This window comes from Lissotriton vulgaris, chromosome 1_1, assembly GCF_964263255.1.
Source record: "Lissotriton vulgaris chromosome 1_1, aLisVul1.2, whole genome shotgun sequence".
In the NCBI taxonomy this organism is placed as follows: Eukaryota; Metazoa; Chordata; class Amphibia; order Caudata; family Salamandridae; genus Lissotriton; species Lissotriton vulgaris.
The window spans coordinates 313,398,122-313,974,837 of NC_141685.1; the positions used below are offsets into that span (position 1 = coordinate 313,398,122).

The following is a 576,716-nucleotide window of genomic DNA, read 5'->3' on the forward strand; positions in this document are numbered from 1 at the left end:
TCATGCACTCTGTTCTGTGCTCTGTCGTTTCACAGCTAAGTCTGAGCTATAAAATACCATGTGCATAAATACCTGTAGTAACAGTGGTTGAAAACAAAATACAACATTTTTAAAGGTCTGCCAAGGTCAGGCTAGACAGCAGATGGTACTCTCTCAAGTTCCAGTTCTGGTGCCAGCCTAGCATGGCATGGCATTTTACCAGGTCCTCATACGTGATGCACTCTGTTTTTTTTAACCCTCGCACTTTGCACCAGCCCACCCCAGCACTCACCTTTTGCTACTTGAGCACCATTCCAATGTTCAAGTACCTGGGCTGCAGCACGTGACATCTTGTCGCAGCAAGGCTTGATTGTGTAATGTGCCTTCTCTATGATACTTCTTCCATTGAACAGTACCACAAGTGGTTAATGGCAGACTCAGCCCAGTGTAGCAGCAGTGCATGATCTGGAGGTAAGTGTGATCATGTCATGTATTTTATTATGCACCTGAGGTCTTGCCTGTTAAAGAAAGGGCTTCCAAGATTTCAGATTGCTAATGTGTGACATTTCTCTGTTTGCGGACTACTGAGCTTAGGCGTGACATTTCGATGCTTTATGTGTAGCACTTTTAGTAACAAAATACTGAGCAGAACAATAATGTTATGATCTTGTAATGAGATAAATATCAGAAATAACTCCCTTTGTGATCTATAATTGTCCAGAAACTACCTTAAAGCTGCAACACTGCTGCAGAGCTTCTACGTGGTCCATAACTTTTTCTTTTTCTAACATGCCAGGGAGACATGGGGCAGCTATGGTGCCTACATTGCATTTGATGAAGCATTTCAGACAGGGCTGGACAGTAAACAACATTAGCACCCCCTTCAAAAACACAAGTGCTGCAGCTGTTATTGAATTCCTTTTGCAGTTGGCGCACTCAGGAGTATATGGGCAGCCTGGCTCAGCCCTTCAGACTTCCTCTGGGGTCACAATTCTATAATCACTTCCCAGTCTACTCACAGTGCCAGAGTCAGATCCAATTAATGTAAGGTAGATTTGTAGAGTGCTACTTGTCACCCATCAAAATATTCAGGTGTTGAGTAGGTGAGTGTGGGCGTGTAGTGAGGCTGGTCCTGAATACAGGCAGTCTCGACGGTCCCGCAAGAAAAATAATTGAATAGCCAGATCTTCAGCTTCTTGCACAATTTAAGAATCGAGAGAAAGTCCCTGATGTTTTGGAGGGAGGTCGTTCCAGGATTTGGCAGCTTCGGAGGAGAATGATCGACCTCCCATTCTGCTTCCCTGGATCCGGTGTGCGCTCGAGTGACTAATGCTAACCAAAGTTGTCTGGCTGGTTGGTGGAAGTGAAGTTGGTGATTGAGGTATGCAGTCCCAAGTTGTGTAGTGACTTGAATTTATGTGTGAGAAGACCATATGGTAGGATAAGGAGAGAAGAATGCAAAGGTAGAGGAGCTCTCACCGAGACATCTCCCATTTCATCTAGATACTCAAATACCCCAATATTTAACAAACAAATCTACCCTTCACCAGTTAACCAAGGGACCAGCATAACATAATTTTTGACTTGTGACGCTTCAGTCTCTTACAGCTTACCATTAATATCTAGTGACTCTTCAGAGACCCAGCAAAATGTCAGCACAAAATGGCATTTGATTTTCCAGTGGGGTCTGAGGACTGGGTCGAACAGGATGTTTGCTAACACAATTCTTCACGAGATTTCTCCCTTTGACTCTCCGATGCATCTCCCATGCACACACATGCAAGAGGCCTGACATTTGCACCTCATTATTATAAATAATGGTTGCAAGACGTACTGTGGTTTGGAATGCAGTTTTATTTGTGTTTTATTTTTAGAACACGTAATAGTGCAAAAAACTGGGGTATAACTCAAAATGATTGCCCCCTCCCTTGCAGAATGTGATGAGGGGCCACTGAGTCTACCATATCTCACAGATATTCATTGGCATTGGGCTTAAAGTGCCTCTCGAAGTTTGCACCCCCCCATACCCCTGCACCGCAGGGGGTGCATGGGCCTGCCTGCGTTTCTCCCCATGAAAGCAGAACCTATCATGAACAGCAATGCATGCTGATACCTGCCTCTGCATATTCTGTACGTGGAGAAGTGTGGCTCAATGGGTAGAGCGGCAGACCTTGATGCAGAGCGCTGGCCAGGGACCAGGGTTCGATTCCCGCCTCGGCGGGATCGGGCTTAAATTCCTCTGACCGGATATTCTCGCCTCAGTGCCGAATCTAAGCATGGGCCCCACGCTGCAACTCTGGGCAATAGCTTGCTTAGTCTCCACAACGGCCCCCGATACACAAAGGATGCCTGGTTTCACCATGGGATGCCCAGGAGTGGACACCTCACAAGGAAAAGCCAGGAGGGGTTCCCTTGTGGTAGGAGTACAAGCGCTGGGATGCTTACGGGTTACTGTTCGCGCTATACAAATACAACACATTTACATTTACATTTACATTACCTTGGGACGTCACAGTGAGGATTGAGACCTGCATTGGCCTCACTCCTAGCTGTCCTTGGACTGGGACAGAGGATAACTGAGCACCGCGTGACCCGTGTCATCTAGCTGCAGTGTCTCTGGCTGGCGAATTCAGGGGCATATTACCAAGAATAAGCGATAATTATCGCTAAGCTTGGTTAGCGGCTATAATTTTATCGCCGTGCTTCGCCTATTTTTATCGCTTAGAAACCTTGCTATTATCAAGGTTTATCTCCTAAGCGATAAAAATCAGCCAAAATGCATGAATATCGCTGAAAGGTCAGCGATATTTATGCATTTCTGAGCTAATGCTCTTAGCCATGTTATCCACCTACCACTGGATAACATGGCTAAGAACTGCTCTGGGCAGGCGTTAGCTTTTGGAGATATTCGCGCTTAGCGCGAATATTTCCAAAAGTAGGTAATAGGAGATAGGGATGTTAGCGGCTGGAAACAGTCGCTAACATTTAGGCATGCCCACTTTGCATGTCATTAGCGATAATTATCGCTGACATGCAAAGTGGGCCCCAATATGATCGCTATCTCCTACTAGCTGTCGCTAACTGGTGTTCGCGACAGCTAGGTAATAGAGTGACAAAATTATCGCCGCTTTAGTGGGAAAAATTCCAGCTAAAGCGGCGATAAGGCCCTTGGTAATATGCCCCTCAGAGTTTACTGGCATCAAGCGAAGCACGGCTGCCACGTGGTCCAAATTTAGGACCCCGCCAGTCAGTTTCTGGTAATTAACTAACTGGGTATTGCATTCTGATACTTGCAATCTCGTTTTTGATATTTTATGCATGGGCTCATGATGCAAAGCAGCCAGGGCGGGATGTCACATATTACCGGACTTGGCATCTGTGGATGTCCGTCTTGGCAAGTAGATATCAAATCTACATTGCAGGCGAGTTGCCTACAGACCCTGCTACCTCTACTGTGTCAATCACAGTTGTCCAGTTCCTCATTCAGCCAGTCCATCACTGATAAAACATTCTCTGTGCTACTGTTCAATTAGGCCACACCTTTTAGTGTGTTGGGGATGGCTTTTCAAATCCGAAGAAACCTTCATACTCTGTTGTATATATTTTTTTTGCAGTTTCTTCAACATACTTTTATCCCAACGTGCACAGAAGGACAAAGCAATTAATCTCAGTTTTCAAATACAATTTTTTCATTCATAGCCAAAAGTCATATTATGTGGAAATGTATTTTTTTACTTATTCATGCATTTAGAATCACTTTATTTACAAATACATAACCCGAACTATCCTGGTTAAAGACATTTCGACGCAGATTCACAAAGGTTTAGTATCAGGTTAACGCTAACCTGACGTTATACCTACTTGGCGAGTAGCAAACTAAAGGAAAGTGGTATCAGCATTGGTTTGCGTGGCTAAACGCTGCTTTGCAATACTTTGCGTTACATGGGTGCCAGAGACATTTCCCATACAACCACCCATGCTTTTTGACGCTAAACCCTATCTACTAACATGAGTAGACACGGTTTAGCGCCAAAAATTAACGTAGCTGGAAAACAGGCGTTAATAGGAGAAATGTTTTAATTTCTCCTTTCTTTTCCTACTTTGCATGCGTGCTGCACTGTGCCGCACACATATAAATTAGGAAAAGGTTTTAAACGTGTCTAGCCATAGCATTTTCCACAGGAAGGGTACAAAACCTATGGTACGCACCCAAGCACTATGGCGCTACGGTGAGTGCCTGGTGCATAGCAGCTGAAATCAGCCCCAGCGCTAGGGAAAGGGGAGGAGAGAGCATACCTTGTGATTATTGCGCTCTCCTGCTCTTTCGCTGTCACTCAACGCAGCACAGCCTCTTTGAGTGCTGCGCTGCGTTGCGTGACACCTTTTAGAATCTGGGCCGCTGTCTAAAATTTGAAACAATAATCCAATACAATGCATGCAAACATACGTAATTAGCAATGATTGTAACTAAAGAGCTAGCAAAGCTTTTGCAAATGCTGCATTTTTAAATGTAGTACTTAATATGCAGGGGTCCTTGTTGCTCCTTAGGGGAAAAGGGCAGATTCTGAATTATGTGGAACAGCTTCATCCTCTACACCTGTCTACTGCATAGGTAAGGAGTCTGTGTCTGTAACTGAGAGGCTATACTCTTTAACCTCATCACTGCGGCGTGAATTTCGCCGCAGTGCTGAACACTCCGATCGCGGGCGTGGTCATGACGGCTCCCGGCCGTCATCAGCACACGCCCACCGTGACTCATGACGGCCGAGTTATCAATTCTGTTAATCCTGCCTGACCGCATGCAGGAGAATGAGAAATCTGTGGCTATAACCCCTAAATGCAAAGATCTAAACTAGTATATGATACCTGAAAAGCCTATTAGACATTCCACCATCTTACAGTGCCTTTTCTGTACACACAATAGTCCTTTTTCAGTGTCCTTGATCAGTATAAAAGACCGGAGAACTAAGACCCGCCCATAACTAGGGGCAGAGTCAGCACTAGGCACGAAATCCGCGCCGCATGGGTAAGAATGGCGTTTTCCTGTGTTCCCTCAGTGATCAGGTAAGAACGCCTTTGCTACTAACCATAGACGCTCCATTGTCTCCCACCTAGTAAAAATCCAGAAGCGACTCCCGGTCCCTGTTGATGCCAATAACTGAACTTACAAGGTAAAACACTGGTGTGTGCATGTGTATCCACTGTATACCGCTTATATAGCATTTTTAGAACAGTCACAATTATTTGATGTCGAATGTGGTTATAGAACCGCTACCATGTGTATCAAACCTTAACATGGTAACGATCTAGAGATCCGATCCCCAGAAATATCAACAATCAGTTATCACATGAAGACTTATGTATGACCACCGTCCTTAAGACATTGATCAATTAGCAGCCACAAGGCTGTATACCACTCCCTCCTCAGACCGCTGTCTCTCCAATATTCTCCTTTTACCCGATTACCTTTACAAACAGGGTTAATCTTTGTTAACATTAATAATGCTTGATAATGTGTGCACTAGTATGCCATACCTCACATGCATACCAACTGACACAATCTCCTTGTTGGTTTCTTCTTCTTTTTACAGCTTGGAAATTCCAAATAATCACTTTTCGTAACACACACCAATAGTGTGCGTTTTTTCTTTATGTATGTTTGTTTTTGTTTCTGTCCTGACGAAAGCTCCCCTGACCCTGGTGGGCCCCGAGAGCTGAAACATGTCGACACTCCTTTATAATGATATGGTAGCCCAATAACTCAACTACCTACATATCACAATGGTTCTTAATGATAGTGACTAGTCCTTTTTTTGATATTAAATTGTACAGTCCTGACTAAGTCATTATTTTTTAAAATACTTTTTCACCCTCCTTTTTTATTTCTGGACACTTCTGTAAATACCAGAAGTAGCCTCTGGTGAGGCAGGCATCCTGCACGTTAATCGTTGACCCAATGACTATGCCAGGACTCCTGATGGGGCGGAAAAAAGATATACCGCTACGATAATTCCAGGAAGTCTATGAGGGTTCTCGATAAAAAACTATTGGTTTTTTGCAGAAACTAGTGTCCATTCTCTTTTTGATTATTAGGCCGAGTTATCCACACTACCATAATGTGGCCGAATTACACTGGTTTTGACAGAATGGTCACAATTTAAAACTTTGACGCAATTTGCCCTTGTAAGGGCAGCAGGACACGAAGGAAGTGGAATATTTTGCTGGTTAACAGTTTAAAAGTGGATTGGTCATCAGAATACTGATGTGATAAAGATTTAACACACTGAAATGTCATGTGGATATAACACATTGTCAGCTGATGGGTATATAACAAACTGACATATAACAGGGATATACCATATTAACTTGATACTAATATAACACACTAACATGTGATGTGAAATATCACATTGACGTGGTAGGGATATAGCACATTTACATTTGATACATTATAATATGCTTACATACCACGGGGACTTGACACATCGACATGTGATGGAGATATAACACATTGTCATGCTTTGTGGACTTAACATGCTGACACGGGATGAGGATATGCCATATTGACATTTGATTGGTATATAACACGCTAACATATTAGGTATATAATGTATATAACACGCTAACATATTAGGTATATAATGCACGTACATATCCAGGTCTACTGGAATTATGGGATTGTGCGGAGATTTTTGCATCATTATAGATTTGCCACATAATCCATCATCTGCCGAATAATCTGCGATTTTAACCCCAAAAATATTTTGGAGCTCAAATGGTTAAAAAAGTTCTAAAAACTGCAGTGTCACATGTTGCGGTGCAGTGGAAGGCCCTTTGCAAAGCTAGACTGGTGGTCTTTCTGTTGCCTATTGGTATATTTGGGTTTTAAACTGTACTAAGAAGGTGCAACCAAAGCCAAGACAGTGTTACCAAGTTTAAAAATGGCGATATAATGAAGTAATACTATTACAAAATGTGCCGAATTATGCTGCATAATTTGCCTTTCCTTGCCGCATAAATCACTCTTTCCTACCATATAATTTGGTTGTTTTCTGCTGCATAATTCCAGTAGATCTGCACATTTTAAACAAACTTGATATAGCAAGTTGACATTTGATGTTAATATAATACCCTAACTTGCATTGCCGATTTAGGAGAGTACTAAATCAAGTTAATGATTCAAAATTAGCTCTGGTTTAGTGTCTTCTGAATTACAAATCTCACACACCCTAACTATTATAGCAATGCTTAATTTGAGCCATCGGTTTCCGGTGCTCAGCCCCAGCACTTAATTGTCAACACTGGTACATATGACTGTCTGCCACATGGTGGTGCGGTTTGTTTTATTTAGAGATGGGAGCAGCAAAACAATTGTATTGTATTGTATTGTATTGTAATTGCATTTATATAGCGCTTACTACCCCTGACGAGGCGTCGAAGTGCTTTTTCGGCGGGTAGCACGCTACTCCGGGACCCACAGAGAAGTTAGTGTTGAATTAGTATAGTGAAACATGCAAGTACATTTTAAGTGGTGGATAGGTTAATCAGTTATTTGGATTTGGAATGATAGCAGAAGGATAGAGTAGGACAAAGGTTTGTATTTATTTATCGCTCGCTTGTTGACGCATGCTATTCAGGGAGCCTATAGAGGATTAGTGGTGAATTAATATGGTGAAATATGAGGTAATTTCAGTGGTGGATATTAGTCTGTTACTTGGAATGAGAAGGATAGCGGATGGGTAAAAGGGGAAGAAAGATTTGCATTCATATAGCACTTGTTACCCCTGATGGGCGTTGAAGCGCTTTTCTGGCGAGTAGCACGCCACTCCGGAACCCATAAAGGGTTAGTGTTGAAAATTAGTATGGTATAAATATGAAGTAATTTGAGTAGTAGATATGTTATTCAGTTATTTGGGCAGTATATTAGTATAGTTGAATATGGAATATGGAATTTGAGAAGTGAAACATGTTAGTCTGTTAATTTTTATTGAAAAAGAATAGTGGAGGGATAAAAGAGTGAAGGATTTTTTTTTTAAAGTCTTAGCAGTAGGAAGAAGCTTTTGGATGAGTAAAAAGGAGTTTTGGAGGGAAGGGGTCAGAGGGGAGAGTTTGTAAAAAGAGGTGTCAGATGATGCAAGGAGGTGTAGAGCAGGAGAGAGTCTAGAAAAGGTTATTTTGGCGATCATAGTAGTGGTGTGGGGTTTGGGCTAAATGAGAGAGTGGATGTAGATGATATGTTGATAGATCTATAGGATGAGAGATAGGGTGTTGCATTAGAAGGAGTAGTAGAAAGAAGTTTGAGAGGAGTCAGAAGGTTGGGGTAGAAGATATGAGTGAGGTATAGGCTGAGAAATAGGCTAGTGCATTGGAAATGCTAAATTAGAAGAAAGAGATAAGTATATAGATCCATAAGTACATTAAAAGTATATAGATATATAAAAAAGTAAGTATATTTAGATTAAATATATTGATAGAGGCACAGGATGAAAGATAGGGTAGTGCATTGGATATGCTTTTTCAGGAGAAAAGTAACAGACACACAGATCCAAGTACATGGAAGGTACATAGATGTACAATGGAAGTATGTACATGTAGACCAAAAATGATTTTTATTTATTGATGATGATGATTATTATTTTTTTTTCCTTCTCTTAACAACATAATTGTTTTACATGTTTTATAAAGTAATACACAAAGATAGGTTCATATCTATAGTGAAAACAAATGCTTATATACAGAGGGATATGCTGTAAATTTCTATTTCCGTATGGTGCTTATGTGGGGAAGAGCCAGATCTTGAGTTGTTTTCTGAAGACAAGGTGGTTGTCGGTGGATCTTATGTTGGGGGGTAAAGAGTTCCATAATTTGGCTGCTTGAACAGAGAAGGATGTGCCACCCATTGTTTTTTTCTTGTATGGTGGGATTTTGAGGCGAGATGCTCCTTTAGAGCGCAGGTTCCTTTGTTGAATGTGTTTGGTGATTTTATTCCTGATGAAGAGTGGTCCTATTCCATGTATTGCTTTGTGGGTAATACAAAGCAGCTTGAACGTGGATCTTCTGGCAACCGGTAACCAATGCAGGGCTTTCAAGGCAGGGGAGATGTGGTCTTGTGGTTTGATATGCAAGAGTAGTCTGGCAGCCGAGTTCTGAATCCGTTGTAGTCTTTTCATGGTCGCTAAAGGTGATCCGTGGTAGAGGCTATTGGCGTAATCAAGTTTGGATAGAACAAGGGAGATGGTACCTTGGACCTTGTGTGGAAATCCCAAATGAGGGAAAATTCGTCTCAGCGTTTTTATAGTAGCAAAGCTTGATCTTGCTAGTTTATTTACTTGGACATTCATCGATAGCTTGGAGTCCATGGTCATTCCGAGGTTTCTTACTTCCTTCGATACTTTAGGCAGTGATCCCAGTTCATCTGGCCATACGGCAAGCAGGTTGTAATTTTTCCAATCGCCACACGTGAGTATTTCAGTTTTTGAAGCATTCAATTTGAGATGGCTCCAAGTCATCCACTGATCCACGGCTCTGAGACAGCTGAAAATTGGTGATTTTCCAATGTCTTTGGGGCATTCCAGTTGAAGGAGTATTTGCGTGTCATCTGCATAGTTGTAGCACGTGAGGTGAAATTTATTGATCAGTATTGGTAAAGACTTCATGTAGATGTTGAAAAGCATGGGCGAGATGATAGAACCTTGAGGGACCCCTGCTTTTGTGGCGTACGGTTTGGACGAGAAAGGTGGGGTGTGGATGACATTAGACATTTGTAAAGCTTTGGGGACTGGAATAGTCAGAATTATCAAACTTGTAGGAATGTGATGATTAGTAGGTGTATTTTTACTGTAATTGGCAGCTCTGACTTCAGAAATGGATGGTGCAAGAGGACGAGACCTCCTAACAAGAGCCCTTGCACCTATTTTGTTTTACAAATTAAGCACCAGGTGAAAGGAAACATCTTTCACATAATATTCACTGTAAAATCTAGAACTTCATTTTGCTCATGTGCGTCACATGCTCAACCTCTTTCATAAATCGAAGGCACAGTTCATCCTGCCAGGTGAGAGCCACACACTGCACAGCCACAGGGAGTCCAACACCTCCTGTTGCAGCCTGCAGAGGAAATAAAAACACGAGAATCATTTTCCAGTACACAACTGTGATATATCACCGAATTAACAAATAGATGTGCCATGACGTGAGAAAGAACCTCTTAAGGAATTTGAAGGCCATGGTCCAAAAGTATTTTGAGGGCCCCTGTTTGGAACAGCTTTGATTTTATTATCCAATTTCAACTCTTTCATGCCCTCTTTGGCTAGGTAACAGACACTCCACAGACACACTGGTCCAACTTCTAAATGTGTCTTTTCATCTAATAATCCGTGATAATGACGTGTGTGTTCTCAATATTATAATGCAGCAGCAGTTTATAAAAATTATTGACCAGCTGACAAATCTCACATGCGAAGTCCTATTTTAATCTAAAAAAATTATGGATATTGCATGGTGTTCAAAAACATAAACACAACATTTCATGGTAAAATGTCTTAAAGGAAAATGGTATTTAAAACAATCTGTTTAAGAATTGTTCAAAGTAATTAGGGCAATATTCTGCTGAACAGTGCTGGCTTTATTAGCGGAATGGACCACTAAAAGGCTGGGGACCCGCTCCAGCGCCCACTTTGCCCATGCCTTAAAACATCTCTGGAAAGAACTAGTCAAGCACGTAACAGTGGTCACAGAGGCAAACTCCAGTGGACAACAAGGTCACAGATCATGATTAAATTCAACAAGTGCTTTAAACAACATACTGATAGTGTAGATTGTCGATACTATTGGTATTAATAATACATTTTTATTTGTTAAATGAGAAGTGTTGCACAGAATGTGGTGAAGGGGTTTAAACATGGTGCATAATGAGAACATGAAATATTGATGATGACTGTAGTAACAGTCTGACTACAAATGAAAATTATTTGTTATCATTTAATTGTTATCTTCAATGTGCCTATCTGAGCGGCATTGAAATATTTAAAACATTGGTAAATAAATACAGTATTTCAGTATGAATATCTCTCTGGTTGATTGGGCAAAAGAGGTAGATTTATACCATCCCCAGTCTGTTTAACAGGGTACAGCGATTCTCAAAATCAATCTTTATTCTAGAAATTCTAGAAATCCATAAAAGATCATACATATATAAATAAAAGCAACACCATTGTATTAGTCATATATAAACATCCTGGGGCTTATTTACAAGCCCATTGCGCCGCTGGTGCCCCACTTTTTCCCATGTTAAAGTGGCGCACCGGCAGCTCAAGGGGCTTGTAAATAAGCCCCCCTACTTTTAACTGCACCACTTAAAAAACAAAGTCCCGGATAACAGATAAAATCATTATTAAATAATTGTAGAAACCTCAAGGCTGGACGTATTTGACTAACATTTCTACCATTTTAAAGTTAAAAGTGGATAATAAAATCTCTCCTATGTTTCTGATACAGTTCACAAAACATAACAAAAGGCAAAGTGTTTTACGAGGACCCATGATTACTGCCACAATGCCCTTGGTTTGTGTCCTTGTTCCAACTTTTTGGGACCGCGAACAACAAGTGAAGCATATTTAACCTAAATCTTGTAAACAGAACACGAAGGTTGCTATTAATTACAGAGGTAAACTAAGGCTCCATAAAAGAGTCAGTTTTCAAAACACATGCCAGCAAACTGAGGCTTTTCATACTTTCTGGCTTTCCTTATCAGCTTGATGCCGTATCAAAAAAAATATTTTAAACGATGCCGGGCCAACTTTTTCCATTGCATGAGAATTGCCGAACAAATCACGCCACCCCAATAATGCAAAAAGAGTTTTTATGTATCTCAACCATGGTATTCCATGTGCTGTATCTATCAATCAATCAGGGAATTGTAAAAATACTTCTCACCTGAGAGGGTCTTAAGGTGCTGGAGGGAGGGGGGGAGGGGTGAGCAGCACTGTACACCCAAAAAGCTAGGTTTTGAGTGGCTTTCTGAAGATGTTCAGGGAAGGGGCGTTTCTGATGTCGATCGGGAGCTCGTTCCAGGTCTTGGTCGCGATGTAGGACAAGGCTCTTCCTCTTGTTCTGGCTCTGCCTATGCGTGGAATTTCAGCGAGGGCGAGGTTGGTGGATCGGAGGTTTCTTTTTGGGTACATGGAAGGAGATTCTCATTGAGGTATGAAAGGTCAGTGTTGTAGAGGCATTTGAAGGCATGGGTAAGTATCTTCAAAGTGACTCTCTTCTAGACGGGGAGCCAGTCGAGGTCTGTATGTGTTGGGTGATATGTTTGTGTCGTGTGATGCAGAGGACGAGCCTGGCTGCAGAGTTCTGTATTGTCTGGAGCTTGTTGAGTAGAGACTTGTTGATCCCGACGTAGAGGACGCTTCCTTAGTCCAGTCTGCTGGTTATGAGTGGGTGGGTGACAGTCTTCCTTGATTCAGGGGGGATCCATTTGAAAGTCTTGCGGAGGATGCAGAGGGTGTTGAAACAGCTGCAGGTGATGGCGTTGACCTGTCCGTTCAAGGAGAGGGAGGAGTCGAGTACGATGCTGAGGTTTCGAGCATGGTCTGTAGGGTTCGAGGCGCTGCTGAGGGAGGCGGGCCACCAGGTGTTGTTCCAAGCTGATGGGGAGGTTCCAAGGATAATGACTTATCTTCTCCGAGTTGAGCTTGAGGCAGCTTTTTCTCATCCAGGATGCAACGTCCTGCATTTCTTCCTGAAAGTTGAGTCTGGTGGTGGTGGGGTCTTGGTGAGGGAGAGGATGAGCTGGGTGTCATCTGCGTAGGATACTATGCTGAGGCCATGCTGTCTGCCGATGGTGGTGAGGGGGGCCATGTAGATGTTAAAGAGGGTTGGGCTGAGCGATGATCCTTGGGGTTCTTCGCAGTTGATTTCTGTGGGTTTGGAAAGGAAGGGTGGCAATCTGATTCTTTGGGTTCTGCCGGTGAGGAAAGAGCGGATTCAGTTGAGGGAGGTTCCTTGAATGCCGGCATCGTAGAGTTTGGCGGCAAGTGAGGGGTGGGAGACAGTGTTGAATCCTGCTGAGAGGTTGAGCAGGATCAGGTCAGCTGTGTGTCCTTGGTCGAGGAGGGAGTGGATGCCGTCTGTAACGGCGTGTAGGGCTGTCTCACTGCTGTGGTTGCTATGGAATCTAGAAGGGAGAGACAATTCGGAAAAATCTCCTAATTCAATTTGGTTTCTGGATAGATAACTTATGCCCAATTCCTCATGGGCAATATAAGATGGTACGTCTAAAAGATGCTTAAAAGATTTGTTCTCAATAGTCTGAGGTGGTGTAACATCAAGATAGCCCCAACTGTTACTGCCATAGGCAACATTTGGCATACATTTCACTTCTTATATTTTCAATATGATCTTCAGAGGTTTCCTTCCCAAACTGGACGTAAAAGCTGAGACTGAGAAAATCGCCTTCTGTAGCACATGTTTTTTTGTCCCCAATGAGGGGCTTTCATACTCCTTTTGAGTCAGAGTTTCTAACAAGGTTAATGAATTGAGATATTCCTGTCGCCCCCACAACATGCTCTCATTTTCTGTTGGTAAAAGCTCTCACCCAGACTATCCTCCAGAAGGGGGGCATTGCCTAGAACGACAATATATGAGGTAGACTCAGTGACCTTTACCCTTATATCTGCAGGGTCCTTGTATTATAGGTTTGATCTGCCCCAAAGGAAAACCACCATGGAAAGGTTGTAAGGAGATCTCTAGCTAATAGAGTAGAGCATACAGTCACTAAATTAGCGATTGTCTTTAGGGATGTCTCTGTGGGGGAGTGTGTGTGGAAAATTCTATAGCTCAGCTAACTCAGAGCCACCCTCCCTGCTCACAAGCACCCCTCTAGGCTTAGATGGGGGTTGCAGTAATATCTCCTAAAAATGCAGGGATCTGAAAGCAATTCTTCATAAGTATATACAAAATCAGTGAATGTATGGTGAACACCAGCCTGCACAGTCACAAGTTTGCTTCACTTAAGAGGATCCCCTTCAGTAGATAACATGGGCAAGTCCAGTGAGTGGGGAGAAATTAGGGCTGAATACTTGTAACGCCTGTGTTAGAAATTGGGTCTCTAGTTGACAGAGGTATACACCCTGTCCAAGTAGGGACCACAATCCTAGTCAGTGTAAGCTAGATAAACACTAAAAGATAACCTGTTCTCACTCTCTTGTAGCTTGGCACAGAGCAGGCAGGCTGATCTAAAGGCAATGTGTAAAGTATTTGTGCGACACACACACACAGTAGCACACTAAAGATATCACAGAAATACTCCACACAGGTTTCGGAAAATAGAGAAACATTTTATAAGTAAAACAAGACCAAAACCCCCAAAATCCCGGAATTATGAATGATCAAAGTATGCATTAAAAATTGTGCTAACAAAAACCATAACCTAAAAATTACCTGAGGCCGCGCTAGCCCGGAGAAAATCCAAAGTTCATGCCAACCGCAATGGAGGGGAGGATGGGTACTGGACTCCTGCAGGTCCCGCTGAAACAGTACCTTGGATGGAGCAAGCGTCGCATGCGAGGATGGGAGGAGTCGAGGAGGTGCTGCGTATGTGTCGATCTCAAGGATGGAGATAAAGCGCGGGCACTGATCCACGTAGTCAATGAAGACTTTGTCGACAAACGCCTTTACGATACAGGTGTTGCGTGGTCATCAAACCACGCTGTCCATTGGCATCGAGCCGCGCAGTCCGTCAAGGCAATGTCACTAATCGGCTCCTGCGTTGGCGTTTAAGTGCAATGTGTTGGTAGAATTGCCACCAAATCAACCCTGCATCTATTTAGATGGCTCTGAACAGCAGAAATCACCTTTCAAGGGCCCAGAACTGGATTAGCACCACTTGGCAGGTCAGGAGTCACAGATGGCAGAGTGCAGGTGCTGTTGCAGAGTTGAAGGGTCCTGAGACTTCAGGATAGGGGGCTAGCCAGCAAGCCCTTGTAGACACTCTGGGTTCAAGTGAGATGGGCCCAGTCCTTTTCCTCAGCAGGGCAGAGATCAGCAGGGCAGCTGAGCAAGGCAGAAAGCAGTTCTTTCAGAGCAGCAATCAGGCACAGTGGCAATCCTTCTTGCACAGCAGTCCTTACTTATGTCAAAGTTCTTGGAGTTCTTTACAGGTCCAGTAGTGTACTCTCTTAGTAGAGCCAGAGCCCCAGTATTTATATCCAGTTGTGCATTTGAAGTGGGGGTGATTTCAAAGCAATCCCTTGAAGGCACAACCTTTCATCCCAGCCATGTCTTCAGGCTATCAGTAGGGGGTAATCTGCCCTTTGTGTGCCACTCAAGACAATGCCTATTTAGGTATGTCAGATCACCCTCTCTCTTCCTGCCCAAGAAAAGCTATCATAATGCACATGAGTTCCCTTGTCACACCCGCCCTTCCTGTGTTTGTGGATGTCTAGAGGATATGGACAAAATATAGCTGTCACACACCCCAGACATGCATTGTAGATAGCCTGCAAGGCACACAGAGCAGTAACAGCAGAGAAATGTCCACTTTCTAAAAGTGGCATTTCTAAAACAGTAACGTTAATTCCAATATTACCTGTAAAGATGATTTATCATTACCATTCCAAAGATATAAAACAAGATGCATCTAATCCTTTCTAATCAGGAATTATAGCTTTAAAGTGTTTAAAGAATTCCCAATGCTGGCCTATGAGAGAAACAGACCTCATAGTACTGAAAAACAAATGTAGCTGTTTGTCACTACCAGGGCATGTAAAACTTAAAAGTATATGTCCTACCTTTTACTTACATAGCATCCTCCCCTATTGGCTACCTAGGGCCTATCTTAGAGGTGATTGATGTGTAATAAAAGGAGAGTTTAAGGTGTGGCAAGCAGGCTTAAATGCCAAGCCGAAGTGGCAGTAACGGGCACTGCAATAGCAGCCCTGAATCGGAATTGAAAGGCAGGGTGGCACAACCATTGCTGCAGGCCCACTAGTAGCATTTAGATTACATGTCCTGGGTATAAGGTATACTATGCTACAAGGAACTAATATGTAAACTAAATATGCCAGTTGAGGATATTCCAATGTCACCATGTTTAGGGGAGAAGTACATTCACCTAAGCACTGGTCAGCAGTGGTAAAGTGCTCAGAGTCCTAAGACCAACCAAATGTTACAGCAAAACGTGGAGGAAAGCAGGTAAAAAGTTTGGGGGAAGACCACCCGAAGGATGACAGGTCTAGCAGCCATCACTGACAGGTGATTCGCGTAGCCGCACTCCGCGAGCTACGCGAAGATGTACTTGCACTCCGCGAACTACGCATAGCTCCGCGAGCATGCGTAGTAGCTTGCTTGACCCGTTTGCAAGCTATTTTTCATCTTCGGGAGCGCCGTGGAACTCTGGAACCTGCTCGACACCACATCTCCAGACGTCGCCTTCCTCACGGAAACATGGATGAATGCCTCCTCAGCGCCCGACATCGCCGTCGCCATCCCGGACGGATACAAGATCACCCGGAGAGACCGCGTCAACGAGACAGGAGGAGGCATCGCCATCGTCCACAAGAACACCATCCGCATCACGACCAACTCAGACGACACCCTCACAGCCGCTTAATATCTTCACTTCCAGATGCACACCGACCCCAAGACCACACTCAGAGGCACCCTCATCTACAGACCCCCAGGACCTCGCACACAATTCAGCGAAGACATCGCAGACTTCATCAGCCCGCACGCCCTCGCCTCCGCTGACTACATCCTCCTAGGGGACCTCAACTTCCACCTGGAGAACAACAACGACAACACCACCACCACCCTGCTGGACAACCTCGCCAACCTCGGACTCATGCAACGTGTGAACACCCCCACCCACTACACCGGACACACGCTTGACCCAGTCTTCTCCTCCAGCAAGTACATCTCCTTCAGCCACTCCACCGGACTCCACTGGACAGACCACAGCTGCGTCCACTTCAGCTTCAGAAAGACCACGACTCACCACCACCTGCAACAGGTTCCCCGCAGGAACTGGAACAAGATCACCACCGACCAGCTCACCACTTCACTGAGCCAGAACCCGCCCGCCAGCTCAACGGACCCCAACCAAGCAGCCAACAACCTCACACAGTGGATCACCAATTGCGCTCGCCCAACCAGCCTCGACCACTCGCAGTCCGGCTTCCGCGCCAACCACAGCACAGAGACCGCCCTCATCGCAGCCACTGACAACATCAGAGCCCTGCTCGACAACTGGGAAACAGCGGCCCTCATCCTCCTGGACCTCTCCGCAGCATTCGAAACGGTCTGCCACCGCACCCTAGTGCAGCGCCTCAGCAACATCGGAATCCAAGAGAAGGCACTGGAGTGGATCATCTCGTTCCTCACCGGAAGAACCCAGAGAGTCCGCCTCCCCCCGTACAGATCCAAGGCCACCGAAGTCATATGCGGCGTACCACAAGGATCATCACTCAGCCCCACCCTCTTCAACGTCTACATGAGCCCCCTCGCAGCCATCGTACGCCAACACAACCTCAACATCATCTCCTACGCCGACGACACCCAGCTGATCCTCTCCCTCACCAACGACCCAGGAACCGCCAGAACCAACCTACACGAAGGGATGAAAGACGTAGTCGAGTGGATGAGGAACAGCCGCCTGAAACTGAACTCAGACAAGACGGAAGTCCTCATCCTTGGATCATCACCCTCCGCCTGGGACGACTCCTGGTGGCCCCCTGCCCTGGGCAGCGCACCCAAACCAACGGACCACGCACGCAACCTGGGCTTCATCCTGGACTCCTCCCTCTCGATGACCAGACATGTCAACGCCGTCTCATCATCATGCTTCAACATCCTACGCATGCTCCGAAAGATCTTCCCATGGCTCGCCACCGAAACCAGGAAGACGGTCACACAGGCACTCGTCACCAGCCGACTGGACTACGGAAACACCCTCTATACCGGAACCACAGCCAAACTCCAGAAAAGACTCTAACACATCCAGAACGCCTCCGCATGACTCATCTTGGACATCCCCCGACACAGCCACATCTCCGGACACCTGAGAGACCTTCACTGGCTCCCCGTCAGCAAGAGAATCACGTTCCAACTCCTCACCCATGCACACAAGGCCCTCCACGACCTGGGCCCCAGGTACCTCAACAACCGCCTGACCTTCTACACTCCCACCTGCCAGCTACGATCGACCAGCCACGCCCTCGCCGCCGTGCCACGCATCCGAAGATCCACCATGGGAGGAAGATCCTTCTCCTACCTGGCAGCCAAGACTTGGAACTCCCTCCCCATCCACCTCCGTCTGACCCAAGACCACCTCTGCTTCAGGAAGCAACTCTAGACATGGCTGTTCGAGCAGTAGCGGACCCACCTCCCCCAAGTGCCTTGAGACCCTCTGGGTGAGTAGCGCGCTATACAAATATCCTGATTGATTGATTGATTGATTGCCTGCATGCTCGGGATGTGTAGCGCGCGAAGTTACCCATGAGGTTTGTCCCGCCCGCTCGCGTCCCCTTATTTCCGGTCACTACTAACGTGTTCGCGAGTTATTCTGTGCCAGATTGCAGTTTCTGCATGTTCGGCAACTCGATCTTACCGACAAGCATCCTCGCGCACGCGAAAATGCTATTGAGCGCGCGAGAACTACGCTACGTAGCAGTTTGCGGAGTATTCGACAACTTCGCGTTCTCCGCGGAGCGCGGAGTTGCCGAAACTCCGCAAACTCCGCGAACGGAGCGTAGTTCTTCGCCCAGGGTTACAGGTGACTCATTAGAGACAAGCCTAGAATGTCATTCTAATGAAATGCTATTAGGAGGTGTTTTTCCAGCCCTGTTAATTGAGTTTTTGTTTATTTTGTGTCCGGGTGTGAACGGCATTGTTGATTTTCATTTCACTAGGGGGTTGAGCATCACATGACTTACTTCAATCACATGGTACATTTATAAACGTACTTTACACTGGCATTCGCAACATTGAGCATGCACTCATTGATCTGAACAGGTTTGCTTTTCCACTCATTGCTGAAGATAGAGTCTTTTAGTCATAGTCACATTTAGAATAACAGTTGGAACGTGTTGGTTCATGCTGCAGGTTTTTGTTGAACACAACTGTGTTTACACGCATGCTACATGCATGATTTCATAGAGGGTTTACTGGTATTAAGGATGTGTCACACAGTATAAACACAATTAGATATATTAGATGGCACATGTTTGATTTTTAAGTGCACAAACTGTTTAAATGTATCTTTTGCTATTAGCCTGTCACATTTTTTTAACACAAGAATGGGGTTGATCAAGTAGTGATTTTACTCATTGCATGCACATGGTGGAGGCTCGTTGCCAGGGATTTTAGAGATATATCTCACACATGTGCTTATTCATTAGACATAAAAGTTTGTTTCAACATGTGTTGGTCACTGTTGGATCTTATGGGATTTGTTGATGCAGTTACCCCTGAGGGAGGGCAGTTTGCCCAAAATGCATTGGGTTCAAACCATCCCCGTTTAGTTATGATGAATGGTGGACTGCTATGTGCTTTAGAGAGAAGCTAGACAGGCATTTACTTGAACTTGTTTGTTGAACCTTTGAAGTATGAAAACGTATGATTAAAAAGATTATTCATGGATTACAAAGAAAGGTACAGCTTGAGCTTGTCATCTGTGTTCTGATTCATTGTCGTTGTGCATCCTGAGTCTAGAGGACCTGACAAGGTTTCAGCTTGAAATAGAAAAATAAACCTGTTGCCAGGTCTAACCCTTCCTTTAAGGCATGATGGGGGATATTGGGAAGGGCCATGCAACTGCAGAAAACAGGCCAGGAATGGAGATGGGTAAACCAAACTGGGCTTTAAAAAGAGCAGGACAGTAAGGAATGTCTGCCAGGCCTAACCCCTCTTCCTGTACCCCCCAGCCAGATGGAAGCCCCAGGAATAAGCCAGCAGATGGAAGCCCCAGGAATAAATTTGCAGGAGGGCTGGAAAAGGAGTGTTAAAGGAAATGAGCCACACTAGTTGGCTGGTTTATCCAGCTCTTACTCCCAAGGAGAGAAAATCTCCATCTTGAATTTTAGGGTACAGTGCTGTGTGGGACAAGAATATGCCACACTTTGGAGGAATCTGTCATGATTTTAGGTGGCCGATGGTACCCATGGGCCAGGGATGCCCCCCTGCTTGTCATTCCAGAACATTGGATAAATATGTGAGAGCTGCTTTGGAACTCAGATCTGCTGCCTGAAACTATAAGAAGAAGAAGGACTGTCCTGCTGGAAACCTGGCCTGCACCAAGAGGACTGCACTCTGAATGACTGTGCACCTTTGCACTACTGTAAGGCATACTTCTCCCATAGGATAACATAGGGTTTTGCAGCGTGAATCTTTTCTGGATTCACTATGCTGTGCATTATTCCAGCATCTAGTGGTTGTGTCCTGAATCGTAGTTTTTTTGCTGTTGGTGAGCATCGAGGATGTAGTACCATTTGGTGCCCTTCTGTGACGTCGACGGACTTCCTCCGGAAGCCCCACCTTTGGTAGCCATCTTCAGATTCTTTTTTACACCGTTGGGTCTGGATCGATACGAAGAAGCTCCTGAGATTGGAGAGAAGAAACAGGTAAAAACTGCGATAAATCATTGGAAAAACTGGTAGAGCGGAGTCTTCCATCTTCATCTTGAAATCTACGATGCCTGCAGTACGACAAAAAGAAGAAATCTAGAACTTTGTCAACGACTGGATAATGCGCATGCAGGGGCTCCCTGGGTACGGTAATGGACAAAACGCCATTAAGTTTTGTAAGAACTGTCACCACAAATACACTCAAAAGGATCACCACCCAGTCTGTAACCTGTGCCTGCCGCTGGATCATCGAAGTGACGACTGTAACTCATCCTCTGTCTTCACCCCAAAGACATTGAAGGTAAGAAAAAGGCAATGAGGAGCCAATTACAACATGCAAGGCCAAGGACCACCACCATCGCTGCGAGAACTGGGCCTCTCCAGTGAGGAGGAAGACAACATCGCCGAAGGACTAGAAGGTGACGAGGAAACAGAAGTTTTGGTCATGGAAGTCTAGAGGAAGACTTCAAAGGAGGTAAGAGAGTCTTCGACCTCAAAAAAACAAGATGAGTCTCGAAAATCAGACCAAAAATCACAAAAAGGATCCTCAGCGTCTAAGAATTCAGCAACAATAGCTGCATCCAACAAAACAGAATGTAGAATCAGTGGATAAGGACTCCTGAGCTGCAAAGATCCTCGAAACAACCAAGACGTCCATGGAAAGTCTGGAAAAGAACACTTTGGGATCGAAAAAAGAAAGACTGAAGCAAACCGCAAAGACTGCTTCAGTGACGTTAGTCAAAGAGCAGAAAACAGACACTCTTGGCACCGAAACACATGAGGCTGAGATTGAGAAAAAGAGAAGAAGGCTCGAAGCTGAAATGGCGAATATACTTCAGCGCAAAAAAGACTTTGGTGAAAGCTTCAAGCAATTCAAGATACCGCCGAAAACAAGGGAAACCGAAACCCACGGGGTTGCCAAAAGAACAATACCACCAAGAACCCCAGAAATATTCGAAGAAGAAGAAGAGGAAGGTTCTTACTTCTTCTGAGAAGATGTCAAACAGGATGAACAAGCATACGCGGAATTGTCGAACTCGGAGACTAAAGAGTTACAATGGCAAGATCTCGATGCCGAATCGCCCGAAGAGTATGTAAAATCATATCCTTCAAGGCCATCACCCCAGATGACATTGGCATGTATAACCAGGTGATAAAAAAGGCTGCATAAACTTATAGGGTTCAGCTAGAGAAAGAAAAACCTCAAACTTGTTGTTTATTGGAGTCTTTGATGCCTACACAATCTAGGAACCAACTACACAATCTAGGAACCAATTCCTACCAATGCTACTGAGTGTCTTAGACCAGGGGAAAGAGGCATTCAAGGAGCCTGCTGTTTGCAAGGCTATAACACCAAGATCAGTGAAAAAACATAAACACTCCTTTAAAGACCCTTTATACATCAGGGGATCAGTGCCGGCTGACTCTATCATTGCCTCAACAGCAAGGAAGGGGGAAAATGTGCTAACTACACAGTGGGACCACCTCCTGACAAGGAAAGTAAGACAATGGACCTAGTAGGAAGAAAGGTGGAGAGAAGTGCAGCAAACCAGTGGCGCATTGCAAATTCGAATGCATTGCTCAACAGGCATGCATACCAGCACTGGGAAGAGGTAGGGGAACTGTTACAAAACCTAATAGAAAAATTCCAGAAAAGAGCAAGCCCTCTGGTGGAAGAAGGCAAAAACATTGCAAACACATGTTTAAATTCAGCCCTGAGCACAAACGAACTTCAAAGACAGTAAGAGGTATAACTATGGGAGCTGGAACCCCTGAACGTTGGAATGAAACAGAAATGGATTGAGACTGGAAAGGCTTGGACCCATTCTGTGGTCAAGAGGAACATCTGCTAAAGAAGGAGCAACTGAAGAGACTGCTGTGGAAAGACCAACTCTTGCTTCGTGATCTGGGACAGGTCTGCAGTTTGCTGCTCTAACCAAGGGAGCGGCTGTTAGGACTGTGCTTCGAGGCGCTGGGTCCCCCTGCTTTAAGAAGACTGTGCTTTGTGCTGTGCCTTGTAACCCAAAGCGCCCAAGGTGAGCTGGCTCACTGTTTGGAAATACAGGATCATAAAAGTTTCCGTAGAAGTCCCATGCAACGCAATCTGCGTGTGCTTTTGCAGCTTGAGACCCTCAGAAGTTGTGCCTTGTGATCGTGGGCATGCAGGAGTAAGCTGAGTCTGGGATGCACTGGGTGCGTGTCGTGGTGCAGGCCAAGGCATTGGTGAGGAGCGCCTGGTTGTTGTGTGCACGGGGAGCCAAAGTGACATTTTGACGTGCTGGGTGTGTGTCATGGTGCAGGCCAGGGTGTTGGTGAGGAGCGCCTGGTCGTGTGTGCACCAAAAGAAGATGTAAGTCTCAGACGTGCAGTGTGCATGTCGTGGTGCGGCCAGGACATTGGTGAAGACCGCCTGGACATTGTGTGCACCGAAAAGAAGTGAGTCTCGGACACGCGGAGTGCATGTCGTGGTGCAGCCAGGGTATTGGTGAAGAGCGCATGGTCATCGTGTGCACCAGGAGAAGAGGAGAGACTCGGATGCGCAGGGTGCATGTCGATGTTGAAGTAGAGGCGCTGGTGAAGAGTGCCGGATCTTTGTGAGCACCAGATAAGAGGCGCAGTGTGTTTGTCGAGGTGCAACCTGAGGTGCTGGTGAGGAGTGCCTGGGTAGGGTGTGCACCGAATTTGAAGTAAAGTCTCCACAGTGCTGAGGGCGGCTCTCGGTGTTCACAGTTGAGACCGCTGGACGGAGGGCCAAGTCATTGGAACCTTGAAGTAAGACAGCAGCTGCCCGGACCGGCAGCCCCGGAAGCGCTGAGCCACAAGACCGATCTCGCATGGTGGAACAGAGCAAACATAGCACAGAGGAGACCTTTCACACCTCCAACACCAACAGTGACCATAACAACAGATGCGTCCCTAATAGGATGGGGAGCACACATGGACGATCTCAAAATAAGGGGATTGTGGTCACCACAGGATGCGGTGAAGCACATCAATATCTTGGAACTAAACACATTTTTTTTAGCCTTAAAAGCCTTTCAGAAAGAGCTATAAAAAAGGTGTTGATACAAACAGACAACACTACAACTATGTTTTACATAAACAAGCAACGAGGGACTCACTGTCCCTGCAGCACTCTCGAATCTAGCACAGCAGATGTGGAGATGGGCAATCCAAAGAGGAATAGATATGTTAGCAATACACCTACCAGGGAGGACAATCTAGAAGCAGAGAGACTGAGCAGACAAATAGCAGCATCCCACAAGTGGGAACGGAACCAAACAGAAGCGCAAAAAAAATTCAAAAAATGGGGTACTCCACAGATAGACCTATTTGCAACAGAGTGCAAGAAGCCAAAACTTCGCATCCAGGCGACCCTGCAATCAGTCCCTGAGAAATGCGCTTCTGGACCTGTGACTCTGCCAGGAAGGAGGGCCTCCCAGCTGTGAAGTCTGCCTGCTGACCTGCTTGCCGACCAAGGACTGCTTTGCTGCCCAAAGCCTGCTGTTGCTGCATCAGGGCTCTTATGCTGCTGTGAACTGCTCTGCTGAATCCAGTCTGTTTTTGCGAACCCACAACTCCAGTATATCTCTAAGGGTCAGTTGTCTGGCCCCCTGTTCTAAGCCACAAGGACATAACAGGCTTCTTCGACATCAACGCATCTCTGCTCATCTCGATGCAGTGCGGCGCAGCTCACTTTCAACTTCAATCCAGCACACTGATGCTCACCCTTGATGCCAAATGTATTGCAAGTCCTCGCAAGCTCCGGTGGACCCCTCCGTGCTGACATTGGGCATCACATTGCACCTCTTTGTTGAGGGTTCTTCGATGCAACACTGCGAGATGCAGCAACTCAACAACGTCTACTCGACCCGCTATTGTGCGATGCATCTTGACGTCGGGACCTAGCATTGCAGCTCCTCGTTGATGGTTCTTTGGCACTGGGTTGCAGAGTTTGGTGCAGGGGCTTAGCATCTGGATGCCTGGATCTCGCATTACAGACCGTTGCCTTTGACGCCAGCCCACGTTGTTCGGTGCAAGGACTTTTGCACTGCAGCGCCAAAGCCCACAAGGTAATTTCTCAGCAGGCGGATCTCAATCCTGTATCTGTCAAGCGCTCCATCACAGTCAGCCTGAACTTGTGACTTGGGCCCGTTCTACCGTGACCAGATACCCGCGGTTGGGACTTTTTGCTTCTTAGCGATTGATTTGACTTTAATCTTTGACATTGCATATTTACGGTTCTACTGATTGGATATTTGATGTGTTGGTGTTTTCATTTTATTACTGTTGAATTGCTGCATAAATACTTTACACATTGCCTCTAAGTTAAGCCTGACTACTTTAGTGCCAAGCTTCTAGAGGGTTGAGCATGTGTTAATTTGAGGTTGACTTGTGTTTCCTCCTGACAAAAATTGTGGTTGCTGCTTGAGTAGGATTTCACACCCCTTAATCAGTAACCCAATTTCCTACACTGTTATTATTCTGGACCAGATAATTCAGGTGTATGATTTATATTGATGTCAGGCTATATTTTAAAATTACTTTGATTTAATTTTTCAGTAACAACAGTAACAAGTCTAGTTTAGACAGAAAGAAGAACAATCCCTACTTCCAATCTTACAATATTGACATATCCATGTTGAGTAGACAGTTTCATAAATGTCCTGTGCAGCCAGATATACGTACAAATACCCCCTCTGATATGCCACAAAAGTGATCACTTTTAAACATGCACACCTACGGATTGGATTAATCTTTTGTAGCTGAGATTTATCCTGGCAAATGTACAGAAATGCACTAACCTTTTTCAACAACTTGTCCCAGTGGTCATTGTAGTGCCCCTTGTAATGCTTCAGCTGTTCTTCATCCTCTTCAGTCACTGTTGTGACAGGCACTATACCAGCGGGGAAGTTTAAGACATTAAAGAGAAGGGTGTTGGTCATACCACCTGGAACAAATGAAGAGGACATTATAAAATATTAGGTATAATTGACTAATTTTATAGCGCCTGCTTACAATATTCATAGATCCTTTGCCAGTTGAAAATGATGTAGCTAGCCTTAGTAAATGTGTTGTCAGGAACTGGCTGGTCACCAGAAATTGAAAATACAATAAGAAAGCAGGTTTGTGCCTCCAATAGGTTATGCTGAGGATGTTGTAAAATATCCAAAAAGTTCCTTGCCGTAGCACTATTATAACCTTAGCTTCTGTTACATAAACTTTGTCTTTCTGATTTCCACATTCCAACACCCAAACAAATGCAGCAGGAGATTTGCAGGATTAAGACACATCAACAAAAGGCAAGCTCAGCCCCAAATTTTACCAGACACATCCCTCACAGATCAGTGCAAAGCAACTTGTGGAGAAGTGTGGCTCACTGGTTAGAGCAGGTAGACCCTGAAGCAGAGGTCAGACCCAGGACCAGGGTTCAATTCCCGACGCGGCAGGTTCTTGAGCTCAAATGTCCATGGACTCGATAATTCTCGCTTCGGTGCCTGACCTAATCATGGGTTCACACTCTGCTACTCTGGGCATTAAGCTTGCTTAATCTCCACAACGGCCCCCCCCCCCGCGGGATGCCTGGCTTTCACCTTGGGGATGCCCTGTAGGGGCTATCTCACAGGGAAAAGCCAGGACGGGTTCCCAAGGCAAGCGCGGAGATACCCCTTCGGGGGTCGATTCAGGCGCTATATAAGAAACACAATAATAACACATTAGGAAAAAAAGGTTCACAGTGTCCAGTGCACCCAAGCCATCAAAGTCCGTGTACATGCAGCAGAATGTGCAGAAGAGACAGAGTTGAGGGGAACCCCCCACCAATTAGGTCAGAGGAGCATACCCCCTGCTGCCAGTGCAGCAAAAGTGAAAAATAAAATGGTAATAAAATCAATTGCGATATTACTTTTCACTGCTCTCAGCAGAAGCAGTGTTTGGGGGCGTGGCTGCTGCTGATTGGCAGCAGGGGAGACGTGCTCACTCCACCGCTTTACACTGTGTTTGTCTCTTTGGTCGGATGTCATACACACTGTAAGCCACTCCACCTAGCTGTCGTAGACAGCTAGGTGGAGAGCAGGCACAGGCCCTCTGTGCCTGCTGGAGCATCGAGGTAGCCTGCTCCAGCCAATCCTGGCTCTCCTTCCATGCTGCTAAACTGCAGCATGGGAGCAACATTGGGATTTGGATGCTCTAGGAGGAAGCGTAGGTAAGTGTTTGTTTACATATTTCTTTAGGCCCACTGACAGGCACTGTGAGAAGCTTGCATTGCCTTCAGGCGTAATTCCAGAGCTCTCAGTCATGGCCCGTTATAAAATCTGTTAACGAGCCATGGTTGAGAGCTTTGGAATCTGAGCCTGAAGGCATTGTGATTCATCACAGTGCGAGCCCCACTGGGTTTGGCACTGGCTCAACGGACCTCCACTTTTGAATGTCACAGACCGCCACAGATGAACTCACCACTCAAGTTCAATGTTTTGTGACTTGAGAACCCTTAGTGAAAGATGCCCTCCAAGCCTTCACCAGGATGAAAGGAGCCCTACCCCACCATACATCCGACCTCACATGTACCATTGAAGTCCAAATGAGAAGTGGGAATACCGGGGGCCTTTGTCCCCTCACTGCGTCATGGTTCTCTCCACACCCACATTCTTTGTATTGTTTTGTTAAGTTGTGCTCTCTTGTTGTAGATATGAGGGCCAGGTGTTGCCTGTCTTGCTTGTGTGCCCCATCTTAAATTTATCTTTCACAAACAGTTGTGTAATAGTCATCAGGGGCGTAGCTTCAAAGGGTGTTTGGGGTGTTACCCTCCCAAAATATACATGTTTTTTAATAAATAGGTGTGTACATGTGCTTTCATTCAGGTACTGTGAGAGGTCAGCGTGATTACAGCAGGGAATTTTTACATACACACACAAAATCTCACAGACACTCTCTTCCTCTCTATTTTGAAAGTCCTCAAAAATACTGGTTATTTTACAAAATATTGTGTTTTTTCTCTTAGTACTCATACCAATCCGTATTACTGTCCCTCTCCACTGTCCCTTAGGCACCTCTCATGCACCCTGCTTGTTGTATTGTGTAGTTAAACATTATCTGCCAGCCTGATTGTCAGAAGATCTGTAGCTCACCCCCACCCTAATTTTACTGACCAAGCTACGCCCCTGATTATCATACACCGAGTGACATATTGGATGGGTATTACTACATCAAACTTTTATCCTTCACACCTCATCTGATCCTGTGAGCATTGGTTCCCTGACCTTTATGCCTACCCCCTCAGACACAACAGCAAGGAGACTTGTGTCATTGTAAGACCCTCACAGAAGCATGTTCCCCTGAAACATGGGGCTCACAAAAAGTCTACCCTGATCTACACAGCGGTTCTATTGATCTTTAGCAATAAGTAAGCAATTGTGGTTGCCTTTACTGTCTACGTGGCACCACTGAGTTATTGCTAGATATGGGCTATGTCACTTTTTATGAGTTGTCGCGTTGGTGTGATGTAACATAGGCAGAAGGATGACCCTCAGGTCTATGGCAGGTGTCAGCCTTGGAAGCTGTTGATTTTACAAATTGTCTGCCGCGTTCCAGGCTTAAATCAGGTTTCTAAATCTCCTACAGCTGCCCTCCTAACTTGAAAGCACTGCTAGTCTGAGACCTTGTAACTTCCTGAATATTTTACTAGTCAGGATGGCGTAATGTTTGTGTGCTCTTAATTTAGTTCACATTTAGTTGCAAAGTCTTACATCAACTGTGTCCTGAGTGTTAGAGAAATAGTGCTCGGCGTTCCTGCTCTGGCCTTATTTGGCAAGATGCCAAGCTCAAATTATTAAAAAAAGTTTGAAATATAAGTTTGATATTCATCCACTCCCAAACATGCATCAAATGGTTACACTCCTGGTGGGAGTCTAGTGGTTATTTTCCACTCAACCTTTCATCTGCTTACCATCAGATAAAGCAGCAACCTGTTTAACAGGGGGTTTCAGCCTTATGCCTGAGACCATTTCAATTCTGAATTAAGCTATTTGGTCTAGGCCTGCATCAGAGATGTTGCATAGGTTCACAAATACATTATGTAGGAAGAGATGAGGCTTGGAAATGTTTCTAGGTGCCATTGTGGCACTTGGCAGCAAGGACGATGCGCATGATCAGTGATAAAGATGACAGGGAATTTCCTCTGCTGAAAAGTGACCTCCTTTAAATATTCAGGGGCATATAAAAAAGCCCCTAGCGACACTTTTATGCCACCGCTGCGTGACTTTTGTGACGCAGCGGCGGTGTAAACAATGCTGCCAATTTACAACATGACGCATCTAGGGAGCCCTGTGTCACTTTATACCTGTTTCAGGTATAATGTATGCAGGGTGGATGTTCCGACGCAGAAAAGTCTTGTAGAAGTGACGCAGTGAAATCTACAAGATTTCACTGCACCACTTCTAGGACACCACTGCATCAAAACCCTATGCCTGCTTGGAGCTGTCGTAAGGAGTGACGAGGTTTAGTGGGAATAGGCCCCCCAGTGCATTCCTGGAGTTGCAGAGTGCTTGCTACACGACTACAGTAATCTGTGACTTTTGTGTTAACAGATGCATCAGATTATCTGTCAATCCTTGCGCCTTGGTGCGCCGTATTGTAAATACAAGAATATACAACAATATCTCAACCGGATTCAATTATAAATAGATACACTTGTATGTACAAGGCATTACAGAAAGAGAACAGAAAAAGAGTGACTATGAATCAATCAAAAAATTTGTAAATCAATCAAATTCTTTATTCGGTTACTTTAGAGAGATAACCATAAAAGTACAGTACAGTTCATAATAAAAAGATAATTTCTGTGTCACATTAACATATAAATACAGTTCACATAATAATCGATTTCCGAAACTTAAAAAGATTTCTTAGAAAAGCAATAACGGATGCAATAACAAATTAATTTTCTAAAAATTGCAAAGCTATAAATGCAGTTCGGCATTGTTATAGTACGAAATTCTTTAAAATAGGAATGATCCATCTCTTTCTTGGTGTAACATAATATTTACAAAAAAACATAATATGGATGGTTGATTGCACAGAGTTGTCATCACATGGACATTTACTCAGAATTCTCGACCAATCATTTTCTTCAGGGAAGCTTAGGGATCGATATAAAATGTTCATTCTAAAACGTACTAGCAGGAAACGGTCATAATCATTATCTACTAGGGATATATATGGCTGTATGGTTGGAGTCAATAAAATGAGATGGTGAGTTTGAACCGTGGGTTTACTCATTTCAGTAACAGCTCTAATTTCACCCAAGAAAAGCATACAGATTGCCTTAAGGGCTTTTCTTGGTATACTGCGCATTAATGGGGGCTCAGTAAAATATTCCGGGTATCCTAATTTTAAAGGGAACTTTTGCACATATTACAACCATCTTATTTGTTTCATACCATCAGTCCCTAGTGCGTCTGCCAATATAAAGAGGTTAAACCCAGTTTCTTCTGACGTCCAGATTCTATGCCAAAGGAGGACAGGTTGGATCTTAATAATATCCTCCAAAAATGGCATACCTAATTCCTGATGACAATTAAAATTAGAAGTACTTTCTGGTAAGGCCAGAAGATACTTGAAGAATCTATTTTTTTCCTCAATCTGTAAATGTGTCAAAGACATCATATATTTTAGAAGACAGGATAAAACACAACAATTGTAACAGCACTGTTAGGCAAAATTGCATAAACAACCCTAGAAGACTAAGTGCACATTGTGGTCGTGACGGGAAATTGCCGAATTTTAAAAACTCATACTAGAGAAAAGCACTATACCCGAAGCAAAAAACCTTCTAGACAAGATCAACACCACCATTGCCACTTTCAACACGATTGAATTGAACAAGAAAATCACAAAAATCCAGAAAGACATTAAATACTACCACGTAGAGAAAACCTATCCGTATCTGAAGGACGAATGTTATAACACACCCTACAACCCTCCACGAACCCGCAACCGAGGTAGCTTCTGCAACAAGCAGCAAATCACCTTCTCGGACTCGTCCAACACCTCCATTGAAGACTCTGACTGTAACGACGGACCCAGAAACTCTAGAAATACCAACAGACCCCCACCCTTGTTACCGACTGGTTTTTTAGAACAAGGCCGTGCGAGGTCAGAACCGCCCAGGGGCACGCAACAACTACCAAAATCAATACTCCGGGGAGAAACAAACAAGAAACAAATTCTACCAATGGGGGCCCCCACAGTAACTACCACCAGGCAATCCGACTTTGATACCACCCCAGCCTGGACCCTACCACCACCAATCCTTATGCCAACTCGCAACTCATACCCATATTCAACCACTCGAATCACATCATCTCCAGCGATAAAACTAAACTCCTCAGTAGCGGGCCTGAGCTTTGTCCCAACTGAACGCAGCAATCTTTTCGAGCTCCAAACACAGTTACTACAGTTCTTCAGATGCACTAGACTTCGCCAATTCTCCTCATACAAACCTGAATCCATCCACCCCAACATACGACGCTTCCATCCACCCTCCACCTTCAACCCACCTTCAACCTCCATGCCACCTGAAATACTTTCCTTCAAGCGCTTAGTCCTACGTGATGTTGCAGACATGCAGAAATAATTTTAATATGTCCTCTACAATTTACCATACTCTGAGAAACAGACACTGCTCAGTCTCAAAGAAAGAATAGACTTAATCATAAAACCAGCGGACAAAGGTGGTGGGATCGTCGTCATGGACAGTGACAAGTGCGACCTAGAGCTCAAAAGACAACTATCAAACGGCCTACATTACCACAAACTCACTAAAGACCCCCTTCCGGATTTGAGAAACAAAATCCAACGCATAGCTAGAGAGGAACAAGCTAAGAACATCATCTCCCCTAAAGAATTCGCTTTCCTAAACAACATACACCCACGGACGCCTGTGATCTACGTCTTATCCAAGGTTCACAAGGACATCAACAACCCACCAGGGAGACCGATTGTCTCTGGCTGTGGTTCAGTTCTGGAACCACTGGGCAAATATATTGATACGGTCATCAAAGAATCTGTTCCACTGATGGACACCTTCATACGTGATAGCATGGATCTCATCAGAACTATCGAAGATAGACCATACGATATCGACACAGAACTAATGGCTGGACTTGATATAGAGTCCCTATATACAAACATTCCTCTGATGAGGGTCTCTTAGCCATTAAGGAACTCCTTGAAACCAGACCCAGACCTACTCTGATCCGCACCAATTTCATCTTGAAAACAACTACTTCCTCTACTGAGATTCATTCTACTAACAAATCAAGGGTGTATCGATGGGTGCACGTTTCGCCCCCATCTTCGGCATCATGTTTGTACACAAGTTGGAGAAATGCCTCATACTTGCCCCAGCCAACCCATTCAGGATACAGATTTCAATCTGGCGGCGCTACCTAGACGACGTCCTCTTACTCTGGAGAGGTCCCACGGAAACACTGTCATCTTTTGTTTTCTGGATGAACAACTCTCAACCTCATCTCAAATTTACCTCGGATTACAGAACAAATGATCTACCCTTTCTGGATCTTACCTTCCACGCGAAAGACGGCAAGATCAGTACCGGGCTTTACCGAAAACCCACCGAATGAAACACTCTACTGCATATTCCAGTCACCACCCCCGTGGCTTGTGGGACGGCCTACCCTACGGCCAATTTTTTATGCATCCGTAGGAATTGCAAGTGGCGCAAGGACTATTTCAGGGAATCTGAAGTCCCCTGCGAAAAATTAACCGCATGGGGATACCCAGCCAGATTGATCTCACGCCCCCGTAAAAGAGCTTGGTACTGCCACCGAGACGTCCTCTTGACACCTCAACCGAAGAAAACTAACTCTAGGATTCCGCTTGTTACCAAGTTCAGCCACCTGCAGCAATCAGGTGAAGAAGATCATCTTACGCAATTGCACTATACTGAGAACCAACAAATCATTCCAGGAAACACCCCTATTCTCCTTCCAAAGAGGAAGCAACCTATCAAACCAACTTGTCCACGTCATCACTTGGCCTACAAACCCCATGAAGCCCAACACCATCATCACAACCACCTGGGATTACCACCTGTGATCGGCCACCACAAATGCCAGACATGTAGTGTCTGTGAACTCACTACCAGCACCAAGGAATTCCACTACAACGACAAATCATGGACCCTGAATGCTTTCACCAACTGCCGCTCCCAGAACGTGATATATGCCATCCATTGCCTTTGCAACCTGACCTATATCGGACAGACCACACAGATGGTTAAGCAAAGAATCATTCAGCATAAAAGCAGAATACACTGAAAAGTTTTGATGGCCCCTCTAGTCACACACTACCTAGAAAAGAACCACAGTGAATTTGACATTACATGGCAAGTGATTGAGTAACCCCGACTCCCACTCAGGGGGGGAAACTTGCAAACCCTGCTCAACAAGAGTGAGTGTAAATGGATCATATGCTGTAACTCGATGAGCCAAGGCCTGAACACAATCGAAGAGTGGAACAGTACTATCCAGTTGTAACCTAAGTACTCCTTGCCTCCACTCATGCATCCTTCTAACGTGCCTGCCCATCCTACACAGACATAATTACACATATTTGTGCTAACAATTGTATAGCCGTTACAACCTGCCTCCATTCCACCTCTCCCTACAAATAAGTTTTGTATCTGTTATCTGCTTTTCACTGCTTCTATACCAATATGTCTTCAGCATTTGTTCGCTCATACCGATTCATATCGACACTCGTTCCTTATATATGTATGCAATTTATTTTGACACTCCAGGTCCATTGTTTCCTTATGCCGATCGCTCCTGTACCTATTCTTTATTATTTATACATGTTATTGACTTTTATGTGCCCGCTTACTCTGGTTTCCCTACCACCCTCTTTGTCCCTGTTTCCCAAGTTCGTTTTCCCTCCTTGATTAGTCTATGGACCTTGTTTTTCTTCCCATGTTCACTTGCCCTGATATCATCATTCAGTCCTTCCTTCTACTGAGCTAATTCAGTTGCCTCTCTTCAGTCCCTCATTTTCAAATGTACAATGCCACCCATCCCGGACCTGACATACTCAGTAACTTTTCACTTTCCCCTTCCTGCACCCTTGTTGACCACTTAGCGTCCCTACCTACGCCCAACCACCTCCCCTGCAACCTATCCACACACACATACGCTATCCCCTGCCTCCCTGCCCGCCCCTCCCCCTGCCCCCTCTTAATGTTTACATGTAATTGGCTTTTACATGCCCGCTTATTCTGAGGTTTCTACCTTGTCCTTGTTTCCCAAGTGCCTTGTCCCTCCCTTGATTGAGTCTATGGACCTCGGTATTCTTCCCTTGCAGATTGTACCATCTTAATTGCCCTGTTATTATCAATCAGTCCTTCATTCCACTGTGGCAGTTCAATTGCCTTGATATTACTTATTAGTCCCACATTATTATTTGTACAATGCCGTCCTTCCTTGACCTCACATACTCAGTAACTTTTCACTTTCCCTTTTTCCTGCACCCATGACGGCCACAAAACATCCCTAGTAACGCCCCCCACCTTCCTAGCGACCTATCCACGCGCGGATACGTCATTGCGTGCCTCCCCGCCCGAGCCTCCCACCAGCCTGCGCTGCCGGCTCTTAATCCTGGCTCCACGTACTCTGCTCCGAAACACCGCTTCCCGCACACGACGGTGACGGCCCGGTGCTACATCCCAGAACCACTGGATTCATTCCCTGACTACAGAAGCGCCATTTAGGTAAGCCGTGGCTATCCTCTGACCGCAATCCCTGTGCCTCAAACCTTGCACACGGACTTACCCCTAACCCGTCTCCATTCCCTTTTCTACAGAACGCATCCTACCCCCCAACCCTTCGCGGATGTTTCTTCGGCCACAGAGATTGTGTCTAGGTAAGCCTCTACTCCTGGGAATACCATTCCTGTCACATCCACCCTGGCGCATACATTGTTTCCTACCCCCTCTCATTCCTCCTCCCATCAGGTATCCTCCTGTCCCCCGTGCAGTGGATCGGGGCTCCGACCCTGCTCCCCCAGCTTCACCGGAAGGTGAGTTTCCTGTCTACCAGCTGGTCCCTTCACCACCTCGTCTTTCCCTGCTCATGCTGTTACCAACCCTTACTTCCTCTACCCTTAGGATTCTTTCCCACGACACGCTATCGTCTGCAGACATCTCCTGACGCTGCTACCCCTTCCCAGATTAACCCCTACCTCCTGGGTTGCTTGAATTTACTGCGACAAGTAGGCCTTTCAATCTCCCTTTCCCCTTCCCCTCCATGAACCCCTCCCTTCCATTTCCCCCCCTTTTCTCCCCCGCCCCCTACCCGCGCCCCCTGTCACCCGCCCTTAGCCGCTCTGATACCTACAATTTATCCTCACAGCACCTATCTACTTGACAACCGGTCCTGATGATGATACTAAACTGAAAGGATCGAAACGCCGTTGACCCACCTTGTGGCGCACGTTCGTGGGGCGGAGCTAACCTGCGACAGAGATGGCTGCCTGAGCCGTTAGCTCCTCCGCCTAACTCACGATCCTGACATTTATCCTGACGATAGCAGTGCCCTCCGTGCACCGGAAAGCTGACTGGGTGCTGCGGAACGGCAGGAGCACCTTACAGGCGAATTTCCTCCGAGGGCTACAGCGGAGAGCGCTGCTCTGGCCTGCCTGGCCAAGTGGCGCGTAGAGTGGGGACCGCTGTGGGTTTGGACGATACCACTGGTGTGCTGAACCACCGACAACGTGCTGGCTCGCTGGCAGAGAGGTGTCCCGAGACTGAGGCTGCGGAGAGCGATGGAGGACCCCCAGACCGGTGAGGGGCGGGGAGCGGGGGGACCGCGCTGGGTGAGCCGCGCCGCCTGTGGAGCCCTGGGCAGCTGCGGTGACCCACTCAAGCGCCCGGCTCTGATTGGGCCTCCGGGACTCCCGACCGCTGGGGTGCTTTCTGGCAGGCGTGCATGGAGGCGGAGCGCGGCCCGTGCCGCCGGGTGTCCAGCGGTCATTCCCTGTGCCTGCCCATTGTTCTTGCTTGGCATTGTGGGGGCAGCAACATCGGCTGGGGTCCCCCCAGCCTCTGCTGGATCGGCGGCGGGGACCAGTGATGGCTACCTGAGAGCTGCGATAACAGAGAACAGCGTTCCTCTTTAAGTGGGGGGGTTTGGCGTTTCCTCTCCCCCACCATCGCTGGCTTGGAGAGCTGATATAGCCATGCTGCGGAGCCTGACGAGCGGCGCACCCTGGACCGCGTGGGCCTTGGTGACTCAGTGGGATAGTCTGGCCAGCTCCTTCACCTCCGCTACCTTCCCAGAAGACTGGAAACACGCTGAACTCACCGCCCTTCTGAAAAAACCCACAGCTGACCCCACCGAACTCAAAAACTACCGCCCCATCTCGCTTCTTCCATTCCCGGCCAAAGTCATCGAGAAAGCTGTCAACAACCAGCTCGCCGCCTTCCTCGAAGCCAACAAATCCCTCGACTCATCACAGTCCGGCTTCCGAGCAAAACACAGCACTGAGACCGCCCTCATCGCAGCAACAGACGACATTCGAACTCTACTGGACAATGGAGACACAGTCGCCCTCATCCTCCTCGACCTCTCTGCAGCCTTCGACACAGTCTGCAACAGCACCCTTTTACAACGCCTCAGAAACATCGGCATCCAAGGAAAGGCACTGGAATGGATCACCTCATTCCTCTCCGGAAGAACCCAGAGAGTCCGCCTCCCACCATTCAAGTCCAAAGCCTCTGAAATCATCTGCGGCGTACCACAAGGATCCTCACTCAGCCCCACCCTCTTCAACGTATACATGAGCCCCCTCACGGCCATCGCCCGCCAACACAACCTCAACATCATCTCTTACGCGGATGACACTCAACTGATCCTATCTCTCACCAAGGACCCCAGCACCGCCAAAACTAACCTACACGAAGGAATGAAAGAAGTCGCCGAATGGATGAAACAAAGCCGTCTGAAACTGAACTCAGACAAAACAGAAATCCTCATCTTAGGTAAATCCCCCTCTGCATGGGACGACTCCTGGTGGCCGGAAGCCCTCGGAAATGCACCCATCCCGACAGACCACGCACGGAACCTTGGCGTCATCCTGGATTCTTCACTCTCAATGAACAGACAAGTCAGCGCCGTTTCCTCCTCCTGCTTTAACATCCTTCGCATGCTCAGAAAAACATTTCGCTGGATCCCCTCCGAAACAAGGAAAACAGTCACCCACGCTCTAGTCACGAGCCGACTGGACTACGGAAACACCCTCTACGCAGGTACCACCGCTAAACTCCAGAAGAAACTACAACGAATCCAAAACGCCTCAGCCAGGCTCATATTAGACATCCCACGCAACGAACACATCTCTGGTCACCTTAAAGACCTCCACTGGCTACCCGTCAATAAGAGGATTACTTTCCGACTGCTCACCCACGCACACAAATCACTCTACGACATCGGACCAGATTGCCTCAACTCTCGACTGTCCTTCTACACCCCCTCCCGCCAACTTCGCTCTTCCAGCCAAGCACTCGCCACTGTCCCTCGCATCAACAAAACCACCATGGGAGGCAGATCCTTCTCATACCTGGCTGCCAAAACATGGAACTCACTCCCCGCTTACCTTCGCCTCACCCAGAATCACCTAGCGTTCAGAAAGCAACTTAAAACGTGGATATTTGACAAATAATCCTCCTCCCCTCCCTAAGCGCCTTGAAACCCTCTGGGTATATAGTGCGCTATATACATTTTATGACTTGACTTGACTTGACTTAGCCGAACCCCCACGTGGGCCTTGGTCGGGATTCTGGAGGCCTCTGGTATACATCCCGTTCTTATGCTGTCTGCGATAACTGAGGCCGCTCTGCATTAGGTTCTGGTGGGCTCCCAGAGGCCTGGGGACTCTGATCTGGCTGGAACGAGGGACAGTAGTGCCGCCATGGGACATCCAGACCACTCGCAACCTAAACTGACATTTGATAACAAAAAACCTAAATCCACCGACCCCCCGCCTTGTGAGGAGCATGATGGGGTTGGGAATGCCGTAGATGGAGAGCCGACGGAACCGGACATTCGATGCATATTGCTAGCTATGGAAAAGAATTTGCAGGGCGGCATCACCTCCTTGGGGACCAAAATAGACGCCCTCACGTATCGCATGGACTAGATAATGGAATGGCTCGACAAACACACCGAACGTCTCGATATGTCGGAGCACCGCATAGGCGAGGAGGCGCAGACGACGTTGGACGCAGAGCATAAACAACTGGGCAAGGTGATCCAACTTTTACAGGACAAAGCAGAGGATTTGGAGGCGCCGTCCTTACGAATTACGGGCCTGCCGGAAAGTACGCAGATTGGTAACATGGAACTTTTCGTAGAATCTCTTTTGAAACGACTGCTGGGAGAAATAGCCTTCTAGGAGATGTTTGTCATAGAAAAACCGCACCGCACCTTGGGCCCGAGACCTAAGCCGGGGGCTCCTCCGCGTCCCATTGTGGCCAAGCTCCTTAATTATAGAGACCGCGACACTGCGCTAAAGCTATTTGTTGGGAGGAGGGTTTGAGTTGAGAGAACAGGAAGCAGTAGCGCTCTGAGCAGTATGATCTCTTGAGTTATAATGTCTGTGCGATGGGCACGCGCCATGCAAAACAGGACAGGGGAACACAAACCCAGGTAGAAAAGCACCCCTGTGTATAGGGAGGCCTAGACCAATTAGAGGAAAAACCGGATCCTGTGCACACGCTAGAAGGATAGGTTGTCCTTATGTCAGGACGCAATGTTACATACAAGAAGGCAAAGTATGTCAAAATTCAAAAGGCAAGCACAAATGTTTGTGTACGTAAAGAAGTCTTTATAAATTAATTGTTGGTCAGTACAGAAAATAATAGCCAGCCGACACGTGTTTCGTCACACCGTGAAGGAGGTGAGACTCATCAGGGCTGCTAGGCTGTACGCAGTAGGGTGTGGGATAGGAGGGGTGCTGGGACACGGCTGAGTTGGGGTTGGGCAGGCATGGGTGGGTGACTGGGTAGAATCACATGTTTCTCTTCTGCTGCTGATTGCAAGTGAGGGGGGTTGTTTTGTTGTGGTTTGTATGTAAAGGAGTGTTATTGGCTTGGTAGTTCGGACTGGACTGTTCCCATGAGGCACAGGGTTAGAGCTGATTTGCATATAGCCAGTGTCTGACCCAGGTTGGTGTGGAGTGCAAAAAAACGATGGATTTAGGCCCAGATCCTTGTACTGGGGTGAATGTATGAACTTGTTCTACATTCTGTCCATCAACTGTGTTTTTTGCAATTTTCACCCCGAGTGTGCTGGGTATACTCAGACGTGAGTCCCAGGCTTTCCACACCACTGGAGTCAAGCTATTCAGGCTGATGAAGGTTGATAGCCAGAAACCGGTCCTTGGATGCTTGATTCCGGTCTGGGAAAGACATGGCTTGGTAGTTCGGACTGGACTGTTCCCATGAGGCACAGGGTCAGAGCTGATTTGCATATAGCCAGTATCTGACCCAGGGTGGTGTGGAGTGCAAAAAAACGATGGATTTAGGCCCAGATCCTTGTACTGGGGTGAATGTGTGACATTGTTCTACATTCTGTCCATCAACTGTGTTTTTTGCAATTTTCACCCCGAGTGTGCTGGGTATACTCAGACGTGAGTCCCAGGCTTTCCACACCACTGGAGTCAAGCTATCCAGGCTGATGAAGGCTGATAGCCAGAAACCGGTCCTTGGATGCTTGATTCCGGTCTGGGAAAGACATGGCTTGGTAGTTCGGACTGGACTGTTCCCATGAGGCACAGGGTCAGAGCTGATTTGCATATAGCCAGTATCTGACCCCGGGCGGTGTGGAGTGCAAAAAAACGATGGATTTAGGATGCTTGATTCCGGTCTGGGAAAGACATGGCTTGGTAGTTCGGACTGGACTGTTCCCATGAGGCACAGGGTCAGAGCTGATTTGCATATAGCCAGTATCTGACCCAGGGTGGTGTGGAGTGCAAAAAAACGATGGATTTAGGCCCAGATCCTTGTACTGGGGTGAATGTGTGACATTGTTCTACATTCTGTCCATCAACTGTGTTTTTTGCAATTTTCACCCCGAGTGTGCTGGGTATACTCAGATGTGAGTCCCAGGCTTTCCACACCACTGGAGTCAAGCTATCCAGGCTGATGAAGGCTGATAGCCAGAAACCGATCCTTGGATGCTTGATTCCGGTCTGGGAAAGACATGGCTTGGTAGTTCGGACTGGACTGTTTCCATGAGGCACAGGGTCAGAGCTGATTTGCATACAGCCAGTGTCTGACCCAGGGTGGTGTGGAGTGCAAAAAAACAATGGATTTAGGCCCAGATCCTTGTACTGGGGTGAATGTATGACATTGTTCTACATTCTGTCCATCAATTGTGTTTTTTGCAATTTTCACCCCGAGTGTGCTGGGTATACTCAGACGTGAGTCCAGGCTCTCCACACCACTGGAGTCAAGCTATCCAGGCTGATGAAGGCTGATAGCCAGAAACCGGTCCTTGGATACTTGATTCCGGTCTGGGAAAGACATGGCTTGGTAGTTCGGACTGGACTGTTCCCATGAGGCACAGGGTCAGAGCTGATTTGCATATAGCCAGTGTCTGACCCAGGGTGGTGTGGAGTGCAAAAAAACGATGGATTTAGGCCCAGATCCTTGTACTGGGGTGAATGTATGACATTGTTCTACATTCTGTCCATCAACTGTGTTTTTTGCAATTGGCGAGAACATGGCACGACGGGCACATTGGCTAATGGCACGGACGGTTTTATCTGCTTGCTTATGCTCACACTACCACCCACCGTGAAACAGCAATTGCATGATAGCGATACTATTACACTTCTGACATGGAATTTTAGACGATTAAATGACCACAGGAAGGTCAGACATGTTCTCCACTATCTCTCGAGACACGCAATTGATATTGCACTTCTTCAGGAGACTCATTTACGCCAGGACAGCCCGACCCTAAACTACAGGGGATTACATAATCACTTACATGCTGCCGGATTCACCTCACACGCCAGGGGAGTACTAACCTGGGTGAACCCTAAGGCCCCCCTGACACTGACACCAGTAGCCACGGACGCTGAGGGGCGATATGTCATCACGAAATGTGTCGGTAAAGGCATGACCTTTCACGTAGTCAACTCATATGGTCCTAATTTTGACTGCCCTTCTTCTACTTGACTTTAGCCTCAAGGGTTAGGGAACTTTGCGTGGAGAACGTCTTGTGGGGCGGTGATTTTAATATGATACGCCAGCCTGTGCTTAATAGGTCAGACGGCCCTGACAGACGCCCTTCAGCCTCTGCCCGAGTTCTTGAAACTGAAATGACCCGTCTGGGACTACATGACGTGTGGAGAACTAGACACCCGACACAAGGGGGATACACGCACTACTCAGCACACCATGATATCCACACCCGTATAGATTATTGGTTATTCGCCTCGCCTCTCCTCTCCTCTCCATGGTGCAATCGTGTGTTACACTGCCCCGCACCTATTCGGACCATTCCCCGGTGCTTGTTACACTTAGGGGCCCGGCGAGACGACCTCCCCCTTTTTCCTGGCGCCTCCCCCCGTATGCGCTATTGGACGGCGCCTTTCGGGAAGAATTGGCGACTGCCATTGAGGATTTTTCCGACAGGAACCAGGGTTTGGTAGATTCTTTTATGACTGTCTGGGAAGCCTTTAAGGCTTATATGCGTTGGATTGCTATCTCAAAACATGCAGGTTTCCTCAAATCCATACGAGACCGCCTGTCCCTACTGGAAAACAGAGTAAAGGATATAGAAGCATGTCGCCTCCTTGACTCGGGCGCTGAGTTGACTCGGGATTTTGCCCAAACGATTCGCGAATATCACGATGAGGCGAATGCAGAGGTGAAACACCTTGGGAAATATGCCATTGCTAGATCATACGGAGAGGGGGAACACCCGGGGCAGTTTTGGCGCAAATGGCGAAGCAACGCAGGCACTGCGCGGCGCCGCCCACATTGAGATCCCCACTAACTGAGGAGGAGTTGACCGAGGCACAGGTGGCGGCCAGATTTGAGGAATATTATGCTGCATTATACGCCTCCAGGGGTCCGGCCCCGGAGGAACGTATCCTTGATTATTTAACGCATATCCAGTTACCCTGGCTGACCAATACCCATTGAGAGTTCCTTGCTCACCCATTTGAGAGAGAAGAAGTTGTCTGGGCACTGTCGTCAATGAAGGCCGGCAGCGCGCCGGACAGTGATGGCTTTCCGGCCTCCTTTTATAAAACGTACTCCGATTTGCTGATACCCAAATTATTGACACTTATCGAACAAATGGCGGAGGAAATGCCCCCAACGATGCGGGAAGCTATTATTGTAGCTATCCTTAAACCCGGGAAGCCTCCCGAGGACTGCGCTTCCTATCGGCCGTTGTCGCTGCTCAATGTAGACGCGAAGATCTTCACGAAGATTATCGCTAACCGCCTCAGCCCACTGATTCCTACGCTTGTAGATCCCGACCAGGCGGGCTTTGTCCTCAACCGCAACCTGACCTATAACTTGTGAACCGTGTTTGCGGCATTCCAGCACACGCGCCAGGATGTGCCTGCTGTTGCAGTTTTCCTGGATATGGAAAAGGCCTTCGATTCGGTCGAGTGGCCTTTCCTTCACCTGGGGCTGCAACGTATGAGGCTAGGGGACCTCTTCATCCAGTTACTGAAAATACTCTACGCCTCCCCTAGGGCGCGGGTCCGCATAGGTTCGCTCACGACTGAGCCCTTCTCTATCGGCTGTGGCACCAGACAGGGCTGCCCCCTTTCACCCCTCCTATACGCCATAGTCGCGGCACCTCTCGCCTGTGCTTTGCGCGAGTACCAGGTCATCGTGGTATCCGATTCCCCGCATACTTGATAGTATCCACGTACGCGGATGACACTCTGCTCTATGTGCGACGGCCGGAGTACAACCTCTCGACGGTGCTCAGAGAGGTGGTGCTGTTCAGTTCGCTTTCAGGGATACACGTAAATTGGAGTAAGACCATAATGTTTCCCCTTACCCCTGCTACTAGGAGAATTGCTTCGGAATATCCCATTCAGTGGACCACAGATTCGGTCCGTTACTTGGGTATCCGTCTACATACGGACTCGCAGGTGGTCCTCAGGGAGAATTACGGGGTGGCGATTTCCAAGCTGGAGGATGATGTGAATAAATGGATAGGGCTTCCCTTGTCATTAATGGGCTGCATTTGTTGCTAAAAATGATAGTTCTTCCCCGCTTTCTATTCCTCTTTAGTAATATTCCAATGGTCTTATCGGGAGCTTTCTTTCGGCAGCTTCATGCTCTGGTGTGTTGGAACTGGCCCTTTTTGCAGGGTTATCCCCAAACTTTTTGCTTTTTCCTCCCTTATTTTTCCTGACCCGTGGCTGTTGGCAATAGGACTCTGAGCACTTTACCACTGCTGATCAGCGCTAAAGCGCATATGCTCTCTGTGTAAATTGTTATTGTGATTGGATCTACATGATTGGCATATTTGTATCACCATGAAGTCCCTAGTAAAGTGCACTGAGTGTGCCAGGGCTGGTGATGACAAACTCTACTAGTGGGCCTGCAGCACTGATTGTGCCACAGACATGAGTAGCCCCAAAATGGTGTCCCAGGCCTGCCACCGCAGTGCCTGTGTGCAGTCTGTGAACTGCCATGTCCCCCTGGTCGGTGCCCCCACTGACCAGGCCTAACCCATCCCTTTTTGTGCACATTGGTCACCCCATGGAAGGCCCAAGGCACCCCCCTGGGCAGGGTGCAGTGTATGTGAAAGATAGAGCATGTACTGGTGCAGGTGACATGCTCTGGTAGTGAATTACAGCCATTTTCATTTTTCACTATTGTAAGGCTATCTTTCTCCATAGGTTAACATGGGGGATGCTGGCTACAGTGCTACCAACATTTCTTCCCATAGGAACAAGATAGGACATAAGAGTCTAGTATCCCTGAACTCAGAATTTAATAACACATCTTTTAGGAAAGGTTGTTTTTAAATCCTGTGTTTGAGAACAGCACTTTTAGAAAGTTTCTGTTCTCTTGTCTGACCCTTCTGTGTGCCTTGGCCTGTTTGTGTATTGACTGTCTGGTTTAAGAGTGACAGGGGCTGGGGATTCCCCGGGAGGCCGGCTGAGTCCTAGGCTGAATGACTGCATTTGCAACCTGAGTGGTGGGAGGAGTTAGCACCTGGGCCTGAATAGGGCTGTGCCTGCCTGCCACAATGCTGGCTCCACCTCCTGCTGGGCACCTGGCAACCCTGCCCCTCACTCTGAAAGGAAAGGAGAAGCCAGGAAAACAAAGTACTCAAGAAACACCCAGAACTGGTTCAGACCGGGCTCAGGACCCACATGCACAAAGAGAACAAAGACTATTAGGGGTATAAGTACAGGACCCCTGACAACAGAAAATTAGATAATCCTGGAATCAAGAAGGAACCTCTGCCAAGGATCAAGCTGGAATACTGAAGAAGGAAGACTGGCCTGATGTGTTGCCAGGGCTGACCTGCAGTAGCTTTGTTGCCAAGGAGAGGGGAAGGATTTTGCTTGTGCTGTGTCCCCTTGCTTGAAGGAATCTCCAAGGGCCAGAAGAAGTCCTAGGAACAAAAGGGCTTCACCCCCAGCTTCCCGTGAGCTCTACTGAGAGAGTTCTGTCCTTCCTGGAGTATGGAGCGCATCCCCGACAGTGCAAGGAAATTCCCGCCGCTACGAAGGTCAAGATCGTCGCATCGCCTGTTGCCGCTGTCAGAGCCGTTGCATCCTTCGTTTGTGGGACGCCCCGATCGGTGCGGGAAGTCTAACATCGCTGCGAGTATAGTCGCAGAGCCTGTCGTCGCTGGGTGAGATCACTGCACCGCCTGCTTGCGGACCGCATCACGTCACTGCGAGAGTCATCGCCGAAGCCATCGCATCGAGGAGCTGCGAGAGAGAAGATCACCGCTGGTCCGCGCATCGTCGCCCCGGAGATCGTCGCAACTCCAAAGATCGTCGCATCGTGCCTTTGCGAGAACAAACTTCCTACGGAACCTATGCACCGGAATCCATACAAGTGGCCTTACTCCCCATACAGACCGGATTCGTCGCAACGCGCCCGCTGCTGCAGCGGGGCTGTCGCAACCGCCTCCCCAGGGTCTCAGGAGCAATGCATCCCTTGTTTTCCAACGCACCAGCTTCTGCTTTTGGAACATTGTCGCAACTAAAGGTACTGTGAGCTAAACGTGTTGCAACTGTCAACTTTTCACGCAACTGTGGATTATTTTATCGCAACCTAAAGAACTTTTATCTCAACCTTAAGAACTCTTTTGAAACCATATTCTTGAACTGTGTATGTTGGATTTTTGTCATTTTGGTCTTGTGTAGTTTAGATTAAATACCTTTATTTTTCTAAACTGTTGTGGAGTCAGTTTGTGGTGTTTTCACTGTGTTACTGTGAGTGTTAGTACACATACTTTACACATTGCCTCCTGAATAGCCTTGACTGCTCGTGCCAAGCTACCTAGAGGGTGAGCAGGGGTTATCTCAGAGGGTTTCCTCCTTACCCTGACTAGAATCAAGGGTCTATATTTGAACAGTGGTACCTACCTCTGCCAACTATAGACCCCCAGTTCTAACATGTTGCGCCTGGGGTGGGCTGGGAAACAGCCCAGGGTAGCATAGGATATCCTTATCCGCCCCTACGAAGAAGACTGCCTACATGCTCTGGACTTTGAGCTATATTATCGAGCTGCACAGGGCGCACATGCGTATGGTTGGATGCATGGCCCGGCTGACGCACCGCATCTGCGTATCTAACCAATAGTGGCCGATCCGACTCCGTTGTCGGCACTGATGCCCCGACCTAGAGACCGTTGGACGGGCATCCTAGACTCTCTAAACATCGTGACGCATGCCTTGCATCACCTTATGGACGCTCAGGCTTGTTCGCTGCTGTATGCTCCGGGAGCGAAATTTGTCTGGTGCTCGTGGCTTAGCCCCTGTAAGGATAAAGGTGTATTGTCTGCCCTTACTAAACTGAACCTCAAAAATATGGGCGACCTCTTCACTAACGGTAAGGTTTGCACCTGGGAAGACTTAAATCCGGGGGACGACTCTGGAGCCCTGCTCCTCCCTCGCTTCCAGTTCCATAGGGTGAGACATGCCTTGAGGGGGCTACTGGGAGAGGATCTGACAGAACCCTAAACCGTCTTGGCATATGACTTCGTAGTCACGGCTAAGACACCGGCTAAACTAATTTCGGGCCTCTATCGCATCACACTAGCAGAGTGGACTACGCATTATGCTAAGCCCCGCCTAGCGTGGCAGACTGATCTTGCCATTGACCTCCCTGAGGAAAAATGGAGATACTGCTGCGCTAATGTTAAGAGAGTGTCCCTTAATGGACGCCACCGTCTAATGCACTTCAAGTTCCTTAATAGGGTCTATTACACCCCTGAGCGCTTGTTCCGATAGGGCTTACGAGAGAGCCCTGGTTGTGAACGATGTCGAGCAAAGTCTGCTGATTTTTTGTATTTGGCCTGGCTTTGCCCGAAGGTCGCCGACTTTTGGTGTGCGGTATATGGCGAGGTGAATAGAGTCACAGGCCTGTAGTTGACCCTATCCCCACTATTGGCGCTTCTGAGGTATTCTAAGGATATTGCGCCGGCGCAACGGAGGCTTGTGGACATGGCCTTTTCAGTCGCCAAACGATGTGTCGCGCTCACCTGGATGCGGGGGCCAACCCCGACACTAGCTAAATGGTCTAATGACATGTTATATTGCTGCACCCAAACTGAACAGTATAGTGAGCTCTACTACCTCCCTGTAACCGCCCTAAGAACTACTGGGCGCTATACCTGGAGAGGGGGCCTGTACAGGGTGATGGTGACTCAAGTGACACGCATTCAGTTTCGGGGACGGGGGGTACACGGAAGGACGTATCACAACACATGGGCGTGGAAACCCTGGTCCAAAGTACTTCAAATTAGACTTTTGCTGCTAGTGATGAGGTGGGAGTGGGAGGTCTTGACGATAGCTGAGATGATGAAGTGTATTATATATGTGACAACATCTTCGCCTGAGTTGGGAGTGGTGCTTCAGCCTCTGATTAATGTTTCCATGACAGTGAGTTACTGTGATTTTATTGTCTTACAAATGCCATTTTTGTGCTCTTTGATTGTAAGTTGTCGAAATGCCAATAAATAAACCAATAAAAAAAATTTTTAAACTTGTGGCGCACGTTCGTCTTTTGGAAAAAAAGATGCTACTGATTCATAGCTATTTCTCCAAAAGAAATCATTTTATTGAACCAACCATTTTGTATATATTGTATATTACGTTTCACCTTGTGCCTATCGCTGTGTTTTTCACCGTGTCACTTGCGCCGTCACATCCCATCACGAGCACAATGTGCACTTAGTCTTGTAGGGTTGTTTATGCATTTTTGCCTAACAGTGCTGTTACAACTGTTGTGTTTTATCCAGTCTTCTAAAATATATGATGTCTTTGACATATTTAATGATTGATTCATAGTCTCTCTTTTTCTGTTCTCTATCTGTAATGTCTTGTACATACAAGTGTATCTATTTATAATTGAATCCGGTTGAGATATTGTTGTATATTCTTTCCATAACTACTCTGATCTCAACTAGGTTTACGGGTGATACTCCCGTGTCTTTTTCCCGTATTGTAAATACGGCGCATCTATGGTGGCGCAAGGGTTTTGCATTGAGCCGCAGGGAAACTGACGCGTCTGTACAAATGCATCAGTTTCTTGTAAATCTTATCCCAGAACACATTGTCATGTGTGTGGGATTTCTCAAAAAAAGAATTAGCTTTGTTTATCTTGCAAACCTATGAACATGGGTGTGTGGGGTGTAGTGGTAGCAGCCCCCTTTGGTTTGCGTTGGTTGCAGAAATTACATATGACATACATAGCAAGATTAATAAATTGCATGTTACACAATGCATAATGTTAGTCTTTACCATGTGTAGGATTGTTAAAAATGGGTGGTGCTATTATCCAAGTAAATTATACTCAATTATCCATCCAGGCTTAGTTAGTCTTGCTGGCATTTAAGCCTGTACCGTGCAGATCAGTGAGATGTTTGCTGAAAGTCCATAACACATTGAGGCATCTTCTCTGCTGTGAGAAAGGCAAAGACCTTGGTCATAACTTAAGTGTCGAGGGCGTTTTGTGATTTTTTTCGGGTGTGTTTCAAAGTTGGAACTGATCAAAAGACTTTGAAACAAGTCTTTGGGATCCATTTCTAGGCAGAGTAAAAAAACAAGCTTCAGGGTGTTTACTTTTACTTCTCGAGCAGTTTAGTAAGGTTTAAGGTCTGACCATTCAATATAAATAGTTCTTTCTTATTTGCAGGGTTATGTCAGAGGCTGATTCTATTAAAGGATCAGAAATTAAAAAAACTGTGTACATGTTAAGAGGAAATGTAATGAAAACATAGTTTATGATTAAGGAGAATTAGGCATGCCCAGTAGTTTGCTGCTGAGAAATGAATGACTGGCTGAAAATACTTCTGTGGCTTATTAATAGACAGTTACTCAGAAAACATCATACGTGGTGCAGTAGAGATAAGTTGATAACTCTAAATGACTGCATCCTAAGATCATTTACTCAAGCAAAGTGACAGACCCTTTGGTTGGTAGCTTTCTTTTTAATGTCTTGTGTGTGGATTCTGGCTGGATATTATGGGTCGGTTTGCGGTGGTAAGGACAATCATACAATATTTTAATAACTGATGGTATCTGTTCACCATTTTTCTAAAGGTGAAGATGATCACTCGATTAATGAGAAAAAATGTCAGAGTGGTGAAACTCCCAAAAGTATTTTTACTCACATTGATATCCAACAGACCTCAGCTGTAATAGAGACATGTGTAGTAAAGTAATAACGAGAACTAAAGAAGAGCACTTCTTGTAGTTAATGGCTTTAATCAGCAGAGCAAGGAAACAACGTCAACCTCACCAGCCAGCCAGACCCTAACTCACAAGTCTGGAACACGCTGGTCGAGCCATACTAGAATGCACTCACATTCTACATAACACTTAACGGGGAAAGGGAAAATAGCACAGCAAGTATATACAATGTACAACACCCCCCCTTCCCTTAGGGTAAAACATTTTGACAAAGAACTAACATATGTAATCATTTAAATAAAGAGGAAGTCTGTGGAGTCGCATCTAATACTACGTGAAGGTGAATGATCTTGAGAAACCACCCTATGATCGTTGGTATGATCGTCCACATTGACCTGACCACAAGCATCACCACAACCATCCTCCCTGCGATTTAAAGCATTTGAACTTAAAGGTTTCACACGCTTCCTCAGAGGAGGAAAATATGTAACCAGTATCCTGTGAAGGAACTAACACATTATGACTAGAAACGCAATCACGCAAAAGAGGCACAGAGCTATTTTTAGACACCAATCTTTGATACAGAGCCACTCTGCGTACATTCCATTTCTCACCATTCTCCAACAGAACATAATCAGGAAAGAAGTTTTTAACCCGAAAAAGGATCTCTGAACTTGGCAAGACCTTTGGTTATCCTACCTGGCTTAACCTTCACCAAGTCACCCACAGAGAACCTGCTCGTATTGAAGCTGCCGGATAAGGAACAAGAATGTTCCATCTGATGATTCTTAAGCCAAGAGGGTGTAAGTTTTGTGCCAGCACGCCTCCCACGCATAAGCCCAAAAGGACATTTTACATCCATCCCATGAGCAGTAGTGCGATAAGCCCACACCGTCTCTTGATCCACCTCATTGGAGAAAGAATTAGATAAACATGGAATTTGTATTATGCCTTTCACCACCATGTTGATCCTCTCACAAAGGCCATTCCCTTGAGGATTGTAAAGAGTGGTGCGGTGATGTGACACTCCACAGCCAGATAAGAACAACTTCATTTTATTGGAAGTGAGCTGGGTGCCATTGTCCGTTATAAGTACAGACAGAAAGCCCTCATCCAAAAACAATTTCTTGAGAAAATGAATAGTACAGTCTGTCGTAATCTCTTTAACAAACTCAACAAAAAGCCATTTAGAAAATACATCTATGGCTACTATGGCAAAACTATAGGAAACTGGCAACTCATCCATGGGGGCAATAAAATCAAGACAGACACTGTGCCAAGCTTGATCCGGGGACACAATGTGAGACTCATTATGGCTACCGGCAACCTTTAACCTTTTCTCACCTTCCTTACAAGTAAGGCAGTTTTCAATCCACGAAGCCGTTTGCGTGTCAATCCCTGGCCACTAGAAATCGGCTTTGATCCTACGCTGGGTAAAGGTCTGACCCAAATGCCCTTCATGAGCCAGTTTTATCAACTTACACCTTAGATCAAAAGGAGGAATAAACCTATCACCCCTCAAAAGAATAGCATCACCATAAAGTGAAAGTTCATCCAAAATATTAATAAACAGGCGTACTGAAGGTGCAACACAACTCTAACGCTTCAAATCCAGTTTAACCATGTCTATAACTTCCTTCAACACCACATCTTTATCCATGGCCAGGAGCCACTCTTCCTTGGTAAAGGTGCCTTCAGCTAACTGTACAATGTCATGAATATAAGCAACAGCACTCTCCTCCTGACCCTCAAAATTTCCAAGACCAATGCCCGCACCAGCCATGGGAAGTTTAGAAAGGCAATCCGCCTGCACATTGCACCAGCCCTGAATGTATGAGATGTCATATTGGTACTCTTGGAGCTTAGAGGCAAGCGTCACTAACCTAGGGGAACCCTTACCTGTACCTCCCGGAGACAATACACTAACTAAAGGCTTGTGATCAGTTTTTATCCGAAACTTTGTCCCCCACAAATAGGTTCTAAAGTAATGCACGCCCCATGCAGCAGCCAATGCCTCTTTTTCAGCTGTTGTGAGTGGGCGAGAAGCAAATGCAATCACCTTCTCTCCTTGCACATGCCTTTGCAAAAGAACAGCCCCTAGACCTAAGCAACTTGCATCAACCATTACAATCGACTCGCATTTGCTATCAAAAGGTACCAGAACACCCGCCTCACACAACTTCTTCTTAATGGCGTTAAAACAGACAGAGTGAGGATCGCCCCACACAAATTTCACTCCCTTTTTAAGCAAAGTTCTCAACGTAGCTGTCTTGTCTGAAAAATTTCTAACAAACTTCGCATAAAACTCAGTCAATCCCATAAAGGAACACAATTGGTCCTTATTAGAAGGACACAGGGCTAATTTTATCGCTTCTCTGAGATTTTTCTTTGGTCGAACTCCCTCAGAAGATATCTCATAACCCAAGTATTCTATTTCTTGTACAAAAAACAAACACTTATTCATCCGCAGAGTCAACCCTGCTTCCCCAATCCTATTTCGAACCAATTTCAAAACTTGATTATATTCATCAACGGTGTCACCAAAAATCAGTATGTCGTCTTGAAAGAACACAACTCTACCAATGCCCTTAAACAACTCAGTGACCATACTCTGAAACACGCTGGCAGCCGATATCAACCCAAAGGGAAGCCTGGTGAATTGAAAAGTGTTTCACTGGTTATAAACGCCGTCAGATGTTTAGACTCCTCATGAAGACGAACCTGATGGTAAGCGCTTTTCAAGTCCAGCTTGTTTAAGAACCTTGCACCTTTAAGAGTAGACACCAACTCCCCAATTTTAGGAAGAGGAAACACATCCGCAACCACACACCTATTTAAAGATCTCAGGTCCACACAGACCCTGATCTTTTTATCAGCCTTCTGGGTAATGACCACCGAAGAAACCCATGGTGACGCTTCTATGGGCTCAATAATACCGCCCTGCAACATTTCATGCAATACCACTTTCACTTCTTCCTTAACAGCAAGGGGTACTCTCCTCACTTTGTGCTGTACTGGTACAGAGTTACTTTTGATCCGAATTTTATGGACATAGGGGCCGATTATGATCGCGGACGGACTTGCGTCCGTCCGCGATCGTTGAGGAGGAGGGGACGTCCTCATGGGCTGCGGAGTCCCCTCCTGTGCGATTAGGATGTGACCGCCACCCTGGCGGTCACATCCTCTATTTTTAACATTGCCGCGGGTGCAGCTTCAAGCTGCACCCGCGGCAATGTTAAAAATGCACGCATTGCATTTGCATGCAGAAAGAGGCAGGCACCGCGCGGTGCCTGCCGCTTTCTGCATGCAAATGCAGGGGGGTACCATAGGTACCCCCCATGTGCACCCCCCACCCCCCCTTCACCTAGGGGGCCCGCAACGGGCCCCCTAGGTGAAGATACGTATGCTTTTCCACGGCGGAAAACCCGCCGCGGAAAAGCACTTTTAAAATCCCATCCTGATGTGGCGGACGGTGTCTGAGAGACACCGTCACCATATCAGAGCTTTTCCGCCGCGGTTGTAAGCCAGCCGCGGCGGGAAAGCTGCGGATGGAAACCAGGACCCACCAGCCATCCTAATGTGGCGGTGGGTCCTTGGTCAGTCCGCTGCGGTTTTTCCGCATCCTCAGGGCCGGCGGTGGCTTCCGCCGGCCCCGAGGATGCGGAAAAACCGCAATCCTAATGACCCCCATAATCTTTTAACTCACCTAACTTCTCCCTAAAAACCCGTTTCTCATCATTGACAATGTCTTCAACGTAGTACTTATCAACAACCATGACTTGTACCGACGGCCTAAGATTCACCATTTTATGCAGGTCATACTGATAAATCCAACCCAAAATGACATAAACCCTACCATGTGTAGACCTGCTCTTAAAAATGATGTCAGAGTCAAAACATCCTATTAGATCAATAGTATCACCCTGATAACTCATGGGACATATGTCAACATCATTCAAAGGAACATCACGCGACACACTCACAAACATATCCTCAGGTATGATGGTATACCTTGATCCAGTATCTACCATGAGACTAACGGTATGGCCATCAATCACAAAGTCGGCTTTGGGCCTGTTCTCTCTCACCTCATTAAAAGTGACAACATCAGGAATTGAGTCTTCAATCACTAAAATCTTATTCCTATCTCTCTTGATATCTACAGATTCATCCTCAATAACAGCAATTTTTTACTTGAACTTATTGCGACACATTCTTGAAAAATGACCTATTTTACCACAACTGAGACACTCTTTGTTATTGGCATAACAAAATCTTGCCTCAGAAGTATGTGTATTGCTCCCACACTTCATACACATCTTCCCAGGCACTCTGCTAGAAAAAAAATTATTTTGCAAACTCTTACTCTTACTCTTGATTGCTGCTACATTGTCATCTTCAGCATGAATTTCATCATCCAACAATCGTTCAGACACTGCAGATATCTGACTCTGAGAGTTACATTTTTGTAATTCCCTCATACACCTCTCAGATTCCTCCACTACCTTTGCTAAATCAATGGCTAATTTTAGTGGAGGATTCTTGGCAGCCAACAACCTCTCCTGAATTTTTCTATTATTGCACTGCACGATGAGTTGATCCCGTATCAACTCATCAGTCATCTGCCCGAAGTTACATTTAACTGAAAGCTCACGAAGACGTTTAACGGAATCATCTATGGACTCCTCGCTTCTTTGCTTGTTTATGTAGAATTTATACCTATTCATGACCAAGTTCTCCTCCTTAGCAAACCTTATTTCCAGTCTTGTGACAGCCTCTTTGTATTCATCCACAGTGGACTGTCCAGGTTGCAAAGCTTGAGGTAGATATCGAAACACTCTCTGGCCCTCCTTCCCCAAAGCACTTAACAATAAAGCTTTTTTCCGTTTCGCTGAGAAATCCTGACCATCCAACGCTTCAATATAATGATCAAACATTTTTATCCCATCCTCCCACGAAATAGATGGTGTGCCGGGCTCACTCAAGAACTGTGGAGGTAGAGCCACCACTACCTGCTGAGCCATGATGGAAACCTGTAACACAAAACACCCCCCAACATGTGACACAACTGAATGCACCCCACAACACCACGTAACACTATAACCTAAATGGCAAACATCTGTCACTCATGGGGGTTACAATTCTGACTGGTTGAATGTCAAAGATCAGAGCGAATATAATCCTTTGTAAGAAACTGTGAGCGCAGGGATGACCCTCACTTCAATAAATTCCTCACTTACTGTCCCAAAGTAGGCTTCTGACAAGATGAGTGTGTCATCGAATACTCGCTCGTATGTCCGATCGCTGTGACCACCTTCGAAATGACTCTCGTAGCGAAGCGCATTTGCCAACCGCCTTTACCGATAGCCCACAAGGCGCACCAATGATGACGACACACTAGCTCGAACGCGAGCGTCAGTATGTCATGCGCCGTGAGGACGTGTAGCAGAACGTGTAGAACAAGGGTCCAATGCCATGTCACAGCCACACGCAGGCGTTGGAAAACACACCGCGGTTGCTAAGAAACCTTCCTCAGAAGTGCCAGCAGTCACGCGAAGGCGGCGCTCGAGCGCACTCACAGTTTGCCGAGGACGTCAACGGCCGGGGATTTGCCCAAAATACCTTTCCCTAGATATCGAACGCCGAACGACGTCTCAAATTCCTGCACCACGCGGATTCATCCTTCGGCGAGGTAAGCTTTCGTTGTTTCACACAGTATCCTGCTCTCTCCCGTACTTTCTTCGTACTCCTGTGTTCTCCTCATCTTGCCAGCTACCAGGATCGTCGCCAAATGTAGTAAAGTAATAACGAGAACTAACGAAGAGCACTACTTGTAGTTAATGGCTTTAATCAGCAGAGCAAGGAAACAACGTCAACCTCACCAGCCAGCCAGACCCTAACTGACAAGTCTGGAACACACTGGTCGAGCCATACTAGAATGCACTCACATTCTACATAACACTTAAAGGGGAAAGAGAAAATAGCACAGCAAGTATATACAATGTACAACAACATGTTTTAACTGAAAAGCATAGAACTAAAAAGCCTTCTCTATCCAACCTAAGGCTAATGATATGAGTCAATACCTTTACATAATAATGAAGGAATGTGCAAATGCGATAACCCTATGGGATCAACTGACAGAAAGTGGTGACTAAAAGAATAGCATACATGTTAACACCACCTACCATTTCAGGGCTAACTGTTATTGTGGTCCTCAAGGGTAAGAACCCCAACATTGCGGTGTTTAGGAAAGGCAAGAAGAATGAAGTTCTGAGTGAAAGAGATTTGAAAGAAAAATGGTAAAAATGGCTGGGTGAAGATTGCTTTGAAAACAGAAGCAATAGGAGTATCTGTGGGTCACTGGGTAAGTATAAAATTGACAAAGAGTATATAGAAGGGTTGTGTATTTTTACGAAACCAGTGCTTGAGACAATTGGAAACTATTCTTACCAATAATGGACGTTGGAACCATAAAGGAGTTTTCATCTAGAATGGGGTGATTTTCAGGGAGGACTTTTCAGATGAACATAAGATGTAAAAGAGAATTTGGCCTCAAAACAAGTGAACATTCCTAGATCATTCATACAATTACAAATGCTTAACTAACTATTCTTGGGTTGTTTAGTTTTTCTCCATTTTGTTAAACATCAGGTGTGTAAAATAATGTTTTTACATCAGTGTGATTGAAAGTGCACACAATAGTGTGTGGGGAATTTCCTGTGTGAGGCATATAATGTCATCTGTGGAATGTAAAGAGAGGAATTTCACTGTTACCGGTGCATTCTGGAATGTGAATTGGATCATTGTGCCAATGAGAGCAGAAGTTTAGGATTGAAGGAGGAGGCTGAGTGGGTTGTTGCAGTACTTGGACGTTTCATTGAAATAATGCAATAATGCTCTTACCGAAGTTCTCAGGAATGGAGCCCACACTTTTCATTGCAAGACAACAGTGGCATAGCAAGGGGGGGCTGAGGCGGTCAGTCACACCCCCTTACCATCCCTCCCCCCAACCCCCCCCCCCCGGTTCTTCATACGGCCGCCTCGGGGCAGCCGGAGGTCTAGCAACGCCACTGCAAGACAGTACCTATTCACTAAATGATTAAGAAATCAGATCACTTGAAAGTTACCAATCATCTTTCCCAGAAAGCCAACGGTCAAAGCAGGGCCCATGGCAGGGCACAGTAGAACGTCCAACTTCAGGGATTTCCATTTATCCGCAAACTCCTCACGGTAACTCTAGGAGAGGTAAGTAAAATATAACATTATTGCAAAATTAAAACGTTTGTTAGAGATGTTCATAGTACACTTTGGTAGAACATTCTTACAGGACTAAATTCCTGATTAACAGTTAACAAGGCAATTTGGGCTCTACAAAATGGCCACAATGTGTCTTGTGGCTGCATTCAGAAAGAATGAAAGAAATAAGAAAGAAGGAAGAGGCAACTAAAAAAGAGAAAGAAAGAGAGAGAAAGAAAAAAGAAAGGAAGTAGGAAAGAACGCAAAAAGGGGCCAAATACATAAAAACTGAGGAACAAAATTCTACAGTAAAGACATTTTGAGCTTTTAAAATTTAGTTTCATCTTAGTTTGATAGAAAAATACATAAAATGCACCAATGATAGTAATTAATAACTTTTGATCATATATTGTGTTTGTTTTCTAGCCAGGGGTAGTAAACGCTATATACATGCAATTTAAATACAATACAAATACATTAAGCAGCACATGAAATTCAAACAGATAAAATAAATAGTTTGAAATATAAAAGAACCATTACAAAGACCTGTAAACCTGGGTTTGTGCCAAAATGGGGCACCTACATGACACAGGTGTTATGACGAGAAATATCTTAACTTCTCCTCTTGCTATGTGTGCTGTATTCTGCATGGAATACACTGTGTTGATATTTTTACAGTATCAACAGTTTCTCAATCCAACCCTTAAAAATAGGAGGGATTTTCGATTTTCAATTTTTCATGCTCAGTTTGTTGGCTATAAATCCTCACTTTGACCAACACTGAAGAACATGTCCTAAATGTATGTAGGTGGCAATAAGTGGAACCAGAGAACTATAAAAGACCAATTTATATTGTGCTCAACGACCAAACAAGCCTTATACAAATCCGCACTTCAAAAGTTATTACGCTGTGTGCATTTCCAAATCATGTGACCCAAAGTATTTAGCTTGGCTTTATATGTTCAACACAGGGCAGTGCCCATCATACTGTACACCATGATGGAAGTGCAATACCGATTATTGCAGAGTTAATTTGCTGATCTTGAGAAATGCTTGGGCTTGGACTGATTCTACTTTACCCTTGAAATACGGGGGGTGTGTGTTTGTGAGTGTGTGCGTGTGTGTGTATGTGCGCGTGTGCGCATGTGTGTGATATTAAATGAAAAATCATGTATATAGGACACTAAACAAAGTAATGTATTACTACCCAGGTAAACCCAGGCATTCAAACTTATGCTTAGCTGGTTGCATGCAGCTGTGTACAGCGAGTGCAGAACACACTGATCTATTTTACTTGACTGTAACCTCTGACTTGTAGGTTAAACAAAGATATGTGCAAACATGGTTTAATCCACTGATCGTTCTCACATAAAGCAGAAATATGTGCCCTACAGGTTACCTGCAATTCTCTGCACCAGGAGCATTAACCTTCTGAGTTATCTAATGAGTCAAACTTTAGACCAGATATTATACACAGATCTATCCTGCAAGTGGATAACCATCTGCTATATTACCAGGATAATATCCTAAAACATAAATGGATCCTTCACACCTATCTTGAAATGGAGTATGTGTGTGCCCAACTAAGGGAACCACAACAGCTTTAGTAACACATTTTAACATGTTGCCATTTCTTTAGGAGTAGAGTGATGTACATATGGATGCATAGGCAACATGGTGCGGCAAGACACAAGCTGAGCAAAATCACACTAGGCATGGAGGAAAATATTGCCATACAGCTTCACAACATAGGAGAGTAAATAAAAATTCCATAAAGCTGGACAGGTATATGTGAATCTCAGTAAGGTACAGAAAAGCTCATTGATTCACGTGTCATTGAGAAAAGTGCACAACATAGCATATTATTCACAGTATGCACTAAGAAGAAACTCCAGGTGAGGGGAGAGTATAAGTGCATGTAAGCTTCAGGGAGGAGGGAGGTGGAGCAGAGTAAAGGACAGCTGTAAATGAGTGGGAATTGGAACTTTCAGCCAACATAAAGGATACAAGCGCCTTTATATACATCTAAAGACCTGTATCAAGTGGAAGATTCTGTAGAAATCCTATTGAAGATGTGAGTACTGGCTGGTGATTTCCCACGGTTTGTGGGGGCTATTCGCCTGTGGATTGAATATACAAAACAGGCAACAGGACTGGCACTTTCTGCCATGATTGGCAAATGCTCTAAAAATAGGTGTCAGGAGCTGAGATAACTCCCAGAACATTGAGACGGGCAAGGGAATATGAGAATGGATTGTGTAATTAGGTGGTGTTAATCAACTGAGGAGAATAGAATTAACCAAAAACAGCAAATACGCATACATTGGCCAGTCTTCAAATATCGAATGAATAAAGAAACCTCTTTTGTTTCTATGTCTAATAAATATGGGGCAACAACATGAACGTTCTGGGCCTACGTTTGCATCTAAGATTTATTCCAGAGGTCTATTTTGAAATTAGCCCACCTAAGTGTCTCTACTGCCCCACAATAGTGTCCCATGCATTAGGCCGGGAACTGGGAAGAGACAATGTGAAAAGTGGTAAGCTTCGGCAAAAGGAACGCTGTGAATAGAGAGGGAAGGCAGTGAGGAATCCATGAAAAAAGGGCTCAGCGACCACATAATGCTTTTTAAAAAGGACTATTACCCCAAACCTGCTTAAACACCATTCTTAATTACCAGGACCAACTCAAGTTGGTGACATTTCCAACCGTCCTGCTACCAGCAGAAGCGGTCGCTCCACAAGCTGCTCCACGCCTTCACCTGGTACAGGGTACACTAGCGATCTCGCCCTGCACTGCTTGAGCCTGCACATTATATTTAGTGTAAATCGGTTGCCTGCATTATTATCGGATCGTAATTGATAGCCTGCATAATTATTTGCTTATCGCTAAGGTATTCCTGATAGCAGCGCGTATTGCCAAGGTGCGCTAGTCCAACTTTTAATTGTGCTACCTGCTGATTTAATTTGCCTGATTGTGCCGACGCCACTGCCATTTGCCTCGTGCATTTGTCTATCGTGCCCCAGTCCGATTTCATTATTGGCTTGCAGCCATCTTGTTTGTTGTTGTTTGAGCCTCCCTGCCCTGAACTCCGCCCCGCTCCCGCCTCCCAGCTGACCCTCCCTCGCCCCTCCCCCCTCCACTATCCACTTATGACAGATGCATTTGCGCGGACGTTCACGCGCAGCGGTCGCGGCCCATGCGCGCCGAAGGTGCGCCAAAGGTAAGCCCGTCTACGCCCGTCCGCGCCTGGACTGCGCCCAGCGCCAGACCCCCTGGCCCCTGCAAAATCCACTCGACCCGCATAACGTACGACTCCGCTTCCCTCCTTGCCCTCAACCACAGACTCACTGCACAATGCTGCACAGCTACCCCAGGATACACCCACGGACCATTCGCCTGCCATTTCTGCAAGTACACCTGCATCAGAACCCACACCAAAGCCACTCCCTCTAAACACAGCTCCGACTCTAACCACCTGAAGTGCATCCTGCTGAACACCCGCTCGATCCACAGACACGCCACTGAACTCTGGGACCTCCTCGACACTACATCGCCGGACGTCGCCTTCCTAACTGAAACATGGGTGAACGCCTCATCAGCACCCAACATCGCCATAGCCATCCCGGACAAGTACAAGATCATCCGAAAAGACCGCACCATCCAAACAGGAGGAGGCATCGCTATCGTGCATAAGAACACCATCCGAATCACGACCAGCTCCGACGACAACCTCGCGACCTCCGAACACCTTCACTTTCAGATCCACACCGACCTCAGGAACACACTCAGAGGCACCCTCATCTACAGACCACCAGGATCCGGCACACAATTTAATGAAGACATCACTGACTTCATCAGCCCACATGCCCTCACCTCCGAGAACTACATTCTACTGGGAGACCTCAACTTCCACCTAGAAAAGAATAACGATAACAACACCGCCACCCTTCTGGACAACCTGGCTAATCTCGGACTCAAACAACTTGTTAACACCCCCACCCACCTTGCCGGACACACGCTCGGCCCTATCTTCACCTCCAGCAAACACATCTCCTTCGATCACACCACAGCCCTCCATTGGACGGACCACAGCTGCGTTCACTTCAGCTACAAAAAGACCACGACCCACATCCCACAACAACCTATTCCTTGAAGAAACTGGAACAAAATCACCACCTACCAACTCTTCACTTCGCTTAACCAAAACCCCCCCACCATATCATCGGACCCAAACCAAGCTGCCACCAAACTCACACAATGGATCACCCACTGCGCTAACGAATTAGCACCCTAGAAAAACCACCAAGTCAAACAAGGTAGCAAAAATGCCCCTTGGGTCTAAGATGACCTTAAGAAATCCAAGAAGCTATGTCGTACCCTCGAGAAAACCTGGAGAAAAAACCCAACCACAAACAACCTGACCACCTTCAAGGACGCCACCCACAAACACCACCAACTGATCCGATCCACCAAGAAATTCAAGGATCGACTCGACAACAACACCCACAACAGCAAAGAATTATTCAACGTCAGAGAATTTACCAACCCCACCGCCAACACCAACGACATCACTCCCTCTGCGACTCCCTATCCTCCATCTTCCACAACAAAATCACCGACATTCATAACAGCTTTGGAAACCTGTCCAAAGAACAACCCACTTCACCCACCGCGGAACCAAAACAACACTCTCACAACCTTTGCGCCTGGAACCCAATCACGACTGAAGACACCATCCGCCTGATGAACTCCATCCACTCAGGATCGCCAACCGACCCATGCCCCCACCACATTTTCAACAAAGCAGACTCCATCTTCGCACCCCATCTCCGCGATGTCATCAACTGCTCCTTTAACTCCGCTACCTTCCCAGAAAGCTAGAAACATGCCGAACTCAGCGCCCTTCTGAAGAAACCCACAGCTGACCCCTCCGAACTTAAGAACTACCGCCCCATCTCACTCCTCCCCTTCCCGGCCAAAGTCATCGAGAAAGCCGTCAATAGTCAGCTCGCCGCATTCCTTGAATCCAACAATTCACTTGACCCCTCACAGTCCAGGTTGCGAGCTAAACACAGCACCGAAACCGCCCTCATCGTTGCTACAGACGACATCCGAACGCTTCTGGACAACGGAGAACAGTTGCCCTCATCCTACTCGACCTCTCCGCCGCCTACGATCCAGTCTGTCATAACACCCTCATAGAACGCCTCAGCAACATCAGAATTCAAGGAAAAGCGTTGGACTGGATCATCTCATTCCTCGCCGGAAGAACCCAGAGAGTCCGCATCCCCCCATTCAAATCAGAGGCAACCGAAGTCATCTGCGGCGTACCACAAGGATCATCACTCAGTCCCACCCTCTTCAATGTGTACATGAGTCCTCTCGCATCTATCGCGCGTCAACACAACCTCAAAATCATCTCCTACGCTGACGACACCCAGCTAATCCTCTCCCTCACCAAAGATCCTAACACCGCCAAAACCAATCTACACGAAGGAATGAAAGAATTAGCCGAATGGATGAAGAACAGTCGTTTAAAACTAAACTCGGACAAAACTGAAGTCCTCATCTTAGGATCATCCCCCTCTGCATGGGACAACTCATGGTGGCCACAGGCTCTGTGCACAGCACCCACACCTACAGATCACGCGCGTAACTTAGGCTTCATCCTAGACTCCTCCCTATCGATGAGCAGACAAGTCAACGCCGTCTCTTCATCATGTTTCAACATCCTACGCATGCTCAAAAAAATCTTCAGCTCGATCCCCAACGAAACAAGAAAGACAGTCATCCACGCACTAGTCCCCAGCCGACTAGACTATGAAAACACTCTCTACCCCGGACCCACAGCCAAACTACAGAAAAAACTCCAGCGCATCCAAAACGCCTCAGCCAGACTCATACTGGAAATCCCCAGTCAAGCTCACATTTCCGGTCATCTGAAAGATCTCCACTGGCTTCCCGTCAACAAAAGAATAACGTTTCGCCTCCTCACCCACGCACACAAGGCCCTCTACGCCCTAGGATCAGAATACCTCAACAAACGACTATCCTTCTACACACCCACTTGCCAACTATGTTCATCCAATCAAGCCCTCGCCACAATCCTGCGCATCAATAGATCCACCATGGGAGGAAGATCTTTCTCCTATTTAGCGGCCAAAACCTGGAATTCCCTCCCCTCCCACCTCCGCCTCACACAGAACCACCTCTCCTTCAGAAAGCAGCTAAAAACCTGGCTATTCGATAAATGATGCACTAAAGCACCCACCCTCACTCAAGCGCCTTGAGACCCTCTGGGTGAGTAGCGCGCTATACAAATTACTGAACTTGAACTTGAACTAGATAACAGCATATGATGAAGCAAGCTGTATAGTAAAGTAGCAAGTGGCCTCTGTGTCCGGTGCGAAATTCACCATGGTAGCAACATTTGGTTTAAGGTGCACATAAAATCAAACAAAAAAATAGGGAGAATTTTCTTCAAATTTTTATTAACAACCCTGCACTGATTTGAGATTTGAATATATAACGATTTCCATGACATAATAAGTGAGATTTTCACTTGTGCAGGGACTCCCAACAACCTTGTTGATTTAGCCTCATTATTTGCATTGATCACAATATGGACAGCAGTCTATCCCAAGATGGCTTACACAATTAACAAGCCATACCTTGACGTATAAAATACCACGTGATTACGTGGGATGTGTTGAAAGTGGTCTCACTGTTGTGAACGAGGAGGCCTAACATGATATAAAGAACTCCTCGGATCCTTCGACCCATCTTTTGGAACTGGGAAAGATGAGACCCGAAGATACTGTAAGTGGGCTAGGACACCAATCCCAGTATCCCTGGGAGTTTCACTTGCCTCTTCCCACTTCAAGTGTGATTGGAGACGTTCACTAACTTCAACAGATTCCTATGGGGACCATAGGGTATTTAAGGTTCTCCTGGACCATTCCATGTGAGTCAACGTCGAATGGTATTACACCACTAGGTATATCACAAGCAGTGACCATATGTAGAGTAGGGACATCAGTGCACAGTTTTTCTCTGTAGGGTACTATGAACATTCACAAGGTTCTGAAGAAATGCCACAAGACTTGATGTGGAAACCTGGGGCACTAAAGATGTAGTTCAAATTAGAGTGACCCCTTAATGACTAAGTTTCAATTGGTCTTCTTGTGTTTTTGCTTCATAATACTGTAGAAGAAGGATGCCTATGAGAACTATAAATCAACTCTATATTGTGGGCTCGGCTGCTAATTAATTATTTTTACATGGCGCATGTCATGCTTTCAATTAGAAACTCTAACACGAGGGTTTTTAGAATTCAGAGAAATCGCTTGGCGCTCATCTAAATAATCGCAAATGGGTAAGGGGAGGATGAATCTGTATTGTGCCACTAGGAGAGGGGATAAGCCTTGTAACCCCTCAATTTAGTGCAGGTGAAGACCCTCACAGTGAAACAAAAAACAACAACCTAGGCACACATAGTAATAGGAAAACAGTATGTAAGTAAGTACAAGAGATAAAGCTAAATGGTTATAAAATGAGAGAAAGTATCTTCCGATGTGTTGAATAATGTTCTGTCTTTTATTATTCCTTCCGTTTTGAGCCAACGAACAGAAGAAAACCAGCCGACACGTGTTTTGTCACATTTGGAAAATAATTCTGCGACTTCCTCAGAGCTTGATTTTAGTGCTTCACGCTGACAAGGATTGTGATTATTACAACTACTGAATAGTTAACAGTGGTCATCACACTTTGTAAAGCGTGTGCATCTTACTATTCGTTGACAAATGCCGATGTAATAAGCAACTTGAACCCAATTTTGTGGAAAAGGCTGACTAATTGTTGCAGCTAAGCATGAACTTCTGATTTAGCTTACTCAACTGGGGACGGTACTCACCCCTGGTAATATCTGCTAGGTGTTTAGGATCGCATAAGACTGGTCTCCAATTCCCAAACAAACATTGGTAATGCCAATGGGACTCACTTTTAAACATGTGATGCCAAATGTAAAGTGTCTAGTTTGTTGCTGAAAATGCAAGACAGATCTATTAACTTTGGCAGCACTGTCGTATAGCACACTCAGTCCCACAACTTGCAGTATTAATTCACTGCACCTGCCAAAGCCACAAGATTTAAATAAATAGAAATGACAAAGAACACATAATACAAATTGGGATTTTTTTTTTGCTGAAGCCAGCTATTCCTGATGCAAGCTGCAATACCTTAGACCATTACTAGAGGTCTCTCAAGGTAGATATAGGTCTTCACTGTAGCAGTCTGCCGTATCTTATGTAGTGACTAGAGGTGTATGTGACAGATAGAAGTCCTTCCTTTGGCAGGATGAAGCACCTTATGCTGTTTCTAAGGTTCCTTCACTCAGTCAAAAACAGGGTGTAGACTCCTCTATTAGTCAATGAGGCTGGTCTGTCTGATCACTGTGTGGGCCGTTTCTTGGCAGTTTTTGGTCCTGTTTTATGGCCAGGTCAGCCAGTTTTTACGGTTGAGTTTCCTGATATTAGTATAAACATTGCCTGAAACAAACACAAATGAATGCAGACCCCACTCCTTGCAAAATATTTTAAAAGTTCAAAACTGGCCTGATATGCAAGTGCGAGCCATTTTCAATCTGTCCGATTTGCTGATGGGGGCTACTTTTAGTTTGAAGTCAGACAGTTTTTTTTTCACAGTCCGACTTTGGAAAAAAGTTCTTTCAGTAACAGGCTGCAGTACCAAAGCTGTTACTAGAGTTCAGTAAAGTCAGACACAAGTCTCTGCTGTTAGCAAGCTTCTCTATTTGTAACAGCTGTTTTATGTCCTAAAAGCATCCACCACATTCTCCTCAACCTCTGGATACCAGAGTGTTATGAACACAGCTTATACCCTGAGCCAATGCCAGAAACTCAACTGTGCTTTTGTCTTTAGTATGTTTAAACCAAAGGGGTTTCGTCCATTCTGGGAGCCTGGCAGGACGTCTAATACATTTTTTCAAACAAGGGGTACCAGGCCACCAATTTCAGTACTGCTAATTAATACTGCAGATTCGAAATACAACGCAAAAAATCATTGTACTTTACTTTCATATTTGTATTGATTCAACTTCATTTCAAACAACTGTTCATTATTCGTGATGCATAGGAGGAATACACATTTCATTCATGTTTTTGTAAAATGTTTTTCATATAATTTTGATTCGCACAATATACTGAATGAAATGAAGTGGTTACCCCAATCTGCAAACCACTTCAGTTTACAAATATATATTTCAATTCAATGGAGTTCAAGTCAACTCATAGAGAGAGGGCGGCTTCAACAAAGATTCATATATTCACGTTGCTTGGCTAATGACTTATGCTTGCCTTTTATGTCCTAAATAAATATGCCAGTGGTAGTTTACGATGAAAATAGTCATTAATATCTATCTGCTTGTCTTGTCCTGAGCTCTAGGAAACCACAGCTGGGGTAATCGTTCTGCTTTATAAATATGCAATTCAATTTAGTTCAGTTCAATTCAACTCGGTGAGAGAGAAGGGCTTCCACAAAATATTACATATATTTACATTGCTAGTTTATTTATGCTTGTATTCTATGTGCTAAATAAATATGCCAGTGCCAGTTGATGAGAATCCTAGTTGTTAGGAAAACTTGGGGCATATTATCAAGGGCTGGCGATAACATTATTGCCGCTTTAGCGTCTGTTTTCTGGCAAAAAGCTGTGATAATTTTATCGCTTTATTAACAATGACACGCTAGCGCTTGTTTCCTTGCCTTAGCGCCCGGTTTCCTATCTCCTCGCCTCGCATCGCTAATGAGATGCAAGGTAGGCGTGCCTCTTACAACTACATTATAAAATATCGCTAACAGTGCTTCGATGTATTTACAACGAAGCCCCGTCCGGTTTAACGCTGATTTTTTTCACACTAACTGGGCCTTAACTCTGGAATTTATCGTCTGTTAAATTCCTTACTACGGCATACTAATATGGGAGATGGATTGTGTGGCTAAGACCACAGGCCCTATCATCAAGGATATCGCTGTTTTCCATGGAACATCGCTATAAAACCAGCGTTGTTCCATGGAAAATGGCTATATTCCCGCTATCGCTAGAATATTTATTGCCATAGCGCTAAGCATTGTAATACAGCGCTAACATGGCGATAAGTTCCAGCGATAGTCGGCAATAGGAAAATGTGCGCTAAGCGCGGTAAGTGATAAATATGTCTTCTCCTTGATAATATGCCTCTAGATTGCATATCATATATGTTATAGAGGAAGCCATCCTAATGTTCACAGGTATTACCAGTAACCTTTATGCAGTAAAATCTGAACTATTAAATATCTAGAATACCTTTTTAGTTGTTGTTACAGGGTGTTATGTGTATGGTGTGCAGCAGAAACACCACTGGTGTTTAGGATGAGGACAGTCTCAGGGTGGGCGATGCATATCTAAGAGGGGGGGTAATAAGAATGGGGAGCAGTGGGGGTGGGGATGACAGGGACAGTGAGAATGGCCTGCACAGCTCATCCAAACAAATCCTATTCCAGAGGAGATCATAGAGGTGGCTCTGTGTATGTTCCTCTGGATTACGCATTTCCTCCAGAAATTGGATGAGATTCAAATCCGACTTAAGTCTAAATCAGGCCCTTTACTTTTAAATGTGTCACAATTCCAAATATACACAAACAAGTAATGTGTATGGAGTGGAAGTGTATCCCACATATATAATAATGACTTGATTCTAAATAAGAATAGAGAAAAATGTGAGTACCTCCACAGCAGCATGTTGTGCCCAGACCTCTTTTGCAGACCTACAGGAATCAAGCACAAGAAAACATGTTTTAAAACAAAAGTCTTTTACACCATTGACCTGATGTCAACCAATAACACACCACCTCATAGAAGTGAGTTTAAAATTCACATTACACAGTATTAGTTTATACTATACCTCAACAAGATATGTTAGACAATGAATTACATTTGTTGTGATATATTTTCGCAACTGCTTAAATAAAATCCATGTATGATGTTTCCCTCCCTTTTTTTTTGTAGTGGTAGTAAGATTTATTTCCAAATCATACATCTTAGCGTATATACACAATACAATAACATGTAAAAAAAAGAGATACAAATCGGCATTACAATTTTATGAATAATGTCTCAAAAAGATAAACAACACACATTACACTTTCAACAGTTGAACTGCACAGACTTGATTACGCTTAAAATGAATCCAACACACCTAAAAAAAACTCTACACAATCAGACTCAGATACAATACACATTTCTTTACGTAGGCACCATATTCAATGTACGAAACAAGCTTTTAAAATTTCACTTTTTGAATATGCAAAATGTATCTAACCATTCTAACCAGAACATCAAGCTGATTCACTGACCATAAAGTGGGGAGTGCTTTGCTACGTGATCTAAAACCATACCTTAAACAAGCATTTGCAATGCAATAGGTCTCGAATTAGGAAAGTTAGAGGTATTGGTATTGCAAATGGCAAATATTGTATTTATGTGTCTGTATTGAAAGTGGGGAAATTATTAGCTTTGTTATTTTCAATAGCAATATTTTTAACTTTTGCAAAAGTGAGACTTATTGCAATGCAATATGTTTTGTATTTATATGATTTAGAAGTATTAATATTATAAATGTGAATTGTGTTTATTTTTATAAATAATTAATAATTATTAAAAGTTGATGTAATGTATAGTGGCAATATTTTAAAGTTTTTTTAAATAAGTAATGGGAATATTATGTTTAGTGTATTTACCTGTGAGGCAAATTGAAGATTCTAAGTGGAATATTGCCTTTTGTTTTAAAATGTTTTACTAAAGCATAAATCATTGAGAGAACATCTTGGAACCATTTGTTGTTGATGATGTTTTTAAAGAGTGATGCTGTGGTGTTCAGTGATGCTTTTGCCTTTTGTGTTGCTGAGTGATGCTGTGTCTTTTAGTAGTGTTGGGTGATGCTGTGGGCTTTAGTGGTGCAGAGTGATGCTGTGTCCTTCAGTGGTGCTGATGTATGATGTGGCCTTCAGTGTTGTGGAGTGTTGCTGTGCTATTAAGTGTTGCTATTTTGTTGAGTGTTGCTGTGGTGTTGAGTGTTGTTGTGGCGTTGAGTGATGCAGTGGCGTTGAGTGATGTGGTGTTGTTGAGTGGTGCTGTGTTGTTGAGTGTTGCTGTCGAGTTGAGTGGAGCTATGGCTGAGTGGTGATGTTGTGTTTATTGGTGTTGTTGCGTTGAGTGGTGATGTGGCGTTGCGTGGTGCTGTGGCTTTGAGTGGTGCAGTGGCATTGATTGTTCCTGTTGCGTTGAGTGGTGATGTTGCGTTAAGTGGTGCTGTGGTGTTAAGTGGTACTGTGACGTTCAGTGGTGCTGTTGTGTTGAGTGGTGTTGTTGTGTTGTGCTGGTTTGTGTTATTGAGTGTTGCAGTAGCATTAAGTGGTGCTGTGGCATTGATTGGTGAAGTGTGATTGAGGGGTGTAGTTGGAGGTTGGAGTTGGAGGTTGGAGTTTGAGTGTGGCGTTGGAGGGTGGCATTGGAGAGTGGCGTTGGAGGGTGGCGTTGGAGGGTGGCGTTGGAGGGTGGCGTGTGAAGGTGGATTTGGAGGGTGGAGTTGGAGGGTGGAATCGGAGGGTGGAGTGGGAGGGTGGAGTGAGAGGGTGGAGTTGGCGGGTGGCGTTGGTGGGTGGCGTTGGCGGGTGGAGTCGGAGGGTGGAGTCGGAGGGTGGAGTCGGAGGGTGTAGTTGTAGGGTGGAGTTGTAGGATTGAGTTGGATGGTGGGGTTGGAGGGTGGAGTTGGAGGTTGGAGTAGGAGGGTGGAGTTGGAGAGGGTGTAGTGGGTGTGTGAGTTTGTGAGGGTTAGTGAGGGTGAGGGTGAGTGAGGGTAGTTCGGGTGTGAGGGGTGGTGAGGGGGTGAGTGTGAGTGAGGGTGTGTGAGGATGAGTGGGGAGGGTGTGTGAGGATGAGTGGGTAGGGTGGGTGTGTGTGTGATGGTGAGTGAGGATGAGCGTGAGTGAGGGTGGTCAGGGTGTGATGGCAATTGTAGGTGTGTGAGGGGTTGTGAGGGGGTGAGGGTGAGTGAAGGTGTGTGAGGGTGGGTGAGGGTGTGGAGGTGTGAGGGTGAGTGAGGGTGTGGGTGAGTGAGGGTGGTTAGGGTGTGGGTGAGTGAGGGTTGTTAGGGTGTGAGGGGGAGTGTAGGTGTGTGAGGTTTTGTGAGGGTGTGTTAGGGTGAGTGATGGTGTGTGAATGTTTGAGGGTGAGGGGGTGTGAGGTTGAGGGGGTGATGGTGAGTAGGTGTGTGAAGGTCAGTGTGTGTGTGAAGGTGAGTGGGTGTGCGAGGGTGAGTGGGTGTGTGAGGGTGAGTGAGATTCAAGTGTTTTTGTGAGGGTGAGTGGGTGTGTGAGGGAGAGTCTGTGGGTGAATGGGTGAGTGTGTGTGAGTGTGTGAGGGTGAGTGAGGGTGTGAGGGTGAGTGTGGGTGTGAAGGTGAGTGAGGGTGTGTGAGTGTGTGTGAGGAGGTGTGAGGGTGAGTGAGGGTGAGGGTGAGAGGGTGTAGGAGGGTGGGTGAGGATGCGGAGGTGTGTGGGTGAGTGAGGGTGAGGATGATTGAGAGTGGTTAGGGTGTGAGTGTGAGTGTATATGTGTGAGGTGTTGTGAGGTGATGGGGTGTATGGGGGTGTGTGAGGGTGAGTGATGGTGTGAGGGGGTGTTAGGGTGAGGGGGTGATGTTGAGTGATGGTGTGTGAGGGTGTGAAGGGGTGTGAGGGTGTGTGAGGGTGTGGAGGTGTGAGGGTGAGTGCAGGTGAGGGTGAGTGAGTGTGTGGGTTAGTGAGGGTGGTTAGGGTGTGGGTGAGTGAGGGTGTGGGTGAGTGAGGGTTGTTAGGGTGTGAGAGTGAGTGTAGGTGTGTGAGGTGTTGTGATGGGGTGTGAGGGTGAGTGATGGTGTGTGAAGGTGTGAGGGTGAGGGGGTGTGAGGTTGAGGGTGTGATGGTGAGTGGGTGTGTGAAGGTGAGTGTGTGTGTGAAGGTGAGTGTGTTTGTGAGGGTGAGTGGGTGTGTGAGGGAGAGTCTGTGGGTGAGTGTGTGAGTGTGTGTGAGTGGGTGTGTGAGGGTGATAGAGGGTGTGAGGGTGAGTGTTTGTGTGAAGGTGAGTGAGGGTGTGTGAGTGTGTGTGAGGGTGAGGAGGTGTGAGGGTGAGTTAGGGTGAGGGTGTATGAGGGTGTGTGAGGATGAGGAGGTGTGTGGGTGAGTGAGGGTGATGGTTATTGAGGGTGGTAAGGTTGTGAGGGTGAGTGTATGTGTGTGAGGTGTTGTGAGGTGGTAGGTGTGTGTGAGTGTGAATGATGGTGTATGAAGGTGTAAGGGGGTGTTAGGTTGGGGGTGTGATGTTGATTGATGCTGTTTGACGGTGTGTGAAGTTGAGGGTGTGAGGGTGTGTGAGGGGTGTGAGTGTTTTTAAGTCGTTGTGAGTGTAAGTTTGTTGTGATGATGTGTGAGGGTGAGTGTTGTGATAGTGAGGGTGTGAGGGTGAGTGTGTGTGAGGGTGAGGTGGTGTGAGGGTGAGGGGGTGTGAGTGTGAGGGGGTGAGGTGTGAGGGTGAGTGGCTATGTGAGGGTAAGTGGGTATGAGAGTGTGTGGGTGTGTGATGGTGAGTGGGTGTGTGAGGGTGAGTGAGGGTGTGAGCGTGAATGAGTGTGTGAATGCGAGTGGGTGTTTGAGGGTGGGTGAGGAGGTGTGAGGGTGAGTGAGGGTGGTTAGGGTGTGAGGTTGAGTGTAGGTGTGTGCGGGGTTGTGAGGGGGGTGAGGGGGTGTCAGGGTGAGTGATGGTGTGTGAGGACATTTGAGAGGGTGAGGGGTGATGGTGTGTGAGGGTGAGTGAGGGTGAGGGTGTGTGAGGGTGTGTAAGGGAGTGTGAGGGTGTGAGAGGGGGTTGGTGTTAGAGTTAGGGGGTGTGAGGGTGACTGAGGGTGTGTGAGGGTGAGGGGATGAGGGTAAGGGTGTGTGAGGGTGAGGGGTGTTGATGGTGAGAGGGTGCGAGTGTGAGGGGGGTAAGTGTGTGTGAGGGTGTGTGAGTGTGAGGGTGCGAGGTGTAGTGAGTGTGAGAGGGTTGTGAGGGGTGTGAGGGGAGCGACGGTGTGTGGGGGTGAGGGGGTGTGAGGGTGAGGGGGTGTGTGTGTGTGAGGGTGAGTGAGGGGGTGTGAGTCTGAGTGTGTGTGACAGTGTGTGAGGGTGAGTGAGGGGGTGTGTTGGTGTGTGACGGTGTGTGAGGCTGAGTGTGTGTGAGGGTGAGTGAGGGGGTGTGTGACGGTGTGTGTGGGTGAGGGTGTTTGAGGGTGACTGTGGGTGTGTCAGTGTGTGTGAGGGGGTGAGGGTGAGAGTTAGCGGGGTGTGAGGGTGAGGGTGTGAGGGTGTGTATGTTTATATGTAATTTAAATGTGTGTGTGTTTTTTAATGTGTCATATTAAAAAAATGTGATTGAGCTTCCCTTTTGAATTTCCCTGCCTTATGTGTATTTTTATATGTAATGTAAATGTGTGCTTGTTCTGTAATATGTGTTGTGTTATGTGTGTGTTTTGTGTGTGTTGACTCCCGTATGAAAGTGAATAATTGTAAAATGGATGACGCAATGCGTCACCTTGACGCTACCTACGTTAGCGTTCTAGTTTTTTTTGTATTGGGAATGATTGTATTTGATTGACGTTTATTTTTAGCCAATCGGACCGCTACGTTTTTGACGTTGCGTTCCGATTTGCTTACGTCAACGGTGGAATTCCCCAGAAGATCGTGAATCGTTAGGCGCGGAAGGCGTGTGCTTGTTTGTGTGCTGTTGCTGCGTCGTTTGACAGGTAAGAGTTTATTTGTAAGTGTTTTGTTATCTAATGTAATGTAGTATCCATAGTATGTATAAAGTAATTATTGATTATGAGTGTATTTATATACATTTTGAAATATTTTGTTAGCGATTCTAATTATAGTCATTTATTTATGTAAATGAAATTTAATTAAGTTTTTTTATTGTTGATATATAATGTATATGTTAGTGACAACTCTAATTTATTGATTGATTTTTTAGCTGGTGTTAGTTATTTGACTACATGAAATGTTTTTAGCACTTAGAAGGGCTATTTCGTTTTGAGTATATTTATGTATTAAGAGGATGTACTGTGATTTAAAGTGTTTATTTCTAATTTTTTTCAAACTGTTATTTTGTAATTGTATGTAATAATGTTTGTGATATTTTTAATTTAGGGTATGTAATTATTGTGTTCTTGTTGTGTAACAGTCTATTTTAATCCTTACTGATTGGATGTTTTTCTGAGATAGTGTAGTGAAGACAGTGTTTTTGTGCAGTCTAACTGTATTTTTTATTTTGCACTTTTTAAAAAGTTATTGTGAAAAGACAGTTATAAATGTTCTGGCCCTTGTTAAGTAAGCTTTGTACCGTGTACCTTTGCATGTTAATGGTCACTGTCTATAACCAGCTTTACTAACAATGTGCAAGTTTATCCATCTTGTGACTGATGATTAGTTGAACGTGTATTTTTTCTACTAATTTCTCTTTGTATTAGACCGTTTATTATTGGACTCAAGTTGTTGCTTGTAGACAGCTTCTTTCCCTTATTTTTTCGCATACCTTAATGAATTATTTAGATTCCTTTGCTTACTTTGAGTTGAATACTTTTTTGTAGTTTTGGAAGAATTGCAATTAGGCTGTGAAGTTCCGTGCTTTTGTGATTACGCTTTTTTTTTGTGTTTGATTTATTCCGGCATTGTTTAATGTTTTATTTTCCCTTACTTTAGTAAGTGGTTTATGTTGTGAATTGTTGTCCTTTAGATGGCTTTGTCCACTTTTAAAGTGTTGTATTATTAGCTGTGTATTCTGATGTTTCCCTATTTTGTGTGCATTTATGTTTTTTGTTAAGAAATTGTTTTATTTTACAATCTTTTTCAGCATTTTTGTGTATTAATTGCTGCACTGTCCTTGCGTTGCATTACATTTTAATTTTTGAATAGCTACAAGTGTGTTATCCTATTTTTATTTATTAAAATAAATGTTGCCTAACCCTATTTATGTGTGGAGTTGGAGGGTGGAGTTGTAGTTGGAGGGTAGAGTTGTAGGGTGGTATTGTAGTTATAGGGTGTAGTTGGAGGGTGGACATGGATAGTGTGAGAGTGAGCGTTAGTGGATGTGAGGGTCCGGGGGTATGAGGGTGTGTGATGGTGTGTGAGGGTGATTGAGTGTGACAGTTTTAGTATGAGTGAGGGTGTGAGTGTTGTGTGTGTGAGGATGAGGGGATGAGGGTAAGGGGGTGTGAGATTGTGTGATGATAGGTGTTGGTGAGTGAGGCTGAGAGTCTGAGGGTGATTGTTGTGAGGTTGTGAAGGTGAGTGAGGGTCTGCGAGTTTGAATGTTGAGTGTGTGAGTGAGAATGAGTGTTTCTGAGGGTGAGGTTGTGTGAGGGGGTGTGAGGTTGAGGGGGTGATGTTGAGTGATGGTGTGTGAGAGTGGGTGAGGGAGTTGATGTTGTGAGTTAGGTTGAGGGTGTGTTGGTGAGTGATGGTGTGTGAGGGTGTGAGTGTGATTGAGGGTGTGCGGGTGTTAGGTAGGGTGAGGATGAGTGAGGGTGTGTGAGGCTGAGGGTGAGGGTGTCATTGGGTGTGATTGTGAGTTGTTGTGATGATGCTAATTTTATTATTTTTTTATCCGTGAATATTGTCACAGAGACATACAGGCATTAGAACACCAAAGCACAGGTACAAGGAATCATATGTAGCATGAGATCCGAAAAGGGAAGTGGAAGAGAGATAGGGATAGGAAAGTAAGGCAGAGAATGTGAAACACGGGTGACCCAATACAGGAAGATGAAGCTAGATAATAAGTGTATCCAGCAGGTGTTTGTGACAATTATACCATGTAAATAGCACATTTGTTTGTGAAAAAATTGAAATGGGGTGTTGAAATTTTGAACAGATGGACTAGTAATATACATATGAGTGTGAGTGTGTTGCATGTTTTTTTGATTTAGAACATTTTTTGTGTATTTTTTCTATGTACGTATTTTTGCACAGTGTGGTAATGTGTAGTGTTGTAACGTTTTTAATAAAGTTTTTTGTGTTTAAAATGGCGGACGCGATGTGTGCCCTTCACGTTTTTTACGTTTTTGTTGTTGCGTTCTAGTTTTAGTTTAGATTTTGTTATTATTTGAGGTATGACGTAATTTAGAGCCAATCGCAGCGCTATTTTCTGGTGACGTAGCATTGCTTTTGACGTCCGTAAACGTTCACTTTCGTAGATGTTAGTGAACCGTCGTGTGGAAAAGGCGCGTTGTTCTTACGGTATTTTTTCTGCGTCGTTTGGCAGTTAAGTCTAAATTGTAATACAATATAGATTATTTTACGAATGTGTTTGCCATTTTGTAGATTTATTTGTTTAGTCATGGACGGAATATGTAGCAGTCGATTTCCAGAGTATGTGTGACTTTGTAGTAGTGTATGCAGTCTATTTTCCTATTGAAACGTGTTTATTGTTGGTTTGCTTTCTATGTGTTAGATAATAAAGTGTATGCCAACTATCTTTGCTGTATGCAACAGTGGGCATAAGGGTGTTGCTTTTTATTTATGGGCATAAGGGGATACATGGTTGTATGTTTTTTTTTTTTTGGACTTTCCTAGATGTTCGTGAACAGTTGCGTGGTAAAGCTGTGTTGTTCTCCCAGTCTTGTTCCTGCGTCTTTTGACAGGTAAGTTTAAACTTTATTACTCAATACTTAAATATGCGAAAGAATTATCTATTTTATAGATGTTGTTAATGTCCAACAATGTTTTTTTTATAATTTGCAACCTTTGAGGCTAAATTTTTTGTTTCGTTAGCCGATGTACTTATTATTTAGTGATATACTTATGTAAATGTGTTGCTTGTTGGTGTTATATGTCCTGCTTTTTACTATTTGAAAGTATGCGGCTTATGTGTATGTTATATATGCCTTTACAGTCTATTGCGAACATTTATTAGAACACTATGTGCAATCGCAGCATTAGTCATAGGAACACCAGCATCACTATACAACACATGCAGCATCACTTACCACCACCCTAGCAACACTTACCAACACACCAGCATCACTTATTAAACCATAGGATCATTGTTGTGTTGCTGAATGTTTATGTGGTGATGCTGAGTGGTGTTGTGATGGTGCTGAGTACTGTTTTTTTGGGAGTGTTGGTGTGGTGCTGTATAGTGTTAAAGTGGTGTTTGCGAGTGATGATGTGGTGCTGGAGGCTGATGTTGGTGTGGTGCTGGGCAATGTTGTAGTGTTGCAGAGTGATAATGTTAATGTGCTGAGTGGTGTAGTGTTGGTGCATTGTGTTAATGTGGTGTTGCTGAGTGATAATGTTGTGCTGATGAGTGGCGTTGTGGTGGTGGTTAGTGGTGCTGTTGTGTTGGTGATTTGTGCTATGTTGATGCTGAGTGATGCTGTTTTGGTGCACGGTGTTTCTGTGGTGGTGCACTTAGCAGCACCAAACCACTTAGTGCAATAGCAGCATCATTTAGAGCAACACCAGCATGACTATGCAACACATGCAGGATGACTCCCCACCACCCTAGCAACACTTAGCAACACATCAGCATGACTCATTTATACCATATTCTCACTTTTCGTCACCTCAGCATCACTTAGCAGTATAACAGTAACATTTTGCACCACAACAGCATTACTTAACACAAGTACAGCATCACTTATTAGCACAACAGCATCACTGTGCACCACTGTAGCATAATTGAGCATGCTTAGTGATGCTTGTGTATGTTAGATGTTTGTGTATGTTTGTTGCTATTGTATGTGTTGCTTGTGTTTTTTTTTGCTTGTTAATGAATTGATATATAGATAGGTATAGTGTGGGCAATAGATAGATAGATAGATAGATCGCTAGACAGAGTGAGGGAACTCGAGAGATAGTGAGGGAGGAGGCAGAGTATGTGTGAGGGAGGGAGAGTGTGAGGGAGGAGGGAGAGTATGTGTGAGGGAGGGATCGTGTGAGGGAGGGAGCATGTGAGTGAGGGTGCAGAGTATGTGTGAGGGAGGGTGCAGAGTATGTGTGAGGGAGCGTGTCAGGGAAGGAGCATGTGAGGGTGGGAGCGTGTGAGGGAGGAGGCAGAGTATGTGTGAGGGAGGGAGCGTGTGAGGGAGGAAGCAGAGTATGTGTGAGGGAGGGAGCATGTAAGGGAGGGAGCATGTGAGGGAGGAGTCAGAGTATGTGTGAGTGAGGGAGGGAGTGTGTGAGGGAGGGAGCGTGTGATGGAGGGAGCATATGAGGGTGGGAGCGTGTGAGGGAGGGAGCGTGTGAGGGAGGAGGCAGAGTATGTGTGAGGGAGGGATTGTGTGAGGGAGGGAGCGTGTGAGTGAGGGTGCAGAGTATGTGTGAGGGAGGGTGTGAGGGAGGGAGCATGTGAGGGTGGGAGCGTGTGAGGGAGGAGGCAGAGTATGTGTGAGGGAGGGAGCGTGTGAGGGAGGAAGCAGAGTATGTGTGAGGGAGGGAGCATGTGAGGGAGGGAGCATGTGAGGGAGGAGGCAGAGTATGTGTGAGGGAGGGAGCGTGTGAGGGAGGAGGCAGGGTATGTGTGAGGGAGGGATCGTGTGAGGGAGGGAGCGTGTGAGTGAGGGAGCATGTGTGAGGGAGGGAGCATGTGTGAGGGAGGAAGCATATGTGAGTGAGGGAGCATGTGTGAGGGAGGAAACATGTGTGAGTGAGGGAGCATATGTGATAGAGAGAGCGTGTGAGGGAGGAGGCAGAGTATGTGTGAGTGAGGGAGCGTGTGAGTGAGGGTGCAGAATATGTGTGAGGGAGGGTGCAGAGTATGTTTGAGGGAGGGAGCGTGTGAGGGAGGAGGCAGAGTATATGTGAGGGAGGGATCGTGTAAGGGAGGGAGCATGTGAGGGTGGGAGCATGTGAGGGAGGAGGCAGAGTATGTGTGAGGGAGGGAGCATGTGAGGGAGAGAGCGTGCAAGGAAGGGAGCATGTGAGGGATGAGGCAGAGTATATGTGAGGGAGAGAGGCTGTGAGGGAGGGATTGTGTGAGTGAAGGGAGCGTGTGAGGGAGGGAGTGTGTGAGGGAGGGAGCATGTGAGGGTGGAGTCAGAGTATGTATGAGGGAGGGAGCATGTGAGGGAGGGAGCGTATGATTGAGGGAGCGTGTGAGTGAGGGTGCAGAGTATGTGTGAGGGAGGGTGCAGAGTATGTGTGAGGGAGGGAGCGTGTGAGGGAGAGTGTGAGGGAGGGAGCGTGTGAGGGAGGGAGCATGTGAGGGAGGAGGCAGAGTATGTGTGAGGGAGTGAGCGTGTGAGGGAGGAAGCAGAGTATGTGTGAGGGAGGAAGCGTGTAAGGGAGGGAGCATGTGAGGGAGGAGTCAGAGTATGTGTGAGGGAGGGAGGGAGCGTGTGAGGGAGGGAGCATGTGATGGAGGAGCATGTGATGGAGGGAGCATGTGAGGGTGGGAGCGTGTGAGGGAGGAGGCAGAGTATGTGTGAGGGAGGGAGCGTGTGAGGGAGGAGGCAGAGTATGTGTGAGAGAGGGACCGTGTGAGGGAGGGAGCGTGTGAGTGAGGGTGCAGAGTATGTGTGAGGGAGGGTGCAGAGTATGTGTGAGGGAGGGAGCATGTGAGGGTGGGAGTGTGTGAGGGAGGAGACAGAGTATGTGTGAGGGAGGGATCGTGTAAGGGAGGGAGCATGTGAGTGAGGGTGCAGAGTATGTGTGAGGGAGGGTGCAGAGTAGGTGTGAGGGAGCATGTGAGGGAGGGAGCATGTGAGGGTGGGAGCGTGTGAGGGAGGAGGCAGAGTATGTGTGAGGGAGGGAGCGTGTGAGGGAGGAAGCAGAGTATGTGTGAGGGTGGGAGTGTGTAAGGGAGGGAGCATGTGATGGAGGAGGCAGAGTATGTGTGAGGGAGGGAGCGTATGAGGCAGAGTGTGATGGAGGGAGCATGTGAGGGAGGGAGCAGAGTATGTGTGAGGGAGAGAGTGTGTAAGGGAGGGAGCATGTGAGGGAGGAGGCAAAGTATGTGTGAGGGGGGAGCGAGTGAGGGAGGGAGCGTGTGAGTGAAGGTAGCGTGTGAGGAAGGGAGCGTGTGAGGGAGGGAGCATGTGAGGGAGGAGGCAGAGTATGTGTGAGAGTGAGAAGCTATGGTGTGCGTGTTGACGTGCGTGATGTTGACGTGCGTGAATGGAGGGAGACTGGGAGTGTGGTGGGGTGGGAGAGAGAGTCTGTGGGCTGTTTGAGTTTGGTGGGAGAACGTGCAGATGAACGAGTGAGAAGGGGAGAACGTGCAGATGAATGAGTGAGAAACTATGGTGTGCGTGTTGACGTGCGTGGTGTTGACGTGCGTGAATGGAGAGAGACTGGGAGTGTGGTGGGGTGGGAGAGAGAGTGTCCGTGGGCTGTTTGAGTTTGGTGGGAGAACGTGCAGATGAATGAGTGAGAAGGGGAGAACGTGCAGATGAATGAGTGAGAAGCTATGGTGTGCATGTTGACGTGCGTGGTGTAGACGTGCGTGAATGGAGAGAGTCTGTGGGCTGTTTGAGTTGGTTGTGCGTGTTTCCGCGAGTGAAAGGCAATAGCTCGACCCGAATATATCAGAGCACTTTTCATAAGCACCAGGCAGTTCCTGCCGTGAAGTGTTTGCGTGTTTGAAAGGTGGGAGAGAACACGGCCTGGGGGAAGCTGGCTGGGGAGGGGGAGGGCTGTGAGTCATGGCAATCAAGCAAGCCTTTGAAGAGCAAGGCAGGGTGATAGAAGCGCGGTCACCAGCACGTGCACTTCTACAAATCCGGATCATAAAAGTCAGATTTGTGGATCGGCGGCAATAGGTCTCTCTGCGAGACTAAAAAGTGGATGCCAGACCATTTTCCTTTCACTTAAAAAGAGTAAACGGACAAAGTAATACTTTATTTTTAAAGTGCAAAAAATTTAGCCTTTATTTTAAAAACTCAATTTTTTTATATGACAATTTTTCCGCCAGGATCAATACCTACTCGAAGCTGAAAAATAACACACCTCGGCTGCCTTTCCGGAATCTGGGACAAATAAGAGAAAAAAATCTCTTCTCCTAGGAGCTTCAAGGAGTGGAATACTGAACATTTTGAGAAAACTAGTATCTATCAGCAGTTACAGAAGCTAACATAACTTTCTCCTTGAGAATTTTCTTCGGGGCATTTGTCCTGAGAATACTTTCCCAGTCTGATATTTAAAGGCACTGGCCCATTTTGGGAGGATCGGTGTGCTCATGGGCAAATTACTGACGCTGGCCGTAGGTCTGTGTGGCCTCCCACGTTAGTAATCCCCGGAATGTGCTGGTAACATCGTGGGCGGCCTGCCTACAACTTGAGCCCTATGGGGGGGGACTGCTGCGCCCCGAATCGCCAGGTTTACAAATCACCGCCGCTGCCCGGGACAAAGAACAGCCGAAGAAACCCACCGCCATCGTCCCAGGGTCCGCTGAGGTCTCTGGAGAGGCCGCGCTGTGATTAGCCCATTGCAGGAGGCTCGACTGAGGAGCCGCGATACAATTGGGCCCGGCCGGGAAGGAGAGCAGTGTCACGTGGTCGGGGGCTCGCCCGCAGCACCGCGCTGGGATTGGCCCAGCGCCTGTGAAGGACACCGCCTCTTGCAACCCTCGAGGGAGCTGCGTTTGCCGGAATCGTCACCGGAGACGCCAGGGTAACTGTGCAGCCGGAAACCCCCATGAAGTGGCAGTCCTTCATCTTACCCGCACGCCTAAGGTAAATTGCCTGCAGCTTAGATCATAAAGTTACCGCGGGGAGACGGTTGCCGCGAGCGGCACCGATGAGCAGGTTTCACCTACTCGGGGTGGGGAGTCCCTGAAAGGTGATACCGGTAGCGTGCTGGGCCTGTTCCCTTTGCACAAATAAGAGGCAGCGGGGGCTTGAGTTAGCGGGGAGTCCTGTTTTCCACCACAAGCAGCATTATCAGATCCTCGCTGCAGTACCGGGACACAGACTGCCGGGACTATCTTTACTTGAGACCCCCTTGCTGGGATTGTCCTTTGGATAATACTTGAACTATAAATTAAGAGGACATTACAAGGGAACCGTTTTTCTTTTACTTGCAACAGAAGTTTATTGTGTATGTTGGCCTTGCTTTTTGATATTTGGTCTTGCCTAAATTTTATATAAAGAATATTTTTTATAATTACCTGTGTGGTGTCCCTCTGTGGTGTTTCACAATATTATTGTGGGTGTTGGTGAAACTACTTTACACATTGCCTTGGGGATAAGCCTGTCTGCTTGTGCCAAGCTACCAAGGGGGTGAACAGGGGTTATCAACAGTGTGTGCCCCTTTACCCTGACTAGAAGTAAGGGTCCCTATTTGGTCAAAGGTACCCACCTCTGCCAACTAGAGACCTCCAATTCTAATAATTCTCATGGAAGTTATGTGAGGAATGCCTACTTTGCATCTCAATTAATTATTTTATTTATTTATTTTATTTGTATAGCGCAACAGCTACCCAACAAAGGGTTTCCCGGCGCTAGTGATCCAGTGCTTTGATTGATTCAGGTCTTTGATGTTAAACAGCCAGGTTTTTAAGGTCTTCCTGAATTTCATATAATTGGTTTCCTGCCGAAGTGTCACCGGACGAGTGTTCCAAAGTGAGGGTCCAAGATAAGAAAAGGATTTTCCGCCCATTCGTGCCCGCCTGATTTTTGGAATCACAAAGTGGTTGGCTGTGGCTGAACGAAGGGTTCGAGATGGGCGGTAGGGATGTATTAGATTTTGTAAGTACTTGGGTGCACTGTTGGTAGAGATCTTATGCATAAAGCATAAAGATTTAAACTTCACCCGATTCTCGATTTTCAGCCAGTGCAGTTCGCGGATGTACTTGGTGGTAGGTGTGGAGATGGGAATTTTCCACAGTAATCTCGCGGTTGCATTTTGCACGGTTTGTAATCGGCGGGTTGTAGCCTTATTGGACCCCAAGTATAGCACGTTAGCATAATCGAGTCTGGAGGTTATTAAAGCATTGATGACAGTTTTTTGAGTGTTTTTGGGCAGCATCCAACACATTTTTTTTCAGCCACTTTAGTATCGCAAAACAAGTAGCTGACGTCTTCGCAGCTTGTTGATTAAGATTAAGCGATTCATCAATGATAACCCCGAGGTTGCGGGCAGATTTGACTGGGACCGGAGGGGTACCCATCTCGTCTGGCCAGTGTTGGGGTCCCCAGAGCTCTTTGTTCTTACCTATGACAAGAAGCTCAGTCTTCTCACCATTGAGTTTGAGAAAAAATGTTCTCATCCACTCCGCGATCTTGGTTAGACCGAGTTTTAGTGAAGAGGTGTTATTAGACTCTGTAGATGATAGGGAGAAGATAAGCTGAGAATCGTCAGCATAGGAGAACATAAGTAATCCAGTCTCTTCTATCATTTTGGCCAGTGGGCTCATATAAATATTAAAGAGTAGCGGGCTCAATATGGAGCCCTGAGGTACTCCATGTTTAAGAGTCATAGTGTCGGAGCAAGCGGACTGAGAGAAGACTTAGATTAGTGATGCGATGCAAGGCGTAAGTAAAGCTGGTGCTAGCACAAGGAAAAACGTGCTAAAGCATGTTAGCGTGTCGTTGATAATACTGCGATGAAATTATTGCTGCTTTTCGGTCAAAAACTGCAGCTAAAACAGCGATTATGGGCTTGATAATATGCCCCCATATGTCTACTTTCCACTGATGAGAAAAAGTAATTCTGCTTCAAAGTCAGCAGATCATGCCCGTTTGCAGTTAGCTGCTATTTTCCGAAGTATTCCACGAGCAATGGAATACTATATGTCATTCCACTGCCATGGAATACTATATGTCATTCCACTACTGACTCCTTTACTGCTTGTTAATGCAGCACACACTGATCATATGCGGGAATCAGCACACTGGACAAAAGCCATACTGGATCAGCCTAGCTATAACAGATAATAATTCCTTTAGGACCCCCTATAATATTCCAGGAAAGCCAGCGTTCTGTACCACACCTTAACTTGGGCCATTTACCAACTTTGAAAATGCAGAAAATTGACCAGACAGTTATTAGCTAAGCAGGGTTGTGATGTCACTTTCTGCCCACTTTCCAGTACCACTAAGGCAACATACTGATGCTTTTTGTTCTCAAAGACATTTCCTCTTGTATCCATAAACCAATCTCAAGGATTTCAAGGACCATCATGACAGGCATTAGAAAACCTTGCTGGTGTAGAGTGTTTTAGTTCCATTTTAGTGTCCGAAGGACTTCTGTTATCCATTGGGAGAACTTACAACTTAGTGTCTTCTCATCCAGCAAGGACATCGACTTCAGCCACGCCACAGAGCTTCAATGGACGGACCACAGCTGCGTCCACTTCACCTTCAAGAAAACAACGACCCACCACCACCAGCAACAGGCCGCCCGCAGAAGCTGGAACAAGATCACAGCAGACCAGCTCGCCACCTCCCTGAGCCAGCACCCTCCTGCCAGCTCAGCGAACCCCAGCCAGGCCGCCGACAACCTCACGAAGTGGATCAGCAACTGCGCGGACGAACTCGCCCCACTGAGGACCCCGCCCAGCAGACCCGGCAGCAAGAAAGCCCCATGGTTCACCGACGAACTCAAGAGCTCCAAGAAGAACTGCCGAGCCCTCGAGAAAGTCTGGAGAAGGGAACCGACACCGGACAACAGGACCTCCTTCAAACTTGCCACCCGGAAACACCACCAGCTGATCCGCGCCGCCAAGAAAACAGCATTCAAGGACCGGTTGGACAACAACGCACACAACTGCAAGGAACTCTTCAACATCGTCAAAGAGCTTTCCAACCCCAGCGCAGGAAACAACGACATCACCCCATCGCAAGACCTCTGCAACTCCCTGGCTTCATACTTCCACAACAAGATCGCGGACATACACAACAGCTTCAACAACCAACCAACGCACACCATGACCGAACAACCACCCCCCACCACCACCCTCCACGCCTGGACCCCGATCAGCACCGAAGACACCATCCGCACGATGAACTCCATCCACTCCGGATCACCGACCGACCCCTGCCCTCACCACGTCTTCAACAAGGCCGACGCTGTCATCGCACCCCACCTGCGAGACATCATCAACACATCCTTCGACACCACCATCTTCCCCGAGAGCTGGAAACACGCCGAACTCAGCGCTCTACTCAAGAAACCAACAGCGGACCCCACCGACCTCAAGAATTACCGCCCCATCTCGCTCCTCCCGTTTCCAGCCAAAGTCATCGAGAAGACCGTCAACAAGCAGATGGCCGCTTTCCTCGAGACGAACGGATCCCTCGACCCCTCACAGTCCGGCTTCCGAGCCAACCACAGCACCGAGACCGCCCTCATCGCCGCCACCGATGACATCCGAGCCCTGATGGACAACGGAGAAACAGCGGCCCTCATCCTCCTGGACCTCTCCGCGGCATTCGACACGGTCTGCCACCGCACCCTAGTACGGCGCCTCAGCAACGTCGGAATCCAGGACAAGGCGCTGGAATGGATCATCTCCTTCCTCGACGGGAGAACACAGAGAGTCCGCCTACCACCGTACAAGTCAGAGGCCACCGAAGTCATCTGCGGCGTCCCCCAAGGATCATCTCTGAGCCCCACCCTCTTCAACGTCTACATGAGCCCCCTCGCGGCCATCGTACGCAAACACAACCTCAGCATAATCTCCTACGCCAACGACACCCAGCTGATCCTCTCCCTGACCAACGACCCCGCCGCCGCCAGAGCCAACCTGCACGAAGGGATGAAAGAGGTAGCCGAGTGGATGACGACCAGCCGCCTGAAACTGAACTCAGACAAGACGGAGGTCCTCATCCTGGGCTCCTCTCCCTCCACCTGGGACGACTCCTGGTGGCCTCCCGCCCTGGGCACCGCACCCAAACCGACAGACCATGCACGCAACCTGGGCTTCATCCTGGACTCCTCCCTCTCCATGACCAGGCAAGTCAACAACGTCTCCTCGGCATGCTTCAACATCCTACTCATGCTACGGAAGATCTTCTGGTGGATCCCCACCGAGACCAGGAAGACCGTCACCCAGGCCCTCGTCACCAGCCGACTGGACCACGGCAACGCCCTCTACGCCGGTACCACCGCCAAGCTCCAGAAGAGACTCCAGCGGATCCAGAACGCCTCAGCCAGACTCATCCTTGACATCCCACGAACCAGCCACATCTCCGGACATCTGAGAGACCTTCACTGGCTCCCCGTCAACAAAAGAATCACCTTCCGCCTCCTCACCCACGCACACAAAGCCCTACACGACCAAGGCCCGAGCTACCTCAACAGCCGAGTCAACTTCTACGCTCCCAAACGCCACCTCCGATCAGCCAACCACGCCCTCGCCGCCGTCCCCCGCATCCGAAGAGCGACTACAGGAGGAAGGTCCTTCTCCTACCTGGCCGCCAAGACCTGGAACTCCCTCCCGACCGACCTGCGCCTGACCCAAGACCACCTCTCCTTCAGGAAGAAGCTGAAGACCTGGCTGTTCGAGCAGTAGCGGCTCCCCCCCCCAGCGCCTTGAGACCCTACGGGTATGTAGCGCGCTTTATAAGTGTCACTGATTGATTGATTGATTGATTTGAAAATGTGCTCACATCTTGACTTCTAGTTGTGACTCTGACATACATTCAAACTACAATGCCAATAGTGAAACAAGAGCACTCAAGCACAGTATTGATATTTCTACAATATGCTTCTAGAGTTTCGGTTTAAATTGTTCAATTTTGTTCAGTGTAACGCACATGAAAACAGCCCATAAAATTATTTATTGATTTGGAAATAAATGGTATGGTTATATTTCACGGCTTTGATCTCTGTCGGGAAACTGCAACAGCCAGAGTTCTCTGGTAAGAAACAGCCTCTGTTAATGGCACCCTTTTCATGAATGTCCACTTTTGAGGATTCTCCTTGTCCAACTCTATTCAGGCCAAGGGCTGCTCTGACAATGTAGTCAACAATGCTTTTATGTCACTAAAATTGCATTTATTTACTAATGAGACTTACGCCGGGTCTGGCCACGAAAGCAGGCATGAGAATGATTCACGTCAAGTCTCACAGAAAATGCTATTTCTCATCACTTGCTATGCCAAGCGCAGAGTATCGCGAGGCACGCCCTTAGGACCCGGCACCTCCGGCCCCCCCCCCCCGCAGTCGTTGTGGTTGGGCCCTTGTACATCCGGGTCACGGGCAACGACGCACATCCGGAGTGGTGGGGGGCGGAGACCTTTGGCCTATTTAGGGTCAACTCCCTGTGACAGGGGTCTCTGTTCCCTCCACCACTCCAGGACTGCATAGTGCCCCGTTGCTGCCGTCTCCGCGAGCAGGACCAGCCTTCATTGTTAACTCCCACCCACCCGTTCCTTAGAATAGTGGTTTGAGGGGGGCGTTGTTGCGGAAATGTGACCTGCGATCAGTATACAGTGGTTGATGGGAGGCCGCTTGGCGGACTCCATAGGCCAGCTCTGGGGGGGATATGGCAAGCTCTCCGCTGGGAGGAAGTCACCACCGGCTGGGGAGACTAGGACGGCAGATTTCGAGCCTCCCGGGCGTCCCAGGGCAGCCTGGTGGTAGAGGGGTGGGCCCTGGTAATGCCGGACAAGGGCCAGGGGCGCGGGCCCACCACTGTAAGGGGCAGGTGCATGGCACCTGGCATAGGATACCCAGTGAGAGATGCGAGCCAGATGGGGCTCCTCCCTTAGGGCTGGGAATGTGAGAGGTACATGAAATGTTTTGAAAAATGTGATTATGAATATCCGATATGCATGTTATGTGCTTGTCATGTTTATTCAATGTTGTGATTAAACATGGCCTTTTACCCCACCGGAATCTTTTTGGTTATTACAATGTGGGGGATACTGCATTGGGTATTCATGTGGAGGGGGAGGTGGGGGTAGAACTGGAGGGTACGGGTCCTATGTTACTGAGCACTTTTTGAAAGACAGGGTCTTATGGGATTAGATATGGCAATTGCGTGTGAATAAATATTTCTACTAAACGTTGTTGCCTATGAAAATATTACAGAAGAATTACCATCTTTAACTACTATGTTCCAGCATCAGCTCAACCGCCCTGCTTGATAATATGCCCCACATTTCTTTAAAATGCATCGTGCTACTGCTTTTCACGCAAATAAACAAAAGTGCTCTTGAAAGCGAGCGTCCACTCCCTTCACAATAAATAACAAAGTTAGCCTACCTGTGCCAACAAGATTCACTTCCCAACTGTAATTAAAAAGACATTTATACAAAACTAGAATCACCGCAAAACCAACAGCAGCAAAAGCGAAGGAAAACACTCGGTAATTTTTATTTGCTACAAACGCTGAAAGCGCGCGGCCTAGGCTTGACCTAAGAACATTATGCTGCCACCACAGTGCGCGTGCTACTTACCTTTCTGGTAAGGGCAATAGTCCCTTCATCACTTATGATGATTGGTCTTTGGTCACCTATCCCCACAAGATCACAATCCGTGTGACAGGCCTAATTCATGGCGCACACACATGGCCTGTGTTCATCCATGATGACAAACTCTGTGCCGATTCTCCTGATATCGCTGCAGCTGAGGCCCTCAGTGCAGGAGAGCTTGCCCACTACAATAGCGGAGAGTTTTCCATCCCAACAGAAAGATTTATTTTATGAAACTCGAGCTGCTTTAAAAAAAAACTATTTTGAAATAGTTCCACAGAGATGTTGATCTGCTGACCCTTGCAGGCCACCATCTCTGTGAAGGTAGCCAATGGGACCTGCCTATTGAACAGGTCATTCTGTGACCCCTCTTCCCTCATACCTTATTTTTGATAGTTTGCTAAATAAATTACCGGACACAATAAGAAAATGTGCAATTTGTGACAAGTACAATAGTACATCTGACACCTTATTCAGAAAGGTGTCAGTGTCCTCAGATGGGCCACAGACAGCGGAGAACATCTTGGAGTTTCGTCCAGTCATTATTCATAATTCTACTTTAAGTGCAACATTTGTTTTTTTACCAAATTGAAGTCACATCTTAAAACACCTGAAGATGTTTTCAAATGGTTTGGCAATATAGGGGACACAATACCGATATTCTAAGCAAGTAGCATATGAAGAGATTTCTTGGTTTATTTAGACCCTGCTAGTATGGTGGAGGAACATAGTTTATGTAAAGTCTGCTGAAGGTGATACACAGTGGCAAAGGTCCATCACCTTTAAAGCGGTAAACTAGAAGTAAATGATGTTTTGCATTGAGAAATTACCGTGAAATTACAGCGGGATCAATACTAACCCCAGGCGAGTTTTGGTTTGTGCAATGTGAAAGTTGTTGCCTGTTCAGCTGCTCGCAAATATTTCTGTGGTTTGTTTTTGTCTGGGGGCAGGCTGCGCTATTTCCATAAATTAGTGCTGACTTCTGCCCTTGTTTCTAGTTACAGTCAGATGGAGCAGCTGATAGCTTCACCCTGCCAGAGATGAAGGCTGGCTGCAGTCACGTGGCAGGCTGGTTGCAGTCATGTGGCAGGCTGGCTGCAGTCATGTGGCATGCTGGCTGCAGTCATGTGGCAGGCTGCCCTTCCTCACAGAAGGGGGCCTGAAGGCCTAAAGCAGGCAGGAGTCAGGTTTGATCTCCTGTAACCACAGGAAGAACGTGTCTGTTTGCTCAAATGTCGTAAATTACAAAAATGTGCTTTCTCAATCATGACCATGAATTTCCAAAGGGCACCTCAAGAAAACAAGAAAACTAATAATAATAATGTTAATTTGGATAGTCCAGCCCCTAACCCAATACTGAGGATCGGTCAGTCCTTTGCCCAGCCCTAAATCCTCAGTGGAACGTTAAAGCATGCCATGAACCAATCCTAAATGTATTTGCAAAAGATATTATTGTACTTTGGATCCCTTCAATGTCCAAAGGTTCTTAGGAGCAGGTCAATGAAGAGTAATCAGACATTTCTGTACCATTGTGACACATCTGTTATGTCTGCATCTCACAAAGCCAGCCTAGCACATGCAGCAGACGGAGCCCCGTGCACTGACCAATTTAAGACATGGCTACATGATCATTTTGCCATTGACAACAAGTGAGGTGTTTTGCTTTGTTTCATAAAGTGGAAAGCAGTGCTGTGGCGACAATTAAATATACAGCAGTGCTAAGTGCTGTTCCGCTAGTTATAAAAAAATGTAAAGGTACAAGAGCTTCTGTACAAATGGAAAGCATTCATTCCCATACTGAACAACTGGGACACAAAGGGCCCGATTCACAGAAATAACTTAAGACAAAATGCTAAACTTACTACTTTTGGTATTCACAGAAGTTCGGATTTTGTCTTAAGTTTGTCTTAAGATAGACTTAAGACAGACTTAAGACAAAATCCTAACTTAAATCTGTCTTAAGTCTGTCTTAAGACAAACTTAAGACAAAATGCTAACTTCTGTGAATACCAAAAGTAGTAAGGTTAGGATTTTGTTTTAAGTTAGTTCTGTGAATCGGGCCCAACTTCACTAACATAGCGCACTGTTCAGAAAGCGCTCATACTGATGCCAAATATTTAGCAAATGTGACGAATGGCTGTTGGCAACATTTAATCAAGCCGTATGAATTGTTGGGATGGAAGTGTGCGTACACTTTAAAAACACATTTCTTTAAAATGCATCGTGCTACTGCTTTTCACGCAAATAAACAAAAGTGCTCTTGAAAGCGAGCGTCCGCTCCCTTCACAATAAATAACAAAGTTAGCCTACCTGTGCCAACAGGATTCACTTCCCAACTGTAATTAAAAAGACATTCATACAAAACGAGAATCCTCGGCTCACGGTGCCTGTGCCCGGCAGGCCCCCTGAAGCGTGGCTCTCGCTCCGAGTGTTGGAGGGGAGGAGCAGGCAGTGCGGGTGCACCCGCAGCACACGCGGACGAAAGGTGAGGAGTATTGCCCACTGCCATCCTGTCCCTGCAGCGGCCGGTTGTAGGCCTAGCGCCAAGTGGATCCCGGCAAGAAAGGGGGAGGGGCGATCCCCGCTACAGCGCAGAGCGGCGCACGGAGGTGCGTGTGTCCTCGGCAAGCAAGGACAATCCACCACACAAGCAAAGCCAAGCCACAGGGAAAGTCCAACACACGCTACAGTGCACTGCCAGACCCTACTGTCCCCCAACCTGATAAGGGGTGAATTACTGCGTCACAAACATAGTATTGGCCACCAAGACGCCTGCAGACTCAGTCAGGGGTACAACAGGCGTGTGCTCACACGCAAACTCAGCCTCGGGGGCATAAAGCACCATAAGCTTCACAGCCAGGACAGCGCAATAAGCAGTGGCAACACCAGCGAGTCTAAAAGCACGAAAAGGGGGTATTCTAGTGCGGTGAATCAGGATCTGAGAACGGTGCTCCGCCCCACACGGGGATTACAGCGCCCAGAGCCACGTCATGGCCACAATACCTCCCATTGAACACTTTGTGGTCGAGGGATCCCCATCTTCGCTAGCCCCTAAATGGAAAGACTGGGTGGATCGGCTCATGATATTCTTCAAAGCCACCAAGGTTCACAAGGAGCAAAAGAGAGCCATGGTCTTACATCTAGGAGGCAAGGATGTTCACCACATAGCAAAGACACTGGTGGAAGCTACCCCCAAGAACCATCACACGTTGATTAACACATTGAGCGCCCATTTTGAGCCCATGGCTAACCAAGATTACGAGAGGTTCATCTTCAGGCAGGCGAGACAGCTGCCAGAGGAATCGCTAGACACCTACCACGCGCGTTTGAAGAATCCTGTGTCCACGTGTGGGTTTGCGGACGTCACTGAAGAAGTTCGTGGCAAAATCATTCAAGGGTGCTCTTCTGCCAAATTACGGGAGTGAATCCTAGAGGAGTCTGGGGAGTCCCTGGCCGATATTCTATAACTAGGGCGTACCAAAGAGCTGTCAAAGGCCCGGGCACATGATTGGCGCTGCCACGCCCAAAGCCAGAAGCCTGCCTCAATGTGGCATCCGGGTAGGCACACAAAACGTTCTGGCGGTCGTGGATACAGGGGCTTCCATCAATCTGATGGCCTCGGCCCTACACCAAGCTCTAGACCCGCCTCCGCGCCTAACCCCATCAACCATCACTGTGTTCGCGTACGGACAAGATATTCCCTTGAAGATAAAAGGAAAATTCAAGACAGTAATATCACACGGGGATAAGTCCGTTACCACTAACGTGTTCGTATCAGAAGATGGACAGGGCATGCTATTAGGATGTCGAGCGGCCGAGGACCTAGGAGTGGCATCCTTCGCGTTCGGAGTACATCAAGAATCCATTCAGCAACTACTGGCGGAATTCGCTTCGGTGTTCAAAGGCATTGGGAGGTTCAGAGGAAAGGAGGTCCACCTTCACATTGACCAGACCGTGCAACCCGTAGCCCTGAGGCACCGCCGGATAGCGTTCCACCTGCAACCACTAGTCGAAGATGAACTCAAGAAGCTTGAACAGGCCGGAATAATAGAGAAAGTAACTGGCCCAACCCCCTGGGTGTCGCCCATCGTGGTCACGGGGAAGCCCAAGCAACCTGGGGCGGTCAGGATCTGCGTAGATATACGGCTCCCTAACGCCGCCATCAAACGAGAATGCCACATAACTCCCACTATTAATGACCTCATAGGCGAAATGGCAGGCGCGTGCTGGTTCTCCAAACTAGACCTACGGTCAGGATACCATCAGCTAGTATTGGACAAGTCCTCCCGCAACATCACCACGTTCTCGACGCATTTGGGACTCAGGAGATACACCCGACTGAGTTTTGGGATCTCGAGTGCGGCGGAGGTTTTCCAAAATGTGATCCAGGAACTCATAGCTGACATTCCAGGGGTGATAAATGTCAGTGATGACATCATGATACACGCGAGAACAATACAAGAGCACAACAGCCGCCTCACTAAGTCCTGCGGAGACTACGCGAAATGGGGCTGACGCTGCACAGGGAAAAATGTGAGTTCCTAAAGAGGAAAATACAATTCTTTGGCTACACGTTTTCGACTGAAGGAGTGAACCCTGACCCTGATAAAGTCAAAGACATCAAGGAGGCTGCCCCACCCACGACTGTCACAGAAGTCAGAAGCTTCCTTGGAATAGTAAATTACTGCGGAAGGTTCATGAGAGACCTGGCCAACCTAACATTGCCTCTACGGGAACTGACCAAAGAAGCCACCCCCTGGAAGCGGGGCCCGAAACAAGATAAAGCATTCCGAGACATCAAGGAGGCCTTGTCAGAAGCCACCACCCTGGCATTCTTTGACCCCCGGAAATTGACTCTGGTGGCGGTAGATGCAGGCCCGGTTAGACTGGGAGCAGTACTGATGCAGTGCCAGCGAGCTGAGGAAGATTGGTCTTCAGTGGCTTTTGCTAGTCGATCCCTTACAGCAACGGAACAGAGATACTCTCAAATTGAAAAGGAGGCAATAGCAATACATTGGGGGTGTCGACATTTTCATCTCTATGTATATGGGAAACCGTTTGTTGAGGCCACGGATCACAAACCATTGGTGGCGTTGTTTTCAGGAACATCAACAAAGCCCCCACCGCGAATCGAAAAATGGATGTTACAGCTTCAAAACTACAACTGCCGGGTGGAGTACCAGCCTGGATCCCGCAACCCTGCGGACTACTTATCACGACACCAGCGAGCAGCCACCCAAGAAGAGATGGAAGATGCCGCGGACACCGAAGAATATGTAAGGTGCATCACTGCCCGATCATGTCCACTGCCAATATCTATTGAACACATTGCGGAAGCTACCAGGAAGGATGAATGCCTTCAAAGAGCTATTGGGGCCGTCCAAAGTGGAAACTGGCACAAGGCAAGAGAGGAGTGGAAGATCCTGACCCCGGGAGCCCAAAGAATCCTGGACAGCTTATACCATGTGAGGGAAGAGCTAAATGAGGACCACACCGGATGTTTATTGCGAGGACATCGGCTGGTAATACCGTCTTCCTTAACAGACCAGGTTGTTCAGCTAGCTCATGTAGGCCACCAAGGCATGGTCAAGACAAAATCCTGCCTTCGGACCAAGGTATGGTTTCCGCTGATGGATGACTTAGTTGTGGCCACAGTTCGGACCTGTGCCGCATGTCAAACAACCAGAGATCTCCCAAGGCCTGCCCCGATCTTGGTGGAACCCAGTCACAAGGCTCCGTGGAGTTGTGTCAGCTTAGATTTCGGCAGCCTTCCAGATGGACGTCATACAGTGGTAGTAATTGATGATTACTCCAAGTATCCAGAGGTGGAGATTGTAACCACCACCAGTGCTGCTGAACTGATCCCAAAGCTCGAGAAAATCATGGCAGCCCACGGACTCATACGAGAGCTCAAAACGGACAATGGTCCTCCATTTCAAGGACAGGAACTAGCGAACTATTTGAGTGCTCTAGGCATCAGACACCGACGGATCACTCCAAGGTGGCCTCAGGCCAATGGAGAAGCCGAAAGGTTTATGAGGTTTATGAGGACTCTTAATAAAGTAATCCGAATTGCCCACGACAAAGGTCACTCCATCGAATTGGCCATTTTCACATTTTTATGAAACTACAGGCAGACACCCCACACGACAACTGGTGTCGCGCCAGGACACTTGCTCATTGGAAGGGTGGTCATGGACTCGATACCCCATCGTCCAGAGTGGCAGCCTGCATCCCCAGATGAGTGTCAGGTTGAATCCCGGCGTCAGCGAGCACATGCGGAAGTCAGCCGCCGGCGAAGGTCCCAGAGACCCCAGATTGCTCCAGGGGATTTGGTATTACTAAAGAACAGAGTAACCAGTGGCAAGTTCAGGCTCCCCTATGAATGAGTCACTGCGACCAAAGGTCATGAAAGAGTGACCCGCAATGTATCCCACTTCAAGAAATATCAACGGAGTGGAGTTTGTATAGCACCCCCAGCAGAGCCGGAAAGGATGCCGTCTCCGGCCAGACCACAGTCCCCAATTGATGATCCCGACAGCCCAGGGACCTTGATGGACGTGGCACTTCCCACTGATTATCCCCGAACTCGTGTTGAAACGCCCCGCAGGGGGGGTGGACTGGAAGTGGCCTGTGGTCCTGTCGGTGCGGAGGATTCGGCCCCCGCGGCTGCTGCAACCGGAGGTGATGGTGAGTCTGGAGATGGTGAAAGCCAGGGCCAAGGACTATCTCAGTACCAGCTCAGGAGAAATCCGGCCCCCTCCTGCCGTTTGAAAGACTACATGATGTAAGACTGTTCTTTATCTTACTTGGTTCCTGTTTGATTATTATTGTCATTATGATTCTGTTCCCTAGCAGCCCCTGCTCATGATGGACGGTGATCAACATTGCTGAAAGACTGAGGCTCTATCTTCCATGATGTTTTTTGTTTGGTGGGGAGGAATGTAGTGTTCTAGTTGGTGACGCAACCAACGGAACACGTCACACACACACGTGACTTGGTTCGAATAAAAAGCGTCTACGCACGCACGTACGCCAGAGAGGCAACAGCGTGAGAGACTAGTTCCAGCATACCTCTGTGTCCGAGGGGTTATTGCGTAGGGCCCAAGTGTCACCCCCACAGTGTCCCTACTCCTGTCGAGTGTGTCCCACTCGACACAACAGTAGATACATCGCATGCAAAACAGTCTGACAAAAACAAATATTCGACATACACTGAACAGGGACTTTAAAGTTACAATAAGAACTTCAAAGATGGCAATACGGAGCTTCTACCACACTTCACTAGTGATACAAAGGCATAGAAAAAAAGAGGCTGTGCCTAAGAAATTAAAAGCCAACACTAAAACAGAAGTTATCTGAGCCACCCTTCCCTCGTGGCTGTTATTGTCTAGTGACATTGTTGCTCTAATCATCTCTCCTGAGAGACAATGGATGCCTGCGACATAAACATGAGGAAAGCAAGCAACACCACATGACATTGATTGCTCACAAACTGGGATCTATGCAAAAAATATGCTTGCCTAATAAAAATTATAAAAAATATGCATCTATTGTTGGTAGAGAATATGGTGAATTTGTCTTTAATGACATCTTGTGCCACATAATTATCTCTTCCTTGATGCATAAATAAAGCGGTTTGAGACTTGCATGGGGCAGGAGAGCGCTATATAAAGAAAATACATTACAGTTAATCAGTAAACACAGCAACATAATTTAGTCCTACATTACTCCATTGAACTGGATTATTTATACTACACAGATTGCATGTTTTATTTTAGCGTTATTAGCCAGGATAAAGTGGAAAACTTCACAGATTTCTGCAGCGCGTGCTGGACCTATTGAGTCATATCTATCACAGTGAGCTCCAACTCACTTTGTGGACTCCCCCTGTACTATGCCTTATGAAACCATTTCCCATAGCCAATTGCTAGGTGTAAAAAATGTAATGGAAGTATCAACAACAATACAATTGATGCTGATGATAATAATAACAGTAGTTAGTATTCCCACTAGTGTTGTTATTATTATTATTATTATTAATGTAACTAGGTTCAGCATATGACATTGCAAAACAGTGAGTATTTCTGTGACCCTACGGTGGTCTCTTTTAAGTCTGTGTAACTTTGGCGTAACTTGTAGTATCGTCCTCCACCTGAATTATGCAATTCTGCGGCTTCGTTGTTCTCCGCATAGATATGGATTTGCCATATAATCCATTATCTACTTCCTAATTTGCAGATTTCAACAATATAAAATGCTTGCTTCTAGCTCCAGCTAGGATCAAACTTTACTAAAACATGACAACATGTGTTGCCACGCATTGGAAGGCCAACAGCAAAGTTGGACTGGTCACCTTTTAGTTACTTATTGCTGTATTTGGGTGCTAAACTGGTACTAATGGGGGTGAAAACCTTTTCTCAGTGAGTAGGTAATGTGTAAAAATAACATAATGCATCATGCTATTGCAAAATGTGTAATATAACACATAAGTTGCCTTTTTTTTCCTGCAACATAATTTGACCCTCCCTTGCCACGTAATTTCAATGGCCCTGTGCATGATGTAAGGCAGAATTTTATTTTTCTGTGCCATCTGTGTGATGACATGGCATGTCTGTCGTTCTCTAACCTCTGGTATCATGTTGTGAGCAGAGTTCAATGCAAATGTTTAACAAAATGTTTTATGTAATGTTTCTGGCTTCAGTTTCACTCCAGAGAAAAGAGATGCATAGATGTTTTCAATGCAAAATTCAACTTATCCAAGTAGCAATGAGTGTGTTTGGATGTCAGAATGCAGATCACATTTTTCTTTCTACTGAAATGTATTGAAGTGAACATTTAGGATGATCACATCAGGAAAAAGTTGTTTTGGATAAACATGTATGTAAAATCAGTGCCCTTCAACGACGGGTCTCTATAGAGTTATAGGTGTGTGCATATTTTTTTGGGGAAATAAATTATTTTGAGCAATGCTATTATTCCAGAAGTAGATGCTAGTCGCCTTCACAATGTGAGGTAAGTAAGCATCACTGGGCCTCAAATATAGTTTCCTGTAGTCAGCAGCTCTCACTATATCCTCTCCCATTCCTTGAGATATATTACTTCACCATCGAATATGTTTCGAAGTGCCCTGGTGCTGATTTTCAGGCTGTTCATTACTCTAGTGATGCAGTCCACACCGAATGTTACAGTAATGTTGACTTTCAAGGAGGCCCTTGTCTTTCTGTCTGTGGCTTAAAATATCCTTGGAATGTGTCTATAAATGTTTCCTGAGGCAAGCATGTATTTCTGAATCAGACTGCCTGACCCAGTCTGTAGTAATTGTATAGCTCTTTAATCCCTGGTGGCACAGCTCCCAGAATAATGTTCTGCATATCTAAACACTCATAAGGTCCAAAAGGCGAGGCCTCTTGGCTATGGTAATGCTTGTTAGCGATTCCAGCAGCTGCAGTCGCTCTGAAGCTGAAACGTTGCGAAAGGGTGCAATGTTTACTGTGCCTGTTCAGCATTTATTTTTTGTTTTCTAGAACAAATTACGAAAGCTAGCGTTTGTTGTTGAGTTTCTCTCCAGCACTTTGGTATAATTGATGGATTGCTCTGCCGAAGGCCGCTATGTCTTGTAAGGGGATTATTCAATACTATATTATATTATTATTTTTGCAGCTGTTATTCATGTTGCAAAACATATCCATAGATATTTCAAACATCTTTACCTGTCTGCTTTCAAATGTCTCCAGCATAGGTTCTTTATTGTCCTCTCATGTTAAGGGTGTTATTATACTGATTCTTTAAAAACTCATTCATGAGGAATCTCCAATCCAGTTAGTTGACCATATTGAGCAGTTGAATATTTAGTATTCTGACCTTTCGATCTTGTTGTCATGCTCTGATATTCTTACTATAGGTTTTTTAGGTCGAGGACAGAAAGGCTGCGCTTGCGCAGTCTCCGGTCGGAGATTTAATGATTTTTAGTACGGGGCTTGAACCAGCCTCTCTCTTCCATTGGCTGGCTCCCTAAACGGAGGCCAGCCATTGGATGAGAGGGGCATCTCTCAGTTCAAGCCCCGTCTCTTTCGAAATCGGGGGCATGTTTTTTTGCGTTCTTTCCACTGTGACATCATCCGTCACTCACAACGCCAAAAACACGCCCCCGATTCCGAAATTTTCGGAGTTGCGGCCACCATATATATATTTTTTTTCATCGGCGGTCAAAAAGTGAACAGACAGCAGAAGAAAAGGAGGGGAGGCACAGAAAGGACCCTGAATAATAACCGAGACCTGGGGCGCAAAAGGGCGCTATTGAGGAGCCCCCCCGCCCCTTCGGAGGGCGCCGTCTGTCCTCCACTTGTGCATGCTGAAATCGGGACGGTATATGAGCGCGGCCGAGGCGCCCAGCAGCACTAAAGCGCACACCCCGGGGGCATCAGCAGCACCAGAACCGCACAGAAGACATGCACACCCCGGGGAAGCACCGACCATGCCTACACCCTCCACCGTCTCCGGCTGCAGGAGGCTGCTGGTCCTGCTACTATGCTTGCGCCTCAAGGTATGTGCAGGACCGCCGCCTTCAGGGCTCTCCACGGACACCCACCAGGATGCTTGATGGTTTTGATTTCATTTTTTTGTGTTTGCATGTGGCACCGTGCACATTCATGCACGCTGCACTGCACCTGCGACGCACAGGGGTGTGTGTGCGAGACGAGCCTCAGCCCTGCCGCCAACATGGAAACTTCGTGCACTTTGCACTGTCTTAGCTTAGAAAGTTGGAAAAAGGAGCAGTTTGTGCCAGAGTGGCCCCGTCTGTTTCGGAATGCAGCGAAAGAAGTGATTTGTTTTAAGGAGGACCGAGCAGTAAAACGCATTACGGAATGGACCAGCGTTGCTGCTTGCTGCACGTTTTGTGTCAGTTCTGTGTGGGGGCCCTGAGCCTGGCTCACACTTGGAAGCACATAACAGGAGCAAACCAATAATGAGGGGTGGATTTGCAATTTCGTTGCACTAACTAGAAGGAATGCTTTAGCAGGGAGTCAGTGAAAATAAAATTGAGAAGTACAGACGGCTTTGGCTGTGAAACCAGTCTCCCTTCTACATGGGAGAGGGATAGCGTGTGTTTCCGAGCTGATCAGCCAAGGTGTTAATCGTGGCACTAATGCTTTGAGCCTGGATGACACACCACCCTCAACCCCAGAGACTATACAGCGTAATGATCCTACCCGCCCTCCCTAAGAGGTTCAGCTCCGTGTGTGCCTAGTGGGAAACATGTCCAGTTAAATGGTTTGGCTAGCATCAGTACATGTGTCTATCCAATCTAATGAGATTGTGAAATTGTGTTAGTTTATTTTTTCCCCAGGGCTGCTTCCACAAACTTACATTGGGGTGAATAACTAGAAAGAAAGGCAAGGCTTCGTTCAGTCGGTTTAAATATTGAAGTTGGTGTAATAGAGAGTTGTGAACTACACTTTGTTATTAACCCGACAGGAAGGAGTTGTGCATCCCATGGCTTTGGATGTGGTTTCCACTTTAAGTGTTTCTCCATGCGTCCATGAATATTGTCTCCATCAGAACTGTATGCATTGTTACCATGTGTTCACTGCTATAGCGCATACAACATGCCATCTGATCATGTTGTAAGTCGTCCACCCTGTATGTCGAACGTTGTGAAGTGCTGGGCACATGTTTTAGGATTTTGGTCACATACAGCTCGAGCCGTAGCTTTGCATTCTTTATGCAAGTGTGCTTTGTGGCTGATTGTCGGCAGTCCGGGACGGTCCGGAGAGCGCTGCACACGCTGCTGTCAGTCTGTCTGTCTGTCCCTGAGAGGGTGCCCGGTCTGTGTGACATGGAAACGTTTTGTGGGCCTGGCGCACAAGCTCATGTGACTGCTTTCAAGAGTTCTGCTGAAGCTTTTCATTAGTGAAGAGAACTGTTGCACAGCACGACCCCCCATGGTGCAAATCCCCAGTTACCCGTGGCTTTTGTTGTGAACGTTGCACAGCAAGACTCCCCAAGGTGCGAATCCCAAACCACCATACCAATGGCTTCTGAGAACTGCTGGCGAGCCCCTTTGTACCTGGTGCATATCCTAGTTCACTACTTACCAGTGGCTTCAGGGAACGTTTACACAGTTAGATTTTCCCTGGTGTAAATCCTAGTTCACTATTACCAGTGGCTTCTGGGAAGTGTTGCAGAGCACAGCTCTCCTTGGTATAAATTCCAGGTTTCCGGTTACCAGTGGCTACTTCTGGTGTGTGGGGCTCTGTGTGTGTGGGGCTATGTGTGTGTGTGTGGGGCTCTCTGTGTGTGTTTGTGGGGGGGCTCTCTGTGTGTCTGTGTGTGAGTGTGGTGCTCTCTGTGTGTGTATGTGTGTGGTGCTCTGTGTGTGTGTGTGGAGCTCTGTGTGTGTGTGTGTGTGTGTGTGGCACTCTGTGTGTGTGTGTGTGTGTGTGGGGCTCTGTGTGTGTGTGTGTGTGTGTGGAGCTCTCTATGTGTGTGTGGCGCTCTGTGTGTGTGTGTGTGGCGCTCTCTGTGTGTGTGTTTGTGTGTGGCGCTCTCTATGTGTGTGTGTGTGGCGCTCTGTGTGTGTGTGTGTGTGTGGCTCTCTGTGTGTGTGTGTGGCTCTGTGTGTGTGTGTGTGTGGCTCTGTGTGTGTGTGTGTGGCTCTCTCTTTGTGTGTGTGAGTGTGTGTGTGTGGCTCTGTGTGTGTGTGTGTGTGTGTGGCTCTCTCTGTGTGTGGCTCTGTGTCCGCGAATACTCTCTACTACTCTCTAATGCTCACCTATTGCCGTTGTAAATGACAATACCATTTATTTAAGTTTTTTAAAAAAAAGAAAAAAAATGTCATGAGCAATGCCAATAGCTCTACCTCTAATAATGCCGAGACCATTGCATTGTAAATGCTTGTGCTATCCTTTCCCAATGTATAGTTTCCATCCTAGGTTGCTTGTTATGTACTTATGTATCACAATTGATGCACTATATATCTTAGCGCCTATTAACAAACTGTGTTGGTTTATTTTGTTCATATATGTAAGCTGCAAATTACAGTAGATACCTTTTCAGTCAACCAGCTAGCTACCATTTATTTGCATTTCTAAAATATTAAAAACAGAACATATCTGTTCTTTCAAACTGTAGGCTGTAGGTGTAGCTCCTCCAGTGAGTCCGCCATTGCAAAGGCCCACCAAAAATATGCTTAAACAGGGTCCCAGATGAGTTGAAATACCTAATCCAGTAATACCATTCAAATAGATCTCACTTATTGTTTTATTTACACCATCGTGCATGAATGCACCTAATACAGTGAATAAATTCACTGATTTTTTTGCTTTCTGATTTAAGTGATTACTTTTTGCTCAATAAGTAGCAAATAAGCATAAAATGTAAGGTGCAGCAGCAGAGTTTTTCCTAACAGTGTCTGTTAATTTTTGTGGTTCTTGTATCTTTTTATTCAGTGCTCTGAAATGGGAAAGGTGTTGTACTCTGAGTGTTTTATGTGTAATTATTTATGTATCTTGCTATATGCTGTGTTCTGCGTGTCTATGTGGAACATCAATGTAATGTTGGCAGGCTTTCGGAGGAGAGGATAGGAAATGCTAAAGGAAGGGCTAACGCTATGTAGCTTCGTAAAGTTTTGGATTAGTGATATTTAATTTCTCAGTGGTATTAGGTAGTTGGAGTGAACATGTTTTTAAATTTGTTTAGTCGTATTTCAATGATTTATGGAAAACATTCAGTAGAGGCCGACACAAACAAAAAGTGGTTCCATGTGTAGCGGGTGCGGGGAGAGTGTGTGACATGGATAGTGGGGGAGGGGTTAATAATAAAAAAAATAAGACTTACTTGAAGCTGCCAGTGTCTTGAGCCTTGGTATTCCTCTGCTTCCTGGTCCCAGCAGACACTGGGACAGCATTAGAGACTCCCTCTGCAATCGCCGCGCTGCTCTCATGTTATTACCAAGCATGAGAGCAGTGCAGTTATTGGCCTGAGTTGGCTGGTTTAACACTCTCTCAGGCACAGGCAGTCTGTGCTGCTTCTCCAACTTGGGTTGGAGAAGCCTAATTGTGTATGTCTGTTTGGCTGGTCGAAGACAGCCAGCCAAACAGACATGCACACGTAGAAGTGCACATACCACTCCATTCCTCCTCCCTCCCATGATCCCGGCCACGACCCTCCCTACACAAGCTGGCTCAACCGGCAGCTGAAAACCAAAACAATAATAAAATATAATTTTATTTTTCAGCTGCTTGCTCTGAATCAGTGGCGCGACGCTCCTCCGCCATTGCGGAGGAGCAGCCACTAAAAACATTATCTATTGAAATACCACTGGCAAAAAGAAAACATATATTACATGGGGCAATATTGTGCTAATGTCAGTCCTGTGCATAGTCTTGTACCTCAACCACCTTGCCCCACTGCCTAACATCCTTTAATAGTAGTATATATATATATATACATATGTATATGTATATATATATAACTTGTGTGGTTTGATGATATATATATATAGTTTTATTTTAATTTTACAGAGTTTTATATAGCGCAAACTTGGCCCAAAGGTATTGGGTATCAGAGCGCTTTACACGAGCATCAGTTGCGTTACATGAGGACACATTCATTCTTTGTGAGGTATGGGGAGAGGGAAGATTAAGTGATTTCCCAAAATCACAGGATGTTGCACGTCCTTGCCGAGACTCTAACACGGTTCCCCAGTATATATTGAATGCATTAGATTATGCTCTTGATTTAAGTGGGTTTAGCCTCAAGAGACAAGAATTAGCACTGCTAGAGTGGCCATAAAAGCCTTCCATGGAGTTTCATTCTGACAAAGGCCCAGTCTTTGCCACAAAGGCATTTGCTCATTCTATGGCTACTGTGATAGTATGCCTGCTATACTTATGTTCTTTTTGTCCAAAGTCGAAAAAAATCATTGCGCATGTAAATGGCATGTACATTCCCCACTGAGAGCATCCCGCAGTGCGGAGTCACGGGTTTATAGATCTGACTACATCGAATGTATTCATGTGTTACAGAATATTCAAGAGTAGAGAGAAACTCGCAAACAAGAAGAGCTCTTCTAACTTCACCGCTGAAGGTAAAGCTGCTGTTCTCCTACTTTTGGGGTGGCTCTCAAAAGTAGAATATTCAGTCCTGGAACAGATCCCAGTAAGTGCTGTTCAGACCATTCTACCGACCACCTGTGCTGGCTCTTGAGCTACAAGGCACTCACACTGTAATCCTGCCACCATTGCCTGGTGTGAAGAAAAAGAAGAATGTGTTGATTGATCATATAAAGGACAGTCAAGTGAATAATTCTGTTAAATCACCCACCACCATTGAACAGAAAGTGGCTCCATATCAGACAAGTATAATCTTCCTTTTCTGACGTTATCCTGAGGAGAGATCTGCCAAGTTGAATTCATTGGTCCTATCCAAGGGATTTCTGTGTTTCCAGCTTTACTACCATATTCAAGTATAAAGCCTTATGTTGCGCAACCATCATCTTCAACAGGTGAACCTTCTACAGCATTAACTGTGAACACCACTACTGCAGTTCTAAACAAATCTACATCAGCTATAAATGTTGCGCCTTTGCGGGAAATTGCATTGTCAAGAGAAGACCACAGTCCTGGAGAAACATGGGTTGTTTTTCTTCCATCTCGCCAGGCAACGCTGACATCTGCAGTCAATATTGGTTATAGATGGGTGCTTACCTTTTGCAGGGCCATGGCAGGCATATTAGCCCACTATGGTCCTACATCTGGATTTTTACTGCATATTCCCCATTCCTTTTGTGGATTACAACATTGGTTATTGTTTTGAAGATGGTGTATATACACTATCCTCCTGGAATTCTCATATTATCTCATTTGAAGGAAGGATTACAACCACATTTCTCTTCATATAGAGTTAAAAGAGATTATCATGCTGTCACCTATCACTTCATATCTATTGTCTGATGGTGTTCGTTGGTAAAGAGTGCCATATCAAATTTTGGGTCCTAAAAAAGTAAAGCAAATATTATGTTTTTTGAATTACCTGGGATGACATTGTGTCACCAGGTCTTGTGCAAGTTCATGGGATATCAAGCTGACAAGAATAGTTAAGTGATCTTGCTTCTTATGCTTCATTAAACAGTGATGATTCTTATCTCAATTTGAATATTTATCAATAACTTTCTTTGTTTGCACCATTACAGATTTAAGACAGACTTAAGTTAGGATGTTGTCTTAAGTCTGTCTTAAGTCTGTCTTAAGTCTGTCTTAAGTTTGTCTTAAGTTTGTCTTAAGACAAACTTGAGACAAAATCCTAACTTCTGTGAATACCAAAAGTAGTAAGTGCATTCTGTGAATACCAAAATAGTAGTAAGTTTAGGATTGAGTCTTAAGTTCATTCTGTGAATCGGGCCCAATGTACGTATCACTATGTTAATATGGCCAGCTACAAGTCCTTTAGCAAAAAGACTGGATCCTAAGCATTGTACTTATTTCCCATTGCAGTATTACATATATTGTTGTCCCCATCAAGTCTTGTTACTGATTGCTATCAAAGATAGATTCGATATAGTTCATTTTCTTTTAGGTCCAAATCCTTTAATGGAAAAAACGTTTTTTCTTTTGTTATTTTAATTTAAATATGTTAACTTGTGCAGTTATACAAGAACCTAGAGCCTACTCAGTAAGAAACACTTCTGAATGAATAAGGGAGACTGACAGAGAAATAATATTGACTGTTTTTAAAATCATAGACAATGGTTATCAAACTCTATTTAAATAATACACTGTATTGTCCATAACAAAAGAAGATTTACATTTTTTACTGCATAAACAAGCTCAGATGTAGCCCTAGCACAACTGCATTGGGCATTATGAATTGCATGTGATTAATATTTACTTATTATCGCTTTTGAAGTCTATGACTGTTGAAGACAAACTTATATAGGGTGGTATGAACCTATATGCAATACAGTTCTCCAGAATAAACATAATTTTCCTTTGAGGTTTCAATGCCTTTGTCCTTCCAATTGGAATCCTGTATCCTGTAGCATATCTTCGTTCCCTAACAGTTTTTGTACATTCACTTCGAGGAGATGAGATAACTATATGCTGCTCTAGCAACCCTTCTAAGCTTGGCCTTGCCGCAAGTTAATTACTGTTCCTGCAGATTTCCTTTCTTCCTAACATGTTTTTCTAAACGTATTAAACAGGTAAAAAAACGTTTTATTTTTATATTCCCTATACTTTAACACAGGGAGATCTTCACCAGACTGTGGAGTCTCCCTGTAAGTACAGGGAAATGCAAAAAAAGTTGTATTTATTAAAACAAAAAAAGTTAATTATTTTTATGGTAAATATTAAGGTACATTATTTTTAAATGTTTCTTTTAAATGTAGAACACATTTAAAAATGTGTTTATCATGATATTTTTTCTAACTTAAAGTAAAACAAGAAATTTTGTATTATTTATTAATAATTATTAAATGTGATGTATAGTATTTATTAAAAGTAATTTATTAATATTTTCATAGAAGGTAGTTACATCAATTGACTAATGTATAAATGATTGGTAAAATATTTTACAGTTATATTGTAAATATGTTTCCTTTTAGATATTATCTTTACATTAAATTATATTTATTCATATTCTTAACTTTTTTAAAGAATTTATTTCAATTTCACATTTCCTATATTTCTTTGGGGCCCCAGCTCCATTATTATGTGAGGGTGTTGCAGTACCAGTTGTTAACCATGAGTTGTGCTGGACTTACTCCAGATCGAAGCTGGTGTAATTTATTACTAATTTTGGTCCCTTTGGACTGTAGTAACTTTGGAGGTGCAGTTTGTGAATAGTTATGGGCTTACTCTTTAGTGGATGGGTGCAGGTCCCTCAACCCCTTCCTAAACCACTCTGTTTCTCCCTAACCTACTCGCATTGTAGCAAGTATGTTCCTTTCTCCAGCCACATTTACTACCAAGGACCCTATTTCAATGTCGGACAGACCTGAATCTGTCTACATCGATTCAGTATTGGGACAGACAGTCCTCCTGTCGGAGGTCCCAACCCAGCAATAAAGATGCGACCGAACACTGTTCAGTCTCACTCCTATTCTTTACAACAGGAGCATGCATTCCGACCGGAATTCATTGCTCTCATTGTAAAGAGAAGAGATGCAGTTCATCCTTGCACCCAGTGGCAGGCACCTCAAGGTGGAGGCAGAGGGGGCACCTAGGGTGGCCTCCTGTTGATCACTGCACCCCGTGGCAGGCACCTCAAGGTGACTGCCACGGGTTGCAGTGATCAACAGGAGGCCACCCTAGGTGCCCCTTCTGCCTCCAACGTGAGGCATGCACCCTCTGACAGCCTTTCTTTGTCGGAAAGGCCAGCACAGAAAGACTGTTGGAATCCGACATTGTAATCCCTTGTGTGGAAAAAGCCGCCATTGGGATTACGTGAGGCTTTCCGAATGGCAGAAAGGCTCTCTAAGCCCATCAGAAGCCTTTCAAAAATCCAGTTTAGATTCCTTTCCGATTTACTCCATCCAAATGGGCCGGTCATAGATGGATCAGAACACCTGATTACGATGCTGTAGAAACGGCTCCGACCGAGGGTCAGAGCCGTTTCCTACAGCATTGTAATCAGCCCCTAAGTAGTAAACATGTGTGTGAGGACCTCCACATAGACGAGTTAGGAGAGATGAAGATTTACACTCGTAAGTTTGTAAACAGCTATTTATAAGATATCAAATCTGTATTCTAATTAGTCTCCATAGTTTCTAGCTCCCTTTGCATATTTTCTTGATGATCTATTTCATTCCGCCAATGCAACTGGTGTTTTCAATGTTTTAATGCAATTAGCACTGGATCATTGTTTTGCTTTAGAAATGTGCTTGGGACTGTTCCTTCGTTTTTGGGTTTGCTGTTTTCAAATGTATTCAGTGGAACTACAGTAAGATTTATCAGTGTAGGTGCCATCCTGTTCCTACTCCTTCCAAAGCCTTGTACAGGAATACACTGTATCCAGCTGATCAACACTGTAGTCAAGCTGTAGATTTCCACATGGGAATAGACCTGCTTTCCAATCTGAGTGAGCAGTGGATTTTCAGTTTTTATAATCTTCAACCCCCTACAGTGAGACCTTTTTTTTATGCCTCAATTGCTATCAAACTTTGATCTTGAATATTCCTCTGCAATAATGGACCATGGTTTATGTTGATCACTGGGAGCTGATTCGATCAAATGCGCAACATCATTCATACTGTGGTGCTATACATCTGCCCATCATCAATTCTGCTTCACATGGGCCAGCACTTGATTTGTTATAATTTCTATAACCATCAATGGTAGAGTTATACTACCACCAGTATCAACTTATTAGAATGTGTCTAGCTCACCAGTACATACAAATCACTTTTTGGCTTATACATCATCACCTTTGATGCAAAATCTGATGCCCTATTGACCGGCACTGTCTACAACTTTATTCTTTATTAGTCTGTGTGCCTCTTTTTGACCTTCAGTGACCACTTTTGAGCAACCTGTGCCTCCTGGAATGTCTCCAGCTATGCTATACATGTGTCCATTTATGTTGCTTGCTGTTGTGTTGTATTAGCGGAATAGGGCTAGTAGGAGCACTTAGAAGCACTTAAAGAAGTAGAGCCATTTCGGAAGAGTGAGGTGTTCAAACAGCAGTTGAAAGTTAATTTGGAGTCTGGTTGTTGTCCTGAAGTATTTTACTCTGCACGTGTTAACAGGTCACTCTTTCCCAAAAGAAAACTTTGTGTTGTTGTTATAGCAGTCAGTCTTGCATGAGGACAATTTGTTGTTGAGCTGAATGGAGAATTAAAATGGAAGTGATTTAGTGAAATGTAAGAAATCCATATGTAACTGTAGTGCCGATAAAATATGGCCTATTGCTTCGGTAAATTAGTACCTGGTTGATCACTCTGGCTTCATGTGTGACATGTTCGTTGTGTCCAAACTGAGTAGCGATATTTAAGAGCCTTCCGCAAGTCCTTTGCTCACTTGTTTTGTTATAGGAATTCACACTTGTTTTTAGTTGCAATGAGCAGGTTACTTGAATTGGACGTTGCTTGGTTTCACTGTGTTTTAGAACTAAAATATTGTGTAAGCATAATCAACTTGACTCTTTAGTCAGTATTTCATATCCCACCTGGTTCCTGCAGCCTGTAATTTGTTTTAGTTGTAATGGCATGTAAGATGCTTTTGCTCCACATTTATCTAGAATAGAATCCACTTTATAGAATGTATTGGTGAAAGAATGTTTAAATTGTTCGCTGTAAAACATTATCTTTTAGATTTTACCACAACACTACATGTGGGTGTAATTTAATAGTGTGTACCAGATATTACCATGAATACTGTTTATGTCTGTTGCTACATGGTGTGTCCTATTTAGTCTGTAAGCACTATTTTTTTAATGAGTTTCTCCTACTGCAGGCACAACATGCTTTCCTGCAACATTCAGCACGCTTTCACTTTCCAGGCAGTACGGGCCAATGGCGGCCGCATCTTTGAAGATAAATAGGTCTTGCATTTGCAAGAGTTTGAGCTATTGGCATTGTAAATGACAATGCCTTTTATTAATGTGTTAAGTTTCAAAACAGATAAATAAAAGGCATCGTCATTTACAATGCCAATAGCTCAAACTCTCGCAAATGTGAGACTTAATGCATTGCAAATGATTGTTGTTTGAGGGACTGTGTTTTCCTCTTCATTCAGCTAGTGTCATTTGTCTCTTCATCACGTTGAGTTTGTTAGAGGAGTTCTTGTTCTTTACCTCTTTAGTTTCAATCGTGTGGTCGTTTTCAATATGTTTGTCATAGATATGTTGTAGTGGTTAGTCTTGTGGGTTGCTGTTTGATTCTCAATTGGGGGTTGAAGATATGAAACGTCTCTTGGAATTTATAGAAAATAAAATGAGAAAGTGGTCTGATAAGTCAAATGTTATTTGGGATTCAAGTGATAAGATCACATCTTCTGCAGATTGAGAGTGTGTTGTGCCTGTGTAGATGTTCACCAGGTCATTGTACTTCAGGAAGGTACTAAGCTGGAATATGGAGCTGGAGCCACCTGAGCCAACCAGGATAATAACCTTCATCTGTATGTTGTTAGTGTTCAGATAGCTAGCGGCAGTATGTGGCCACTGTGTTTTTTATAAATGTTCTGGATTGCCTAAAGTTTCTCTCTCTCTCTATCTGGGAGGCTCTTGCACAGTGGTTCTATAATGTTTCTCTGCAATATTATGACTAAAAGGAGCCATGTGATATGTGATGTAAAGTATCAATGGATATGTACATTCATTTATTTAACAGCAGCTCCAGGTGTAATGCCTGGTAGCAAGACTCTGGGTGAAATTCTTAACTACAGTTTTAAAAAATAATTTACAGCTGCTTTCAACCACGCTAAACACTCGTACAAATACCGCACAGAGTACACCGGGCAGAAAAGATTACACAATGGATTTCCTGGAGTGAATCTTCAGTGTGAGGAGCATGTTCAACTGAAACATTTCACACGGAGAAATCAAGTCTGAATCTGGGTGGTTTGTAATTTTAACGTGTGGGGGAGAAATGGATGCTAACATTTTTCTTTTAACACAAAACTAAGCTGCTCTGCTAAATATCATATTATATCAAGAAATATGGATACTATAACGACTTAGAACAAAAACATCATTATATTGTGCTTAGACATAAATGAAATTACAAACAATATTATGATTTGTAGCGTACATGTAATGTCAGAGAGACCATGAGTAAATATAGTCTGTAAGCGGTCAGGCTGTGGATGACCATGAACTGTTTGAAGCTTAATTCAAACAAGACGGAGGTCCTCATTTTTGGCAGTAATGCAATTTTTGGACATCAGATTGGTGGCCAGAAGAACTAGGGACACTCCAGGAGCCAACTAGGAATGCAAAAAACCTAGAGGTCTTAATGGACAACAAACTGACATTTGAAGAGCAGGTAAAAGCGGTCAGATCAACATGTTTCTATCTTCTTAGAACTATAAGGAAAATAATGTCCTTCCTGAGGGCTGATAGCCACAAGATAGTGATAACATCTTTAATCCTTTCGCATGTGGACTACTACAATAGCCTATATCTAAATATCCAGAAGAAACATCTAAACAGGCTTCAACTTGTGCAAAACGCAGCAGCAAGACTTTTGACTGGAACAGCAAAATTTGTCTTGATTGAAAAAGGAATAAAACATCTTCACTGGCTACTGGCCAAACAGCGGATTAAATTTAAGTCCCTATGCACAGTCTTTAAGGCACTCCATCGAGGAGGCCCGGAATCCCTAAATTAGTGTTTTAAATGGTACACCCCAAGAAGAGTATTCCGACCGGCGGGCTCAAGATATGTAGTTGTACCCCTTTTTAAAAAAAAGCAAATTGTGGGGAGAAGCTTCACCACATGCGCCGTCAGGGCCTTGATTGAGCTTCCTTTTCATCTCAGGAAAACCACAGAGCTGTTGTCATTTAGGAAGGGACTAAATATTTGGATTTATAATTCTTAGGTCAACACACCCTGGCTTCCGGAAGGCAATGCTCAGTGCCAGGGCACCTTCGGGTGAATAGTTGATAAGAGGGGGCGCTAGAGAGCACGCAAGCAGTATGGCCGCACTAATGTGAGGCTCCTGCTTCCTGGGACTGATATCCTTTATTTATCCTCTGCAAATGAGGGCAATATTCGTTAAAACTTGAGCAAACGACAGAACTAGCTTCCTTACCCACTCGGTGTGAAGTGGGAGGAAATCGGAGATTGTCAGCCCCCGAGCCGAGCATCGGAATAGAGTGGAGCCGTGGATCGCTGTAGTGGCCAGGCAACACTGAGGCCCTACACGCAGCTGCTGGGCCGCGCATCCAACTGCTGATAGAAGGAGAGAGCACTGAAGCGGAGGGTGGTGCATCGCGAATGGCGGCATAAGTCCAGTGCACGGAGCCGGTAGGAGACGGTGAGAGCAGGGGAAGCACCCAGCATGGGTATGCGAAAAGCAGCGGGGCTACGTCGGACGAGGCCATAGCTGGGTGTGCAGTGAAACCTGCATGAACGCATCTGCTATCACAATACAGTGCACGGTCAGTAGAACATAGGCGGCAAGCATTGTTTGGGGGTCTGAGGACTCGGTTGGGTGTTCGGACGTCCCGGAGGCCCGCATCGCTGAGACAAGTGCCGTAGGGGCGGAGGGGCAGGTGCAACAGGTGACAACGCGGCTGAAGCGGGCCGGGGGTCATAACCTCCCCTCCCCCCATAGCGTGGCCATGAGTCTGAGCCCATAGTGAGACGGTTGGGAACCGCTGGATTCCGAGGGTGGTGCTGCCGGCCATGAAAAGCGTGGGGACGTGCAAGGCTCCTCCGAGGACTGCAAGCGGCATTTTTGAAGCATTGAGAGGCGTGGAGCAGAAAGTGACCATCCCCCCCGGCTGATGAGTCCTGTGAGGGTGGCATTGTGAGGCCTAAGGGTTGTTGGTGAATGCGGAGGCCCCCCATTGCAAGTTGTGAGTCCTGTTTGGCGGCAGTGGCTCCCAGGCCAGGTGACTGGCGGCTGTGGTGACCAAGGGGGACCCAAGGACAGTGACTACACCTGGTACATCCTAGAGGTGTGTGAGACATGTGCCACGTCGCTGCAATATAGCTGTGGGGGTGACTAACGGCCGCAGTACGGTAGCGAAGGTGAGCGACGGGGTGTAGTAGCCCGTACTAGGAAGCGCTGCGCAACACCAGGTGGCACAGCATTCGTGCGGGCAAAGATCCAACGCGTTCACAAAGAGACTATATACAATTCAGGTCTGGCATCGCTGCACTGACCAGGAAAGGGAGAAACTGCTTGGGAACACTTGGAGCGCCTCACCGGGTCTGCACACTTATTGAAATATGGGGAAACGTGACACCAGGCAACCTAAATTGAACTTTGATGCAGGGAAAAAAGGAAATAGGACTGTACAAGAGGACCAGGAGTGGGAGACTGTAGCGCATGTCAACGGAGGTGCTACCTCGCAGGCGTCGGACATGGATAATATTTTCAAGAGATGCGTCAGGGGTTCGTGACGGTGGTGGACAAAGTAGACCGTATGTCGTCCAGGATAGATGCAATCGCGCACAATCTGGATGGACATGAAGACCGTATTAAAGAGGCGGAATGACGCATATCTGATGTCGATGATGTCACTGCCTGTCATACGACACAGCTCACAAGAATGGACAAGCTCTTGCGGACAATAGCGGCCAAAAATGAGGATTTGGAAGCACGCAGTCAATGCAATGACATCTGCGTCATAGGGATGCCAGAATCGACGAATACTGGTCGAATGGAGGACTATATCGAGAATAGAAAGGGCGCACAGAACACTTGGGCCGCGGCCAATGCCTGGTAACCCTCTGCGTCCCATCATCGCAAGATTACTGAACTATCGAGATTGGGATGTGGCCCTCCGGGCAGCACGGAACAAACAAACACTGACATATGATGGGAACACCATCTCAATATACCCAGACTTTACACCCAAAGTACAGGAGGACAGACGCAAGTTTCTGGACGTCAAGAGGAAATTACGAGCGGCACAAATTGATTATGCACTCCTGTATCCAGCGAAACTCAGAGTGATGCATCAAGGAAAACAGAGTTTCTTCACGAATCTGCAACAAGTTGAAGACTTTCTCCGATCGGTGAAGAGGGCGAACAGGGGAGGAGGAGGCCAGGAGGCCCGCAGCGCCTGGATCGCGGTGGTGACAATGAGGATTTGGAATGACCGCTCTTCAGGAACACTATTATATAATATTGAGTGAACTCTGGTGGACAGGTGTATCGCAATGCTCACGCTGTCTAAAGGGAGGTGACCCCTTTCCAATTGACTCATTTGCATGTATGTTATTGAAGTCCCAGGCTCCGCTCCCCCAATCCAGGGCCTGCCATACCATCACAGACAGTCTTGAGGGGAGGATGCGTGGCTGTCTAGTCATGTCCCCACGGATGAACATTACACACTATGTGTGGGGGTTATGACATGGTGTTTGTTGCAGTTGGGTGATGGGGAGGGGGGTGGGTCCTGGATTCTGGCAAGATTGGGTTGCTTCAGTGGGTGGTGGGAGGAAGGGAACAAAGTTTGGTTGCTTGGATGCGAGTTTGGGGATGGGTTGCGGGGGTAGGTTGGAAGGTACACATGGTCGTCATTCTACATGGCTATTTTTTCTTCGCAGACGGTGATCAGCTTAGTTTGTGGTGTTACTGGTTTGCAGACTGTGCGGAATCTGGTACTTTGCGTGCTACGCGTCTGGGGACTGGACAGCGCTTTTGGACAGAGGATTGCAGGGATGGTAGTTTCCCGAGCCCATGCACTCTGCCGCCGTAGATAGGCTGAATATTGTTACATGAAATGTGAAGGCGCTGGGAGATTCGCCTAAGAAGCGCCAAGTGCTATCTTAGCTGGATAGACACCAGATCCATGTGGCGATGTTAAAGGAGACGCATTTTAACCCGCAGCACACCAATACCTTTGACTGTAATGGGTGGAACACAGGGTTTTCTCCTCCTATTCCTCGTATGCGAGAGGCACAGCTATTCTTATAAGAAACGTACACCGTTCACGCTAGAAGGAGTAAGGTGGGATACACAGGGTAGATATTGCCTAGCCTGGGGGAGATTGGGACCCGATTCGGTTACCCTGGCCTGCTTCTATGGACCGAATATAGATGATCCACAGTATTATACAGAGTTATGAGCCAAAATGATAGACATTGGTTCCAATCACATTATATGGGGTGGCGACTTTAATATCGCATGCAATCCAGATATTGATAGATCTCGCCCTGCCCCCCATCACTATACTAAGGCACGTGCGGTACTACACACCACGCTCACGGAATACAATTTGATAGATGCCTGGAGGCATTTCAATCTCCATGACCTAGAGGGGGGTCCATTTTACAGCCCATGCAGCGTCGTGGGCGCGCCTGGATTATATATTCCTTTCTGTAGGGCTTTGCCCGGCAATCTCACAAGTGCACCATTTGGCTAGGACCTACTCAGACCATGCACCTGTCAAGCTTACCCTGTCCTCGGCAGATTTTGGTCCACCACGTAGTAGCTGGAGGTTGCAACCTACCATCTTGCTAGACACTGTGTTCCAAGAAGAACTCAGAGAGGAGGTGCAGGATTTTTTTCTGCATAATAAAGATTCTGTTGACAATTTGGAGACTATATGGGAGGCGTTTAAGGTTGCATTGAGGGGTTTTTGCATAGCGAAAGGGGCTGGCTTACTTAAGGACATTATGAACACATTGCATACTCTTGAGACCGAACTCAAATCACTGGAGGCGACACTGTCTACCAGACCAGATGGTGCCACCCAATCAAAATTCAGGGAGAAACTCACAGAGTATACATACGCGGCTCGTAGAGAGTTACGATTTCGGGGGCGGTACTGGATAGCCCGCCGATATGGTGAAGGGGAGAGACCGGGTAGGGCACTGGCTGAAACAATTAGACGGACGCGGAGCTCCAATGTGGTGCTGGAGTTGGAAGGGTTGGATGGGCTGGTGTACAGGGACACTACAAACATATTGAATGCCTTCACAGCACACTATACTACACTATACACTACTACACGGACGGAAGCACTCAATTTAGATGCTTACTTAGGTGACGTATCCCTGGGGTGGCTGAGTGATGTGCAGCGACAATTTCTATGTTCCCCGTTTGAACTGGATGAGGTGAGGGAGGCAATTATGCATACGCAATCTGGGAAGGCCACAGGGACAGACGGCATCCCCGTAGAGTTTTATAAAACCTTCATAGACCTGATGGCCCCCATACTACGAGAAGTGTATGAGGATGCGCTGGAAGTGGGACATCTCCCTTCCCCTATGAGAGAGGCCCTCATCACCTCCCTTTCAAAGCCAGGAAAGACACCACAACAATGTGATTCTTATAGGCCCCTGTCACTACTCAACTGTGATGTAAAGATACTTGCTAAGCTCATTGGAAAACTTAATCCTACCCGACCAGTTGGGCTTTGTACCCGGTAGGGCGACGCCCCACAACTTGAGAACACTTTTTAGGGTCATGAATAATGTCTCATCGGAGCTGCCCTTAGCGGCTATTTTTTTGGCTGCCCCAAAGGCATTAGATTCCATTGAATGCGACTATGTGTTTGGAGTGATGTCGCGCATGGGGTTGCCCCCCTTTTCCTCTACTGGATAAAATTATTATACTGCTCACCTGTAGCCAAAGTGACTATAAACGGAAAAGTCTCCCAAGGGTTCTCAGTCACAAGGGGCACTAGGCAGGTCTGCCCCTTGTCGCCCTTACATTTCGCAATAGCTGTGGAGCCGCTGGCGGCAAAGTTACGACAACACCATAGAGATAGAGCATTGCTGTGTAATATGAGGCAGATCCTGGCCTCCCTATACGCAGATGATATCACGCTTTATATGCGTGACCCCCAGCAGAACTTGAACCCCGTCCTTAGGGAATTCATAATTTTTGGGAGACTCTCGGGTGTTCAAATAAATTGGAGTAAATCTTGTATTTTCTCCCTTACTGACCCAACGACTCGCTTTCCACTGGACTATCCGATGGGATGGTGCGAGGATGAACTGAAATACTATGGTATCCGCATAGCAAGAGACAGGGACGAACTGATGCGTCTTAATTATAGGACCACTATGGTCCGCATCACGGATAACATATCACGTTGGATAACTCTCCCCCTCTCCATGGCTGATTAAGATTGTGATATTACCCCCATTACTTTACCTATTTCGGAGTATACCGTTTCATCCAGGAGCGTACTTTTTTGAACAGTTGCAGTCAGAACTAACACGCTTAGTGTGGGGAGGGAAACATCCGAGGCTCCACTGGAATGTTCTCACTAGGCCGTATTCCCAGGGGGGATTCGTCGTCCCCAACTTCGAATTGTACTACTACAGAGCACAAGTGCATTACGCCTATTTCTGGGTACGCCAGCCACGATATATGCCTCAAGTGGCGGCGGAGCATTGGCTTGCTCTGCCGGTTCCTCTTGATGGTGCAGTATATGTTCCACTTCCCGGTAGAGACAAAACACCAACTACTGAGACTTGCACGGTTGCTGCTTGGGCACGTATAGGCAAGATGCTAGATGCGCCTATGCTTTATTTGCCACTTCTGCCGCTTGTGTATCATCCAGCCATGCCTCTCCTCCAGGAAGTTCCCTCCATGAGTTTCTGGAACGTACGCACATCAGAACCTGGGGGGACTTATATCACGAGGGGAAATTTTGCACCCTGGCACATATCTTTCAGGGTCTACAACAGAAATCACTGGACACCTTTCTGTACATTCACCTCAGGCAGGGACTCCGCTCTATTACCCCAGATTTTCCTATGGAAACCCAGGCCCTTGCGCCACTGCAGCTGATACTCCAAGGCGCGACAGCCAAGCACCTGGTGTTGGTGATATACAGGTCTGTGCACACACAGAGGGAGGAGCCGGCCGCACTAGCGAGGACTAGATGGGACCACAAACTGGGCACGGCTCTGACAGACAGGCAGTGGGAATTTTGTTCACAATAGACTGAGCGGGTCTCCGCCAGTAGAAGACTTAGGTTCATTCACTAAAAATTCCTTCAAAGACTGTACTACACTCCAGCCCGCATGCACAGGTACAAACTAAGGGACACTGACTCTTGTGACAGATGCCAAGCCCCTGGGGCTAACTTCTTGCACCTTGGGAATTCTGGATGCAGGTTTTTTAGGCACTATCCACAATGATAAATGTCCAAGTAGAGCCGTCATTTCTGATGGCTTTATTGGGGTATGTTGAGCCATTACGGACGGAGCACCGCAAATTTGTGGCCTTGACGCTGTTGCTGGCTAAGAGGAGAGTGGCATGCCGATGGGGCAGAGGAAGAGCACCCAAATTCAAGGTGTGGATTGACGATCTAATTTATTGTCAGGAGCAACTCGCGACTTATGCAGAACTGTTACCTGTTACATCCAGACCTAGTGATATATGGGTCCCGTTGCAGCGGTTTTTGCTGTCTGCTGTCACACACTCGGATAGACCCCCCGCAGACTGATGGACCTGCTCACACAGCATAGTACATTGCGTTCGTACGCTTATGCTGTGCCTGGAGCTATATATGAGAGTGACGGGTTGGAATAGTGGGCGGGTTTTGAGATGCTTGCAGCTATTGCTATACCCTGATATGCTTGATTTGGAATGGAGATAGGCCTCTGTCACATTGTGCAAGTTGGTAATATATGTTTTTTGTTTGTTTTCCTTCTCTCTGACCCCTCAGTTTTAGGCCTGGCCCTGCACGCATCCCCCAGCCTGTGTGCTTTTGTGCTGCAATTTGTGTCTTTATGCCTATGCTGTATTTGGAGACACTCAATCCACCGGAAGCTTGCTGACTACTAATTTATGGAATGTTACTATTCGCAGCTGACTAATAATATGTATTATATCCACATATTGATATGTTCGAACTACGTATGACTACATGTGTACCATGTTTGAGTTTGAAAAACTAATAAAAAGAAGACAAAAAATAAAAAAGAATGATTGATAAGATTGCTCATTTTTACTAGGCACTCCGAGAAACAAAATTATTTTATTCCAACCAGTTGGTTGCTGGGCATCATTACTTATGAAGCCCAAAGTTCTTTATTGTAAAGACAGATTGGTACTATATGGTTACTTGGTCCACTGTTAGCGCCAATTACATATCATTTTCACAACCAAGCCTTTCGTGTCTCAACACTTAAGAGCATTGCTGTGAATGTTGCCCAACGAGACGTACATAACATAGAGTCCTGGAACTCAGAAAATATAAGTGCTGGTACACACTAACCCAAGTCCAATTGGTTAACACGAAGTTCTGGTACTCTCCTATTAAAATTATTTAATCCCTACTGAGAAATGCAGGTGTTCCCATTACAAATTAAAGTGCAGATTCTCAGTGCCTGCCTATTTAAAGCAATGATCCCAGGACATGCTTTATCAATTCTAACATGCTAAAACAGTACTTTAATGGCCTGTGTGCATATAAGAGAGAAGATCTAAAAATACTTATTCAACTTGAAAAATAAACAAAACCAATACCCTAAAGTTGCAGGATCCACGAACGGCATGGACATTATGTGTAGCTTATGGGTTTCAATGAGGTTTGTTGTGTGATTTAGCATCTATAACCAAATGTATTGTGTTCCAAATAACCGTCGCCACCCCTCTGCCATAAATTCTATGTTGATCAAGTAACATGGCCATCTCTGCCATAAACCACTTTCGGACCTGACTTAGCCTTTTCCTAACATCCGGTGCCCTATATGCTTTCTATCTCATGCCATTTTTTCGTTTAGCTAGCCCTAGAACTAGGACAGCAAACTTACACATATATTTAAGTGATTTTGTTCTTTGCATTTGACCTAACAAGCAGCGCAGAGTGCCCAGGCCCATGGTCCTGTCCGACATGTCATCTATAAGTTCAAGTACCATGACTCAATTTTGTCGTATCAGTGTGTGTTTCCACACCATAATATACAAATCAGCCTTTGCCTGTTGGCATCTTGGACGACAAGCCTGTGCAAAAAATTTGTATAGGAATTTTTACATCAGTGATTCCTCATCACCTTTTTTTGTACTCCAATTAATTTTCCCACTACTTATCCGTGATTTTTTTTTAACTTTTTGCTCCTATTTTCCCGTAAACTGTGAGATGTCTTAGTGGATCACGTGCACTATTACTGGATATAGGTTGGTATTCAACTAACATATTTATGTCAAATATTCCTTCTTTGGGTCAGGTTGATCTAGCAAGAAACTCCCTAGGAAAATATTTGACCACACACCCTCCTAACTACAAAGTTTGATGTCAACACCTCAAAAGAAACATGTGAGTAGATTTTCAGAATTGTTGATGAGAAGGTCAATAAGATGGCACTTTCACTGGTTAAACTCCAGCAGATCATCCAACCTCCTGTCTAGTCCCCAAGTGCTTGGAGGTAAGATCAAGTTCAAGGAATTTAGCAAGGTTGGTTAGGAAGTCTCTTTGACAGCACTGAATACAAAACCAGCCTCACAGTTCGAAGAACTGATCTTCTTCTCTGTATTAAAATAAATAAGCACTGATTTCACTACATAACGGGTGGGTGAAACTGATCAGCTCCTCTCTAGTCAAAGACGAAGTTCTAAATTGGGTCAAAACACAACATGCCTCCCCACTCCTGAATACAACTGGTACTATCCCTGAAGACTTGTACAATGATTACTGAATTACAGACCTCTCTTTTCCCAGCGAAATGATCCTTAAAAGTTGTGTTCCAAGTTCAGCAATTCATTGAAGACCAATACCTATTGGACATTCTTTAGTTAGGCTTTAGTACCAGTCACAACACTGAAACTTGAAAGCTGTGTTCCAAGTTAAGCAAATAATTGAAGACCAATACCTATTAGACAGTCTTTAGATAGGCTTTAGTACCAGCCACTACACTGAAACATACACATCATGGATGGCAATGTGCATCTTCTAGATAAGGAGATTGTTGTCAACTCACCCTCCTTGACTTATCCACTGTGTTTGAAATTGTCAACCATTCCACCCTTCTTAAAAGAATGGGGATAAACAGAACTGCAATAAGATGGTTCTACTAATACTCAGAATATCATTCACAGCAAATAAAAGGGAACTCTTCTCATTTTGGACCCTGCTGCCATAGACCAAGGTGTCCCTCATTGCTCTATTCTATACCCTATGCTTTCAACGTATCCCTGAAACCACTAACCACAATCCTAAAACACACAAATCTATCATATCCCATCTGTGTGGATGACACTCAGTGCTATCCCAAAGTCTCATTACAAGAGGATATTCTCCTTCTAAACAAAGCTCAGACCCAGTTGGCCTCATTGAATGTTTTGAGTACAATCTTAAAATTATTAAATGTTTACAATTGCTCTGCCTTACTGTAGTCAAGAACCTGGACCTTCAAGTACACATAAATGACATTACAAGAAGTGTGCAACATCAATTGAGACTTCTCCTACGCATGTAAACATTCATTTTAGAGCAGACTTTAAGATGGTGGATCAAGCTCAGGTCATTTTAAGACTGGAGTATGGTATTGGTTTACTCACAGGAGATGCCAAAATACACTGGGCCCCTTTGTAGGTAACATTAAATGCTGGAACAAGACTAATCACAGGAGTGAGATGCTTCAAACACATAACCCCAGTACTTAGCACATGAAATGGATTCCGCTAAAATCTAGAAGTTGGTATGAAGTGGCATATATAACACACAAAGTATTGCACTGGTGTGCCCTGATGTATTTGGTGATAATATCACCCTCTCTGGAGTCAGCCACTTTCTAAGTAGTGCCAAAGTTATCCTATTAGAATTTCCCAGTCCCCCAGATTCAAGACACGGAGAAGCTTCTCACAATCCTTCTCTGGAACTGCTCCTGTAATTTGGAACTTGGTCCATCCTGACATATGCAACAATCCCTTATCAAAATGTTCAGGAAGCAACTGAAAATTGAAATAATCCACATTACCTTCAAGCCTAACCTCCACTCATATCCTGTGCATAGACTCAGGCATCCAGAGTCAAAGTAACTTATTTATAATCAGTTTGGTTCTCTAAAGTCCTGCCTTTTCTGTGCACATAACCTTTTGCTTGACAATAGAACCAGGCCTCTCATTCTTAGGTAGCTTATTGGGTAACACTGGAACAATTACCACTCACCCTCTAGTCACCAGCAAGTTTGGAATACGGGAACCCTCTACACTGAGATCACCAATCAACCCACAAGAAGATTACAAACATACACAACTTGACAGCTAGAATCATCACAACCTACCACACAGAACTAATATCACACCAGACCTTAGGGTGCTCACTGCTCCTGATACACAAACACTCTAATTTCAAACTCCTTACACACATTCAAGGCACCACACAACTTAGGCCCCACCTACCTGAGCAATCGCATCTCCTGCCACCAAGTACCTGGACACCTCTGCTCCACAGGTCTCCTACTCACAGACATCCCATGGATAGGCAGAACAAGCTCAGGTGGATAGGCGTTCCCTTACATCACTCCTAAAATGTTGAACAGCCTCCCACTCCACACCAGAGCCTCCTCCTCTCTTCTTGAATTCCACAAGAAACTGAAGACCTGGCTTTTCAAATAACAAACCTACCATAGGCAGGGCTAGGCACACACTTCTTTTCAGTTTCAGGATACCCTCGCCGGGGATAGTGTGCTTTACAAATATACACTTAATCATATAACTGCTTCCATATGAATTTTGAAGAGTTACAATTTTATAACATGTCAGATATGTAGAAACACCAAAATACTAATTTACTAACAAAATCAAATCTGCGACTCAGTATTAGAACCAATAGCAAAATATGTAGATGTGTTCTTGAAGCCTTTCATGGATCAAGTTAAATCATACATAAAAGATACCACCGACTTCATAAATAAAATTGAAGGTAATCCCTTTGATGTAAACCATGATTTAATGGTGTCTTTTGATGTCACCTCCCTCTATACCCAAATCCCCCAAGAGGAGGGAGTAGAGACAATGGAGTTTTTCCTTTAGACTAGACCTAAGCCACAAAGAGTCCCCACTCAATTTATAATTGATCTAGCCCGAATTGCACTCAAAAAGAACTATTTCAGGTTCATGGACGAGTTCTACGTGCAGGTGAAGGGGACCGCCATGGGGTGTCCTTATGCCCCATAGATGGTGGTCCTCTTCATGGCCTTGTATGAGGAACGCTTCGTGTACCATAATAACCCTTACCAACCACAAATAACAACATGGTATCGGTATATTGATGATATCTGGTGTCAGTGGAACGAGTCGGAAGAAATGCTTGTCCGTTTTCACAAATGGCTTAATACCCGACACCCAGATATAAAATTCACAGCAAACTACAGTTCAGCACGATTAACGTTTCTAGACGTAGAAGTTTCCCACAAGAGCAAAAATTGACCACCACCTTATTTCGCAAAACGACAGACAAAAACACAATTCTCCACTACAAAAGCTATCATCCCCAGAGTTTAAAAGCTAATCTTCCCAACAACCAAATGCTCTGAATTAGGAGGAATTGCTCTAGAAAGGAAGATTTTTTGGCACATTCTGAGATTTTAAGTAATCAGTTGAGAGCTAGGGGATACCCACACAAAATGCTCAAACATTCAATCAAACCAGCATGGTTCACACAGAGAGAGGACTTACTACAGAAAAAAGAAAAAAAACCTCTAGAGAGATTAGTGTGTGTGACGACATATGGGCCACACACTAACAAGTTCTAAGCCATAATTCTTAAAAACTGGCATTTACTTTCCAATCCTGAAGTTCCCATGGAAAAACCTGTATTTGCTCTCAAGAAAAAGTATAGGCCAACAAATTGTTCGAGTAGATCTGGGTATTACCAAAGCAAGAACTGATCTACGTACACTATGGAAAATGAAACCAGTTACAGGTCACCACAAGTGTGGAACTTGTGTCTCTTGCGATAATACAATTGAAGGGACCATGTTCAAATTCAATTCTACGAAATTGCCCCACAAAGAGTTTACCAACTGCAAAAGCTGCAATGTAGTTTACGCAATCATTTGTCCTTGCCCAAAGCTCTATATTGGGAAAACCAATTAGCAAATAAATCAAAGGCTTACACAACACAAGTCCAGAATTAAACGAAAAGTATTGACTGCCCCAATGGTACAGCATTTTATAGACAAGAACCACACTGAGAAAGATTTCCAGTGGCCAATCTTGTCAAGCATTAAAATTCCACCCCATGGAGGCGACCTAGATACCATGTTGCTTAGAAAAGAAGCTTATCTAATTTTGAGGTACAACTGCATGCTGGAAGTAATTAATGAAATGTCTGAACTTCAAGGAACCATTCACTAAACCCACGGAATGACCCCCTGTTCGTAATACTCTGTAAAATAAACCATTTTCAAACATGAATTACGCAATGCCCACACCAAGTACATACCCGAAAACAAAATGTTCACACTTCCAAAAAGAATTAGGCTTGACCACATATGAGTTCCATATTCACAAAGGGCTAAATCAAGGCTCTTCTATAGAATTTTAAGTAACTACAAATCCCAGAGTTCCGTGTAAACACGTGACCCGGTAGTTAACTTCGGAACACCAATAGAAACGTAACAGTCTTTGGAACGTTGCCGAAAACGACTGATGCAACAATGAGGAAGCCATAGTCCGTTAAGAGAAAGCGCACAAAACGCCAGGTGAGAAGGGTGATTTGAAACTTTGTATCACCGTGAGAAACAATGTAAATATTATGGCCAATAGTTACAACTCGATTCTTTAATTCATAGAAAAACACAACCGCCGCAGCATTGCCGCATTGTGTCCGTGCGGAAAGCACACTTATCGTGACATGGACGAGTTCTTAAATACCCAGTACAAGTAAGCAGCATTTTTTGTCTTAAACAATATTACAGCCAGAATATACAAATGAAGAACTTGACATTCTATCACATTATGATTTATCACAGACTCGCAGAGTAACACCAACAAAGTGAAAAAGTCCTGTGGGCAACAGCGTGTGAGAACACGTTTACATAACTACAGCAGCAGTGAGTATATTTAAACTTGCGGTCAAGAGAAAGTGTAATTCAAAACAGTGCGACAAGTGACAGTTCCTTGTCTTTTCACTCCCCTGCAGATCTGAATGGCGGGAAATAGACAGTGCCCCAGACTATTTGGAATACATTAAGGTAAACGTACTGCTGTAGAGCGAAACCTGTAACAAATTATGAGAAAATGAGAGGTGATGCCTAAAAAACTTTTGTTTACAGTTAGGTACTCAGTAGTGCCCTGAAGAAAAACCTCGAATCATTGATCAGGTTTGGAAACGCGTCGGCATCTTCTTGGAATTATTTCCCTATACCCACTAAAGGACTAGCACTCAGTACTGTCTACAATGAGTAGACACAGTCTAAATACAAAATGAATAGCCTAGTGAGGGATTGGTCCTAAAAACTTGTAAATGAAATACGACTAGGACCATTTATGCTAAAATCGTTCTGGTGTACTAATGTATGTAATGGTTTAAATGGTTGATAACCAATCTTAATTGATTTTGATGTATGTCACAGCATTGAATGTTTCAAATTCATTGCTCTTTGATTTGATTTTGTTAGTAAATTTGTATTTTGGTGTTTTCTACATATCTGACATGTTATAAAATTGTAACTCTTCAAAATTCATATGGAAGCAGTTATATGATTAAGTGCATATGAGCCTCAGAATTAATTAATCGAGGTTCGAAGTCTGACACAAAATAAAGAGCAGCTTGAGAATTCGGGACCAGGTCTTCATTTATTCATAAAGTTTTACTGTCCTTCCTGGTAACCTACGGACAAGACCCCCCTAGTGTTTAAATTACACAAATATACACAGCATAACATAACCCAGCTATTTCTAATAGTAATGTTTACCCAATTTTGTACAATGGATTTTCCTATTCATTAATGGAAAGTGTTCTGAACCCTCAGGGTGTAGTATGCTCTATATAAAAGTGGACTTAAATAAATAAATACATTTTCTGTTACAAACAGTATTCACAGAGCCTTCATACATCTGGTCATCCTTTCTTAATTAACACCATTAGACCTTGGCCACCCATAAAATCTCTTTATTCTAGTCATGGGCGTCCACAGAAATTTTTCCAGGGGGGGGCAACATTTTTACTTCATCACCATCCTCCGACATGATTGAGCACAAGTATTAAATACACAAATAAAACAAATCTAATAAGACAAAGAGCTTAAATAAACAAAGATACCCATGGGGTGGGAGGAAAAGCATGTGAGGCTTCACAGCAGATTACCTGGCAAACACAATGAAACAGAGGAAAAAACAAACAAGCATTGGCATAGCCAATAGGTCTCGCCTTTGGGACCTTATAAGTGTTTAGCCATGCAACATTTGATGTTGTTGCACCAAGGATATTGTCCTAGACAACTAAACACTTATACGGTCCCAAAGGGGAGACCTATTGGCTATGTCAATGCTGTTTTGTTTTTTAAATGACAAGCAGTGCTATATGGCTCCGGCTGCCACTTAGTCCACCACATCACACGTAGATGCTGCAGCCATCTTTGAATGGTTTTAAAGCCAATTCAAAAGCGGTCACCCGTGTATGTTAATCCCTATCTCAACTGTGAGACTGCTCTCCTGCTTCCCAATTCTATTAAATACAAATTATGTAAAAAGAACATCCCTTTCTGAGCTGCACGGCTCATCCTACCCAAGTTTCATTCGCAGATTTGAAATACTGATGGTTTGGGCTTCCCGGAATTCAACTGGTTGAGAGGTGGACAGGTGTAGAGAGGTAGAGAGAGAGAGGTGTAGAGAGGTAGAGAGACATAGAGGGAGAGAGGTAGAGAGAGAGGTAGAGAGGTAGAGGTAGGTAGAAAGAGGTAGAGGTAGGTAGAGAGAGAGGTAGAGAGAGAGGTAGAGGTGTAAAGGTAGAGAGAGAGGTATAGAGATAGAGAGAGAGAGGTAGAGGGAGAGAGGTAGAGAGAGAGGTAGAGAGAGGTAAAGACAGAGAGTGGGAGAGGAAGAGAGGGAGAGAGAGGTAAAGAGGTAGAGAGAGAGAGGTAGAGAGAGAGAGGAAGAGAGAGAGTTAGAGGTAGAGAGGGGTAGAGTGAGAGGTAGAGAGAGGTAGAGAGAGAGAGGGGTAGAGAGAGAGGTAGAGGTGTAAAGGTAGAGAGAGAGGTATAGAGAGAGGGAGAGGTAGAGAGAGAGAGGTGGAGAGAGAGGTAGAGGGAGAGAGGTAGAGAGAAAGGTAGAGAGAGAAGGAGGTAGAGAGGTAGAAGTAGAGAGGTAGAGAGGGAGAGAGAGGTAAAGAGGTAGAGAGAGGTAGAGAGAGAGGTAGAGAGAGAGAGAGGAAGAGAGAGAGGAAGAGAGAGAGGTAGAGAGAGGTAGAGAGGGGTAGAGTGAGAGGTAGAGAGGGGTAGAGTGAGAGGTAGAGAGGGGTAGAGTGAGAGGTAGAGAGAGAGAGGTAGAGAGAGAGAGGTAGAGAGAGAGGTAGAGAGAGAGGTAGAGCGAGAGAGAGGTAGAGGTAGAGAGAGAGAGGGGTAGAGAGAGAGAGGTAGAGAGAGAGAGGTAGAGAGAGGTAGAGAGAGAGAGGTAGAGAGAGAGAGGTAGAGAGAGAGAGCTAGAGCGAGAGAGAGGTAGAGGTAGAGAGAGAGAGGTAGAGGTAGAGAGAGAGAGAGGGGTAGAGAGAGAGAGAGGTAGAGAGAGAGAGAGAGAGAGAGAGAGAGCGGTAGAGAGAGGTAGAGAGACGTACAGGTAGAGAGAGAGAGGTAGAGAGACGTACAGGTAGAGAGAGAGAGAGAGAGAGAGAGAGAGAGAGAGTGGTAGAGAGAGAGAGAGAGAGAGGTAGAGAAAGAGAGGTAGAGAGAAAGGTAGAGAGAGAGAGGTAGAGGTAGGGAGAGAGAGAGAGGTAGAGAAAGAGAGGTAGAGGGAGAGAGGTAGAGGGAGAGAGGTAGAGGGAGAGAGGTAGAGGTAGATGGAGAGGTAGATGGAGATGGGGAGAGAGAGAGGTGGAGAGAGAGGTGGAGAGAGAGGTAGAGGTAGAGAGAGAGGTAGAGAGGCAGAGAGAGGGTTAGAGAGAGGTAGAGAGAGTGAGGTAGAGCAAGAGAGGTAGAGCGAGAGAGGTAGAGGTAGGGAGAGAGAGGTGGAGAGATAGGTAGTGAGGTAGAGAGAGAGAGGGGGAGAGAGAGAGGTAGAGAGAGAGGTAGAGCGAGAGAGGTAGAGGTAGAGCGAGAGAGGTAGAAGTAGAGGTAGAGAGAGAGAGAGAGAGGTAGAGGTAGAGAGAGAGGGGTAGAGAGAGAGAGGTAGAGGGAGTTTGAGAGAGAGATAGAGGTAGAGAGAGAGAGCGGTAGAGAGAGAGAGGTAGAGAGAGAGAGAGGTAGAGAGAGGTAGAGAGGTAGAGGGAGAGAGAGAGAGAGGTAGAGGTAGGGAGAGAGAGGTAGAGGTAGGGAGAGAGAGAGAGGTAGAGGTGGGGAGAGAGAGAGAGGTAGAGGTAGGGAGAGAGAGAGTTAGGGAGAGAGAGGTAGAGAGAGAGGGGTAGAGAGAGAGAGGTAGAGAGAGAGGTAGAGAGAGAGGTAGAGAGAGAGGTAGAGGTGGAGAGATAGAGAGAGAGGTAGAGAGGTAGAGGTAGAGAGGTAGAGAGAGAGAGAGGTGGAGAGAGAGGTAGAGAGAGAGGTAGAGAGAGGTAGAGAGTGAGAGAACATAGAGAGGGAGAGGTGGAGAGAGAAAGGTAGAGAGAGAGAGGTAGAGAGAGAGAGGTAGAGAGAGAGAGAGAGGTAGAGAGAGAGGAAGAGATAGCAAAAGGTAGAGAGGTGTGGAGAGGTAGGTAGAGGTAAAGAGAGACGTAGAGAGAGAGAGACGTAGAGAGAGAGGTAGAGAGAGGTAGAGAGAGAGAGGTAGAGAGAGAGGTAGAGGTAGAGAGAGAGAGAGAGAGAGAGGTAGAGAGAAAGGTAGAGAGAGAGAGAGGTAGAGAGAGAGAGGTCTAGAGGTAGATTGGAAATCCTAGCATTTCCAGAGCATTAAAGGCACTACTCATTTGTAACGTCATTCCTTTCACTGCACATCCTGCTTTATCTAAATAAGTAGGGCCCTAAAATACAAAAGGATGTTGTGGTCATAAAGCTTACAATTTGCAGCATCACAGTGGTTGCTGCTGCAAAACCCCTTTTTAGAGTTGTGTATAACCTTCATGATTGACAAAAGGGGTTCTGCATCTTACTCCATATTGGAATTTGGAGGGGCAGTGGAAAGGGTGCTATCTTCAAATTGCAATTTACAATGACATATATCAATGGTTTTCAAACGCAATGGCAGTCGCAAACCGTTGATCTGATACCAACACTGAGCTGCAGTTGGTACATGATTCAGAAACGAAAAGTTGTCTCTGTGGGGCAGCTTTCCCTTCGGGAATCATGTCAGGCGACAGTGAGTACAGACAGTGGTCCAGGGGCTACACTCGATACTGCAATGAACATGAGGGACTGCCCCTTTGGAGCTCAAGGCGTAAACTCTTTAATCCATCTCATCTGCAGACCCTTCTGTAATACTCGTGCTTATGGTGCAAAAAACAGGCATATCATGTGTGGTGCAGACACTTCTGTTCAGTTTTCACTCTTTTTCAGTTGTCAACAAAATATTTTAATTCATATTTTGGTTTCCATTGTTAACTGTTGTTATACGTTTTTAATATATCCATTATTTTAGTTTAGAAATAATGGATATATTAAACGTATAACAACAGTTAACAATGGAAACCAAAATATGAATTAAAATATTTTGTTGACAACTGAAAAAGAGTTAAAACTGATTATTACCATGGAAAAGAAATTGATGAAACTTTAATGCTCGCTGAAAAGTGCACACATCCATCGGAACAGAAGTGTCTGCACCACACACGATATGGTATACGAAAGGGCACCTAAAGACTAGGTACCAGCATGTAATAGCACCAACAAAAGAAAGGAATATAGCTTGAGTACAAATAAATCAAAAGTACACAGAAGGATTTCCAATTGATCTCGCAAAAAACAGGCCAGACACACCCTTTGCATCTCTGGGCGAATTGTTGAATTCGGTGCTGGCGTTAATGAGGCTTTGATGGTTTTCACCCCTTCCAAGGGCCCCTGGCTGCAGCTCCACTCTTCCTTTGCTTGAAAAATGTGACCCATAGAGAAATTTGACTCTAGGTGTGCCTCTGCTTCAAGCTGTGGGAGCAGCCAGGCCCGGACCTTCTCTCTTGCCCATCAGCAGCAGTTTTCCCACTCATCAAGCAGGACCGTCATTAAGCGCTTTCTCACGCTTTTAAGATTGACGGCCCTGCAGACAAACACCACTGTGGGGGCTGTCAATAGTGACGGACCGGTGTTCCAGGGGGGGGCAAGTGCCCCCCCTTACTCTCCCCTGCGGACGCCCATGATTCTAGTTCTGCTAATCAACTGTTATTTTTGGAACTAAGGGCCATATGCATAAACACATTTTCTCATAGACACAGAAAGGGCAAAACCCTATGATGCATTTTGCCATAAGAGTAAAAAAACATGTAATTGGGTCCTCTCAACTCAGGCACCAGCTCCTGAGGAGTTTATTGCCAGTTAACATCCATTGCATTGCAAATGTGTCTTTCAGTATGTCCCTCAAATATTGATAGGTTTACATGGTCCTACTTCAAATGTAATTGTAATGAAGCAACTTACCCCACTCCACACAGGGCATCCAACTCCTTAGAAATCCGTGGAAACTGAGAAAAAAAGTGTTCAATTAACATCACATTTGCTTTAACGGAAATTGCATGGAAATGGTGACATTGCAGTGGATGCACACATGAGGTCAGGAGGCACAAATCAGAGAATATGAGTTTTCTGGATCCATGACTTGGGGCCTGATTTCTAGTTTGGTGGATGGACTATTCCGACACAGTCATATCCGATATTCTAGCTGCCTTACTATAAGTGCCATAGCATCCATCTAATGCACTTGTAATAAGGAAGACAGGAAATCTGTCCCATTTGTGATGACCTCACATGTCCACCAAACTCTAAATCAGACCAAATATCATTTTAATAGGGTGGGTGGTTCCTGAGTGGGTGATGACATGGTGACTAGCATTATATAAAACAGTGCTGATATTGCTAGGCTCATGTGGGAAACATTATGTGTTCATAAAACATAGCAATGAAGCCAAAGTAGAAATGCTACATTTCGATCAATGTTCACCCACCAACAGAAAATCACACACCTGTAACAGAAGACAATGGCTACTGGTGTCCAGACTTAAGGCCCGCCTGCTGTCTGTCAGGTGAGCCGAGATAGTAGAATTTTGATGCCATGGTGGACCACCACTAGCCAGATTTAGATATCCTCTGTAATCTGGCAGAGACATCTGTGCCTTCAGAAGAGCAGCTACCACTGTGGCTCTTCTTAAAATACTGAGGAGGATATGTACAAGGACTGGCAATAACTTCCGCAAATTAGCAGCAGTTTCCGTACCGCTGTGTACACCTTAAAACTATCGCCTTGTTAGCTACGTATTTACAAGACGTCACTACATGGCGATTACTTCAGGATCAGCTGTGAAAACTGTTGGCAACATTAGCATGATGGCAATAGGAATTCTGGCGCTAGCAGGCAAAAACTATCGAAAGGCCCATTAGCGGCAAAAAATTGCATGTTAGTTAGCCCAACTTGAGTTTTTTTTGCCTCTATAGCCAAAAATAGCCTATCAGTTGACCTCCAATTAAAAATAGGCATAAAAAATGGAATGCAGAATGGAGAAGCCGGGGTCAAGTGAAACACAGATCAATAACCCCCTCAAGCCCCCCAACATCCAGGATGACCTGCCAGAGTCCAAGGGAAAAAGGAAATGCAGAGCTATGTCCATGAAAAGAGGTGCATCGCGGTGCAACACCAGTGATACATGACTTCTCGTTTTGCACTCTTCACAACACCATGGCATCCAAAACCTTGAAAGCGTGGACAGTACATCCTACTCTGTGAACTATACTTGGTGGATACGGCTGTACCCAGGCTTGTGAAATCCCACCTAGCTGAGGCTCCTGCTTGATGAGTCACAGATTTGAAGAGAGTGCAGCTGATTGCTCCATGGTATCAATGTCCAGGTAAGGAAAAGGTGGGACACATAGCAGAGGAGGACTGGGGTTTGAGTCGCCCAGGCCTAGCACCTGGTGTGACGCACCCCCGTGGCGGCTAATCTGCAATGACAGAAGAGCATCACCCACTGCTTTCAGGCAGACTCAGGTGATCAGGAGCAACAAAGACACGGGACCCGGCCTCAAAGTAAGATGTCTTTCATTTAAATATTTACATCATCCGCTCACACACCCCTCCGTGTCCCCGCCCCATCCATTGTCCTTTCCGGCATTTCCCACCTCCCATCTGTCCAGTACCCCCGCCGCACTTATTTATGGTGGGTGCTGTGCGCCCATGCGTAGTGGCCATACTACTGGTGTGCCAAAGGTATATATGATGTTACAATGCATACCATTACATCGCATTCCATTACAACGCATTCTAATACTATGCATATTGCAACAGTAGGGAAAGTGCTGGATAGCAGAAATTAAAAATTACTATTCCCACTTAAGTAAGTGCAACCCTAAAACTAACCTTTGCACCTCAAAACACACCCTGAAGCCTAGAATTCATATTTGACCACCCAAAACACTCCCTAAAATTCATATATGACCACAAATCACACCGCAAATTTAATCTCTGACCCCCGAAACCCATACCCACACTAAAACTTAAAAACACCATTACAACCCTTACAATGCATTGGAATGGAATGCGATGTGATGGCACCTGCGTTGTTGTCATTGCCTTGTAAAGGCATTACAATGTAATGCCTGCATTGTAATGGACATCTCCTATGCCAAAGGCAAGCCATAGGCAAGCCTGTCTGCATCCGTCTGCTCCGGGACCGCGCTCAGCACCAAGGCCCCTTCCTCTCAGACAACCCCAGCATCCTCCTCGCCATCAACCCTGGACGCCACATGGTCTGACAGGACCAACATCTGCCCTGGAACAGACATCACCTTCGCCATCATTGACGGCTACTAAATCACCCGCAAGTACCACCCCGACCATCCAGGAGAAGTCATTTCCATCACCTACAGAAGCACACTAGGACTGTTATGTTATGTTATGTTAAAAATGATTTATAGAGCGTACTTACACTGATTGGTTTCATGGCGCTGTAGAAGAGGCAGAGTGCGTGGCTCAATAGGAACTTTAGTTGTAAGCTTGCTGAAAGAGCCAGGTTTGAAGTGCTCTTCTGAATTTCATGAGGCAGGCTCGTTTTGGTTTTGGTCCATCCAAGATTGGATGAACCTTATGGTAGACTGAAAGCTGGTAATTGAGCTCTCGGTGTTATTGATCGTAAAGAGCAGTTGTAGGTCGTCCGCATAATTGAAGACCATCACCTTCCTGTCTCTAAGGGACTGAATTAAGGGGAAGATGTAGAGGTTGAACAAGTGGGGGGACAGGGATGAGCCCTGTGGGACACCGCAAGCTATTTTATGTTTAGAGGCAGCCAGATTGCCACGGCGGACGGCCTGGGATCTTTTTTTCCAGGAAAGATCTTAGCCAGCTGGCTGCTGTGCCCTGGATGCCGGCCTGGCCGAAACGGTAGATCATGCACTGACCACGCACTCTAATGATCCAACGGTGACCATGGAAAACTTTACCTTCCAGATCCAGATCCAGACCAACCCCAACCCCACCCTCTTCGACACCCTCATCTGCTGGCCCCCCGGGCCATGGACCCCCATTCTCCGATACCATTGTAGACCTCATTGCACCCCAGGCTCTCCCATCCACCGATGACATCCTACTCGGTGAGCTCTACTTCCACCTGGACAACCCCAGTGACCAGAACACCACCCCTTTCTGGGGAAGCGCGTTAACATCAGAATCAAGCAGCTAGTCACTGCAGCAATCCACATAGCAGGACAAGCGGTCGAGCACGTCTCCATCGCCAGCAGGAATTTCAACTACAGCCACACCACCGGACTCTCCTGAACCAACCATCATTGTCACCATGCCCACCGTACACCATCGCCATCATAGCCCCCCTCGCAGCTGGATCAGGGGCACCGAAGAACGTCTTGTCCACTTCATCAGCTCCACCACTCCGCCAACGCTTACATGCGATAACACTGCAGCGCGCAACCGATGGATCTCCAACTGCGCCGACACCCTGGCACCTCTCAAGAAAAGACCAGGCAAAATCTAGCACCACGTTGTGCCGTATTTGCAAAGTGATGCATGTAGACATATGCGTGACCTTGTGAAGCCCTGTGCCACATTATACCTGCATTAGGTATGATGTATGCAGGGTGTGAGTTCCAACACAACACAGCCTCATAGGAGTGGCACAGTGAAATCCACCAGCTTTACCTGCAACAATTGTATGACAGCACTGCATCAGTACCTTACGCCTGCCTGATGGCAGGCATAAGGGTGACACAGTGCCACATGGATAGCCTGGCCCCATGCATTGCTGGAATTGCATCATGCTTGTGACGCAACTGCAGCAATGCGTGACTTTAGCGCAGACAGATATGTCAGGATTCCAGACGTATCTGTCATTACTTGCGTCATGGAGCCAGTAAATACCCAAGAAGGGCGTAGTGAAAAGTGTTGCAACGCTGTCTTGTCGCTGCGCTGCAACACTTTTCATGACTGAGACCCAGGAATGCGCACTATCTTAATCATGGTGCAAATTCCTGCCCTGTAGTTTTGTTGAAGGGCAGCGCAGCAACATCGCTTGCAGCTCTGTCCAACACCAAAACCTGCTGAAATGAGGCCCCAAGTGTTAGCTCCATTTTTAAGACCAGCTATTTTATGGTTTTAAAAAACTGCCTCTAACTGCTGTTAAAGGCAGTTTTGTTGGTCCTCCTACCTTCAAGAATTCACTTGTAAATATTGCGAAGTGGGGTTAGCGGATGTTTTTGCACGGGAACGCCTCCCTTGCATGTCATTATCGCTAGCAGAAGTGGTGAACTTTTCTATGGACTTTTTCACCGGAAAACTGCTGCTAACAGAGGTTAGCAATAGCTTGTACATATTGCGATGATAATATCACCGCCAAACCATCGGAAAAGTGCTGCTAAAATGGCCTTAACTCCTAGTACAAATGCCTCGGAATGTTTACTGAGCGGTCGCCATGTTTCAAGCATCCTCTCAACAAACTCTTTTGTTTACCAAAACCAACTCTCTAGGTGCGAGTTTGTTTCTGTAAAATCAAAACTAATGACTGACCCCTTGGGAGTTGTGTCCCAGAATGAGTGGGTCATTTTTATTTTACACTGTTTGGGACGGCCAGGCTTTTAGTGATGGTCCCAAAGATTAAAAAAAGTATAATTGTACATCAGACTGTCCTCTCTAAATAGGGCAGGTAGTCTAATGTACTAACACCGACAGTCCCAAAGTCTGTAGGGTCATCAGTGTAAGCTTTCCACCGGCAGAGCCAGTGTGGCACTGTCAGTGGCAACATGATGGTCACCCACCACGATATAGTGCGGGCGAATCATCAGTTTTAGATATTTATGGTGAAGTACCATGCAGGCAAATTCGGCCCTTTGTCACCTTGATTTGAAGTGCATAGTAGATAACCTCCAACAATACTTCTCGAGTGAAATGCAACCCTTGACATTTGAAGCTAATAGGAAAGATAACAATATATCTCGTAGTCTCACTTATTTAAGTTTAATAAAGATGTCTTTTCATATTTCAGCTTCTGTGCCAACTTCTTTGTTATCAAGTATAAGTGAGACCCCTGAGAATGAAGATTTCAGTTTCTTCAATTGGCGCCCAACGTAGGGCTTCATCAGAGAAGTGACTATCTGTGGGAGTGATCTTGTCAGGAGACTGAAATCTACTGAGGAGGACATGACATGATTCTACTAAGGAGGTACTCTGTGCACAGGGATTCTGGAGATTCTTTGTCTCTGCAGCCCAGTATATTTCTGATCTTCCTGATTTTGATCCTCCACATGATGTCACTCCTGACTGAGAACCTTTTTGGCGTAAGTATTCTAAAAAAAGACCGTTAGGTCATTCAGAACTTGGCAGTTAGAAATTGGACAACCTTTTGATTGGTAAGAGTAAGGTAGTTTAGTAACGCTTACTGTAGCTTTGGAATTTTTGAATTTGTGTTGGCCAACTTTAGATATGTTTTGGATTTTGGATATGCAAATTGCAATTTGTGTAGGCAGGTAATGATGAGATTTTTCTCTATTTGGTTTTGTTGAACGGTGCACGTTCTAAAAGTACCTTAAGCACTACTTTGATTATAATATTTGCATACTCTGCAAGTATTTTTGGCATGCCTGTTTTCAAGCTCACATCGAAGAATGTGTTGCTTTTTTGAAAAGTACCATAGTGTGATGTGGAGTAAATTAGCCGGCTCCCCTAGAGGGAATATCTAAATAGGTTTAGATTTAAAAACATATTTCTTCCTTGGTGATTTTTTATCCCCAGGGAATTAAAATATGACATAATACAAAACAAGGATCCTTTGTTCTGCACAATTTTATGAATGAAGATATGCAGAGCGATTTTTGGTGTTCTGCCAGCCAAAGCTAGTGAATTGAGTCAGTTTTGGCTTCTTGGATATGCAGCAGTCTGTTTTTACAGTCTTTTGGAACACTATTACGAAGCGTTTCTTGTAAATATGACTTACAACTAGTATTTGCAAATGGTTTGGTTCAAGTACAGTCTGTGGGCTGTCCTTTGTTTCTGTCCTGAGTATTGATTTGTGGGTTAAATGTGTGTTTAAATGTCTATGTGGTTTTCCCATTAGTGCAACTTCTGTAAGTGAATAGCGATGGCGCTATTCACGAAATGCATGGCTAAAGCGCGCAGTATTGTGTGTCCTGAGTGTTTTGACCCCTTTCTGTTTATGTCTGAAATGAGCTTAAATGTGTGTTTGTGTTTTTTATGTTTTCAGTCTATTAAGCAAAATGTCTAAATGCTTAAAAAATAAAAAATAAACATTCGCATTCACTAGGAATAAAAAGGCCCCCAAAAATGAATGGTGTGTTTTGTAGAAAAACAAACTTATAGCATTTTTTTACTTACATACATTGTATTAGAAATTTGCAGGCAAACACTTCAGCTGAAGTACATTTTTGCTGAACTCAGACGCATATTATTGAACATGCATTGATGTGTCTTCGTTTGAAAAAGACTGCCACCGTGCTCATGTTACAATGCTGAGAGACAAGCTAAATAAACAGGAGTATTTACTCAGCCAGGACTTTGCCCTCAGTTAAACACGGGTGAATCTTTGCATTTCAGAATGTTGTTTTCAAAAGGTTCCAAAACTAAGGTTCATTATTTTTTATTACAGGAAGGCATTTCAATTAAGGGTTTCCTCTCTTTAAGCATTTTTGTAAGCATATTCTTGGGTCTGTTGCTAAATAAAAATTGTCCTTTTTAGAAAGTAAAAGTGTGGCGCCAAATTTTGTCATATTTCAAGTTAGGCTTCTGTGCTTAGGCTTAAATGAATGCGTCTAAAAGGATAGGCAAGAGATGCAGCTTGCTCTTATATGTGGAATTATCAAAAATGATTGGGTTTATTAAAAATAATTATTAATTATAAAAAATAATTATTAAAAATAAGCGCTACAAAATGTGTTTTTTACTATTCATGAAGCTTAATGCTCATACTGTGACCTCCTAGCATTATAATTTAATTTAAGTTGTGCTGTCCTGCATAATGAGGAGATTAGCATATGGAATTTTACTTAGCGCAGGCGTAAAAAACTCATTTTTCTAAGGATTTACATGAGATATGTCTAATGTCCAATCTCTGTAATTTGTAAAGAACATTCTGAGGATGATTAATATGTAACACAATTATAGGATGTTTATTTTTAAGTGCCCCTAATATCAAAGTCGAATTTGGGTAAAATAGACCATTTAAAACAGCATTCTTGCCATTTATGTTAACTTTAAAATGCTTTAGGCTTCAGTAAATGCATACATTTAGGTATAATACAAATTTGCAGGTTGTCCCCATTTGGGGTTTGCTTTTTATATGGCCCAGTGAGATTCATTTAAGATTGATGAAATGAGTACCATTGCAACAAGCATTTGTTTTAAAAACTGGTATGTGTGTTATTAGGTTCTGTGAATTATTCACAGTAAATGTTGTTTAATAATTTGGGAATAGAGATAATTTTTTAGCGCCTAAAAAGGGGAAATTATTTTTCAAAATAGAATGAATTATTGCAGGTTAGGAGGAATTAGGAAGGCCTTTTGTCTTTGACAGCCTCAGAGTGAGCAGAAGCTGGGGGCTAGGAGAGCTGTAGAGGGTGGCTCAAGTCGCGCTGAGGTGCTATCATTAGTTTCCCTGTAAACAATGGAAGGAGGCTGTCATGTCGACATCTGTGACCTTTTAATTAAGGCCTTGTCTCTGTGAAGTGCAGAATGACCGTGCTAAACAGGCCTCTAAAAGGTGGGGTTTCTGGTTTCTCCATAATAACATCGATAAAATTAAAGAACTTAATTCCAAAGGGAAAATATGAAAAAAGGGTTTCTTTGAAAGTCCCAACATCATGCTAAAGGCTCTGCAGAACTGATACATTTGTATATCTGCTCTAAAAAAATAATATCTGCTACTTGCTTTTATTTGACAGAAAACGAAGTATTGCATTAAGTCTTAGACAGAAAATAAGACAAAGCCCTTTACTAAAATTTTGAAGGCTACATGCCTAAGTGAGAACGATTTGCCAATTAAGAATTATTTTTCACAGTGGAAATTGTGGTGCCAAATTAACATGGAGTGTCAGTGAAACCATTTTACTTTTAGAAAGGTAAACTTAAGGTAGCTTAGTGTTGCAAGCTGACTGACAAGATGGTAACAGTTAAGTAATGGAAATTTATTTTTGTGTTTGTTAATGTGTATCATGTTTTGTTTTCTGATTAGAAGTTATAATTGATATTTGTTTGTTAGGAGAAATGTCTCTCTTTTGTGTGTTGTGTATTTTTTTTGCTTCTGCCCAGAGATCATTCATGGATTGTTCTGGGTGATTTTAAGGCTGACAAGACACGTGAGTTTGGTTGGTTGAAACGAGATGTGTTTTTGCGTAACTCCTTTGGAAAGAAAGGTGCATGTGTTTTTCATGTTTGTGTATTTGGTCCTATCATGAATTGTTCTTGCTGGTCATGTGTGTCAGAAGAGACACAGTAAGTTGTATTTGACAGCCGATTTCCACTGCCTGGTGATCTGCTGTTAAAAGGTGGGTAAGGATTTTAAACCTGACAAATTAAGCAGGCCCAAATATTGGGTTTTGGGCTGCAGGTTCACAGTGCATAAAGTACATGACATGGTGTTGTGCGTCACCGCTCATTCACATATGCTATTGTTTTGTCTATGCTTTTTGTGCTTGATATACAGCAAGTATATCTGATGGCTTGACATGTGCGTTTTGTGCGTTTTTTTTATTCTATGCATGTTTTTGTTTTATGTTGTTGCTCCTGATACTATTACAAGTTCCCCTGTGTTGTGAAGGGATCTTCATGACGATGCATATCGCTGCACAACAGTTGGGCTGATTTGCTAAATTTCACAGATATGATATTTTCATACTGTGCACGACACAGACAACACTTCACCAGTGTATTTCAATTTGGCTATAAATAGTATTCAAGAAAAATAAAAGAGATATACAGGATCAAAGTGTGTCACCTGCTGTTAGTCACGTTACTGCCCCCTTCCCTTAAGGAACAGGCAGCCCTAGATTTATGTATCCTGATTGGACGTAAGGATAAATTATAGATCTGTGACTCTAGTACATGGTGACCTAATTTCTATATTACATTGGTCAGTTTTGTTCTGCTTCCTAAGTAGTGTATGGCTTTGTACCATAAAGGAAACAAGGTTTCATTTTCCCTGAAGAAGGAACTGGAACATTAGCGGAGGTTACCGTATATGGTTTAGCGGCCAGCGGTAGAGCTAACCTTTGTGAACTATTTTGATTTTTGTGTATCACCAATACTCTTGGTATTGTGTCACATGCTTGACTATCACCCAAGTAATTTCTTGTTCTTCCTATAGATTTTTCTTTTATCGCTTCTCCCCTGACCGATGTCGCATCGTGCCTAGTTATTGGGGATTTTAGCTGTGTCCTAGTTCCATTTCTCTTTTCCATATTCCATTCACCAGTCAGCCCATTTATTATTATTGGTGTATTGTTCAGGTTCACACTTCCAGACTGCAGTAATGTACCAGAAACCCCTATATTATGTATAATTCCCTTTTGTATGACCAGACTGGTTTTTAAGAATTTTCTTTAGGCCGACTTTGATGTTTTCCAGTCTGACTGTCAGGGTAGTGATGGACTGGGTAACTGACTCAATACTATAGTAAGACAAGTTTTCCATCTCAATAGGAGATACCTTACTTTTATTTTTTTTAAACATGACAAATTTTCAATGACTATTTTAATTTGTTTTTTTTACCCTTTTGTTCCTGCTTCTTTAATTAATTTTTGGTGAGATCAGATGTGTTCTAAATCATGGAAATACCAGGACTCTCTAGTTCTTGTCTTTTGTTTCAACATTTGATCATTAGCTTGTGTGTTGCATAGTGCACCTGATGCACAGTTATTAAAAGGGAGGTATCTACATGTCCCTGATAATCTGTATTATGCGATTTTTCTTTTGAGATGTTCTAGATAAGGAATTTAGGAATACCTAGACTTAATCTCAAATACGATCTTACCCCTGAGACGGAAGCCGGGGGCCTGTTCTGTTTAAATAATGTGCATTATATTTTGCTTTGTGATACCAGTTTTCTTTCATTTTGGCAATTTTAAACCAGAGCCTTCTGCTTCCAGGCATTATCACGCACTCACGCTGTCTCAGAGCAGCAGAATACTTACGGACGCTTTGAAACACAGGTGTGCAGCAGCCAGATTGGGGGAAGGAAAGGGTGCCGCTCTAGTAGCTGGCCGCCTCCCGCCCTCCTAGGCTATTTATTCCACCCAATAGCGCGAGCGCGCTGATCTCAACTACGATCTTACCCCTGAGGTGGAAGCCAGGGACCTGTTCTGTTTTTAAATAGTGTGCATTATATTTTGCTTTGTGATACTCGTTTCTTTCATTTTGGCAATTGTAAACCAGAGCCTTCTGCTTCCAGGCATTATCACGCACTCACGCGTCTCAACGCAGCAGAATACTTGCTGACGCTTTGAAACACAGGTGAGCAGCAGCCAGATTGGGGGAAGGAAAGGGTGCCGTTCTAGTAGCTGGCCGCCTCCCGCCCTCCCAGGCTATTTATTCCACCCAATAGCGCGAGCGCGCTGATCTCAACTACGATCTTACCCCTGAGGCAGAAGCCGGGGGCCTGTTCTGTTTTTAAATAGTGTGCATTATATTTTGCTTTGTGATACTCGTTTTCTTTCATTTTGGCAATTTTAAACCAGAGCCTTCTGCTTCCAGGCATTAGCACGCACTCACGCTGTCTCACCGCAGCAGAATACTTGCTGCGCTTTGAAACAGAGGTGAGCAGCAGCCAGAATGGGGGAAGGAAAGGGTGCCGCTCTAGTAGCTGGCCGCCTCCCGCCCTCCAAGGCTATTTATTCCACCCAATAGCGCGAGCGCGCTGATATTAACTACGATCTTACCCCTGAGGCGGAAGCCGGGGGCCTGTTCTGTTTTTAAATAGTGTGCATTATATTTTGCTTTGTGATACTAGTTTTCTTTCATTTTGGCAATTTTAAACCAGAGCCTTCTGCTTCCAGGCATTATCACGCACTCACGCTGTCTCAGCGCAGCAGAATACTTGCTGACGCTTTGAAACACAGGTGAGCAGCAGCCAGATTGGGGGAAGGAAAGGGTGCCGCTCTAGTAAGCCCGTCCGTGCCGAGACCGGGCCGAGGGCCACGACCCCTGGTTCAAACGGGACAGCGAGCACATTTTCTACTCAGGCGATGATCTCTTACACCTAAGGTCAGTCCCATGTAACATCTGCCCCCGATATAACCTCGAGTATATTTCTCAAACGGTAATCTCTGCTTGCCCTAGTTGCGCTTCCTCTCTACCGTTTATCAACAGCAAAGCTCGCGCCAAGCTAGGCTTTAACAACAAAACCAGGAATATAATCATTGCACTCATTAATGCCAGATCCCTGGGAAAGTACAGACAGGAAATTCATGATCTGATTCTATATAACAACATAGATATGCTATTTATAACTGAAACCTGGATGGATGCCGAATCAGACCCAGATCTGGTGGTCGTTGTACCACAGGGATACACGGCACATCGACATGATAGACTTGGAAAGAAAGGAGGAGGATTAGCGGTTATCACTCGAAATAGCTTCTCGTTAGAATATTTCCGATTTCGTCTAAATGCTGTGAAGCTTTTCAATTTGCCATTAATGTGACGCCCTCATACAATCTTAAGGGAGTACTTATGTTCAGACCGCTGGGTTCTCGTTCTGCTTTCTTGGCTAATCTTAATTCGCTTATCGGATCTTTGGTGACTGAGGACTCTTTTATAGTATTGGGAGACTTGAACTTTCATTTAGAGAAGCGGGAGGATGCTGACTCCCAAGCACTAAGTGGAGACATGGAAAGCTTGGGGTTGGTTCAACTTGTCAACGCTCCTACACATGAGGCCGGCCACACGTTGGATGGCATTTTTTTTAACATACACGGCATAATTGTCCAGGATATCCTACCCCTAACATGGTCCGATCACTATGTCATTCTCTGTGCTCTTCCTATCATTGACATGCCCCCAACAAGACAGGCCCATTTAACTCAAGAGCCTTTTAAAGTATGGAAAGACATAGACAATGTAGCTCTTATTGAGCTGCTGATCAAGTCCCGCCCTACCATATCTACGGACCCTAACCTAGCCGCCAAACAATTTACAGACTGGATAGGGAACGCGATGAATCTACTAGTTCCATCTAAGACCATCTCCAGAAACAGAAAGGTGCCCTCTGCCCCATGGTTCACAGAAGAACTTAGGAGACAAAAGCAAGAATGTCGAAAGCATGAAAGATACTGGCGCAGGTCTTATGATCAAGTCAGTAAACTACGCTATAAGGAGACACAGCTTATCTATAAAAAACTGATTACAGAGACCAAGAAGAAGTTTTTTGGAGATCAAATTGAGACTGCTAAAAACTCCAGCAAACAGCTATTTGAAGTAGTGAAACAACTAGCTGGGAAGTTCACAGATACAGCCCCCATTCCATCGCAGGCCCTCTGTGACTCCTTGGCTAACTTCTTTTTCACCAAAGTCAATGACATTTATTCAGAGTTTTCGACCAATGATATACCGGCTTCCCCAGCTACACAAATCAACCTCCCCACCTGCTCACTAGCTCAATTTGAGGGACTAGAGGAGGAACAAATTAGGGACATCATGCTGTCTATAAAAACAGGATCGGCTTTGGACCCTTGCCCTCCCAAAGTCTATCTGCCGGTAATTGACTATCAGCACAGTTATCACACAAGTCTGTAATGTGATACTCAGGTCTGGGATATACCCGAACATGCTACAGAACACCCTTTTAAAACCGCTCCTTAAAAAACCATCTCTAGATAAGGAGTTGTTGAAAAACTATAGACCTATAGCCAGTCTGCCATTTCTTGCCAAAGTGCTTGAAAAGGCAATGAATGTTCAGCTGGCTGACTACCTCGAGCAAAGCAAGCTGCTGGATGATACGCAGTTCGGGTTTCGAAAGTTCCACGGCACTGAGACGGCCCTCATCAAAGCCGCAGATGATATCAGAACAATCAGAGATCACGGAGGGACAGCTGTCCTTATAATGCTGGACTTATCGGCGGCTTTCGACACGGTCAATCACTCCATCTTGATTGACCGTGTCGGAAATCTGGGCATCCGATCGAGTGCTAGAGAGCTGCTTACCTCGTTTCTTTCCAGCAGAACACAAGCAGTAACGCTGGGACCTTTTAAATCGCCGGAGCTTGCCTTACCTTGTGGAATTCCCCAAGGCTCATCGCTAAGTCCAACACTGTTTAATATCCATGTGTTGGACTTAACAAGAGTTATTAAAACCTACCAGATGAGCCTTACCTCCTATGCTGATGATACCCAGCTGGTGCTTGCTATCAATAATGATGGGGAACAGGTAGCGGCACTGTTTCAAGAAGGTATGTTGGCTATTAAAGACTGGTTGCAGGCCAACTGCCTAAGGTTGAACTCCGAGAAGACGGAGGTAGTCATTTTCGGGAAGATCGCCCCACAATGGTCTCCTGTGTGGTGGCCTTCATCCTTAGGAGTTTTACCAACTCCAACTACTAGGGTCAGAAATTTGGGAATAGTCTTCGATGAGAAGCTCAATTTTGTAGCACACGCCAATCAGACAGTGGCAAATGCTCATCATAATCAGTGGTGAGCACACTTGTGCTCTCTTCTCTTGACTATTGTAATGGCTTATTTGCCAACGCACAATCCCGGGTAATCTCCAAACTACAAATGATTCAAAACGCCGCAGCAAGATTACTCTCCAGGACCCCAAAATTCAAATCAGTCAGTCAAACAATCAAAAGCTATCACTGGCTAACAATTAAAAATCGTATTAAATTTAAATCACTTTGTCTAACTTTCAAAGCTATCCATAACCAAGGCCCAAGGTTTCTGCAAGAGCAGCTTTCTACCTACTGCCCGTCAAGACAACTGAGATCGATGTCACTGCATCACCTAGCAGTACCTTGTACCAGGACGGTCACCTGGGGAGACAGGCGTTTCACGATATCTGCAGCCAGACTCTGGAACTCACTCCCGCTGACAATTCGATCGGTTCAATCTCTTCTCCAGTTAAGGAAACTGGTGAAGACATGGTTGTTCAACCAGTAACGAGTCCTCATGGCCATATGCTGCCACCCTCAGAGATCCTATGTTGTAATCTTAGCGCCAAGACGCCCACGGGCAAACGTATGCACTTTATAAATTGTATTAATAAATAAATAAATAAATAATAAATTAATCATGTCGCTATCTACCCTTAGATGGTTGAGGATATGCTCTCACACGGAAACCCAATTGAAGAGCCTAGAGGCACTGTTTTGCCTACTGCCTTTGTCTTTGTATTGCCTTTGAGAATGGCAGTGTATTCTAGACCAGAATTGTCCCATGGCATATGGCCACTGCTTTGAATATTGCAGACCACCTGCTTGCAGTCCCCTTGTTATACAATGAACTGTTTAAAGCATCGCACTTGCTCCATCAGACCGCGCTGGACATCACAGAACCAGAATTTCAGTGCAAAAGAGCGAAAGAGAAGGATTCCTGTTTTGAGGCTTCAGTTTTCCAACTGTCATGTGCTGGTAACCTCTGACAGTGTGCAGTCCCTTGAGCCCCTTGGCCTGAGTTTTGGCCACACACACCCCCCTTTTCCTTTGCTCCAACGGAAGTGCAGTGCACCGGAGGATCCAAGATTGGCAAAAGGCACTACATTCTGGTGCCCATGAAAGAGCAGCCTGAGCATCCTCTGACACTGAATAATGAGTGTTGGAGCCTGAGAATGTAGACCAGGGTTTGCACAAGATGATCTGTGCCCATGACTAATGAAGAGCACAATATCTGTAGTGTCTGCCGCAGAGGAGAGACACTGGTGCACTGCATTGAGACATTGAGACTTTCAAGTGAGCTGTGAGTGTTTGCTAGAGGGGCACTCCAATGGATACTGAGAAGCACTATTTTCATGGAATGCCTGAATTGAGAGGCCCAATGTGAAAACAACGGGAGCAGATTTGATGGACAATAGAAGCCTGCCAGAGAGGCTTGGAACGGACTCTGGGCATGGTTGTGGTTTCACAAGTGGTTTCCGTGCGATTGCATGAAATGGGTGTTAGGAGACTGATTCTTATTGTTTTGTTGGCATTGTTTTAAAGTAGTATTCTGTTTAGTAAAAGCAGAATAAAGTCCATTCTCTGTGGAAGAGTATCCCCTTTTCACCTCAGATGATTGATAAAGATCGCAACAATTTCACCTGAATTTATAATAAGGTACTGAAATGCATAGGAGCCCTAAAATGTTACTAGATAATTTTAGGATTTGCTTTTTGCTTAGGGTTGTGAAAAATCACAATTTTGTTTGTAATAGTGGTCATTACTTTATATTAATTATGACCCAATGCCCTGTTCTCTTTGTTTTCCTGCTCATACTTTTAATGAAATGTTTAGAATGGAAAATGCTCGCCTAGCAATTAATTAGGATTTGCCTGTGTAATGGCAAAAGGAGGGTCTGAGGTTCTTTAATTTTGACTCCATTTTACATTCAACTCCATTTTGTGTTGCCTTTACACAGGCTGCACGATTCACAAAGTGTCTCTGCCCTTTGGACTGCAACGTGTTGAAAACCCCCTCCGTCCTCGTCTTGAAACCCATCTCAGACACCAGCCGGCCTAAACTAATTCTTGTCTGGACCACCTAATCCCTGTATCAACTATCTGTTAGCTTTAGCATTCTTCTCGTGCCGTACCTTATCTTTTGGCCTTCGCTATTCTCTCCCTGGGTTTTCCTATTTCACAACCTTTCCTTTGAAGCACACAGACATGTTCTGCCATTACTGATTGACCTATATGTGCTGTAATTGATTGACTTATCGGGTTGGGCAAAAGCACGACTCAAGGGGGATGTTCTGGTTACATGATGCCTTGTTTTGAATGTTTTCCTATTGGCTAATATTTGGCAGATCTTGCATGTCCATGTTAGGCATTTTGCATGCTTGCAAAAGCTAGGACTGCCCCTTACTTTTATGCTGAGTTTGTAACCCTAAGCATATATAAGGCCTCTGTTTTCTGTACTCCTCAGACTGCCTCATTCAGTTGCTAAGGCTTCTGTGTGATGTAGTCTCACTAATTTAAGTTTAATAAAGATGTCTTTTCATATTTCAGCTTCTGTGCCAACTTGTTTGTTATCAAGTATTGGTGAGACCCCTGAGAATGAAGATTTGAGTTTCTTCAGTGTATACCTGATTAGTTTATTTAGTTTACTTATAAGTCTCTTGCAAAGTGGTCTACCATATAGCCAGCGCCTGTAATCTAAATACTACTAGTGAGCCTGCAACACTGGTTGTGCCACCCACACAAGTAGCCTTACAAACCTGTCTCAGGCCTGCCAATGGAAGGCCTGTGTGTGCAGTTTACTGCCACTTCAAGCTGGCATTTAAATTCAGTAGCCAAAACTATCATTTTATTACACATAAGCCACCCCAAGGTAGGCCCTCTGAAGCCCTAAGGGCAGGGTGCTGTAAAGGTAGGACATGTACTTTTAAGTTTTACATGTCCTGCTAGTGATAAACGTTAAATTAATTTTTCATTATTGTGAAGCCTTCTCATAGGCTAGCATTAGAAATCCCTTAAAATACTTGAAAGTTGTAATTCCTGATTACAAAGGAGTAGCTGCATCGTTTTTCATATCTTTGGAATGATAATGATAAACCCTCTTAACTTTTAAAGCTAGATTTAATATTACTGTTTTAGAAATGCCACTTTTATAAAGTGGATATTTATCAGCTCTTACTGCTCTGTGTCCCTTGCAGCCTGTCACCAATAAACATCTGTGGTGAGTAACAGTTACACTTTGTGCATTCCTTCTAGACAGCCACAAACACAGGAAGGGAGGGTGTGACAAAGAACTCATCTGCATTCATCTACATTCTGATAGCTCTTCCTGGACAGGATGAAGGAGGGAGATATGACACACACCTGAATAGGCAGTGTCCTGTATCCCACACAAAGGGCTGATTTCCTCCCACATATATCATGGCAAAAAGGTCTGGAATGAAAGGGAACACTTCAAGGGCTTGCGTTGAAGCCAGCCCCAATTCAAAGGCACATTTGGGTATACATGCTGGGTCTCTGACCCTACCAAGACAGTACACTACTGGACCTGTGAAGAATTCTGCCAGGAGTAAAGACTGCGGTGCTACAAGGATTGCCTCTCTGCTTGACTGACTGTTCTGAAGGAACTCCTTCCCTTGTTTGCTGAGCTGCTCTGCTGCCTGCTGATCTGTGCCCTGCTGAAGACAAGGACTGGACCCATCTCACTTGAACCCAGAATGACTTCAAGGGCTTGCTGGCTTGCACCCTGCTCTGACATCTCAGGGTTATCAAAGACTTCCTGCAACCCTGCTGCTGGTCTCTGCCATCTGTGATTCCTCCCTTGCCTGAGGTGCCAATCCAGTCCTGGGCCTCGGAAGTGGGTTCTGCTGCTGTTTTTGCTTCAAAATCAACACAGTGATGACTTTGCACTGATCGGAACCAATGCATTGCCCTTGGATGCTGATATGCAGGAGCCGATAAGCGATATCGCCTCAACGTAAATCGACGCCAACGGACATCGCAGCTCAACATCGAAGCAGTCCCTGCATCGTAAAGGGGTTCAATGCCAAAGCCTTTGACGGTGCAAATTGGTACCAACACCACCTCCATCCATGGGATAGACGACATGGCGCTTCTTTGCATCGGTTGTTCGACTTCGACGTGTGCTACATCCAAAGTACTTTGTCAGCGGGACCTATCTGAGTCCTGTAGTTGGCCTGCCCTCCATCGCAGTTGGCCTGAACTTTGGATTTACCCCGGTCTAGCGTGACCTCTAGTAACCCCTTAGCGCAATTAAGTTCTAAGCACTATTTTTTGTTTATTATTTAAAAATTCATAACTCCAGTTCTACTTTTTGGATTCTTGTTGTTTTGATATTGATTTTTTCATAAAAATATTATATCTTTTTTCTAAACCCGTCTGGAGTATTTTTGTGGTGTTGTCATTGTATCACTGTGTGTGAGTGTGTGTGTGTGTGTGTGTGCAGCGCACAAACACTTTGCACATTGCTTATATAAATAAGCCTACCTGCTCTGTGCCAAGCTACCAAAAAGTGAGCACAAGTTATCCTTAGTTTGTCTAGCTTATGCTGACTAGGGTTGTGGTCCCTTCTTTAGCAGGGTGCATACCTCTACAACTAAAGAACCAGTTTCTAACACTGCTGATCAGTGGTGAGGATAGGACTTGTGTTTGTGCAATACTATATAGTAACTCATTGTTCCCTACAACTTTATACTAAGACCAATTCAAACCTTTTTTAATTCTCCTTGATTGACATCTTAGATATTTGCTGAACGTTGTTTTGCCACAAACTATTTTTTTCTGCAATGTCTGTGGCTTTATCTAGTAATATGGAATTTGAGCCGGCCAGTCTGGAAAACTACACGTGGCCCAGATCAAGGGGTTCTGCCAGGAGAGAAGGATGTTCACAAAAGGAAGTGCCAAGAAGGCAGAGCTTCAGAATGCCTTAAGAGCATGCGCAGCAGCCCACCAGACCAACACAGAGTATGGGCGGAGGGGTCAGAAACTGAGGAATTGGAGCTGGACCTGTCAGGAAGTCTTTAAATGCAGCCTACAAATGTGGGGGATAATATCCTCCCAGGACTGGAAGTCCTCAGCGGTAGGCACCAGTGTGCCTTCATGGAAATTGTCCCCAGAAGAGCTGGAGAACAGGAGGAAAGAGAGAAAGTTGAAGCTAGAGCTTTCCAAACTGAAACTGGGGAAGGAGTAGGTCCTTGTCAAGCTAGAGAAGGAGCATGCTCTTTCTAAAATGGAAAGAGGGCAAGCTTTAGAAGAGAAAAAGCTGACCATGAAGGAGATAAAAATGACCTATGAGATCAGCATTAGAGAGCTGGACATCAGAAACCTGAGAGAGGGGTCCAGCAACAGCAATGGTGGCAGCATACCCGCAGTGTCCACTGGTGAGTCCGGAGTCAGGATACCCAGGATTTGGTACAATTTATGTGGTATGGGATAACCTAGACACATTGTTTGCAGCCTATGAAGTTGCTCTAAAAGTGCACAAGGTCCTGGAGGAGCTCTGGGCAGTAGTTTATGGAGGTATATGCACATGGTGGGGAGAGACACATTCCTTACACTAGAGGTAGAAAAACAGACATGCTACACTCCTATGAATGCCATCCTAGTTAGTAAGTTCTTATCAGTATGCTGTGGGTAGCTCTTGGTAATCTTCCATTCAAAGCAGTTTGAGAGGTTGTTGCAAAGTGCTTGGAATGGGATGATGTCATTGTTGGCAGCTGTGGGATTGGAAAACTCCCTGATGAGTGTTCTTTGCCGTCTGAGAGTTAGGGCCTTTTTCTTTGCGTCTCGTAGTTGTTGATGGTAGAGGTTGAGGGCGGCTTTGCATGTAAATCTTACAGTTTTCTTATTGCCTAGTCTCAAATTTCATTCAAGTTGTTTGCAGTGGCACTTGGACTCCCTGAGGTCGTTTGTGTACCAGCAGGACCGTTTGTTGTTTTTGTAGGTCTTGTTTTAGGTGGGAGTGGTGCATTTGCAACAGTTGTTAAGCCAATTTTTTTAGGAGCTTGGTGTCGACATTGAAGTTCCTGGTGCTTTTTATTGGGCATTTCTGTAGGGACTTTTTTCCCCAGTGACTTGATGGTACTTTGGATTTTTCTGGTGGGGTGCCTTGGTGGGTTGGTATGATGTTGTGGCCAGACCATGTGAATAGGATTGTGTGGGTGGTGGTGATCCTGTTGTTGGAGGAGAAAATAGGATCAAGGGTGTGGCCTGCTATGGGGCTTGGTCCTTGGATGAGCTGCACTCTGAGTCTGAGTTTGCGGAGTCTGTCGAGGAGAGCAGCGGTGTTAGGGATTGTGATGTCTTCCAGATGCAAATTGAGGCTCCGAGGATAATGTAGATGGGTGATCTGAGGGAGAGGGGAGAAATGAAGTCTGCAATGTGGTTGCAGAATTCCACTCTGGCCCGGAGGATGGTAGGTGAGGGTTCCCTTGAGGGTGGCATTGTAGTCCATTCATATTTTAAAGTGGCGGTGTTCCATGAGGTTGTTGTCTGAGTCCGTGGATGTGGTGCAGTCAATCCTGTTTTTATAGGTAATTGTGTGGTGTTTGATTGCTTTGTTCGCGGCTTTTTGTGGTGTTTGATCTGGATGGTCGTGGGCCCAGGGCTTCTGAAGCTGCGTGCCGTCCAGCTGCAGACATACTTGCCTTTGGCACGCCTTGGCGCACCATCCGTGAGCCTGCTGTGCGGACATGATACGGCCTGCATTAAGTAGGGCCAGGGGTGGGTGGGGCTTCTGATGGTGGGAAGAACAGTGAGCAGGAAAACCCAGGCAGCTACGGTGTCACTTGGTCAAAAGGTGTCAACTGGATAAAGCTGGAACAAGCAGGACATGAGACCACTGTCAGGTGGCAAGCTTGGTGCCCATGCGCCTTCTTTGGAGCTCTCAAAATTCCAATTATGAATAACGGTTCCCTATCTTATCAGTTGGATACAATGTAAACTGGGAGTATTTGTATTATTATATTATTCCTTTATTAAAAGGGCCCCACAATTATCTTGAATCTGGGGTTAACTGAAGGAGCCATGGATAAACTCTGTCCTTTTTCTAGTGACCCATGATGTATTAATTTATTTTTAGGTTGCCTCACTTAAAGAATGTGTCACTGCATATGGAGGGTACTTTCCATCACTGAAATATATTTACTGGGATCGTTTTAACAATTCAGATTTTATCTGTACTAAACTTGTCTTATGATGAAGGTGTTTTGTGACTTGTGGCAATCTGCAAATTGCAGTTTAGTTCCTCTGGGGTGGGGAGCCTATCTTCCTCCACTTGCTTCTAAATCACAGATTGAATGCATTTGAGCAGTTCTTGCCAAAACATGTATTTAAAGAACATAAATGTTTTAATCCTTAACATTAAAGGATAGCAATAAAAATGCAGTTAAACATCTTTTGTCTGCTGAGTTTTATATCTCATTTATGTGGGTGGTTGAATATTTTTGTTTCATTTACCGACTCTTGGTATCATCTCGGTGAACAACCTTTACAACGAAACTTTTACAACGCACTACCATTACAACGCAACCATTACAACGCAAGCCATTACAACGCATTGCGCTGGGGAGCGCTCTAGGATAGGGAATAAGTTTAATTTACTATCCAACACCTTCCCTAGTGTCCACGGGGACTGGAGTTGGAATAGTAAATTAAACTTTTCACTATCCAGCACCCCAAAGCGCTATGCGTTGTAAAGGTTTATTGATGTAAAAACCGCGTTGTAAAGGCATGCGTGGTAAAAGTATGCATTGTAACGTCATACATCCTATCATCTCATATGGATCTTGCATTGACTCGATCCCTTCTCTGGTTAGGCTTTGCATCATATTCTTGGTGAGGTCTAGGTTGACTTATTTATTAACCAATTTGGAAATTGTCTTTTATTTTATAATCCAAAGGGAGACATTATATTTACAGTATTAACATTTGAACAATGGTCTAGTCAAAGATGTTCAGGGGTAGTCCTTACCTTTGTGAGGCAAGCTGGGCTGGAATGAACAAAATGTATTTTTCATGGCTTCAAACAGATGAGGGACTTGACAATGGTTCACACTGGATGTCCTTTCTTCTAAGCAGAAGTGTTTGCGTTATGTTTATAAGGTATGCTAAAATCAGTGAGTGGGCTAACTCAGCTGTATAAATGTAGGTGTGTGAGAAAGAGTTTACAAATTACTCAGTCTGCAGTAGTTTTTAAAACTCAACAAGGTGGCAATACTTTTTGTGTGGTTGAAGTTTCCCAAGATGATGATTTATGTGAATGGGCTTAGTGGAATGTCATACCCCGATATACAGCAACCAGTCATTTAGGCTGAATATGAAATCAGTGGCTAAGTTGGTAGATTAATCAAATGCAGCTAATCTTGCTGTATATGACAAATCTGCTTAAATTGTTGCCAGATCACCTTCAAGAGCTCCCTGTTCATGAAAAAGATCATGTGTAGGGAGATTATGAAGATTGGGAAACAGCTAAAGTAATACTTTGGTGGAGTAGTCCATAAAGTGTTCAGAGGTAAGATAAAACATTTAGTAATCGGACTCGCCAGTTAGCCTTTCTTGTATCAAGGGATTTTTAGGTTGCAATAACTTCATCAATCTGATTTTAATGATTGTGGATGATAGTTCTTTTTGTCCCCTGACTACCCACCATCGGAATATGCAAAAGAAGACCATGGTCAAACACTAAACATGGAAAGGCTTGAAGGAAGATAGAAGCACTGAGACCTACACTGGATTAGACAATTTACAAATCTGAATCTTGTGTTCCCTTGTTCTGCTGGCACAGATGGAGTTTGGTTGGAAGAATATGTTTCTGATCTTTCTTAAATAAGCTACATACTATATGGTCCATAGTAAATGCATGATGTATGCAGCCAATATTACATTTTACTAAAAATGCAGTCATAATTGTATTCAGGCCCCAACTTACCAGTGGTCTCATGATGAAAGACAGGAGCTTCTTTGTCCACCTTGAAAGCTTGTACACAGAGATCTGTGATTTCAAATTGGAATCAACAATGTCCCCTTCACTGTTAGAAATAATTGTAAAAGCGTATCAAAGTTAGTCTGACCTCCACCTAGGCTTTCCAATTTTGAGTTAACAGATATTCCTAGCATTAGTATTGCATTTTGTGATCGCACTTAATTGCAGTATTCTGCCGCTATTTGAAAATTTGTGACTGTATACCCAATTGTCCTCTTGAAAATGTATCGAATTTGCAACAAATCAACAGCCACCCTGGACAGTTTTTCCAGCCGTAACCTTCTGTTTATCTGCCTTAAGTAATGATACAATTCTCTATTTAACACAAATACCCCAGCAGCTCTTTCTAGTGTCACCCTCTTTCTTTTACAGCCATTTTGCCACTGGAAGCAGGCGAGAGTAATTCAAGGAATCCATCCATCACCATTTTGTTTTTGTCTCTGATAGCAGCAGTGGAACAACCCTCCTGCATGCCTCCACCTGTATTCCCTCTGCCTCCCCCGCTTTCCTGTCCTTCTCAAATTATCTCCTTCTTTTATACTTTGTTTATTGTATTCCTGGTCATCTCCCTCCTGCTTTCCACTTTTCATTCTTTGGATGATGATCTTACCTCTTTCTCTTTAATTAGTATCTAAAACCCTTTCTCCTCCTTTCTTTCATCTTGTTGACTTAAATCACCACTTGTTCTTTATCCACACTTCCTCCGCCTTTCTTTCCATACTTGAGTACTACCATCCTACACAGCTCAACATTTCAGTTTTTACTTCTCTGGTCCCCACCTTGAACTTATTTTTTTCTTGTCTAATACTGTGTCTTGTATTTCCTTCGTGTCTGCACTGCAGGCAGGCAAACATCTACTCCTTCTTCCCTTTCCTCTTCTTCTTTCTCTCTACATTCCCCTCTCTCTACCCCTAAGTTTCACTTTGTGATATATGCTATGCTTATGTTTCCTCTCTTTCTTTAATTATCCTCTTGTCCCGCTACTCACTTCAGTTCATATACTTTCTGCATCCTGGTGACATCTCATCCATCCTCTCTAATGTCATCCCTGGTGCCCCTGATATTATCTATCCTGATACCATCTTTTCATTTTCTCCATATTATCCAATGGTTACTGTAGGAATTATTTTCCATTCCTTATGACACTCTCCGCAGTGCAGGTGGGGATAATGTGTTCTTCCTAGTGGCCCCGTCTTCATTGCTCCTCCTTTAGCAGTGCTCTAATTTATGCTAATACTGTGCTCATTTAAAACTTACATTTTTTCTTTTTCCTGTTGCACTTAAACACTTTTACACTTTACACTTGCTGTCTTTTCTCATGTTACATCCAGTTCTTTCATCACACTCTGCTGCTCCACATTCTTTTTCTACCCTGGCTCCAACTGATGTCACCACTATCTTTACTTTTGAAGTCATAAATATTTTCTCATCTTCCTCTACCTCCCCAATTCCATCCCAACCAAAGTCATCCCCCAGCTCCTCCCTCCCGGGGCTGTTTTTCTCATACTTCTGAATCTAAGATACTCACATTCCTTGCAAAAGTTAATCCATCAGCTGCTTCAGCTAACCCACTTCCCTCACCCCTGATGTCAGTACACATGATTATTGCAATTCCTGAGTCATTTCTTCAATCTCACTTTTTCAACTATTATCCTTCTTCAATCATTGTAACATGCTACCATTTGCAGCAATCTGAACATAGCCATGTCTTGATCTATCATCTTTATCTAGCTACCACCCCACCTCACATACTCCCTTATTTCTATGCTTACTGTTGTTAATAATGCCTACACTCAACACTCTTTCTTCCCCCTTCCTACTGGATTTCCCACTACTAACTTTATCAAAACTTCCTTCCTTTTAGTCTTTATCGTGTGCTCCTCATAGTAACTCTCCTAGATTCTCATTCTTCGCAACCCTTCTTCTGCCTTCAATACGGTTGACCAATCTATCCTGATTATTTCCCTCTCAACAATAGGGATCTCTGGATCTGCACTTCAAAGATAATCCAGAGAATCCATGGACCACTTTTAGGGGGAGATTTTGAAATCTCCACGCAACGCAGCGCATCCTCCCGCGAGGCTGCACTACGTTGCGCGACAGTGAAGGAGCAGGGAGCGCCATACTTTCAAAGATGTGGCTCTCTCCTCCCCTTTCCCTCGCACCAGCACTGATTACAGCCGCCTGCGCAACGCACCACCTTAGCGCCATAGCGCTGTGTGTGTGTGTGTGTCTAGCATAGGTTTTGTACAGGAAGGGTAGCCTACCTGTACAAAATACTTTGCCTAGACTCCAGCCACGGTTCATGCAGTTAACAGCGGTGGGGTCAGGTGTGGGGAATCGGACGGACAATAACGAGGGAAAAATAAATAAATAATTAATTTTCCCTCATTATCGTCCGTCGGAATCCCCCCCAGCCCGTTCCCACCGTTCGCTGTTACCTGCACGGACCGCAGCTGCTAGACTCGAGGGAATGCTTTTCCTACTTTGTATGCTTGTTGCACAGTGCAGCACGCCCGCAAAGTCGGAAAGTTAGGCCCCGCTGCAGGTCCCTGGTTATTCTAGCGCTTGGACGCCTTCGGGCAGCAATTCGCGCTCTATAAATCCACATCCATTCCATTCCATTCCATTCCAAAATGAAGGAGAAATGTAAGCATTTCTCCTTCCTTGCGCCTGGTTTAAAATGGCGGTTTTCTCACGCTAAACCCAATCTACTGCGTTTAGTAAATTGAGTTTATCATGAGAAACCTTAGGTGGTTGCATGGGAACGCCCATGCACCAACCTTGGCACGCCCCCACGTCGCATAAAAATGTGAAACAGCACTAGGCATTGCTTCGCATTACTTTTACATTATTTCCAGCTCTAAACAAGTTTAGTGCTGGAAAGTAAATTAGGGAAAAAATATTTTTCGCCGTTTTGCGTCATTTTTGTGATGCAAAAATGGCGCAAAATCTTAGTAAATCTCCCCCTTAGGTCTTACCTTGCACAGAGCTCCTGCACTCTGTCCAGGGCAGGTAATAACTCTGGGGCATATTAGCAAGGGCCATATCGCCACTTTAACTGCACTTTTTGCCGGTAAAGCGGCGATATTTTTATCGCCCTATCAGCAAGCTGTCGCTAACAGCAGTTAGCAACAGCTTTAAGGCGATAGCGACTGGTTTGAGGCCCGCTTTGCATGTCAGCGATTTTTATCGCTAATGACATGCAAAGTGGGCGCACCCACACTATTAGCGACTGAAAGCAGTCGCTAACACAGCTATCGCCTATTAGCAAGGCAGGCTTAATAATGAAAAAAATTGCACTAAGCGCGAATATCGCTATAATCTAACGCCTGCTAAAAACATGACTTACCTGTTTATCCAATGGGAGGTGGATTGTCAGGTTAAGTCCCCATTGGTGTTAATGCGTGAATATCGCTGGATTTCCAGCGATATTCACGCATTTCGCCGCTATCGCTGGATATTTTAGCACAATGGAGAAAAACGTTGCTAATAGCATGTTTTCTCCGCTAACGTAGCCAGCGATAGGCATCGATAAAAAAAATGCGCTAAGCGCATTTAGCGATAAATATCGCTATTCCTTTCTAATATGCCCCTCTGTCTCTCTCTCCCTTGGCTTTCCTGATCTCATTCCTTTTCCTATCTGATCACGTTTATACAGATAAGTCCTAGCTCTACGTTTCTTCTACTCCTTTAATTACTCTATCAGTAACACGGCCTGAATGACCGTAACGTCCTTTCAATGCAATAGCTATCTGACCCCCAAATCCCTTCCTACTCTGGCGTAGCTTGTTGGTGAGACTGGAATGGATCTGAAGTGGTGATTGGTGTTTAGCCTGCAGTTCGGAGGCTCAACTCAGGACCGGCCAGTGGCAAATAGGTCTTTCATCTTCCTGATGGCAATAAATAAGGACTATTGGTCTGAGGAATAGTGACTCCTGTTGCTAAACGTTTCAGGAGCCAGTTCAACTAAGTGCTAAATAACAGGAATAGTAATTGATATTTGACTGTGTATGAAGATGATTAGTGTACCAAAGTCATCTGATGTGTTTTCTGCTAAACAAAGCCTAATAAATTGTATTTGGAGTTGGGCACAATCCCTCAGTTCTAGGGGTTTCATTTTTCTTCATCAGTCTTTGCTCAAAAGCAAGAGAGAGACAGGCAAAAAAGGGAGAAAAAGAAGGACAACAAAAGATATAAAAACTTTGAGAAAGACAAAGCGAGGATAAAAAAGAACCTGCAAGAGTAGATAAAGAGACGGGAAGTGTAGTGTGATGGAAGAAGAGGCACGAAATGCAATCAAAACTAGACAGCCCTGGGATTCGGTATTCTGGGCCTCATCAGAAACACTTTGGGCCACTACACTTATTATTATCATCACTACGAATTGAATTGCCTATGGAACCCTAATTACATATGAGAGTATCAATCAACTCAATGGTGCTCATTTTATCAACTAAAGTGGATGAAAGCTAGAGTCAGCCCGGTCAGGATTAGAATGTGTCAGCTGTAAATGTATCTCGTTCAATTATGCTGGATACATTACCCTTAAATTAATGGGGACTGTTTGTAAAGAGCAGTAACCCGATCAAAATAAATACCATTCACGTGCAGGAGACTTACATTAGTACATTGCTTCAGGTGATAGAACAGAATATGTTTGTGAAACTCTGGACACCATCTGTAACAAACTGTGCAAATTAAAGTTCCAAAAATTGTGCAGCGCAGTGAACCAAGAATCACCATGAAAAGTTTGGGGTTTATCTGAATCAACTTGGGTTAAACCCAATACTTTTCTCAGAAGGCTGGTGTAGCTCTACTGATTTTCAGGCATTTCTGAAAGGTTGGTATCAGCTTCAGCGATAACAAGACATATAGTGGGACATCATAGAGTTTGTTCAAATTTGGGTAGATTCTAATTTTCAGAAACTAGATATGGCCCTCTCACTTAGAAGCAGCAAATCATCACTATTACATGTGTAGACCCTTCCTGCATAATTTACGCCAAATAGGCCACACATTACATGTAGGTGGCATGCTCTTGCCCTCCAAATTTCTATTAAAGCACCCCTCATTTTGCTATAAAGAATGTACAACTCGCCCAAAAGATATCAAAACGTAGGCTGTGCTATGTGCATCATCTGGAAAACAGGAATGGCTATGAGTAATATGTACTTGTATTGCACTGTTAGTTATCATATTTGTCTAAGACAGATAATTCTTTTTGCCTTTAAGGCTCTTACACTGTTAAAACATGGCATATTTAAAAGTACAATTGACTATAATGCATTTGCAATATGGCAGCTCTGCCATATTTTTGATGGAGTACCCAGTCCATCAAACTCTAAATAAGGTCTTTAATTTTTGGCAAACCTTTTTAAAGCCATTGATAGCACATATTCTAGTTTATCATATCAGAATAACTAAATCTTTGGTAAGACTAGGCGGCAGGTTTAAACAGATACAGTACAGTGCTTCCATGGAATGGTGTTCTGTGCAAGAACCAAGGTGCAGGGGAAGAGAGGTCAGCAAGCCTGCTTCTATTTTGCGTTCTTTTAATTAATGTTGTCAATTTCATTGGTCTGTAAGTACAATAAGGCAACTATGGCATGGCCATTGAAATGAGTGTATGCTCCATAGCTCTGGAAGATTACTGGTGTCCTACCTGAAATTTATTAGGCATGCGAGCAGAAGAGCAACAGGACATTATTTCACGATGGAGCTGAAGATTGGGGTACAGCTACTGTCTGATCTCCTCTACACATTTGATATATTTAAATTTGACTTGATTCACATACTTTGGGCCTATGGGCTTTTGTGCCAAATGTGTTCGAAAATATTTGTTTAGGAGATTACTTTTATGACCTGAATATACCTAAAGTCGTCTACTAACAATCGCAGATTGGATGAAGACTAGCCGTCTGAAGCTGAACTCGGACAAGACGGAGGTCCTCATCCTCGGCTTCAACCCCTCAGCCTGGGATGACGCCTGGTGGCCAATGGCACTGGGGGCAGCCCAGACACCCACCGACCACGCACGCAACCTGGAATCTTCCTCGACTCAACGCTCTCAATGACCAAGCAAGTCAACACCATCTCCTCCTCCTGCTTCAACACCCTTGTCATGCTCCGCAAGATCTACAGATGGATCCCGACAGATACAAGAAAGACAGTCACCCAGGCCGTCATCAGCAGCAGACTCGACTACGGAAATGCCCTCTACGCAGGTGCCCCGACCAAGCTCATCAAACGACTACAACGCATCTAAAACGCCTCAGCACGACTGATCCTCGACATACCACGCCACAGCCACATCACCCCTACCTGAGAAACCTGCACTGGCTCCCCGTCAACAAGACAATATCCTTCAACCTCCTCACCCATGCACACAAGGCACTCCACAAGACCGACCCAGCCTACCTCAACAGACGGCTCTCTTTTGACATCCCCAACTGCCAGCTAGGCCCCGCCGACCTCTCACTCGCCACCGCTCGTGCATCCAAAGAACAACCACCGGTGGGAGATCCTTCTCCCACCTCGCCGCCAAGACATGGAACACCCTCCCACTGAGCCTACGACAGACCCAAGACCTGCTGAACTTCAGGAGGATACTTAAGACCTGGCTGTTCGATCAGTAGCGCCCCCCACCCCAGCGCCTTGAGACCCTCGTGGGTATGTAGTGCGCTTTACAAATGATTGATTGATTAGTAAAACGAATAGTTTGCTGACACATTACAGAACCTTGAAATGTTGTTAATTTCTGTATTGGAGATTTTAACCTACTGAATGCTCTGCAGATGGCTGCTGTAGAGCAAATATCTCTTATGAATGGAATACTGGATCTCTGAGCATGGGCTAATTTGGAGGGGGGCCTCGAAGCCCCCACCCCAACCACACCAGCATTAGGTGCAGTTATAACCTTTATCTATAACTGTGCGGTACCCGAAGGATCCTTTTCCTTGAGTTCAGTGTGCATCGGCAGTGACATCCACAGTGCACTACAGGTAACACTGTGAGTGTCTCTGCCGGTGCAACACCAGCTTTCCTTTATATGGAGGTAGGGCATGGATAGAACCTCAGAGAGGTGCAGAAAGTAACTGCACTGGACTCTCTGTGGTGCGTACTTAGGTTATCTTTGCCTGTGCACCTCCCTCAGAGTAAGCAGAGGGATTATGGGTAAAGCATTTCTTCATTTTATGGGGTCATACACCACACAAAGGAGAGAATACCCACTACACATTGCATGAGTACCACATGTGCTCCTAAGTAAGATGTGTTACAAAAGTAGCCATAGCATTGTCTTCAGCCACATCTGTAATACAGTAGCTATCAATAGTTATTGTTTAGTAATAGCATACTGATGGGGGGGGCGTGGCCAAGACGCCGATCAGGATTGCCGCCTAGAGGGCTTCCTCCGCCGAACCGGGACAAACTTTGGCCTCCTAATGTGCCTTTCTGTACTTTTCCTGGGACCTGTCACCAGCATTTCATGTCGGAACTCCTGGAGCCTCCAGTGAGACTTTTTCCGAGCAACGAGCGTTAGCACACATTTACTTTTTCACCCCAGCTCATTTGCCTCATAGCGGCCACCATTTCAGACGCGCGCATCTGCATACCTCCGATCTTAGTGTTTTTGTGGCATTTCTTCCACAAGCCAATTCCTACGCTCGCGACATCAGTGTTCTGCTGCAAGATGGATCGAATGCTTATGGGAATTATGCTGATTATCTCAAGACGCCCTATTTGCCTTCAATTTAAATTTGATAATTCCTTCAAAATGCCGCCATTTTAGATGTGTATCACCTCAGTTCTATGACTGCTGCTATGCTTCACAGCATTCATTGGTGTACTTCTCTGACTGTTGCCATTACCTGCTAGTGCTTTACCAAGATTGCGCCTTGTTTGCTACAAGACTGGCTGACTCTACACCTGTAACGACGTTTGCGCGCATTGACTTTCTTACCGCGGCTTGTTTACCTCATAGCAGCCGCCATTTCAGATTTCAGATGTGCGCGTCTGCATTCTTGCCGTTTTAGCGTTTCTATGCAATTGCTTTCCACACGCTAGTTCCTGCGTTTACGACATTAAAGTTCTGCTTCAACAAGGCACCAAATGGTTATGGAGGTTTACTCTGTTCATTTCAGGATGTCCTACTTGTCTTCATGGTAATAATATGCCATTTTCTTTAAACCGCCGGCATTTTAGATGTGTATCACCTCACCTTTATGCCTGTTGTCATGCTTCACTCATCTGCACATCTGCCTTGACACTTTTGTGAGCCTTGTTATGAATATTGATGTATAACCTATCATTCACTGGTGTCCTGATTCGCTGTTTTTCGCCTGTCATCTAATACAGCTTGCCTTGGTGTTTTGTTTCCTCTGACTTTTGCCACTACCCACCAGTGCTTCACCAGGATTGCGCCTTGCTTACTACAGGGCTATATGACTCTGCTCCTGTAATCTATTTGCAATATTTATGGGCAAATTGCGTAAACCGAAATTTGTTTTTATCCCTGGTTCAGCTGTTCCTGCGGTAGCACCTTCCTCTTCATTACCATCAGACTCATCTTCTGCCTCAACCCAAATGGCGGGTGTTACACCTCATCGCTCTTCCTCGACGGCCACACCAAACAAGTCTTCCCCACCTACTACATCCTCTAAACGTCTTAAGCATGATCCTCCTTCTCAGATAAAAAACCTTCTCCAATTTCTATGGAGCTGCTCTTGGAAGAAATACGAGCCTTGCCTCTATTTCTTGAAGAAACCAATAAAAAGATGCAATTCCTTGAGGAGAAATGGTCATCTATGAATAACAGAGTATCAGTTGTGGAGCAGCAAGTGTCGGAGATACAGATTAGCTCTCAACGCATTTCTACTTTTTAAAAATCTGTTCATGCTCTCCAACAACATACTGAGGAATTAGAAAACAGGAACAGGAGGAATAATCTCTGAATTTATGGCCTGCCAGAATCCTTGGAAGGGGAGGACCTGGTATCATTCTTTACTTCCTTCCTTCCTTCCCAAACTTCTGGATATGTCGCCCTCCACTTCTCTTAGCATCCAAAGAGTTCACAGACTTGGTCCCCGTTCTTCTGCTTCAGTTAAAGCATGCGGTGTCATTATTCTCTTCTTGAAATTTACGGACCTTCTTTCAGTCCTCTCTGCAGCGAGGTCTAAGCATCAAATTTCCTGGTTGGGTCAGAGAGTATTCCTTTCTCAAGATGTTTCCAATTTCACTGCATCTAGAAGAAAAGAATTCCTGGCTCTTCGTGCTCCGCTTCGTTCCCTTGTTGCTAGATATGGCTTGTTTTATCCGTGCATCTTTAAAGTCACGTATCAGAATCAAACATGGACCTTTCAAGACCCTGCAGAGCTGAAGAACTTTATTCATATTCAAACTAACAGTGGCATGGATACCTCCACTTCCTCGAATGGTTGATTGCTGATCTAAATATCTCTTTTTCCTTAACAGGTTATTGGTGTTGCTTTATGCTCCTTTCTCTCTAGCATATTGTTGTATTGCCTTTATGATGTTTACTCAATAGTTTTGGTATGCAGTAGCATGGTTACTTCGACTTCACCTAATGGCTGATGGTTTACTTTCTTATTTATATATTTCCTTTTTGCAATATCCCTGTTGCTGTTCTATATAATGTTTGCTTTTAGCTGAGTATCATTTTTAACATTCTTTCTTCATTTTTTGTTTGATGTCTATCTTCATCTAATATTGTATTGTCTCAGATTACTTATGTTTTCATATTGGTTATTGGTCTCATTCGTATATTCTAATGTGTCTCCCTATTCCTTACCTCCTTTTAGTGGCAGATAGGTTCTTTAAATTTGTTTCTTGTTCTTATTCCTCTTCTGTTGATGTTTATATTCAGGTTCTCCTTTACTCATCTGTTTGCATGGTTAATACGTTTTACTATGGTTTCCTTTCATTGCTGATCCTCCATTTAATGTTCTCTCTTTTTTCAGGTTGCAGTTTTCTACATTAACTTTGTTCTTACATAGTTTATTGATTTTTCATAAACATTCTATTGTATTTCCCTATTGTTAATCTTTTGTTTTATGTTTCCATATGTAGGTTCTCCGATCAACTTTCCCTCAACTCATTTGGTTCCTTACGTTCGTATTTTGTCCTGGGGTGGCCTGGACTCCCTCTTTTGATTGGTCCTTCTTGTTGAGTGTCGCCTCTGCCTCATTGTCCTCTTGTATGTCTCCCCCAGGTATGTTTTTCTCAGTCGTCCTTTTGGATATGTACTGTCTCATCTTGCAATCCTTTTCTCTCTTCCTCTTCCTTCCTTCTCTTCTCTCACCCCTTATTCTTTGGTTCTATTCACTTTCCTTCTATCCTTGCTCTTTCCTTATCACCCCTTCCTTTTCCCCTTTATGTTTCTTTCTCCCTCTCTGTTTTTTCATGGCTACCTTTTTCTGATTTTTTTTTAACTTGCATACTTCTCGTATACTTTTCCTCGCCTTATATACATTTATTTTATCCTCTCTTATGTTTCTTCTTTGTTTCAGCCCATACTCTCTTTATTTTTTGCTTCACTACTATTCACATGTCTATATTGACCTTTTACTTTTGCTTTTCATTGACATTGTATACCTAGCTGAGTATAAGTCTTATCAATTTTTGATGCCTCCACATTCCGAGTTATCTCCTGGAATGTGAAGGGTTTCATTAATCCCATTATAAGACAGAGAATCCTTTCCCACCTTGCTTCATATAATCCAGATATTGTTTTTGTACAAGAAACTCATCTAATAGAATCTGAATCACTTAAATAAAAAAGAAGCTGGGTGGGTATGGTTTTATTCTCCCCGTCTACAAATAAAAAGAATGGTGTCATCTTGTGTCATAAAAAGCTGAAATGTAAAATGTTATTACAGGAAAATGATTCAGACTGTGGATGGGTTCTAGCAACGTTATCAATTAACTCTGTCCCTCTCACTGTTTTTAATGTGTATGGTCCCAAACAACCTGATAGTACTTTTTGGCCTCTGATTACGGAAAAGTGTGTACAATTTCTGGATGATTTCTTCATTTTAGGTGGTGATTGCAACCAAATTGTTGACCCTTTTCTAGATCGCAAATCTACAGTCCGCTTTCTTCCTCATAAATCACATAAGCAATTTCTTGACACCATTTATCATTCTAACCTCATGGACTCCTGGAGACTTTCTCACCCTGACACCCTAGATTATTCTTTCTTTTCTCTCTCAATCTTTATGTCAACACCTGTTGTCCTCTTCTATGGAGCCCATTGTCATTTCTGATCATGCTCCGGTTATTACAGATCTTGATCAACTCCCTCTCCATCCGAAATCGTCTCGCTGGCGTTTTAATAACTCCTTACTTAACCACCCTCTCTTTTCTTCTTCCTTCCTCTCTTTTACTAAGGAATTCCTTCAACTCAATTCAGCCCTTTTTTCACCTCCACACATCATATAGTACTCATTTAAAGCCACGGCTAGGGGATTTATCTTAGACTTTGTCTCTAAAAAGAAGAAGTGTTTCCTTCAAAAAAGGAAATCTATCCTGGCTCATATCAAAGATTTAGAAAAAATGTTCTACACCTCTTCACAATCCTCCATTTCCCCTGAACTGATTCGTGCTAAGATTGAATTCAACAAATCTACCACTGATAATGTCTCGACAATACTTCTTCGCAGTACAGCCCGCTATTACGGTGGTCGCAACAAAGCAGGTAAGTTACTAGCAAACTATCTCTAATCCCGTAAAGAATGTACTCTTATTGACTCTATTTACTCCACTGATAACTCCCTTCTTTATAAGGATCTGGAAATTCTTGACGAGATTAAGCTGTTCTATCAAAACCTTTAGACGCCAGAATCTCCTCCTTCCTCATCTCTTATCCAGACATATCTAGATAAATGTCCCTCTCCCTCTAACTCACATCTTAATTTTCTTGATCTTGAAAAAGACCTTTCGCTCAAAGAACTTTCTTATACTCATTCCACTCTTACTAAAGGGAAATCACCTGGCCCTGATGGTTTCTCTGTCGAGTTCTACATCCAGTTCTCTGATTTGCTGCTCCCCGAGCTTTTAACGCTCTTTCACTCGTTTCTATCCAACAGTAAAACAGTCGGTACCTTTCAAGAAGCTACTATTTGTCTTATCCCCAAAGACGGTCGCGATCCCCATTATTGTAAAAACTATCGACCAATATCCCTTGTTAATGTTGACTATAAACTTTTTGCTAAGTTGCTTGCGATGCATTTAGATCCCCTCATGCCTCATCTCATTGGTAAGGAACAATGTTACTTTGTTAAAAGTAGATTAAATTCCGACAATTCTCGTCTCTTTCTTAATGTATTGAATACATCCTCTTCACTTTCCTCTTCTTGGGCTGCCATTTCAGTTGATGCAGAGAAGGTTTTTGATGCAGTCGATTGTTTATTTTTTTTGCTTCCTTACGCTGGCATGGTTTCGGCCCTAAATATATATCACTTGTCTCGTTACTTTATTCTGCCCCCAAGGCATCCGTCTTAGTTAATGGTCGTATTTCTTCCTATTTTCCTCTTCGCCGTGGTGTTCGTCAAGGCTGCCCTTTATCCCCTCTTCTTTTCGTTCTAGCTCTTGAACCGTTTTTAACTTCTATCCGCAATAATGACTCCATCTCTGGTTTTTCTTACGGCACCCATCAACTTAAAATTTATGCATATGCAGATGATATTCTTTTATGTATATCCTCTCCTGAAACTTCTATTCCCCCTTTAATGCATGAATTTAAGTCCTTATCGAAGGTCTCAGGTTTTAAAATCAATTCTGAAATCCTCCCTCTTACAACATTTTGTCTCCCTCATTCTTCCTCCACTACTGGCTTTGCGTGGAACAGCACTAAAATAAATACCTGGGGCCCGATTCACAGAATGAACTTAAGACTCAATCCTAAACTTACTACTATTTTGGTATTCACAGAATGAATTTACTACGTTTGGCATTCACAGAAGTTAGGATTTTGTCTTAAACTTGTCTTAAGACAGACTTAAGACAGACTTAAGAATGACTTAAGACAGATTTAAGACAAAATCCTAACTTCTGTGAATACCAAAAGTAGTAAGTTCATTCTGTGAATGCCAAAAGTAGTAAGTGCATTCTGTGAATACCAAAATAGTAGTAAGTTTAGGATTGAGTCTTAACTTCATTCTGTGAATCGGGCCCTTAGGCATTTGGTTTTCTAATGCTATCACTTCTTCCATTAAATTCAATTTCTCTGCTGTTCTTTCTGGCATTGAGAAACTAACCTCCTCTTGGAATCCCCTTTTTCTTTCTTGGTGGGGCCGTTTGGATTCAATTAAAATGATGATCAACCATATTTTAATTTATACCCTTTCCATGCTTCCTGTTCATATTCCTGCTCTTCATTTTAAATGTATTGATTCACATCTTTCTACTTTCTCTGCAAATCTAAAGCTAATGGGGTGTCATTTTTCCTAACTTTCGTCTTTATTATAAATCCTTCTCTGTTCGTCAAGCCTCTAAATGGCTCATGGTGGACTCTTCCACTTTTACTCCTTTATGGCTTCTTATCAAACAAATCTTATTACTCCCCTACTCTTTTGATGAATTCATCAGTTTTTCTGCAAAAACCTCTTTATCCTCCCTCCCTTTGTTCAAACCCACTTACTCCTTATTGAAACCTCTGGTGACTCCTGTTCTTAACTCTCGTGAATCTTTCTTACAATCCCTTCTTTGGCATAATTTGTTTATCCTTTTCCACAACAGACCCATCTTCTGGAAATCCTGGAGGTTAATGGGTATTCTCCCCTTTGTTTAGCATCATATGGTAGATGTATTATGATTCTCCTCTTAGAAGTCATTTCCGGTATACGATTATTGCGGAACAAATGAAATAACTTTAGCGCGGTAGTGTTTACCTCGCACGATTATACGCATGCGTTATAAAATAGTGTTGAATGCCCGCATATGCGCAACTACAAAGTACCGCGCATATAAAAAGATTAGACGGCCGTAAATTACAGCACCAACCAATGCACGAGTAAATAGTGTCATACATCTGCACATGCGCATTAAAAAAGTACCATACAGGCGTTAGAATAGACGGCTGGGACTAAGAGGACCCGTCATCCGGCACAGCGGTACCTAATTAAGAAACAGACTATTTAAACACGAGCATACCTGCCGTTCGGTACCTCTCGGGGCAAGCTCATACCGCGAAGGGGTACCGACGGACAGGTGAGTCATCTAACCCTAATGGTCTGTCTCTGTGTTTGCTCCTTCTAGATAACCATGGGCTTTACAGTAGCTCCACTCTGTAGGAGCTTAGATCTACTTTTTTGTTACAAAACTAGGATCTAGTTGACTAATTTCAAACAGTAGAACCATTAGATCTACTTTTTTGTTACAAAACTCGGATCTAGTTGACTAATTTCAAACAGTTAACCATTTCCAAACCGTTGATAGTAAGAATTCCTTCTTTTTGGACAAATTGTCACCTTGAGTACACTCCCTGTCCTGAATGTAATCACAGACTTCGCTTTCTTCACAGCCTTATAGTGTTTATGTCCCTTGTAATAGAGAAATTAGATATTTAGGTAAACAACAGTGTAGCTAGGCTTTCTACAGTGCCTTTCTCTTCCCGCAGTGCGGGCCTCCTTCCCGAGCGGCCTGACTGGTAGAGGTGAGGCTGGGTTATCCAACTTTTGTGGGTAAGTCCTTAATACTTATAAACTTGAATATAAGAAAAATCAATTGTGACATAGTGACAAAAGCACAATGTACAGTTTAACATGTGATCAAATTACAAATAGTTTGTGCCCTATTCTTCAATCTCTCTTCTCTCCTTATTTCCTAAAAACTGCCTCTGCACCTTGTGTTTCTTTCACGGAGTATGGCCTGACACAAGAAAAATAATTGAGCAGGAATACTGGTGGTGTATTATATAATTTATTTATTTTTTCCATTGTTTATACACTTATTGCAGCAGCATTGTAAAATATCTGGTCCTGAAAAAGGCTGCTGATACATAAATTGATCAACAGGCTGAAACATGTCGACCTACTATTAACAGTGGTTCACATCCATACCACTGTGCTGTTACATTTTTAATCCTGTCAGGTAGAACACATTAATAAAGTCAATTGGTGATCCTATCTAGGCAGTTTTAATTCACACCCTTCCTTCACACAGCGCTGCATAACTCCTCACTACAACCCATCATCACACATATGGGATTGCCATCCTACCCCCTCAAAATATCTCTGAGCTCCTTCCTTAAAATCCTGAAGTAGTAGCTCCCAGTGGTGACTAGGTTTTCCCCACTGATAAGGAGGGCCCATATGATGAAGCATGTCACCCGCGGGTGAGTGAGGGGTCTTATCCTTAAGGGATGGCTCCCCTTGTGTTATAACACATTTTTGATAGTTGAGAGATACACTAGGGCCTTTCTTCAAACATTGTACACACATGTAAGAAACTGTAGGTGTATAGAGTGGTTTTTCAGAATAGTAATGAGGGAATATACATTTACATGTCTATAAACATTCCCTTTAGACCCCCAATCTACGGTAGTGTTATATTATAGGGGTTAACCAACTCCTTACTCCTTTCCCCACTTCCAGGCTTTATTCCGTTGCCTCGCTCTTTATATATATATAAATTCTTCTCAGCTTCAGACACCAATCGTAATAAAACAAAAGTAGAACTCGCTTGGGATTATATCTAAGTTGTGACTGGCCCTTTTTGACAAGTTATGGACTAGATCCTTAAGAATTTCCCGTTCAGCCTCCCTTACTCAATCTCTGTTCTTTCTCTATCACAGACTTTATCTTTCCCCTGTTTCTCTGGCTCGTTTCTCTTCTTCTACTAACACTAACTGCTGGAGTTGTGGCTCCCCCTCTGTGGCTCTTTTTCATCTTCTTTTCCTCTGTCCTTCAGTTTCTGCCTTTTGGGAGCAAATTTGGTCATACATCTCTCGTATTCTTACACTTTCTTCTACCTACTCTATCCCGCTAATCTTTGCTGGCAGTCTTTCTGACTTAATTGATCTTCCCCCGTATACTCATGGTCTTTTTGACCACATGTTCGCTCTTGCTTTTCAACACATCTCCTTTAATTGGAAGACACTTACAAAACTATCCATACAACATTGGTGGAACAGTCTTTGTCACTTCCACAGATTAGATATAGCCTTTGCTTCCACTTCTATACCACATTCTAACAGAGATTTGTTATGGTTGCCTCTTACCTCCTAGGATCGTAGTGTACTGAAGAAAGTCTCCGACTCATCCTCTGAGAGTTTTAAACCGCCTTGAAGACTTTTTATTTCTCATTTTTTTATTCATTTGTACTTTATTCTTTTATTTTGTCAATGTGCATTGGTCTCCTTATCTAACATTATTGGCTTATATATCATATGTATTTTGTATGCATTTCTTTGCCTAATCCTTTATGCCTCTTTAATATGAGATGATGATTGTCATTTTCCTTCCCTTTCCCTTTCCCTCTTTCCCCCCTTTTAGGTAAAATCTCAAACATGCTTTTATTATTCTTGTACTCATATCAGCTTACTTATTTGCATTATTTTTACCTTCTCCTTGTATACTGATGGTATGTTTATATCCTGTTTCATATTAATAAAGCTTTTCAAACATTAGTAATAGCATTCTGATATAGAAATGCAATTTGCCCAGCAGGTCATTTTTTTAGGCATCATTTGATAATCAGATCCCGGCTCTTAGAAAACGTGCAAGTTAAAATGTGCTGACCCTCTATATTCCAGAGAAGATGGAGAGCTTGAAGTCCCACAACACTAGCTCACAGATGCCTTTTAGCCAAAGCCCCCAGTGTTTCTCTACAGTCACCTCAACCATGAAAGGTCAGGAGCATTTTGCAGAAGATCAGTTGCTATTAGATAAAGACAGACAAAAAGTTGCTATTAGATAAAGACCCAGAGGCTGCAATGAAATGGAAGATAGCTCCACTCCTTTAGCCTCACTGTTACTTCAGCACTTTATCCATATAGTATGATAGCAGCTGCATAGGTCATAATGGAGAATAACAAGGTGCAAAAGAATACGAGGGGACACTACTTAAGATTATCCTGATCTGATGCTTCTTTAATGTGAATTTTGCATCAAGTGGAATAGAGGACAAATCATTTTTTAGGTAAATGTCAAACTGTAGATAATCCAGGTTGAGTTATCGTATCAAGCTTGATGTTTTTTCTCCCAGCCTGATTAAATGTTACCTCGTCACACTTGCACTTTATATTTGGTATTACAGAAGATGTAGAGTAAGATAAGAGGCATCATTGTGATACTAGAGAATGGTGCAACACTGCTGTCCAGCAGAGGTTTTTACTCTATCCAGTTTCTCTTTATGCCACCCTGTACTATTAGCACTTCTTGCACTATCACATTTGTGCGATATATTTAGTTTTCATGGACACCTCATTGCGCGATAAAATGCCTAAAGCAGATCTTACTGGATGGGGAGGGTGGAGTAAATGTTGTTTTGCTGTCTTTCCCCACATTTAGTGACATTTTTGCAAAAATGTTATCTTGTCAATATTTTGTATAAGAGGCAGTTTAAGACAATAGGAAACCAAGTGGAACAAGAGGGGGTGGGGTGTCGCTGCTGCTTGGAAATGGTCCATCTTTGGCTTGTTTCTAATTTATGCTACCCATGCACTGCTACCATTCCCTGTGCTGCCACAAGTGCACTTTACAATGGGTTCTCTAAGCAGAGGCACTGCAAGACAGGCAGGGATGCAAATGAATGAGATAATGCAGGCCTATTCTGCTTTCCTGATCAAGGGAGTTTTGTAATTGTTTGTGAACTATTTGTCATTTGTGATGTGTAATCTATGGTTTTAATTATTCGAAATAAACATGATTTGACTGGGGTAGTTTCAAGGCTGGAGGTGGGGTGCCAGAATATCATTGTCAAAATATTATCTAACATCCATATGTTCTAAATATTGTCAGCAAAAATATTTCCCTGTTTGAGCTATTAATAGACACAACATTTATACAAGGTGATATAAGTGTTTATGGTATTTTGACCTAAAACTAGCTCTGGACCGTGGAGGAAGGAGATCATTGTGGCTGCCATCCATCCATCCTGCATACCTTACTACTAACCTTCAGGTTTACTGACTTGCTCCTCCTCCTAGGCACCTGCGCCAACACGAGGAGTCAAATTCTAAAAGCATTGTGTTTGAATAGAAGGCATGGTATGCTCATTCTCTCTTACTCGGGCGACAAATGTTCTTCACCCGTCATAATCGTTGCCTGTCTGGGCCGTAACTGTTTCCCCATTTCAGATCACACAGCTCATGACCTAGGCACTCTTTCAATCCTCTGGCTTCTGACAAATACCAAGCCACTCGAGTCAGATTTCATCCACTACTAAACATTTGTAATTCTGCAACGCATCCTGTAAATCCAGAAATTCTAGTTAGCTTCACAAACATGTCCTATATGGTACAATAAACATAGGCTTGTCACCCCAGAAAGAGAAAGTAAGCTAATGAAACACTTTATGTGCCACAGACTTACAATGCATCCAATAAACTACTGCCACCATCTGCAAATAGTCCTCTCGTGAAAATTTCAGTTGCCATATAGTCAATTCGGGGAGGAGTGAACTGTATGAGCTGTAAGAGAAAGAAGAGTACTTAAAAATACAAGCATAAAAATAATAGGAATTCTAATTATAACAAATATAATATAATTGTTGTAATAATTATCTTTAAATGAGTAATAGTAATCTTTTTGAAAGTAATGAAAACAATATACACAAGATTCTGAATTAATAATTTGGGGGAATGACCTCACCAAATTAGTAATCAATAGTGGCACAAAGCATTAGGCTTTAATCCCAAAGCAATGTGAGTCATGTATTGAAACAGTACCAAAACAATATTAAACTCAATAAACCAAACTGTAAAATAACCCGGTAACAAAGAGAATAATTTAAAAATGAAAACAGACCAGAACATCAAAGCTGAACAAGTGTATCAGGCGATATGATTTTCTGAAGGCAAAATTTGTTACTCATCGTTTGCAGAATAGTCCAGCCCGAACTGCCAAGCCATGTCTTCCCTGGACCGGAATCAAGCATCCTAGGACCGGTTTCTGGCTATCAGCCGTCCTCAGCCAGGATAGCTTGACTCCTGTGGTGTGGAGAGCATGGGACTCACATCTGAGCATACCCGTCCCACTCAGGGTGAGAAATGCAAAAACAATTATTGATGGACAGAACGCAGAACAATGTCATACATTCACCCCAGTACAGAGATGTGGGCCTAAATTAATCGTTTTTTTGCACTCCGCACCACCCCAGTTCAGACATGGCAATATGCAAATCAGCCTTGACCCTGTGCCTCATGGGAACAGTCCAGCCCGATCTGCCAAGCCATGTCTTCCCTTGACTGGAATCAAGCATCCTAGGACCGGTTTCTGGCTATCAGCCGTCATCAGCCAGGATAGCTTAACTCCAGTGGTGTGGAGAGCACAGAACTCACGTCTGAGCATACCCATCCCACTCGAGGTGACAAATGCAAAAACAACAACTGATGGACAGAATGCAGAACAATGTCATACATTCACTGTTTGAAGTGTTACACAAATACTTTACACATTGCCACTGAGTTCAGCCTGACATCTCTGTGCCAAGCTACCCGAGAGAGGAGCACAGTTTAAGTTAGGGTTGTCTGTGACTTCACCCTGAGAAGAAATGTGGTTGCTGCTTGAGACGAGTTTCACCCCTGCAACCGGTTACACAATTTCTTCCAGCATGCTTTTTAAAAGATTTTACAATAGGTTGAAGAATAAAATTTGTTGGGTTTAGAGGTGGCTGATTTAAATCAAATCACAATCTAAGACAAAGGGGCATTAAAATATGTAATCGCAGACGAGGAGTTACTCGCCACCCCGCTGCCTGCACCCAAAGCACAAGGTTGGCTTCCAGAGAGAGAGTTGTAAAATATTAATGACAGATAAACTATGTTTGGTGGGGATGAAAATGATTGGCTTCATATATTCTTAATATCCAGAAATGTTTCATTGTTTTTCTGATTAGTTTCATGACTACGAATTTCTGGATCCTTTCCTTAAAATTTGCTGTTGATAATTAACCTGTAACTGCATGACTATCATTGCAATCTTCTAAATACAAATAAAAAACTGTTTTAATTTTGCCCTACATCCCCAGCCCTAATTACTGACACTTCAACATGGTCGGGCAGAGTTCTGCCAGGTTGAACAGGAGTTACTTCAGCAATGCACTGTGCTGCGGTATCAGCCAGCATGTACTAACCGTATGGCCGGCCTTCTCAAGGAGGGTTTTGGTTTCCAGGACTGCTCGTCTTATACATGGAACCGGCATGTTATAGCCATCTGTGTCGTAGTATCCAATCCTAAGTGGTGCAGAACTTGAGTAAACCTGAAGGGAAAGGAATACAAATGTATACAATATGAACAAGCCAATGTCTTATACTACAAATGCGTTTATACCCTGAATTGTAAACCATACTCTCACATTTAGGAATAAAGAACTTCCTATGGTGTATCTAATCAAGTAATAGAGGAGTTCTTTTGCCAGGTAGATTACTTTGTTGAGGTATCATACTTCCTAACCTTGTTCAAATTGTGCACTTTTTATCTTTTCATTACGGATGTTAAACACAGTAGTCGTCCAGTTCGAAACACAAAGATACGGAGCTGTAAGGCACCATCTGGGTGCAAAATCTTACTCATAATTACTTGTACAGCGTGTTAACATGCAATTATGTTTTAAACTCATCAGAATGGGCAATACCTGTTTGGACACAGAACTATCGGGCGGAATGATGTGATGCAGGGAAGAGGAAGGGGAGTTAGAAGAGTAAGAAGTCTCATGACAGGGGCACATTGCAAGCTCCTTTCCTGCCATGGAAGGAAGTGGTGCAAGGCCAGGGCTCAGCTCAGGTTGTTATTTGTTCAAGCCTAAAGCGATTTCACCAGCTGGTATTTTCAGCTGATAAATATGGGTAGGGTGTTTCCACACCCAGTAAATAAATGTTTCAGGAACACCAAGTTATTCATGATTGGGTAGAACAATATCCCACTTGGGGATAATGCTCTGCCCAACTCTGAATCAAGACCAATGCAGGAGACTGGTAATCCATTATTCTTCAACTGACAACACACTGCTCTTGGAAGTTCCTTGAAAAACTAATCTCTGTTTCTTCACTAAAATCTCCTTGTCTTTCTCCAGACAACCAGCCATGGTGTGGTAAGCAATGAAGACCAATATAAGTAACAAAATAGTAACTCTTTAGTGGAGCATCCATGAAGGGTGAAAACCAACAACTGCCCTGGAATACCAAAGTGAACTTGGAATGTAACATAAGCTTAAACAATTAATAACCAATGGAAGCAAAGATAACTGCAAATCAAGTTACGAGGTCTGCAGTACATGTAAGGTAATACAAATAGAGTAACCTTTCCGCCAGGATCTAAATCAGGTCCCAAGTTTCTTCATGATGCCCACAGGTGAAACAAAACATTCACCCTTCACAATCACATCATTTTCCAAAAATAGATCATCCTTGACCTTCCAAAATACTTGAAGTTCTTTAGATAAGTGCCTTTCCAATGACCATCCCTTCAAAACTCTTTGAGTTCCTTCAAACATTTATCAGTTGAAACAGCATTCACCACTCTTTTTTCAATGAAACGTCCTCCAAAGTTGCCACCACACACTCTTCCTGAGAATGTAAACCATTGGAAAACTGAACTTCACCTGATAGCCTAGACAAACAGTCTGCTCTCACATTTTGTACTTCCAGTATATACATCACTGTAAAATTGTACTCACTAATCTGGATGAAGCTTTACCCATACCATGTTTTGATAGCAAAGAAATCAACAGTTCATGATCAGTCTTCAAAAGGAAAGGGTTATCCCACAAACATATCTTAAAGTGTTCTACCAACAAAGTACACACAAATGCTTCCCGGTCTATGGTGGAATAGCTGGACTCAGCAACTGACAATGGTCTAGAGGCAAAAGCAATGGTGCTTTCTACACCCTCTTTGATTTGACTTTAAACAGCACCTAAACCAGTAGCAAAAGCATCCACTGTGACCACATTCACAGCATGTTGGGCAAACAACATCAACAGTTTATATCCAATGATTACCTCTTTTAAAATATTGAAAGCAGATGTATGCTGTTCAGGCCACTCAAATGTAACCATTTCTAAGTAAGGACCACAAAGGGAGCACACTGATAACAAATCGTTGTCCAAGTCTAGAGTAATATTTGCACAAACCCAAAAATTGCTTGATTTGGTCCACAATCCCAGGCTTTTGCATGCTTTGAATTTAATCTAATAAATATTTCTTGAGAAAAATGAATGTTTCTGCAATAGTGTGCCCCAAATACTCTATGTCCTGGGCAAAAACCTACAATTGTCAAGAAAAAATGTAATTGCCTTTCCTTCTAATATCGTCAACATTTTACTCAAAATTATGAGATGGTGATCAGCTGATTCAGAATGCACCAAAATGTCATCTTGAAAGCAACTGCTCCATCAATATACCCGAATAGACAAAACATCAACTTTTGGAGTACTGAAGCAGCAGATGTGAGTCCAAATGGCATCTTAACCCCTCCCATGCTCAGGACAAGCTCAACTTGTCATGAGACACGGTTGCTGTGTGCTTATGACGAGCTGAGCTCGTCATAACGGCTCCAACGCTCGCAGAAGGGGCCAAATCCCCCGCTGTGCTAAATGTTCTAGGGAAACGGATGTGGCCGTGACGAGCTCTGCTCATCCTGAGCACACGGCTACCATGGCTCATGACGAGCTGAGCTCGTCACGAGCACTGGGGAGCTGTGCGCGCCCCCCTGCCACCAGCACAGCGGGGGAATTACCCCCGCGGCCAAGGGGTTAATGTACCAGAATGCCGCATCAGGTGCTATAAATGTAGAAAAATGTCTAGAACAACTTGCTAACTCAACCTGATGGTAAGCCTCTTTCAGGTCAATAGTTGTAAAATATTTTGTCTCATCCAAGCCATCCTGAGTTTGCCATTTGATGTTTTGCAAATACCAGTAGCAAAACCCATTCTGATGCATTCACAGGTTCAAGTACTCTTTCCTCACACATTCTTTTATGAATTTTGGATAATTCGCATCTGATTGTTATCGGTGCATGTCTCAGTCTATGTTTGGTGGATTCAGCATCCTTCTTCAGTTGAAAACAGTGAGAAAATCCCTTCACCTTCCCAAGTTCCTTGCAAAGTAAACTTGTATGTTTGTCAAGGCCACTTTACAAATTATTTTCTCCACTCGCAACAATTTAACTCTCATCGTCTCTTCTGCCCTGCACACTTGTACTTTGGCGTTAGGATAAAGAGTAATGTCAAACTTCCCTTGATGTCTCCAGCCCAATACTTGGAACTCTTGTCTCTTCTGCCATACACACTTGTACTTTTGTGTTAGGATTAAGAGAAGAATCAAACTTCCCTTGATGTTTCCAGCCAATACCTGCAACCACTACGTCACCTTGCCAATAATGGTCTTACGTTTGAAGCCTATTTCAGACACAAGAAACCCAACATGTTAATTTCTTTTCCCCCATATCCATAAACTCTAACGTCAGTAGATTCTAAATCGTACCTTGCCAATTCTTGTGACAAAAAGTATCAGAAATAATTGTATATGGGGAACCTGAGTCAGCCATGACTTCTAATGCTCTCCAATCAATGTTGATTTCACACATAGGTGGTGGTGGTACATATGGTTCAATATCGGCTTCATCATCAATCTCATTAGTGTTGCAAACCATCTGAACATTCTTAGCTCTTTCTAACCCGTTCACTTATAAAATGTTTTCTCACACACAGCACCACATTTTACATGGATGTAACCTCATCTATGATATTCTCCTGCACACCAGAGACTTTCTTGGGTACACTTTCAACACTTAAAATGTGCTTTCCCCTCAGCAGGACATACTTTAAATTAAGCTGAGAGCATTTTTTACCCAGAGCAGTTGCACTGCAACTTATTGTTTACAGTAGGTGTGTGTATTCGTTCAAATCTTTCTGCATCTCTCATAGACTGGTATGAGTTCTTTATTGTCAATGCAGCCTCCCCCAAAGAAGAACTATCAACATTAGTAGTTTTAAATGAGTTGATGGGCCATTCTAAGCGTTTGAATATCTTTATTCGGCAAATTAATCACCATAAAAGAATACATATACATTTACATTTCCAAATTACCAGTAAAAAGATTATAAAATACAATAAAAAGCATGGACACCTCATTCATTAGTTTGCTAACAGTAAATTCATCATCAGCTTGTAGGACCCCCCGGGTGCAGTTTCAGTAAGCGGGAGCGTGTCAACCACGCACTTCCCAAAAATTTAGCCACCCCACAAATCATACTGGCAGATGAAGAATCTGTAGAGAGGACACGTAGTGCCTGGCTATGGCACCTCAACCCTAATTCCCTACAGACGGGTTTCAACCAGAATTTCCGCGCCCCTTTGTAGGCTGGGCAGGCGAAAAATAAGTGAGCCACCGATTCCTTTGGAGCCGCACAGCCAGGGCATGCACGCAAGAGGGCATCTGAATTCGACCATCTCACCGTAAAGTCATGCACCGGGAGTGTCCCATATCGCAATTTTAGGTACAGCGCTCGATCCAACGGTTTAGTTATCAAGTCGAGAAAGGGTTCCAATTTTCTCACACACTTAATTGACAAAAATTGATCAGTAAGTGAGCCCACATTCGTAAGCCTCGTAGCGTTACTCTGTACCCAGTCCCAGTATAGTTTTTTAATAACATCTTTGGGTGGCGGTGATTGCGACTCCCATGCCTCTCTTAGACCCAAATTGAAAGCCAGTTCTTTCAGTTTGTTTAGCCATCCTATTTTTTTACATGTGTCCAGTAAGAGTAGATCGTCCAACCCTTCTGCGTACTTTGCGAGCTCCTCAGTTCTTCTTAGACGGGACCAGAAGAGCAACGGGCGTAGCCTCACCAAGTCCTTTAATGTTCTTCTGCCCAGATCTAATCTTAGTGGGATCATTGGGGTGGAAGCGGGAAGAGCTACCACTTTCCTAAAGAAATTGTTTTCCGCTATCATCAGATCTGAAACCCCTTCAAACCCCCAAAGTTCGGAGCCATAAAGTGCAACTTATTGTTTACAGTAGGTGTGTGTATTCGTTCAAATCTTTCTGCATCTCTCATAGACTGGTATGAGTTCTTTATTGTCAATGCAGCCTCCCCCAAAGAAGCACTATCAACATTAGTAGTTTTAAATGAGTTGATGGGCCATTCTAAGCTCTTATAATGGCAGATTACGCTGGCGTAAGAGTTGCTCTTGAATTTCCTGGTTGGAGCAACATGAAATTAATTGATCCCTAATATATGTATTGACTTGTGCACCAAACTCATAATCAGCAGGAAGAATTTTCAATACCGATACATATGAACCAACTGACTCAGCCAACAATGATGAATGTAAAAATTAAACCTCTCCAACACTATGGGCCTCATTATGATGTTGGTTCAAAAGTTCAGATACAAACCAATTGAGATGTGGCTCCGCACTCGATAAATTAAAAAAAATAATGTTTTGAGTTTGTAATGTAGTTCACAATGTGGTTGGTGCCTTATGTGAATCTCCCACTGAGTGTTGGGGGTTGATACTAGACACAAACACGTGTTTCTTGACTGCAAGACTCACTGTCACATAAGCACTCAAAGCTATATTTTCAAACTTTTTTCAAATAAAAGTGTTCACATGTTTTTTATGTTTCCTTTCTTTTAATTTTCAAAGGAATGTCGTTATTCAATATCATAACTTTCAAAGTTCATTGCATTTTTTGATTTCTTAAATGCCCATTTCTTAAATGTCCGATGCATTTCAAGCATGACTGCTCTTCCTCAGGGGTCATTTTTCTGAAATAATACATTACATCATATCATATGTCGGTACATAAACAAATAAGTACATAAACAAGTAATGGCTACTACGAGTAGCTTCAATACATTTATCTCACATGACCCCTGTACATTTGTTCATTGTAACTGTTATTTTGAACCTTATATCCCTTATGTACGATCTAAGTTGTCAAAACCATCTTAACACACTTCATGCATTGTGCTCCACAAGTGATAAATATCTGTGCAATCGCATGTTCAAATATCCGCGGTTCTGTAAAAGTGCACTGACCTTAGGCAATTCTTTCAATTTCTGATACCCGTTACTGTAAACAATAAACAAAAATGATAAACAAAAAAGAAAAAGAAAAACCACTGTGTAACTATCAACTTGAAACTGCGTGAGGTTTCAAAGCTCGATAAGAAGTTATTAATGTTACTGAATGTTGCACTGTCTTACCGTGTGCGTTTCAAAACAACTGCTACGAAGTCCTCTCACTCAATAGATTACGGCGTGTGTTGCTCTATCTCCATTAGTCTCTATGTCCTTCTAGGTCTGATCACAAGGTGTATAAGCGCGTAAACACTAAAAACGGACTTTGTTCGCTCAATGTATTCAACTCGCCGTGTATTTCGGATAAACTGTGCAATAATCTGCCTATGGTGTCGCCCATGATGTCGGTCACTGTGTATGTTTGTAAATAACTGATCATGTATAAACACATCGATTAAATAAATCGATTAAATAAATATCAATTAAATAAATATCAACACGTTGAACATGGTGTCAATAAACAATGCATATATAACTCAGTGTGCATTTCATGTTGGTCTAGGGGACATGAAAATAGAATTAACATAATTAACGCAATACTGCACACATCATCCAACATCATCACAAATCATGTATAATTCACAAAGTCATATACTCTCACAGGTATATGCTAAGTTCATAGATAACAACTGAGTTCCATCCGTTCATTTAATCCCTTGGGGTGAAGGGTACATAAAAAGTTAATCCAAAATGTCTCCCTTCTCAATAGATAGTTGTTGTTATCTCTTCCTGGTTGGGTAGTTACTATTTCCAGTATACAAAATTTTATTGCGACGGATTGTGTTTAGCTTCATTGAAGTGTGTTGCCACTGTTGATTTGAGGTTTTCCAACCTAATGTTACTCTTATGTTCGATAAGTCTAGTTTTTATTTTTCTTTGAGTTTTGCCCACGTAGGATAATCTATAAACACAAACTTAGGGGTCTAAAATAGAAATCCTTTAGTGTCACCCCGAACCGGTTATCAGGGTATACTGGTTGTCTCAATGATCAAGAGACACAATACCCTGGAAGGATTACCAGATGAGAATATGAATCGATACAAGACTTTGATGGGAATCCTCAAATAAGGGTGACTTACGGTTGCTGGTGTTTCGCATTCTGGTGATATGGTTTGTTAGTTTAACTAATCTTCTGTTCCTACGCACACGAGGTGGCATAGGTACAATACTAAAGAATCACTAAAGGATTTCTATTTTAGACCCCTAAGTTTGTGTTTATAGCTATAGTTTCTATGGGGGATAATACTTAGGCATGGTCTTTAAACATCCCTCTAGCCCTATACTACCGTATGGTTTTTTGTGTTGTGCACGTAGGATAATCCACAAGGGCATCTCAACATGTATATCACGTTACTACTGTTACAAGTTCCTGACACTTTAAGTTTGACTGGTGTTCCTTTAGTAGGGTGATTGATAACACTACCTTTGATGATGGCAGAACAGTTCCCGCAGTTGTGACAGGGCAGTGTACCTTTGTATTTCCCTTTGTCTTCCTTCTTAGGATTTTCAAAAGTTCCGAACATTTCGGATCAACCGATGACGATAGTAGGTAACCGTGCGGTCTGTCCAACTCGATTGCGACTGGCATTCGGAGACTCAGAGTTGGTCGGAACCAAATCGTACAGCTCTATGGACCACGGTTCCGATGTATTACGATGTCGTATTCGGACAGCCTTTTCGACTCGGTTTGTCCGACATGGAACGGCTGTTACAAACTGACTTTGGGGGGCCCATAGCAGCCCCCTTTTCACCCGGAGGTCTCTGGTTGTGGCCCGTGGCACCCCTCTTTCCAACCATGCCCGCCATTGGGTGCAAGGTTTTCTGCAATCACCCCTTTCTTCAATGAGACCCTGTGTTGTCCATCGGAACACAGCCTCCCATTGAAGTCAATGGGAGTACGACCAAACTGTGTTCGGAAACATTTTAATTGGTCGGTCAGACCGACATAAGAAGGCCCTAAGTATGGGTCTTTGGTGAATCTCTTGTTAAGTCTGACTATTGCTTCCGAAAACCAATCAAAACCCCCGCTTTTACTTCATGTAATGGTGTCACTGAAGGTAAGTGCTCAAAAATGTCTTCCGCATCTATACCCATTAAATTTAAAAGCAACACTTTCTTCCTTTCTGGCTCAAATGAATTTCCATTAATAGCCATCATGAATTTCTTACAGTGTCTCAACCATTTGTCCCATTTCATGCTAGGCTGGTTGGGACCACAAAAAATTGGAGGAGGAGGATTCCCACATGAGTTATTCATATTGATAACACAATGAGAAATATTAATATTAGTATTCGAGTGAAATATTACATAGGCGTGAAGTAAAACATAAATAATATTTAACCTGACAAGCTCTTTGCCACTATGTCTGCAGTGCACCACCAATGGTAAAATGTGGATGCTTGCGCCCAGTTCCGTGCTGCTAATAGACTCTTCAGTAGCTTGCACAGGCACCGAATTGCTCCAAACCACCGAAATTCCCAAAGTATAGACTAACAGACAGTCCACACGTACCATGTGTATGTAATTTGAAACAACCACCCAAAGAAATGCCTTTATTCAGGCACCGTCAAACTTCAAAATCTGATGAAAGTTCCGTTAATTACCACACGCTGTATCACACACCCGATAGTGTATGAAACATGGATGAGGGAGAGGATGTGGCCTGACGGCTAGAGCAGGCGACCTCAGAGATGGGGAACCAGATTCGAGTCTCGGCAGGGACACTCAACATCCTGTGATTCTAGGCAATTACTTAATCTCCCGTGCCTAACAAAAATGTATGTGCCCGTCTGTAATGCAACTGGAGCTCATGTAAAGCGCTCTGATGCCTTCGGGTCTACTTCGTGTTATATAGAATACCCCCCCACAAAATAAAATCCCTCTGTATTCTTCTCTTTCTCAACGCCAAAATGTGGTTAGCAAGGAATATACATAGCAACATAGTTGTTCTTTATTGGAGCCCATGCACAGGCAACACTAGATACAACTACTATAGAATTCCTGTACACCCTGGATAGCCACCCTGACCACAAAGCTTTTTTTCTAGAGTTTTGCAGATCACACGGTTGCCTAATGAACAAACCAACAAGATGTATGGAGAAATATCAGAAGAGGAAATTTTAGAGGCAGTTGCCATTATGGACACTACTACCAAGGCAGCTGGGGAAAAGGTTTCCTTATAGAATATTATAATATCACTAAACCTTTAATTGTTCTGCTGTTAACATCAGGCTTCAACTAGGCTTTAGTGAAGAGTCATTTACGGGACAAATTAGTTAGGGCCAAGATATCTGTCATCCCTAAACCTGGTAAGGACACCCTGAATCTTCAAGTTAAAGGTTCATCTCGCTTATCAATGCAGATTTCCAAATTCTAGTTAGCGTCCTGGAAAACCATCTGAAATCAATTATACTCTTTTTGATTCACCATATGCAAGTAGGTTTTGTACCAGGCAGCTCTTCATCTAATTGCCTCCATATCCTCTTCCACTTCATATGGCAAGTCACGGCAGTCCTAAATAACAAAATCCTCTTTTCCCTTGATCCTGAAAAAGCATTTGATAGAGTGGAATGTGGCTATGGCTATATTTTTATATTGCCTGCTGGATGGAAAAGGCCCATAACATGGTGGCGGTGCCTTGCAGGCACCACCATCCATATTATGATGTGTGCTGTGGAATGCCTTTCAATGGTAGAGACCCCACCATGGAAAGGCATGCGTAGATTACTTTGAGGGCCCGTGGGGGCTCCACTTGGGGGGTATTCATGGTCCCCCCCTATATTGGCATTCACAGGCGGCAGGCACCGCATGGTGCCTGTCACGTTGTGCATGCCAATGCACAACATGCATTTTCAACATTGTAGCGGGTGCTGCTTACAGCACCGACCGTCACAATGGTGAATATGCGAGATGCGACCGCCAGGGTGGCGGTCACATCCTAATGGGCACAGCGGGGCCAATGCACCTCTGGCGGTTATGGTGGCAGGTATGGGATTAATTGAAAACTGATTTCTCAGTACACGTATCTTTGACGGCGAGGATGGTGCTTCTCCATGACACCCTGCCCTTTCCAGGTCTTTTACAGATGGAGAGCCAGTGATTCTCCACAGCTATGGATGTGGCTAAGGTTAGGACTGGCGGACTAATAATGTTCCCTGCCTTGCAACCTTGCTAAAAAACATGCACAAAATAGCTTCTTTTGAAAAACTGATATATAAACTCAAAGACACACTCACACAATTTGAAGGGATCTGAAGAAATTTCTCTATTCAATAAATCAATGCATTTGTAAAGCGCACTACATACCAGTGAGGGTCTCAAGGCACTGGGGGGGGGGGGGCTACTGATTGAAGAGCCAGGTTTTGAGAAGTCTTTTGAAGGCCAGCAGGTCCTGGGTCTGTCGTAGGCTGGTAGGGGGAGCGTTCCAGGTCCTGGCAGCGAGGTAAGAGAAGGATCTGCCGCCGGTGGTGGTTTTCTATATACGAGGAACTGTGGCAAGGGCGAGGGTGGCAGAGCGGAGGTTGCGGGTGGGGGTGTGGAAGCTGAGTCGGTTGTTGAGGTATGTTGGTCCGGTGTTGTCTAGCGCTTTGTGTGCGTGGGTGAGGTGTTTGAAGGTGATTCTCTTGTTGACGGGAAGCCAGTGCAGGCCTCTCAGGTGGGGTGTGATGTGGCTGCGTCGGGGGACGTCGAGGATCAGTCGTGCCGAGGCGTTCTGGATTCGTTGTAGTCGTCTCAGGAGCTTGGTTGTTGTTCCTGAGTAGAGGGCGTTCCCATAGTCGAGTCTGCTGGTGATGAGGGCCTGGGTGACGGTTTTTCTCGTGTCGGGAGGGATCCATTTGAAGATCCTGCGGAGCATTCGGAGGGGTTGAAGCAGGACGCGGAGACGGTGTTGACTTGCTTGGTCATGGAGAGGGTGGAGTCGATGATGAACCCCAGGTTGCGTGCGTGGTCGGTGGGTTCCGGGGCTGTGCCTAGCGATGTGGGCCACCAGGAGTCGTCCCAGGCTGATGGGGTGGGTCCGAGGATGAGGACCTCCGTCTTGTCTGAATTCAGCTTCAGTCTGCTGTCCTTCATCCAGTCAGCGACGGCCTACATTCCTCTGTGGAGGTTGGCTTTGCCGGTGTGGGGGTCTTCGGTGAGGGATATGATCAGCTTGGTGTCGTCGGCGTAGGAGATGATGTTGAGGTTATGCTGTCGTGCGATGTGGGCGAGAGGTGCTGAGGGAGGATCCCTGTGGGACGCCGCAGATGGTCTTTTGTGGTTTTTGAGTGGAAGGGTGGGAGGCGGACGCTCTTGGTTCTGCCGGAGAGGAAGGATGTGGTCCAGGCCAGGGCCTTCTCTTGAATTCCAGCGTCATGGAGGCGTGCTTATAGGGTGCAGTGGCAGACCGTGTTGAAGGCAGCTGACAGGTCCAGGAGGATGAGGGCGGCTGTTTCTCCTTTGTCCACCAGGATCCTGATTTCGTCAGTGGAGGCAAAGAGGGCGGTCTCGTTGCTGTGGTTGCTGTGGACGCCAGATTGGGAAGGGTCCAGGAAGTTGTTGTCTTCGAGGTATCGGGTTAGCGGTTTGTTGACAATCTTCTCTGTCACTTTTGCCGGGAGCAGGGAGATGGGCCGGAAGTTCTTGAGGTCCTTGGGATCCGCCTTAGGTTTCTTCAGAAGGGCGTTGATCTTGGCGTGCTTCCAGCTTTCCCAGAAGGATGCTGTCTCGAAGGAGATGTTGATTGTTTTCTGGAGGTGGGGTGCGATGGTTGTGCTGGCTTTGTTGAAAACGTGGTGAGGGCACGGGTCGGATGGGGATCCGGAGTGGATGGAGTTCATGGTTTTGATGGCGTCTTCGTTGCTGACATTGGACCAGGTGGTCAGGCGACTGGTGCGGGTGGAGGTCGCGGGGATGGTGGTCTCGGTGGTGGGTGCGGTGGTGTCAGAGTTGAAGCTGTCATGGATATCGGTGATCTTGCGGTGAAAGAAGGTGGCCAGGAAGTCGCACAGGTCTTGTGACGGTGGAATGTCGTTGGTGTTGGAGCTGGGGTTGGAGAGTTCTTTCACTATGCTGAAGAGCTCTTTGGTGTTGTGTGCATTGTTGTCTAGGCGGTTCTTGAAGGCGTACCTTTGGGCGGTCCTGATGAGTTGGTGGTGTCTGCGGGTGGCGTTCTTGTGGGCTGTGTGGCTGTCTGGAGCATTGGTCTCTGATCAATACTCCATAACATACTGCTACACTAATAGAACTTCATTCTCTCGTCGATCCGCTCTCATTATACTAGCATATTCAAGTCCTAAAGCACAACCTCATTGAGTATAGCAACTATGATATTTGAAGCGTTACCTTGTTATTTAATGAAACTGATTATTTTTCTCAGCTTTTAATGGCATCTCCTCCAGTGAAATCAAAAGTTGTAGAAACTTAGGAGCCATCTCTGACTAATATCTTTGAAGAGATGCAGTCAATACATATTAATACTGATTCTATCAGTAATGACATTTGTTAGACCTGTCGACCTTAGGGTGGTCTTCTCCCTAACTTTTTGCCATCCTCTTCCATTTTACCTGATCTTGTTTATGATGGTATTCAGATTTGCACATTGTACTACTGCTAACCAGTGCTAAAGGGCATGTGCTCACCCCTTAATACATGCCAATATTGGCTTATCCCCAATTAGCATATTTAATTTACGTATAAGTCCCAAGTAAAGTGGTACTACATGTACCCAGTGGCTGTAAATTAAATGCTACTAGTGGACCAGCAGCACTGATTGTGCTACCCACTTAAGAAGCCCACTAAACATGTATCAGGCCTGCCATTGCAGAGTCTGTGAATGCAGTTTCAAACAGCTATTTAGAAATAGCAAAATAAACCTTTTGCCAGTCCCAAACCTTCCTTTTCAATACATATAAGTCACCCCTAGGGCAGGGTGCAATGTATTTTAAAAGTTGGATATGTGCTTTTAAGTTAAACGTCCTGGTAGTGAAAAACTCTTAAATTCATTTTTCACTACTGCAGGCCTATCTCTCCCATAGGATAACACTGGAGTTGCCTTTTTACATTTTATAAGTGTATTTTCCAAATGGGAAGAAATGACTGCTTCGTGTTTAACGTCTCTGGAATCCTATTTAAAGTCGTCATTTATGGTGAAGTCAGATTTTGAACTACAATTCGTAAAATTCCACTTTTAGAAAGTTAGTATTTTCTGGCCTTAGCCATTTGCTCCTGTCTATGGTTGGGTGTAGTTGGCAGTTAGGCTTTGTTAATTACTCCTAGATAGCCACACACAATGGAAGATTAGGCGTGACTGGATAAGCCATCACTGGCAGGATGGAAAGGAGGAGCTGGGCCCAGCCTCACTTCTACCTTAATAGGCTAGGTAAGGTATCTACGCATTTCAAAGGCATGCCTCCAGTAGCTTCTCTCTACTTCAAAGGGACAGCTGTCTATAAAAGAAGGACCTCAGACAGCACCACTTCAGTCCAATTCTAGACCTGTCGATACTCTGCCAGGAAGAAGGACTACTGTGCTGCTACAAGGACTGTCACTCTGCATGACTGCTGCTCTACAGGAACTACTGCTATTGTGGGCTGACCTCCTTCCTGCTGCCCTCTTGCCTGGGAAAGAAGGACTGGACTCCATTGTGAACCCAGCAGTCCAGAGTGACTTATAGGGCTAGCCTGCTAGCCTCCTGATCTGAGACTCAGGGGTACAACAGGCTCCCCAATAGCTCCTGGACCTGTCTTCAATGAGTTCCTGAACCCCCAGAGGTGCCCCCACTGTTCCTGAACACTTGCTGTGAATCTTGTGCTCTTAGGTTCAAGCTTTTGGACTCTTTGTGACAGCCAATAGGCCTCTTTGCACTGGATCCAATGCCGCTCGCAAGTAAAGTCAGTGTGAACATCTGCAAGCCCGTCTCTTCACACAGCAACATTGTCAGCCCGTGGGGAGACTTCCAACACGAAGCTCCACCCTGCCCCTCCACAACCCCTGACATGTTCTTCTTGCCTCTGTAACTGCTGCACTTGAAGCTCTCCTTGTTCCTGGTGATCCTCTTCAATGCAAACAGGACTTTTGGTACAAAACTTGAGAAAGTAAACCTTCGCGGAACTACTCTGGGACTGTATCCGACCCATGCTCCTTCGCAGTTGGCCTGGACTTTTGACTCTTACCCGGTCTAGCACAACCAGATAGCCAAGGATGGTGCTTTCTGTTTCGAGGTGCTATTTTACAGTTTAATCTTTAAAATAAATAACTCCGGTTTTACTTGTGTGGAATTTGTTTTACTGTTTAGAGTGTTGAACATATCCTTTACACACTGCCTCTAAGTTTAGCCTGACTGCTCTGAGCCAAGCTATCAAGGGCTTGGGCACAGGTTAATTTGGGGTTTGCTTGTGCCTTACCCTGATTAGGATTGTGGTTGTTGCTTAACCAGGACTCACACCCCCAGTCAACCAGTAACGTAATTTCTAACATCATTATGGGTCCGATTATGAGTTTGATGCTGCAGTGGCGGCACGCCAAACACTCATGAGAACGGACTGCCGTATCATGACTTTTATTGTGAATATCAATGTCTAATATGTTCAATGAAAGTTTACATTTTAATATGAATACTGTTGATCTCTCCAAATATATTGCTAAATATGAGAAACTTTTAGTATTTTCAGGGAACAATAATTACAAATTCAAGTAGGAGACACTGAGTTACGCGTTCAACAGTTTACTTTGGAAAAGAGCTAGAATGCACGTTTCTAATGAAATGGCAACATGTTTTTATGGCTCTATTAGGTCGGGCAAACTACTGGCAAATGATCTTAGTATTAAAAAGGCAAGAACCCAATAACATCCACTAATGGGGAATTCTTTGCCAGTTTATTGGACATTGCCAATGAATTCTTACTGTAATATAAGCATTTGTACACTCCAGCCTCATTGTCTTCTCATCAAAATATTGATAATATTTTAGTATCCTCAGGTCTACCTACACTTTCTCCAGATGACAAATTATGACTAGGTGAGCCTTTTCATGAATTTATTTCAGGCACTTAATCTCTGAAGTCTGATAAATCTCCATGCCCTGATGGTTTACAAGACGAATTTTAAAAGGAGTTCTCAACCTTTTTAGTTTATATTTTGATCCCCTTATATAAGAATTTTTCTGACAAAGCTGCAATTGGTGGGTAATTTGGGGAAGCGTTAAGAGATGTTCTCTCAAACTAGATGAACATTCGTTATATGTTACTAATTACAGACCTATTTCTTTTCAGAATCATAATTACGAAATGTAGGAAAAAATATTAGCAAACAGGCATTCAACAATTTTACAATCAATCATCCATAGTGAGCAGACTGGATTAATGAATGGAAGATTTTCAATTTATAACACTAGCTAAGTCCGTCTCATGCTTTTGAATTCTATTAATCTGACTTTTTCCCTTAGGTTGATGGCTTTTCACGCTGACAAAGCCTTTATAAAATTCAAGGGCAATTTTCTTTCAAATCCTTAAAACATTTTGATTTTGGTGATGATTTCTCTTTACAATTGTAGGCTGAAACAGGACAATGCTGTGCTCTGTCTCAACTTTTGTTTTTGCTAACCATTGAACCTCTTTTGAATATGATCCATAAATCTCTGTTATCTAAAGAAATCACTTTTTCAAATGTTAAAATTAAAGACATTGGCATATGCCGATGATGTCTTATTATTTGTTTGATCATCCTTCCACAACCTTACCATGTAGTCTAGAAATGATTAAAATGTATTCAATTATATCTGGTTATAAAATATATATTACTAAAACTGATTTCTTCTCTTTTAATATTTGTTGCTTCTCGGACATGATTGTAACTCCATATTAAATCGTGTCGTCACTCACTAAAATATTTAATCATTCAGTTCTATAAAACCATTGAGGATACAGTTGACGAAAATCATGATACTATTTTAAAAGAATTGTGGATAAGATAAAAAATGGTCATACTTATTTCTATCATGATGGGTAGAAAAGAACCTGTGAAACTTATTTTGATGCTGATATTATCCATGTTACCAGTTCAATTTCCAGTCACATACATCTCGACACTTCATAAAACCTTTTCAAAATGGATGTAGACTAATTAGAATAATAAAAAAATATTCATTCGCTACCATAAACTTGAAAGAGCTAAGATGAATGGTGGATTTGGACTAATACATTTATCATATATGATATTTCTTTTTTAGTTGCTATATGCACTCTTTGTGCTGGCATTGTTCTGAAGTCACTGGCTCATTATGGCATATGTTATATGAATGCATTCATGTAACATTATGTCATATGTTGAATGAATGCCTTCCCATATCACAATTTTGGGGTGCATTTTGGGCTTTAAATAAAAACGTGTACCTAGCACTGATAACATTTCTACACAATGATAATATGTATAACAAATAAAAGTACTTCTCACTTATCGATTCTTAATTCTAAATTGCTATATTTTCTTATTTCTGCAGCCGTTAAAACTATTACCTCTAATTAGAAACAGGTTAAAAATGTATCTGTACATACAATGTGTTCCTGAATTATTTGTCACATGAAAGGCTTTGAAATATCTTCATTCAAGGTACTGAAACCCTATAGTTCTCAGGTATTGTTCTGGAAACCTTGAGATTATTATATTTAAAATAATAGTAGCATTTTAAGAAGTTCTAATTCAAGTTGTAGATTCTTGTATATATGTACTTACTACTTGTTAACATTTGTTATTCCTTACACATTTGCCTGCTATTATTGTAATTAGCCCACAAATCTTTTTTTGAAGTTAACTAATTTTATGCTTCAACAAATAATATTATTTTGGTATATATTTTTGTATGTGTTATAATGAATAAATAATAAATAAGCCTTACGACTTCTCACATTAAACCCAAAATGAAGAGAATGATCCTCTTTGTACAGTGTCCTGCGTGCATGGACTTACCTCCTCATTGAAGGGGACTGGAGGCACATTGTGATCCAGACGGAAAAGGTCTTCACAGAGCAGAGCTCTCATACACAGTGCTAAGCTGTCCATATCTCTGGCCAATGGCCCAAGTGATGCTGGCACTAAAATTAATGAAAATTACATTACTTATCATGATCAATAAAACGGCTGTGTAGAAGTTAAACAGACACCTTGGCAATAATAGCTCTATATTGTCCCACAAGTAGATTCAAGGCTTCCTGACAAACACCTGCTGACCATTCTTTACAAATGAGTTATCCGGTAGGGCAAACCATGGTTTCTAGTGCTAAGGGATATTGGGATACCATTCCTTCTGCGAAGGATATCGCCGTTTAATCTACCCCACATTTGAAGTCACACTGTAGCCATGCCTGACTGTACCACAAATAGGAATGTGCGAAATTCACATAATTTGCTTTTGGGTAATGATCGAGATTTCTGCAAAATGACACGAAATTACAAAGCCTGGGCGGAGGTCTGCTACTCGGAACTCCGCAAAGTGCAAAGAAATCTGTCGCGCTACGCTTAGCTCCGCAAGCAGAGGAGTGCATTAGATAAATGCAGTTCGCGGTGATTTTCAGTGCTGGGTGCTTGTCCGCGCTGTGCAATCATCTCAAATGGCACCATGCACATCGCAAGCAGGCTATGCTTCCTTTCTACCGCTCGAGTAGAATTTTACTCGAGCGGCAGCTTTCTCAGCTCAAGTGGATAGTTTCTCGACGCGAGTGGTCGTCGTGAGCATATGCGACCACTTGCAATGAGTAATCTGACTGCCCGCATTGAGAAATCTCGCCGGGAAGTTGATTTTCCACGCTACAAAGTGGTGTAATTCAGGAAATTCACATAATAGGTGAATGTGAAATTCTACAAATTCCACAAATTATGTTGGCTTCATCTAAATGCCATCCAGGCCTAACCATAATCTAAAGAGTACTTTTCCTAAACTGGATGATAGAATGAAATCCTACTTTAAGAGTCAGCATTATATGGTTCTGCAAAGCCCCTGATGGCCATGACTATCTGTACCATATTCTAAAGACTTCTTTTTCTTTCCCCAGAAGTAAATACTACTTTTGGAGGTAGCATTATGGAATTCCAAAAGATGCCCCGATGGGGATACCTACCTGTACCATAATTTAATGTTAATACATCAGACTTTGGGATGCACCAGTATGGAGTACTACACATTGTATATCACTTTTCATTTGTTCCTTAAAGATGAGTTAACAGAGATTTGTATCATATTTCATTGTCATGTAAACTAAGCACTTGATTACATTTTTCTTTCATTCCTTATTCATCATTACATTATGGTCAGTTATTCATGTCAGCCAGTGCATGTTTTTGAAACATCCCAAAGTATGATTTATTGAACGAGTAAGGCACTCTTAGGGAAATGTATGGAGGTAGGACTAGCAGAATGTAGATTAGTGAAGCCTTGTAGGCCTTACCAAAATATTAGATGCCCCACTTCCTAGATAATTTTCTCTTTGATGACTGTGGTCAACATTGACCTAAGATGATCAGCCAATATATCTGATATGTACAGATGTTACTTACTTTTTTTAATGTTCTTGGTGCTCAGGACTCGCTACTACAGATCACTGATTAAGTGGCATCCAGGGAGAACCACATGTTTTTTCAACAATTGTGCTACCAAAATATCACAGAAAAAATAATGAGGGCCACAATATCGAGAAAGTGAGTGCATATAAGCAAAGGTAAATATAAATTTACCCTTCCTATCTCCACAGCACACAACATTCTGGAGTTGAAATTAAGGTGTAATCACATCACAATGATTATTCAGTGGCTCACATGTCACCTCATAATAGATGTTTGTATTCCAAAGATGTATTGTATCAGAAAATACAACTTTTAAAATTAGAACCACATTTTTTGCAGCAGCAGTGTAATTAACAAAAGAGAAGTGAGGCTGGCATGGGTGCCATAACGTCTGCTACTGTTTTCCCCCCAAAGCAGCTTTAGCATGGATGCAGGTATTGTTTGGGTGATCACAACTGAAGGCCGAATTCAGAGTTCATGGGAAAGCTGTGTGTCGGAATGCTTTTCTAAAATTATTGTTTCTGTTCGGGTGAGAACATCATATCAGACAGGCTCTCAAAGAATTGGTCTCCAAAATCAGGTGACAGTTCGACCAAGTTCGATAACGCTGTAACTTGGCAGGTGTGAGAATGATTGCTGTCATCAAAGTCTGGATCGGCAATGCTCACAGAAGGTCGTACCTGGGTGCTGTTGCTTTTGTTTTTCGCTCCACTGTCACCACCTAGTCGTAGCACAGGAGTCTCAACGAATGCCGTCATCAGGATTGGTAGCCGCTGGGGACAACACAATGCGTGAGCCGTTATCGGACTTAGCAAAGTATCGATATCCATTTGTACTGCTGATGGAAGTGCAAGACAGATGTCCAACACGCACTCATCTCCGCATAGCATACATCGAAGCACAGGTAAGATGCAGGATTGCCATATCGGTCTGAATTCCACTCTCCTGAGGCACAGCCGGAAGATAGGTCCTAGACAATTGTTTTAACTAAATCAGTAAAATGTACTTGTATTTTAAAAGCGTCTTGCTTCTTAGCCCTCACTAGTGCACAGCTGCACCATCACCAGACTCCCGCATAGCGGATTCATCGCTGTCGCGGCCCTAGCTAATTGCCAGTGACGACACTGACGGGGACTCCCTGAGGCCACGCCCACTACGGTCGGCCACGCCCCCCTCCTACGACTCACACCCCCTATAAACATGTGTAATCACCGGACGCGCAGCGGATGAGTGCAGCGGGCACGCTGTTTGCGCGCCAAAGGCGCGCCTAAGGCAAGCCCGTCTGCGCCGGTACCGTGCCTAGTGCCGGAAACCCTGCCCGTTTTTCCTACCTTCAATACTCTAAACCCGACCTATACAAACTTGATCAATGCCCCTGTGACCAACCGACTAAAATGGATCTTAGAAACATCGATATTCCCTTTACATGTCCCTCTTGTGGCATTCAAATACCAGTCTTTCCACTGAGCTTCACACATTACCCACCCAAACCTCCCCCTGCCAAAACCTCGCAGCCTGGTGTTAGTAACCCGTTACTAGCTACCTCCTCTACCTCTCATAACAGGTCCCATATTATGCCCTACAAAAATAGGTCGCTTAAATGCATACTTCTTAATGTAAGATCTATGCCCAAACATAAACATGAGATTGAAGCCTTACTCAATGATCACAGCATTGACCTCATGTTCTTAACGGAAACCTGGGCCTCTTCGGCCTCCGGACCTGACTGGAACACCGCCACACCCATAGGCTACTCTGTTGAATGCCTGAATCGTACAGGATCTACCGGGGGAGGTATTGCGATAATCCATCGATCGCACCTCAAAATAACCTCCTGCCCCCAACTTGAACTAGAAGCAGAAGCAATGACCTTTAAGATCAGAGAAAACAATCATTTGATTTTTGAGGGACTGCTGGTGTACCATCCTCCCGGACCCAGGACTCCCTTTACCAAAGCTCTACTCACCTTTTTAGAATCCACCTTTGATGCAGCCTCCTATACCATCCTAGGCGACTTCAACTATCATCTAGAGCTAAAGAACGATTCAGACTCCGCCACCCTCATTGATAACTTTCTCAGCTTCGACATGAAACAACTGATCGACAAACCTACTCACACAGCAGGGCACACCCTTGATGGGATGTTCTCCAACTGCCACTCCATCAAAATCTTATCCATCACTCCCATACCTTGGTCGGATCACAACGCCATCTACTTTAATTTACAAATAAAAAACTCTGCAATTCAGCGCAGGAGCTACTTACCTCCCGAAACCTCCCGCCCCTGGAAAAAACTTGAATCCAACCAACTTGCCGAGACTCTGGGAAATACCTCTCCCGAATTTGATCACGGCAGTAGTGAAGACTGGGCTTCCAACTTTAATCAATGGATTATTGATGCAATGAACGAGCTGGCCCCACCTGAATTAAAGAAACCCAAAAAACGGCTAGTTACCGCTCAATGGTACACGGCTGAGATAAAAACTGTTAAGATTAAGTGCCGACGCGCAGAACGTAGCTGGCGCTCTGATTATAGCCGTGAGAAAAAACTTGAATATTTAAATACTTTACAGGAGTACAAATCCATAATAGTTCAGGCAAAGGCCGCTTACTTCACAGAAAACATCCAAAAATTGGCTAATTCCTCCAGGGAACTTTTTAAAACTGTGGCCCACCTAACAAAAACCCCCCGAGACACAGTATTTAACCCTGATCAGAGCTTCGTCGATGGAATGGCCACCTTCTTTCAAAAAAAGGTACAATCAGTATATGATGACCTTAGCACCATGGTATCCACCATACCTCCTAACTTAGATGGACATACCGACATAACTCCCCCCTGCTTTTCCAGCTTCCCTGTACTTGAAAAACAACAAGTACATGATTGACTAATCCAGATAAAATCCGGCTCTCCTTTGGATCCATGCCCCCCTATGTGCTTCATCAAATTCCTGAGACCATCGGAAACACCTTGACTCCTCTGCTCAATAAAATCATCCCCCAAGGAGAATTTCCAAAAAACTGGAAAATGGCCTGCATTAGGCCTATCCTCAAGAAAGAATCCCTTGATCCTTCTGAATCCAAACACTATCGGCCCATTTCCTGCCTGCCCCTACCTTCAAAAATCTTAGAAAAGCTATAAATCAGGTAATAATGCGGCATGTGGAGGAAAAAAAGCTATTTGATCCGTCACAACATGGCCTCAGACTCCTACACTCTACAGAATCAGCCCTCATCATGGCTACTGAAAAAATTCGCAAAACCATGTTTGAAGGTGGACGATCGGCCCTGATACTTTCAGACCTCACAGCGGCCTTCGACACTGTGAATCACGCCGTCCTATTAAAAAGACTTACGTCCCTAGGCTTCACCGGTTCTGCACTGGCCATTATTGCCTCCTTCCTAACCAATCGTACTAATCAATTGGTCTGGAATGGATTGCAATCAGCTGAATTCTCTCTTCCGGGCGGAGTCCCACAAGGCTCAGCACTGTCTCCAACTCTTTTTAACCTTTACGTCACTCCCCTAGCTGCCCTGATCAGATCCCACGGCCTACAATTGGTGTCTTACGCCGACGACACACAAATCATAGTGTCCATCTCCCAATCTATTGACGCCACTGCAGAACGATTCAGGAACTGCCTCTCTCAGGTTAAGAACTGGATGTGCAACAACTTCCTAAGACTGAATACGGATAAAACCGAAGTCATCGAGTTAGGCCATAAAACTTCCATCTGGAAAGACCTATGGTGGCCCCCCGAAGAAGGAACTTGTCCTCTTCCTGTAGACAAGGTCAGAAATCTTGGCTTCTTATTGGACAAAGAACTCTCCTGCAAAGCCCAGGTGAACCAGGTGACCTCAGCTTGCTTTCACAACATCAAACTGATCAGGAAAGTTCTTCCCTACATCCCAGACACCCTTAGGAAAACGGTAATGGGAGCCCTTGTTTTATCCCGCATTGACTACTGTAACTCCCTTTATTTGGGAGCAGGAGAAAAACAGCTGTCTAAACTTCAGGCAATCCAAAACACGGCGGCCAGAGCCCTAATGAACATTCCCAGACTCCACCCCACGTCCAAAGCTATTCGAGAGCTACATTGGCTCCCGGTCAGACGCCGCATTCACTTTAAAGCTCTGTTCCTGGTCCACAGATCTCTTCAAGGCAAGGGACCCGACGACTTCAACAACCTACTGCCCCGATACATTCCCCCGCGCGCACTGAGGTCATCCACCCTCGACCTCATCTGCCAACCCAGAATAAATAAAGTTCGGTGGGGGGAAAGTCCTTCTCACACCAAGCGGCAAAAATCTGGAACTCGCTACCCCCAGCACTTCGTGCCCAAAAATCTAAAACGAGCTTCAGAAAAGACCTAAAAACCTGGCTCTTTGTCTAGATCAATCTGCTCCTCTGCCTCCTTTTTTCATCTGGATCTGTTAGCGCCAAGACGCCGCGGCATTCGTGCGCTCTACAAATATTTCAGTCAGTCAGTCAGTCAGTCAATGAAAGAAACCAGGTCATGTTTAGATCTCTCAGCCTGGCCAATCCAAGGACTCTAATTATTCTGTCCCGGTAGCGTATTGCTAGGATTGTTTCTTCCATCCTCGTAGGAGTCATGTCTGAGCTTTGGCTTGCCATATCGGAGCAGGAGGGTCAAAAATAAAATGCCTGCTACAAGTCCCAAAAATAGGGGTATGCCGCCAAAGACTGAATGTACAAAATTAGGAATGATTCCAAGAATTGCTTGAAATGGTGTTAGCAGTCCCGTAAAAATCGTCTTATATATGCCTGGGATGCCTATGGCACTAGACATGTTAAGGAGTTGGCTAAGCATTTCTACGAAATGCACGGGGCAATTTGTTGATAAAAGGTCATGGATCTCTGTAGCCGTCCTTGCAACTAGGAGATCATACGTCTCTTTTGATGACATGATGGGCACTGTTGTCTGCAAAAGCACAGACTTCATTCTGCTTAAAGTATCAATTCGTATAGAAGAGAAATTTAAACGAGGCCAGATGGGAGTCTCAGTGTCTCCAGGGCCGTTCGGAAACAATGCTTGCATACAGCATTTGACCATGGATGTTACGCTTACGAAATAGGCTTTTCCTGGCAAAAGGCCCCAACATCTGTGATGCGTTCTTAGAATGTAACTCCCATTTGCGAGTTGCATAAAGAAAGGCGCTATCTGCATTGCAGGTGTGACATGCTGGTGGCATGAAAGGTTGTTTGAATTACCTTCACGGGCTCCGAGTAAATTAATACCCTGGCACAAAAGTATACCGCTTAGTGAATGCTTACAGTTTTCACCACTAAGAAATACATTTTTGTTGCTGTCAATATAGCATGTGTGTGTATATGGTAATTTCCATGTTGACTTAATGTATCCTTTACCCAATCGTTCATACTGGCCAGTAGGTATGTATTCAAGGCAATTTTTAAATCGGAAAGTTGTTATCGGAATTGTGATAATCCCGTGTATTATCCATTCAATGACAGGACTTTCTGACATTGTCAGAGGTAATCTCTCAAGTTTTTCGATGCTCAGGGTTGTATAGTCTGCTCCTTTCTGTGCCAAGCTGATTTGTTTATCAGTAAGGTTAAAGATGGAAAACAATGACGTTGTGTTGATTAAACGCCAAGGCACATAGCCTGAATGAAGATTTTGCAGCGTCCAGCCTAACTGTACAATAGAACGCAATTGCGACTGGCCATGCTGTAACATTAGCAAGTCTTTGTCTATTATATCAATGGCAGATGATACAATGCTGTCCAGTGAATATATTCTGAAAGACAGAGTCATTAACCCATTGTCTACTTTAGAAAGTGTTTTTTCCAAATTAATACGATCAATTTCTCGTATTTTTTCAGCTGTTTCAATTTGTGTGACTTTCCAAGCCTCGTTGTATGCAGCATAGATACTGGTCGCTATGAAACGTTTTTGACGCTGTTTGCGTGGTCCCATAATAAAATCGCACAAATCAGCACCATCTTTAAGTAAAGACAAGTGTTGCTTAATTTCAGCCAGTGTGGATGATTCTAGCCATTCAAGGCACAGCTTCCCTACACTGTATGTTGTTACTATCCCTGGATGTTGTCTCTGGGAGTATCTAGGGTCTTGTCTGGACATTGTTAACCCCTGTGTTTTGTTGAGGAATCTATCTTGACAGTTGTTTGTGTCAGTAGGCCAGATTAACCACTTTTTCCAATCAGGATGTGTTCTGTTTAGATGTAAAATTTTAGCTACGTCTATCTCAATATCTGTTGTTGCATTATCGGGTATTGGCTTTGGAATGGACGGTTTGTTAAGGTCTTTAATCTTAGCTAGGCCAAGACAAGTTGTTTGTTGAATTGTTTCATTTAAAAACATTATTTGCTCTGGGATCATGCAGGCTCGAAATAATGCTTCTAGGCCTTGTTCCTGCCACTCTTTTGTACCCCAGATGGTTTTTGTTTCAATGTTATTTTTCCAATAATCAAAACCAAATGTCATCATTTTTTCATAAAATGCTTCTGAATATATCAATTTAGTATTTGTCAGCATTGTTTTCAATCCTGTTTTATCTAACAGTTTATAATAAAACGTTTCTGCATCACTGGTGTTAAACCCTGAGAAGTACTTGAATTTCTCAAAGAATGTTTTAGAACTGCTTTTAGGTGGTGTAGCACAATGTTCCCATTGGTTATACTTAAAAACATTTCTAGGTTGTGCAGATTTATGCAAGTAATGATCACCATAGTGTGTGTAGCAGAACATCTGTTCATAACTAGACGAACCTTGTAAATAATCATGATCTGTGACATTACTAAATCAGACATCATATTATTAATACTTTCAAAAGTCCCAATCATCAGAGAATGTACTAGGTTTTACAAAGTCACTTAAGGAAACCTTGAATTGATGAGGATACTTCAGGATCTCGACCGGACCATAGATTTCATAGTCAGTTTTTTCCCATACTACCCCACCGGGTATTGGAATGGCTGTGACATTTACTGTTGACAGTTCTCTTTTCTTCATGTGGGATGATCATGATGAGCCAAAGCAGGAGGAAAAATATACCTAGACCAAACCAGAACTCTAACCATGGAGAGATAAGGTAAATTTCCTTGAGTTGATGAAAGAGTTCTGTTGCTTTTTCTTTAAAAGTCTTTTTTGTTTCTGGCATCACTTCGGGGTTGCTTTGATCCTCAGAAAAGTTATCGAAGTTGATGAAGTAGCCAGAGGCAGTTCTGTCAATTGTTGGGATTGTTCTTTCAATTTGTCTTTCGGTAGCACATTTTGATGCCACATCATTGTAGACTGGTGTTTCTTGACGAACTGTTTCAATCTGTGTCTCAAGAGGCACGAGTTCCATGGCATTATTGCATAGTCCCTCTCTGTGCACTGCAGGCTGATCGAATGTGATTAGTCTTTCAGTTTGAACCTCTTGGATTGTTGCAAGTTTGGGTATTCTGTTGTTTCTCGGGAGTCCACTGGGCCTACTGTTGTTTATAGGCCACATGCTTGTGGTTTTACCAGGTCGATTGATACAACTCTGTTCTCCTTTTTACCAGCAAGGGGCGGTAGTACAACTGATCTTGTTCCGTTGATTGCTAAGACAGGTACTGCTTTTCTGTAAGAAGGCCCAAATTCCTTCTTCACCGCTATTTTTTCTCTGACTAGATCCCCAATCTTTGGAATCCAGACAGGTCTTGCTGGGGCTGGTGGTGCCTCGTCAGTGGTAGCTGGCTGTTGCTTTAACTTTATGTTGCTTAAGGATTTTCTTGTTTCATTCAAGTCCTGTAAAACAGCCAAACGATATTTGATGTCAAAGTCTGTTTTCTTATCTTCTACCACTGATACCTAACTATCTAAGTCCTGAATTCGCATTCTAGTTCCGAACAATAGTTCGTATGGGCTGAAACCTTTTAGAGAATTTCTTGGCAAGTTATTTAGGCTTAACTGGACACTTATTAAATGTTTGACCCACCCAGCACCCGAACCTAATACCTTCGAGTTATAGATTGCTTTATGTCCCGTTTTTTTCTTTCTACCACACTGTTCCCTTCGGGGTGTGATGGACAAGAATACCGCAACCCAACTCCCATGCTGGCCATGGCCTCCTTATAAGCTCGAGAGCTGAAAGCAGGACCCTGGTCAGAATGGAACATGGCAATTGTGTATGTGCCGATAAAGACTCGCAGATCTTTTATAACCGTTCTGGCGTCAGCCGAGCGCTGGGTTTTAAGTGGGTTTAGCCTTCATGATGTACAATGGGACGCGTTTCTCTTGTTTGATAGCACGGATAGATCGCCTAATGCTTTCTATTAGGGCTTCTGACACTACACTGGCCGGTTCTCCACTGCGAACTCTATTGCAGTCTTCACAGTTTTTTGCAAACTCATGAATACCTTCACTCATTTCCGGCCACCAGTACTCTGATTCCAATTCTCTCAGAGAGTCCCTGATTGTTTGGTGTCTCAGACCCAACCCCATATGTGCTTCCTGTAATAGGAAACCTCTTCGGTTCCTGTTTGGAAGTACCCTATCCCCCACTCCAGGGATTCGAGCAAAAGGAACGGATTTTGCATCACTTACGTATGCATAATTGAGTGGATAGTTCACGGGCAGTGCTGCACAGTCGCCTTTTACGGACGTTTTGACTGCCAGCATAGTTTCCCCGTCTATGTATTTTTCTGAACGCTTTTTTGTGGCTACGGAAGCCGGTTTAGTTGCTTCCGCTGTGGCTGTATTAGCCAATGAATTCCCTGCAACGTGAACGCCTTCACGTTGAAGACTCAGAGTGTGTATCACGTGAGGCTTTTGTAGTTCTTTCTGTAAAAGAGCTACCTGTTTCCAAAGCATTTTATGCTTTAGTGTGGCACCTGTGTCATCTTTGTAATCATTTTCAATCCAGCTCTGCAACTTATTATTGTAAGAGTTGACGCATAAATGAGAATCGCACACGATAAGTGTCGGGAATTCACGTCCTGCATTTTCAAGCGCCATCTTTAAAGATCTGATTTCAGCTCTCTGAGCCGAACAGTTTCTAACTGATTCAGTTTTTGTTATTTTCGGTCTGAATTTACCGCACAGCCAGCGACCTTTAACAATCGCACAGGCTGCATCGTAGGATTTGTTCTCTACATTAAAATGCTGTACAAATCTATCTGTATAGATTATACAGGCGTACTGTGGGAGAGGCAGAAGTTCGATTGGCAGAGGATATTCTTCTTCATATTCTAAATCATTCAGTTTTTGGAATTGCGGGGCGAAATAGTATTTCACATCTTCTGCTCCAAGAGAATCTACACACTGTATCCATTTCGGATCCAGTGACACTGTGGGCAGATTTACTGGGCCGAATAGTGCCTCGAAGGCGGATTCCGCTGTGAGGATATTAATCCTTTTGCCATGTGCTAGTTCTCGTTCATTTGCTAATGCAGTTTCTACTGCTTTCACCGTTTTTTCTATTGGACTGAATGTTTTTTCTGCTTGTGTGTACAAGTGAGATTTAATTGAAATTGGTACCTTTTCTCCCTCATTAGAGGTCAGGTACGTGAATCCGCATCTTCCTGGGATGATTCGGATTACAAGATTGCGTGTGTTGTCACGTGTATCTAATTTTGTTTTTGCTAACATGTCTGTTTGCAGTGATCTCAAAATTTCTGTGTGTTTTTGAGTCCAATTGATTTGTTAAAAATCAGGTTTAATTAGTTCGTAGAGAGGTTTAACCCTCTCCGCATAATTTAGAATGTAAGTTCTACCGAAATTCAGGAAACCTAGAATCGATTGTAAATTCTTCAGCGTTTTTGGAGCTTGGAGTACAGCGCACTTCTCTAAGAAGTTGTCCGCTAGGCTTTTCCCTTCACTTGACAATTCGTATCCTAAGAATAGTACTGTCAGATGGGCAATTCGAGACTTTTTAAAGTTTAATTTGTAACCCTCTGCTGCGAACCAAAGTATAATGGTGTTCACTCTTTTCAAGTGAGTCTCCAAGTCGTCGTCTGTGAGATAGATATCATCTACGTAAGATAATGCCTCATCATCATATATCTGTAGTAACTCTGTTACTCTGGCTGAGAATAGTCCTGGGCTGTTCTTGAATCCCTGTGGGAGCCTACAGAAATTTTTCCTGTGACCCCATTACTGAGAAAGCGGTCAAGTATCTGCTTTCTGGTGCAATGTTTTGACAAAAGAAACCATTAGATATGTCTAATGTTGTTTTATATTTTTTCCTAACTATGTTGTTCATTAGTGCACCACTATGCGAATTTTGTACTGCAAATGTTTTGCAACATCATTAAGGTGTCTGTAGTCCAAAACTAGACGATATGAATTGTCTGGCTTGGAGACAGGAAACAAAGGATTGTTCATTTGAGAGGTGCATGTTTCAATCACCCCCTGATATTCAAGTTGATCTAAAATCTCCCTGACTTGTTTTTTAGCTTCTTGCTTAATGGGATACTGCCTTTGGGCAGTCGGTTGACTTTTTAACTGGATTTTGTGAGGAGGAGAGTCCTCATCCCATCCTACATGATTTTTATATAATGCCGGTGCCTGGGCCACTGCCCATTTCCCTGCATAAGTATATTTTTTGTGAATCGGAATGTGATTCGAGAAGGCAGGCATAATAATTTCTTCGCCACGAGGAAACTCCCTGACAAACTCTGGGGGCCAATCTTTTTCATCTAACAGAATATCATAGCCTTTTGAGAGTTTATCCCAAAATAGACCCCTTATTTTCCTAGTCTTATCACCCTCTATACGCAGTGTTATTTCGTATATCTTATGGGGCTCGCTAAGTCTGGTGTCGGCAGTTTCAACCTGAATGTATTAATTCGTGTCCACTGTCTCCAGATGGCTCATCAGGATCTTGCGGGCTATAGTGATTTCTGCTGCACTGTCTAGCATTGTCTGTGCCCACTCCCCGTTTTTCAACTGTGTCCTCAGTATTCTCGGCATGTTCGATTACTCTAATACTGGCTACCTTATTTTTTGTATACAGAAAAGGATCTGAAACAGTCAGATCCAGAGAACCTAGCTAGCTAATGAGACATTACACCATTGGGTCTGTCTTAGGAAAATTAGAACAGGGAAAGAAAATGTTTTCTTTATAGTCCCCTCACTCACCGGAGTTTCCTCACGGTGACATGCTTCATCATAGGGGCTTCCCAACCCGCTGCGGGTTGAGGCGTGCTACAACTATCGATATTGCGTAGGAGCACTTTTATGTGAGGACTATGTGTCGTGTAATGTGAAGAAGGGGAAAGTGAAGTGGAGTGATGAGGATTAAAAATATCCTACTAGTGAGCTACTCTAACTTTATTCAGGCTCCTAGCTGATACATTAAAAATGGGGTTGTTTACTGGATAAACTGGTTCTATTATGAAACACAGTACCCTAGTAAAAAGTCAACTAGTTTCGAGCTGTACCCCACAGCTCTTCTTCAGGACTACACAGGGTCCCGCCCTGTGAGTACCACTCCAGAAAGAACGTGAAAAGTATGCCTATATTAATATATGGATATACATACTATTTTTCTGCAAATCATTGGCATATTTTTTCAGAGGCTTAGCTGGACCTCATGGTCAATCGTGGGAAAACTTATTTGTCCCCGTAAACACTTGTTACGAGGCTCTGTTCTTGCGGTAAACCTACTCGGCTTCCCTTGAGTCCGCCGGTCTCAAGGGAAGCCGAGTAGGTTTACCGCAAGAACAGAGCTCGAAACTAGTTGACTTTTTACTAGGGTACTGTGTTTCATAATAGAACCAGTTTACCCAGTAAACAACCCCATTTTTAATGTATCCGCTAGGAGCCTGAATAAAGTTAGTTTAGCTCACTAGTAGGATATTTTTAATCCTCATCACTCCACTTCACTTTCCCCTTCTTCACATTACACGACACATAGTCCTCACATAAAAGTGCTCCTACGCAATATCGATAGTTGTAGCACGCCTCAACCCGCAGCGGGTTGGGAAGCCCCTATGATGAAGCATGTCACCGTGAGGAAACTCCGGTGAGTGAGGGGACTATAAAGACAAATTTTTCTTTCCCTGTTCTAATTTTCCTAAGACAGACCCAATGGTGTAATGTCTCATTAGCTAGCTAGGTTCTCTGGATCTGAATGTTTCAGATCCTTTTCTGTATACTTAATGCTGTGGAGGGTGAACCTGGCTAATTTTTCCCTCTACCTCCCCCTCTTTTTTTGAATTACCTTATTTTTTGGAAATTGAGATTTTTTTACTCTGAGCAGGTTCCTTGTCTTTGGACTTGGTGTGCTCTTCTGGGTCTGACCGCCCTCTTCTTTCCGATTTCTGCGAAAAAGATCAAGAGGGACGTGTATCAATACTTTGATATCTGTCAGGCTTCTTCAAATTATCCCTATTTCTAAGGTTATATCTTTTCTCAGAGGGCTCCCTCTGGCGAGACTGGTGTTCTCGAGTCGGAGTTCTTTCCCTCCGTCGAGGAGACCTTCCTCTGGACTGGAAAACTTTTTCTTTGGGAGTGGATTGTTTATTTCCATCCCAACTCTTTTTAGGAGTGTTTGAATTATTTTTAATAAATAATTTTTCAGGATTTTCGAGCAGTTGGGGCTTTACTGGATTTCCACCCAAGCTGTCTCTACCTAATTCTTCATAGCATTTTTCTATGATTCTGGCAAGCTCAATTGGTTGATCTGTTATATCTGTTTCCTTCAACTTCTGGCGGATCGCCACAGATGCTGCTTCTCCTTTTATATTGGCTAGTAATATAGCCGAGACCTGCTTGAAGTCTTTCAGTAATTTCATACCAAGAGTTAAAGCAGGTTCTGGACCGTATTCATTCTGAATCTGTTTTAGCACTTCTGGTATTACCGCCATTGACGGAACACCATGTGTTTTTGTGTAAATGGAAGCAAAGACTGTACCCCAAGTGTCACAGTCCTCCATGTGTGGTGCAGCCCCCATAGGAAGGCAGATGGTCAGGATCCTATGTTTCTCAATAGGGGTAGTATTCGGAAATACTGCCTCTATTTGAGTGATTTTCTGCGCTAACCAGAAAGGAATTTGTTCTCGTTTTATGGGTGTTTTACCAAGACATGACTGTATGTTCTGTGGTGTAATTTTATTGGTGTTCCCCTGATGAGGTGTCAGCTGTGGTACATTAACAGCTGATTGGACTGTAGCAGTCCGCATTACATATAATAAGGACTAATTGCCTATGTATTTTAATTAATGTCAATCTCTAGAGTCGTGTGAAACAATAGACAGTAATTTTACTCAGTTAGTTTTGTGCAGATTACTTTCACCAAAGTGCAGTGAATAGAGAGACAGGCGTTTTCAATAAAAGGTATTATTTATTGAACAGTCTTTCTTCTCGTAGAAGAGAAATGAATTGCCACAATTGCAAGACTAGTTATTATAAAAAGTGCGTACAGTAAGATGAGTATTGCAAAATAATACTGTAAAAGCATTGATATAGTTTCTTAGCCAAACAATGGTTTAAAATGAATAAAACATATATACATTCATATATACATTAGGCTAACGTACTCAACTGGTGCTTCTAACTATGCCTACCCCAGTGTACCTGACCTAAGCCTATTACTTGGGAGGGGAGTAAGTAAGTAGCTTTAGTTAAGTTGGTTTTGCCAAGGTTTGCTTCAAGAATTCTCTCCAAGGGTTTAGTCAACACCATACTTCTGAAATAGAATGTTGGAGGTCTGGTATCTCCTTCCAGGGACTCGATATCCCAGTCACTCGCAAGAGTAGGCTGGAAACGCCGGAGCTGGATTTCTCGGCAGGAGAAAAGACAGCGTCTCTCTCAGCGCGTCGAGGAAGAGGAGGAGGGGCAGCTTGCATCTGCTGGGCTCTTCAGGGGGACAGCTGTTCTGCTCCTATGTGCACCACACCATCGTTCGCTCGTTAGCTGTGATAGCAGTAGCTATAGTAGCAGCCGTGTTAGGATCAGCTGCATCAGCGTTTGCTTAAGGCAACGTTGGTAATATTTATACCTGAAAGGTGCCTGGTTTGACGTAAGTTTTTGGACATAAGACGTCAATAAAGATGTCACTAGGAAGTGATCGTCTCTCAGTGCTCATTAGAGTTCTATTACTAATCAAAACATAGCAAGCGGGGCTTTCCCAGGTTGCTGAGTTTTTATCTTGTTGAAGAACTCGGAGTGTAATCTAGGATTCTTAGATAGTGGCTTCTGCTGTGTCATTTGCACTAATGAGCTGCAAAGGAAGTTGCAGAGGAAGAGATTCTGAAATGTGGCTCTGATCGTGTGAGGCCAGAGACAAGTTTCTGAATAGTGCATTTGATCGGTTATGCCAATATAGTGGTATAAAGGGATTATAGCCGTATAGGGGCATAAGGTCACAGTATCGATCAGGGTCCTAGATTAGAACGCGACAAAGGGTGGGTTTAGGGGTATGGGTTAAGGGGTGGTGAGGGTACTTTTAAGGTTTTAGGGGTATAAAAATGTATATATATATATATATATATATATATATATATATATATATATATATATATATATTACCTACTGGCGGTCGCCAGTAGGTATACATAGTTAGGACATAGTTTCCATAGGAAATCCGCAACATTCTATTGGGAATAACTTTGGCGCCGGTTAATGAATGTACGCAATTTTGTCAAAGAAGATGGCCCGTTACGCTCCGCTCCTTCCCTGAAAGTCTCGGGGGGATTCGTGAAGCGGGGGCCGAGAAAAAAGGGGGGTCCAAAAATGTGTTTCCCCCATGCAATTTTCCATAGGACATCTAGACAAGGCTACAGCCCAAACTGATGAACGGAATTACACCAAACTTGGCAAAATGGTAGAGACTGGTACGCAGCAGAGTCTTTTGTTTAAATGGTGTAAATCGCTCCATTAGTTTCTGAGAAAATCGAATTTGAAAAATATATATATCTATAGGCATCGCACCGTGAGTGCACTGTAGTCTTACTGTACTCTGTACCTTCCCGAGTACGAGCTGCATGCTGATTGGCTGCCACTGTCTGTCAACACTCCAAAACAGAAATTGTTGGCAGCCATCTTGTGCCTCGGTAGACTGAGGCACAGGAAAGCAGAAAAACAAATGTGTAGAACTCAAAAAGGAGGCAGAGTAGAAGTACTCTGACCCCCTAGGCCTGCTCAGGGGTTCCCACAAAGACCCCTAGGCCAAACAACTTTTTATTTTTTTTTGAAAAATTGTGGGGGTGCGCGCACCGTACTCTGACCCCTAGGCCTGCTCAGGGGGTCCCACAAGGACCCTCAAGGCCGAAAATGTTTTTTAAAAAAACCCTGGTATGTTTATTCAAAAATTACCCCCAAGGGGGACCAAATCGCAGGGGCCTAGTGATAAAGAAGTGTGGGGGGTGCCCAATCCCCCCCACACTGCCCCGGGGACCGCCGTCCTCCGGGGCAAAGCAAAGCAGCCTCCTGGCGCATACTGGAGGCTCCTGGTGGGTTAGTTGCCCCCCAGGGACCCTCTGTATGCAAGGGGAATTAGTTCCCCCTCTGCAAACATGCCGGGGGGCTGCACTGCAGAGAGGTGTAAAAAAGGGTGTGACCTCATTACACCTCTCTGCAATGCAGCCCACTGGCTTATACTGGAGGCTCCTGGTGGGCTAGTTGCCCCCCAGGAACCCCCAGTATGCAAGGGGAATTAGTTTCTTCTCTGCAAACGCGCCAGGGGTTGCGCTGCAGAGTGTTGTAAAAAGGGGGCGTGCCCTCTGAACACCTGCCTGCAAAAATGTAGTAAATCAATAAAATAAATAACAATTAATACATTTAAAAATTGTCATTTAAAAAACCATAGGTTTCAGGCCTGATATAGTTAGGAATTAGCATTTTAAAAACCATTGAAATTCATTAAAAAATCATAGGTTTCAGGCCTTATATAGTTAGGAATTAGCATTAAAAAAACCTTTGAAATTCACTGAAAAAAACATAGGTTTCAGACCTTATATAGTTATGAATTAGCATTTAAAAAACCTTGCACATTCACTTAAAAAACCATAGGTTTCAGGCCTTAGATAGTTAGGAATTAGCATTTAAAAAACCTTGCAAATTCACTGAAAAAACCATAGGTTTTAGGCCTTATATAGTTAGGAATTAGCATTTAAAAAACCTTTGAAATTCACTGAAAAAACCATAGGTTTCAGGCCTTATATATTTAGGAATTAACTTTTAAAAAACCTTTGAAATTCACTCAAAAAACTATAAGTTTTAGGGGTGTTATAGTTAGCTGGACATTTCACTCATAAAAAACCATTGAAATTGCTCCTATATAGTTAGTTGTACTAACTATATTTCGCGCACCCGCAATCCACTGCTGATGATGTCACATATTATATCATTCATGACATGGTCAGTGACATCACTGATGACATCTCAAATTACATCACTGATGACATCATCCACGTGACAATCACATACACCTTTTCATACACTAGTAAAATCTTTCATCACTCTTTGTAAAATACAGAGTATCATATTTGAATCCATTGTCACAGCAATACAAGTATCTAAAAACCCACTCAGTGATTCATAGATGTATACACACATCTGATCACTTACCTGTAGATTCACTCATACATGTTGTCAATGAACAATAGAACACTACCAAAAATACTTATACACCTATATCGACATTAAACAACAGCACACATCCTATTCACATATGAAGTCATCCTACTCACTTATGCAAACAATGGATCATACTTACATATTTACTTAGCTACACACTTATACAAACACCACTTCATCTATTCATTTAGATAGTAAGTCATACTTAGTGAATTATAAAATTATTATTACAAGTATACAGTTATCCATACAGTCACTCACACAATCATTGAGTCTAATGTATACTTATTTATGTACAACAACTGACACATACACTGCCTTTTATTTTTCTAGTTTGTTGGACATGCACCATTGAGAAACATATTTGCTCATCACCACACCCATAAAGAGATTCACTCACCCAAACTGTAGGAACATGTAATTTTAACTTCATATATCTACTGAATCAACTATTCACACATCTTTGGACAGTCACACCCCCCCCACCGAACCACACACACTTTCACTCTCCCATACAAATACTCAGTTAACTAATCAATAACTATTATAGATTTTCACATAGCTAGTAACCAACTGTAGAACCAGTTTACACAACAACTGACAAAGTGATACAGATATTCACAGTTTAGTCACTATCCACTATATTTAGTGAGACACTATTATTATTATTATTATATCTGATTTTGTTGAGCGCGCAGCTACCCGTGGGTTTCCCGGCGCTAGAAGAACAGAAGTAAAAGAGGGCAAACGGGAGTGCAAGGAACAGGTTACAAAGAGAACAGCCAGGTTTTCACTCCTTTGCGGAACGTAAGATAACATGTTTCAGACCGCAAAGGGATGGGAAGCGAGTTCCAGAGCGAGGGCGCCAGGTAGGAGAAAGAGCGCCCACCGACTCTAGCACGCTTGAAACGGGGGACAGAGAATCTGCAATGAGTGGAGGATCTAAGGGTGCGGGAGGGACAATATTGATGGACTAAGGTGGATAGATAGTGAGGGGATTTTCCAGCTTTGATACGGTGCATAAAGCATAGTGCTTTAAATTTGGACCTAGATTCTATGCGCAGCCAATGCAGGCTGCGCAGGGAAGAAGAGACTGAGGTTGTTCTAGGCAAATTACAAAGTAGATGGGCAGCCATGTTCTGAACCACTTGGAGCTTACGGGTGACCTCCTTGCAGGCACCCAGAACAAGTACATTACCGTAGTCCAGCCGCGATGTCACTAAGGCCTGGACCACTGACTTCTGGGTGTCTGGGGGAAGCATCCATGTGATCTTCCTCAGCCACCTGATGATGGTAGTACAGGTGGCTGAGACTTTAACCACATGTTGTCTCATGGATAACTGATTATCAAAGAGGACCCCGAGATTACGTGCTGTAGTTGCTGGGGCCGGCAATGGTCCCATTTGCTGGGGCCAATGTTGCGGGCCCCAGAGAGCGGAGTCCGGCCCGAACAGGAGCAGCTCCGTTTTGTCGCCATTCAGCTTCAGTTTGTTAGTCAGCATCCAATTGGCGATGTCAGTAAGCCCAGAACGAAGAGAAGAGGAAGGGGAGTGCTGATTAGAAGAAAGAGAGAAAATAATTTGAGTGTCATCAGCGTAAGAAAAAATAGAAAGTCCAGACTGTTCAGCAAGAAAAGCAAGAGGTCTAACATAAAGGTTGATGAATAAAGGACTGAGAATAGAACCTTGCGGAACACCATACGGGGAGTTGTGAACAGTGGACACAGAAGAGGGGGAAAAGACCTGAAAAGGGCGATTAGAAAGAAAATTAGAGATCCAAGCAAGAGCGGAGCCACAGATACCAACGGACTTCAAGGCAGAAAGAAGGATGGTGTGGGAGACGGTGTCAAAAGCGGCACTCAAATCCAAAAGGATGAGTGCCACTGTCTCCCCTCTATCTACCTGGCGCCTGACTGTCTCCGTGACTCCCAGAAGGGTGGACTCCGTGGAGAAGCCCGCCCGAAAACCTGACTGGGATGGGTGAAGGACATTCGCTGATTCAATGTAGGTGGTTAGGTGATGGTTAACATGCTTCTCCAGTACCTTCGAGAGGCAGGGAAGCAAGGAAATGGGTCGGAAGTTGGCTAGGTTGCAGACATCAGCATTAGCTTTCTTCAGGAGTGGAACCACCATCGCATGTTTCCAGATGTTAGGAACAATTGCCTCAGTGAGAGAAGCATTTAAGAGAGCCAAGACACAGTCCAGAGGGACGGTGGCTAGAGTACAGAGAATCTGGGGGGGCATGGGATCTATAAATTGGTCAAGTAAACAGTCAATTACACTGCTACTAAATCCTCCATCCAAATATTTATTTATATATATCCACTCATTCTTCAATGCATATTGCTATATATATATATATATATATATAATGCATATTTAAATAACAAAGCAAACCACATTCACTGGATGATGTCATCAGTGATGTTATTAGTGATGTAATTTGAGATGTCATCAGTGATGTCACTGACCATGTCATGAATGATCTAATATGTGACATCAGCAGTGGATTGCGGGTGCGCGAAATATAGTTAGTACAACTAACTATATAGGAGCAATTTCAATGGTTTTGTATGAGTGAAATGTCCAGCTAACTATAACACCCCTAAAACTTATAGTTTTTTGAGTGAATTTCAAAGGTTTTTTAAAAGCTAATTCCTAAATATATAAGGCCTGAAACCTATGGTTTTTTCGGTGAATTTCAAAGGTTTTTTAAATGCTAATTCCTAACTATATAAGGCCTGAAACCTATGGTTTTTTCAGTGAATATATATATAACACGGGTTTCAGGGACGTTATAGTTAGGCTGACATTTCACTTGTACATAACCAGAGAAATTTGGCTGTTATAGTTAGCTGAGCTAATTATAACTTTCCATCCGCAATGCACTGCTGATGACGTCACATATTACATCACTCATGACATGGTCAGTGACATCACTGATGACATCACTGATGTCATCTCAAATGACATCACTGATGACATCAACTTCTTAATATCTGGTGCACCTCCCCACACCTTAAAATAACCTTTCATACACCCACTCGAAAATACACACTACCATTCTCGAAACCATAGACATACTAATCCCAGTTAGTACATATCCACTCATTGATTCATAGGTCTATACACACATCCACTCACCCATACAGTCACTTATCAATACAGGCATTGATATTTGCACTCATACACCCATAGAGTAACTCGCACACCTAGTCTGTCACCAAAGATTCAATCACATTACCATTTACTAACCTATGCAGTTATACACACACCATCACACTTATTGATACAGATAACACATACTCTCTTCTACATTCACTGAACAAGCATACACTCACCTATATAGCCACTCACACATACAGTCACTTATGTACTCCAACACTCACATATACTGTCTCACATATGCAACTACTCACACATATACCAAGGAGACATCCATTCACTCTTCGAGACAGCCATACGCACATCCACTCAACTATACCGTCCTTCACATAAACACTCATGAACCCATATACCCAGTGATTCACCCACTCATACATCCATGCAGGGAGTCACACAGCCCCTCAACCACCCTCACAGATACAGAGGCACCCATACAGATACTCAGACAATTAAGCAATAACCCATATAGACAGTCATGTACCTACTCACCAACCCAGGTAGCCAGTTACACACCAACTGACAGACTGATGCACATATTTACACAGAATAGTCACTCACCCAAACATTCACCAAGCCATGTTTAATCACTCACTCATACAGTCAGTGATTTACCCAAGAAATCATCCATACAGACACTCATACAACCACTCATTCTTTGAATACACTTTTTTAGAAACACTGGCACTCACTGGATGATGTCATCAGTGTTATCATCAGTGTTGTCATTTGAGATGTCATCAGTGATGTCACTGACCATGTCATGAGTGATGTAATATGTGATGTTATCAGCAGTGCATTGTGGGGCGTGAGTTAACATTAACAGCTTTTTTTCCTGGTTTTGTACGAGTGAAATGTTAGCCTAACTAAAACATCCCTGCAACCTGTGGTTTTTTCAGTGAATTTTCTATTTTAAAAAAAAAGCGAATTTCTAACTATAACGTCCCTGAAACCTGTTTTTTCAGTGAATTTCTATGTTTTTTTTAAATGCTAATACTAACTATAACTTTCCTGAAACCTCTAATTTTTTCAGTGAATTTCAAAGGTTTTTCAAATGCTAATTTCTAACTATGTCTACATAGGTAGGACATGTGCAGAAAGAGGAAGAAAGGTGCAGTAAGAAGCAACTGAAATGCACAAAGAGGCAACAGAAGTCCAGAAAGAGGAAGAAAGGTACAAAAAGAAACAAGAGATGTGCAAAAAGAACCAACAGAGGTGCAGAAAGAGGCCTACTTCGACTGTACCTTACAACAGACTCATACAAAGTAGCCTAATCACAAACCCTTCTCCAAAGATTTCTTAAAAGTCACTTTTCTCTTGAAGGTTCACTATTCATCGACTGCTTAGAATGTTAGGCGTACCAAATTTAAAACAGCAATCCTAAGCATATCACTGTTGTAAGTCCGACCCAGTTTGTGAACGTATGCATGCGTGTGTCTCTGCTTTTACCTAGTGACATGTTACATAAAAATAAACATACACAAACTTGAATACCTGTGTTTCAAACAGCATACTCTGTAGATTTGTGTACAAAAAGGTAGAAGCAAGAGAAGTGCAGAAAGAAGCAACAGAGGTGCAGAAAGTGGCAAGAGGGGTGCAGAAAGATGCCATAGGGGTGCAGAAAAAGCAAGAGATTCTGAGAAAAGCAAGAGAAGTGCACAAAGAACCAATGAAGGTGCAGAAAGCGGCAAGAGGGGTTCACAAAGAGGCAAGAGAAGAGCAGAAAGAAGCAACAGAGGTGCAGAAAGAGGCAAGAGAACTACAGAAAGAGGCAAGAGAGTTGCAGAAACAGGCAAACGATGTGCAGAAAGAGAGAACAGAAGTGCAGACAGAGGCAAGAGAGGTTCAGAAAGAGGGAAAAGGAATGCAGAAAGAAGCAAGAGGGGTACAGAAATTTGCAACAGAGGTGAAGAAAAAAGCAAGAGCAGTGTAGAAAGAACCAACAGAGGTGCAGAGAGAGCAAGAGGGGTGCAGATAGAGGCAACTGAAGTGCAGAAAGAAGCAAAAGAGGTACAGAAAGGGGGAAAAGGGTGCAGAAAGAGGCAAGGGAACTGCAGAGAGGCAAGAGGGATTCAAAAAGAGGCCAGAATGGTACAGAAAGATGCAACAGAAGTACAGAATGCACAAAAGAGGACTGCAGAAAGCTGCAAGACAGTTGAAGAAAGAGGCAAAAGAAGTGCAGAAAGAGGAAAAAGTGATGCAGGCAGAGGCAAGAGAAGTGCAGAAAGAGGGAAGAGGGGTACAGAAAGGGGCAATGGGGTGTAGAAGTTTATAAGAGAGGTGCAGAAAGAAGCAAGAGCAGTGCAGAAAGAACCAACAGAGGTGCAGAAAGAGGCAAGAGAAGTACAGAAAGAGGCAACAAACATACCTAAAGAGGGAAGAGGGTACAGAAAGAGGCAAAAGAACTGCAGAAAAGGCAACCGGGTGCAGAAAGAAGCAAGAGAGATGCACAAAGAGGGAAGAAGTGAGCAGAAAGGGGCAAGAGGGATGCATACAGAATCAAGAGAGGTACAGAAAGAAGCAAGAGAAGTGCAAAATGAAGCAACAGGGGTGCAGATAGAGGCACGAGGGGTATAGAATGAGGCAAGAGGGGTGAGGAAAGAGACAACAGAGGAGCAGAGTCAGGTTAGAGAACTACAGAAAGAGGCAAGAGAGTTGAAGAAGCAGGCAAAAGAGGTACAGAAAGATGGAACAGGGGTCCAGACAGATGCAAGAGAAGTACAATGAGGGCTGCAGAAATGTGAAGAGAGGTGTAGAAAGAAGCGAGAGCAGTGCAGAAAGAACCAACAGAAGCCCTAAAAGAGGCAAGAGGGGTGCAGAAACAGGAGAGAGAAGTACAGAGAAAAGCACAAGAGGTGCAGAAAGAGGCAAGGGAGGTACAGAAAGAAGCAAGGGAGGTACAGAAGGAGGCAAGAGAACTGCAGAAAGAGGCAAGAGTGCTGCAGAAACAAGCAAAAGGGGTGAAGAGAGAGGCAAGAGAGGTGCAGAAAGAGGGAAGAAGGGTACAGAAGAGGCAAGAGGGGTGCAAAAATATGCAATAGAGGTACAGAAAGAACTACAAGAGTTGCAGAAAAGGCAAGAGGGGTACAGAAAAGGGCAAGAGATGTACAGGAAGAGGCAGGAGAGGTGCACAAAGTGGCCAGAGGGGTACAGAAAGAGGCAAGAGGGGTGCAGAAGGATGCAAGAGAAGTACAGAAAGAAGCAACAAAGGTCCGGAAGGAGGCAAGAGAGGTGCAGAAACAGGCAACACAGCTACAGAAAGAAAGAACAGGGGTACAGAAAGAGGCTAGGGAGTTACAGAAGTTTGTAAGAGAGGTGCAGAAAGAAGCAAGAGAAGTGCAGAATGAAGCACGAGAGGTGGAGAAAGAGGAAAGAGGGGTGCAGAAAGAGAAAGAGGCAAGGGGGATGCTGAAATTTGCAAAAGAGGTACAGAACGGAGCAAGAGCAGTGCAGAAAGAACCAACAAAGGTGCAAGAGGGGTGCAAAAAGAAATAGGAGAGGAACACAAAGAGGCAAGAGAGATACAGAAAGTGGCAGTAGGGGTGCAGAAAGAAGGTGGAAAAGTACAGAAAGAAGCAGCAGCGATGCTTAAAGAGGCACTAAGGGTGCAGGAAGAGGCCAGAGAAGTGCAGATAGAAGCAACAGAGGTACAGAAAGAAGCAACAGAGGCACAGAAATAGGCAGGAAAGGTACAGAAAAAGGGAACAGGGGTGCAGAAAGAGACGAGAGGTGCAGAAAGAGGGAAGAAGAGGGATGCAGAAAGAGGCAAGAGGGGTGCAGAAAAAAGCAAGTGAGGTACAGAAAGAGGAAACAGAGGTGCAGAAAGAGGCACGAGAGGTGAAGAAACAGGCAAGAGAAGTGCAGAAAAAAGCGCCAGCATTGCTGAAAGAAACAACAGAGGTGTAAAAAGAAGCAAGAGAAGAGCAGAAAGCAGCAAGTGAGGTGCCTAAAAAGGCAAGAGGGGTGCAGTAAATGGCAAGAGACCTTCAGAAAGAGGCAAGAGGGATGCAGAAAAAGTAAGAAGGGTGCAGAATGAGACAATAAAGGTGCAGAAAGAGGGAAGACAAGTGCAGAAAAAGGCAAGAGAGTTGCAGAAACAGGCAAAGGGTGGAGAAAGAGGAAACAGGTGTGCAGATAGAGGCAAGAGAGGTGCAGAAAGAGGCAAGAGGGATGCAGAAATTTGCAAGAGATGTGCAGAAAGAAGCTAGAGCAGTGCAAAAGAACCAGCAGAGGTGCAGAAAGAGGCAAGAGGATTGCAGAAAGAGGCAAAAGAAGTGCAGAAAGAAGGAACAGAGGTGCACAAAGAGGCAAGAGGGGTGCAGAAAAAGGTAAGAGAGGTATAGAAAGAGGCTTCTATGGAAACTAGGAAGATAAACCTGAGGTTACCAATCCAAAACACAGACTACCATATCACATAATTACTCTCCATAACACATAATCCCATTCTACATAATTCCTATATACTAAATACCACATACTTTCTATCCACACAATTTCACTGCACAACATAATATATAGTTCTACTACACGCAACCTACATCTACTCCACTCCAAGAAACATTAGTAAAACACTTTTACATTTACATCGCCAATAGCTCTAATTCTCGCAAATGCAAAACCTATTTGTTGGAAATGGCCCTTTTTGCAGGGTTATCCCCAAACTTTTTGCTTCTTCCTCACTTGTTTTTCCTAACCTGTGGTTGTTGGTAATAGGACTCTGGGCACTTTACCACTGCTGAACAGTGTTAAAGTGCATATGCTCTCGGTATAATTTGGTATTGTGATTGGCATACTTGTTTAACCAGTAGGTCCCTAGTAAAGTGTACTGAGTGTGCCAGGGCTGATGATTCAAATGCTACTAGTGGACCTGCAGCACTGATTGTGCCACCCACAGGAGTAGCCCTAAAATGGCGTCTCCGGCCTGCCACCGCAGTGCCTGTGTGCAGTTGCTAACTGCCAGGCTGACCTGACCAGTCTCAGAATTGGACATCCCTATGGAAGGCCCAAGGTACCCTCTGGGCAGGGTGCAGTGTATGTGAAATGTAAAGCATGTACTAATGCAGGTGGCATACTCTGATAGTGAAATACTGACAATTTCGTTTTTCACTATTGAAAGGCTATCTTGCCCATAGGCTATAATGGGGAATGCTGTGTATAATGTTTACCTGCATATCTTCCAATAGGAGCAAGATAGAAAATTAAAGTCTGGTATCTCTGAACTCAGAATTGAATAACACATCTGTTAGGAAAGATGATTTTTAAATCCTGTGTTTGAAAACAGCACTTTTAGAAAGTGGCGGTCTTCTTGTCTAACCTTTCTGTGTGCCTTGGCCTGTTTGTGAACTGACTGTCTGGTTTGTGAGTGACAGGGGCTGGGGTGGCTCCCAGAGGCTAAGTGAGTCATCCCTTAGCTGAATAGCTCCATCTGCATCTTGAGTGGTGGGAGGGGATAGCACCTGGGCCTGAATAGGGCTGTGCCTGCCTTCCACAATGCTGACTCTACCTCCTGCTGGGCGGCTGACAACCCAGCCTCTCTCTCAAAGGAAAGAAGAAGTCAAGTAAATAAAGTGCTCCAGGACTGACCAGAACATGTTCTGACTAGGCCAAGGCCTCTCTGCCCTCAGAGAACAAAGGGAATATTGATATAAATAGGGATACCCAGACTTCAGAAAATTAGATCATCCCGGAATAAAGAAGGAAGTGGAACCTCTGCCAAAGAGAAAGCTGGAAGACTGAAGAAGAAGGACTGAACTGCTGTAAGGCTGACCTGCAGTTGCTTTGCTGCCAATGAGAGGTGAGGGCCTTTGCTGTTGCTGCGTCCCCTTGCTTGAAGAGATCTCAAAGGGCCTTAGAAGAGCTGGCCTCCTGTTAAGAAGTCCCAGGAACAAAAGAACTTCACCCCCAGCTTCCCCCCTGAACTCTGCTGTGTGAGTTCTGACTTGACTAGAGCTCTTGATCCATGTGTGGGGCCTCTGGAGGTTGTTTCCTACTGTTTGGGGAGCTGGACAAGTAGAAAAGAAGAAGATCTACAATTTGTATGCATCTCTCGCTTGCAGAGCGCATCGTCCACCGTGCGAAAAAATTCCCGTTGCCGCGAAGATAGTCGTAGCGCCTGTTGCCGCTGCAAGAACCAACGCATCGTTCACTTGCGGAGCGCATCACCCCGGTGCGGGAAGATTCCTGTTGCTGCGAGTATCGTTGCAGAGCCTGTCGTCGCTGTGAGAAATCGTCGTACCGCTTGCTTGCTGACCGCATCATGTCACTGCGTACATCGTCACAGAGTCCAATGCAAGCGCATCAAGGGGCTGCGGCAAAAGAAGATCAACGCTGCGCCACGCATTGCCGCTGCACTGAAGATAGTCGTCGCCCCGAAGATCATCGCATCATGCCTGTGCGAGACGCATCCTATCGGAGAAGCTGCGCACCGGAATCCACGCTAGGTATTGCCTCGCTCCCCATACAGACCGGATTCGTCGCAACATTCCCGCTGCGTGCAGTGGGGTTGTCGCATCGCCTCCCCAGGGTCTCAGGGGTGACGCATCGCTTGTTTTTCAATGCCTCAGTTGCCGCTTGGAACTTTTGACGCATCTACAGGGACTTTCGGCTAAAAGTGACGCAACTGTGGTTTATTTTGACGCAAACCCTTGAACTCTTTGAAAATCATATTCTTGAAGTGTGTATGGTAGATTTTTGTTGTTTTGGTCTTGTGTAGTTTAGATAAAGATACTTTATTTTTCTAAACCGGTGTGGAGTCCATTTGTGGTGTTTTCACTGTGTTACTGTGAGTGTTGGTACACATACTTTACACATTGCCTTTGATAAGCCTGTCTGTTCGTGCCAATCTATGAAAGGGGTGAGCAGGGGTTATCTAAAGAGTGTATACCCATATCCTGACTAGAAGCAAGGGTCCCTATTTGGACATTGGTACCTGCCTCTGCCAACTAAAGACACCCAGATCTAACACTATTACACTGCAAATGCTTCTTTAACTAGTAGTCGCATTTGCAGAGAGCTGTAGAAAGGGGGCTGGGCCTCAGACCAGCACTCGGGAATTCCACTGCGTAGAACTCACAGGAGGTTCCAGGAGGGCTTCTTGACCCACATAGTCCCTCAGGAGAAAAGTGGACTTCATCCCCCAACCCGTGCTGTGCCAGGAGGTGCATTTGCAGAGTGGTGGAGAAAGGGGGCATGGCCTCCGAAGACCTTTTAACAATCCCACTGTGCGGGACCTACTTGAGGTAACAGGAGGAGTAGTTGGCCCCCAAAGACAACCTTGAGGGCCAACTACCCCTCCTATTACCTTCAGTAAGTCCAGAGGCTGATTTCGGTCCCTGGTACATCACCCCCCGGGGCATTGGCAATTCTAAAAAAAAAAAAAGAAAAAAGATCCATTTATATGAGGTGGGCCTCATGGCCCCTCACCTAAGGCAATTTTTGCCTCTTTTTAAAAAAAATGTATTGGAGGGGGCTGCATTCCCTTCTTCTGCGGCCAAATATGGCCCTGGGAAACCCCAACCACCGGGCCGGCCTACACGTAAAAAACAATTTATAAATTAAAAAGGAAGGGGTCTGAGTGGCTCCCCTTCTGAGCCATTTTTGTCCCTGTGGACCCATTCCCCGGGGCTTGGCCAGCCTTTCTTTTTTTTCTTTTTTCTAGGGGTTGAACCAAGTCACAAGGAAAAAGAGAGGGGTCCCGTTTAAAATTATCTTTTGGAATATTGCTGGCCTTCTTGCAAAGGTCTATTTCGGTGAGTGGCTTACTTTTGTCCGGTATTACGACCTCATTGGCTTACAAGAAACATGGACAGTCTTGCCTGCCCATTTAAATGGTTACAATACCTATTTTTCTCCCGCAATACCATCTCCCTCGGGTCGCACAAAAGGAGGCCTAGTGGTGTATGTCACCAACCTAATTCAATACCGGAAAATTAAGGCCATAAAAACCGAGCCCAATTATCAGATAATCCAAATTGACTTAAATAATATGGACCCCATCTTGATAGTAAATTTATATAACAATTTACCTCAACTGAAGCTGATCAACATTTTCAAGGAAATTCGTATTTTCCTCTTAGATTTTAATATAAGACACCAAGGAAAAAACCATATACTTATTTGGGGAGGCGATTTTAATTTGACTCTTTGCCCCCACAATGAAAACAATATATGTGGACTCACAGATGAAAAGGACTTAAATATTACTCAATTTACCCACTCCCAATGTGGGGCTTGCTTAAACGAGTCGATTCTGAACCTTCAATTAACTTTGGCAAATGAAATGGTCTCTCCCACTGTCCCTTTGAAACCAACTTTTCACGGAAACGGTGCATTTGCTTGTATTGATTTTATACTCCTAACAAGCACTGCTTCCTCCCTTATTGTAAACTTTCAAACACATAACTCTGTATTCAGTGACCACTTTCCCATATCAGTCTCCCTTTCCCTCCCTATGATAGGAGAAAGGAATAAAAAGAATGATCCTTACCGGGAGGAAGCTATAAGATTGGTCAGGTCAAATGGTTATGCTCTGAAGGGGGCAAAAGTCGACCCAGTAAAGATCACAGAAAAAGTTGTCAAGAACCCCCTGACAAAAATAAACATCTGTCTGGCAGACATTTCCTCTCCACAGGAGATCATTTGCAACTTTCTGCTAGTAACCAACTCCATCCAAAAAGATTTAATTTCTAATGCTAAAGGAGCAAAAAACAATCAGGTAGCTTGGTTTAACTCCACCTGCCCTAAAGCCCATTCAAACTTGAAAAAAGCTCTAAACGTTCCAGACAGGGACAGAAAAGAGATTCCTCAGCTTAGGAAAATCTATAACAAAGCCATGAGGGCAAGAAAACTAGAACTAAAAGAGGAACTATGGGGAGAACTGCACAAAAGCTGCCGCCTTAATGACAGTGCTGCTTTTTGGCAAGTGGTAAATTCCACCTTTTTGACAGGTTTATTTTTTTTTATTTAGAAAGTTTTATATAGCGCGAACGTGACCCTTGGGTATCAGAGCGCTTCACATAGACATATACATGAGGTATATAATTCGCAACTAATACATACAATTTGTTATATGGCGAGTGAGGTAGGTAAATATGTAGCTATACGGTAGCATATCCCACTGCTATGAGGTAGATAGGTGAAGGTCATATAAAAGTTCAATCAAAGTTCAATAAGGTACACATTTACATTGCTGTGAGGTAGGATCTGTATAGGTCTTTTCAGGGAAATATCATAGCATATTCTAGTATAGTCTAGTATTTGACATCGGTTTACACATTATAAGTATTTTCTAGAGAGGCAAACAAGATAGAGGTCGCAATAGATGAACCGTCTTGGATTGCCCACTTTTCTAACATATTTGGGATAGGAGAAAACCCTAATACTGGTCAGTTCTCCGGAGGGTCGAATTTGGTCAGAACTACCCCCTCATTTATCCCACTTGCACTGGACTTCTCCCTAAATGAAGTCGAGATGCACTAATAGCCAGCAAAGGAGGAAAGGCCCCGGGCCCCCATGGGGTCCCAGTGGATCTCTATAAATTCAATCTAGATCTCTGGGCCCAAATTTTATTAGGGTACTAAATGCAACCTGCGAAATTGGCCTTTTAGACTCATGGTCAGAATCCATCCTTATTCCAGTATTTAAAAAGGGTGATCGTTTAAATCCAAAATCCTATTTCCCTACTGCATTCATTCGGAAAAACAGTGGGTCGTATTATCTTAGAACGACTCCAGTCTTGGTCCACAGACAAAAAGATCATATCCGATATCCAGTACGGTTTTAGGGAAGGTTTGGGCACTGTTGAGCAGGTTCTGACTCTTTCCTTAATTAAGGGTAAATATGTGGATGCTAAAGGTGGGAGTCTTCAATTGGCCTACGTGGATCTCACAGCTGCGTTCGACTGCGCGGGCCATTCGAAGTTATGGACTATCTTAACTGCACTGGGAGTGGATGAACTCTTAGTAACATTTCTCCAGGAAATGTACTCAAACGCCACAGCTAGAGTGAGATTTGGCACCGGGGGAAAACTGACCGAATCGTTCAGAGTGGAGCGGGGCGTCAGACAGGGTTACGTTCTGGCCCCTTTCCTCTTTATTTTGTACACTAATTGTTTAGAATCAGCCTTGTTGGAAAGGGCGAAGGACCTACCCTTTGCCGAACCGAAGCCTATGTTAGATGTGAAGACATCTAACATGGGCTGCGATTGGAATTCCATAGAGCATATTATCAAGCCCATTATCGCCTCTTTATCAGCAGTTTTCTGCCAATAAAGCGGTGATAATTTTATCTCCTGTTCTTGATAATATGCCCCACTGTCTTTAATTTATGCACAAATTCATCATCACTATTCTTCGTTACAGAACAAACTTCGGGGCATTTTATCAAGGACTAGTGCTAAAATTATCGCAGTTTTATCGGCAGGAAACTGCCGATAAAACGCGATAATGGGCTTGATAATACGCCCTTGTTAATTCCCATAGAAGCCCATGTTCTGATGTTAACATGGGCTTCTATGGGAATTAACAAGGGCGTATTATCAAACCCATTATCGCCTTTTTATCTGCAATTTGCTGCCGATAAAACGGCGATAATTTTAACACCGGTCCTTGATAATATGCTCCTTCCTTTCTAAGTTGAATGGGTGGATCAGAATTGGGATCAAGATAAACTCCTAAGTCACCTTGGTGTAACCAACTAATTATACTATCACCTCGCTTAGACACATAGCTTTTTCCAGAAACTAGCGTATTTTTATATTCAATTAGACCTACAAAATAATCATGTAATTTGATAGGCTCACCACCATACGCCAGAGGAATTATGTCAGGCTTTACACACAACAGAATTTTCTCTTAACTATTTAACATAGAATTAATTTGAGACTAAGGTTATTTTTGCCCCAGAGTAAAAATGAAAACAAATAGTTTCACCTTCAATAAAGATCTCATCAAAAGGACTCGCTTTACATTTTTGTCTGCTTTCAACTTGGACTACTATCCGTCCACATTCAAAATATTCTGAGCTAGATTCAACCTTTTCATCATCATCATAAAATACCACATTCTTGACTTTAGTTTTTGGTTTGCTTTTGCACAAGGACGTGAGATGCCCCTTTTTTTTACACTTTGTGCACATGTGATTAAGTATAGGACACTTTTTATCATTCGCAAGATGATCTGATTTACCACATCTATAACATTTTCTCTCAGACCACGATTTTATGACCTTCTTATCTTTAGTAAAGGACTTTTCATTTTGGACTTTAACCACCGGTACCTTTGACTCTTTATTATGGTCCTTTACATTTTAGGAATGTTCTATTCTTTTTGATACTATTCAGACCTCATCTAAAGTGGGTTGATCACACAACCAGAGTTCTTCCCTAACTTTCTTTAGATTGCCTCCAAACATAAATTGATCACAAATTCTCTCATCAGTTACATTATCAAATCTGCACGAAGAAGCAAATTTCCTTAAGTGAGTCACATAAGCTTCAATTGTTTCTCCGTCTGCTTGCACACATTTGACAAACTTATACCTTTCTAGAATAGTAATAACCGTGGTAAGGTAGTGCTTATCAAGTTTTTTGATAGAGATTTCGTATTCATTTAAATCTCTAGCCTCCATGGGAGCGAGATCAGGTAGATGATCATAGACATCTTGACCCTCTGACCCTAAGCAGTGAAGAAGAAATGACGATTTCCTTTCCGCACTGAGTGAGGGAACGCACACTCTTGCATATCTTTCAAAGACTACTTTCCACTTCTTCCACTTTATAGGAGGAAAACCGGGACTAGACAAAAAGAACAGAGCTGCAGTAATATTTTGCAGTTTGCTGCTATTATAAACAATAATAAATATCACATACAATTGTATAGAATATTAATATTACTGCAAATGACAACAATTAAACATAATGCTAAAAGTGAGAAAGACACAAAGTTCAAGAGTGCGTGGCGCTGAAGTATACATTATGCACACACAGGTGTACAAAGAAAAGTGTGCACATTGCTGTTCAAGTGTGTGAATCACTGTGGTGCAGAAGAGACACCCAATGCTTTTCATGAAGATAAATTTCAAATGTAAACGGGTGTGTCTCTGTTATATATAAATCCACAAGTAATGTATCGCTGAATATTAAGTAATATTTTTTTTAAAGTGTGCATGTCACTGTTGTCCAGGAGACACGCAACGCTTTTCACAAAGCTAAAAATCAAATTTACAAGTGTGCGTGTCACTGATGTAAAAGAGACACGCAATGTTTACCACAATGTCAAACTTCAAATTTGAGTGTGCGTGTCACCGTTGTATTCCGTGCTCACAATCACATTGCTGTATCAAATTTACAAGTGAGTGTGTGTCACTGATGTACAAGAGACACACAATGTTTCCTATGATGTCAAATTTCAAATTTGAGTGCGCGTGTCACTGTTGTACTCCATGCTCACAATTACATTGCCGAACACAAAGTTTAATAACTGGAAATCCAGGATGCAGCGTTGAAAGGGTTGCTTAACAATGACCAGAACAATGACCTCCACGCTTACGGAGGTGCATGACATCGGAACACGCTCCTAGTATCTTAAGGAGGACGCAGAATACACTCTGAAAGACGACTTGAAGAGGAACGCCAGCAACACTCCACAATCCAAATGACGGAAACTCAAGAAGATTCAACATGGAATGACTGCAGTGCCCCAAGTGAGGTAAGCCTTTCTTCAAAGAATGCGCATGATGAAGCTTACTTTTAAAATGTCAACACAAAACAAGTCTCATATTTATTTCAAATGATGCGCTGGGTGAAGTAACGACCAACTTCCATATCACACCACACTGTGACCCAGAGACCTCCAGAATTCAAGTTTTTAGATAGAGAGACCAAACAGTTTTAGCCAGAAAACATAGATGACCAATCTTAACCTAAAGCGGTGAATATATATTTTTCCCAAATCACCAACTTTTAACAATACAGAGTCAATGGACAAAGACAGAGCCACAAGATTTCTCGAGTAATCTTTTATAACGCAGCTTGCTGCCGCCCTATCACACATTGTGATAGTGATAGTGAAGTAGTGTGGCTCACTGGTTAGAGGCGGCAGACCCGAGAGCAGAGGACGGCCCGGGACCAGGGTTCGATTCCCGGCGCGGCAGGTTTCTGGACCAGGGTCAGCGGACTCGATAATTCTCTCGCCTCGGTGCCCACTCTGATCAGCGATCACACTCGGCAACTCTGGGCATTAGCTTGCCTCATCTTCCCTAAGGGCCCCACCAGACCGCCGGGGATGCCTGGTATCACCCTGGAGATACCCATTAAGGGACCATCTCTCAGGGAAGCCAGGAAGGGTTTCGCAGCGGTCGAAGCGCCTTGGGACCCTCCGGGTAAGTAGTGCGCTATATAAATGCCTATACATTACATTACATTGAATTTGACCGGCCACATAAATGATAAAAGTCAAATCCTGCGAGTGGATTTTCACACCACCACTGGGATCAATGGAGAAATAAAGTTTAAAGTTAACGTAATGTTACTTATCAAATCGCAAAGCCAAATGAAGAATGTTGTTCCCAGTTTCAATGAATTGGCAATAAATGAAGACTTGTCAGTTGATGAAAAGAGTCAATTGTTAATTTAGTTGAATCTCATAATAAAATAGTAATCTCCCACTAATCCTTTGTGGTGGGATCTTCTTAATTCTGCCGTCTACGCCAGTGAAGCATTCCTGGTAGATAAATTGATGAAACAAGAAGGTTGGTTCAAATAAGTTTATTTACAGAGAAAGATCCCATCCACCTACAAGCCAGCAAGGTTTAAACTGACACATTCACATTCTTTTACAGAGCATCCAGTGACATACATAAAATTCTAAGCATCATAACAGTGACATGTCAGGAAGGATGAGATACTACAAAGAGCCGAAGGTTTTTTCATTTACTGGCTGCATGAGCACACACACCCTTTTGAGTAGGCAGCAGCATTTTATCCACAGGCCACCCACCAGATAAATATCAAATGGCACAAGACTTGAGGGCAGGTAACAACTGGATCTCCAACAGGTCGATCACTAGCTACCAGTAGCTCACTGCCTGCCTCTCAGTAGCTCGCACGCAAGAGCCTGTCAGCTCGTTTGAAAATATACAGCTGCTGTTTTGCTAAGGCAACACTTTGAAACATTGAAACATGGCAGAGTACTCTCTTCTGAAAATGTTCTTTTTTTTAGGTTTTGCCATTGTTTCTCTATTTCCCTTTCTCGATTCTTGCGTGCACTCTATCTTTTTTTTCCAGCCTTTTTTCCTTCCTAATTATTTTTTCCCCTCTTTTTTGCTTTCTCTCCTTTCTCATGGTTTCTCTTTCTTCCTATGTCTGTCTTTCTTTAATTCGTGCCCTCTGCCTTGCCTTTATTTTTATCTTTGTTTATATCTCCTCTTTGCTGTTGTTTATCTTTCTATCATTTTTCGTGTCTTTTCCTTTCTTCCTCTACATTTTTTAATTAATTATGTTCCACTCTCTTTTATGTTTTTCTTTTTTACTCATTCTTCTTTGCTTTCTCTTCTTCTTCGCATTATATTCACTTCTTGTTTCTTCTTTTTTACCTGCTATGTTTCTTTTTCCTTCTTCATTCCTTTTATGCTTCTCTCTACCGTTACCATCCATTACCTTTTTCTACTGTTTTGACTTCTGGTTCTTTCTTTCCTCCTTGCATTTTTCTGCTGCTTTCCAATTTCTCAATTTCCCTTTCTTCATCGCTTTGATTTTTTCTTTGTTTCCGCGCCTTTCCTTTTGTCCTCTCTTTTTTTGCTCCCATCTCAACTTCTTCCTTTCTGTCCTTCTTCCTTCTCTTTTCTTTCATCATCTCCTCTCTTTTCCTTCCTTTATCTCTTTCTTCTGTTCTTTTCATTTCTCTTCCTCTTCATCCCTTTCTTGATGACTTTCTTTTTCTTGCTCCATCTTTTCTTTTGGCGCTCAGCGTTTATATAGAAATCTTTTCATGCATTAATATGTGTGGCATGCGTCACCGAATGGGTTAGAATGAGGGGAGATAAGCTTTTAGGGAGCTATGAAGTTTGCATGCGTCTTTAAAATGTATTTTAATTAGTGGCCCTATTTAAAGATGCAATCCATGTTACAAAAATAACGCTTATATAGGTAAAGTCAAAACGAGAGTGGGGTCATCATATGTATTGCATAACAATGAGAAGACATATCCCAACAAGACATGTGCCTTCCAAGGGCAATTCCACAACAAGAGTAAATCGGTAAATTGAGCCTAAAGGATTCCACAGGTAACCTACATGGAATGCTGTATGCTCTATGCAGCACAATTGGGGGTACGCGAAACATGGTGTTTAAGTAAGTTGTGTACCGTTCTTATCTTGAGCAGTAGCTCTACCACCAAAATTTACCCCAGGACTTACTACCCCCCAAAGTACAGTGTCATAATCAAAAAGGAGGAGAGCTGGCTTAATGACTGTCCAACTGGGGTCCCATGTTGGAGTTCCACCACTGGGCCGACATCCTGTTATTCCGTGGCTTCGGCTCAACATAGTATGGTGCAGATTTACAAGAAACTCACGCATCTGTAGAGCTGTATCAGTTTCCTTGCATCAGCCTGCGATACCCTTGCACCACCATGGATGCACTGTATTTACAATTTGGTGCACCATGGCGCAAGGATTGACAGATGCATCAGAAATTCTGACGCATCTGTTGACCCAATGCTGCAGTTGTGCCGTAAGCACAACACAACTCCAGCAATGCATGTTGAGGCCTATATCAATCAATCAATCAAAGACATTTATAGAGCGCACTACTTACCCGGAGGGTCTCAAGGCGCTTGGGGGGGTGGGGGGTGCTGCTACTGCTCGAACAGCCAGGTCTTGAGCTTCTTCCTGAAGGAGAGGTGGTCTTGGGTCAGGCGCAGGTCGGTCGGGAGGGAGTTCCAGGTCTTGGCGGCCAGGTAGGAGAAGGACCTACCTCCTGTTGTCGTTCTTCGGATGCGGGGGACGGCGGCGAGGGCGTGACTGGCTGATCGGAGATGGCGTTTGGGAGCGTAGAAGTTGATGCAGTTGTTGAGGTAGCTCGGGCCTTGATCGTGTAGGGCTTTGTGTGCGTGGGTGAGGAGACGGAAGGTGATTCTTTTGTTGACGGGGAGCCAGTGCAGGTCTCTCAGATGTCCAGAGATGTGGCTGCGTCGTGGGATGTCGATGATGAGTCAGACTGAGGCGTTCTGGATCCGCTGGAGTCTCTTCTGGAGCTTGGCGGTGGTTCCGGCGTAGAGGGCGTTGCCGTAGTCCAGTCGGCTGGTGACGAGGGCCTGGGTGACCGTCTTCCTGGTCTCGTGGGGATCCACCGGAAGATCTTCCGTAGCATGCACAGGATGTTGAAGCATGACGAGGGGACGGCGTTGACTTGTCTGGTCATGGTGAGGGAGGAGTCCAGAATGAAGCCCAGGTTGCGTGCATGGTCTGTCGGTTTGGGTGCGGTGCCCAGGGCGGGGGGCCACCAGGAGTCGTCCCAGGCGGAGGGCGAGGGGCCCAGGATGAGGACTTCCGTCTTGTCTGAGTTCAGTTTCAGGCGGCTGGTCGTCATCCACCTGGCTACGTCTTTCATCCCTTCGTGAAGGTTGGCTCTGGCGGCGGCGGGGTCGTAGGTCAGGGAGAGGATCAGCTGGGTGTCGTCAGCGTAGGAGATGATGTTGAGGTTGTGTTGGCGTGCGATGGCCGCGAGGGGGCTCATGTAGACGTTGAAGAGGGTGGGGCTCAACGAGGATCCTTGAGGGACGCCGCAGATGACTTCGGTGGCCTCTGACTTGTACGGTGGTAGACGGACTCTCTGTGTTCTTCCGTCGAGGAAGGAGATGATCCATTCCAGTGCCTTCTCCTGGATTCCGACGTTGCTGAGGCGCTGCACTAGGGTGCGGTGGCAGACAGTGTTGAATGCCGCGGAGAGGTCTAGGAGGATGAGGGCCGCTGTTTCTCCGTTGTCCATCAGGGCTCGGATGTCATCGGTGGCAGCGATGAGGGCGGTCTCGGTGCTGTGGTTGGCTCGGAAGCCAGACTGTGAGGGGTCCAGGGATCCATTGGTCTCGAGGAAGGCGGCCAGCTGTTTGTTGACGGTCTTCTCGATGACTTTGGCTGGAAACGGGAGGAGCGAGATGGGGCGGTAATTCTTGAGTTCGGTGGGGTCCGCTGTAGGTTTCTTTAGTAGGGCGCTGAGTTCGGCGTGCTTCCAGCTCTCCGGGAAGGTGGCGGTGTCGAAGGAGGAGTTGATGATGTCCCGCAGGTGGGGTGCGATGACAGCGTCGGCCTTGTTGAAGACGTGGTGAGGGCAGGGGTCGGTCGGAGATCCGGAGTGGATGGAGTTCATCATGCGGACGGTGTCTTCGGTGCTGATAGGAGTCCAGGCGCGGAGGGTGGTGGTGGGGGGCGGTGGTTCGGTCGTGGCGTGCGTCGGTTGAGTGCTGAAGCTGTTGTGTATGCCTGCGATCTTGTTGTGGAAGTAGGAGGCGAGGGAATTGCAGAGGTCTTGAGATGGGGTGATGTCGTTGTTTCCGGCGTTGGGGTTGGAGAGCTCTTTCACAATGTTGAAGAGTTCCTTGCAGTTGTGTGCGTTGTTGTCCAGCCGGTCCTTGAATGCAGTTTTCTTGGTGGCGCGGATCAGTTGGTGGTGCTTCCGGGTGGCAAGCTTGAGGGCGGTCATGTTGTCCGGTGTTGGTTCCCTTCTCCAGGCTTTCTCGAGGGCTCGGCAGTTCTTCTTGGAGCTCTTGAGTTTGTCGGTGAACCATGGGGCCTTCTTGCTGCCGGGTCTGCTGGGCGGGGTCCTCAGTGGGGCGAGTTCGTCCGCGCAGTTGCTGATCCACTTCGTGAGGTTGTCGGCGGCCTGGCTGGGGTTCGCTGAGCTGGCGGGAGGGTGCTGGCTCAGGGAGGCGGCGAGCTGGTCGGCTGTGATCTTGTTCCAGCTTCTTCGAGCAACCTGTTGCTGGTGGTGGTGGATCATCGTTTTTCTGAAGGGGAAGTGGACGCTGCTGTGGTCCGTCCAGTGGAGTCCAGTGGCGTGGCTGAAGGCGATGTCTTTGCTGGATGAGAAGACGGCGTTGAGTGTGTGTCCGGCGAGGTGGGTGGGGGTGGACACCAGCTGCTTGAGTCCGAGGTTGGCGAGGTTGTTGAGCAGGGTGATGGTGTTGCGGTCGTTGTTGTTCTCCAGGTGGAAGTTGAGGTCCCCCAGGAGGATGTAGTCAGCGGAGGGGAGGGCATGCGGGCTGACGAAGTCGGCGATGTCCTCGCTGAATTGTGTGCGTGGTCCCGGGGGTCGGTAGATCAGGGTGCCTCTGAGGGTGGTCTTCGGGTCGGTGCGGATCTGGAAGTGTAGGTGTTCGGCGGTAGTCAGGGTGTCGTCGGTGTTGGTCGTGATGTGGATGGTGTCCCTGTGGATGATGGCGATGCCTCCTCCCGTCTGTTTGACGCTGTCTCTTCGGGTGATCTTGTATCCTTCTGGGATGGCGATGGCGATGGCGGGTGCTGAGGAGTCGTTCATCCAGGTTTCCATGAGGAAGGCAACGCCAGGAGCTGTGGTGTCGAGGAGGTTCCAGAGTTCAATGGCGTGTCTGTGGACGGAGCGGGTGTTGAGCAGGATGCACTTGAGGTGGTTGCTGCTGGTGTTCGGCTTGGCGGGTGCTGGTGCGAGGCAGGTCCGGATGCAGGTGAACTTGCAGGCGTGGCAGCTGAAGGGTCCGTGGGTGCGTCTCGGGGTGGCTCGGTGGCATCCCGGGGCTCGGCCGGTGTTGAGTGCGTTGAGGGTGGCGGCGGTGTACGTCCGGCGGGTGGGCTGGCCTCTAAGGGGGCCAGGGGTTCGGGCGCTGGGCGCAGTCCAGGCGCGGACGGGCGCAGACGGGCTTACCTTTGGCGCGCCTTCGGCGCACAATCGGCGCGCCCGCTGCGCGTTCGCACGGTCGCCATATATGGCGAAGTGCGAGGGAGGGCGGAGCAGCTGGGAGGCGGGAGCGGGGAGGGCACAGAAAGAAAAGGGGGCGTGGTTAGCGACGGAGGCGGGAAGCGGGGAGCGGGGAGGGAGGAGACCGGGGGGAGCGAAAACAGGGGGACAGGCGAGAAAAAATACAGCAAGCACAATACAAATATACAAAATAAAAGTTAAACAGGCAGAGGGGCACACAGCAATGAAAACGGGGTACAGGAGCCTGCAGTATCAGGCGAGCACAGCGCTAGACCTCAGGAGACCACGCCGCTCGGTGGCAGGGGGCGTGGTCACACGACGGCGGCAGGGGCAGCGAGGCAGGCGGGAGGCACACGCAGCAGCTGGTGGCCGTGCGGCGCGTGGGGTGTCCTAAGCTAGGTCACTTATTGTACTGCGTCACTCCTTATGCCTGCTTCAAGCAGACGTAATGTTTTGATGCAGTAGTGTCCTAGAAGTGACTAAGTGTGGATTTCATTGTGTCTCTTTTACGTGGCTTTCCTGCGTGGGAACACCCACCAGGATACATTATACCTGATGCAGCTATAATAAGACGCAGGGCTTTAGAACGTGGCACATCTCCCTAGATGCATCATGTTGTAAATTGGCCTCATTCTTTATGCCGCTGATACGTCAAACAAAACCTCGGATAACAAAAACAAATCTGTCCTTGATGGTTATGTAAAGCTCTCTGATGCTTTTGGGCCACGTTTGCGCTATATAAACTGTAGAAATGTATATATAAATCTAAACCAGAAGCTGAAAGGGTATCTACAACATTGACTACGCATGTCTGTTGAGAGCAAAAGCCCCTTGAAGTGGCCACAAGGCACTATGCTTGATGAAGAGGAAACACATCAGAAAGTAATTTTATTCACAGAATGCAATGGAAAGGAAAGAGTAATGTCACAGGGTTGACTCCCAGACCCGCGTTATAACGTGAACACTTCATGAAAATTGAACCTGACTCTGACCCAATAAATAGGATACTGTCCGTGGGATAACAAAGAGAAACGGAGTCAATGTAAGGATCCCTGGTGAATAATAGTACAAAAAGCAGTGTGCCAGTCAAGCACGCAATACCACAAAACATTTGGTCATACCTTAGACGTAGATTCCAAATAACAGCCTCATGGAATTGTTTAATTTTAGAACATTGCAACAAATCAGTATTTACCTGCAAGCATACCATAAACAGGACTCGCTGTTCCTTTGAAACTAAAAAAAAAATGACGATATGTTAATCAGAACAGAAAGTCACATAGTTAAAAAAATTATTTTAAACACATACCCTATAGTTTCTTTAGTTAAATATAATTTCAGCAGAAACGCAAGCAAACTATTTGTTTTAAGATTTTTGATCAATTTTTCTCTCTTGTAAAGCGAGTCACCAGATTAAGACCTACCAACAATCACTTGTCTAAGTTCAGAAATTGAGCAAGGTCTTTTATTACCTAGGTGTAATTGCTTATGTGGGATCACTGACACAAATATCGAGGTGAACTGCAGGTAAAATGTTGAGGTAAACTTTATACTGCCGTTCATTAGTCAAGCATAAGCTTGAAATGTTTGATTTTTTTACCCATCATGTGCCGAGTGCGTGTGATGGGAACCTGGCTCACAGCCCTCTGCCCCGGATATTCTTTCGGCTGTCCCCACAAGCCATGCGATAGCAAAACTGGATAGACAAGCCCAAAGAGGAGGCAAATCACTATCATTCAAACAATTTCTGTTGGGTATATTTACACTGCTAATTGTTTCAGGTTGCAAGGCAGCCTTCTTCACGCTTGCCTTTAAATATTTTTTTCAGAGTTTTATATGGCGCAAACTTGACCCTAATATATCAGGTATCAGAGTGCTTTACATGAGCGCCAGTTTCATTACACAGTGACACATTCATTTTTAGGTCGAGCTTACAGCACTTGCACTGCTGCCATCTGTTGTATGTACTTGTGGCGTCTGACTCCTCCCACGCTTTTAGATTGGCTTTTGTGTGTGTATTTTAAAAATTGTGCTGTGCAAATGGCTAATGGTGGGTGTTAGTTCCTCCTTTTTTCAAAAGATCACTCCCATGGAGTATTGATGTCGGAGAGAGCAGAGGCGCGCAGGGTGACAGCTCTTCTCTTTATGTGTAAGTATTTGTTTGGCGGAAATAGTGGTGCAGTCAAGCTGTCGACTATGGATTGACTTGATGACTTTCTACCTCATTTAGCCAGCTTTTAATTAGATTGTTGTACTTTCTAGTCTTTTGTTTAACATTCACAGGATGTTGTGTGATGCTGAGGCATAAACACTGATCCCCAGGTCTGGAGGCATCAGCTCTGAGGCGGCCACTCATTGGAGGAGGGGAATGGATTGAGTCAGGGCTGGTCTGTGATTTTCTTTCAAATTCCAGGCACGAAGTTTCAAGCTGCTGTACATTATGCCGCTGATCACCCATGCCAGCATACACCATTCCCACGTCTATGCTGGGGTAAGAAGTCACTTACTTGATAATGGACCAGATATTTGACCCTCATTCCATCTAGGCCACAGACACCGTTAGACTGGCTTCGGTGGCAGACAAGCAAATGTAGATCTGTGAGTGGAGATCAGTCCTGGAGGAAGGGGCAGCTCCGCTCACACAGGGCGGCAGCAAACACCTCTTTATACAACCCTTTTCTGCCCGTTGTCACCTTCAACATAACTACATTTGGAAAGCTGAAAAGTGAAAGTACATGTCAAGCCCTCAAACCGGCTTGGGATAGGGAGAGACCCTGGATGAGTCAACAGCAGGCAGGGGTTTGTAGCTTCAGATATTTTTGTTGTAGCGAATGCCATTGTCACAGCCGGCATAGTTACTTATGTGCATGATAAGCAGGACTTTAGGCGGGGTAGAAAAAAACTGGGGGGTCTCTCTAAGGGGTATGGCGTATGTAATTAAGTGTGTGGCTTAAAAACACAAAAGCTAAACATCTGTGCTTAACATAGTGTGCCCCCCCCCAACTGGTATTTTGCTGCTTCTGTCATTGCATCGAGATATATAATACAATAAAGCAAGCCCAACGTCATTTGATGATCATCCAGCTAACTTACAAAGAGGGCAACTAGAATTATGTGTCATTGGTCAACCAACTAATGCAGCAAGAATCACTAAATCACATGTCAAGAAAAGCCAAATTGCAGAACAAGATGGCAAATTAGGTATATTCATCTTTATTTGGAAAGGACAACTGCAGAATTGCTAATTCCAAGTGCACTCTTACTCCAAGGGCCACCCTGGCCCCTTGTCCCCTAGAACGATTGACTGTCGGTGGTAGCAATGGCGAGCAGTCACAGCTCTCTCAGGGAGGTGGCCTATGTGATTTACACACTGCCTGAGAGACATTGAACATTAGATGGGCAAACATTGTCTTAAGTTTAACTCAGAAAAAATGGAGGTTATCCTGTTAACTCCCCCTGTTAAGCGCGGAAAGTCCAGCCCCGCCCACCTGGCTTCAGCTGAATACATAAAACAAAATGATTATAATGAACTTCATTATAATGTAATTTTTTTTATTCAGCTTGCAGCTGAAGCAGCGGGGAGACGCTATTCCAACTTAAGAGAGGACCCGCCACTGGCAACTATGCAGCCACTTTTCCCTTCTTCAACAAGGTTAAAATTCCACTGTGTTCTGCGGATCCAGTCAAGGGCTTTGTCTTAGATCCCTGCGTCGTGGAGTCTGCGTATTAGAGTGTGGTGAGAGACTGTGTCGAATGCCGCTGAGAGGTCGAGGAGGATGAGGGCTGCTGTTTCTCCTTTGTCCAGTATGGTACGGATGTCGTCTGTTGCGGCAAGGAAGGCGGTTACCGTACTGTGTTTTTTTCTGAAGCCGGATTGGGAGGAGTCGAGGATGTTGTGCTCTTTGATGAATGTGGCGAGTTGGCTGTTGATGGCTTTCTCAATGACTTTCGCTTGGAACGGGAGCAGGGAGATGGGTCTGTAGTTTTTAAGGTCAGTGGGGTCCGCCTAGGGTTTATTCAGGAGGGGGTTGATCTCACTGTGTTTCCAGTTGTCAGGGAACGAGGCTGTTGCCAGGCAACGGTTGATGGTGTGGAAGAGCATGGGTGCAATAGTGCCGGCGGCTCTGTTGAAAATGTGGTGGGGGCAGGGGTCCGTGGGGGCCCTGGAGTGGATTGACTTTATCATCTTCAGTATGTCTTCACTGGCTTCAGGGTGTTGGGGGTGGTTGGTGAGGGTTCAATGTGTTGGTTGTCTTTGTCGAAGTTGTCGTCGATGCTATTGATTTTGTGTTGGAAAAAGGTGCTGAGTTTGTAGTAGAGGTCTTGTGAAGGAGGGATGTCGGTGGACTCGCTAGTGGGTTGGGCGAACTCCTGTTGATGATGTTGAAGAGTTCTTTGCTGTTGTGTGCATAAGTGGAGATTCTGTCTTCAATTGCTTTTTACCTCGTTTTTCTGATGAGTTGGTGGTGAGCGTTGGTTGCGGCTCTGAAGTTGTTGTGGGCTTCTGGGGCAATACCGGCATCCTTTATCTTGGCCGTTGGTTTCGTAGGATCTGAAGTTATATGCTCCACAAGACTTATATTAGAAATTCTGTGGAAGAGGATACAATCCTAACACACCCAACATTGCTTCTGTCGTAGGGCTAAATTCTGTGGAAGAGGCTACAATCCTAACACACCCAACATTGCTTCTGTCGAGGGGCTAACTTTAGTTTCCAAACTTCTCCTGAACCTTAGAATACCGACTGGATCTACTCGAGGCCACCCTCTGTAGGGCAAACTTTTCCAAATTTAAAGGTTTTCCTGTTCTGATCCACCGAACTACCGCCACTTCTGATCTAAACTTACTTGACTTCTTTGATTCCAGCTCACCTTGTATAAAGAACTCGCCCTGACAAAGTTCCTAAAAGGCAAGAGGAACGAAACGCGTTGGCTGTGCCTATGCTCCATGAACATTTTTGAATAAAGAAGAAGATACTTTAAATTACCATTTCTATTGACTCTATTTGAGTGCACCTTCCATTTTGCTTTTTTGTATCTTACTAATCCATACATCCTACGGCAGCGGGTGTTGGAAGAAGTTTGCACCATCCAAAATTGAGAACTATATGATCCGTAGTGCTTGACCTGGTCTGCTGCCTTGGTCCTTTGGTCTCAGTGATTCTCTTGCTGACGGGGAGCCAGTGCAGGTCTCTCAGGTGTCCGGTGATGTGGCTGTGTCGGGGCATGTCCAGGATGAGCCGCGCGGAGGCGTTCTGGATGCGTTGGAGTCTTTTTTGAAGTTTGGCTGTGGTTCCGGCGTTGAGGGTATTCCCGTAGTCCAGTCGGCTGGTGACGAGTGCCTGGGTGACGGTCTTCGTGGTTTCAGTGGGGATCCATCTGAAGATCTTGCGGAGCATGCGCAGGGTGTTGAAGCATGACGATGAGACGGCGTTGACTTGTCTGGTCATCGACAAGGAGGAGTCCAGGATGAAGCCTAGGTTGCGTGCGTGGTCCGTTGGCTTGGGAGCGGTGCCTAGGGCCGGGGGCCACCAGGAGTCGTCCCAGGCGGAGGGTGATGATCCCAGGATGAGGACTTCCGTCTTGTCTGAGTTCAGTTTAAGGCGGCTGTTCTTCATCCAGTCAGTGACGTCTTTCATCCCTTCGTGTAGGTTGGCTCTGGCGGTGCTGGGGTCGTTGGTGAGGGAGAGGATCAGCTGGGTGTCGTCGGCGTAGGAGATGATGTTGAGGTTGTGTTGGCATGCAATGGCTGTGAGGGGGTTCATGTAGATGTTGAAGAGGGTTGGACTGAGTGAAGATCCTTGTGGTACGCTGCAGAGGACTTCGGTGGCCTCGGATCTGAACGGAGGGAGAATGACTCTCTGGGTCCTTCCGGCGAGGAACGAGATGATCCACTCCAGTGCTTTCTCTTGGATTCCGATGTTGCTGAGGCGCTTCACTAGGGCGCAGTGGCAGACAGTGAGGTCCAGGAGAATGAGGGCCGCTGTTTCCCCGTTGTCGATCAGGGTTCTGATGTCGTCAGTGGCTGCGATGAGGGCGGTCTCGGTGCTGTGGTTGGCCCAGAACCCGGACTGCGAGGGGTTGAGTGATCCGTTCGTCGGAGGAAGGCGGCAAGCTGTCTGCTGACGGTCTTCTCGATGACTTTGGCCGGAAAAAGGAAGGAGCGAGATGGGACGGTAGTTCTTGAGGTCGGTGGGGTCCGCCGTTGGTTTCTTCAGGAGGGCGGTCAGCTCGGCGTGCTTCCAGCTCTCCGGGAAGGTGGCGGTGTGGAAGGAGGAGTTGATGATGTTTCGGAGATGGGGTGCGATGATGGCGTCGGCTTTGTTGAAGACGTGGTGTGGGCATGGGTCGGTTGGTGATCCGGAGTGGATGGAGTTCATCGTGCGGGTGGTGTCTTCGGAGCTGATCGGGGTCCAGTTGCAGAGGGTGTGGTGGCGGGCGTCGGTTTGGTGGTAGGGTGCGTGGTCTGTGCGTCGAAGCTGTTGTGTATGTCGCCAATCTTGCGGTGGAAGAACGAGGCGAGTGAGTTGCAGAGGTCTTGCGAGGGAGTGATGTCGTTATTTCCGGCGCTGGGGTTGGAGAACTCTTTGACGATGCTGAAGATCTCCTTGCTGTCGTGGGCGTTGTTGTCCAGTCGTTCTTTGAGTGCCGTCTTCATGGTTGCGCGGATCAGCTGGTGGTGTTTGCGGGTGGCGTGCTTGAGGGCGGTCCTGTTGTCTGTGGTCTGGTCAAGCCGCCAGGCTTTCTCGAGGGTGCGGCAGTTCTTCTTGGATTCCTTGAGTGCGTTGGTGAACCAGGGGGTTTTCTTGCTGCCGGGTCTGCTGGGAGGGTTCTTTAGTGGTGCGAGGTCATCGGCGCAGGGGGTCAGCCACTTGGTGAGGTTGCTGGCTGCTTCGTTGGGGTCTGTTGTGCTGGTGGGAGGGTTCTGGTTGAGGGAGGCGGTGAGCTGTTCGGCGGTGATCTTGCTCCATCTTCGGCAGGGAACCTGTTGCGGGTGGTGGTGAGTCGTAGTTCTTCTGAAGCTGTGGTCGGTCCAATGGAGTCCGGTGGCGTGGCTGAAGGAGATGTGCTTGCTGGATGAGAAGACTGGGTCAAGTGTGTGTCTGGCATAGTGGGTGGGGGTGTTCACCAGTTGCTTGAGTCCGAGGTTGGCGAGGTTGTCCAGCAGGGCGGTGGTGTTTTGGTCGTTGTTGTTCTCCAGGTGGAAGTTGAGGTCCCCTAGGAGGATGTAGTCGGTGGAGGGAAGGGCGTGCGGGCTGATGAAGTCTGCGATGTCTTCGCTGAATTGCGTGCGTGGTCCCGGTGGTAGGTAGATGAGGGTGCCTCGGAGGGTGGTCTTGGGGTCAGTGTGTATCTGGAAGTGCAGGTGTTTGGCGGCGGTGAAGGTTTCGTCGGAGTTAGTCGAGATGCGGATGGTGTTCTTGTGTACGATGGCGATGCCTCCACCCGTCTGGTTGACCCGGTCCTTCCGGGTGATCTTGTATCCGTCCGGGATGGCTATGGTGATGTCGGGCGCTGAGGAGGCGTTCATCCAGGTTTCGGTGAGGAAGGCGACGTCCGGTGCTGTCGCATCAAGCAGGTCCCAGAGTTCCACGGCGTGCCTGTGGACGGAGCGGGTGTTGAGCAGGATGCACTTCAGGTGGTTGCTGCTGGTGCTCGTCTTGGCGGGGGTGGTGCAGGTCCGGTAGCAGGTGAATCGGCAGGCTTGGCAGGCGAAGGGTCCGTGGGTGCGTCTCGGGGTTGCTCGGTAGCAGGCAGGGTTTCGGCCGGCATTGAGTGCATTGAGAGTGGCGGCGTCGTAGGTCCTTCGGGTGGTCTTGCATCGGCGGGGGCCAGGGGTCCTGGCGTTGGGCGTGGTCCAGGCACGGACGGGCGCAGACGGGCTTGCCTTTGGCGCGCCTTCGGCACACAATCGGCGCGCCCGCTGCGTGTGAACGCTGCACGTGCGTGGGGGTGACATAAGAGGGCAGCCGGGGGGAGGGTTGGCGGCGGGTCGGCCAATGGGTCTGTTGTGCAGAGGGGGTCGAGGGTGTGTCCTGCTGAATGCGTGGTTCACTCATGATTTGGCGGAGTTCAATGTTGTGGAGGTTGTCCAGGAGGGATGTGGTGCTGGGGTCCAGTTGGTTGTCGAGGTGGAAGTTGAGGACTCCCAGTAGCATGTAGTTGGTGGACGCGATGGCATGCAGGGAGATGATGTCCATGATTTAGTTGGCTAAAAGTCTGCGGGGTCCAGCAGGTCAGTAGATGAGGGTCCTTTGAGGGTGGAGGTAGGGCTGGCCAGTATCCTGAAGTGAAGGTGTTCCATCAGGTCTGTGAGCCTGTCATGGAGTGTGCTCAGGCGGAGGGTGGATTTGTGGACGATGGCGATTCCTCCTCCCGGGCAGGTGGGGCAATCATTCCTGGAGATCTTTTATTCTTGGGTGTAGGAAGGGGGAGGCTCTAGTTGGCGCAGTGCAACACTAGCGACAAGCAGGGACTCTCTCTTCCTCGTCAGGGCTGAGGGTTACCTTCCAGACAACCTCTGCTTACCCTCTAGGTAGTGTGGCTTAAGCAGTCGTAGGCTAATCTTTGGGGCACATAGGGTTAAACACTTGCAACAGTATACCTTTACAACCAACCCACCACACAACGAGACCAGACTGTATTCTGTAAAAATATATATCTTTATATAGATTTTAAGCAGGCTTGCGAATACAGTCAATACTTTATGAGAACGGTTGCAGATTACTCAATTCGGGTTACCACAGTTCTTATGCAGTTCTCTTGAGGCCCGTAGGCCGGTGTTACTCAAAGTTCTTGTGGAGCCGGCGGCTTCCAGGGGAACCGGTCCCACGTCGCGTTGCCTTCCCGGGGTCGCTGATCGTTGCGGCTCTTCAGCCGAGCAGGTCACTGGTCATCCGGGGCAGCGGTGTTCTGTGGCGGCAGGGTCCTCTCCTCGTCGTCCGCTCCGACCCTGGAGGCGGCGGTTGTGCAGCGGTGACAAGTGGCAGTACGGTCCCCAAGTGCAGGACGTACCCAGCCAAATGTCGGTGCAGCTGTGGGCTCACAGCTGGGCTGTCGGGCAGGCTACCGACTGTGCGGATTCTCGTAGGGCAACTGTCCGTCTTTGCAGGTGAGTGACTGCTCACTATGCAGTCACCTCGTGAGCTCGGACCGGACGGGTCCTCCTTCCCTTTGCTCTCGGGCTCCCGGTGCAGTTGCGGTCACGGTGTTCGGGCCAGCGGCGGCTGGTCCTTACTTTGCTTCTGCTGTTGCTTTGGGCCCCGGTCACGGTGGTCGGGAGGTCGTTGTCTTGGAGGAGATTCCTCCGTCGGTGCTGCGGCGATGGTCAGCACCCGCAGTCGCTTTCTTCCAAGGGGGTAGCGTCCACTGGTCCTGGGACGCTGGTCAGGGGGCAAGTTCAGTTGCAAGCCCTTGGAGATCTCTTTAGCAGAGTTTGGCACAAGTAGAGCAAAAGCCTTTTCGTAGTCTTTTTGTCTTCCTCTCCTTCAGCAGCAAGGCACCAGACACAGGCAAGAGTCAGCACCCTTCCTTGTCTCTCACGGTCCTTCTCATAGGGCAGAGTCCTTCTGTGGCCCAAACCGGATCTAATTTTCAAGGAGCAGGGCTCCTTCTTTTATAGGCCAATTCTTTTGTTCTCGCAGGCCAGGGGGGCCTTTGCATAGCCACTCTCAGTTCTGGAGTACCCCGGCGGGTGTACTCCGGCTTCTGCTTTCAGTGTGAGGGGCAGGCGCATCAGACGCCCCACAGGAGGTGGAGCCAGCATTGTCCGGACAGGGGTGGCCAGAGTACCTTGTTGATGGGGGCTTCGCCCTTCCTGGGCCAGGTGCCGGCAGAGTCATCCGCCGCTCCCCAGGAGGGTGGAGCCACCATTGTGGTGGCCGAGCACAGTGACAGTTCGAGTCAAGAGGCACTCCTACCTCCCACTAAGGTGTAATCTGCGCATTCACCACCTGTCATCCCTCCAGCCCTGTCACTCACACATCCCAGACAGTCAGATACACATACCAGCAGAGGCGGCTGAAATGGTTAAGCAAGCAAAGGCTAACTTTCTAAAAGTAGCATTTGCCAACCCAGGAGATTAAAATAAACTTGACTACAAGAAATATCTTATCATCTTGAGTTCAGGCATACTAAACATGACTCGCTACCATGCTCCTTGAGCCTGCGGGGATTATAGGGTGTAATAATCCTCGCAGCTCAGTCTGGCCTAATGGAGCAGGTAGCCTTCAATAGTGAAATACGGTCTTCGTTGTAAGTCACTACTAGGACATGCCACGCTCATCAGGCTTGTCCTACCTTGCACCTACAACACACCCTGCCCGCAGGCCTACCATAGGGGTGACTAATATGTAGTCAAGGGAAGGGTCGGTGCTGGCAAGTGGGGACACTTGCCCAGCTAGTGTGACAGTACGAGACCGCACGCGGGTTCTGCGGTCGCAGTTCCCAGACACATCTTTACGGCTGCTTCGGTGGGTGGCGCAACCAGCGCTGCAGGCCCACCAGCAGTATTGGCATCTACAAGCCCCGGCACTCTCTCGTGCACGTTACTAGGGACTAACAGTAAATCCAATGCACCAATCATGGATACCAATCGTATGTACAATTTATAGTAGGGAGCACTTGCACTGCGGCACGGATCAGCCGTGGCGCAGTGCCCTGAGTATCGGAAAACCAGCAAAACATCGGAGGCACATCAGCAAAAAGTGGAAGGGAGACTCACGCCAAGGTGCCAGGTCTAACATGTGTCCCCTCCAGCTGAAATGTGGGGGGAACTACCCTTCCCCAGGGAGTTCCACATCACTAAGGTGGAAAAATCTGGACAGACCGTCAGCGTTGGCGTGATCGGTGCCAGGGCGGTGTTCCACCGTAAAGTCCATACTCTGTAGAGAAATGGACCACCTCAACAGTTTCGGGTTCTCACCCCTCATTTGCATCAACCATCTGAGGGGCCTGTGGTCCGTCTGAACTCGGAAGTGAGACCCAAACAAGTAGGGTCTTAGCTTCTTCAGCGCCCAGACCACAGCAAATGCTTCACGCTCTATTGCACTCCACCTACTTTCCCGTGGAAGTAACCTCCGACTTATGAAGGCTACGGGTTGGTCAAAGCCCTCCTCAGTCATCTGTGAAAGAACAGCCCCTACACCATGCTCTGAAGCGTCTGTTTGCACAATGAACTCCTTGGAGAAATCGGGGGCCAGGAGCACGGGTGCCGTGCACATGGCAGTCTTCAGGGTGTCGAAAGCCTTCTGACAGGTGTCAGTCCAAATCACATTCCTGGGCTGCTTTTTCGAAGTCAGCTCTGTCAAGGGGGTCACGATCGTGCCATAGCCCTTGACAAACCTCCTGTAATACCCAGTGAGCCCCAGGAAGGCTCTCACTGCAGTCTGGGTCTTGGGGGGTTCCCAAGCCAGGATGGTTTCAATTTTGGGCTGCAAGGGGGCTACCTTGCCACTCCCAACTTGGTGTCCCAAGTACACCACTGAACCCTGCCCAATCTGGCACTTGCTTGCCTTGATTGTGAGGCCTGCTCTGCGCAGGGCCATCAACACTTCCCAGAGGTGTCGCAGGTGTTCGGGCCAGGTGCCGCTGAACACCGCGATGTCATCCAGGTAGGCGGCACTGAACTCGTCCAGTCCAGCCAACACCTGGTTGACCAATCTCTGAAAGGTGGCAGGGGCATTCTTCATTCCAAATGGCATAACCCGGAACTGGAAATGCCCATCTGGTGTAGAGAATGCCGACCTCTCTTTTGCCCCATCGGTCAAGGCGATCTGCCAGTACCCAGACGTTAAATCAAACGTGCTGAGGAACCGGGCAGCCCCTAGCCGATCAATGAGCTCGTCAGCTCTGGGGATGGGGTGCGCGTCAGTCTTTGTGACTGAGTTGAGTCCTCTGTAGTCCACACAGAACCGGAGTTCGGGTGTGGCTCCCGGCGCAGCAGCCTTCGGCACCAAGACCACGGGGCTGGACCAAGGACTGCTGGAAGACTCAACCACCCCGAGGGCAAGCATCTTGGAGACCTCCTCCTTGATGCAGGCCCGTACCCTGTCAGTTACCCTGTAAGCCTTATGCTTCACCGGTAAGCTGTCTCCAGTGTCCACATCATGGACGCACCAATCTGTGACACTCGGAACCAGGGAGAACAGGTCTGGAAACTGCCCCAGCAACTGGCGGCAGTCCTCCTGTTGTTCGGCGGTCAGGGAGGGTGAGAGGTTAACTCCATCCACTGACCCATCCTTCTCACAGGCCACCAAGAGGTCAGGAAGAGGCTCCGACTCCTCCTCCATTCCGTCATCGGTTGCCAACAACATGCCCACTTCGGACCTTCGCAAGTGGGGCTTGAGGCGGTTGACATGTAGGACCCGCAAAGGGTTCCTGGGCGTCTTCATGTCCACCAAGTATGTCACGGGGCTCTTGCGCTCCACAACCTCAAATGGTCCTGTCCACTTATCCTGAAGGGCACAGGGCTCCACTGGGGCCAAGACATACACCTCCTGTCCAGGCTGAAGCTCGACCAGAGTGGCATTCTGATCGTACCACCGCTTCATTTCCTCCTGGCTCGCTTCCAGATTTGCCTCGGCAAGTTGTCTGAAGCGCCTGGTTTGGTTTCTGAAGGCCAGCATGTAGCTATATACATTCTGGGGAGGTTTCCTGGGAGATTGCTCCCAGCCTTCCTTTACCAAACTCAGTGGTCCTCTCACGGGGTGACCGTACAGCAGTTCAAAGGGGCTGAACCCTAGGGACTTCTGTGGTACCTCGCGATATGCAAAAAGCAGGCATGGCAAGAGGACGTCCCACTTACGCCTCATCGGACCTTCTAGGCCCATGATCATGCCTTTGAGGGTTCGGTTGAATCTTTCAACCATCCCGTTACCTTGGGGATGGTAGGGTGTGGTGAACTTGTACGTTACGCCACACTCCTGCCAAAGGGACTTCATATACTTCGATATGAAATTGGTCCCCCTGTCGCTCACCACCTCTAGAGGGAATCCTACTCGTGAGAAAATTCCCATCAGTGCACGCCCCACCACGGGAGCCGTCACTGTCCTCAGAGGGATGGCTTCAGGGTACCGGGTGGCATGGTCCACCAAGACCAGGATGAACCTGTTGCCCATGGCTGTCTTGGGGTCCAGAGGCCCAACGATGTCAATACCCACTCGCTGGAATGGCGTACCGACCACAGGGAAGGGTTGGAGGGGAGCCTTGTTCTTCCCTCCCGTCTTCCCACTTGCCTGGCAAGTTGGACAGGTTCTGCAATAAGTATCGGAACTTTTGTGCATTTGGGGCCAGTAAAAGTGGGTGACAAGCCTGTCATAGGTCTTGTCCATCCCCAAATGTCCTGCTAAAGGCACATCATGAGCCAGACCCAGTAGGAAGGCTCTGAACTTCTGGGGTACCACCAGCACACGGGCTGACCCAGGTTCAGCAGCCTTAGGCTCCGAATACAGGAGGTCGTTCTCCCAGTACACGTAATGTGTTTTGGCCTGAACACCATTGGCCTGGTCTGCAGCCTGCTGCCGCATACCCACTAGAGAAGGGCATTCTTTCTGCTCCCTGCAGAATTCCTCCCTGGAGGGTCCTCCTTCTTGCTGCCAATGGGTCAGCTCAGGCAGGTCCCCCAGTTCGGCGATCTGTTCCCCTGTAGGCTCCAGGGCATCCCCCTCAAGGTCTGCCTCCTCCTGGACCGTAGGAACTTCAGGGGCCGGCTTCCCGCGCCCCCTGCGCCTTCTCCCTAAGGCCGGTTCCTGGGCCTCTCCTTCAGGCCCCAGGACCTCTCGATCACCCCTACTGGCTGCCATCGACCGGGTGGTCACGCACGCCCAGTCAGGCAGACCCACCATCCGCAGGTGAGTCGTTTTCTCCACCTTTTCCCAAGGGGAGTGCTCCAAGTCGTTCCCTGGCAAACAGTCAACAGGCATGGTTTTTCTCACACAGACCTGCAGAGTACCAGAGACCCCCCCCCACTCGAAGGGAACTTGAGCCATCGGACACTGACTCTCAGAATTATCAGCGTTGATAACCCTACAGTAGGCATGGGGTACAACCTGCTCTTGAGACACCAGGTGCTGCCTCACTGCAGTCACACTGGCTCCTGTGTCTCTAAGAGCCTCGGCTTCCTTACCATTGATGATCACCACCTGCCCATATTTTTTAGTGTTAGAGGGCAGGTAGTTCGTAGGGATCATCTCGCTGTCTCCTAACGAGACCAGGGTCATGTGAACGGGATCTCCACCCCCCGGGACCATCATTTCTTCTCCCAGGTGAACGCTAGTCACTTGTCGGGGCGGAGCACCAGTGGGTGCAGGTTTTCCAAATAGGCGACACTTGGGGTCACTGGATATGTGCCCAGGCTCGCCACATTTGAAACAATTGAAGGGCCCCTTTGGAACAGGTTTACCTGTCGGGGCCCCATTCTGCTTCGGGGGTGGGGGAGGCTGAGAACCCTGCTGCGGATTCCCTTGGGAACTACTTTGGGGGCCTTTTTGGAACCCTTTCTGTTTTCCCCCCTTGTCCCCCCCACTCTTCTGCTGGGGACCCTGCCCACTCTTGGCGGAATCTCCCACGGGACCCTTGTGGACCCTGGTGCTGAGCCAGCGGTCCGCCTCCTCAGCAAGCTTCCTCGGGTTGGACAGCTTGCTATCGATCAGGTGCTGGCGTAACTCAGGAAAACAGTGATCAGACAAGTGCTCCCATGCAATTAAATCAAAGAGACCTTGAAAATCATTAACTTTGTTACCTTTCACCCAACCATCCAGTGCTCTGCAAAAGTAAGTCACATACTCCACATACGTATTCCCAGGCCGCTTAGTACATCCCCTAAACTTCTGTCTATACATTTCAGGGGTAAGCCCGTACCTGTTTGATAAAGCTTCTTTCATGTGGGCATAGGATCTCTGATTCTCAACGGGCAAATCTAGCAAGGTATCTCTCCCTTCGCTAAGGAACCTTCCCCACAACCCCGCTCCCCAATCCTTGTCAGGGACCCGGTGGGAGGACATGGCTACCTCGTATGCCCTAAACCACTGTCCTATGTCATCCCCCTTAAAGAACTCCTTAACTACGTCCTTCGGGATGTGCACTCTTGACTCTACCTGCACTGGCGATGTGCTGCCACCAGAGGGAGGACGATCCAAGTCTCTCTCCTTGAGACTTATCTCCCTCATTTTTATTTCGTAATCCATCTGGTGCTTTCGCTCTTCCAGCGCCATTCTTTTGGTTTCAAGCTCCAGCTGGATTTTCATTTCTGCCAACTTTCTCTCGTGATTCCGGGTTTCCTTCCTGTCCGCCAGCTCCTCTGGCGACAGGCCTTTACCAAAGCTGTGCTCGCTGTCTTGCCTCTCGAGATCGATCAGATCCCCAAGTGCATTCTGCTCCTCCGTCACATTCTGCTCGGCGAGGACATCTTGCTCCTCCGGGGTTTTCCGGGACTCGATCCAGGCTTTCAGGGCCTTGGAGAGCTGGGTCTTGTTTTTGCAGCCAGCGTGCGGGACCTTGAGTTTCTTGCAAAAGAACTTCAGTTTGTCCCTGGAATATTTATCCACTTTGGTGGGGTCCCACTCCACCTCCAACACCTCGGAGGTCGTGGACTCCGCTCCATCCAGGCTCTTTGTGCCCGGCATGGTTTCTGCACTCGGAATCTTCTTTCGGCAAAATTCAAAAAGCAAAGTCTGTGGCTAAGTAACTGGACCGTAATCCTTGTGTAGTGGTCAGAAGCTCAGGTATAGATATCGCAAGTGTAAATTCGAAATCCTCACCGCTGCGTCCAATGTAGGAAGGGGGAGGCTCTAGTTGGCGCAGTGCAACACTAGCGACAAGCAGGGACTCTCTCTTCCTCGTCAGGGCTGAGGGTTACCTTCCAGACAACCTCTGCTTACCCTCTAGGTAGTGTGGCTTAAGCAGTCGTAGGCTAATCTTTGGGGCACATAGGGTTAAACACTTGCAACAGTATACCTTTACAACCAACCCACCACACAACGAGACCAGACTGTATTCTGTAAAAATATATATCTTTATATAGATTTTAAGCAGGCTTGCGAATACAGTCAATACTTTATGAGAACGGTTGCAGATTACTCAATTCGGGTTACCACAGTTCTTATGCAGTTCTCTTGAGGCCCGTAGGCCGGTGTTACTCAAAGTTCTTGTGGAGCCGGCGGCTTCCAGGGGATCTGTCCCACGTCGCGTTGCCTTCCCGGGGTCGCTGATCGTTGCGGCTCTTCAGCCGAGCAGGTCACTGGTCATCCGGGGCAGCGGTGTTCTGTGGCGGCAGGGTCCTCTCCTCGTCGTCCGCTCCGACCCTGGAGGCGGCGGTTGTGCAGCGGTGACAAGTGGCAGTACGGTCCACAAGTGCAGGACGTACCCAGCCAAATGTCGGTGCAGCTGTGGGCACACAGCTGGGCTGTCGGGCAGGCTACCGACTGTGCGGATTCTCGTAGGGCAACTGTCCGTCTTTGCAGGTGAGTGACTGCTCGCTATGCAGTCACCTCGTGAGCTCGGACCGGACGGGTCCTCCTTCCCTTTGCTCTCGGGCTCCCGGTGCAGTTGCGGTCACGGTGTTCGGGCCAGCGGCGGCTGGTCCTTACTTTGCTTCCGCTGTTGCTTTGGGCCCCGGTCACGGTGGTCGGGAGGTCGTTGTCTTGGAGGAGATTCCTCCGTCGGTGCTGCGGCGATGGTCAGCACCTGCAGTCGCTTTCTTCCAAGGGGGTAGCGTCCACTGGTCCTGGGACGCTGGTCAGGGGGCAAGTTCAGTTGCAAGCCCTTGGAGATCTCTTTAGCAGAGTTTGGCACAAGTAGAGCAAAAGCCTTTTCGTAGTCTTTTTGTCTTCCTCTCCTTCAGCAGCAAGGCACCAGACACAGGCAAGAGTCAGCACCCTTCCTTGTCTCTCACGGTCCTTCTCGTAGGGCAGAGTCCTTCTGTGGCCCAAACCGGATCTAATTTTCAAGGAGCAGGGCTCCTTCTTTTATAGGCCAATTCTTTTGTTCTCGCAGGCCAGGGGGGCCTTTGCATAGCCACTCTCAGTTCTGGAGTACCCCGGCGGGTGTACTCCGGCTTCTGCTTTCAGTGTGAGGGGCAGGCGCATCAGACGCCCCACAGGAGGTGGAGCCAGCATTGTCCGGACAGGGGTGGCCAGAGTACCTAGTTGATGGGGGCTTCGCCCTTCCTGGGCCAGGTGCCGGCAGAGTCATCCGCCGCTCCCCAGGAGGGTGGAGCCAGCATTGTGGTGGCCGAGCACAGTGACAGTTCGAGTCAAGAGGCACTCCTACCTCCCACTAAGGTGTAATCTGTGCATTCACCACCTGTCATCCCTCCAGCCCTGTCACTCACACATACCAGACAGTCAGATACACATACCAGCAGAGGCGGCTGAAATGGTTAAGCAAGCAAAGGCTAACTTTCTAAAAGTAGCATTTGCCAACCCAGGAGATTAAAATAAACTTGACTACAAGAAATATCTTATCATCTTGAGTTCAGGCATACTAAACATGACTCGCTACCATGCTCCTTGAGCCTGCGGGGATTATAGGGTGTAATAATCCTCGCAGCTCAGTCTGGCCTAATGGAGCAGGTAGCCTTCAATAGTGAAATACGGTCTTCGTTGTAAGTCACTACTAGGACATGCCACGCTCATCAGGCTTGTCCTACCTTGCACCTACAACGCACCCTGCCCGCAGGCCTACCATAGGGGTGACTAATATGTAGTCAAGGAAATGGTCGGTGCTGGCAAGTGGGGACACTTGCCCAGCTAGCGTGACAGTACGAGACCGCACGCGGGTTCTGCGGTCGCAGTTCCCAGACACATCTTTACGGCTGCTTCGGTGGGTGGCGCAACCAGCGCTGCAGGCCCACCAGCAGTATTGGCCTCTACAAGCCCCGGCACTCTCTCTTGCACGTTACTAGGGACTAACAGTAAATCCAATGCACCAATCATGGATACCAATCGTATGTACAATTTATAGTAGGGAGCACTTGCACTGCGGCACGGATCAGCCGTGGCGCAGTGCCCTGAGTATCGGAAAACCAGCAAAACATCGGAGGCACATCAGCAAAAAGTGGAAGGGAGACTCACGCCAAGGTGCCAGGTCTAACATTGGGGAATGGCAATGTCCAAACCTGAGGTGTTTTTGGTCCAGGTTTCAGTAAAGAATGCTACGTCCAGGGTGGTGCTGTCCAGGAGGTCCCAGATTATGGTGGTGTGTTTATGGAGGGATCGGACATGGAGGAGGATGCATTGCAGGGTTTTCAGTTCGGTTGTGTTCTTGCAGGCGGGTTGAGCTGGGTCAGTGGGCTTGGCGGTGCTGCAGGTGTTCCGGCAGCAGTGACAGCTGAAGGGTCCGTGGGTGTCGGCTGATGATGCTAGCTTGCAGTTGTTGTTGTGGCCTGGGTTGAGAACGTGGAGTGCTGCTGGGTCGTCGTGTTGGCAGTGCAGTGATCCAGGGTTCCTGCCGCTGGTCGCAGTCGGGGGAGCGGACGGGCACTGACGGGGGCAGACAGGCCTGCCTCTGTTTTAAGTACTCACCAGTTTAAGGACCTCATTTAAGTTTGGAGACCTAGATGCCAGATGGCTGCAGAGGCATTATATGGCTCCAGATTCATCATGTCAAGCAAGAAGTCATGGTGGAACTGCTGTCACTTATGTGAGGCCTTCGGGTTGGCTTCAAATTTCTCAATTTCTATAAGCCTTGCAGCATTTTCTCCAACATTCTTCAACAATCTACAGCACTTTAAAAACAAGCATTTGTAATGCAATAAGTCTTGCATTTATGAGATTTTGAGCTATTGTCATTGTATATGACAATGCCTTTTATTTGTGTGTTTGAAAACCAACATATAAATAAAAGGCTTTGTCATTTACAATGCCAATAGTTCAAACTCTTGTAAAAGCGAGACCTATTGCATTGCTTGTTTTTTAGGCAAGGGGAGATTAAGTGATTTGCCCAGAATCACAGGATGTTGAGCGTTGTTGCCGAGACTTGAACCTGGTTCCCTAGCTTGGAGGTTGACCTCTCTAGCCATAAGGCTATATCGCCTCCCCAGCTGGACTGCCTTGTCAAGCAACTTCTCCATCTCTGGGATACAGATCTATCACCCACCAGACCCAGCCTCTAGCTTCATTGCATCGCTAGCCGATATCTTGCCACCACATGTCCTGTGTTATTCTAACTTTACAGTTATTGGAGACCTCAACCTTTATTTTGAGAACAGCAAGTGCCCCACAGCAGCTTCCTTAGTTGAGGAGTTGGTCTTCAGCTCCCCATTTAGCATCCTCTCCTACTCACGCATGTATACACATGCTTGATCCTATTTTCTCTAATCTAACTAATCTGTTTCTCCCCTCCCACTTCCATGTTTTTATCTCCTAGCCATTCCCTTTCAGGTTCCTGTTCTTAAAACTTCACTTGCCCCAGTGTTTGGGCAGGTTGTCAGAACATGGAAATGGGCTAAGGTAACCTCTGCCAGTTTCACTCCGGCCCTGCCCGCCAAACGCCCCAGTCTTGATGGCTATGTTAATTTAACCCTGTATACAGGTGGCCGACTGGATATCTGCGGAGCTGGAACAAATTGCACCATCGGTTGTTAGACTGTTACATAGGAGCAAACCAATGGTCGATTGGTTCAATGAAGAATTACTGGATCTTAAAAAAACTGTAAGCGCTTAGAATGCTCCTGACACAGAACTTTTGACACTGCTGGCAAAGCAATTTATCAGTGAGCTCTGAAACTATTTCACATAGCATCAGACATGTTTGTTGCAACTTTAATGCCTTTAAGACATGGTTGATGAGGGGTGATACCCCAAAACCGGTCCCAGGATGCTTGTTTCCAGTCCAGGTATGACCTGGCCTGGAAGTTTCGGCTGGACTGTTCCCATGGGAAACAGGTTCAAGACTGATTTGCATAGGGGTGAGTCCAAACTGGAATGGCATGGGGAGCAAAACAAATGATGTATTTAGGCCTAGATCTCTGTACTGGGGGTGAATGTTAGAAATTGTTCAGCATTCCATCCATAAATTGTTCTTTTTGCATTTAGCACACCGAGTAGGACGGGTATGCCGAGACGTGGGTCCCATGCTCACCATTTTTTTTAAACATACTTTTTATTGGCATTTAAGTATCAGCAGTACATATTCAATTCATTTCCTAACCATAGACATTTCTGGTCAAAAGTTCATAGTGCTATTCCTAGTTGCTTAGCTATTTCGCTTGCCCATCTCTCTGCTCGCTGTGTTACTTTCTGCAGTTATGCAACTTTAGGAGTAAGGGACTGTCCTCCAATATAACAAACAAACATTTCCTCCCAACTACCCCCGTCTTCCCCATTCCTCCAATCCCCCCCTGTGTCTCCCAAGCGGGAGCACATCTAGCAATGCCACCGACATCTCTGGGTGGTAAGGACGCTTGGTTTGTGTCTTCTGGAGACATCGGGCCCAGCAGCTCCTTATGACTGTGTTCTGAAGAGCTTATCTTTCGCTGTTTATTGGTGCCCATTAATGTACTCATGACATCCACCCTATTCGGAGTGAATGGGGGTTTCCTCCTTTCCGGATCTAGACTACCCGCCACCCATTGCGTAAAGTGTTGGAGTTGTCCTGCCAGGTAATAATTCTCCATATCCGGCACTGCTAACCCACCCTCCACCTACGCCCTTCTCAACGTGGCTAAGGCCACTCTGTTTCTGCTGGGCCTACAGATAAAAGTTGTAATAAGAGAGTTGAGCGAGCGAAACCGGCGCCCTGGGAATCCACACCAGTAGGGTGGTGAAGTAATATAGCAATCGGGTCAGGGTGATCATTCTCAGTAGGGAAATTTGCCCCACCACCGATAGGGGTAGTGTTCCCCAGAAAGCCATACAACCTTTTAGCGATCGCAAAGCTCCCCCTACATTCCCCTCCTGAACATCAGAGAGGTCTTGATATACTTTCACCCCTAGGTATCTGAAACAACGCTGGACCCACTGTAGGTCACCCAGGCCCATGGGAGGCGGAGTATCCCTTGTCACTAGGAAGAGTCGCAACTTCTGCCAGTTAACGCATAGTCCAGAAAGCGTTCCGAACTCGGGCATCATGCGCCGGGCCCCCTCTAAAGCTGCAACAGAGTCTTTTAGAAATAGCAGGCGATCGTCCGCATATAAGACAATGTGATGTGTCTGATCAGCCAGTCTGATACCCTCATATGGCATCCCCGAGCACACTACGCATGCAAGTGGCTCTATCGCTAGAGCGAATAATAGGAGGGAGAGCGGATACCGCTGTCTCGTGCCCCTCTCCACCCGGTACTGCATGGAGATGTTGCGGCCCGTGCGGACCCTGCTACTGGGTCCTTATATAGTATTTTAACCCACTGGATGAACCCCTGTCTAAGCCCCATTTGTGTGAGCACCTCATACAAACATTCTCATTCAAGACTATTGAATGCTTTCGCAATATCAATAGCAAAGATCGCCCCCTTCGGAGCTTCCTCCGTACCCTGCTGTAGGACTGTGAAGAGACGCCTGATGTTAAGGGTTGTATTTCTGCTAGGGATGAATCCTGCTTACTCGGAATGGACCAAGAAGGTCATATGTGGCAGCAGTAGGGTGGCTAATATCTTACTTAGGATTTTAAAGTCTAAATTTAGCATCAACAGCGGTCGATATGCTGTGCACTCCATTGGGTCCTTATCAGGCTTGAGCAGGGGAATCATTACTGCCTCTCGCGTTGTCTGTGGTAGACTCCCATTGTCCCATGTGTCCGTGTATAGTTCCACCAATCTAGGCGCTAGTTCTGTAAGGTATGTGGCATAGAATTCCTGGGGTAGTCCGTCGGTGCCTGGGGTTTTCCCTCGTGCCATAGCTGCGACTGCCCCTCATCTCCCGTTCTGTTATTGCGGATCCCAGTAACTCTGCCTCCTCCGCCTCAAGGGTGTGAAGCGGGAGGGGTGACAAATAGTCTACAATTCTAGCTATCTCACGGCTGCCCGTGCTTTTGTACAAGTGGGTATAGTAGTCACGGAATCTGTTATTGATCTCCTTCTGCCTATATAAGGGCCGTCCTATCTGGCCATGAATTGTCAATATAGTACTGCCCCTCTTGGACGGGTTGGCAAGCCATGCCAACAGTCGCCCTGCCTTGTTCCGTTCGGCATGAGTCCTATCCATGTACTGCTGGTAGTCAAAGCAACGCAAGCGCTCTTCCTGAACTGCTACCTCTTCTTTGGCCTCTAGTAGTTCCTGCCTCAGTTCCGGGTGTTCCGGCCGTCTACGCTCTAAGTTCTTGAGTGCCACATCTGCTCTCTCCATGTCTGCTGTAAGCATCCTACGAACCCCAATAGAGGTTGCCATGCACCACCCTCTGATTACAGGTTTAAAGGCCTCCCATAATTCTAGAGTCCGTGGAGGCCGCATTGTAAGTGAAATATTGTATGATATGTTCCCTAGTCTTGTGCTGGAAGACTTGGTCTTCCAGGGCTTCCGGTTTGAGGCGCCACGTAGGGATGGGCTGTGATAACATCCCCTCCCCCCTTTAGCCTAATCATGAACATTTTATGGTCTGAGATTGTTCTGCTCAGGTACTCCGCCCCCCCCCCCCAAGATGGGTGTAGAGGTCCAGTGTGCTTAAAAAAGTGTCTAGACGGACATGCAAATTGTAGGTGTGGGATAGGTGTCCCTGTCAGTTGGGTTTGCGCTGCACCATGCATCCACTAGCCCCCAGTGGGTTTGCCAGTCGGGAAAGGATCGAGCTACGGTATGTACAGCAGAGTCTCGAAGTGGCGGGTGTGATCCATCCATTTCATTGTCCACTATACAATTGAAATCTCCCCCTATTAGGACCGCTCCAGTCATGTACAGTGTCAGAACACCCGACAGCTGCTCCAAAAATCAAATATTATCTACATTTGGGCCATGCACATTTAGCGGGGTGATATTCCTCCCGTCAAGTCTCCCAGAGACAAGCACGTTTTGTCCCTCAGGATCTATTTTATGCTCAATAGGTTGAAAGAGGACCCCCACCCGTACCCAGATCAAGACTCCTCGGGCAAATGCTGAATATCATGTGTAAAATGCTTTGCCCCTCCAGGGCCTGCGCAATGCTGCCCCCTCAGTGTGCAATGTGTGGGTCTCTTGGAGCATTGCTATCTGCAGAATAGAAGGCGGGCCACCACCGGCCGCGGCAGCCTGCCTGGCTGCGGTGCTCGAGCGGGTACTCTGTGTGCCCGTTCTAAGGCGAAGAATATGGACAGGCCCTCTTCCGCCACCGCTGTGCACAGCCAGCGCTCTAGGTATTCCACCATGTCGTTCCCCTCAACTTTTTCGGGTAGGCCCGTGACTCTTATGTTGTTTCGGTGGGTCCTGTTTTCCGCATCTTCTGCATGTTGTTCAAGGATCAGGACTCTTTTTCCTATGTCTGTGACCTTGTGTGCAGTCGCTGCTACCGGCGGCTTCAGGCTTTCTAACTCCTCCTCTGCGACCGTGACCCGGTCAGCCAGCTTCATGTGGTCTGCTCGTAGGGGGCCCAGGTCCTCCCGGATTGGGTCTATCTTGGTCTCCACTGCCGTCCGTGATCTCTCTATGGCCTGCAGGATGTCGTGAAGTGATGACTCATCTTGGTGAGTCGCCCCTTCCTTTCTCGTTCCCGAGAGTGAGTGTGGTTCTCCTTTTTCATCACTCGTTACTCCTTGATGCTCGGTATCGCGTCTCTTGGTAGTCTGGCCCATGGTGCCACTGGTGTAGGTGCTCGCTACCTCCGATGCGGCGTTCAGCTGGATGGGCCAGCCACTGTCTGACGTACTGCTCCGTACGCCTCACTCGCCGTTGCTGGTGCTCAGGGTCATGACTGTGCACGCCTCCGCTATGTAGTGGGTAGGTACCAGCCCACGGCCTCACCTCTCTCGTACCAGCAGACGGCATTTTATCTGCTTGCCAAAAGCCTCTCCTTAGTGCCCTGGGTCCACTGGGCTAGTGGTGGTCGAATTCCTCCCTTACTGCAGGATCTACTGTCTCCATCTACCCGTCCTGTGTTATTGTCGCGTCAGGCATGGAGTCTCGATTGCCATTGCATGCCCCCTTGCGGCTCTGTGGGCCCGTATGCAGCTGAACAGTGTCTCAACCCACCTATTCAATCGGTCCCGCCCACATGGCCTTCCTCCCACGTATGCCTCAGCATTAGTGACTGCTGCACCGTCCTCCTGTATGGCCCAGTTGTCTGGCTACCATGCCGCAGCGGTGACCCTCCTCCTCAGACTCTGTGGAGCTGTGACTGAGGCTCTATCGTGGCCACTATTATCCCTGGAGGCCGCTGGGGCCAACGCTTTCACAAGTTCCTCCCCAGTGTGGGTCTCCTCGCAGGCCTTGCGTGGTGCACCGCTGTTCCCCTGCTTCCGTTGTCCCACTCGCGTTCTGCCAGGTGCCACCAGGTGTCCACCCAGGCCTCCCAAGTCCGCCCAGTGGCGCCAGGCAATCTCCGCAGTGTATAAGTGCCCACCCAGGCCTCCCACGTCCGCCCAGGGGCGCCAGGCACTCTCCGCAGTGTATAAGTGCCCAAACGTGTGTCCCACTTTGCCCGCTGCTTTCACCACCAAACTCTGTCCCCACAGTGTTCCCCCACACTACCTGCTGTATGCGGCTGCCATTTTGTGCCTCTGTTCCAAGGCCGTGAGGGTTGTGGAGCGCTGCGAGCTTCTTGTCTCCATGACTGTGCTGGCGCTCCGACCCCTCCCGAGTCGGTGCTGACTCTCAGGGCCAGTTGTTCAGTGGTGACAGGTGGGTGCCTCATGTGCCCGGTCCAGGGGTCCGCTCTGCTCAGCTCTGCCTACTTACTTGCGCCTTTCACAGACCAGACCTCCGGCGGCGCTCCCCGTCCTCTCTCCCCGCAGTTACTGATTTTCCATTGAAGCCTATGTTCTGGTGTGAACATGGGCTTCTATTGGAATTCTCAAGGGTATATTATCAAGCCCATTAATGCCGCTTTAGCGTCAGTTTCCTGCAGCTAAAGCAGCGATAATTTAACGCCGTTCTTGATCATATGCCCCATTGTTCTTTATTTATTTGAATCCTACGCATTCATTAAGTGCACATCATTATTTGTTTTTGAAATTCTTGTTACTTGCATAAAATGGGATACAGTCCAGGGGCCATTTAAAAAGTATCAGCCTTTACCCCTGCAAGGTCTGGTTACGTACCTCAGTCTTGCTCCTGTTGGTTTGAAGCCACATAGTCCACAGAAACTTGCAGGAACCCGGATGCTGCCACCAAGATCAGAGCCCAAGCCGAGTATGGATCCTCCGCCTCCTATTAGAGCACCTTCCCCTCCAGAGGAACCACCAGGGGTCTTCTTGTGGTTCAAGGGATTTAGAGTTTGACCATATATAGGGTTGCTGCATTCAAAGCTGAAGAGATCCAAATTGAAATATTAATTTAAGAACTGCGCATGCAAATCTGCAAGTTTCAATATGGGCAGAAGTCGTTTCTCCTTTTTTAAATGTGTATCTGTTAGGGAATAAATATTATACATTCAAGTTATTACATTTTTGAGTGTCTTCTAAATGTTAGAATATTTTGTTTATCTAGTTCTGAGGATGGACAAATGTTTAAGAAACTGCAAGACTTGGTTTACGGGATTGTACAAGAGACCCATGAGTCCACCTATCTGCAGCACCAGGGCATCGCTCCTTCCCATCCTTCTATCAGAATCCAATCACATCATCCATATGCACCACCTGTGACTTGTAAGAAAGTGGATTAGGAGATGGGGGATGGGTGAGAAACCACCACAAATAATAATCACAATCCATGTCACAGCAAACCACAAATCACTAAATAAACCGGAGGCAAACCCTCTGGTACCTTGGCAAAGAAGCATTCAACCTAATTTACAGGTGATGTGTAAAGTATCCATGCAGCACTCAAACAGTAATGAAGTGAAAACATAACACAAGAAAGTGTCATATTTAATGAATACAATTACACAGAAATTGCAAAAATCCAATCAATAGAACTGGAGTTATGAGTTTTTAAACATTTAGGTAAAAATAGCACAAAAAGACGTGAATCAGCAACTGCAGTTATCTGGTTGGGCCAGATTGGGACAGTCTCAATTTTAGGTCAACTGTAATAAACTGGCCGGATACTGGACCAGGTTTATCCTGCTGGAAGTTTTACCATCTGATTTCAATGTGAGGATGGTGCGGTGCTCCTCTGTGCATTTCAGCGTCTCTTGAAGTTACTCTGTGATTCGGTGAGGCTTTCAGTTGGAAGCTGTGCAGCTCTGCATCGCTCGACGCCAATTCTGTGAAGCCTTTAGTAAGGAGCTGTGTGGTGTGGCTCAATTGGATCCAGTGAAGTTTTTATTTGAGAGATGTGCTGTGGGGCTCTGCGTCACTCAGCATTGGATGCCGTGAAGTCTTCAGTTGGAAACTGCACGTCTCTACAGGGCTCTGCATCTCTTGGCACCAGATCTGGTGAAGCCTTTGGTGAGGAGCTGTGTGATACAGCTGCATTGGAGTCACTGAGGTTTTCAGTTGGGAGCTGCATCGCTCTGCACCGCTCAGCATTGGATCTGCTAAGGAGCTGCGCCGGGCTCCGCATCTGATCCAGGGAAACCTTCAGTTAGGCAGGGAGAAATAAACTTTGAATTCAGGCAAAAATCCAGGACATTGACAAGAGCACTTGGGGTTCATTTCTCACTCCCACAGAGGCCAGCAGAGGAGACAATATCTGAGCCATTTGGGTCTGTTCAGGTGGGAAGCAGTAGAGGCCTCCCAAACTTGTTGTACCCCTCCAGTTCACTCAAGAGGTCTGCCAACTAACCCTTGGAGTCACATATGGGGTCCTGGGTTCAAGGCAAGCAAGTCCACTCTTCCTTCAGGCTAAAAACAGCAGCACAGGCCTTCAGACCTTTGCCTAAGCCCCAGGTCAAGGAGTGTTCTGATTTCAGGACCCAGAGATACCCACGTTCATGCCCAGTGCCAGCCTGTAGGTGGGGATGCATGATTGTCTGACAAACAATAGGTCTGTTCAGTTCTTCCCTTTTCCATTGGTTATGTTCTAGCCTGGCATTAAAACAAAGAGCAGCTGACTCAGGTGTGCACTGCATCTGCCAGTGACTAGTCTGCAGTTAGGAAGGGCCTGGGTACAGCCCCAAGCCACTCTTTGAAGTGAAACCAGGGCAAGAGCACAGCCATCCTGTCAGGAAGATCCCCACCACACTAAACCCAGGTCCTTTGTCCACTGTCTGGGAGAAATGCACATCAAATGAAAGGGGAGCTTTAACAATCAGGTGACCCCCGACACTGGCAGAAAGGTACTTTTGGATTAGACAGGATTAACCCAACTTTTTTAAAGTGGCATTTTGAAATAGTAATTTGAAATCCGACGTGCTTTTAAATTTCTATTCCAAGGAGTCCTTGAATAATTTTTCTAGCTAGTTCCAAACTGAAGATATTCATTGTTGTGCTCTGCTTTTTTATGGGAGAGGCAACCTTGCTGCAGTGAAAAATGACTTTGGAGGTTTTCCCTTCCAGACAGGTACAACATTAACTATACATGCCCTACATTTTCATTACCCCGCGTCCTGCCCTGTGGGCTTTTAAGGCCTAACTTAGGGGTGACTTATAAGTACAAAAATTCACGGTTTAGGCCTGGCAAATGTTTTTTTTGGGCAGATCAAAATGGAGGTATAAAACTGCACACACAGGCTTCAATGGCTGGCCTGTAGGCATATTTTACAGTGCTATTTTAGTGGGTTGCACAATGCAATAAGTGCTGCAGTCTACTTGTATCATTCACAAGCCCAGAATATATACACTACCATATACTAGAGTCTTATAAGTAAATGAAATGTGTTGAATTAGGTGTATGCCAATGTTTCCATGTACTAAAAGGGCGCAAGGGCTTTACCACTGGTTAGCAGCGGTAAAGTGCACAGAGTCTTAATACCAACAGAACCGGGTTCAGTACAAGAAGACAAAAAACTGGGGTGATCCTGTAGAAAGAGCACATTTCCAACACCACCTTTGTGTGCTATCATTCTATACTGTTGAAAGACTCCAATCATATTGGTGGTCACATCTAGTAGATGTCTCAAGCCCCCAAATTAAACTAGGACATCTTCAGATATTAGGAATTTTCACAAAAGCTGCTGCTTGTAATAGTGATATATAAACATCCAAAATCAGTGCACAAACAATCGTTGAGGTTTTAATAATATTTAGTGCTGTATAACACAAATGTAACTTAAGTTAACAACAAGTTTATAAGCAAGTTTCCTTTTTTATGGTTGCCATAACTCCTCAAAGGGATTCCTGGTGGGAGTAAATAGTTTAACAAGCAGGGATATCTCCTTCACGAGTAGAGAGACAACTCCACCCACAAATCTCATTTAAGATGCAGGAAATTGGCATTACAAGGTGCAGTGTTCTTTGGAGGTTCCATGCAAACATATATAAGTGAGCATTCCCAAGCTTCTGTTTGACCTTTCCCACCCTAGAAATGGCCAGAAAGGTACTGCAGCAAAAGCTGAAGTAACTTCCCTTCTAGGATGGGAATGTCAATGGATCACTCCCATGAATGCTCCATTCACATTTTGCATACTTATCTGCTATGGAGACCTAGGGAGGGTGAATATAACCTCCCAGGGAAGGACATTCCCCATAATACTATACCCAAACTAAAGGAATTAAATGTGCACACTATTTTCCCCCTCCAACTTAATATCTCAAAACAATAATGACAGCAGTAGTTTTGTGGAATCACTATGTCAGATTCTTTGGAATCTAACACCATTTTGAGCCGGTTTTAGTACAGCCACCCTCGTAGGTATTTGCAAACATGCTTGGAAGGGAATCTAAATATCGTAAATCTACTTACGCACCTACTGTTTCAACAATTGTATTACTGCATTGAGATTCCCAGTAGCACGCCTGAAAACCTGCAGCTTTCCAGGCCCACTATTGGGAATACTGTGAATACCAAAAAGTTGCAAGTTGCTCCCGCAAGTAGCTTTAAAACTACAGGTGCAGACTTGAGCTTTTATTATGAGTTCTGCAACTGAAGGACTGCTGCAGAGACAGCGCCAAGAGTGCAGTGCTCGCGGTCCACTGTAAACCATATTACAAGTTGACAGCAGGGCCTGCGGTGTGTCTGGGTGGTCCTACGGCAGACTGTGAATGTATTTCCATATATATCGATGCCTGGGTGTGTGCATGATACATATGGAAAAATCCCACCCAACCATTGCCATCTGACCCATATGGGGACACCTCACTGTTGCCTTAAAGACTAGCGCATTGCTGGACTCGCGCTACCTGCAGCTCTTGTAATCAGCAGCTCGCCGCACCCGCTCCGCGGGTGCCGCTTCGCCGTGGATCTAGCGCGGACTCTGCCTGCTTCCTGTGGAGGTAATTGGGAAAGGACTTTGGGACCAGCAAAGCTACAGGGCTGCGAGCGTGCAGGGACTACCTGACCCAGGTGTCCCTGCAAGACCGAGCCCACCTTCCGGTCCGCTCTCCCTGTAGCTCCGCCCCCCGCCCTTTCAAACTACTATAAACAGTGTTCGTTCTCCCGCAGCGCGGGACACAGCCCGGGGCAAAGACCGGGCTAAGAGCGGGCCGTTTGAGGCCGTTCGAGGTCTAAGAGGTCTGGGCTGGGCCATATCCCTTGGCTGACCTTCTCACCATCTGTGTTAATTTTATTTGTGCTACTGTTCCTTGTTGTTTCCGATCATGTGTACACGGGGCAGTCGCAGTAAAACTGCCAAGGGTCTTAACAAACCTAGTGGGACTCTGGATGATTTCCTCACAAGGACCAATCTGGCCATTGATGCGGAAATTAACAAAATGCAGCATAGGGTTTCCCTAGAACTAGATGCTGCACGTAAATTGTCTTTAAATATTGCTTCTTCCAAAAAATCATCCTTAGGAAACCTTGCCCTAGCGCTAACCCCTGAGCGAACATCTGGCCCTCGCCCGTTGCTTACTGTGGTAGATATACATCACCCGCTAAGCACATCCCCTCCTGAGCTAGTTAAGGAATCTACATTAACACTTCCGGAGGAGTTTGCACCACCTACATTTGTGGCTGGTACAAGCTCCCCAGTAAAAATTGTCGTGCCCAAGATTGCTGCTAATGATAAAAAGGTTGCCCTTCGACAGAAAAAAAGTCTTGCTAGGTCTACTTTTGCTCGCAAAAAGGCCAAAATTGCGAGATCCCAGTTTTGTAATAGTAGGCGGCCATTGGGCACATTTGGGGTTAGGGAAGGAAAAGATAAAGCTAATACAGCACCATTAGGCAGTGATAACATCCATGCCCCAAGCGGTGTGATGCTGGATCCCTCGGTGGTCATTTTCCCTGACAAGAGTAAGGAAGGGTCAAAGGAGAGTAGTTTGAGTGCGACAGATGGGGATAGGAGGGGGGATGAGGAATTTTTAAAAACTGTTTGGGACACACTTAAAAAGTTACTTTCCCCCCTGGAACTTAGACTCTCCAGAATGGAAAACCATTTGTTAGAAATGGACAGGACTATAGTCACATTGGCTAGCCTTAGTCTAAAGCAAATGGAAGCTAGGTTCCCACAGGGAGATGGCTCAACTTCCCAGGCAATAGAGTCAGAACCCCCGCCCCCCCCCGAGCCCCCCCACCTCCAGGTCCTAAACCTGTACCAAAACCCCGCACGAAAGTTGGGGACAACGCTAATATTATCTCAAATCTGGGCGTTTGTCCCCCATCCCAGGACCCAGTACCACCCAAACCCAGGCAACAAGCTTGCCCCACAAAGACTACAGCACCATCTAATGCTAGGGCTCAAACTTGTCCACAACAGAATGTAGCACGCTCTAAATCTAGGCCACAAGATGTTGTACAACAGCCTAACCATTTGACTAATAAGAATATGCCATCTTTAGAATCTAGCCGACCGAATTTCCGTGGTGGTTATATTGACTTACCACCAGAGGCATGTCCATATGTCATTGTTTTAGCTGGTGTACCTGCTCTTGACCCACAAACTAAAGAGAATCATTGGTCTCTCAAAAATAAGGTCATTTATTGGCTTAATACGAATAGACAGCTACCTAGTCACCAAAGAAGTCAGGTACTAATGGTGCGAAGAGTACCATGGGTTGGACCCACTCACAAAACCATCACTGGTGATTGTATAGTGGTGTCCTTTGCTGACCCCCATACAGCTCAGCATCTTTGTTCGTGGGCCCCGTGCGAAGAGGACCACTCAGTCGTTGTTAGACCCCTCAGCTTTTTCTATCCTCCTCAACGACAGCTTGGAATGGGAGGGTCTTGGACGACAATCCAAAAGCCCAGGCACAGAGGATATGGGATTGGTGGGTATAACCAGAACACCTGGTGGCAGGGTGTTCCCACATCAAATATGTTTGGCTGTTTGGAGGAGGTTGACTGACTCGGGGGGTGGTTGCTTTAGAACAACCAGTAGACTTTACTCCATCCACCCTGTCAGTACCTAGTGTGGCTTGCTCTATGACAGCATCAGGCCCACAAACAGCAATGGACAATGTTTATAATCTAATCCCGACTGAATTAGGAGTTCAGGGACAATTTGAGACTTCCAGCCCCAGTAATCCAGATAACGAAATTAGGGTGGCCTCATGGAACATAGCAGGTTTAAGGGGTCGCTTGGATAACGATGATTGGGTAGATTATATTACCACATATGATATCATCGTTTTCCAAGAAACCTGGTCAGTTGATCCCCTGTTTAGAGTAGGCTTCCTAAATTTTCATAAACCAGCAACACAGGGCCCCAGGGGTAGGGCTTCGGGTGGTCTTACTATATGGATAAAAAACTCACTTGGTTTCAGCGCCAGGGAAATCCGGGTGAAGAATACTGATCTCCTTTGTATATCCCTAAGCAAGGAAAACTGTAAGGATATTGTTTTAATTAATATCTATGCCCGAGGTTGTCAGGGTGGAAGGAAGCAACCTATCCTTAATGATTTGGAAGATTTCTTAAATGAGTATAAAAGTGACCAGCTCATTTTAGTGGCTGGTGACCTGAACTGCTCATTTGATCCCATCCCGAGTCTTGCCGAGGATGTAGGGATAGATGAGGATATTGTCTGGAATATTCCCCCGCTAGCAATAAATAGGGTTGTCAGGGGTACGGAGGCTGCCCTTCACTGGCTTGGGCTCTGCCTGGAATGGGGGCTCCGAGCGGTGAATGGCCGCAGCCTGTCTGACAAGGCGGGAAAACCAACCTTTGACAATGGGTCTAGTTCGAGTCGCATCGACTACATATTGATCAACATTGAATCCTGGGCTACTGTAATTGATATGTCAATAGAAACCAGGCCAGAGAGCGATCATAACCCACTCTCACTTGTACTTAGGGTCCCTGGTCTAGGACTCCCTCAGACAGAAACAGCTTGTATCACATCAGACCTAGTTCCATGTGACAACAGAAGACGGGTCAAATGGTCAAGGGTCATAGCTGACCAAGAGCTTGTCTGTCAAATAGAAGCACAGGTCCTAGACACTAGAGATAGGATGTCTGCTTTATCTCTTAATGACAGGGCAAAGCCCACTATTGTTGATCTCCATGAGGCATGTTTTGCGGCTATTAGGGATCTTCTCACTAGGCCATGTAGAAAACAGAAAGGGAAGCCATTCAAAGGTTGGTATAATAAAAATTGCAGAGAAGCCCATGGCATCTTAATTGCTACCGTTAAATCTAGAAACACTCCAGACATCAGGATAGCGAGACAGGCTTACAAACGCATTATTTGGGAAGCTAAAAGGGAATGGGATGATTCGTACTGGCTTGATCTTCTTCAAGCCTGTGAGTCGTCCAACCAAATTAAGTTTTGGGAGTTAGTCAGATGGGGTAGGGGCTCAGATTCACTAAACCCTGAAAATCATGTTTCCGCTGCAGATTGGGTGGAATTTTTCTTAGCTCAATTCAAAGATCCTAATATCGTCCAGTTGGCAGGCGAGCCCTTAGCAGGGACTATATTAGTATCCTATGGGGATAGGCTCACCTTTTGTACCTCTGACACCAAACAGGCACTCGGCTCTATCCAGTCTTGGAAAGCCCCAGGTATTGATGCAGTACCAGCGGACCTTTTTGAATTGAATCTTGATCTGTGGGTCCCCTATATAACAACATTAGCAAATTCTATTGCAGCAGGGGAAAGGGTGCCACAATCCTGGAAAGGGGCTGAGATACTTCCAGTCTATAAGAAAGGGGACCGATCTTCACCGAAAAACTATCGCCCCATTAGCCTGATCGATACTATTCAAAAAGTGGTATCACGAATGGCCCTGGCTAGAATACAGGGGTGGATTGAGCAGAATAACATACTCTCCCCCATGCAGGCAGGGTTTAGATCAGGCACCAGCACCCTAGACCAGGTGTTTCGTCTTACCATGCTGTATTGGAAGGTGTTTTTTTTGGGCGGTGGTGTCATTTACGCTGCCTTTGTCGATCTCAGGTCGCATTCGACCTGGTTCCCAGGGCAAAACTTTGGGAAGCCCTCAGACTCATGGGCCTTCCACCTGAACTACTAGAGCTGGTCAGGCGCTTACATGAGGATAACTTTGCCCATGTAAGATGGGGGAAACAGGGTCAGGTGACCACTAGCTTCCCTGTCGAACGTGGGGTCCGGCAGGGTTGCGTGCTGGCCCCTACCCTGTTTCTCTTGTTTATCAACCGGGTGGTTGCATTCTTTAATGAAGTACAAACAGATGCTCCCACCCTGGGGGGATCAAAATATCCAATGTTAATATTTGCCGATGACACCCTGCTCCTATCAAAGACCCGGAGCGGCCTACAAGCTGCCTTAAACAGATTTGCTGAATTTTGCACGATAAATGACCTTCAGATTAACGCTGATAAAACTAAATTTATGATTTTTAACAAAAATAAACCAATTAAAAGTTCATTTTTATTAGATGGTGTCCCAATTGAACAGGTCAAAGTCATGACATATTTGGGCGTGACCCTTGACCATCAATTTACGTGGAACCCCCAGTTGGAGGTTTTAATTCTTAAATTTGTTCGCCTTACAGGATGCTTGCTGAAGGAACAGAAAAAAACCTTGACCAAACGCATTACACCGGCATTAAAAATCTATGAGGCCAAGGTTAATGCAGCTACCCTGTATGGTGCGGACATATGGGGCTACAAAGACTTGTCAGCACTAACCACAGCACAGAACAGGTTTTTTCGGAACTTAGTGGGGCTCTCTCAATCGTCACCTGTAAAACCATTGCTTCTAGATTTAGGCTGTAGACCGCTGAATGAGATGGCACAGTACCGCCTTGCGGCTTTTTGGCGTCGCCTCTGGACGACCCAAGAGCTTAGTTTATTCGCTCATGAATTGGGCGAGGTTAGATCATTGTGGGGTGCTCAGAAAATCCCATGGCTGCGGGAGGTCAAACAAATATTGTATTCTATGGGCCTCCCTGAACTTTGGCTACACCCTGAATGTTCTAGGTTCCCATCTAAAGTGGAATACAAAGAGTTATTTTGGGCTGCAAAGAAATCTGCACTGGTCACCCTTTCATCAGAAAATAGCCTAACAGGACTGTTCTTAACGCATAAGGTAACTCCGTTCCTTGAACCCTACTGGGACTTGATATGCAAAACACTTGACCGCAAGCTGTATCACCAGTTTCGGGTGGGAACTTTGCCGATCAACTCCTTTACTGCGAAGTGGGCAAAGAATACAAGTAATAAATGCCCCTTTTGTCCTGACCAGGTCGAAAGTGTTGGTCATATATTTTTTGCATGCCCGGCATATCGATCGCCTAGACTGAAATGGCTGAAACCAATTTGTAAAATCTTAAATTGTGGGGAGAATCGTGTAGCCCTGTTGAAATTACGCGATTTACGCACTGAAAAATCTGTGATCTGTGTTGCCAAATTTTTGGGGTGGATGTGGCTAATTCGCGTAAAGAAACTGTAACCCCTTTTAACTCAACCTGATTTTTTAATGTTTGTATATTGTCTGTAGGTAAACCCTCTTATATACCTGGGGATCCATTGTAAAATGTTGTAATGTTGATAATGTTTTTATATCTGCTGTCTTTTATGAATTTTATTTCGAAATAAAGACTAAATGAACTGAACTGACCCATATGTGGGCAGTCCCCGCAAAGGGCATATGGTATGAAGAAGAGCACTTTCCTGTGTAGTGCCGCAGATGGGGTCATATTCCTCAGGGTGAGGATGTTGCAAGAAGGGTCGACCTGGAGCACTTTCCTGTGTAGTGCCGCAGATGGGGTCGTATTCCTCAGGGTGAAGATGTTGCGTGAAGGGCCGACCTGGAGAAAGGGATCCACCTCGAAATATGCTGCAAAGAACTAGACAGGGGTCAGTATGCACTCCAAATCCTTTGTTTCTACCCTCCTTTGGGCGGCGGTCTGACTGCGGCGGTTGGTTCGTGGAAAAGCCAACTTATAATATTGACGGTGGTGTTGCTCCCCCCATATCGCCCTATGAAGGCTGCCTTTCCCGACTGCCATCCCAGCAGTCAGCGATGTGCTGATGGTGCCAGCAGTCCAGCCGCTGTCTCTGCAGGGGCAACACCCCATCTTGTAACACGGCGGACTGACCAACAATCTCGTGGCGGTACGGTCGGCCGGTACAGCGGTCCACAGACTGCCAAACTCATATTAAGGCCCTTACCACTTTTTTCATGACTCAAGCCATTAAGTTCTATTTTTCAAAAACTGATACGAGTAAGAATTATCCCCACAATAATAAGGCCTTTGTAAAATTCGCATAGGGCCCGATTACGAGTTTGGCGGTGCGGAAGCAGACCACCATGCCCACAAGATTACGAGTTACCTTGTGCATGGGGGGCTCTTTTTGGCGTTCTCACTGTTGTGTCACTGAAAATGCTAACCGCAATGGGAACACCAAAAACAGTTCCTGCACGGAATGGACTGTAATATCCATGCCATGCAGAAATTGTGATGCATGCATACAGGGGAGCACAAGCTAAATTTGGACTGTGAATTATAATATGAGTTTATAAAACTACCCCATAAATTTAATGATTCATGCATAACTTCGTTTTGAATTCTGCTCCAATACGCTGCAACATTCCTTATCTTTTTTATTTTTTTCACTTGCGTGTTCAATATGTTTTCACACGCACAAAGTGTTCACTTTTTCACTTAGTACACAACTCTAAAAGCATGGTCGATTCTACATTCTGGGTTAAGAAATCCAATTTACATTCCTTTGCTGATAATATTTAACCGTTTTCTTGGGACTATTTATCATTATTTAATGTAATCATTTAAATAAGTTATTTTTCAAGTCATACCCCCTCATTGATTCACATTGAGACATTGTTGCACGTTGCGTAAGTATGCCACTATTTGTTGCAAAATTATAACGCAGGAATGTGGGAACAAAAAAACAAGCAAAGGGCAATCAGCTGGTTTTCATGGCAATTGCGTTTTTGCACAATTTTTAGCAAAAAATGTATCTTTGTGTCATAAATTAAAGCAGGGACTTAATTTGCACTAAAATACAAATGACAGATTTGCATTTCATGTAACTACAAACAATTTCATGTAATTTTCCCAAACTTTTGTGTAATTATGCAAAAAGAAAAGTATGCGAATTTCAGACACCTACTGATGATTTTACAAAATACCCTGTGAGAAAGTGTATTATTAATTGTTGTCGGCTGTAGTCCACTTCAAGGAATAATAACAATAACTTGTCATGATAAACCCCAAAAGTCACAAAATGTACCTAAACTCAATCCCTGGTAGCTACGGTACAAAGCAGGCAAGCATAATTTAGGGCAATGTGTAAAGTATTTATGCAGTGCCAAATAGTAAAATCCCAAACTGAGTTAGAAGAAAAAAGAAGATTCAATTTGAAACAAATTACACCAAAACAACAAAAATCCAATAAGGAGAATTGGAGATATGAGTATTTAAAGTTGTAGGTGAAAATAGAGCCTAAAAGCACTAAGTGCCAATGACAGTTTATGGCCGTGTTTGATCGGGACCTAAGTACAATTTCCGGCAGACCAGGATAAAGAGCGGGTTAAATACACCAAGCAAGTTCATCCCAGTCAAAGATTTTACCTTCTGGCTTAGTCTTCTTTATTGAGCTCAAAATCCTTCAGCAAGTTAAGCCTGAACATGTACAAAGTTGCTTTCAAATTGGACACCTTTGTCGCAAGGTCCCACTGATGGTCCTGAGGTCTTTGAAGAGCAAAGACGTTTTAAAGTCCCAGCTCCTCTGGATCAAACAACATGAAAGGGGAGTTCCCAATGATAGAGAGAGGGAAAAAATTCTCCAACGATCCAAGAAACGCCCACAGAACAACTAAATAATATCAAATATTTCTTTTTATTCGCATAAAAACATTTTGTTGAATATAAATTATCAAAAATTAATTGATACACAATATATTTCTTTCTCATATTTTTGTATAAATTTTTCTTTGAAAGACATACATAGAAAATATAACATCAGCCTAAGGACACAAGAAACAATAAAAGATTGGCAAACAATTCACTCACTCATTCAATCAAACCAAAATCATTCCCATACCACTACACACAATCACATTCAAACATAGACATCCAAAGAAAGCGCCAACGTGCATTTCGGAAAAGTGGCAATACAAGCTTCCTTCATCAGGGCGCAGAACACCGATAATAAAATTTAGCACGGTCTCTCAAAGTAGAAAAACCACAAGTGCGTGTCCTAATAACAGTTGTGGCTGGCAGAACATATCTGTGGGCGGAAAAGGATATGGTAAGGATATATACAATAAAATCAAAAAATAAACAGGGCATAATACCAAGTAAGGCAGAATTCATATGCACATGCAGGACGTAGACACTTATCTTGTATACTGGCGCAAACATGCACCGGTCAAGTAAATACTGAAATAACACCTTACAACCCATCTGAAGAAAAAATAACATAAAGTGCAAAAGACCCTCACCAAAGAAAAAATGAATGAGTAGGCTTCGATAGTGTTCACGATTACTAGTGGAGATATGTTAGTGCAGCAAAAGAGATACACATCACAGTAGTAGGTTAGACATTCCTGTTCAGGACATACCATATAGCCGGCCTAGAAAAGGCCATATGCGATATCCTAGAAGGAGTAGAGGGGGGTTGGCTAGGTCCTCCGGAGGTTAAAGGAATGGAGACAGGACCCGGAAGAAGGTCAGATAAGATGTAGAATGCTGAAAAAATATATATAGACGCAAGATAAGCGAAAAAATCATAGCACTCTGACCAAAAATGACAAAATGCAGCACTCTGTGTGAACCTAGTGGGAAAGAGTGACTATCTATGGTGCAAGCAGGGGGCCTCTCAACACTCCAGAATCCCCACATGGCGCAAGGATTAGAGAGTAAAGAAATGCTTACCTCAGCTAGTATACAGATGAGACGGTTCGATGGAGTCCAGAACAAACATAAGCATTTGTGTATTAAAATTGGAGCTTCAAGTAGAAAAATAGATGAGGCTCAGGTATTTGGATAGCCTGTAAGCAAAAAAATGATATAGATAATATCTGGTATAATTACCAGTGTTCAGAAGTCGATAATTAACCAGAAAACTCTAGACGATAAATAATCCACAAGGGAACACTATTCTAGGTATAAAGTGGGAGCATAAAATGGAGAGAAAAGTGAACGTAATCAACTCGAGCTCCTATGGGTCACCTTATGGCTCCCAGAACCCCATGGACAATATGTAGGGGCCATGAGTCACTTCAGCAGAGGTTACCAGCATTGTCCAGTCCAGGTCCAGATGTTACTGGTCAAATTGTCTCGGTAGGAAAAAGACCTTCGGCAACTTGTTGTACCCCTGTAGCCAAACAGCAGGAGCCAATCCTCTTATGAGCTTTAACAGGTCCAGAATAATGTGTACGAGCCTATGAGTAAGGTGCCAGATTTGTTTTTCTCTCAAGTCAGTGGTTGCAGAAAAAGGTCCTTAGGGCAACCCTCCCCGTGTTTGCAGCACGTTTTGTTTCCATTTATATAAACTACTAGCAGCCCGTCCCGACGTTGTCCGATTATGAATTGCTGCCGGTCAGTAGTATATTGTTTTGTAGTATTTCGTTTTGATAGCATTTCTTATCTGTGACAGGCCTGTGAAACGCTCCGATTCACAGTGCCCTGCTGATGCACTTAAGAGTGCGCGTTCAGTAGTGTGTGAACTCAAGTTTCCCTACTTAATTTTTCCTTACAATATTATATAGCGCGAACTCGACAACATGGCATGAGCACAATTTACATTACAGAAATCACACATTCATTTGTGGTAGGCACGGGGAGACAAAGCGATTTGCCTGGAATCACAGGATGTTGAGCTGATGCCGAGATTCGAACGTAGCTCCCCAGCTCTAAAGTTCGCAATTCTAGAACTTGTGGCGGGAGGTGTGTCTAAAACTGTATGTCGGTGCTGGCCATCAATGAGAGAGACCTGTGCATTTTTCAAATGTGGGGTGAAAAAATATGAGTATGTTGCTAGAGATGTGGGCCGCCGTGCCACCAATGTACTTACCGGGGGAGGGTAAACACCCATTATTCAGCAACTTTGTTTCCGCATACCATCAGTCCGCATACTTTCATTACGACAGTACCAGGACTCCAGAATGCCATTATAACGCATGGCATTACATTTCATATGCTTTTACCACGCATACATTTACAACTAAATTCGTTGTAAATGCCTGAATGGTAAAAGCATGTTTTTTTTAATGTTTGCATAAGGTAAGTATGGGTATATGTTTTGGGGTACTGAGGTATATGTTTTGGGGTGTTTGGGTATTTTAAGAGTTCAGATATAGTTTTGGGTTATGGGGTACAGGGGTAGGTTTAGGGATAGGTATGGGTTTTGGGGTACAGGGGTATTTTTAGAGTTCAGGGCTAGGTTTGGGTTTTGGGGTATAGGTGTATCTTTAGGGTTCAGGGGTAGGTTTGGGTTTTGGGGTACAGGGGTATTTTAGGGTTCAGGGCTAGGTTTGGGTTTTGGGGTACAGGGGTATTTTTCGGGTTCAGGGCTAGGGTTGGGTTTTGGGGTACAGGAGTATTTCTAGGGTTCAGGGGTAGGTTTGGGTTTTGGGGTACAGTGGTATTTCTAGGGTTCAGCGCTAGGTTTGGGTTTTGGGGTACAGGGGTATTAGGTTTCAAGGGTAGTTTTGAGGTTCAGGTGTATTTACAGGATTCAGGGCTAGACTTGGGTTTTGGGGTACAGGGGTATTTGTAGGGTTTAGGGATAGGTTTTCGTTTTGGGGTACAGGGTATATTTATAGGGTTAAGATGGGTTAGTGTTTAAGGGTGTTGGGGTATTTTAAGGAGTAAGGGTGGGTTATGATTATGGGGTGCAAGGGTATTTAAAGGGAGCAGGGTGGGATTAGCACACAATACGAGACATGGCATGAAGGGCGGAACGTACCACACACCCCCAGCATTTGTCACGCCCCCAGAACACGCCCACAGCACAACGCAGACACGCCCACAAGGGACTACTTTGCTGGCACTGTTCTTTTACCTTTTAAATGTATATGGTGGGCGTCTGCATATCCTATGTCCTTCTGCTGCAACTGCCCTTTCCAACGCTGTATTGGGTGTTGTGATTGGTGCTGTGGTTCCTGAGATTCCTTTACATCGCATGCCATTACAATGCATGCCATTACAATGCATGTCACTACAATGCATGTCACTACAACGCATGCCATTACAATGCATACCATTACAACACATGCGATTACAACGCATTATGAGGTAAGTAATGGGGATTTATTTTTGTTTTAGGGTGGGTATGGGTTTTGGGGTACATGGGAATAATAACTTTTACCCCTACACTATCCAACACTTACCCTACTGTTGCACTCACTGGAGTGGGAATGGTAATTTTTACCCCTACACTATCCAACACTTACCCTACTGTTGCACTCACAGGAGTGGGAATAGTAATTTTTACCCCTACACTGGTGCAGTGTAATGGTAGTTTCTATAAATGTGTTGTACTGGCATGCATTGTAAAATCTTGCGATGTAAGGGTAGTTGCGATGTAAAAACCGCGTTGCAAAGGCATGCGTTGTAACGTCATATATTAGTTTTACCTTGTTTCAAAGCCTTTTTCTGATGGAACTTTTGTTCTTCAGCGTCTGAGTGATGCGTCCTAGAGGGCAAAGAGAATGGCCGCATGCAGTTGTGACCTGAAAGTGGTTAATATGAGTTTTCATATTCAGAAACATCCTCTAGGGGTGAAAGTTAGTGATTGTACAGGTGTGCATTTACAAACGTGATGTCCTTCAGGTCGGTAGGATATTCTAAATGTGATTTCTAAGGGCCAGATTATGAGTCTAGCACAGCGGTAGAGGTCGAGCTACTGCTGCATCAGTAGTTCGAATGCCCCTATTAACCCTTGGGTGAGCAAACACCCATGGACATGCCGCCAGGGAGCAGCCGTTCCCTTGCAGTGATCAATAGGACGCAATATGCTTGGCAGGACTGCTGCAGTCTAACCAAGCATATTCAGAGTTTCCTCTTGGAGAGGAAACAAATCGGGCTCTACAGGGCCCCCTGGTGCCTCACGGCATGTGGATGCACACAGGGGGGCACACATGTGCCCCCCTGTATGAATCACATCAGTTCCTTCACGCCATCCATGCAGGAACTGTTTTGGGCATTCCCATTTCGCTGCCCATTTCCAAGGCACCACAGTGGGAATGCCGAAAACCAGCCCACCAGACAGAAGTAAACTCCTAATTTGGCGGGTGGCCCAACCACGGCTTTCGCACAAAGGGAGCATGGCGGTGGTATACCGCCCGCTCCGGCTGCGCCAAAGATCATAATCACGCCCTAAAAGTGTATGTTGCAAGTATCCTTTATGGGTGCGTAATTATAATTGCATAGAGTTGCAATTCAAATCAAATCAAATCAGGATCATTTGTATCGCGCATAAATCACATCTGAGGAGTCTCATGGCGCTAGCAGACAACTCTGACATGGAAGATAAAAAGATAGGTGGCTAGTTAGCAAATTGTAAATGAGATGCCCTTTAGGGGCTGGGATCGATTTGCGTTATTCATGCTAACAGTTATAAGGAATATACCACACTCCCAGTCATGCTTATACATTTGTTCTTGCTAATGATTCAATTGAATAATGGGACTGTCAGCCACTCGGGATTAAAGTTTGTATGCTCGGAGTCATGATTATATGTAAATACTGCATTTATTCCTGTGTTGAAAAGATTTTTGACATAAGGAGGTGGACAGTTTCTCGCTTTGATACCAGTATTAAGTGTTCTCACTCCAACTTATGTTCAACCTCTGGCATTTAGTGACAAGAAAATGTTTAAACATATAATTGTTGTACTAAACCCCTCTCATTTGGAAGGGTAAGAATGATTACCCAATGTCAGCAAGAATTATTTCCATCAGCTTATGTATATTTGTAAATTGTTGCATAGCATTGAGTAGTGTGTAAAAAAATGTACTTTCCTTTTTCTAAAGAAAAGCACAGACTGGACAATTGTTTATTGAGTGTTATTATTGTGTATCGGTGAATGGTGATTACTAGCCCACACACCACCTCCCTTGAGTAGGCTCTGGACTGCTATGCAACGCTACCCTATGATGGTCTAGACTACAATGGGATGTTTGGTTCCCAGTGGAGGATAAAAGTCAGACCCATTACTTACGCAGGCCACACAACTAATGCCTCATTTTCCAACAATCTTTGTATGTACTGAGGAGTCTGGGTGCAAATCAAGCTCTACTGACTGACAGAATACAACCTAAGGGTGACACAATTATGACAAAAGGCATTACTATTTTCCTATCATGTGATGCAATTACTGAATCAACTGTTGACCATTCCTTTTTTAGTTATTATTCACAGCTCTGTTTCTCAGTGAAAAATCTCTCAGAAGTCCCCAGGGACAGAGTGAAATCTGGTTAAACTAATTCCGCAATGTTAGTACAATCATTCTGGCCAACGTCTGGTCGGATTATAAAACCTAAGTAAAGTGCTCCACCCTCTTGTGCTTGGAGTGTTTTTTGTGAAGTGAAGTGAAGTGAGGATTTGTAAAGCGCGTTGGCTACCCAGGGGCGTCCCAGCGCTGTAGGAAGCTTGAGCTGAGTCAGAGAGGTGGGAAGGGGGAGCATAGTGAAGTTTTAAACCGGAGTTTTACTGAATAACCATGTTTTGAGATTCTTCCGGAAAGTGAGAAGGTTGGGTTCGGATCTGATGTGGAGAGGGAGGGAGTTCCAAATTTTGGCTAAGTTGTAGGAGAGCGATCGGCCACCACATCTGGCCTTCCTGATGCGTGGTACTGAGGCGAGATGGGAGGTTGCGGACCTAAGGGAACGGGTGGGCTGATAAGCTTTCATAAGGGTGGAATTGATGGAGGGGCCTGTTCCCCAGTAAGAGCGATGTGCAATGCACATGCTCTTAAAAACGATTCTGGCTCTTACAGGGAGCCAGTGAAGGTCTTTCCGTCTGGCTCTCACTGAGGTTCGGCGAGGAATATTCAGGAGGATTCTTGCCGCACAGTATTGGATAACCTGGAGTCTGTTAAGTGTGAGTTGGGGTGCTCCAAGGTAGAGGGAATTTCCACAATCGAGGCGGGAGAGGATCCGTCCTTGAACCATAATTCGTCTCGCGTGGAATGGAAGGAGAGGGAAAATCTTTCGAAGCAGTCTCATCAACCCGAAGCAGGTAGCAGCTAGCTTGGTGGCCTGCTGGTTGAAGGAAAGGGTGTGGTCGAGCCAGATGCCCAAGCTCTTGATTTGCTCCTTGGGTTGCGGGGGATTACCTAGACAGAGAGGCCAGATGGGATCAATGGTTTTTGTGATGTTGTTACCAAGGAGCATTATCTCTGTTTTATCCCCGTTTAGCTTGAGACAAGAGCCGGACATCCAGGTAGCAACTGCTTTCAGGCATTTGTGTAGGCTATGATCGGAATTTAGGGGAGGGTCCAATGATACCACTAGCTGCGTGTCGTCCGCGTAGGAAAGGATCTTCACCCCAAATGGGCGGACGACATCAGCTAGTGGGCGCAGATAGACATTAAAAAGAGTGGGGCTCAGGGAGGAGCCCTGAGGCACTCCACAATTCAGATGTCTAGTGGCAGAGGAAAAGTCCCTCTCAAAAACCCTGAAGGATCTGTCAGTCAAGAAAGATCTCATCCAGCTGAGAGCAGTCCCTGTCAGTCCTATTCCCTCAAGACGATGGAGTAGGATGTTATGATTGACAGTGTCGAAGGCGGCACTTAGGTCAAGTAGGACGATGGCCGTGGATCCACCATCGTCCAACATCCTTCGTGCTTCCTCCCTCACTGCAACTAGTGCCGTCTCTGTTCCATGACGGGGCCTGAAGCCGGTCTGGGAGAGATCTAACATGTTATTGACTTCTAGGAAGTCGGTGAGAACGGAGTTGACATGTTTCTCGAGGAGCTTACTGAGCCATGGTAAAAGGGAAATAGGACGGTAGTTGGCGGGGTTAGATTGGTCAAGATTAGGTTTTTTCAGCAGGGCTCTGACCATTGCTCTTTTCCATAAAGGAGGGACAATACCAGTATGGAGTGAGGAGTTGAGCAAATCTAGGATGGTGGGCGAGATCAGATGTGTGATCAGAGTGAGAGTGCTGGGAGGAGCTGGGTCAGTAGGTGATCCAGATTTAACCTGTCCCATAAGTTTCTCCAACTTGGTAAGATCTAGAGGAGGAAAGCTGTTGAGATCGTGAGGAGGGGCTGTCGTACAACCTGAGTTGTCGAGATCTGTGGGTAGAGTGCCGGGGTGGGGGAAGGAAGAGATAATGGTTTCTATTTTCTGGTGGAAAAACTCAGCTATTTCCTCACAGTGGGTCTGAGTGTTGTTATGATGCTTCAAGGGTTCTGGAAGTTGCAAGAGGGTTTTGGCTATTTTATAAATCTCTTTGGGTTTGGAAGCCGCATTCTCAATCTTGAGTTCAAAATATTTAGCCTGAGCTTGATGGATTTCTGTTTTGTAGTTTTTAATTGCTGTTCTATAGCTAGATTTATCTGATGAGAGGTAGCTAAGGCGCCATTTCCTCTCCAGACATTTACATACACGTTTGGCCTCTCGTAGTTCATTTGTGTACCACGGGGCTGTAGGATTGCCCCGCTTGTGGTGGGAGCTTTTTAGTGGTAGGACTGTGTCAAGAGAGCTGGTAATCCATAGGTTGTAGGTATCATTGTCGTGGGCGGGAAAAGATGTGTTGGTGGGTTTGGTACTTTGTAGGAGAGTCTCCCACTCGGATAGATGGAGTTTAGACCAGTTACGTGATCGTTGCGTCGTCGGAGGTTTAGGGAGGGGGAGATAGGGCAGGGTCCAGGTGATCGCGATAAGGAAGTGGTCCGACCAGGGAAGGGGGGAAGAGTTTCCGATGTGAAGGTTATTACAGTTGCTGAAGACGGGGTCCAGGAGATGACCCTTTAGATGGGTAGGCCCAGTGACACGTTGGTGCAGTTCAAGGGCGCTTGAAGTTGTCTATGTGAAGTTGTCTATGTTTTATCAAGCTGACCCACTGCGTTTGAGAATATTTTGACCAACATATTTTCGAAAAGAAAACATAAATAGAAGAATGTAAATATTTAAAGGAAAAGTAAATTTGTACTCACCTAAACATGGATTGGGGAATGTTTGTTTTAACAAATGGAATGGCCCCTTGTTTCTTCAAAACCTGAACCATCACGCTGTCACTTGACTCTGGAATGCCGAGGAAACATGCAAGGCCACAGTCTGAATCATGCCCCTAAGAAGAAGAAGTCTTTACATGCTGTCCATTGGAAAAGTTAAAATATGTATAACATTTACAAAAATTACAAAAGTACTACTGAAACTTTAAAAAATATACATCATAGCACATACTTCTGTCAGTTCAAACATATCCTACTTGGTTTATGTCTAAGTGGGCCCTGTACTACAGAAAGCTTTATCTGACTGCCAAAAAAAACCCAATATATAATAAATGATTGTACAGACCGGTTTTGGGTCGCAACTCGTCAGTCATTATTTGCCTAAAGTACTATTTACAATTACATGAGAGAATACATCTAGTGGACAATGGGTCAGCCCCTTTTAAGGATTAGTTTGAATGTTAGCGACGTTTTTTGGGGCTGCCCATAAGACAGCCATTCTGCAGCACTTCGGCTGTACTTGCAACATGCTGCTTCTTGTTATAGCATAACATAACTGAACACAAACAGAATTCTGGCAACGTCTAGCAGTGGACACCAGATGATAAGATTCTCCTTACCAACCACACAGGGTGTTATTTACAGGCCTCTTGCGCCACTGGTACATCACTTTTTCCCATATTAAAAGTGACGCACTGGTGGCGCAAGGGGCTTGTAAATAACCCCACAGAGTTTAGGGCAGTATTTGCAATGTTCATAAAACAATGTATTTGGACGAAGGACCCTCTGCCGTGAATTATGTATATATTGGAAGTCCCTGAGGTTTTTCCTTTATAAGGTCACAGGACAATGAGGTGACTTGCAAAATACTTCAAACATATTGCTGATGGTATTTTATTCTTCATAATACGTGGTCCCACCTTTGCTACAAAAAATACTTGAAACCTTAGTGTCTTAGGGCCCGATTCACAGAACTAACTTAAGACAAAATCCTAAACTTACTACTTTTGGTATTCATGGAAGTTAGGATTTTGTCTTAAGACAGACTTAAGGCAGACTTAAGTTAGGATTCTGTCTTAAGTCTGTCTTAAGACAAGATCCTAACTTCTGTGAATACCAAAAGTAGTAAGTTTAGGATTTTGTTTTAAGTTAGTTCTGTGAATCGGGCCCAGACTCTTTCATATTAAATAGATATTATTTCCGGTTGCAGACATGAAAAATAAAAACAGAATCTGTAGTAAGAAATTAAACATCCCTAAAAGCATTAGGAGGTAGCTAACAAGAACTCAATTGAATGTATCTCAGCATTTTTGTGGTGTCAAATTGTGCGTTGTTTTTTCATGGTTTTTAGAAAACTTTATTGCTCTGGAAGCTGCTGGCCTTTGTCAACATAGAAAAACAAATGGGCTAAAACAAAAGTACTTTTGGTTCCTAAAACCATACATTGCTGTAGCAATCTCTAGCGGAACTGAAGGGAACTACTTTGTGTGTGTGTGTGTGTGGATGTGCTCCTTGTGAAGGGATAGAACGCCAACACTCACAGTGAAGTTATCCAATCGCTGACATGGGCTGGCCCAGCGGCACATGCTGTATGCTGTAGTGGGTGGAAGGAAAATGTGAATAAGGCAAAAACAGACCAATGGATGAAGAGAGCTGACTGAAAGCCCCTAGAAGTAAGTATATTATATATATACTCTTGGTAAAATTAAAAGGTCTTGGCTAATGTCAGATCTAAAAATAATCCTGTTGCCATAAAGATCTTTGTAATGCTGATCACAGGTCATCTTAGAAAGATAGTTCGGAAGAACCAAAAGGAAATTCTCGTTTTAAACCTGTAAATTGCAGCTGTAACTGGCTGCTCAATTAGCCAGCAGGCATTGTAACATCACAACTCGACTGTAATAACCTATTACAGGTGAGCATTCATATCATTTTCTTAATGCAAATGACTGGTGACTAGTAACGTCACAACTCAACTGTTATAAGGAAATTAGAGACACACTTTTATACAGGGATTTCAGGCTCCCATAAATTATAAGATGGCAAAGGGTTCTGAATGCTATTGTGTCACCACTGAGGAAGACATTATCTCATCTAGGCATGATACATCTGAATCTAGAGCTCACTGATGAAGAGGCCACCAACTTCTTGAGAACATAGAACAGAGAGGCTACTCTTTGCCATAGTGTACATTTCTGGTTAAACACATTCCCTAAAATTAAAAACCTGAGGCTCAATCGTCTGAAAATAAAAATACACACTCTAATAGCACAGCCTAGGTTGTCTAGACTCCTGGAAAAATTTAAAATGGTAATCCAGCATATGTTTCTTTCATCTATATTTCTTGGAAAAAGTAGTCACAGATGCGCTTGAGCTGGAAGTATGATATGTCTCTTTCTGGTTGCTTTTCTGGCAAACCCTAATATCCAGAATGGAAACTGTGAGATGTCTATCACCCATGGTTTAGTCATAGACAATATACAATACATGTTTGAGGAAAGAGAAACTATGTCAGCAGATTATGGATGTTAGTTGGTGGTAACCACATGTACCACCCGTTGACCCTGCTCTCTTTGGTCTTTTCTTCCTCTGGTGTTAGGGGTCAAGAAGGCAGCATCAGAACGAAAAATAATCAGAGCTCTTTCACCCACTTTTTGTCAGTGCCACTCCATAGATGATAGCTATGCCTTTGCTTGTTACGCTTGACATTCAATGGCACTTGTGGTAAAAAAGAAGGCACAGCTTACACAGTATTTATGGCCATCGGTCTACAATTATGGCCGAAAATACCATATTTACAACCTCCAGGAATTCATAAAAGGATTCCTGGCAGGCATAAATGGATTTACAAATATTGATTACTCCACCATATGTGCACAGAAAGATGCAATAGTAAATCTTACTTAAGTAATGGTATGCAAGTGTTTCGGACTGCCCACAGACATGTAATTTTTTGCCATTCCCAAACTCTTCCGACCCTTTCTCACCATAGCTGGGAGTTGCAACCCTTCTAGGTTGGACCTGGAATTGATCACCACCGTTATGATATTGTACACAAGGCTCCAAACTACCCATGCAAAATTACATGAAATGCAATATTCTGCTAATTTGCGCATTGCTGTCGGGTCAGCATGACACAAATACGTTTTCATTCTGGACCACTTCTCTATTAAGGCATTGGTTCCCACTTGTGGTTTACTCTTGCTTGTGTTGAAGTTGTGTGTCGACAGAAGCAGCACTAAAATTGATTGTATTTTGATATGGGCATATATTTGAATTTCCACCAAATCTGCCACAATTTTTGGATACAACAGTGCACTACCTTGAAGGTGCTTCACCTTCGTATGATACTCATGAACAGGCACTAATAGTGTGAAAAAGCCTGTTGTTTAATTACAGATTGTTGAGAAATCAGGTGCTTCATGTAATATATCAATTGATACCATCCCAGGCAACTGATCCTCAGTCATGATGAAGATCCCATTTTTTTACGGGATCGAAATGTCATCGACATACATTCCGACCCGGTATACTATGCTCTGTAGTATTTTTATTTTGGGTGCAGTAGTGTTTTGCTTTTAATAAGAAGGGACCTAAAGGTGTTACATTAATGTTGGTCACTGTTTGATTTACTGTATATGTCTATATGTCTTTTATTGTCCGTTTTTAACACCTAGTTATCCGTGCATTATTGTTTTTTTGCTCATTGTTTGTATCAGTTCATTGTTTGCTCGCTTGATATTTGGTTTTTGAAATAATTCTGGCTGGGGTAATTCAAATTTTTGATTAAATTATGGTAATAAAATTGAAAACTCTGATAATTGAATCTGTTTATGGAACTGATGTTTGTATCCAGAACAACTGTATTTAATTTTTTGTTACGGGCCGTTGTTTCTAGAATTACTCAAGTACCGTTTGTCCCTTACGATCTTTAGGTTTCTCTTGTGTTCATCTACTGGGGAGAATAGCACCCCGCAGAAGTCCAAAACATTTCTGTTGTTAATATCCCTGGAAACTGGAGCCAGGCTCTGCTTTCCAGGAGTACTTCTGCAAATGTTTGTGAAGATAAAAAAACATAAAAGTCTGTTCAGATTGACATCTCCGTCCGCCATTTTACTGTAATTTGATGAATAGGCTGCACTGTTTTCTATACATAATGTATCGGCTTTCGGTCAGCCTTCTATTGCCATTTGCTTGTTTAGACTCAGAAGCCTTCAGTCATTAGTTTGAAACATTTTCAGTCACATCTTGGATCAGCACATAGAAGCACTTTAGTTTGTTCTTTGCTCTATCACATTTGTCCTTGTATCCCCCTTGCAGTGCATGTTGGACTATTTTACATTTGAACATTTTACAAGTTGTTTAGCTCTACATAAGCCAAATAAACATGTTACAAATGCTGAGGTTCTGCCCTTTTCCATGACTGGTACTCATGACTTTCAGCACAACAAGAGGCTGCCTTAGATTCCTTATGCCATTCTTCTGGCTTACACTCTGTGTTCAGCGGCCTGCCTCTCATTTTGGGACTCGTAGCAGGAATTATATTCTTATTCCTTCAGCTCCGATATGGCAAGTCCAGTCACCAGCGATACCCAGACTACCATGGAACAAACCCTCCTTGCCATGAGGTATCGAATGCATTACACAGGTTCTTGGCTTGGCTCGTTTAAAAGATCGGAACACCACCTGGTTCCTTTCGTTCAGACCAACCTGGCAAGATTGAATCTTACCGGTTCTACGATGCCTGCTTTGCTGAGAGGAATGCATGTTGGACATTTGTCCTACACTTCCATCAGTCCTGCCATCGGATGTTGACGCTTTGCTAGGTCCGGTAACGACTCCTGCATCGTGTTGCCCCCAACAGCTGCCAATTCTGATGATGGCATTCATTGAGGTCTTACCGGCAAGTCTAACTAAGAGTGAGATACGTGACACTACAGGCACACAGGTACCACCTACTGCATACATTGCTAATTCATCAAACGCTCACGGCAATAATCCTCATCTATGCACATTTGACATGCTAACTGAAGTGGCTCCACTTTCACCTACTATGGTAAACGGTTTCTTTGCCAGCCTAGACGATCTGATGTTTTCTCCCGACACCGAGAATAACTTTTGACTCATGCACACAGCGTTCCCTGAACTCTGAAATTCGGCCTTCATTTTTTCAAAACAAACGGTGTAACAATTTGAACTTTTTCCAAAATAGAACTTTTGGCACAAGGTTATCTGCTTAAAGTAGAACTATTCTTAGAGAATAAGATTTCTTTTGAAAACTTCCTAATGACAATATTTGGCCTTATCCTAAAAAAGAAACAGTTTAAATATTATGCTATGGGATGGTCTCGACTTTTTTTTTTTCTATAACTTAAGAGACATTTCATGAATGTAATTTCGTATTTTCGTAAATATTAGAATGTATGCTCTCATATTATGCTTCATTACTGTTAAGACTTGTTTTTATTTTCGATACAGTCTATACTCATTTCATGTAAACAAACCTTTTGAAAAGCAATTTGTATTTTGGGTGGGATTGTAAACACTTGCCTTAGATATGTTCAGTGCTTATACATTTAGTTTTATTGAACTCAATATCGTGGAGTAGGTGTTATGTACGAATCTATGAGCCTAGTCTAATTTTCCCGATTCATGCCCATATATAGGTATAAATCACCCGATCCTTATATAGGCATAGAAATCATACCCATATTTAGGCTGAGCCTATGCAGCCCAAATACGGCATGGCTACTTCCACTAAGTTCCAAGAATCCACAACGATTTCTAGGAAAAACCCGCCTTCAGCAGCTAGGGACTTCATCTTGCCTGAATACTAATTTATCTAGGAAACCATGGAGTTTTCAAAGGACTGAGTCTTTGATGACGTTATTATGTCCAATCATATGTCAAACTCGGCACCTTCAAGGTATAAATATGCCTACATTTGCCCAGACAAACACACAGTGGTTTGGAGCAGATAGACTATCCACTTGCCAGACGAGCCCTGCTGCAGCAAGTGCCGAAGGAAGACTACCCTCCAGCTGACGCACTGAGAGACGCTGTCTTTTCTCCTGCCGAGAAATCCAGCTCCAGTGTTTCCAGGCTACCCTTGCGAGTTGCTGGGAAATCGCGTCCTGAGAGAGAGATATAAGACCTCCTTCATTCTAAAACCAAGGTACGGAGCCGATTAACCCCTTAGAGAATTCTTGAAAAAGATTCTTGGCGAAAGAATACTAAACTTAAGCTACACCTCACTTACTTCTTCCCTTGTACTAGACTTAGGTTAGGTACACCATGGTAGGTGCATTTTACAAGCACCAGTTGAGTACTGTTAGTCATTATTTTATCACTGTATGTATTTTATATGTTTTAGGCATTTTTATAGCTTAGAAACCATATCGTGCTCTTACAGTACTATTTTATAATACTCTTCGTATTATATGCCTTGTACTTTATAACCAGTATTACGATTGTAGCAGTACATTTCTTATACTTGAGAAAGAAGACTGTTCAATAAATACCTTTTATTGAAAACACCTGTCTCTCTATTTTCCCAGCACCTCACAGTGCTGCTACCTAGTCTCTACTTCTACCCAGACTGATGCTCTAAGAACCCTAAATGCATCTTTGGTGGCTGGAGCCTCACTCGGTCTTGTGCATTTCCCTGCTCCTCCCTCCTCTTAGGTAGTGATGCCCTGCTCTCCCTCAATCTGTGGTGCCTTCCTCTATCCAGTGGGTCTCCGTGAGCCTTCACTCCATTCCCAGTAACTCCCTTGCTTCTACTTCAACCCAGACTTTTATGTCTTGTTTTATATAGCGCGAACTAGACCTGAGACATCGGGTATCAGAGCGCTTTACATGAGCACCAGTTTCGTTACAGATGAACACATTCATTTTTGTTAGGCACAGGGAGATTAAGTGATTTGCCTAGAATGTATCATTGCCGAGACTTGAACCCGGATCCCCAGGTCTTAGATCGACCGCTCTAGCTGTAAGGCTACACCCTCTCCAAATTTCTTGCCCTTCATCCCAAGGCTTTTGTTTTCCTCACAGCCCTTGGAGCTCATGCAGAAAATATTTTGAGCTTTGCTACAACATGACCACAGACACCTTAAATCTATTGGCTTTGTCAAAGCTAGTTGTAATATCCACTCTATGTCATTTCCTTGTATTCAGAACAAATATGATGCTGTCATTTCCACGAATCCTGGCATTTAGGTGATTCAATGTCTATACAGCAGATATTTAGACAACTTATCCTGAGGGGCTTGAATAGAGAATTGCTGTAGACAAACATGAATGTAGATCTGTTGGGGGGCAGGAGCTGGTCTTTCTATTACCTGCGTGTTCATTGTAGGAATACCAGTAAAGGGTCTCACCTTGTAGCCGTACTCCTCCTTGATGCTGACTGGTACTCCATAAAGCAGGCCTTTCTTCTTCTGTTTCTTCACCTCCTGAAGCTGCTCTTCACAATCAGGAAGGTATTTAGTCAGGCAATTTACCTGCCTGTGAACCTCCAAAGCCTGAAATATAAATGCATGTATTAAATGTCTTTACTGTGTACTGGTGAGCAATATTACTTTCATATGCAAGAACTTTGTTTCGCCGCTAGGCACAGGGATAAGGCACTAGGGGTTATTCAGCAGGGCTGATCTGGCTCATCGCTATGACCCATTTGGATGACTCACAACACCTTATTTCTTTCTGTATCACATATACTCTTTCCATTTACCAATTTATGAACTATATCTTTTTTTTCACATCCACTAATCACTGTTACTATTTTTGATGACTTTAGCTTGAAGCCTTAGCCCCAAACTGCAGTACTGTTTCTAAAACATGTGGATGAGTAATTTGTATTATAACTGATGTTGGATTTCTCACCTCACAGATGAATGATGTTTGCTACTTTACACCTGAGGCTTTCAGTTCACCCATTCTATGAGCTCTCTCCTTTCACCTGCTATTTCACTAACCACTTCTGGTTGAGTCCTATCTTGCTGACTTCTCTGCTATAAAACTGTGTGCTATTAGTACTGTATACTTTCACAATCATGTTGCATCTGGATGAATCTTGCTTTGATTTTGCACTAAATTCTACTTAGCTCATGTTGCAGCTGGGTGGATCTGATAATCTGAGGCGGGGGCCTAGCCATTATTTTTAAATCAGTTTACTCATGCAAGCTCACTCCACAGAATATCCCCTACTACGAAAGAGCCTTTTTTTAAATTGCACTGACACACAATTTTACAATATCTGGGCTGCTTATTTATCGCCCACTGGGCCCATCAAAAGCCTTCCATGAAACCCTAGTGAATACTGTTTCTGTGCTAATCGTAGATGCAGCCAACTGTAGCACTATAGGGGACCTTAATCTACATCTGGAGCACCAAGAGTCCCAGGAGAATATTATTTAATGGGTGACATGGCAGCATGCCAGCTAAGACAGCTGGTTGTGAGACCAACACATGTAGCAGGTCATTTTCTTGACCCCGTTTTTTTGAATCTCCAGATTTCGGATGCCTCGCCCCCCTCCCTATGCTTTGGACTGACCATTTTCTCATCTCCCTACGTCTTCGCTTAGAAGGCCTTCCATTGCAATCCTCTTGCCCGGCGTCAATGAAGCGCCCATGGCATAAACTAGACCTGGCCATCATCACAGCCACTCTAATCTCTCGTCGCCCAGATTGGCCCACCGATATAGAGGTGGGCTGACGCTGCTTTACAGTAGTGGGTCAATATAGCATTGGACAGCTGCATTCCCGCAAAATTGACCCACACCAAGCTCATGCAAACTAATGCATAGTATGATGAGTCTGTAAGCGCAGAAATGAAAAAATGCAAAATCTTACAATGGGCCTGGAGAAGCTCCTGTGATCCTAAAGCAAAGATAATCTATAGAAATGCTGTTAAAGCATACTATAAATTGGTACAGAAGACCTAGGCAATGTTCTATGCCAACCTGGTCACGATCAGCAGCAATAAAACTAAAACCACTTTTCACTCATGAAAAAATTGCAAAAAACACCGTCTCTTGGCAATAGCATAATTTCTTCCAACTCACAATGTGAGACATTGGCCAAATTCTTTATCAGAAAGGTGGAACGCATTTATAGTACCATCTGCTCACAGAACATTTCCTCCAACTCTCAGGAGAGTCCACATGGGGACACTGCATCTCACTCCCTCCAGGTTTTCCTACCCATGTCTCTTAAAGACAAGGAGTCCCTGTCAGCCAAGGTAAAGTCAGGTTCTCCTAACGACCCTCTGAAGCCGGACCTCTTTAGGAATCTTCATAACTGTCTCCTATCGGAAGGCCGGGAGCTGATTAATAAGTCTCTGGCAGTGGTGGAGATTCATAAGTCCTGGAAACATGCCAAAGTCATCCCCCTGGTAAAAAAACGTCTCTAGACGCCTCCCAGCCGGGTGACTTTTGTTCAATATCACTGCTCCCATACCTTGCTAAAATCATGGAGACCTACGTTTATACCACTTTGACCCATTATTCGGAAGCAAATTAGATTCTAGATACGTCACCAAATAGGTTCTGTCCCAGGCATAGCACTGAATTTGCATTCCTTACAGTTAAGGAGCAGTTACAATCTGCCATGGATGAGGGCAGAACCTTAGCTCTGATCCTGTTGGATAAGAGTGACGCCTTCGACACGGTCTCCCATAAGATTCTGCTCCATCGGCTTGAGGAGATCAGGGTCACTCGCTTGGTTCGCATCCTTCTTGACCGATCGGTTCTACCAATTCTTGGCCTCTCCATTTTTTCCTGTGTTCACCCTCTACGCTGCGGTGTTCCGCAGGGAACTGCCCTGAGCCCCACTTTTTTTTAACATTTTCATCCGCCCTCTGGCCATTATGGCCAAAGCTCAAACCATTGCACTGGTATCATATGCAGATACCCAACTTGTGTTCACCTTTTTAAGTAATTCTAACCAGGATTAGGCAAAATTCCAAGATGACCTTGTGGCCATCACTGAATGAACAGCGGATAACTGCCTTCAACTGACCTCCTCCAAGTCAAAAGTGCTCCTGGTGGGCCGAGATATTCATCTATGGACAATCACTGGTGGTCTGCCACCCTTGGTACCCCCCCCAACCGAAACCCGTGGTTAAAGCCTGGGAGTTTTGTCGGATGGCGTTCTCTCCTTTGAGGAGCGTGCTAAGACCATAACTGGCACCTGTTTCAGTCTACTACGTGGCTTGAAGCCAAGCTTGGGACTCTTTGACGCACCTATTCAGCAAATGATCGTCCAACCCACTGTACTGGCATGACTTGATTAATGCAATGGGTTGTTACTTGGCGTCAACAAATCAGTGACTAAAAGACTACAGCAGGCACAGAACGGGGCTGCACGCACACTATTTGCGCTACCTATGCGCTGCTATTAATCAGACCTTTTGTGCTGACTCCACTGGCTACCTATCCAGCAGAGAGTCTACTTTAAGACACTGTTTATGACACACATGATCTTGTACGCACTGACTCCGCATATTCTGAGCGAGCTGTGCTCCTTGTACATCCCGACATGAGCCTTGCACTCTGCTGACCTGTATCTGGCCTATGTCCCACGGGTGCGCAGGTTGAGAGCAAGGGGGCGCTAATTTAGGGCACTTGCTCCAACGCTTTGGAACTCAATACCTTTGGCCTTGCACTGCATGCAAGACCACTGGGCCTTCAGGAAAATGATCAAGATGTGGCTCTATTCCAATCACTAGCTTCCTCGCTTTACCGCTCTGCTATATTTAGCGCTGGGAAGCCCTGGTCCTTGGGCAGCCATGCACTCTTTAAATGCTCCTAACAGAACATAACATAACATACCATAACATAATGCGAGTACCCTGCTCTTGTGTTCCTACTATATTTTGGTGAAACTTGAATTGTACTTGTTCTTTTCTTTAATCTTATTGAATTCTTGTCACATTTCAGTTGTCCTGATATTGTTACTGTTTTCTACTGTTCCTCTGTAACACGTGAGTGGTCCTTGTTTTGTGATTACTCAACTGGTATGCCTATTGTATCTGGTTGGATATTGTATTGTAAATTCTCTGCTGTTGCATTCTCCCTGCTGTTTTTCTGCTCCTGCCTGTTTTATACTCATGTTTTTTATCTTCACTATTTTTCTGCTCCACTTCAATCTGGGTTGCCATTGTAATTGCTCAGCGGTTGCACTCATGTCGCATTGGGGTGGTCTTGTAATTTGATTACTTTTCCGTTGCACTCATCCTGCTGCTTCTCAGCTATTGTTTTATGTTCATGTTGTCTATCATTCCTATTATTCTGCTGCACTACCATCGGACGTGTCGTTTAAAGTTCTCAATGGTTGCACTCATGTTGCATTGGGGTGGTGTTGTTCTTTGATTACTTTTCTGATGCACTGCGACGGTGGCTTCTGAGCTTGAGTTGCACCTGTGTGGACATGACAGGATGACTACTCTATTGCAGTGTTCCTGTCACACTTTCTGTATCATCGACAGTATCAATATTACTCCATAGCTCATATTACAACAGGGTGGAAGACATGATTTTGTGACTTTTCTTCTGATGGACTAATACCACACATGTGTGTCTTACTTCGAAGCTGATCTACTTTTATCATCACTGCCATCAGGTTACTATTTGCTTTCTCGTTCAATTCTCAGAGTGAACTCTCAGTGCTTCATTGTGATCACTTATAGTGATGCACTGATCAGATTTAGCTCAGACTCCCACTGTTGAACTTGGTATACTGCTGCACTCTCAGTATATCTAAGATCTCTCATTCATTAGGATTGCACTGTTGTAGGGTTATTTGCTTTTGTATGTTTTGGTTCACTTTTTAGCCTCAACTAACTCCAACACTATCCGTGTTCTGCCCTCGCTTAAGGATTTCTGTCAGCTATCTTCAACACAGTCAATACTTTATCCCACTGAGTAATCTCAGTGGCCCCATTTCCTCATGTAGGAATAAACACTGGCCCCTCCACCAGCTTGACTGGAGCTCCTAAATCGGAACATCACTGTTAGATACAGGAATAGAGGTATGTGGAGTCTTAAGATAGCCATGGAAAGATTACCAGGGCACAACACATCAAAGCTTCATCTTGTTATCCCTGTCTTCCTGTGAAAGGGCTGGTGGCAGACCATCTTAGTAACGCATTGGATTATATTAACTAAATGATTGTTAAGTGACTCGGGTATCTAGGAAGGTACGGCTTACATTTATTGCATTTTTGCTTTATCCCCACAGGACAGCTCAACATCTACTGGAGTACATTAGATAAATATATCACATACACCCACCAAAGCACATTTATGACTTTTAGATGTCTATGAGAATGCTCCAAAAAGAAAGAACATATCACATTAAAATGAAACTGCTCAATTAAAGCATACAGTTGGCTACCATTGGTTTCCCAAGAGCACTTATCACTTACCATTGTACAATGTATAGAATTCAGCCCTGTATGGATTTATTAATAATGTTCCAACAACCAACAGAACACATTAGACAGGCCTCTTAGAACATTCTCACTGTGTGGTGCACAAAAAGGCACCAAACCCAAAAAGATGGTGAATTAACACTAACTAACTTCTCTCATACAACATCATTTTATGAACCATTCAGAAGATGCTAGTGTGGCCATACCATTCCACCTTGTGCACAACATTCAATAAAAGCTGTGTAGTTGGGAAGTAATGTCACTCAACAGATCAAGCCCTGATCTTTGGACTGGGTAAGAGTGGTCTGCTTAATTCAGACACTCTGTTCATCACCACCCCCTTTTCTGAATCATTTTTGTCCACCATAAGCGTGGAAGGGTATACTCAGATGTGAGTCCCTTGCTCATTGCACCATCAGGATTCAAGCAAGCCGGGCCGAAGACGGCTGAAATGCCAGAAACCGGTCCCCGGTAGCTTGTTTCCTTCCCAGTATAAGAATTGGCTTGGTAGTTTGGTCTGCCCTGTTCCCATGATGCACTGGGCCAGGGTCAGACTAATTTGCATATAGCCAAGTTCTGAGCTGGGATGGTGCAGTGAGCTAAAAAACAGTGATGGATCAAGCCCTGATCTTTGGACTGGGTAAGAGTGGTCTGCTTAATTCAGACTCTCTGTTCATCACCACCCCGTTTTCTGAATCATTTTTGTCCACCATAAGCGTGGAAGGGTATACTCAGATGTGAGTCCCTTGCTCATTGCACCATCAGGATTCAAGCAAGCCGGGCCGAAGATGGCTGAAATGCCAGAAACCGGTCCCCGGTAGCTTGTTTCCTTCCCAGTATAAGAATTGGCTTGGTAGTTTGGTCTGCCCTGTTCCCATGATGCACTGGGCCAGGGTCAGACTAATTTGCATATAGCCAAGTTCTGAGCTGGGATGGTGCAGTGAGCTAAAAAACGGTGATGGATCAAGCCCTGATCTTTGGACTGGGTAAGAGTGGTCTGCTTAATTCAGACACTCTGTTCATCACCACCCCCTTTTCTGAATCATTTTTGTCCACCATAAGCGTGGAAGGGTATACTCAGATGTGAGTCCCTTGCTCATTGCACCATCAGGATTCAAGCAAGCCGGGCCGAAGACGGCTGAAATGCCAGAAACCGGTCCCCGGTAGCTTGTTTCCTTCCCAGTATAAGAATTGGCTTGGTAGTTTGGTCTGCCCTGTTCCCATGATGCACTGGGCCAGGGTCAGACTAATTTGCATATAGCCAAGTTCTGTGCTGGGATGGTGCAGTGAGCTAAAAAACGGTGATGGATCAAGCCCTGATCTTTGGACTGGGTAAGAGTGGTCTGCTTCATTCAGACACTCTGTTCATCACCACCCCCTTTCTGAATCATTTTTGTCCACCATAAGCATGGAAGGGTATACTCAGATGTGAGTCCCTTGCTCATTGCACCATCAGGATTCAAGCAAGCCGGGCCGAAGACGGCTGAAATGCCAGAAACCGGTCCCCGGTAGCTTGTTTCCTTCCCAGTATAAGAATTGGCTTGGTAGTTTGGTCTGCCCTGTTCCCATGATGCACTGGGCCAGGGTCAGACTAATTTGCATATAGCCAAGTTCTGAGCTGGGATGGTGCAGTGGGCTAAAAAACGGTGATGGATCAAGCCCTGATCTTTGGACTGGGTAAGAGTGGTCTGCTTAATTCAGACACTCTGTTCATCACCACCCCCTTTTCTGAATCATTTTTGTCCACCATAAGCGTGGAAGGGTATACTCAGATGTGAGTCCCTTGCTCATTGCACCATCAGGATTCAAGCAAGCCGGGCCGAAGACGGCTGAAATGCCAGAAACCGGTCCCCGGTAGCTTGTTTCCTTCCCAGTATAAGAATTGGCTTGGTAGTTTGGTCTGCCCTGTTCCCATGATGCACTGGGCCAGGGTCAGACTAATTTGCATATAGCCAAGTTCTGAGCTGGGATGGTGCAGTGAGCTAAAAAACGGTGATGGATCAAGCCCTGATCTTTGGACTGGGTAAGAGTGGTCTGCTTAATTCAGACACTCTGTTCATCACCACCCCCTTTTCTGAATCATTTTTGTCCACCATAAGCGTGGAAGGGTATACTCAGATGTGAGTCCCTTGCTCATTGCACCATCAGGATTCAAGCAAGCCGGGCCGAAGACGGCTGAAATGCCAGAAACCGGTCCCCGGTAGCTTGTTTCCTTCCCAGTATAAGAATTGGCTTGGTAGTTTGGTCTGCCCTGTTCCCATGATGCACTGGGCCAGGGTCAGACTAATTTGCATATAGCCAAGTTCTGAGCTGGGATGGTGCAGTGAGCTAAAAAACGGTGATGGATCAAGCCCTGATCTTTGGACTGGGTAAGAGTGGTCTGCTTAATTCAGACACTCTGTTCATCACCACCCCCTTTTCTGAATCACTCAACAGATCAGCCACCTCAAGTGGGGATATGGACAACAGTGCAACCTTGTGGAACACAATAAACAGGAGATTCTTAGAGGCATTCACATCTAGATATATACAACACTACAAAGCTCTTTACCACGACTTGACAATATTTGTCAATAAACCAATAACCTCATTACTAGACAATACATTGGCTGACCTGTCTTCACCTAGCAAATATAGTGACATCAGACCACCATGTTTCAGATCAATGGGACATTAGAGAACCAAGCAGAAGGGGCAGGGAGCCCATGGGAGCACTAAAAACAATAAAAAATTGTATAAATCCACCGTATGAATGTTGATAAAATATTATAATAGAATAACCTCAAAGAATCCCCTTTGATCTGTGTGAAAAGGTTGTCCAGAGTGGAGCAAAATGTAGATCTTCCCTCTGAAATTCATACATTTTGGGTGTGGCTTATAGTTTGTGTACAGCCAGTGATGAATTAGTTGTAGGTGTGAAGCACCTGTTAGACACCTAATTGTAGCCAGATTGGCTGAGGAGCCAATAGAGTCTCAAGAGGTATGTGGATCCCGTCTCTTGAGCTCTGTGACTAAACTGCTGACTTAACTTTTTAATTTCTGGCAGTCATGTAGTTGAAAACCTTTGAGAAAGAGAGCTGGTCAGAGTAATTAGAGAGGTAGCTTGTTCTGGGAGCGGGAGCGGACGGCTACTGCATTTTAATGTTATTCTCTTTAAAGAGTTGGATCTTCAGCTCTTTACTAAACCAGAACAGGTTTGGGATGGTCTTGAGAAATCAGAGATTTAAAACTAGATTCTGGGCACATAGCCGGTTGTCTTGTTTTCTACACCTCGTCATCTCCAGTCTGATGGTGTCCTGGCTGCTAGAGTACTGTGGCCCACCGGAGATGTGAGCTCGTCGGCCAAACAGAGAAGGGTTCCCAGTCATATCTCATATTCATTTAAAAACCAGATGATCACTTTTAAATCAGTCTTTGGGAAGTCTGCTGATTATTTCAAGCAGAAATTTGTATCTCACTAACCCATTACGGACCACAGATGGTCCGAGAAAAATCTGACCATATGTCATAAAGATTAACAAAAAGACTAGAAGTAGATTATTTCCTATTATCCCACATCCTTTGGAACTCACTACGCAATGGCCTCAGGCTCATAGTCAAGTTCCTGCCTTTTGAAAGTCCATGAAAATATACCTGTTTTAATCAGATCGTAACTGCATATGCATTATCAATTATTTTTCAAATGGGATTTTAGTGCTTCATAAATACATTATTTTGGTTGATATGTTACATTAACCTTTGAAGCAAGCTTTGTATTCTACAAGAGTGTTTTGTCAAGTTACAATAGTGTGACATGGTTTCCAATATTGCTGCCTTGGCAGTTCTAGGTATTTATATTCCCTTCACTGATTTCAAAGATGTACCATTTTGGAAACCAATCTTTCTAAATGTTAGGACAAGATGAAAAGATCTAGGTTATGTAACACTGAACGCCCCTGCAGCTCATTATGATCATTATACAACGTTTAAACAACATTGTCTTACTCAAAGGGCAAACTGCATTTTGCATCAATAAACTGAGGTTGCACACACATAGACATGCTGAATAGGAATCATCATCCTGGGTTAGAGTAGAGATGAAATTATTCATTTCAGAAAACATCCGAAAAAAATATTTTAAGGGGTGAGCAAATGCAAATTCCAGCTATTTACAAACTATGCCTAGCATGATGCTACTGTCTGACAAGACTGATTCCGGCTACTGCACCCACATAAAATTCACTCACCAAGTGTCAGACATATTGAAATAGACAAAACACACAAATGAGGCCCAAAGAGGTTTATAGACCAGCAGGGGGCGACTCTTCTCTATCTAACACAATCAAACGTCACTAAATTGAATCCCTGGGTCTAAATTTCAAACGGAGTGCTGATGAGTCCCTTTTAAAGGACGTTTTTTCTCATACACAAAGATGGCAGACCACTACGTCTGGCTGAGCTAATGCCAGTGCAACTGTAAAAGCATCCAGAATTGGCAAAGTCAATAGTTGGAGAAGAGTGGCAGGAGTTGCCTAAGTTAATGGACTCTATTCTGCTGTTCTTCTCTCAATCTGTTGTTGCCATATGTCTCATGTACTGACTGATGTCGAAATGTCCCAGCTGTGGCCATGCTCTTCCATGCAGTTTCTCTATTGTTGACTGCCCAGTCAGTTGCACAACCTGTGACCACTGATAGCTTATAGTGACTATTGCCTGCATTTTTAAACATTGCATTGTTGCACAAACCTGACTATTTGCCCTGAAATTTGATTTCAAACCTTTAAAATACCTGGAATCTTCTTAGGACAATAGTAGTGGGCTTCCCGCTCGACCCCCGCCGCACCCGAATGTTAGACGGGACCGCATTGCACAGGGGTTGACGCTCTAGTGTTTCCTCCCTCCACCACTATTTCAATTGCGCTGGAGCGACTGCGCAGCATGGAACTGGAGCGACTGCTCAGCGGGCGTGCCAAAAGCAAGCCTGCCTGCGTCCGTCGGCGCCCGAAGCGCGACCAGCGCCAGAACTCCTGGTTGAATCCTGTCCCAAACATACGGTAGGAAACAATTGCTCGAGCTGGGAAGAAGTACATGCATACCACCAGGGCCGGCGCTAGGCATTGACAGTGTGTGCAGCTGCCCAGGGCCTCGCGCTCGGCTGCAAGACAGGGGACCCCCACCACTTCACTGTGAAAGGCCACACTTTCACAGATTGCCCATCTGCTCCTGCTGGGCCCCCTCCCTGCAAAATCACAATACAATACACATGCAAGGCTGGTGTAGATCTTGCCGATCACGGCGTGTTGGCAGGGGTGGGGGGGAAGGCAGATCAGATGGTCAGCATCACAGTGTCAGGGGCGGGGGAGCACCTGTATTAAGTACCGGCCATTCCCTTTCTGCATTTTGTTGCCAGGTGACAGAAGGCCCCTTTGTTTCCAGGACCAGCTGAACACAGGTAAGGGAGGTGGGTGAGGGGAGGAGGGAGCAGCCAGATCAACTGGCTTTTGTTAACTTAATGTATGTAGAACTGCCAGTGCTAGGGCAGTGTTTTACGAAAGTACGGATGTATGACGTTACAACGCATGCTTTTACCACGCATGCCTTTAGAACGCGGTTTTTACATCGCAATCCATTACAACGCATAGCGCTTTGGGGTGCTGGATAGTGAAAAGTTTAATTTACTATTCCAACACCAGTCCCCGTGGACACTAGGGAAGGTGTTGGATAGTAAATTAAACTTATTCCCTATCCGAGAGCGCCCCCCCAGCGCAATGCGTTATAATGGTTTGCGTTGTAAATACCCCGTTGTAAAGGCACTACGTTGTAAACGTTTCGTTGTAACGGTTGTTCACCGCAAGGTCCAGGTGTGGGGGCCCCCTTCCCTGGACCTTGTAGCCAGTACTCCTTTATTTGTTCTCCAGTGAAATTAATCCAAAAAATAAAAACTGTTGCTGGAATGTTTGTCTTTTTTTGACATTTTTCACTTCCAACCTGCAGCATTGGGATGGAGAGAAATAAAAGGTTGAAAATGTAAAAAATAACTAAAGCAAGACAGAGTGGGTCGAAAAGGGGCCAGATTGATTTTATTCACACCCAAAACACATTAGTACCACTTTACAGAGTTTGCCAGTGAAGCACTACTTTTGTTTTCTTGTCTTTCTCTGAACAGCATTGTTTTCCCCTGGTTTGGAAGTGCACCATTCCTGGATGTACTGCAATACCTGCTTGATGGGCGGATTGGAAAACAAAATGCATGCAGAGGCTCTGTATTCACAAATGTGGTCTTTTTAACTATATTGCTTACCTTTTGTAAGCATATCAGCAATGGACATTGAAACTGGCCCCTTCCGGCCCTGTAGTCATGGCCATAACTTTTCATGCAAAAGCACTGATTGATTTCTGAATAATAAGTGCAAAAGGGTTAAGGTAACCATGTTGTTCCTGCTTACATTTCACATGCTTTTAATTAATCTTACATTCTTTATGAGTGTTTGCTTTTTCCAGGATGTTGTCACTTTTTTTTTAGGCAGCATATTGCTCTGGTCTAGTGCCTAATTTGAATTGGGTCGCCTCCAGGTGTTTATAGCGAGGCGCAATTGGATTTGTAGTTGAAAGCAGTGCGAGTCTCTCCCAGTGGGGCAGTATGGTGTTCAGTAAGGGAGAAGATGTGGCACTATGGTCAGAGCTGCCAAATTTGGAACTGGGAAACCAGGTTCAGCCTTCATGACCAGTCCACCAGACCACTCTCCTAAGAGAGCGCATTTAGTAGGCCCCGAAAGACCTTAGAAGAATGATGTCTGAGCACCAGCAGGTGGACCATAGCGGTGGCAAGTGTGGGTTAACTTGAAGGCCTGTCCATTACAACCCTTATTGAAGCTCAACTTGAGTCTTTTGGGCAGGCCTTCGAAGCAGCACACCCTAGTGACTCTGTCATTGAGGTCAAAGGACCCTTGAGCAGGAAGGCTCTAGGGCGGTTCGACCTATGAGATCGCACTGAGGGCTGACTTCGGGTGGGGGCGTCATGTTTGTGAGTATATTATGTTTCTAAAAGCACTTGTTGCCTCCTTCCTGGCCTCCAACAATTTTGGCCACAATAAAAATGTCATGAATACTCCAATGATTAATGTTCTTCCTAGAGAGAGATGGAGTTTTTGTCAAGTGGAAGTTTTGACTTCTTTAAAAGGTAGCGCAGAGGGTTATTGTGCCTGCTGCAAAGAACATGTACCATGCAGATCACTAAATCCACATAATTTAAATAGGCCAATGGGTTACTGCTTTTGTCAGAGAGATGCTATTAACTGTCATCTCAAGGCAACACAAAAGGCATCTGTTGAGTGTCTTCCCGCTCTGTAGTAAAACACAAATATCAGCTGGAAGATTTAATTCAACTTTCCACCCCCCTCCCATTAGTCTTTGTGACCAAAACCTGGACAGATAGCACATCATGTCCAGATTGGAATATTGCCTTACCAACAGACTACGCTCTATTTTCGCAGGACAGGTAGGGTATAGCAATTATCTATCGAGACTATCTAAACGTGCGCGCTGAAGTTATCTCTGTTCTGCCTGCAGAAGTACTGCATTTCTGTGTAAAATTAAATAACCTCTCGACTTTCCAGGGGACACTAATATATCGCTCACCCGGACCCAAAGCAGCCTTTTCTCAAGCACTTCTGACACTTTTGGAGTCATACACTGATCCTCATTCCCTTACATACCTCGGTAATTTGAATTATCACCTAGAATCTGAAAACAACTCAGATGCAATTAGATTGCTAGACAATCTCAAGGCTTTTAACTTAAATCAACTCACAACAGAACCTACCCATCAGCCGGGACACACTTCAGATTGTATTTTTACACGCAATCCTGATATTAATCTGACTAAAATATTAGCCCTGCCGTGGAGAGATCATAAGGCTATCCATTTTAATATTAAAGTTATGCAGCCATACCTTCGCACACAGATTAAGTCATCCAAGGTACAAATTAGGTGCTGGAATAAAGTCAAGGGCAGTGACCTAGAGTCGACCCTTGGTCATTTCCCTGCCATGTTATAAAAGGACAATAATGCAGCAGCCTTGCGGTTTAACGGCTGGCTACTGGCAGCAGCCAAGCATGTTGCACCCAAACAAAGGTAAAGAGAGCTAGGACATCGTCACCTTGGTATACCCCAGAGCTTAAGTGCCTAAAAGTTAATTGTAGGAGAGCTGAGCATCTCTGGAGACAAGACTACAGTAATCAAACAAAATCAACATATCACCTAGCTATACAACAATATAAGGAGGCGAGTATTGCCGCAAAAAGTCTTTTTTCACAACTAAAATAAAAGGAGGCTGGAAACTCTACCAAGGAATTAATTCAAATCTTCCAATATGCTTGCTAAACCGCAACAGGATAATGCTTTCAAGCCTGATCAAGCTATTTGTAATAATCTCGCAGTATTTTTCCAAGATAAGGTGCAAGGAATCTATAATGGCCTCCTAAGCTCCCCGGGGTTTCAGGATAAAAGAGATCAACCAATGTGCTCAACTCATTGTAGATTATCGTGTTTCCAGACAGTAACAAACGACAAAGTACAAAAACTCCGGCTTTCCATAAAAACTGGCTCACCCACAGATCCCTGCCCCCCTACCATTATGCATTTGGCTGCCCAGAAGATCTGTGACAAGCTCACTCCCCTTATTAACCAAGTCCTGGAATCAGGCTTCCTATCCAGAAACTTGGAAAAAAGCATCTATGAGACCTCTCCTAAAAAAAACAAATCTGGACCCAACCAAACCAAAAAACTATGGTCCCATTGCCGGCCTACCAATAGTGGCTAAGATTTTGGAAAAATCACTAAACACAGCGCTGACTGACTATTTAGATGCCAACAACCTATTGGATACTTCACAGCATCGTTTCCTTTCATGACATTCCACTGAATCAGCCCCTGATCATCGAAAGCAAAAAGATCCGCAGGATGGTGGGCGGTCCTTGTGCTCCTAGATTTGTCGGCTGCATTTGACACCGTGAACCACACTGTGTTTGTACAGTAGTTGAGGGATGTGAGGGTAGAGGCCACTTCTCTGGCCCTCCTATCCTCCTTCTTGGAGGCAAGAGAGCAGAGGTTGTTCTGGGACAGCCTGCAATCGGATAGCTTCCAACTCCTATGTGGCATCCCACAGGGATCCGCCCTTTCCCCAACAATGTTTAACATCTACGTCGCCCTGTTGACTAAACTTGTCAGGAGGCATGGTTTTGCCCTGGTTTCTTATGCTGATGATTCTCAACTTGTCATCTCTATTACCAACCAACCTGAGAACACAGCTGCCAGGTTCCATGTCTGTCTCACTGAGATTATGACCTGGATGAACCATGGCTTCCTGAAAATTAACAGACAAACTAGAGGTGATGGAATTTGGTCCTGGCCAGCCCTTATGGAATAAGTTCTGGTGGCCAACTGAGGCTGGAGAATGCCCACACCCTGTCACCAAGGTTAAGAACCTTGGAGTCATCTTCAACCTTCAATTGAGTTTCTGTGCCCAGGTAAACAGTCTCACTTCCTCCTGCTTTTTTCTACTGAAAAGCCTGAAAAAGTGTTTTCCATTCATCTCACAAGAGTTGCAAAAGACAGTGAGAATGTTTTTATTCATTCCAGCTTACTGGGGATTTCAAGGGATACCTGGCAATGTCATCTGTTAGTCCATATTTTTTTTTGTTAAGTTGGTTAACTCAGACTATCAGATGAGCTTCATAATTCATGATTACAAACGGTATGACAGTGCAGCAATCTTTCCCCACAGCTTTATAATCTCCACACAGTTATCATATATGTTGGCATGGTCTTGTGGCAGTGAAGAGTGTTTCAAACTATATTCTCTGGAGTACCTTTAGGTTCACTTTGTTGCTGCATGACTGAGATTTGCTCCGGTAATGTCAAGGCTGTTCCAGGGTTTCTTGTGCCAGAAAAGAATAGAAGATAGCAGCCGGAGTTGGAGAAGTATTAGCAAGCCTAACATAAGCACAGTCAAAAGAAGTGGGGTGTCCTAGACTTTGAACCAGTTGTTCAGCTGAGGGCTGTGATGAAATGTTGCATATATGATGCATAGCTGTACATACTGTTTGGAAATATTTGGGTATGATCTGGGTCAAGTATGTAAGCATAAGGATCAGTTTTAGAAATTGGCTCAGATGTTCTAGTTAGTGATTCCACTCTTGGTGGATGGGGTTGGATGCCCTGTGTGCCATTTAGAAATCAGATTTTTGATCTAGCTGGGGAAAGTTTGGGGGACACAGAGGATGAGCTGTAGAGATAAAGGGCCACATGCATCAACCAAATGTTCTGTCACAAACGGGCCGATTCAAAGAATCAGCCCGGCTTTTTACATGTATCAAAACCCATTTTACGATTTGGTAACCTGTTATCGAATCACAAAATGGGTTTACGATTCGGTATTTGGAAGGGACGTGTTAGGGCGTCCCTTCTAAAAAGCGAATCCTAAGGGTATGTATGAATGTTTTGTGACCAGAATGCGCTAGCAAAACATTTGCGGCAGTGGTCCCACAAACCAATGCCTAAAAAAATGAAAAGAAAATGTTTCTTTTTTTTTTAACACAACCCGTTTTCTTTTAAGGAACAAGAGTTGCATTTAAAAAAAAGATTGCTCTATTTAAAAGCAATCACAGACATGGTGGTCTGCCGACCCCAGCAGGCCACCATACCCTTGATTTTAGCGATTACTAGATGGTCTCAAATTGCGATCTACCTCATTAATATTAATGAGTTTGGTTGATTTGTGACCCCTTAGGAATCGGTATATGAAACTCTTGGAGTTGCATACATTGGACATTGTGATTACCTAATTGTGTTTCCCAGAAAATCGCAATTAGGTAATCACAATTTCCAAGTTCGATACTTGTGGCCAAAGTGGTTTAAGATAGGCATACCAACACGGAAGACTAGTAACCGTTTCCGCTTGGGTGTGTGGGTAGGCATCGTGGTTAGGATGGAGCAGTGATTTCAGTTTGAAATTGCTTGGGATCGTTGACCAAGCCTAGCAGTAAAGAGGATAATTGACATGACGCTGAGCATGTGTGGCAGCAACAGTATACTTCTTTAAGTAGAACTCTCCACTGATCCCTATCAAGTTTTAGTGATCTAAGAAATTCTGGGTCTTCTTGACTTGTGTAATGGGAAACCATTTGAGGGTCCCTTCAGTCACTGCACATCAGCACTTGGACACCTCGGAGCCCATAGGTCTGTCACCTGAAATGATGATGGAACTTATCCACAGAGGCCGGTTTCAATTGGAGCCTTCAGAGAGCCACTATTGTGTGTGGATGCCCAACAGGCTCATAGCTGCATGGAGGATCTCTGACTCCAAGGTTTCTTCTAATTATTGGTAACTGATGAGGCCAAAATGTACACCACCGTCTTGGAAGCAGATTGAGGCAGACATTGCACATGCGGGTTAAGCTGTAACTGATTAGTACATCTGGTACGTCTTAATAAATGGATGGGCCCTCAAAAAGTAAATCTATTGATCAGAGCATCAAGCACTGTGGAAAACAAGTTGTAAATACAAATCTTCATATATTTTGGATAGAAAGGTAATTTTGGGGGTACTATCTAATTTAATATTTGAAAATATTATTGAAAGGCCCTTCAGCACATAAATGTGGTGCGTGCAAGCTATGGTTCAGTGTTCTTTTTATCTCCAGATACTATTTTCCATTGTATACCACATTTGTGAACAACTGAATGCCATCTATTGAAATTATGTTGCTCGGGTATGTGATAGGTAGTGTAACTTGCTGGTGATTATGCAATTGATACGTACATTTTTTTAGTTTTTTGTTTGCTGATTATCCTACAAATGTGCCATATTGTTAAGCTATGTGTGTAATGGTTGTGATCAGGCACTAGGCAGTACAATTAGGACTACGGAAAGAAAACTTGAGCAGTTAACTTAGTAGCCAAGAAAGCAGGTATTCCAATGTTTCTCTTTCAGTCTAATGGGGCTTATGGAATATTTGGGAATGGCAATCATTCATTCTCAATTGCAGAATCATATGGTCCTGTTTCTGAAGATGCTTTAATACTATTTTAGATCAGGGGAAGCCCCATGTTGTTGGGCCCTGAACCAAGTGGGTCAGATGATTTAGACAATCGGTAAATGCTGAAGAAATAATTGCATGTAGAGAGCCATAGATGAGCAACGTGAAGTTTTGCATGTTTTTTTTAAATTAGGTATGGATTAATTTTGCTTTCTTGGCTTTGCTTTTGCGCAGTTTCAGGTGTTGAGATCTTTCTGTCATTTCCAGTAGGCAAGAAGAGAAACTGAACATGTACCCTTACTGGGCTGGGGTATTCAGACTCAGGTTGGATCCTTCTACTTCTGCTGCAGGAATTTAATGGACTGCGAACTCACATTCTGTGTGCTGTATTGTCTTGAAGCAATATGTGAGTGGTATAGATCTTTGGTGACATGCTGATGTACTGCTCCCTCCCACTCCCCTGCCCCTGGACCATTCCATCACTTGCACTCTCTCTTTCCTGATGTGAACCCACTCTTTTTATGTCTATTGCATGCTGACTCATACATTGTTATACGTCTTTCTTATGCAGGATGCCTGTATGGTCAGTTGGCTGTTCTGGTACTGTGTTTCTTTAGTTCTTTTCTTTAGTTCTTTTATCTCCTTATTCTCACATCTTATTTGGTCAGTGCTTCGAAATCCAATATAGAATTGTTTTAAAAAAATGGCATATGAATAGTCCTATATTAACAAGGTGGAGTTGTACCTGTTGCTGAGATTTAGAACCTGAATTAGAGTTTGGCAGACTGGATCTCGTCCATCTTATTACAAGTGCCATAGCATAAAATGCATATATAACAAGGTAGATTAGATATCCGTCATGTTTGTGACAGAGTAATCCATCCAACAACCTTTAAAACAGGCCTTTAAAATGGATTTGTTTTGCTTTCTTGTTTTAAGAGTCAATAGCATTCACAATAGCTCAGGGGAGATCTTGTACCCTTACTGAGAGATCGTTGAGTTCCCCCAAACGTAAACTCTTCCTACTTCCCTACATTCACAAGGCCGGAAGAGGAGGCAGATCAATTGTTTACCTGGCCTCGAAGTTGTGAAATGCTCTACAGCTTGGCTTGAGAAGTAGCCCGTCCGAAGCGGTTTTCAGAAATAGCTCAAAAACCTTCCTCTTTGACTCCTGCCTAGATGTCTTTTTTAGAGTCTTGTCTGCTAAATTCTTACAGATGATCTTTCCGCTAGTGCCGGATGCCTCCTCAGAGGTAGATGTGCACTTTACAAATCCATTGCATTGTAATATTTAGGGGGCAGATATTTTATGAGTAGTTGTAGAGCACCTGGATACCCACCTGGGTGGGTATCCTGGTTGAAAGAGTCACTCTGCGTGGAGATAATTGGACTGTGATAGGAGGAACTTGCGTAGCAAGTATTAAAATGGACAGTCAAACTCAAATTCTACTTTTTTTTATTGTCTAGAAGCAATAAGTGTGTGAATGATGTCTTTGGGAAAGGTGGGGTCCAAGGCAGTGGAGAAGGGGTGTCAGAAGAAATAAAATATGGGGCTAATTTACAAGCCCCTTGCGCCGCTGGTACGCCATTTCTTCCCATGTTAAAAGTGGTGCACCAGCAGCGCAAGGATCGTGTAATAAGGCCCAGATATTTTTTATGGGACCTACAGACTTTATCTTCTACTTCACATTTTGGACAGACTGTAGATGATGCTCTGCCAAAGTTAGTGCCAAGGAGATGCATGTATTACCCACTAGGAGACCATACAGACAATTTTCAAAAAGATTTTAATGATGCTTTGCTTGACCTCAGAAAAGTTCCATATATATTTTGATACATTGTTAGTCCTAATAGTATACATGTTCTGAGTGTTTCCTTGGTGCTGAGAGGAGAGTTACAGGAGCACTTACTGCGCATGCTCACAACCCCTTGTATGTAATGACAAAACTTGTTTCTTTTACCTTCCACATGTAGGTGTTAAGTGCGCTCTCTGGGGAGATTGAACCATCCTGTAGCCTTGCAGCCAGCTCTGTCAGAGACAGGGAGAGGATCTCGTTCATATTCACTCCTCCTTGCTGGAAAAAGTGTTGAAAAACAGAGTATGTTAACCTGTCTTTCAGAAACAGAAATCTAAGTTTCACCTCTAATCAAATCCCACCTGCATACACAAAGAGTTAATTTAATTGTGAGCCTGGACCTAGATTTACAAGTCCAGCTATGGGGTGTGTGAACCTTCCGGTGGACTCTCCCACCCAACACTCCCAACACTGGACTGCAATCCCTGTTCGCAATCGCAACAACCGTCCTCATCGCCCCTGCAATCCGCTGTCAGACCTCGACACACTCACTCTCCTCCGCTCCTACGACACAGCCCCCCACACATCCACCACACACCTTACCATACCCACCATACACTCAAATCCCCTTAGACCCCCTACTCTAAACAGCAGAATCTCCATCCCTAATAACCTTAGAAAAGTCCCTCTATTTCTAGAACCCTCTACCACCCTCAACACACCCCGCCTCAAATGCACTCTCCTCAACTGCAGATCGGCCTCGAAACATTCCGCCGCCATCGCTGATCTCATCTTATCTCTGGACCTTGACCTAATCATTTTGACTGAACCCTGGCTAACTGAATCTTCGTCACCTATAATGGATATTCTGGTTCCTCCCAACTACCACATCATTAGACTTGACAGGTCCGGCAAATTAGGCGGTGGAATTGCATGCATTTACAGGAACAGCCTCTCTGTTCGGAAAGGCAACTCCACCTCCCTACCATCCCCTACATCCTGTGAATACATCTGCCTCAACATTATCAATGAGGGCAAACCGATATGCTCTCTGCACGGCATTTACCACCCACCCAGGGACAACCTTACCTTTTCCCAACAAATCATGGATATGATCTCAACCAATTCTGGACGGCAGCTCACCCAAATATACCTTGGTGACTTCAACCTCCATTGGAACGACCGCAATGACGGGGTGGTAAATAGCCTTAAAAACTTCCTCAATGCCCATGACCTCACCCAAATATGCAACAGCCCGACCCACGAGAAAGGTTCTATCCTCGACCTTATCATTTCCAAAGAGGACTATATCCAACTCGAGTCCATCCTACCCTGTGACTGGTCAGATCATCATATTGTCACATTCTTCATCAATGAAAAAGTTAAATTTAACCCGGTTCAACCCTCCAAGCCCAAAGTCTGTAAAAGAGACCTGAAAAAACTCAACCCAAGCTCTCTGCCTCCTAACAGCTGCAAACTCCTACTTGCACCTAACGGCACGACGGACGTTCAATCCTTGACTGACCACTATCTCAACGCTATGACCTCAATAATTAATGAGGCTGCACCGATGCAGCTAAAAAGAGTCTCCACCAAAATCTCCAATCCTTGGTACGATGGGAGTCTCAATGAGGATAGACGAGACATGCGAATGGCAGAGCGCACTTGGAGATCAGCTCCCTCTGCACTGCACCTAAAAACTCTGAAGAAAAAGAGAAACGCCTATTTCAGGAAAATTAAACGCTCAAAATCAGATTTCTTCAGCCACCAGCTCGACCAAGCAAAAAACCGTCCGAGGAAACTGTTTGAGCTAATCAGAACACAAGCCAAGGAGCAACCCCAACCACTTAGCACGGTGCGCGAAGCGCCCTCCTGTGAAGATTTCTCCGCCTTCTTTATCCAAAAAACTGATAGCATAAAGAGCGATCTCCTCATTGACGCAAGCCTCTACCCCAGACTCCACTGCATAGCACCCACTAAACCAAAAAAGAATGCTACATGGTCATCCTTTGACACCTACTCCGAAGAAGAAATTGGCATACTACTCAGCACCTTGAAACCATTTGATCACCTCACAGACCCCCTTCCAGCTGGCGCTGTAAGAGACTTTACCCCTCTGCTTCTCCCACTCTGGACTGAAATTATCAACAGCTTACTTCAACAAGGAATCATACACCTCAAAGTTGGACAAGTCACACCCCTACTTAAAAAACCTACAGCCGACCCCTCTGATCTGAACAATTACCGTCCCATTACCAATATTCCCACTCTCGCTAAACTGCTGGAAAAATGCGCACAACTACAATTGACTAAACACATTGATCAGTTTGAGCTACTCAACCCTCATCAATCAGGCTTCCGAGCTGGGCACAGTACAGAAACTGCTATGACTCACATAATTGACGACGCACTTCAAATCCTAGACCAAAACGACACCTGCCTCCTCATCCTGCTTGATCTCTCTTCAGCATTCGACACCGTTAAACATGAGAAGCTACTCGAACTACTAAACACAAGAATGGGTATATCTGGAACTGTTCTCAAATGGTTCACCTCCTTTCTACACAACAGATCGCAGAAATTCAAGAGCAACAACATGATGTCCTCGCCAATACCTGTATCGCTAGGCGTCCCCCAAGGATCCTCCCTATCCCGGACTCTGTTCAACCTAGTTATGGAACCTCTCACCACGTTGCTACAAGCATCCAATGTTCTCTTTCACATGTACGCCGACGACACCCAACTTTATCTCAAAATACAATCCCCCAAAGACATCTTGCTCCTGAACTCAACGATCAGAAGCACCCAATCCTGGCTTGCCGATAATCACCTCAAACTCAATGCGCTGAAAACAGAGTTCCTTTTGATCTCACCTCCAGCAAAGATCTCTACCACTCAAACTTGGCTTAAATACCTAACCGCACTCAATGTCCAACCCACCATCGTGGACTCGGCTAAATCTCTAGGCATAACACTTGACACCAATCTCAGCATGCAGCAACATATCAGCAAGGCAACTAAGGGAGCGAACTTCCAAATTAATACCTTGAGGAAACTCAAACCCTTCCTCCCAGCCAAAGACTTCCAAACTGCAGTACAAGCACTAGTCATCCCTCGAATAGAATATGGCAGTATCGCCCTCTGCGGACTCCCCCTTACCACTACGGCACCCCTAAGAGCTTCCCTAAACGCTGCAGCGAGACTCATCACGGGGTCAAAAAAGCACTCTCATATTTCCCCTGACCTGAAATCCCTGAACTGGCTGCCTTTTGAAGACAGAATACACCTGGAAATTGCCTGCATGACACACAAGGCGGTACACCTTAACTCACCCGGCTACCTCACTCAGAAGTTGACAATCTCTGGCGGCTCTAGAAACACCAGAGGCACAAACAATCTTCTGCTGAAGCCTAGAAGATTTCGGAAGGAAAAAACTTATAAACGCTCCTTTTCAGGAATGGCACCCAGAATCTGGAACTCACTCCCTCCTGAAATCAGGCTCATCTCCTCCACTATACGTTTTAAGAAAGAAGTAAAAGCTATCCTCATGGCTAAATACACCTGAACTACTACTTCGGACTCTTAAAGAATCTGCACAGATCTTTACTACCTGTTCGACCTCTTTGTTTATTTGTATTATTTGTATTATTGCTTTACATCTATTTGTACTGTTAGCTTTACTGACTTACCTGTTTGACTAGGAGCATGTACCCTCTCTTTATAAAGCGCTCTGATATCTGCAAAGATCTTGTTCGCGCTATATAAAACTTTCAAATAAATAAAATAAATAAATTACATTGTTTTAAAGGCCCCTTCCAGCGTGAATACATTTATGGCATAATATGTCTCAAAACTCAAGCAGACTTCACCAAAAAAATTAACATTCTAGAATGCTTCTGATGGTGACTGTAAGAGATGCCAAACTAGATAAAGGGAACTGCCTTTTCTCTTCACTGGATGCCCTTTAAAGACATAGACACAATCACATATTTCTGACCAGGAGCAAGCACAATTAAATGAAGCAACAGTTGATTGATTGCTTAGGCTTCAGAGACATTTGCCCTTGTATTTCAGCACTTACCTTCTTGAACGATGACAGTGATAATTTGCTGTCACTGATGGTTTGAGTTACATGTTTGAGCAACTCTGTAATGTAACAAAAAACAGACTATGGTGTCAATTGCATACTACTAATATTGAAAATGGTGGATAAACGGGAAAGAGCGTGAGAAGAAAAAAGTAGGCTTTCCTGCAACATTGAGAAATAGGAGACCCAAGTGGAAGGGATCAACTACAAGTTTGTGGTCTGAGGACTTTCTACTCAATGTTGAGTTCCTCTACAGAGTTTCCTGTTTGGTGGTATAGACTTTGTAAAGTCTCCTCAGTTTAAGACAATGAATAATGCATAGGCTTAGCTTATCTTCCTAGCGGGCCAAATCCTTGCTGCAGGGAACCTGGAGCCTGTCACATTTTGCTGCCTGGAAGCTTGACTTCACAATGTTCTTTTAGTCTTAAAGTAAAAATTAAATGTTATGATCTTTCACTGCTGACAAGTCCCTCTTAGATAACAACATATTAACAGGGCCATTACTGATACTGAAGTGAAAGTCAAGGTCCTCTTCTTTCTTCCACCTGAAGGGGAGCTGGGCTCTAGAGAAATCTTCTAGGGGAAAGTAGCCTTGACCTAAGCTCTAGGTGGAAAATAACACACAGCCCTCTAGTGTCACCACTATGAGATGTGTTAGACCTGGCACCTTGGCGTGAGTCTCCCTTCCACTTTTTGCTGATGTGCCTCCGATGTTTTGCTGGTTTTCCGATACTCAGGGCACTGCGCCACGGCTGATCCGTGCCGCAGTGCAAGTGCTCCCTACTGTAAACTGTACATACGATTGGTATCCATGATTGGTGCATTGGATTTACTGTTAGTCCCCAGTAAAGCGCACGAGAGAGTGCCGGGGCGTGTAGATGCCGATACTGCTGGTGGGCTTGCAGCGCTGGTTGCGCCACCCACCCGAGCAGCCGTAAACTTGTGTCTGGGAACTGCGACCGCAGAACCCGCGTGCAGTCTCGTACTGTCACGCTAGCTGGGCAAGTGTCCCCACTTGCCAGCCCCGACCCTTCCCTTGACTACATATTAGCCACCCCTATGGTAGGCCTGCGGGCAGGGTGCATTGTAGGGGCAAGGTAGGACAAGCCCTGATGTGCGTGGCATGTCCTGGTAGTGACCTACAACGAAGACCGTATTTCACTACTGAAGGCTACCTGCTCCATTAGGCCAGACTGAGCTGCGAGGATTATTATACCCTATAATCCCCGCAGGCTCAAGGAGCATGGTAGTGAGTCATGTTTAGTATGCCTGAACTCAGGATGATGAGATATTTCTTGTAGCCAAGTTTATTTCGTTATCCTGGGTTTGCAAATGCTACTTTTAGAAAGTTAGCATTTGCTTGCCTAACCATTTCAGTTGCCTCTGCCAGTATGTGTATCCGACTGTCTGGGATGTGTGAGTGACAGGGCTGGAGGGATGACAGGTGGTGAATGCGCAGATTACACCTTAGTGGGAGGTAGGAGTGCCTCTTGACTCGAACTGTCACTGTGCTCGGCCACCACAATGCTGGCTCCACCCTCCTGGGGAGCGGCGGATGACTCTGCCGGCACCTGGCCCAGGAAGGGCGAAGCCCCCATCAACAAGGTACTCTGGCCACTCCTGTCCGGACAATGCTGGCTCCACCTCCTGTGGGGCGTCTGATGCGCCTGCCCCTCACACTGAAAGCAGAAGCCGGAGTACACCCGCCGGGGTACTCCAGAACTGAGAGTGGCTATGCAAAGGCCCCCCTGGCCTGCGAGAACAAAAGAATTGGCCTATAAAAGATGGAGCCCTGCTCCTTGAAAGTTAGATCCAGTTTGGGCCACAGAACGACTCTGCCCTACGAGAAGGACCGCGAGAAGACAAAGAAGGGTGCTGACTCTTGCTTGTGTCTGGTGCCTTGCTGCTGAAGGAGAGGAAGACAAAACGACGAAACGACTTTTGTGCTACTTTGTGCCAAACTCTGCAAAGAGATCTCCGAGGGCTTGGAAACTGAACTTGCCCCCTGACCAGCGTCCCAGGACCAGTGGACGCTAAACCCCCCTTGGAAGAAAGCGACTGCGGGTGCTGATCATCGCCGCAGTACCGACAAAGAGGAAGCTCCTCTAAGGCATCCACTCCCTCCCGACCACCGTGACCGGGGCCCAAAGCTACAGCGGAAGCACAGTGAGGACCAGCCGCCGCTGGCCCGAACATCGTGACCACACCTGCGCTGGGAGCCCGAGAGCAAAGCGAAGGAGGACCCGTCTGGTCCGAGCTATCGAGGCGACTGCATAGCGAGCCGTCCCTCACCTGCAAGGACAGACTATTGCCCTACGAGAATCCACACGGTCGGTAGCCTGCCCGACAGCCCAGCTGTGAGCCCACAGCTGCACCGACATTTGGCTGGGTACGTCCTGCACTTGGGGACCGTACTGCCACTTGTCACCGCCACACAGCCGCCGACTCCAAGGTCGGAGCAGACGACAAAGAGAGGACCGTGCCGCCACAGAGCACCGCTGCCCCGGACGACCAGTGACCTGCTCGGCAGAAGAGCCGCAACGATCAACGACACCGGGAAGGCAACGCGACGTGGGACAGATCCCCTGGAAGCCGCTGGCTCCACAACGAACTTTGTTTAACACCGGCCTACGGGCCTCACAAGAACTACGATAAGAACTGTGGTAATCTAAAGCTGATATCCTGCAACCGTATCCGTAAAGTTATTGCCTGTATTCACAAGCCTACGTAAAGTTTATATAAAGAGATATATTTTTACAAGAATACAGTCTGGTCTCGTTGTGTGGTGGGTTGGTTGTGAAGGTGTACTGTTGCAAGTGTTTAACCCTATGTGCCCCAAAGATTAGCCTAAGACTGCTTAAGCCACACTACCTAGAGGGTAAGCAGAGGTTGTCTGGAAGGTAACCCTCAGCCCTGACGAGGAAGAGAGAGTCCCTGCTTGTCGCTAGTGCTTGCACTGCGCCAACTAGAGTCTCCCCCTTCCTACATTGGACGCAGCGGTGAGGATTTTCGAATTTACACTTGCGATAGTTATACCTGAGCTTCTGACCGCTACACAAGGATTACGGTACAGTTACTAAACCACAGACTTTGCTTTTTGAAAGAAGATTCCGAGTGCAGAAACCATGCCGGGCACAAAGAGCCTGGATGGAGCAGAGTCCACGACCTCCGAGGTTTTGGAGGTAGAGTGGGACCCCGCCAAAGTGGATAAATATTCCAGAGACGAACTGAAATTCTTTTGCAAGAAACTCAAAGTTCCGCACGCTGGCTGCAAAAACAAAACGCAGCTCTCCAAGGCCCTGAAGGCCTGGATAGAGTCCCGAAAGACCCCGGAAGAGCAAGACGTCCTCGCCGAGCAGAACGCAACGGAGGAGCAGAATGCGCTTGGGGATCTGATCGATCTCGAGCGGCAGGACAGCGAACACAGCTTTGGAAAAGGCCTGTCGCCAGGGGAGCTGGCGGACAGGAAGGAAACCCGGAATCACGAGAGAAAGTTGGCAGAATTGAAAATCCAGCTGGAGCTTGAAACGAAAAGAATGGCGCTGGAAGAGCGAAAGCACCAGATGGATTACGAGGTGAAAATGAGGGAGATAAGTCTCAAGGAAAGAGGCTTGGATCATCCTCCCTCTGGTGGCAGCACATCGCCAGTGCAGGTAGAGTCAAGAGTGCATATCCCGAAGGACGTAGTCAAGGAGTTCTTTAAGGGGGATGACATAGGACAATGGTTTAGGGCATATGAGGTAGCCATGTCCTCCCACCGGGTCCCTGAGAAGGATTGGGGAGCGGGGTTGTGGGGAAGGTTCCTTAGCGAAGGGAGAGATACCTTGCTAGATTTGCCCGTCGAGAATCAGAGGTCCTATGCCCACATGAAAGAAGCTTTGTTGAGCAGGTACGGGCTTACCCCTGAAATGTATAGACAGAAGTTTAGGGGGTGTACTAAGCGGCCTGGGAATACGTATGTGGAGTATGTGACTTACTTTTGCAGAGCACTGGATGGTTGGGTGAAAGGTAACAAAGTGAATGATTTTCAAGGTCTCTTTGATTTAATTGCATGGGAGCACTTGTCTGATCACTGTTTTCCTGAGTTACGCCAACATCTGATCGATAGCAAGCTGTCCAACCCGAGGAAGCTTGCTGAGGAGGCGGACCGCTGGCTCAGCACCAGGGTCCACAAGGGTCCCGTGGGAGATTCCGCCAAGAGTGGGCAGGGTCCCCAGCAGAAGAGTGGGGGGGACAAAGGGGGAAAACAGAAAGGGTTCCAAAAAGGCCCCCAAAGTAGTTCCCAAGGGAATCCGCAGCAGGGTTCTCAGCCTCCCCCACCCCCGAAGCAGAATGGGGCCCCGACAGGTAAACCTGTTCCAAAGGGGCCCTTCAATTGTTTCAAATGTGGCGAGCCTGGGCACATATCGAGTGACCCCAAGTGTCGCCTATTTGGAAAACCCGCACCCACTGGTGCTCCGCCCCGACAAGTGACTAGCGTTCACCTGGGAGAAGAAATGATGGTCCCGGGGGGTGGAGATCCCGTTCACATGACCCTGGTCTCGTTAGGAGACAGCGAGATGATCCCTACGAACTACCTGCCCTCTAACACTAAAAAATATGGGCAGGTGGTGATCATCAATGGTAAGGAAGCCGAGGCTCTTAGAGACACAGGAGCCAGTGTGACTGCAGTGAGGCAGCACCTGGTGTCTCAAGAGCAGGTTGTACCCCATGCCTATTGTAGGGTTATCAATGCTGATAATTCCGAGAGCCAGTGTCCGATGGCTCAAGTTCCCTTCGAGTGGGGGGGGGTCTCTGGTACTCTGCAGGTCTGTGTGAGGAAAACCATGCCTGTTGACTGTTTGCTAGGGAACGACTTGGAGCACTCCCCTTGGGAAAAGGTGGAGAAAACGACTCACCTGCGGATGGTGGGTCTGCCTGACTGGGCGTGCGTGACCACACGGTCGATGGCAGCCAGTAAGGGTGATCGAGAGATCCTGGGGCCTGAGGGAGAGGCCCAGGAACCGGTCTTAGGGAGAAGGCGCAGGGGGCGCGGGAAACCGGCCCCTGAAGTTCCTACGGTCCAGGAGGAGGCAGACCTTGAGGGGGATGCCCTGGAGCCTACGGGGGAACAGATCGCTGAACTGGGGGACCTGCCTGAGCTGACCCATTGGCAGCAAGAAGGAGGACCCTCCAGGGAGGAATTCTGCAGGGAGCAGAAAGAATGCCCTTCTCTCGTGGGTATGCGGCAGCAGGCTGCAGACCAGGCCAATGGTGTTCAGGCCAAAACACATTACGTGTACTGGGAGAATGACCTCCTGTATTCGGAGCCTAAGGCTGCTGAACCTGGGTCAGCCCGTGTGCTGGTGGTACCCCAGAAGTTCAGAGCCTTCCTACTGGGTCTGGCTCATGATGTGCCTTTAGCAGGACATCTAGGGATGGACAAGACCTATGACAGGCTTGTCACCCACTTTTACTGGCCCCAAATGCATAAGAGTTCCGATACTTATTGCAGAACCTGTCCGACTTGCCAGGCAAGTGGGAAGACGGGAGGGAAGAACAAGGCTCCCCTCCAACCCTTCCCTGTCGTCGGTACGCCATTCCAGCGAGTGGGTATTGACATCGTCGGGCCTCTGGACCCCAAGACAGCCATGGGCAACAGGTTCATCCTGGTCTTGGTGGACCATGCCACCCGGTACCCTGAAGCCATACCTCTGAGGACAGTGACGGCTCCCGTGGTGGGGCGTGCACTGATGGGAATTTTCTCACGAGTAGGATTCCCTCTAGAGGTAGTGAGCGACAGGGGGACCAATTTCATATCGAAATATATGAAATCCCTTTGGCAAGAGTGTGGCGTAACGTACAAGTTCACCACACCTTACCACCCCCAAGGTAACGGGTTGGTTGAAAGATTCAACCGAACCCTCAAAGGCATGATCATGGGCCTGGAAGGTCCGATGAGGCGTAAGTGGGACGTCCTCTTACCATGCCTACTGTTTGCATATCGCGAGGTGCCACAGAAGTCCCTCGGGTTCAGCCCCTTTGAACTGCTGTATGGCCACCCCGTGAGAGGACCACTGAGTTTGGTAAAGGAAGGCTGGGAGCAATCTCCCAGGAAACCTCCCCAGAGTGTATATAGCTACATGCTGGCCTTCAGAAACCAGACCAGGCGCTTCAGACAACTTGCCGAGGCAAATCTGGAAGCGAGCCAGGAAGAGATGAAGCGGTGGTACGATCAGAATGCCACTCTGGTCGAGCTTCAGCCTGGACAAGAGGTGTATGTCTTAGCCCCAGTGGAGCCCTGTGCCCTTCAAGATAAGTGGACAGGACCATTCGAGGTTGTGGAACGGAAAAGCCCCGTGACATACTTGGTGGACATGAAGACGGCCAGGAACCCTTTGCGGGTCCTACATGTCAACCGCCTCAAGCCCCACTTGCGAAGGTCCGAAGTGGGCATGTTGTTGGCAACCGATGACGGAATGGAGGAGGAGTCAGAGCCTCTACCGGACCTCTTGGTGGCCTGTGAGAAGGATGGGTCAGTGGATGGAGTTAACCTCTCACCCTCCCTGACCGCCGAACAACAGGAGGATTGCCGCCAGTTGCTGGGGCAGTTTCCAGACCTGTTTTCCCTGGTTCCGAGTGTCACAGATTGGTGCGTCCATGATGTGGACACTGGAGACAGCTTGCCGGTGAAGCATAAGGCTTACCGAGTGACTGACAGGGTACGGGCCTGCATCAAGGAGGAGGTCTCCAAGATGCTTGCCCTCGGGGTGGTTGAGTCTTCCAGCAGTCCTTGGTCCAGCCCCGTGGTCTTGGTTCCGAAGGCTGCTGCGCCGGGAGCCACACCCGAACTCCGGTTCTGTGTGGACTACAGAGGACTCAATTCAGTCACGAAGACTGACGCGCACCCCATCCCCAGAGCTGACGAGCTCATTGATCGGCTAGGGGCTGCCCGGTTTCTCAGCACGTTTGATCTGACGTCTGGGTACTGGCAGATCGCCTTGACCGATGGGGCAAAGGAGAGGTCAGCATTCTCTACACCAGATGGGCATTTCCAGTTCCGGGTCATGCCATTTGGAATGAAGAATGCCCCTGCCACCTTTCAGACATTGGTCAACCAGGTGTTGGCTGGGCTGGACGAGTTCAGTGCCGCCTACCTGGATGACATCGCGGTGTTCAGCGGCACCTGGCCCGAACACCTGCGACACCTCTGGGAAGTGTTGATGGCCCTGCGCAGAGCAGGCCTCACAATCAAGGCAAGCAAGTGCCAGATTGGGCAGGGTTCCGTGGTGTACTTGGGACACCAAGTTGGGAGTGGCAAGGTAGCCCCCTTGCAGCCCAAAATCGAAACCATCCTGGCTTGGGAACCCCCCAAGACCCAGACTGCAGTGAGAGCCTTCCTGGGGCTCACTGGGTATTACAGGAGGTTTGTCAAGGGCTATGGCACGATCGTGACCCCCTTGACAGAGCTGACTTCGAAGAAGCAGCCCAGGAATGTGATTTGGACTGACACCTGTCAGAAAGCTTTCGACACCCTGAAGACTGCCATGTGCACGGCGCCCGTGCTCCTGGCCCCTGATTTCTCCAAAGAGTTCATTGTGCAAACAGACGCTTCAGAGCATGGTGTAGGGGCTGTTCTTTCACAGATGACTGAGGAGGGCTTTGACCAACCCGTAGCCTTCATAAGTCGGAGGTTACTTCCACGGGAAAGTAGGTGGAGTGCAATAGAGCGTGAAGCATTTGCTGTGGTCTGGGCACTGAAGAAGCTAAGACCCTACCTGTTTGGGTCTCACTTCCGAGTTCAGACGGACCACAGGCCCCTCAGATGGTTGATGCAAATGAGGGGTGAGAACCCGAAACTGTTGAGGTGGTCCATTTCTCTACAGAGTATGGACTTTACGGTGGAACACCGCCCTGGCACCGATCACGCCAACGCTGACGGTCTGTCCAGATTTTTCCGCCTTAGTGATGTGGAACTCCCTGGGGAAGGGTAGTTCCCCCCACATTTCAGCTGGAGGGGACACGTGTTAGACCTGGCACCTTGGCGTGAGTCTCCCTTCCACTTTTTGCTGATGTGCCTCCGATGTTTTGCTGGTTTTCCGATACTCAGGGCACTGCGCCACGGCTGATCCGTGCCGCAGTGCAAGTGCTCCCTACTGTAAACTGTACATACGATTGGTATCCATGATTGGTGCATTGGATTTACTGTTAGTCCCCAGTAAAGCGCACGAGAGAGTGCCGGGGCGTGTAGATGCCGATACTGCTGGTGGGCTTGCAGCGCTGGTTGCGCCACCCACCCGAGCAGCCGTAAACTTGTGTCTGGGAACTGCGACCGCAGAACCCGCGTGCAGTCTCGTACTGTCACGCTAGCTGGGCAAGTGTCCCCACTTGCCAGCCCCGACCCTTCCCTTGACTACATATTAGCCACCCCTATGGTAGGCCTGCGGGCAGGGTGCATTGTAGGGGCAAGGTAGGACAAGCCCTGATGTGCGTGGCATGTCCTGGTAGTGACCTACAACGAAGACCGTATTTCACTACTGAAGGCTACCTGCTCCATTAGGCCAGACTGAGCTGCGAGGATTATTATACCCTATAATCCCCGCAGGCTCAAGGAGCATGGTAGTGAGTCATGTTTAGTATGCCTGAACTCAGGATGATGAGATATTTCTTGTAGCCAAGTTTATTTCGTTATCCTGGGTTTGCAAATGCTACTTTTAGAAAGTTAGCATTTGCTTGCCTAACCATTTCAGTTGCCTCTGCCAGTATGTGTATCCGACTGTCTGGGATGTGTGAGTGACAGGGCTGGAGGGATGACAGGTGGTGAATGCGCAGATTACACCTTAGTGGGAGGTAGGAGTGCCTCTTGACTCGAACTGTCACTGTGCTCGGCCACCACAATGCTGGCTCCACCCTCCTGGGGAGCGGCGGATGACTCTGCCGGCACCTGGCCCAGGAAGGGCGAAGCCCCCATCAACAAGGTACTCTGGCCACTCCTGTCCGGACAATGCTGGCTCCACCTCCTGTGGGGCGTCTGATGCGCCTGCCCCTCACACTGAAAGCAGAAGCCGGAGTACACCCGCCGGGGTACTCCAGAACTGAGAGTGGCTATGCAAAGGCCCCCCTGGCCTGCGAGAACAAAAGAATTGGCCTATAAAAGATGGAGCCCTGCTCCTTGAAAGTTAGATCCAGTTTGGGCCACAGAACGACTCTGCCCTACGAGAAGGACCGCGAGAAGACAAAGAAGGGTGCTGACTCTTGCTTGTGTCTGGTGCCTTGCTGCTGAAGGAGAGGAAGACAAAACGACGAAACGACTTTTGTGCTACTTTGTGCCAAACTCTGCAAAGAGATCTCCGAGGGCTTGGAAACTGAACTTGCCCCCTGACCAGCGTCCCAGGACCAGTGGACGCTAAACCCCCCTTGGAAGAAAGCGACTGCGGGTGCTGATCATCGCCGCAGTACCGACAAAGAGGAAGCTCCTCTAAGGCATCCACTCCCTCCCGACCACCGTGACCGGGGCCCAAAGCTACAGCGGAAGCACAGTGAGGACCAGCCGCCGCTGGCCCGAACATCGTGACCACACCTGCGCTGGGAGCCCGAGAGCAAAGCGAAGGAGGACCCGTCTGGTCCGAGCTATCGAGGCGACTGCATAGCGAGCCGTCCCTCACCTGCAAGGACAGACTATTGCCCTACGAGAATCCACACGGTCGGTAGCCTGCCCGACAGCCCAGCTGTGAGCCCACAGCTGCACCGACATTTGGCTGGGTACGTCCTGCACTTGGGGACCGTACTGCCACTTGTCACCGCCACACAGCCGCCGACTCCAAGGTCGGAGCAGACGACAAAGAGAGGACCGTGCCGCCACAGAGCACCGCTGCCCCGGACGACCAGTGACCTGCTCGGCAGAAGAGCCGCAACGATCAACGACACCGGGAAGGCAACGCGACGTGGGACAGATCCCCTGGAAGCCGCTGGCTCCACAACGAACTTTGTTTAACACCGGCCTACGGGCCTCACAAGAACTACGATAAGAACTGTGGTAATCTAAAGCTGATATCCTGCAACCGTATCCGTAAAGTTATTGCCTGTATTCACAAGCCTACGTAAAGTTTATATAAAGAGATATATTTTTACAAGAATACAGTCTGGTCTCGTTGTGTGGTGGGTTGGTTGTGAAGGTGTACTGTTGCAAGTGTTTAACCCTATGTGCCCCAAAGATTAGCCTAAGACTGCTTAAGCCACACTACCTAGAGGGTAAGCAGAGGTTGTCTGGAAGGTAACCCTCAGCCCTGACGAGGAAGAGAGAGTCCCTGCTTGTCGCTAGTGCTTGCACTGCGCCAACTAGAGTCTCCCCCTTCCTACAAGATGTGAACTAGTCTTAAGGGATAATCTTCAAAGGGATGTTTCTCTCCTGACTCTATCTGTCCCCTGAGAAGAATGTTAGGCACATTTGTTACTCAATTATTTTTCAATCAAAACACATTCAATCATAACATACACTCCTCGCTTCATGTTGACCAAAGTTCTCTTCAATTCAATGACTGTGAGTGGACTTATCACGATGGGCAACCAAATCTTTCCTTCATAATGAAAGTTGTTGTTAGACTTGACAGCCTTACGTTGGTCTTCCCTCCAGCTTTTAGGCTACGCCTTCCACTTTTCTGACCTTGTTGTAGCTGGCTTTAGGACTGGCTTAGCTTGTTCGGCTTGTTTACGAACACTTAACTTTCAAAGGGCAACAAATAGAACGGTGTATACCTACTGGTGCACACAGTCAACAGAATAACGCCTTTAAAAAAGAAGCATGTCCTTGCGAGTCCAGTCCTCTATTAGATCAAAATAAATCAGTGTAGGTGTGGTGTCAAATTAGTCATTGGGGTACAACTTAGAATAGGTTTGTAGAAAGTGTAATATAGAAATTGTAATGTGAAGTGTTAATGTATATTTGTATTGTTTTTTGGTGCTAAAAGTGTATATATAATTGTATGTAGTGAATTGTTGTTTTTGTATGGCAACATGTAAACCTCTGACAACCTCAAAAGTATATAAAGTGATGTAACTTGCAAACGATAAAAATATTCATAACACCCAAGGATTAAATATTTAGGGTGTTAAATCTGCTCAGAATAAAAAATAGAGGCAGAATTGGAACGTGACCGGGTTCCCTTATTTATAAACTAGCTAGCCTGCAGCATTGATTGTGCTGTGCTACCCAATTACATAGCCCTTTAACCAAGGCTCAGGCCTGCCTTTGCAGAGCCTGTATTTGCAGTTCCACCCTGCAATGTCACCCTGGCAAAAAAACCCTTTTGCTGTGCCCAAACATTTCCTTTTTATCAATAGAAACCAACCTTATGGTAGGCCCTGGGCAACCCGGAGGGCTGGGTGCAGTGTATTTAAAAAGCAGGACATGTTCTTTTACCTTGTCCTGTTAGTAGAAAAACTCCCAAAGTCGTTTTTCACTACTGCAAAGCCTACCTCTCCCACAGGATGATACTGGGATTACCTTATTACAATGTATAAATGCAATCTGGAAGAGATGAATATTTCAAGTTTGGTGTCTCTGGAATCACAATTAAGATCACAACTTAGGGTGAGGTCAGGTTTTTAAATTGCAATTCTAAAAATGCTGCTTTTAGAAAGAATGGATGGAATGCTGGACAATGCAAACATTCACCCCCAGTCACAAGGATCTGGATTTAATCCATCATTCTTTTGCTCACCACACCACCCAGTTTGGATCTGGCCATATGCAAATCAGTCTTGACCCTGTTCCTTGTGGGAACAGTTCAGCCCGAATTGCCAAGCCAGGTCCTCCCTGGGCCGGAAACAAGCATACTGGAAAAGACCGGTTTCAGGGCATCACCCTTCATCAGCCAGGCTAGCTTGAATCCAGTGGTCTAGTGAGCACCGGACCCACGTCTGGGCATACCTTTCTCACTTAGGGAGACATATGCAAAATAAACAAAGGATGGATGGAATGCTGGACAATGCAAACATTCACGCCCAGTCACAAGGATCTGGGTTTAATCCATCATTCTTTTGCTCACCACACCACCCCAGTTTGGACCCAGCCATATACAAATCAGTGCCTGCTGCCTGTCTCTGATCACCTGTCTGGGGTGGGTGACAGCTGGACTTTGTGTATTCCCTCTAGACTCTCACACACAATGGGAACTTAGGTGTGACTTGATGGGCCATCCTGGGGGAATGAGAGGGATGAGCTGGACCCAGCCTCACTTACACCTGACTATACCATGTCCTGTCCCCACACACAGGGCTGCATAGCCTCCTGTAGTGAGTCTGGAGCCACGGCGGGAAAGGCAGGACCTCTGTGCACTACAATGGTCTGTCTTTGAAGACTTCCCCCAATTCAAAGTTCAACTGGGTATAATGACTGGACCCCTGACATCAATACTTCAGTACACTTCTGCACCTGTGACTACTCTGCCAGGAAGAAGGACTGCTGTGTTGGTGAAGGACTGCCACTCTGCTGGACTGCTGCTTTGCTGGACTCCTACCTTTCCATGCTGGCCTGCAGCCTGCTGTTCCTCTGCCTGGGTGGGAAGGACTGGACCTGCGACACTTGAACCCTGGGGGACTCCATGGGCTAGCTGAGTGGCCTCCTGATCGGAAGTCCTAGTTTCATACAAGAATTCCACCCACCCTGCCTCTTTACCTAGACCTTGCCATCTCTGAGTCTACTCTGCCAAGTGGTGCCACCCCAGTCCTGGACCCATGGAAGTGGGCCTAAGGTGTTTGCTCCAGACCAGACGCATCTCATGGCAAACCAACGCATCTCTGCGACTGCGGAGATTGGAACCAATGCATTGCTGCTACTGCATGGATCTGAACTAACGCATTGCCACTGCTTATGGGATCAGAACGGACCCATCAATACTGCCGCAGGGATCGGATCCAATACATCACCTTCGGAGCTGCAACTGCACAACGCTTTTCCTAAGGAAAGGTACTCGGATCCTTGTCAATGGCAACATTTACCTCGCATCACTGCTTCCCCACTCATCGGAGACAACGCATCTTCTCGACTGTGCAACACATCCTTAACACTGGTCTTCGCATCCCAAGCCCTGTTGAAAACACTTCTTGACATTGATGCATCAGGATCCTGCACCACAGCCTTGCCACATTTCGGAAGGGGTGCATCACCTCTGCTCCGCGACACATGTTGTCCCTTATTCATGTAACTCGTGTCGGCCTCTGAGAAGTCTGGAAGTCAGTGTCCTGAGTAGCAAATCCGTCGGGATCCGGCAGGAGCCTTGGAAATGCAGACCGGCAAGATGCTTCTTTGGTGCCTATTTGAACAGGGGAGTCACTCCTTGACCCCAAGTGAGATTCTTCCATCTACTAGTCATGTAGAATGTTGAAGTTCCAGGATATATGTTGCAGAGTTTCGTCCAGGTGCAATCTGAAGTCCTAAGGACTGGGGTCCCATACTTATACTATGTTAGGGGGTTGGACATACTCCGGGGACCCACCTATGGGAGGGTCTGGGAAGAGGGGTGGTTACACCCATTCCCTTTGTCAAGGGTCATGCCAGAGCAGGGGCTGAGTGCCCCTGCAGCCTGTTTGAACTAGGGTATGCACAGGGACACCAAGTGTGCCCCCAGCACTCTCTGAAAAGCATTCTCTGAATGCCCCCACCCAGCCCCAATACACTAAAGCCTGTCTGGGAGGTGGTCACACCTCCCTGTGACAGGAAACCTATTGTCCATGCCTCCCCTGCCAGTGTTTCATCCAAACAGCAGGAGGTCAGACCTGTGTCTGTGGCATCCATTTTGTGATGCCAGGGCTCAGAACAGCCTCAGAGAATACATTCCGAAAGCTTTACAGGTATACCCAATGCACTCAAAAGTAAAACATATGTTAAGTAACATTCAAACACGTATACAATGAACAAAGCGACAGAGAGATGTAGGAATCTCCAGTGGGAGAGTGGTCCGATGGAGTCCTTTATTTAGTAAAACAGCCAGCCGACACGTGTTCATTGCTATTGCGAATCCTTAGGGCTATATATGGCTGTGTTACACCAGAAGGTCGCTCAGCTGGTGATAATTCCGACCCAGCCGGGCCTGTGACCGTAGACGAAGCAATAACAGGGAAGAAGCTGCCGCTCCCTGTGTAAGGTAATTAACAGTTGTCCCGGTCTCGTGTATTGGATCCCAACGACAACTTCATGTATGGCGTGTTCGAGCGTTAGTACATTTCAATTAAAAGTCTCACGGGGCTCCACGCTGCTATTATGCAGCCACGAGTCGGGTACGACTCACTTGGCGTGAAGACGAAATGCCAAATTCTAGTATGTAGTGCAGCGTTGCCTCGTACTTCTCGTGGGTTGTGTTCCGAAATCTACAGAGGTAGTCCTGCTCATGCATGGGCACCCTCTCACACAAAACCAGGCACTCTGCCTTCAGGATTGATAAGGCCTGCCATAGGAGTGACTAGGTTGATATGTGTTAGTGAGTAAAGATAGATAAATGTAACCTGTATCTTAGTAAGGGGTGCATGCTAACCCTGGGCGTAGTTTGCATAGTAGCACTACACATAGCTGCACGTAGTATACTTTGATCTACACGTAAAACACAAACTGCATAGTGCGTAGCTGATAGCACTGTGTACTTGTCTGCATTGTGCAATAATTGCAAATGGCAGCTTGCACAGTGCCAGTTATGATAAAATAAGTATCTCTATCTTTATATGCTAAAGAGCATATAGTACTTTCACAAAAGTGAAACTGAAAAATTAGCCAGCTGTGAGAGGTGATAATTTCGGGATCTTCCATAACCCAGGGAGAGAACCAAGCAGATGCCTTGAAAACAAAAAGCACATCTTGTTGAACGATTTGGTGGTGGTCCTATCCTCTTAGGACCACCCCAAGCACAGTTATTGGCAAAAAAAACCACCCAAATGCCCTGCAAAGCATTATGGGACGAGATTAGCAATGGGCAGTGAATATTATAGTATCCAATATCAAAATAATTCTAAAAAGAGCTGCAGTTCAACTAGTCGTTACTAGATGTCTCTCACGAGTCAAATGCAAAAGCATTGAACTTATTCTTACATCAAGCTGCAGTACCACTAGTCGTTACTAGATCTCCCTCACGAGTCAAATGCAAAAGCTTCATGAAAGGGTTTAGCTGATTTTGCCTTACCCAGGCTGCAGTAGCAGACCTGTGGTGCCATTTTGGAAGGCTTCCCAGGGGGGGCATAATACATGCTTCAGCCCCTGGTAGGCCACTGGGTTACCTATGCCCTTAGTACCTAAGGTACCGTATACTAGGGGCTCACAAGGGTAACCCAGTAACCAATCTGGAGAGTACCTAAAGTGCATGCAATCAATTTAGAGAGAAAGCAGCTAGGCTGGGGTCCTGGATAGCAGGGCCCCAGCCAGACTTAAGTTGAAAGACAGTGAAACACCAGCAAAAAGTGGGGGTAATCATAGTAAGCAGATCCTACTCTCCTACAAGCCTGAGCTGGGCCTCCCAGCCTGAGACTGGGTCTGCTATGCACCTCCCAGAATTTCCCAGAACTGGAGTGAGCTCTGCACAACTAAGAAAATGTTATGAGGTTATGCACCTCATATTTGGGCAAGCCAACCCCTCTGGAATGCTTTCGGGCCCCACAGGTTTGGCAGGTGACCGTGACCTTCCTCTGAGCCTGGTCTTGTGGTGCTGTTCTTAGGCATGCTGATGAAACTCGGGAGTGCCAACCCTATCATTATACTCAACTTGAATACGGATCTGACCGGCGTCATCTGATGTCTACTCTGGCGCTGACCAGACTAAGACCTTGTGGGTTGGAGACAGCGCCTCCTTTCACTGATAGACCCTATGGGAAATATGATTAGGAGGGATCTGAGGATCTTTACAGATATGCAGACCCCCATAGAAGAGCCCGTAGGCAACTGGTCCAGTGGTAAGCCAGGGGCATAAGGCACTATTCAGCTCTTAGGTATCACATATTTGGATCAGTGTTGTCTGGCCGCTGCCATTAAGATGTTGCCTCGCTGTTTCTGAGTCGGGGCATTCCTTCCCGACATCCATTTGAACGATATTGGTAAATCCCAAGTCAAGGCTCCGTGGCCATTTCAGTGAGGTTGCTCTTAGCAAGTCACGCATGATCATTGTAGCTGAGCTGCTGCACAATACCGCTCATAGTTTGGGGCCCCCAGGCCGCCGTCCGTCAGTGCCAGGTATAGTTTATGGAGGGCCACCCTGGCCCTGGAGTTTCCCCATATCAGGGACACCTGTAAGGATTACAGTTCCCTAAAGATTCTCAGAGGCAGGTGATAGGGGAGTGCGTAGAAGAAGTACAGAAGGTGGGGAAAGATCAGCATCTCTGAGATGGCCACCTGGACGATTGGGGACAATGGTAGGCTTCGCCAAAATGGGAGAGTCGAACGGGCCTAAGTTATGACCCAACCGAGATTCCCATCCACAGTATCAATTGCCAGATGATAAACCAGGAATCCCAAGTATTTAAAGATGTTGAACGCCCATGTCAATAGTTTGCCCAGCACCATTCGTGTCTGGGCCGGTGTCATTGGAGACACTGGGAACACTACTGATTTAGTCCAGTTAACTTGCAGCCCGGAGACTCTTGTATGCGTATTTAAGAGGTCCATGATCGACTGCAGTATCTCAGCCCTGCCACGTAGGTATAATAATGCGTCGTCGGCTTACAATGACACTATGTGCCATCGCCGATCAACCTGTAGGCCATAATCGGAGACCCATTGTCGCAGTTTGCACGCCAATGGCTCTATAGCCGGGGCAAATAGAATCAGTGACAGAGGACAACCCTAGCTTGTGCCCCGTGCCATTGAGAAAAGCAGTGAGAAAGTGCGACCTGTCTTCACTCTGGCTTGGTCTCTGGAATACAGCAGATGTCTCCATTGAGTGAAATTGGGGCCGATGCCGAACCACTCCAGTATCGCTAGGAGGTAAGCCAATCTCAGAGTGTTAAAAGCCTTCTCGATATCCAAGGAGGCAACCCAGGGCTTCTCCGCCTCACCCTGTGCCCAGTCCAGCAGGGCAAACAGACGGCGCAGATTCAAACCCGTATTACGGCCTGGTATGAAGCCATTTTGGTCCTCATGGACCAGCAGTGGAACAGCAGTGATCAACCTATTCACCAGAAATTTCCCAAGGACCTTATAGTCGACATTCAACATCGACAGAGGGCAATAGGAGGCCATTTGGAGGGGGTTGCAGCTCAGCTTTGGCAAAATCACTAGTTTTGCCTCTCTTAAAGCGGGTATCAATGCACCAGTTGCGAAGGCTTCGTGTACACCTTGGCCAGCCTGGGTGCTAGTTGCTCGGAGATGGTGGAATAAAATTCTAATGGCCACCCATCTGTCCCCGATGTCTTGCCCATTGCCAGCTGTCCAATTGCATCTGTGATCTCATCAAGCGCGATGGGATCCTGTAAGGCATCATAATGTGATTGTGTAATCTGTGGGAGTTGTATCCCCGCAAGGGAGTCTGGATTAGTAGGGGGTCCTGTATGGCCTGGGCCGTATACAACACTATATAATATTCATCAAATGTTTGGTTAATGGCCTCCTGTGTGTTCATTAGAGTCCCGGTGGACGTATATATGGCAGTGATAGGGGGTTGAATAGTGTCTGTCCGCAAAAGCCACGCAAGCAGTCTGCCCGCCTTGTCACCCTCCTTGTGTCTGTGTGGCAGGTAGGTCCTATAGTCTAATGCACAGAGGTCATCCATCGTGTTTGTAAATGCCAAGTGGGCCCGGGCTATTGAGGGGCCAATTTGGGGGTCGATGGGAATGCCCTGCTCGCAACTCTGTTTCGCTAACTTGTGGGTGCGAAGCGCAGTGGCCAGCGTTTTCTGTTTGCCGTATGTGGTCTTGATGGCGTGCCCTCGAAGGAGGGCCTTGAAGGCGTCCCACTCCACTCCTGCAGACAAGGCAGTTCCCTCATTCACCACAAAACAGGATTCAATGGATTCCAGGAGGGTAACCTGGTAGAACGAGTTGGCGAGCAACACTTGGAAGGCGCCAGGTCAAAATCTCGGGGTGCTTCATGCCCCTGGACAAGCGTAGCTTCAATGGGGCATGGACAGAAAGTGCATGCGCCAAATAGTCAGCATGTAATGCGCTGTGAAGGACGTTGTCAGAGCTGAATATTAACCTGTGTGTACAAATCGCTTAGTACCGAATAGTGCGAGAAAGTGTACGCCTGGGGATGCATCCTGTACCATACATGATGGACCTGCATGTTCGATACCGACTACCCCATGTGTTGTGCTAGTTTAATAGAATGTGCCCCCAAGAGGGGAAGACGGGAGTTATCCATGTCAAGGTCTCACATGCCAATAAGATCACCACCCCAGTGCATGGGAGCCATGGGATCTGTAAGTAAGGATGGTGTGAGTGCTTGGAGGAAAGTGGATTGGCCTGGATTCGGGGCATAGAGGGAAACCAGCACCAAGGGGGACCAATTCAGGAGGTCCTCCATGGTGATGAAACGGCCCTGTGCGTCCACTCTGGAGTGTGTAATTTGCAGTAGGATCCCCGGTGCAACCCATATAAGCATTTCCTGAGCATATCCCAGGACCATGCCCCTCAAGCGTTTGCAGAGCAATGCAAGTTTTTGTGTGGTGAAATGCGTCCCCTGTAGCAGTGGAAACAGGATCCCATGGCTGCATAAGTATTGGTATACTTTGTGTTGCTTAGCGCATCCGGCCAGTCCCCTCACATTCCAGGCCAGTTTTGAGTAGTCCCCAGTCGCCATCTACTTGGTTGGAGTGTGAAAATGCGGTGTGCAGCAGACCACTGGCTGATAGAGTCCACCCCCCTTGTGAATCACCTCCCCTGCATGATAAGGGCTAGGCATGGCCAATCCATGAGTCCCACTGTGTGCAAGCATACCAAGAGATCAACATAATAATAAGAATATTCCCAACATCTCACCCAAGGCCTGTTTGCCAACAGGCAATGGGCCATTCACACTAAAATGCGGAACATGTAAATCACTAGATATAACATGTAATAAAATAAGAACAAATGATTTGCTGTATCAGCTACTTATCGCTCATTGGGGAAGGTGCAGCAGAATAGTAGTGCAGTGTCCTTGCCACCTCCCATGATTCAGCCTTGCGCCCAGCTAGCATGTGCAGGCAGTCCAGCCGCTGCAGTTTAGGGTACCTCAGAGTCCGCAAATGTCAACCCAGTGTGTTAGCAGTTTGTGGAGTGAGGGCCGGGCCGCCCCCGATAATGCCTCAAGCTGCGAGGCCATGATGAGCAGTGTCTGGTCCATGGTTATATCGGAGTCTGAGTCCTGTCTGGGAGAGGAAGAGGGGGATAGTGTGGGGGGCTCATGCGCCAGGCCTGTTGGTCGATCCATGCCCATGCCTCCTCGGACCTGTTGCATAAGACTGTGCCCTCTTTGTGTCTGATGCGAAGTTGCGCTTAGTATTGGAGGGAGTATTGAACCTCATGGTCCCTGAAACATTTCTTAACCTCCAGGTATGAGGAGCAGAGGTGGTGCACAGCCAAAGTGTAGTCTGGGTAGATGTGAACCGTGGTGTTGTCGACTTGCCAATGGACCCTGGTGTGGGTGACTTTCACAGGACGTGATCCATGTCAAGGTAGCTAAAAAATCTTGCCACCAATGGTCTGGGGAAAGCGCCCTGTCGGGGGGTCCCCGGTACCCTATGCGCTCGCTCAATGGAGAGGAACTTCGACATCTTACACTGTAGGACGTCTCGTGTGAATCAGTCTTCGCGGTAAAGTTCCATATTAGGGCCCTCTTCCCGTTCAGGAAGGCCCACAATGCGCATGTTGTTCCAGCGCGAGCGCCCTTCCTGGTCCCCCACTCGTGCCCTCAGGAGGTCCACCTCTTGCTGGAGGTATTACAGTTGGGTGGGCGACGCATTTACCATGGGTCGTAGCGACGCCAGTGTAGACACGGACTCTTCCACTCATCCCTTCAGTTTCTAGTGGTCCTCCTGCACATACCCCATGTCAATGTTGAGGAATTTATGTATTTATTTGAAATGTTTTATAAAGCGCGATCAAGACCCATAAGGGTATCAGACCGATATACATGAATGGTAAAAACAAGGGTAACAAACTAAATGGGACAGTAAGTGAGGTTACAACAAAGGGGGAAACAAAACCAATTAAGAGTTGGGGGTATCAGAGGTGCCCTAGAGCACAAGAACAATTTATCATACCAGCATACAATAAAGCACACCTGTGTAATACTATAAGAAGCAGAATATTAACAAAACAAGAGCATGAGAGCAAGTTGATGCTACTAAAGTTCGTTCAAGAGTAGCCGTTTGACAAGTTTCTTGAAAAATACTGTGTAAGGAGTGGATCTAATCTCAGGAGGCAGGGAGTTCCAGATTCTTGGAGCAAGACCGGTGAAAGTACGATTGTAAGATCTTTTCTTTTTGAATCTTGGTGGTTTCGAGAGTAGGGTGGATGTACTTCTAAGGTTCCGGCCAGAGCCGAAAGTTCAAGCTTATTTGCCAGGTAGATCGGAGTGTTGTAATGTATGGCTTTATGGGTCAGGCAAGCTATCTTGAATCGCATTCTGGCTTCAATAACTAGCCAATTTAGTTGCAAAAGGTCAGGGCAGATGTGCTCATGCTTTCGGGAACCTGTGATGAGTCTAGACGATGCGTTCAGGGTATCTCTGAGTAGGGCCAAGCTAGCTTTGAGAAGTCCAGCAAGGGTCACCAGACCATATTCCAACCTAGAGATAACCAAGGATTGAACCGCCAGCCTGAAGTCTTCAGGGGAGGAAAGGTTTGATTTTCCTAAGGGTGTTAAGTTAAAAGTTGGCTCCCCTAAAAGGTGCACTGATGTGCGCTTGATTGTTTAAGTGTTTATCCAAGGTGATGCCTAGAGATTTGGTAGAGTCTACGACATGAGGGGTGCAGCTCAGAGCAGTGAGTTGTTTAAACCATTCCATGGTAGGAGCTAAGTGATTGGTGGGGAATCAAAAGAAATTCAGTTTTGAGAGTATTTAACAGCAGATGGTTCTGAGCTAACCATTGTTGGCTATGTGCAAGTGCAGCATTTAGCATTTTTATGTCCGCTTGAGAGGAGATCTTCAGGTACAGTTGGGTGTTATCCGCATACATGTGATGCTGAATGTTAGCAAGGTTCAGAATGATGGAAAGTTGTTCCATAAAAAGGTTAAAGAGAGTGGGCGAGAGCGTGGATCCTTGAGGTACTTCGATCAGAACAAGGTTACTGGAAGCAAGAAACTGTTCAATGTTGTGTGGTTATGCAGGAAACAGGCGAACTAATTTAGGGCCAGGCCCGATAGACCCATCATATGCTGAAGAAGATCAATTAGGTTCTCATGTTTGATGGTATCAAAAGCTGAGGAAAAGTCCAGAAGGATCAGGAGACAAGGGAAATTTTGGTCAAGGGATCTCAAGGCGTCAGCTACAATGTGGGTTAGTGCTGTTTCAGTACTGTGGCCTGTTCTGAAACCTGACTGATTGGGATCAAGGAGTTGATAATGTGGTTGCATTGCTGCGAGTGGACGCATATTTCGAGCAGCTTAGCTAATGTCATAATGCAGGTGATAGGTCTGAAGTTGTTGGGATCTGACAGGTCCACGTTGGGCTTTTTAGGAATGGGAGTAACTTGCCCAGCCTTGAGGCAGTCCGGTATCTTACCCTGTAAGAGGGATTCATGAATGATCCTAGACCAAAGAGGGACAATGGCTGAATTGTGGTCTTTAAAAAGCTTTGCAGGTAAAGGATCACTGAAATGGTTGGAGGGTTAAGGGACGCCATGTGTGTAGAAGCTCCTTGACAGCTGGGAGGTGAAATGAATTCCAAGAGGTGTTATTCTTGAGAGAACATCCTAAGGGCAATGATATTGTCGAGGATTCTGCCAGCTCAGCTGGAAATGCAGACAGTTTTGGAGGCCTCAGAGTATGAGTGACAGGAAGTAGCTCCAGCTCGGTTTTCTCAGTTTTTTCAGAATATTGAACAGTGAAATCATCACCACTAGGAAGTAAGGAAGCCGGAGTAGTGATAGGGTTGGAAGGATGGTTAGCTTGTTCCTTGAGGATTTCAAAGAGTTTGTTGGGTCTATTTTTATCTCCATCCAGCTGAGTCCTTAAGTGGTCTATTTTAGCCAAGCGAATGTGTTTGTTGTAAGTACTTCTCAATTTGCTAAGTAGAGTGTGACTAGTGGTGGAGGGCGTGTTTACCGGAGCCTCTTTGAAAGTCTAAGATTGCGCCGCTCATCACTTAGGGCACCATTAAACCAGGGTTTGGAATGTTTGACAGGACTCCTTTTGAGTTGCTTTGGTGCAATAGTATCAAGAATGTTCAACGCCTTGTTAATGTACTGATCAAGGAGATCGTCAAGGTTGGTCATGTCAGGGGGGCTGTAATCTATTTTTGGTGATTGAGGTTAGCATGTTGAGGTCTCATATTGCGCGTCAGTTGTTTAGCTTTGAGGGGTTGGCCCTGTCTACCCAAGCCCTTTTCCAAGATGAGGAAGGGAATTTGATGATGATCCGAACAGACAAAGGGTAAGATATCACCGATTTGTATGCTGTTGTCTTTAGCAATGATCAGATTGAGAGTAGCTCCCTTATTGTGTTTAGGGCCTTTGCAGAGCTGTGAGAGGTTAAGGTCAGAGAAGAAAGTCTTAAAGGAGCAGGCTATAGGATCATTTGCGTCATTCCAGTGAATGTTAAAGTCTCAGAGGAAGATATGGGAGAGTTGATCTGAGCTCGATCGAATGACCTCCATGATTTCCTCAATGAAGACCAGATTGTCACCCAGTGGATGATAGATGGAGTGCAGTACATAAACCTTCTTGCCTTTATTCCAGATTTCGGTGAGCAGCTGTTCACAGGAGGATAACACAGAACATAGAGATTGTTTTGCAGTCAGGTAGGAGCGATGAGCGAGGGAGTCAATCTTTGTCGCCAGGGTGGTTTTATTATCAAGTATCACCACCAGCAGCTCAGCAAAGTGGTGCTAGTGATCACTGCGGTCTCCCTGAGCCGGGATCCCCGGGTGGCCCGCACTCCTAGTGACCGGGGGGGGGTTGTCTCCACTTCCAAGGGCTGTGACTGGGACTTCTCCGTCCTGGGATTGCCCATTGCGCCGTCTGCAGGGAGCGACAGGCCGGGTGTTGGTCTATTCATCTCCTTGGGGTCTGGAGCTGCCAAAGTTCCTGAGGTGGTGCACCTGTGGGGCTTAGAGGAGGAGCGGTAAGATGGGCAATCAAGATGGCACAGGCAGCTGGACCTGGAATATGCGCTCTTTCGGACCTGGGGGGCCTCGCAACAAGGGCCACCCCTACAGCAGTCATCGTACCAAAAGGATTCCTGGGGTTCTTTACAACGAGCGGTGCCAGCAGTGGGCCCAGACTATGAGGTTCTATCGAATGGAAGCGTGTCAGCCTCTATCACCGGCTCCCCGGTCTCGCCCCACACTGTTTGCAGTTGTGGCGCAGAATGTCGTCGTGTTGGGTACCCCTGTATTTCCCAGCAGGATGTGAATGGCCAGTGGATCACAGGGGGGTGCGCAGCCCTTACAGGTGCCCTTGTGTGTGGTCTGGGGCGTGGGGGAGCCCAGTCCCGGTACACTTCTCCGAGCCCGAAGTCAAGGTAGGGGCCAGGGACTCAGAGGTTCACTCACCATCTGTATGGGGGGCCTCAACAGGCTCGCATGTTCCTAGCCGCCCTGGAGCTCCTCTCTCCCCGGTGCGGATCACCAAGGGCACTGGTTGTTGTGTGATGCAGGCCCATGCCGCCGCCCAAAGCCTCAAATGGTGTCTCCGGCCTTACGGGCCACTTTGGGTCAGGGCCAAAAGTATCGCGATCCAGATCCTGGTGTTCTGCCGGCATGAGCAGGAGAAATTAGAAGTCTCACCCACCAGCAAAGACCCGCACGGGGTTGGCCCGGGAGCTACGGGAATCACGGGTGCCTTGTTCGTGCGGATAGGAGTCAGGGCCCGCAGCAGTGCTCCACAGCCGCCGACAGCATGAAAATCAGCAGGGAGCTGTGCGGGGATCCTGCATGCTCTCATGCAGGATGGTGGGCTAGGCGAGGAGGAAACTGCAGTTTTCTAGGCAGGTGCAGAGCAGAGCTCAGAGCTCTGCGACCGCTCTTGTGGCCATCTTGGCCATGCCCCTCCCCCTTGCTTTGGACACAGTTAAGAGGTATCTTTCAGCCATATTGGATTTCTTGCAGTGGCCAGACCAGCCCTCCGTGTTTAAGTCATCAGGTGTGACTTATTTCCTAAAGGAACTCCAACATGTTTGCTCCAAAACCCTTCATTATGCCCCAATAAGACCTCAATTTAGTTCTAACGCTTTTGATGTGCACACTATTCAAGCCTAAGCATAGTTGTTCTTTATGTCTTTTGACTATCAAAACAACTTTCATAGTGGCCATTACATCAGCCATGAGGGTTAGTGGGCTATTCTGTGATTCAGTAAACACACCATTCCTAAAAAATTATGAAATCCCAGAGTTTTGTTCCTTCATTACCTCAGGTAAATGGGTGACACTTTTTACTAGGATTTTTAGTAATAATGTGGAGACGTTGTGGTGATTTGACCAGGAATCCTATGGAGTAAGGCCCCACGCTTTCAACATTACTTATGAAGTATTTCTCCAGGCCATCCAGGAGAGTGCTCGGGACAGGTACCAGGCCCTGATGGTGTCCCAATCGATGTTTTTAAATCTGCACCTAAATTATAGGGACCTTTTATCACCCCATTTAACTTCTTGATACTGCTTTTAAAGTTAACAGTAGGATTCTACTAATGAGACTGGAAAAATGGGCTCAGGAGTACTCCAATCTAATCCCTGCGCAGAATGGGTTTAAGAAACATCTGGGGACAATTGAACAATGCATTAATTTAGAGCCTCTTGTCGACAAGTATACCAGGGCAAAGGCAGGTACCATGTATTTATGCTTTGCCGATTTGAGTAGTGCATTTGATTCAGTTGACCATAATCTACTCTGGCAAATCCTGGCATCCATGGGAGACTCTAGGGCGATCGTTGGCATCCTTTTTTGCCTATATGAGAAGTAACTAGCCAAATTCGCTTTGGCTCCCAGGGCGAATGTTCACCTTAATGTAAAGTAGAGCGGGGTATACAGCAAGAATGTATGTTAGCACCAATCCTATTTTCCCTTTTCATTAAAGGGGTTGATAACCACTTGCAATAGATACAGGCAGATTCTCAGAGGGTGGCTGGTCGTCCGATGCCAAAACTTTTATATGCGGACGACGCAGTACTATTAGCACGGACCCCATTAGACCTCCAAAGGTTGATGCATGGTTTCTTAGATTTTATACCACAAAGGAGAATGGTAATTAACAAATCGAAAACATTCACCATGATTTGTGGGGCCAAACAAAAATCTTGTGAAATCTTTTTTATTGATAGCACCCCAATACATACAGTGAACTCCTTTTGCTACCTTGGTATTTTATTTTCAGGAAATAGTACATGGACCCAACATATTTTAAATACGAGAGCAAATATGAGTAGGGCCAACCAAGGAATTTTAAAATTTTCTTCCAAACTAGGAAATCTACCAATCAATGAAATGGTAACCATTTACAAAGCTAGAGGAGTAAGCATTGCCCTTTATGGGGCAGGCTTTTGGGTTACATCAATAGCTTGGACCTGCATACAGAAGAAAATTGTTTTTTAAAACGTCTGTTTTATTTATCACCCTCAGTATCAAATACCATTGTACATCACGAGGTGGGGTTTCAATTTTTAGTGGACTCCTTAATGGTTGGACCATTGGTATTATAGGCATCAATTTGGAGTCGGGAAGAGACCGCTTTTACAAGGTAAATTTTTTTAGATTGTTTGAATCTGGATGATGTTTTAGAAATGTTGTGGTTATCTTATATTAATGCCACATTAGGAAACCTGTTTAATTTATCTGTATGGTCGGACCTTGTAAAAATATTGGGGCATATTACCAACGAGTAGCGATATTTATCGCTAACTAGGCTTTGCAACGATTTTTTTATCGCTAAGCATCACCGGAAATTATCGCTGAGATAGCTTGCTATTAGCAACGTTTATCTCCAAAGCGATAATTTTTCTGGCGATAGCGTGAATATCGCTGAGAATACAGCGATATTCACGCATTAGCGACTAAATGCTCTTAGCCATGTTATTCACCTCTCATTGGATAACATGACTAAGAACTGGTCTGAGCATTCGTTAGTTTTTGGCGATAGCGGGAATATTTCCATCGCTACGCCTGCCTTGCTAATAGGTGATAGCGACGTTAGCGACTACTTTCAGTCGCTAACAGCTTGGGTACGCCCACTATGCATGTCATTAGCGATAAATATCGCTGACATGCAAAGCGGGCTCCAAAACGTTCGCTATCGCCTAAAAGCTGTCGCTAGCATCAGTTAGTGACAGCTTGCTAATAGAGCGATAGAATTATCGCCGCTTAGCGGCCGAAAACGGCCGCTAAACCGGCGATAATTGCCTATCGCCCCGCTTGATAATATGCCCCGTTGTCCTTTACTAAGAAAGAGAATAAAGAGTCCTTCCTGCTACAAAGGCGGGATGTCAGAGCAAAATCGAAGCTAAATAAACCGACAGTGGACTTATATAAATCTTTTATGCTAAAGGAGGGAGCCAATAACCATTTGTCACATGTGACATATGTACAGCACTGTTTTGTGTTATTGAGATTGAGATGTGGTATTGCCCGTTATCTTGTCGCATTCCCTAAAATGAAATCTCGCCCCCCAGATTTGGTACCATGTCCGTGTGACAATAAGAGCAAACAAAGTACATTGCACTTTCTATTATTCTGTGATTTTTATCGTAATTTTCGTTGTTTTTATCTTAAGCCCCTGTTTGTTGCCCACAATATTAGGTCCTATAAATTAGCCATGAAGTTTTTGGCGACATTAGAGGATCCGCTAACACGTTATAATGTAGCCCTGTTCATTCTGGAATCGATTAATGCAAGGAAAAGCATGTTGCTATCATCTAGAAATGAATTGCTCTTAATAATTGATATTGTAAATTATGTTTTATTTTTCTGAGATGTATTTTATTGCATGCACATTTATGGCTGTTATATCTTTTAATAGCCAAATAAAGATTTTGAAATGAAAATGACGAATATATTTTTAAAAAGAAATCAGGAAATGACTTTATTCCTCGTCCTCTACAGAGTCACAATGCAGGTAAACTTCACCCCCTCTGCCTCGTCGCCATAGTGTTTGGTAATCCGACAGCGCTCCACTGTGGTGACGCAGTGGACTGGAAATCTGGGCCCATTTTAAATCAGGCAGGTTTTAGTATTTCAAAGTGTGTTCTTAGTATTCCTGCAGATGTAATATTCGTGGGTTTTCTCAGACATGAAAGACCTTGGCCAGTAAAAACTTTAACATGAAAACCCAAGTCCCTAACGAGTTTCAATCAGCCGTTCATGTTTCCCATGCTGATAAATTAAGCACGATTCAACGGAGTAATTATGTCCCCTGGTATTTATAATACTCAGAAACAGTCCAACAGCGACATTCAGCACAATACAAGAAACGTGGTCAGAAGCATTACCTGTCGCTGAAACCTCCGGACAGCACCCTCCATCTGGCGCAGGCCCTCCTCTCGCCTCGCCTGCTCTGCTCGGATTTTCTCCGCCGTCCGCCTCCGCCGCATCCACTTAATGCCCAGGACCACAGTGGCCGATCCGCAGAGGATGCCGGCGAGCAGGCGGACGTCAAACTCAGGCTCCGGGACCCGCTTCATCCTTACTAGCGTCGCCCTTTCACTCTCCCTCTGTTGCTTTCAAATATTTCTCCGTCAACTGCAGAAAGTAAAGGGAACTTCCACTCTTCCAGACTTATATTTTAACAGCGAACTGTGGAGCAGCGCCTTGAACAAGAAGTTTAAAATCTATTTCAGCAAGAAGTACTTACGCGGTAATTATTGCTTCATAGGAGGTCAATTAATGCCAGGATTTTATTAACATTTTAAAGAAGAGCTCTGACTTTAAGACCGACCCCTGAGGAGAATCAATCCGCCCTCTAGCTGTATGGCTGGCTTTCTATCCGTGACAGAGTGGGCCACGGGTGTCTGTGCCGCGCCTGGCTCTGCCGCAAAGATCAAAGTCTGCCTACTCTGTCTCACGAATTGTATGTGCAGTGAACGCCCCAGACCTGTACTGCTGAGCAAAACAGCAAGTTATATATTGGCAAGGCGATGCATTTATTAGATAAAGTTTAAGGTGGACTGAGCGCGTCTTTGGGCCTCATTCACATACTGCATTTTTTAAGGGAATAAGGTAGTATTCTTGTAGAACTATTGTGCTGCTGTTAAATCTGCCCGGTCGCTCACTCCCGACCCCAGCTTTGGTGAGGTTGCACTGGCCTCTGTTAAGGCATCCGGTCTCCTTTAAAGCCATGTGCTATTCCCACAAACGTTTCAACCACAAAGGCCCTAATATCTCCACCCTCTGATTACACCTTACTTTCCTAAAAGAAATCTGAGACCAGCTGATGCTTTCCTTGCATGCATTCCTAGAATCAAAAGAGTATGTACAGGGGCCGCTCCTTCAGCTACTTGGCAGCCAGATGTGGAATTCTCTTCCTCCAGCTTAGGCAAGAAACATCTGAAAGAGCTTTTCGCAAGAATCTGAAAACATGGTTTTTCAAATCAACTTAGATTAGGTTTTATGTATGTCCGCTCTGCAATGTAGGGCAGAAACACAAGCTCTGGGACACGTCAGCTGACGTAACTATGCTCTTTACAAATCTCATTATTATTATTAATAATTAACTACAAAATGCAGGACACAAACCTGTCAGGATATCTCCACCTCTCCTATTTTTTCTATAGATGGCTCTGCTACAGTGACGGAGATCTCAGCACATATTGATATCTGTTTTTGCAGTAAATGTGGGGAAGAGGCAAGCGAGAGCATAAGAGACTGGTTTATTGAAGGGAGTGAGACCCCACCAAAAATAATAATCACAATCCTTGACAGGGTGAACAACAGAAGTCACTAGATAAACCTGTGCTTAATCCCCTGGTAGTTATAGCACAGAGCTTCAGACTTAACTTCAAGGCAATGTATAAAGTTATGCAAGACTCAACCAGTAATAACGTGAAAACACGACACAAGAAACATCCCAACTCAGAAAAATAGAGAATATTTTAGTAAATAAAGTAACATCAAAACAACAAAATCCAATAGGTAGAACAGAAGACATGGGACCCGATTCACAGAACTAACTTAAGACAAAATCCTAAACTTACTACTTATGGTATTCACAGAAGTTAGGATTTTGTCTTAAGTTTGTCTTAAGACAAACTTAAGACAGACTTAAGACAGACTTAAGACAAACTTAAGACAGACTTGTCTTAAGACAAATTTATGACAAAATCCTAACTTCTGTGAATACCATAAGTAGTGAGTTTAGGATTTTGTCTTAAGTTAGTTCTGGCCCTTGAATTTAAAAAATTTGAGTTAAAAATAGCGCCAAAAAGCACAAAGTGTCAACCAAGGTACCTAGTTGAGCTACATCGGGTCAAAAGTTTAGGTTGACAGTGATAGATCACTGATCACAAACATGGACCAGATTCATCCTGGTGGAATTTACCTTCAGACTTAAAAAGGTTTATGGAGGTCAAAAGTTTTCAGTAGGGCCAGGAAGCATGCTGGCTTCCATGTACGTCTCGACGATGATAGGGGAGCTGTGGCGCGAGGTGATCAGAGGCTACTTGGCATAGGACCCGGTGAAGCTGTTGCCGAAGGTTGTCAACATCGAATGGGTGCTGCTCGGCATCAAGTCTGATAACGCCATTGATCAGGTGCTGTTCGCTGTTGTATCCCTGAAAACCATCAATAGGGTGCTGTTAGCCATCGATTTCAGTGAAGCCATTGTTGATTGGTGTTGGCATAGATGCTCTCTGTCAAGTCCTGTGAAACTTTCAGTTAGGCAGGGAGGGGTGCACTCTGACACCAATCATGGGTCCAAGACCTTGGGGACAGCACTAGGGGGGTCAGGACTCACCCTCACAGAGGCCAGTAGAGGGGACCAGGCCATGCTCAGTTGGAAGTGGCCAGCTAGAAACCAGGAAGATACCTTTCTATGCTTGTTATAGCCTTATAACTCAAACAGGAGGTCAGATCGCTGATGTTTGGAGTCACTTATGGGGTCCTGGGTTAAAGGCAAGGCGGTCCAATCTTCCTTCAGGTTCTTCAGACAAAAGTTTCTGATTCCTCTCAGTTCTGGAAGTGTTCTGACAAGAGTTCTGGGGCTGTCACTTTTATGCCCGGTGCTACCTGTAGGTGGAAGCAATCCTTTGTCCACCCTATAAACCAGTTCAAGGAAGCTCCCTCCCTTCCACTGGGGTTGGAGTGAGCCTAAGTGAAAAGACACAAGGGAGGTAGGCCTAGGTGTGAGTTTAATCAGCCAGTGACAAGGAGTCCTTTGAAGCTCAGGAAGGGGGCCATCCTGTCAAGGAGGCAAATTCCCTGTCCACACAAAGGCCCATTGTCAACTGCCTTCGAGCAATACACAGTAAATCAGTCAAAACCACTTTATTCAGTTAATAAAAACCATAAAAGTACACAACATACAACAAATAGCACAAGACTCTTAAATTTAAAATACAAGGCCCAAAGGGACAACCATCCTCCGCATCCTGACCACCATTGTCCACAGGCTGACGGTACCAACACAGCGGACAACCAACATCCCACCTCAGACAAAGCTGCTGGATGTGCTGCACCTGTTGGCCACTGGTACCCTTAAACCAACAACTGCCAGAGTCGGAGGAGTCTCACAGACAGCCCAATGCAAGTTCCACACAACGGTCGTGGATGACATCATCAGATTTGTACCCCACTATTTATACTTTCCCAACACTGTGCAGGAACAGCTCGAGACCAAGCAAGGTGTCTACACTATAGCTGGTTTCCTGCACGTGTGAGGGGGCAAATGATTGCACACATGTCCTACTTGTGCCCTCTGGCAACACTGCACACAATAACTGCAACAGAAAGCACAAGCATTCCATCAATGTGCAGGCAATAGTGGACCACACAAAAATCTCAACCAACGTCGACGCCAACCACCCATGCAGTGTGCATGATTCCCACATCTTCTGACAGTCCATCATCAACCAGCGCTACCAAGATGGCACCTAAGGAAATGCACTGCTCGTTGGAAAGTACAAAATGAACACACCACACACTGCGACTCCAAAATCATGCAACACACACCACTGGGAATGCACATGTAACCAACTCACATACAACATGCCAAACAACATGCCCGCCCACCAGACACGACAGCACAACTCACTGTGGGAACCTAGGCCAACCATGCACAGAAGCCATCAACGGCACGGTACCTCAGCCACACAACAGCAGATTGTGGGAAGAGGTGGGAACCAGGCATGTGTGAAGAAGGCAAGTAGCAGATGAATGGGAATGTACACAATGCCACATGTGGCATGGATGTGATGGACAGACTGCAGTATGCAGACCACACCTATATCCATGTCGACATACACCGTTGGTGTTTGGAGTGCAGTGGACGCAACCATGTCACCCCAGCCAGTGGAGAGGATCGCAGAACTGTAGATTGTTACGTCCCCCCCCTCCGGTAGGCATGAGCAGAGTGGTCTGGCCCGGCATACGCCAGACCAGCGTAGGGGTGTGAATAAAAGGCACATGACTCTGTCCGTGGTACTCTTACAGAATGCCCAACTTGGCTGCCAGGAATTCGGCTCCCACCCGGCCACTAGGCCGACGCTGTGAGCGGGGTTGCCTGTGATCCTGTGCGCCAGCTGCACCCTGGGACGCTGGTCCCTGAACCCGTCTTGCCCACCCCTGTGTACCCAGGCCTCAATGCCCACCTGCAGACACCAGAGTGTGTCGAAGAGGGCTCACCACGTGCCGGTGCATGCTCCAAGCCCGCGGACCTGGGAACCTACTACGACCATCATGGGCTCCACGAGACACAGCAGACTAGTAGGTCACACATTTGGAATTGAGTCTTGATTTAGCAATGGCGGAGTTCATATCTTTGTACCGGCATCATCGCAGACTGCATCCCCTCTCAGCCCCAGTGCCACTAAGTCTGTACTTCGACATTCATGCACACTCTCTAGTTGAACTTTGGTGGCACCTGAGTCATTGGACTGGGGGTTGTCTTTATCCTCATGTAGCTGATACCGAAATGTTGGTGGACACAAGGCTGTAGCACTCTACTCCTCCATTTGCTGCTTCCGGACCGCTTATGTCCTCTGCATCATGCCCTGGGGGACACCTTCCACTGTCCCTGCAACCCTCCGCCACATTCACCTTGGACATTGATGAAGACCCACTCAGTCAGCATGGCCCTGCCTCAGTGCACCACAAATGCAAAAACCACAGTTGATGGACAGAATGCAGAACAATGTCATACATTCACCCCAGTACAGAGATCTGGGCCTAAATCCATCGTTTTTTTGCACTCCACACCACCCCAGTTCAGACATGGCCATATGCAAATCAGTCTGACCCTGTGCCTCATGGGAACAGTCCAGCCCGAACTGCCAAGCCATGCTTTCCCTGGACCGGAAACAAGCTTCCAAGGACCGGTTTCTGGCATTTCAGCCGTCTTCAGCCCGGCTTGCTTGAATCCAGTGGTGTGGAGAGCATGGGACTCACGCATTCATTCACCCCAGTACAGAGATCTTGGCCTAAATCCATTGTTTTTTTGCACTCCACACCACCCCAGTTCAGACATGGCCATATGCAAATCAGTCTGACCCTGTGCCTCATGGGAACAGTCCAGCCCGAACTGCCATGCCATGCCTTCCCTGGACCAGAAACAAGCTTCCGAGGACCGGTTTCTGGCATTCCAGCCGTGTTCAGCCCGGCTTGCTTGAATCCAGTGGTGTGGAGAGCATGGGACTCACGTCTGAGCATACCCATCCCACTCAGGGTGACAAATACAAAAACCACAGTTGATGGAAAGAATACAGAACAATGTCATACATTCACCCCAGTACAGAGATCTGGGCCTATATCCATCGTTTTCTTGCACTCCACACCACCACAGTTCAGACATGGCCATATGCAAATCAGTCTGACCCTGTGCCTCATGGGAACAATCCAGCCCAAACTGCCAAGCCATGCCTTCCCTGGACCGGAAACAAGCTTCCGAGGACCGGTTTCTGGCATTCAGGCCGTCTTCAGCCCGGCTTGCTTGAATCCAGTGGTGTGGAGAGCTTGGGACTCACGTCTGAGCATACCCATCCCACTCGGGTGACAAATGCAAAAACCACAGTTGATGGACAGAATGCAGAACAATGTCATACATTCACCCAAGTACAGATATCTGGGCCTAAATCCATCGTTTTTTTGCACTCCACACCACCCCAGTTCAGACATAGCCATATGCAAATCAGTCTGACCCTGTGCCTCATGGGAACAGTCCAGCCCGAACTGCCAAGCCATGCCTTCCCTGGACCGGAAACAAGCTTCCGAGGACCGGTTTCTGGCATTCCAGCCGTCTTCAGCCCGGCTTGCTTGAAACCAGTGGTGTGGAGAGCATGGGATTCACGTCTGAGCATACCCATCCCACTCGGGGTGACAAATGCAAAAACCACAGTTGATGGACAGAATGCAGAACAATGTCATACATTCACCCCAGTACAGAGATCTGGGCCTAAATCCATTGTTTTTTTACACTCCACACCACCCCAGTTCAGACATGGCCATATGCAAATCAGTCTGACCCTGTGCCTCATGGGAACAGTCCAGCCCGAACTGCCAAGCCATGCCTTCCCTGGAACAGAAACAAGCTTCGGAGGACCGGTTTCTGGCATTCCAGCCGTCTTCAGCCCGGCTTGCTTGAATCCAGTGGTGTGGAGAGCATGGGACAGACTGATTTCCATATGGCCATGTCTGAACTGTGGTGGCGGAGTGAGCTAAAGAACGGTGATGGATTAAACCCAGATCAGTTGACTGGGGGTGAGTGTTTGTATTGTCAACGCTCCGTCCATCATCACCTTTGGTTTTTCTTTGTTCGCCCTAAGTTGGCAGGGTATGCTCAGACGTGAGTCCCTTGCTCACTTTGCCACTGGATTCAAGCAAGCCCGGCTGAAGACGGCTGTAATGCCAGAAACCGGTCCTGGGAATCTTGATTCCGGTCCAGGGAAGACATGGCTTGGCAGTTCGGGCTGGACTGTTCCCATGAGGCACAGGGTCAGACTGATTTGCATATGGCCATTTCTGAACTGAGGTGGCGGAGTGAGCTAGAGAACGGTGATGAATTAAACCCAGATCAGTTGACTGGGGGTGAGTGTTTGTATTGTCAACGCTCCGTCCATCATCACCTTTGGTTTTTCTTTGTTCGCCCTAAGTTGGCAGGGTATGCTCAGACGTGAGTCCCTTTCTTACGTTGCCACTGGATTCAAGCAAGTCTGGCTGAAGACGGCTGTAATGCCAGAAACCGGTCCTGGGAAGCTTGATTCCAGTCCAGGAAAGACATGGCTTGGCAGTTCGGGCTGGACTGTTCCCATGAGGCACAGGGTCAGACTGATTTGCATATGGCTATGTCTGAACAGGGGTGGCAGAGTGAGCTAAAGAACGGTGATGGATTAAACCCAGATCAGTTGACTGGGGGTGAGTGTTTGTATTGTCAAGGCTCCGTCCATCATCACCTTTGGTTTTTCTTTGTTCGCCCTAAGTTGGCAGGGTATGCTCAGACGTGAGTCCCTTGCTCACTTTGCCACTGGATTCAAGCAAGCCCGGCTGAAGACGGCTGTAATGCCAGAAACCGGTCCTGGGAAGCTTGATTCCGGTCCAGGGAAGATATGGCTTGGCAGTTCGGGCTGAACTGTTCCCATGAGGCACAGGGTCAGACTGATTTGCATATGGCCATGTCTGAACTGGGGTGGCGGAGTGAGCTAAAGAACAGTGATGGATTAAACCCAGATTAGTTGACTGGGGGTGAGTGTTTGTATTTTCATCGGTCCGTCCATCATCACCTTTGGTTTTTCTCAGTGCACCACAAGGCACCGTCCTGTGGCAGGGTGCCTGTACCAGCCGCTGTGCATCCGGGGCCACTAACTCTGTGCTGGTCAAGTTAGGGACCCTTTCTTCTGAGATATTGAATGGCCTCTGAGATGACGGCCTGGGGTCATCGATGCCATGTGTTTGTGGCCCTGCGCTGTCCGCTGCCTCCAGCCTCAACTGCAGCCCACCAGGGCTCACCATCAAATAGAGCCCTGACCGGCCCGGACGTTGCATCACCTCAGGAAGCACACACCACCATCGCCAGGACCAACTCCAACCACCATCTGCCAGAGCTGAAATAGTGGCACTGGTAGACTAACGGAGTTGCTCACACCTGTCGTGGATGCCATAATCTGCCAGATACCCTGCTCAGCACTCCAGGTGCCTCTAACTCAGTGCACCACGAGTCATCGCCCATTACTGTTTTGGTCATGTGCTGTGGCGAGTTCATGCAGCAATGTCTCCTCAGGCAGTGTGGTAGACCTGGGCCAAAGAGGGGTAAGACAGTGCAGGTGTGACGCCCCCACTGCAGCTGCATCAGGAATATCCAGAAGGGACCCAACCCTAAACATTTTGTTCACATGAGCGCTCTCAGTTCTGGTGCCCCAACCTCAGTGCACTGCAACTCACGGACACTTCTGTTTGCTCATTGGGTGTCCTCTGTACTTGCTCCGGCTCCCACCATAAAGCACTGCTGCTTTCTCTGTAATGCTGGTGTTTACTGTTTCTGTCTTCATATGTTCACTGTTCAAGTTGTTGCCAGCCCCAACTACTCCCTGAGGATTGACTTACACTCACCCCACACATATCCAGCACAGGCCTCACTGTACATGTGGCCCTGCCAATAAAGGGGCCCTGCGCATGTGCCCATAGCCAGTTCCACAAACTAACTGCATGTGTCCGTGTGGTCATGATGTTTGCATGAGGGCCCCGGGCCCTACAATATTACATTCTGCTGTGTACAGCGGACATAGCAATGTCCTCACAGGCAGCAGGTTAGTGCTTGGAGATGTAGCCATGTCTTCAGCCACTCATTACGTAAGGGGAGTGTAAGGTGCCATTGTACGGAGGTCCATTGTGGGTGTGTGAAAGGTAATTCTGGGTTTCTGGGCATGGTTCAGTACAGGAAATGTACAAATGCATGTGTCTCTGTCACAGTGTGGGTCTCCTTTGTGGGGTGCAGGTTTGCCCTGATGGGACTTGGAGACCCCGTATGTAATGTTATTCGGCTTCCATGAGCCCTGACCCCACCCACATCTGTTTGGCCAAATCCTTTCACCATTCTGACACCTGGCATTTGAATGCGATGTGTGCCTCGGTGGCGTGTTGGGTGCCAGCCGTGCTTGTGGGTGCTTCCTGCTGTATGGTCTGTGCAGGGGATGGGTTCTCCTCTATGTAGCTTGTCTTTCCTGGTGGTGGGTTGCCTGGGATGTTCATGAGCTGTTGTAGGGTGTCATTGTGGAAAGTGCGGTGGTCCTCTCCAGCATCACTGATGGGTTGTCTGGTCTGGTCTTCTGGAGGTGTTGTTTTTCCCTCTGTAATGTGAAGGGGAGATGCATGTTGACATGTATGTTTGCGCATTGTTCTTGTTGACATGCAGACTGTATGACAATGTACATTGTGACTGTTTGGGCAGTGTTGCCAAATTGATGCAGGACAGTGCACTTTTGGACTACGTGACGGATGTGATGTTGTACGCGTACGTATGAATCTAATGGATTCCTGCTCTGCTGGATGTGTTTGGCCTGTTTCTGCGCATGAGCAGACCCAGTTGTGTCCCATGATCTGCAGTGTTGGTGTTGCACTTTGTACAGCATTGTTGTGTGATGTGCTGTTCTTGCAATATGTGTGTGCTGCAGTGTGCCACGGGGATCAGGGACATGATCCAGGGTCATTGTGGGTGTGCAGTGTGCTACACATCGTTGTGCATGTGTGTCATTGTGCCCATCTCCTCCCGTCCCCCCAGTCCCTGGTTGTTGCTCACCCTGATGATGCTGGATCCGGTCCTCTCGAGCTGTGTCCTGACTCTCAACTCCTTGCACCATCTCCACACTGATGACTGTAGCCTCTATTTCCTCCAGCTCCTTCTGTGGCACAGGACTCCCACCTCCTGTCGCCTTTGCTGCCTTCCTGTTGGCAGCATGTTTGTGCTTGGTGTGGCTTTTCACATCATGCCAGCGCCTTTTGCCCTCCTCGACACTCCGACTGCATTTACTGTAGTCTAATTGTGGGTCAGTTGATGGTGGTTTTCTGTCACCTCTGTGATGCTGATCTGGTTTTCCCATGGACTGCACCCGGACTTCCTCTCCCTCTTCTCCTTGGCCTTCCCCGAACCCATTGTTCCTTGCTAGTGGTCTGTGGGGCTTGTGGGGTTCACGTTGGCATCTGCGGTTGGTTCAGGTACATCCATGTTGCTACGCACTTTGGATTGTTTCTGGTATGTTATTTTTGTAGCGTTTATAATGCATTTTCCCACCAGACTCGTGGGATTTGCATTCCTGCCGCTGGTTTTCGCTGCTTTTTGTATCACGATTAGCCTCACCACAACTTTTTTTGAGTTCGTGTTTCGCATTTTTACGGCGTGGAGTTGATTTTAACGCAGTCATTTGACGCATTATCTGGAGACTATCACATGGTACTGCCGTGTTGTGAATACTTATTTAACACGGCGTCATTTTCCAGCAATAGACTGCAATGTTGAGTGTCGCGTTAAGTTACTTTTGCGATGGTTATCACACGTTCTTGAGAATATTCCCCTGAAACACTTCCTTTGGGAAGAGAAAATCAGGGAAACAAACCCGGGGAGCTGCACTAATAGATTTCTGGATTGCAAACACGTTCCCTTGTTTGAGCCTTTTTTAGATAAGGTTTTATTCCCCCTTAGGAAAATAGGTATTTTTACGTTTTAGGTATGGTACACTTACAATTAATAGTTTTTGCATAAGATCGGGCACTGATTATTGAACTAGTACCCAGTGCCCATGATGCAATCAAGGGGCCCGATTCACAGAACTAACTTAAGACAAAATCCTAAACTTACTACCATTTTGGTATTCACAGAAGGCACTTACTCATTTTGGTATTCACAGAAGGCACTTACTCATTTCGGTATTCACAGAAGTTAGGACTCCTAACTTTAGGACTCCTAAATGCCTTCTGTGAATACCGAAAGTCTTAAAATTAGGATTTTTCTCAGTTTAGTAGTAGTAAAGATAGGACTCCTAACATTAGGACTCCTAAATGCCCTCTGTGAAGACCGAAAGTCTTAAAATTAGTATTTTTCTGAATTAAGTAGTAGTAAAGTTAGGACTCCTAACTTTAGGACTCCTAAATGCCTTCAGTGAATACTGAAACTCTTAAAATTAGGATTTTTCTCAACTTTACTACAACTAAACTGAGAAAAATCCTAATTGTAAGTCTTTCGGTATTCACAGATAGCATTTAGGAGTCCTAAAGTTAGGACTCCTAACTTCTGTGAATAGCAAAATGAGTAAGTGCCTTCTGTGAATACCAAAATGAGTAAGTGCCTTCTGTGAATACCAAAATGGTAGTACATTTAGGATTTTGTCTTAAGTTAGTTCTGTGAATCGGGCCCAAGAAGAGGAAACACTGCACCACTTTTTCTTTTGCAAAGCTTATGTTTTTGCCCGCAAGAAACGGATTAAGCCCTTATGCCTTATGCTTGGTGTACAGAAAACTGGCCACGCACTGAAAATAATGAGGTTGGAAACTGATTAAAAGATCTATATTTGTGTTTTCAAATTCTTGGCTTTGGCACAGCTGACCCGTAAAAGGTCAATGGTGATACAACTTCCTACGAGTTTTTTAGTGACTTGGTTGCTGTACCATATTTTCCTCATATCAATCATGTGGGGTGTCAGAGAAGTTCTAGATTGCAATATGCAGCCACACTAGTCAGCTTTTAATTAACCCTGGGCACAGTACTATGCTAACAGAGTATACATAGTTGACCCGTAAAAGGTCAATGGTGATGCAACTTCCTACGAGTTTTTTAGTGACTTGGTTGCTGTACCATATTTTCCTCATATCAATCATGTGGGGTGTCAGAGAAGTTCTAGATTGCAATATGCAGCCACACTAGTCAGCTTTTAATTAACCCTGGGCACAGTACTATGCTAACAGAGTATACATAGTTTGTACTAATTCGCACTCCGCAAATTGCACATAGCACAGTACAAAATCTGTGCCTAATCACATGTAGCAGCTAAATCAACAACATCCTCAGATGCTTTGATAAAACAATTTTACATGCTTAAAAGCATATAACCAATTCACAAAAGTGAACTTTTTCAATGAAAACATAAGGCAATGAGAGAGGTGATGATTTTTGGGTTCCCCTAACCTAGGGGGAGGACCAAGCATATGCCTTGAACACAAAGATCATAAACAAAAAGCACATCTTGTTGAACTTCGGTGGTGGTCCCATCCTCTTAGGACCACCCCACGCTCAGTTATTGGCACTAAAAACAATCCCAACCAAAGGCCCTGCAAAGCTTTATGGGACGAGATTAGCAGTGGGCAGTGAATATTTTACTATCCAAAATCAAAATAATGTCACAAAGAGCTGCAGTTCAACTAGTCGTTGGATGTCCCTCACGAGTCAAGGCATCTGCTTGGTTCTCTCCCTAGGTTAGGGAGGATCCCACAATCATCACCTCTCTCACTGCTTGCTAATTTTGTGGTTTCACTTTTTTGAAAGTACTATATGCTCTTTAGTAGATAAAGATAGAGATACTTATTTTATAATAACTGGCACTGTGCAAGATGCCATTTGCAATTATTTCACAGTGCAGACAAGTACGCAGTGCCATCAGCTACACAGTACTATGTGCAGTTCAAAGTATACTATGTGAAGAGCTACTATGCAAACTACGCCCAGGGTTACTTTTAATAGACAAGTAGTTTTTTATGGCACAGGTCACTTTATTTTGATCTGATGTTAATGCCCCTTGATGGCTTATCACATTGTTATGCAACTGTCCACTACAGTGATTGATCGCGGCCGTTAATTGAAGGGTTACCGCAATGCTGTCTACTGTTTTTATTTATTTCTGTCAATACGTTTTAATCCAATGCAGTGATTATCATCTTTTAGCATGTACTGACATTAACATTTTAGTGTAAGTCCAAAAATGTATTAATGTTACACATTGGACCGATATTTTAGATTTCTTATTAGGTTTTAACATGTTTTGATTATTTACCTAACTTCTTTTTTAAGGATCTTTGAATCCGAAATACACTTGTTAACTGTTTGATGCATACCACATTTGTGTGTAGAAAACTATGTAGTTCATTTAACATTATAAGGTTTTAGCAGGAAGCTACTAAAAATCTGGTGTCTGAATAATTGTATTTAGTGAGCAGTGAACTTAGTCCGAGTGCTAGGAGGCCCTTTTGGGTAGCCATGCACAATACAAGTTTCAATGAACTGAACTGAATTGAATTCCTATAGCATGTTTGTTTAATTCCCTGCCTCCATTGTTTTCTATATGGGTGTGTTGCAGTATCAGAGATTAACAATGTGTTGTGCTTAATCCAATCCAAATGAATGGGTGAAGATGCCTTCAAGGGAATTTATTTTGTGCGTACTTAATTATTTAGACTAATTTTAGGAAGGATCGATTAGTGATCCTTATTAAGAATCAATCAAACACTGTGGAGTTTCAATTAAGTTTGAACAATTTGTTTCAACAAGACATAACATACAAAAAACAACACAAGGTATATTAGAAAAATATAATTTTATCCAATTTTTTTTAAAGAAATCACTTCATATACAGATAAGTGAACAAACAGAAAATTAGGACTGTGGGTACACACATAAGTAAATTAATACGTGACTCAACAGAACCTAAAAACACCTATCCCAAATCACACTGAATAAAAAAAGACAGGGATAAGATGAAATGTCGACGTTTCGGTTTCCTATGAATTAATTGCGGAAACCATCTTCAGGACTGAAGTCAATTGGGGTCTGTATAGAGAAAATTGCAATCTGAAATAAAAATATTTACAGTTACAAGTCTAAACTGACAATAAATATAACACCTTGGTGACATAACAGAGAACATTTATGAGACAACAAATATATATCAAACAGTGACATAGTGATGCAAAACATTACAAAGACATACTGGACCTAAATTTCATTGGACTGATCATTTCAATATAAACATATGTACATATTGTTCGGGTTTAATGTTGATCCACATAAATCATAAAGTATTTTAAGTACTGGCTCATTAGATAGTGGGTCATTTAGTAAACTGGCAATAGTCTCTGTAGCACGGTAACATTACTGATCATTTGCATATCAAAAGAGAAAAACATTGCATTTCATGTTATCATGGTTCTACATTTCAGTTCATGATTATGCCTTTCGGTTCATAAGCCACCAAATATAACATTGGGGGGTCACAATATTCAATATTTCATTTCTATCTGAACATGGCCATTTAAGAAAAGAAAAGGAAGAGACAATGCTGTTATAAATATTAAACATCATTCTTTTCCTATCAAGCGGATGCTATATGAAATCAAATCAATAATGGATCTCAATTACCTGACTTCCTAACGCTGCCCGACTATGATTGCTTGAGGGCTGCCACGGTCTATTTTCAAGGTGGAACCGCTTCTGAATATAAATATCAAGTTTACTGTATAAACTGACTTATTTATAATTCAAAGGGAGTACAAGAATACTAAAAGAAGTTTACCTATTTGGTATGTTAGTTGACTTCTTGACTTTGAAAACAAGTTTGTGGGCTTCGCTGTATTGATGCTGGCTTTTATTTAAAAGGGGGAGGTTTCTGGCCACACCTAATGGGTGAAAACGTAAAAATCATGATAGATTCTGCCTATTTATCCAGATATGTTTATTGGCCGTCTTGTAACTAGGACAAAGAGCAGACAACATACCTGTTGATAAGCGGTATGTTGAATGAAGTTGTAGCTTAGAAGCGGTGAACAAAAACTAATACCGGTACATAGAGAAGTTTTGCCACACGTGGAGGATTCAGGGACAGTTGTGCAATCAACCATGCGGCGATAATCTGAGAAACATATATAATGATATTCAGGGGTCAAAGTCGTGTTATACAGGAGGAGGTATGTATATTTAACATTTCATAAAATCTAGCTTACCTAATGAAAATAATGGAGGTAAATTGCAGCGTGGCAAATAATTAGTTCAAGGTGACTTATCGCTGTTCGGCGGTATGTAAAGCAGTGTGTACAGCTCCAAGCCTCGCCGCAAGTAGAAAATGAATTTCACGGAAAGTATTCCAGTAACCATGCGGTCGTGGTCTAAAGAATATATAGATGGTATCAGAGCATATGGCTGAGATACCCGCCACCCCCTCTCAACACAATCCCCAAGGATGGGAAGACGGAAACAGTTCTGAACTTGTGGAAGGTGGGAGGGAGTTACCCTCCCGGCCGTATTTATTAAAATATGAAACAAAATAAAACGTTAAAATAACAGTTTCATATCATGTACAATTTCATTTACACATTACGATGTTCTTGGCTGACCTTAACACATCTCTAATACAAAGGTTCTCCTAGCCGATACTAAACATCCTGCAAATGCATTACTCAAACTTTGAAATTGTACATCCTAACATTTACGGGCCAACGGCAAGGTCGTAACCGGTGTCAGATCCCCACTACCAGATCTCCCCCCCTCACTTGTGAGGGGGCGGTCGCACAGAGGACTGTACCTCTGTGCCAACTTCCAATTTCCCTTGTCTTAGCGGGGGCCCCTTGATAACTCGACGCCATCTTTAGTGGTCGTCCGAGGACTCGTGTGAGGTGTCTAGAAGGTAGCGTAGACCCCCCTCCCACCCCACACAACTTACCACATCTGCCGTCGCAGATGTCCTGGCCCCGGGAAATTCCCAGGAGGGGCTCTAGCTCCTCCTCCCCAGGGAGGCGCCTATGGCCGCCTTCCCTTTCGGCGTCCCCATCCTTAGAAGGGGACCGCCTCCCCGTTTGAGGGGCCAATGGCCGCCTCCCCCCGGGCGCTCCCATCCATAATGGGTGACGCCCTACCTCTAGGGATCTTCTAATTCCTGCTCACCGATCATGACCTTACCGCCCGACCAAAATAAATACGACAATCTAAGAATAAAAATGGAGAAAAACAATTTATACTTAAACGAATCGAAGTATAATCTCTACCGAGCATCCGGTGCAACTACTTTGCTGAATAAAACATGCTGAAAAGGAAAAATTATCAACTTTATTACACACCAAATTACCAACTTTATTTAAACAACCTGTAAGAAAAACAATAACATGACACTCGACTTTATTCCACAAATCGCTGTCATCAGGGGCTGGTGGGTGGGTCAAAAATGGCTCTTCGTTCCGTCTCGAGCTCACGTGCAACGGGGAGGTGCAGCTTCAGAGCACAGGAACAAGAGGATGCTTCCTTGGCTTGTCGCTCCTTTTATCCTTCTTCGGGCGGGCGTGTACCCACCTCCAATCCGCCTCCAGGGCGTGGCTAGCGGTGTTGGTGTCTAGGACAACCCCCTCTTGGGCGGGAAAAGGCGCGCCCCGGCTGCGCCGCTTCGGGCATACCAGCCGAGACTCGCCTCCCGCCCAAAAATGGCTTCCCGGGGGGATCGGGGTACTCCACCATACGTTCGGGGGGACCGAGTGGTCGCCCCTTTCCATATGGCTGAGATACCCGCCACCCCCTCTCAACACAATCCCCAAGGATGGGAAGACGGAAACAGTTCTGAACTTGTGGAAGGCGGGAGGGAGTTACCCTCCCGGCCGTATTTATTAAAATATGAAACAAAATAAAATGTTAAAATAACAGTTTCATATCATGTACAATTTCATTTACACATTACGATGTTCTTGGCTGACCTTAACACATCTCTAATACAAAGGTTCTCCTAGCCGATACTAAACATCCTGCAAATGCATTACTCAAACTTTGAAATTGTACATCCTAACATTTACGGGCCAACGGCAAGGTCGTAACCGGTGTCAGATCCCCACTACCAGATCTCCCCCCCTCACTTGTGAGGGGGCGGTCGCACAGAGGACTGTACCTCTGTGCCAACTTCCAATTTCCCTTGTCTTAGCGGGGGCCCCTTGATAACTCGACGCCATCTTTAGTGGTCGTCCGAGGACTCGTGTGAGGTGTCTAGAAGGTAGCGTAGACCCCCCTCCCACCCCACACAACTTACCACATCTGCCGTCACAGATGTCCTGGCCCCGGGAAATTCCCAGGAGGGGCCCTAGCCCCTCCTCCCCAGGGAGGCGCCTATGGCCGCCTTCCCTTTTGGCGTCCCCATCCTTAGAAGGGGACCGCCTCCCCGTTTGAGGGGCCAATGGCCGCCTCCCCCCGGGCGCTCCCATCCATAATGGGTGACGCCCTACCTCTAGGGATGTTCTAATTCCTGCTCACCGATCATGACCTTACCGCCACAGGCCGGATAGTTGACCGGCTATCCGGACCCCCCACAAAAACTCCTACTTAAAGGTCATGGCTGCAAACTCTTTAACCAAGCTACGAAGTCTCCTATGAGTAAAGAATTCCCCACCCGGGACAAATGAACTCCATCCTCTAGATACATTTGGTCCCCCCTGATACACCCATGCGGAATAGAATGCAATGTACTAGTACGGAACAATCTACCAAGCTTGTTATTCACCTTCTTCACTGAATGATTTACAGCAGCCACCGAAATAGCCCCCCGCCACACTTTTCGTGGAATCATATGGGACCATGCAATCGTGCACCCTGGAACCCGTCTCGCCAACCAACTCACTGTGGATAGTATCGCCTCGAGAAGTAGTCGTCTACCAGTGGTCACCAAATCATTGCCCCCAAGATGCACTATGATTATAGACGGCGGTGACCTTGTCCGCCCTAACAAACCCTCGATAAAACTTTGAAACTGGTCAATACAGAGACCGCCCCTTCCGTAGAAGGTCACCCTGTACCCGTATTCCCCAGCCATGTGAATCATGTCACCTGCTTTGAATACATCTGCAGCGGAATTGCAAAAACAACAGGTGATGGACCGAATGTGGATCAATGTCACACATTCAACCCAGTCAAAAGATCTGGGTCCTAATCCATCGTTTTTTTGCACTCCACACCACCCTGGGTTAGACAATGGCGATATGCAAATCAGCTCTGACCCTGTGCCCCATGGGAACAGTCCAGTCCGAACTACAAAAGCCATGTCCTTCCCAGAACGGAATCAAGCATCCGAGGACCGGACCGGTTTCGAGGTAACACCTCTCATCAGCCCGGCTAGCTTGACTCCAGTGGTGTGGAGTGCTAGGGACCCACGTCTGGGCATCCCCAGTACACTTATAGCGGAATTGCAAAAACAACAGGTGATGGACCGAATGTGGATCAATGTCACACATTCAACCCAGTCAAAAGATCTGGGTCCTAATCCATCATTTTCTTGCACTCCACACCACCCTGGGTTAGACAATGGCGATATGCAAATCAGCTCTGACCCTGTGCCTCATGGGAACAGTCCAGTCCGAACTACAAAAGCCATGTCCTTCCCAGAACGGTATCAAGCATCCGAGGACCGGACCGGTTTCGAGGTAACACCTCTCATCAGCCCGGCTAGCTTGACTCCAGTGGTGTGGAGTGCCAGGGACCCACGTCTGGGCATCCCCAGTACACTTATAGCGGAATTGCAAAAACAACAGGTGATAGACCGAACGTGGATCAATGTCACACATTCAACCCAGTCAAAAGATCTGGGTCCTAATCCATCGTTTTTTTGCACTCCACACCACCCTGGGTTAGACAATGGCGATATGCAAATCAGCTCTGACCCTGTGCCCCATGGGAACAGTCCAGTCCGAACTACAAAAGCCATGTCCTTCCCAGAACGGAATCAAGCATCCGAGGACCGGACCGGTTTCGAGGTAACACCTCTCATCAGCCCGGCTAGCTTGACTCCAGTGGTGTGGAGTGCCAGGGACCCACGTCTGGGCATCCCCAGTACACTTATAGCGGAATTGCAAAAACAACAGGTGATGGACCGAATGTGGATCAATGTCACACATTCAACCCAGTCAAAAGATCTGGGTCCTAATCCATCGTTTTTTTGCACTCCACACCACCCTGGGTTAGACAATGGCGATATGCAAATCAGCTCTGACCCTGTGCCCCATGGGAACAGTCCAGTCCGAACTACAAAAGCCATGTCCTTCCCAGAACGGAATCAAGCATCCGAGGACCGGACCGGTTTCGAGGTAACACCTCTCATCAGCCCGGCTAGCTTGACTCCAGTGGTGTGGAGTGCCAGGGACCCACGTCTGGGCATCCCCAGTACACTTATAGCGGAATTGCAAAAACAACAGGTGATGGACCGAATGTGGATCAATGTCACACATTCAACCCAGTCAAAAGATCTGGGTCCTAATCCATCGTTTTTTTGCACTCCACACCACCCTGGGTTAGACAATGGCGATATGCAAATCAGCTCTGACCCTGTGCCCCATGGGAACAGTCCAGTCCGAACTACAAAAGCCATGTCCTTCCCAGAACGGAATCAAGCATCTGAGGACCGGACCGGTTTCGAGGTAACACCTCTCATCAGCCCGGCTAGCTTGACTCCAGTGGTGTGGAGTGCCAGGGACCCACGTCTGGGCATCCCCAGTACAGTTATAGCGGAATTGCAAAAACAACAGGTGATGGACCGAATGTGGATCAATGTCACACATTCAACCCAGTCAAAAGATCTGGGTCCTAATCCATCGTTTTTTTGCACTCCACACCACCCTGGGTTAGACAATGGCGATATGCAAATCAGCTCTGACCCTGTGCCCCATGGGAACAGTCCAGTCCGAACTACTGTTCCCATGAGGCACAGGGTCAGACTGATTTGCATATGGCCATGTCTGAACTGGGGTGGCGGAGTGAGCTAAAGAACGGTGATGGATTAAACCCAGATCAGTTGACTGGGGGGTGAGTGTTTGTATTGTCAACGCTCCGTCCATCATCCCCTTTGGTTTTTCTTTGTTCGCCCTAAGTTGGCAGGGTATGCTCAGACGTGAGTCCCTTGCTCACTTTGCCACTGAATTCAAGCAAGCCCAGCTGAAGACGGCTGTAATGCCAGAAACCAGTCCTGGGAAGCTTGATTCCGGTCCAGGCAAGACATGGCTTGGCAGTTCGGGCTAGACTGTTCCCATGAGGCACAGGGTCAGACTGATTTGCATATGGCCATGTCTGAACTGGGGTGGCGGAGTGAGCTAAAGAACGGTGATGGATTAAACCCAGTTCAGTTGACTGGGGGGTGAGTGTTTGTATTGTCAACGCTCCGTCCATCATCCCCTTTGGTTTTTCTTTGAATACATCTGCGGCACGCCTCACGTATGAGTGGCCCACGACCCACACCACTCTTTCCTCAGCCGGTGATCTTTGACCGCTGGTTCCCAGGTGTCGGGTCGACTGCACAGCCCGCCCCGCTTCGTAAGCTCGCGACACTGTAAACCAAACAGAAACAAGAAGCGTGAGTACAATACATAGGCTTCACAACATGTGCAACCGCACATACCTTTTATAACAATTCGAGGACCAACGCCCCAACTGTTTCACTTTTTCCACACTCAGACCCCTGGCTGTAGCCTCTGTAGCAGCCCCTATCCTGAAGGAATGAGTCCCAAAATCGCACGGGTTCAAGCCCGCCGCTGCGATCGCCATCGTTAGCACCCGCTGAAACTGAAACTTAGTCAGCGGGGTGGCGTCGGCGTGCCTCAGCAAGCTTCCCTCCCATGATGCCGCCCTCTGCGCCAAATACTCCTCAACGCATGCTACCGGGCACATGGGAGATCCCGGAATCCGCTGAACCACTACACTGTTCCCGATCGCTTTCTGATCGGTCTTGGACCTGACAAATGAGACTACCATTGTCTCCCCCTTAATTTGGACGTGCTCACGGCACAGGCCTCCCCCCGTATCCCGCTTGTTCCTCGCTACCAGCTCGCTTACCCGCATAGCCCCATGGAATGCTAATGCAAAAGCGGCCCGGAATAGCACTGTCTCTGAATGAGACGAACATGTTGCAGGGAGTACGGACAGTAACAGGGCCAACCTTTCAAGACCTATCGGATGTCTTTCATCCACTCTACAACCCTCACGGCGTTGCCACCCACGCAGCGCCTTCTGCACCAAGAAAGACGCCGTGGGATCCTGTATGCCATGGGCCCGAGCCATGAAAGAAATGGCGGCCTGGTGCCTGTTGGCCGTAGCCACTGATTTGCCTGCCTGATGTAATGATAACAAAAAGTTCAGGACATACTCTTCTTGGCCCCCAGCTCCCCCCTAGCTGAACCCAAAAAGGACAAATAAGAACGGAACGCCCCTTCATAAGCCTTCCTTGTCCTGGGTTCTAAACTCTCTCCCACGAGGTCTTGTAGTCCGGGGCACCGAGAGACCAGAGCGCTTCGGGAAATGGTGCCGCCACTGGGTCCGCTGAGGGCAGAAAACCCCAGAAGGCCTGCATACGGGAACGAGAAAGTGCATCAGCTGCCTGATTTAATACCCCTGGCACATGTCTCGCCCTAAAGAGGATGTTTAGTCTCATACACAACAGGACAATTTCCTTCAACAGTCTCAAGATCCATTTGCAGCGTGCTGCCTGACTATTGATACACTCAACCACGGTCATATTATCAGACCAGAAAACCACAGAGCGATCACGAAAATCCTCAGGCCATGTTTTCAAGGCCACCAAGATAGGGAACAGTTCGAGAAACCCAATGTTACCCGTCAACCCATTCTCGTGCCACCATGGCGGCCAGGTTCGTGCCGACCAATGATTACCCAGGATGGCGCCAAAACCCACGCTCCCTGCCGAGTCCGTCCACAATCCCAGCTCCACGGAGGAGACCGCTGGTTTGGTCCACACGACACGACCGTTGAAATCCGCCAGGAATGCCAACCATATGCGCATGTCCTGGCGGACCTCTGCCGAGAGCCTTGTGCGATGGTGTCCTTCTTTAAGGCCGACCATGGCTTGAGCAATAGAGCGGGAAAAGGGCCGAGCCATCGGTATTACTCTAAGGGCAAAGTTCAGCTGACCCACAGCTTGCTGCAACTGATGCAAATTAACCTTCGTCTCGCCAATACATGTTTCAAGTGATGTCTTAAACTTCGTTACCTGTTCCTTAGGCAAACGGAAGCACCCCTCTTCGGAGTCGAGCTCTATTCCAAGAAACTCAAGCGAAGTAGCCGGGCCCACTGTCTTACCTGGTGCCAATGGCACGCCAAAGCGGGTCATGAGATTACAAAATTCATTCAAAGCCTGTGCACATTCCATGTCCCCGGCTGCTCCCAGGAATAGAAAATCATCAAGATAATGCATAACATGTGTAAATCCTGTTGTTCTTGTGAACGCCCATTGTAGAAAACTGCTGAATTTTTCAAAATACGCACAAGAAATGGAGCAACCCATTGGCATACATTTATCCATGTAATAGCGTCCTTGAAACATGAAACCAAGGAGACGCTGATCGTCGGGGTGTACCGGGAGCAACCGGAACGCCGACTCAATGTCCGATTTGGCCATCAGCGCTCCGGGTCCCAGGCGATTCAACATGGTGACAGCCTCATCAAAAGATGCGTACCGCACCGAACAAACTCCCGGGTCAATCGCATCGTTCACCGAAAGACCCCTTGGAGCTGACAGATTATGTATCAACCTGAATTCCCCAGGGTCCTTTTTGGGGACCACTCCCAGAGGTGAACAGACAAAATTAGCAACAGGCGGTATGTCAAATGGGCCGGCAACCCGACCTCGGGTCACCTCCTTCCCAATCTTAGCTTGTACCACCGCCGTATTCTGGAGAACCGACAGTTGGTTCCTGCATTGTGCCTTACCCTGAAAATCCCCCGCCGGGATGCGGAAACCATATGAAAAACCATCTCGCAACACCCCAGCGGAGATATGATCCGGATATTCGTTCAACCAAGGAATCATTGCCATGATATCGATCGGGGTAGGGAGAGGCGCCCCTCGGACTATTTCAGACCTGTTTGGCGCCCCCTCTACTTCCCGGATCACCATTTTTGGCTCTGCACATGGTCTCGGGGTGAGAGGACTGCCCGCACCCAGTACATTCATGTCTAAACCTGCAAGATCCCTGCGGCCCAGTACATTTACCTCTGTTAAAGCTCCAGCAAACCCCTTTTTTACCTGAGTTGCCATTATTCTTTGTGTGCTGATCGTTGCTTGATCCTGCCCGAAAGGGCGTCCCAGATGAATGGCGGGCAAACTCGACCATACCCCCCCTAAAGATGGCGACTTCGCCGAACCTGACTTCTCCATTTTCTGCCAGGAAATGGAGTCAAAACAATCCCACGTCAGGGATGAGTCGTGCTCCTTGGACTTACGAAATATGCTATCGTAATACAATGAATCATGTCTGTGGGCTCCTGCCTCTATACAAATTGACTAGTTATCAATCTCCATCTAAATTAATATACATAGATGTGTTCTTCTTATACATTCTATGATATATATATGATTATTCATGATGTCTGTTACTACCAGCTATATTTGATTATCAGTGATGTTTATGAAGTACCTATGAAATTGCGGATGTTCTGTGAAAAATATATCGATCATGGACCAAAATCCCTATATTTCATTAATTCTCACATAACACATTCGGTTAGCAACTTAGTTTTAATGTACCCCTTTTTTATCCACTATACTGTGTACAAGTTAGAGACTCCAACACAATCAGTAAGATCTGTCACATTTACAAACGCTTTGACTAGTCCAATATGGCTGCCAAGTGCAGTCCTATTTCGAGCTCCAAACGCCGCCCTTTAAATCACCGAGTGCTCAGCCTGGATCAGTTGTTCTGAACTGACTACATGCTGCGCAGCACTCTGCCACTGCTGTCCTGATTAGGTAAGCCTGAAATCACGAACTAATAAATAGATAAAACTTTTTGCTGGTATACAAAGGCATTAATGCTCTGATACCATCTATATTTTTTTTTTAGACCACGACCGCATGGTTACTGGAATACTTTCCGTGAAATTCATTTTCTACTTGCGGCGAGGCTTGGAGCTGTACACACTGCTTTACATACCGCCGAACAGCGATAAGTCACCTTGAACTAATTATTTGCCACTCTGCAATTTACCTCCATTATTTTCATTAGGTAAGCTAGATTTTAGCATGTTAAATAGACATACCTCCTCCTGTATAACACGACTTTGACCCCTGAATATCATTATATATGTTTCTCAGATTATCGCCGCATGGTTGATTGCACAACTGTCCCTGAATCCTCCACGTGTAGCAAAACTTCTCTATGTACCGGTATTCGTTTTTGTTCACCGCTTCTAAGCTACAACTTCATTCAACATACCGCTTATCAACAGGTATGTTGTCTGCTCTTTGTCCTAGTTACAAGACGGCCAATAAACATATCTGGATAAATAGGCAGAATCTATCATGACTTTTACGTTTTCACCCATTAGGTGTGGCCAGAAACCTCCCCCTTTTAAATAAAAGCCAGCATCAATACAGCGAAGCCCACAAACTTGTTTTCAAAGTCAAGAAGTCAACTAACATACCAAATAGGTAAACTTCTTTTAGTATTCTTGTACTCCCTTTGAATTATAAATAAGTCAGTTTATACAGTAAACTTGATATTTATATTCAGAAGCGGTTCCACCTTGAAAATAGACCGTGGCAGCCCTCAAGCAATCATAGTCGGGCAGCGTTAGGAAGTCAGGTAATTGAGATCCAGTATTGATTTGATTTCATATAGCATCCGCTTGATAGGAAAAGAATGATGTTTAATATTTATAACAGCATTATCTCTTCCTTTTCTTTTCCTAAATGGCCATGTTCAGATAGAAATGATATATTGAATATTGTGACCCCCCAATGTTATATTTGGTGGCTTATGAACCGAAAGGCATAATCATGAACTGAAATGTAGAACCATAATAACATGAAATGCAATGTTTTTCTCTTTTGATATGCAAATGATCAGTAATGTTAACGTGCTACAGAGACTATTGCCAGTTTACTAAATGACACACTATCTAATGAGCCAGTACTTAAAATACTTTATGATTTATGTGGATCAACATTAAACCCGAACAATATGTACATATGTTTATATTGAAATGATCAGTCCAATGAAATTTAGGTCCAGTATGTCTTTGTAATGTTTTGCATCGCTATGTCACTGTTTGATATATATTTGTTGTCTCATAAATGTTCTCTGTTATGTCACCAAGGTGTTATATTTATAGTCAGTTTAGACTTGTAACTGTAAATATTTTTATTTCAGATTGCAATTTTCTCTATACAGACCCCAATTGACTTCAGTCCTGAAGATGGTTTCCGCAATAATTCATAGGAAACCGAAACGTCGACATTTCATCTTATCCCTGTCTTGTTTTATTCAGTGTGATTTGGGATAGGTGTTTTTAGGTTCTGTTGAGTCACGTATTAATTTACTTATGTGTGTACCCACAGTCCTAATTTTCTGTTTGTTCACTTATCTGTATATGAAGTGATTTCTTTAAAAAATTTCGGATAAAATTATATTTTTCTAATACACCTTGTGTTGTTTTTTGTTTGTTATGTCTTGTTGAAACAAATTGTTTAAACTTAATTGAAACTCCACAGTGTTTGATTGATTCTTAATAAGGATCACTAATCGATCCTTCCTAAAATTAGTCTGAATATTTAAGTACGCACAAAATAAATTCCCTTGAAGGCATCTTCACCCATTCATTTTCATTACCCAAGCCCTCAAGGGTATTCTTGGGTTGCTCACTTTTTGTAAATTAATCTAATCCAAGGCTGGACTGGTGTACACTTACCACTGTTTTGCCAACATTAAGGCTGTACCAACTTTAGAAGTGCTTCTTCTCAATTGCAGTGGTCTAACTCTTCTAAGGGTGTCTTTTTTTGTATTAGCACATCCATCTCAAACTTCTCTTTAATGTTCCCTTGACGCCACCCATTCTTTGCAATTATTCCCCATTTTATTTATTTATTTTTATGTATTAGAGTTTTGTTTAGGGCGTTCTAGACCCGAAGGTATCAGAGTGATTTACATGAGCACCAGTTATGTTACAGATGGACACATTCATATAATTTTGGATTTCCCCACCCATTTCCCCACCACTGCCCTGATCCCATTCACATTTACAAAATAGTATACTTAAATGTGCAGAGACAACTGCCACTGAGTGGAGATCTTTGCACATAAAAGATAGTAGAGGGAGATTTAGATGTTCACCCATAGGATTGTGAACTGCATTTTGTAGGAAGTACTTCTGTAGTAGTACTTTGAGTACTACAACATGTATGGGCATGTAGGGCCCGATTCACAGAATGAACTTAAGACTTAATCCTAAACTTACTACTATTTTGGTATTCACAGAATGCACTTACTACTTTTGGCATTCACAGAATGCAATTACTACTTTTGGTATTCACAGAATGAACTTACTACTTTTGGTATGCACAGAAGTTAGGATTTTGTCTTAAGTCTGTCTTAAGTCTGTCTTAAGTTTGTCTTAAGTCTGTCTTAAGTCTGTCTTAAGTGTGTCTTAAGACAAACTTAAGACAAAAATCTTACTTCTGTGAATACCAAAAGTAGTAAGTTCATTCTGTGAGTGCCAAAAGTAGTAAGTGCATTCTGTGAATACCAAAATAGTAGTAAGTTTAGGATTGAGTCTTAAGTTCATTCTGTGAATCGGGTCCATTATCAAGAACAGTGATAAACTTATTGCCGGTTTAGCAGAAGGAAACTGCCGCTAAAGCGGCGATAATGGGCTTGATAAAATGTCCTTGTGAATTTCCATAGCAGCTCAGGTTCTGGTGTTAACACAAAAATGGTAGTCTGTATTTTAGATTGGGTGTATCAAATGTTATATTAGGGTATGAGGAGGTGCATGAGATTATTACATGGATGATATCATCAGTGATATCATCAGTGATGTCATTTGAGATGCTATCAGTGATATTATCAGTATTGTCACTGATCATGTCAGGAATGATGTAATACGTGACATCATCAGCAGTGCATTGCGGGCGCGGGTTATAGTTAGCTGAACTAACTATAACGGCCTAAGCAAAATGGCCCTGCACACTTCCAAACGTTTAAGTGCATGTACATGTCATTAGTTAGGCCATATCCACAGTGCAAATAGTTTACAGCAAACAGTTGTTTTCCCAAATAAGCAAAATTGATCAGGTCTTGCGATTTTAAAAGTTATTCTTTATTCATGTCCTTTAAAATTTGAAACCGCAGATGCGTTTCGTCCTCAATCGGACTTCTTCAGTGCTTAAAAAGTAAACACTATTAGTTCATATAGTTGTTGCCAGTGAATAGAACCCAATAGATTGGAGAATTGTATGTGTTCAAGCATATGTGTTATATCGATTAAGAAACTCAGGAATTGAAAAAGTATATTGGTGAATGTCACTCCCGTCTCCATGCGGTCATCTGGGTCAAAAAGTTGTGATTAGCATGACCTCCTCTGTATTTGATATGAGTTAATAATGCCTGGGCCATTGCATGAGTACATGCGTATTGACTGGATGATTACAGTACTGTAAGGGAGTACATGGTGAATTTATAAGTTCTTGGGTTTTGGCGGACTAATTGGATAAGTACATGGTGCTGGCTAGGTGACTGGAGGAGTGCATAGGTAGTGACAAGCATATTACTGGCCTGCATAGGAAGTCCTCAGGGGATTGTAGCCCTAGATCTTTTAGTGCCTGGGGCTTTGCATAAACACGTGGTTAGTGACTGGATGATTAGAGTGCTGCAAGGATACCACATGGTGAATTTATAAGTGATAGGGTATTGAAGCAGTGATTGGATAAGAACACAGTACAGACAAGGTGCTTGGAAGAGTACTCACGTAGTGACGGGGGAATGCTGGAGTGCATAGGTACTGCTTTCTGGCAATTGCAGCAGTGAATGTATTAGTGCCTGGGACATTGCATGAGAACATGTGTACTTACAAATTCACCATGCACTCTCCATGCAGCACTCTAATCATACAGTTACTACCCATTTACTCATGCCATGGCCAAGGCACTAACCCATGCAGTGCTACTATCCCAAGAGCACTACCCATGCAGTCCAGCCTATGTCCTTCTCCAGTGAATGGATAAGGACATAGGACTGGCTGGGTGATTGGAGGACTGCATAGGTAGTACCAGGGATATTACTGGACTGCATAGGTAGTCCTCAAGGAATTGCAGCAGTGCATGTGTTAGTGACTGGGTCATTGCATGAGTACATGGGTAGTAATTGGATGATCAGAGTGTTGCAAGGAGAGTGCATGGTGAATTTATAAGTGCTTGGGTTTTGGAGGAGTGATTGGATAAGTACACACATGTCCCATCAGGCCCGCCCCCTCCCTTCACCAATGTGCAAACGCGCCCCCTAGTTTTAAGTTGGGGGATTAATTCCCCTTGAATCCTGAGGGTCCCTGAGGGCCAACTAGCCTAGCAGATACCTCCAGTAAGCACCACAGAGCTGCGTTGCAGAGAAGTGGCCAAAGGCCACGACCCTTTTTATACCTCTCGACAACACAGCTCTGTGGCGCTAACTGGAGGTACCTGGTGGGCTAGTTGGACCCAAGGGACTTTCTGGATGCAAGGGGACTTAATCCTCCAACTTAAAATACGCCAGAGGGCCCGTTTCCACAGTGGTGAAGGGAGGGGGTAGGGCCTGAGTGTGCAAATGAGCCCCGTGAATTTGGGGGATTAAATCCCCTTGAATCCTGAGGGACCCTGGGGCCCAACTAATCCACCAGGTACCTCCAGTAAGCACCACAGAGCTGCGTTGCAGAGTGGTGTAAAAAGGGGCTTGGCCTCGAACCACCTCTGTACATCGCAGCCCTGTGGCGCTTACTGGAGGTACCTGATGGGCTAGTTGACCGCCAGGGACCATCAGGATTGACATGCAGCTCCCCGTGTGAAAAAGCAATCTGCTTTGGAAGACAGAGCAGGGACCTCCAGGGCACTGGGGCTGCGGGAGGGCAGAGTGCCCTCACGCACATTATTCAACTAAAGCCCAGGGGGGGTGGCGATCCCCGGGGCTGTGGGAGGGCCGAGTGCCCTCCCACACATCATTCAATTAAAGGTGATACTCTCACCTTTTCTTTTTCCCTCGGTCCGAGCACAAGATGGCTGTCAACACTTCCTGATTGAAGTGTTAGTGGCCAATCAGAGGCAAGCTCGTGCTTGTGTAGTTAGGTAATGCTCAGATACCGAAAGTTTTCATTTTTTTAATTTCTGAGGAACTACTGAACGGATTTACACCATTTTTTTTTAAAAAGGTCTCTTTCTGAACCAAGGGCTACCTTTCTTCCCAAATTTGGTGTAATTCTGTTCAGCAGTTCGGGCTCCAGCTGTGTCTAAAGTTTCCTAAGGAAATTAACTTGGGGAAAACATGTTTTGGGACCCCCCTTTTTTCTCAGCCCCCCATTGGTGAATCACCCTGAAACTTTCAAGACAGGAGCTGACCAGAGCGGGCCACTAGTTTTGATCAATGGTTTTGTACAAGAGAAATGTCCAGCTAACTATAATACCCCTGAAACATACTTTTTTCAGAAACACAAGCCAGAGAATGACCTTGCAAACCAGTATTTTCTCTTACTCTGCAAGGGCCTAGTCCTTGCAACATCTTAATCTTTTGTTTCACACTTTTCTTTGTATAGTTACATAAGAAATTGCGTAAAAAATCAATAGATTCTTGCCGTACACTACAAATACTACTGCAATTCCAAGTGTACACCGGAGCTTTAGGACATCTCCCTAAAACTTCATCAGCTAACACCTCTTCTGCATTTCTAGGAACAATTTTCTTTTTCTCAATAGGAGAACCATTTCTAACCTCATAAGCACGACCACTAGTGTCAACTGCATGCAACAAATCATTACTCTAAAGATAACTTTCTTCATTAAAAAAAGGCTCAGAACTTGAACTATGTTTCCATTTACCCAAAAAAACTCACAAAAATTACTTCTGTTAATTACTCTTCCCCACTTACTTTTGGCCTTCATTAAATGGATTGGTTTTTCTAGTGATTGAATTCTATTGATTACATAAACAAACAATTTTGTTTTCAATTCGAAAGCTTTCTCAACTACATTTTCTATACCTTTCTTCTTCTTATAAAAAACTGTTTTTTTACATCCCTTAATTTCTTTAATTAAATGTAATAGAACTCTATAAAAAAACATTTTTTTCCTAATTTCCATAAATTGGGTTTTCCTCCATTTACTATACACTACTTTTTTCTGCAGTTGACTTTCCATAATTGTTCTCTTTATTCTTCTTTTTCTTTTTCGTTGCAGACACACTAATACCATTCTTTCCTTTGTGCACACTGCTCTTAATCTTTAATATTTTCCTCAGAAAAGTGTTCCTTCTCTTACCAGGACTTTTTTTCTTTTTCTTAACACATGGTTCTTCATGTAAATCTTGTGGATGACTTCTCTTCAAATAAACACCTTTCTTTCATTGTTTCTTCTTTTGACATTTGGTAGGCATGACACCGTTTTTCCAGTATTGATAAACAAAATCTATTAAAAAAAAATATATAACATTACAAAAATAAATATATGAAATATTCTATAATATTACTTATAAGAACAGAGGGAGGATTATGACAAGAAACGTGAGACTATGAAAATAAAAGTACTTACAACAAGAGAGGAAGAAGTATGAAACAAGGGAAAATATAACGAAAAAGGGGAGTATAAACAGACACTGCAATATAACGGGATAACGGAAGTTTGAATAAACTGGAAAGTATCAATAGGTAAGGGAGACTATGAAGAAAAAGATGGAAATATTAGGAGAGAAGAAAGAGTATAAGAAGAAAAAAAGAAACTAAGAAGACAGAGGGGGCACTATAATAAGACAGAGAAAGACTCTAAAGAAAAAAGAAGGAATATGTGAAAAGACACGCAACTATAAGAACAAAAAACGAATACTAGCAAAGGACAGTGTGTATAAGGACCGATAGAACAATACCAGAAGACAGCACAAGGAATGTGAGGAAAAGTGGAGCATAAGGAAAAAAGGGATGTACAAGAACAGAGGATACAGTCTGAGGAGAAAAGAAGGAGTACAAACAGATAGAATACACTAAGAATATGAGGAAAGTGCTGCAGAGTATATGCAGGGAGTCAAGAAGGAGTAAGAGAAGAGAGCAAACAATATCAACAGATTTAAGAAGTATAAACAGAGAGGACAGAAAATGAAAAGAGAAAAGGAATATGAAGAAAAAGAAGAAAATATCAACACAGAGAGAAGGAGTATAGGACAAAAAGAAATATAAGAAAAACTCAATACTACAAGGAGACATGCACAAGTAAGAGAAAAGAGAGGAGAATATGAAAACAGGGGGAAGTATAAGAACAGGGGGGAAAAGAGGAGACGAATATGACAATAAGAAAAGACGGCAATATTAGTAGAGAATGCAAAGTATAAGAAAAGAGAGGAGAAATGTGAGTACAGAGAGAAGAGCATTAGAAGAAAAAGAAAAGTGTGAGAAAACAATAGGGAGTACCTACAAAGAACAGCGAGAATAACAAGAAACAGAGAATATAAGAACAGAAGAGTATATATGAAGAAAGAGGAAAGACTGTAAAAAGACACAGACACAAAAATGCGGACAAAAGACAATTATAAAGGAAGACTGACCGTATAAGGAGAGAGGGAATACTATGAGAAGACAGTAAGAACTATGACATCAGTGGTGAATATAAAGAAAAGAGAGAATATAAAGAGGAGGACAAATATGCAAAAATAGGAGCAAATATGAAAAAAAGTATAAAAAGAGAGCAGAGTATAAGAAAAACAAGATAGTATAATGATAGAGGATGGAGTAGGACGAGACAGGAGGGAGTATAACAAGAGAGTGTAGAAAATATGCAAAAATGTTCGAATATTGGGCCATATTATCAAGCCTGGGCGATAAAATTATCGCCAGTTTATCGGCAGGAAACTGCTGCTAAAGTGGCGATATGGAAATTAACAAGAGCGTATTATCACGGCCATTACCGCCATTTTATCAGCAGTTTCCTGCCAATAAAACGACGATAATTTTAACACCGCTCCTTGATAATATGCCCCTAACACAATACAACAACAAAGACGCACAAGAGGCTTGTAAATCAACCCAGACTATATACAGAGGGAAAGAAACAAGAAGGAGGACAGAACCGGGAGTATCAAGAAAAAAATGAAATATGAAGAGAAAGGGAAGAAAATGAGGAGACAGAAGAAATAAGAGAAGAAACAGGAAAATATAAAGACAAACAAGGGCAATATGACCACAGAGTACAATATAAGAAATAACACAGTAGTACAGAGAGAGAGAAAACAGTAAGAAAAGAGAGAGGGAAGTATAAAAAGAAAGGCTAGAAATTATGGAAAGAAGGACAAATATAGGGCCATATCATGAAGAAAGGACGACACATTATCGCCGCTTTTATCGGCAGGACACTACTGCTAAAGCGGCGAAAATGGGAATATGCCCCTGTGAATTCCCGTTGAAGCCCAGGTTAACACCATAACCTGGGCTTCCATCGGAATATACAATGGCATATTATTAAACCCATTATCGCCGCTTTAGCAGCAGTTTCCTGCCGATAAAAGCGGCGATTATGTATCGCCCTTTCTTGATAATATCTCCCATAATTCCTTAATGTACACAGACGCACAATGTGATATTAAACAAAAAAACATAACATCATGCATTATAGCAAAACACATTTACGACTATAAAACGTTTAACAAGGGACGAATATAGGGGCATATTATCAAGACAGGCAATAAAATTATCGCCGCTTTATTTGCAGAAAAGTACTGATAAAGCGGCGATAATGGCCTTGATAATATGCTCTATGGAATTCCAATCGAAGACCATGTTAGATGTGAAGGACGTCTAACATGGACTTTGATTGGAATTCCATTGAGCATATTATCAAGCCCATTATCGCCGCTTTATCAGCAGTTTTCTGCCAATAAAGCGGCGAAAATGTTATCACCTGTCTTGATAATATGCCCCATAATTCCTTAATGTACAAAGATGCACCACACACATTCCCATACAATTTATCAACCCACCTTTCAAATTGATGTCTAGATTAAAAAGAATACCACTCACACAGTAGATATTCTTATACAGAATCTCTCTAGTTCAGTGTTTCCATCAAAACCACGAAATGGAGCATTTTCCCTCTCATTTTACACATACATACATATAAACAACCAATTAACATCCTTCACACATTAATTCAAAACGAAACACACATTTCTTTTGCTTTAACATTGCAAACCTTTCCAACTGACAGAACTTTCCACCCTACCGCCAACAGATCATGCAAAAGTCAATTGTCAACAGAGGTCAAAAGTGTAGCACTGTATAAAACACTGCTCCTCAACAATTTTAGACTATGCATAAGCACTTACATATAAGTACCAATAAAGAGAAAAGGTCTCATTACAAGCAACCAACATATAAACACATAAACTTGATAGATATCTGAAAAATTTATATTTTTAATTGATTTTTTCTTGCTTACGGACGCTTATGTGAAACGACTTTCAGAATTCGCACAGTACACGTACACTAAATATACCGTAAAAAAAAAAAGTAGCATCTTTCACTAATTTTTTTCAATCCTCGGGGACCCCATCCCCCGGTGCTCAAATATAACGTTCAGCCCCATGGGGAGAGCCCCAAAACCCCCACGGTCCCAGCCGACTCCCTGCATCCTTCGAAAGCCAGTATTCCTTCAGAGAGACCAGCTTACATGCTGCTCTCTCAGAGGAAAAGCAATCTGCTTTCCTACTTGAAAAAAAAATCTCTCGCCCTATCATAGCAAACAGCAGTGTCCCAGGGATAGGCACCCCATAACACTACAGGAGCCGGCCCTGTTAGGTGGTGGTCCCCACGGCCATCAAAGGCTCAACAAAGCCCACCCAAGACTTTGATATTGCAGATTATTGTAAACTCCCCTAAGCAGTCCTAGGGGGACAGGAAGTCCTATAGCAAATAGCAAACAAACTTTTCCTGTCAATCTACACACTCAATCTACACACATATACACATAAATAAAAAATCAAATTTATTCCCACATTAAATCAAAACGAAACACACTTTTATATTGCTTGAACTTTTGCACCCTTTCCAACTGACAAAACTTTCAACCCTTCCCCCATTCCACAATCTGCCAGTTACCATAGAAACACTTCTGAAAACATCTAACCCAGCACACAGGTGAAAAGTTCATCATACATTGTTGCAAATTAAAACAGCAAGTGTGCTTGACTTGAGAATATACCAGCTTATCTTATGCAGCATTCTTTTCTATCAGTTGTTCTTCACTAATAAAAATGAGGCTTTTAAAAAACAGAAACATGCATCCTAGCTTAGTGTAGAATATTGTCAAACAACAAATCATTTATTTTCTTTTTTCAAAACTGCATGCTGTCCATCATTTTAGAAAAATCTTACTTTTCAAACTGCCATTTCATTTACAGAGACCTTCAGAGTGCATCCAGATTTTTCTTCAAGATGTTTACAGTGTGGATTGTGGGACACAGCTATATTTTCTGGAGCCAAAGGTACGCGCAACAGAAAAGAATTCACAAAGAACTACGTTTACCAAATGTAGGGCCCGATTCACAGAACTAACTTAAGACAAATTCCTAAAATTACTACTTTTGGTATTCACGGAAGTTAGGATTTTGTCTTAACACAGACTTAAGACAAAATCCTAACCTAAGTCGGTCTTAAGTCTGTCTTAAGTCTGTCTTAAGACAAACTTAAGACAAAATCCTAACTTCTGTGAATACCAAAAGTAGTAAGTTTAGGATTTTGTCTTAAGTTAGTTCTGTGAATCGGGCCCACAGACATTAAATGGATTGGACAGAGAGGATTAAAGTGGCATCAATTGATGCCATTGGTGAAATCCTTTTTACATCTCCAACACCGAGACCTCATAATTGTGCACTGTGGTGGCAATGACCTAGGCACTTTGACAGGGGTAGGTCTGGAAATGCATATGGAGGACACCTTTCAACAATTGATGACATTGTTCCCCAAAACTGCCTTTGTATATTCTAATATATGCCAAAGGCAGAAATGGAAGTGGTCCAACCACTATTGTCCACAGATTGAAAAAGCTAGGAAACATGTGAATAAATCTGTTTCTGCCTTTCTCTGAGACTAAAGAATGGGGTTCATCTACCACAACAAACTATGTTTCAATATGGATGGCACCTATAAGAGAGACGGTGTACATTTTACAAATGAGGGAAACAGAGAATTCTTCTTGAACTTTGGACTCTGTATTGGTACTTACCTGTAGGTACTAAAATCTCCCAATGAACACAAGGGCTCTTTGTAGAGCCACCCAATATCTAAACCCATCCACTTCATAAATATCTGAAAAATATTCTTCTTTTTCTTCCTTCAGTATGCTTATGGGACGACTTCCAATCTTCGCACTGTACGTCGTCCATACGTGCTTGGTACGCGTACCCTAAATCAACCATAAAAAAAATAGCCTTTATAACTAATTTTTCATAATCCCCGATGACCCCATTCCCCGGGGCTCAAATGTAATGTTGCAGACCGTGGGAAGACCCCAAGGCCTCCTCGGTCCCAGCCGGCTCCCCTCTTCCTGCGGGAACCGGCATTGCTTTTCGTCACAAACAGCAGCTTACATGCTTACATTCTACTTTCAAAGATGATTTCAACACTTATACATTTTATAAAATAATATAGTACTGCCCGCTAAAGGAGAAAAGTCAGCACAATTATAATAGAATAGAAATAGAAAAAAAAATACTTCCAGACTCAACAAACTCATAAGCAGACTTCACAGTTTAATTTAAAAGCACGCTACCACAACTAGTTTTTGAAACGCATTATACCATAAAATGCGTCACTAAATAGGCTACATACATGGTGAGCCTATTGTAACCTTACATACAAAAAAGAAAGCCACTCTTACGCTACCAGGAAAACACAACAACACTATAAAGCCCAAATTTCCATTGTAGTTATTTCTTAGTTGCAAGTCTAGTTGTAGGATCGACACACACAAACTGGTATACACCCACACCACACCCATTCAGCATATCCGTCACTACACACGTGACCCTATGTATAAAAAGACGGAGCACACGTGTTGTACGCCATTTTAGAGTTGTTCCCAAAGCACTGAACAAGGGGCCAACTACCACATGCGTGGCCTCTTTGGTCACTGAGTTAGTGGTGCCCGAAGCACTGAGCGGGTGAAGAACCTGCGATGATGATGATGGGAGCACAAATATGTCATTAGCCATAAAGATACCAAGACTCGGCACCATATATGAGACTTCTTTGTTGGAGATTGGAACTACCTCATGAAGAAGGTGTCTTTTCCACGAAAAGGTGAGCAGTGAGACTTAAGTATGCATCGGAAGGAGTCAAAGGGTTGTAGCTGACTACATACAAAAATGCGACTTAGTATTTTAGACGAACGCACTCCTACATAATGTATTAATTTACATGTTTAATTTTTTTCCCCAATAGCAGTAACGTTTTTATAATCGCTGAAATGTCAGGAATATATTCACAATACAGACAGTTCGTAGAAATCTGACAATCAACATCTATAAAAGCGCGATATTATCTAACTCCAAATTAATATAGCAAGAATTACCAATCATAACATCTTTCTTTTAATATCTTTTAGATGTATAGCTTCAGGATGGCTTACGTAACACGGACAACGGCAATAGCACAAGGTGAGCAAACAAGCTTGTTTCTGAAACAACGACAAGTTATCTGTCAAAGGAGAGAATATGTAGTATGCAGCAGGCGCAAAAAAAACATTGGGCTAACGGGGCTTCAGCTAGGATGAGATAGCTTCAGGAGCCTACACACAGTCGCACCCGAGTACGTCACAGGTCTTTTAAAGACATTTTGCTTGTTAATGAGGCTTTGATAATCCCCACTTGAAAGCGGCACTATATGTACTAGGCACACTGCACACGTAAAACTGTAGTGTTACCTTCATTTGTGAAAGGAGACAGTGGGTAGTGTGCAGCTTCTTCACTATCTAAAATGTATAATTACCTCCGAACACTGACAACAGATACGTTACAACAGTCTGACAAACAGATCTACAAGCTTATTACGCCACTTTTGTGTCACATTTAACATGGGAAAAGTGATGCAAGTAGCTTGTAAATCTACGTCTAACTTTTTAAGAAAAATTCTCAACTCCAGACTCTGCGAGACAGTTTTAATGTTGTTTTCTCTTTCCTTCTCTCTCTCACACTCTCTGTGACATCATTTCTCTTTCTCAATTAAACTTATAGAAAATGCTATCTGCTTTGACCTGTAGAAGAAAATGTGTCTTCAAGTTGTGACTTCCACCGGCCGCGGTGTTTGGCCGCAGTGTTTATACAACTGTAAGAACAGAGGGCTAAATATAGAATGCCTTCATTACAATGCTTTAGAAATAAGTCGGTATATTTACAATACCGTTGGGCCACTTTTGTGTCAGTAACGCAGTAGGCACTTCCATATAGAGACCACTTGAAAGTGGCACTTTAACAGAACTGAAATGTACTAGGCACACTGCACACGTAAAACTGTCCTGTTACCTTAATTTGTGAAAGGAGACAGTGGGTAGTGTGCAGCAGCTTCACTATCTAAAATGTATAATTACCTCAGAGCACTGACAACAGATAGGCTACAACAGTCTGACAAACAGATCTACAAGCTTATTACGCCACTTTTGTGTCACTTTTAACATGGGAAAAGTGACGACGCAAGCAGCTTGTAAATCTACGACTAACTTTTCAAGAAAAAATCTCAACTCCAGACTCTGCGAGACAGTTTTAATGTTGTTTTCTTTCTCTTTCTCTCTCTCACTCTCTGTGACATCATTTCTCTTTCTCTTTTAAAGTTATAGAAAATGCTGTCTGCTTTCACATGTAAAAGCAAAGAAGTCTTTAAGTTTTGAATTCCAGTGGCCGCAGTGTTTATACAACGGTAAGCACAGAGGCCTAGATATACAATGCCTTCATTACAATGCATTAGAAATAAGTTGCTGTATTTGCAATCCCGTTGTGCCACTTTTTTGTCACTGATGCAGCAGGCACTTCCATATAGGCACCACTTGAACATGGCACTATCACAGAAGTAAAATGTACCAGGCACACTGCACACGTCAACTCGTTACCTTGACGTGTAATGCTTCATCTCATTTACTCACATCTACATGATTCTAAACTCTAATTTTCTTTTTTATTTTGCAGATTACCAATCCAACATCCTTTGGAGTCCACTTCACAATTTGTTTATAATATTGTTTTTTTAAAGTTATTTTTCAAGTTCTTTATAATATAGTTATCATTAAGTTTTGTTTACAGTTATTCTTTTAATAAAAGTTATTAAAAAACTACATACTTCTTTTTTTTGTGGGGGGTTGATGGTCCACAATAAAAATCTTGGGCCCGATTCACAGAAATAACTTAAGACAAAATCCTAAACTTACTACTTATGGTATTCACAGAAGTTAGGATTTTGTCTTAAGTTTGTCTTAGACAGACTTAAGACAAATAATGCAGCAATGTAAATTTAACCAGAATTTGGGATGCAGGGAGCATGTTTACTGTTTTACAGTTTCATCCCTCTAATATAATTATGAAATACGTTATTCATTATATTTACATATTTAGTTTGCTATGAATTCATTGTTTCTTTTTTATGGTATAATGAAAGATAATAATTTGTATCATTTAACGCTGTAAATATTTGCAAAAACATGTATTGCGCAAAGTCTGTCATCCAGCTTTATCAGAAAGCTGCTGGTCCGTTTTCTATGTTCATGACATGCACTGTTTAATGGTGGTTTGCTTTGTAAACTCTATGGCTTGTGAGGAAGAGCGTCTGCTTGAAACGCGTCGCCACTAAAAACACCTTTATGCAAAACAAACCCTGGTGTGCGAGTTTCTTTTCCTGCTACGGACCCCTAGCGGAATTTCTTTATATATATATAAACACCCAAAGCCGGACAGTGGACCAACCAAACCGAAAGCAACACCAACCTCCAAATATATACAGACCAATTAAAGAGAAAAATGAATTTTGTGTGCCAGGCCAAGGATACCCCCTGTCCAAGGGCACCACTCCCACCACAGAGTAAAGTATAATTGCCCCAAAATTTGGTCCGGCACCACTTGCAAAGTCAATTAAATCAGGTCATGTATCTTGAAATCCTTATTGAAGTTTGGAGTCTTGATATATGTTCAAAATGTTTTTTTTTCTTATTTTAAATACCACAATCAGCCGACGCATTTCTTTCCGTAAAACAGAACTTCTTCAGGGCTGCAATGTTAGAACATACATAAACACAGTGTGTAACTCCAATTTCAAAAACAATACAAAAATACATATTAATAGACAAATATATACATATACATAAAATACAACATAACATACAATTATTCATTTGCCATTGGCTTTTTTGAGGGCCATGACCTCACCGTCTTATACCCTTATAATAGTCTCAAGTTGCCATTAATCAAAGACTCTAATGACCTGAAATGTCGATACTAATCTTAAAGTATTGTGACCATACATCTGAAACATCAACTAACATCCTAGTTTTGTAGCACAATTATCGCAAAAATCCTAAATCCATCAGAAAAGAGAAGCCAAACATACCGTTCTTATTGTGTTCACCAATTGTCGATAGTTCCTTGATATAAACATATATGGTATATATCCAAAGAGCAAGCGGGTCGCAAAGATATTCTTATTATAGCATATTAGGTATAAGTCTCATCATTTCATAATAAGAAACTAAAGGAAAACAATAAACGAAAAGGGTTTCTCACAATCGGAGTGGCTACAAATTCCGTCAATCAAAGTACAGTAATTTTCTACAATTCTCTAGTCCCGGACCATAAAAATCCATCCGCACTAAAAAAAACACATCCTCAAGGAAGTATAAACATACATGTGAAGGGGCCTTCCTTAGATTGTATGTAGCTCCCTTTTAGTATGTATTATATGGTCCCAAATTATATCAGCAAGATCTGATAGTCCAAAACACGATATTTCACAACAATGGTCAATGACCTGTGTAGGTCAAAAATATCGACATTAACCCACAAGAGCAGTAACTACTTTATATGTTATTTTCACTCCCAAATGCCCACAGTGGCCACATCATTATTAAACACATTTCTAGTAGTCATCAAGGGAAGAGAAACTAAACTACTTCCCAACCAAATCTATTCATTAACGGTTATGCATATAGTAGATATTTTACATTATAATATCAATACTTGCAATTGAAATCTGTTTGTTTTTGTCCCATAACCATAATGATTTTCCCGAATAAACCGCTAATAATGACTGTGTAATCCTTTATATATAGCGCGCTTGTCCCACCCCTTATCGTTGTAATCTCAAACATATTGGAAGCACCTATATTTCACAGCTTACCCGCAACGTTGGCCATAAATGCCCAGAAACTGATCACCTAGCAATCCACGTTCCACGATCTCCCACCAATGCTTCAAACGCGGGGACGGCTTCCGCCATACTTATCTCACCGCGCCCGGCCCCTGCGTAATGTACATCGTAGACCACACCTACCAGAAAGGTGTGGAACATTGCCAATGAGTCAAGAGTGCAAATAAAGCTGCAATATTGGAACCGGTTTTTTGTTACGATCTATTACCATAAACTAATACAAGTCAGCAAAATAAAAACTTATTGACTTACAAGCGCCATCCTCAGAGAACCAACATTTTTCGAAATGTTAGTTAAAGCAGTTTCATGAACAGAAATCTAAATTGGGTAATGTATAAAATATAACAAAAGCAAAGGGGGGGAGAAGGGAGGGGGGGCCATGAACAAAACGAGAGGGGAGGGGGAATGTGTCCGAGTAGTTGCAGCAATACAACAGGAAATTAATCCGTCTGGCATAACCCATGAAAACATAACCAAATCTCGAACAGTCAGTATACTAAAAAGACGAATTTACCATTTTGAGCCATGAGTGGAATCACATCACATCCAAACCACCTAGTGGTATGCATGTGAATTACCCATATGTAAAATTACTTAATTCATGTATGAAATACAACCAGCAATTGAAAAAATCCAATATATTCAGCCTGTTTGTAAAAACACCTGACACATTATATCTATATGGGGATCATTTAGCAATTTAATAAAAAAAAACATAGGGGTCGTTTGTGATATTTGACCATAACCCAACTGAAGCAAGAAAAGGAAGGCATGCAAACATTATAATCAATGAGAATTTTTTCATACGGTATATGATGATGTGTATAAATATTCAAATAGTTTTTCAAGTTGTTTTGGTCCCAATACAACTCAAAGTTTCGACAACACCTTAATAGTCAATCCATTATCCAGAGTCCACAAGCACTAACCAGCCAAAAGGTAATCCGCAACCCGAATCTTCAGTTAATATTCATAATCATTAGCACTATTCTTCACGCCAAAGCACACAACAAATGGAAAATCAGAATGGGAAGGGGGGAGAGCCATAAGAGATCCATTATTCAGAGGTGATAATGCATTTCATCGTCGGTATTATGGCCCATTTCAATGCATCTCAAACGGCATATCCACATTGCCTCTCTTTTACGCATGGCAAGCTCCCTATCTCCACCACGTGGGTTTGGCGGAATGTGATTAATCCCATGAAACCATATTCTATTGTCACTTGTATGATGTTCCCGCATATGATAAGTCATGGGATATTTCAAATCGTATTCCTTGAGTGCTCAAACATGTTCCTGTATCCTCAGTTTTAATGATCGGGCTGTGCTCCCAACATATATTAAATTACAACCACAACCTATTATATAAACCACTTAGTTGTTGTTGCAGTTTATGAAGTGTCGCATTTCATATTCTTTAGGTGTGTTGTATTTGAAAAACTTTGTTCTATTCTTGCCATATGGGCATATATTGCACCCTGTACATGTGTAGAACCCTATAGGGGCTTTTGGTAACCAAGTTTTGATACCATTATGCTTTGGAAAGCTAGGACACAATAGATTGCGTAAAGTTTTGCCCCCCGTGAATGTAACTTGAGGTGTTGCCATGACCAAATCCCTTAAATTAGGCGTTTCATAAAGTAAAGACCAATGTTTTTTCAAAATTCTGTAAAGGTTGGTGCTGTTATTTGTGTATTGTGTAGTAAAAGCCAAGTGTGAAGCTTTCTTGTTCTTATCCTTCACCTGCTTATTTTTGTCCAGTGTACTAGTTCTAGTCACATTCTGAAGTCTCAGATCAGCATTTCTCAAGATATCATCACCATATCCCCTTTGTCTGAATCTTTCCTTCACATCAATTATATTTTCTCTAAATTTGTCATTCGTGCGGCGTACCAGTACCCTTTTCGCCAAATGGAATATTTCTAATGACCGAGCTAGGGTGTGCGCTTGAGGCATGCAATGTACTATTACATGAGGTGGACTTCCGATAAAGGGAACTTTGTATTGTGCCCTCATCAATTTAAAAGAGTATGTCCAAAAATTCAATACTCTCTTTACTATGCTTGATGTTTAATTTAACATTATGAGGGTTGTCATTTAGAAACGTGTGGTATTCCATAAGTTGGCTGGGGGTCCCTTTCCATAGCATGATAATATCATCAATATACCTCCCCCAGAAGACAATCATGTCCATCCAGGGGGAGGCATATTTACCCCACGCATGTTCCCTCTCCCGCCAACCCATAAAAAGTCCAGCATACGAGGGAGCAAATCTGCTTCCCATCGCGGTACCCTGGGTCTGATGGTACCACGTGCCACAGTGTAGAAAAAAATTCCGCAATAAAATGATGTCGATCATGTCCATCAACATTTTTGTGTTCAACATGATCTGCAGTACGGGTGGCCAAGAAGGTGCTGACCGCCATGTGTCCAAAGTGTTTTAGAATGCAAGTATATAACCTAGTCAAGTCTATGGTAAAAAATATCAAATCATCCGACCATGTTAGTCCCTCAAATTTGCCCAGAATGTCGAAGGAGTCTTGCATATAAGCTGGTAAGTTTATAACAAAAAGTTGCAAAAAACCATCCACATACTGTGATAGTCGCTCAGTTGGGATATCAATACCAGAAATAATTGGACGTCCAGGGGGGAATATACCTGCTTTATGAATTTTGGAAGAATGTAGATACACGGTGCCAACGGATTTTTGACCTTCAAGTATCTACACACTTCTTCCGATAGTAATCCAATCTCGCCCCATCCATGTATCTTGGCATTAATGTAATTGGCAAGGGACAAGGGAAGGAATAGGGTTGTCATTTATTCGCTGATAACAGCTAGTGTCATCCAGTTGTCTATTTATCTCTTTATTGTAGTCCGTAGTATTCATAACAACCACATTCCCTACCTTGATCGTGATAGACTCCTCCTTGATAAGAGTATCCAACGCTAACTTTTCTTCCTTAGTTAGTTTTTGCTTGTGTTGTGTATACGTATTGGGAGAGTCCATCATCTTGTATAGATCATTAGTTACCCTATCTTTAAAGATGTCTATGTTCCTTTGTACATTAGTAGGTATAAATTTGGATCGGGGTTTGAGTCCACTAGTTATTTCAAGGTCCTCCCTGATGTTTAAGTTCTCCCTCAAATCCTGTAAAGAATGATGTTCATCTTCGCTAATGGAAAGAAGCATTTGCACGTTTAATAAATCCGACACAGTATAAGTAGTAGGTATAACAGAAGAATTTTCACTCAGAGGCTTATTCGAAGGGTTATCATGAAAGTGATCTTTTAATTTTGTATTTAGGATTTTTGCGATAATTGTGCTACAAAACTAGGATGTTAGTTGATGTTTCAGATGTATGGTCACAATACTTTAAGATTAGTATCGATATTTCAGGTCATAAGAGTCTTTGATTAATGGCAACTTGAGACTATTATAATGGTATAAGACGGTGAGGTCATGGGACTCAAAAAAGCCAATGGCAAATGAATAATTGTATGTTATGTTGCATTTTATGTATATGTATATATTTGTCTATTTATATGTATTTTTGTATTGTTTTTAAAATTGGTGTTACACACTGTGTTTATGTATGTTCTAACATTGCAGCCCTGAAGAAGTTCTGTTGTACGGAACGAAACGCATCAGCTGATTGTGGTATTTAAAATAAGAAAATAAAAGCATTTTGAACATATATCAAGACTCCACACTTCAATAAGGATTTCAAGATACATGACCTGATTTACTTGACTTTGCAAGTGGTGCCGGACCGAATTTTGGGACAAATTTATATATATATATATATATATATATATATATATATATATATATATTCACTGAAAAAAACATAGGTTTCAGGCCCTATATAGTTAGGAATTAGCATTTGAAAAACCTTTAAAATTCACTCAAAAAACTATACGTTTTGGGGGTGTTATAGTTAGCTGGACATTTCACTCATACAAACCATTGAAATTGCTCCTATATAGTTAGTTGTACTAACTATATTTCGCCCACCCGCAATCCACTGCTGATGATGTCACATATTACATCATTCATGACATGGTCAGTGACATCACTGATGACATCTCAAATGACATCACTGATGACATCATCCAGTGAATGTGGTTTGCTTCGTTATTTAAATATGCATTATATATATAGCAATTTGCATTGAAGAATGAGTGGATATATAAAAATAAATATTTGGATGGAGGATTTAGTAGCAGTGTAATTGACTGTTTACTTGACCAATTTATAGTGTCTCACTAAATATAGTGGATAGTGACTAAACTGTTTGAATATCTGTATCACTTTGTCAGTTGTTGTGTAAACTGGTTCTCCAGTTGGTTACTAGCTATGTGAAAGTCTATATTAGTTATTGATTAGTTAACTGAGTATTTGTATGGGAGAGTGAAGGTGTGTGTGGTTCGGTGGGGGGTGTGTGACTGCCCAAAGATGTGCGAATAGTTGATTCACTAGATATAAGAAGTTAAAACTACATGTTCTAACAGTTGTTGTGGTGAGTGAATATCTTTATGTGTGTGGTGATGAGCAATATGGCTGAGATACCCGCCACCCCCTCTCAACACAATCCCCAAAAGGAAGGGAAACCGGAAACTGTTCTTAAAGTTTTTGGATGTGGGATGGAGTGACCATCCCGGCCGTATTTATTAAAACAAAAAATTAAAACATTAAACGTTTTCATGTTATGTACAATTTCATTATCACATTACGATGTTTGGCTAACCTTAACATAATCTCTAATACAGAGGTTCTCCTAGCCGAACTAGCATCCTACAAAACATTCTCTAAGAACACTGAAATTGTACATCCTAACGTTTAAGGGCCAACGGCAAGGTCATAACCGGTGTCAAGATCCCTAACCAGACTTACCCCTCCCACTTAGGAGGGGCGATGGCACAGGGGCTTACCACAAGTGCAACTACTAACAATTTCCCTTGACTTGACGGGGGCACTTAAGACTCGACGCCATTTAAAGGTCGTTCGAACACTTGTGTGTGGTATCTAGAAGGTATCGTTGACCTCTCCCCACCCCACACAACTTACCGCATCTGCCGTCGCAGATGACACTAGCCCCGGGAAATTCCCCAGGAGGGGGCTGTAACCCCTCCTACAAAGGAAGGGGCCTTGACCGCCTTTCCTTTACTTCCGGCGACCCGCCCTTAGACGGGACCGCCTCCCCACTGAGGGGCCAATGGCCACCTCTCCCGAGCGCTCCCATCCGTGTTGGGTGACGCCCACTCATAGGGATCTACCAATTAGTGCTCACCGATCATGACCTTACCGCCTACCAAAAAAATAAATACGACAATTCTTCAACCTATGAAAACATTGGTCGCTACGACCGAAGGAACATGCTAAAAATGCAACATCACATCAAATCACTTTAATCGTAACAACCTAAACGATATTCACCATCTTTATTAACCACAAACTGATACTGTTATAGCCTGTAAACGAAACGGAAAAACAAACTTATCAATTCACTTTATTGCACAACAACTTTGCTGTCCTCAGGGGCTGGTGGGTGGGTCAAAATTGGCTCTTCGTTCCGTCCCGAGCTCACGTGTAGCGAGGAGGTGCAGCTTCGGAGCACAAGAACAAGAGGACGTCTTCTGGTCTTGCGCCTTCTTTTATCCGTCTTCAGGGCGGGCGAAAACCCGCCCCTGCCCGCCCCGGGGGCGTGGCTGGCTGCGTCGGTGTCTAGGCCAGCCCACTCTAGGGCGGGAAAAGGCGCGCCCCGGCTACGCCGCTTCGGGCATACCAGCCGAGACGCGCCTCCCGCCCAAAAATGGCTTCCCGGGGGGATCGAGGCACTCATCCATACGTTCGGGGGGACCGAGTGGTCGCCCCTTTCCATATGGCTGAGATACCCGCCACCCCCTCTCAACACAATCCCCAAAAGGAAGGGAAACCGGAAACTGTTCTTAAAGTTTTTGGATGTGGGATGGAGTGACCATCCCGGCCGTATTTATTAAAACAAAAAATTAAAACATTAAACGTTTTCATGTTATGTACAATTTCATTATCACATTACGATGTTTGGCTAACCTTAACATAATCTCTAATACAGAGGTTCTCCTAGCCGAACTAGCATCCTACAAAACATTCTCTAAGAACACTGAAATTGTACATCCTAACGTTTAAGGGCCAACGGCAAGGTCATAACCGGTGTCAAGATCCCTAACCAGACTTACCCCTCCCACTTAGGAGGGGCGATGGCACAGGGGCTTACCACAAGTGCAACTACTAACAATTTCCCTTGACTTGACGGGGGCACTTAAGACTCGACGCCATTTAAAGGTCGTTCGAACACTTGTGTGTGGTATCTAGAAGGTATCGTTGACCTCTCCCCACCCCACACAACTTACCGCATCTGCCGTCGCAGATGACACTAGCCCCGGGAAATTCCCCAGGAGGGGGCTGTAACCCCTCCTACAAAGGAAGGGGCCTTGACCGCCTTTCCTTTACTTCCGGCGACCCGCCCTTAGACGGGACCGCCTCCCCACTGAGGGGCCAATGGCCACCTCTCCCGAGCGCTCCCATCCGTGTTGGGTGACGCCCACTCATAGGGATCTACCAATTAGTGCTCACCGATCATGACCTTACCGCCACAGGTCCGGATAGTTGACCGGCTATCCGGACCCCCCACAAAACTCCTACCTAAAGGTCATGCTTTAAAGATTTTAACCAGGCTAGGAAGTCTCCTATGAGTAACTCGTTCCCCGCCCTCGACAGATGCACACCATCCCTCAGATACATACTATCATCATTAATACAATTATGCGAGATTGAATACAATGTCTTGGACCGGAACAACCTACTCACTTTGTTATTCAACTTTTTAACAGAATGATTCAAAGCAGGGATCGAGATAGCCCCCCGCCACACTTTTCGTGGAATCATATGAGACCACGCAATTAGGCACCCCGGAACTCTCCTCGCTAACCAACTTACCGTGGAAAGCATAGCCTCCAGGAGCAGTCGTCTACCGGTGGTGACCAAATCATTGCCCCCCAAATGTACTATGACTATGGACGGCGGTGACCTCATCCGCCCTAACAGGCCCTCAAAAAATTCCTGAAACTGGTCAATACAGAGACCGCCCCTTCCGTAGAAGGACACTCTGTACCCGTATTCCCCAGGTACGTGAATCATGTCACCTGCTTTGAATACGTCTGCGGCCCGTCTCACGTATGAGTGGCCCACGACCCACACCTCCTTCTTCACAGCCGGTGACGTTCGACCGCTGGCCTGGAGTTGGGTCGACTGCTCAGTCTGCCCTGCCGCGTAGGCTTGCACAACTGAAAATAAACAAAAGACAAGAGGCGTGAGTACATGAATACAGCTTCACAACATGTGCAATCGCACGTACCTCTTATAACAATTGGAGGACCATCGCCCCACACGTTTCACCTGTTCCACATTAAGACCCCTGGCTGTAGCTTCAGTGGCAGCCCCTATACGAAAGGAGTGGGTCCCAAATTCGCCCGGGTCCAAGCCCGCTGCGGCAATGGCCATTGCAAGCACCCGCTGAAACTGAAACCTCGTCAGCGGGGTGGCGTCTGCATGCCTCAACAATGTCCCCCCCCATGATGCCACCCTTAGTGCTAGGTAATCTTCTAAGCACTGCACCGGACACATGGATGACTCGGGGTTCCTGCGAATGATCGTACAGTCCCCTCTCCCATCTTGGTCAGTCTTGGACCGGAAAAAGGAGACAATCATCGCGTCCCCCCTGATCTGAACATGTTCCCTGCACAAGCCCCCCGTCACATCCTGTTTGTTCCGTGCAACCAGCTCACTAACTCTCATAGCCCCGTGAAACGCCAGCGTAAATGCAGTCCGGAACAAACTGGTCTCAAAAGGGGACGAGCATGTATTCGGGAGTGTGGACAGTAACAGGGACAACCTATCTAGACCTATCGGTCGTCTCACGTCTACTCTGCGACCCTCTAGGCGTTGCCACCCACGCAGCGCTTTCTGGACTGTGAAAGACGCTGTTGGGTCCAGGATGCCATGGGCCCTGGCAACAAAGGAAATGGCGGCACGATGCCTTTGGGCCGTAGCCACCGATTTCCCAGCCCTGTGTAAAGACATGAGAAAGAGTACTACCCACTCTTCCTGCCCCCAAAGACCCCCTCTCTCTGCCCCCAAAAAGGCTAAATAAGCCTGGAACGCCCCTTCGTATGCCTTCCTTGTCCTGGGTGCTAGACTCTCTCCCACGAGGTGACGAAGTTCGGGGCACCGAGAGACCAGAGAGCTTCGGGGAAGGGTGCCGGCTCCGGGTCCGCTGAAGGAAGGAAACCCGAGAAAGCCTGCATGTGAAAACGAGACAGTGCATCAGCAGCCTGATTCAACACCCCTGGGACATGTTTTGCTCTGAAAACCACGTTCAGTTGCATACATAGTAAGACAATTTCCTTGAGTAGCCTCAAAATCAATTTACAATGGGCTGACTGACTGTTGATGCATTCCACCACGGTCATGTTGTCGGACCAAAAAACGACAGAATGATCTCTGAAACCTTCTGGCCAAGTTCTCAGGGCAACGAGAATGGGAAATAATTCAAGGAAAGCAATATTACTCGTTAGCCCCTTCTCGTGCCACCATAGGGGCCATCTTTGAGCAGACCAGCTTGTGCCGAAGATGGCGCCAAACCCTATGCTTCCTGCTGAATCCGTCCACAGCCCAAGCTCTTCCGAGGACACGGCTGGCTTGTTCCAGACGACTCGGCCATTGAAGTCCGCCAAGAATGCTAACCATATCCGCATGTCCTGGCGGACCTCGGCCGATAACCTCGTGCGATGATGACCCTCCTTCAGGCCGATCATTGCTTGGGCAATGGAGCGGGAAAAAGGGCGAGCCATTGGGATTACTCTTAAGGCAAAGTTCAATCTCCCCACTAATTGTTGCAACTGATGCAGTGTAACCTTGGGTGTATTTAAACATACTCGGAGGGCTGACCCGAATTGTAACACTTTGCTAGCCGGTAAACGGAAACACCCCTCCCTTGAGTCCAACTCGATCCCCAAAAACTCGAGGCAAGTCGTGGGACCCATAGTTTTACCCGGTGCCAACGGCACGCCAAAATGACCCATTAACCCACAGAATTCATTTAAGGCCTGGGCACATTCGGTATTTCCGGCGGGGCCAAGGAACAAAAAGTCGTCAAGGTAGTGCATTACATTTCGAAAACCCGTCTTTTTAGTGAACACCCATTGCAGGAAAGTACTGAATTGCTCAAAATAGGCACATGATATAGAGCATCCCATTGGCATACATTTATCCATGTAAAATGATCCCTGAAACCCGAATCCCAAAAGACGCTGGTCGTCTGGGTGTACCGGGAGCAACCGGAACGCTGACTCGATATCTGATTTCGCCATCAACGTCCCGGGCCCCAGGCGATTCAAGATGGCTACAGCCTCATCAAACGATGCGTATCGCACCGAACAAACTTCAGGATCAATTGCGTCGTTCACCGAAAGGCCGTGTGGCGCAGACAGATTATGGATCAGACGAAACTCACCTGGGTCCTTCTTGGGGACCACCCCTAACGGGGAACAAACAAAATCCGGTACCGGGGGAACACTAAACGGGCCGGCGACCCGTCCCCGGCTAACCTCTTTCAGAATTTTTTCCTGCACCACAGATGAATGTTGTAAGACAGAGAGCTGATTCTTGCAAATCCCTACACCCTGAAAGTCCCCCACCGGGATGCGGAAACCATGTGTAAAACCGTTCCGCAGCACCCCGGCAGACGCACGATCCGGGTAATCACTGAGCCAGGGGATCATTGCCAAGGTATCAATCGGGGTCGGTAGGGGCGCCCCTCGGACTAAATTAGACCTGTTTGGCGCCTCCCTTGCCCCCGTTCTCACCCGTTCTGGCTCTGCACACTGACTCAGGATGGGATGACCCACACGTACTACATTCGTGCTTAAATTTACAGGACCCCGGAGGCCTGGTACATTTCCCTTTGTTGAAGTTATAACAGAAACCCTTTCTCCCATTATTACCTGCGGGCCTCGACTGGTCGTCGGTGCTCGTACTCGGTCGAAAGGGCGACCCCCCATTTTGGCGGGAGTAGTCAACAACATTATTCCCGACCAATGGCATTCTTAACATTCCCGATTCTTTCATTTTATCCCATGTTAAAGAATCGTAACAATCCCAGGTCAAACTCTTGTTATGTTCCTTTTCCTTCCTGAACAGATTATCATAACAAAACCAATGGTTACCTTGATACGCCGTCGAGTAACCCATAATTCGTGATTGGTAAACGGGAAACTCAGGAAGCAACTCGGGCCTACGTTCCCCCAAAATCGATGTAAAAATACCCCAGGCATTGCCCCAGTTGCCAATGTTCTCGTTTACCTTAAAGGCGGCCATTTTTGCGCGCCAAACACTCGGATGCATTAGGTCCTTCTGACTTTTTACATGCTCCACATCATAATGGTCAACAAGCAAGGAAAATATATTCACGTATTCCCCTGCCCAGATTTTCTCCTTTATAGCTAAAGGCACATGTTGTCCCAATCTTTCTCTACGAGAGGGTGCTGACTCGTCCCGTGCAATCGGCAATGGCCGCTTACCTGAACCGGACGCAGCTTCTGCCGCTTGCGGCTTGTCTATCCCTGCCAACGGTACGGCCACTCTAGCAGCCTCCTTCTTCTCACGAAGCTTTTTGATCAGCGCCTGTGCCTCAGCAGCCGTGGCGCCATCACTGCTATCCCCCAACCATGCTGCTAGCTGTGCTGCCAGCTCGGGGGGCATGTCTTCCCTAGGTGTCGGGGTGACGACAACGGGGATTGGATTCCCCTCGGTCGGTACCGGGGTCGGCGCCTCGAGCGGGGCAGAGGGAGCCGGGACGTCCCCTCCAGCTGGAACCCTTTTCGATCTCTTAGGTCTCCCTCCAGCCGGTGGTTGGCCCGATCCCTCCTCCCCATCTCGCTCCGCCAACCGCTTCTTTATGTCGGACATATCCTTCACAAGGGCCCGAACCATCTGCTCGGTCGTCATTCTCTTTGGGCCTCCCTTGGGCATCTCTCCGACGAAGTCTCTGAAAGACAAAGAAAAAAGATCAAAACGCTCAAAATTGGCTCTTCGTTCCGTCCCGAGCTCACGTGTAGCGAGGAGGTGCAGCTTCGGAGCACAAGAACAAGAGGACGTCTTCTGGTCTTGCGCCTTCTTTTATCCGTCTTCAGGGCGGGCGAAAACCCGCCCCTGCCCGCCCCGGGGGCGTGGCTGGCTGCGTCGGTGTCTAGGCCAGCCCACTCTAGGGCGGGAAAAGGCGCGCCCCGGCTACGCCGCTTCGGGCATACCAGCCGAGACGCGCCTCCCGCCCAAAAATGGCTTCCCGGGGGGATCGAGGCACTCATCCATACGTTCGGGGGGACCGAGTGGTCGCCCCTTTCCAATATATTTCTCAATGGTACATGTCCAACAAACTAGAAAAATAAAAGGCAGTGTATGTGTCAGTTGTTGTATATAAATATGTATACATAAGACTCAATGATTGTGTGAGTGACTGTATGGATAACTTTATACTTGTAATAATGATTTTATAATTCACTAAGTATGACTTACTATCTAAATGAATAGATGAACTTGTGCTTTTATAAGTGTGTAGCTAAGTAAATATGTAAGTATGATCCATTGTTTGCATAAGTGAGTAGGATGACTTCATATGTGAATAGGATGTGTGCTGGTGTGTAATGTCGATTTAGGTGTATAAGTATTTTTGATAGTATTCTATTGTTCATTGACAGCATGTATGAGTGAATCTACAGGTAAGCGATTAGATGTGTGTATACATCTATGAATCACTGAGTGGGTTTTTAGATACTTGTATTGCTGTAACAATGGATTCAAATATGATACTCTGTATTTTACAAAGAGTGATGAAAGATTTTACTAGTGTATGAAAAGGTGTATGTGATTGTCACGTGGATGATGTCATCAGTGATGTCATCAGTGATGTCATTTGAGATGTCATCAGTGATGTCACTGACCATGTCATGAATGATGTAATATGTGACATCATCAGCAGTGGATTGCGGGTGCGCGAAATATAGTTAGTACAACTAACTATATAGGAGCAATTTCAATGGTTTTGTATGAGTGAAATGTCCAGCTAACTATAACACCCCTAAAACTTATAGTTTTTTGAGTGAATTTCAAAGGTTTTTTAAATGCTAATTCCTAACTATATAGGACCTGAAACCTATGGTTTTTTCAGTGAATTTCAAAGGTTTTTTAAATGCTAATTCCTAACTATATAAGGCCTGAAACCTATGGTTTTTTCAGTGTATTTGCAAGGTTTTTAAATGTTAATTCCTAACTATATAAGGCCAGAAACCTATGTTTTTTTCAGTGAATTTCAAATTTTTATTTAATGCTAATTCCTAAATACATAAGACCTGAAAGCCCACCAGGAATCTCCAGTATGCGCCAGGGGACATCTTTGCAGAGAGGTGTAATGAAGCCACGCCCCTTTTTACACCTCTCTGCAACGCAGCCCCTGTGCATGTGTGAAGAGGGGGAACTAATTCCCCTTGCATACTGGGGGCCCTGGGGGCCAACTAGCCCACCTGGAACCTCCAGTATGCACCAGGGGGCTGCATTGCAGAGGTGTAATGAGGCTATGCCCCCTGTTACACCTCTCTGCAACGCAGCCCCCTGGCGCGTTTGCAGAGGGGGAGCTAATTCCCCTTGCATACTGGGGGTCCCTGGGGCCAACTAGCCCACCAGCAGCCTCCAGTATGCACCAGGGGGCTGCATTGCAGAGAGGTGTAATGAGGCCACACCCTTTTTACACCTCTCTGCAATGCAGCCCCCGTGCATGTTTGAAGAGGGGGAACTAATTCCCCTTGCATACTGGGGGTCCCTAGGGGGTCAACTAGCCCACCTGGAACCTCCAGTTTGGGCCAGGGGGCTGCAATGCACAGAGGTGTAATGAGGCTTTGCACCTTTTTACACCTCTCTGCAGCGCAGGCCACTGGCGCATTTGCAGAGGGGGGACTGATTCCCCTTGCATACTGGGGGTCCCTGGGTCATATCTGCCCAAACGCCGATATTCCGAACGATTGAAAATGACTTTTCTTGAGAAGCATTTGGATTTGGATTATCATGTCCTATACTTTGGAATTTTTGAAAGACTGACTTTGAGGATGCTATAAATTACTCAAGTCTGCCCGAATTGTGTGGGTAAAATTGATACCTAGTCACTTTGAATAAGAATGTACTTACGTCTCGTCTAACATTTGGAAGAAATATCTAGTTATATGACAACCGGATAATGACATAACTTGAAGGAAATAAGAACGCCCTGAAGAAGTTCTGTTGTACAGAACGAAACACGTCGGCTGGCTGTGGTACATAAACTTAAGGAAAATAAAAGCATTTGAATATAAACCAAGATTCAGCGCTTCAATAAGGACTCTAAGAGATATGATTTCATTGGACTTATTGTTCAAGTGGTGCTGGGCCAAACTTTGGAATATTCTCCACTACTCTATACTACTTACTCTCTACTACTCCACTACTCTCTAATACTCACTCTCTACTACTCATTCTCTACTACTCTAATACTCTCTACTACTCTCTCTCTACTACTCATTCCCTACTACTCACTATCTACTACTCTCTACTACTCACTCTCTACTACTCTCTCTCTACTACTCACTCTTTACTACTCACTCTCTACTACTCTCTACTTCTCACTCTCTACTACTCTCTACTACTCACTCTCTACTACTCTCTCTCTACTACTCTCTACTACTCACTCTCTACTACTCACTCTACTACTCACTCTCTACTACTCTCTACTACTCACTCTCTGCTACTCTCTCTCTACTACTCACTACTACTCACTCTACTACTCACTCTCTAGTACTCTCTACTATTCTCTCTCTGTACTCACTCTCTACTACTCACTTTCTACTACTCACTCTCTACTACTCTCTACTACTCACTCTTTACTACTCTCTCCTACTCACTCTCTACTGATCTCTACTACTCACTCTTCTACTTACTCTCTACTACTCTCTACTCCTCACTCTCTACTACTCACTCTCTTCTACTCTCTACTACTCACTCTACTATTCACTCTACTACTCTCTACTACTCACTCTCTGCTACTCTCTCGACTGCTCTCTACTACTCTCTACTACTCACTCTCTACTCTCTATTACTAACTCTCTACTCTCTACCTCTCTACCTCTCTCTACTTCACTCTCTACTAGTCTCTACCTCTCTACCTCTACACCTCTACACCTCTACCTCTCTACCTCTCTCTACACTGACACATATACACATATATATATTCACTGAAAAAACCATAGGTTTCACACCAGTTATAGTTAGGTGGAAATTTTACTCGCATAAAACCATTGAAATTCCCACGTTATAGTTAGTTGGACTCACTATAACTTGTGCGTGCAATGCACTGCTGATGACGTCACATATTACATCACTCATGACATGGTCAGTGACATCACTCATGACATCACTGATGACATCTCAAATGACATCACTGATGACAACATCCTTGTGAAAAAGTGGCAGACCTCCTATCAGCATAAAATAACCTTTGACACACACATTCAAAAAGAGAAACTAACATTTTCTTAAAAAAGTAGAAACCAATACCAATTACAACAACTTATTAGGTAATTCCAACATCTAGATACACATCCACTCATTCACCAACATTCTATATAGTCACTCATGCATGTACTTACTCATCATATATGCTCATACACCTATACATCCTGTTACACACTAATACTCATCCATATAGTTACTCACACACAAATTCACACATGCAAATAAACCATTTACTTGATTATACTGCTATATACACACCACTACACCTACTTCTACAGAAACGGAAACATATTTACTCTCTTAAACAATCAATTATAAAAACACATACTCACTAACCCGCCCATACACACAATCATCCACCCATACAGTCTTGCACACATGCTGTCTTCAAAATATATACAAATAGTGAGTCACTCATTCATGCATCTGTGCTCTAAGTAATATCCCCCACCAAACCATACAGACACTGATACTGATACTCAAAAAAACAACTAATAACCCATATACACACTCATGTAGCTACTCACCAACCCATGCAGCCACTTATACACAAAGTGAGACACAGATACAGATACAGATATTTAAATATTTAAACATTGCTCGCTAATATATGTATTCACTAAGATACATTTAATAAGTCAGTTAACCAATCAATTTTACACAAAAAACACATCCATTTAGACATTTATTTACCCATTTATTCTTCCATCAACCTTTAGATATACATATATAAAAAATATTTATTTTTCAGAAAGATACACATTCACTGGATGATGTCATCAGTGATGTCATTTGAGATGTCATCAGTGATGTCATGAGTGATGTCACTGACCATGTCATGAGTGATGTAACATGTGACGTCATCAGCAGTGCATTGCACGCGCACGTTATAGTGAGTCCAACTAACTATAACGTGGGAATTTCAATGGTTTTATGCGAGTAACATTTCCACCTATGGTTTTTTCAGTGAATATATATATATATATATATATATATATATATATATATATATATATATATATTATATATATATATATAAAATTTCTATGGCAGAATGAGACCCCTCATTTTGTTCCTTTTCAAATTAAATGTATTAAGTGTTACCACTTTATTCCAATCAAGATGACTTCAGGTGTGCCATACTTTTGTCATAAATAAGACTGTTAGCGTTCTAGTTGTTCTTTAGAACACTCTGGGACATTCTGTCATTGGGCTATAGTTGGGCTACATCTGGTTGATATTTGGGCTACATTTGGGCTCTTTTGTCTCTGGTGGCCATCTTGGGAGACTGCATATTAGAATTTTTTTAATGAAATATAAGAGGATTTGAGAAGTCACTCAAAATGTGCCCTAATTTTTCTTTCTTCAGCACTAATCATAATTTCTATGGCAAAATGAACCCCCTCATTTTGTTCCTTTGCAAATTAAATGTTTTAAGTGTTAACACTTTATTCCAATCAAGATGACTTCAGGTGTGCCATACTTTTGTCATAAGTAAGACTGTTAGCGCTCTAGTTTTTCTTTAGAACACTCTGGGACATTCTGTCATTGGGCTATAGTTGGGCTACATCTGGCTGATATTTGGGCTACATTTGTTGTTTTTTTGTCTCTGGTGGTCATCTTTGGGCTACATTGGGCTACATTTGGGCTCTAACATATATATAGCCCAATGTAGCCCAATGTATATTTTTTCAAAGGTAATTTTCGTAAAAAACCATTGGAGCATATATCTTGAGACATAGCAAAGGCACATCGGGGTACCAGTCCCTACAATTTTGCCAAGTTTGGTGAAAATCCATTCAGCCGTTTGGGCTAAAAGTGAGGTCGACCGCCCTATAGAAATTAACATGGGGAAAACATGTTTTGGGACCCCCTTTTATCTCAGCCCCGCTTCACGAATCCCCCCCAAACTTTCAAGGAAGGACCGGAGCGCTGCGAGGCAAATTTGAGGAAATTTTCAGGTAGATTCCTCAACCGCCGCCAAAGTTATTCACAATAGAATGTTGAGATTTTGCATTGAAAATAATCCTAACTATAACTACCTACTGGCGTAATATGCATATATATGCATATGCATTAATATATATGTATGTGTATATATATATATATACATACATATATAAACATATATAATCTGCATATCTATATAAATACAAATATAAATGCATGCATACATATACATATATGCATACATATGCATGTTATTTACATGAAAGTTTTAAAAACACTAACAAAAGCAAAGCTAAAAAGCCACCTCATTACAAACAGAATGGCTTTAACTTAAACGAGGGCGAGATCTATTGCGTTTTCAATGCTTGTTTACTTTGGTTCCACCAAGAAGGCATTCACATGTGTCACATATTTGCCATAAATTCTGAATGTTAGCACTCTAGTTGCTCATTAGATCACTGTAGTAAAGCTACTGCTCACCAGGGAAGTCTGCTGCTGGTGTTCAAAGTGCATGTTTCAGTCTGCATGTCAGAGTTTTTTTTATGAAATAGAAGAGGATTTGAGAAGTCACTCAAAATGTGCCCTAATTTTTTCTTTCTGAAGCACTAATCATACTTTCTATGGCAAAATGAGCCCCCTCATTTTGTTTCTTTTTAAATTAAATGTTTTCAGACTTACCACTTCATTCCAATCAAGATGGCTTCTGGTGTGCCATACTTTTGTCATAAGTAAGACTGTTAGCGCTCTAGTTGTTCTTTAGAACACTCTGGGACATTCTGTCATTGGGCTATACTTGGGCTACATCTGGGTGATATTTGGGCTACATTTGGGCTCTTTTGTCTCTGGTGGCCATCTTGGGAGACTGCATGTCAGAATTTTTTAATGTAATAGAAGAGGATTTGAGAAGTCACTCAAAATGTGCCCTAATTTTTCTTTCTGCAGCACTAATCATACTTTCTATGGCAAAATATACCCCCTCATTTTGTTCCTTTTTAAATTAAATGTTTTAAGAGTTACCACTTCATTCCAATCAAGATGGCTTCTGGTGTGCCATACGTTTGTCATAAGTAAGACTGTTAGTGCTCTAGTTGTTCTGTAGAACACTCTGGGACATTCAATCAATCAATCAATCAATCAAAGCATTTATATAGCGCACTACTCACCCAGAGGGTCTCAAGGCGCTAGGGGAGGGGGGTCCGCTACTGCTCGAACAGCCAGGTCTTGAGTTGCTTCCTGAAGACGAGGTGGTCCTGGGTCAGGCGGAGGTGGGTCGGGAGGGAGTTCCATGTCTTGGCGGCGAGGTAGGAGAAGGACCGTCCCCCTGTGGTAGCTCTTCGGATGCGGGGGACGGCGGTGAGGGCGTGGCCGGTGGATCGGAGCTGGCGTTTGGTAGCGTAGAAGTTGAGGCGGCTGTTGAGGTACCCTGGGCCTTGGTTGTGTAGGGCTTTGTGTGCGTGGGTGAGGAGACGGAAGGTGATTCTCTTGTTGACCGGGAGCCAGTGCAGGTCTCTCAGGTGTCCGGAGATGTGGCTGCGACGGGGGATGTCCAGGATGAGTCGTGCTGAGGCGTTCTGGATCCGCTGGAGTCTCTTCTGGAGTTTGGCGGTGGTTCCGGCGTAGAGGGAGTTGCCGTAGTCCAGGCGGCTGGTGACGAGGGCCTGGGTGACCGTCTTCCTGGTCTCGGTGGGGATCCACCGGAAGATCTTACGTAGCATGCGCAGGATGTTGAAGCACGATGAGGACACGGCGTTGACTTGTCTGGTCATGGAGAGGGAGGAGTCCAGGATGAATCCCAGGTTGCGTGCGTGGTCTGTTGGTTTGGGTGCGCTGCCTAGGGCGGGGGGCCACCAGGAGTCATCCCAGGAGGAGGGTGAGGATCCCAGGATGAGGACTTCCGTCTTGTCCGAGTTCAGTTTCAGGCGGCTATTCTTCATCCATTCGGCTACCTCTTTCATCCCTTCGTGAAGGTTGGCTCTGGCGGTGGCGGGGTCGTTGGTGAGGGAGAGGATCAGCTGGGTGTCATTGGCGTAGGAGATTCTGTCATTGGGCTATACTTGGGCTACATCTGGGTGATATTTGGGCTACATTTGGGCTCCTTTGTCTCTGGTGGCCATCTTGTGAGACTGCATGTCAGAATTTTTTAATGAAATAGAAGAGGATTTGAGAAGTCACTCAAAATGTGCCCACATTTTTTTTCTGCAGCACTAATCATACTTTCTATGGAAAATATACCCCCTCATTTAGTTCCTTTTTAAATGAAATTGTTTAAGAGTTAGCACTTTATTCCAATCAAGATGGCTTCAGCTGTGGCATACATTTGTAATAAGTAGGACTGTTAGCGCTCTAGTTGTTCTTTAGAACACTCTAGGAGGCTGCAGTAGAACACAAAGGAATCGACTGACAGTCTCTGTCCTTGTTGTATGTACATGTTTTACTGAGAATGTCAGACTTCATTCTCACATGACTGAGAAAGATAATGTGAATTTACAGAAAATATGCTTTCAGTTTAGCTTATAGATCCCCTTCCAAACCACTGTGGGAAAAGCATGAGATAATAGTTTTCTTTCAAACATGATTCATGATATCCCAGCAGAAGGCTTTTTCACATAGTAAAATCACCTTAGAACACACCACAATTCCTAAAATGAGTATGGTACCATCAACAAATGATTTATAATGTAACTATTAACTACAATGCTTTTTAATGAGGTGCTATCATGTATATTGGTCCCACGATGGCTGCCAAAACTTCTTGGATGAAGTGCTGACAGCCAATCAGATCTCACGATGAGATGTGTGGTTAGGCTCGGCCCAGATATATATAAGTTTTTGAAGTTAATTTTCATAAAAACCACTGGAGCAATTTTCACCAAATATAGAAAAGGCACTTCTGCGTACCAGTCCCTACAATTTTGCAAAGTTTGGTGTAATTCGATTCAGCGTTTCGGGCTGTAGCCTTGTCTATTCGTCCTATGGAAATTAACATGGGAAAAAATGTTTTGGGACCCCCCTTTTTTCTCGGCCCCCGCATGACGAATCCCCCCGAACCTTCCAGGGAAGAAGCGGAGCGGCGCTGGCCTAAATTCTAGAAAATTACACGCAAATTCCTCAACCGGCGCCAAAGTTATTCCCAATAGAATGTTGCGGATTTCCTATGGTAGCTAGGTCCTAACTATATATACCTACTGGCTATCGCCAGTAGGTAATACATACATACATACATACATACATACATACATACATACATATATATATATTATTCACTGAAAAAACCATAGGTTTCAGGTCATATATAGTTAGGAATTAGCATTTAAAAAACCATTGAAATTGCTCCTATATAATTAGTTGTACTAACTATATTTTGCGCACCCGCAATCCACTGCTGATGATGTCACATATTACATCATTCAAGACATGGTCAGTGACATCACTGATAACATCACTGATGACATCTCAAATGACATCACTGATGACATCACTGATGAGATCTCAATTGACATCACTGTTCACATCACTGATGATATCATTCATGTGATAACACGATGCACCTCTTCACACTCTTATATAACCTTTGATACACCCAGTGTTAAACACAGACTACCATTCTTGAAACCATTGACACACCAATACCAGTTAGTACATACGCACTCACTGATTCCTAGGTCTACACACGCATTCACTCATTCACCCATAGAATCACTCATACAAACAGTCACTCATCAATACAACACTATCATCTGCACTCAAACACCTATACAGATACTCACACTCTGACACTCATCCATGGAGTTACTCACACATCTAGTCAGTCATGCAAAGAATCAATCACACTTTCATTTCCTCAACTATACAGTTATACACACAACACCTTACTTATTCTAACATATACTAACACATACTTACTTTGCTATACAATTACTGATACAAGTACACAATGATCCATACAGCCACTTGTACAATCAGTGGCTGTTATGTATAGTCATTTATATATACCAGCTACCCACACACACACTCAGTCTCCCATACAAATACTCTGTAACCAATCAATAACACATATAGCCACTCATATAGCTACTGATCAACAAATGCAGTAGCTTACACAATAACAGACATACTGATGCACACATTCAGACAGTTTAGTCACTAACCCATGCATTCAGTAAGACACATTTAATCACTCCCTCATACAGTCAGTCATGTACCTACTAAATCTTTCATCCAGACACTTATACATCCACTCATTCTTCAACATGTAAAACATATTTAAACTTTACAGAAACACACAGTCACTGGATGATGTCATCAGTGATGTCATCAGTGATGTAATTTGAGATGTCATTAGTGATGTCATCAGTGATGTCACTGACCATGTCATGAATGATGTAATATGTGACATCATCAGCAGTGGATTGCGGGTGCGCGAAATATAGTTAGTACAACTAACTATATAGGAGCAATTTCAATGGTTTTTTAAATGCTAATTCCTAACTATATATGACCTGAAACCTATGGTTTTTTCAGTGAATTTGCAAGGTTTTTTAAATGCTAATTCCTAACTATATATGACCTGAAACCTATGGTTTTTTCAGTGAATTTGCAAGGTTTTTTAAATGCTAATTCCTAACTATATATGACCTGAAACCTATTGTTTTTTCAGTGAATTTGCAAGGTTTTTTAAATGCTAATACCTAACTATGTAAGGCTTGAAACCTATGGTTTATTCAGTGAATATATATATTTAATATAATAATTGGAGTAAAGCTGTGGTGCAAAGATCTCAGGAGGAGGACTCTTCTCCTAGTACATCTACAGCAACAACCGGAGTACCACCAATGCCATCTTCAATGGTAGCGAACATTCAGCCAGAACTGAAAAATGTAATGATGCAATGCATGCATTGCAGTAAACTAGTAGCCTTCGGACAACAGTCCATTGAAGTAATTTTACAGAAGAACAGGAACCACAGATGCAGAAAATAATTTTTTTCTTTCAATTTCATAGTTTGTTCCTGTTGAAGAATTATTTTGTGTACAAAGTTCATTTTTCTACGTTTTTTCAAGCAAAACAAAAACAAAAAAACAGTTCTTTTTAGAACTACCTCTACTGGTTAAAGAAAGAAGTACATTTCTATGTTTGTATGTAAAAGTTTGTCATACTGAATGTCAAAGTGCAAAACTATAAGGATGTGGTACAGCATAAACCTATAAGGTGTTTACCTATAGTATACTGTACTACTTCCAAAGCACTGAAATGTAACATACGTATATAAATATGTTACAAATCAATGGGCCAGATGTACGTAATCTCGATTTACCTACTCATAAATACAGAGGACCCGATATAGGTAATCCCAGATTACCACTTCTTAAATACTGAATCATACCAATTCGGTATTTAAGAACTGGCAATGGGGATGTAGGTATTTTTACCAAATTAATTACTAATTCGGTACAATTCGGTAATTACCTATTCGATAATTACCGAATCTGTATTTGCCATTGATTCCTATGGACTTTGAAGCCCATAGGAATCAATGGCAAATATCGATTTGGTAATTACCGAATCAGTAAATACCGAATCCTGCCAGGGGGAACAGGGTGTCACTTTGACACCCTGTAGCACCCCTGTTTTTGGCTTGTGTGCAATGTGATACACATACTTGCCCTTAGGGCATGTATGTGGGCCACATGGCACAGATGTGCATGTACACAGGAATTCCTTATTTACCACCCAATTGTATTGGGTGGTAAATAATGAATTCTTAGACGCCTCTAGCACTGTCAACAGTGCTACCTACATTAGAATTGACAAATTTGGTATTTTTACTGAGTCTGTATTTACCGATTCGGTAATTTTACTGATTCGGTTAATACAGAATCGGTAAAAATACCAAATCTGTAAATAAATGCCTCCTACATAGGAAAAGGCATTTACCGGTCAGCAACGGCCAAATTCAGCCGTTACCGACCGGTAAATGCCTACCAACATCGAGTCCCAAATCATACCACTTCAATATTTAAGAGTAAGTAAATGGGATGTAGGTAATTTGTCTTTTAAAATTACTGAATCTGTTTAATTCAGTCATTTTACTGAATCAGTATTTACCAATTCGGTAATTGCCATTGATTCCTATGGGCCTTGAGGCCAATAGGAATCAATGGCAATTACTGAATCAGTAAATACTGATTCGGTAAAATTACCAAATTGTCAAAGGGGACAGGCTGTCACTTTGACAGCCTGTTGCACCCCTGATTCTGACTTGTGTGCCATGTCACACACATACATGGTCTTACGACATGTATGTGTGCCACATGGCACAAATGTACATGCACAGATGTGCATGTACACAGCAATTCATTTTTTACCCCCGAAAGTTTTATCGTTATATCTACATATTCATTGTACAATATAAAAGTACACATTATCTGGGATAATAAAGAACATATTTATTTTAATTTTTCAACAACATATATAACTTTATTTAAGCAACTTTTAAACAACATATATAACTTTATTTAAGCAACTTTTAAAAAACATATATAACTTTATTTAAGCAATTACACATTTTCTAAGGGTGCGTACCAAACAGTTCTTTTTACAACTACCTCTACTGGTTAAAAAAAGAACTACATTTTTATGTTTGTATGTAAAAGTTTGTCATACTGAATGTCAAAGTGCAAAACTATAAGGATGTGGTACAGCATAAACCTATAAGGTGTTTACCTATTGTATATTGTACTACTTCCAAAGCACTGAAATGTAACATATGTATATAAATATGTTACAACTCAATAGGCCAAATGTACGTAATCTCGATTTACCTACTCATAAATACCAAATCATACCACTTCAATATTTAAGAGTAGGTAATTTGGATGTAGGTAATTTCTCTTTTGAAATGACAAAATCTGTATAATTCAGTCATTTTACCGAATCAGTATTTACTGATTTGGTAATTGCCATTGATTCCTATAAGTCTTGAGGCCAATAGGAATCAATGGCAATTACCGAATCAGTAAATACTGAATCAATAAAATGACCGAATCGACAAGGGAGACAGGTTGTCACTTAGACAGCCTGTTGCACCCCTGATTCTGACTTGTATGCCATGTCACACACATACATGATCTAACGACATGTATGTGTGCCACATGGCACAAATGTACATGCACAGATATCCATGTACACAGAAATGTATTATTTACCTCCGAAAGTTTTATAAACTTTAAATCGTTATATCTACGTATTCATTGCACAATATAAAGGAACATATTACCTCGGATAATAAACAACATGTTTATTTTAAACTTTAAAACAACATATATAACTTTATTTAAACAATTATAAATCTCACAAGGGTGCTACATCATATGGCTGAGATACCCGCCACCCCCTCTCAACACAATCCCCCAAGAATGGGATACCGGAAACGGTTCTGAACTTTTGGAAGACGGGAGGGAGTGACCCTCCCGGCCGTATTTATTAAAATATGAAACAAAATAAAACATTAAAATAACAGTTTCATATTAATGTACAATTTCATTTCCACATTGCGAAGTTTGGCTAACCTTAACATATTCTCTAATACAAAGGTTCTCCTAGCCGAACTAACATCCTACAAAACATTTAACTTGAAATTGTACATCCTAACATTTAAGGGCCAACGGCAAGGTCGTAACCGGTGTCAAGATCCCTAAACCAGACATATCCCCCCCACTTGTGAGGGGCGACCGCACAGAGGTGTACCTCAAGTGCATTTACCAATTTCCCTTGACTTGACGGGGGCCCCAATAAACTCGACGCCATTTAAAGGTCGTCCGAGGACTCGTGTGAGGTATCTAGAAGGTAGCGTAGACCCCCTCCCAAACCCCACACAACTTACCACATCTGCCATCGCAGATGTCCAGGCCCCGGGAAATTCCCCAGGAGGGGGCTGTAGCCCCTCCTACCCAGGAAGGGGCCTTGACCGCCTTTCCTTTCCTTTCGGCGGCCCATCCTTAGAAGGGTCCGCCTCCCCGTTGAGGGGCCAATGGCCACCTCCCTCGAGCGCTCCCATCCGTAATGGGTGACGCCCACCCATAGGGATCTTCCAATTACTGCTCACCGATCATGACCTTACCGCCACAGGCCGGATAGTTGACCGGCTATCCGGACCCCCCCACAACACTCCTGCCTAAAGGTCATGTCATAAAGTCTTTAGCCAAGCTATCAGGTCTCCTATGAGTAATTCGTTCCCCATCCGGGATAAATGAACTCCATCCCCCAAATACATACTGTCCCCTTTAATACAACCATGCGAAATAGAATGCAGTGTACTTGAACGGAACAATCTACTCACTTTATTATTAATTTTCCTTACTGAATGGTTCAGAGCAGGAACCGAAATAGCCCCCCGCCACACTTTTCGTGGGATCATATGGGACCATGCAATTGTGCACCCTGGAACTCTTCTTGCCAACCAACTTACCGTGGAAAGCATTGCCTCAAGAAGAAGTCGTCTACCAGTGGTCACCAAATCATTGCCCCCAAGATGTACTATGACTACAGACGGCGGTGACCTCGTCCGGCCTAACAGACCCTCAAAAAATGATCGAAACTGGTCAATACAGAGCCCGCCCTTTCCGTAGAAGGACACACTGTACCCGTATTCCCCAGCCACGTGAATCATGTCACCTGCTTTGAATACGTCCCCGGCACGCCTCACGTATGAGTGGCCCACGACCCACACCTCCTTTTTCACAGCCGGTGATGTCTGACCGCTGGCCCCCCGGTGTCGGGTCGACTGCACAGTCCGCCCCGCCTCGTAGGCTTGCGCAACTGAAAACCAAACAAAAACAAGAAGCGTGAGTACATCATTACAGCTTCACAACATGTGCAACCGCACATACCTCTTATAACAGTTTGAGGACCAACGTCCCACACGTTTTACTTGTTCAAAATTCAGACCCCTGGCTGTAGCCTCCGTAGCAGCCCCTATCCGAAAGGAATGGGTCCCAAACTCGCCGGGGTTCAAGCCCGCGGCCGAAATCGACATCGCAAGCACCCGCTGAAACTGAAACCTCGTCAGTGGGGTGGCGTCAGCGTGTCTCAACAAGGTCCCCCCCCATGATGCCACCCTTTGCGTAAAATATTCCTCTACGCACATCACAGGGCACATGGAAGACCCGGGAATCCTTTGTATGATTATTCCGTCCCCAATCGCACCCTGATCGGTCTTGGACCTGACAAACGAGACAGTCATTGTCTCCCCCTTGACCTGAATGTGCTCTCGGCACAGTCCCCCCATGGTATCCTGCTTGTTCTTTGCCACTAGTTCGCTTACCCGCATAGCCCCATGGAATGCTAGCATAAAAGCGGCTCGGAATAACACTGATTCGTACTGGGATGAACACGTCGCAGGAAGGACAGATAACAACAAAGCCAACCTATCCAGACCTATCAGGCGCCTTTCATCTACTCTGCGACCCTCAAGGTGTTGCCATCCACGTAGCGCTTTTTGCACAACAAAAGACGCAGTCGGGTCCTGGATCCCATGAGCCCTTGCCATAAAGGAAATGGCGGCCCGATGCCTCTGGGCCGTAGCCACTGATTTGCCTGCCTGATGTAAAGAGAGCAGAAATTTTATTACTAGCTCTTCCTGGCCCCAAAGCTCTCCCCTAGCAGTCCCCAAAAAGGCCCAATAGGATCGGAACGCCCCTTCATATGCCTTCCTTGTCCTGGGTGCTAAACTCTCTCCCACGAGGTTCTGTAGTTCGGGGCACCGAGAGACCAGAGAGCTTCGGGAAAGGGTGCCGCCACCGGGTCCGCTGTGGGCAGAAAGCCCCCGAAGGCCTGCATACGAAAACGAGAAAGCGCATCAGCCGCTTGATTCATTACCCCCGGTACATGTCTTGCCCTAAATAGCACGTTCAATTGCATACACAATAACACAATTTCCTTGAGCAATCTCAGAATCCATTTGCATTGTGCTGCCTGGCTATTGATACACTCAACCACGGTCATGTTATCAGACCAAAACACCACAGAGTGATCTCTGAATCCCTCAGGCCAAGTTTTCAGGGCCACCATAATGGGAAAAAGTTCAAGTAAGGCAATGTTACTCGTCAGCCCACACTCATGCCACCATAACGGCCATTTTTGAGCCGACCATTGTGTGCCGAATATGGCACCAAAACCAATGCTCCCAGCCGAATCTGTCCACAGCCCCAGCTCTTCGGAGGACACCGGCGGTTTATTCCAGACAATTCGACCATTGAACTCCGCCAGAAATGCCAACCAAATGCGCATGTCCTGGCGAACCTCTGCCGATAGCCTCGTGCGATGATGACCCTCCTCCAGCCCGACCATGGCTTGAGCGATCGAGCGGGAAAAGGGGCGGGCCATCGGCATTACTCTCAGGGCAAAATTCAGCTGGCCCACCACTTGTTGTAATTGATGCAATCTGACTTTAGACTCACTAATACACGTTTCCAGGGAAGCCCTGAATCTTAACACCTTTTCTCTTGGTAATCGAAAACAACCTTCCTCTGAATCAAGCTCGATCCCCAGGAACTCGAGGCACGTCGAGGGACCCACAGTCTTACCTGGCGCCAGTGGCACACCAAAATGCTTCATTAAGACACAAAATTCATTCAAAGCCTGTCCACATTCTGGATCCCCGGCCGCCCCCAGAAACAAAAAATCATCGAGATAATGCATAACATGTTGAAAACCCGTCCTCTTTGTGAAGACCCATTGCAGAAAACAACTGAACTTTTCAAAATAGGCACAAGATATAGAACATCCCATCGGCATACATCTATCCACGTAATATTGACCCTGAAACATGAAACCAAGGAGACGCTGATCGTCTGGGTGTACCGGGAGCAACCGGAACGCTGACTCAATATCTGATTTTGCCATCAGCGCACCGGGCCCTAGGCGATTCAACATGGCGAAGGCCTCATCGAAAGATGCGTACCGCACCGAACACACTTCCGGGTCTATCGCATCATTCACGGAAAGACCACGTGGGGCTGATATATTATGTATCAGTCGGAACTCACCCGGGTCCTTCTTAGGGACCACCCCCAAAGGGGAACAAACAAAGTTAGCACATGGTGGCTCATCAAATGGACCGGCGACTCGACCTCGAGTAACCTCCTTCCCAATCTTCTCCTGTACCACGGTCGTATGTTGCAAGACCGACAGTTGGTTTTTGCATTTTGCTACACCCTGAAAATCCCCCACTGGGATGCGGAAACCATATGAAAACCCGTTCCGCAACACCCCAGCGGAAACATGATCCGGGTATTCGCTGAGCCAAGGAATCATTGCCATGGTATCAATCGGAGTAGGTAAAGGCGCCCCTCGGACTATTTCAGACCTGTTTGGCGCCTCCCCTACCGCCGTTATCACCCGTTTTGGCTCCGCACATGGACTCAGGATGGGATGGCTGCCCACACCCTCCACATTCATGTCTAAACTTGCATGAGCCCTGGGGCCTCGTATATTTACCCCTGTTAAAGTTCCAACAAATCCCCCTTTTACCTGTGTTGCCGTTCAGCTTCGAGTGGTAGTCATTACCTGTACTTGATCGAAAAGATGTCCCAGCATACTGGCGGGAGGATTCACCCCCGCTACTCCCTACCAATGGTAACTTCAACATACCAGTACTCTCCATTTTTGACCATGAAACAGAGTCGTAACAATCCCAAGTCAAGTTTTTGTCATGTTCTTTTGCTTTTCTAAAAATATTATCGTAACAGAACCACTGATTGCCCCCATATGATCCATAATATTCCATGATCCGTGACTGATAAATAGGCAATTCGGTCAGCAACTCAGGCCTACGTTCGCCCATGATGGAGGTAAAGATTCCCCATGCCCTGCCCCAAGTGCCAATGTTTTCGTCAACCTTAAAGGCGGCCATCTTTGCGCGCCAAACACTCGGATGCATAAGCTCCTTTTGGCTCTTAACATGCTCCATCTCATAATGATCGGTAAGCAACGAAAATATGTTCACATACTCATCCGGCCACATCTTTTCCTTAATTGCCAGAGGGACATGCTGACCCAATTTTTCCCTTCTTGAAGGTGCAGACTCTTCCCTCGCAATCGGCAATGGCCGCTTACCTGAACCAGAAGCTGCATTCGCCGCTGGACCTGCTCCTGTTGCTTTATCCACCGCCGGAGACGGCGGGGTAACTGGCGATGGTGCCTTCGCCGCCTCCCTAGTTTCCCGCAGTTGCTTCATCAACACCCGTGCGTCATCAGCCGTGGCGCCCTCGCAATCTTTCCCCAACCACGCTGCCAATTGTGCTGCTAACTCAGGCGGCATGTCCTCACCGGACACGGGAGTGACCACCACGGGAATCGGATTCCCCTCCTTCGGCACCGAAGTTGGCTCCTCGAGTGGGGTATCGGGAACCGGGATGTCCCCCCCAGATGCCCCCCTTCTGGGCCTCTTGCCTTTTCCTCCGGGAGCTGCTCCCGCCAAAGGTCGTTTCGGTCCCCCTTCCCCGTCTTTAGCCGCCATCTGCTTCTTCAGATCAGTTACTTCTTTCATGAGCATACGGAGCATCTGATCGGTAGTAACTCGCTTTCCGACTTTCTTAGGCATTCTCAGACAGCGTATCTGTAAGATAAAAAAGAAAGATTACCACGCTCAAAATTGGCTCTTCGTTCCGTCTCGAGCTCACGTGTAGCGAGGAGGTGCAGCTTCAGAGCACAGGAACAAGAGGATGCTTTCTTGGCTTGTTGCTCCTTTTATCCGTCTTCAGGGCGGGCGTAAACCCGCCCCTGCCTGCCCCAAAGGGCGTGGCCGGCCGCGTCAGTGTCTAGGCCAGCCCACTCCAGGGCGGGAAAAACCGCGCCCCGGCTACGCCGCTTCGGGCATACCAGCCGAGACTCGCCTCCCGCCCAAGATGGCTTCCTGGGGGGATCGTGGCACTCCGCCATACGTTCGGGGGGACCGAATGGTCGCCCCTTTCCATTATATCTACATAATCATTATACAATATAAAGGAACATATTAACTGAGATAATAAAGAACATGTTTATTTTAAACTTTTAAACAACATATATAACTTTATGTAAACAATTATAAATGTTACGAGGGTGCGTACCACGTAAGCACATCATAAGATGACGTAAGCGCTCCGTAAATAAAACGTAAACGCAACATAAGCTTATGTGAGCACTCCGTAAACACTCCGTAAACTTACATCCAACCATGTGACCTCATAACAAAAGATTGTATTGGTTTATAATACTTCCTACTCTAATTCTTGAATGACCCCTCCCATGTTCATCATTCTTCGTAGGCTTTCAGAGAAGCAACACCTTTTTTCTAGTCTGGAAGTTTTTCAGCTTTCCAGAACATCAGAAGAAAGTAAATGCACCACTGGTCACCTGCAAGATCTGTGACACAGTGTTATCTAGAGGAAATCCTAATAAGAAATATTCATTCGGAACCCTCAGCATGAAACGCCATGTAAAAAATATACACCCCAACAATTGGAGTAGAGCTGTGGTGCAAAGATGTCAGGAGCAGGACTCTTCTCCTAGTACATCTACAGCAAGTACCAGAGTACCACCAATGCCATCTTCAATGTTGGCGAACATTCAGCCAGAACTGGAAAAGTTAATGATGCAATGCATACATTGCAATAAATTGGTAGTCTTCGGACAACAGTCCATTGTAATTTTGCAGAAGAACAGGAACCACAGATGCAACAATTGTTTTGTGTAAAAGTTCATTCTTCTACTTCTTCTTCAGAAGAGTTTGTTCCTGAAACCCCTAGAACACAGAGAGAGTCCATAGTATGGAAATTTAAAAAAAAAAAACAGAAAGAGAGAAAAAGGTAAATGCACCTTTTGTCACATGTAAAATCTGTCACACAGTACTTACAAGAGGGAATCCACAGAAACAGTACAGCTTTGGAACTTATAGCATGGAATGCCATGTCCAGAATATACACCCAAACAATTGGAGAAAAGCTGTAATAAAAAGATCATCAGAGGAGCAGGGCTCTACTCCCAGCACTTCTTCTGAAGCAACAGCACCACCAATGCAGGCATCAATGGTTGCAAATATCCCACCTGAACTTAAGAATTTGATGATGTAATGCATTTGTTGCCACAAACTAATAACCTTTGCACAAGAGTCCATTCAAGTTATCCTGCAAAAAAACAGGAAGCACAGGTGCATTACCCGGAGCATTTTTTCTTTTCTCTGAATATTGTCTTCTGGATGAATCTTCTAATTGAGTCCTCTTGATTGATAAAACTTGCTTATAAAGTATTTGTTTGCGGTTCTTGGTAGTCATAATCTATTATGACTCTGTAGATATTTACAATCTGTTGAAAAGAAAAATATGACATATTATAGACCACTACCAACATAGCACATAGCAATTACATTAACTAAACAATATAAACACTAGTTCACATCTCTCTTTGTGTGTTTCATATCACTCTCTGCCTGCACCATCTCCGTCTTTCCATGCCTCATCTCACTCTCTCCTTCCACCATCTCTCTGTTTGTATGTGTGTGTCATCTCAATCTCTGCCTACACCATCTGTCTGTTTGTGTGTGTGTCTCATCTCACTTTCTGTGTCTAAAACGATTTACCATACTAAATGTTTTTGTTGAAATGTCTGGCTATACGTTTTTTGACAAGGAACACACTGAGTGTGTATGTGAATTAAGGAAATATATTTTCATCTTTTTCCATAATGTTAGCTGTGTGTGCTAACAATTTGTATCTTTTAGCTTACAGGGTAGACTTCTTTTTAAAGTGTTTATCATGCTTAAATTCAATGCGGGTACAGAGATAGTGCTAATAGTTTAATTTGGCTTGTAAATATGCTCCTTTTTTAAAAGTGCCTTGTGCAATCTTTAACATGGGTGGAAGCATTGAATGTATGGAGAGGGATAGGAATAGCAGATAGAAAACCATATGAAATAGTGTGAGAGATGCGTAAAGGATTTTACTAATGGCATCAATTGAGATACAATATACAAAAAAGAGGGGCATATTTACATGCCTCTTGTGCAATGTTTAACATGGATGCAAGCAGAAAATGCATGCAGAGTAATAAAACTGGCACACGGACAAGAATATACATTACGCAAGGGGCTTGTAAATATGCCAATGAAACCATTGCACTATCTCTATACCAGCATTAATGTCAAATATTGCGCAAGGGGCTTGTAAATATGTCAAATGAAACCATTACACTATCTCTATACCAGCATTAATGTCAAACATTGTGCAAGGGACTTGTAAATATGCCAATGAAACCATTACACTATCTCTATACCAGCATTAATGTCAAACATTGCGCAAGGGGCTTGTAAATATGCCAATGAAACCATTACACTATCTGTATACCAGCATTACTGTCAAACATTGCGCAAGTGGCTTGTAAATATGCCAATGAAACCATTACACTATCTCTGTACCAGCATTAATGTCAAACATTGCGCAAGGGGCTTGTAAATATGCCAATGAAACCATTACACTATCTCTGTACCTGCATTAATGTTAAACATTGCGCAAGGGGCTTGTAAATATGCCAATGAAACCATTACCCTATCTCTATACCAGCATTAATGTCAAACATTGCGCAAGGGGCTTGTAAATATGCCAATGAAACCATTACACTATCTCTATACCAGCATTATTGTCAAACATTGCGCAAGAGGCTTGTAAATTTGCCAGTGAAACCATTACACTATCTCAATACCAGCAGTAATGTCAAACATTGCGCAAAAGGCTTGTAAATATGCCAATGAAACCATTACACTATCTGTATACCAGCATTAATGTCAAACATTGCGCAAGGGGCTTGTAAATATGCCAATGAAACCCTTACACTATCTGTATACCAGCATTAATGTCAAACATTGAGCAAGGGGCTTGTAAATATGCCAATGAAACCATTACACTATCTCTATACCAGCATTAATGTGAAAAATTGCGCAAGGGGCTTGTAAATATGCCAATAAACCATTACACTATCTCTATACCAGCATTAATGTTAAACATTGCGCAAGGGGCTTGTAAATATGCCAATGAAACCATTACACTATCTCTATACCAGCATTAATGTCAAACATTGCGCAAGGGGCTTGTAAATATGCCAATGAAACCATTACACTATCTCTATACCAGCATTAATGTCAAACATTGCGCAAGGGGCTTGTAAATATGCCAATGAAACCATTACACTATCTCTATACCAGCATTAATGTCAAACATTGCGCAAGGGGCTTGTAAATATGCCAATGAAACCATTACACTATCTCTATACCAGCATTCATGTCAAACATTGCGCAAGGGGCTTGTAAATATGCCAATGAAACCATTACACTATATCTATACCAGCATTAATGTCCAACATTGCGCAAGGGGCTTGTAAATATGCCAATGAAACCATTACACTATCTATACCAGCATTAATGTCAAACATTGCGCAAGGGGCTTGTAAATATGCCAATGAAACCATTACACTATCTCTATACCAGCATTAATGTCAAACATTGCGCAAGGGCCTTGTAAATATGCCTCTCTTTTTTTGTATATTCTATCTCAATTTATACCATTCAGTTAACATTATGGAAAAAGGTGAAAATATAATTCCTTAATTCACACAGACACTCACTGTGATCCTTGTCAAAAATCTTTAAGCCACACATTTTATCAAAAAACATTTAGCATGGTAAATCATTTTACACACAGAGCACAACCCATTTAAATGAGTACTACACTACAATGCAGAAACCTGACTCATTTTCAAAATACAACAGTAATGAAGCCCAATATGCTTGTTATGCTTCCCAATACTGCAAACAGCCAGCACTCTCTCTATATTACTCACCTTTAAAATCGCTTTTGAAAATGTAGAACAGTGTGAAACACACACCAAATTTTCTTAAGCACAATCCCTGAACTGCAGCTCAGACACTGGAAACAGAAATGGCAGTTTCCCACTCATTCTTCTCACTTATTTCTGCTCATAACCAATCAAATGTCTTCCCACACTATTTCAAAACTAAACTAACATTTCAATTGGTTCTACATTTCCACACTTTCAAACTCACGTAATATTCACCCATCCCCCTACTGCTCAATTAGCCTGTTACCATGGTAACTCCCACCTAAGGAAGAACAGAGTTTAAAAGTTCAGCATACTATGTTGCAAGTGAATCCAGCAAGGTTGTTAGAGCTTTCAATATAACAGCTAATCATGTGCAGTGTTCCTTTCAATGACCTTTTCTGAACCATTAGAATTGCTTCTTTTAAAAAACAAAACTATGCACCCTAATGTGCTGTTTTGCATTTTCAGAAAGCACCAATCATTTCTTAAGCTTCAAGTGCAGTGAATGTCCTCCTCTTTTTTTTTTCTCAACTGCAACCTTTCTAACTGCCATTTCATTTACAGCCCTCATCTGAGTACAACCAGATTTGCCTTGAAGATGCTTTCAGTATGGTTTGTAGGACACAGTTTTGTATTCTGGTCTAAAAAGTATGCAACAAACAGAGGAATTTTAAACCTTGATTTACCAAATGTGGATATTTTATGGATTGGCCAGAGAGGATTGAGATGTCACCAATTGATACCATTGGTGAAATCCTTCATGCATCTCCCACACCCTGACCTCAGAATTGTGCACTGTGGTGGAAATGATTTATGCACTTTGACTGGGGTAGGTCTGGAAATGCTATTGAAGGACATCTTTGGACAATTGATGTCACTTTTTCCTCAAACTGCCTTTGTCTATTCCAATATATGCCAAAGGCAAAAATGGAATTGGTCCAATCAATTTTGTCCGCAGATTGAGAAAGCAAGGAAACATGTAAATAAATCTGTTTCTGCATACATGAGAGACTATGGAATGGGTTGTATATACCACAACAACTTGCGTTACAACATGCAAGGCATCTATAGGACAGATGGTGTATATTTCACTGATGAAGGGAACAGAGTCTATCTCTGTAACATCAGACTCTGCATTGGTACTTACTTGTAGGTACCAAAAAAACCACAATGAACACCACAGCTCTTTTTAGAGCCAACTAACATGTAAAACACTCAAATATGATTTTTAGCGGGCCTATCATGTTTTCTGTTATTTAAAAAAAAATAAACATTATTTTTAACCTTAGTAGTCCTTGAAGGACCCCCTGAGAAGGCCTAAGGGGCCAGGGACACTCTACCCTACCCCCTTCCCACGTTTTTAAGTGATATTTTTCACTCACTTCTGAAAACCACAAAATGGCGGCAAAAGGGTTCGCGCACGTGCATTTACCGAGCACTCACGGTGCGCGGACCTATTGGAATATTTTTTTTTAAATAAAACTAAATGCAAATGGACATCGTCTCCTCTGTAGATACCTTGAAGGTTGTAATGCAGCCAGTAGGTATATATAGTTAGGACCTAGTTACCATACGAAATGCCGAACATTCTATTGGGAATAACTTTGGCGCCGATTGAGGGATCTGCCTGTAATTTTCCTTAAATTTGCCTCGTTACGCTCCGCTCCTTCCCTGAAAGTTTCGGGGGGATTCGTCAAGCGGGGGCCGAGAAAAAAGGGGGGTCCCAAAACGTGTTTTCCCCATTTTAATTTCCATAGGGACATTCTGACAAGGCTACAGCTCGAACGGCTGAACGGAATTACACCAGATTTGGCAAAATGGTAGGGACTGGTATGGAGCAGTGCCTTTTGTATGTTTGGTGTAAATCCCTCCAGTAGTTTATGGGAAAATTGAATGTGAAATTGAGTCCAATGCAATTTTCCATAGGACCTTTAGATAGAGAGAGTGCTGTTTGCAGTATTGGGAAGCATAACAAGCATATTGGGCTTCATTACTGTTGTATTTTGAAAATGATTCAGGTTTCTGCATTGTAGTGTAGTGCTTATTTAAATGGGTTGTGCTCTGTCTGTAAAATGATTTACCATGCTAAATGTTTTTTGATAAAATGTGTGGCTTAAAGATTTTTGACAAGGATCACAGTGAGTGTCTGTGTGAATTAAGGAATTATATTTTCATCTTTTTCCATAATGTTAACTGAATGGTGCATATTAGAAATGACATTTTGAAATGAGTTAGGTTTCAGCAATGTAATGTAGTGCATATTGAAATGGGCTGTGTTCTGTGTCTAAATCGATTTACCATGCTAAATGATTTTTGCTGAAATGACTGGCTTTAAGATTTTTGACAAGCATCACACTGAGTGTGTATGTGAATTAAGGATTATATTTTCATCTTTTTCCATAATGTTAGCTGTGTGTGCTTACAGTTTGGATCTTTTAGTTTATAGGGTAGACTTCTTTTTAAATTGTTTTTCATGCTTGGATTCAATGCTGGTTTAGAGATAGTGTAATGGTTTATTGGACTTGTAAATATGCTCCTTTTTTACAAGCGCTTTGCGCTACCTTTAACATGGATGCAAGCAGTGAATGTATGGAGAGGGATAGGAATAGCAGATAGAAAACAATATGAAATGGTGCGGGAGATGCTTAAAGGATTTCACTAATGGCATCAATTGAGATGGAATATAAGATAAAGAGGGGCATATTTACAAGCCCCTTGCACAATATTTAACATGGGTACAAGCAGAAAATGCATGCAGAGTAATAAAATTGGCACACACTGTCAAGATTCCCCCCCGACCGCTGGTAAATCACTGCCTGCGCTAAATGCGGAACGGAATGGGAAACTACATATCCCATGATCCTTTGCGCGGCGCGCTCCTATGACGCGGTGCGACTAGTGAATATTAGGAAGTCTCACTGTGTACGCGCTGCCGATTATTCATGTTCGTGTTTGGGTTCGTGTACTTTGATTCTTCACTACAGGATACTTGGAGGTCAGTGGTGGAGAGTATCGGCTCGCGCTGAAAGGACACGTCGCGGCTGGCGCGTGGGTTCAGCGTTCCATGTTTTAGGAGTCCGTCTGTGGATTAACCTGGTGGGGCTTAGGAAGCGCCTACAGCATAGCGTTCATCATCGTGTTGCCGCTCGAGTTGTGGATTAACCTGGTGGGGCTTAGGAAGCGCCCGTGTCATTCCGTCCTTGCAGCTACATCTTTTCAAGATCGAGTGGGGCAATTGTATTCATAGTTCGTTTTCAGAATCTGTTTTTGCATCTTGTTACATACTTTCAGGGAGCGTCTTGCTCCGGTTCGTGCAGGACACCTGGGTATTGGTGCCGCCTTACCATTCAGTGCAAATTTCTCACATTTGAGCGCTTACAGAGAAGGATCTGTAGAGACGCTATATATATACTTTACGCTGGGCATATAATTTAGTTTTCTGACTTGTTTGAGTTATTTACAGTCTAGGGAATGTATGAGAGATCTTGGGGGTGACGCTGCTTGCATACCCTGGGGACATTCTTTCAAGCATTTCCTCGGAGGAGAACGACCTTTTGTTATGAACTACCGTTTACCAGGAATGTGATCATCATTTCTTTATTTCGTTTTGGGGCAACATTAGGTTATCTTTATCCTACATCTGGGTAGGTGTTCATTGCTGTCCTAAGCCTTCACGTTACAGGAGGGGAGGGAACATGGGGGTTTGCTAATGATCTCTGTGTTATATTTTCCAGTAGTACAGCCAGGGGATTTAGAAGCCGCCCTTTAGATCCTTCCTTCATGCAGGCACACCTGTAGGATATACAGGTGAGGTAACATGTGTTTTGTTGATTAGTGGATGATCCAGCTTAGGGTTCTGTGGTACTTATCCCTTGCTTCTGTAATTAAAGGTTACGGTTCCAAGTGCCCAGCTGTTCCCCTCCGGACACACCTTTTTTCCCCCGCTTGATCGCCTTAACAGTCTGTTCACAATTCCAGTCAGACTTGGGTTGATCTAGAGGTGGGCCCCCTTATAGCATCGATCCAATCCTGAGGAGCAACCCGGACAGACCTGACAGAATAATCGGCCTAAAAGTTTTGCTCCTCCCGGTTGGATTGATACAAGGAATGGCCACCTTAGAGGAGGTACTGACCGCATTAGGCTTAGTACAGGCGGAGTTGGCAACCTCACGCCAGGAAACGGCTGCGTTGCAAGCACGGATGGATGCTATGCAGCGGAACCCGTTTGATGCAGGGAACCCTGCCCCTCAGCCAACCTCACTAGTAGTAGAAATGCCCTCCCCGGTCCCTTTGGCTCCTCCAGAAAGGTTTATGGGAGATAGAAAGAAAGTGCAGGTGTTTTTGACCCAGGTGATGATGCACTTCACCTGTAAGCCTAAATGTTTTTTGACCAATCAATCACGGGTTTCCTTTTTGATCTCCTATTTAGGTGGAGAGGCAGCTCAGTGGGTTGTACCTTTAGTCAGGAATAATGATGGAATCCTTTATGATTGGGACCTGTTTCGAGCCGAATTTGAGAAAACCTTTGATAGGAGAGCTGAGACCTTCTCCGCTGATAAGGAGTTGCTTGTTCTTAAGCAAGGCAATTCCGATATAGTGACATACCTAAATCATTTTAGGAGATTGATCGCTGAAACTGATTGGCCTGAAGCCAAACAGATGGTTCTGTTTTACCAAGGGCTCACAGACAATCTCAAAGAAGTAATAGCACAAGTTGAACCCCAGCCTACCACCTGTGCAGCCTTTATTGATTTGGCCTTACGCTTGGATCACAGATTGAGAGAGAGAAAAGGAGAGGCTGGAAGAAGAGACAGACCTCTGGTGTTCGGGGAGAAACCAACTAGCGGGGATAAAGCAGAAAGTAAATCCGAACCCATGGACATAGGAGTGGTGAGAGCATCCCTCACTACAAGTGAAAGAGAACATCGTCGCAAATTTGGGCTGTGTTTGTACTGTGGAAAGAAAGGCCACTTTCTACGAGAATGTCCGGTGAAACCTAAAGGAGGACGCTATCGTGCAGGTCAAGGAGTAGTGTCCACGGTCGACAAGGGGTCAGAAAACTCCGAAGCTTGAGTTCTAAGGAAGGGAGGGACTCAAGTGCACATTTCATCCCTTCGATAACCGAAGAAGACCGAGTGGGAAACCAGCTGTTCTTTGTAGACATTGAATTATGGATTGATCAAGACCCTAAGTATGTCCGTGCCATGGTAGACTCAGGAGCGACAGGTTGCTTCATGGATTTGACAGAAGCTCGGAAGTTGGGAGTAACTCCGGTGGACAAAACTGTCTTTGAAGAAGTGTTTGCAGTGGATGGTCACGTGTTGGAATCTGGTCCTATCACCCAACATACCCCAGAGTATGAGATGTGGTATGGGGGCTATCATAAGGAGCAGCTGTCATTTAACCTCATCCAGGCCCCTAATTACGGAATAATATTGGGACTCCCTTGGCTGAAAAAGCATGAACCCAATATAAAATGGAAGGAGCGAACTTTGGAATTCTCTTCCTCATATTGCCAAGACCATTGCATCCAGGAGAATCCCTGACCATCAAGGGTGCTGGCGGTTACTCACATGGTCTCCACAGCCGCGGAAAAAGAGGTGGAACTACCTCAGTGTTACCATGAGTATGAAGAGGTCTTCAGTAAAGCAAAAGCTGGAGTACTCCCTCCGCATAGGGAATATGACTGCCGCATAGATTTAACACCAGGGTCAGTGGTTCCATGTGGCCGAATCTATGCGTTGTCACAACCCGAAACAAAACATCTACGGGAATATTTGGACAACCTACTTGCTTTGGGATTCATCCGACCATCGAGGTCCCCAGCAGCTTCCCCTCTTTTCTTTATTTCCAAGGCCAATGGGGAATTACGTTTCTGTATCGACTACAGGGCATTAAATGCCATAACCACCAAGAATCAATACCCACTTCCCTTGATACCTGTATTACTGGAACAAGTGAGATCGGCCAGGATTTATACGAAACTGGATCTGAGGGGAGCCTACCATTTAGTACGCATACGATCAGGCGATGAATGGAAAACCGCTTTTAAAACACGGTATGGGCTCTTTGAGTATCTTGTGATGCCCTTTGGGCTATGCAACGCCCCAGCCTCCTTCCAATTTTTCCTTAATGAGGTGTTGCGAGACTACTTGGATATCTTTGTAGTAGTCTACATAGATGACATTTTAATTTACTCGAATGATGAACCAGAATATATCAAACATGTGAGGCAGGTGCTAGAGGCTCTAAAACAAAACCAACTATACTGCAAGTTAACGAAATGTGAGTTTCATGTCACGACGGTGGAATTCCTGGGAGTCCTGCTCACTCCATCAGGGCAGATAATGGCCGAAAGGAAGGTACGGGCCATTGTGGAGTGGCCACGACCCATCACTGTTAAGGATATCCAGAAACTCCTGGGTTTTGCCAACTTCTATCGGAGGTTCATCTCGCACTTTTCAGATATGGTAACACCTCTCACACGATTAACCCGGAAGAACACCCCTTTTTATGGGGAACCGACGAGCAAACAGCATTTGATCGGTTGAAAACCGCGTTCACATCAGCTCCGATATTGGTTCATGCTGACCCAAACCTCCCCTTCGTGGTAGAGGCTGATGCGTCAGAACTAGCGGTGGGAGCAGTTCTCTCGCAAAGGAGTGAGGAGACCGGTCATCTACATCCCATTGCCTTCATGTCCCGCAAGTTAAATCCTGCAGAACGCAATTATACGATTGCGGAGAAGGAATTGCTAGCAATTAAAGACGCCTTCACAGAGTGGAGGCATTGGCTGATGGGTGCCTCACACCAAATCACGGTTTATACCGACCACCGTAATCTTCAGTTTCTACGAGCTGCACGCCATCTCACACCCAGACAACTGAGATGGATGCTCTTCTTTTCTGAGTTTCGTTTTGTGGTCACATTCCGCCCGGGATGTGACAACCGAAAAGCTGATGCTCTCACCCGTCAAGAAAGTCACCCAGCATTGATGGAGTCTCCCGAAACCAGCATCATCGAACCCCGACAGGTGGTAGGGGTGATCCATACGGAAGAATTTCTCCACAAGGTCAAGAGAGGCATCCAGACCTTTGCTTGGAAAACATGGATTCGATTGCACCCGGAATGGAGAATCCGTCAAGGGTTGCCAAGAAAGGGGTCTCAGTTGCTTCTACCCACACTTGCATTAAGACAACAAGTATTTAAGTGGTGCCACAATCTGCCATGCGCAGGACACACTGGAGGGAAGAAAACTTTGGAAAAACTGCTGCGCACCTACTGGTGGCCCACCATCCGGCCGGATGTGTTCGCTTGGGTTCAACGATGTGACGTCTGTTCGCAGGCTAAAAGCGATCATAGACCAGCGCAAGGGCTGTTACAAACGATGCCCACACCTGTGAGTCCTTGGGAAAGCTTTTCAGTTGATTTTGTGGTGGGACTCCCTAAAGATCATGGGATGTCAGCGATAGTAGTAGTCGTGGACTACTTAACCAAGATGGGCCACTTCATTGCCTGTAAAGGAGTTCCCACAGCTAGTCAATTAGCCCAGTTGCTGCTCATACATGTTGTTCGATTGCATGGCCTACCCAAGGTTATTGTATCTGATAGAGGGGCGCAATTCACCGCAAACTTTTGGAGGGTCTGGTGTGATCGATTGGGCATTGCCTCCTCCTTGTCCACCAGCTTTCATCCGCAAACGGATGGGCAGACCGAAAGGTTAAACCAGACCCTCAAGCAATACCTGAGGTGTTTTGTTGATACCTCTACAGAGGCATGGGTAGAATGGTTATGGTCGGCTGAGGTGGCGTATAATGACGCAATTCATTCCTCTACTTTGTGTACCCCATTTTTCTGTACGTATGGGTTTCATCCCAGATTTTCCCCTTTGAGTGTGCCGGGTGTTGAAGCACCGATTCCGCAGTTACTGTCCAGGTTAGTGCGGTTGCGGAAGACTGTTTTGCAGGCCAGACAGAATCTTGTAAAGGCTAAACTCAGATACAAAACTCAGGCTGATAGACACCGTAGGCCTTGTCCTGGGTACAAGAAAGGGGATTGGGTGTGGCTGTCCACTCGGAACATCCGTTTCAAACGGTTCAGCATTTTCAACCCTAGGTTCATTGGTCCTTACCAGGTGATTCGCCATGTCAACCCCGTAGCGGTGAAACTGAAACTCCCCTCACATTTCCGGATACACCCGGTGTTCCATGTCTCGCTGCTCAAGCCCGCTCGGGGTCCGGGTCCTGCAGCGCCTGCACCTGTGAGGGTAGAGCAGGATGTGGAGTACGAGGTGCGGCGCATATTGGACGCTCGTAGAGTGAGAGGGAAACTACAGTACCTGGTATCTTGGAAGGGCTATGGTCCTGAGGAGGACTCTTGGGAACCTGTGGGTGCTGTTCATGCTCCTAGACTGGTGCGGAGGTTCCATTTGGCACATCCCGGTAAACCTGGTGGCAGTCAGTGAGTGTTGTGAGTGGGGGTGTACTGTCAAGATTCCCCCCCGACCGCTGGTAAATCACTGCCTGCGCTAAATGCGGGACGGAATGGGAAACTACATATCCCATGATCCTTTGCGCGGCTCGCTCCTATGACACGGTGCAACTAGTGAATATTAGGAAGTCTCACTGTGTACGCGCTGCCGATTATTCATGTTCGTGTTTGGGTTTGTGTACTTTGATTCTTCACTACAGGATACTTGGAGGTCAGTGGTGGAGAGTATCGGCTCGCGCTGAAAGGACACACCGCGGCTGGCGCGTGGGTTCAGAGTTCCATGTTTTAGGAGTCCGTCTGTGGATTAACCTGGTGGGGCTTAGGAAGCACCTACAGCATAGCGTTCATCATCGTGTTGCCGCTCGAGTTGTGGATTAACCTGGTGGGGCTTAGGAAGCGCCCGTGTCATTCCGTCCTTGCAGCTACAGGTTTTCAAGATCGAGTGGGGCAATTGCATTCATAGTTCATTTTCAGAATCTGTTTTTGCATCTTGTTACATACTTTCAGGGAGCGTCTTGCTCCGGTTCGTGCAGGACACCTGGGTATTGGTGCCGCCTTACCATTCAGTGCACATTACTCACATTTGAGCGCTTACAGAGAAGGATCTGTAGAGACGCTATATATATACTTTACGCTGGGCATATAATTTAGTTTTCTGACTTGTTTGAGTTATTTACAGTCTAGGGAATGTATGAGAGATCTTGGGGGTGACGCTGCTTGCATACCCTGGGGACATTCTTTCAAGCATTTCCTCGGAGGAGAACAACCTTTTGTTATGAACTACCGTTTACCAGGAATGTGATCATCATTTCTTTATTTCGTTTTGGGGCAACATTAGGTTATCTTTATCCTACATCTGGGTAGGTGTTCATTGCTGTCCTAAGCTTTCACGTTACAGGAGGGGAGGGAACATGGGGGTTTGCTAATGATCTCTGTGTTATATTTTCCAGTAGTACAGCCAGGGGATTTAGAAGCCGCCCTTTAGATCCTTCCTTCATGCAGGCACACCTGTAGGATATACAGGTGAGGTAACATGTGTTTTGTTGATTAGTGGATGTTCCAGCTTAGGGTTCTGTGGTACTTATCCCTTGCTTCTGTAATTACAGGTTACGGTTCCAAGTGCCCAGCTGTTCCCCTCCGGACACACCTTTTTTCCCCCGCTTGATCGCCTTAACAGTCTGTTCACAATTCCACTCAGACTTGGGTTGATCTAGAGGTGGGCCCCCTTATAGCATCGATCCAATCCTGAGGAGCAACCCGGACAGACCTGACACACACACAAGAATATACATTGCGCAAGAAGTTTGTAAATATGCCAATGAAACCATTACACTATCTCTAAACCAGCATTAATGTTAAACATTGAGCAAGGGGCTTGTACATATGCAACTCTTTATTTTATATTCCATCTCAATTGATGCCATTAGTAAAACCCTTTACACATCTCTCACAGCATTTCATATTCTTCTCTGTGTGCCAATTTTATTACTCTGCATGCATTTTCTGCTTGTACCCATGTCAAACATTGCGCAAAGGGATTGTAAATATGCCTCTCTATTTTGTATATTCTATCTCAATTTATACCATTAGTAAAATCCTTTACACATCTCTCACAGCATTTCATATTCTTGTCTGTGTGCCAATTTAATTACTCTGCATGCATTTTCTGCTTGCACCCATGTCAAACATTGCGCAAGGGGTTTGTAAATATGCCTCTCTTTTTTGTATATTCTATCTCAATTTATGCCATTAGTAAAATCCTTTACACATCTCTCAAGGCATTTCATATTCTTGTCTGTGGCCAATTTTATCACTCTGCATGCATTTTCTGCTTGTACCAATGTCAAACATTGCGCAAAGGGCTTGTAAATATGCCTCTCTATTTTGTATATTCTATCTCAATTTATACCATTAGTAAAATCCTTTACACATCTCTCACAGCATTTCATATTCTTGTCTGTGTGCCAATTTAATTACTCTGCATGCATTTTCTGCTTGCACCCATGTCAAACATTGCGCAAGGGGTTTGTAAATATGCCTCTCTTTTTTGTATATTCTATCTCAATTTATGCCATTAGTAAAATCCTTTACACATCTCTCAAGGCATTTCATATTCTTGTCTGTGGCCAATTTTATCACTTTGCATGCATTTACTGCTTGTACCCATGTTAAACATTGCGCAAGGGGCTTGTAAATATGCCTTTCTTTTTTGTATATTCTTTCTCAGCTTATGCCATTAGTAAAATCCTTGGTGAAGTTTTAGGGAGATGTCCTAAGGCTCCGGTGTATACTTGGAATTGTAGTAGTATTTGTAGTGTGCGACAGGCTTCTATTAATTTGTTTTGCAATTTCTTACGTACATATAGTAAGAAAAGTCTAAAACAAAAGTTTAAGATATTGCAAGATTTAGATCCTTGCAGAGTGAGGGAAAACAGATTTGCAAGGGCATTCACTGGCTTGTCTTTCTAGAAAAGTATGGCAGAGTACTTTTCACCATTTTAGGATGTTAGGAGTGCATCAAACTAAAGTGAGGAAAATAGTGAGAAGGTTGTATTATGCAAAAAGTCCAGCACTTAAGCTAAAACAGTTAAATAGTGCTCTTTTGCATGGATCTGAATTAGATGTAAAGAAGATTTGTGAAGAAATAGAGTTTTGTTACTTTAGTGAAAAAGAGGACACTGCTGAAAATGATACAGTAATAGAAAGTAATGTGGAAGAGAATGTACAGATTGTAAGTACTAAAAATTTTGATCATGAAATTACAAAGTTTAAGGTCATTTCAAGTGAAAGGCCACATTTTTCTTGTGTGTGTGTCGACGAACTCATTATAAGAATCAGACTCGGTTAGTTGATTTATATGTTAAAAGTGAAATGGAAAATAATAATGAATGGAAGGATTTTGCGACTTATTTGTTGGTTGAGAATTGTTTTGATTTGGGTTCTGATCTATGTATTTTTAAATATTGTTATAATAAATTAAATGAAAACAGAATGCCTACTAGAGCTGTACATAATAATCTTGAGTTGGTAAAGATTCCGTCTGAATTGATGGGTTTAAATACCTATGAGTGTATTCTGATTCAATGTGTGCATCCTTTTCAGGCTATTGTTCGCATGGAGCCTAAGACAGGGAAATTGCCTCCTTCAGATTTACAGAGAGGATTAAAGGGAAGAGTTGTTTATTTGCCTCTAGATTTAAAGAAAAATATTGACACCATTGGCGTAGAAAAAGTGGAAGAGGAACCTCTAGTTATTCTAGTTAATGGTGTTCCTACAAAGAGTAAGAAAATTTGGCAAGAATGAGTGGATGTTAGGAAAGTCAAAAAGGCAACGTTGTATTTAGTAAAAAACAATCAGTACTACAAAAAATGTATAAGTAGGAGAAGAGGAAACAACTGTAGAAGAGGACAGTGATTCATCAGCTGGACAGATTGAAAAAGTAGATGTGTCTAGAAGTGAACAGATTTATGAGCATTATAGTGTTCATCGTCTGCATTCCAAAGAAGTAATGGGGAATGCTATTGAGTTGTTCCAAATGAATGAAGCCAAAGGAAGTCCCATAAGTGTATGGGAAGAAAGCTTGGAAGCTCGGTGTCTTCCTCAATTGTTTCCAACAGGTCAAGGTTGAAGATATGATGACTGACCTGTTCAAATTCCTGCGTCGGAATACCGGACTTTAAGATTATATGCAGAAGATCCAAGATTTCGTCAATGCATTCCATATTTGTTTCATCTTCTGTTTGAGAGTGACTTCTCTGGACTGTCTTATGCTGTGAACCATATACTGAAATCTGGAGTACATCTTCAAAATGTTTCGGCAAGGGACTTTATGGATAAAGTCCAAGTGGAAGATAGTATTTTGGAATCTCAGCTAATCAATCTCATGGCATGTCAGCACGGTACGAATGAGTATTAGTACCGTCGTCATGGGGAATTGAAATGTATGCTAAGAAACTTAGGAACTCCTACATGGTTCCTCACTCTTAGCTGTGCTGAGTATGCCTGGGAAGACTTACTTGAATTTCTTCGCGAGGCAAATGGAAACATAGAAAATATAGAATTCAAGACACCTGGAGAACTGTGCTCTTTGGATCCAGTTAATTTTGTAGGTATTTTAATCATCGATTTGAAGCTATGATGTCTTTCATCACAAACAAAAAAAATCCTACACTTGTGTGACCAGGCAGTAGGGGATTTGCCAACGACTAGAAGTTCAGTTTTTTCGCCGTTCAGGCGCAGACAATTGTTGTTCATCCATGTTGCCACTGATGACAGGCAGTTGGAGAAGTTAGTGGCATCTTCCGTGTGGTCTAGCGTAAGCTTGATCATGATTTGGGTATCGTCGGCATAAGTGACAATATCCACCCCGAAAGCTTCGACTATATGGGCCAGTGGTTCCATATAGAGGTTGAACAGGGTAGGGCTCAAGCTGGAGCCCTGAGGAACCCATTGGCTCAGCTTCCGGGGGGAGGATTTGAAAGGGGGGCAGTGCATCTGGAAACTCCGGTTGTCTAGGAAAGATTTTATCCGGGCAAGGGCGGATCCCTCCACTCCCATGTCGGAGAGGCGAGTACAGAAGAAGACAATTTACGACATCAAGTCTTATGCTTTCAAACCCATCGCTGTGGAAAGTACCGTCGTCGAAAGTTCAAATCCAAGGAGAAGTTCTACACAAAATGTCGTTTTGGATTTCCACGACCAGTAATATCTAAAGGAAGAGTGAACAATTTTATGTCTTCACTGCGACATACTGTGACAAGAAAATCACCGAAAAATACGTACAACTTGAAAAGAAAGGAAGAGTCCAAATACTTAAATGACTACAACCCAGTAATTTTGTCCATGTGGAATGCTAACATGGATATTCAATACGTTGCTGACAACTCTATTGCTGTGGCTCGATATGTAACGTCTTACATCACAAAATCAGAAAAGATGGAACTGAAGGAAATGTGGGAGGATATTTCGCATGAAAAGAGCCTAAGTAAGAAATTATACAGTTACAGTTTGAAGATGTTGTCGCATCGAGAAATTGGAGCATATGAATGTTCAGATCGGTTATCATCAGCAAGTCTGTATGTCAAATCGAGATCCATCATTTGGGTTAGTCTAGGTCTTGCTGCAACACGAAACCGAGTTTTGAAGTCTGCACAAGAAATTGAGTATTTGGTGGAGTTTCAACCAAACAGTACAGATATTTTGAAGACAAACATGTTGGATACATATTATCCAAATAGAAGTAGTCATCTTGAGAACGTTTGTCTCTATGAAGTACTGCAAAGCTATACTTTTAAGAGAAATATGACAGAAGATATCAATAAAGGAGTATATGCTGTAATTGGATCTGAAGGATGTCTGGTGAAACAAAGAAAAGGACATTTGATTAATCATCGTAAATTGAGTTGCGAATCTCCTGATAAAAGGGAATTTTACTATTTAGCTCTTTTGCAACTCTTTAAGCCATGGCGTTCAGAAAAGGAACTACTTGGAGCTTTTCTCAGTTTTGAAGATTCTTTCAATGCAAACAAGGATACCATAGAATGTCCTGTTTTTTCAAATTATCTGTAAATGTTGAACGATGAAATACAGCAAGAAGCTACCATTGCAGCAGAGATTGCTAGAGACAGTTCTCAAGATAGTCAAAGTTCTGTTTCGTTGAGTCAGGATCCACTAGGAGGACCAATTATCCAAAATGAAGCTGCCACTGCTATGGAAGAGGTGGAAAGAGCCATGGAACAAGCTCAGTAGGATGTAGTTAATTTAGAAGATTTGGAAAATCAACTAAACCTGGAGCAGAAAAAAATATATAATGAAGTCACAGAACAGATTGAGCATGGTTTTCGTCATGATAAAAAAGAGTGCTCATGTACGTCATTTGAACCTGTCCGACTGTATGCCAATGAAGAAGACGGAACTGGGAAAAGTTTTCTGATTAAATCAATTGCAACTTATCTGCAAAAAACACTGTCTTGTGTTGTTACTGCTCCAACTGGGTTAGCAGCACATACCATTAAAGGGATTACATTACATCGTTTATTGATGATGCCAGTAGAGCATGATAATAAATTACAATACCACAAGCTATCTGAAGAAGCTTATTGTGAAGTTGGTAGAGTCCTGAAGAAAATTAAACATCTTATCATTGATGAGGTAAGCATGGTTTCAAATGTGATGCTTGCGTTTGTGCATTTAAGAATGCAACAAATTCTTAAAACAGAGTATGATGGTTATTTGGAGGCAAACACATCATTGTCTTTGGAGATCTACTGCAGCTAACTCCAGTGAAAGGACAACCAGTGTTTAAGATGCTTACGCATGAAGATACAAGAAAGAGCCTAGGAAGCATTGTAAATGTGAATATCTGGTTATATTTTAGATATGCAGAACTGCTTCAAAACATGCGACAGGCAAAGGATGAAGATTATAAAAATATTCTACAAGATGTAAGAATAGGGAAAGTAACTGAACATGGCAAAGAAGCTTTACAGTCACGATTAATTTCAAATTTGTTTCCAAAGGAAAATATTCTCCCAGAGATTATTTATCAGAAAATTGCTGAAAACAAAACTGTGATATGCTTGATGCCAACTCTTCGAGAATGTTCAGTCTTCAACAACAAAATGTTAGAGTTAGGAAATCAAGAGATTGTGAAACTGAAAGCTATTGATAAAATAGAGCACGAAGGAGTTACTATTGTTTTGTCAAAAAAGTTGAAATCAAAATTGGATTCTTTAGAGAAGACAATTTATAAAACTGCTGGTTTTCAAAAGACTCTATATGTATGTTTAAATTGTTGTATAATTTTACGACGGAATTTAAATGTGGAAAGAGGTTTAGTAAATGGCGCAATGGGTCATGTTGTTGATTTTGTGAATTACCGAAGTAGAGATGGAATTGAATTTTTGAAAATTAAATTTGATGAAATTGAAGAAGTACAACAGTTTAGTCGTTGTTCTGTTCTATTTTTGCTTGTGAAAGATTTATATGTCCGCCGAAAACAGTTTCCTGTTTCTTTGTCATATTCAGTAACTATTCATAAATCTCAAGGTTTAAGTGTAGATAGTGCTTTGATGAATATTGAAAGTTCTGTCTTCAAGGAGGGTATGGCATATGTTGCTTTATCTCGAGTCAGAACTTTATCTGGATTGTACTTGATTGATTTTGATGAGACAAAGATTAGTGCAGATCTAAATTGTGTAAAGGAATATAATAGGTTAAGAAGAGAGTATGCTCCAAATTTACCTCAATATCCTCTATTTGAAAAGTGTGTGGTAGGCCGAAAAAGAAGAAATGAGAAAAATTGTAGCAAGGCTGTTGCAAAAAAAAGAAAAGTAGATGAACCAGTAATTGTAAGCAGAAACAAAGAGGATTCTGTTGAAGATATTGTTGGATTTCAGTTTGAGAACAGTTCTGGTGTCAGCTGCTATGCTAATGTAGTGGTTAATGTTGTTTTTTTTCTCCAAAGTTTGCAAGAACAGATTGTTGAAAATCGGGATCAAAGTTTTTGTTGTTTGTTGAATACTGTGTTTGAGAAATGTAGCAGTGAACAAATATAGAAAGTGTTTCTGATATTCGAAATAATTTAGACATATGTTCTGGTATAACTCAATTTTCTCAGGATATTCAGCAAGATTGTCAGGATTTTCTAATGTACATGCTTGTTGTATTGCAAGAGGAAGGTATAGATGTTGAAAATCTTTTTGGCCTTACTTATAAATGGCAACATGTCTGCGATAATTGTTCCTTTTCAAGTAGTACAACAGTAGGTACTGAAAGATTTATATATTTGACTTTACCAGACTGCAAATCAGTGTCTTTTAATAATCTAGTTAGAGCAGCTGATCAAAACATGGTTTGTACCCAATGTAACTTTGCAATGCTATCAACATTATTTATACAAAGTTATGGACAGTACGTAATTTTAATGTTACAATGATGTAGACCTGATGGAACTAAATTAACAACTTTAATTAAAAATGTTGTGGCTTGCCAATTATCACTTTCAGGAAGAACCTTTGTAACTGTAGCAATTATTTTCCATGATGGTCCTTCAACAACATCTGGACATTATACAGCTTATTTAAAATGTCAAAAAGGCTGGACTTTTTGTAATGATACTGTTTTGACTTTCAAAAAAGGTTTGCCTTTTGACTTATAAAAATTCTTATCTAGTGTTTTTACAACCTACATTTTCAGAAAAGTAAATAACCTGGAAAGATTGGAGGAATTAATACCAGTTAGTCATCAGGATACTATATGATGTTCAGATTCTGATAGTTTACTGGTTGTTTAAGGTTTTATGAACATGATACACATCCTTGGGTGGAGATATAAATATTGTTAGGTGTTACGAAAGACGTTGGAGCTTTTCATGCAGAAGTTTGGGAAATGGAAGGTCAAGAGTATTATTAAGTATTTTCCAAACCAAGGAATTTTTATGTACTATTTGGCCATGTGGGAAAATATATCAATGAAAAATGAGATTCTCAGGTAAATGTTGATAATATATGTTTTTACATAAGTTTGTAATGATACTCAATTGATTTTCAAACAACGTTTGCCTTTTGACTTAACAAATTCTTACCTAGTGTTTTTAGAACCGAAATTTTTGTGAAAGTAATTGGACAATGAAGATTGGAGCAGTTAATAAAAGTAAGTGTGTTGTTCAAAATTAGTTTGTGAGTGAAAGTGATCAAGATAATTAGTAAACTGGTAGTTGTCATAGAGGTAGTGTAAGTGTATCACATAGTGAGTGATATCAGTATTATAGGAAATGTTAATTAAGAGTAAGTCAGGGGTGCAAATATAATTATTGTTAGATGATGAAATAGATGTTGGACTTTTCATTCAGAAAGTCGGGTAAATGAAAATTTAAAACTACTATTAAGTAATTTAAAAAAACAGGACTTTCTGTATACCATTTGGCCACGTGGAAAGGTATTCAAATGAAGAATACGTATTTCAGGTAAATGTGGTTAATATATGTTTCTATATCACTTTAGTTTGAGAGTATAATAATGAGATATTGTATCTTAGAAATTGCTGTTTAGAAGAAAACATTTAAGATATGTTTTTTCTAAGTTTTATGGGTTTTTTAAACACAATCATTTTGATTGTGTTTTTTTTGCCCGCTGTGATTCTGAGAACAGCAAAAATAAACCATATAACATGTTGTACAAGGTCATTTGCATTTTGTATTGTAAAATATATATTATAACTGATTTGTTTACTCTCTTCCACAGATATTACATTTATAAGGTAAGTTCGACTAATAAAATATACATTTTCATTACTTTTTTATTTCTGTTTCTCTCTTTCCTTCTCTTACTGCCTCTCTATTAACCTCACTGCTTTCATCCCTTCAGTTTCTCACTCCCTTTCTCTTATGTTCACTCCCTTTAACTCACTAACATTTTTTCACTGACTTTTTTTTGCTCCTTCACTCAGTCCCCTTCTCTCACTCTTTGCTTCACTCCCTCTATTTCCTCACTCTTTTACTGTTCTTGTCTCATGCTCATTTGTCTTTATTCATCCTCTATCACCTCTGTTTTGTCAAACTTACTGTCATTCTTTTACCCTACGTCACCCCTGTCCCTTTATTGTGCTTCCTTCACTTATCCTCATTCCCTATACTTCACTCCCCTTCTTCTTAGTCTTCTCACCCACTCATGTTAAGTGAGTCCCTCTGTTTCACTCCCCTTGACCTCTCTTTCCTTCCTTTGCTCACTCACTAATTCCCTTTCTGTCACTCACCTTACTGCACTTCAAATACACCTTTAGAAAACTCCCTGTGTCCTCTTACTTTCTCTGTACTCTTCCATCACTCCCTCTCTCTTAGACTCACTGTTGTTAACGCATGTGCACTAATTCCCCCTTCCCTCTCCCTCATTTCCCTTCCCTAACTCCTCTTTCCTTTTTCTCCTGCTTTGTCTTTTGTATTATGAATAATGTATTATAACTGATTTATTTTTTCGTTTCCACAGATATTTCATTTATAAGGTAAGTACGACTGACCCCAAAAACTTTTTTATTTTTCTTTTTGTCTATCCTTCCATCGCTCCCTGTCTCTTAGCTTCTTTTCCTTCACCTGTACTACCTCATTTTCCCTTCTTTGATCCCTCACTGAGTCTCCTTCTATCACTCCTTCCTTCACTCCCTGTGTGTAGTCAATCACTCACTCCAATTGTCTCACGCTCACTCGACTATATCCACCCTCTATCATTTGTCTTTCTTCAACTTCACTGTCCTTCTCTCACTCACGTCACCCTTGTTTCATTAGGCTGCTTCCCTCAGTACCCTTTATTCCTATCTTTCACTCCCCTTCTCCTTTATTGTTTCCCTCACTTACCTTTTCTCAGTTCATCTGATTTACTCCCCTTCCCCTCTCTTTCTTTCTTTCGCTCCCTTACTCATTAACCTTCCCTCACTCACCTTACTCCACTTCACTTACTCCTTCTGTCACTCCCTTTGAACTCTGACATCCTCACTTCTCTTTCTTCACTGTCTTTCTGTTAGCCTTACTTCCTCTGTCCCTTCACTGTCTCACTGCCCTTCCCTTACACTCACTCTCTTTAACTCACCCACACTGCATCACTTGTCTTTCTTTGCTCTTTCACTCAGTCCCCTTCTCTCACTCTTTCCTTCTCTCCCTCTGTGTCCTCACTCCCCTTGTCTCACGCTCATTCGCCATCTCTCTTTTGACTGTGCTATATCTTCCTTTGCCTGTTCCATGTTTCTCTGTGTGTGTGTGCTATCTTACCCTCTGTCTGTACAATATGTGCTTGTGTGTGTGTCATCTTACCCTCTGCTTGCACCATCTCACCCTCTACTTGTTGTATCTCACTCTCTGCCTGCACCATCTTACTTTCTACCTGTGGCATGTGTCCCTCTGCATGTGCCATCTATCTTTCTTGACTCTTAATCTCCTTCCTTTTCTCTTATATAAACATCTTGCCCCTAAACTTTGGAACTCCCTTCCTGTTGATCTCCGTCGTACCTCCAATCTTTTTGCCTTCAGAAAAGCTTTGAAAACTTGGCTTTATAATCAGTAAGCTGTTATGTTCTGTTTCTCCTTTTTAGTTGCGGGTTAGAAAGCGCCGGGACACTCTTTGGAGTAGCTGTGCGCTATATAAGCAACCCCATTAACATAACATAACATAACATATATTGTGAAATATACATTGTATGCATTGTAATTTATTTGTTTCTTGTGTTTTACAGATATTATATATATTTTTTTAAATTCTTTACGTTTTTTTATATCTTAGAAGGTAAGTATAAGAAATAAAAAACTTTTTCGCATCAGTGTTTAAGTTTTCATTATTTATAAGGTAAGTATGAGAATCAAAAATACGTTTGTTATCACTCTCTTATTGTGACAGAATAACTGCCTCACTCTTTCTCAGTCCCTTGCTCCCTCTCTCTCTATTTTTCTCTCCCTTACAGTTAATCTTCTTTGCTCTCTCTCTTCCTACCACTTCTCCTCTTTACCTCAGTCAGTTTCCCTCTTTCTTTATTTTGTTAGGCTTGATCTTATTCTCCTTACTACACTCTGTTATGCATTTCTTACCTGTTAGTAAACCTTCATTTACTGGCATTCCACTTCCTCCAGTGCACTTACTTCTCTCTGTTTCTCAAACCTCTTTCCTTTTGTGTTCACTTTTGTTTACACTTCTTTGTTTTGAAAACAGTGCCACAGGCCCTTAAATATTCGTTTGTTACCACCAAATACTATACGGCCTCAAGGCCCATAGGAATCAATGACAATTACTGAATCAGTAAATACAGTTTCGGTAAAATGAGTGAATTATACAGATTCGGTAATTTCAAAAGAGAAATTACATACATCCCATTTACCTACTCTTAAATATTGAAGTGATATGATTTGGGGCCCGATGTAGGTAGGCACTTACCGGTCGATAACGGCCGAATTTGGCTGTTACCGACCGGTAAATGTCTTTTCCTATGTAGGAGGCATTTATTTACAGATTTGGTATTTTTACCGATTCTGTATTTACCAAATCGGTAAAATTACCGAATCGGTAAATACAGACTCGGTAAAAATATCAAATATGTAAATTCTAATGTAGGTAGCACTGTTGACAGTGCTAGAGGCGTCTAAGAATTCGTTATTTACCACCGAATACAATTGGGTGGTAAATAAGGAATTCCTGTGTACATGCACATCTGTGCATGTACACCTGTGCTATGTGGCACACATACATGCCCTAAGGGCATGTATGTGTGTCACATTGCACAGAAGCCAAAAACAGGGGTGCTACAGGGTGTCAATGTGACATCCTGTTCCCACTGGCAGGATTCGGTATTTACCGATTCGGTAATTACCGAATCGGTATTTGCCATTGATTCCTAAGGGCTTCAAGGTCCATAGGAATCAATGGAAAATACAGATTCGGTAATTACCGAATCAGTAATTACCGAATGTAACTGTATCGGTAATTAATTCGGTAAAAATACCTACATCCCCATTGCCAGTTCTTAAATACCAAATCGGTATGATTCGGTATTTAAGAAGTGGTAATCTGGGATTACCTACATCGGGCCCTCGGTATTTATGAGTAGGTAAACCGAGATTACGTTCATCTGGCCCATTGAGTTGTAACATATTTATATACATATGTTACATTTCAGTGCTTTGGAAGTAGTACAGTATACTATAGGTAAACACCTTATGGAAAGGGGCGACCACTAGGTCCCCCCGAACGTATGGTAGGGTGCCCGGACCCCCCAGGAAACCATTTTGGGCGGGGGGCGTGTCTCGGCTGGTATGCCCGAAGCGGCGTAGCCGGGGCGTGCCTTTTCCCACCCAAGAAGGGTTGTCCTAGACACCTACACCGATGGCCACGCTCCGTAGGCGTACCAGAGGAGGGTACACGCCCTCCCGAAGAGGAAAAAAGGGAGCAACAATCCAAAGAAGCATCCTCTTGTTCCTGTGCTTGGAAGCTGCACCCTCTCGTTGCACGTGAGCCCTCGACGGAACAAGGAGCAATTTTGAGAACTTGTAATTTTTGTGTTTCTCTTCCAGGAGCCTTCTCTCCCAGCGATTTCGGACCTCCGGATCCAGGACCTCGTTGAGCAGCTAAGCAGCAAGGGTCGAGTATCCAACAACGATGCCTGGCAAGAAGCTCGGAAAGAAGGCAGGGACGGAGCAGATGCTCCACATGCTGATGAAAGATATGGCGAGTATGAAAAAGCAGATGGCGGCAATGAATAATACGGGCAGACCGAAGAAAGTCATCGGACCAGCATTGCCGGGAGTAGTCCCCGCAGGGAGAGGTAAAAGGGCCAGGAATAGTCCAGTCGAGGCCCCGGTACCGATCCCGGATGCAGGCCAACCGATTCCGGTTGTAGTTACGCCCACCAGCGAGGAGGAAATGCCTCCGGAGTTGGCCGCCCAGTTGGCCGCATGGCTTGGTAAGAATACCGCGGGTGCAGCGGCACCCGGAGACACGGCCAAAGAGGCTAGGTTGCAAATGAAGCAGTTGCGGCAATCGCGAGATGCTGCGAAGGCGAATCTCCCTCTTGTCCCCCTACAGATTCCCTCGGAAGAACCAGCGGCTGGCGGTGGAAAATCAGCGGGACCAGCTATGGAGTCTGGTAAGCAGCCATTGCCAATGACAAATGGGGGGTCTTTGCCCTCAAGAAGGGAGAAAGTAGTTCAGCACATTCCACTGGCCACGAAAGAGATGATTTGGGCTGATAAATATGTAAATATGTTTTCTCTCCTGACTGACCATCACGAGATTGAGTATGTTAAGGCTCAGAAGCATTTGTTGCAACCGAGTGTGTGGCGCGCAAAAATGGCGGGCTTCAGGGTGGATGAGACGATCTCTAATTGGGCCAAGGCCTTTGGGATGTTTACTGCTATTATGGGTGAACGTAAGCCAGAGATTATGACTGAATTGGCCTGTTATCAGACACGCATAATGGATTTCTATGAAACATATGAGGGCGATGGAGGGGTTATGATAGTAAGTTTCGTAAGGCCAAGGAGCATGATTCGTCTCTGACGTGGGACTGTCTCGACTCCGTCTCTTGGCAGAAGCAGCTCCTGCCGGGCACGACGAAGTCGTCCTCGCTTGGCGAGTATGGGTCGGCGCCTTTCCGTCATCAATCGGCGGCGCCCTTTCGAGCAAGCCCCGCAGGTGATCACCAACCCAGGAGTGGTGGGAATGGGGGTAGGAAAGGGGTTTGCTGGAATTTTAACAGAGGCAAGTGCACGAGGCCGCAAGGGACATGTAAGTTCAGGCATGAGTGTGCAGGTTGCGGAAATTCCTCACACCCTGAGAGTTCGTGCAGAGCCAAGAATGGGCATACCGGGGGTAGAGGAGGTGCCAAACAGGTCTAATATCGGCCAAGGGGTACCACTACCTACCCCCGTAGATATCATGGCAATGATCCCCTGGCTAAACGAATACCCTGATCATGTCTCCGCTGGGGTGTTACGGGACGGTTTCTTGTATGGTTTCCACTACCCGGCGGGGGATTTTCGGGGGGACTCACTGTGCCGAAATCAACTGTCCGTTCAGCAGCACCCGGTGGTGGTAGAAAGCAAGATTGCGAAGGAAGTTGCCCGGGGCCGGGTCTCCGGCCCATATAGGCACCCGCCAGTTCCTAATTTCATTTGTTCACCGTTGGGAGTTGTCCCCAAGAAGGACCCAGGTGAGTTTAGGTCCGGTGTCTCCAACCAGTCGATCGCGAGCTACCAGTAGCTCGCCGAGTGCCTGCCAGTAGCTCACGCTGCATTGTGCTCAATTTGCCTTGCCTTGGTGGCATCTTCAAAATTATGCAATTTTAAATACCCGTAATGTATTGTACATGCACGGGTCTGAAGCAGGCATTCCTACCAGTCATATTTATTACAGTACACAGATCTGACTCGCGATTATTGTTCATACATGTTGTTTCTATAGACCCCCCCACCCCCGCTATCAGTCCTGCACATCCTCAGAACCCGCCGTCACCCAAAACAGCTGCTAACATTGGCCCGCCATAGCTGGGGCGGGATGAATAGGATGACGTTCCTCTGCTTCCATCTACGACGTGATCAGAGTCTCGTGACCAGGCCACTCTAAGCGCCCCCTGCCTTCTCCTCGCATGCACCGCGCAGTTCAGTGATGAGTGCGAAGGTGCAGCGGGCGTGGCAGGGCAGAGCAGCAGGTTGTGCAAGCGGTATAGTACTGCTGGGCCCGCGCCATCTGCCCTCTATTACAGAGCCTGCCACCTTCTAACAACCAAGCAGCAGGTAAGCAAGGCAAGCCGTGTGAGAGTTGCCTCTCGAAGGTGTTCACACGGATTTGAAAACTTTTGATACCTTGTCACACTCGAGGCGGTCTAGTGTCGCAGGGTGTACCGCTCCATGAACCCTTCTTCCAGCCAGCGGGTTGTGTGCTGAAGCGTGGCCCCCAAATTGATGCCTGCATGATAGTAGCCAGCGCTAGGCCAGGCACTTCACTTGTCTTAATCATGGTTTCTGTCCGCGTTAGCCAGGCCCTGTATAAACCCCACGCGCTGCTATACAATTTTATCGCTGTAATTTCATTCACAGCACACACATGTAGAATGGAATCAATGGTGGATTCACCCAACTCCCCCTTTTTAACCTTAATCAGATTATGCTGCTATCACACAGCGTATCCCGCCATTCGTTTGCAGTCGCCTTTGCAGTTCCATTTGACCTCGACTAACCCATGGTGTTGTCCCTGTGTGGGTTGTTTAACTCTATGTCAGCCCGCAATAACACTAGAGTTCAGTGATGTCTTATCTCTGTTAGTAGTAGGCGTCGGGTAATTGGTGTCAGTCATCTCCACGCCACTTGTACCCTCCTAGAGATCGCGCTTGCATACCCTGCCACCCTGGAGTTATGTTTGTATGTTACGCAGGTCTGGGCGATTATTATGCATGCATGTTGTTTCTAATGGCCCACCCCGCGATCAGACCTGCTGCACACCCAAACCAGCTGCTAAGATTGGTCTTAGCTTAGCTGGGGCGGGGTGGGGTGAAGAGGATGACATTCCTCTGCTTCCTACTACGACGTAATCGGAGTCTCGTGACCAGGCCACTCTAAGCGCCCCCTGCCTTCTCCTCGCATGCAAGGTGCTGTTCAGTCACGAGTGCGAAGGTACAGTGGTAAAATAAATAAATAGTTTCTGCCCTGTATAAACCCCACGCGCTGCTATATATTATCTCTGTTATTTCATTCACAGCACACAGAATTAAAATGTTTATTTGACTCCTGTGCGCGCCACTACAATTAACACGCTCATCAGATTTAAGGCTGTATCAGTCTTTCAGTCAAAAGTCAAGTCAAAAAAATTTGTATAGCGCACTACATACCCAGAGGGTTTCAAGGCGCTTAGGAAGGGGAGGAGGATTATTTGTCAAATATCCACGTTTTAAGCTGCTTTCTGAACGCTAGGTGGTTCTGGGTGAGGCGAAGGTAAGCGGGGAGTGAGTTCCATGTTTTAGCAGCCAGGTATGAAAAGGATCTGCCTCCCATGGTGGTCTTGTTGATGCGAGGTACAGTGGCGAGGGCTTGGCTGGAAGAACGTAGTTGGCGGGAGGGGGTGTAGAAGGACAGTCGAGAGTTGAGGCAATCTGGTCCGATGTCGTAGAGTGATTTGTGTGCGTGGGTAAGCAGTCGGAAAGTGATTCTCTTATTGACGGGTAGCCAGTGGAGGTCTTTAAGGTGATCAGAGATTTGTTCGTTGCGTGGGATGTCTAATATGAGCCTGGCTGAGGCGTTTTGGATTCGTTGGAGTTTCTTTTGGAGTTAAGCGGTGGTACCTGCGTAGAGGGTGTTTCCGTAGTCCAGTCGGCTCGTGACCAGAGCGTGGGTGACTGTTTTCCTTGTTTCGGTGGGGATCCAGCGAAATGTTTTTCTGAGCATGCGAAGAATGTTGAAGCAGGAAGAGGATACGGCGCTGACTTGTCTGTTCATTGAGAGTGAAGAATCCAGGATGACGCCAAGGTTCCGTGCGTGGTCTGTCGGGATGGGTGCTTTTCCGAGGGCTTCCGGCCACCAGGAGTCGTCCCAAGCAGAGGGGGATGTACCTAAGATGAGGACTTCTGTTTTGTCTGAGTTCAGTTTCAGACGGCTTTGTTTCATCCATTCGGCAACTTATTTCATTCCTTCGTGTAGGTTAGTTTTGGCGGTGCTGGGGTCAACCATTTCCTTCTTGGATGACCTCCCTGCGTGGCAGTTTGCACTCACAGCTGACTTGGGGCAATGTGGAGACTGAACGAGATTGTAATAAATACAAAATACAAATTAAAATTGCAGTGAAGCAACATGCTATGCAGCGCTATGATATCATGACTGTGCTAAGACTAAGTAGTCAGCCCTGTAAATTCCGATTCATAAAATCACACATATGAGAAAAGTGTGTGAGGTTGTGAGGAACTTTGCTTCTGCTCAGCTTGTGACTTGCCTTTGCAAGTAACTCTGTTCTACGTCGTACCACGTGATCGGTGGTATGATTTTGAAGCTATTATTGTGAAAGGTCTTAAAGTGGTTTGACAAGACAACACAACACAAATCCAAAGTCAATCCTTTCAGTGTTTCTAGGGAACTTTAAGGCTTGTGTTCAAAACACAGTATGGTAGGCTCTGAAGAAAATAGGTTTATTAACCTTAACATCAATGAAACTGGGCGTGGGAGGTCTCGCTGAAAAATGCGCGAGTTGCTTGGGGTTTGGTAGCTCACGACGATTTTCAATGACCAGAAGTAGCTCTCACTACACAAAAGGTTGGAGACCCCTGGTTTAGGTTAATTCATAACTTGTCGGCTCCTAAGGGTCTTTCGGTAAACGATGCGATTGATCCAGGAGTCTGTTCGGTGCGGTACGCATCCTTTGATGAGGCCGTCGCCATGTTGAATCGCCTGGGGCCCGGAGCGCTGATGGCTAAATCGGATATTGAGTCAGCATTCCGGTTGCTCCCGGTACATCCTCAGGATCAGTGTCTGTTAGGTTTTGTGTTTCAAGGACGCTATTACATGGATAGATGTATGCCAATGGGTTGCTCCATCTCTTGTGCTTATTTTGAGAAATTCAGCTGTTTTCTGCAATGGGCGTTCACCAGAGCTACGGGCTATACACAGGTTATGCACTACCTAGATGATTTTCTGTTCTTGGGGCCAGCCGGTGGCACGGAATGTGCACAGGCTTTACTGGAATTTTGCAATCTTATGAAACGGTTCGGCGTGCCATTGGCACCGGGGAAAACGGTGGGGCCATCTACTTCACTCGAGTTTCTTGGAATTGAGCTCCATTCGGTGGAGGGATGCTTCCGTTTGCCCAGGGTCAAAGTAATGAAATTTAGGGCCTCGCTAGAATTATGCATTAGCAAAGTGAAGGTAACTCTCCATCAGTTGCAGCAAGCGGTGGGCCAGCTTAACTTTGCCCTCAGAGTGATACCAATGGCCCGCCCCTTTTCCCGCTCTATTGCTCAAGCCATGGTCGGTCTCAAAGAAGGACATCACCGCACAAGACTGTCTGCAGAGGTTCGCCAGGATATGCGCATTTGGTTGGCATTTCTGGCGAATTTCAACGGTCGAGTGGTATGGTGCAAACCACCAGCATCCTCGGACGAGCTGGGTTTGTGGACCGACTCGGCAGGGAGCGTAGGATTTGGCGCCATCTTTGGTAATCGATGGTCGGCGCAAACATGGCCGACGTGGTGGCACACCAGTGGGCTAACAGGTAACATTGGGTTTCTTGAGTTGTTTCCCATTTTGGTGGCCCTGAAGGCATGGCCGGACAATTTCCGTGATCGTTCAGTGGTATTTTGGTCCGATAACATGACCGTGGTTGAATGCATAAATAACCAGGCAGCACGCTGCAAGTTGATTTTGAGATTATTAAAGGAAATTGTACTACTTTGCATGAGACTGAACGTACAGTTTAGGGCGAGGCACGTGCCTGGTGTGTTGAACCAAGCGGCTGATGCACTCTCTCGGTCCCATATGCAGGCCTTCAGGGGTTATCTACCTTCCGCGGACCTAGTGGCAGCACCATTTCCCGAAGCTCTCTGGTTACTCGGTGCCCCGGATTACAAGACCTCGTGGGAGCAAGTTTAGCCCCCAGGACAAGGAAGGCATACTAAGGGGCGTTTCGTTCCTATTGTGCTTTTTTGGGTCCAGCGGGAGGGGATAAGTGGGGCCAGGAGGAGTATGTCCTGAAGTTTTTAGTCGGACAGTGTATGAGTAAAGAAGAAATTGCAAACCTAATATAATAAATTGCTAGGCTGAACAACCATTTGTGTTGAATCACTTATTTTTTATGCAAAATTATGAAGCAAGTATTAAAGCATCTAGGGGCACACTACCACATTTACAAAGGTTCACAAGTACATTGAGTAAACCACAAACAATATATACAATCAAATGATACACATATAACAATTGTGATGAGAAAAGTGAATGTAGACAACTATATAATACCTCAACAGATTACGTCATTGAGGTTCCAATCCTAAATATGACATGAACAAGTGGACTGACAAGTTAAAACACTGGCCTACTTGTTACAACCACCACAAAATACACAGTGAATTTTATCACATGATGCGCAACATAGGAAGTCACATAAACTATACAGTAGTGTAGAAATGTGTCAATTCTATTCCTATTACGCCCTAATAATTTGGTATCATGGTGGAACTGGACGCCCGTGAGGGGGGAGTTCTGGTAGTAGGGATCTGACACCGGTTACGACCTTGCCGTTGGCCCGTAATGTTAGGATGTACAATTTTTATTTAGAAGGTATGCATTTGCAGGATGTTTAGACTCGGCTAGGAGAACCTTTGTATTAGAGATTTGTTAAGGTTAGCCAATAAACGTGACTGCATCGTAATGTATAAATGAAAAATTGTACATGATATGAAACTGTTATTTTAATGTTTTAATTTTGTTTCATATTTTAATAAATACGGCCGGGAGGGTAACTCCCTCCCGCCTTCCAAAAGTTCAGAACTGCGTCCGTCTTCCCATCCTTGGGGATTGTGTTGGGAGGGGGTGACAGGCATCCCGGCCATATGGAAAGGGGCGACCACTCGGTCCCCCCGAACGTATGGTAGGGTGCCCGGATCCCCCCGGGAAACCATTTTGGGCGGGAGGCGTGTCTCGGCTGGTATGCCCGAAGCGGCGTAGCCGGGGCGCGCCTTTTCCCGCCCAAGAAGGGTTGTCCTAGACACCTACACCAATGGCCATGCCCCGTAGGCGTACCAGAGGAGGGTACACGCCCTCCCGAAGAGGAATAAAGGGAGCAACAATCCAAAGAAGCATCCTCTTGTTCCTGTGCTTGGAACCTGCACCCTCTTGTTGCACGTGAGCCATCGACGGAACAAGGAGCAATTTTGACCCACCCACCAGCCCCTGATGGCAGCGTTTGTAGTGCAATGAAGTTGATTGGCTTTGATAGTATCTTTTTTTCCAGGTTTTTGGTATGTAATAAAGATATTAATGTTTGAACTGCATTAAAAAGATTTGCTTCATAACATTTTCATTTGAGCGGATTATCACAGTCTAATTTAAAATGTGTTGCATGTATAGATAAGTGGATGAATATGACAATGTTCAGTTTAACCGCTTTTTATCGCTCTCTTCATTAGGTTCAAAAACGTCGTATTTATTTTGGTCGGGCGGTAAGGTCATGATCGGTGAGCAGTAATTTCAAGATCCCTAGAGGAGGGGCGCCACCCATTATGGATGGGAGCGCCCGGGGGGAGGGGCCATTGGCCTCTCACACGGGGAGGCGGCACCCACTAAGTATGGGGTCGCCGAAGGGAAGGCGGTCATAGGCCCCTCCCAGGGGAGGAGGCGGCTCAATGCCCCTCCTAGGAATTTCCCGGGGCCAGGATATCCGCGACGGCGGATGTGATGAACAGTGTGGGGTGGGAGAGGGGTCCACGCTACCTTCTAGACACCTCACACGAGTCCTCAGACGACCATTAAGATGGCGTCGAGTTAAATAAGGGGCCCCCGCTAAGACAAGGGAAATTGGAAGTTGGCACAGAGGTACAGTCCTCTGTGCGCCCGCCCCTCACACCGTGAGGGGGGAGTTCTGGTAGTAGGGATCTGACACCGGTTACGACCTTGCCGTTGGCCCGTAATGTTAGGATGTACAATTTTTATTTAGAAGGTATGCATTTGCAGGATGTTTAGACTCGGCTAGGAGAACCTTTGTATTAGAGATTTGTTAAGGTTAGCCAATAAACGTGACTGCATCGTAATGTATAAATGAAAAATTGTACATGATATGAAACTGTTATTTTAACGTTTTAATTTTGTTTCATATTTTAATAAATACGGCCAGGAGGGTAACTCCCTCCCGCCTTCCAAAAGTTCAGAACTGCGTCCGTCTTCCCATCCTTGGGGATTGTGTTGGGAGGGGGTGACAGGCATCCCGGCCATATAGGTTTATGCTCTACCACATCCTTATAGTTTTGCACTTTGACATTCACTATGACAAACTTTTACATACATAGAAATTTAGTTCTTTCTTTAACCAGTAGAGGTAGTTCTAAAAAGAACTGGGATTTTTTGGGTTTTTGTTTTGCTTGAAAAACGATGTAAAAAATTTAACTTTTTAAGGCAGATAATTGTTCAACCGGAACAAACTATGAAAATAAAGAAAAAAAATATGGGGTGCACCTGTGGTTCCTGGTTTTTTGCAGGATAACTTGAATAGACTCTTGTCCAAAGGCTATTAGTTTCTGGCAACGAATGCATTGCATCATCAAATTCTTAAGTTCTGGTTGGATATTTCCAACCATTGATGGTTGCATTGGTGGTGCTGTTGATTGAGAAGAAGTGCGGAGAGCAGACCCCTGCTCCTTTGATGATCTTTTCATTACAGCTTTACTCCAATTGTTTGGGTGTATATTCTTGACATGGCGTTCCATGCTAAAAGTTCCAAAGCTGTACTTCTTCTGTGGATCCCCTCTGGAAAGTACTGTGTCACAGATTTTGCATGTGACAAAAGGTGCATTTACCTTTTTCTGTCCTTCTGGGAATTTAAAACATTTCCAAACGATGGACTCTTTTGGTGATTTAGGGGGTTCAGGAACAAACTCAGGTTCCTCATGTTCAGAATTCTCAGATTCCTCATGTTCTGAATGCTCAGGTTCCGCATGTTCTGAATGTTCAGGTTCCTGCTGTTCATTCATTTCAATAGATTTTTCAGGAGCAAAGTGCTGATGAACAAAGTTGTTTCTTCCTCGAAAGCCAAAGAAGAATGATGAACATGGGAGGGGTTTTTCAACAATTGGAGTAGGAAGTATTATAAACCAATTAAATATTTTGGTTTAAGGTCACATGGTTGGACGTAAGCTTACAGAGCGCTTACGTTGCGTTTACGGAGCGCTTACGTAAGCTTACGATGCGTTTACGTAGGACGCACCCTCACAAGATTTAGAATTGCTCAAATAAAGTTATATATGGTCTTTAAAAATTGAAATTAACATGTTCTATAATATCCCAGATAATGTGTACCTTTATATTGTGCAATGAATACGTAGATATAATGATTTAAAGTTTATAAAACTTTCGGGGGTAAGAGCTCGGAGCGTTTCCGGTTCGCGGACAGAGCTCTTACGTTGCGTGCACGTGTGACCTACCCTTGCGAGATTTGTTACTACTTCAAAAAGTAATATACTGTTGTTAAAAGTTTAAAAAAAACCATTTTCTACATTAAAGCAGATATTGTCTACCTTTAAAATCTACGTTAAAAACGTAGATATTATGTTTTAGAAACTTTAAAAAATGTGTTGGGGTAAGAGCTCAGAGCGTTCACGGAGCGCAGACACTGTAATCATATAATAAAAAAACTTGAAAATTATATATATATATATTATATTAAATATATATATTCACTGAAAAAACCATAGGTTTCAAGCCTTACATAGTTAGGTATTAGCATTTAAAAAACTTGCAAATTCACTAAAAAAAACATAGGTTTCAGGACATATATAGTTAGGTATTAGCATTTAAAAAACCTTGCAAATTTACTGAAAAAACCATAGGTTTCATGTCATATGTAGTTAGGAATTAGCATTTAAAAAACCTTGCAAATTCACTGAAAGAACCATAGGTTTCAGGTCATATATAGTTAGGAATTAGCATTTAAAAAACCATTGAAATTGCTCCTATATAGTTAGTTGTACTAACTATATTTCGCGCATTCGCAATCCACTGCTGATGATGTCACATATTACATTATTCATGATATGGTCAGTGACATCACTGATGACATCACTGATGACATCTCAAATGACATCACTGATAACATCTCAATTGACATCACTGATCACATTACTGATGATATCATTAATGTGATAATACGATGCACCTCCTCACACTCTAATATAACCTTTGATACACCCAGTGTTAAACACTGACGACCATTCTTGAAACTATTGACACACCAATACCAGTTACTACATACGTACACACTGATTGTTAGGTCTATACACACATCCAATCATTTAGCCATAGAATCACTCATACATACAGTCACTCATCAATACAACACTATCATCTGCACTCAAACACCTATACAGACACTCACACTCAGCCACTCATCCATGGAGTTACTCACACATCTAGTCAGTCATGCAAAGAAACAATCACACTTTCCTTTCCTCAACTATACAGTTATACACACAACACCTTACTTATTCAAACATATACAAACACATACCTACTTTGTTATACAATTACTGATACAAGTACACTATGATCCATACAGCCACTCGCACAATCAGTTGCTCTTATGTATAGTCATTTATGTATGCCAGCTACCCACACACACACTCAGTCTCCCATACAAATACTCGGGCAACCAATCAATAACACATATAGCCACTCATATAGCTACTGATCAACACATGCAGTAGCTTACACAACAACAGACATACTGATGCACACATTCAGGAAGTTTAGTCACTAACCCATGCATTCAGTAAGACACATTTAATCACTCACTCATACATTCAGTCATATACCTACTAAATCCTTCATCCAGACACTTATACATCCACTTATTTTTCAATATGTAAAACTTATTTAAACTTTATAGAAACACACAGTCACTGGATGATGTCATCAGTGATGTCATTTGAGATGTCATCAGTGATGTCATCAGTGATGTCACTGACCATGTCATGAATGATGTAATATGTGACATCATCAGCAGTAGATTGCGAATGCGCGAAATATAGTTAATACAACTAACTATATAACAATGTCAATGGTTTTTTTAAATGCTAATTCCTAACTATATATGACCTGAAACCTATGGTTTTTTCAGCGAATATATATATATATATATATATATATATATATATATATATATATATATATATATATATATATATATATATATATATATATACATACATATATATATATATATATATATATATATATATATATATTCACAGAAAAAACCATAGGTTATAGTGGATATATAGTTAGGAATTTGCATTTACAAAACCTTGAAAATTTAATGAAAAAACCATTGGTTTTAGGCCATATATAGTTAGGGATTTGCATTTACAAAACCTTATTTTACTCGCATAAAACCATTGAAATTCCATATATAGTTATAAGCGCTAACTATATATTGCGCACCCGCAATCCACTGCTGATGATGTCACATATTACATCATTCATGACATGGTTAGTGACATCACTGATGACATCACTGATGACATCTCAAATGACATCACTGATGACATCACTGATGACATCATCCAGTGACTGTATGTTTCTGTAAAGTTAAAATATCTCTTACATATTGAAGAATGAGTGGATATATAAGTGTCTGGATGAAGGATTTAGTAGGTGCATGACTGACTGTATGAGTGAGTGATTAAATGTGTCTCACTGAGTGCATGGGTTAGTGACTAAACTGTCTTAATTTGTGCATCATTATGTCTGTTGTTCTGTAAACTGTTCCATGTGTTGATAAGTAGCTATATGAGTAACTATATGGGTTATTGATTGGTTGCCCAAGTATTTGTATGGGATACTGAGTGTGTGTGTGGGTGGCTGGGAGGTGTGTGACTCTGTGCATAGATGTGTGAGCAGTTGATTCACTAGATGTATGGTTTCAAAAGTGCATGTGGAAACAGCTGTATGGGCGGTTGACTGTGTGCATGAGTGTATTGGTGAGTGAATGGATATCTCAGTGCTACATGTCAAAGTAAGTACATATGTAAAACACAGTACATGTGAGAGTTGACATATATAAATAACTGTGCATAAGAGCCAGTGGATGTGTGAGTGGCTGTATGGATCATTGTGAACTTGTATCAGGGATTGTATAAGAGAGTAAATATGTGTTAGTATATGTTTGAATAAGTAAAGTTTGTATAACTGTATATTTGAGGAAATGGAGGTGTGATTGATTCTTTGCATGACTGACTAGGTGTGTGAGTAACTCCATGGATGAGTGACAGTCTGTGAGTGTCTGTTTACACTGATTGTATCTAAGGTTATATTAGAGTCTGAAGAGGTTCATCGTATTATCACATGAATGATATCATCAGTGATGTTATCAGTCATGTCAAATGAGATATTTTCAGTGATGTCATCAGTGATGTCATTTGAGATGTCATCAGTGATGTCATCAGTGATGTCACTAACCATGTCATGAATGATGTAATATGTGACATCATCAGCAGTGGATTGCGGGTGCGCAATATATAGTTAGCGCTTATAACTATATATAGAATTTCAATGGTTTTATGCGAGTAAAATAAGGTTTTGTAAATGCAAATCCCTAACTATATATGGCCTAAAACCAATGGTTTTTTCATTGAATTTTCAAGGTTTTGTAAATGCAAATTCCTAACTATATATCCACTATAACCTATGGTTTTTTCTGTGAATTTCATTGGTTTTTTAATAGCAAATATGAAAAGCTTTAAAATGTCAAGTACGTGATAAATAAAAACATTTTCGTATTTATGCACGCTGATGTGCTTTGAACGCTGCACCCCCCCTCCCCTCTTTTGTCTTAGTAGTACTCTCTCTTTGCAGATACTGAAGGGTAGTTAACGCAGGCCTTTACCCCCGTTGTAATCCGTCGTGCCTGCTTGTCTCTCCATTTGATTGATTGTTGTCCAAGCATTTACTGTTTTAGAATTGGTTCTCTTTGGATCATTCTCTATTTACAAACAAGCACAAAGTCGCAATACTCTGTTTAGTCTTTGCAGATAGTGAAAAATCGTGTAAAAAAAATAAAAGTAATCGAGCAAAATCAGTAGGCCACTAATTGGATCTCTTTTTGACCTCGCTAAAATAGAAATATTAGGAACAACCCTTCATGAGAAATACGAAAATAGTGAGATGAACTGAGCTCCACACCATGAGGGCTGCAAGACAGCTCGGCTCCATCGCCCATCCCGCACAAAATAACGACAAACCCTATGCAAATATTAAAAATATAGACAACACACCAGCAAAGAAACAGGGTAAAACATTTTATTAAAAAACTATTTACATAACGTTGGTTTATAAGATGATGTCAGTAGTGGACCGATGTGTGAATAGATCGAAAGCAGCACAAGGCTCCAAGATCCGGATGGCAAGCTCCTGGATGTTGGGTGCCATAGATTAGAGTTCTGAATTTGAGCCTTTTTCAATGTCTGTGCTTTGTTGAATCAAATTTGCGGCTTGACACAAAGCTGACTCAAGCGTTGCTACTGATGCTATGCAGACCAAAACTGGTTTTCAGTTTGTACATTTTTCTAGATTTTTAATCCAAGTTTAGTTGACTTGGTAGAACGATGGCTTCAAATTTTCAACATACGGTGTGGTGGCACTGACTGGGAGGGGGCGCTTCGCTCCTGCCCCCTCCCCAAGTAAGATTTTCATACGTGAAAGTACGTTAATGGTTTTGGTCCCTGAGATGCTTCGATGTCACTGCCATTCTCAAATAGCATAAGTTCTGGATGTTGGGTGCCATAGTTAAGAGTTCTGAGCAGCGCTTGTAACACTGTCTGAAGCTTATTTCCACCTACTGCAGCTTCACTATTCTCAAAGTAAGTGAGTGTCGTTTGTGGACCTGACTGCATTAGAAAACAATGTGATATGTTACCTTCCTAAACAGCTTGACGGAGGCCCCTGAGGGGCGGTGTGATGGCCATGGACTCGGAGAAGACGCTTGGCTCCGACACCCTCCCCAAGTCTTATAGCACTGGTGTAGCCTGAGATCGCCCCCGACATAGGCGGCCGGCTCCCGGGGTCCGGCGGAACTTTTTGCCTTTTGATGACTCTTCAATTCTGAACCTTGTCCCATCCAGCTGAGTTGCGCCCACTCTTGCGGCTACAGCGTCTTGCCCACCATCCAGCTGAATTGCGCCCACTCTTGCGGTGCAGCGATAGGTGGCTGCCACAGGACTCTCAAAATGGCGGCCGGCTCTTCGGTTTTGGGCCTGGTCCACAAAAATGGCCCTGGGACACCTTTGAACTCGGACGCTTCCCTGATAGGGCTTGGGTCCCATTCTCGAAAAGCGTCCCCTCAGCCGTGAAGATTCTACAAAAGTCTTGGGGGCCTCCGACTCCCACAGGCTTCTGGTGGGGAGCGGCTGCCATGATTGCTCGTGGAATGGCCACGACGGAGCTACGAGATGGTAGTGGTCTCATGCTGACGCCAGCTTTAGTCTGAAACATCCAGAAACACTGTAGACTACCAATTCGATCAGTTCCGGTAGCGCCCCAACATGACCCGGAAGAGAAGAACTTGCCCTCCCCTCTTTGACTGATGGTTCTTGTTGCCTGTCCCCTCTGTTGTCATTTAACAGAACTTTTTGGACTGCTGAAAGGAGTTGTGTTCCGAACGCTGGTTGGTGGAGACATTTTGACTATATTCTTGACCTACGTTGTCGCGTAATGCGTTATATGACACGCCGCGTTACCGCACCCGGAAGTGATCCGAGGCGAGGGCGCGCAGCGCGTAACGTACGCATAACAGGACATGTGACTTGTTAATAAAACTTTTCATTGGTTCATTTTACTTTTGTTAATTTAATGATGAAAAGCTTGGTCATATGACCTAAAAATTACGCTTTTTATTGTTTTCGAACAATATTTTTTTTTCAAACATATCTTATAATATTCCAGGCTAATGTACTTTCCCGGAAAATTTACAACTGTCTTGTAAGTAAAATATATTCCTTTTTCGAGAAAAAGGGCGTTTCTTCCTTCCATGACGGAGCCGTTGAGTAAAAGAGATTCGGCCTGCTGTCTTAGTCGCCGATACGCCTGATTATCAGATTCTTATCGATCACTTTATATTGCAGACATGAAAAACACAACTGCCCTTAAGCATTTATCTTTACTGCGTTCCTACATATTATACCTTTTATCCGTCATGTAATTGGACTGCTTTATTTCACTTGCCTTTACTGATTCGAAAACAGTGACTAAAAGTAAAAACTTTACCAATGTAAATACTACTACATGTTTTGTTTTAAAAACCTTTATTGTGAAAATGTCAGTATACAAATACGGGCCTATAACCACGTGGGCCGGCCACGGAGCAAACTGAAATCGTATATGATGAGGAGACATTTACACTGTAGAAGAACGTAACGAGCGGGCCATTAGGTTGCAAGAACAAAGGTGTCTAACAGTTGCGGAATCGGTGGACGTACATTTTGTAATTAAAATACGACAGGGCCACTTACAATAACATTTTCTAGATATACATTTGCGGGCAAGGAGTTACGAGTCCCATTTATACCGGCGCCATTTTGTGCGAGGCCGGGCAGGTCCAAGATATAGTCAAAATGTCTCCACCAACCATCGGCCAGACCAGAACCCCTTTCGGCCCTTTATGCTACAAGATGGTGTCTTCCATTCAGAAAATATTGTTGGCAGCATTTTGAAAAGAAACAGAAACAGCCGTTCTCCTAGTGAGTTTCACATTGTTACATTTAGGAAGAATGTTGAAGAGTAGTATGTGGAAAATCTGAAGCCATTTTTCTACAAACTCTCAATCAGACTTGGATAGAAAAAAAAATCCTGAAGAATGTACAAACTGAAAACCAATTTTTGTCTGTATAGCATCAACAGCAACGCTTGAGTCAGCTTTGTGTCAAGCCGCCATTTTCATTCAATCAATAGCGTCCCCCTGCACACATTCAGGGACCTGGTTGTGTCTTCAGATGAAACGGATTGTAGGAAAAGAAGCAGAAAGGAAAAGGAAAAAAGTTCCGCCGGACCTCGGGAGCCGGCCGCCTATGTCATGTGCGACCTTTGGCCACACCAGGGCAATAGTGAAGCTGCAGCAGGTGCACATAAGCTTCAGACAGTCTTACAAGCACTGCTCAGAAATCTCAACTGAGGCACTCAACATCCAGGACTTGCCATTCGGATCTTGGCGCCTTGTGCTGGTTCCGACCTATTCACACATCGGTCCACTACTGACATCACCTCATAAGCCAACGGGGCACCCCACGCCGACTTTCGGCGCAGCATTGTAGGATGGCCACACCAGTGCGGCAACTTGCTGGACACCACCTCGGTGCCATCCAGATCTCGGCGCGTTCGACTCACTGTACCGCAAGAGTGACCGGAACTCAGCTGGTCACGCCGTCTTTCGTCGCAGCATTGTAGGATGGCCACACCAGTGCGGCAATTTGCTGGACACCACCTCGGTGCCATCCGGATCTCGGCGTGTTCGAGTCACTGTACCGCAAGAATACCGCAACTCAGCTGGACACGCCGTCTTTCGGCGCAGCATTGTAGGATGGCCACACCAGTGCGGCAATTTGCTGGACACCACCTCGGTGCCATCCGGATCTCGGCGCGTTCGAGTCACTGTACCACAAGAGCGGGAGAAACTCAGCTGGACACGCCGTCTTTCGGCGCAGCATTGTAGGATGGCCACACCAGTGCGGCAATTTGCTGGACACCACCTCGGTGCCATCCGAATCTCGGCGCGTTGTGCTGCCTTCGGCCTATTCGCACATCGGTCCGCTACTGACGCCGCCTCACGTGCCAACGGATTTTCTACGCTTTTTGTAGCCCTATGCCGCATAACAGGTCATGTGACTTGTTTATAAAACTTTTCATTGGTTCATTTTACTTTTGGTTTCCTAAAGATGGAAGGCTTGGTCATATGACCTAAAAATAACACTTTTCATTGGTTTAGAACATTTTTTTTTCCCAAACGATGAAAGCCCCACCTTGTTTCTGGATCATTCAGACTGAAGCTGGCGTCAGCATGAGAGCACCACCATCTCGTGGCTCCGTCGTGGTCATTCCGCGAGCAATCATGGCAGCCGCTCCCCACCGGAAGCCTGCGGGAGTCGGGGGCCCCCAAGACTTTTGTAGAATCTTCACGGCTGAGGGGACGCTTTTCGAGAATGGAGCCCAAGCCCTAGCAGGCAAGCGTCCGAGTTCCAAGGTGTCTCAGGGCCATTTCAGTGGACCAGGCCCAAAACCGAGGAGCCGTCCGCCATTTTAAGAGCCATGTGGCAGCCGCCTATCGCTGCACTGCAAGAGTGGGAGCAACTCAACAACATGGTGAGCGAGACGCTGTAGCCGCAAGAGCGGGCGCAACTCAGCTAGATGGCCGCCACCTGGGGAGGCCCGTTCACGCCGCCTCCCCCACCCCCGGGCCGCCGCACGCCAATTTTCGGAGCAGCATTGTAGGATACCAAAACCAGTGCGGCAGTTTACTGGACATCACCTGGGTGCCTGTCGTACATGTTGTGTCAGCCATGGGACACTGGACACAGTGCCATCAACATCTCAACGCGTTCTGCTGCCTTGGGACTATTCGCACAACAGACCGCTACTGACGAGGCCTCCCCCTGCACCACCCGGGACGCCCCACGCTGTTTTTCTGTGCTGCATTGTAGGATCCCAAAACCAGTGCGGCACCCAGGCGACATCACCTGGGTGCCGTCCAGAACTCTGCACGTTGTGCTGCCTTGGGACTATTCGCACAAAAGACAGCTTCTAACCATTGTTGCTTTTTGTGTTGAAAAATGTTTAAATGTTTTTAGTTTTTGTTCCGTTCGTTATAGTTAATAGTTAATAAAGCTTTATAATCTTACTTTGTTGGAGTGTTATCTATTTTTTTTAAAAACGGGTGAATGGGGCCTTGAATCGGGTTATTGTCATGTGTGGGCTTTGGAAGTGTGCTGCTGCAGGATTGGACATTTCAAACTCAAATGCACGTTATTTTTCTTACCTTTCCGAAGCATGGAGCGCAATAGCAGGCAGAGAAAGGGTGATGCACGTGTTGAACACTACCTGACCTGGCAAGTTGCTGGCAGTGCCCCCCCGCCCGCTCCTAAAAGAGGGCACACACACACCGCCGCCCCGAGTACTTCACAAATCTTTAAAAGACCATGCGCTTGTTCATGAGGCTTAAATGGTTTATCACCTCTTCTAGAACCCCTGCATCGACCCTCTGACGTTTCCTGGAAAAATTACCATGTAACACAATACCAAGCCCTGTCAGCTGAAACCCCCAAGGAATCGTGGGGCATATTATCAAGGGGGTTTATCTCCGCTTTTTTGGCTTTAAAAGCCATGAAAGCGGAGATAAAATTATCTCCCTATTACCAAGCTGTCGCTAACACCAGTTAGTGACAGCTAAAAGGAGATAGCGACCATCTTGGGCCCCGCTTTGCATGTCAGTGATACTTATCACTAATGACATGCAAAGTGGCGTACCAAGATGTTAGCGACTGGAAACAGTCCCTAACATCGCTATCTTCTATTACCAACTTTTGGAGATATTCGCGCTAAGCGCGAATATCTCCAAAATCTAACACCTGCCCTGAGCAGTTCTTAGCCATGTTATCCAATGGGAGGTGGATAACATGGCTAAGAGCATTTGCTCGATAATACATGAATATCGCCGACTTTTCTGCGATAATAGCAAGGTTTATCTGCGATAAAAATCGCCGATGTGCGGCGATAATTTTTGTCTCTAAACAAGTTAGAAACAAAAATTATCGCTAGTTGTTCGTAATATGCCCCCGGGTTTTTGCTTGCAGAAATCGGGAGGCGGGAGACTAGCACTGAAATCAGTACTCACACGCCTGAATCGGGAGGATTGGCATGTCTGAATTCTCTACAGCTGGGGCCATAAACTACATCCGCAGGGTTAGGTGATAGCCTGGGACCAGCCTGGCATCTAAAATGGCTGCCGTGCACGACAAAATTGTGGCATTCGAAAAAAGGCAAGATGGCGCAGCCGCTGGAAGAGATGTATCAACATATATCAACCTCCTCAGCCACCCTCAGGAAACATAGGGGATTAGGATACGTCTCCCGCACCCCCTTATACCTAGTACTTTAATTAACGAAGCACAAAATGGCGAATTCCCGTTTCGCTACCAGTTTGCGGCCCAGTTCGCGGCCCGTGAAGCGCTTCTACCGTGAAAAATCATTTTTTTTTTTTTCCCCACGGGACCCTTTAATAACCCCAACAACATTCCTAGGGGGTCAAGAGGGGGATACCTTGCCCCCTTTCATTAAATTCCCCCTTAGTTTTTCACCTTTTCTTCTCTCTCGATCCTACCGAGAGACAAGATGGCGGCCGCTCCGGACTGTCACGCAGCAAAAAAAAAAAAAAGCTCACGCACAGCCGCTGGAAGAGATGTATCAACATATATCAGCCTCCTCAGCCACCCTCAGGAAACATAGGGGATTAGGATACGTATCCCGCACCCACTTATAACTAGTAATTTAATTAACGAAGCACAAAATGGCGAATTCCCGTTTCGCTATCAGTTCGCGGCCGCGCTTCTACCGTGAAAAATCATTTTTTTTTTATTTTCCCCACGGGACCCTTTAATAACCCCAACAACATTCCTAGGGGGTCAAGAGGGGGATACCTTGCCCCCTTTCATTAAATTCCCCTTTCGTTTTCCACCTCTTCTTCTCTCTCGATCCTACCGAGAGACAAGATGGCGTCCGCTCCGGACTGTTTAGAATGTTGACAGACACCGGAGAGCCAATCAGCTTTCTGCGCGCAAAGTTCCGATAAGCGAAAAGTAAGCGGACCGGATCGCTGCCCAGAGCGCTGTTACAGATATATATCTTGGTTTGAACGTTAATTTCTCAAAAACTACTGGAGCACATATATTGAGACCTAGCAAAGGCACATCGGGCTAACAGTCCCTACAATTTTGCCAAGTTTCGTGCAAATCCATTCAGCCGTTCGAGCTAAAAGTGAGTCCAACCGCCCTATGGAAAAATGAATGGGAAAAACGCGTTTTGGGACCCCCCTTTTTTCTCAGCCCCCCCTTGACGAAACCCCCCTAAATTTTCAGGGGCTGCTCAGAATCAAAATGTGCCATTTTCCTGAAAATTTCAGCCGATTCCGTCCACAAACGCCAAAGTTATTAGACATAGAATTTTCAAAAGTCCCATAGAGAAAAAATTCTAACTATATATACCTACTGGCTATCGCCAGTAGGTAATATATATATATATATATATATATATATATATATATATATATATATATATATATATATATATATATATATATATATATATATATATATATATATATATATATATATATATATATATATATATATTCTCTGAAAAAACCATAGAGGAAAAAGTTACACAAGAAGCCCAGGCAACCATTCTATGGACTAGTTGTACCAGGATGCCGTGCGCCCATTAGGGTGGGACTCTAATCAAATATATATGAGTAACAACCACAGCCACTCTTGTGTTCATTAATTTACCACTGACAAAGAGTATTCACTCAAAACGCGTTTGGCTGCGCGAAGGAGAACTAGTGCTTGAAGGTGTACAAGCTTATTGGTAAACAACTACCGGCATTGGTGTGTGGCAACTCATGATGGTGAGACCCTCTCATCGAGGCACCCCTCTTGTTTTTTCTTGTTTAGCTGCTGGTCCGGCCGCGAGGGCATCCCGCTGCTTACAATGGCAGATCCTGGTGCATGCAACCGCAGGCACCGCCAGGACATCATGAGGCCTCGGTGCTGGACGAGTATTGGGGAGTTTGCCAGCATCCTTTAACACCTTTACCCACTTGGAATACTATGGACTGTCATTTATATTTCCACTGGGTTTGAAGTCACAAAAGTGGGCGTGGCCCACTGGGGAAAAAGTTACACAAGAAGCCCAGGCAACCATTCTATGGACTACTTGTACCAGGATGCCGTGCGCCCATTGGGGCGGGACTCTAATCAAATAAATATGAGTAACAACCACCGACACTCTTGTGTTCATTAATTTGCCACTGACGAAGAGTCTTCACTCAAAACGCGTTTGGCTGTGCGAAGGAGAACTAGTGCTTGAAGGTGTACAAGCTTGTTGGTGAACAACTACCGGCATTGGTGTGCGGCAACTCATGATGGTGAGACCCTCTCATCAAGGCACCTCTCTTGTTTTTTCTTGTTTAGCTGCTGGTCCGGCCGCGAGGGGGTCCCGCTGCTTACAATGGCAGATCCTTGTGCATGCAACCGCAGGCACCGCCAGGACATCATGAGGCCCTGGTGCTGGACGAGTATTGGGGAGTTTGCCTGAATCCTTTAACACCTTTACCCACTTGGAATACTATGGACTGTAATTTACTTTTCCACTGGGTTTGAAGTCACAAGAGTGGGCGTGGCCCACTGGGGAAAAAGTTACACAAGAAGCTCAGCCAACCATTCTATGGACTACAAGTACCAGGATGCCGTGCGTCCATTGAGGCGGGACTCTAATCAAATAAATATGAGTAACAAACACCGCCACTCTTGTGTTCATTAATTTGCCACTGACGAAGAGTATTCTCTCAAAACGCATTTGGCTGCGCGAAGGAGAACTAGTGCTTGAAGGTGTACAAGCTTGTTGGTGAACAACTACCGGCATTGGTGTGCGGCAACTCGTGATGGTGAGACCCTCTCATCGAGGCACCCCTCTTGTTTTTTCTTGTTTTGCGCCTGGTCCGGCCGAGAGGGGGTCCCGCTGCTTACAATGGCAGATCCTGGTGCATGCAACCGCAGGCACCTCCAGGACATCATGAGGCCTCTGTGCTGGACCAGTATTGGGGAGTTTTCCAGCATCCTTTAACACCTTTACCCACTTGGAATACTACGGACTGTAATTTACTTTTCCACTGCGTTTGAAGTCACAAGAGTGGGTTTGGCCCAATGGGGAAAAAGTTACACAAGAAGCCCAGCCAACTATTCTATGGAGTACAAGTACCAGGATGCCGTGCGCCCATTGGGGCGGGACTCTAATCAAATAAATATGAGTAACAACCACTGCTACTCTTGTGTTCATTAATTTGCCACTGACGAAGAGTATTCACTCAAAAAGCGTTTGGCTGCATGAAGGGGAACTAGTGCTTGAAGGTGTACAAGCTTGTTGGTGAACAACTACCGGCATTGGTGTGCGGCAACTCGTGATGGTGAGACCCTCTCATCGAGGCACCCCTCTTGTTTTTTCTTGTTTAGCTGCTGGTCCGGCCGCGAGGGCATCCCGCTGCTTACAATGGCAGATCCTGGTGCATGCAACCGCAGGCACCGCCAGGACATCATGAGGCCTCGGTGCTGGACGAGTATTGGGGAGTTTGCCAGCATCCTTTAACACCTTTACCCACTTGGAATACTATGGACTGTCATTTATATTTCCACTGGGTTTGAAGTCACAAGAGTGGGCGTGGCCCACTGGGGAAAAAGTTACACAAGAAGCTCAGGCAACCCTTTTATGGACTACTTGTACCAGGATGCCGTGCGCCCATTGGGGCGGGACTCTAATCAAATAAATATGAGTAACAACCACCGACACTCTTGTGTTCATTAATTTGCCACTGACGAAGAGTATTCACTCAAAGTGCGTTTGGCTGTGCGAAGGAGAAGAACTAGTGCTTGAAGGTGTACAAGCTTGTTGGTGAACAACTACCGGCATTGGTGTGCGGCAACTCGTGATGGTGAGACCCTCTCATCGAGGCACCCCTCTTGTTTTTTGTTGTTTAGCTGCTGGTCCGGCCGCGAGGGAGTCCCGCTGCTTACAATGGCAGATCCTTGTGCATGCAACCGTAGGCACTGCCAGGACATCATGAGGCCCCGGTGCTGGACGAGTATTGGGGAGTTTGCCTGAATCCTTTAACACCTTTGCCCACTTGGAATACTATGGACTGTAATTTACTTTTCCACTGGGTTTGAAGTCACAAGAGTGGACGTGGCCCACTGGGGAAAAAGTTACACAAGAAGCTCAGCCAACCATTCTATGGACTTCAAGTACCAGGATGCCGTGCGTCCATTGGGGCGGGACTCTAATCAAATAAATATGAGTAACAACCACCGCCACTCTTGTGTTCATTAATTTGCCACTGACGAAGAGTATTCTCTCAAAACGCATTTGGCTGCGCGAAGGAGAACTAGTGCTTGAAGGTGTACAAGCTTGTTGGTGAACAACTACCGGCATTGGTGTGCGGCAACTCGTGATGGTGAGACCCTCTCATCGAGGCACCCCTCTTGTTTTTTCTTGTTTTGCGCCTGGTTCGGCCGAGAGGGGGTCCCGCTGCTTACAATGGCAGATCCTGGTGCATGCAACCGCAGGCACCTCCAGGACACCTTGAGGCCTCTGTGCTGGACGAGTATTTGGGGAGTTTGCCAGCATCCTTTAACATCTTTACCCACTTGGAATACTATGGACTGTAATTTACTTTTCCACTGGGTTTGAAGTCACAAGAGTGGGCGTGGCCCACTGGGGAAAAAGTTACACAAGAAGCCCAGCCAACCATTCTATGGAGTACAAGTACCAGGATGCCGTGCGCCCATTGGGGCGGGACTCTAATCAAATAAATATGAGTAACAACCACTGCTACTCTTGTGTTCATTAATTTGCCACTGACGAAGAGTATTCACTCAAAAAGCGTTTGGCTGCACGAAGGAGAACTAGTGCTTGAAGGTGTACAAGCTTGTTGGTGAACACCTACCGGCATTGGTGTGCGGCAACTCGTGATGGTGAAACCCTCTCATCGAGGCACCCCTTTTGTTTTTTCTTGTTTAGCGGCTGGTCCGGCCGTGAGGGGGTCCCGCTGCTTACAATGGCAGATCCTGGTGCATGCAACCGCAGGCACCACCAGGACATCATGAGGCCTCGGTGCTGGAAGAGAATTGGGGAGTTTGCCAGCATCCTTTAACACCTTTACCCACTTGGAACACTATGGAATGTAATTTACTTTTCCACTGGGTTTGAAGTCACAAGAGTGGGCGTGGCCCACAGGGGAAAAAGTTACACAAGAAGCCCAGCCAACCATTCTATGGACTACTTGTACCAGGATGCCGTGCGCCGATTGGGGCGGGACTCTAATCAAATAAATATGAGTAACAACCACCGACACTCTTGTGTTCATTAATTTGCCACTGACGAAGAGTATTCACTCAAAGTGCGTTTGGCTGTGCGAAGGAGAAGAACTAGTGCTTGAAGGTGTACAAGCTTGTTGGTGAACAACTACCGGCATTGGTGTGCGGCAACTCGTGATGGTGAGACCCTCTCATCGAGGCACCCCTCTTGTTTTTTGTTGTTTAGCTGCTGGTCCGGCCGCGAGGGAGTCCCGCTGCTTACAATGGCAGATCCTTGTGCATGCAACCGCAGGCACCGCCAGGACATCATGAGGCCCCGGTGCTGGACGAGTATTGGGGAGTTTGCCTGAATCCTTTAACACCTTTACCCACTTGGAATACTATGGACTGTAATTTACTTATCCACTGGGTTTGAAGTCACAAGAGTGGACGTGGCCCACTGGGGAAAAAGTTACACAAGAAGCTCAGCCAACCATTCTATGGACTACAAGTACCAGGATGCCGTGCGTCCATTGGGGCGGGACTCTAATCAAATAAATATGAGTAACAACCACCGCCACTCTTGTGTTCATTAATTTGCCACTGACGAAGAGTATTCTCTCAAAACGCATTTGGCTGCGCGAAGGAGAACTAGTGCTTGAAGGTGTACAAGCTTGTTGGTGAACAACTACCGGCATTGGTGTGCGGCAACTCGTGATGGTGAGACCCTCTCATCGAGGCACCCCTCTTGTTTTTTGTTGTTTAGCTGCTGGTCCGGCCGCGAGGGAGTCCCGCTGCTTACAATGGCAGATCCTTGTGCATGCAACCGCAGGCACCGCCAGGACATCATGAGGCCCCGGTGCTGGACGAGTATTGGGGAGTTTGCCTGAATCCTTTAACACCTTTACCCACTTGGAATACTATGGACTGTAATTTACTTTTCCACTGGGTTTGAAGTCACAAGAGTGGATGTGGCCCACTGGGGAAAAAGTTACACAAGAAGCTCAGTTAACCATTCTATGGACTACAAGTACCAGGATGCCGTGCGTCCATTGGGGCGGGACTCTAATCAAATAAATATGAGTAACAACCACCGCCACTCTTGTGTTCATTAATTTGCCACTGACGAAGAGTGTTCTCTCAAAACGCATTTGGCTGCGCGAAGGAGAACTAGTGCTTGAAGGTGTACAAGCTTGTTGGTGAACAACTACCGGCATTGGTGTGCGGCAACTCGTGATGGTGAGACCCTCTCATCGAGGCACCCCTCTTGTTTTTTCTTGTTTTGCGCCTGGTTCAGCCGAGATGGGGTCCCGCTGCTTACAATGGCAGATCCTGGTGCATGCAACCGCAGGCACCTCCAGGACATCTTGAGGCCTCTGTGCTGGACGAGTATTTGGGGAGTTTGCCAGCATCCTTTAACATCTTTACCCACTTGGAATACTATGGACTGTAATTTACTTTTCCACTGGGTTTGAAGTCACAAGAGTGGGCGTGGCCCACTGGGGAAAAAGTTACACAAGAAGCCCAGCCAACCATTCTATGGAGTACAAGTACCAGGATGCCGTGCGCCCATTGGGGCGGGACTCTAATCAAATAAATATGAGTAACAACCACTGCTACTCTTGTGTTCATTAATTTGCCACTGACGAAGAGTATTCACTCAAAAAGCGTTTGGCTGCACGAAGGAGAACTAGTGCTTGAAGGTGTACAAGCTTGTTGGTGAACACCTACCGGCATTGGTGTGCGGCAACTCGTGATGGTGAGACCCTCTCATCGAGGCACCCCTCTTGTTTTTTCTTGTTTAGCGGCTGATCCGGCCGTGAGGGGGTCCCGCTGCTTACAATGGCAGATCCTGGTGCATGCAACCGAAGGCACCACCAGGACATCATGAGGCCTCGGTGCTGGAAGAGAATTGGGGAGTTTGCCAGCATCCTTTAACACCTTTACCCACTTGGAATACTATGGACTGTAATTTACTTTTCCACTGGGTTTGAAGTCACAAGAGTGGGCGTGGCCCACAGGGGAAAAAGTTACACAAGAAGCCCAGCCAACCATTCTATGGACTACTTGTACCAGGATGCCGTGCGCCCATTGGGGCGGGACTCTAATCAAATAAATATGAGTAACAACCACCGACACTCTTGTGTTCATTAATTTGCCACTGACAAAGAGTATTCACTCAAAGTGCGTTTGGCTGTGCGAAGGAGAAGAACTAGTGCTTGAAGGTGTACAAGCTTGTTGGTGAACAACTACCGGCATTGGTGTGCGGCAACTCGTGATGGTGAGACCCTCTCATCGAGGCACCCCTCTTGTTTTTTGTTGTTTAGCTGCTGGTCCGGCCGCGAGGGAGTCCCGCTGCTTACAATGGCAGATCCTTGTGCATGCAACCGCAGGCACCGCCAGGACATCATGAGGCCCCGGTGCTGGACGAGTATTGGGGAGTTTGTCTGAATCCTTTAACACCTTTACCCACTTGGAATACTATGGACTGTAATTTACTTTTCCACTGGGTTTGAAGTCACAAGAGTGGACGCGGCCCACTGGGAAAAAAGTTACACAAGAAGCTCAGCCAACCATTCTATGGACTACAAGTACCAGGATGCCGTGCGTCCATTGGGGCGGGACTCTAATCAAATAAATATGAGTAACAACCACCGCCACTCTTGTGTTCATTAATTTGCCACCGACGAAGAGTATTCTCTCAAAACGCATTTGGCTACGCGAAGGAGAACTAGTGCTTGAAGGTGTACAAGCTTGTTGGTGAACAACTACCGGCATTAGTGTGTGGCAACTCGTGATGGTGAGACCTTCTCATCGAGGCACCCCTCTTGTTTTTTCTTGTTTAGCGGCTGGTCCGGCCGCGAGGGGGTCCCGCTGCTTACAATGGCAGATCCTGGTGCATTCAACCGCAGGAACCGCCAGGACATCATGAGGCCTCGGTGCTGGACGAGTATTGGGGAGTTTGCCAGCATCCTTTAACACCTTTACCCAGTTGGAATACTATGGACTGTAATTTATTTTTCCACTCGGTTTGAAGTCACCAGAGTGGGCTTGGCCCACTGGGGAAAAAGTTACACAAGAAGCCCAGCCAATCATTCTATGGACTACTTGTACCAGGATGCCGTGCACCAATTAGGGCGGGACTCTAATCAAATAAATATGAGTAACAACCACCGCCACTCTTGTGTTCATTAATTTGCCACTGACGAAGAGTAATCACTCAAAACGCATTTTGCTGCGTGAAGGAAAACTAGTGCTTGAAGGTGTACAAGCTTGTTGGTGAACAACTACCGGCATTGGTGTGTGGCAACTCGTGACGGTGACACCCTCTCATCAAGTCACCCCTCTTGTTTTTTCTTGTTTAGCGGCTGGTCCAGCCTCGAGGGGGTCCCGCTGCTTACAATGGCAGATCCTGGTGCATGCAACCGCAGGCACCGCCAGGACATCATGAGGCCTCGGTGCTGGACGAGTATTGGGGACTTTGCCAGCATCCTTTAACACCTTTACCCACTTGGAATACTATTGACTGTAATTCACTTTTCCACTCGGTTTGAAGTCACAAGAGTGGGCGTGGCCCACTGGTGAAAAAGTTACACAAGAATCCCAGCCAACCATTCTATGGAGTACAAGTACCAGGATGCCGTGCGTCCGTTGGGCGGGACTCTAATCAAATAAATATGAGTAACAACTACCGCTACTCTTGTGTTCATTAATTTGCCACTGACGAAGAGTATATACTCGAAACGCATTTGGCTGCACGAAGGAGAACTTGTGCTTGAAGGTGTACAAGCTTGCTTGTGAACAACTACCGGCATTGGTGTGCGGCAACTCGTGATGGTGGACCCTCTCATCGAGGCACCCCTCTTGTTTTTTTATTTCATATATATATATATATATATATATATATATCCAAAAAACAAGTTGCCCTGCTGTGAGAACTCGCCATTCAGCGGGACATAAATTCATGACTCCATGCCTTCTTCGTCCAAAGTTCTTTATTAAAACATATCCCTACGCGTTTCAAGGCCTCCTGGCCTCTTCATCAGAGGATTGCAAGTGCAGAAAACAGTGAATGTTACTACGGTACTTAAACCGCATGCGCCGAATGTCTCACAGGTGTGTAATTTATCTGGCATGCTGGTACCTGTAGTTTGGTCTTCTGATAATCACCATAGTTTTGCCCCAGTGGGCTCCGTTTTTCTGACACCAATTCACAGCCAATTATTCAAACCCCAGTGGGCCTCCGGGCTTGGAAAGCAGGCAATTTGCATACCAGTCTCGCTGTGCCTTTTGCAACGTGAAACAACATCTTCCTACGTTGCTGGCCCCGTGAAAGCTTTCACCGTGGCAAGTTCTCTGCGGCCAGGCTGCCGCGTTACAAATCCAAAAAACAAGTTGCCCTGCTGTGAGAACTCGCCATTCAGCGGGACATAAATTCATGACTCCATGCCTTCTTCGTCCAAAGTTCTTTATTAAAACATATCCCTACGCGTTTCAAGGCCTCCTGGCCTCTTCATCAGAGGATTGCAAGTGCAGAAAACAGTGAATGTTACTACGGTACTTAAACCGCATGCGCCGAATGTCTCACAGGTGTGTAATTTATCTGGCATGCTGGTACCTGTAGTTTGGTCTTCTGATAATCACCATAGTTTTGCCCCAGTGGGCTCCGTTTTTCTGACACCAATTCACAGCCAATTATTCAAACCCCAGTGGGCCTCCGGGCTTGGAAAGCAGGCAATTTGCATACCAGTCTCGCTGTGCCTTTTGCAACGTGAAACAACATCTTCCTACGTTGCTGGCCCCGTGAAAGCTTTCACCGTGGCAAGTTCTCTGCGGCCAGGCTGCCGCGTTACAAATCCAAAAAACAAGTTGCCCTGCTGTGAGAACTCGCCATTCAGCGGGACATAAATTCATGACTCCATGCCTTCTTCGTCCAAAGTTCTTTATTAAAACATATCCCTACGCGTTTCAAGGCCTCCTGGCCTCTTCATCAGAGGATTGCAAGTGCAGAAAACAGTGAATGTTACTACGGTACTTAAACCGCATGCGCCGAATGTCTCACAGGTGTGTAATTTATCTGGCATGCTGGTACCTGTAGTTTGGTCTTCTGATAATCACCATAGTTTTGCCCCAGTGGGCTCCGTTTTTCTGACACCAATTCACAGCCAATTATTCAAACCCCAGTGGGCCTCCGGGCTTGGAAAGCAGGCAATTTGCATACCAGTCTCGCTGTGCCTTTTGCAACGTGAAACAACATCTTCCTACGTTGCTGGCCCCGTGAAAGCTTTCACCGTGGCAAGTTCTCTGCGGCCAGGCTGCCGCGTTACAAATCCAAAAAACAAGTTGCCCTGCTGTGAGAACTCGCCATTCAGCGGGACATAAATTCATGACTCCATGCCTTCTTCGTCCAAAGTTCTTTATTAAAACATATCCCTACGCGTTTCAAGGCCTCCTGGCCTCTTCATCAGAGGATTGCAAGTGCAGAAAACAGTGAATGTTACTACGGTACTTAAACCGCATGCGCCGAATGTCTCACAGGTGTGTAATTTATCTGGCATGCTGGTACCTGTAGTTTGGTCTTCTGATAATCACCATAGTTTTGCCCCAGTGGGCTCCGTTTTTCTGACACCAATTCACAGACCAAACTACAGGTACCAGCATGCCAGATAAATTACACACCTGTGAGACATTCGGCGCATGCGGTTTAAGTACCGTAGTAACATTCACTGTTTTCTGCACTTGCAATCCTCTGATGAAGAGGCCAGGAGGCCTTGAAACGCGTAGGGATATGTTTTAATAAAGAACTTTGGACGAAGAAGGCATGGAGTCATGAATTTATGTCCCGCTGAATGGCGAGTTCTCACAGCAGGGCAACTTGTTTTTTGGATTTGTAACGCGGCAGCCTGGCCGCAGAGAACTTGCCACGGTGAAAGCTTTCACGGGGCCAGCAACGTAGGAAGATGTTGTTTCACGTTGCAAAAGGCACAGCGAGACTGGTATGCAAATTGCCTGCTTTCCAAGCCCGGAGGCCCACTGGGGTTTGAATAATTGGCTGTGAATTGGTGTCAGAAAAACGGAGCCCACTGGGGCAAAACTATGGTGATTATCAGAAGACCAAACTACAGGTACCAGCATGCCAGATAAATTACACACCTGTGAGACATTCGGCGCATGCGGTTTAAGTACCGTAGTAACATTCACTGTTTTCTGCACTTGCAATCCTCTGATGAAGAGGCCAGGAGGCCTTGAAACGCGTAGGGATATGTTTTAATAAAGAACTTTGGACGAAGAAGGCATGGAGTCATGAATTTATGTCCCGCTGAATGGCGAGTTCTCACAGCAGGGCAACTTGTTTTTTGGATTTGTAACGCGGCAGCCTGGCCGCAGAGAACTTGCCACGGTGAAAGCTTTCACGGGGCCAGCAACGTAGGAAGATGTTGTTTCACGTTGCAAAAGGCACAGCGAGACTGGTATGCAAATTGCCTGCTTTCCAAGCCCGGAGGCCCACTGGGGTTTGAATAATTGGCTGTGAATTGGTGTCAGAAAAACGGAGCCCACTGGGGCAAAACTATGGTGATTATCAGAAGACCAAACTACAGGTACCAGCATGCCAGATAAATTACACACCTGTGAGACATTCGGCGCATGCGGTTTAAGTACCGTAGTAACATTCACTGTTTTCTGCACTTGCAATCCTCTGATGAAGAGGCCAGGAGGCCTTGAAACGCGTAGGGATATGTTTTAATAAAGAACTTTGGACGAAGAAGGCATGGAGTCATGAATTTATGTCCCGCTGAATGGCGAGTTCTCACAGCAGGGCAACTTGTTTTTTGGATTTGTAACGCGGCAGCCTGGCCGCAGAGAACTTGCCACGGTGAAAGCTTTCACGGGGCCAGCAACGTAGGAAGATGTTGTTTCACGTTGCAAAAGGCACAGCGAGACTGGTATGCAAATTGCCTGCTTTCCAAGCCCGGAGGCCCACTGGGGTTTGAATAATTGGCTGTGAATTGGTGTCAGAAAAACGGAGCCCACTGGGGCAAAACTATGGTGATTATCAGAAGACCAAACTACAGGTACCAGCATGCCAGATAAATTACACACCTGTGAGACATTCGGCGCATGCGGTTTAAGTACCGTAGTAACATTCACTGTTTTCTGCACTTGCAATCCTCTGATGAAGAGGCCAGGAGGCCTTGAAACGCGTAGGGATATGTTTTAATAAAGAACTTTGGACGAAGAAGGCATGGAGTCATGAATTTATGTCCCGCTGAATGGCGAGTTCTCACAGCAGGGCAACTTGTTTTTTGGATTTGTAACGCGGCAGCCTGGCCGCAGAGAACTTGCCACGGTGAAAGCTTTCACGGGGCCAGCAACGTAGGAAGATGTTGTTTCACGTTGCAAAAGGCACAGCGAGACTGGTATGCAAATTGCCTGCTTTCCAAGCCCGGAGGCCCACTGGGGTTTGAATAATTGGCTGTGAATTGGTGTCAGAAAAACGGAGCCCACTGGGGCAAAACTATGGTGATTATCAGAAGACCAAACTACAGGTACCAGCATGCCAGATAAATTACACACCTGTGAGACATTCGGCGCATGCGGTTTAAGTACCGTAGTAACATTCACTGTTTTCTGCACTTGCAATCCTCTGATGAAGAGGCCAGGAGGCCTTGAAACGCGTAGGGATATGTTTTAATAAAGAACTTTGGACGAAGAAGGCATGGAGTCATGAATTTATGTCCCGCTGAATGGCGAGTTCTCACAGCAGGGCAACTTGTTTTTTGGATTTGTAACGCGGCAGCCTGGCCGCAGAGAACTTGCCACGGTGAAAGCTTTCACGGGGCCAGCAACGTAGGAAGATGTTGTTTCACGTTGCAAAAGGCACAGCGAGACTGGTATGCAAATTGCCTGCTTTCCAAGCCCGGAGGCCCACTGGGGTTTGAATAATTGGCTGTGAATTGGTGTCAGAAAAACGGAGCCCACTGGGGCAAAACTATGGTGATTATCAGAAGACCAAACTACAGGTACCAGCATGCCAGATAAATTACACACCTGTGAGACATTCGGCGCATGCGGTTTAAGTACCGTAGTAACATTCACTGTTTTCTGCACTTGCAATCCTCTGATGAAGAGGCCAGGAGGCCTTGAAACGCGTAGGGATATGTTTTAATAAAGAACTTTGGACGAAGAAGGCATGGAGTCATGAATTTATGTCCCGCTGAATGGCGAGTTCTCACAGCAGGGCAACTTGTTTTTTGGATTTGTAACGCGGCAGCCTGGCCGCAGAGAACTTGCCACGGTGAAAGCTTTCACGGGGCCAGCAACGTAGGAAGATGTTGTTTCACGTTGCAAAAGGCACAGCGAGACTGGTATGCAAATTGCCTGCTTTCCAAGCCCGGAGGCCCACTGGGGTTTGAATAATTGGCTGTGAATTGGTGTCAGAAAAACGGAGCCCACTGGGGCAAAACTATGGTGATTATCAGAAGACCAAACTACAGGTACCAGCATGCCAGATAAATTACACACCTGTGAGACATTCGGCGCATGCGGTTTAAGTACCGTAGTAACATTCACTGTTTTCTGCACTTGCAATCCTCTGATGAAGAGGCCAGGAGGCCTTGAAACGCGTAGGGATATGTTTTAATAAAGAACTTTGGACGAAGAAGGCATGGAGTCATGAATTTATGTCCCGCTGAATGGCGAGTTCTCACAGCAGGGCAACTTGTTTTTTGGATTTGTAACGCGGCAGCCTGGCCGCAGAGAACTTGCCACGGTGAAAGCTTTCACGGGGCCAGCAACGTAGGAAGATGTTGTTTCACGTTGCAAAAGGCACAGCGAGACTGGTATGCAAATTGCCTGCTTTCCAAGCCCGGAGGCCCACTGGGGTTTGAATAATTGGCTGTGAATTGGTGTCAGAAAAACGGAGCCCACTGGGGCAAAACTATGGTGATTATCAGAAGACCAAACTACAGGTACCAGCATGCCAGATAAATTACACACCTGTGAGACATTCGGCGCATGCGGTTTAAGTACCGTAGTAACATTCACTGTTTTCTGCACTTGCAATCCTCTGATGAAGAGGCCAGGAGGCCTTGAAACGCGTAGGGATATGTTTTAATAAAGAACTTTGGACGAAGAAGGCATGGAGTCATGAATTTATGTCCCGCTGAATGGCGAGTTCTCACAGCAGGGCAACTTGTTTTTTGGATTTGTAACGCGGCAGCCTGGCCGCAGAGAACTTGCCACGGTGAAAGCTTTCACGGGGCCAGCAACGTAGGAAGATGTTGTTTCACGTTGCAAAAGGCACAGCGAGACTGGTATGCAAATTGCCTGCTTTCCAAGCCCGGAGGCCCACTGGGGTTTGAATAATTGGCTGTGAATTGGTGTCAGAAAAACGGAGCCCACTGGGGCAAAACTATGGTGATTATCAGAAGACCAAACTACAGGTACCAGCATGCCAGATAAATTACACACCTGTGAGACATTCGGCGCATGCGGTTTAAGTACCGTAGTAACATTCACTGTTTTCTGCACTTGCAATCCTCTGATGAAGAGGCCAGGAGGCCTTGAAACGCGTAGGGATATGTTTTAATAAAGAACTTTGGACGAAGAAGGCATGGAGTCATGAATTTATGTCCCGCTGAATGGCGAGTTCTCACAGCAGGGCAACTTGTTTTTTGGATATATATATATATATATATATATATATATATATATATATATATATATATATATATATATATATATATATATATATATATATATATATATATATTACCTACTGGCGATTGCCAGTAGGTAGTTATAGTTAGGACCTAGTTACCATTGGAAAATTGCAACATTCTATTCCCAAACACTTTGGCGTCGATTGACGAATCTTCGCAAAATTTTAAAAACGAATTCTTTGTTGATATCAGCTCCTATTTTGAAAGTTTGGGGTTGATTCTTCAAGGAGGGGTCGAGAAAAAGGGGGGTCTCAAAACATGTTTTCTCCATGTTAATTTCAATAGGAAACTTTAGACAAGGCTATAGGGTGAATGGAATTGGTGCACAGACAAAATATCGACTCCAAAATATCGAATGGACAAAATATTGAGTTAAAAATATCGACTACAATAAAATATCGATAACAAAAATATCGTTGGTCAAAATATCGATTAAATTATTGATAAATAAATATTGAGTACAAAAATATCGACTCAAAAAAATTGACAAGACAAAATATTGATAAATAGTCAAAGTAAAAAATATAGATAATATGTAGAAAATAGGTTAAATTTTTTTTTTAATTAATAGTAATATAAATTGTAGTTAATGTTTAGGAGCGGAGTGTTGGGTTAATAGGGGATAAGGCTGGGGAGTAATTTAATAATAATAAATAATTAATATATGTTTGTAAATATTTTTAATTAATAATTAATTGGTAATTAATTAATATTAATTAGTTAATTAATTAATATAATTTTGTACATATTTTTCATTAGTAATTAATTGGTAATTAAATAATATTTATTAGTTAATTACATTAATTAGAGTAATTTATTTATATATATATAATTTTTAGCTATTGTTAATTAATAAATTGGGAAAAATAATATTAATTATTAAATCATATTAATTACAGCTAATGTGCTAATATATTTACTTTATTGTTATTGTTAATTAATAATTAATTGGTAATTAAATAATATTAATTAATTTTGGGTAAATAAGTATTTTTAGGGTTCAGGGTCAGTTTTGGTTTTTGGGTAAAGGGGTATTTTTAGGGTTCAGGGTCAGTTTTCAGTTTTTGGGTAAAGGGGTATTTTTAGGGTTCAGGGTCAGTTTTCAGTTTTTGGGTAAAGGGGTATTTTTAGAGTTCAGGGTCAGTTTTCAGTTTTGAGTAAAGGGGTATTTTTAGGGTTCAGGGTCAGTTTTCAGTTTTTGGGTAAAGGGGTATTTTTAGGGTTCAGGATCAGTTTTCAGTTCTTGGGTAAAGGGGTATTTTTTGGGTTCAGGGTCAGTTTTCAGTTTTTGGGTAAAGGGGTATTTTTAGGGTTCAGGGTCAGTTTTGGGTTTTTGGGTAAAGGGGTATTTTTAGGGTTAAGGGTCAGTTTTCAGTTCTTGGGTAAAGGGGTATTCTTTGGGTTCAGGGTCAGTTTTCCCTACTGTTGCACCCACTGGAGTGGGAATAGTAATTTTAACCCCTACGCTATCCAACGCTTTCCCTACGCTTGCACTCTTTGGAGTGGGAATAGTATTTTTTACACTTCTGGTATCGTACGGTAATATAATAGTATGTTATTTAATTATAGTATGTTACTATATATATATGTTTTAACAAATAAGATTGTAATTTTTTTTAATTATTTTCATTTATTATTTAATTATTATAAGATAATTTAAGTATTTTTAAGTATATTTTAGTAATTAAATTTGAATATTAATTTAATTTAACACTGTTTTTAATAAAGTCGATATTTTTTACAACTATATTATTGTCAATGATATTTTGTACTCGATATTTTTGTACTTACCTGTTTGTAGATACAAACTCGATATTTTGACTGTCGATATTTTGTCCACGATATTTTTGCAAGTCGATATTTTGTCCCTCGATATTATTTCAGTGATCCAATGGAATTACCCCAAATTTGGCAGGGAGAAGGGTCTTGGTCTAGAAAGCAAATTTTTGTTTATTTGGTGTAAATCTGTTCAGTAGTTTTTGAGAAATATCAAAATTTACAGATATCGATATTTTGGAATTCTGCAGTCTGATTGGCTGAGGCGTTACGAGCACAAGCTTGCTGCTGATTGGGTGAATGCGGTTGCAACTAGGAAGTGTTGGCCACCATTATGTGATTCTGTTGAAGCGAGTAAGGGGAAAAAAGAGCAATAAATGGGGGAAAGAGGGGTTAGGAGATCTGTAACCTCTGTGGGGTGTTTAGGGTTTATATACAGGGGGTGCAAAGTGAACTACTCATATCTTCCAGTCTGAAAGTGCTAGGCTACGAAAATTAAGTGAGGTATTGCCTAGAGTCTGATGCTGCTAAGGTGAGCTGGTGCGGGACTCGGGGATTAAAGGTTGGACCCAAATTGTATGTCTTATGCTGTGAAGTCATGTGCCGTGGCCGCTGCACTACAGCTGTCGAAGTAGTATCAGCATGTGTTTATAACTAATAGGATGAACTACTGACCCATACTGGTCTGAAATTCCTGGGATACGGAAAATATGTGAGGTAGTGTGTAGAGTCTTATGCTGCTAAGGTGAGGTGCTGCCAGACTCGGGGATGAAAGAGTGATCCTAAACTGTGTGTCATATGCTGTGAAGTCATGTGCTCCGGCCGCTGTGCCACATCTGTCCAAGTAGTGTCAGCATGTAAATCATACTTACTCGGAGTGTGACTCCTACAGGTCTGATGGCACTGGTGGCGTAAGCTGAGGTGCTGCTGTAGTTGGGGATAAAGCTGATAAACTCCTGACTCCTATTGTGAACTTTTACCCTGCAAGTGCTGTAAAATGTTCGATAAATAAAATGTTATAAAATTATATCGTTAGGTTACGAACACAATTGATGAACTTTTAACCTGCAGGTCTCATAGAATGTTCCAGAAAGTGTGGAGATAAAATAAGTTGAACTTGTGACCTGTATGTGGCGCGGAATATTAAGTAGCTTTTCGTATGGAAAGTTCAAAGTTAACCAATGGAGATACGCTTTGGAATGTCGTTGAAGGAATGAAGTATTCTGATTTGTTCTTTACATGTATATATGTGTGGAGCAACAGAGAAATTGTGCCATTCCTGGTTCCATTCTTGATGAAATTGGTGCTTTACGTGTACTATGTGACAAAGAAAGAATTGTATGCGTGTGTGACGTTTGAAATCTGCATAACAACTACAAAGGTGAGTTAGAAATGAAGAAGATGTGTTATGTGTTCTGTTGTAGTGATTAAGTATTTGAGGTGATGTTAATTTTTTAAAGTATTTATTATTTCAAAGTAATATAGTGTTAGTAAAGTGTAGTGTTTGATAGTGTTTATAAAATATGCTAAAAGTGTAATTTGTCATCTTTATAGGACTATATGGTTTTGAAAATAAGGTACAGCGTTAATTTGGGTTTGTAATGTATTCTGGGAGATAAACAAAATGTTGCACTTTTGCAAATTATACTTTTTGTGTAAATAGTGGGGTGGGGTTGGTGGTAGGAGATGTATGTGTTATTAAGTTAAACGCGATAAAATGAAACCGAGAAATGTTGCGAGGGCAGGTTGTGGTCTCATTTTTTACACTAAGAGGTAGAGTTGAATGTAAGTCAAGGTAGGTTTGTGTACTGTGAGGCCATCTACAGTGTTTGGAGATTACATGGAGAGGAGACTGAGATAGGAAAAGTGATACGTTCCTTTTATATGTACGCATAGTTTGAATCATGTGATCCTAGGTTGAGATATAATATGAACATGGTTTTTGGTTTGCATTTAGGTATAGTTTATAATTTTTGTAGTTTCTTACAAGTGATTACTGAAAAGGTAGATATACTAAAATATATGGTAGTAAACATATTAATGATGGTCTGTTCTTATGGAATAGAAGTTGGGGAGTGCTTCTTTAGAAGAGATGTTTTATACATGTGTGAGAGATAAGAAAGAAATGAAAAGGTGTGGTATATTTTCTATATGACTTTGTTGACATTAAAGAACTACATGTGATTTTAAGCAATACTATTTGTTAGGCTGTGTCCCTGTGCTGGATATATTTAGGTGTTAAAGTGGTCCGGGTTTTATCGATGCTCAGCTTCACTATCCCTTTTGTGACACTCGTCAACTTATTCATTCCATTTAATGTCTTTAATATAGATACAGTAAAGGGATGGTATATCAACAGTTTGGGAATTAGAACTTTGTACACTCTCAGCATTCCCTGCTATACACTCTACAGAGTGTTGAAAAGACTTTCGTAACATATAGATGTCAAGCTAGTAAAGGTGCTGTAGTTCGACTGGGCCCATTTATAAACCGTGCTATGGGATGGTTTAGGTTTTACCCTCCAATTTGCATGTTTGAATACTTTTTGCTCATAAGTGTTCAGACAGAGACTTGTTAAAATTAATGTTGTATATGGGTATACTGGCGCTATTGGGAATGGTGGGGGTTTCTGTTTGATTTCATACGGTTAACCAAGGGGGGGGTGGGTGTGGGGGAGGTGGTTATGTTGCTGATTGAAACACAGAATATAGTAATGTGCAGATGTCAAGCTATTAAAGGTGATATAGTCCCACTAGGAGCACTTATAAAGCGCCCTATGGCATGGTATATGTTTTACCCGCAAATTGGCATGTTTTAATACGTTTTGCTAATGAGAGTTTCAGGAGACATCTGTTGAAGTTAAGACTCTGTATGGCTATTGCGGCGCTTCTACCTTTGCTTAGACTCTTTCTTTTATTGCGTAAAGTTAAGCAAGGACGGGTGTTGAGGTGGTATAGTGGTACTGTGACTATTTATAAACCGTCTTGGTATGGTGTATGAGTTACAAAATTGCAGGTTTTATATGGCTGAGATACCCGCCACCCCCTCTCAACACAATCCCAAAAAGGAGGGAAACCGGAAACAGTTCTTGCAGTTTTTGGAAGTGGGAGGGAGTGACCCTCCCGGCCGTATTTATTAAAACAAAATTTAAAAACATTAAACGTTTCATGTTATGTACAATTTCATTACCACATTGCGATGTTTGGCTAACCTTAACATATTCTCTAATACAGAGGTTCTCCTAGCCGAACTAGCATCCTACAAAACATTCTCTAGAAATATTGAAATTGTACATCCTAACGTTTAAGGGCCAACGGCAAGGTCATAACCGGTGTCAAGATCCCTAACCAGACTTACCCTTCCCACTTGGGAGGGGCGACAGCACGGAGGCTTACCTCAAGTGCAACTACTACCAATTTCCCTTGACTTGACGGGGGCACTTAAGAACTCGACGCCATTTAAAGGTCGTACGAAGACTCGTGTGAGGTATCTAGAAGGTATCGTAGACCTCCCCCCAACCCCACACAACTTACCGCATCTGCCGTCGCAGATGTCACTGGCCCCGGGAAATTCCCCAGGAGGGGGCTGTAACCCCTCCTACACAGGAAGGGGCCTTGACCGCCTTTCCTTTACTTCCGGCGACCCATCCTTAGAAGGGACCGCCTCCCCATTGAGGGGCCAATGGCCACCTCACCCGAGCGCTCCCATCCGTGTTGGGTGACGCCCACTCATAGGGATCTTCTAATTAGTGCTCACCGATCATGACCTTACCGCCTACCAACAATAAATACGACAATGCTAATAAACCTAAGAAAACATTGGTCGCTACGACCGAAAGAGCATGTTTAAAAATTCAACACTATATCTGAATCACAGTAATCGCAAAACCTACACAACATACACCATTCTTTATTATAATCAACATGATATTATCACAACCTGTAAATGAAAACGGAATATTAATCAACTTTATTAAAAACAACTGGCTGTCCTCAGGGGCTGGTGGGTGGGTCAAAATTGGCTCTTCGTTCTGTCCCGAGCTCACGTGTAGCGAGGAGGTGCAGCTTCAGAGCACAAGAACAAGAGGACGTCTTCTGGTCTTGCGTCCCTTTTTATCCGTCTTCGGGGCGGGCGAAAACCCGCCCCTGCCTGCCCCGAGGGCGTGGCTGGCTGCGTCAGTGTCTAGGCCAGCCCACTCTAGGGCGGGAAAAAGCGCGCCCCGGCTACGCCGCTTCGGGCATACCAGCCGAGACGCGTCTCCCGCCCAAAAATGGCTTCCCGGGGGGATCGAGGTACTCCGCCATACGTTTGGGGGGACCGAGTGGTCGCCCCTTTCCATATGGCTGAGATACCCGCCACCCCCTCTCAACACAATCCCAAAAAGGAGGGAAACCGGAAACAGTTCTTGCAGTTTTTGGAAGTGGGAGGGAGTGACCCTCCCGGCCGTATTTATTAAAACAAAATTTAAAAACATTAAACCTTTCATGTTATGTACAATTTCATTACCACATTGCGATGTTTGGCTAACCTTAACATATTCTCTAATACAGAGGTTCTCCTAGCCGAACTAGCATCCTACAAAACATTCTCTAGAAATATTGAAATTGTACATCCTAACGTTTAAGGGCCAACGGCAAGGTCATAACCGGTGTCAAGATCCCTAACCAGACTTACCCTTCCCACTTGGGAGGGGCGACAGCACGGAGGCTTACCTCAAGTGCAACTACTACCAATTTCCCTTGACTTGACGGGGGCACTTAAGAACTCGACGCCATTTAAAGGTCGTACGAAGACTCGTGTGAGGTATCTAGAAGGTATCGTAGACCTCCCCCCAACCCCACACAACTTACCGCATCTGCCGTCGCAGATGTCACTGGCCCCGGGAAATTCCCCAGGAGGGGGCTGTAACCCCTCCTACACAGGAAGGGGCCTTGACCGCCTTTCCTTTACTTCCGGCGACCCATCCTTAGAAGGGACCGCCTCCCCATTGAGGGGCCAATGGCCACCTCACCCGAGCGCTCCCATCCGTGTTGGGTGACGCCCACTCATAGGGATCTTCTAATTAGTGCTCACCGATCATGACCTTACCGCCACAGGTCCGGATAGTTGACCGGCTATCCGGACCCCCCACAAAACTTCTACCTAAAGGTCATGTTTTAACGTCTTTAACCATGCTAAGAAGTCTCCTATGAGTAACTCATTTCCCACCCGTGACAAATGCACCCCATCCCCCAAATACATACTGTCATCGTTAATACAACCATGCGAGATAGAATGCAATGTCTTGGATCGAAACAGCCTACTCACTTTGTTATTAAGTTTTCTAACAGAATGGTTCAAAGCGGGAATCGAGATAGCCCCCCGCCACACTTTTCGTGGGATTATATGAGACCACGCAATTATGCACCCCGGAACTTTCCTCGCCAACCAACTTACAGTGGAAAGCATTGCCTCTAGGAGAAGTCGTCTACCGGTGGTGACCAAATCATTGCCCCCTAAATGTACTATGACTATAGACGGCGGTGACCTCGTCCGCCCTAACAAGCCCTCAAAGAATACCTGAAACTGGTCAATACAGAGGCCGCCTCTTCCGTAGAAGGACACCCTGTACCCGTATTCCCCAGCTACGTGAATCATGTCACCTGCTTCGAATACGTCTGCGGCACGCCTCACGTATGAGTGGCCCACGACCCACACCTCCTTTCTCACAGCCGGTGATGTCTGACCGCTGGCCTGGTGTTGGGTCGACTGCATAGTCCGCCCTGCCTCGTAGGCTTGCGCAACTGAAAACCAAACAAAAGACAAAAGCGTGAGTAAACTATTACAGCTTCACAACATGTGCAACCGCACATATCTCTTATAACAATTGGAGGACCAACGCCCCACTCGTTTTACTTGTTCAACATTAAGACCCCTGGCTGTAGCTTCAGTGGCAGCCCCTATACGAAAGGAATGGGTCCCGAATTCGCCCGGGTCTAAGCCCGCTGCGGTAATTGACATCGCGAGCACCCGCTGAAACTGAAACTTCGTCAGTGGGGTGGCGTCCGCGTGTCTCAACAATGTCCCTCCCCATGATGCCACCCTTCGTGCTAGGTAATCCTCTAAACACTGTACCGGACACATGGAGGACCCGGGAATTCTGCGAATGATCGTGCAGTCTCCCATCCCATCCTGATCGGTCTTGGACCTGACAAAGGAGACAATCATCGCTTCACCCCTGATCTGAACGTGTTCCCGGCACAAACCCCCCACCACATCCCGTTTGTTCCTTGCAACCAGCTCACTTATCCTCATCGCCCCGTGAAATGCCAGCGTAAAAGCAGCTCGGAACAAACACGTCTCGAACTGAGACGAGCATGTGGTAGGGAGTGTGGCCAGCAACTGGGACAACCTATCCAGACCTATCGGGCGCCTCTCATCTACTTTGCGACCCTCAAGGCGTTGCCACCCACGCAGCGCCTTTTGTACCACAAAAGACGCTGTCGGGTCCTGGATATTATGGGCCCTGGCAACGAAGGAAATGGCAGCACGATGCCTCTGGGCCGTCGCCACCGACTTCCCAGCCCTACGCAAGGCCATCAGAAAATGTACTACCCATTCCTCCTGACCCCAAAGCCCCTCTCTCTTATACCCCCAAAAAGGCTAAATAGGCCCGGAACGCCCCTTCATATGCTTTCCTCGTCCTTGGTGCTAGACTCTCTCCCACGAGGTGACGAAGTTCGGGGCACCGAGAGACCAGAGAGTTTCGGGGAAGGGTGCCGGCTCTGGGTCCGCTGAGGGAAGGAAACCCCAGAAAGCCTGCATTTGAAAACGAGACAGTGCGTCAGCCGCCTGATTCATCACCCCTGGGACATGTTTTGCTCTGAATATCACGTTCAGTTGCATACACAGTAAGACAATTTCTTTGAGCAACCTTAAAATCAGCTTACAACGTGCTGCCTGACTATTGATGCATTCTACAACGGTCATATTGTCAGACCAAAACACGACAGAATGATCTTTGAACCCTTTGGGCCAGGTTCTGAGGGCCACCAGGATGGGAAACAGCTCAAGGAAAGCAATATTACTCGTCAGCCCCCCTTCATGCCACCATGTGGGCCACTTTTGTGCCGACCATTTTGTGCCAAAAATGGCGCCAAAGCCCATGCTTCCTGCTGAATCTGTCCATAGACCCAGCTCTTCAGAGGACACGGCTGGTTTGTTCCAGACGACTCGACCATTGAAGTCCGCCAAAAATGCTAACCAAATACGCATGTCTTGGCGGACCTCGGCCGATAATCTCGTGCGATGATGACCCTCCTTCAGGCCAACCATCGCTTGGGCAATTGAACGGGAAAAGGGGCGGGCCATTGGGATCACCCTCAGGGCAAAATTCAACTTCCCCACCAATTGTTGCAATTGGTTCAGCGTAACTTTAGATGCATTTATACATACTTGCAGGGCTGCCCTGAATTTCGACACTTTGGCAGCTGGTAAACGAAAACAACCCTTACTAGAGTCCAACTCGATCCCCAGAAACTCGAGACAAGTCGTGGGACCCACAGTTTTACCTGGTGCCAATGGCACGCCAAATTGACCCATTAACACACAAAATTCTGACAAGGCCTGGCCGCATTCGTGATTTCCTGCGGGCCCAAGGAACAGAAAGTCGTCAAGGTAATGCATTACATTTCGGAATCCCGTTCTCTTCGAGAATACCCATTGCAGAAAAGTACTGAATTTCTCGAAATATGCACAGGATATAGAGCATCCCATTGGCATACACCTATCCATGTAATACGATCCCTGAAACATGAATCCCAGCAGACGCTGGTCGTCTGGGTGTACCGGGAGCAACCGGAACGCTGACTCGATATCTGATTTCGCCATCAACGTCCCGGGCCCCAGGCGATTCAAAATGGCCACTGCTTCATCAAATGATGCGTATCGCACCGAACATACCTCTGGATCAATTGCATCGTTCACCGAAAGACCATGTGGAGCTGACAGATTATGAATTAATCGAAACTCACCTGGGTCCTTTTTGGGGACCACCCCTAACGGGGAACAGACAAAATACGGAACTGGGGGTACACTATACGGGCCGTCGACCCGTCCCCTGCTAACCTCTTTCTGAATTTTATCTCGTACTACAGATGTATGCTGCAAGACGGAAAGTTGATTCTTGCACGTCCCGACACCCTGAAAGCCCCCTACCGGGATGCGGAAACCATATGTAAAACCGTTCCGCAGCACCCCAGCAGAAGTACGATCTGGGTATTCACTGAGCCAGGGAATCATCGCCAAGGTATCAATCGGGGTTGGTAAAGGCGCCCCTCGGACCATATTAGACCTGTTTGGCGCCTCCTCTACCCCCATTCTCACCCGTCCTGGCTCTGCACGAGGACTCAGGATGGGACGACCCGCAAGTACTGCATTCGTGTTTGAATTTACATGATCCCGGAGGCCTGGTACATTTACCTTTGTTGAAATTGAAACAGAAACCCCTTTTCCCTGTATTGCCGGTAGGTCTCGAGTAATCGTCGGTGCTCGTACCTGACCGAAAAGGCGTCCCCGCATTTTGGCGGGAGTATTCAACAACATTGCTACCTACTAACGGCATTTTTAACATTCCTGACTCTTTCATTTTATCCCATGTCAAAGAATCATAACAGTCCCACGTTAAACTCTTGTTATGCTCCTTTTCTTTCCTGAAAAGGTTGTCATAACAGAACCAATGGTTACCTTGATACGCTGTCGAGTAACCCATAATTCGTGACTGGTAAATTGGAAACTCAGGAAGCAACTCGGGCCTACGTTCCCCCAAAATGGATGTAAAAACTCCCCACGCATTACCCCAGTTGCCAATATTCTCATTTACCTTAAAGGCGGCCATTTTTGCGCGCCAAACACTCGGATGCATTAGGTCCTTCTGACTCTTAACATGCTCCACTTCATAATGATCGACAAGCAAGGAGAAAATATTCACATACTCCCCCGCCCAAATCTTTTCTTTTACTGCCAAAGGAACATGTTGCCCCAATTTCTCTCTACGAGAGGGTGCTGACTCATCCCTTGCGATCGGCAATGGCCGCTTACCTGAACCGGACGCTGTTTCCGCCACTTGTGGCTTGTCTATCACCGCAGCCGGTGCGGGCACTTTGGCTGCCTCTCTTTTTTCCCGCAACTGTTTCATCAGTGCCTGTGCCTCGACTGCCGTGGCGCCCTCACTACTATCACCCAACCATGCTGCTAGCTGTGCTGCCAGCTCGGGGGGCATATCCTCATTGGATGTCGGGGTGACGACAACGGGGATCGGATTCCCCTCCATCGGTACCGGGGTCGGCGCCTCGAGCGGGGCAGAGGGAACCGGGACGTCTCCCCCGGCTGGAACCCTTCTTGGCCTCTTTGGTCTCCCTCCAGCCGGTGGGTGCCCCGATCCGTCCTCCCCGTCTCGCTCCGCCAGCTTCTTCTTTATGTCGGACATTTCCTTAAAGAGGACCCGAACCATCTGATCAGTCGTCATTCTTTTTGCGCCTTTCTTGGGCATCTCTCCAACGAAGTATCTAGAAGACAAAGAAAAAAGATCAAAACGCTCAAAATTGGCTCTTCGTTCTGTCCCGAGCTCACGTGTAGCGAGGAGGTGCAGCTTCAGAGCACAAGAACAAGAGGACGTCTTCTGGTCTTGCGTCCCTTTTTATCCGTCTTCGGGGCGGGCGAAAACCCGCCCCTGCCTGCCCCGAGGGCGTGGCTGGCTGCGTCAGTGTCTAGGCCAGCCCACTCTAGGGCGGGAAAAAGCGCGCCCCGGCTACGCCGCTTCGGGCATACCAGCCGAGACGCGTCTCCCGCCCAAAAATGGCTTCCCGGGGGGATCGAGGTACTCCGCCATACGTTCGGGGGGACCGAGTGGTCGCCCCTTTCCATTAGCTTTTGCTGATGAGCGTCCTGGCAGACACCTTTTGACATTAAGTCTATGTATGGCAGTAGCGGGAGTGCTGGGGCTCGTTGTTTCATTTCGTAAGGATAAGCAAGGGTGGCGGTCAGTGGGGTGGTATGTTGCTGATTTTAACACTGATATTTGTAACGTCGGGATGTGTAGCTAGTAAAGGTAATCTAGTGCCACTGGGTTCATTTATTAACCGTGCTATGGGATGGTTTACATTTTTCCCGCCAGTTCGAATGTTTGAATACTTTTTATTGATAAGTGTTCCGGCACACACCTGTTAAAATTAAACCTATGCATGGGTATAGTGGTGCTACTAGGAATGGTGGGGGTTTCTGTTTGATTTTGCACTGTTACGGAATGGCGGTGGTGGGTGTGGGGAGGTGGTTATGTTGCTGATTGAAACACAGAATTTAGTAACGTGCAGATGTCGAGCTACTGAAGGTGATGTAGTACCACTGGGAACACCTATAAAGTGCCCTATGGCATGATATATGTTTTACCCGCAAATTTGCATGTTTTAATACGCTTTGCTCATGAGCGTCTCGGCAGACAGTTGTTGAAATTAAGTTGCTCTATTGCTATAGTGTGTCTACTAAGTTTGGTGTTGCTGTTTCTTTGATTTTGCAAGGTTAAGGAAGGATGGGGAAGAGGGTGGTGCAGTGGCAGTGTGCCCATTTATTAATCGCTTTATGGTATTGTATATGTTTTTCTGGCAAATTCCCGTGTTTTAATTCCTTTTGGTGATGAGTGTTCCAGCAGACAGTTACACAAATTACACAACATTTCTGTGAATAAGAAATCTTTGTGCTGATAGACACTTTTGTACTGTGGTAGAAGGCTGATAGCGTTGATGGAAAATTATGAAACTTGGTGCAATTGTAGATTTTAATGGAAGCTTAAATTGTTTCTTTGTTACTATGGTGTAGTCAGGGTTGTAAGTGGGAGAAAAAAGTGGGGGTGCTCTAGAAGAAGGGGGGCAAAGCTCTTAAAGGGATGAGGGCTAAGCAAGTTGGGCCGTGGTCTAAATTAAGATAAGTATCATTGTGTGCTTTAGAAATTCCTCTCCAATTATCCTACGTTCGGTAAAAAATATTCTTTAAAGGGTTTCCTTTCCTTCTACAACGTGGGTAACCTAGTGTGATGTCTCCAGTTCTCAGTAGTGAGCAAAATAAGCATGCGTACATCTATGTGCATGCTCTCACTGCAGTGTAAAAAAAAGATTAAAAAATTGACTATCTTTGAAAGGGCCAAAAATAGAGGCCGATAGAGAACTGTTTGGAGGCTCTCTGAAAATAAGTGCCGTTCCTCAGACCCGGCCAATTAAAGCACAGTATGCATCCATCCTAAGCACTGCGCCAATCAACCATCTTTTAATTGATGCATATATTCCTACTTATATACATACATACATCTGTTCCTGTCCTTACCTTAAACATCTATGAGCCCGCTCGCCTATAGTAAGCACTGTGCCGTTCATGAAGCCATACGCCTATATATGCATAGATACATCTGTCCCAGAAGCAATCCTAAGCATCTGTCAGCCCACCCGTCTAGGCGTTTGTTCCATCTTTGGAACCTACTTAATAACCTGTTTGGGATGTCATGCCATCTGTCCCACACTCATCTACGGCTATTGTGTGAAGCAAAGTGTGAATGATTGTGAATGACTGCCTGTATGCTTGGTGATAGTTTGTGTGGAAATATGGGCCCTGTTTAGGAAACAATCCTAATGTTTTAGAGTATATTTATATTTGCCATTGTTGCACATGTTTACTTGTATTTTAAAAAAATACTAAAAAAGAAAAAAATGAATTATAACAACCCATAATAATAAAAATAAATTGTGATATAATTCTATTTGTGACATTTTTTTGAGATATCCACATAGGGTTCAGAGTTCTACTTATAATATGGACCTATTATAGGCCTATCCTTTAAACCTTTGGGCAGGTTCCTCTCTTGCTCTGACTCGTAATTGTCTCCCCATCCACCTGCCCTTTATTTGATGTGGGTTCCCCCGTTCTTTTGAAGCCCACCCGTCTATCGTAAGTACTGGTGCCTGCATTCATTCATCTTCCAACCATCCATACATTGATACATCCATCTATGTATCTATGCATTGCCGCATCTGGCCATGCATCCATTTGCCCTTTATTCAACTATACATTCTTATTTCTGTGCATCGTCCGCCCCGATCTTAAATACGACGTATTATACTCATCCACCCAGCCGCTTAAGGGGTCGAAAAGGCTTGTGAAAAGCATTGACAGGCAGATTTTTTTATAAAGAATAACAAAGCTTTGAGTTGCTCTTAGTGGAGCATACTTCACCACACTTCTCTGGTGGTGTTTTAATCAAAGGTACATCTAGCGAAAGAAATGTAAAGGAGCTTTTAAGTGTAAGAAGTTAATTTAGAAACATAACGTTTTGTCGAGTTGTATATGGGTACACTGTTTTAAAGTGGCCGTGACTGACAGGTACTGAATACCTGTACTTCTTACATTTGAGAAAGTATACCAGAGAGCTAATTTGGGGTGGTGAGAACCTTTAGTTCTATATTTCCATGTGAAGCACAGTATAGGAATATAGAAGTAATTGGAAAGCTTTTATGTTCATATTAAAGAGGGTGTGTGAGACCTAAGTGAGGCAGGCAAAGCGTGTGTTTTTGTAGCAGTAAAACAAGACTGTGTGTAAGGTGAGAGCAGGTTCGAGCTGGAGTTGCCTGCTTGTGGTTATTTGCAGAGGCGCAACCAGAGCAAAATTTCAGGGAAGCCTAATTCTTTCAGCAATAGACAGAGTGGGGATGTAGGTGTTGTAAAAAGGAGTGAAAAAGAACAAAGTGTCCTTTACAAAAAAATGATCTTCTGAAGACCCATGAAGTACTCGGTGCGGCTCTGTGTGTGCGCCCGGGAAGATGTCTCAGAGAGTTCAGGGCAATGGGCGTTGTGCGCCGGGTGGTCTGTCTGCCAATCACCCCACAATGATGTTGCTCCTGTGTTGCAAAAAGAGAAGGGAAATCCTGAGAGAAAATGACTCTCTTTAAAGGATTTCCCTTCCCCTACAATGCGAGTTACTTGGCATGATGTCTGCACTTCTAAGTAGTGAGCAATGTGCATGCTCACACAGTGTCACTACAGTACAATAAAGAAAAAAAAACAGTTTACGTTTGTGAGGCCCGAAAATAGAGCCCTATAAAGACCCGTTTCAAGGCCATCAACAATAAAGTGCTGGTGGTCAGATCCCCACAGACCCCCCGCCCCCCCACCTAAACCTCTGGGTGCAGTGTTATGTTTGCGAAATTGTAGATAAAAGTGTTAGGCTAATAATGGAAATTTTTGTGTGTGCTGTATGGTTGATAATATCATCCTAAGTACATAGATTAAAATGTTTAAAAATTCTGTTTATAAATTGTCTACCGTGGGTTGCAGAGAAAGTGCTATGGGGTGGTGGGGTGTGGCGGAGAGGTGAAAAGTATGAGGTAGTGCAGTTATATATAAATTGTAAAGGTGTATGTAAATAATTAAATAAATACTTGTTGTATGTTCTTTGGCACTGCTTGTCACCCTAGTGCTCCTCTGTCGCGCTCTATCACGTTGCAGGACTGGGTCTGGAAGTCGTTAGTGTAAGTTTTGTAATTGTATGTTATTATTTTAACATTGTGAACAAATGTGAAAAATAATTGAATCTATTTTTTGTTTTTCAGAAAATTATTTCGTTTGGATTCAAATTTGGAAATGCCTAGAAGAAGTGAAAGAAAAGAGACGACAAATATATATTTGAGTAAAAGAAAAAATCTTCAAGTCGAAAAAAATGCGAGTAGTATAGAAACATTTTGTTCTACAAAAAGTAGAAAACAACTTTTGAAGAAAATATTAACATTTAATGAAAAGAAATCACACAAAGCAAAAAGAAGAATTTTTCAAGTAAGGTGAAGCAGAGTTCAATTTCAAATGCAAGAAAAAGGAAACATGATAAAGAAATCGTATCTGCTACTCTGAGACCAAAAGCAATTTCAAGAAATTCATCAGAGACTTTTTCGATCTAGAGTGATTCAGAATTTATTGAAAACATGCTGCAAATATAAAAGAAAAGTGTTAAAATTGAAAGAGAAGCTGTTAGATCCACATGAACTCCTTAGATTCTGGATGATGCACAAAGGGGTCAACCTCCCGATGTCCCCAACTCTGGCTAAAATAACACAGAGTAGTAAGGCAATCAGGTGAGGGAAAGGTATTAGGGAAGGAACAGCGGGGAGAAGGAGACCTGCAACAAACGAATACAAGAATTAACACAATGTGATATCTTTCTACTACTGTCATATATTCTCACTATGACTGACTGGTACCTGCAGATTTGATGTGGAAGATATCTGTACTCCTGTATACCAAGATAGATCCAATTAGAGATACTTCTCTCTATTATGCCTACAACCAGAAAGCAGGAAATATTAGATACCCAACCACACATACTATCAATCAAAAACCTTAAGACATGTATCCATACATACCTAAGTTAATAACTGTCATACTAAAAAGGCAACCTAACATTATAAGTCCCAGGATGCTTCCCTTTCCATTGTAGTGAATCACAGAGACAGTAATAATGATTGAAATCATGTAATCCATTATACGCCTCTTTGTTACAGGTAGGATGAGAAAGGAAAAAAATAACAAACTCAGAGTCATATAAACAAAGGAGTCCTCTCTGTGAGGGAAGGCAAGGGTCAAAGTGAGAGCAAGAATCCCAAAGGAAGAACAATCCCTTCTGAAGCTAAAACACAAGAACAACGCTTACGTCAGCAAGATATCCTTAACCTCAATGGAAGTATCGAAGTCCAGAGCTCCAGACTAAAGGTAGCGCTTACCTCAGCGCGGAGCTCTATTTGCAGAGTGACGTCAGCACAGATGGCGCTTCCTTCAGCGCGGACGAAAAAGAACAAATGTCCGGTAATCTGCGCTTCCTACAGCGCGGCTACCAACCCACAGTGCTTCCTTCAGCGCTGACAGAAAAGTACAGGAGTCTGGTGTTCTATGCTTTCTTCAGTGGGCTTTACCAGAACACAGCACTTACTGCAGCGCACAGGGTATTCGAATGAATCGGCATCTTGAGGAGAAGCCGTGAGTACCAATAACTGGAACCACAGTCCCAGGGGCATGAAACGAAGAAACCAGTAGTCGATTGTCCACACGACCGCCAACAGGAACAGAATTACGCACGCATCCTGTACGCTCATGCTGGGTAATGTCTAAAACGCTCCTCCCACCGAACCGGCAAGGTTTCTGGGAAATGTAGTCATTTTCAATGCGGTTTCTGTAGGCGCATCGGCTCAGCGCCTGACAGAAATAGCGTATTGAAAGTATAGTGGATACTGCTTTCAATTTAAAACAGAAGTTATTCATTTTGTGAAACTATTGGAAAAAATTGTCGAAGTGTTGAATGACAAAAGTAGAAAAAAGAGACTTGTGAACAGAACCAACTTTTGTAAAATCTTTAGTGGACATTAGAGACATACTTCTACTACTGAGCCTTTTTTAATGAGGAAAGTTACTTCCAGGAAAATAGTTTAGCATTTGCAGTTGATACTGGAGGTCGTTGCTACAAAGTTCAGGATGGTTGTCCTCTTCCAATGGAGAAAATGGTTGGTAAAAGTGCAGAAGAGTTAATAGCTGCAGAAGTGCAAGGGAAACATCCACAAGCTCCATTGTATAATTGGAGTTGTAGTAGTATTTGTAGTATTCAACAGGAATCCACTGATATAATGCAAAATATGCTACGAGAATATACTCAGAAAAGTATTGAACAGAAGATTACGTTGTTAAAAGGACTAGATCCATGTAATGTAAGAAAATATACAGAGAAGTATGAGCATATTCTGGCTTGTCTTTCACGAAAAGTTTGTAACAGTGTCTTTCATCAATTGAGGATGTTAGCAGTACACCATTCAGAAATGCGGAAGTTTGTAATGAAACTCTACTATGTTTAAAGTCCTGCATTATATTTAAGTGAAATTAAAACAAGTCTTTTATATGGTCCTTTATCAGATGTTCAAAAAAAGTGTGATGATATTGAAATGCGATATTTTGGTTCTGAAAAACAGTTCATAGAAAGTGAAAGTTCGACAATTACAGATGTTGGAGGAGATGAGAAAGTGATTAGCACTGATCAGTTTGAAGAAGAAATTGGAAAGTTTAATGTAGTGTGCTCTGAATACCAAACTAAAGGCCTCATTATGACTGCGGAATTTCCGCATCCTCCGGGCTGGTGGAAGCCACCGCCGGCCCGGAGGATGCGGAAAAACCGCAGCGGACCCACCAAAGACCCACCGCCACATTAGGATGGCTGGTGGGTCTTGGTTTCGGTCCGCAGCTTTTCCGCCGCGGTCGTCTTACAACCGCGGCGGAAAAGCTCTAATTTGGTGGCAGTGTCTTCCAGACACCGCCAGCCATATTAGGATGGCTGCCAAAATATGCTTTTCTGCGGCGGGTTTTCCGCCGTGGAAAAGCATACGGATCTTCACTGCGGGGGCCCGTTGCATGCCCCCTAGGTGAAGGGGGGATGGGGGTGCACATGGGGGGTACCTATGGTACCCCCCTGCATTTGTATGCAGAAATCGGCAGGCACCGCACGGTGCCTGCCGCTTTCTGCATACAAATGCAATGCGTGCATTTTTAACATTGCTGCGGGTGCAGCTTGAAGCCGCACCCACCGCAATGTTAAAAATAGAGGATGTGACCTCCAGGGTGGCGGTCACATCCTAATTGCACAGGAGGGAACGCACAGCCCATGCCGACGTTCCCTTCTCCTGGGTGATCGCGGATGGACTCAAGTCCGTCCGCGATCATAATCGGCCCCTATGTTTGTATTTGTTGTCGACGTACGCATTATAAAAGTCAAAGTAGGAATGTTGATTTGTATTTTAAAAGTGAAAAGGAGAACAATGGTAAGTGGGAAGAATTTGCAACGTACTTGTTTGTTGAAGGTCGATTTGAGTTAGGTAGTGGTCAACGTATATGTAAATATTGTTACAACAAAGTAGAAGAGAACACCATGCCTGCTAGAACAGTACATAATAACTTGGAATTAGTAGCTATTCCAGAGGAGCTGGCAAAATTGAATACATATGAGTTGGTTCTAATTCAATCTGTTCATCCTTTTCAACTATAATTCGTATGGAGCCTAAAACAGGTAAACTGCCACCAACAGACTTGCAAAGAGGGCTGAAAGGAAGAGTGGTCTACTTACCTTTGGATTTTAAGAAAAAGATTGAAACTATTGCTGGAGAGAAAGAGGAAAATGAGGAAGTAGTTATTTTAGTAAATGGTGTACCAACAAAGAGTCGGAAAATATGGCAAGAATTTGTGGATGTTAATAAAGTTGGAAAGGCTACCTTATATCTTATAGCGAACAATATTTATAAAAAAATGTAAATGTGGATGAACAGGTAATAAGTTTAGAAGATGAATTTGAAATTTCAAGTGGTCAAATAGAGAAAGTGGACAAGTCTAGGACTGAAGAGATTTATGAACATTACACAATATGTCCTTTGCATTCAAAAGAAGTAATAGGAAGCAGCATTGAGTTATTTCAAATGAAAAAATCACAGGGCAGTCCAATCGGTGTATGGGAGAAAAGCTTGGAAGCTCGTTGTTTTCCACAGCTGTTTCCTACTGGAGAAGGTGGATGATGTGATGACTGACCTGAATGGATTCCAGCTTCAGAATATCAGTCAAAAACATTATATTCTGAAGCTCCTAGATTTTGACAGTGCATTCCATACATATTTCACCTTTTGTTTGAAAGTGATCTGTCTTCTATCTCGTATGCAGTGACCCACATACTTAAAAGTTCATCAATCACTTCTTTCTGAAAAAGTATTTAATGAGAAAGTTAAAAAAAACAGATGAAAATTTAGAAGCACAGTTAATCAATTTGATGGCATGTCAACGTGGAACAAATGAGTATTGGTATCGTCATCATGGAGAACTCAAGTGTATGTTATGAAACTTATGTACACCAACATGGTTTGTCACACTTAGCTGTGCAGAGTATGCATGGGAAGATTTGCTTGAGTTTCTAAGAGAAGCGAATTCCAATATAAACAATGTTAAAATAGAGACTCCTGGTGAACTGTGTTCATTGGATCCTGTAAATGTGTGTAGATATTTTAATCATATGTTTCAAGCTATGATGTATTTTATTTGTAATAAAAAGAATCCACCTCTTGGAGAAGTTACCAATTTCTTTTGGAGAAAGGAGTATCAAGCAAGAGGTGCACCCCATATACAAATGCTACTATGGGTCAAGGATGCCCCTAAATTTGGAAATTATTCTGATGAATCAGTATTGTCTTTCATCGAACAGTATGTGACATGTGAGATTCCAAGAGAAGGAGGACATAGAAGCTTGAGACAGCAAGTTTTACGTTTCCAAAGTCATCGCTGTGGAAAGTATTGCAAAAGAAAACACAAGTGTAAAGGAAAGTTTTGCACCAAATGTGGGTTTGGTTTTCCCTGTCCAGCCATTTTTAAAGGAAGGATACATTCTTTTTTTTCTTCTGTAAGGCACACAATAACTGGTAAATCTCAGAAGAATACCTACAACTTAAAAAGAACAGAAGTGTCAAAGTATATCAATGACTACAATCCAGTCATTTTAAAAATTTGGAATTCGAACATGGACGTCCAGTATGTTGCAGATAACTCAATTGCTGTTGCACGTTATGTTACATCGTACATAACAAATTTAAAAAACAGAGATGAAACAAATGAGGGAAAAAGTTGCACAAGAAAATAACCTTAGCAAAAATTGTACAGCTTTAGTTTGAAAATACTTTCCCACTGAGAAATTTGATCGTATGACTGTTCAGACCGCTTGTGTTCTTCAAGTTTATATTGAAAGTCATGAGGAATCATTTGGGTAAGTTTAGGTCTTACCTGCAAATGAAATAGAGTAATGAAATGGAAGAATTTGAACAATTAGCAGCAAATGAGCCAGACAGTACAGACATTCTTAAAATGAATGTGCTGGACACATACTATCCGAAAAGGAGTCAACATCTGGAACAGCTATGTCTGTATAAAGTAATTCAACATTACAGCTTCAAAAGAAATGTTAAACAGAATTTAAAAGAAGGAAAGTTTGCAGTAGTTGGATGTCATGGCTGTTTAGTAAAACATGCACAGGGTAATCTTATAAACCACAAGAAACGTAGTTGTGAAACTCCAGATAAGCGATAATTTTACTATTTAGCACTTCTGCAACTGTTTAAACCATGACATAGCGAAAGTGAATTACTTGTAGAGTTTGGCTCCTACAAAGATTCTTTTAATGTTTGTAAAGATAGCAAGTCTTCTGCGTGCCTCTCAGACAGGGTTCCGTCCTCTGCATGGGACTGAAACCGCTCTCTTAGCGGTAACCGAAGAGGCAAGAGCCGTGTTGGACCGGGGTGGAAAAGTAACCATCATCCTATTAGATCTCAGCGCCGCGTTCGACACGGTTAACCATGTCACGCTATTACAACGACTGGCGGACATGGGCGTGTCGGGCGCGGCCCTGGAATGGCTGACATCCTTCCTGGCTGACCGTTTCTTCCAGGTCTTCGAGGGTGAGGCGGTGTCTCCCAAACATCCACTCAGGTGTGGGGTCCCTCAGGGCTCCTCCCTGAGCCCCACCCTGTTTAATGCCTACATGGAACCCCTAGACAGGATAGTCCATCCCTTCGGTGTGCGTATCATCACCTACGCGGACGATACCCAACTGGTGGTCTCCTTAGACCACCCTGAGGGATCGTCCCACACCCTAGGCCCCTGTCTGGAGGCTGTTGCCAGATGGATGCAATCTTCCTGCTTAAAACTTAACGGGGAGAAGACAGATGTCATCATATTGGGCAATCCTTCTCCCTCTGTCCTTGCATCCATCTGGCCACCATGTTTGGGCCCGCCCCCTGTCCCCAAGTCCCAAATAAAAAGCCTCGGGATCTGGTTTGATAAAGCTTTGGACTTTTCGGTCCAAGCCACAAAGACCGCCGCCACTTGCTTTGGGCTTATGAGGATGTTGCGGAAGGTGCTCCCTTTGCTCCCATTCCAGGCAAGGAGTATACTGGTCCAGGCCCTTATACTCTCCCGCCTGGATTATGGGAATGCCCTCTACATGGGAGCTCCGACCTTTGCCACCCAGAAGTTCCAAGTCACTCAAAACAGTGCTGCCCGCCTACTCTATAACTCCCTCGCTGGCAGTCAGCGAGGAACGCCCAAGGGAGCTTCACTGGCTCCCTATAGTGGCAAGAGTACAATTTAAGGCTATGTGTATTTTACACAAAGCCTTTCATCGCACAGGTCCCGCAATCCTACATCCCTTGGCTACTCCCTACGTCCCATCCCGTTCCCTCCGTTCCTGTACCCTCCAGCTGGCCACCTCCATCAGAGTCAGGAAAGCCCGCTGGGGAGGCCGCTCTTTTTCCCATAATGCGGCTAAACTCTGGAACACCCTCCCTTTATCCCTTCGAGGAAACAGTAACCATCTGTCCTTCAGGAAATCCCTGAAAACACACTTGTATGCCAAATCCTGCTGATCTGCCCTGAGCCCGCGCTAAGCAAATTCAGTCACAAGCGCTACGAGGCCTCCGGGTAGTTAGCGCTATACAAGTGCAATTTTCATTCATTCATTCACATTGGATGTCCAATTTTCCCTACATATTTAAAAATCTTGAATGATGAAGTTGAACAGGAAAAGACTATTATAGCTGAAATTGCTCATGAAAGTTCTCAAGATAGTCAAAGTAGTGGTCCATGTAGTGAAGATCCTCTTGGACAACCAATGCTGGAAAATGAAACAGCGATTTACATGCATGAAGTCGAAATTGCAATGCAACAAGCACATGAGGAGAATATAACATTGGAAAAGTTAGAAGAACAAGTAAATGTTGAACAGAAAGAAATATATGTGCAAGTGAGAGAACGGATAGAAGATGGTTTGTTGCATGAAAAAAAAGAATGTCTGCGTTCATCTTTGGTCAAGCTGGGACAGGTAAATATTTTTTAATTAAAGTTTTGACCAGTTATCTTAAAAAAACTACTGGTTCACATTTATGTTGTGTGGTAACAGCTCCAACTGGATTAGCTGCACACAATGTTAAAGGAGTTACTTTGCATAGATTATTGAAGTTACCAGTGGAGCATGATATGAATTAGAATATCAGAAGTTGTCTGGAGAAGCTTCTTATGAAGTGTCAAGAGTGCTGAAGAAAATGAAACTTTTAATTATTGCTGAGATGAGCATGGTCTCAAACTTAATGCTTGCTTTTATACACATAAGAATGTAACAGGTATTAAAAGCAGATTATGATGTTCTCTTTGGGGGAAAACGTTTAATTGTATTTGGAGATCCGCTACAACAAACCCCTGTAAAAGGAGAACTAGTGTTTGAAACTCTTCTACATGAAGACACTAAGAAATCTTTGGGAAGTATTGGAAATGTGAATCTGTGGTTACATTTTGAATATAAAGAACTCACTCAGAATAGGCGACAAGCAAGAGATGAAGATTATGCAAATATTCTAAAAGATGTAAGAATTGGTGTTCTAAGCAAACATGGTAAACAAGCTTTCAAAGTCGTCTACTAAAGAACTTGTTTAGAAATGAAAACTCACCAGCAGAAGTAATATACAAGAAAATGAAAGAAAAAAGTCTATAGTTTGCTTAATGCCTAAAGTGGTAGAGTGTTAAACATTTAATAGAGAGCTTATGAAATTGGAAATAAATAGTTCACATTGAAGCTATTGATAAAATCGAGCATCAAGGAATAACAATTGTTCCTTCAGAAAAACTACGGACTAAATTGGAGTCTTTGGAAAAGTCTGTATCAAAAACTGCTAGCTTAGAAAAACATGTAGATGTATGTTTAAACTGTCGGGAAATTTTGAAGTGTAATCTGAATGTAGAAGAAGGTTTCGTGAATGGAGGAATGGGGAAAGTTGTTGATTTTGTGAAATATCAAAATAGAAATGGAATTGAATTTTTGACAGTTAAATTTGATCAGATTGCAGAGGTAAGACCGATTGCATGTTGTGACGCACTTTTTGTGCTTGTAAAAGACTTGTATGTTCGTAGAAAACAGTTTCCCTTCTGTTTAGCATATGCAATAACTATTCACAAATCACAAGGTTTAAGTGTAGATAATGCTTTGGTACATGTTGGAAGAACTGTGTTTACAGAGGGAATAGTATATGTTGCATTATCTTGAGTTAGAACGTCTGATTTGTATTTATTTGATTTTGATGAGAACAAGGTTAGTGCTGATGTTAATTGTGTAAGAGAATATAATCGTTTGAGAAGGCTTTATGCTCCCCATTTAGGTGAATATCCTATTTATCAGAAACGTGTTGTGTGTTCAAAACGCAAACATGTTGAAGAGTTAACTATGCTTGAAAAGCAGAAAGAAAATCAACAGAAAGGAAAAGATGTAAAGAAGTAGAAAATACAAACAAGTGATGATGTTGTTGGATACCAATAAGAAAATGCTTCTGGTGTCAACTGCTATGGTAATGTTATTCTAAATGTTATATTTTATCTTGAAGATGTTTGTGGTGAAATTATGGAAAGTCAGGAAAAAACCTTATGTTCTGCACTTTACACTTTATTTCAAGAATTGAGAACTGATAGAAGTAAGATCCATTCTGCTTCTGGTATTCGCCAACTGTTGGATACATGTACTGGATCTTTAACGTTCAGTGCTAATATACTGCAAGATGCACAATAATTTCTGATGGTTATGCTTGGAGTACTAGAAGATGAAGGGATTCAGATTGAGAGTTTATTTGGACTCATTTACGAATGGGAACATAAATGTGAAGAGTGTTTATTATCTTCAAGGACTATAGTTGACAGATAAAGTTTTTTTATATTTAACAATACCTTGCTGCAAATCTGTACCATTTTCCAAATTAGTAAAAGAAGCTGATCATGAGATGATGTGTTCTCGTTGTAAATCAAGAATGCTATCTACATTATGCCTACGGAGATATGGAAAATATTTGATTATAATGCTGCAACGCTATCGACCAAATGGAAGAGAAGTGGAAACCAAAATTAAAAATGTTGTTGCTAATCAAGTATATATTCCTGAAAGAACTTTTGCAACAGTAACTATTGTTTTCCATGCTGGAAGTACTACTACAAGTGGACATTATACAGTTTATTTAAAGTGTAATAATGGTTAGAGTCACTGTAACAATACACACGTGGAAATGAAACCAAGATTGCCTTATGAATTACCCAACTCATATTTGATTTTTCTGAAACAAAGATTTTAGATACACCATTTGGCTTCATGGAAAGGTGTATAGATCTTTAAGGAATTCATACTGGATGCGTTCAAAGCGAAATTTTTGATACATTATCTGGCATATTGGGAAAATGTGCAGGGAAACTACGTAAGATTTTTAAGGAATTCATACGTGTTGCTTTCAAAGTGAAATTTTTGATACGTTATCTGGCGTATTGGAAAAATGTGCAGAGAAACTACGTAAGATCTTTAAGGAATTCGTACTGGATGCTTTCAAAGCAAAAGTTTTGATGCATTATCTGGTGTATTGATAAAATGTGTAGACAAACTGTGAAGTAAAAGTAATATTTGAACATTTGAAGTACCAGTGGATGTGTTATTTGTGTTGATTTTGAATTATATTTGAGAGAATTAGAGGTTTGCATTTTTTTAACAATCTAGTTGATTGTTTTTTTCCCCCTGCTGTTTATGATGAAACTACACTGACATCACTGTGAATAGTGAAGTTAAGTAGTAGCTGATGACAGCAAAAAAGGGAGAATAATTGTTATCTGAATGTTAAATTGTTTTGTATTATTTAAAAACTCATTGTAATTTGTGAAATGTATTACGTTACATAGCACTTTTGCAGTTTATTTTATGTCGTTGAAAAGTTAGAAAAAACATTACTAATGACAAATACACAATAGTAGTTCGATATTTAAAAAAACCTTTGAAATTGACTGAAAAAGCCATAGGTTTTACGGATGTTATAGTTAGGAATTAGCATTTAAAAAACCTTGGAAATTCACTGAAAAAACCATAGGTTTCAGTAATGTTATAGTTAATTTGACATTTGACTCATAAAAAACCAGAGAAATTCGCCTGTTATAGTTAGTTGAGCTAACTATAAATCGCGCGTTTGCAATGCACTGCTGATTATGTCACATATTACATCACTCATGACATGGTCAGTGACATCACTCATGACATCACTGATGACATCATTCATGACATCATCCACGTGATAATCTGATGCATATACTGATGCCCTAATATAAACTTTGATACACCCATTCTAAAATGCAGACTAATATTTTTTAAAACATACACACTAGAATGCCATATACTACATGCCACTCACTATTTCCTAGGTCTACACACACATCAAGTCACTTATACATGTAGTTACTCATCAAAACAGGACTCTAATATGCACTCATACATCTATACATGCAGTCACACTCCGCCACTCATCCATAGAGTTACTCACACACATATTCAGTAGGTGCACAGACAAAATATCGACTCCAAAATATCGAATGGACAAAATATCGAGTTAAAAATATCGACAACAATAAAATATCGATAACAAAAATATCGTTGGTCAAAATATCGAATAAAATAATGATAAAAAAATATCGAGTACAAATATATCGACTCAAAAAATTGACAAGACAAAATATTGATAAATAGCCAAAGTAAAAAATATAGATAATATGTAGAAAAAAAGGTTAAAAAAATAAAAACATTTTTTATTAATAGTAATATAAATTGTAGTTAATGTTTAGGAGCGGGATGTTGGGTTAATAGGGGATAAGGGTGGGGAGTAATTTAATAATAATTAATTAATTAATATATGTTTGTAAATATTTTTAATTAATAATTAATTGGTAATTATTTAATATTAATTAGTTAATTAATTAATATAATTTTGTACATATTTTTAATTAGTAATTAATTGGTAATTAAATAATATTAATTAGTTAATTACATTAATTAGAGTAATTTATTTATATATATAATTTTTAGTTATTGTTAATTAATTAATTGGGAAAAAATAATATTAATTATTAAATTAAATTAATTACAGCTAATGGGCTAATATATTTACTTTATTGTTATTGTGAATTAATAATTAATTGGTAATTAAATAATATTAATTAATTTTGGGTAAATGAGTATTTTTAGGGTTCAGGGTCAGTTTTTAGTTTTTTGGGTAAAGGGGTATTTTTAGGGTTCTGGGTCAGTTTTCAGTTTTTGGGTAAAGGGGTATTTTTAGGGTTCAGGGTCAGTTTTCAGTTTTTGGGTAAAGGGGTATTTTTAGGGTTCAGGGTCAGTTTTCAGTTTTTGGGTAAAGGGGTATTTTTAGGGTTCAGGGTCAGTTTTCAGTTCTTGGGTAAAGGGGTATTTTTTGGGTTCAGGGTCAGTTTTCAGTTTTTGGGTAAAGGGGTATTTTTAGGGTTCAGGGTCAGTTTTGGGTTTTTGGGTAAAGGGGTATTTTTAGGGTTAAGGGTCAGTTTTCAGTTCTTGGGTAAATGGGTATTCTTTGGGTTCAGGGTCAGTTTTCCCTACTGTTGCACCCACTGGAGTGGGAATAGTAATTTTAACCCCAACGCTATCCAACGCTTTCCCTACGCTTGCACTCTTTGGAGTGGGAATAGTATTTTTTACACTTCTGGTATCGTACGGTAATATAATAGTATCTTATTTAATTATAGTATGTTACTATATATATATGTTTTAACAAATAAGATTGTAAATTTTTTTTTTATTATTTTCATTTATTCTTTAATTATTATAAGATAATTTAAGTATTTTTAAGTATATTTTAGTAATTAAATTTGAATATTATTTTAATTTCACACTGTTTTTAATAAAGTCGATATTTTTTACAACTATATTATTGTATACGATATTTTGTACTCGATATTTTTGTACTTACCTGTTTGTAGATACAAACTCGATATTTTGACTATCGATATTTTGTCCACGATATTTTTGCAAGTCGATATTTTGTCCCTCGATATTATTTCAGTGATCCATTCAGTAATGCAAATAATCAATCACATACCCGTTTACTCATGTATACAGGTATACAAACCAACTCCGTTATTTATAGACATACAACATCACTCATTTATACAGATACTGACGCATATTTACTGTCTTATACAATTTTATTTATTTATTTTAACATATTTATAGAGCGCACAGCTACTCAGATGAGTGTCCCGGCGCTAGCGAAGGCAAAAACGATAGGAGGGGGCGAGAGTATGGAGTGGAGCCCGAGTTACTGCTGAAACAACCATGTCTTCAGTAGTTTCCTGAAGTGCAGAATATTTGGCGCTTGTCTGACTGTTATAGAAAGTTCATTCCAGTGGTGAGCAACCTGGACTTGGAAGGAACGTTGGTGAGATGATCTGAGGGCTCTACCGGGTATGTAGTAACTCACTCTTTTCCTAATATAGGTGGCCCCAAAACCATGTAGGGCCTTACTTGCGATGGACAGGGCCTTGAACCTGATTCTATGGCGGATGGGAAGCCAGTGCAGCTTCTTAAGGTAGGACGATATATGGACTCTGGGTCCCAGCATAAGTATGGCTCTTGCGGCCGTATTCTGCACGACCTGGAGTTTCCTAAGAAGGCATTCCGGGAGACCCAGATAAAGGGTATTAGCGTGGTCCAGCCTGGAGATGATAAGGGCCTGGACCACGGTCCTTCTATGGGAAAGGGACAGGAGTGGAAGAAATATCCGGAGCATTTTCAGGGTCCCGTAACAGGTGCCGACCACAGATTGAACTTGGGTCTTCATGTTCAATGAGTTGTCCAGTTTGACCTCTAAGTTTTTGGCTACTCCCACGGAGGTCTGCGGGGGGGACATATCAGACGGCCACCACTGTCTCCAGACATCCTGGTCCGAAACTCCGAAAAGAATTACTTCTGATTTAGCGGAGTTGCACTGAAGCTGATTATGGCTAAACCAGGAGAAGACCTGTCTTAAACAGTTTCTTATTTTGTCGCCATCCAGAGCCTCTCCCTTTTTACAGGTAAACAGAAGCTGGGTGTCGTCAGCGTAAGATTTAATCATGGCTCCAGCCGCTTCTGCTGGTAGGGCGAGAGGAGCCATGTAGAGGTTAAATAATAATGTGCTCAGGATGGAGCCCTGAGGGACACCCACCTCCGAAGGAGGCATGAGGGAGGAGAAAGGTGGGTTCGAAACTTCCTGCCTTCGGTCTTCTAAAAATGAAGAGAACCACTTCAACACCATGCCCCCAACCTCACAGTCTCTCAGTCTCTGTAGGAGTATCACATGGGGCACGGTGTCGAAAGCGGCAGATAAAATAAGCAGTATCAAAGCCGCTCTTCCGCCTGAGTCAAAAGTCATTTTGATAGATTCCGATATTTCAAGGAGAGCTGATTCGGTGCTAAAGCCAGGTCAGAATCCAGATTGGCTCATGTGGAGACAGTTGTTCGACTCCATAAATTCGGTGGTAACAGAGTTCACATAGTTTTCCATGACCTTAGCAATGGAAGGCAGGAGTGAGATGGGTCTATAGTTAGACACTATTAGAGGATCTGCTGTATGCTTTTTTAACAGTGGCAGGATTTTGGCGTGTTTCCAAATGACTGGGACCTGGCCACTGCTTAGAGATAGGTTCAGTACAGTATTGACCTCGATATTAATCACCTCAGCCACCGATGCCAGTGTTTTAGCTGGGCAGGGGTCTGATGTTAAGCCAGATTTTAAACTCTGCATGATTTTCAGAGATTGAGCTAACTTAATAGAAGGGAATTGGAGGAAGGTGGCAGTAGGTAGTGGTTTGACGTGTGGAGGTAATGTGTTAGTCAGTGTCTTAGAGGAAGGGTTGAGAGAAGTCTGTATATCGACTATCGACTATCTTCCTATGGAAGAAGTCTGCTATTTGGTGGGTCCAGGCTTCCGAAGCTTCGCAATTGGAGGCTGTTGCTGGAGGTGAGGTGAAGTGTTTTACAATTTTAAATATTTCCTTACTTTTATTGGCTGATATCTCAATCTTAGTTTCAAAGAACAGTTTCTTTTCTTCCAGAATTTTCTGGTGGTAAATTTTTAGTTCTTTTTTGTAAAGAGATTTACTATTGTCACTAAAGTTTTTCCTGTCCTTTCCAACTGCTTACAGACACTTTTACACCTGTGCAAGGTTTTATTAAACCATGGTGCAGAGCGATGTATAGTCCGTTGGGACCTAAGGGTCTCGGGTGCTACGGTTTCCACGCCCTGTTTTATCCAGTTTTCCAAGCTGCGGGCATCCAGCGCTAATTTGTTACTGCTGACAAAGGGATGCGTCTGCAGTGCGGAGCTGAGGGCCTCCGGAGTTAGTTTATGGAGAGCTCTAGATTTGAGAAGGGGGGGTTTAGTGATGGTGTATGCTGGTTTCCTGATTTTAGCCATCGTAAATCTTAGCAGGAAGTGATCGGTCCAAACAAGAGGAGTGGGCTCTTCGGTTTGGCACGGGGTGTTTGAGAAAATTTGGTCTAATGTATGTCCCTTCTCATGAGTGGGTCTATTTATGAGGTGAAGCAGGTTCAGGGAGTTAAGGGTCTCATCTAGTGTAATGTTCTCAGCACTCTCTAATTTTCCATATAGACATTAAAGTCTCCTAGGACCAGAAATTGGTTATATTTTAGGGCAAGCGGTGCTATGGTGTTGGTAATTGCTTTTAAGAAAAGTCCTGAGTGGCCTGGAGGTCTGTATAAGAGAACACCCACCAGGGATTGGTGGGCGGATAATGTGCAGTAAAAACAAAGGCTCTCTCCACCCACAATTTCATCCATGGGGAGAATTTTGGCCGAGATGTCCTTTTTAAAGATCATGGCAACGCCCCCACCCTTCCCAGTGATGCGGTCCTTCCTAAGAATGGAATAACCCATGGGTACTGCTATTGCCAAGGTGGGGTTGGAGGTGTCGGAGAGCCAGGTTTCCATTAAGAAAAATATATTGGGTCTTAACTCAGAGATCAAGTCGTAGATATGCTGAGCATTTTTGTTTAAAGATCTCACATTGAGCAAGTAGACATTAAGTTTCTCCTGGCTCCTCTTATCACGTTCCAACGCGCTAGACAAGGGCCCGAGTGTCTTTGCTGGGTAACGGGAGCTGGTCCAATTACACATGTTGCAATGCATGATTCGGTTGTCCCAACCTAACTCCACTTGGTTATAGCATTTATGGGGGGAGTATACTGTTTTAGCGCAGCGCTATCATACCTTATATGATTGTCATGGTCTAGACTGGGACCGGTAGCGTTTCCTGTCCTGTCCGCCTCCGGGACGCGGACGGGCGCAGACGGGCTTGCCATTGGCGCGCCTTCGGCGCGCCGCCGGCACGCCCGCTGCGCGCGTCTACCGCGCGGTCGAATACACATCCGGTTTTATGGGGGTCAGGCCGCTCAAGCGCTAACCTCCGTAAACCGGCGAATTCTCCCTCCACAACAATCGACTCTGTCGCGGTGGAACGGGGAGAATAGGCAACAGGTCAGCAAAAGTTACATGTGCAGAGTACAATTGGGCATTCAAAAATCTCCAAGGAAAAATATTAGTTCAGCACAATCACCATAAAACGTGACAGGGCCACGTAACAGTTTCAAAAATGCGCTTACAATTCGCAGATTAAAAAAAGCTCTTTCAGTTCGCACCACGGAGCACTCTCTCCCCGTGTGTCAACAATGCTATCTCCCCCCGATCGCGCGTCAGCTGCGCGGTCGAATACACATCTGGTTTTATGGGGGTCAGGCCGCTCAAATGCTAACCTCCGTAAACCAGATGTGGGCGTATTCTCCCTCCACAACAATCGACTGTCGCGGTGGAACGGGGAGAATAGGCAACAGGTAAGCAAAAGTTACATGTGCAGAGTACAATTGGGCATTCAAAAATCTCCTAGATAAAATATTAGTGCAGCACAATCTCCATAAAATGTGACAGGGCCACGTAACAGTTTTAAAAATGCGCTTTCAATTCGCTGATTAAAAAAAGCTCTTTCAGTTCGCACCACGGAGCACTCTCTCCCCGTGTGTCAACAATGCTATCTCCCCCCGGTCGCGCGTCCGCTGCGCGGTCGAATACACATCTGGTTTTATGGGGGTCAGGCCGCTCAAATGCTAACCTCCGTAAACCGGATGTGGGCGTATTCTCCCTCCACAACAATCGACTGTCGCGGTGGAACGGGGAGAATAGGCAACAGGTAAGCAAAAGTTACATGTGCAGAGTACAATTGGGCATTCAAAAATCTCCTAGATAAAATATTAGTGCAGCACAATCTCCATAAAACGTGACAGGGCCACGTAACAGTTTTCAAAATGCGCTTTCAATTCGCAGATTAAAAAAAGCTTTTTCAGTTCGCACCACGGAGCACTCTCTCCCAACGTGTCAACAATGCTATCTCCCCCAGATCGCGCGTCAATCACTGATAGAAGCAGACACCTATTTATACACCCATCCTTCAAATAACTTACTCTCACGTATAGTCATTTATATACTCTAACACTCACATATAGTACCTTAAAACATATGTAGTTAGTCACAGATATACCACTGAGACTTTCATTCACTCACCAAAACACCCATACACACACTAACTCACCCATACAGCCCTTTCCAGATGCACTTTTGAATCCATACAACCAGTGAATCACCCACTCAGACATCTATGCACAGACTCATACACCAAAATCACAAGGGAGTTACCCTTGAACCTGAAAAGGGAGGGGTTACAATGTCAACAAACAGCAGGTTTCCCTTTTCCTCACTTTATCAAGGATAATGTTCCTCATGAGTCACTAGATCTTAGTGCGCCCTTCCCACCCAACATGAGTATGGTCAATGCGAGAGTTACCAAATGTACAAAACTATTTTGGGACAATTCTTCAACAAGAGCACATTCTCACACATGAGTTTAAAATTTCAATGATTTATTGAAAAAATGGTTAAAATATCAGTATTCTATCTGGGTCATGGTGTACATTATTTCCAAATCAGTAATCACAATTAAAAAAACATTTCCATTAAAATCATAAACAAACAAAATTTATTGCAAGCAATTCTTTTGGTCACTTTATAGCTAAAAATAAAACAAACAAATTGTTGACGCGGCGTTTCGGCGACATACACAATCTTGCACCTTCTTCAGGAATTTGTTGATTACATGTACATCTATTGGCTCCAGATGGAACCTCCAAAGTTCTGTATGGTTAAAAACTCTTCAGGTCCCAAATTTGACAAGCTAGGGGTTATTTCCTTTCCTGGCCAGAAATTTGGTGATCGGAGTGTCTATTTTTCTTGTCTTTCAAAAGCTCTTACAAGAGGGGTTTGCTTACTTCTTCTCTGTAAGGTATATGTAAGCGGTGTTCTTTTCACTTAAAGTTCTTTTCTCCTCTTTGGGGTAAGGGGGACGTCTTTTAGTTAAAAAGGTCCAAGCTTCCTGGATATGGATCTTAGTTATATATATTTATTAATCATTTGGTGAGGTTTTCTTTGTCTTCCTCTGTAAGTTTTTCTTGATCTTGTACAATTCAATCAAGGACCACTGTATTGGAAATTTTAACAAATTGTTCCAAATAGTGAATAGGTGGATCCGGCACAACGTCCTCCCTTGTCAGCTTTCTTTCTGCATAGGAAAAGTTGGGCTGGTAGTAGGTAGCCTGGAATGGAGAGAGGTGAGAAAACAACAGTGCCTTAATTGGCAGTAACTTTTAGCTGGAAAATAATTCTTCTGTGCAAGACGATTTGTGCAAAAAAAAAAGATGCACAATGCGATGAGGAGATAGAATCATTCTGCTTCAGTCAAAGAAAAGGAAAAGATGTGAGACTATCATGAACCTTGGCCCAGCATGGATGTGAAACAATGGCAGGAGAGACTGACCTTCTTGCGGTCATTGGAAGATGAAAAACTGATCCTTCAGACCTAACTATCTGCTGGCTGTGAGAAACAAACCTGGCTTCTGGCCCTTAGAATTCAGGCCAGTACTGAATCTGTCCACCTACTTGCAGACTTTTCCTAATATCGTTAGATGCCCACGGCCATTAGAGGACATTGATAGGGGTGTAAGTATTTTATTACTTTTACTTTATTCTTACACCAACAAATATATATCTTTCATTCATATCCACAACTGTGTGTCTGTTAGTTAGAGCCACTGTGCAACTCGCCTTATAGCACAGTGGGCATCAAACTCCTCAGCCAGGCGGCAAACCTGCTGAACATATGTTTCTAAAGACCATGTAATAGCTCAAATGGGTGTAATTTCTAGTTCAAGTTCAAGTTCAGGAATTTGTATAGCGCACTACTCACCCAGAGGGTCTCAAGGCGCATGGGGGAGGGGTGCATTATTTATCGAATAGCCAGGTTTTAAGTTCCTTTCTGAAGGAAATGTTGTTCTGTGTAAGGCGGAGGTGAGAGGGGAGAGAATTCCAGGTCTTGGCCGCCAGGTAGGAGAAGGATCTTCCTCCCATGGTGGATCTGTGGATGCGCGGAACTGCAGCGAGGGCTTGATTGGAGGATCTTAGTTGGCGGGTGGGTGTGTAGAAGGACAGACGTGAGTTGAGGCATTCTGGTCCTAGTTTGTAGAGGGCCTTGTGTGCGTGGGTGAGGAGACGGAACGTTATTCTCTTGTTAACGGGAAGCCAGTGCCAGTGGAGGTCTTTCAGGTGACCGGTATTGTGAGCTTGGCGAGGGATGTCCAATATGAGTCTGGCTGATGCGTTTTGGATGCGTTGGAGTTTTTTCTGTAATTTGGCTGTGGTTCCGGCGTAGAGGGTGTTTCCATAGTCCAGTCGGCTGGTGACCAGTGCGTGGGTGACAGTCTTTCTTGTTTCGGTGGGGATCCAACGGAAGATTTTTTTGAGCATACGAAGTACGTTGAAGCAAGAGGATGAGACGGCGTTGACTTGTCTGGTCATCGAGAGGGAGGAGTCTAGGATGAAGCCTAGGTTACGTGCGTGGTCTGTGGGTATGGATGCTGTGCCCAGGGCGGATGGCCACCATGAGTCGTCCCAGGCAGAAGGGGATGATCCTAGGATGAGGACTTCCGTTTTGACTGAGTTAAGTTTTAGGGTGTCGCGGCGTAGGAGATGATGTTGAGGTTGTGCTGGCGTGCGATGTCTGTGAGGGGGCTCATGTAGACGTTGAAGAGGGTTGGACTGAGCGAGGAGCCTTGAGGAACGCCGCAGATGACTTTGGTGGCTTCAGATCTGTATGGGGGAGGCGGACTCTCTGTGTCCTTCTGGCGAGGAAGGAGATGATCCACTCCAGTGCCTTCTCCTGGATTCCGAAGTTGTGGAGTCGCTGCACTAGTGTACGGTGGCAGACAGTGTCGAAGGCCGCGGAGAGGTCTAGGAGGATGAGGGCTGCTGTTTCTCCGTTGTCAAGCAGGGCTCGGATGTCATCGGTGGCTGCGAACAGGGCGGTCTCAGTGCTGTGGTTGGCCCGGAAGCCAGACTGCGAGAGGTCGAGGGATCCGTTCGTCTCGAGGAAGGCGGCCAGCTGCTTGTTGACGGTCTTCTCGATGACTTTTGCTGGGAACGGGAGCAGCGAGATGGGGCGGTAGTTCTTGAGATCGGTGGGGTCGGCTGATGGCTTCTTTAGTAGAGCGCTGAGTTCGGCGTGCTTCCAGCTCTCCGGGAAGGTAGCGGTGTCGAAGGAGGTGTTGATGATGTCCCGCAGGTGGGGTGCGATGACAGCATCGGCCTTGTTGAAGACGTGGTGGGGGCAGGGGTCGGTCGGAGATCCGGAGTTGATGGAGTTCATCGTGCGGACGGTGTCTTCGGTGCTGATCTGGGTCCAGGCGCGGAGGGTGGTGGCGGGGGGCGGTGGTTCGGTCGTGGCGTGCGTCGGTTGAGTGCTGAAGCTGTTGTGTATGTCCGCGATCTTGTTGTGGAAGTAGGAGGCGAGGGAGTTGCAGAGGTCTTGCGAAGGGGTGATGTCGTTGTTTCCGGCGTTGGGGTTGGAGAGCTCTTTGACGATGTTGAAGAGTTCCTTGCTGTTGTGTGCGTTGTTGTCCAGTCGTTCCTTGAATGCGGTTTTCTTGGTTGCGCGGATGAGTTGGTGGTGTTTTCGGGTGGCGAGCTTGAGGGCAGTCATGTTGTCCGGTGTTGGGTCTCTGCGCCAAGTTCTCTTGAAGGCTCGGCAGTTCTTCTTGGAGCTCTTGAGTTCTTCGGTGAACCATCGGGCTTTCTTGTTGCCGGGTCTGCTAGGCGGGGTCCTCAGGGGGGCGAGGTCGTCAGCGCAGTCGCTGATCCACTTCGTGAGGTTGGTGGCCGCTTGGCTGGGGTTCGTTGCGCTGGTGGGTGGGTTCTTGCTCAGGGAAGTCGCGAGCTGGTCGGCTGTGATCTTGTTCCAGCTTATGCGTGCAACCTGTTGTTGGTGGCGGTGAATCGTGGTCCTTCTGAAGCTGAAGTGGACGCAGCTGTGGTCCGTCCAGTGGAGTCCGGTGGCGTGGCTGAAGGCGATGTCCTTGCTGGATGAGAAGACGGGGTTGAGTGTGTGTCCGGCGTAGTGGGTGGGGGTGGTCACCAGCTGCTTGAGTCCGAGGTTGGCGAAGTTGTCCAGCAGGGTGGTGGTGTTGCGGTCGTTGTTGTTCTCCAGGTGGAAGTTGAGGTCCCCAAGGAGGATGTAGTCAGCGGAGAGGAGTGCGTGCGGGCTGATGAAGTCGGTGATGTCTTCGCTGAATTGTGTGCGTTGTCCCGGGGGTCTGTAGAGGAGGGTGCCTCTGAGGGTGGTCTTGGGGTTGATGTGGACCTGGAAGTGAAGGTGTTTGGCGGTTGTCAGGGTGTCGTCGGTGTTGGTCGTGATGCGGATGGTGTTCCTGTGGATGATGGCGATGCCTCCTCCGGTCTGGTTGATGCGGTCCCTTCGGATGATCTTGTAGCCGTCTGGGATGGCGATGGCGATGTCGGGCGCTGAGGAGGCGTTCATCCAGGTTTCCGTGAGGAAGGCGACGTCTGGTGAAGTGGTGTCGAGCAGGTTCCAGAGCTCGACGGCGTGTCTGTGGACGGAGCGGGTATTGAGCAGGATGCACTTAAGGTGGCTGCAGTTGTTGCTCGTCTTGGTCTTGGTGGGTGTGGGTGTAGTGCAGGTCCGGATGCAGGTGAACTCGCAGGAGCGGAGCTGAAGGGTCCGTGGGTGCGTTTCGGGGTGGCTCGGTAGCATCCCGGGAATCGGCCGGTGTTGAGAGCGTTGAGGGTGGCGGCGTCGTACGTCCGGCGGGAGGGCTGGGGTCTGCGAGGGCCAGGGGTTCTGGCACTGGGCGCGGTCCAGGCGCGGACGGGCGCAGACGGGCTTACCTTTGGCGCGCCTTCGGAGCTTCGCAGCTGGGAGGCGGGAGCGGGGAGGGCACAGAAACAAAGGGGGCGTGGCCAACCTAACGGAGGCGGGAAGCGGGGCGGGAGGGCACCGGGGCAACAAAGGGGATTACAGTGCAGGCGATGGACAAAACAGTAAATTCTATGGGGCACACAGCAGGAACATAGCGGGGAACAAAAGCATAAATAGGCTACAGAAAACAGCGATCACATATGCAACTGCCCAGACCGCAGGAGACCACGCCACTCAATGGCAGGGGGCGTGGTCGGCCGGCGGCAGGCAGGGTCAGCGAGGCAGCGAGGCAGGCGGGGGGGCACACGCAGCAGCTGGTGGCTGTGCGGCGCGGGGGTGTCCTAAGGCTAGGTCACACTCACCTGCGCCGCACAGTCGCCATTTATGGCCAAGTGCGAGGGAGGGAGGAGCAGCTGGGAGGCGGGAGCGGGGAGGGCACAGAAACAAAGGGGGCGTGGCCAACCTAACGGAGGCGGGAAGCGGGGCGGGAGGGCACCGGGGCAACAAAGGGGATTACAGTGCAGGCAATGGACAAAACAGTAAATTCTATGGGGCACACAGCAGGAGAATAGCGGGGAACAAAAGCCTAAATAGGCTACAGAAAACAGCGATCACATATGCAACTGCCAAGACTGCAGGAGACCACGCCGCTCGATGGCAGGGGGCGTGGTCGGCCGGCAGCAGGCAGGGTCAGCGAGGCAGCGAGGCAGGTGGGGGGGCACACGCAGCAGCTGGTGGCCGTGCGGCGCGGGGGTGTCCTAAGGCTAGGTCACAGGTGAGTCACAATAGAGTGAACAAAGTCATCACGCAATTTTAGACTTGCAGCTCCACGTTCGTAATATATGCCATAGAATGCACATGCAAACTATGATATATAGGGAGCACTACATGCATGGCCAAGAAGCGTATTTTGGAGCATAGTCGAGCCATCACCAACTATGACCCCAAGTATCCCGGAGCCTGCCATTTCAGGGAGAAACATTTCTCCAATACCAGGGACCTTAGTTACATCATCCTGGAACAGGTCAACAAGAATCCCAGGGGCGGTAACAGGGTCCTTAAATTGAGGCAGCAGGATTCCACATTTATTATTAATTTTCAAACCAAGACACCAGGAGGTTTGAATCAGGAGGATGAACTGTCTATACATTTTAAAGATTGATTGTACTTCCATGTCTGTTTTTCTTCATTCTCATATACTGTGTAGTTCTGTGCCTGAGTAATGATGTTTTTGTGAACAGATATAACATTCTTATGCTGTGCGTGGTCATGCGATCCTGTATTTTTCTCTCTCTTTTTATTCACAGGAGGAAAGGAAAGGGTCCAAATCACCAGCACTCACCAACACGGGCTTTCTACACTTTTTCTCTCTCCCTTCACGAGCACTGGGACACTTTTGGTCATTGTGGCTAACTACAGTGTGATGATGATAGCGTACATGATTCTTGGATTGACTCTTTTGTCGTAGTTGTGTATCAGTGAGCTTTTTCACCAATTGGCAACACTTTGAGATTACCCACCAGTTGTACCACTGTTTTACTCTGAGCTGTATGTACATGGTGGACAGATGGCACTTGCCAATACTGACTGATAGGGCGCCCCCGACATATGTCTTGCACCCTGTTGTTATATCTCATTGTGGGAGGAACACTAGAGAGCGCGGGTATTTTTCGCTGCAATAGCACTGTCAATATAACTTTATTGACTTTTGTCGGCGCCCCCGGCACACTCTTGATGCATCGGGTTTTCAGAGTTTGTTACAGTGGTGTAAATACAACTTTATTGGCACCTGCGAATAGTTCACTAGGCAGATATTTATTCACAACATCCATGCCTGCACATTACACGTGAAGAGTAGCATGTTGCTGAAATGTTTAAGGGCGAAATTTGTTAACTTGTACAGAGGATTGCTTAATTGAATATAATGTGTAACATTGATGATGTTGAGCTTTGATTTTATACATTGATTACAGTTTTATTTTATCTTGTTGATCTATGTGCATGATTGATTGATTTATTTAAGCATTTCGCCAGTCCAACATGTCTGCCATTAATGTTTGCCAGTTTTGTTTGCTCATGTTCAAGCCTCTGCTGAGGTGAAACGCGTTGTGATTAAACAACATATCACCTGAAAAAAAGTGATTAAACAACAGATAACTTGAACTATTCTGGATCTGTCTTTCCTGAGAGCGCACTGACTGTGTATCTTGAAGAGAAGGATATATGTATATATATGTCACCAGCAAACCACGGACCACAAAGCTGTTAAGTAATGCCTCAGTTTATTCCAGATTCAGCATACAGTCAAACGAAGGCAGCCATGACGTGTTTCGTCCCTGCAAGGGGGACTTGATCACATGACGCCTTACTACCAATAGCCTTTCTTTATATACTTGCTCACTTTTAATTTTTTCAGTTTTTTCCATTTTGTGAACAAAAAAACAAAAAAACTTTGTCAACATACATTTAAGCACCAACAAACAAATGAGTTTTGATATGTAAACTATATTGTGCTAAGCATAGTCCAGTGATTTAAAAAAAACCTTAGTAAACAGTAATCAAACAAACACCCTTACAGGTAAAATTTGATAGCATAGGACAAAAATGTCGAGGGAAAAAAGAGTATCTTTGCACACATATTTATGTATGAAAATGCAGGTCCTTCGAAAAACCGTCCAACATGGTAGCTCATTAAATACAAGTCAGTGTAAATGCATCAATGCTTGGCAGAAAGGATGTGTATACTAATTTAAAATTTCATATCTACAGAATATATATATATAAATATACACCAGTATAAATAATAAATATTAAATATACCAAGAATAAATAAATAAATAAATACATAAATAAATACCCATATATAACAAGTCACGGTTTTACACCTATCTGCAAATCTCATGTTGGAAAGAATGTTTTCGAATGAAATATCCAGATCCTATGTGTCTGCTACCGGTAAAATACATCTGGAGACCCCTACTATGAGATCTTTAACAGGGGTTTTCTAAAGAAGTTGAACCAACTTGTGTAAAGTGCATGTGCAAACCACAGGTTGTTCATTGTTGTTTTGTAATCTTTTGTTAGAAACAAAATATTACTATTTCTGGACATAACCGTTAAAGTGAAAAGTGCAAAGTGTACAGTGCAATAAGAAATAAGGTAGTAAAAAAAAGGGAAATGTAAATACTTGAAGGGGGGGTTGGCAGCCAAACTATTGATAATGGGATAAATCCACCTATATCAACTTAAATGTCAGTATTGTCCATCTGACAAAGTAACATTAAAATAATCAAGTATTTTCAGAAAACCACTTTCAAAAAGCCATCAGATGCTGGTAATATTCACAACAAGGAATCTAGTTCTGTAATTGAAATTTGCATAATGACAGTAAGCCCTGTGATTATAAGCTGGCATGCAGTTCCTCCGAACTGTTGAGGCCGTTAGGTGCTTACTGTCCAGATAGAGAATGTAATTAATCTCCAACAGTCTAAGGTTCCTCTACCTGTCACCTCCTCGTTTGTTTTTGGGGACAGAGTCAATGAGATAATATTTGAGGCCCTTCGGGTCACCATCATGGTGATCATGAAAATGTCTTGCATTTGTAAAACCCCTTACGATGCGCAAGCCAAGAGCCCTTGGCTTGTTGTCCACATGGGTCACTGTCCATGAGAGCATCCTTCATTGATGCTCCCCTTCTGTAAGTAATTAAAGGGTTTTTCGGGACAGTCATGCCTATCAGGGGGTTCTGTTTAATGAAGTGCCAGTTCTTTTTGATAATATTCCTGACGGCTAGGTGCTCTTTGTTATATATATATCTGATATCCCTCGCTTCTTCAATCCCTTAAGGACAAACGAGAGTAGACCCAGGTTCAGTGCTTGATTTTAGATTTTATTCACGCACAAACGATTCCGCCATATACATATATTCAACACTCCTCTCGGCAGGGAAAGAAATGGATCACACTCCAGGGAGACTTAAAATTCCTTTACTTTCCAAACAATTCAAACTCTTTTCAAAGAAACACCAGAAACCAACGTGTTTCCGTCTCACTGAGACCTTGATCACGGTAACGCCCACATTTGTTTCAGCCAATATAAACATTTTCATTCATTGCAACTTTTCCTATTAACAAATCCTAGGCATTATGGAAGTTGTAGTTTCTGAGAATAAAACATAAAATAACTTAACAATAGTGTAAAAAAGAATTCATTAGTGTTCATGGGACAATTTAATTCATTTAAAATCCCATCTGTAACCTAGCCCAATCTGTGGGTAACAGTTTATGATAATTCACATAAACATCATCAGCGTTTTTCTATGCTGGCAGTTTAGAAACATGCTTAATCAATAAAACCCTCCAGTAGGTTAATTCCAACTCTCTCTTTTTTTTTAAAGAATTTTTATTGACAACACAAGCATATAATCATTACAAAAGTAATTCATTACTAAATATAAAACATTAACAAAAAGTTCCAGAGTTCATAACGTACTAGATCACATAACAGAAGAAATTATTCTGTACAAGAAAAAAAGGTAAGTGCATATCACTTATTAAATAATAATAAAATGTCAACTCATACGTGGAAACAATGTTCCCCAAATTTTATCAACTTTCTTGAGTGAGCGTTCACCTCATTTTCTAGCTAAGGAGAGTTCCATATCGTAAATTTCTTTCACCAACCACCACCATTCGATTATATAAGGTGGTTTATCCGAGATCCATGCCCTTGCTATGACCAATGTAGCACAGGATATTAGAATAAACAACAAATCCCTGAAAGGAGAAGTAATTGGTTGCATTCCAAAAAGTATAATCTCAGCCGATAATGAAGTATTTATCAATTGTTTCTGTTTTAGTAAGTTTTCAACATTATACCAAAATATATGTAAAATTGGGCATGAAACAATCATATGCTCCAGGTCAGCCGCGAACAGGTCACATTTTGGACATTTTGTACGATCGTAGGGAGTGTTATTTCCTGACCACTTAGAAATTTTGAGCGGAGTATAATACAGTTGACATACAGTCTTAAAGGCTTGAAGCTTTAAACTGGATGAATGAACCAAATTATTGCTATTATGAAAAAATGTAGAAATTATGTTTGGAGATATACAAATCCCTAATTTAGAAGCCCATTTCTGCGCCAATGTAGGGCTGTCGTCCGTTTTAAATTGACTAAAGCATTTGTACCCTAGACTAATTAAAGCTTTATTTTTTTCCCCATAAATACATGTCCACATTTCTGAATCTGAAATGTCTTTAAGTTTCATTTTACCAATTAAAAAATAGCGAATCTGCATATATTTAAATCGCATGTTTTCGGGGAGTTTGTAAAGTAATCTAAGGGTATCAAATTCTAAGAAGCCTGTTGAGCCATATAAGTCCCTCAACTGGGTTATACCATGATTAGACCAGATTCTCCCTGAGGAATCGTTAAAAATGTCGGGTAGACCCGGGTTTTTCCACAATGATAACTTAGAGTGAAAAAACGAGGTTTTATCAATAGCCATTATCATATTCCAAATGCGTACCGGGTCTTTAGCAGTCTTAAACCTGACCCTCTTAAAATAATTTGGGATTTGGAATTATTTTAATTCCAACTTTCATAATATTTTCGATCATATTTTGCTCCTTATATTCTCCTCTAGTGGAATTTAACAATAATAGTAATACACAGCCAGCATCCTGCTAACTACAATATTGATATCAAAGATTACCATGAGTAATTTATGATCCACTTGATTGCTCAATATATACACAAATTATAAATGTGTTGAATTAATCAGGCTGGACTCAGGATTAATCTATTGCCCAACCCAAATCATAAAACCACATTTTAAAAGATGCAAACAGTAGGAAACAATAAACAAAGTCATTAACTTATGTCTTTTCATAAATGTACATAAAGTTCTTAACTCTGATTCAAACCGTAAAGGGTGAACGGCGTGAACTCCAAGATGTAGCGAGGTTCTTTCTGTCTTAGTCCCCTTTCGCAATCACCACCTCTTTCTAAACGATTCACAGTGTCAATGGCAAAGAATTTCAGTTTCTTCCAATCTCCTCCGTGCTGAGTTTCCATGTGTTAAGCTACTGCATTCTTACGTTCTTTGTTTATTGTGGCTCTGACATGTTTCAAGACACGTTTTTTCAATTTGCATATCGTGCTTTCAACATATTTCAAAGGGAACGGGCATTCAATTACGTCGAATACGTACTGGCTTTTACATGTAATTAGTTCTTGAATTTTCCAAGATCTTCCATTTGCTAATTATAATTTTTTGAAATTTTTAGCAATTTGGCACACTTTACAACTCTGGCATTATACAAATTGCTTTGTTTTTTAACAGTTACATTGGTTTATTCTTCCTTTTCCAAAAGTGACTATGAATCAAACTATCTTTCAATGGTTGTTCTTCTGAACGTTATATCTGGGTGTTTTCCCATGATTGTAGCAACAGATGAATCAAGTTGGAGGATTTTCCAATTCCTCTTCAATATTTATTTTATTTGTTTTGACTCTTTAGAATATGTTGTAATGAATCGGATTGTTTCAGATTTGTTATTTAGTCCTGTGGTTTTTCCTTTTAGAAGTTCATCTCTTTCTTTTTTGTCACTTTTTCCGATCCTTTTTTGATAACATTTTCCGGGTAGCCTCTTCACTTAAATCTTTGTGCCGTTATGTTGCTGTGTATTTGCCATTCAGTATTTTCAGAGCAGATTCTTCATCTCCGTAGGAATTCACCCAACAGGTTGTTTTGAATTAACGGTTGCTGATGGAAGCTTTCTGCATGTAGTGTCGCATTTGTTACTGTTTCTTTTCTGAGTAGTATTGTGTGTATTTGATTATCCTGTATGTAGATTTCTGTGTCCAAAAATTTTACTCTTGTCTGGTTGATATTGTAGGTGAATTTGAAATTTGCTGGTGTGAATTTAAAGATATTAAAGTATTCATTAAAATTCTCATCTGAACCATCCCAGAGGATCATCAGATCATCAATGAATCTGAGGCGCAATATTGTTTTACTTACAAATCTATTGTTATCTATTGGCAAGGCGCATTTTTGCTCCCAGCAGCCCAACAGGCGTATCTTAGACTAAAGGAAAAGCCCATTGCTGTGCCTCTTATTTGCTTGTAAATTTCTTCATCCAAAAGGAAAACATTTTCATTCAGGCACATGTTGATCATTTCCAGCAACATCCCATTATGTTGAGCATAATGGATATTTCTGTCTTTCAGGAAGTACTCACAGGCAACAATACCGATCTCATGTTCGATATTTGTGTCACATCCATTGTGATTAGCCTATATGATTCCTCCCATGGTGTGCCCTTCAGGTATCTTAATAGGTCACTGGTGCCTTTAATGTAGTAGCTAAGGTTCTGGACAAAGGGCATCAGAAAATGATCAACATAGTTGCCCACTGGTTCAAATAAAGATCATTTTGCAGAAATGATCGGGCGTCCCGGGAGTTTGTATGTTTTTTATGAATCTTCAGTAGAAAATACATGGTCGGAGTTATTGGAAATTGTGTTGTTAGATATTTGCATTCTTCCCCATCAGTCAAATTCATGGGCAACCATTTCTGCAATTTTTGGTCCAATTCAATTTTCATGCCCGGAAATGGATTTGTGTACAATCTTTCACAACAGCTGAGGTTATTCAGTTGATCATGTGCTTCTTTTATGTAACCTGATTTCTCCCAAATGATAATATTGCCGCCTTTATCCACAATTCTCATTTCAATTTGATCATCCTGAGTTAAGCCAAAAAGTGATTTTCTCTCTTCTATTCTAAGATTATCAGTATATCTTTTTTTCTTCAATTTTTAAATATCATGAACAATTGCCTCATGAAAGATATCAATTGTATTTCCAGCTGTCAACTGAAGATAGAATTGTGATTTTGGTTTCTTTCCACTTAAACCTGCACCCATTTGTAGACAGGCATCTTCCAAAACCACATTTTCTGATTCCTTTGTGGTATCCAAGTTGATTAATGTCATTAGATTTTCAGAGTCCTTAATTACCAAGGTGGAACTCAGGTGCATGATGGTCCTCTCGCAACTTTTCATTTGTTGATTTCTGTGAAGATTTTTTCGCCAATTTAATTTAACTCACATATTGTTAAAGGTCAATTCTAGTTTGCGCCATGTCCAGTGAGCAGTAGGACAGAGGTTTAGGCCACGTTTCAATAATGACAATTCAGATTCTGTCATTTCTCTTTCTGATAGATTTATAATTGTTCATTCTTGTGTTTGCCCTAGAAGGTTTTCTTCAATCGCATACTCCTTGTGGTTTTCCCCACTATTTCTGTTCCACTGGCCCCTCTTTCGTCTTCCGGTTTGTTTCCGTATGTGCGGGGTCTGCCTCTTCCTCTTCCTCTGTAGTTCTGTGACTGTGTACCAATGCTTTGCTCCCACTGGCAGTGCTGAAGTGTATTGTAGTTCTTATATTCCCAATAGGCTCTGCACATTGGAATAATATATCCTATAGATATGACGTAGGACTTAGGTCAGTAGGTCTCTATCGAATATACTAAACTTAATTGTGAGTGCCAGCTAGCTCAGAGGTCACTAGAAATTTTCTCGAATTCACAAGAAGGGATTAGTCACTGACAACCGCATAAACATGACAAATTTGTTTCCCTAGAACTGGAATAACTATCTTCAGAGTCGTGGAAACAATAGATAAGTATTTCACCTAGTCAATCGTGCATACTTCGTTTCTACAGAGTTTGCAAAGAAATAGTGAGACAGGCGTTTTCAATAAAAGGTTTACTGAACAGTCTTCTTTCTCATGCAAGAGAGGTGAACTGCTACAATCGTTATACAGAATGCAAAGTACAATGTGTACAGCGAGAATAGTATTATAAAATAATACTGTAATAGCATTGTATAGTTTCTAAGCCATATAAAAATACATACATAAATAACACAGGCTAAAATACCCAAATGGTGCTTCTAAAATACACATACCCCTATGTACCTAACATAGGTCTAGTACGAAGGAAGAAGTAAGTATGGTCTTTAGCATAGGTTTAGTCTTTTGCCAAGAATCTACCAACGGTCTCTCTAGGTGCTAATCAGCTCCATACCTCAGAATGAAGGAGGTCTGGTATCTCTGTCTCTGGACTCGATTTCTCAACACCCCGCAAGGGGAGTCAGAAACACTGGAGCTGGGTTCTTAGCAAAGGAGGGCAGCTTCCTGATCAGTGCGTCAGCTGGAGAGTCGGGTGCCTTCGGCACTTGTTGTAGTGAGCTGCGTCGGGCAAGTAGGTCGTCGAACTGCTCTGAACCACCGTGCCTTGCCATAGCAAGTGAAGGTATATTTATACATTGAAGATGTTTAGGAATGCCAGCTTTGACGTAAAGTCGGGCATATGAACCTCATGAACGAACTCCTAAGGAATAGATGTTCATTGTAAAACTAACTGAGTTCTTGGATAAATCAATATTCAAGCAAGGGGCAGTCCCTAACGGCTTAAGCTGGTTTTCCACAAAATCGTTGTGACGTTTGGTGAACGGATGGAAGTAGCCATGCCTGTATTTGGGTTGCAAGGGCTTGATTTCTATGCCTATATAAGGGCAACGTGAATTGTACCTATATAAGGGCAGGTATTGGGGAAAATCCATTCGGAATCGAAAACACCGTACAACAGAAGTACCAGCCGCATATCCCATAAAAAGTCTGTTTTGTTTCAACCACCATTGGATCCGATTTGGCCTCACTGGCATCCATTGAGGTTAGGGAAGAAAAACTACTTGACAAGTTAGTAATGTTACTCAATTTATCCTGTTGTTTTAATAAACCAAATTTTCTGGCATATGTGAATATCCTTACCTGTCACAGAATCATCCTTGTCACGCTGAAATTTGGTACGTTTATGTAGTTGAACAGATTCGTCATGATCTTCAATCTGTTTTTCTAACTCTGCTTTGAATTTTCTCATTTCCAGGTTTTAATTCCATTCCAGCTAATTCCTTTTCCAATTCATGTAACTGTTTTTTTAATTTTATTTAGTGCAATTTCAATGTGTTAAACCAATATTACGATGAAGCCCACTGATGAATTCAAGATATGCTCCCCCCATTCTTGCAGTAATTCATTGCTTGAATCCTGATGACTCAGCATTAATGTAATTCTTAATCCTCTCTGTACCCTTTGTACCTCTAAGTATTTCTTTAATGTGATGACCTCCACCACTTGTTTATCTATTTTTTTTTATAGTTTCTCCCATTGTTTTTATTTGCATTTAATATCCGATTTTTTGGAGAGTTTTGTGTTCACAGCCCCTCACTTCAGTTATCTCTTGTTCCAAAAAGGAGGTTGATGCTGTTAGTTTATTGCGTTTCGCTTCCCGTCCATCCATCCATCATAAATATTCAATGAACAGAATAGGATGTCTGTCTGTACACAGATCAATAGGGCTCAGTATTTTTTAGAATTTTTTTTACGTACAATGTTATATAATCACAATAAAGTGTTATCAGTATCCCAAGTGAGTGATCTCCAAGGTAGAGACATATATATCACTATTGCAGACATTTCATATATTGGCTCTGTTTCTTGGTGGTCTCCACAGATTGCGCCGATGTGTGTTTCGGTAATGACCTCACAATGAGGCCGCACCTTCCTCCGGGCACTAAAAACATATGGGGATCAGGGGGTCTTGGAATCCAATTCAAGGTCATGGAGTATTCACGCTTTCAATGAAGAACAAAGGTGAGAGTGAGTGGCCCAGATATAAAGGGCTCTTAGGAAAGATCTCCAAAGAGGGTCCTTGGAATGCAATCCTCGGAGTAGTAGTTTGAACAAAACAACAGTTTAGGTACGTGGGAGCTGATACAGACACTTTAAAAAGAGGTACCGAGGTCTGGAAATGTCCAACAACTGTTACGTATAATGGTTGCCGAATGAATAGGATGAGGTGCACAGTCGTGCAAATAAGCGTAGGGCAGAAAACTCCTGACGCTGATAGAGCGCACATTCACCTGCCCGTTATTTACCATACTCACCTGGACCCATAAAATATATGTATATTCAATTTGAACAGGTAAAACCTACACTCATATCAAAATTTGTTTTAACCATTCAGGACCTATACCATTGGACTTACCAATCCTAGTCACCAGTACCTGAAAAACCTGATGGATCAGGGTGTTAGCATAATTGGTAGAAATAGAACATTTGCACTCATAAAATAACCACAACTCAGGAAAGGTTTAAACTCTTTATCTAAAATCTTTAAAATGTCATCATCCAAGCATTGAATATTATAAAATTCTCAATTAGGAAAATAATGATTAGAATGAAAATATGCAGAGTTTTTATAAAGCAGTCTTTACGCATTTGACAAGAGGTTGGGAAGAGAGAAGGAAACAGTACAATGACAATACCCACATTTAATATTTACCTAGAATGGTGTGAAGAACTAACCCTGGCCACGGGTCAGTTTAAAGGACAGAACCCCGAAAGTGCAGGCACCATAAAGGCAGGCAGATCAGAATCAGGACAGGTAAAGCCAAATTGGATCAGGACAGGACCACCAAGGGCTAAGACCAGCACCCGCAGTTAAAGTTGCAATGCCTGCGTTACTCCCTCTCTGCAGCTAACAGCCAGAACCCGGTAAAAGTTATCGATTTCTCTGACAAAGTGCTTCGCCAGCACTTCAGCTCTCAAACCCTGATCCGGGTTTCAAACCTTCTGACAGAGGGCTCCGCCAGCACCTCTGCTCGCGATCACCTATTGAGTGCTTAGGGCCAGTGACAGGTCAGCTATTCAGACAAGTCGGACAATCTAACTAGCTAAGCCTACCCTAGTTATACTATTTTCCAGGTCAGTGTACCACCCCCAATGGTGTAAGGATCCCCAATTTTGATTGGACAAAGAATGAGGAGAGGTCATCACACCACACTAAAATGAAACTTTCAGAATGAATAATAATGTTTGCGTTCCTGCCCATCAATTTATTTTCCCACATATGCTTTATTTCACCCAACAATGAATGTTCTATTAACAAATACATTGTTATAACATATTAACAAGTTTTCTTCCGTTTGGGTTCAAAATTTCATTTTCCCATGCGCATCTTCTAGTGCGCGGTAGCTTAGCATTGCTTCAAGGTTGGATGACTTCAGTTCTCTTTAGAGTTAGACATGCGCGATGTGGGTTTTCAAGATGGAGTAATAGCATCTCCCAGGCCCAAGATTACGTTACATGAAAAAATAGAAAGAAACAGTTTTAGAACACAGAATAAATTAATGTACTGTATACCACTTATTTCTATTCTATTCCCATTACTTTATTTTAACTACTGCATTGGATATTAGGCAGAACAAACAGCTTAGCAAAAGCAGCAGTGCAAGCTTCATGCATGCTGTAACAGAGAGCAGCCATCTTAGTTTTAATGAGCAGAAGCAAAAGATTCCCTCCAAAGCAAAGAGTATGTCATGTCACGTGAGTGTGACAGCTGCATGCACAGTGAGAAATCCCGCGTAGCAGCGGCCATTTTATTGCAAGCGGATTAACATTAGTAAAAGCACATATGCAAGCTTGTTCGAGATACCAAATGTTGTGAAATGCAATATTAATTAAAAAAAATGTTGGTTAGCGCATTAACGTTATATTGAGAGGACTGAATTCAAGCAAGTCACGTTACGTGCAAATCCTTGCTCCATCAACGTGATGGGGCTCAGTGTTAGCAATAACTAATGGTCCTGGTCTAGGAGCTCTGCCCAGTCATCTTCTTCATCTGGGTTCATGACAGAGGGTGTGAGTAGAGATGAGAAGTGAATACTCCATACTGTCCCCATGTCACCCCTTTGTGTTTCCCCCATGTGTGTAGGTACGATACCACTGGTGTGGCCGGCAGTGACCAAGAGCACAGGCCTAGGCATTTCCTCAAACAGTGCTGTAATTGGATGAATTTCCAAGACTGTGGCATGGGAAGAGCAAATTCCTCTCTTAACTGCTTGAATGTGTTCAGGTCACCGTCCTGTAGGAGCTGGTCTAGGGTGTGTATGCTTGCTTCCTTCTATATTGGGCCACAACAGTGTCTGCCCGTCGATGCATATGCCAGCATTTCACCATAGTGGGGCTTTTTCATGAAATCGTAGGTTCGAACCCAATAGACAAATGTGCCTGTTGCCAGGCCTTGTGCATGGGGGACAAAACTGGATTTGGGGGGTCCTGGCAACTTGTTGGTTTATCCCATAGAGGGCAGAGAGGCCCGTCTCTATAGACAACAGGTACATTTTTATGTGTACCCATTATGGCGCACCAGAGGTCCCTGGTAGCATGTACGCCAGTTGAGAGATCTGCAGGACAAGAGAAAAGTGCTCTACCAACGAGAGGCTCAGTCCTCCACAGGAGTCGCAGACCTTCAGTTTCAGCGCTGCCAAATGGGGCTTCGAGGAACCCCACACAAAGGATTTTACCTTGGAGTCTATTGAGAGTAGCGTGGCATGCGCGGGAGGGTTACCATATGCACAGCTTGTACCCTACCCCACAAAGAGGGCTCCAGCACCTTCCACTTTTCAGTCATGTTGCATCTGTGCGAGCAGAGGGTTTAGGTTGTCTGCTACCACCCCCTCCATCCCTTTTTTCACCAAGAGACCCAGGTATTTAAGGCGCAAGGGTTGCCGATGGAAGGGGAATCCATGTATGGCTGCTTTTGTGGTGCCGTCTGAAATGGGCAGCACTTCGCTTTTGTCCCAATTGATTTTGTAGCCATAAAAGGCTGGGAAATCATTTATAATGTAAAGCAGAGACGGCAGGGAGCGGCGTAGGTCCGTGAGAGTGAGCAGAATGTCCGTCTGCGTTAAGAAAGATTTTGCCGCAGGCCGCGCGACGCGAAGGGGAGATAACGCGAGACAGCGTCCTAGTGCCACATGCCTCGCGAGCAGAACGTCATCAGCGCGCCGGACATGGTGCCGCCCCCTTTAGGAGGTGGCCAATGCAGGGTGAGCGTGTAGGGGGGGAGGCGGACCCGTACTTCAGGAGAGGGGACGCGTCGGTCCACCCGCAAAAGGAAAGGCACACGGAAGGACTTCCCAGCCACACCACCACGTAGGATCGAAGCAGTGACACCAACCCTGCCTGTTGAGGTTTCGGTCAACACAGCAAACACGGCAGTAGTACCCACAGCGGTGCCTGTGGCGGAGATGAATGACTTGTCCCAACTGGGTAAGACAATGGAGGACATGATGGGTTTGATGGCTATGTTTCAGAAGCGTTTAGACTCCATGACTGTTGCACATGAGAAGTTGGCTCCATTCCTGGGGGCAATAGCTTCTGATCCAGTGAGCCAGGTATGGGCTCAATCAGGACCGCCACCATTAGCGGGGCCGTCACCACTGGTCGGAATATCAACGTCGATGCCTGCCAGTTTGGGTGCCAACTCGCAGGCGGGTCAAAGTGCCTCACCGGCCAGTCAACCGGGCGCTGTCAACAATGTTCCACAGGCGGGGCCCAACACTTTCTCGGTCGCTCCCCAGATTGTTAATGCTATCAACTCACAAAGTGTATCGGCTGTCGCGCAGCAGATCAGTGCGCCTGTGGTCCAGCCGAGCATGGGTCACGGATTTCCTCTAACTGTAGCTCCGCAGATTGTCAACGCACTCAACTCACAGAGTGTGTCAGCGGTGAATCATCTAAGTGTGGCCCCCATTGTTCCTCAGAGCGGACCTCTTAGTACACCTGTGGGTACCCCCCCGGTCGTGCCCCTGCCTGGCGCCACCTCAGGTGCACATGCTGCAGGTAGGGCACCGGCCACGGAAGGGACATCAGGTGCAGGAGGGGGCGGGAGTAAACGAGATAACTATCAACGGATTGCACCGTCAAGAGCATCGACTTACCGTGCAAAATGGCTAATTAGGCATGTGGGTCAGCGAGGGGCTGCCGCTTTGGATCGCCTGTAAGATGACCCACCTATCTGCTACTTGTTATGCAAAATAAACCTGCACCACCGTTTTTTCCCACAATTATGTCTCATGAGTCTTCTTGGTTTGTAAGTGTATGGGGCGCAAGGTGGAGCGAGCGTTGGCGGTGTGGGCACTATGGAGTCTACAGTCAGGAAGCATATGCCTGTAATGTCAGCTGATTTGCGTATGGTCGGTACAAAGAAACAATGGTCCTAGACTAACATGGCATGAATTTTAACAATAAATGGTTGAAAATATATAAATCCAATAAGGCACGCATAGTGTTTTAGGCAATAGAAAAATAGGAAAATTAGTAATCCTGAAGGCCACTAGAGTAATGATTGATAACACAGTTTTTAATCAATCATATTTGGAATAATTTCCAAAGAGACACACAGTTCTTCAGAAAACAATGTTATATCCACATGGTTATCATCAGAAAAGGATGTGTGAAAGGTCAGTGCACATGTGAGCGAAAGTAGAAAAAGGAAAAGGAAAAGCAGTTATTGTTTGCAATAAGAGATTTCAAATGACTTCCAGCATATGAGATCCAATACAAATGAAAATGGTTTCTCTTCAAAATTCAAGCCTACCCCCATACACACAGTAAGACATAGTACATATATCTGCGTTTCCAGTGTGAGGGGTCAGGTGGAGGGTGTAGGCCCACTCGAAGGCGCCAATGGTCCACCAGACCATTGTCCGCCAGTATGTCGTCCATCAGAGCTCTGCCCCCGATGTTGCCCCTGTCTCTCACCAGGTTCCAATCCCCACCAATAAGATACTGTGAGGCGCCTATCTCCACCAGTATGCGATTCAGTTGGAGAAGGAATGATTTTTTTCTCTCAGTTCGGGGCATAGACGATCCTAGGCAGACATGGGTGTCCCATAATTGCAGCTTGGCATACGCGTATCACCCCCCAAGATCCGTCCACATCCCTGTCACATTGGCCGGGAGAGATTTGCATATGAGGATCGCTACCCCATATTTGCAAGTGGGTCCCGAATCCGGGGCGTCACCCCTCCCCCAACCCCCCCCCCCCCCACCCCCCCCTACATTACTGTGAATCACCTTTCCCACCAAGTCTCTGCACAGTTTATCGGACTCTAGGGCGTGAGCTGTGAACGTTCCATATTAGCGAACGGAGTGGGTGGATGCAGTGCTTTAAATGGAAAAAAATAAGTGCAGGTACTCACCAGCTTTAACGGAAGGGGCGGGGATGGGGGCGTGGCTAAGGGCGTGGTTGGGAGACAACCATTTAGGATTTTCTTTTGTGCAACTGTGCACAGTAAATCAGCGACTGTTCTGCCTTCTGTAGAGCATTCTTTGTGGCTCTGCTTGCACAAAAGGGTAATTTTAACGGTAACTTTCAAATGTGCAATAATAAACCATTATTCCCTTTCTATTTAGGAGATTGACAAATTTTGAGAGCAAAAGAGAAGTTGCCTCACTGCAAGTTTGTATAAGGAGTGATAGTTCAGAAGAGAGAAAGAAGCATTACATATTGGGTGGTGGGTTGGAGAACGTTTTTGAGTTAACTCTTCAATAAGATTTTGACTGAGGTAAAGTGATTTGCCCACCTGGGGCACGCAAAACAGGCCCTGTCAGACTCTGGGGTTCTCAACTGTTGGAAGATGTACAATATATGTATCTTTCCTTGATTACAGATTTGGCTGTGCCCTCAAGTCGAAGACCTACTCACTTACTCAGTTATGCACAGTCAAGAGCATGGGGATAGAGGCACATCCCGACAGGAAGGCATGTGCATACTGAAGGCACAGGGCAAAGTGCCATTCAAAGAATCTTAGTACAGTGTCAGCTGTTTTAAAGGTTTGAAGCTGTGACACAGATATTGATGAGAATAACACTCTTTAAAAGAAAAAACGATGTTTTACATTTGAAGCTGATTTTTTAATTACGTCTATATCCTATATATTTGTTTATAGGTCAGCATTTAAATGGAAGCTGCAAAGTGTATGAGGTGTATACATTAGAATAGATTGCTTACATCCCTACGGAATTCTTGTAGGACTCTTATTCAATCACTGAACCATTTAAAGGTTATGTTAAAGTTGTCAGATAACCAAGCAAAGATCAAAAAGAGCCTTTCGAGATTCCCTTGGTGATGCGTTGCTACATGGTGTCCACAAGCATTTTCCCCTTTCTTTCTTCCTGATGTCTCTCCTCCTCCTACCCATGAAACTTATTTTCCATGCCCATAAATGTATTCTCACCTCTTGACTTTTGTCTATCTCACATTCCTAAACCTTTCACATGCGAATTTCTACTTTCTGTCCCTCATGTCATGCACCCGTTTTTTCCTTCCTTATATTCGTCTACCCACATTTCTCCTTTCTCTCCCTGCCTTGTCTGTCTTACTCTCCCTTGCCCAGTCTCTTTCTCTCCTATGTGTCTCTCCTCCTTTACTCAGTTGCCTTACTTAATTCTATTCCCTTGTCTTTCTAGAGCTTTTCGTCTCTTTTCCCGGTCTTTACCAATCCCTCTGTCCTCTTTCTGCATCACTCAATCTCTTTACCTCTCTTACCTTTTCTCTCTCTAATCCAAGTGGTTGTGGAGAAGCGCAGGCCCACCTCTTTCCCCTCTGTACATCGTGACGGGCGAGATGAAGCTCAATGAAGATTAATGTTGGCCGGAGCCCCAGCAGGCCCGGTTCTAGAGGGTGGGCCGGGTGGGCCAGGCCCACCCAAACATGAGCCTGGCCCACCCAAACAGGAGCCTGGGCCCTCACAGTGATTCTGCCAACGATACACAACGATAATGTCCTGATAACTCTAGTGATTTATGATCCTGCTGGAGAGCAATCATTTTTTCTGTTGGTAGTTTTCAAATGCAGATAAACAGAATTTTATGTGGATAGCTCAATGGGAAACTGCCTTTGTCACAGAGACTCTATACGTTCCCCCTGCTTCCGACCTCCTGACAATCAACACGAAGAAGCCGTTTACGTAGTAAATGGGGTTCAAAGTGGTGAGATTTGTATATCAAAAGAAAGTCGAGGTTTAGGTGAAACCACAATGCGGTGGACTTAATAGGATACAAAGCGAAGCAGTTTAGCTCATCGTGTCAATGCACCTGCTGCTGCTGTGTGCAACATTCTGCTTAGACGGACATTCTTACTGAACCAGCTTTGCCTTTCATACCCCTGAGTTTGAAATGGGCACTGTGAATTTGTGGTGATGTATACCCATAGATGACCTAGTCCTGTATGGTTGTCCCCTGAGAATGAGTTACAATATGAAACAATACCATGGCGCTTGCCTAAATCCTTCTAGGCAGCACTCCCCATTCAAACCAACATCCTTCAAAAGGGACATTTCAATTGAAAATAAACGTAAGATTTACTGCACCCCTGTCCCCTACAGGTACAAACAAACATACAAAAATATACATAAAAACAAATAACTTTTGACTTTTTACAAAGTCATGCAATTGATAACACATATTAAAAACATTGAACTGTATTTTTTTACACAGGCACTTTCCGTCCAGAAGTCTATCTACTCGGTGCTGCACCAATCACTTTACACCCAACAATCCCTTCACAACCAATGGCAGGTCGGAACACTGATGTGGACATGCAGGAAAGACATAGGGGCACTCATGTTCATTCAGTGCATGGCCTATGTGCTGGAAGCCTGCACAGCGGACGTGTCTTTTTAAGGGCTGGCTGTGAACGGGTGGCAGACAGGGTCTGTCAGAAGGGCAGCCAGAGTGTTCACACTGCAGAAATGCTTATTTTCTTTTATATGGTGCGCATGTAGTCCGAGTTGAAGCCAGAGCCCTTTAATAAAACGCACACTAGACACTGTATATTATGTACATTCAGAGCCGAAACAACTAAATCATGATGCCTCATCAGAAGTAGTAAGTGCTAAATAAATAAATTGCCGTTCACACATGTCCTCGTTACACAAGTGCTCTCTCAATGAACAAAGGTTGTGAGTGAAGAATGTAAAGACCCGCAAGAAGGAGGGAGCGTCATGGCCAGAAGAGGCGCAAGATTTAAAACAAGCATTTGCAATGCAATAGGTCTTACATTTGTTAGAGTTTGAGCTATTGGCATTCAGTGCTTAATTTGTAAAATATGAAGTCCAGGTGCTCAAATGTTTGTCGGAGGCCAACACCCACTTTCCCCGGCTCCACCCACTCACTCTATTGGCTCCACCCACATCCTCAACTGGCACTGCTGAAAGCCAGATGTAATATGTGATCTGAATTTCAGCATAGGAGCCTTCCTCAAGTCATGTTGCGATAGAAAGTCCCCCGCCCCTCATCTCTCCATAGGCCCTTTCTCATGTATTTCATTTGTTTTGTAGCGCTTCTCATACCAGATTATGGTGTGGGAGCACTTTACATCAAACACACATAAAGACAATGAATAATATATGTGTAAGTCAGTGTATAGAAAATGTAGCATAAGACCAAGGGCACTACCCGGTATAAGCATTTTTTAAGAGTGCTTGGGCTGGAGAAGCACAAACTTGGGATTCAAAACGTAACACAGTGGTTAGGGTTACATTTACTAATAAGAATTCACTTCTGCCCAAACAAACCCTTTTTGCAGAGGCCGCCGCATCCACCCGCAGGGTGGGGGAGGCTCAAAGGCCGGCGCCATAACCCACGCTGTGCCAACAGGGGGATGGAACTGGTCCTGGGCGCCCCGAAGCGGCCAGGACCAGCGGAAGCGGGGTGCGCACCAGCCACCCCGGCAGGAAGTGACCTTGTGACCTTGGCGCCCATGGGGGGCGACCAATGGCCAACCTTGCTACCTTTGAACCCCCCAATCAAAGGGGGTTCACCTGAAGCCCAAAGGGGGCTCAAGGGGGCGGAAACGGGGGTGCGCACCAGCCACCCCGACAGGAAGTGACCTTGTGACCTCGGCGCCCACAGGGGGCGACCAATGGCTAAACCTGCTACCTTTGAACCCCCCAATCAACGGGGGTTTCACCTGGAGCCCATAGGGGGCTCAAGGGGATTTAAGCACCGCCGCTCCCCAGCTAGAATCACAACGTCTTCGAAGGAGCTGGGAGAGCGGCGCGACAACGACATCGTTTGAAGCCCACCCACCCACACCTGAGGAACAGCAGAGTCGCAGTGCTGGACAGTGGGGAAGGCGTTGGCGGAAATCCTACAATCGTTGGCTAACCAAACACACCGGTGGGCGGTGTGTAGGAGGAGGGCCACTCACTTTTCAATGCCGCACGGCAGGGTGACGTGGCCGCACAAAGGAGGGGAGGAAAAAACGGAGACGGCACTCGCGGCCCAGACCCGGCCGGACGGCAGGGCGCAAATGGTAGCGAGCTGGGGACCTAACTCCAGGCAAAGAAGCTCCCCTCCATGACACCCAAAAAGGGGTGTGGCCAACCAACTACCGGAACACCAAGAAACTGATTAAGAACTGGTTGTACAAAAGTGCCATTTACGAACTGATGGGTGCACGAGAGACAGACACCTGTACCACGGGAAGGTGTCATAAACTGTAATGTGATGTGCATGATTTATGGTTAAAGTTCGCAAATGAAGATTGTACAACCAGTATGTTATTAATATTGTTATTAATAATCAATATTAATATTGTTATTAATAAATCTGCGGCCAACAATGACCATCAACAAGAACTGAGATTGTTGGCTGACATTATTTGCCAGGTTTGTCGGAGAAGATGGGAGAGGTATGCGGATGCTGACCGACAAGTAAGTATAGACGGTGGACCCACTGAGTAGGCACATGCGAGGGTTATTAGCAGCATTACGATAATGAAAGATTGAAAAAACATAACTTTGTAACCTGTATCATGTAGTTTGCATGCAGCTCTTTGATGGCAGTTTATAGCTCACTGAGCTAGATTATTATTGTAACAAGTGAACTGTACAGAAACAAAAGGATCTTTTGTGACAAAGGTAGTAAATCTCAGAGCTATGCACATTGATGTGATCTGCTGCATGGTGCACATTCTTGCAGCACAACTGAGTTCTCCGTCAGTGAAAACCTTCGGCATGAGGCTCTTGTTTTAAGCCGGGTGTTGTCACCTCTTTTGGGCCTTGATTGGGAGAGATGGGGGTGGGAATAGGGACCTCTTGCAGAAGCCTCGCTGTGAGACCACCTTTCCCGGGGGAAAACAAATTGGAAGTCGCTCATAGTCAGAGCTGCTGACAGAACGATGTGCAAGTCCCGGCGTCAGTTCAACTTCCTGTGATTCTGGGCAAATCATGTAATCTCCCTTAAAATAAGATTGTCTCACTTAAAAAAAAAAGTAAAGTGGATCTTGTGTAATGTTACTGGTGCTTATGCACACTGCCCCAGTGCCAATGGGCAGAGTTCATGCTATATAAAACCACAAAACCAATAACAAAAAATAGCCTGCCAGATTCTAATCAGACTAACTCTCTGGTGTGTTTAATGAAACGGATGATCCTGAAATGTGGGACTTTTTTTGTGAGTGCCCGGGCCGAATTATGTTCTGTTTCAATCCGACGAATCTCACTGAGAGACTCGAATCTCGGTGGCCCCTCGCCACATTCGGCAGAGGGGCCCCATTACTTTGCCTCAGGCCAGTAGTTAAACTGTGGCCTCACTGTGACAGTGACTTCCCTGTGGAGTTTGCACTTAAGAGCTGGCTGCACACGCATTCACCTGGGAATGCGAACCTGGATGCTTTCAGTTTCATCTCTCCACCTCAGCCCATTTTAGGTGAATTCCAAGGCAGTTCTATGCACATAGGCTGACATCCATCTGGACCCTGCCATGACACTCACCACTGCGCCAGGACACTGGTCTCACTGCAAGCCGCCAGTATTATTGAACAGCCCCAGCTACAGTTGAAACTAACCAGTTTGACATTGACCCCAAGGCGAGGTCAAGAGGCCTGAAATATTTCTGCATCCGGCGATTTTAAGCCTGCCACCTTTTTACTCGAAAGCACAATGTTAACAAAACAGCATGTCCATGCTTCAAAAGCAAAGTTAGATTATTACTCATGGGTTCATATTTTTAATATAATCTGCAAAACGAATGCTGTTTTGTTCCAGAAAAAACGTGTGTTTTTTTTGTATAGCACTGGGGACTGTGTTGTATTAATGTGAGTTAAAATTCTGCAGCACTCCACAGTCTGGCTACGTTCACTGAAGTGGCAAGTGCCTGCCATTCTCTAAACTCGAGCGCCTATGCACGGTGGTGCAAAAAAAAAACAAGGATGGGATTGAGGGAAGTAGGCGATCTTTCAGCGCACAAGGTGTTAATCAGAGGGCAAAGTAACAAAATACAAGTCACTGATTCAGAGTTGTGAAGAGGCGTCTAACAAGCACGCAACTATCTCCGCTCTAATCTAGTATCCTGTAACAGTAACCTCCATGCAAACCACCACGCTCAAGAAAATCAACTGTTGGTTAATTACTCAGACACGCAGCTTCAAATAAAATCGCTGAACTTCCTGTGCGTTATGCGTGTGAACACATCATAAGGCGAGCGGCGGTGACAATTTAAAAAGGTTACACACGCTGCCTCACGCAGCCCCAATTGACCAAATCCTGCCCATTTAGTGACCGGACTACGGCAGCACTGACTACAGGGAATGGATTTATTTCTGGCACAGCTCTTCACGAAGTCTCGGCCACAAAGTGAGAATGTGAACACATTTTATTGTGTGACACACGTTATGCAGTCACACGCAGGACAAGACCCGGTGCTAATAAATAAGTGCCGGTGCTAAGCACCGGAAAGCTCCGGCTCAAATTAAGCACTGTTGGCATTGTAAATGACAATGCCTTTTATTTATGTGTTGGTTTTTAAAACATAAATAAAAGGCATTGTCATTTACAATGCCAATAGCTTAAACTCTTGCAAATGTGAGACTTATTACATTGCAAATGCGTGTTTATTTAATTAGCAGTCGGGTCTTTATGGCAACTGTGGAACATACTTTATAGTGCCTGCTAATTATATTTACTGCTATATTCAATGTTTCAAGTTTGGAGGTGATTTTATTAATGTTTTTACTGGGAATAATGAAAGTGTAACCAGATGGTGGCTGGTATGGGGCTGTGGACCAAGGTCAACTGTGAGATAATATGCACCGGAAAGGGGTGGTAGAAAAGTGGATAATCAAGCCTGTAAGGGAATGTGCTGCAGAGTCAGGGGTCAGTTGGAGGGATTCTCCCTGAAGGCTCACACAGAGGGAGCCCGAGTATTGTAACAGGCCTGATACACCCACCTCAGAAACCTCCTCTTCCCATCAAAGGGACAGGCCATTACATGGAAAAAACACTTTTTGAGAGTGATAACAATAAGAAAGAGATTTGTAAAAGAGCGCATTTTACTGGGCTTAGTAAGACTAAGATGAGATAAAGGACGGCCCAGAAGCAGGCCTGGCTAGACATATAAGAGACAAATCGGGCCCGCATTGGCCCACCCGAATATACCCTTGGCCCACCCAAATAAAAATTCCTGGAGCCGGGCCTGAGCCCCAGCCGGAACACCTGTGTCTGCTAAAGTGCGCCTGGGCACACAATCGGCTTGCTCCAATCCCCATCGTAACAGACCTGGAGGGGCAGACCGATTGTGCATATATCAGCCCAGAGGTGCAACTAGAGCCACATTTCGGGGTGAGGAGGGGGGCTACTAAAAACATCGGGGTGGGGTGATTCTTCCAGCAAGATGCAGAGTGGGAGACGCAGGGGCTCTTAGAAGGGGTGAGATAAGCCCTCGTTAGCAAGTAAATGGTCCATTAAGACCTGTAAAGATTACACTCGGGACCAGCTGAGTGTCTGCCCAGGAAGCTGTCTCACACGACGGGGGTGGGGGGGTTGGTGGTCGTTGGGGGTGGGTTGAAGCCCGTTGATCCTGATAAGCGTTGCGCGCCTGCATCAGCCGGCACAACACAACTAATCTAAACATAATCGTGCAATGAGAATGGGTGGTTGTGTGTAAAATGGCGATGTAAACCACGGTTAATGCGCACATATTGTTCATTGAGTCAAGGAAGTGAAGATGCTGCTCTCTGCTGATTGCAGCGCAAGCTCTGTTGCCTGATCACACGCACAGCCAGCCAATAAGGTGCTCTGTAATTCACTGACAGTCTGGGAATAGCTAAGAAATGCGTGCTGCTAAGTTCCTGTGAGTACTGGTACTCTCCTTTCTGTATTGAAAAGTTCCGGTACTCAAGGGAAGAAAATTGAAAAGTGCCGGTACTCAGTACCGGTGAGTATCGGCCCATTTAAAGCATTGGGTGGATGGCATTTATGCTGAGGGAACCGGGTGGGGGGCAGTGACAAGTGGTCACAGGCATATAGTGAGGACCCTTGTCGGCTTGGAGAGCTAGCTAGAGGACAACAGGGCCAAGTCCCATCTTCTGTGTATGTATAAGGAGCAGGGCGTTCGGGCAGTATGCGAGAGAGGATAGGGTTCCAAGGTGGAGAGGTTCAGGCCTCGGTATAGAGAGACAAGGGGGGTAGTAAGTTGGAATGAGAGAGCAGGTAGGAGGCTGGGGGGTGCGTGAGGTAGGTAGGGTGGGAGGGACGCCTGAGGCTGCACCAGCATGATAGGGAAGAGGGTGTGGATGACAGGAGGGTCTCTGGCACACGGCAGAGGTAGTATGGTACGGAGAAGCAACCAAGGCTAGCGTTAGCTGAGATATGGGCTTGGAAGTAGATCACAGGAAATGTGATGCGGCTCAGTGAGGGAGGGCAGGGCAGGAAGACGGGGAGGAATAAGAAAAAGGGAGGGACTGTTGACTGATGTGCAGCACTGGGGATTCTAAACTTTCTATCACAGGTCTAAACTCACTGGAGCGTCTCTCCGAGGTGGGTGCCCCATCGGGAGGGCGGGGCAATATCTGGAGCCAAACTAGAGGGTATCTGCGCTAGGCGGGCTGGAGCATTTGTAGTGTTGGTGAGAGGAGAGGAGGTGGGGGAGAGGCCAGGAGGGAGACTCCCAAAACAGCATGATAGCACACTGGGCACATCCGGTGGCAAGAAGACGCTCAAGGGCATACATCAGATGGAATGGAATCAGTAGCAGTGATGCCCATTACATTGTATATGGCAAGATTCATGGGAGCTCCATCTACATGTATCATACACTGCATATATAACCATTCAAAACAGTTAAAACACTGAGAGTGATACTCAGACGTCTGTTGTCTGGAAGACTGCTTTATTCACTACAAAGTGTCCACATCTCGTTCTGTCTCTGGGATGGGGTGTGGGGGCCCGGCTAGGTCCCACCGAACTCAGTCTGTGCCCAAAGTGGGGTTTAGAGGAGAGCTGACTTGTCTCTTTTTTTGCTCCTTTAGGGCAGAGGCCTTGTCGTCCTGAATGCGGGCGGACCTCTCAAGATCCCTGCCATAGTGCTGTGTACCGCTGGTGTTCCGTCTTCTGCTGTCTGATGCCTGAGAAGAGGAGTCGGATTGCGCCTGCTCCGGGGCAGAATGTTGGGTGTCCATGTCCTGTGGCTCCATCCCGTCCAGGAATAGGCGCAGGTCCACTGGATCATAATAGTCCCTGGAACCCCCATCTTTAATAATACAAAAGCGGGCAGGCTTAAAGAGGCCATATTTGATATTCCTTTGGCGCAGTTGGGGCCTCATCGAGAGGAAAGCCTTGCGGCAGTCGTTCGTATCCCTGGAGAAGTCCGCTGCCATGCGTATGTTGTGCCCTTCATATGTGAATGGGCCTTGGGTGCGCGCAGCTGCCTTGCCTTCTCATGCCATAGAAAGCAGGCAATGAGGGCCATGGGGGGGTGTGGCAGAGTCCTTGCGGGGAGGGCCAATGTGGTGGGTGCCTTGCATTTCTAGTGGTAGGTTGAAAGAGATGCTGACCAGTTTCGAAAGGGTGTCCTGAGGAACGCTCTGACGTTCGAGGCTTTGATTTTCTCAGAGAATCCAAAGAAAAGGACGTTGTCTCTCCTACTGCGGTCTTCCAAGTCGACCAGCTTGCTATGAAGAAATAGAAGTTCTTGGTCCCTGCCTTGTAAATTCGAGGTGGCTTTCTACCATTGTAAGCCTTTGATGCAGTCCCTCCACTTGTGTATGGAACCCTGCAATGTCTGCTCTTATCGACTTTGCTTGCGCAGCCAAGGAGGAAATATTAGTGTCCATCCCATCAAGGCACCAGCTGACAGCTGAGACTTCCAGCAAGATGCGGTCCATGGTTTCACCTTGTATGGAGGCTGGAGCAGTCTGGGGGGACGCCTGTAGGAGAGGTGGTGCTCTTTGTGGACATATTGCGTGATCTTCTGTGAAGAGAAGTTGCCTGGAGGCCTTGTTTCCGTGCTTGTTGGTTGATGTGGCGAAGTGTGGCTCAATGGTTAGAGTGGCAGACCCTGATGCAGATGTCTAGCCCGGGACCAGGGTTCAATTCCCTGCCTCGGCGGGTCTTGGGCTCAAAAATTCCACGGACCTGATAATTCTTGCCTCAGTGCCTATTCCAATCATGAAGTCCCACTCTGCAACTCTGGGCAATAGCTTGCTTAATCTCCACAACGGCCCCCACAACGCTAAGGATGCCTGGCCTCCACCTTGAGGGTGCCCAGGAGTGGACGCCTCACAGGGAAAGCCAGGATGGGTTCCACAGCGGTATTCGTACAAGCGCCTTGAGACCCTTGCGGGTGAGTAGTGCGCTATACAAGTATCAATTTACATATGTGCCTCTAGTCCCAGGTCGATATTCTATGTCAGTGCAAAGGCACAGCGAGAATCTGTAGGGCGAGGCCAGTGGCGCATCGGTGGCCGGTCACAGTAGCTACATGCTGTGTGTGTTCCAGGCGTGGGTACCGGGATTCACGTGGCATCACAACTCTCTCAGGCCGTCGGCCCCTTGTGTAGTCCTGCCGGCCGATGTTACATCAGGGGGCAAGTCGATGTTGCTATCCGGGTCAGTGAGGTAGCTTTCTCATCTTTGATGCCAGGCCGGCTTGTGGGGGAGGGGGGCAACAGTGTAGTCAGTGGGGGGCTCCCCTCTTTGGCTTTGGTATAGAGCAGGGCGTAGTGTGCTAGGGGAATCTGCTATGGCTCCTGCGGCTCCAGGATACCCCCTTTGTGCTGGTCCCCACACTACTGGCAGTCCACAGGAATAGCAGGGAGAGGTCTAGCACAGGTTAGGTCCCAGTTGCCCTCTCACCTCACGTCAAATGCATGCTGGTTTCTGGACCCACTGGGCTCCTCCAGGGTCCTGTGATGACAATGTGGCTTGCGGTGGGACACCACTCTGTGCCAGGTTGAAGTCGTGGGTGACCACTGCTCACTGGGTCAATTAGCTGAGGCAAGCCTGGTCGTGGTGAATGTGAAAGGCCCGCTGACGTTGGGATGTGGGGGCGTGGGTACGGGTGCCTGTTTTGAGCAGGACCCTAAATAACTCCTTCCCTGGTGGGGAGGTCGTACTCAGGGCTCCCCCGCCATATATATGGGCCCTTTTCTTTTTTCTTTTCTCTTTTGTTTCCCCTGTCCCACTTGCCTTGTCTCAGGGTCTGTCTTGCCTTGGGGGAGCAAGGCCAGGGGTCTGGCTGGACTTCCTGGGGTGTCTGATGTAGTTGGGCTACGGACTGCGCGGTGGAGCCCAGGTTCAAATGCCCGCCTGTTACAGGGCCTCAGAAAACTCCCTCTTGGGGGGGTCATGTTCAGGTTTCCCCCACTGTGTCCGGGTACTTGGCGTTGCACCCGCTGCCCACTTGCTCATTTGTCACGTCACAGGTCTGCCAGTGCTTGAGGCACCAAAGTAGTAGCTGGGAGGCGGGGTCAATCGCCTATGCAGTGGCCAAGGCTTCACGCATGCCTCTAGGCCCAGTGCTCTTTCCGGCTTCCTGGGATGTGCTCCCTTCTATACGTCCCTCTGCAATATCAGCTCATGGGCTGCTGTCATCAGTGGCTCAGGGCATAACAAGGGACACTGTTGGTGTGTCCCCAGTGGCCAAGAAGGCCGCAGCCTCCGCCCAGAGCTCGTCTCGGAGCAGAGCTCACAGATCAGGCGGCTATCTTTGCTCGTGGCCAGACCAAGCCCCCCACATTCCATGTTGACATCATAGCCAACCTATATTATACACACTAGGAGTGACAGGGGCTTTTAGTAGGTTCAGCATACATGCCCCAAAACTTTGAAGTGAAGCAAGAGGTATGCAGTTCCTATGAAAGGTCAACGAGGCCCAACGAGGAGCTGCCCTATGATGAAGCATGCAAAAAACACAGTAGATGGACGGAATGCAGAACAATGTCTTACATTCACCCCAGTACAAATATCTGGGCCTAAATCCATCGTTTTTTTGCTCTCCACACCACCCTAGGTCAGACATTGGCTATATGCAAATCAGCCTTAACCCTGTGCCTCATGGGAACAGTCCAGCCCGAACTACCAAGCCATGTCTTTCCTAGACCGGAATCAAGCATCCAAGGACCGGTTTCTGGCTATCAGCCTTCTTCAGCCTGGATAGCTTGACTCCAGTGATGTGGAGAGCCTGGGACTCAAAAAGGGTGGAGCCCCCAACACTGCAGCCCTTAAGGCACCTGCACCCACTAGTACAGTCAGCAGTGTTGGTCCACAAACTAAGGGGGTAGTGGGTATCACCTTGGGAACTGAGGGAGAGTCTGGCCAAGTCAGAACCCCTACTCAGGCTGTTCTGATTTGTGATGAGGACATGGGTTTGTCCACCACTGTAAGCCCCAGTAATCTGGGCAAGTACAGACAGACACCTTTAATAAATGAAAAAGTGGCTCAAGCATATAGGGACACATGTGCAGTGTCACTATGGTGACACCTAGCTTTGTGGACCCTAGACAGTACATATCAGGTGATAATTACCTGGTGACCAATGCCAGCAATGTCACTACTACACATAGTGTGGCAATTGTTAATTTGTCTTGGGGAGGTGTAACTGGCCTAAAAAGAGTTGTGGTTAGTGCAGACCTCCCAGTTGAATGTTTGTTGGGCAATGACCTTGAGAGCTCTCTATGGTTAGAAGTGGAGTACAAGACTCATGCGGAGATGTTAGGGATTTCATCACATGTCCTTGCTGTGACCAGGTCACAGGCCAAAAAGTGCCTCACTGAACCTCAGGTCTTGGATCCTGGAACAATGGACCAAACACCTGCCAAGAAGAAGAACAGGAGGGTAAAGGCTGTGCCTTCCCACCTGCCTACAAGTGGGGATAAGCCTTCCCAGGAAGATGATCATGAGACCCCTGAAGGAACTGTCCCTGAAGAACTTGAGCCTGATCAGGTTGAGTTTCTGGGGACAGGGGGACCTTCTAGGGCAGACTTGGGGCAGGCTCAGTTAACCTGTCCTTCTCTTGAACCCCTCAGACAGCAAGCTGCTGCTGAGGCTGCTGGGAATGCTCAAGGTACCCATAAAGTGTATTGGGATGATGGGCTCCTTTATTCAGAGGGTAGAGACCCCAAGCTGGTACAATCAGGAGGTTGGGGATACCTTTGCAATTTAGGGGCTTCCTTCTTGCCTTGGCCCATGATATTCCTTTAGCAGGACACCTAGGCCAGAACAAGACTTGGGACAGGCTTGTCCCTCACTTTCACTGGCCTCACATGTCTGAAGATACCAAGGAGTTTTGCCGCTCCTGTGTCACCTGCCAAGCCATTGGCAAATCAGGTGGCACAACAAAGGTCCCCCTAATACCACTAACTGTGGTGGGGGTTCCCTTTGAAAGAGTGGGGATTGATATTGTAGGTCCAATGGATCCCCCTACAGCAGCTGGGCACAGATTTATACTGGTGGTAGTGGATCATGCCACCAGGTATCCAGAGGCAATTCCCCCTTAGGACCACAACAGCTCCTGTTGTGGCCAGGGCCTTACTTGGAGTTTTCTCCAGAGTGGGGTTTCCTAAGGAGGTAGTATCTGATAGAGATGCCGACTTCATGTCAGGATACTTAACAGCTATGTGGAAGGAATGTGGTGTCAACTACAAGTTCACCACCCCTTATCATCCACAAAATAATGGCCTTGTAGAAAGATTCAACAAGACCCTAAAGGGTATGATCAAAGGATTACCTGAAAAGCTCAGGCGAAGATGGGACATCCTTCTACCCTGCCTTCTGTTTGCTTACAGAGAGGTCCCACAAAAGGGGGTTGGCTTCAGCCCCTTTGAATTGTTGTTTGGGCACCCTGTAGGAGGACCCCTATGTTTGGTGAAGGAAGGATGGCAGTTACCTCTCAAAAAGCCTAAACAAGACATAGTGGACTAGGTACTTGGTCTCCGCTCCAGGATGGCTGAGTATATGGAGAAGGCATCCAAAAACCTTGAGGCAAGCCAGGAACTTCAAAAAGCTTGGCACGACCAAAAGGCTGTCTTGAATGAGTACCAGCCAGGACAGAAGGTATGGGTGTTGGAGCCAGTGGCCCCAGCAGCACTCCAAGACAAATGGTCTAGACCCCATACAATTGTTGAGAAAAAGGGAGAGGTTACCTACCTGGTGGACCTAGGAACTCCCAGGAGCCCCCACAGGGTGCTCCATGTCAACAGACTGAAGGCATATGTTGACAGGGAAGACATGGTCTTGCTCATGGCTACAGATGAGGGCCAGGAGGAGGAGAGTGACCCTCTCCCCGACCTGTTGACTCAGAACCCTGAAGATGGCTCAGTTGATGGTGTGGCCTTAGATGGCAGCCTCACTGAACGTCAGCAAAATGACTGCAGACAAGTTCTACGGGTCATATAGACATATGTTCTCCTTAACACCCAGTCAGACTAACTGGTGTACCCATGTGGTGGACACTGGTGACAGTCTTCCTGTGAAAAACAAGATTTACAGGCAATCTGATCATGTCAGGGACTGTATAAAGACTGAGGTGCAAAAGATGCTGGAATTAGGTGTCATTGAACCTTCAGAGAGCCCCTGGGCTAGCCCAGTGGTTCTGGTCCCCAAACCTCATACCAAAAATGGAAAGAGAGAAATGAGGTTCTGTGTGGATTACAGAGGACTCAATGCTGTCACTAGGACAGATGCACACCCTATTCCAAGGGCAGATGAGCTCATAGACACGTTGGCTTCTGCCAAATATTTGAGCACATTTGATCTGACAGCTGGCTATTGGCAAATCAGGTTAGCTGAGGAATCCAAAGCCAAAACTGCGTTTTCTACCCAAGGAGGTCATTACCAATTTGTGGTGATGCCCTTTGGTTTGAAAAATGCAACTGCCACCTTCCAAAGGTTGGTGAATCAAGTCCTTACTGGGTTGGATGACTTTTGTGCAGCTTATCTGGATGATATTGCTGTTTCAGCTCCACCTGCGAGGATCACCTGGTCCACCTGAAGCTCTGCAAAAGGCAGGCCTCACTATCAAGGCCACTAAGTGCCAGATAGGGCAGAGTAAGGTTGTGTACTTGGGCCACCTTGTAGGTGGAGGCCAAGTTCAACCACTGGAGAGTAAGATCCAGACCATCAAGGACTGGTCCCCTCCAACTACCCAGACTCAGGTCAGAGCTTTCTTAGGCCTGACTGGGCACTACAGGAAGTTTGTTAAGAACTATGGGTCCATTGTGACTCCTCTTAATGATCTGACATCAAAGAAGATGCCCAAAAAGGTTCAGTGGACAGTAAACTGTCAAAAGGCATTTGATGACCTGAAGAAGGCCATGTGCTCTGCACCTATCCTGAAGAGTCCGGACTACTCCAAAGAGTTGATTGTCCAAACAGATGCTTCTGAGTTGGGGGTGGGAGCTGTGCTTTCACAACTTAATGTAGATGGTCAAGACCAGCCCATTGATTTTATTAGCAGAAGGCTGACCCCCAGAAAGAAACGTTGGTCAGCTATTGAGAGGGAGGCCTTTGCTGTGGTGTGGGCCCTGAAGAAGTTGAGACCATACTTATTTGGCACTCACTTCAAGATTCAGACCTACCATAAGCCACTCTTATGGCTTAATCAGATGAAGGGTGAAAACCCCAAACTACTCAGGTGGTCCATTTTCCTACAGGGGATGGACTTTACAGTGGAGCACCGCCCAGGGACTGACCATGGTAATGCAGATGGTCTCTCCAGGTACTTCCACTTAGACCATGAAGACACAACTGGTCAAGGTTAGTCTAATGTCCCTGCGTTTGGGGGGGGTTTGTGTAGGAGAGTAGGGTCTGCTATCCTATGGTCACCCCAAATGTTTGCTTTTTGCTTCACTGGTTTATGACTTAATGTGGCTGTGAGCCTGCTGATCAGACCCACAGCCTGCTTTTCTCTCTCTAAATTAATACCAATGCACTCTAGGTGCATTACCAATTGGAACTGGTTCACCTTATAGGCCCCTGTAACAGTGTACTCTTGGTACCCAGGGCATAGGTGTAACCCAGGCCTACCAGGGGCTGCAGCATGTATTGTGCCACCCCTGGCCTGGCCTAGCTATTTGACACAACTGGCTGTTCACTCAGCTGGGGTAAGTTGGTGTAATCACCTCTTACTTAGATATAGTATATCTATATCTAACATATATGGACACATGGTAAACTATAAGTCACTCCTATGGCAGGCCTCGACAATCCTGGAGGCAGAGTGCTTGGTTTCATGTGAGATGGTGCTCTGGCATGAGCTGAGCCTGTCTGCAGCTTTCAGAACAATGTCCTTTAGCTGTTTCATGATATTGCCATACCATATACTCTTAAGTGCATTATGAACCTCGCGGTTAAATGCTATCTTTGGTTTGGCTTTATCAAAACATGTCGAGTAAGGTGTCATACGAATTGGAATACTACCCCCTCGCCAATTCTGGCGACGGGGGTAGCATTCCACCCTTCTAGAGGGACACGACATGTACCTAACCTGAAACCCGGGTAAAGTTAAACATGAGCCTCAGCATCACAAAATGGATGCTGCCACCACAGACACAAGTCTGACCTCCTGCTTCTGGGAGTCCTTCCAGCATGGGAGGTCTGGACAAAGGGTTTCCTGTCAGGGGAGGTGCTTGCACCACCCCAGACAGGATTTTGTGAAGTGGGTTTGAGAGGGCTGAATAGATTGAGACATGCCTGGGGCACACAAGGTGTCCCTGTGCATATGCCAGTTCAAACCGGAGCTGGGGCTTTCCAGCCCCAGTTCTGGCACGAAACTGGACAAAGGAAAGGGGGTGTAACCACCCCCTTCCTGGTCCCGCCCAGAGGAGGGACCTAGCAGGTGATCCGGCCCCTGGATTTGGTTTAAGAGTAGGAGCTGTGTCCTAAGACTTCAGATCATCCTGAACTCGACTTGCAACTAAGAAGAAAACTGGACTTCGACATTCTGCTGCACAGAAGACTGAAGAGAATCTCCCTTGTGGCCAAGGAGTGACCACCCTGTGAACACAGGACCATCCAGCAACTCGACGTCTGCTTTGCCGCCACCTCCCACCGGAGCCGGAGCCTAGAACCCGACAAGACCTAGATTCCCAAACATCTCAGAGCCCGATCCACAGTCCCTGAAAAGAAGAGACCCATGGAGGCACCGAGAGACGGGGGACCGGCCATCTTCGAAGATCCACGAGAAGCTGACTGCGCAGCTCCCGAGGCATCCTCAACACTGTGCTTTGGGGTTTGGGAAGCCCCACCACCGAGCAGCATCTGCACCGAAGGTGAGCCCTCCTGCATCCACGAGATCTGCGTGGGGCCCTTTTGCATTTTTGCCACTGGACGCGTCATCCCGGTCACTGGTCCGTTGGCTAGTGGCCATCTTTGCGACGAAATTTTAAATCTACACAATTATTCTGGTTGCTCCAGACTGGCCCTTGCCCCTGTAAAAAGGAGCAGCCCCTCTGACCTTGCTGGTCAGAGTAAGAAGCTTGCATCGTTTCCTGCGTGGCTTGCATTAGCCAAGGCCTGTTTGCTCCAATCAAGAAGCCGACACCGCCATCTGCTAGAGCCTTTATGGGACAGCTCGTGATCGACTCCTGGACATTGCTGACCTCTTCGTGTCCACGTGGCTGCAGAGACAATCTTCACTTCTCACCTGTTGGCACCCGACATCGCCTGGTTCCCTCCTGGTTCCACGGTAGTCACTGGCTAGTGACTTTGAACATTGTCCCCTCTGCTTTCAGGTCTGCACTTCTTCAGATCCACCCTTGGATCCCCCGGAACTCTTCTCGACTGGCCGCCTGCGGCATCATCATCTTCAGGCTCCATTGAACTGCACGACAAAACCCAACACACTTTCACCCCTATGCACCCGCTTCCTGTGGGTGAGGTAACGCTGGCACTCCGGTGCTCCTGTATAGAGTGACATCTCTAGTGTCTAGGTTTCAAGTTGTTAAGTACTGGTCCATCCGGAAGACTCCCTTTGCAGTAACTTTGTAGCTTTTACGCACCCATTGAAAGTCCATGGGCGCCCGCGTGTAACTTCTAACACTGCACACACACTCTGTGGGCCTCCTGGTCACTAACTCTTGTTAGCTCCTTGTAGTCCCAGCGATTCTGAAGGACCTAGGCCTTACCACTGTTCGTATAGCGGTTCTTATACCACTATTTTAGTATATGGTTTGAGCGACCACCAGGGCCTATCCATATTGTGCAACTTTTGCATATTTAAACACTGTTTTGTTTTAACGCATTTGCTTCTGTGCTCATAAAGAGTATAGGGGATACTTGTAGTAAATAAATATATATATATTTTCAAAATATATCTGTGTGGTGTCCTTTCATTTGGTATTCCAGGAGAGTGTATATGGTAAAACAGCTTGCTTCACATGCCTTTACAGAGTTTAGCCTAAGACTGCTTTGTCCATGCTACCCCTAGGATAGCTGGTCTATAAGGTTGACTTACAACCAATCATCATAAGGGTTGCTTGGCATGGTACAAGGTGATCACTAGAACTAGTGAGCATCATTTACCAGGCCAACTTCTCACACCCCCCCTCTCTCCTCTTCCTCCTCCTTCTCTCCTCATACCTCCCTAACTCCTCATACTTCCTCCTCCCCTTCATACTCCTCCCTCTCTTCATATTCCCTCTTTTTCACATACTCCCCCTTCTCTCCTCATATTACTCCCCCCTCTCTCCTCACACTCTCCATCTCTCTCCTTATACTCCACCCTCTCTTCTGATAGCCCCCTCTTTCCTCAATCTCACCTCTCTCCTCATATTCCCCCCTCTTCTTATATTTCCTCCCCTTTCCTGTTACTTTTCCCTCTCTCCTCATACTCCCTTTCTTCTCATATTCCCCTCTCTCCTCATACACCACCTCTCTCCTTATATTTGTCTTTTCTCCACATTCTCCCCCTCTCTTCTCTTCCTCCTCCCTCCTCCCTGTCTCCTCATACCTCCCTCACTCCTCATACTTCCCCCATCCCTTCATACTCCTCCCTCTATTTATATTTCCTCTTTTCCACATACTCCCACCTCTCTCCTCATACTCCTCTCTCTCTCCTCATACTCCCCCCTCTCTCCTCACACTCTCCCTCTCTCTCCTTATACTCCCCCTCTCGTCTGATATTCCCCCTCTTTCCTCATTCTCACCTCTCTCTCCTCATACTCCCCCCTGTCCTCATACTCCTCCCTCTCTCCTTATACTCCTCCTCTCTTTCCTCATACTCCTTGCTCTCTCCTCATATTCCTCCTCTCTCTCTCCTTATACTCTCTCCTCTCTCCTGATATTTGTCTCTCTCCTCATACTCCCCCTCTCCTCATAGTTCTCTGTCTCTCCTTTTACTCTCCTCTCTCTCCTCATACTGCCTTTATCCTCATATTCCCCCTTTGCTCATACTCCCCGTCTCTGTTGTCATACTCCCACCTGTCCTCATACTCCGCCCTCTCTCCTCTTACTCCTGCCTCTCTCCTCATACCTCTCCTTTAACAATTCCCCAGTTACCATACATTGACTGCTGCATACACTCTGGGGTAGATTTGCAAGCCCCTTTCGCCTCTTTGTTCTGGTATTGTGTCAATTTGTTGATGTAATGTTGGCAAAAAAATAGAGCAAATTGCATATGTATTTGCAAAATGAGTCAGTGTTGTCCAATGAAATGTAGTAGTTGTATACACGGAATGTGTGCAGTCACTTAACCGTTTTAAACTTGTAAATGTGTTTTGGTAAAATGTAAGGTCTTATATTTTTTGTCTAGAATCAGACCTAGGGCCCGATTCACAGAATGAACTTAAGACTCAATCCTAAACTTACTACTATTTTGGTATTCACAGAATGCACTTACTACTTTTGGCATTCACAGAATGCACTTACTACTTTTGGTATGCACAGAAGTTAGGATTTTGTCTTAAGTTTGTCTTAAGACAAACTTAAGACAGACTTAAGACAAAATCCTAACTTAAGTCTGTCTTAAGTCTGTTTTAAGTTTGTCTTAAGTCTGTCTTAAGACAAACTTAAGACAAAATCCTAACTTCTGTGAATACCAAAAGTAGTAAGTTCATTCTGTGAATACCAAAAGTAGTAAGTGCATTCTGTGAATGCCAAAAGTAGTAAGTGCATTCTGTGAATACCAAAATAGTAGTAAGTTTAGGATTGAGTCTTAAATTCATTCTGTGAATCGGGCCCCGTGTGTCTGTGTACATTTAGAAATTATATTGGCCCTTTTTTAACATTCTCCCCCTCTCTCCTCATACTCGCCCCTCTCTCCTCATACACACCCCTCTCTCCTCATACACACCCCTCTCTCCTTATACTCCTCCTCTCTACTCACACTCTTCCTCTGTCTCCTCATACTCTTCTTTCTCTCCTCATACTTCCACCTCTCTCCTCATACCCCCTTTACTCCTCATACTCCTGCATCTTCTCATACTCCTCCTCTCTCCTCATTGTAGCCCTTCTCTTCTAATACACCCCCTCTCTTCTTATACTTCCTTTTTTCTGCACATTCTCACATTCGCTTTTTATGCTCTCCCTTCTCTTCTCATACATACCCCTCTCTGCTTATACTCATCTTTTCTCATCATACTTGCTCCTTTTTTCATACTCACCCCTCTATCCTCATTCTCTTCCTCTCTCTCCTCATACTCCCCCCTCTCTCCTCATATTCGTCTTCTCTCTCTTCTTACTGCTCCCTCTCTTCTCATACACCCTTTCGCCTCATATTCCTTTCTCTCCTCATACACCCCCTCTCTCCTTATATTTCTCTTTTCTCCACATTCCCCCCTCTCTCTTCTTACTCCTCCCTCTCTCCTCATACCTCTCTCACTCCTCATACGTCCCCCATCCCTTCATACTCCTCCCTCTCTTCATATTCCCTCTTTTCCACATATTACCCTCTCTCTTCTCATACTCCTCTTTCTCTCCTCATACTCCCCCCTCTCTCCTCACACTGTCCCTCTCTCTCCTTATACTCCCCACTCTGTCCTGATATTCACCCTCTTTCCTCATTCTCATCTCTCTCTGCCCATACTCCTCCCTGTCATCACACTCCCCCCTGTCCTCATACTCCCCCTCTCACCTCTTACTCCTCTTTCTCTCCTCACACTCCTCCTTCTCCTCATATTCCCCCCAGTCCTCATATTCCCCCCTCTCCTCATACTTCTTACTGTTTCTTATAGTACCCCCTCTCTCCTTATACAACTCCTGTCTCCTTATATTCTTCTTTTCTCCACATTTGTACCCCTCACTCTTCATATTCCGTCGTCTCTCTTCAGACACACTCCTCTCTCCTTATACTCCCCATTTCTCCTCATACTCGCCCCTCTTTCCTCATACTCCCCCTTCTCTCTTCATACTCCTCTCTCTCCTCATACTCTCCCCTCTTTCCTTTCACTCTCCCTCTCTCTTCTTATACTTCCTCCTCTCTCATGATATTTCCCCTCTTTCTTCATTCTCACCTCTCTCTCCTCATACTCCCCCCTGTCCTCATACTCCCCCCTGTCCTCATACTCCCCCTGTCCTCATACTCTGCCCTCTATCCTCTTAATCCTCCCTCTCTCCTCATACCTCCCCCTTAACAATTCCCCAGTTGTTATACATGAATTGCTGCATACACTCTGGGGCAGATTTAAAAGCCCCTTCTGCCTCTTTGTTGTTCTATAGTGTCACTTTTTTGATGTAATGTTGGCAAAAATAATGCAGCAAATTGCATATGTATTTGCAAAATGTGTCAGGGTTGTCTACTGAAATGTACTAGTTGTATACAGTGAATGTGTGCAGTCATTTAACCATTGTAGACTTGTAAATGTGTTTTTGGTTAAATGTAAGGTCTTATATTTGTTGTCTAGTATCAGACTGTGTGTCTGTGTACATTTAGGAATTATATTGGCCCTTTTTTCAAATTCTCCCCCCTCTCTCCTCATACTTTCCTCTCTCTCCTCATACACACCCCTCTCTCTTTATACTCCCCCACTCTCCTCACACTCCTCTGTCTCCTCATACTCTCTTTTCTCACCTTATACTCCCCCTCCCTCCTCAAACTCCATGTCTCTCTCCTTGTACTTTGCCTTCTCTCCTTATACTCCCACCTCTCTCCTTATACTTTTTTCTCTCTCCTTATACTCTCCCCTCTCCTCATACTCATCTTCTCCCCTCATACTCCCAGTCTCTTCATACTCCCCCCTCTCCTTATCTTTCTTCCTCTCATCATACACTCCCCTCTTTCCTCAGTCCCCCTTCACTCCTCATACTTCCCCATCTGCTCATACTCCTCCCTCTCTCCTCATACTCCACCCCCTGTCCTCATACACCGCCTCTCTCCATATAATCCCCTTTTCTCCACAATCTACCCCCTCTCTTGTCATACTCTCCCCTCTCTTTTTATACACACCTGTCTGTCTTTATACTACTCTTTTCTCCTCATACTCGCCCCTCTTTCCACATACTTCCCCCTCTTGCTTTATACTCTTCCTCTTTCTCCTCTTACTCCTCCCCTCTCGCCTCTCCTCTCCCTCTCTCTCTTCTTAAACTCCCTCCTCTCTCCTTATACTCCATCTCTCTCCTTACATTCCTCCTCTCTCTGCTGATATTCTCCCTTCTCTCCTCATACTCCCACCCCTCTCGTCATATTCCTCCTTCTCTTCTCTTACTCTTTACTCTTGTCATACTCCCCCTCTCCCCTCATAGCCTCCTGTCTCCTCATACTTCCCCTCTACTCATATTTCTCCTTTTTCTCATACTCCCCCTCTCTTCTCATACTCTCCCTTGTCCTCATACTCCCTCTTCTCTCATCTTAGTCCTTGCTCTCTCCTCATACGTCCCCCTCTCCTTATACTTAGCCCTCTCCTCATACTCCCCCCTCTCTGCTCATACCCCATCTCTCCTCATGCTCTCCCCATCTCCTCATAGTACTGCCTCTCTCCTCATACTCCCTCCTCTCTCCTCATAATATCCCCTCTCTCCTCACACACCCCTTCTCTCCTTATACTCCCCCTCTCTCCACATTCTCCCCCTCTCTCCTTATACTTCCCCTTCTCTTGTTATACTCCTCCTATCTTCTCATACTTGCCCGTCTCTCCACATATTCCCCCTTATCTCCTCATACTGCCAGCTCTCTCCTCATATTCCTTCCTCTCTTTCCCCTTGAACTGTTGTAGTGATGCATTTAGTAGCATGTACTAATCCATTCACTGCTTAAAAGTTCAACTACTGATCAATTGATTAAGGGACTCTTATTTCAGATGTAGTTCTTGAAAGTTTTATGCAGTATGTATGCACTTCTGTTATCAGTTACACAGTTGTTTTTTATACTTAGTCATTTTACATTGTATTTATTTAGTAATAGAATACTATATTTCATATCTATTTTTTTATAATGTTATATATATTTTTTTATAACAGATTCTATTTATCAACACTAAAAGAAATCCATCATGCCCTCAAAAAGTGAAAAGAGGAAACAACATAATAAAGTGTATTATTTAAAGAGAATTTACTTGAACAAGAATGTGTGAACAAAAAGATAAAAACTCCTGGTAAGACAACGAAGATTTTTTTGAAGAACTTATCAAACACTAGGAGTAGTGTGGACAATGTCAAAAATACAAACAGTGTATCTGCAACTAAAAAGAAAAACAAGAGAAAAGAGAAAAACAATGGAAAATCATCTTGTAAACAAACACTGTATAGTAAAAGGAGGAAGAATCAATTTCAGGAAATTAGAAAAAGAATGTTTTATAATTGAGTTGTGTCAAATTTGATGAAGGAAATGAAGAAATGTAAAAGAAAAACAGCATTTTATGAGAAGAAGAAACATATAGAAAACATAGTTGAGAAGGCTTTTGAATTGAAAAACAAGTTGTTTAGTTTAGTAATCAGTAGAATTCGATCACTATAAGCCAATCCATTTAATGAAGGCCAAAAGTAAGTGGAGAAGAGTAATTAACAGAAGTAATTTTTCTGATGTTTTTTGGGGTGAATGGAAACATAGTTCAAGTTCTGAGCCTTTTTTTAATGAAGAGAGTTATTTTCAGAATAACGATTTGTTGCATGCAATTGACACTAGTGGTCATGCTTATGAGGTTAGAAATGGTTGTCCTATGGAGAAAGAGAAAATTGTTCCTAGAAATGCAGAAGAAGTGTTAGCTGATGAAGTTTTAGGGAGACGTCCTAAAGCTCCAGTGTACACTTGGGATTGCAGTGGTATTTGTAGTGTACGGCAGGAATCTATTGATATTTTTACGCATTTTCTTACATGAGTATAATAAGAAAAGTGTTAAACAAAAGATTAAGATGTTGCAAGGACTAGACCTTTGCAGAGTGAGAGAAAATACTGGTTTGCAAGGCCATTCTCATGCTTGTCTTTCTAAAAAAGTATGTCAAAGTGTTTTTCACCATTTCAGGATGTTAGCAGTACATCATACTCAAATGAGGAAATTGTATTATGCAAAAAGTCCAGCACTAACGTTAAAAAGGTTGAACAGTGGTATTTTGCGTGGATCTGTATCGAATGTAATGAATGTTTGTGATGAAATTCAGGTTAGTTACTTTGGTCCTGAGGAAGACAGTGCAGAAACGGATACATTAATAGAAGGAAATGTGGAAGAGAATGTACAACATTGTAGTACAGAAAATTTTGAGCAAGAAATTATGAAGTTTAGGTTGATTTCAGGTGAAAGGCCAAAATATTCCTGTATTTGTTGTCGACGAACTCATTATAAAAATCAGACCAGGACTGTTGATTTGTATTTAAAAAGTGAAAAGGAAAATAATAATGAGTGGAAGGATTTTGCAACTTATTTGTTGGTAGAGAATTGTTTTGATTTGGGTTCTGATCAGCGTATTTGTAAATATTGTTATAACAAATTAGACGACAATAAAAAGCCTGCTAGAGCTGTGCATAATAATCTTGAGTTGGTAAATATTCCTTCAGAACTGATGGATTTAAATACCTATGAGTCTATTCATATTCAATGTGTGCATCCATTTCAGGCTATTGTTCGTATGGAGCCTAAGACAGGGAAATTGCCTCCTTCAGATTTACAGAGAGGATTACAGGGCAGAGATGTATATTTGCCTCTAGATTTAAAGAAAAATATTGAAACAATTGGTGTAAAAAATGTAGAAGATAAACCTTTAGTTATTCTTGTTAATGGCATTCCTACTAAGAGTAATACAATCTGGCAAGAATTAGTGGATGTTAGGAAAGTGAAAAAGGCAACGTTGTATCTGGTAAAAAAATTATCAATACTATAAAAATGTGTATGTGGGAGAAGAAGAAATAACTGTAGAAGAAGATAGTGACTAGTCATGTGGACAAATTGAAAAAGTGGATGTGTCCAGCACTGAACAAATTTACGAACATTACAGTGTTCATCCACTTCATTCCAAAGAAGTGATGGGGAATACTATAGAGTTATTTCACATGAAAGAAGCAAAACAAAGTTCCATTAGTGAATGGGATAGAAAGCTTGGAAGCTCGTTGTTTCCCTCCGTGGTTTCCAACAGGAAAAGGCGGACGATATGATTACCGACCTTTGCAGGTTCCTGCATCTGAATACCGGACATCAAGATTATATGCAGAAGATCCAAGATTTCGACAATGTATTCCGTATTTGTTTCATCTTTGTTTGAGAGTGATTTGTCTGGACTTTCTAATGCTGTCAACCATATATTGAAAACAGGTGTACATCTGCAATATGTTTCGGCAAAGGAATTTATGGATAAAGTACAGCAGAAAGATAATGTTTTGGAATCTCAGCTGATAATTCTCATGGCATGTCAGCGTGGTACTAATGAGTACTGGTACCGTCGTCATGGAGAACTTAAATGTATGCTACGGAACTTAGGAACCCCTACATGGTTCCTTACTCTAAGCTGTGCTGAATATGCTTGGGATGATTTACTTCAATTTCTTCGAGAGGCAAATCCAAATGTAGTAAATATTGAATACAGACACCTGGAGAATTGTGCTCTTTGGATCCAGTTAATGTATGCTGGTATTTCAATCATAGATTTGAAGCTATGATGTCTTTTATCACCAATAATAAAAAAATCCTCCTCTTGGAGAGGTCCTGGATTTCTTTTGGAGAAAGGAGTATCAAGCAAGAGGTGCTCCTCACATACATATGCTAATATGGATCAAAGATGCTCCCAAATTTGGAACAGATTTGGATGATACTGTGTTGTCTTTTATTGAAGAATATGCTACATGTGCTATACCCAAAAGCACAGAAGAAAAGGACTTAAGACAACAAGTCTTACGATTCTAAAGTCATCGTGTGGGAAATACTGTTGTCGAAAGTACGAATCTAAGGACAAATTCTACACCAAATGTCGTTTTGGATTTCCACGTCCTATAATATCGAAAGGAAGAGTGAACAGTTTTATGTCATCTTTGCGACATACTATCACAAGAAAGTCTCCAAAAAATACCTACAACTTAAGAAGAAATGAAGAGTCAAAATACATAAATGACTACAACCCAGTTATTCTGTCCATGTGGAATGCTAACATGGATATTCAATAGGTTGCAGACAATTCCATTGCTGTTGCTCGATATGTAACATCCTACATAATCAAATCAGAAAAGACGGAATTGAAGGAAATGTGGGAAGAGATTTCCCACGAGAAGAGTCTAAGTAAGAAATTATATTATTTTGGGGACGCCAAAACTTTTGTTTGTGCAGCGGGAGAGGAGAAGGACCCACGGACCTCTGTAGCCGACCTGTGAACCTTTATCCCTGTGGATACCGCTGCTCCCGTCACTGCTCGTCGCACCCGCTTCGCGGGTGCCGCTTCGCGGGTGCCGCTTCGCGGGTGCCGCTTCGCGGGCTGCAGGGAGGGGCCAGGTCCAAGGCTGGTAGCTGAGCTAGGAGGCGGTAAGGAGGAGGGCGTAACAACACACGGACTCTGAAGACCAGGAGTCCCTGCATCCGTCCAGGTGCACACGGCCGCGCCCCCTGGGAGACACGCCCTCCGCCGAACCAAGTTCTAAAAAGCGGCAGCTTCCTTCAGCTAGTGGGTCGCCAAAACTTTTGTTTGTGCAGCGGGAGAGGAGAAGGACCCACGGACCTCTGTAGCCGACCTGTGACCCTTTATTCCTGTGGATACCGCTGCTCCCGTCACTGCTCGTCGCACCCGCTTCGCGGGTGCCGCTTCGCGGGTGCCGCTTCGCGGGCTGCAGGGAGGGGCCAGGTCCAAGGCTGGTAGCTGAGCTAGGAGGCGGTAAGGAGGAGGGCGTAACAACACACGGACTCTGAAGACCAGGAGTCCCTGCATCCGTCCAGGTGCGCACGGCCGCGCCCCCTGGGAGACACGCCCCCCGCCCAAACAAGTTCTAAAAAGCGGCAGCTTCCTTCAGCTAGTGGGTCGCCAAAACTTTTGTTTGTGCAGCGGGAGAGGAGAAGGACCCACGGACCTCTGTAGCCGACCTGTGACCCTTTATTCCTGTGGATACCGAGCAGCAGTATCCACAGGGATAAAGGGTCACAGGTCGGCTACGGAGGTCCGTGGGTCCTTCTCCTCTCCCGCTGCACAAACAAAAGTTTTGGCGTCCCCAAAATAATATAATTTCTTACTTAGACTCTTCTCGTGGGAAATCTCTTCCCACATTTCCTTCAATTCCGTCTTTTCTGATTTGATTATGTAGGATGTTACATATCGAGCAACAGCAATGGAATTGTCTGCAACGTATTGAACTGTGTTGTCTTTTATTGAAGAATATGCTACATGTGCTATACCCAAAAGCACAGAAGAAAAGGACTTAAGACAACAAGTCTTACGATTCTAAAGTCATCGTATGGGAAATACTGTTGTCGAAAGTACAAATCTAAGGACAAATTCTACACCAAATGTCGTTTAGGATTTCCACGTCCTGTAATATCGAAAGGAAGAGTGAACAGTTTTATGTCATCTTTGCGACATACTATCACAAGAAAGTCTCCAAAAAATACCTACAACTTAAGAAGAAATGAAGAGTCAAAATACATAAATGACTACAACCCAGTTATTCTGTCCATGTGGAATGCTAACATGGATATTCAATACGTTGCAGACAATTCTATTGCTGTTGCTCGATATGTAACATCCTACATAATCAAATCAGAAAAGACGGAATTGAAGGAAATGTGGGAAGAGATTTCCCACGAGAAGAGTCTAAGTAAGAAATTATATTATTTTGGGGACGCCAAAACTTTTGTTTGTGCAGCGGGAGAGGAGAAGGACCCACGGACCTCTGTAGCCGACCTGTGACCCTTTATCCCTGTGGATACCGCTGCTCCCGTCACTGCTCGCCGCACCCGCTTCGCGGGTGCCGCTTCGCGGGTACCGTTTCGCGGGCTGCAGGGAGGGGCCAGGTCCAAGGCTGGTACATGAGCTAGGAGGCGGTAAGGAGGAGGGCGTAACAACACACGGACTCTGAAGACCAGGAGTCCCTGCATCCGTCCAGGTGCACACGGCCGCGCCCCCTGGGAGATACGCCCCCCGCCCAACCAAGTTCTAAAAGGCGGCAGCTTCCTTCAGCTAGTGGGACGCCAAAACTTTTGTTTGTGCAGCGGGAGAGTAGAAGGACCCACGGACCTCTGTAGCCGACCTGTGACCCTTTATCCCTGTGGATACCGCTGCTCCCGTCACTGCTCGCCGCACCCGCTTCGCGGGTGCCGCTTCGCGGGCTGCAGCGAGGGGCCAGGTCCAAGGCTGGTAGCTGAGCTAGGAAGCGGTAAGGAGGAGGGCGTAACAACACACGGACTCTGAAGACCAGGAGTCCCTGCATCCGTCCAGGTGCGCACGGCCGCGCCCCTTGGGAGACACGCCCCCCGCCCAACCAAGTTTTAAAAGGCGGCAGCTTTCTTCAGCTAGTGGGACGCCAAAACTTTTGTTTGTGCAGCAGGAGAGGAAAAGGACCCACGGACCTCTGTAGCCGACCTGTGACCCTTTATCCCTGTGGATACCGCTGCTCCCGTCACTGCTCGCCGCACCCGCTTCGCGGGTGCCGCTTCGTGGGCTGCAGCGAGGGGCCAGGTCCAAGGCTGGTAGCTGAGCTAGGAGGCGGTAAGAAGGAGGGCGTAACAACACACAGACTCTGAAGACCAGGAGTCCCTGCATCCGTCCAGGTGCGCACGGCTGCGCCCCCTGGGAGACACGCCCCCCGCCCACAACTGTTTCATCTTAAACAGCCTACGAGGCGCACAGCGGGGCAAGTGCGGGACGCCGAGCGAAGCCCGAGCAAAGGGCGGGCAGTCTGTGGCAGTCAGGGGCTGACAGAGGCTGGGCTGGGCCACCCCTCTTATATTTTGCGCTCATCGCCCAAGATTTTGGAGTCTACCTGAGGGTCACGAGGTTAATATGTCAACCCGATCTGGTAAATCTTTGAGGAGTGGGGGAGAAAGTGCCACGGGAAGTACCACGATTGGCACAATGGACACATTTATTACTAGGGTGGCGACAGTTATCGAAAAACAGATCGCAATGACGGAACACCATCTTTCACAAGACCTTTTCCCCTCCAAACGCTCCTCCCTGGGAGCCTTTGCACATGCTTTGTCTCCAATTTCCAACCACCCTATTTCTCCCCTGCCTGTAATTATGTCCGAAGAGCCACAGATAGTAGCCATAGAGGCAGGTATAGATAGGATAGAAAGTTTGATATCTAATCCCTATCCCTCCAACCCAAGTCAAGTTGTCACAGAGTCCTCTCCTGCTTTACCCATAGTTCCTTCATCTGGTCACAAGTCCCAAGGTTACGAGGTTAATATGTCAACCCGATCTGGTAAATCTTTGAGGAGTGGGGGAGAAAGTGCCACGGGAAGTACCACGATTGGCACAATGGACACATTTATTACTAGGGTGGCGGCAGTTATCGAAAAACAGATCGCAATGACGGAACACCATCTTTCACAAGACCTTTTCCCCTCCAAACGCTCCTCCCTGGGAGCCTTTGCACATGCTTTGTCTCCAATTTCCAACCACCCTATTTCTCCCCTGCCTGTAATTATGTCCGAAGAGCCACAGATAGTAGCCATAGAGGCAGGTATAGATAGGATAGAAAGTTTGATATCTAATCCCTATCCCTCCAACCCAAGTCAAGTTGTCACAGAGTCCTCTCCTGCTTTACCCATAGTTCCTTCATCTGGTCACAAGTCCCAATCCTGTCCTGAGGCTCCGACACTAGGTAATAATCCGCTGTCCCAGACAAAAACAGGCCGGGCACAAAAGAAAAGGAAGAGGGTAACTAGTACCCTGAAGGGAAGTCATTCTACGCTTTTTAAGCGACCAAGGGCACAGTCCAAAAAGGGTTTTACGCAATTGGAATCTGGTGGGCCTGAACCATCTGGGAGTTTTACCCCACCATTGCCTACCGTCAATACCCCATTGTCTCATTACCCGGTCACAGGACTACCTATACTTCAAAATGTGGGTGTCTCCCTGGAACCCATTGCGAAATTGGTTAAGTCCTTGCTGGTACCACTTATTGACCAAGTTAAGAGTCTGGATAGGCTAGACAGATTCGAACAGACCACCCGAGATAACTTTTTCTCCCTGAAAACTCTGTTTAAACTCCAGCCAAGGCTCAGGGAAGATGATGTAGATGGGAACATGGGGAAAAGGGATCTTGTGGGTCCTCCACGGGGACATCAATCGTCATTGCCTGCTCAGGCCTTAGCAACTGGGAGTGTTATAACATCAGCACCCCCAGTTGGCGCTGAGCAGGCAAGGCCGATTCCTATTATTCATGTCGCCCAGGTGCACGCTAGTCCCCCTACAGCAGAGAAAACTCCTATGCCTATCCCTGCCAAAAAAAAGCCACAAAAAGGAGGGGCCGGTCCTAATCTTAAATCCGCAATTGCTCCACCCACCAAAAATAGTGGGGTAGCCACGACCCTAAAAGCTAATCCGTCTACTAGTCCACCTAAAAATCCCACCCCTGCGCCCATCCCACAAAAAGTGACACGCAAGTGCCCCCCAGTTAATCTTCCCCCAGAGTGTCAACCTTATGTTGCTGTCCTAATCAAGGTTCCCCCCTTGAAGGACACCCAGCAGGAAACCCATCAATCACTGAAGAATAAGGTCATCCACTGGTTGAAATCCAATAGACCCCTTCCAATGGGCGTGGATGGTCTGATTCTTGGTGTACGTAGGGTGGGTTGGATTGGGCAGGGGAAAAAACAATTTGAGGGGGATTGTGTGATGGTCAATTTTCAAGACATAAGAGCCGCCCACTCAATATGCAGCCTAGGGCGAGCTAAGGCCGGCCCCGGAGTAGAAGTCGTGGATTTAACAATCTTTTATCCGCGGCCGACTCCGAACCCCCTAGTTGTCCATCCCGTGTTCCCACCCCAAAATAATGTTTATGGTCAATGTCACCCACCCACAGCTGTAGTGCAGACACATTCAGTTTCGTTAACACCGAGTTGGGGCACCTGGGGCTGCTGACTTCGCGACCCCCTCGAGGAGGACCGGGTGGTTCGGCGCTCCAACGCCCAGTTCACTCCTACTGTTAAAAACAATGTTCCCCTGAACATATCAGATGAACGGGCTATCCCTGAGATCACAGGAGACCCAAGAGCGGGGAGGGTGCCACTTGCGCCCACGGATGCTTGTTCTACCGTGGGTATTGTGGATCTATCTGGTCCTGTCGAGACCTGTAGCATTGCGGCTGTGGCGGACCCATTCATTAGGGTCCTCAGCTGGAATGTTGCCGGCCTGGACAGGAAGTTGGCCCTGCCCGACTGGCACTCCCTTGTGGAGCAATACTGCATATGCCTGTTCCAGGAAACCTGGAGCAAGGAGCCTATCCACAAGGTAGGTTATTCTACCCACTATTCACCAGCTGTTCACTCAGAAACTGGTAGGGGTCGCCCTTCGGGGGGCCTTCTTATCTGGGTGGCCTCTGCACTTAACTGCAGGGTGGAGGAGAACGACACTAAATGCCCGGATGTCCTGAACATCTCCCTGAAAAATTCTAAGGGCCGCGTTATTTTAAATATTTTTAATGTCTATGCCCGAGGCATAAAGGGGGGCAGAGAATCTCCAACCCTAGTCTGCCTGGAAGCTTTGCTTCGTTCCTCACCACACAAGCACTGTACTTTGGTGGCAGGTGACCTTAATTGCACCTTTGAGCCCCTTAGCCCCGAGGTGATACAAGACCAAGAGGAAAATGACCCTAGGTGGGGGATACCTGCTCTAGAACTCAGCCCAATTAAAAAATGGACAGAAGTGGTACTTCAGATCAACTCTCTAACAATGGAGTTTGATCTAAGGGCCGCTAATGGCAGGACTGTCTCCGACAAAGCGGGAGTCCATACATACAAAAGGCCTGGGCATACATCAAGAATAGATTATTTTCTTCTTGATGTAAACCTATGGAGTATGGTAAAAGATATGATGATCATACCCTCTGTCGAGAGTGATTACAACCTCCTCTCGCTCACACTGTCCCATAGGTGGCTAACTGGCACAGGGAGTGGATCCATTTGTACCCCCGCCTCGGATATGTCATCGGTATCCAACTGTAGGCGACGGCTAAAGTGGGCCAAGCTGTCGCTCTCAGAGGAGAAAACTTCCACTATAAGGCAGCTTTTAGCGACAGCCCTGCATAGCCTTGACTCTTCTGAGGATGGGTTGCTAGAGGTGTCTGCTGGGTTTTGTAGCCTAACCGAGGCCATCAGCGATCTTTTGTCCCAGCTAGTGCCAATAGGAGGAAACCTAGCCCATGGGCCAGGCAAGGCTGGTATAATCGTAAGTGCAGGGAGGCAAAGACACTTCTAATTGAAGCAGTCAAATCCAAATTACATACTAGGACCAGGGAGGCAAGAAGGTTTTATTCCCTCTGCCAAAAAAATGCAAAGAAGGAGTGGGAGGATAATTACTGGCAGGACCTTGTGGCTGCTAGTCGTGGGAGAGACGCCAAAGGGTTTTGGGACCTGGTGGGCAGTAGGAATCGTCCTGACGATACACTGAGGACCTGTACCATTACTGCCCAGACGTGGTTTAACCACTTTAAGACACTTTACTCTGCCGTCGAAGGCTCACTTAATGATCCTTTTATCCTTCCACCATACACCCTGGATAGAGACATGGACCTGTTTTCCGCACGGGAGGTCACGAACATGATTAAAACCTTGATGCCCCTAAAAGCTGCTGGCCCGGATGGGTTGCCAGGGGACCTTCTTCGAGACTATCCAAGCGATTGGGGGGCCCTGATTTCAGCCCTTCTTAATGCCATTATGGAGGGAGGTTCTGTGCCTGATTCTTGGAAAGGGGCAGAGGTAGTTCCAATTTTTAAAAAGGGTTGTCGGGATCTACCAGGGAACTACAGGCCTATAAGCCTTATAGATTCAACGCAGAAGGTGGCGGGGAAAGCAATCCTGGGGAGGATCCTCCAATGGGTGGATGACAACCACATACTATCTGATATGCAAGCTGGGTTTCGCTCAGGTACAGGAACCATCGAGCAAGCGTTTAGGCTCCTGTTACTTTACTGGAAGGTGGTGGAGCTAGGCAAAGGCAGTCTTTACTTGGCCTTTATAGATCTGAAGACTGCCTTTGACCTGGCTCCTAGGGAGGAACTCTGGAGGGTGTTGAATGGTCTGGGGATGCCCCCCTACATTTTAAACGTCCTCATTAAACTGCATAATGCCAACTATGCCCAGGTCAGATGGGGGTTGAATGGGGAGAAGACCGACAAGATCAGGGTTGCGAAGGGTGTCCGGCAGGGCTGTGTTCTAGCCCCCACCCTATTTTCTCTCTATGTAAATGGGGTGGTAGAGCACCTGCTTAGTGAGCCAGCAGACGCCCCCACATTGGGTGGCGTAAAAATCCCCACATTGCTGTTCGCCGATGACACCCTTCTCATTTCGAAAAACCCCCAAGGCCTACAGAAGCTCCTGAACCGTTTCCAGGATTTTTGCACCACCAGAGGACTTGTCATCAATGTGGACAAAACTAAGCATTTAATCATGCACCCCCCGCGCAAACTTGGCCGACCCCCGACTTTGAACTCTATTCCCCTTGAAAGAGTGGCAGAATTCGATTATCTGGGAATTCGTCTGAGTGATGCTATGAGCTGGACTGCCCACATCAACAAAATGACAGTTAGTCACAAAAGGGTGGGGGGGCCCTCCTTAAGGAGTACAGGAACTCATCAAAACATTGTGTAGCCCCGATAATCTATAAAGCCCGAGCTGTATCCGCATCACTCTACGGAGCGGAATTATGGGGTTTAGGCAACATGGAGTCTCTGACCAAGGCCGAGAACAAGTTTATTAAGGACCTCCTAGCTATTCCGACAAGTACCCCGACAGTCCCGGTGCTAATGGACGTTGGCTGCAAATCAATTAAGGATCAGGCCCGCCTCCGACCTTTACTACTTTGGGCTCGCTTGTGGAGGGTCCCTGAGTTAAAATCCTACGCAGATGGGCTGGCAGAGGTGATGTGCTTAGATGGTTGGCAGAAGATCAAATGGCTCAGGGACATTAAACATTTGCTAGGGGACTTAGGATTGGGGTCCTGCTGGACCGACCACTCTGCTCCCCCAAAGGAGTCCCTAAAAAAACTTTACTGGGTATGGGTTTCTGCCAAGCGTATCAGAAATCAGCGTCACTGCAATGCAACCGCAGCTTATTTGGAAATCAAAGACGTTGTTGCCTTCGAGCCTTATTTGGACATTATAACCATTGCTATGGACCGTGCCCTCTATATTAAATTTCGACTAGGGACTTTACCCCTTGCTGATCTCCCTTCTAGGTCGAATATGTCCCAGGCAGCATCATGCTATTGTGCCTCTTGTACCGATAAAGCTGAAACGGTGGCACATTTCCTTTTTGAATGCCCGGACTATGCACGCCCCAGATCACGCTGGCTTAAACCACTTTGCAGAGAATTGGGCACTCTACAGTACTCGGTGGCTCTCCGGATTTTATTAACTGACACAGCCCCTCCCATTGTCTGTGCCGTATCTAAATTTTTAAAATGGGCCTGGTTGATTCGACTAAAAAGACTGTCTATATCAATTTGATCCTTTTTTAATTAATTTATTCTGATTAATTGTTGTTTTTATTCACCTACCCCAACGTAAAGTCTTTTTCACGATGTGCTGTTTTTATACCTTTTGTACTGCTTTTATGATATATGCATATCGAAATAAAGCAATCAACCAACCAACCAATTATATAGTTACAGTTTGAAGATGTTATCTCACCGAGAAATGGGAGCGTATGAATACTCGGATCGCTTATCATCTGCAAGTCTATACTCCAAATCTAGAAGAATCATTTGGGTGAGTCTAGGTCTTGCTGCAACACAAAATTGAGTACTTAAATCTGTACAAGAAATTGAATATTTAGCTGAAAAAGAGCCGGAAAGTACAGATATTGTGAAAACAAATATGTTGGATACATATTATCCAAATAGAAGTCATCATCTTGAGAACAATTGTCTCTATGAAGTGCTGCAAAACTATATTTTTAAACGTAATATTACAGAAAACATCAATAATGGTATATATGCTGTGATTGGTTTTAAAGGATGTTTGGTGAAACAAAGAAAAGGACATTTGATTAATCACCGTAAACTGAGTTGCGAAACTCCTGACAAAAGGGATTTTTACTATTTTGCTCTTTTGCAACTCTTCAAGCCGGGGCGTTCAGAACTGGAATTACTTGGAGACTTTGAGAGCTATGATGATTCGTTCAACGCAAGTAAAGATACTATACAATGTCCTGTTTTGACTAATTATGTGAAAATGTTGAACAACGAAATTGAGCAAGAAGCTACAATTGCAGCTGAGATTGCTGGAAACAGTTCTCAAGACAGTCAAACTTCTGCTCCATTGAGTCAGGATCCACTAGGAGAACCAATTGTTAAAAATGAAGCAGCAACTGCTTTGTAAGAGGTGGTAACAGCAATGTATCAAGCTCAAGAAGATGTAACAAACTTAGGAAACTTGGAAGAACAACTAAATATTGAGCAGAAACAAATATATGGCCAAGTGAGAGAACAGATTGACCATGGACTACTTCATGAAAAGAAAGAGTGCTGTTGCTCATCATTTCAACCTATCCGAATGTATGTGAGTGGACAAGCTGGAACAGGAAAACTTTTTTTAATTAAAGTAATTACAACTTATCTACAGAAAACAACTGAGTCACATTTGTCTTGTGTTGTCACTGCTCCAACTGGGTTGGCAGCACACAATAAAAAAGGAATTACTTTACATCATTTATTAATATTAACAGTAGAGCATGAAAACAAATTGGAATACCACAAGCTATCTGGAGAAGCGTGTTGTGAAGTTTCAAGAGTCTTGAAGAAAATGAAACTTCTGATTATTGATGACGTAAGCATGGTATCAAACTTAATGCTTGCCTTTGTGTATTTAAGAATGCAGCAAATTCTTAAAACAGAGTATGACATATTATTTGGAGGAAAACACGTCATAGTTTTTGGAGATCTACTACAACTTACTCCTGTAAAAGGACAACCAGTGTTTAAAACACTGACGCATGAAGATACCAGAAAGTCTTTGGGGAGCATTGGAAATGTTAAAATGTGGTCATATTTTGAGTATAAGGAACTTATTACAAATATGATGCTGATTATGGAACTATTCTTCAAGATATAAGAATTGAAAAAGTGACTGAACATGGCAAACAAGCGTTACAGAGAAGATTACTTTTCAATTTGTTTCCAAATAAAAATATTGTTCCTGAGAAAATATATATGAGAATAGCAGAAAACAAATCTGTAATCTGCTTAATGCCAACACTGCGTGAATGTTCTATTTTCAATGAAGAAATTTTAAAGTTGGAAAATGAAGAAATTATAAAATTGGAACATAATCATTAAATAGAGCATGAAGGAAACACTATTATTTTGACAGAAAAGTTGAAGGGAAAATTGGATTCTTTAGAGAAATTGATAAGTAAAACTGCTGGTTTAGAAAAGAATTTATATGCATGTGTAAACTGTAGGGTAATTTTAAGACGTAATTTGAATGTGGAAAAAGGTTTAGTAAATGGAGCAATGGGTAAAGTTGTTGATTTTGTTAATTACGTGAATAGAGATGGTATTGAATTTTTGAAAATCAAATTTGATCAAATTGAAGAAGTACAACAATTTAGTCATTGTTTAGCTCGGTTTTTGCTTGTAAAAGATTTGTATGTTCGCAGAAAACAGTTTCCTATTTCTTTGGCATATGCGGTGACTATTCATAAATCTCAAGGTTTAAGTGTAGATAGTGCTTTAGTGAATATTGGAAGTACTGTGTTTAAAGAAAGTATGGCATATGTTGCTTTGTCTCGAGTGAGAACCTTAACTGGATTTTACTTGATTGATTTTGTTGAGAAAAAGATTAGTGCAGATGCAAATTGTGTGAAAGAGTATAACAGGTTAAGAAGAGAATATGCACCCAATTTAGGTCAATATCCAGTATTTGAAAAGCCTGTGGTAGGTAGAAAAAGTAGATATGAGAATATCTGTAGTGAAGCTGTAGAGAAAGAAAAAAAACAAGATGAAGTTATGATTGCAAGCAAAAAGAAAAAGGAAACTGTTGAAGAGATTGTTGGTTATCAGTTTGAAAATAGTTCTGGTGTCAACTGCTATGCTAATGTAGTTGTTAATGTTGTTTTTTTCTTGAAAGTTTGCAACAGCAAATTGTTGAAAATCGGGCAAGAAGATTCTGTTCGTTGTTGTATTCTGTTTATGAGAAATGTAGTAGTGATAAAAGTAAAATACAAAGGGTTTCTGATATTCGAAATGTTTTGGACATATGTTCTGCTTCTACTCAATTTACACAGAATATTCAGAAAGATTGTCAGGAATTTCTAATGTATATTCTTGTTGTATTGGAAGATGAAGATATAAATATTGGAAACCTATTTGGCCTTTCTTATGAATGGCAACATGACCATGAAAATTGTTTGTTTACATGTAGCACTAACATAGACACTGAAAGATTTATATATTTGACTTTACCAGACTGTGAATCAGTGTCTTTTAACAATCTAGTTAGAGGAGCAAGTCAACACATGTAGTGTAGCCAATGTTAATCACAAATGTCATCAACATTTTTCATACAAAGATTTGGACAGTATGTAATTGTAATGCTGCAACATTGTAGAGCTGATGGAAGAAAATTGGAAAAATATTTGTAGCTACTCAACTATCAATATCATGAAGAACTTTTGTAGCTGTAGGAATTATTTTTCATGATGGACCTTCTACAAATTCTGGACATTACACTGTTTATTTAAAATGTCCGAAAGGTTGGATACATTGTTTTTAAACAATGTTTGCCTAAAGAGTTACCAAATTCTTACCTAAAAGTTTAGGAACCACATTTGGCCTTTCAGGATTACTGCTGTTAAGGTAGGTTGGTCTGGTGTTATAGAGTACTTTGTGAGTGAGGGTGAGGAGCTTGAAGATGATCCTCTTGTTGACGTTGAGGCAGTGTAGGTGTATCAGTCATAACTTAAAAACAGGATATTCATATAAATAATTATATAATCATATAACCTTATAAAGTACTAGAGAATGGTATTTATATAATATTTTTTTAAGGGCAAAATAGTTGATGAAGCTAGTTTTGTGTTATGTATTAGAAAAACTGATAAAATGAAGTGTTTATGTTTTTGTACAGGGACCTACAACATAAGAAATTGATTATGGAAAGACAACAGAACAATATCGACGACGGTTTGGAAAATAGCAACAGTCTCATAGAAGAACTAAACATACCTTTCTTAGGCAGTGAGAGTGAAGAACAAGAAATTAGTGCTGCAGATATCAGCTGTGATTTCCAAGACGAAAGCTTTGACGCTGATTTTGTGGAAGCATTAGATGATATCGAGTTTTTTCAACATATAAATTCCAAAATTGATAACCAGGAAATTGATGTCAATGAAATACCTGATGAAATTATTTTAGAAGCTATGTTAAATTATGAGATGTTAAAAGAATACATTTATTGTTATATAATAATAATGGTTTGAGTACTATGTACTAAAGCATTCACTGTACTAACAGTGAAGCCCCTATAGATTCACTTATACATTCTTTACATTCTTTGCCCAGTTTGTATCCTTACACTTCCTTCAAACATTCTGCCACTGCTGTTTTAGTATTGTAGTGAGCCATATAGCAGTATGTGTTTACCTATACAATATGCTAAAAGTGAAGAGTTATACATTCAGCTCGACACTGTCCTTACAGAACTGTAATCATTCAGTCAGTACCCAAGTAGTCGTGCAGTAAAGTAAGCCTTAGGGTATCAACTGCTTCAAATCCCTATGGACTATGCATGAACTCTTCTATGCACCTCCAAACCTGTCTTTTAAACATTCAATTGCCCAGTCTGTATCCTTACACTTCCTCCAAACACTCTGCCACTGCTGTTTTAGTATTGTAGTGAGCCATATAGCAGTATGTGCTTATCTCTACACTGTGCTAAAAGTGAAGCAGTTATACATTCAGCTCGACACTGTCCTTGCTGAGCTATAATCATTCAGCCAGTACCCAAGTAGTCATGCAGTAAAGTAGGCCTTAGGGCATGCACTGCTTCAAACCCCTATAGACTATGCATGTACTCTTTTATGCACCTGAAAACCTGTGTTTTAAACCTTTAATTACCCAGTCTGTATCTTTCCACTCCCTCCAAACACTCTGCCACTGCTGTTTCAGTATTGTAGTGAGCCATACAACAGTATGTGCTTATATATATATATATACACTGTTTTAAAAGTGAAGTACTTATACATTCAGCTTGACACTCTCCTTGCAGAACTGTAATCATTCAGTCAGTACCCAAGTAGTCGTGCAGCAGAGTAGGCCTTAGGGCATGGACTGCTTCAAACCTCTATAGACTATGCATGCACTCTTCTATGCACCTGCAAATTTGCCTTTTAAACCTTCAATTGCCCAGTTGTATCCTTACAGTTCCACTAAACACTCTGACAATGCTGTTTCAGTATTGTAGTGAGGCATTCAGCAGTTTCTGCTTATCTATACACTGTGCTAAAAATGAAGCAGTTATACATTCAGCTCGACACTCTGTTTGCAGAACTGTAATCATTCGGTCAGTACCTAAGTACTCATGCAGCAATGCAGCAAAGTAGGCCTTTTGGCATGGACTGCTTCAAATCCCTACGGACTATGCATGTACTCTTCTATGCACGTGAAAACCTGTCTTTTAAACCTTTAATTACCCAGTCTGTATCCTTACACTCCCTCCAAACACTCTGCCACTGCTTTTCAGTATTGTAGTATTGTATCATCCAGTATTATAATCATCCAGTCAGTACCCAAGTATTCATGAAGCAAAGAAGGCCTTAGGGCATGGACTGCTTCAAACCGTTATAGACTATGCATGCAGTCTTCCATGCACCTGCAAATTTGTCTTTTATATCTTCAATTCCCCAATGTGTATCCTTACACTTCCAGCAAACACTCTGTCATTGCTGATTCAGTATTGTACTGAGCCATTTAGCAGAATGTCGTTATCTATGCACTGTGCTAAAACTGAAGGGCTTATAAATTTAGTCAGGCACTCTCCTTACAGAACTGTAATCATCCAGTCAGTACCCAAGTACTCATGGAGCAAAGTAGGCCTTAGGCCATGGACTGCTTCCTACCCCTATAGACTATGCTTGCAGTCTTCTATGCACCTGCAAACTTGCCTTTTATACCTTCAATTCCCCAGTCTGTATCCTTACACTTCCCCCAAACACTCTGTCTCTCCTGTTATAGTTTTGTATTGACTAGTGTGTAGTAATCCATTCACTACATTAAAACACTAATGGGCAGATATAGAATAACTGGCACATCCCCAGGGATATGCCAGTTATTGTGCACTGTGACACCACCACCATTGATGCGCCATATTTATAATGTGATGCACCATGGGGCAAAAACGACACAGATATGTGATGTATCTATGCCATGAAGGCGGCGCATTGCTTGAGTTGTGTTGCAAGTGCAACGCATCTCCAGCAATGCTCTGGGGACCCTATGCTCAGAATGCTGTGTCAATCCTTATGCCTGCTTCAAGCAAGTGCAGGGGTTTGACGCAACATGAGCTCAAAAGTGACCAAGTGAAATCTTGTAGATTTCACTCAGCCTTTTTTAGGAGGTGTTCCTGCGCCGGAACGCCCCCCGTGTAGGAATGTCTCCTTCTGGTACAGGAATTTACAATGTGATGCACCTCCCAGATGCGTCACATTGTAAATATTACACACCATGGCGCATCTTTTGCACCACCGCTGCGTCAGAAGAGTGATGCAATGGCGGTGTAAAAGAGGCACAAGGAGGTTGTAAATCTGCCCCTAACACTTACAAATTCACCCAGGCAGTTTCACCAGCAGTGCAACGGGAAGCACAGACTTGTAATATATTTATGCACATATGCTACATGCAAGTGCTTCTGAAGCACTACAGTATACTATAAGTAAACAAGTTATAGATTTATGCTGTTGCACTTCCTTATAGTTCTGCACTTTCACTTTTACCATACACTACTAATGTATTCATTCATTCATTTATGCACTACACATTCATTCAGACAAAGTTTTACACAGTATCATAGAAATATAGCTCTTTTTTTTGACCAGTGAAGGTAGTTCTGAAAAGAACAGTTTTTTGATGTTTTTGGAAGTTTTGTATTTTTTTGTATTTTTTTAACAGGTTTTTTTTTTTAACAAAAAAATGAAACTGCATCCAAAAAAGTGTCCAACAGGAACAAATCAATAAAAAAACTATTAATGACGTGAACAACGGTGCTCCCGTTTCCTCCAGATATTTAAGTCTATGGACTGTTCACCATAATACAACATTTCATTGCAAAATTTGCAATGAACGATGAGAGCCGCAAAATCAGGTTGGATATTCGAGTGCGGACTGCTTGCCTGAGATGGTGGTGCAGTGGATGTGCTTGGAACAGGAGGTGGAGGGTTGTCCCCCAGCCTTTGTGTGCAAGCTCTTGCATAATTATTAGGGTGCAGAGTTTTCACATGGCGCACCATGCTCGCTGTTCCGAAGGAATATTTTTTCCTGGGGTCGCCCCTGGAGAGAGTTGTGTCACATATCTTACATGTAACTTTTGGGGCATTGACCTTTTTTTCACCTTCAGGGAAGGTAAAAAATTTCCACATTACAGCCTGTTTTCTTTTTTGCTGAGACTGCTCTGGAACAAATTCTTCCTCTGAAGAGTGGTCAGAAGAGGACTCCACTAGTGCAGCCATTCTGAAGTTTGGTTCTAATTGACTGGAGCTCCACAGAAGAGATGCTTCTCCTGAGAAAGTCAAAGAAGAATGATTAAAATGGATCGGCTCTTTCAACAGTTGGAATTGGAAGTGTTATGAACCAATCAAATCTGTTCTTTTAAAGTCACATGGCTTTGCGTACGCTTACGGTGTGCTTACGGAGCGCGTACGGACAACGTACTGCCGCGATTTCCGTAATTGCTTTTAAAAGTAGTATATGCTTATTAAAAGTAAAAAAAAAAAACATTAGGATTATCCCAGATAATGTCTTACCTTAATATTTACATTAAATGCATAAACATATGTTTTTAAACAATTAGAAACTTTCGTGCCGTACGCGTATGGGGCGCCGTACATGACGTCACATGGAAGCGTTGATGTGACGCGTAACGTCAAAGCCTATATGGCCGAGATACCCGCCACCCCCTCTCAACACAATCCCCAAGGATGGGACACCGGAAACAGCTCTGAACTTTTGGAAGACGGGAGGGAGTGACCCTCCCGGCCGTATTTATTAAAATATGAAACAAAATTAAAACATTAAAATAACAGTTTCATATTATGTACAATTTCATTACCACATTGCGATGTTTGGCTAACCTAAACATATTCTCTAATACAAAGGTTCTCCTAGCCGAACTAACATCCTACAAAACATTTAACTTGAAATTTTGAAATTGTACATCCTAACGTTTAAGGGCCAACGGCAAGGTCGTAACCGGTGTCAAGATCCCTAAACCAGAAATATCCCTCTCACTTGTGAGGGGCGACCGCACAGAGGTGTACCTCGAGTGCAACTACCAATTTCCCTTGACTTGACGGGGGCCCCAATAAACTCAACGCCACTTAAAGGTCGTTCGAGGACTCGTGTGAGGTATCTAGAAGGTAGCGTAGACCCCCCCCCAAAACCCACACAACTTACCACATCTGCCGTCGCAGATGACCTGGCCCCGGGAAATTCTCCAGGAGGGGGCTGTAGCCCCTCCTACCCAGGAAGGGGCCTTGACCGCCTTTCCTTTCCTTTCGGCGGCCCATCCTTAGAAGGGACCGCCTACCCCGTTGAGGGGCCAATGGCCACCTCCCTCGAGCGCTCCCATCCGTAATGGGTGACGCCCACTCATAGGGATCTTCCAATTAGTGCTCACCGATCATGACCTTACCGCCCGACCAAAATAAATACGACGGTTCTAAACTAAATGACTAAACGTAAAAGACAGTTAAAGCAACCACTTTATTAAAAGCATGCTACTGATCAACACTAGAGCAGGATTACTTTATTTGCAAAACATACCACAAATTGACCATTTCTTTATTGCATATTCAAAAAATATCACGATAATAATCCGGTACCTGCCAACAAAAGAGTTACCACATCAAACTTTATTCAAAACCACTTGCTGTCCTCAGGGGCTGGTGGGTGGGTCAAAATTGGCTCTTGGTTCCGTCTCGAGCTCACGTGCAGCGAGGTGGTGCAGCTTCAGAGCACAGGAACAAGAGGATGCTTCCTTGGCTTGTTGCTCCTTTTATCCGTCTTCAGGGCGGGCGTAAACCCACCCCGGCCTGCCCCGAGGGCGTGGCCCGGCCGCGTTAGTGTCTAGGCCAGCCCACTCCAGGGCGGGAAAAGGCGTGCCCCGGCTACGCTGCTTCGGGCATACCAGCCGAGACTCGCCTCCCGCCCAAGATGGCTTCCCGGGGGGATCGTGGTACTCAACCATAAGTTCGGGGGGACCGAATGGTCGCCCCTTTCCATATGGCCGAGATACCCGCCACCCCCTCTCAACACAATCCCCAAGGATGGGACACCGGAAACAGCTCTGAACTTTTGGAAGACGGGAGGGAGTGACCCTCCCGGCCGTATTTATTAAAATATGAAACAAAATTAAAACATTAAAATAACAGTTTCATATTATGTACAATTTCATCACCACATTGCGATGTTTGGCTAACCTTAACATATTCTCTAATACAAAGGTTCTCCTAGCCGAACTAACATCCTACAAAACATTTAACTTGAAATTTTGAAATTGTACATCCTAACGTTTAAGGGCCAACGGCAAGGTCGTAACCGGTGTCAAGATCCCTAAACCAGAAATATCCCCCTCACTTGTGAGGGGCGACCGCACAGAGGTGTACCTCGAGTGCAACTACCAATTTCCCTTGACTTGACGGGGGCCCCAATAAACTCGACGCCACTTAAAGGTCGTTCGAGGACTCGTGTGAGGTATCTAGAAGGTAGCGTAGACCCCCCCCCAAAACCCACACAACTTACCACATCTGCCGTCGCAGATGACCTGGCCCCGGGAAATTCTCCAGGAGGGGCTGTAGCCCCTCCTACCCAGGAAGGGGCCTTGACCGCCTTTCCTTTCCTTTCGGCGGCCCATCCTTAGAAGGGACCGCCTACCCCGTTGAGGGGCCAATGGCCACCTCCCTCGAGCGCTCCCATCCGTAATGGGTGACGCCCACTCATAGGGATCTTCCAATTAGTGCTCACCGATCATGACCTTACCGCCACAGGCCGGATAGTTGACCGGCTATCCGGACCCCCCACAACACTCCTACCTAAAGGTCATATCTTAAAGTCTTTAGCCAAGCTATCCAGTCTCCTATGAGTAACTCGTTCCCCACCCGGGACAAATGAACACCATCCCCCAAATACATACTGTCACCAGTAATACAACCATGCGAAATAGAATGCAGTGTATTGGAACGGAACAATCTACTCACTTTGTTATTAATTTTCCTTACTGAATGATTCAGAGCAGAAACTGAAATAGCCCCCCGCCATACTTTTCGCGGGATCATATGTGACCATGCAATCGTGCACCCTGGAACTCTCCTCGCCAACCAACTTACAGTGGAAAGCATCGCCTCAAGAAGAAGTCGTCTACCAGTGGTGACCAAATCATTGCCCCCAAGATGTACTATGACTATAGACGGCGGTGACCTCGTCCGCCCTAGCAAACCCTCAAAAAATGATTGAAACTGGTCAATACAGAGTCCGCCCTTTCCGTAGAAGGACACACTGTACCCGTATTCCCCAGCCACGTGAATCATGTCACCTGCTTTGAATACGTCCGCGGCACGCCTCACGTATGAGTGGCCCACGACCCACACCTCCTTTTTCACAGCCAGTGAAGTCTGACCGCTGGCCCGGTGTTGGGTCGACTGCATAGTCCGCCCCGCCTCGTAGGCTTGCGCAACTGAAACCAAACAAAAACAAGAAGCGTGAGTACATCATTACAGCTTCACAACATGTGCAACCGCACATACCTCTTATAACAATTGGAGGATCAACGCCCCACACGTTTAACTTGTTCGACATTCAGACCCCTGGCTGTAGCCTCTGTAGCAGCCCCTATCCGAAAGGAATGGGTCCCAAACTCGCCCGGGTTCAAGCCCGCAGCAGTAATCGACATCGCAAGCACCCGCTGAAACTGAAACCTCGTCAGTGGGGTGGTGTCAGCGTGTCTCAACAAGGTCCCCCCCCATGATGCCACCCTTTGTGCCAAATATTCCTCTACACAACTCACCGGGCACATGGAGGACCCGGGGATCCTTTGTATGATTATGCAATCACCCATCGCACCCTGATCGGTCTTGGACCTGAAGAACGAGAGAGTCATCGTCTCCCCTCTGATCTGAACGTGCTCTCGGCACAGTCCCCCCATCACGTCCTGCTTGTTCCTCGCCACTAGTTCGCTTACTCGCATAGCCCCATGAAATGCCAGCGTAAAAGCGGCTCGGAATAACACTGTTTCATACTGGGATGAACATGTTGCAGGGAGTCTAGATAATAACAGGGCCAACCTATCCAAACCTATCGGGCGCCTTTCATCTATTTTGCGACCCTCAAGGCGTTGCCACCCACGTAGCGCTTTTTGCACAACGAAAGACGCTGTCGGGTCCTGGATCCCATGAGCCCTAGCCAGAAAGGAAATGGCGGCCCGATGCCTCTGGGCCGTAGCCACTGATTTGCCTGCCTGACGTAAAGACAGCAGGAATTTCACAACCCACTCCTCTTGGCCCCAAAGCTCCCCTCTAGCCGCCCCCAAAAAGGCCCAATAGGAACGGAACGCCCCTTCATATGCCTTCCTCGTCCTGGGTGCTAAACTCTCTCCCACGAGGTTCTGTAGTTCTGGGCACCGAGAGACCAGAGAGCTTCGGGAAAGGGTGCTGCCACCGGGTCCGCTGTGGGCAGAAAACCCAAGAAGGCCTGCATATGAAAACGAGAAAGCGCATCAGCCGCCTGGTTCATCACCCCCGGGACATGTCTTGCCCTAAATAGTACATTCAATTGCATACACAATAACACAATTTCCTTGAGCAATCTCAGAATCCATTTGCATCGTGCTGCCTGGCTATTGATACACTCAACAACGGTCATGTTATCAGACCAGAACACCACAGAGTGATCTCTGAACCCCTCAGGCCAAGTTCTCAGGGCCACCAGTATGGGAAAAAGTTCCAGGAAAGCAATGTTGCTTGTCAGACCACTATCATGCCACCATGACGGCCATTTTTGTGCCGACCACTGAGTGCCGAATATGGCACCAAAACCAATGCTCCCTGCCGAATCTGTCCACAGCCCTAGCTCCTCAGAGGACACGGCTGGTTTGTACCAGACTATTCGACCATTGAAATCCGCCAGAAATGCCAACCAAATGCGCATGTCCTGGCGAACCTCAGCCGAGAGCCTTGTGCGATGATGACCCTCCCTCAGGCCGACCATGGCTTGAGCGATCGAGCGAGAAAAGGGGCGGGCCATCGGTATAACTCTTAGGGCAAAATTCAACTGTCCCACCAATTGCTGTAATTGATGTAGCTTCACCTTAGACTCACTTATACACATTTGCAAGGATGCCCTGAATTTTAACACTTTGTCATCTGGTAAACGAAAACAACCTTCTTCGGAATCGAGCTTGATCCCCAGAAACTCAAGGCAAGTCGAGGGGCCCACAGTCTTACCTGGTGCCAACGGCACGCCGAACTGATTCATCAAGACACAAAATGCCGTCAAGGCTTGTCTACATTCTGGATCCCCGGCTGCCCCCAGAAACAAAAAGTCATCGAGATAATGCATAACATGTTTAAACCCCGTCTTCCTTGTGAAGACCCATTGCAGGAAGCAACTGAACTGTTCGAAATAGGCACACGATATAGAGCACCCCATCGGCATACACCTATCCATGTAGTAGTGACCCTGAAACATGAAACCAAGGAGACGCTGATCGTCTGGATGTACCGGGAGCAACCGGAACGCTGACTCGATATCAGATTTTGCCATCAGCGCTCCGGGCCCCAGGCAATTCAATATGGCTACGGCCTCATCGAAGGATGCGTACCGCACCGAACACACTTCCGGGTCTATTGCCTCGTTTACGGAAAGACCACGTGGGGCTGATAAATTATGTATCAGCCGAAACTCACCCGGGTCCTTCTTGGGGACCACCCCTAAAGGGGAACAAACAAAATTAGCAACTGGTGGCACATTAAATGGACCGGCGACTCGACCTCGAGCCACCTCTTTCCCGATCTTTTCCTGTACCACGGTCGTATGCTGTAAGACCGATATCTGGTTTTTACATTTCGCTATACCCTGAAACTCCCTCACCGGGATGCGGAAACCATACGAAAATCCGTCCCGTAACACCCCAGCGGAAGCGTGATCCGGGTATTCACTGAGCCAGGGAATCATTGCCATGGTATCAATCGGAGTAGGTAAAGGCGCCCCTCGGACTATGTCATACCTGTTTGGCGCCTCCTCTACCCCCGTTATCACCCGTTTTGGCTCTGCACATGGACTCAGGATGGGATGATTGCCCGCACCCCCACATTCGTGCCTAAATTTGCATGACCCCTGGGGCCTAGTACATTTCCCCCTGTTAAAGTTCCAACAAACCCCCCTTTTTCCTGCGTTGCCGATTGGCCTCGAGTGATTGTCGTTACCCGTACCTGATCGAAAGGGCGTCCCCGCATATTGGCGGGAGGAGTCACCCACGTTACTCCCTACCAATGGCACCTTCAACATACCAGAATCCTCCATTTTGGACCAGGACACAGAATCATAACAATCCCAAGTTAAGTTTTTATCATGCTCTTTTGCTTTTCTGAAAATATTGTCGTAACAAAACCAATGGTTGCCCTCGTGAGATACTGAGTACCCCATGATCCGTGATTGATAAATCGGCAATTCGGGCAGCAATTCGGGCCTACGATCACCCAAGATGGATGTAAAAACCCCCCATGCTTTGCCCCAATTACCAATGTTTTCATTTACCTTGAAGGCAGCCATCTTTGCGCGCCAAACACTTGGATGCATGAGCTCCTTTTGACTCTTAACATGCTCCATCTCATAATGATCGGTAAGCAACGAGAAGATGTTTATATACTCCCCTGCCCATATCTTCTCCTTGATAGCCAGAGGGACATGTTGACCCAACTTTTCCCTTCGAGAGGGTGCCGACTCATCCCTCGCAATCGGCAATGGCCGCTTACCTGAACCGGAAGCTGTATCTGCGACTGGACCTGACCCAAGTGGTTTTTCAACTGGCGCAGCCGGCGATGGTGCCTTCGTCGCTTCCCTTGTTTCCCGCAGCTGTTTCATCAACACCTGCGCGTCGTCAGCCGTGGCGCCCTTGTTACCTTTACCCAACCACGCTGCTAATTGTGCTGCCAGCTCGGGCGGCATATCTTCCCCGGACACGGGGGTGACCACTACGGGAATCGGATTTCCTTCCTCCGGGGCCGGAGTGGGTGCTTCGAGCGGGGTACAGGGAACTGGGACGCCCCCCCCCAGCTGTTCCCCTCCTGGGCCTCTTGCCTTTTCCTCCTGGAGCTGTTCCCGCCAGAGGACGTTTCGGCCCCCCTTCCTCGTCTTTCTCCGCCATTCGCTTCTTTAGGTCGGTCACCTCTTTCATGAGAACACGCAGCATCTGCTCGGTAGTCATTCGCTTTTCCGCCTTCTTAGGCATTCTCCGACAGAGTATCTGAAAAACAAACAAGACGATTATAACGCTCAAAATTGGCTCTTGGTTCCGTCTCGAGCTCACGTGCAGCGAGGTGGTGCAGCTTCAGAGCACAGGAACAAGAGGATGCTTCCTTGGCTTGTTGCTCCTTTTATCCGTCTTCAGGGCGGGCGTAAACCCGCCCCGGCCTGCCCCGAGGGCGTGGCCCGGCCGCGTTAGTGTCTAGGCCAGCCCACTCCAGGGCGGGAAAAGGCGCGCCCCGGCTACGCCGCTTCGGGCATACCAGCCGAGACTCGCCTCCCGCCCAGGATGGCTTCCCGGGGGGATCGTGGTACTCAACCATAAGTTCGGGGGGACCGAATGGTCGCCCCTTTCCATTCGTAACGTATGCGCCGGTACGCGCAGAGTACGATTACCTGCACAAACTATGGTGCGATCACCATATGCGTACGGTATGATTATCCAAAAAAAACTATGAAAAAAGGAAATATATAGAATTAAATTTTAATATATTGAGAAAAATAATTAATACAAAATTATTATTGAATTTAGTTTTGTTATTATTTTACATTAAGAATATAAAATATAACTTAACAATAAAATAAATATAAATAATTATATTAAAAATGTAGGAAATTAGTATAAAAAGAAAGAAATATAATAATTAATACATTTAAAAATTATCATTTAGAAAAGCTTTTAAATTCACTGAAAAAAACATAGGTTTCACACACGTTATAGTTAGGAATTAGCATTTAAAAACCTTAGAAATTCACTGAAAAAACCATTGGTTTCACACGTTATAGTTAGGAATTAGCATTTAAAAAACCTTAGAAATTCACTGAAAAAAACATAGGTTTCACACGTGTTATAGTTAGCTGGACATTTCACTCATACAAAACCATTGAAATTTCCTAGTTATAGTTAGTTCAGCTAACTATAACTCGTGCGCCCGCTGATGACGTCACATATTACATCACTCATGACATGATCAGTGACATTACTCATGACATCACTGATGACATCTCAAATGACATCACTGATGACATCACCTTATGACATAAACCTTATGAAAGAGTGGCAGACCTCCTCTCACCCTAATATAACCTTTGATACACACATTCCAAAATAGAAACTAACATTTTCAAAAAAATGGAGATACCAATACCAGTTACAACAACCTATTCAATAATTCCAACATCTACATCCACATCCACTCATTCACCAACAGTTCTATATAGTCACTCATACATGTACTCACTCATCATATGTACTCATACACCTATACATTCCGTTACACATCGATACTCATCCATAAAGTTACTCACACACATACTCACACATGCAAATAAACTTCCATTTACTTGCATATACAGCTGTACACACACCACTACACTTACTTCTACAGAAACGTGCACATACTTACTCTCTTAAACAATCACGTATAGAAACAAATACTTATTTATACAGGAACTCTTCCAATCTCTCACTCTTACATATACTCACTTATATACATCCATACTCACATATACTAGTTTAAAACATATGTAGTTACTCATAAAGATACTATTGAGACAGTAATTCACTCACTAACACACCCATAGACACACTCATCCACCCATAGAGTCCTGCACACATGCTGTCTTCAAAACACATACAAACAGTGAGTCAGTCATTCATGCATCTGTGCTCTAAGTAATACCCCCACCAAACAATACAGACACTCATTCTGATACTCAAAAATCCAACTAATAACCCATATAGACACTCATGTATCTACTCACCAACCCATGCAGCCACTTATACACAAAGTGAGACAGTGAAACAGATATTTACATATTTAAACATTAATCGCTAATACATGTATTCATTAAGATACACTTAATAAGTCAGTTATACCAAAAAAATCCATTTGGACGCTTATTTACCCATTTATTCTTCCATCGACCTTTAGATATACATATAAAAAAATATTTATTTTTCAGAAAGACACACAGTCACTGGATGATGTCATCAGTGATGTCATCAGCGATGTCATTTGAGATGTCATCAGTGATGTCATGAGTGATGTCACTGACCATGTCATGAGTGATGTAATATGTGACATCACCAGCAGTGCATTGCAGGCGCGCGAGTTATAGTTAGCTGAACTTACTATAACGGGGGAATTTCAATGGTTTTATATGAGTGAAATGTCCAGCTAACTATAACATGTGTGAAAACTATGTTTTTTTCTGTGAATTTCTAAGGTTTTTTAAATGCTAATTCCTAACTATAACGTGTGTGAAACCTATGGTTTTTTCAGTGAATAAATAGTTATAGTTAAAACCTAGTTTCCATAGGAAGCATTTTTTGATTTGCTAATAACTTTGGCGTAGTTTGACCGATCTTTGCGAAATTCTACCAAAAAAGTCTATCCAGGTCAGCTCTTATCCTGAAAGTTTGGGGGCCAACTAGTCCACCAGCTACCTACAGTAAGCACCAGGGAGATAAGTTGCAGAGAGGTGTAAAAAGGAGCATGGCCTCGGACCACGACTCTGCAATGCAGCCCTGCCGTGCTTACTGGAGGTATCTGGTGGGCGAGGTGGCCCCCAGGGACCCTCAGGATTCAAGGGGACTTAATCTCCCTACTTAAAACATGCCACAGGACATGTTTGCACACATGTCACATCGGGCCCCACCCCCTCCCTTCACAACTGTGTAAACGCACCCCGGGGCACATTTTAAGTTGGGGGATTAATTCCCCCTGAATTGTGAGGGTCCCTTTGTTCCAACTAGCCCACAGGTACCTCCAGTAAGCGCCACAGAGCTGTGTTGCAGAGAGGTGTAAAAAGGGGCGTGGGCTTGGACCACCTCTCTGCAATGCAGCTCTGTGGCACTTACTGGAGGTACCTGGTGGGCTAGTTGGCCCCCTGGAACCCTCAGGATTCAAGGGTAAATAATCCCCCAACTTAAAACCTGCCAGGGGGGGCGTTTGCACAGGGGTGAAGGGAGGGGGAGGGACTGATGTGACACGTGTGTACTTATCAATCACTCTGCCAAAACCCAAGCACTTATAAATTCACCATGCACTCTCCTTGCAGTACTCTAATCATCCAGTCAGTAACCATGCACTCATGTAATGACCCATGCACAAACTCATGCACTACTACAATATCCTGAGCACTCCCCATGCAGTCCAGCCATCGCCCTGTCAATACCCATGCACTCCTTCAATCACCCAGCTAGCACAATGTACTTATCCAATCACTAAACAAAAACCCAAGCCCCTATAAATTCACCATGTACTCTTCTTGCAGTACTCTAATCTTCCAGTCATTACCCATGTACTCATGGAATGGCCCAGGCACTAACACATGCACTGCTACAATCCCCTAAGCACTTCCCATGCAGACCTCTAACAACCTACACACTACTGATTCACTCCTCCCATTACCCAGGTACTCCAGAAATCTCTCTGTCACTACCCATGCACTCCTCCAATCACCCAGCCAGCACTATGTACTTATCCAATCACTCTGCCAAAATCCAAGCAGTTATAACATCACCATGCACTGTCCTTGCAGCACTTTATTCATCAAGTCACTACCCATGTACTCATGCAATGACCCAGTCACTAACACGCTGTAATCCATTGAGGACTACCTATGCAGTCCAGTAATCTCCCTGGTACTACATATGCAGACCTCCAATCCCCCAGCCAGTCATTTGTCCTTATCCAATAACTGCACCAAAACCCAAGCACTTATAAATTCACCATGCAATCTCCTCACAGGACTCTAATCATCCAGTCACTACCCAAGTAGTCAGGCAATGATCCAGACATTAACTTATGGCAAATACAGAGGAGGTCATGCTAATCACAGGGGTACTCCAATGCATAGTGTTACCTAGTATATGTAGGTGTTTTCACTCCATTATAAGTGTCTTTTAGCATAGCACTGGCTCGAGGCCTGGTTAGCGGGAGTCAGTTACCACCAGAACACATGCACTGCTATAAACCCTGTGTAGTACCCATGCAGTCCTCTAACCACCTACACACTTCTCATTCGCTCCTTCAATTCCCCTGGTAGTACCCATGCAGCACAGCAATCCCCCAATCACTCCCCGTGCAGTCCTCCAGTCACCCAGCCACTACCATGTACTAATCCAAACACTCCGCCAATACCCAAGCACTTATAAATTCACTTAGGCACTCTCCTTGCAGTATTCTAATCTTTCAGTTAGCAGCTTTGTACTCATGCAATGATCCAGGCCCTACTGATCACTGTTACAATCCCAAATGCCCTACCCACACAGTCCTGCACCCACTTACACACTTCTCATTTGCCCCTTCAGTTCCCCAGGTAGCACCCATGCAGTCCCGCAATCAGACTGTCACTCCCTGTGCACTCCTCCAGTCACCCAACCACTGCCAGGTACTCATCCAAACACTCCTCCAATACCCAAGCACTTATAAGTTCACCACACACTCTACTTGCAGGTCTCTAATTATCCACTCAGTACCCATGTACTACTCATGCAATGACCCAGTCACTAACACATGCACTGTTGAAATACCTTGAGCATTACCTATTTAGTCCAGTAATCTTGCTAGTACTAACTATGCAGTCCTCCAATTAGCCAGCCAATACTATGTGCTTATCCAACCACTGCGTCAAAACCAAAGCCCTTATAAAATCACCATGCACTCTCCTTGTAGCATTCTAATCATCCATTTACTACTCATGCACTCATGCAATGACCTGGGCATTAACTCATGGCAAATACAGAGGAGGTCATGCTAATCACAGGGGTACCCCAACACATAGTGTTCCCTAGTGTATGTAGGTGTTTCCACTGTATTATAAGTGTCTTTTACCATAGCTCTGGCTCAAGGCCTGGTTAGTGGGAGTCAGTTACCACCAGAACACATTCACTGCTATAATCCCTGTGTACCACCCAAGCAGTCCTCTAACCACCTACACACTTCTCATTCGCTCCTTCAATTCCCCTGGTATTACTCATGCAGCCCAGCAATCCCCCATCCACTCCCCGTGCAGTCCTCCAGTCACCCAGCCACCACCAAGTACTAATCTAAACACTCCGCCAATACCCAAGCACTTATAAATTCACTTAGGCACTCTCCTTGCAGTATTCTAATCTTTCAGTGATCACTGTTTCAATCCCATATGCCCTACCCATATAGTCCTGTACCCATTTACACACTTCTCATTTGCCCCTTCAGTTCCCCAGGTAGCACCCATGCAGTCCAGCAATCACACTGTCACTCACTGTGCACTCCGCCAGTCACCCAGCCACTGCTAGGTACTCATCCAAACACTCCTCCAATACCCAAGCACCTATAAATTCACCACACACTCTACTTGCAGTACTCTAATTATCCACTCAGTACCCATGTACTCATGCAATGACCCAGTCACTAACACATGCACTGCTGCAATTACTTGAGGACTACCTATTTAGTCTCGTAATCTCAGTGGTACTATCTATGCAGTCCTCCAATTACCCAGCCAATCCTATGTGTTTATCCAATCACTGCGTCAAAACCCAAGCACTTATAAAATTACCATGCACTCTCCTTCTAGCACTCTAATCATCCAGTCACTACTCATGTACTCATGCAATGACCCAGGCATTAACTCATGGCCAATACAGAGGAAGTCATGCTAATCACAGGGGAACCCCAAAGCATAGTGTCCCCTAGTGTATGTAGGTGTTTTCACTGTATTATAACTGTCTTTCAGCATAGCACTGGCTCTAGGCCTGGTTAGTCGGAATCAGTTACCACCAGGACCCATCAGCAAATAGTTGGGGGCACAGGAGGACTTTCTGCTCCTCTGTTGGTTCTTTCCGCACATCTCATCTTCTTCCTGCACTTTTCTTCATCTTCCTGGACTTCTGTTGCCTCTTTCTGCATTTGTCTTGCTTCTTTCTGAGCTTTTCTTCCTCTTTCTGCACATGTCCTACCTTTGTAGGCATAGTTAGAAATTAGCATTTTATTAAACCTTAGAAATTCACTGAAAAAACCATAGGTTTCAGGGACGTTATAGTTAGAAATTAACATTTTAAAAACCTTTGAAATTCACTGAAAAACCCATAGGTTTCAGGGACATTATAGTTTGAAATTAGCATTTAAAAAACCTTAGAAATTCACTGAAAAAAACATAGATTTCAGTGACATTATAGTTAGTTGGAGTTGTAATTAGTAGACCTAACTATAACTTGCATCCCCGCAATGCACTGCTGATGACATCACATATTATATCACTCATGACATGCTCAGTGACATCACTGAGGATATCACTGATGACATCATCCACATGATCATCTGATGCACCTCCTCCTACCCTAATAGATACTTTCATACACCCACTCTTAAATAAAGACTACCAATATTGAAACCATAGACAGACCAATAGCAGTTAGTACATACCTGCTCAGTGATTCATTTGTCTACACACACATCCTCCCACTAACCAATACAGTCACTCATACACATAGTCATTCATCTATACAGCCACTGGTATATCCACTCACACACGCATATAGATACTCACACACTGCCACTCACCCAAAGAGTTACTCACACACCTGGTCAGTCATGCAAAGAAACTATCTCACACTCATTTCCTTGTGTATACAGTCATACACACCACTGCACTTATTTATACAGATACTAACACATACTTACTCTCTAAACACTCTTAGAAACACACACTCATCCATACTTACATGCAATCACTTACTCTCACATATAGTCATTTATATACTCCAACACTCACATATACTGCTTTAAAACATATGTAGTTACTCACCCATGCACCACTGAGACATCCATTCACTCACCAACACACCCATACACACACTCGCCCACCCATACAGCTGTTTCCATATGCACTCTTGAACCCATACACCCAGTGAAACAACCACTCACATATCTATGCACAGAGTCACACAAACACAAAGACACTCAGCACCTATACAGATACTCAGACAACCAATAAATAACCCATTATGACACTCATGTAGCTACTCATCAAGCCATGCAGTCACTTACACACCAACTAACAGACTAATAAAGACATTCACACAGTTTAGTCACTAACCCATGCATTCAGTAAGACACATTTAATCACTCACTTATAGTCAGTCACACACCTACTAAATCATCCATTCAGACACTCATACACCCACTCATTCTTCAATACACCTTGGCATCTATATATATAACATATTTTCATACTTTACAGAAACACGTATTCACTGGATGATGTCATCAGTGATGTCATTTGAGATGTCATCAGTGATGTCACTGAGCATGTCATGAGTGATTTAATATGTGACGTCATCAGCAGTGCATTGCGGGGGCGCAAGTTATAGTTAGGTCTACTAACTATAATGGCCGAATTTTGATGGTTTTGTACGAGTGAAATCTCCAACTAACTATAACGTCCCTGAAACCTGTTTTTTTCAGTGAATATATATATATATATATATATATATATATATATATATATATATATACATATATATGTACATTCTTCCAATGCCTATCCGTGGAGTGACAAGGTGAAAGTAAATAATAATATCTTGAATTTAAAGGAAATGGGTCGGCTCTGTTAAGCATTCAGCAGTCACAAACACTCCAGTTCTGTATTTATTACCATAATAATGCTTTTTGGAATGCACTAATCCCATTTTGGAGTGGTAAACTTTTACTGACTCATTAAATGGGACTACAACCCCATACCAGTTCACTATTTGGAAGGGATGTGTTGTAGGTGTCTCTGCGTCAGTATGACATGTCAATGTTTGTGACTAAAATCTGGTTCCAAAACATTGGAAAGTTACTGACTCCTGAGTCCTCATTATGAGTTCCCCATTAGCAGTGGCGGTTTCTCTTTGTGGGCGTTGGGGCTCCGCCCCAGGTAATTTAGCCCCAGGCAATTTATCATCACGTTTAACTTTATTTTTCAATTATTGTTGTCAGTAATAAAAAAAATCGCAAAGACCACTTGTAAGAACACGGCCCGGCCACCCGGGGCAAAGAACACGGGGCACTGGTCTCGAAGTCTGCTGCCCCCCACTGCCAATACCGCCGCGCTGCACCACCTGCTATGTCTTTGCCGGCTGAGACCCTCACAGCCCTGAAGGCTGTGATGTCATCAGCTAGGCAAAGACATAGCCTGGATGCCCAGTCTCCACCCCCTGATGGCGTGGAGATTAAGTTAGCCCCGGGCGTTTTTAACACAAGCCCGGGATTGCTAACGTCTCCACGTCAATCAGGTGGAGGAGGAGAGACTGCTGTCGTGTCACCCCTCCCAACTAAGCATGGGCGAATTTTGCGAATCTCGCGTTCGCGAATTTTGCGGATTTGCGAACTCACAATCCGCAAAATCCGCGAATTCTCGCGAATTTTGCGGATTTGCGAACTCACAATCCGCAAAATCCGCGAATTCTCGCGAATTTGCGGATTTTTTTTTGTGTGTTTGCGCGGGTTTCTGCCAGTTCGCGAGGGTTTTGTACAATTTCGCAAATTGCGAACTTACCTGTCGGGTCGCAAGTTTCGCGAACTTGTTGTTTCTACGTGTCCAGCCTGTTTGGGACACTCTTCTTCATCACTGCCACTCTCTGTCACCACTGCCACTCTCTGACTACTCATGCCACCCTCTGGCCCACCCATGCCACCCTCTGTTTCATCACAGCACCCTCTGGTTGTCCAGTCAGTGTACATTATTGTGGCAACGCAAGCACACCTTCCCTGCCTCAAGTGACCTGAATTAATTTGGGGCTGATTAATGTGTCACAGAATATTTTTTTAGCTGGCACCTGCTTCCTTAGTGCTTCCTGATTAGTGATCTTTTGCACTTGCTAAGTGCTTTCATTGTTGCAAAATTAGTTACAACACCTGCCCTGCCCCAACTGACAATAATGAATTAGGGGCTGATTAATGGATTTGAACTTCCAGCCTGGCTCCTGCTTGTCTCCCTTAGCTGTAATTCAGGACCTTTGTGGCATATGTGTAACTATTCTGAGGTTCAGAGCAGGGTCACATAATAGTTGCAACTGGCAACTGAACTCTGGAGGGGCCCCTCAGGAAGCACTACAGGAAATGGCTACTAATGATGAGCCTGAACTTTTGAACCTGGTAAGTAGTTTCAGTTTTGCTAAGATCGTATTTCTGCAATTTTGCACTTATTCGCGGGGCGCGAAGTTGTACTGGGAAGCCGCGAGCTCACGCGAACAGTGCGAGCAGTGCGAGCAAAATCCGCTGCTCGCGGATTTGCGGATTTTGCGGGAGATTCGCGAATCTCGCGGATTGCGAATTTACCGAAAATCCGCAAAATCCGCGAGCGAAACGGATTTTCTGCCCATGCTTACTCCCAACTCGTCACAGGGCGTGGTGAGACCCACCCTGAGGCTGTGACGAGTTGGCTGGGATCGTCTGCGCAGACTCTGTCTCTGACTTCTTCCTGCCGCGATTTCAGTAGGAGAGAAGTAGCAGCCATTTTTAGACTGACTCGAGTGACGACGGACCTGTGTCTCACGCTAGCCGACGACGAGGTCAAGGTCGGAGCGGGGAGCCTGAAGGAAAGCAGTCGACTCTCGTGCCCTGCAGCAGCAGCCTAGCCATCCGTCTTTGGTTGCAGGCAGGGGTCACCGACACCGGAGTAGAGAGAGAGACGTGGTGTGAACTTGGGCAGGTAGGGCCCCACAGGCGGGAAGTTTTAATTTCTAATGCCGCGGCGCTCTCCTCCCCTTGTCATGATTGATTTGCTGCCTGCCTGCATTGCAAACTCTTCAGGTCTCGGGCGGGTAACTTAAACTAAGTGACACACTGACTCAGCAGCGATTATGGACGGTGCTTCACAGCAGCAGCATAGCACTGCACACGCTCTCTGTGCCACTGCCAGTGCCACAACTCATTTTAAATACATCAATTACTGACAGACCTAATCTTAATACGTGACTCACTGTAGACCCGGCCCTGATAATTAGGTTAAACCGTTTTACCTAATTATCAGGGCCGGGTCTACAGTGAGTCACATATTAAGATTAGGTCCGTCAGTAATTGATGTATTTAAAATGAGTTGTGGCACTGGCAGTGGCACAGAGAGCGTGTGCTATGCTGCTGAGCTGCTGAGCTGCTGTGAAGTACCGTCCGTAATTGTTAAACCCTTCTATTCTAAAGGACTGGTATAATAAAGAGTGATTACATAAGCAACAGCCTTCTGCTTATGGCCTGCACTGCTGAGCCAAGCTACACACAATTGCACAACAGCTAAATAAAGCACTTAGATCATTAATCATTAATCAGTTAAGCATTTCTACTGCGGTCCTTAACTTATACCTGGCACAAGCCTGAAAATCATATGGTTTTACAACTCTTTTGACCCTCCCCAAAGTATTGACCACAGAAGCCCCTTTTAGTTCTGGCTGTAATAGAGCTTTATTCCTGCCAAATCTATTGTTGCTGAAAGAGAGCAGGCATACAAAAGCATCCAAGAAATAAGAACAGAATGTAGCTTAGTTTTTGGGTTCTCTTTGTCTGTTCCATAATGGCTCTCGGATTGGTGGGATTTGAGGCTACACTTGCTATGCCTTCGCCTGCGGTGCTGTGCTTCTTGATTCAGGACAATGACAGCAGTTATTTGCAGCTTTTCTAGGAAGCAGAATTTTCCTTTACAAAATGTAACCCTCAATCAAATGTGCAGTGATCTTTTATTCCATCAGAGTTTTTTGTCGAACAGTTTATTTTAAACGGAACCACGATCTGTTCCAGTGTTTTGCTACCTTTTTCAATCAAAAGAGTACAGTGTACACTCAAGCCATGCTGTGTTACCCTTGATCACTTGCAGGAACTCATTTTGGTGCTCTCAAAGACAAGCATATGAACTCACCTGCAGCATGGCTTAAGAATGTTGAGGAAAACATGGCACCTGTTGTGCGCTGCCTGGAGATGCTATACAACATGAAGTTACCCTACTTCCTATTTTACAGATACTAGATTGCTTTCCAAAATATACTACTGCATATCCCGTGGACATTCTGTGACGCACTTGGTTCATACTCATTTGAATAAAAATATATCTTTATTTGCATTTTCAGTATATATAAGTACAGAGTCGGGCCTACAGTTATGAAAGGTGCAGATTAGAAATGCGCAATGATGATGAAAGGTGCAGGGCCCGGCGTTTGTTACTGGTGGAAATTTAATGGAAAATGTAATTAAGAACAACCCTTGAACAAAAGAAAACACCTGGAATCTGGAAGTCTTTTCGTGTGCTCACTGCTTTTGAAACTGCTGTGATGATGAATGCTGAACCCATTGCTTTGACAAAAATAAAGCTGTTGAAGCTGTGGTGTAGTAGTGATGGTGAAAGGGAAGGGGATGGTGAGCGGGGACATGTGCAGGATGCAGTTATGGTGTAATACTGGTGTTGAACAAGGTGTAAGGATCGCTCTTTAGAAATGGTGAAAGAAAGGCTCAGGTCAGGTGCAATGATGATGAAAGGTGCAGGGCCCGGCGTTTGTTAATGGTGCAAATTATGGCTGTGGTGAAAACGAAGTACACCATGTAATGGAAGGCTAATAGTGATGGTGAAAGCGAAGGGGATGGTGAGTGGGGACAGGTGCAGGATGCAGTTATGGTGTAAGGTACAGGTAGCAAAGAAAGGTATCCAGTGGGCAAATGACGAAAGGCGGATGGTGTTTGGTTGGTAAGAACTAAGAAAGATGTTCAGCATTTGATGATGGTTGAAGAATAACACGTGAAGAAGAGGAAAGACGTGATGTGGGGATGGTCAAAGCAGATGCAAAAAGCGGAGCATGTAGTATAGGGCACCGCTGTTTGCATGCCTACCCATTCCTTACAGTGCAGTCATGTTACAGGAGGGAGCACTAGGGTTAGTGCCCTTTCATTTCTGGTGCTCTGCAGCAGTTTCAAGAACTTCTTGGAGTTTCTTGTTGCACATATGGCTGTAATTTCTGATATTTCGAAGTTTCCCTCGTCTTCATTGGATGATTTTAGCTCGCGAGAAAGTGTCACTCATAGTTGTTGAAATGTCACTCATAATTTCACAGAAATTATGAAAATGTCACACATGGCAATCTGAAACCTTGGCAGCTATGAGTATTTAACCACATGTTGTATGCGTCGCACTTAATGCACATGGTGAGCACGTGTATGTATGCATTAGCATATGTGTGTGGCTATCCGTCCCAGTAATGCACATTTTTTGGGGGTTTATGTGTAAACTGTTTGAATCTCAGTAGGGGTACTGCAGCCTTTACTCCTAATGAGGCGGACAACATGCTTCACTCACTTAACTACGAGGCCCTCGGTAATTACAGTACAATGGCTGCAAAACCAGCTGAAGCAGCACTGTGAAAAACATTAGATATTACATATTTGTCAATGAAAAAAATAAAGATGTTAATGAAAGATAAAGGTAAAATGGATACAGATTGCAATGCTTGAAAAAATAACTTATAGGACTCCAGACATGCTTTAACTGTTCCTGAACGACACAAATTGGTGTTATGTTGTTTAGTACTGGTGATCTCTCAAGATGAATTAAGGGTTTTGTATAAAGAGTGTCACTGAAAAAGTACCTTTTGCAGATTTCAGCTGCCTTCACAGTGATTTCATTTAAATATGCAGACTAGAAGTCCTCATTACTGTACTCAGCATACAACGTTAATACCTGTATAGCGGTGACACATACGTTTAATGTGGAATCCAATGACAGCCAGGTGACTGAGTAAACCTTTCTTGCACATTGCTGTAAGTGTTCAAATGATGTGAATAAAACACCATCCTGCCAGCACGATCGTGGATAAATGTCCTTTATCACGAATCCCTTCCAGCACGCATACCCTCTCACCATATTGGCATCTCCTCAGTAGGCTGGGTGCGTATGTGGGTCTTGACTTGCTCCACCTTTGTTCCCTAAGGCATGCTACTATATTTTATGAATCAATTGCTATTTCGTTTTTGTGCCTGTTTTAAGACCACTTATTGCACACTTACATGATTTTAAGAGAGTTCCCATTTTGTGATCCTGTGCTGTAAATACAAACCTTTTTTCCTCCTCTATCCTTCTGCGTGCTATCATTCCAAATCCAAATAACTGACAAACCTATCCACTACTTAAAATGTACCTGCATGTTTCATATACTTTACTAATTCAACACTAATCCTCTATGGGTCCCAATTTTTTATGTTTAGAATGTCACGAGCAAACCATGACTCTTTTTTAATTTAAATGTTGTTGGAGGCATCCACTTCCACTCTTATGCATTCCTCCATTCACCTATGCAATTACATCCACACATCCTACCCCTACCCATGCACCCAGCTGTGCACTCACTTAATCTTTGGCCCAACCACCCTTGAACGCACACTTATCCTGCTCAGTTATCCACATGGATCTGCGTAAAGATGTATATCCACCCATACCTATTCATCCCTGAACCACCTTCAACCAAGCACATATCCATCCACTCTTAGCTGCGCATTGATCCATCCTCTAACACCCGGCTGTTCACCCATATGTTCGCATGTGCATCAAGCTACTTATGTGATTAACACCGATCCACCATAATATGCACATATAGTCATCCAACAGTCTCTTTAACTATGTATTCCTCTTAACAGCCATCAGCGCATCCATTGACAACCACCTGTGTTTGCATGTTGCCATTTGTGTATTGTCTCACTGCATATCTCTCTACATTTTGTCTGTATATGCTTCTGGGTATGCTTATAGTGCAACATGAATGTGTTGGCTGTTTATGTATCTAAACAACAACAAAGACATTACACACACAAGCATTGGCATAGCCAATAGGTCTCACCTTTGGGACTTTAAAGTGTTTAGTTAACCAGCACAATATCCCTGGTATCAACTGTTGCATGGCTAAACACTTATATATGGTCCCAAAGGCGAGACCTCTTGGCTATGCCATTGCTTGTTCTCAATTAT

The 576,716-nt window shown here is 44.8% G+C and overlaps 1 protein-coding gene across 1 annotated transcript; it reads right to left on the reverse strand.

The window, feature by feature from the left end:
* Positions 1-1,813: 1,813 nt before the first annotated feature.
* Positions 1,814-331,603, reverse strand: LOC147747107 (vitamin D3 hydroxylase-associated protein-like). The gene is made up of 18 exons (XM_086952358.1): positions 331,201-331,603; positions 299,707-299,820; positions 280,674-280,817; positions 273,277-273,410; positions 252,842-253,048; positions 228,879-228,919; positions 187,434-187,558; positions 170,534-170,659; positions 168,772-168,869; positions 150,164-150,263; positions 127,553-127,596; positions 66,558-66,597; positions 55,664-55,772; positions 25,406-25,551; positions 9,732-10,086; positions 6,087-7,402; positions 2,475-4,757; positions 1,814-2,107 (listed from the first exon to the last, which is right to left on the reverse strand). Exons 1-15 carry the CDS (start codon positions 331,390-331,392, stop codon positions 9,958-9,960), a joined length of 1,749 nt encoding a protein of 582 aa, XP_086808484.1. The 5' UTR covers positions 331,393-331,603; the 3' UTR covers positions 1,814-2,107; positions 2,475-4,757; positions 6,087-7,402; positions 9,732-9,957.
* Positions 331,604-576,716: the final 245,113 nt, after the last annotated feature.

What these genes read in the sequence shown, in the direction of transcription:
- LOC147747107 (XM_086952358.1), bottom strand. Translation starts at nt 331,392, where the DNA reads ATGAAGCGGGTCCCGGAGCCTGAGTTTGACGTCCGCCTGCTCGCCGGC. An exon ending in TTGAGAAGGCCGGCCATACG is followed by an intron (nt 168,870 to 170,533) that starts GTTAGTACATGC and finishes TTTCTCTTACAG; the next exon opens with CTCATACAGTTCACTCCTCC. An exon ending in CTTTCATCATGAGACCACTG is followed by an intron (nt 127,597 to 150,163) that starts GTAAGTTGGGGC and finishes TTTTTTTCTCAG; the next exon opens with TTTCCACGGATTTCTAAGGA.